General features: G+C 45.8%; 2 protein-coding genes and 2 long non-coding RNA genes across 9 annotated transcripts; 1 reads left to right on the plus strand and 3 right to left on the minus strand.

Moving 5' to 3' along the window:
• Positions 1-25,763: 25,763 nt before the first annotated feature.
• On the minus strand, positions 25,764-62,089 carry LOC138182489 (uncharacterized). Its single transcript, XR_011173805.1, has 3 exons — positions 61,955-62,089; positions 32,692-32,808; positions 25,764-26,026 (listed from the first exon to the last, which is right to left on the minus strand). It is a non-coding gene; the product is annotated as an uncharacterized LOC138182489 (long non-coding RNA).
• A 129-nt stretch (positions 62,090-62,218) lies between these two features.
• Positions 62,219-424,734, plus strand: LOC138182479 (latrophilin Cirl). Of its 6 annotated transcripts, none has more exons than XM_069118383.1 (18): positions 62,219-64,444; positions 134,330-134,378; positions 196,023-196,145; positions 384,517-384,703; positions 400,417-400,523; positions 403,804-403,987; positions 404,378-404,556; positions 405,368-406,009; positions 407,317-407,728; positions 407,874-408,099; positions 408,200-408,365; positions 408,488-408,702; positions 408,898-409,001; positions 410,065-410,109; positions 411,414-411,582; positions 412,666-412,887; positions 418,774-418,971; positions 420,334-424,734. In XM_069118383.1, exons 3-18 carry the CDS (start codon positions 196,049-196,051, stop codon positions 421,129-421,131), a joined length of 3,951 nt encoding a protein of 1,316 aa, XP_068974484.1. In that variant the 5' UTR covers positions 62,219-64,444; positions 134,330-134,378; positions 196,023-196,048; the 3' UTR covers positions 421,132-424,734. The 6 variants fall into 6 exon arrangements, with proteins under 6 accessions (XP_068974484.1, XP_068974481.1, XP_068974486.1 ...); XM_069118380.1 differs by lacking the exon at positions 400,417-400,523 and adding an exon at positions 400,860-400,966; XM_069118382.1 differs by lacking the exons at positions 62,219-64,444; positions 400,417-400,523 and adding exons at positions 123,351-123,447; positions 400,860-400,966.
• LOC138182488 (uncharacterized) lies at positions 409,456-412,591 on the minus strand. The gene is made up of 3 exons (XR_011173804.1): positions 412,245-412,591; positions 411,462-411,746; positions 409,456-410,800 (listed from the first exon to the last, which is right to left on the minus strand). It is a non-coding gene; the product is annotated as an uncharacterized LOC138182488 (long non-coding RNA).
• Positions 424,735-426,786: 2,052 nt separating the features above from the next.
• On the minus strand, positions 426,787-428,065 carry LOC138182487 (ankyrin repeat domain-containing protein 16). Its single transcript, XM_069118395.1, has 3 exons — positions 427,505-428,065; positions 427,162-427,425; positions 426,787-427,049 (listed from the first exon to the last, which is right to left on the minus strand). Exons 1-3 carry the CDS (start codon positions 427,809-427,811, stop codon positions 426,802-426,804), a joined length of 819 nt encoding a protein of 272 aa, XP_068974496.1. The 5' UTR covers positions 427,812-428,065; the 3' UTR covers positions 426,787-426,801.
• Between the last annotated feature and the right edge of the window lie 7,038 nt (positions 428,066-435,103).

Raw genomic sequence — 435,103 nt, forward strand, 5'->3', positions numbered from 1 at the left:
CCAGAGATTAGAATAGCGCAAAAGGTAGGCAGGCACGTGCATCATTTGAATAGCCAGATTGATAAGCATAATCCCGGCGATGTGGCGCTTAAACGGTGACAAACGAGAATTCGCGTTATAGTGTTTAACTCGGGAAAGAGCCACATATCAAGCTACTTACCGAAATTTCCTCGCAATGAGACGTTTTAGTGGTTCGTATCACTGTGCGCGAGTTGCGACGCGTAGTTTCGTTGAAACAAAACAAACTGACGAGGGAGAGAGAGAGAGAGAAAGAGAGAGATTGCAGGCACACGCGCGAGTGGTGGAAAGCACGCGGTGTCGCGTCGTCGTTGAGAGAAAGAGGCGTCGGGACGTTTAAGTGGCGAAGCAGCGTAACACACGCGCATGGGACACAACGGCCGTCGACAAAAACAGAAGCGGTTTTAACGGTGCTCATTTGTGAAACAAGTGGCATGGAGGCCATGGAACCGCCGCCGTATGAAAAAGCATAGGGGTGGAAAGGAAAGGATTCGAGCCGTAAACTCGAAACGCACACGCGCACGCACGCGTGTCATTTGCCCGTTCAGAGAGGAAGTGACTCGTCACGCGTGTTCCAGCGCGCGTGCCACGAAAAAGCGAGAGAGCACGGGACAATATAAATATTTCTCCGATCGCTTCCGTTCTCGTTATTTTCATTACACCATTCCATAAATAATCTGGGGACGTAAATCGCGGCCGTAGTTCATCCATTTTGTTCGTCGTCTGGTCTGTCGTCCGCGTCGCGATTTGCCACGTTCGTTTTCACATCGACGCAGATTTCCTCCTTCCTCCTCTTCCTTCCTTTTCTCTGCTTCTTTTTCTTTCTATATTCGCTCGCATCGACCATATTCGTTCTCCGTCGACGACAACGGCCAGTTTAGCTTCGAATTCGACCAGGGGAATGTAAATCGTAGGCTTTGCTTCATTGTCGGAGCAACGAATGCAAACGATCCCACGGAAATCTCGGTCCATGCGAGGCAAGAAGAAGAGGAACGAGGAACAAGGGGTAGAAAAAAGGGCGAAGTGGAAGCAAACTGTCGTAAATCCAGCGCGGACTAGTCGAGCACGCGTGCCAGTCTCGCTCGTCCATATCGGAAGCAATTTACAAACACGTCTCTGCCACGTGGCGGGAAAAAGGTCTGCGCGCGTACCTAGCTTTCTCTCTCTCTCTCTCTCTGTCTTTGCGGATCGTGTCTCTCCGTTGTCGCTATTTTTCGCTGTACCTTCGCGTCGCCATAAATAATGTCTGTAATTCGCCACCCTAGTCGAGCACCGTCGTCCGTATCCTCTGTATTCTACTTTGTCTTTTAATGCCTTCCGTTCTAACCATAGATTATTATTTTGATATATAACGAGAGGAAAAGCAAAGGGAACAGCAGCTTGAGAGGCAAACAGGGTGAAGCGCTGTCCCATCGCATACGAGCATAAGCTTTCGTTTCGCTCGAAAATCGTAGAAGGACTGGTTTCGTGCACGGCATACGTATACGAATAATTACGCGGATATTTGCCCGATAAATACGGCTGGCGTAACGTAACAGTCACGGCGAGCGTTTTATAGCGACCACTTTAAAGAAATTGATCGCACGAAATTACGCGATTCGCTTCGCGAGTCGATCGATTAATTAAATCGCGCTGGAATCTGGGAGTATTGTAGCGATCGCGAGATAAAGTCGTAAGATTAATTTGCCTTCTCGCACGAGATATTTGTTATTAAGCCACTGTACCGTACCTGTCCCTGAAAAACCGATTATTTATCTCGACTACGCGACTCTCTTTATTTCTTTCGTCTTTTTTTTTGTCATAATATCCCTACTATATGAAGTTTCAATGAATTCGGTGTCGAATATAAATGAACTCACATTCACGCGCAATTGTTCGTAACTTTCTCTTTCCCTTCTTCTTTTACTTCCTTCCTCTCTTGTACACATATAAATGCATAGCATAAGTTACGGCTAAAACGTTTGTCATTTATTATTAGGACTTTCACGAAGAATGACTAAACAGCTTTAAACCGCATTAGGGTTCGTTAGATCGTTCAATATGCTGACGTAACGCGATTCGACAATTTGCAACGCGTGTAATGCGTTTAAACGAGCCCGTGTTTATGGTTCGTTCGAGCAATCAAAAGTTCGTTTTAAACAGGTGTTCGGTAAAATCGACAGTTCCGTTGCAGCGGAATTTATATATTTCCGCGAATTGTTCGAAGAACAATTACCGTTTCGTGATAGAGCATTCCCGTTTCCTGGAACTGCTACCATTTCCCGATATTTTAAAACCCTAACAATCGTTATGTACCGGTCAGCGGTTGCTTTGTAGTTTTTTCTGACCATCGCTAAACTGATCACCATTGACAAAAAAAAAAAAAGATCGATCGAAAAATAGGATCAAATTTTTAGCAATAATATTTTCGTTTCTTTGTCTTCGATCTATATTCACGTGCAATATTCGATCCTAACAGATTATTTTACATCTTGTTCGATATCTTTTCCCCTATTTCTCTATTTCTAACGAGAAAGGAAACGCATCAATGATACGCCACTGAAAAGATTACCTCGTTTAGGTACTAATGACTCTTTGAAAACCTAATCGGAGTCAGACAGCAGAAAATGTCAGAACGAGTTAGGGCGTTTAAGACTTAGAAAATTAAAAAGCCAGCCGCGGTGCTACCTTTAAACAACCGGGGAAACGTAAAGAGCGTGCACGAAACGAGTTGCCCTCAGCAACGAGTTATAATTAAAACGCGGAGACATACAATCTCAGGGAGATGTTTAGCGCTTAAAGCGGAGACGTACCCGTACGTACGTACACGGCTAACAAAAAAGAAAAAATTAGTCGCGTAATATATACGACGGACTAAATCTCTGTGAAACCAAACAGCAAAAGTGTCGAGCAAACATGGATTTGAAAAGGCAATATTTTCGATGCTAGAGCCGCACCCCGGCTCTGTGCGTTCCCCTTTGAAAATTGTCCTTTATTCGTTGATCAGCGAGGCGCAGGCAAATCGTTTGCAAGCTCCTCGAATCGTTTTCACGATGGCCGCTCGTGCAAGCACGCGTGTCACACGTGCGCGACGCGGTGTGCGTAAACTGCGCTTCGAGGAGACAACACACTCGCGTTCGCTTCGATGCCTTTCTATCGGAACCGAAGAATAACGCGACGAGTATTCGCGCTATTTAAACTCTCGCGAAATTAGACGAATCTCTGATCGATTATCGAGGAAACAGGCGACGAATTCGATGAGTTTTGTTCGCGTTATCGAACACCGATAGCACGATGAAAGATTCCGATTTATAGATAACGTCCTAAATCTTAACTTTCTAAATATCAATTTTGGAAATTTTGAATCTTAGATATCCAAATTAAATTTCTTTCCTACATGTCAGAGATTCGTGTCTATTATGGTACGATTATTATTACGTATCGTAACCCCAATCTCTACATGGTACGAGATCTTTATTCTATATCTATGAATTAATTCGTATGCTGCTAATTTTAACTTTCCGTGATTGCCATAAGTAATTTCTAATTTCTTACCACTGCTTGGTTAGCTATCTATTAATTCCTCCAACTGCTGTAAACTGGGAACATGCATATTTCCTAATATGTGGCTTAAATTGGCTTTAAATTCGATTGATATTCCTCGTAGTCTTATCCTAAAGTCGATCAACGATCAGACCTCTAACGAGAAACATTAGACGCGGTACCATTTATAGGACCGTTAATAATTTCAGGGAAAAGAGTTTTCGCTAGTGCTGATTTCTAGATTAACGAAGAAACGGAGTAAACGGTATCCGCCCGAAATACAGAAACGGCGGCGGAATCGTTAAAACACCGAACGCTGGTCGAACGTAAAGATCGAACAGGAATGGCCGCGTGAAATTTGAAGCCGGCACACGGTCGAAAGGTATTTAAACCGGAATAAATCGTAAAAGCGAGAACGGGGGAGCACAAGTCGAAGCGGGACTCGTAAACGTCGCCTGAAAATGAGTCGGTTTTATTCCTCGGTAGGTATAACCTTCTTTCGTGAGAACAATACGCATTATCTGATGCTTTGCAGAGAGAAACGTTTCCACGAGGCGATAATGATCTCGCATAAATACAGATCATAATTCCGGCGTGACGTGGGCCCCGCTGAAACAATGTACGTGCGCGGTTCGCGGGGTTGATGATTGGCACGGCCCGTGATTATCTCGATCCTGTCGATTGTCTTTGTGAAATTGTGCCGAACGCCGCGCGCCATGGTCGATCGCGACATACGATTTTGTAACCGATACGCATTTTTCCCTATTTCTTTTGCTTTTGGTCGGACATTATCGGATTCTTTGATAAATTGAAAATGAACTGGCGAACGGAAACCCTGACCATGCAACCGACGTAGGAAGGACGTTGAAACGGTATCGACCGATCAATCTCAGATAACCGCCGCATTTAACGCATCCTGCCACGTTTCCTTCCACTCTTTTTTCCCTTTTCTTTCTTCTTCTCCGCCTCTCGTTTACTCTGTGCTATCTTCCTTGCTCGTCGTTTTCCTTTCTTCGCATTTGGTATGCCATGATCTTAAACATTCGCCGGAGTATGCGCGAAATTGTCGCGGAGCTACGGATCACATGGAACCGCGCGTCGAACGTTCGTTTCGGAATCCAACGATAAAATCAAAGAACGCAGTTGCCGTTACGGGTAGAACATTAGCCGGCGGTGGTGAACGGTCGGTCGCCGAAAAATCCAACGTCTTAGAAATGCGCAACGGTGCTCAACGTGACCGGATAATGCTTCGGAAACGATTGCGTCAGCGGACGAAAGCTTCGATGAAACGCCGCGAATATTTGCCATTCCGTTGCTTTAAAGGAACGACCACCTTGTACGATATTTCAAGCTGTAAACCAACGTATGACGCGAATTATATTCTTGCCAGGCTACTACCAGCCCCTCCTTTTTATCGTTATTATCGGTAATTAAATGGCTATGTAAGATTTTTGCGCAATACCGTCGCCTTCTACCTATTTATAGCGTTTACGGTGAAGACTGTTAACGATCGGGATGACACGATGCCGATATTACCGATACCAATCAAATTCGATAGCATGCGAATTTGACTTGTAAATGAACGTTGTACGAAGAAACGTTGCTTGCACCTATCGATACTTCTATCGAGAAATTTAATTCACTGGTAATCCGGTTGTACCTAGCGCATATCTCGTTTTCTACTTCGTTAGCGTGCTGTTAATAAACTACTGGAAGATACCGCCTCTGTAAACATCTCGCGATATTAGGAAATAAAAGTTTAAGCATATGCTATTAAGAAGGGCCATTCGATCGGTACTTGGGTGTCGTTTCAAACAGTCTTGATATGTAAATATCGAAAACAGGTAGTTTCGTGCGATCTTTTTGTACAGTATTATGCATATTCGTATTAATATCCTCGTTGTTGGAGGTCAGTAAGTTTTAGTGTCTTTCCTATCGACTTTTTTGTATCGTTGATTTATCTCGAAACCAGCAGTCGCTGCTGCTATTGGAATTCTTAATGCTGTCTATAACTTACGCGTCGCTCGATTTCCTTTTATTCTTGCGTTTTATGCATCCGACCGGCATCGCTATATTAAGCTTGTAAATAACGAAAGCGACCCTATAGAGACGTTGCCGGTAACCCTATCGCGAGACTCTTGCCAAAATCCCTTCGCACGATCGTGCCTCACCACGACGACATAAATCGAACTATTTTATCGCGTATCGAAAATTATCACGATCTTTCGCAGGCTTTACCTTGCCACGGAGCCGAAGATCACGTCGAAGATCCTTGCGTGAGAAACGCAAACTGCAATTACGAGCGGGCGTGCGCACACGACATTTTACGTCTCCCATCTCTGTCTCGCATTCCCTTTTCTCTCTTGCTCAGCTGTCCAACCCTTTCTCCCTCCCACCTGTACTTGTTCACGTGTTTCTCTTGTTTTCCTCTCCCTGCATCAGCTCGAAAAAGTTACGACGGCACGTGTATACGCGCGTTCGCGCGTTCATAAAGCCCTTGCTTTTCAACGACGCGGGCGCAGATTTTTTAAGCGATATCACCGACAATTTTGGCCAACCCTGAAATTTGTCCGCATTCTAGCTTTCCAGCTGTTGCGAAATTTGCAGCGATATTTCTGCGCTTAAAACTGCGAGAAAAAATTGCTGTCGCGCTACAAAATTATACGATATTTGGGAAATAATTCTACGATCTTTTCTTCCTTCTTGCGAACGATATTTTCCTAAAACAAGCTAAATCAGACAGTTTACGAGGAACGTTGATATTCAGTTCGTTTGTTAAAAAATCATACGTCGATATGTCACTGAAGCAATTACAAATCTTCTGACTCTGAAATTATACGTCTGGCGTAAAGTTTACTATCTGGTGTATGAAATAATAAACGGTTTGGCATGTGGTTTGTCTTTGATCGGGACAACGTAAATACGTTCTTTGCACAGATAATCGTACGGAGTAAAAGGAAAAGAAAGAAACGCAAAGTGGGTTTGGCGGGTGGTAAGGAATCGACGTTCGACAATTGGGTCGCGTTTCCAACAGACGGCGGATGACTTCTCGACCTCAGGAATTTATTAGAAGGCCGGGAGTTTCTCGCGACGCAATTTTTCCATCGTACCCGGGTAATAAACTTCGCGCAACCTACTAATCGTGTAACCGGTCATATTAATCGAAGTCGACGGATCGATTGCGAAACCGCAATGCGGAAAGTAGTGAAATTGCAGGTGTTTTCAATTGACCCGCCGCGTAATAAATCAGCCATTCTTTTTTGCTCGGAATTCGAGAATGCGACACGCGCGGTTCGAGATGGGCGTGGAACCAATCCGTTTATGTTTCGTTTCGTTTTTGCGACCAAGTATGCGCGAGAGACACGCGGCAATCTCGGAAATATTACGAAACACGTCCGTGAAGCTCGTACGGTCGAAGTGGGAAACGGGGACGTTTCTTTTTTCTCGTATCATCGGATCCACCACTCGAGGCTGCTTTCCGCTCACTCGCGGCGCAATTCGATGCCCGAACAGTCACCGAGTGAGCTTATATTCCCATCGAACGGCCCGTAACCTCGATTTTCGCAAGCTACGCGGAGCCTTTTGAATCGCTTCCAATGGCTGAATGAAAGCCAGCTCTCTTGCAACTTTTCCTAAACGAATAAAGTGTTTAACGAATGTATTTATCATGGCTTTAAAAAGTTGGCCTATTTGGAGCACGTATAAAAGAGTCACGGAAATTAATCGTTTCATTCATCCTTTGGCAATTCCTATCAAATTAGGCCGAATTCCGATGATTGTACGTGTCCCTGATTCTTCTCCGCTCATTTTCACGATTCTAAAAGCGGCCTGTTTGCGTCTTTGGTGGCCGTTCTGTCGCCTTTGAACGGAGAATCGAATAATGGATATTCGGAACGAAACAAATAGGATTAAAGGTTCTTCCGACGAAGACGGACGTATCGGATTCTCCTCTTAAAGATATTCGATAAAACATCGAGGCAAAGACGAAGTTGGTCGTTGGAATAACGATTCGCGTACCCACGTTCCTTCAAATTGCCGAACGAAACGAAGGTCGCCTGTAAACTTTATCGAACACGCGTTGCTCGACGAAACGCGGCAAAGATCGGTACGAATAAACCCTCCGCTCGTAAATTTATGCATAATAAAGCTGCGTGCTTTAAACTGAGAACGCGGGTCCTGAGCGACCCGCGTTAGGCCTCTCCATTCAGACCCAGGCCTCGATTGTTTTGCACGATTTTCCATAAAACCATCGCGCAAAAGCATGCTCGAGATTAAGCGATAAACTATTTTATCCGATATCGCCGAGCCGGTCGAGCGAATACCGCGCGAACAATCGCGACGAAGCAGCGCGTCGGCATCAGCTGACGGACAGTCCTTGTCTCGCAGGGGAACGAGTTCTGCGCCTAGAACCTCTCCTCCCCTTCCCTCCGCCTCGCATCTGCCCTTCACCGCTTCGTTGTTCCTCTTCTTACTCCTACGGTTTCTCGGCATCGGAGCTCGCACGCAATGCGAGCGACCCTTCCTTCTACGTTCCAAGCCCAAGTTCGATCGCTTAGTGTAATCCAGTCGGTAAAGTGTAAGTGGTTCACCTTGATAGGGCCCTCTTTACCTCGGGGCGCTTTCCCCTCCCTGTGCACCGATCCACAGGCCACCCCTACCATTTTTCCATCCGTTTCTCCCTTCCTCCTCGACCCAGACAATCACCTTCCTCTTCTCTCTGTCCCTCTTCGGGGCCCTATCATCCCCTCCCCTCTTCGTCGGGCCCCATCTTCCCCTACGTTCCCTTCCTGGCCCCCTTCCAACTCTTCCCGGTCGTCTCTTCTGGCCGTTTCGCCTTCTCTCACCTGTCTTCCCGAGCCGCCGTGTACATCCTCCTCGCACCCGGAGCCCAATGTGGCCGGCAGGGCCGTGCGTTTCCTCCTCGTGACCCGAGGGCACCACGGGCTGGCCCGCCCATTTGTAGCGCCCATGTCTGCGACCAGCCGCCCGTGGAGCGATACACGAGGAGCGTGCGTTGTTGCGGTGTCCCGATTCGGTGCCACCGCCCTGCATCGGGCCCACGTCCTTTCGCCTATCTCGTCCTTGCTTTAAGATTCCCTGGATGTTCTTTCGGTGGGCGATAGAAACTCTTTTAGCTCATAGTTAGACACAACGTCGAGACGGTACGGATGTTGTCGAGAATTCTCTTTTGGTTCGAGCGTCGTTGGACGGTTCGATCGAAACACCATCGAGCATTGTACTCGTTTACGTTTCGTGGATATTTAAAGAACGATCGTTGGGTGGTGGATACTGTAAGGAGTATGGAACGGTAAAGTTGTTGCAACGATGGTTTTTATGGTCTCAATTTTAAGGGCCTTGTCGTTTCTACGTTGCAACGTGGTACAGTGCACGTCACGGCTCGGATAATCGTAAAGTATCCCGAGATTCCCCGTGATCCAGCGACGTCGCTATATAACAAATAAAGACAAGATAGTACAGCCGGGTGATTCGGTCCTAAGCCACCGATTTGACCCTGTGATCTGTCGGCTGACATTTATTTCCGTCGGTTCAGCCGCCGCGGCCTTCGTTCAATCCGAAAATTCATTCTCGTTCGATCTTCGATCCTCTCCAACTGCTTCTCATTCTTTTTGCCATAAAAATGACTAATTTTATTTCGCTAGCTCTCGGGTACCTTTCTGTTACAGTATATACGCAGGTCGAAAGAAAATCACCGTGTGTTAATGGGATTCCAATCGGAAGCGGATCCGGTTCGCTCATCTAATTAACTGTTATCAATCGCGATTGTCGGGCAAATTATCGCTATCATGTTAATACCATCTACCGTGGCATCCACGGAAACTCAGCGACGAATCGATACCGCGAAACCACCTTTCTACAGTCAATTAGTTTCTGCGATGCGGAGTCAAACCACACGCCGGGATATCCGTTGCAACAGTCGCGCTAATTATACGCCGCGTTTCCAACTTACGATTGAGTTTCGGCCGGTAATCTCAGTTTTGATCTACGTAACGTCCGTACCCGTCTCTCGTACTGACTTAACCAAAGTGACTTAGTCGCTCGTACGACTGTTCGATATTGGTGTCAACAACCACACGACTCGAAGACTTTGGACGATTCTGCTCGTCATCTCTGTTAGTTAGTTCGAAAGAAATTCTTTCCTTTCTTTTTTTCGTATATGTGATTTTGATAGATCGACGATATAACGTGGCAAACGAAGATGTTACGTCATGTCGTCGTAAAAGACACAGAACGCTTATTTTTCTGAGGTATTCTGTTTCCTCGGGCGTCTTCGATTCTTATCGATAGGTAGAAAATATATTTTCGTTCTTAATTCGCGTCTTTCTCTTACATACAGAAATATGAGCGTTCTGGTTTGAATTTATTCTTGTCGAATTAAAAGAAAAAGCTTCAAGTAACGGCGAGCGAATCGAATTCTAACGGCGACAAACTCGTTTCTAGATGAATTTAGATCTTGTAATCGAATCTATTTAAACATCATACTGAAGTATTCACCGCGACTGCTTCTCGATCTAATAAATCGCGAATATGATTTAGCAGCAGCGTATTATACATTTAATAAGCTTCATCTTTGAACGCTCGAGGTTTTCCATAAAGCTCCGGCGAACAAAGACGTAGGGATTAACCGATTTGTATTCCAAATACAATGCTCGAGGCTCGAACGATATCCAATAGGGAGAATGAAAAAAAAAAAAAAAAAACGAATAGCTGAAGCGTAGTGGGGGTATCGATGACACGCATCAGATTCTCCAACGCAGATACGACTGATACACGACGTAATCTCGATCTGAAGATTCGCGTATCCCTTGAATTCATGGCCAGGCATGTTATCGGTTGGAAAGAAACGCGTAGCTCGTACGCACGACCATCTAGCGAACATGTTTATCCGACGAGATAAAGCCGAAATTTCGTCCGAATCAAGCGACTGAATGTCGCCGTTTAATGTCTCCATTGCCATTAGCCAATTGGATTGCTTTCTAATCCGATCGAACTCGAAGCCATCCGAACTATACGTATAGAAATCGTTTTTACGAGAGAAACGAGTATCCCGATTTATTCATCTATGATCTTGGTGCGATCTAAGAAGAGAGAAACGGTGTATCGATCGAGCGTATCAATAACGATCCCATCACTGCCTCGTAGACAGCGGCAGTATCGTCGACTTTGCGGCGAGTTTCGTTCGGTCGAACAGGATGCACAATAATTTCCTCGCGTTACGTGACGCGATCCCGATTCATTGATTCGCGGCGATCATCTGCTCGGAGCGGTGAGCGTGTGCGGTGCACGTACTCTGGTGCACGCAGAAATATGTAATACGAGGGGAGCGATCGCGAGCAGAGACGAGAAGAGACGCAAGAACGCGCGCACGCGTAACTTAGTGTCGAGCGGATCGATCGGATACACGATCGTCGGAGGCGATAACTTATGATTGATAAATCGATTCAATCGCTAACGCGCACCGCGCCAACCAGCGCAGCGGTTGCTAGCTCTCTTCGACATGTTATTAGGAACGTCTTGGTGCGCGTCATACGAGAACGTCAATTATCCGACTACCGAGAGAAGCCAGGCCTGCCGAGATCGATCCCTTTCCTACCGGTACCTGTTAATTTCTTGCAATAACGAAAATTCGTGCGACCGCCCTGGGTAAATACCGGCCTAAGGATATCCGGTTGTCGAGCCGTCGGCCAATGGTTGTTGCGATTGCTGCTTTTGATATTGAGATCGGACCGCGAGAAACTACTACTAACTCGCCCAAGGGAAAGCAACTATTGGGCAATATCTGAAAATGTGTCCATTTCGAATAAAATTGCACAAAGGGAAGAAGCCGATGTTTCATTCTCAAATATTATAGTACCGTTTATCTACAGGCGCCTATGATAATTTCTGTTACCAAATTAAATTAAATTAAAAGTTCGAGGTAATCTAACGTTAAATTGTTATGTTCCTCAATGGCCCAATGATACCAGTGAGAGTTAATTTTTCCGCGGTCCTCGAATTTTTACGTTTCAATCTCATTCTCGTTTACGCGCAAACCGATTTTGAACGTCTTAAGAAAAATTCTGGCATATGTACTGGCTGTAAAGAGCATTCGCACATCCTTTTTCGATGAATCGTCTTTTACTAGATTTCAAGTTTCACTTGACTTTACCCAAACTTGAGAAATTTGTTGAAAATAAAAAGACACGATGAAAGAACGCGGCAGAGTTGAAATTAAATGTGGAAAATTGTGTTCTTAGGGTCTCTATGCTGGTTGGTCGTCGACGGTCGAAGCATCGAACCGCAGAATAGAATTTTAACCGACTTTCGGACGGCTGAAATTGTGTATGCAGGATCAACGAGAGCGATGAAAGGTGGGCAGACAGGATGCTAAACTATGCTCGAACTAATTATCGAAGTTCTGGAAGAGTCGGTAAAACCATTATACAGACGATATTTAATACAGTCTAACTACACGCCACTTTCGTTCGCGCTTCTTTTTTTCTTCCCTGTGTTCCGACACGAGTTAGCGATCGAGTGAAAGTTCTCCTTAATCTAATATAACCTGTCCAAGACGTCAGAAACTTTTCACCCCACGACTCTCTTTTTATAATCCAACTTTCGCGTTCTCTAATCATTTCGACGGACGACAATTAGACGTTTGACAATATCCATCGAATTATAATCTTAAATCTTATGAACGGTCGAGCCCGCTGCTAAAAATCAACGAAGCAGATAACGTTCGTTTACCTTTAATTTTGATAAACCGCAGTCTAAAAAATCGTCATTAATTTATCGTACACGGCGCTGTGTCAGGCTTCTCGTAGTTAACCTTGTTAGCAACAACAAATACGAGGCAGTGTGTTCCGCGTTTGCGTTAGTTGCGGCGTAACTTTCTGTAACTTCGACCTCGGTATCGAGTAGCTCGGAGAGCAAAGCGAACACCAGCTGCACGGCGCATCGAATGATGCGTTTTAGTTCGGGGAGCGATTAAAGCTTCGCCACGGCGATTGATCTCGATCGAACGAGCTTACGCGCAATTTTCCCTGCCCCATCCCTTCGTCTCCCTTCTTCACCCACGCGTCATTGCTCCTCTCGTTGTCGACACGTTCGAACTAAAGCGGCCAACGTGTATAGGACAAACTCATTAATCGAACATTCCTTGGTTCTCGGGGAGCGATTAAAAGGCAAGCCAGTTACTCGCGAGCTTCTTGCGTAGCTCGTCCTATCGCGGAATTTCGTTGATCCTCCTCCAGGTACGGTTCGATCCGACGAACGTGCCGCGTGGAACAGTCCGATAAATGATTCGATGCGTCCGGCCGATTCGCGGAACCTGCAGATTCCGGTCGGTCCATCGTCGTCCCCTTTTCTGTCCGCGACGACGTAGCACGCGTGTTCTTCTCAATCCTGAAGAATTGTGCCGCGGTATTGGGTGGCCGGTATGTGGCTGGAATTCTTCGCCGGATTTTTAGCATCTATATACTCGTGCGTTAATCACGTTTCCATGAAGACGTATAGGGATTAAACGAGCGACGTTTCGAAGGTATTCGGGGACGCGAACTAAGTTCGACGAAATGAGCCGACGAATCGCGCGCGAATCAAGACATCGCGCGAGATCTCGCCGACTTTCCTGGTTTCCTTCAGGAACGTGTTGGAAGAAAACGATTTCGATTTAGCTCGAGAAGAAGCGGAGCGAGGGAACGAGAAGAGTTAGCTTCGAAAGTGGAGGAAAAACAGCCGTTGCGCCTGTACAAGAAACGGTAATCTAATATACAAGTAGATGGAAAAGTTTCGATTAATCGGGAAGTAGAAACGTTGTTCTGGAAGAAACTCGGTATTAACCTCGTTGGCACGAAAAGCAGGGAGAAAATACGAGGAACGATCCACGTCGTAGATTCCGTGTTTCCGAAGACTGGCGAATCCAGGATGGGTTTCGGCATACGGGCAGCCACGGATTCGCGCAACAGCGTTTTGGGCGATCTTATGAAAAGAAGACGAGTCGGAAAGCAACGAGTCAGACTGTCCGCGGGATCGGTGAAATCAAAGGACTATAAGGTATAAGGCAGGTTGCCGACCAACCTGTGCCAGCAGAGAATAACGATTCGTTCGGCCTTGCCAAACAGGAATACGCGCTACCTCCTTTTCCCTGCCCGGTTCCATCCTTCTTCGATCCTCTCTATCGGGCAACTCTGGTCGATCCTTGTGCAACGTAGGTCGCCGATACGTGGACGGGCTTCGGATAGGTTGTCACCGCAGTAGCCCCAAAGTAAATGCGCTCCTCTTATTATTCGGACAGAAGATTTAAGCGCAGCTCGCTCGCACATGAGTTATGCTCAAAAATTGAGGTTACCCCAGGCCCAGGACTGCGAAGCCAACGAGAGCTACCTCCGAATCTCTATTTCTCTTTTATTCCATCGCATTGCCTTTCTCTCCTTTTCGCACGATCACCGATTCTCATTCCCTCCCGTCTTGATCCTTCGTCCTTCCCCGCGAACGCGATGATCCCCACCCTCTCGATCGCTCCAACGCGACCGTGGTATCTCGCCGAGTCCTCTCTCCTTGCTTTTGTTTCGACGATATATTTTCTCTTCGCATCGGGAGAGATCGGTCGGTCCGTCGGTCGCTCGGCTTCTCCGTGGTCTTCCTCATCGTTCTTTCATCTATCTCTCTTCCGTCTTGCTCCGAAACGGTGCCCATCCACCGCCTCGTGGCTCCCCACCTCCCGCCACAATCGTTCTCCTCGGGAATTCGTAGATTATAATAAATGCGTATGCAGTAGCCGGAGGTATAGGACGTCGAGTGGTTCTCCCGTTTTCTTCTTCTTCTTATTCTTCCCTCCGTCCTTGTCCGTTGTCTTCTCCGCGTCCCTTCTCCCTGGCCCGTGCGTTTCCCTTTCGTCCCTCGTCTCGCTTTTCTCTTCTCGTCTTGGAGCGCGCTCCTTCTCCTTCTTGTTCCTATTGCCGTGCGCACACCGCGTGCAACAGGGGCTTCCGATATACGCCGCTCGGAAGGACGACGGCACCGATGGCATGAAATAATTCAATCGAATCGCTCGTAGCCAGCCTCGTTCTCGAGATGAAGTACCGCGAGCGAACGCGGGATCTCCCCGTGATAGCCCATCGCCGCGCATTGTTTAGCTCTTTCGAATTGGCTGTCGGTGACACTGTGCAACGTGATTTCGGCCGCGCGTCTCCTCCCCTACACGCGAATGCAAATCTGCTCTCTGGTTTTCTTACTCTTCTCGACCTGCCTCGATCCGATCGGCTTTCGAAAATAATCGATCTACCAGGCTGTGCATAAGTACTTAACGTACGACTCGTGGAACAGTCGAAGAACGTTGTATATTTATTACGAAACGTAGCTTCAAAATTTCATGGATAATACAGCCTACGAGTTCTCGGATTTCTCGATCTCTCGATTTCTCGAATTACATCGGTAAATCGATACGCGTCGCTCTATTAAATATTCAATGGTCGCTGGGTATCGACATACCGTGCGAGTACGTTTCAACAAGTTTGAACGAGGGGCCATATTTCAGCCGCGCGAGGTAACAAGCTAATCGATGCCTCTGAGTTATACGGCGTCTATCCTATTTACGAACTATTTATCTCGTTAACCGGTGGTGTCCGCTCGAACCGTGCACGCACCGATGTTTAAAACGCCATTTCCACGGAGTATTCCACGCGATGCGATGTCCGAACCGTGGACGTTTCACTGGTTTCATTAATAGCCGGCGATTTTGAAATTAATATCGTCTCGGACGATAGATATTTCTACGCATACCATGCTGGCAGCCGTTCGAGCAAAGCAACTCCGCGTATCGGTGCCGCGTTAAGTAACGAGATAATCAACGGTTCCCTCGGCTTCTACGCGGGCACGTTCGTAGCTCGGGCATTTATCTCGTTACTCGTACGTGGGGGTATTAAAGACGACACACGAACCGTTTCTATAACGAATCTAATTAAGGTCGGTTGGGCCGCCGCGCTATGCAGATGCATAGAAAGCGTCAGTGCGAGCGCACATGGGTTTCGAGTGCGTATATACGTAAACGGTACCGTGTTCGTTGGTACACGCGATACAGGTAATTATTCACTGGCCATGTTAAATGTCCGTGTACGTAGTCGCAAAACTGTTGCGTAATGTATCATGAGAGCATTGCAAATACCAGCGACTCTAACGCGTACCGATCGAATCGAAATTAATCGGTGCTCGGAACCGGTTACGAAACGTTTTGCCTATTACCGCTGAGATACGTGCGAAACATCAACAAAACGAGATTTACCGCCGGGCCGATATGCCCTGCTAATACGCGTTTGCCCCGACACTTTTCTACGCCAAGAACGTGATAGTTTATCGATGACCGTAACGAACTTTACCGCTCTCGCATGATCACGAGGTACTTGGATACCTGCGAATAATTTAGCGTCCAAGTGCGCGCAGGTAACCACGAATTTGCTCGTTTCTCCCTCCCGAAATTCGATTCTTAACGAGGCGTTCGGTTAAATTCGGCATATGGCGTTGACAATGGCCCTGAACGAAGCGAGAAGGGATCGCGTCGGTCGCGAACCAGCGGCAAAAAGAAATACGAACGAAAAAAGAAAGAGAAGGAAAAAAGATTGAAAGTTTACTTCCGACGGTGCGCGATGTAAACGGGAACGGTGTCCAGGTCTCGCGCGCCAGAGAGTTTTTAATTTCCCGCAAAATAGAATCCTTCTCGCGCTCTAGCTACGGTCCACGCCCATCCCTTGTCCCACGCAGTGATAAAGCAAATAAAGCCGCTCGCGCCGCGCCACAATAAACCCCGGTCGAAATCGCGTAATTTAAATAAATTTACATCCGTTTGTACGCGAATAAATTTCACTTCGTTCTTGGTCCTCTTTCCCTGTACCGCCCTCCTCGTCGTTCCTCCATGACCCGGTGTTCTCTTTCCTTCATCCCGATATTTCTTCTCTCTCTCTCTCCCTCTCTCTCTCTCTTTTCCTCTCTCTGACCCTCCCTCCATGTCGTTTCTCTTATCGTGTCCGCGGTTGTCTACCTACCGTCATTCCCTTCCCATTGCACGACGAAATCATTTTGGCAAGCCGGCCTCTGCGGTTTCTCCTTTTCCACCGTCGATGAATAATCAAAAAGGGGTGTCTTCCAGCGAAATTCCATGCCGTTGATAACGGCGACGTTGTTGAATGGTCGCGCACCGTCCCGAGACCTCGACAATAAGTGTATTCAAAACGAAATTTCGTCGATGGTCGAGTCCGTGGAGGGCGTGCGACAATGCGAATGTCGAGCCAGTCCCTCGTCTTGTTTTAAATGCTGCTTATTAACGGCTAGTATTCGGCCGCTCGACGATATCCATCTGTTCCTGTAAAAATTCTCTTCCTCGAGACGATCTACCATCGACATACGATCTCGCGTTGTCTTCGTGTTTCTTCCAACGCAAATGAACTTTTGAAATCCTACGCTCCATAGAAGGATAGTCAACTTACGTGCGTTACTAAGAACGATAATGGACGTTCAAAGTGTCTCAAAGCGAGTACGTCTCGCGTGCCAAGTTTTCCTCGATCGTCGTGCAAGTCATTAGGTTAAAACGACCAGCGGGAGACTTTCCTGTCGTACCGTTTAATCGAAGATGAACCGCGTTGTAATTAAAACCTGACTCATCGATCGGGTCGCATACGACGCTTTGAAAAACAAATATCAAAGCGACGACGAATCGATTAAATGGGCGCAATTAACCTCCCCTTTGTCCCGCGTCTTTTCAGTGGGCTGTTTGCGAAACAGTGCCGCTCGTTCGTCAAATAAAGCGCCTCTTAACGAACGGACTTCTTTAAAAAAATCGAGGAACACATTCGCTCGCGAGGTTCCGTTACGCCAGGCCTCGTCTTCGCCGTGCCAATCATTAGCGTATTTTCCTTTACCTTTCTTTCTTTCTTTCTTTCGTTTATCCTCCCTTCGCAATCCTTGACCGTTTGCCAGATACCTGTTTAGCGCTCTTTTGTCGGTATCTTCCTGTCTCTCCTCGTCGTTTCTTTAAATCCTCGCCGCGTATACCGCATTACCGCTCGTCGCTTCGTCGAGAATCGCGCGGAACTCTTATTACGACGCTTCGACGATACCCGCGAACGTCGAATCGTCCTTTTTAACGATTCGAGCTTACGCGTGCTTTTCCACCAAGGAACGTAAAATCGTTTGCGTGCACAAGCGCTAAGTACGTTAACGCGCTTAAGAACGTGAACAGTTTGTTGCCGTGACTCAAGATCGCTCCATGAGGTGTCTCGGTTCCTTAGACGCAAACCTACGTGTATAATACATATATTTCTCCATACGTAAGTCATTTGTAATACAACAGAGAACATACCCGCGTATCTGTCGGCTACGCGTCTAATAAAATCGATGTCGCGACATTAACGGTCACCAAATACAAATTATGCAAATTCCCGAGGCCTCGCCGGTACGACACGAACACGCTACTGTTTAAAGTGTCAATTAATCGGCACGCTCATGAATATTAAAGTACGAATATTAAAATCTGGCCGATGTAGTTTCGTAAAAAAATTACCAAGACGATAAATCTCGCGACACGTGATTCCTCGATTTGGCCTCGAGTCTAGACGGGGCGTTCGCTGGTTCCTCGAAGCGTAGAACGGTGGCCGACGAGGAAAGGGGTCGTCGTGCGGATACGAGAAGAAAGGGAACGCAGGAATCAGCGTTAGAAGCAACTCCCCCATCGGCGACGACATAAACTCGAAACGCTTCTGATCGTATCGCGGCAACATCGGGTCCCGTAGTCCATACTTCGCGACAGTTCAGATAAGAAGCATTATTTACAGCGAAAACCGTTTCTGTCGGAGGGTGGCACTAAAAGAGACAAGGCAACGCCCCGAGTTTGAGCGTCTGCTCTATAGCATACCGCATTGTGCGCCTTGTGGCCGAATGTTAGACAGCAGACGTAGACGCGGGGGCCATCTTTCCCCTGACTGCGGGAGCGTAGTCGCGAAATGGAACAAGTCTAGTCAACGCGAGGAATCAATGAAGCCCGGGAATGATATACGACGCGTAGACGCGGAATGGCATTTCGCTCTTTCTGTTAACCCTATCGTGCCGCGTGGAACCCGTTCGACGGCCGACGGGGGATGTAATAAAGTCGATAATAACACCGAGCCACGGATATTTAGTGCTAGTTGTAAATCTTCGAGCAAATCGGCGCCGTCGTTCGATCCACCCGTTACTGGCATACATTACTACCAGCGGTAGCGCCAGTCTTACGAGTGCATCAACTCTCTCTCTCTCTCTCTCTCTCTCTCTCTGTATGTGTGTGTGTACCGGTTACTTTCCTCCTTCGGCTTGTCGTCGTCTTCCGCCTCTTCTCTTCTGTGTAAAACAGACATAAAACACCACACGCCTTTCAAAGAGCAAGAATCGCTAAAATTTCGAGGACTCTGTAGACTAAATAATACTTGGTGGTCTTCCTTCTAAACGAAACCCACTGGTTTCTGAATCTTATATAGCAGTATTAATGTCGTATAAGAATGATATTTGGAAAATTCATAGCAGATGCTTTTGACTCTACGTGAAAGCTTTTAGGAGGCACGAGGGACACTGAGCGGTCGCGTCCGAAATAGGGAATATTCGATGGTTTCGAAAGCGTGCTGATCACAGCGGGGTTAGATTCTTCAAATTTTCGTGAAAGGCCGATGTCGACCGCTGAAACGCCGGGATATTACCGGTCCCATTAGCGATGACATTCAGATATCCATTAAACGCGGCAGATAAGCATACATTATGCAAATAGGATCCGCCGTACACTTGATTCGTTAATACAATTTATAGCCGCCGCGTCGTTTCACCAAATGGAGTCGTTTTTATTTTACCCGTGGCCCACGATTAAACGAATGTATGCTCGCTTGGTGATCCTTCTTGCCGGCTCGCAAGGATAACAGAGACTGACGGCGCAAAAACAGGATCGATACCGTGCGTCGGACGAGGATAAACACTAATTGTTCGTTGCGCGGATCGTCAGCCGGGTCGCAAAATAAACGAAACCGTTCCGACAGAGTTTTTTCTTCGTCGGGAACGCGCATATTCGCTCGCTGATATCACACGAGCCTGTAAAAGGTTTCGTTCGAGCAGCTGGTTACTTCGTTTGCTCGGGACACGCGGTGACCACGCGTACGTTCCGCGAAAGAAACATGACACTGTCTTTCGACCGATTCGCCTTAACAATGTAATTACAAACAACGAGCACGCGATACGAACGACGGAATTTAACGATCACCGGCTGGACGTTTAAGTGGCTCGGATGACTTCTAGTCCGACTCGTTGTGAACGATGACTAGCTACTTTATCGAAGATTCCGCCGTAGGGAAAACATCACGCTCGACAGTCGTAATTGAAAATTTAAATGTTCGAAAATTTAAATATTGGACAATCTTACTACGTACGATGTGGCAGATTGATCAACTGACGAGATATAATAAATTGTTCGCTCGAATCTCTGATTCTTTCATTTTTGATTTTCAAGTTTAAGTCTACTTGCTGCGAACGCAGACGAATCTCGTCGGAAACGAATAAACGGAAGAGAAGGATGAAAAGGATTTTAGATAATTACCGGAAAATACTTTTCTTCCTCGATCGTTTTTACACGCTTCTTCAAATGCTCTGTCAACCATGTCGATCATAGAGAGACGTATTCTTTCGCATCGTCTGGCTGTTTGTTCCAGACAGCAAGCTTGCTGCGAAGACGCCGATGATGGATGGCAGTCGGGCCGAGGACGATTTGTCTCTCGCGGTCTAGGAAATGTGGGAATGCAAACAACCGAAGGGGTCGTGAAAGTTTCCGTAAAGGCCAAACGTTGCTTTCAGGCGTTTGGACTTGCTCCCACTTGGCGTGTCCAAACAGCGACACGATTCAGAATGTTGATTCCGACTTGTATATTTCAATCGCGCGTATATGTAACTCACACGAATGACGAAGTCTTCTTGAAAGCAGAACGAAATAATTTCCATAATCTTCGATTTATTCCGCTGCTCGGTCCAAGTTATTAATTACCCGATAGGTGGATGAAAAATGAGACGATCCAAAGGTTAGAACGGAAGAAGAAACCACGTTGTTTGTCACGCTGGTTAAGCATTCATTAAATGGAAGTCTAGATGCTCACGCCTCGATCAAAGCCAAATGTTTCGTGTTCGTACAAGTTGCGGTTGTATCGTGTATATGTTTGCGTCAGTATCCCGTGTTTCACGACAGAAATTTCCGTGGTCGGTACTCACGAGAAGGGTAACGGTAACGGAAATGCTAATGCGGTACCCGGTTCCAGGAAATACCTAAGCAAAGCAACACTCCAACAACGACAAAGACGCAGAAGCCCGTGGATATCTCGGGGGCGTTAGCTACGTCTTCATCCCCTGCCACTTCTTGCGCTCGCCACGCCGTGCAAAGTGGATGCGGTGAATCACGATGAAAGACCGTCCGGTCATCGAGTTTGGACGACGATGCTGGTAATATGTATATTACCAAGCGCGGAAGAACACTAAACTTGCAGGCGCTTTGATGAACGTGTATGAATTATTACATTCCTACGTTTTAATCTACCTAAGTGGAAGATGCCTCTGCTTGCATAGAACTGCACGATTTATGGTATAACGAAACGAGATAACGTTTAAACAACAGAAATATAAGGTACTTCTCTATTCCGCTTATAAAGCTGTTCGAAATTTGTCTGGACTTCGATGGTGGAGGGTATCGAACGAAACCCAGATACGATACAACCGATAGATCGGGTAATCGGTTCTGTTAATGTTCCGTCGCTGTCGTTCGAATATCAAATTCGACCGGGCGTTGCTCGATCGCTGGAAAAAAACCGATGTATCCGGAAGATTTCAGCCCAACCCGATGGAAATCGAACGCGCGCGGTGTTCCATCCCTGTCACTCTAACATCGAATTTCAATTTTGCCGCAATCCCTGTGAAACAGGCAAAACCCGTCTGTAACCAGAAAATTTCCACGCGCGTTGAAACTCGTTGCTCGCGGAAGCTCCAGTGATATTTCGTTACTGTCAACCAGTGTTCACCGCTGGCGACCCTGCGCTCAAGCCCGTGCAGCAAGTAGGATTGGCGAATTATTATTAAACGCCGTCAAAACAGCGAATTTATTTCGGCGCGGTACCTTATTGATGTAGCGGTGGACCACGCGGTCCGTGGGCCGCGCCGCGGGAGGCAAACGGGCCCCACCGGTACTACAAGGACCATAAATTTCTTTGGATCCAATATCATGCCTGTAACTCGTTAAGCTTTTAACCTCGTCCCGGCGTACCTATCGCCGCGATATTATTTTGATGCCGGCCGCCAGATATCAATCAGGCCATTGTTGTTACGGCTCGATCTCTGACCAAGTCCTCTCTCGCTGGCTGACCGTAGTCCGTACACGTTCGTGATCACGTTCGGTGAATGTGTGCGACCGTTCCGACAGGGATCGGCTTCGACAGGATCGTGGAACGTGTCCTCTCTCGTTCCTGAATAATCGAAAACACTGAGTGCACGTCCGTGTTACGTTCAGACATGTCGGGTACCTCGACCCGTGCTAGGCTAACGCCTGGTCCCGCGGATAGAAACTACACGCCAGAACCGCTGCCTTTTCAAGGTCGTTCGCTTTGCCAAACCTTAGATTTCCTATTCGTCGGAACAGTACTGCGGAGAGCGACCAGACAATTCGAAGATTTATAATGTATTATAACGTTACTGAACGGTACTATAACGTTTGAATTTAGTGATCCACTGACGATAGAAATCGCGCATCGAAGCAACTCCGTTCCCACGTTTTCAAAAAGGAAACATCATCGCGATATTAGGTGCAACGAGGATGCGGTTAAACACGACGAAAGGAAGGCGTCCGACTAAGAAAAGAATTCTTTTCGGTCCGATCGAATGGTACGCTGCACCGACGACACTGTCCGGTCATTACCAGCGAATTATTATTATTCCGTTGTCGGACGCGCTCGTCCCTTGGCATGCCCCAGGTACGCGGTACGAGCGAAAGAGGGATGAAGAAGCGAAAGAAAAAAGAAAATCGAGGCGATGACCCGACAGGGTCAGTGACAGAGGAGGCGAAGTGAAGAGAAACGAAGAGAAGAAACGTCGAGGAACGAAGTTGGAGAAAGAACGGCGTCTGTTCGTTCCAGTCGAAGAAACGCGCGAGGGACAAGAAGAAGGTGGTGCTCCCTTTCGTACGTTAACGACTTAATAAGCGTGAGCGCGGCAGAATTTTGGTGGAAACGATCGTTTTCACGAAATTCCAGGTCGCTGCGTGAGAAATTTTTAATCGATAACCAACGGAGCTAGGTCGATGAATGGGCAAGTAGAATTCGACTCGTTTGAGTTACGCTCGCATTTCGACCGACCTGTAGAAAGTTGTTCATGAATTAAACATGCAGAGGGTGCATCGAGGAACGTTTAACTTGAAATACTGCATATTTATGCACATTCGGATTACCATAGACGAGTAAAATTCTTCGATCTTGGGATCCGTGCAAAGCTTATATATACGAGCGCGTTGACGCGAACTCAGAAAGATCGACTTTCAAAGGCTGGTATCTCGTTGAGGATCGTTGGTCGCGATAATTATCGATCGGAGAACACGGAAGACGGTTCCTACTGTTAATTCGCCGTTCCTACTGATAATCCGACCTCTTTTGCATTTCGTCGCGAAGCTTCGTGACAGGATCGAGAGAAGACGGTGTCTAGCAACGGTATCAACGGTGATTACGGTATCCACGGTATCTTGATTAGTTCCTCGGCGTCGTCGCCAAACTTTCGTCGTTAGCTAATTGGCGCCCGCGTGAAACCGCGTTGTTTGCACGAGCGCATGGTGTACATATGCCGCGCGGCTGACATCCAGCAGCGTGACTTTGTTTTAACACGGGGCCAGTCGTGTACCTGCAATCTCGCGAACGCGCTCTCTCTGATAAACGTGCCGAAGTAAAACTGCAATTTGCCCCCTTGACAAGGCACCTCTAAGCGTTTCCACTTTGCGAGTCGAGCCTGCTAATTGCAACCGACTGCGCACCGTTCCTTCGCCTTCTCTCTCGTCGCCAGAAGAAATTCGACGCTTTTCGCGCACTCGTGGTTTCTAAACTTGTCGAAACGCTCGTTAAATGATCTTATCGCCTTAACGGATAATAGAACGCTCATGTCAGATCTTAGATTTCGAAGAATTTAAAGAAAGATTTATTCCTTGTGAAAATTATATCGTTTTGAAATAGAATTTCAACAAACTATAAAACGGATACGTTTTGCTAAACACGAACTCGATATATCGCATTCTGATACTTCCTCCGCGTTAATTAACGAGGTCGCGTTTGCGTAGAATGCGTACGATTATTCTTCAAATTAACGTCACGTACAACCTCGCGTTTCCCAGACGTTATTACATTTCGCGGTAACGACGCCGAGATAAACGTCATGGGCGGCGTGACTGCGACATTTAGCAACAAAGACAACTGTCATCCGCGTCGAGGCCGCGTTCCTTAAAGAAAAGGGGGTGGTCCACGGTTGTGAATGCTAGGCATTATTTCAAAGATCCGTTTCCCTGAGCGAAACAGGCGGATTCATCCAGTTGCAGCCTTGTTAAACATTCATTGAACCTAAAGTCGATGCACGGTGCACGCGTGCATGCACGCCTCTTACAACCGAAGCTTATAATCGCGTATCGATTCCACGTTGCCGTTTCGTTATCGCCACGATACCGTTTTCCCTCGTCGATCAGCCGCGATAAAACGTTTCTCGCAACTCGTCAGTGACCAGGGTGGTTTGTTGCAGAACTTTCAGCAGACCAAAGCGTTTGTCCAAAGCGTTCTACGCACAAGAACAGAGCCAGGAGAAAGAAGGAAGGATGTTAATAATGCAGAAGCGCGGTCGAAGAAGGGAAAAAAAGTAGATGAAGCGAGGTACACGCGAGACGAGCTATAGCCGCGCGGGAAAATGCTTTATACATGCTTGATATCAATTAAAGAACGTCGTGTATTCTTGGAACGTCGACGCCTTATTCTTTGATAAAACGTAGGTATTGTTTTTAGTATATCGTCACGGTAACGCATCGTAAGATGGAAACAGGTATTCATAGTGCGATCGTTGAATAATTAAAAATGCCGGCAGATAGTTCGAAGATGTCGCTCTCGAACATAGACTAAGGATCTCTCCGATTCTACTTTAGAGTCTCCGCCACTTTAATCCGGCTTTGTGTCAAGCGTTATGCTGCCACTCGAGGAAATATTTGTACGATGGGCCGATGGTTGACCGCTTCGTCGATAATATTCATGACCTGTCACAGTTGTCTATCGACTGTTTCGAAACGCAATTTGGATACTTTAGATCGTCATCGATGGAAAAAATAAGGATGATGTATAAGTAGCAGAGGGCATTAACGTTAAGATAAACGCGATAGCTTCGTGCGTTCGTTAATACAGCCATTCACAGAATAGCTCAATGTTTGCTCGGTTGTGCAGAGATCGTCTCGTAAATGACATTCTGTACTAAAGCACGCTTTGGAAACAAAGAATTCCCGTGTTTTTTTTTTTTTTTTTTTCTCTAGTATTTCCTCTTTTAAAGCTTTCGGTGGAATCGATCGTTGAAAACTGACCGCAATGCACTTTCTCAAATTAGAACGATAACTTCCGAGCACTCGATCGGGTACGTGGCAGACTATCGTAAAAATGCACGCGAACAAACGTTTCTATTAGTCCTATTGTACACGCCGAGAACCGGTAGCCAATCGAAAAATTGTATCGACTTTTAATACGGGAGCGTAATAGACGAGTGTATCACGGACATCCACAGGGTAATGCGTCCCGGTAGTGAGATTTTTTATCGTGCCTGTGCCGGATGGCAGATAAATTGATTTGTGATTGGATCACGGTATCGTTGGTCTGGTTTAAAGTCGGGTTTTATTGACGATTGCCGAGCGACCGCGTTGCCTCGACGTGCTTCTCGTGGCAAGCCAAGCTTTTTTCATTCGGCCGACGCGACGCGAGCGAGACCGCCTTGGCGTCAAGACGTCATTCGTCATGCAGAACACGCGAAAACGTTCAGTGCCGCTTGGTATTCTTTGAACACGTTTGCGCTACTAATAACGTACGTATGCCCTGTGGCTTGTAATTAAATGTGCATTATTGAACACGATTCTATAGACATTACCTCTGTGCAATATTTTCATACGCGTACGATACATTTTCATGTATTAATATCAAGTAAATATCGAAGGTAACGTTACTTACAGAGGATAGTAATTATTCAACCGCTAAAAAAATTAAGGACGTTCAAAAATTATTTAGTCCATGTCCCATAGTTCATGACACGTTGCCCGATTTATTATTATCAAGGATTGTCCACAAGCTCCTGTCGGTTCCTTGGTTTCTCGAATCCAGTCCACGCCGTCCATTGGATCCAGGGACGTCTTAATCATGGCGCATCGAAGAAAGCCTCAGGCCATGCTCCAGTCGATACTCTGTAAATCCAGCAGCGAGTCAACTTCTTTTACACGATCGGAAAAAGGAGTTCGCCGTACGTGTCGTGTATATCCGGCGACACGTTCCCTACCTTCCTCTCTCTCTCTCTCTCTCTCTTGCTCTCCGATTCCACCACCTGTGCCCCCCTCACTGTCTCTCTCTCTCTCTCTCTCTCTCTCTCTCTCTGTGCCATGTTTCTCTTCGTCCCTTTCTCGGTTTCGCGTGCACACAGGGGCAGATTAACGTCGATGGGGCGCCACGCGTGCCGTTTTTCTGTCGGACGTTCTCGTATCGTTCTCGCGACCGGCTCTATTTGTCCTTATTTATCGGTCTGTCCGCGTGACTTTTTCTCCGATTCCCAATGCATTATCTTGATCGATTACTCGTTACGACGCTGATTTATATTCCTGTGCGTTTTCTACCGGCGGATCTGCGAGAGTACGGCCGCGCGCCGTCGCCACGTCGCATCGCGACCCAACGTTCCGCCGCTTCCGAGCCGATTTCTGGATCGTTCTCCAATAGGAAACTCGATCGTGAACGTCCGATACGATTCCTAGCCCCGACATAGAATGGCAGAAATGTACGATGCAGTCGAGTACGTGCTATTAATACGACGGAATAACAGGCGCCTTGCATACCCTCGTGTTTTACATAGTTAGGATTTCACCTAGATATTTCGATGTTGCTCCTGGCCTCGTTTTCGTTTTCGGATAAACGTCGGTTACGCGATTCGCGCGGAAAGAACAAACCATCGGACGCGTTACAGATACGTCGATTAAATGGATCTGTTCATAGGCTGCGATAAAATATATCGGAGAAAAAGTCTTGGGTATTTTTCTAGCGTTTTAATTGCAGCTAATTTGCATGGTTAAACGAAAGGCTTCGATGCTTTTAATAACGATTTTTCAGTGCTTCCCTTTGGAATAGCGTAAACGTGGGTTTAATATTTCGAGACGGAAATGCAAATCACCGACGCGGGATATTGTGCTTTAAATAAAAGGGACTGCATTAATGTTGCACACATGCCGCGTAATTTCTATTATTTTTTTTTATCAAATATGCGGCATCCTGTTTTATTTTTGGTATGTTATAAATATGGCTGGGAGGGAAATATCGACAATCGGAGATTTCATAAAAATGAATTTTCGACCAATCCCCGATTACATCGAGCGACGAGCAGTCGCGCGCTCGAAAACGCAACAAGCGTTTGGCTACGCATTTTGTTTCCGTAAAAACAAAAAAGTAAAGAGAGAGAGAGAGAGAGAAGAAAAAGAGAGAACGAAGAAGAAAGAGAAAACGCCAACGCGATACACCATTACACAGACCGGTGTTTTTCCGTCCCGCTAAAACCGAAATTGCGCTTTTTTTTCCCCCGTTTTCCATTCCGCTCGGGCGGAGCATCGATCGCGGAATTCAATTCACGAACGCGCGAGATCATATTGCATTCATAGAATTAGAGAAATTTCCTGTATCGTGACGGGATGTTCGTTCCGCTGGCTCGTTCAAAATATTTCGATCCTCCGTAAACGGAGGATTGTCTGGCGAATGGAATTGGCGAGGTACAGGGAGCTGCCGGTTGAATTGTTATTAACAACGTATTGCGACTCGAGGCGCTGGTTAATGGAGGTACGGAAACTAGTTGCCAAGATAGATAGGAACCGTTGTATTGAGTTCACTTCCGACTCGGTTGTGTATTTGTCGTTTGTTAAGTAATACGCTGTTCTGATTGATAGCAAGCTACGAGGCTGTTACACGGGAGTCGTTCGAACGAAATTTAACCGAATTATTTCGAGGAGATACAACGCTACGTAGCACGTTCAAATTGGTATCCGACGATACGTAATTTGATTTCGTAGCTGCACCAAAGATGAAGTTTTTACGAAATTTTCGCCGTTCCTTTCTTCGAAATCGCGTTTCTCGACGAGGTTCGTAATTTTCGCGATCAAAATGAAGTTTCGAATATTTCAAAGATGCTCGGAAAAAAGTGAATCGGAAGCCTCGGCCGAGTACACGTAAATGTGCTCGAAAACGAAACAAGATATTCCAGTAATTTCCGGTTAGCTTTATAAGTCTCGTTATTTCCATTCTCTTCGTCCGAGCCACCTTTCCTAATGCATGACGTACCTCAACGGCCACGGTTTTCTGATTAGAGCATTATGAATTCAAAGGAAACGAGCGACGGGGCTCGTGAACTACCGTGGCGAGCTTCATCTTCCGTTAGTTTCTTAACGTTAGTTCTTTCTACCTGGAATTCTCGACTTTATCGAAGGTTGCTCGAGTGATAGATAAACTGCTGTAAAAGGCTCGAATGGGCCTTAATTAGACGGCGCGCCGTTAATTAGGCGTCGGTCGAGAGCATTTTTGTATCGCGTAAAAATCGGTAGCGGAAAACGGAGTGCGTGGAAGGTAGCCGGGGAATTATAAGATAACTGTCTCTCACGAGAACTTTATGACACTCAGCTTTCTTTGCGCGTATCGCGTCCGGCGATAACGCGTTCATAAATTTTCCCGACTCCGTTCTAATTAGTAGTCGTGGACGTTCTGTAATCGGTGGACGTTCTGTAATCGGTAGTCGTACCGAAATTGAATCGATTAACTGCAATTCGTGAAAAGAAGGTACACGTGTTGAGCACACGCTCGTCTACGACGACGTATCCTCGACGTAGACCGACAGCACGGACCGATCGTGTAGACTGAATTTCAAGCAGACACTAAATCCATCGCGGCGAACAATACGGGCGTCAACGACGACAACGACGGTGACACGGGGAAAAAATAATTAATTAAACCGATCGACGTAGAAACGGACCATAGAGCTTCCAATCAATACTATCGCTTTCGAGAAATCGAGAACATCGATTCCCATGAAACACCGAGTCGAAGCTCCGGCGAAGAAGCAGGTAGATCCGATCTAGCCAGATCACATCCGCCTGCTCGATCCCATCTCACTGTTCCGGACGTTTCGAGCCTCGGTGCAACGAACTCGATTCACGGCAATCACCAGGCATCCACGGCGTCGTTCCTGTAACCGGCATTCGAGTACGGCTACGCGACCAAGGCACGCGTGTGTATGCGTGTGTCTCCGCCTGTCTCGATCCTCTCTTTCCACGAGAAAAAGTGTCGGTACGGCCCGTAAATCAATCGTCGACGCGCCGCGAGAAACGAGGAGAGATTCGAAGCGGACCGCGTGGAAATCGTACGGTGGGCCGGGCTTAATGGCGGTTTGGCTCGCGTGTTAAACACCAGTTATCTTGCCGATCGGTAAGTTTTACGTTTGCCCTTAGCCTAACTGGTCGCGTGCGCGCCGTAGCTTCAGATCTTCATTGGTGGACCTCTGGTTTCTTTGGAACGGGCGGAGCCTTGGCCACGTTATCTTGTCTCGTGAACCGAAGAAGACGAGACACGCGGTTTATGTTGTATTTTGATTTCGTTCAACGTGCCCTGAAACGCGAAGGGTATCTTCAATTATGCTTGCCTCGCGCGCTTCCTACGATTCCGTTGCGAAACACGATCGGAAGCCTTTCAACCGCCCCTACGTTTCGTACTCGCCAGTTTGCCGCTATATCGCTCTCCACGAGCTCGAACGTTCATTATTGATACGTTCGTGAGGGATGCAAATGGAGCCCAAGACTGGTAACCGGTTGTTTGATGCACTTTAGGTGTAGCCTGACTTTTGGGCTAGCCTCGAATACGTTCAACCGAGAACCGTTTCTTGCAGAAGATCGGGAATGCTATCACGATGCATCGCGTTTCTAGACTATCATTTCGTACTGTCTATCTGACACTGGATTTAACATCGAATATTTTTGTCTTACCGAAGAACGCGGGCTGTTTTTAAGAGAAGAATTTGCGCGAACAAATCCAACAAACATTTGTCCGCAAACATTTGCTTAAATCATATTTGCCATACCTGTTCCATAGAATTATCTCTATCATAGTTTCGACCAAGCGTTTCACCGTCTATACCAAGTCGATATCAATACCAATCGCGACGCGATTGTGGCGACTCGTCGTTGGTTCACCGAGTCTTTCTTCGTTCCCGTGGCGAAGTGTACGTTGCCTAAGGCTTTTCCATGAAGCCTTTGTTCGCTCCATAATGAATTCAGTAAGTTTTGTCGAGGGTGGTAGTTTCCTGCTGGCACCCTCAAAATTGAGATCGTTGCACCGTCGGCGGAAAGGGTCAGAGGAGAAGGGACACGGGGAACAGGGGGGCTGGGTAGGGGGCAATTTATGAACTGACGCTTCCTTTATGAGGGGGCGGTTTCAGGCCGCGACTGAATTTTAACACGTGACTCACGGCGCAATTGCGGCGCGCAGAAAGAACTGCTCGGCCGGTATATTACTGGAACGCGTATCTCTTATCTGTTTTATCTAATCTCATTTTGAGAATCGGTCGGGTTCACCGATTAAAATCGTCTGCAACCGGTCGATCTGCCCGTCCCTCTGCTCGTACGCGAAACAAGGAGGCTGTTACCTCTGTACACAGGACGTTGTTATTACCAAAAACGACTTGAAATTGTTTAAAACGGCGTATTTCGTCGATACGGATCTAGAAGAAGTTTCCGATACGAGAAACGCCTTTCTCGGTAATCATTTACAACATATGTACACACATGTCTGTTCTCCTCTGCTACATCGCAAATGTACAACGAATTTTATTAAACGGCGTAAATACGTGCGATACGGCGTATCACATGCGCGATTATTCCTGTAGAAGACAGTAAAAACAACCGATAGAAGTCAGACGCGACGAATCGTTCGGTAACGCGGATCGCGATACTGCGTGCAAAATCTCACGAGCCGAAAGAGTTCTATCACCCGACGATCGTTCGCATCGAGTCGCACGACTCGCGAGATTGTCGGCAGATTCTTTCGCGAAAATCAGCGTGAGACGATCCGCCATTTTCACCGTCGTAATTCACCTTAACGTTGAGAACAGATGAATCGTCTTTTTTCGTTAATAGCTCGGCAATTGCCTGGCGTAATTTCGCTCGCAGATGCCGCGCGTTGTTTCGCGCGAAAAATTCTCCTATCGGCTACCTACGTTGCCGCAAAGCCTTCGGCGGACTGAAACTAGCAACCGAAATAAAAAGTAGAAAAGTTCAGAAGCGGTTGTAACACGTCCTCGAAATGAACGAATCGGCTGAAACAGCATTCGCCTTAACGATCTACACGCACCGCGTGTACGCAGCGTATTCCCGATACACGTACAGCCCTATCCGCTTCGCGTCGGTTCCCGGAGTATGGAAAATCATATCCATTACGAAGATTCGCGTTAGTCGATGAGAAGGAGGACGGTGTAACCACATTTTCTCACGTTAATAACGCTCGAATGTGGTACGCCGGTGGATCGCGTCGAGGTCGTTGCTTGTAGCAATCATAACTGTATCCTTTCAGCGGAATATGCGTACTGCTTCGGTAGGTACTTCATCAATAATCGGCGAGCTTAGTGAAACTTGGCACGCATTCGTTGTAACGTCGACCTAAGTACCTCGATCCGTGTACCCGGAATCCGTGTACCGTGTCGGAACACGAGGCCGGGACTACACGAGAGTGTGTCGTGGAGATGTCGTGGAAATTGAAAACGAATCCGCATAGCTCCAGCTTGCTGGCTTTCCCGCAGTTTCATTACTGGTCGTTGTTACCGTGACCTTTATCGCGCGCAAACACGGGCTAAAACGAAAAAACTGGTCGAGAGTTGCGACATTCTCTTCTCTCGCGTGTAGGGATACATATACTTTCTCTCTCGGCTCGAGGAGGGACATTTCTCACTGCACGGTGTTAATTTCGCGACGAAGAAAAAGAACGAGTCGGTTGGCGCGCGTAAGAGGAACGACGCGATCTGAGATAATGAAACGATAAATTTCGCGGACGCCCGAGATGTCAGAAGAACACGAATGTTGGCACGATCGGTAGCCTCGATCGAAAATGTATGTCGGTTGCGTAAGAAATGCAGGATCGAGCGCGTTCGATAAGCCTCGATGGCGGTGTAAAATATTTTGAGCCAACAACGCGCTAGATAACGCCCGAGGGATTTATTCGAATGCCAATGTTGCGGAGTTGAAGCGGGCGAAGAGATCTTTCTACGGGCATTAGTCCCGATTTAAGCTGTGGCATCGTGACGTACACGAAACGAAAGGATATCCCTTTAGGAGACAAGTATTCAATTACAATAATAATGTCAATTCACAAAAGAATCGACTTCAAAGGCTTCAGCAGGTGAACGCGCGGGGATAGTCCACTGCGCGAGGTAAAGAGGAACGAGGAATACCTATGTTGAACGGGTGAGAAAAGAATCGACGAAAAGGAAAAGAAAGGAGAGAAAATGAGGAACTTGCACAAAGATCGGGAGGTATCGAGAGAGACGGAAGGCGAGGGTATATACGCGGGTCGAAAGAGCGAAGGGGAGTAAAGATCATGGTACGAGGAGAGCACGAAAGCAACTCTCTCTTTCTCTCTGTCTTTCTCTCGCGACCGATAAGCAAGCAGAGAAACAAGGAGAGTTACGTGGGAGAAGACGAAAGAGAAGCAACGAGGAGCGGTGGAGTAGAGAGTGTATCCGTTTTGTTGGTTGCGTCGATGCCTCTGGGATTATATACGACGTCCAACGACAATACGTTTCTGAGATCACTATCGGGCCACTATTGTCGGCCATTAAAAATACCTTCTCAACATTTATTCGGCAAATAAATCTCGATCCGATGGAATGCGACCCTCCTGTCCTCTCCTGCTTCATCGGTGGATCCTCGTTGTCATCGTTGATATCCCGGCTTGTTCTTTTCTGGGAACAAATGAATGGGCCGTGTTAACGCACGGAGATCATCTTCATTAAGAATCCATGGCACACGGTCTCTTATACGCGTGTACATCGCCGTGTCGGACAACATCGTAGCAACATCTGTCCGTTCATATTAATCGTTTAATTAGCGTTTTAATTTGCTTGTTTCGAGCCGACGGATAATAATCGGCACGAGGTTTCACCGGCAGGAGGAACTTTCCGTATTTTTCACTTGCTCTTTCGCTGGTCGACGACTGGCGTTCGTCCCGTTCGTTTCACGAGGAAAGAAAGAAGAGGAACACGGGCACAGGTTGATGAGCTAGGTTTCTTTATTCGATCGTTAGTTCATCGTGGTAGACGTCCTTTGCCGTCGGGAAATTTGTTCCAAAATGTTTCGTCGAAGAAGCTTAAAAACAAGTTGAAGCGAGGTTTATGAATGTTTTGTCCGGGCAACTTCATTATACCACGACGAGGAACGGTGTATGGTCGCTGTAAAGAGCAAGTCATGGCATTTCATCCGGGAAGATTTTCTTTCCGCGAACGTTTCTCGTTTGAAATGTCGTCGTTTAAAGGAAAGCCAGGTTGAAATAAGAGAAAACGAAAAGATAGAAAAATTACCGATTCAGAAAAGGACACGTCCGATCGAACCAACACGCCGAACCGAAGGAATATTTACTGCGTGTTTATCGCGTTCTAAAGCAGATTCGCGTTGTTAAGGTTAATCCACTTCTTGGCCCTTAACTTTATTCCCAGCGTATTTGCCTCGTTCCAGCCCGGTTCTGCGCTTATTTCGTACGAGAAAATACATTCCTAGAGCATCGATATAATCTGCGTTACGCTCTCCGTGAAGCTGTCTCGATCCAACGTTGAGCCTTAACGACGTTCTCGGACAGCGAAGAAAGACTTTAAGCGCGGAATTTACTTGTCCAATCTCGTTCCTCTCGGATCGGTATCGCGCGGATCTACGCGTCTCGTCGCTTCGCAGACACCACGGCGCAATAACGGTAACGACGGCTCGATAACAAGAGGCACAACGATAAAGCGGAGGCTTGGCTATAAATACGCCTCACACCGAGCCACCTAGGTTGTCATCGAGCTTCTCAGTTGTACCCGTCCTCTCCTATTCACCCTCCTCCTTCTCGTTCGCGTTCTCGTTCGCGTTCCACCGTGCACAGTCTTCGTTGTTGTTGCCGTTCTCGTTGCTATCGCCGTCTTCGTCTACGAAGGGTGGAAACGCAACTGCAGCCGGAGAAGCATCGCCGTCAGTTATATGCATCGAGGTGTGAAGGAAGGCGGCGAAACAACAACGAACCACTTCGGCGTAAACTGTAATACGCGCGAAATGACTTGCTCCCCGGGCACACCAGGAGCCTGCGTATCCGTCCAACCGTAAACAATAATTAGCTTAATTAATCCGTCGGTCTGGCGAGGCGACTGATAATTTGATACAATGTTAAAGTGACATTAGCCGATAAGCCGCCCTTTATCCACCCTACGCACCTTTCAGTCCCTCTTTCTTCCCGCCTGTCCTTATCCATCGACTCTTCCAACGGAACGCGTTGCTCAGCTCGTGCTCTCTCCTAATTCCAGCTCCTGGAAGTCGTCCAATTAAACGTAGCTTCCACGCTCTACAACCTGCCTTCTCTATCCTCCCACCCTTATTTTACAAACCCCTCTCGTATCCTCTTCACCTACCGGAAAAGCCCTTGCAACCGTCTCTCTCTCTCTCTCTCTCTCTCTCTCTCTCTCTCTCTCTCTCTCGTCCCCTTAACCTCCTCTCTTTCTATCTCTGCAACTTCTCCCGCCACAGCCCCATCCACGAGCAGCGCCAAAACGGATATTTCGAACTTTCTAGCAAGACACGAACGGTGTACGTTAATGCGTTCGCCAAAGCTCGCCTAGTTTCTGGAACCTAAACCGAACGTCGCGGATTATACGCGCGTTAAGAAGACTAAGACCGGAGAAAAGGCGAATCTTGTTCGATCGCAAAGATCGAGTTTTTCCACTGATGATACTTTGATATAAAATTATCTTTGTAAAGTATTCTCGAAGTAAAGTATAATTTAAGAATGGAAGTAAAAAACTAGAGAGAAGATGAAATAAAAAATGAAACGTTTCAAGTGTCAAGGAAAGAAGTCCACGGTGTGAACACACTTTTCTTTTCTACGACAAGTTCCGCTTGTTCAGAATTTTCTCATTTTGTATTCCATAATGCCGAGAAAACATCCCCCCACGTTCAGGCGTGACTGGCGCTTATGCCGGTGTAAACTCAACTTGTTTTCCGCTAAGGTAGCACAGGAGAGAGCGGCAAGAGAAAGAGGATCTATGGATCCTCCGTGAAACCCAAAGCAGCATCGCGGATTACGTGCAGACTGGAAAACGAAGAGCGGAGGATAACCGCGAGATTAATCGATCCCATCGTTTAATCGTCGGACAAGGTGTATGGATTATATCAGCGTTAGTAGCTGTGATGAAAGACTTCGTGCGTTTCGAACAGCGGGGGAATTATTAAACGAACGATGTTAATTAATTATTTTTCTGCCTGATTCCCAACAACACGGAAGCGATTATAACGCAAAGTCTGAAAGATAATAACTATCTTTTTCCTTTCATAAATCATAGTAATTGATAGTAATTCAGTTTACAGCTATACGATTTTTAACGATTTCATCCGAATTTCGTTAAACGTGTTCCCAACAAATGCAACGATATCGATTCTGTAACGCGGATTCGTAGTGGCGAACTCAAATAAATGAGGTGCCGGAGTACAAAGTATCGTCGATCTACTTAACGCGTTAAATAGTGAAGTGCACACAAGCCGATTATCCAGTTATCTGCGCGATATGTTGGAATTACGAAAGCTACGTAATCTGTTCCCAGCGATCGTGAGCGATCGTAATAACCTATGCCTTTGAAGAACAACCGCGAACGCTCAAAGCTGGAACACGTACACGCTCGCCAATCCGCTTTTGTGAATCGCTGCTTTTCCGCGCATCGACGCCGTAGATAAGATGAATTATTCGTTGTTAAAACTCGCTACGATAAATTAAACGATAATTTCGTATCGCGAATGAAGCGCGGAAAAATCAACTCGACGCTATTTTCTAACAACCGTGCGTCGATGTCTGCCTATAGAATATCCATACATCAACGAGTTTCCATTCTAGAATATTAGAAGGTAAATCTTAGACTACGAATTTCATTAAGAGCACCCTCGTTCTTTCATAAACGCGGCGCCGTCGTTCAAAGTTTAGCGATATATTTGCGAGCGGAGCAGTGGCTGCGATCAACTATCAATTACAGCCACGAATCTTAATCCCTGCCATTATACGCTCGTTCTCGTTTCACCCCTGGCCGTCTTGATGTTCCTATATAGGAAATAAACGAAAGGGGGGATAGGTCAGATCTGCGCCGGTGTGATTATCCAAGGGTAAAACTGATCACGTACGGCCGGGTGGCGCGCACAATGGCCAACTTTATCCAACTTAAGGGCTATTAGAAGCAACCCCTTTCGCTCCGTCTGCGTCCCTTCAAGCTTTCGGCCTCGTCGTCCGTTTGTCCCTGTCGGCTGCCGGAGATAACCACCGTCGAGGTCCCTGCTCTCGTCTTCCAATAAAGTTACGCGATTCAGTGGTACGTGAGCTACCGTCAGTTCTACGCGTCGACGCAGATTATATTACGATGCCGATTACTATACCGGGCACGATGTTGCCGCGGCGCTCCTGTTATGTACGAACTACGCAGAGGCGTACCAGAAATTACAATTACCGCAGGGAACACGGGGTCTCCCGTGATAATGTCTACGCGACGTTGTTATTTACGATTCCGTAATTACTCCGGTAAACGGCGTTCGCGCCTGATTATCGTTATTGTTGTTGCCCCGCGTACACTAAATAAAATTGCACGCCGCTTAGCCGCGCAATTATGAGCGGACCCCTGCAATTAATATTTATACCGTTAACCGACCCGTCCTGTTAATCCTCGCCCTCCAGTCTCAGATTACGATGTTTATTCACCCTAGTTACCGATAGCAGCGTTTATCACGCGAGGAAAAAATATAACGAACTTCGCCCTGCGATTTCACGTTCCAAATCATCGAACGAATCTCCAACACGAATTTCTTGCGCTTTCGAACAAACTTCGACCTCGGTTTGCTCCAGTTATCAAATAGAGCTTTCATTCGGCTAAAGAGGAGAAAGGCAAGGCAAACGATTTCGATAGGAAGCATCGCGCGCTGGAACACGCTGTGGAAACTGGGTGGGCACCAACGAGAAGGTTCCCGCGTCGAGTTAAATCGGGCAGCACACGTTAATGATTTCGGCGAGTTTGTACACATCGACCGCGTACATTGTTAAGCTTGCCTCACAAAAGAGCGTTAAACCTTACCGACGACGATGACCCCGCTGCCAGTCATCGTCGATAATGACCGTTTCTCCTGCCGTGTTCGCCGGACTCCCTTCCTCCGCAACGCTCCCGCCGGTTTTTTCTTTCGCGTACACGCACACCAGACCAGAGATTCGGTCCGCTTCCTAATAACTATCGTCATTAGCGCTCGAACCAACGGCGACGAAGGAGATAGACATTTTTTCGTGTACGCGCACGAGCGAGGCCAGAAAAGATTTCACAATACCGCTCGTAATTTTCGTGAGAGGGGGCGGACGCGTGTGGGCACAGGATTAACGAAGAGTTTTAACGGCGGTCCACGTACGTTCCGTTTGCTCGAATGTATTCGTCATAACGGGAGGTAGGTGGTCGAGCAGATATGACAATTTGCACGCACGGTTACGACCAACTTCCATTTTTCCCCTCCTCCGTTCATTTTTCCATTCATCCACGTAATTTCATATTATAGTCGGAGAAATTTGCCCGAGCGAACATCTTTTATCTCTTGTCCATCGTTGATACCGTATGTATATATTTAATAAACGTTCGTATCTCGCGATAGAAGCAATAACGCGAAAACATCGAATTCGGAGAAAAAATATTAGGGGTAGATGAGAAATGGGATTGCATGACAAATTCTCTTTGTTTTCTGCCGTACCAGCTCGTTCGATAAATTACCTTTTCCCGACTATTTTATCCTCGATATTATTAGATTTTTATTCGCGCAGCGAAACAGCCTTAATATACGATACGAGTCGCTTAACTCGACAACCTTAAATTATTGGCAATGCAACACGTAGTCTGCCGATTTTTCATGCGACGAACAGATTGCTGGTAATTTAACGTCGTCGAGCGATGCGAATCACTCCTCGTCTATTGATCATACCGTGCGTTTTGTTTGGAATCGAATGGCGTGTGTTCGCGTAGGGAAACATTTGCCATTCGTTCGAATCGAAAAGGTCAACCGTCGATATCGCAGTCCAATTCCCGGCGACAAAGCGGTTTCAGTAATTACCGCGATGATAACGGCCTGATCTAAGCGTCCTCGTCGTCGACAGCGTACAATTCCGTGTGAATATACAAAGGAAAATGGGAATCGATCCCGTGAGCGTGTTGTCCTGCAAAGGGAACCGTCGAAATCGGCCAGTCTTTATCGCATATCGACTCGCGTTTGCGTGGAAACGATCTCGACGCGAAATTGCGACCGGGTGTAATTCTTCCTCGAAAAATCGTGCGACAGCCGATCGACCGATGATAGGACGCCAGCCTGTCCGCTCGGTTCCAGTCTCCTCGTCCGATTGTCGTCGATTTCATCGATAAAAGGAGCCTGCTTGAAGCTCGCGAACGTCCGTGAACCTTCTCGCGAATATTTCTTCCCGAAGCGGTGCATCAAAAGAGTTTTTGCGCCGTGCGCCCTTTGCAGCGGACGCTTCCAGCCGTTCATCACCGGCCGAGTGATTTAGATTATAAATTTCGTACGCAGCCGAGGGAAAAGGAAAGGAGAGAAAGAGCGGCAACGCTCGAACAGGGTTTACCTACTCTTCCGACAAATCGATAATCCAATACTCTTGTGATACATTCAATGGCACACACCGATAATTAATTTGCCAAACTAAACACAGTTTTGACGGCACGTGACTGTAATAAACTCGACAGACCGAGCGACCAGATCGTGAATGCAACGCGACACCGTGTACCGTAGCCGTGGCTAGCCGGTCATGTAAGATGTAAATGAAATAACGTAACCGATCGGTCGTTAACGACGAGGAATGTCTGATTCGCGTCTCGTACATTCCCGCAGCCGTGTGTGTACGTGCGTTCACACGGCCAAGTCTCTGCACAACGCGACGTTTGTCGAAGCCGGCTTTCGCTGTACGCTCGCCGATCTTCCGCGTTATATTAAGGCCGTGTATGATTCACACGGAACGAGACTGGTAAGGAACGAGTGGACCAGCGGTCAGCGGGGAATTACGCTACATAACGCACTCGTCAGCGATCCCATTGCCTCCCTGTTCTCATTTCTCTGGTGTTGCCTGGGCCGCTAACCTATGAGTCACACACGACGACCGACCGAACCATCGCGTCGTTTGAACGAAGCACGTACGAAAGATTAGATAATTCTCGTTACACTAATGCCGTGCGTGACACCGCTCCAGATCGTGGCTCAATGAAAAGTGCCTGGCACGATCGTCTGCAGGTATCAGGGATTCGCGTACGTACACGCGTTAAACGTTCGTTTTGCTTCACCGGTTATTACGCTCGCGCACACTCATTCGGATTAATAACGCTGGGATGACATAAAGCTCAGCGGGTAGCTTGACAATCCGAAGTAGCTCATCCAGTATTCGTTGCGCAAAAATCGGCTCGCCATTATTCCGAAGATCAGAGTCGTATTCGTGGAAATTTCAAGCTAAGTTTGTCATTTGCATATTAAACGTTAGACGATTTGGCGGCCCTCGGAAGATCCGAGTATGCAATTTACCGGGTATAGCGGCTATCTTGAAATCGGTATTCGCGGAATACGCCGTAAGCTCGTGATCCATGGAAGTTTCACGGGATTCTGCGAATTCGTAGATCAAAGGAAGAAGTTTCGACCAGTTTCGGATTTTGCAGTCGTCACGACGATCGCGCCAACGGTCGAGTAATAAATCGTCGATATCACGATGAGCGCGTATTCAGCCGACGGATGTGCTATGTAATGGCACAATGAATCATGCAAAAACTTATCGTGCTCCGTCTAGGAGATGAGTGAATGCATGTTTTCATTAGTCGTTGTTATTTGCTGCGCTCTTGCAGATGCGTCGCGATGCGGTCTCGACGTCGACGCGCCTTTCCGCGCTGTCTTGGCCAGGTATTACCGAGCGTTTCGCTTTTATCTGCTTATCGGCGATCCATCGGTTACTGATATCTCCGAGCTATCAACGTGCACACCTTCGCGCAAAGGAAAGTTCCAAGAACGTTCCACGCGTTCGCCCGAACGAAACGTATCGAATAAAATCGGAGAGAAGAAGTTCGCAAAATTGATTATGAATTAATTTACGGATAGCGAATTTGGTATTTCGAAGATTCTATTTGCAGGTTAAAGGACCTTTGCCGTTATTCGCAGAAATAAATTCATGGTTTTAAGGGACCATCGAGTATTCTTCGGACGACGTTGATCTAACTTTGATTCGAGCGACCTTAATATCCGAATTCCTGTCATCTCGATAGTCGTATATTTTCCCTGATTCGCGGGTAATTTTCTTAAATAGAAATACTTTTCATTTTTCTAATAGCTTTGCCAAGCTTCTTGGCAAATCTATATCGACGATATTAAATATAAAGACGATAGTCGTTGAAAAAAAAAAAAATTAGCAAAGTCTTGAATGGTTACGTTGTTTCAAAGTGAATTGTTCGAGACTGCAGGAATGTGCTGCGTGAACCAATAGAATCACGGGAAATTGCACGGTATCTGTTTAAGTGCGGCAAGTTATTTTATTTTACTACCTCTGTGATTTGCACGGATTACAATTGATTATTGTGGTTGACGTCCACGCGTGCGCAAAACTGCACGAGACCATAGAATGCGCGTTTTCATTAGTCACCGTTATTTGTGACGCGCGGCGCGATGCAACGCCGATGCACCGTGTAAATGCACGTTGCCCCGGGGCCCTTCGTGTCTCTTCTTTGACGCATCTCTCCCCGTAAGCCTACTAATAATAGCAACATAGCTAACACCGTTCCATAATAGCGTGTTAAATTATTCTAATTTTGTACCTGTGACATTAAGCGCGTAACGCGATTCCAACGAGACCGATAACGATTAAGAAGTGGTATCAACATGCTATACAGATACTTGAACGCATTTACATTTTTTAATTGCCTGCTGTTTTGTGCTATTAGACGGCCCGAAAATCTACATCGTAAGTGAGTCAGGAATGATCAAAGTTAATAGGTTCGATGATTAAATTATATTAAATATTTGGAATCGTTACGTGCCTGATAGAATCGAGAAATTTCGTCAATTTAGAATTCTGTCATCCTAAAAACTTTTGTGCTACAAAATTTTATCGCGCTAAAGGATATCGCGTTGATGATACTTGCAACGTCAATTTCGAATTAATAATAATATCGAAGAAGTGATCCGAAGTCATTGACTGATGTAGTATGTATTTCAATTTTCTCTTGATCCAACCAAGGTCTAGCATATTGTTACCACGTGTTGCTTATTCTACAAACAAACTTACGACAACGATTCTACGTTCGATACACGGCTACTCGATCCTAATGCACATTGTTATTCCAACCGGTTCGAATAAATGGGAGAATTTTTTTAACAAAGTTGCAAAAGCCAAAACGATCGTAGGTTACACGGGGTCGCGTATACATTTTCATTAACCTTAGTTATTTGCGACGCCTTCGGCTGGCGCAGCGTCGATGCAAAGTCGGTGTCGCGGCATCTGTGTGCGTTGCCTCCGAGGTATTCTTTCGAATACGCATTCCTCGCCTTGGCTCGGTCGCTAGTGTGTTTTGATATCTCGCGGGTACACGAGAGCCTCGTCATTCCTCTCGTGTAACATGTGTGCATAAACAAGTAGAATGATCAACAGGGTGGTAAGGATAGAGCAGAAGAAAGCAGTGGAACGAGAAGAAGGAGAATGGGTTGCTGGAGAGCAAAGGCAGATCGAAGCTATGCAAGAACCTGGGATAATGGCGAACATGTCCGTGATATTACCGAGAAGAGAATTTCTTTCGTCGAATTAAAGACTGACCAGACCAACCATCTTGTCATGCTTCGAGCAGTAATTAAAGTTACGATATTTAGAGAATCGCGAGAACCTGAATATAATTGATAACCAAAGCCACTGTGTTCGTACATCTGCGGATCTTCCACGAGGAACCGTATAGCGAAAGTTTATTAAGTAATATAATATGCCAAAGAAATACACCGGACGACGTAAGCCTCATACGAATCTTGTACAACTCGACGATCTCTCAAAACAGTGACGGTCTATGTAAATGTTAAAAATCGACGTACAGCGCAACAACTTGTCGATGTTAATTATCAGGATAGAAATCGGTGTATATACTTGGAAAGTAATGGGCTGTTCGTTTCTAACCACGCGTCGACTTAACGGTGTCTGGTTTCGGGGCAACCTTGGAAGAGCAAAGGATCCACGTGTAACGGTTTCGCTTCGTTAACCTAATAGGAAGCGTATCGCTTAGAAGGCGTGTATTACAATTTATAAGGATGAATCCGGGCCCGCGTGATCAGCGCCGATTAATTGCCGGCTCGATGTGATCTCGATAAAGCGACAGGCTCGTATAGAGCCGTGTGGCTCGCCTTCTTCTACCGATCCAATCCGTCCGCTCGAGGGTAAGCGATCGGTTTGTAATTTTCGTGAAGACCGTTACCCACGCACTCGCTGCGGCTATTTCCACACGTTTTGCCAGTGTTCGCGACTACACGCACGCGCAAACCTTAATGCGTGCGCGTATCGTTTTATGCGGAGAGCTTTGCAACGCTTGCGAACGCGGAATACTAATCCAACGGGTGCGCGATAAGAATCGACACGGATCGACTTTGACGAGGTTTCCCGCGGCAGGACGGCGCCATTGCTCGGCGAATTATTCGTAGACGACCGAGTTGAAGTATCGTCGGCGGATTTACTGCGTGCAGGAAAAATAACTGGAAAATTGGATTCTTCGATCGGAGAGAAAATTGGTCTCGGTATGACGATTAGTAGCACTCAGCGGAATGAAAACGAGGCGTTATCGTTTTTGCACGGCTGGCATAAACCTACGTTTTTCTGTCCCAACATCGACGTAATTCTGCAACTGCCTTCCAACGTCGGAAAAAACGGAACAACGTTTCGAACGTTGGCGGGTAAACGTACGTAGGGATCGAAACTCACATAGGGACGAAATGTAAGGAATTGCTAATTCCATCAGAAGCGATCCTTTTGTTTGCGTAACGCTAGCGAAATAACTAACGAAGCCGATTGATCGAACTACGGCAGCTGAAAATCGGGCCGGACCTCTCGCGGGACACTCACTTTGCAAGGGAAAGAGGAGAATCAACCTCGGATGGGGCACCAATACTATCACGGCTCTATACGTCTACATCGATTATCGTTTGACCGACTGAAGTACTAGAACGTCAGTTTAATGAATAACGACGTACCTAATGACACACGACGTCATATCTCAACTCCAGCCGCACATACGACAGCTAGAATCGATTCCGTCGGAAAATCTATGTCGATGTTTGACGAGGTCGGACGTTCCAACGACTCGAATTCAACCATCAAAGTGCTCCTCCTTTTTGCTCTGTCTCAACGAACGATCGTCAAAGAGAAATGCGGTTAATTGATATCCCTTTCCGCGCGCTTCAAAATATATTCCATGTTAGAATCGCGTTGGCTAGAGTCGACCTCGTTGGACCATTATGAATCTCTCCTATGTTACCAGTTCGTGAAAAAATCCTTTTCATCCCGCGTATATCGCGATGTATCGAAAAATCTGTTGATAAGCGCACGATAGAAACGAAAGGTATTTTCAATGGACAGATTTAGACACGTTGGAAATTTACAATTATCGAAAAGTATCGAACGATATAATTCCGCATTCGTTGAAACGTCTTACGGTATAATGAAAAATTTCGATCGAATTACGATTCGCGACTCTGCCAAACTATCACCCAATAAGTTAACAAATTCTCGCCACGAGAATCGAGAAATTTCTAACGTAATTGTCGGTTATAACGAGTGGAAACTTGGGATACATGTTCGCGAACGATGCATTATCTCACACACGAACGACTCGCTTCGTTTCGATCGCCATCCCCGCGACTCTGCCAGCGATTCTATCGTAACGCTATTACCGCGTCACCCTGTATCGACTAGAGAGCTTTAGCGAACGGCCCTGGCCTTTCGGTCGTAAGTGCCGTGTCCCGTGCTGTCCACTGCAGCAACACCTACACCGTTCTGCATTACTTATCGAGCCGCGGTCCGTGTCTATCGAGAATAGAAGCGGGAACATGCAGGAAGCTGAAATGCCCGATGCACCTGACAGGTGCTCACGTATTCACGGACGGACAGCCCTTCACTCTCAGCGCATCAATCTCTCCGCTAACCACACCGCTCAAAGATAGAAGGCCGTTGCATTGCGTGGAGTCGCGTCGCTCGGAACGAACCATCGCGTTTCGGCCGCGCGATTGGTGGCCGCGTCCAGGTCGCCAACGGTAGACAAAGACCTGCCTCGGTTGAGATTTCGCAGCGTAACGTGGAACTTTACTCTTCTGCCGACTGACTCGAGAGAGACCACACGCGGGCCAAAAACGGGCGACGAGTCCGCATGATCACCGTTCCGCGATCGAGATCGCGATCTCGATAGGCCAAGGCACCGAATTGCGGCCGTTGATGTGTCATTACACGCGGCTTCTCCAACAGAGAGGGTTCTTGTCGCTGAAAGAACACTTTGTGCTCCTCTTCCGTGAATGCTATTCTCGCCAATCCCGATGCGCGCGGTGTTTTTTGAGTCAGTCCGGCTTTCGCGGTTTCCGACTTGTCTTTGTGCTCTCTCTCTCTCTCTCTCTCTCTCTCTCTCTGTCTGTCTCGGATGATTTACGCCCCACTGTCTGCGGTCATTTTAATAATAATTCCTTGCCTATTTGTTTATCGCGCGCGCGAGTTGTACACCGTCCGCGGTTATTTATGCCTAGAACAATCGCGCGAGTGTGGCAACCGCGTCGCGTGGTTGGGTCTTTGCCCGGTTTTCTTGCGAAACACGCGAACTCAATGGGCGTACAGAACGGATCGTAACGTTGCGTTTCATAACGGGCCGATGATGAATTGTTTATTATTGCGCAATGGGTTAATTTATCTGACCGCGCGAGAAACGCGCTATCGATAACCGGTATAGTAATTTCAAGCCCGTTCGAATGGTATCGTTACGAGCGCGTGTACGCCTTTCAGAACGGGGGAAACGCGCTCACGTACCAAGCAGCCGTAGGAGAAAAAAGTTTCGGTTACGACTAAAGGTTGCGACACACAGATACGAATCGAGTAATTTCACGCGTCGCAAACACGTACGAAATTTCTTATGAGTGGTTGATGTGAAATCGATGGTTCCCAGGAAAGAAATAAACGCGACGAAACGAGAGCAATAAGAAACGGACAGGTTACATAAAATTGTTGGTGCGTGAATTAATTTGTTTCCGAACAGGCGACCCCGTCTATTATATCATCGTGGCAATTTGTTTTCCCGTAATGACGAGCTTATTAATCTTCATGATGAATCATATTAAATATTTCAATAATCAACGAAATGACCGTGCAACAATTTCCTGTCATCAATTATTTAATAATTAGAGTCACATTACAATTATTTGTAATCACCGGCCAATGATAAATTGTACTTCACCAGTTGGCTGAGCATACTAATGACATGCAAAAACGTAATTTAAATGTGTAATATTCTTATCATTTTCGCGATGCAACGGACAATATGTGTTGTTAGTATTTGTTTTTGCATTTAAATGCTCTACCTTCAATTTCGACTGATCATTCTACGCAAAGTTAATTCGGCCACTACCTAAGAGGATTAAAATCCAGTGATTATTACGCGAGATTTCGTAATACGCGCGTGCTCGTTCTTACATTTTGGAGAAATCGCTTATGAAACCCGCTACAAGTTATAGTTGGAAAGAGGATTGTAGGAAAATATACTATGCTAAGAGGTACCCGATAGAATGGCAAGGCGCTGATTCCAAAACTTACGAACGTTGGTGTATCCTCTCGTTTAATTTACGTCGCAAGACGTAATCGCTTGTTTGATAAGGATCTTCGAGGATCATTACGGTCCCTTTCTCTTACGAAAGAAAGTTCCGAGTTTGGAATAAAATAATTCAAACAATTTAGCATCTGATTAAAGATCGCAAGTTCAAAGCGTCGAATTACAAATTTAAAGTTTTACATTCGACGTTTCAAATTCAAGACTTTTAATTTAAATTCGTATACTTCGTTCGCGTGTTCCACAGTCTGTTAGGTCGGCGTCACGTACAGAAACCAATCTTTCGGGCAAACGATAGCCTTTGGCAGGCAAACGCAAACGGAGTGAGTAGCCTCCCGCGGCGCGTAGGTCGAAGCTGCGATTACGCAGTCCAGGATTTCGCGGGGAATTCCGTGAAACGGCGGGCCAACAGCCACCTGCCGCCGACATTTACTTTGTGGAAATCTATCGGCGCAGCACGGCCGATTCCACGGCATCGGCACGAACATCAAAGTGGACAACGTCCATAATCGAGCGTGGTTCGATTCAAAGGAGCCTGTGCGTGAGTGTCTGTGTCTGTGAACCACGCAGCTTCGTGGCCGTGAATGGGCAAGCGCGCTCGCGAGTGATCGGGTTCGTATTGTACTGGGTGTCCAGGAAGAAAGTGACTCGTGTCTACTTTTAGCGATAATTTTCATAGAGATACGTTTGGCTCGTGATTTAAATATGCTTCAAAGCGATTTCTAATTACTTTCTACGTCAGATACATCGAGGGATTAATTTACCGTATCGATAAGATGTTACGATAGAGGAACAGACGTTCAAACGATATCAGAAAAGTTTACTTAATCGTTTGAACGACCAATGTAATTATGAAATGGATAAGTTTTTAAATTACATGTGGAATGTACGTGATATCCGTACCAAATACTATGTACGAGATAGTCGTTATCTGAAACAGTAAATTACCAGAATAAATATGTATTTCAGATTAAACTGTCTGAAAATCTTGCTCGCTATCGGCTATCTTTTCCAGAACACCGTGTACAGCCTCATCGAGTGGCGCGAGTTTATTTCAGTCGGGTCTGAAGCAAGAATATTTAGCGGCGAAATTTTTACTGCTGGGTTGCCATATCTTTACCGATTCGGAACACGATCGTGTGAAATATAAATTTCCTTTTTATTTCGCCGAGATATCGCGAGGTCGAAGCTTCACGATAGGACACGCTATGCGACATAAAACGCGTCATACACGCGTTCGCGTGAGCCGTTATATCGCTATGTGTAGGTGTCGTTAAACGGTGAATTCCAGGATTTCGGTTATCTCCGTCTCGAATAGACAGTGTGTTGATTAAACGCGAGCACGCTAATGAAATCCAAATACGATTTCGGTTATACTCGAATCGGTTAGATTCGAGCAAGAAACGCGCGCAAAGACGTTGTCGATTTGCCAGAATCCGATCAACTACGATTGCCATAACGTTACCCTTGGGGAAACGTCAGTGTCTATCTCGAATTGGCATCGAAAGACGTTCAACGCGACGAGAGCATTTACGAAAAGAGACGAACGAGAGGAACACGCGTGCTGCTCCTTACTGGTACACCGTGTACGCGTTGAAAAACCGGGGGAGAAAGAAGAGAAAACGGACAAAGAGGCCAAACGAAAGAGGCGGCTACCATTGCCAGAAAATAAAGTAGTCCTACGACACGTGGAAAATCCTGGCAGATGGCGAAATACGGGTTGCCTACGGCATATGAGACAGTTTCCAGTATGAAAGTAGAAAGGGACTCGCATCAACGAGTGTAAATCAGTTTACTCTGGAGGAAAGGACGGAATTGCAATTCGCATGTCCCGTATTCATACTCGTCTCGCGAATTCGGGCCGTGCACTTTGTGTGTCGCATAAGGGACTGTTTACTTGATTACTCGGAATGAAACTTTTGGAGAGAAACGGACGATACGACGATAACGTAATAAATGGCCTTTTGTGGACAACGAGCAGGAGCCAAGCTTGGACTAAAAAACAGAAAGGGACAAGAGGTCGAACAAAACGCAAAGTGTGGAAAATGCGTCGATGACTCGTACTCGTCGCGATACTACGATTTTAACCCTTGTTTCTTTCTCTACGAAATGTCGTCGAATCGCTAGAAGCTTTACGACTGATGAAATTGAACATTTATTCGTTCGATCGGGACATGGACGTTCTGTTCTTTTCATTTTTCTCCTTGGAACACGACCGTAATATGTACATTTATTCAGTGAGAAATCGGAAAATAATTAATTAGCTCTACCAAAGAAGCTAATCGGAAATTTAACCAAGATAAACTAAGATAAATTGAAGTAAGATAAACGTTGGAATAGAAAACCGAGGTCTCTGATAATTTACACAGATTTACACGATCGCAAATTATTATCGTTTGGTTCGTATCATTCGTTTAGAAGAGCCGGTAACAAGTTAATATGCACGGCAAACAATACCACGCGAAAATAGATTTACGACGATTACGAGGCCGAACGTGGTCCGCTTGAAACGCATATAATTGTTTCACGGCTGAATACCGTTGCATAATGTCGCGCATTGTAACAGATAGCAGATCGGGTGGCCGCGCCATGCCCACTGAATGCGTGCCGCGATTCCGTGGTAAAGCCTCGATGGAAAAACTGGCGAACAGGCCGTCTCGCCGCCTGTTTACGTGTCCCGAATGTCAGCTGATAAATACCAATCGCAATTGGAATTCGGGCATTTCATAGGTTCGCCCTGTCACCTGTTACGGAACAAACAAAACATCGTGTTACCGCGTACCTTTTTTTCGCAGGTTTGTTTTCAAGACCTCGGGAGTTCGAGGCACGCGTGAAAACACGGCCTGTAATTTGTACAGGAAAACATTGATCGGCCGTTATTACGCTAGATGTACTAATTTATTTCGACTAATCATTTCGTCCGGGATGAATTCACACGAACCGGCACGCCCCTTTTCGCGAACATGAAACGAGACTCCGCGTTTAATTAAGCCTCCGCCGGTTAAATTAATAAACGGTGCTGGTTGGCGAGCGGCCTCGAATTTAAAACGATCTCGTTCGGCTGGTTGACAGCGAGATCTCTCTTTCTCCCTCTCGCGGCGGTCTTTCGAGAGATCCGCGAGCCGATTGATCCGGGCATCGCTAACGAAAGACAGTAGGAAGCGATTCCGAACGGTGTGGCGCGCGCAGGGGGCAGTTGTTTGCACCCATTAAAAGTTGAAGTATCAGCCAAGTTGCCGAGAGGGTATTGTAAAGAAGAACGTGAGAAATGAAACACGATTTCCGTCACGTATATAACCATCCCGTTTCAATGAGGCCCGATGAGAATGGCCGGTTCCGATTCTTAAGGATTTACGTGACGGAGTAGCTTGTTAGCCTTAAAAGCGAGCGTTCATTGGAAATCGATGCCTATGCACCCGGTCGCCATTACTTTGCAGAAAACGTTCTATACGCGCGATGCATTCTATCATCGTTCTTATTGCTTTTGATCGATATCCATAAAGTGTATTGGTTGTATCGCGTGGATTCCATAAAGACTTCTCGAGACTGAAAGGCATCCGACTACGATGCGTTTCAATCGGTGCTTCCATATTTTCATGAATATTTAGATGTCACACGAACAACTTTTCTCGAATACCGACTGTCTGGCATCCGTGAAAACGTTCCGATTCGCTATTGTTGTATCCTTAATTTAAATTTTAAACCGTTCGAACTGTTATAAAACGATAAAGGGAGAGAGATAAAAATTACTACTTTAAACGTTATTATAAACTCGACGGAGATTATATTTTGAATTTCTTTGGAATCACGTAGGCGAAACGAAATTCGTGGAGTCCCGTAGCTCGATCGTTTGGAAACGTTTTTCAGCGGGCTGATACGGCACGTAAAACGGACGGAACCATTATTCGCTTTATCGCCGGAACTTCGCGACGTTAGAACAAGTTTCTTAATCGCCGGTGGCGCATCTCCGTATCGACTTGCTGCAGCTTTAGTCGTGAACTGCAGCAACCTGCACCGGTTACAGCGGGTACACAGGCTTATGCAGAGATTCAGGATCGATTGGCAGACCCGGCAGCGCCAACTTCGAGTCAACTGAATCATGTTCCGTCTACGTCGATTTGCACGCCATCGCCGCATTAGCTATTGGCAACGGATCATAACTGCCTCCGGATAGCTCCCCGCATACTGCAAATCGCTTCCGTAACACTTTCCTTGAAATTTATATAGCGGCCCGCCACCCCAGCAACACGACGACGACGGCGACGATCACGACGACGTCTACGTCCAACCCCCGACACCTCACCTTCGGCCCCCGGTTCTCGCGTTCGACGTCGACCGAGATAATGGCGTTAAATTGGCAGCCAGTCCAATCTCTCACCGCGGCTGCATCGTTGGAAAAATCGTTTTTACCGTGGCGTCAACAAATTTACAGCCGTTTTGGAGCTCGAGCAGATATTAATAAACATGGGTCTGTAAATTTCTCTTCCTCAAAGTAAAGCTCATTTAAATTTTAGATGAGAGACCTGTGCAAAGAGTACGCATGGGTAAATTACCACAGCTGCTGTTTTTCTCTGTATCACTGATTTTTTTATAGAAATCTGCGTTATTAGCTCAAATATCTTCATGCAGTTTCTGGATTTTTCCAACGACTCGTTATGCCAATTTAAAGGAAAGATCGCTTTCGCGAAGTGAATCAAAATGGAAGTACGCGTGAATTAGTACAACTAGCCGATCGATAAATTAAACGAGGAAAAATTCCGCGATTACGCGTCACCCAGTCAGACCATACGTTCCCACCTATGGTCGTTTGCTCAATAAAATAATAACGTTGACAGAACAAGCAGTTAAAATCTGCATATTATTTAAGGACGTCTACACGCGAGGCGTTTCTGTATGCTATGGCTTCGAGGCTCTATTTCTTTCTTCATCTTTTCCATTTCGGTCCCCCTGTCTCTTGTCCAGTTGCACCGCGGCTGCAACAACTACTCTTAACAGGGTTTGGTACGACCGTTCGTAATAACGCCGGCAATAAATCGTGCACCCTGGGAACGAGCAATGACGCTGTTCTAAATTATCTCCATTGACCACGAAATCTCATAAAGATTGACAGTGGCCGCCGACCACAACCATTTATTGGAAGTGAAATTTGTCGGCTGACTTCGTCTCTGGGCATTCGCTTTGACACGAACTGTTTCGTCGGACGTCGTTTCTACGGCTTTATGTTTCGTAAAACGCAACGTCCTCGTCCAGTCGAAGAGACGAAAGAAGAAAAGAAACACATACAGAAAAAGAGAACTACTTAGAAGCACGTGCGCGAAAAAATTGAACGCAGCCGCGAGAGGCAACGAAACGATGCGACACCGGAATGGTCGGTTCTTGGAGATTTCACGTCATAAGAGGCTACGTGAAAATATCGCCATGGTTTCGTAGAAACATGCTCGCAACAGATCGACTAAGTTGAAAGCTTTTCAAACGCGACCTCGGAGTATTTGCGCCTTCTTCGCTCAGCTGTCGTCTTCTCTCGCGTCCGTAGTCTGAAAAAAATGTTATACGAATCGCGAGTAATCGAAGATTCATGCCGCGTGGAATATTATGACAGGCAAGACTGAAAATTGTTCTAGAAGAGCCTCGACTGCAATAGATTGGAATAATGTCTAAGTCAATTTGGCCGGGGAAGACGCCGCAAATTTGATTTTTATAGTCGCGTTTATAACTCAGTTAGGACATCCATCTACCCTTCCTGACTTTCTGTACTCTTCATCCTCGGGGACATGGACGCAGCGAAGGAAGAGCTCCGCGCGACGTCGCAGGTCTTTGACCCCGGACGCGCAGAAAGAGGAAAAAAATATATAGAAAACCAGGAAGAAGCCCGGCCCTAAATTCGCTGAATCAGGCCGTCTTCATCTTCCATGGGAACCAAGCGTCTCTTATTAATTTAATTTTTATACTCTCCTTCCTGTTCGTAAAATCTTGAACCGCTTACGTCGTGGACAGTGAGCTTACGCCGCAATGGCGCAACTTTTAATCCCGGTCTTAATAATTATCGTATAAATAATAAAGGAAGTTCGTAAAAGCGGCATTCTTGAATTTACGTTTGAACGGGTCACGACGACGCGGACGACTTTGAAAACTTGATTAATTTTTACATCGCGATAACGAGCGGATTAGCGCGAAAGGTGTTTTTTAATAAGTAGAAGCAAGGAACAAGGGACAAAATTGTAATCCCGCCCCATAACCACCCCCACCTGTTCTTATAACAACCTCGCTCCACACTCCCTGTTAAGTTTTGCCGGATAGTGGAAAAATTTCATTCCCGACTGCAAGATCCTTTTAGCCTTGTACTCTTCGGCCAAACGAAGTTCACAAACGAACGAAAATTCGATTTAGTCTTCCATATATCATACGCCTCTCTTTTCCAGTTCGCTCGTCTTCTCCGTTTCACGTTTCTTCGACCGATCCTACGCAGCCGTCGCATCGCCTTTTTTCGCGAGAGGAAATTCGCGTGTCGGGACCACGAATCTCTCTCGGACAGACAACGGATATCTAATTTTTCTATTTCAAAAAGTTTCGGCTGTACCCCGGACGCGGTCCGCTTTCACCCTCGGAGAAGCGATCTGCGACGACATTCCGCGAATTCTTCGTGGCGGTCTCGAAGAGCGGAGGCATGGAAAGCCCGTAGTACGAAGAAGACCGAGGGTGGCTCGATCGTTCTCGCGTTTCCGCTCAAGACGACCGCCACGAATCGTTCAACCGGATTCCGGCCGCGGGCGCTGTTCCCTTTCAAAACGATAATAACCTGCGAAAAGTTTGCCTGCTATGGTTGTCTGGCTGAACGAAATCGAAACTGTCGACGTTCTTGGCTAAAGGTTATTTGTACCAACTTTCCGGGATGATCCTTTCTGTAATGCGACGATCGATAGCTTCCAAACGGTTTTACCTTACTTTTTGTATTACGCATCTCGATCTTTTCTCGAAGAATATTTTAAATATCGACGTTTGTACTTTTGAAATTATCAAACAGGAGAGAAATTCTGTACCATTTGTGTGAATTAGTTCAAAGCAGTAGTAAATAATTAAATGTTAATATTTGAACGGTCCTAACAGGTTTCTATAAAGAAGAAAAGGAACATAATCGAAAGAATAATTAAACCGCAGGAACGGTAGGATGTTACGTGGGCTGCTCAAAAATGACCGTTCCCTTTCTCGTGTTCGTACAATTTCGACGTAACATAGAACAAAAACGTACGTAATAATTTCCTCCGGGCGTCGTACCGTTCCGGTTTCGAGGAATCCCACTCCTCCCGATAATCACCGGGTGGCAAAACCGAGCACGATAATTCTACGGTTAATTGCTTGTACGTTAATTAAGCTTCGGTTCATATTTGGTGGTGTGGCATTACCGCGAATAACCAGCGGTGCCAGCTCGGGCCCGGCATGCCGTGCTGTTTCCAGTAGCCGGTACGATGTTGGTACTTTTGTTAATGCCGCGAAAAGCGAGAATCGAGTGATACAAGGCATTCCCAAGATAGCATAATTGCTGGCGCGTACAGAATCTTGTAAGGTATGCGCCGTCGACTCGAATGACAGTGCTCGATCACTGTCAGATCGACGTTGCGAGCCGGTGGAATACCGGCGGGGCAAGAAGAGCCTCTTTAGCGGCCGAGAAAAAGAACGCGCTCTCCACCGGGAGACTAAGAGAGCGAAACTCGAGAGTCGACGTTCGAATCGATCATTGCTTACACGTTTTCCCATAGCTAATTATGCGAGTAGTACTACTAATAATAAGCAACGCCGATGCTACGCCCCATTAATCCTTGTCACGAGCTATCTCTCATCGACTCGCGAATACTTCGTTATTTCTATGTTATGCAACTGCTCCCTCTCTATTTCTCGTTCTCCCTATCTCGTTTTGTTCTTTTGTCTCTGTAGAATCGTTGCGAAACGAGACGTCAGAAGTGCAGAGTATGTCACTGCCTCTGAGAGAAGGTACGCGATAGAACGTATTTATCGCATAATCGTACTCTAACGAGATAATCGCGCTCGTCGAATATTTCTGATAAGCTGAAACGTTTCGCGGATGGACGTAATATTCCTCTCGGAGGATAGCGGAGAATCGATGGGAAGTACAAGTTGCGAGAAACATCGTGACGGCTCTACTCTCCTATATATCCCGATACTTTAGGAAACGATTGCAACGTGCGAGAGCGCAACGCTCGTTCTTGCGCTTTCAGCCCGCGGTAACGCTGCCAGTGCGCTGAATGCGGGGGTGCGCGATAACGCGCGTCGAAAATTGATAATATTTCACGACGAGAGATGCCAGGGACTCCCTTTTATAATTGGTTGGCATTTGCATGCGGTCTTTACACTTATTGAGGTTTAGCCGCGAACCGGTCGCTTCTCCTGTCCGTTTTTATCATTTATGCCGGCTACACAACCGGCTCGTAGCACGCGATCCTAAACCCCCTTCTCCACGCTTCTTTGGTCGCTTCCCTTTCTATCCTCACACCCTTTCTCGCTCCCCTAATCCCACCCTTCCCTTCCTCTCCCTCGCCAACCGCCCCCAGAATTGCCATTTCGCAGCCGCGTGGGACGTTTCAGTCCACTTACATCCCTCCATTTCGACGACCGCGACTTCAAACAATTTGCAACCTGTTACCAACGCTGATCCGCCGCCTTTTTCTATTAGCATCCGTACCAATTTAAGGTAATTAATCGCCGACCTCTTTTGAGTTTAAAAACTCTCCTTTTCAGCTGACCACTTTTGTGGATATGTATTAGCAATGCTTAAATAGAACTTATGTTTACAAACCATGATGCAAATATCGATATTAATGTCGTTAAATATATTACAATCATTTTTATAGATTTCCTCTGTAACGACAACGGTATATGTAAATTAAGATGAAATTTACGAATTTGAAAGAAAAGTCAGCATCTCTGCCACACTGCTGCACCACATCCGTCATCCTGGATGTATTAATGTGATGTATTAATTATCGCGTAACGTGTCGTAAGTACGTAGTAATGACTATACGGTACAGCCAAAAGGATTGCTTTTAATGACGAGGAAGGATGCAAAGGACCGAGCGGCGCAACGGCAAGATGATAAGAGCCCACCGTATACGTCAAACTGCGATCACTAATAGTACACCTCCGGTTCGAGATAATTATCGGACCGGTTGCAAGGCTACTTCAGTCTTGATGCATACTCAGCTTCGTCGGGGAATCGTGCAGCGAAGAGCGATGTATCGTGTGAGATGGAGAGCACCGGGAAGGTGATGGGAAACGAATTAAAGTTATTTGAAGAATGGAAAGCGAACCTTTTCATAAGACGCATTCACGACCAGATCTCTTGGAAGAAACGATATCAAACGGTTTTTAAAGGCGATACTCCTTGTTAAACTTAAGTCGAATCATTATAGGTACGACTTACGTTACGATATAGAGGAAGAGAATAGAAAGTAAGAGAGCAAAGATGCTTGATATAAGCTCATAAAGTAGCATCGCTGGTTTTGTTATGATAGAGCGAGCGACAATTGTCGTTTTCGTCTCGTGAAACGTCCAAGCAAAATGCAATCGGCCGTGTAGACTGCGAAAAACGAGCAAGAAGAGGAGGGGAAGCTGGAGAGTTATGTGTTTGAAACCTGCTCTTCGAGACTTCATACACGCTCCTGGCAACGTGGGATGTAGGTATTCGAAGGAGATTTACATGTTTTCCTAAACACCACGGCGAATGAAGCTATAGGAAAATGAGAATACACTACGAATCTCTAAAGTATCTCTGAGGATGTTAAAGAATTATAAGTTTGAATCAATTTTAGAACCAGTAGAGGTAGAATTATTAATAGAATACTAAGTTTTCGATGCAGTCAGAACAAGGACGTAACGATATTCGTCGTTATTGAAATCGTGTGTCTCATAGGTGGTCAAGATCGCTTAGAGTCATCATCAGATCAGAGTTGATCATCTAAGTCGTGTCGAAAGTAACGCTGTTTCAAACCGAGATTCTTCGTAAGTCTGTAAATTCGGTTTCGCCGGTTTTCTAGCGATCATTATACTAACGATCGTTATACTGACAACTCAAAGTCACCCCTGAATTCTGCTCAATGCCAGCAGAATAGAATCTGTCATGGTGACGTTGAGTCGAATCACGGGTTGGGGCGTACGCCTGAATCATCGCCAAATAATTATTGTCTTCTGAGATTTAACTGTCGCCTCGTCGCAGCCGTTGTCGTTGTTTGCGTACGGTAGTTAAAACTCATTTTAAGAACGCTCTCACGAGCGCGTACTCGAGCTGCCGCTCTTAATTTAGTTAGCCAGCAAGTTGGAGCGGGACGTCCGACCTTAAGACACTTTATCATTAAAGACCTTTCCGGCTCGTTCCGTCCGGAGGAAATTTTCAGGCCGTCGGCAATGCTGCATTTCAACAGAGAATTTTTCATTCTGGATCGACCCAAGAACGAGGCGTTAAGCGCCAAGCCGTTTTTCAACCTCGCAGATACCTCTTCTGCCTCTGTCTTTTCGTTACTTCTTAATTTCATTTATGCTGCTTTAATTTTTCGCACGTAAGAGAATCCTAAACGGTGTTGGTTATATCATTTGCTTCATCGGGTGCTCGAGCGAAATAAACGTAACAATTCTATATAATCGATCGTATTCTCGGATTATGAAACTCTATAAACGTAATCTACTACGATACGATAAGCGGAAGCTAGCCATAGAATCTGTTCATACTCGATAAAGTTTTCGTTTTGTCGTAGAATTTATTCCGAAGCAATTAACGTCATCATCGTCGTGTTGGAATAGTACATAGTTTAGTAAGGCGCGACACGTGTTTGTCGTTGTTCGTAAATACATACTACGCTGAGCTGATTCGGTGAGAACACGTACACGTGACACGTGTACCTACCATTTCGGCTACCGACAGTGCACCACTTCGCGAAGTAGCTTTCCTTGTTAATTTCAATGACGATTCCTTTGCCACACTTATTTCACCTCCCCTTTCGCTTTCTAGCGTTGAAACGATGTTCTTTGCTATATTATCGAGTAATTTGATAGCGTATAAGCGTTTTCACGCGTGATAATACATAAATATCATTTGCCATTGTTCTGTCGATGCCTCGCCGAGTCTTTATCGATCCAGACGGTGGCGAACGTACTCCAACGTGCGACGACGAAGAATGGTTCCATCGCCTGCCGTTATTCGACGACTAAATACACCGTTAAATCATTTCCATGCGATTAGGGAACGCGGGAAATTCATTTCGCAACAAGAATGTGCAATTTATGCGATAACGAACGAGGAACGACTCACGCAATTCATTCAGATTCCTTTTCCACGTTGTCCCCATTTTCCATTTGATTATCGACGTAACAAGTAGAATTGTATTTCAGATTGATCGCACAATACCAATAGATATAACGATACTTTTATAAAGATTCGGCCGATTAAAAGCGAGGATCATTCTGTTAATCGCGCATCGTTCGGAAAACCAAAGCAACATCGCGCGGATAACTTGTTTACAGGGACGTGGAATAGGTATATTGTTTGTCAGCATCGTATAACGCGAACGGAATATTCCAAGAATCTTGAGGGATCCTGAACGTTCGTAGCGCAAAGTCTCGGTCACTCTGCCGGTTGATGCACGACCTTGCCTCGTACCTCGCCATCAGGCACAAATTCAGCCTCAGAGAGGATCTGCATAACGTCCGATCGGTGCAAAGAATGCACGAGTGGCACGCGCAGGAGGGCATGCAGTTCGTGCCGACACTGGCCGCGCGGTTTTGCACAGACACAGAGAAGCAGCGATCGTGTCGGGCGCAAAACACACGTAAGTGCTATGGTGGAACCGTGCGAAGAGGAGAGAACGAGAGGAGAAGGGTGTACCGATCGGACGAATGAAGGAACAAGGATATAAGTGGAAAGAGAGAGAACGAGTAACGAACATTGGAGGATGCTCGACAAAAGCGCGCTACCCTCGTCAGCTAGTTTAAGTCGTACATGAATAAATTCAATCCTATCACGGCCATGCTAATTTCATACAACAAGATCCTAGTAGCTGTGGAAAGCTATATAACTATCCGTCCAGCGGGGGCATCTACATAACATATAGCCGCTTACGCTTTAACCCCGAACGCGCGCAACGCGACCGGCACGGCGCCTGTTAACTTTGCTTCGTCGCTTTCTGGCTGTCAAATGTTGTTGGCTTCGGGATTTAGGGTTCGAAACTCGCGCCGTAAAACTCTCTCTCTCTCTCTCTCTCTCTCTCTCTCTCTCTCTCTCTCTCTCCCCCCTTTCTATCTATCTCACCCTCTCTCGCTCTTTCGCGTAGCGTCAATCCGACCGTACTTGTTCCCGCGACCCTCTCACAGCCAGCGCTCTCGAACGTGTCAACCGTGAAAAGTTTTGGAATATCAGTTTTGCTGAAGCACGCGCTCGAAAGCTGAAACTTCGAATCGGGACGAGATTGACTGTGCTCTGTGACACGGTAAACCAAACTGATCGCTCGCTCGTTCGCGAAACGTATGGTAATGTCTTTGCTGACTACCAGCGAGAATTTTATAACGTCTCATCGCGTGGCTGAATTTATCGGACTTGGTAATCTTGTAACGTCGTTAACGTATAACTCGTAAAAGGCAATTAAAATCGCAATTAGCCATGATCACGTTGACAATGGCAGATAATTATTATTATATATCGAAGCGTTTATTAATTGGCCCAATCTCGCGGTACGATTCTACAAGGTACGCCGTAAAAGATAGTAAATCATCGCTTAATGAATGTAAAATGAACGTGCGTTAATGTTAAACAAATAACCGGTATTGTTACGAACGATGCCGACTGCGTAGAGAAGTTCGTAATCAACATATGAATTAATACGTAATTATCTGAATATACGGTGCAGCGAGATAATGTAGAGAAAACGTGAAACGATGCGGTCACGATATTTCAAAGAAAAATCAAGCTTGTCGCTATAGGCGTGTTTTGAAACATGTAACTCTTTTATCACGTACGAACAATGGAGCCAGTATATTTTAAAGAATCACTCGAGCTCGTACACGTCGATGATTTTTAAAGGCGGTTCATTAAAAATAGAATAAATGGTAATTACGCCGCATCGAATCTATTCAGTCAGATTACATCAGTGCGCTCGCAGTTTTGACAAAAAGCTGCCCGGACCATTCAGTATGTGTAAATAATTTTAAATGAAGTTAAATATGAGTGATTTTTGAATATATCGAAGTTGAAATCAATATTCCTTATTTAAATATTCAATACATCACTATGTACCTATGGGCGTTGAATTGGTAAACGCAATTACGAAAAATGAAAAACATTCATGTGATACATTCGAATCATTAATATCAAACAGCGAACGTTATCCTATAAAAGTATTAACGTGGTATTAAATTATAATGAGAAAGAAGGTAGCTGAATAAATGTTTTTTCAACTAGTATAAAATTCCTTGAATGACAAAAATTTATTACGGTAATTTTTCGTCCGTCCACTTTTTATGATCGACCGATCAGTTAACCAACCAATTTAGCTAAAAGCAATTTTTTATTTAATTATCTTGTTTTATCGACGCTTTAACGAAACAGCAGATGCAACTTGATACTCAACATTAATTGCATGCAAATGCAAAATTAATGTAGCGACATCGTCTTAATTACCTGTCAAATATTTCGCAATTGCTCTAAGTGATTCCACTTGTATTTACTTTTGCATTTCTTTCAAACTGTTTCCACGAACAATTTATCACGCACGATTTAATTATGACTTTCGCTCAAAAATTTGCGATTTAATTTAAGCGGTAGCGACTTTACAATTTCGATAAATTAATTAATGAATCTTGTTAAATAGTATTCCTCGTCTCATAAACGTTGATAATGAACAGCACGAGCACTTAAGGCGGAATTAAACATATTGGAGAAAGTAGAACTGTAATGTGGCAAAAATATTCGTCATAACCTTTACAGAAACCTGAAGGGCCAACCTCTCTTACAATCACGATATCGTGCTAATGAGATTAATCTCAATGACAAACGCTTATTATTTTTCACGTTAGAGATAGAAAAATAAAACGAAAAAAATAAAAAGTTTTGAACGCGTACAGCATAGCTATACTTACTGTTAGTCATCGAGCGTGGATATAAATAGCGTACATGTACAGAGATGGAAGTGAAACAGTCGATCAGGCTGGTAACGTACATATTTGTTGAAAACGTAGACAGTCGGGCTCGCAGACAGGCCAAATGGAAAGTGTAAGTAGAGGGGAAAGCGCACACTATTGTTCCACCCTCTTTCCCAGGTTTCAGAAGCGTTCGCAGCAAGTGCATTTTGTTGTGTACTCAGAAATCTGTTATTCAATTTGAAATGGCTTTATCGCGCGTCTGAAACCAACCCCAGATTTCGCATTGATGCCAAACTACATGGACTATGAAATCTCTTCCCAACAGGCGCACATGCGTGGCTCTGCATGCGGCATGTAGCCTGGCTTTTCTCTACACTTATGTGAACTACCAACACCACTGGTAAAATCGAGTGCTCGGAAGTTCCCGGCCGATACTTTCCATGTATTCGTCCGAACATATGCATGTGGAAGCGGAAACGATTGCAAACTAAAACAGATATGCAATGACGTGGTATACGTTGGTATACGTAACGATAAAATGATTAAACAAGAAATTTTCGACTAGCACATAGTGCGCGCAACCACACAAACATCCAATAATACGGTTTCACGTAATATCGGTTGTTTATCCAATGGAAAATTCGTGTAATATATGTTTTGAGATAGAAGAACGGGAAAATCATACAGAATAATTATTATCGACATTCTTTTCCTGGATGCAACATATTCAATGGAAAAACGGTAATGGCATTTCAATTTCATGTGTACTAACGTTATTTCTTTTCAATTGGATCATCCTACACAGCCAGGAAATTAATAAGCAGGACAAAGGCTGTTGTTAAATATAAATCCACCTGGTTCTATCGATCGGTTGGAGGACGGGATTGTAACAAGATGCCACGGACGAAGCGAGATCGTGAAGAATAATAGAAGTTTTGTCATTAAACGAACGTTTAAATTCGAGACCTTAGATCAGCGTCTGCCAATTAGAGCGAAAGCAAGGTCGAGACGCGGCGCTGCGAATTCCGCGTTTGCTGTCCGCGCGTGCTACTCAAGTATGGTAATACGATGAGAAGGAAAACGAGTCTGGCCTTCCACCAGTATACCTGTTGTACTTCAATTAAATTGAGCCACCTGAGAGGCAAGCCCTTTTACTAATGTACTTGTCGTGAGCTTTGATCTACCTACAGTTTGTATCATACTCCTTTGTATTATTTTATCGCGTCACAAATGCTTTCTATAGTAAATAATTATAGAAAAATCTCGTGGATAAAAAATATCTTGAACGTTACGCTTGAGACATAAGCGGAAAAGATTTATATCGTTTTGAAACATTACGTTTACCGAAAATAATGCATTTTATAATACAAACAGAATTAACAAAATACTGAGTAATTTCGTTGCACAAGCATATGGGCTGACACTGTACAAAACACATTATTTAAAAATAAAAATTCAGCAAGTAACGGAAAAATTTGAAGATTTAAAGTGTATTACATATACATATACATAACAAACCGAACGCGTCGAATTACTTTCGGTTGCCCGCCAAAAACTAGTCGAAGCGACACGACGATAGCGCCACGCTCTGTCAATGATAAAACTCGTTCAAAGATATTTGCAAAGCTAGGTTAAAAAGATTAAATGAGAAAATTGCTTGGTTTTAAACGAAATACCGTATGAAAATCAAAATTCTCTGTGACTTGTCCCCAGTTACGGTTATTCCCCGAATGACAATTCAATATCGAAGATACCCGGCGATATTCGTAGCGAGTTAGAAAAAAAGAGGGAAAAAATGGCGGAACTGAAACAAAATCGTCGAATAGGACGCGAATGCAAATACAGAAAAGGTACTCACACAGGATCACATAGAGGTGCGTGCAGGCGAGATTCAGGCAGGAAGGCAGAGGTGGGTTCTCCTCTCAGGTTCGCAGGTACGTGCACGTAGGTATACGCGCACTCGATTGGCGTCGACCGGCGTCCCGGGAGGGGCGCGACGCCAGCCAAGAACGAACGTTGATACTAAACCGCGGGCCGAGCTGCTCCGAACGACAGTTCAACGAGCGTGTGTTCCGAGGCCGGATCACGGTGGTCCATACGAACGATTCGCGTTTAAATTTCACTAACGGCCGCGTGTTCGCGAAACTGTCAATCAGTGACGTTCGTCGGTCGGTCCACTGCGATGCGTTCCACGCGCGAAATCAATCTCGACTGAGAAGTATCGAATCGCAATTTCGAGGTTATCCACCTTAATCGAGAATCGATATTTACAGTAATCCCATCCCGATGGTTTCGAATTGCCTATTGGTAAGTGTGATACAATATGGTGGACTAGAATCGCGCGCGATGATAACGCGGAAATTTAACCTAGAATATCGATCGAGTAGATCCGTGTACGACTAGGACCAGTTAGACGTACACGTGAATCCTTCGTTGGAACGGTGTGTTATCGTGTAGAATACTTTGCAAGGAGTGTCGTCGTCCAGCGGGATTGTCTTCTGGAATTGATCGAAGCATGATTAGTAACTAATTTTGACGACAACGACGTTCGGATTTGTGACACGACTATAGTGTGCGCATATAGTCTATGCATACGTGTGTGTAACCGTGTACGTGTGTGTGTTTACATTGAATCAGTGCTCGTTGGCAACATCATGATCCGTCGACGTGAGTGCGATCGAGTACTCTGGAGTGCTACCGAGGGTGTTTCTAGTGCAAGCTTCGGGGTTGTCGTCTGCGTGTGGGTTTCGAGATGCGTCCTGTGGTGCATCAGCCACGAGTAACTGCAATTGGAGGCCGGTGTAGCCGTATATATACCGGTAACTTGGCCACGAGTGAGCGTAGTGTGCCGACTAACCGCTGGAGTAATTAATCCGACGTATGTGCGGACAGACATCCTCGTTTCTCTACGCAGAGTCAATCACTGACGTCGATTCAGAATCTAGGGCTCGTCGTTTGATTACAGCCTCGAAAGATTAGAGTCTTGATTGGAATTTGCTTGATACATAGAGGATAATGACAATCGATGGAAAGAGAACCGAAGGGCACAAGCGTAAACGACAAAATCAAAATCACCGACAAGTTAATCGCGTGAGAACGATTAACCATTAAACAGAGAAAAAAAAATATATATATATAGAGAGAGAGAGGGAGAAGGAGAGAGAGAAAGAGAGTGATATTCAAGAACAATGTTCCAATTCCTTCACGCATAGCTGATCAGATTCGATCTACCGCTTATGCAGCTGTAAAACGTCTATATTACCGGATCAGCAGACGACTTCACTCTACGTCGCATTTCGAACGAGGAGATTAATTAAAATAGAAAAACACAAGTTTCGGTATTGACAAACTCGTCGATATTGACACGGTACTGTTACACAGAATTGATGTTTCGTGTTGATAAACATTGTGTGTTACTACGACGCGCACCGGTGTTTATGTCTTTTTCAGTAAGTAACCGACTGATCATCGACCGCGTGCCTATCGTACCATCCGACGTCAGTCGCTTATCGCAATCGAAACAATGTATCGTATCGAAGATTAAAGCCAGTACGTTGTGCGCATCGTTTGAGTGACAAGTTCGAAATAAGTGCACGATGCAGAAATAATTCGATCGATTTACGAAAATATTTTCGACAATATTATATCCGGCAAAATCGTGCAGTGTTTTTATCTTGACGTTCTGCGCATCACGTGGTTTCTCGCCAGGAAAAAAAGACATTCTTCTTGACTTTTCGTTAAGTTAATTAACCGACGAGCAACGTTCATCGACGTCCATATTTGAAAGTTGCTGAACACGTATCTTGGCGGACAAAGTAAATGAACGACGCCGATTACCCGAATAGATAATTAATCAGGACCAAGCGAAAGGAGGCATTCGTTCTGCACGACCAATCATCGGCCCGATGTCCTGATCACCTTACAGTGTATACATCATTCAGCTCGATTGGAATGGAACGTCTTAATTAATAATCACGCGAACCTATTGAAATTCGTGTGTCGTTTCGCATATTAAGAGGGGTAATTAAAGAAAAAAGGAGTAATTAAAGAAGCAAGGCGAACGAAGAAAGGGCGAGAAACGGAGCGTGGAATCTGCAAGTGGACTTGGCCGACCTCATCGTCTACTTTTTACCTCGTTTCGCGAACACCGAAAAAGAGTTCTCACACCGCATGCGAGAGGGACCTTAGACACGCACGCACGCATTCACACACCCCTTTCGAGGGAAGAACTCGAGGAGCAGAGAAACCCCGTGCCCTCGGTCATCTCGATTTTTTCGTGGTTTTTTCGATCCTGCCCAGTGGCCAGTTTTGCTGTTCGTATCGTGGAATTGCTGCACGCCGACCGAAGGTGAGTCAAACTCTAACCAATCTATTCTTTTACCTTTTTTTTTTTTCTTCTCTATCGCATATTGCACGTTGCTGTAAATTGAACAATTACATTGCGGATCAATATTTACAGCATAACAACGATGATATTCGATTCGCGTATTTATTTTATACTTTCGCATAATATAAGCAGCATTATTGCATGAGAGCGTCGTTTCTCGAAACTCGACCACCGCGTACCATACTTGACCTTGTTCACGAATTACAATCATTTCTCTGTTCCGGTAATTCTTTTGACAAATTGGGTTGGCGTAACTAATTTCTGTAGCTGTCAGCCGGCCTGGTATATTAAACCAAGGGAGTATTGTTTCGATTGGCAGTAGAATCCCCATGCGACCCAAACATGTGCAACATGAAAATAATCGTAGCTCAAAATTGAGGTCGCATAGTACATATTTTTGCATGTCCTCGAGCAATATCGCAGTACTGCGACGCCAATTGTATAAATTCGCGATGGTTATATGTATTGCTGTTTTTTATTTCCATAGTTATCGTAAACGGGAAATATTATTAAATAATACTTCCTAAATGATACTTGCAAATAATTCGCGTTCTAAATAACTCTCGAATCGTATCGGTAGAAAGAATGGAAATAAACTTTGTTTTAATATCGATGCATAAAAGTAATGGAGTACGCATACGTGTCTAGACGACGAAACGCTCGAGCTTTCGGATATGTATTACGTATAGACGTATCGTCATTGACGAAGAGCAGCAATAGCTTTTGTACCTGTAGAAGAGCTTCGTCTCTCCACTCATGCTGCACTATGCCGCGAAAGTCGTGTGTTCGTGTCTGTCGCTAGCAAATCCTTGAAATCGAATTTTCCGAGACGAGGGTCCTCTTGGGAATGGAAAAGGAGGGAGAAAGAGTGCCGGACTGGCGAGTGGGAGAAAATTCGTACGTCAGTATGGCCGGGACGAAGAAGAAAGTACTTGTGTCGAGCGAACGTGCCGATTTTGCGTGTCGGCGTTTCCGTGCAATTTAGTCGCATACGATTTATAAAATTGTAAGTGTAGCCACCGCGGGGTTATTGTAGCTATAAAAGAGCACAAGCTTTATTGGTCAAATTTCTTCGCGTTCGAGAATGCAGAAAGGCTACATCGATGGTCTACTAGTCGAATTGCGCTTAGACGGTAGAACAAAACGAATTATACATTTGCGCGTAAATTTAGAGAAAATTAGTATCGTTGATCTTTGTACTACACAGATTGTCGAACAATTGGTACTCTTTTACGCGGATTATATTTAACATTTGACGAGAGTTCTTGAAATTATATTTGTACGATATCATTACACGATGTTCGGGAAACGTGCAATCTTCAGGTAAAGTGGAATAATGGAAGTATTTCGCGTTTAATTCATACAATCACGTATTCGAAGCATCGAAGGTTGGTACAGGAGTGGAAAATTCTGATCGTACGAGAATGTATCGACTATTGTCGGTTAAATCGAGCATTGTCTCTGGCCGAAGCTGCAAAATATAATACATTTCTACAAAGCCGCACGCGAGTCGACACGTCCATTAGAGGCGAGGACGTTTAACAGAAATTGTGTGACGTTTCGCATGGGCATTGTATACGGCGGACAAGCGTAGGTATGCCCAAATAAATAGACCGTGTTACATAAAGAGCCCTTGTTTAAATTATATCCACGAAGGTATTGCGCTTGTTCTCCCGCGCGGGGGAGACAAAATTGCGCCATTTTCCGGAACAAATGGTTCCTACGTCCGGAAGCAATACGCCAACTGTACGAAATTATAACGGATATATCACAACTTTCACCCGCGCTAGAACGCATACATGTAATGTGTGCATGTACATCTTGGTCTTTCGGCGTGAACATATGATTCATGGTTACGGCACGAACGTAGGAAGAAAATTATCAAACAGCAAGAGGGATCGTTTCCAACTCGGAAAATAGCGTGCATGTCAATTACCGATCTGAGTCGGTTAATCATGCTACTACAAATCGGCTTTATGATATTCAGAAGTGGACTTGTCTGGCTACAATTTTAATCTAGATCTATCTCACGCGATGAATCCGTTTATTCTCGATATAAACGAAGCTATTGTTTGAAAGTATTGCCTTCTGAATAAAAATTTGAATATAGATAGGAAATATCGCGAGATCTTAGATCGATCGAGAACGTCGAACAACAAGTACATTATACTCAACCTGCTTCGTTTTTTATTCCACTGGACGGATCATCGTTTAACGAACCTCCGTGCGGAACGAAACGAGGCTGATGGAAAAATTTGCGGATAGATTCGACGCGTAAGCGATCGCTGGAACTAATAACCAGTTATAGCTAACAACACTCGTGAAAAAAAGAGAGGCGTCAATTAAGTACATAACAAACGCGATACACCGTTCCTAAAAGTCAAGCGAGGCAACAATGCAACACTATGCCTCCTGGTGTTAAACGTGGATCCACAAGCGCCCCAAGTGGCCGTACATTTAAGAACGATGCGTCTCTCCGAAACGTACAAACTGGTTTCGGGATACTCCTCCCTCGTGCTCGGCTTATTCTCTTTCTCGTACTCCATCTCCCTCGAAGGAGAGTCGATCAAGCTTCTCTCGAGTGCGTTTCGGGGCCTCTCGTCTTATTTCCGAGGTTCTATCTCGGCGAAAAATCTATGTCAACCGACATGTTGACACGTGTTTATACGTAGACCGGTCGTGTGAGCGCGAGCACACGTAAAATCAGACACGTTAGAGTAGAAAGTGAGAGAGGTGGAGTAGATGACAGAGTAGGAGAAAGAGTCGGAGGAACGGAAAAGATGGAGGCGGGAGGAAAGGTAGACGGACGTGGCGGAAGAAGAAAGAGAGGGTGGGCGCCGGGTTGGAAGTCGAGTTACTGGTATGCAGTGTCGGATTTCGCCTCGTCCGTCGGAAGAACGCGTTAGACGAAGAAGAGGACGGAACGTGGTGTACAGAGAGGAGTGGAAAAACACAACACTCAAGGTGTGCACGCACACACGCGTAGCACGCATGCTCAGGTTACACCCTTCTCATGAATCAAAACTATTTGAGACGGAGAAAGAGATATGGAACTACGCGCGAGAACGAGGCCAAAAGGGAGACAGGCTGACGTTGAAAGGGATAGGCAGAGAAAGGAAGAAGTACAGAAAGGGTAGACGAAGGAGACAAAGAAAGACGAACTAGGACATACGTGTTTGCTTACAATAAACGGGAGGTCATGCCGCGGTAGCTCTCTCGCGTTCCCTTGATCCCAGATATGAATTTAATTTTATTATGACGTGAACCGTCCGGCACTGCTGCTATCTTCGAATCGTTCTTATGCTCCCCGCAGAGGCGATCGTGTGCGAGTGAGACGACTTCCCTCCGCGGTTAGCTCAGAATGTTCTATTTCACTTTGGTGCTCGGTGACCTTTCGAAATACGGCAAAAGCGGATCGAAGGAAAAGGTGTAATTGAGATGGAGGCGATCGATCGATGCTGAAAATAATATAAATAGATAATAGGTTCTCTTACTCGATGCCATGCGAGTCGCGCAAGCCGTTTTGCGATTTTCAAGGGAGTATAATCAGAGATAGGACCAGGGATTATTGTTCTTCTCGATCAGGCGGGCATATTCTATGAAATCGACGAAACCGATCGTGATCGAGAATCGTGACAGATAGATATGCATGCCAAGGTTTTCTTAGAGAAACGAACGTTTCCAGTGGTAGAAACGAAAGGATGAGCAGAACTTAGCGGGAGTTTAGTTTCGCTTCTCCGATATGTCAAATAGATTCTCAAACGATTAAGAAGGTTTAAAGATTCTCCTTTGCCATCTGAATCATTTTTTTCCGTTGACGTACAGTGAATATCGTTTCTCGAGACTAAACTGAAAATGTTTTCAACTTTCTCGCAAATACATATTGCTAGTATACATATATCTTGATGAGCTTATATATTAATATGTAGTACCGAGTAGGTGGTAATCGCATTGTGATTTAGAAATAATCTTCCACCTAGCCTTTCACTGGAATCGTTGATCGAACGATCGGTGACGCGGCGTGTATAATTTGCAAGTGAAACTCTCGCGTAGAATCGAAGGCGAACAAGTTGCATACAAGTAACTCTCAATGGTAGCTTGCTATTATTATTTTAATTAAATCTCGCATTATGGTTTAGAAATAGGAAAGCAATTTTATTGCTTTCATCAACCTATTGCTTATCTACGCATCTTAACGTCCGTGAAGAGACTCGGAAGAAATCTGACAGTTATATGGTTGCATTTTAATTGTTACTCTATCGCTACACGATTGTTACTTATTATCGATTCGTTGCAGCGCGGTACGTACAGTGTGTTCCACGAATTTTATTACCGTAACGCCTGTAGGAAAGCGTATTACCGGAAAAGCTTAACCACGCGCGAGATCATTGAAACGGAGATCGTCTCGGTGCGTTTCTATTTAGAGGAACGTAGGGATAGGAGGAGGTCACTATACAGCCCGGTAACTAGATACTTCAGAAGTCCTCATTATAATAATTCCGCGAGTGTAACAGTCGCGCCTCGTGAACCGATATTAAAAAGGCATTGTCGTTGGGCGTATCGGTGAATCACTCTTACGGTTCCGTCGAACAATGCGACGTCGACATTATTAGCATTTTGCTCGATCTCAATGCAATTCAGCTGGATTCTATTGATCCGTGGAAAATACTTTCGCTCGACAACGTTGACCCCGCCGACGCCGCAATACCGATGTAATTAATTCTTTCTCAGGAATTTCATTGGGCTTCCCTCGCGACACGCTAAGAACCGCCGGCAGATTTTATACGCGGCCACTCGCCATTTTTTACTCATTAACGTAATGAAAACTGGCTGCTCCTTAACGCTGGGTGTCTAATTAAAGAATTCGAAAGCGTTTAATCGACGAATGACGCTCGTTGTACGGAATGCGCATTTATACACGATCAATGTCTGTGCATCTATGTTATGAGCAAATGCATCCTTGGATCGTAAACGAATCTTCTTCTGCTAGCGCGGTATCAAATAACGAAAAGGATCGAAGGCACATCGCATGTGTTCTGCGCGTATTCTTTTCGTTACGCAATATTCGAAGCTGGTAAGTTTAGCAACAAGAACGATCGGAAGAAACGGCGATGGAAAAAAAAAGTAAATGGGACGGCTGGCGAAAGGATTGAACGCGAACAAAAACCGAGTTATCCGATACTTTGAAATGCCAACGCATTATCGTAATGAAAACAGCAATGAAAATTGGATTAACGCCATGCTTTATTTCGTTACATGTTCTCCGGGTTGGGTGGCAAAAACGAGATATTGGAAGATTCATCTTGCCATTAAAAACGATCGTAAACTTGCACGTTTCGGTAAAAAATGTACTCGTTAATGGCCTTGATGATTACGCGCTGTTCCTCCGATCCGTCAGTTAAAAAGTAGAAGGTATTTTACATTAACCAACGTCGTTGTTGGGCGCCGCAAAAATGAACATTCCTAACGGGCTGATACGAAGCGTCTAGTAACAGTCGACTTTTTGTCGATAACCCGTGTACATTTAAAATTAATGGTCATGTGAAGAGTAAACAAAAGATAAAGATAAAGTATAGAGAGAAAAGAAAGGATCGGCGAATATTCCGTTTGTAGCAGAGACAAATATTCGAAAGATGTTAGGCCGATAAAGGACGATAAAGTTGGTTCGTCCGTATAACGTGATCCAATTTTCTCAGCGATTCGATGATTCGCCGTGCGCCGTGATGGCGTAATTCGCTTCCACTTACGTCAGTGGATCAAAATTAACGTGGCCCTTGATCCTACCAAATTTCCATCCCTTTTCGCGTACCAAAAAGGTCCGTGGTTGAGTGCTATCTCTGAAAATCCATAGTGGTTGAGCCCTCGCGGAAGGCGAAATAGCGTGGAATTTGCATTACTAATGTGCAAACTACGTCAAACGAAATACACCAAAGTATTTTACGTTGTATGAATGAATGTGTAGCCTCGGCGTATATGCAGTTACGTAAGCGTGAATAAACAGTCGGAGAAGTATTGTGACCCTGCGCACATACACGCGTGCACGATGATGTTCGAATAGACGCGGGGGCAATACACGCGGTAGGAAAATGCGATACGACCTGACCCGGGTATACCACGACCAATCATTCAATTAACCCCGTTGTATACGATCCTCTTGATGCGATTTTATTTAATAAAGCTAATGTCAAACGTTCGGTCTTATAATAGCAGACAGACGAACGCTTCTGCTTCTAGTTCATTAATAGTCGTACAAGCGCGTTCGAAGGTTCGATATAGATTCGTGGCAAGTAACATGTTCTCTTTGACGCAATCAAATATATTAAAATGCTATACTGTTTGCTATGGTCTAAAGTTGAAATTTTCGATGAAAATACACGATCAACGCGAAGGAATAAAAAGCAATTGATCATTGCGAAGGCGTTAAAAGAAAACTAAGATATAACCTGACTCGGAGAGAGATCGGAGTGAAACGTCTACTTAGAATCATTATAGGTTACGAGTTTCTTGGCCATGATTCGATTCACTTTGTCTTATTCAGCGGGCTGATGAATACGCGCGAACGAAATGAACACAAGTCGATCGTTGTACGTGTAGCTGCGGCATGCTAGGGAACGTTCGTTATAGGCGTTTTCAATGACTACATGCAGCGTCAGTATTAGTTCCGTTTAATTAGGTAGGACGGGTAGGAACGGGGATTGGATCCGTGTAAAGCGTAATCCAAGAGAGATCCCGATTGACCAACTCCGCTGGACCAGAGGCAGCAGCACCGAAGCGGCGGATACTCTGGCCATGCTACGAGTTCCTGTTCTCGTGATAATAGAATCTGCACGTTCCATCGTACCTCGCGAATATTGGCGACCTAGCTGGAAAAAAACGTCGGCTTTGTTTTCGGTTGCGTGTTTAATTAAACACGCATGGCAAATTTCATGTTATCGGGTAAACATCGTTGAAGAACAATGAAAGAAATTCCGTTCCAGGCGAACGGTCCTGAATTTTGCAAAATGAGCCAGATAAGATTAGAAGCTCGGAAAGAAATACTTTATGCGTACGACGAAATTCCATGCTCAGGAATCGGTAATTATACTATCGAGATTACTTGTTTTATGCGCACTCGGTTAATTATTTAATTTAGCGGCTCGTGTTGCTGGTATAAAAGCGAATGTACGAGTGTGGTGATTGACTTTGCTCGCGATAAATAAGTAATAATTTTGCCACGCGAACAAGCAGCCGGGTTATTTTCTGTCACGCAGGCGCTCATTCGCGACAAACAAGAAGCTAAGACGTAAAAATATTTTCCTCGTGAAACAAATTTTCCTAAAGTTATGTCACCGAACGACATTCCGCTTTTAGCTGTACCCTTGCCTATCGGATGAGCCAAAGTGGCATAGGCTCTCTGGAAGCGGTGTTTTATATCGTCTCATGTACGCGGTTCTATCTCGTAAAATTGTTGTCTCCGCAAAAGCCGCTCTCTCCTCTTCTTTCCTTTCCTCCCAGCGACTGTAATCCACCGGTTCTTTGTCATATTTCCGTCTGTCGCTCATATTTTCCATAAGACGAATTTTCTTCGTTTTTCTCTCGTTATCGTCATTTCTTTCGCCACGGATAAATAAAATCCAATATTACGCGTTTCGAGCAGGCTCGATCGTACGCGAATCTTAACTTATTCGATTCTTAACGACGATCTCGGGATTATTGTTCGGTCCGTAACGCAGAATTAATATCGGAACGAAGTTATTCGTTCTAATACAGAGTGAATTAATTTTATTAGTAGCTCGCATTGTACGAGTGATTTTACAGGAGTTGCGTCGTCTGCTCGAATGGACGATCGAATTAAATCCCGATGGAGGTACCCGGCACACGATAGAAGGTAGTAGTTTTCGCATAGGCTGCCGACTTGCGCGCTCTTCTTTTTCTCCCTTCCTCTCTCCGGGCTTCTTCGTTCCTTCGCGGCAGGACGCAGCTACCAGTCAGATGAATAGATAGCGGCTAATTTTCAGCGTTCATTAGAGCTTGCTTGGTCTCTCTCTTCACCCCTCCCCCTCTCTCTCTCTTTCTTTTTCTGTACGCGTGTACTTCTCGTTGCGCTCGCGAGACACGTACCACTGCGAGTATACCAATGGCTGTGAATCAGTACAGAGAAAGAGAAAGAGAGCCCGCACCGACTAAACGGGCACACGTACTCAGCCTCGTAGCAACCGCGGAGATCGCAGCGGGGAACATAGAGGCATGCCAAGAGAACAAATAAAGAGATCCGGCATCCAGGAGAAATCTAATTCCTAATTGGTGCTTCGCTCTCTGTACTCTGCTCGTGTCGGTTATCTACCGCTATCGAAGCGCACGACCGGACTCGGCTATTACCGCCAGCCTCTGCAGAAAAGGATACAACGAACACCGCGACCGTGGAAAGGGTGGCGCGCGGACTTGCCAAGAGAAAGAGGGCGAATAATGGTTGCGGTTTATCTGTCAGACACAAAAGGGGGTCGAAACTGCCGAATCCACGCGAGTATACAGAGAGAAAGAGAAAAAGAAGGAGAGAGTAAGAGAGAGAGAGAGAATCGGTACGATGCCTGAGGGTAGGAGGCTAAAGCTCTCCCGGGCTCGATTACAAAAATTGAATGTAGCCTCACCTGTCAGTCGGCGCAACAGACTGCACGTTACCGCGTTAGATACAGCCGCGGATCATTTTATATCAGCGCACCGCCGGGACCGGGACTCGGTCGTTCGCATATTAAATTGGTCCGCGAAGGGGCTGTCCGGGTGTCGTCTGCAATCATCGGGAATCGCGCACGTCGTTTACGACCATGGTAATTTCCATCAGCTTCCGCGACAACTTTACCTCCGCGGTTATATTTTTCATCGCGGTAGTCCGTGATCGCTTCGCTACTAGGAAAACGCGTAACGTTATCGATCTTTTAAATATTTACAGAGACGTTCGGTCGAGCGACACGCAAAAAGCTATCAATGTAAGAAACAAGTTGTTACATTCGCGTGTCTTCGATCTTCCGTATATGATCCTGTTACCAATATACGTCCATTAAGGGCGATATTACGCGTAGGTAGGTAGATATAAATAGACAGGTTCGAGCTTCGTAACGTAACTTCGACTTACGTACACAGGTACAGGAATTCGACGCGTTAGCCGGTGGTTTTAATGGAATACCTTTTGTCTGGCAGGCACTTTCCGCGAATGAAGACGCAAAAGTAGCCCGTTAACCGGCCGGCAAGTCCCTCTGACAGCGAGACGTTAGCCACAGTTATTATTCAGTCTCTCACCTCCCACGTCCGTGTTTATTCGCATACAAATGTGCCGTCGGGAGTGTCATAACTGCACTCGATCACGACGTAGTTCACGGCACCGGTGACGCCGTCTATTTTTCTTCTCTGGCCGTTCCTCGTGTTAGCATCCGGGCCGGACAATGAACGTACAAATACAAGCCGGACCAGCGCGCCGCGGCGAGATCTCGGTATTCTTATGCTAAAATCGTTGACGTCCGAGCTGACACGGTTTTTCGAGCGGCGATCATTCAACGCCTCGGCCACGGACCCGACGCGTTGTTCCCCTGTGTGTTACTCTTCGCATGCTAATCAACGAGTCGATGTTAAATTGCGCGTATCGCGACCGACTGTCCGCTTTTCATAAACACGACTAGGCTCCTGTAAATACCTGGCTATTCCGCCGTACGACGTCCGCGCACCGGCGAAAATATATAACCCTCTGACTTTTGTGGTCGGATTAACTCGTGGAAATATTACTGTACCAGCGAGGAATTTATTGACCGGAAAAGTGGCATCGTTGTTCCTTGCGGAAAATGAGGCGAGCATTTTTTAGAGGACATAGAGTGACTCGATTGTTACGAATATCGAGAATTCCGGAACTGTTCCGTAACACGCGAAACATTTTACATAGAGTTTGAAAATAGAATTGTAGATATATGTATTCCTGCGTGTAGATTCATTCTAAGTGTAGGTACTCGAAAACTACTTCCGATTGCAAGTCGGTAGTTTGAACGAGGCAGGCAATCTGAAGTACGTGTTGCAGAGTGCTGCTTCGATTTCAGTTGCATCGGTAATGAATCTTCAGTCACGCAACTAATAGAAAGATGCAATTTGATCAATTATCGGACAACTCGAAGGACGTTCCTCCGGCAGGAATATAGCCATTATCTGTCATATTCAGAATCGAATCGTTGGTCTGGCAAGGTTTTTTTCTCGCTGTGAGACGCATGTGTTTATCAAACTAAGGCGCAGTAGTGTCATCTGATAGGGGTATGACTCACATCGGTGCACGTTGGTGTGTTCGTGTCGTTGATAGTTTCGAGTGTGCAGCGTATCGCGAGCGGGCGAGAACTCGAAAAGCGGTGTTCCTAGTAATTTGCATTCGAAAAGGTGAAACGTAAAAAGATTGAGAAAAGATTGTAAAGTGGGATGAGGGATGAAAGAAAGAGGAGTCGCTTGGAGGAGAGGTATGCAAAACACGGGGAAGTATCTTTCTGAGAATAAACGACGGGCTACCTGTGGTGCTCTTAGCCATTCTGTAATTGGCCGCGCAAAGTGAAACGCATTCTTATTTTCCCCGTTGCGCTTGCTCCCATTTGAGCGGGACGTACACTCTTAACTGCAGCGGCTTCTAAGCACCGGATATACGATAATTGCTTGCAACTGTCGCGAGGGCAGTGCAATTCTAAAAACAGGTCTCTCTTTCCGCCTTCGTGCTGGAACGAAAATCTCACTTGCTCGGCCTACCGCCTGTGATTTCCAGAATTGCAACGGTTGGTCCGTAATTGCGGTCGAAATAATCGGCATTAGTCTCGGTGACCTCTCGACAGTGGACCAATTTCGTTTCATAAGGCGAGCAACGTTCGCTCCAAAGAATATTAATTGTTCGTAAAAATTTCGCGAATCGATCAAACGATAAGGAAGAAATTTATGGCAAATACTGTTTATGTGAAATTCGATAGCGAGCTAAGGAATCGTCGAAATTCGATACCCATTTATCGAATGCGTGTAACGTCTACCGCGTAGCCTGCACGAAATACTTTCCCTTAGTTTCTGTTTCGGAACGATCGTGCGAAGCCTACGAAATCGATATGCATTATGGATTTGTCGAGCGATAGTCGCGTTTCAAAATAAATCGGCGTACAAAGTGCGGCGGGAGCAAAAGTTGATCTATTCTATAGTCATACGTATAGGACGGCGGATCGCTGCCGACGCTCGTAATGCGAGCAATTTATTCGTTACAGTCGGCCTGATTCAAGTTCGACACGACGACCCCGTCCCCACGGCCCTCTTATTCAAATCGTATCTTCCAGGAGCCATTTTCGATCACAACAACGGTATTGACAAAACCGTTTCCTCATGTAAAATGCATGAGGACAGATTTTTTTTTCTCCCTTTGCAGTGGCGGCAGCTACGTAAAAGTCACACTTGGAATTTCGCGCTCCTCTTCTGGAAACGCGTCACCTCGCCGCGCGTCTGGAAAACGCTCGGTTCTCATTGTCATTTTCTCCGAGATTCCACCAAGCCCCGACTCAACTACGTGCAACTTCCGTTTCGTTTTTGTTCCATTTCGTTTTCCTCGGATTCTCTTTCGTTTATCGGCCCCATCTCCGTCGAAAGGCAAACAGGAGGTAGCAACGCGGGCACCGCTGTAAACGCAATTTTAATAAAACGCCGACGCATCTCGCAATAACGCGGTAAACTCTGGCGGAGGTACGATCCACCGGTTGTACGTATCGGCGAACGATGAAACTCGATTTCGAAAACGTCGGGGAAGCGTAATGGGGAAAAATGAGTTTTAAAAGTAAATGCGGGAAAACGCAAGGGGGGAGAGACGCATTCCCTGGCTACGACGGCTGGTGCGGCCTGAACGCCGCGCCGAATGGCGCCCACTAAAAAGGTCTCTCGACTCACCCTGCCGCGTCCCTTCCTCTTCCCGCCTCTCTTGGGCCACAGAAAATTGCAGTATCTCGGATTAAGAAGTAAAATAGCTTTTATTGGCGCAACGTAGTACGGCGCACCGTGGCTCGATAGAAAAAGGCTGGTCGAGAGCGGATGGATAATAATGCCCGTAACTTTTGCAATTCCTGCTAAATGTAGTGAGCCGGCCACGTTCGGTTAACTACAGGTATTACGGTCTATCGCGCTTTTAATAGCCGGCTTAACGTTCCTCCCCGATGTACCTTGGCCAGGATGTCTGCTAAATGCGTACGCTAAACGCGTGTAACGCACACTCGGAAATGCAGCCGGTATTCTGTACCGAGAAGAGAATATCCTTTGCGCGAGAGAAAAACGTGCGAACAACCGGAACCGCGAGACAAGTCGAGCATGGGTTGTTCCAACGTTTACTCGCTCGCTTTACACGCGTCTCATTACCGAGAATCACGAACAGGCGCGCAAAGTGAAAAGCTCCGCGGCGATTAAACGTTCGACGACACTCGCGACGAGGAGTATGTTTGAAATTTTCTTTACCAGAACAGGGAATAGTTAGAGATAGAAACGCTCGGTCGAACGTCGAACATCGGATGTCGATAATAAAATTCCGCGGTGGCTGGCTGCATCGTTCCGTTGGCTGCGAGACGAACAGATGCAACCTTCAAAGAGACCTCACCGCCTTGACGCTGGAATCCACCGCATCGCTGTATCTTCTCGTCCAGCCACTCTTAACTCACTTTCTCTGTTTCTCGGGGCCGCCACGCCGCGCCGGTAAGAGAGGTAGCCGATCGTTCTAGCGATACACACGGTGCCGGGGCCCACGGAGTGCGTGTATTGCGCGCGATCGCGCTGCGTTCGGTTTCGTTTGTCCGGCTATTTCGTTAATGGAGCCGTTTCTCGGAATAAACAGAAGTGCGCTGGTTGCTGCTTCTCCTGTTTCTTCCTTTTTGCGAGGCTCGTCACTGGGCCCAATCGCCGGCACCCGCACTTCCATTCCGTTCTTCCACGTTTGCTTCTCCTTTGCTTCCCTCTGGACGAACCTGAAACACGCTGCTCCTTCTCGAGCCAGCTGCCTTTGTTACGCCGACCATTTTTTTTTTTTTTTTTTTTTTTTTGCAACGTCTGCAACCTTACATATATTTCGCGGCGTTCGATGATAACGACGATCGATAAAAATTTTCATTTCTTGGAACTAATAACGCGAGACTGCGTCGCTTCGTTACCACTTTGAATCTCTTATCGAAGAAACCTTCAACCGGTATACGTATACTTCAGAGTACGAAATCGAAGTAGCGTCGACTAAAAAGGCGAGGAACGAAGTATGAATGTGTTTCGAAATAAGAGGTACCAAGTACATTTCCAAGCAAAACGAGCCTCTGGCGGAGCTTTATCTCGACGAAGTTCATCGAGAGGAACGTTTTTATGGACAAAGTATGCGACGCCGAAGAATATCGCGGTCCGGTGAAATTAACCTTTTTAGATAGAACAATTTTCTGCGCGTAAAAAATTCGTTTTCCGATTCCACAGGGCTGCGGTTAGTTTATCGTTACACGAAGTGCATGCATACACGCACATACACGTGGATGTACATACACGTTCGTGTAAAGACTCGCCAGATCTTGCTCGAATATCCACAGATTTGCTTCTTATCTGGCCGGTGGTATAAATTCCGTTGCATGCGAGTCTCCATTCACGGGCCGCTTTACATACCCGTAACGTTCGAGTTATCTACTTGTTCCGAATCGTCTGTGTGCAACGCGAACGCTCGTTTTCGAGGGTCCACTCGTTCCGTCGTAAGTGGCTCGCTAGTACAAGGGGAGGAAACTCGATTTCTCCTTATCTCGATACGAGGAAAACGTTTGTAAAGAGGCTCGCGAACGCGTCCGGTCGTCATGTACGCATCGACCCCATTGGCCCCTTCTTCTAATCGGATACTAATAGGTCCTCGGGGATAGTACGCCTGGCCACGCAAACTCGACCCGCTGAATTTCACCGCACGATCTCGTTCACGTCCAATTACGGCCTACAAATATATATCGCGGCACAATCTCGTTTGTCGGTTTTCCCTTTTACGCCGCGATTCTTCGTACGTCGGAGAAAGGGCGGGCCGTTTCTTCTTTCCACCACGAAGGCAAACTGCCCACGGCCGTTGATTCGTGCCCCACGTAGAAAGAAAATTAGGATATAGAGGTCGAGCGTAGATTTCATCCTGGAGCCATTCCGTGACGAATGTTTGAGTTAGACTGGATGTAATGGAACTACGTGCATATTCGGGGCACTCCGTATACGATATTCCGCGATATTATCGGATAGTAGGCTATTTTAGTTGGGAGTTAGTTGAATTTAGTTGAAGTTAATTAGCAGATCAAAAAGAGGGATCGATACAAATATTATTTTGTACTAGCAGTGTGTCGAACGTTTATTCGCTAAATGGAGATATTTGGATACAAGCGTGGGAAGCGTACGATGCATGGAGTATAGATACATTGAGCGTTGCTGATAGGGGAATTAGTCGGTCATAATCGGACACGGCGTCCTGCTCCACTAAAATTACTGGCGCCAGCGAATTAATCTAGTTCGTCGTTCCACTCTCGATACGTTTCTCCTGTTTACACTGCTACGGTCAAAGATTCTGGCAGCGTATCCGGATTCGCCGATGTTGCTGAAACGCATCGTTTCAGACATAATTTCGACGAGAAGGCAAGCGATCCACCGTACACGGTTGGAAGTAAAGAAAGGAACAGAGTGCCGTGGAATAGGGGAAAAAAATAGCGGAAAAAAATAGCGGATCGGTAGATGAAGGCACGTGAATGGAAGATGAAGAGAACAGGTACGGAAGAACAGCTTAAGAGGGAGGCAGAAAGGTAAAGAGGAGGAAGAAAGAAACTTGCCGCGGACCGAATCGATTGGAAATAAGCCGATTGCTACCTGCACGGAGGTCCGCGTGCAAATCCCGCTTGTTCGTTCTGACACTCGAGACCCGTAAAAAAGAACGAAGAACAAGAAGAACCACCACTTTCTTTCGTCCCGTAGAAACGCCGCCGCCGTCGCTGGTACAACAGCCCGAACGCCACGTTACCATTATCCTTCGGTGAATCGACTTCGAGGAAATTTCATCCGGCGCAAGAAAGCGCGACGATATCATCGTCGTCGAGCGAAGAAACCTGTATCTCTCGTGAATTCACACTCTGCATATTGTACAGGCGGTTGGCTAATAGACCGAGGAAACTGAATCGGATAGAATCGTTTGGCGATCTTTGCCTCGTGTTCTTCGATGGTTAAACTACGATGCTATTTCCTATATCTCGATTGTCGGTGTTAATAATACTACCATTCTAGCAGCACCGTGGTACGTATGATAATATTCTATTCGCGTGGGTTGTCATTTTTACCGATACCCACGAACGGCCACTTAAGCAAACAGCTTAAAGAGAATAACAACGCCTTCACATTCAGACAGTCGCGTTCGGTATCCATAGAAAATATTCTCGCTCTATTGTTTCGACGTGTACGGTCACTTAGGGAAGCTGGCGTCGCGTCGCTGCTGACTACATTCGCTGTGCTCGTTATATCGGTCAGCTTATATTTACAAGCGGTAAGTGGCGCGAGTCAGGGCAACCTGTATCCGTGTAGCCGGTGGAATTCAGTGGTAGTCGCGACTTGGACGACGGAGAGAAGGCAAAAAAGAAAGAATAGGAACGGTGTAACGAGATGGAACTTCGGACGTGTCCATTTAATACTAAATTTGTATCACCGTCGAGGGAGCCAGCATTATACACCTTCGTTCGGCTTGTTTCACGTTTCGAGGCGAGCCGGCTTCGAAACGAATGCGTCGAAACGCGCTGGCTTGTATTTCCATTATCCGCGAACAAGTTGCCTTCGGAAAGTTCGCGGGGCGACAGCGGGACGTATATACCCGCGTAGGTACGTGACAGAAAAAAGGAAGGTGCGGAGCGGTATAGAGGAAGAGAAGGAGAAGAGTCAGAAGAGGAAAGAGGCACGTTCCCTGAATTACAACGCCGACGAGAATTGACGTTAACGAGGATTTCCGTGCGACAAGTACGCACTTATTTCAATGCGCGCGTAAAGTCGATGCAAAGGGACATTTTCGGTACCGGAGAAGACTTTATACGAGACGCAGCTTCGGAACTCCCTTAACTCGTGAATTCGCCGGTTACATTGTTCCAACCGTAATATTCATCCGACGAACTCCAGCTAAGGAATTAAAGTTTCTTCGGAAAGAGACGTTGGTAATTTTATCCTCGTCCATTTCTTAAAATCGAAAGCGAAAATAACGATACGAATAAACATGGAATAAAGCGAACGAACGTTTCTACGTCAGCACGCAATTTAATATCGAAATCACGCTACGCGCGTAAATTCGCTTCGCATTCGTAAATAGATCAGAGTACACGACGAGAACAGATTTCCCGAGAAAAATCCGCAATAGCCGGATTCGTAGAAACGCTGGCGAGCGTAGAGCGCATACCGGACGCTCCTCTGTTTGCGTCGAAGATAAAACCGATTAACAAGGGCCGAACAATGTTGGCTGAGCGATACGTTGCGAGTACGTTGCTAATACGATAGCTGGAAAATGCAGGTGGCGTAAAAAGGCCATGTAAATATCGTGGAATGTTTTGTCCGAGTTCGGTTGATCGCGAATTCGTTATTCGTTGCGTGGCTGAGACGCGCTCGCGCCGATGCAACGCAAAATGATAAGGGCAGAGAATGCGTACGAATGCGAATCGGGGACACGAAGATAGGGGGACACACGAGAAGAAGGAGATGGAGTGCGGTTTGAATTACGACAGCGACGAGAAGTGACGTTAACGAGTATTTCCGTGCGCTTACGCGGCGTTCGCCGATGCTTACGATACATACGTAAGAGGCTGGCGAACCTCCGAGGTTCACCACCATCGGAATAAAAGTAATACTGGCTCGTCGAAAAGGCTCTCGTTACGTTTCGTGTCGTACCTTGTTGCACCTGCGGAAATGCACCAATCAGACCAACGACGCCGGACAATGCGCGGTCGTTATCCCGTCGCGGCGCCGCTACCGCCGCTGCCGCACCGCTTCCTTCAACGGAATAGAAACGACAGATTTTATCGTTTCTCTGTCACTTGCGATTGTCCTGAAAGACACTTTCTCTTCTTTTCTCCTCTTCTTCTTTCTCTCTCGGTTACTTTGTAGCCGGTTCGTAGCTGGTTCGTAGCGTGCTGGCCTAGTGTACCGTAGCCGTTACGATCGTTCTCGGGATCCTATGGGAATTTTCTTTCGGTGCCCGTGAACGGTGAACCGGGTTCTAATATCGAGGATTTAATTCCACGAACGGGTCCCTTTTGCGTGGCGTCGATAATTGAATTAGTTTTAATCTTCTCGGTCGCGTTCCCCGCGTTTCTTTTTTTCTTTTTCCGTTCTTTTTCGTTTTTCAATTAAAACGAACTATCGATTCGTCTCGGTGACGCGGAAACACTCTGACCGCGCGGGAAATGGTAGAATTATGGTAGTTCGGATCTTATCTATGGCACTTTCGAAAGCGCGTCTTTTAAGAGTCGTGAGAATCGTATTAAGCGTGAGAAGCTATTCTCGCGGATCGATGCTCGAAGGTATTTCGTGATTAGCAAATTGTGTTTCGCGACGGGACGAAAGACGCTGGCTCGTAACGATTTCTAATAAGAATTAATAGTCCGCTGTATGTCAGACATTCCGTGATTACGTGCTGTATGCTGAATCGGTGTTTATTACCGGCGTTGAATTCGAAATCAATCTTCATTAATGAGACTTATAATTAGGGACAAGATATACCTAACGATCTATGGAGCTGATACGGTATAGAGGCTAGAGGCTGGATGCTCGGATCATTATTCTCTGCTAAATTATTAATACCGTCACAAAAGAACTTTTCTTTTTCGTCGTATAACGAACGAGATGCGTACATGAGCGAACAAGCATCGATTTCGGAATTTCGGATTTACGTCGACCGCGATTATCGCGCACAATGTTGGCGATTGTTATTATCAACTGTCCGTTAAATATGCGACAAACACGTTACAGCATAATGATCACGCCGCGCGTATCATCGGCTATGTCTATATACGTTTATTTATTTAATGCGCGGTATTATCGGCGAATAAAATTACAATTAAGACGATAGAACGTAATTACGGTTATGATTATGATCGGTGGCAATGCAATTACGTGGGTTTGACTGCGATTCATTCGGCCGGAGCAGGCTCTGATTTAGAACTTAAGTTAATCACAAGGGGCTATTGGCAAGAAGCGTCGGAAGGTCGGAGCAACGAGTGCTTCGACGAATTATCAGAGGGTGACTCGAGAAAAACGCGTCTCTCCGTTCAGGCGTAGCAATTTTTTTACCCACTTAACTCGCACTCGATACTCTCCCGAGAGACCGTTAAGCTGTTTTACGAGAGTCCACGTAATTCCTTCATCGCCTTCCTCTTCTTCTTCCATCCAACGTCGACTGGCTTCGGAACCAGCGAGAGGCGAGCGGCCCGCTCTAATTGACCGCGACAAATAAATCATAATGAGGCGGCTTCTTTCTCATTACTAGCGAGCGTCACGCTTTTACGCAATCTTCATCACCATTCACCGGCTACACCATCGTCCCACTGCTTCGAAAATAAATTCTCTCGGCCTCGATATAATCTGTTTATGGGCCACTGGTAATTACGCTCTCTTTGTGTTAAATAATAACGATTATTCCGTTGTAATTCGTAACGCCACTAATTAAATGCGATTTCCCTTCCGATCTAACCGATGCTAAGTCGTCGATTGTTCGCCAACTCGCTGTATATCTGTTCTCGGTCACTTCCGATTTAATGTCTTTTCATCTATCCTCTAATTCCACCGCGTCTTAGTTTGACGCTACAACGTTGGCCGTTGTTCGAGATCTCATACACCAGTTGTTCTATTTCGTAAGTTTCTCGATGTTTAAAGGGTTGTCGATGTCCTTCGCGTAGGAGCAGGACGCCCACGATCACCGGTGAACCGTGCTCGAGGCGAGCGAACTGTAAAGAGAAGTATTTAAGTCTTTGGCACGGTCGATTTCCTCTCTTGCCGCAACGTACTCGATATCATTTTGTTTCTGCCAAAGCCCGTCCCTCTCCTCCCCCTTTCTTTATCTTAATCCCTGCGTCTGTCTCTGTTTCACTCCGGAGACCTCCCTTTCCCCTTAAATTTCTCAGCACCCTTCAGCTCGCCACTTCTGCGCGCGGCTCCCTAATAAAGATCCATTTCTCAACGTTACGACAGGCCGATAAGCAAGGCCACAATTTCAATTACGGCGTTAAGCCCCGGCGAGATCGCCGGACCGTAAAAACTGCGAGACTATAACCGAGATACTAAGCAAGTAAAAATCGACGATACGTCCCGCGGGCTTCCCTCCCTCCCCTCGCCAGTCCCCACTGCTTTCTCTCTCTCTCTCTCTCTCTCTCTCTCTCTCTCTCTCTCTCTCTCTCTCTATCTCTACTCACCTCCTCCCATCTTTGTTCCTTTCGTTCTTCGTCAGTTGTTTCGTCCCTTTTTCACCTGGCTACGCAGCGTTTAGCCGTGTCCTCGTCTTTCGACGATATGTTCCTTCTCGTCGCGGCAGAGAGAGCGCAGAGAACCGAGGTTTGACTCGTTAATATATCAGATTATGCTGGAACAGCGAGTCTAATTTATACCACAGTAAACTGCAGGCTGCACCTCGGGCCTCTCCGCCGCCTGCCATTTTTAATACGTCCTTAAAGCGTCGCATCTCTTAAAAGATTTCTTAACCCCCTTCTTTCTTTCGTTCTTTCTGCCTCTTTCTCCCCCACGCTCTCATCCCTCTATTTCACAATCCCACCTGTCTTTTTCCCTCGTTCTTCCGCCGTTTCTTCGCGTATCGTTCTTTTTCTTATTTCCCTTCGTCATATCCACGCTTCGCGATGCCTCCCTCCGTTCCGTGCAGTTGAAATCTACGTTTCTTCTGCCACCACCCTCTTTGCTTTAGCTCCCGCAGCCCGTGCTGCACACCCCTGTCGACAAACGCGAGACAGACTGCGCTCGCTTTTTCCTCCTCCATCCAGGGGCGACATACGATTTGCGAGCGGTGCTGAAGAAGAGCGGGGAGAAACGGTGCACGAAAAGGATGACCAGGACCGAGACGGCAGAGAGAACGAAGAACGAAGAAACTTTTCCTTTATTGTTAGGCGTCGCCGTAGAATACACAAACGATAAGGGATTACGCTTTTTCCCCGATGCTTATTTATGGCTCGCGTCCTTCCTTCGTCGCCTTTTTTACCTCGTTTCTCTCCCTTCTGTTCCACGAACCTTTTTCTCGGCCCGGTCTGAAGCGGCTGGCTGCAAAGAAACGGCATCGTTGATAAGAAGTTTCGACGATAATGGCTGTACAAGTTGATCGCGAACAGATCTGCGGGAATGTTTGGCAATAAATCGCCAGCTAAGAAGATCGGGAGCGGAGAAATAGTTCCGCGGCCTCGTATCGCCAACGTTTAATTCGTAGTTTCTGTCTCGTTTTAACCAATTCCTTGGTGTTCTATATTTCGCTTCTGTGTTAATACTTGGCGATCTGTAGCTCTCGTCGCGCACGTAGAATTTTTATTATGGCCGGACGTTGCCGCCGACCGTAAAGTTATTCCAGCTAAAATCGTGGAAATGAAAATGTAGAAACGAAGGCACGGAAGTTGGTCCTGCGTTTTATCCTTTTTCTACGATTTCTCGGCGAACGTTCTGTCCCGAGCAAGAATTAAACGTTTCACGGGCAAATGCTTGCTTCTGATTTATAAACGCCTCCGTACTATACTCGACGTCAGATAGTCATTAGTCAGATGATCAAGCTGAAAGAACAAAAACCTATTTAATTTTCGTGCTTTAGACGAGATGAGCTATTAGCTGCTCCGGAATGGGATATCGTACGAAATTGAACCATGATCTCGCGCGGGAAATCGTATTGGTTAAATTACGAGTACGATAGTCACGCGTCGCGGTATGTGTACCGTTTACCGTCTCCAATTAACGCGATAATTGGATCGGATAATTACGAAGATTGAGAAACGAGATGTTAATCTTGAGAGATTGGATTTAATGAATTACGAGCAAGCGAAAACTAGATAAATTATCGTTTCGGGATAAAACACGCAGCAAATAGATGTATCTCGGAAATGCGCTAGTGCCTCGAATTCGTTAAATATTTGCGCGGCTATTCGAAACGTTGCTTTATCCAATTTCGCGTATGTAGCGGGAAAAACGAGTTGCCGCGAACGCGTTCTTTACGACACTGTTTTCCTCGTTGCGCTTCACCGTGATGTACGATTATTACCAGCTGAAATAGAAGACGAATTTACAACGACGCTGTGTTAATAGACATTTGAGAATAACCGCGGATGAAATATTAGCCAAATGTCGAAGAAACAAGCTGGGGAGAGAAAAATGAGAAGGAAGCGTATCCAAGTTGAATCGGCCGCAGGAGGGCTGTAATTCATTTTTGATCTATCCAAGAGGTAGCGTTGCGTTTTAAAATCAGCTGCAACTAGAATACCAAAGTTACGACCGACGATTCTAATAATACCGAATTCGCCGACCAAGAAATCTGGATTTTACGTTGAATCGTTTCGTGAATCGGCTCGCGTGTTACCTTCGCGTTCGCGTTGCTACAAAGCAGGAATCTTCTCGAGCGTTGTGTAATAAAATATGCAAGCGAAATGCAGCGAGGATTTAAGAAAGACATCGATCGAAATATACGCGTTCCGAAACGAGAAAACGACGGAATTCGAGGCTGGGTAAAACAGACGTCGTAATCGTAGCCCGTTCTCAGCGGATTGATTTATGAACTGTGAAGAGGGAAACGATCGGGAATATTTTTTGAAACAATAACGCAGGTATAAATCTTTCAAGTCGAAATCCAACGTCGATGGCTTTATGAACTGTAAAAAAAGCACGCGTAGGTTATACGATCGTATGAAAAAATAGTTGATTCATCTTGGAATCATTTTGTTTCGGTTTATCTGTGATTCGAGAAAATCAGAAGGCAAATAGCCGCGGGCAATTGGTACTGATTGGCCATCGCATCGATATTATTCTTTAGAAAAAAATCACCTCGCCGGATAATTCCGCGAAGAGCGATACGATTGGTCAACCTATGGGAGATATTATACCTCGGTCGGAAAAAGATTGCCATGGAGTTCTAATACGTGTACGGGAATGGAAGGAAACAAGGAAAGAGGATCCGGAAAAATCTCGATTTTCAGTAAAACGAGCTTACTCGTTGATAGGATTGCGAATCGTTCTCCATCGATCAGAGTAGGATATCGAGAATCTTTTAGTCTCTTGTTACTAGCTACGCCAATTGGATCGCTATCCCCGCCGTTGTTTCTTATTTTCATTCTGGTCTGTACGGCGATGATTTTACGTTCATTTTCGCCGAAACACGCCTCCGATGCGTTCGATACGCGAGCGTAGAAAGTAACGATTCCATTGTAGGAAACGTAATTACGACGGTAATGCGAGAGACGAGGCACGGATGGCGAGAGAAGGCAGCTGGAGCGACGCGAGGCTACGCGCATAAACGCAAAATAAGAACAGGTTTCTCGGCTGTGCGCGGAGGTCGAAAAATTCCTAAACTCCCTTTACCTTTCCCTCGCTACCGGCGGCAGCGCACTGCACGGACCGAACATACTGATGAACCAGTTCAAGAAAAGAAGGCAACCGTGTGCGCGAAGAAACTTGTAGTAATTTCTTAACGGTTCGAGAAATTATGCGCCTTAATTATGCAAACGCGCGAAACGTGGCAACGGGAGAAGAAAGGATCGGCAGCGCGAGGAAAAGCGCCACGGAGAAAGAGAGAACCGGGTATCGCGTTTTAGAAACATCGAGGAATGGTTAATTGCCTGGCTCTCTCCGCTGGTGTTTGATTATAATTCTTTCGTAGGCGTCGAGAAAGGGTTAGCAGAGGGAAGAGAGGAAAAACGCGCGAAAGATTAAGAAAGGTGGCAAGACGAGTTAGCGAGAAGGACGACGTAGAAAGTTCTCGCCGGAGCTTGCCCGAGCAAAGGCGTTTCTAACGTTTACGAATAATTATTAGCAATAATTTTTCATTACCAAGACATCGCGAGATAATTATAGGGCGAGGTGGTTTTTGTGCGCGCGATGTACGTGCGTACGTACTTGTAATGAATAGTCGCTCGTTACTCGCTGCGCTCGCGGAGTTGCCCTGAAATTATAATCTCGGCAAACGTTTCACAATGTTTCCCATGGAGCATCTTCACCGAGAGATTCTTCCCGTTGTTCGCTGATCTCCATTTTTCTGTCTATGCTCGAGAAATTCCGGAAGTTCGGCTTTTTCGGTGCATATGAAAGTTCGGCAGTTAAGGTTCATCGTTAATGCTGTCCCCCACGTCTCTCGCCTTTATTATACGCCGTAAAACGGACGGAGGAGCGAGCGAGGCCAGATCGAGGGTCGCTTCGCACAAAAGCTCGCTCGAACTCGACTTTTTTGGAAGACCGATTCGTTCATATCATAATAACACGGCTGCTGGTCCCGTGATTCGATCGGCTGAGAAAAGAGAATACATACTTTTTCCCTGGTACTCTTTGTGCGTCGGTTCGTTTCAAGCGAAGAATTAACGTAACTCAAACGGTTGAACGCTGATTGGCGTGCAATACACCAACGGAGAAATTAAATATCAATTTTCTAGTTACGATTCACGCTTCGGAGGAAGTAGGATTCAATTTAAAAATATTGCGTAAATTAAAAATTTGCGTAGCCAGCTGTACGACAGCGTGACACGCCAGTGTAACACTTTCCTACGTTCGTATTTCATTCGGACAAATACTCGCCGACGAGATCTCGAAAGAGTTGGCCATTCTCCCGATCGTTTCCTTCGCAAAGACGGAAATCGTGAAGAGAAACGAGCAAAAAACCGAATCGATTTTCGTTAAAACAGTATCGTCGTGCGGTTGGGCATCGCGACGAATTTGTCTGCGTCGTGACAAATATAATACAACGCTCGCGAAGCTCGCGACATATTCACCGCGCCGGTTCATTACGGTGTCGGCGTTGGCGACTGAAATTTTTGCTGGTCCGCGATCCGCGTGCAACCACGTGCATCGTGTCGCGGTCCGGAAGCGGCGTGGTCGTAAATAACACTTTCACGAGCGTGTCACATAACGTCTTCTTGCTACACGGACTTCGTTTCAGCGACGTTTTTGCGAGCGTGCTCGAGAGCGCCACGAAAGCCGCCCCCGCGGCCAGGCGCCTGGCGCCGGTTTCTCCTTACCAGTTAATAAACTAACGCGCCAAGAGAGAAAGAGAAAAGCGGTCCCCTTGGTCTGAATGGAAAACTTGTATTAAAGTGCGCGTCTCAGGGTCGGACCTCGACGAACTTTCAAGCCCGGCCTGAACTTGGCTTCTCACTTTATGAAATACAACCCAATGTCCGCAGTGCCTCTTTGCTCGTGGAACTCGACTGCCTTGAGAGGGCAGGGGGGCCGAGAGAAGGCCTCGGAGATGGAACGTTGCCGATGGAATAGGAGAGAAAGAGACAGGGCGGAGAGAGAGAGGAAAACACGGGTCGAAATAGATAGAGGAGGCAAGTGCTTGCCGCACCCGTAGCTCTGAAATCATTTCGTGCTCAGACTTCGAGTAAACTATCTATCTTCGAGTAGTAAATCGACAAACCCTCCAGAATTCACCTCTCCTTCGACGTACGTCTTCCAATGCGCTCTCTTTTTACTTCTCTCGCTCTGTTCCCTTTTCAACATTTTCCTCCTTTCTCCTTCACCCCTTCGTCCGACTCTCTGTTCGCCCCGCTTCGTCGAAACGTTCGGTTTCTACACGGTCCGACTGTCGCGAGAAGGAAACTGTACGGACACACGCTCCAGCTACGTCGGAATTTTTCAAGAGAGAGCTCACCGATACGCGCAAGTGGAAAACTCGAGAAATAGACGAGCCGTCATGCCCAAATAAAACTCGAGGGATTTTTCGGCGATCGCATAATAATTTCCGTGGATTTTTCTCACGAGCATCTCCATTGTTTCTCCTTCTTTTTCTCCAGGCTCGATCGATTCCCTTTTCCTAAACAATCGCACGATATTACGCGCTCGATCCCCCTCGATGAAATTTACCGCTAAACTTCTTATTCCTGTGGACGAGGCGCACGACGCGCAACCCGAGATAGGGACGAGCTCTTTTCTTCGACGAGTGAACCGTAGCCAACTTTCATCGAGCGAGTTCGTTCGAACGACTCGTCGATCTCCGAAATCTCGGCTAGCTTTTTGCCGTGGACCCCGTCCCGTCGCGAAAGTTATTACCTTTTCGGATGTTAGATGGACGACGATAAGTTATCGTCGCGGTATAGCCACCTATCGGGCACTGTCACTGGCCCGTAGCAGTAGGATATTGTTTTTAGGCTGCGGTTTTGCCCGGTATAACCTCCTGGGAAATTGGACCTGGAGCGGGCACGCTGGCAGCGTGCTCGCCGCTCATTTATTACCGTTGCTTTACCTCTGGGTGGCCAAATTTACCAAACGCTGCGGTCCGAGCTCCGAATGCCTGCCGTACAACGCGCCGGTTCAACGACGTCATTCGACGTTACACGGTTCAAAACCGAGCGACGAATTGGCACGTCGCCCGCGGACCCCGTCTATTAGTCAAAAAACATTTCAAAAATTCTACGCTGTTCGCGCCATGGACTCCCTTTGACCCACCTACGTACGCTTTTCAACTCCGGGCAACTACTGCAAGTTTGATCGAGTTCGATCAAATTTGATCAAATATCGGTGTATTATTGATATCTAGGCGACCGATATCGTTATAATTGAATAAAATAGGCGAATCGAAACGCGAACTACGTACGTGCGTTCGATGGAACGGGATAGTTGGAAAAAAGAATAAAAATTTCTATAGATGGGCGTAGTGGGAACCGGTTGAACACTTCGTTTCAATTTATCAGCGTTATACGTATACTCGTATATCCGATTCGATGGAACTTGATCGCGCGATCTATTAGTCAGTTTTGAGAGATAAAAAACCTTCGAAAAACACCGTTACTCCTCCACGGAATTTAGATAATTGAGTAACATGGAGCAATATCGAGCACACAGCGTGGCATCGCTAGTGATCGTATCAAATTGGATACTCTCGTGTTCTTGCGGCGAACATAACCGAAAACTAAATTTCTCAAAAGATTACCGCTAACCCGTCCGTGAATAGAGTCAATCTAGTGGGGCTCGAACGAGGTTTCGTTTCCGGCGAGACCAGTCGCCTCGTACATCCTTTCGACGATTCGCAGAACCTTCCTAATCATCGAAACGCGAACATCATCCGGAAATTAGCGGTGGTAACATTGACGAGGATCGCAGACGTTCGAAATACTTGGAGCATGAATCAAAGACTAATTTAAAAGCGAGATTCGCAGATCTGAAATGTTCTACAAGCGGAACTGGTAACTATAGTACAGGACCTATAGTATAGGTCATGCAACCTGATTCTATGTGACGGCAGAAATATCAATCCGTTTGGATATACTTTTTTACGTATTGCGCATTTTTATACGGCTATTGTATGGTTTCGCTTCGCACTGTCTCTTGCTTGTCGTCCGAAAATGAAATAAAAAAAAAAAAAAAAGAAAAAAGAGAGGTAGAGAAAGGTGGGAGATGAAAAAAGCAGAGAAAAAACGATGAAAGGTGGCGGTAGTTCTCGTGTACTAGCGGCACTTTCGCTCTCGAATTCCCATCCATTTCGTCAGCGAATCGACTGCAGATCCGGTCAAACTCTCTGGTCCAAGCGTTTTCGAGTGTCGGGCCCTGATCGTACGCGCGTGTATAGGTGCGGTCGCACACCAAACAATCCTGCACGCGGCGCACCGTGTGCAGGACTGTGTGCCACGCCGTGTTTTCGATGCTTGTTTTTGCAAATTCCGCATTCCACCGATACCGAATCCGATCAAACGCGCGTGACAAAACGCCGGGGATATGGAGGAAAAAGCGTTCGGCTGGATCTTGTCGACGATCAGACGCGGTGACAAATAATCGGTCGACAGCGACGATAATCGTCGGGCCCGGTGTATAAGCCGTAATAGCAGGCGCACTCGACCGAGAAGAGAGGGCCTCTGTAATTTGCGCTGTAATTAGCTACACGATTCTGGGAATTAATTGAACCGAGTGTTGTCACGGGAAGTATTTATATTAATAGCATGTTCCGCTGTAATAACGACGCCCGGCGACGAAAACTATCTCTATCGATCTGACGATTACACCTACCTGTTTATTTATCGAACAAATAATTAAAACGCTTCAGCGCGCCAAAGCTCTGCACATACAGGTAGGAAAAATGAAAAGTTGCCGAACGAGAGTACGGTTGTTCCCTGGAGCATGCTCGGTTCTCGTCGATAATTCAATTCGGTAATAAATAACCGGTCCACGAGCGATGATAATCAATGACCGATATAGAGCAACGTCGGCGCACCGGAACGAGGAGAACCTCTGTAATTTGTGTAGTAATTAGTCCATTCTAGATATTAATTGTATCGAGTATTGTCACGCGAAGAATTTATAGTGACCACCGATTATGTCCTATTCGCGTGATAATAACGATAACCGTTGGTGCAGAGCGAGCCGAGACATTCTAGTCAAAAATATTTCAAAATCGAACGCCAACCTAGTAGTCTGGTTAAATTATTCGATTCAGGTAGACAAGTATCAATTGGAGAGATAAGAACTCATGATCATAAGAGGGAGAAGAAAGGAATATGAATTCGATGGATTCATATTGAATCTCGATACGCGATTGATCTATCTTGTTTGGGAATGTCTGGCGAAGCGCATTCTATCACGATCTAAAGCTGTTTTAGAGGAGCCGCGGTACGCGTCGGAAGGTAAACGTGCTTCTCGTCGCGAAGAATTCGCTTTTACGAGATTCCGTTGGAAAGTCCTGAAATCGCACGAAATGAACGGCGAGCGGCAGTTGGCTGCTGCCGGAATCTTGTAGATGCATATCAATGCAGGTTGGAATTTTCATTACGGATCGAGTGATCGGCCGCGATCATTGCCGGATCCTCGTTCCACGAGGAACAGGAAACGAGCTGGATTTCCCTGGCCAATCCCTTTTCCATGTCCAAACCCGCGCCCCTCTCCACCCGCTGTGTTGGGATTACGCGCGAATAAAAATAGATCGATAATCACGTAATGACTGAGACCAATAGTAATCGGACTGCGGCACTGTAACTGGTACGAAATTATTATAATTTCGACGAAATTAGCAGCAAGTGCCGTATTAAGCTTTGCTACATATTTATCTCCCAAGATAGGAAAATTTCGGCTGGTAATACCTGAAATTATTCGGACGATCGCGCTTGTAAATTTCGGGACAGACCGTGCTGTTTGTTGGGATTACAAATGTACCGCGTTACGATCATCCTCCGGCTCGCCTACTCGCGAAAAACGCGAAATTCGAAAACTGTTCCACATTTCTTTCTTTCTTTCTTTTCTCTCTCTCTCTCTCTCTCTCTCTCTCTCTCTCTCATATTTTTCGTTTCTACTCGCGTCGAGTGCAAAAGCACGCGGAAAAATTTTGAACGTGGAAAATCTTTTTTTAAATGTTCTCTTTTCCTGGGAACGAATTAGCTTGATTGGAGAGATTAATTCTACTTGCAGCCGCGTCTGCCCGGGTAAAGGTTTCGTCGGTTTCCTTTCCTTTTCAGTTTTCTCTTTGCCGGACAGAATTTTAAAACGATGCACGCGAGCTTATATCACGCGGGCAGATTCGAGTGACAGTTTCCGCTGCTACAATTTTTAAGCCAGAAAACTGTTCGCTGCAGTCATTCGGTAGAATAAAATAAACGTTTCTATAAATCGACCATAAGTCTGAATCCAAATGTAAATGTGACTATAGATCGGACTATAGTTTATAATCGCGCTTGACAATCGACTATGTCGTAGCGTTGTTTAAATCGACACCGTAGATTACGCTCTATTAGAATAATTTAAATGTCGAAAAAACTGAAAGTCATCGACGATAACGAAGGCCGACTTTGAAATCGATGTTCGTTTCGTCGCGTATCTCTGACATACGTGTATAGTTGTCCCTGCAAACACGTTGCAATGCTTTTAATGTAAAACCGTGACAAAATATTGAAAGAAAATATTTGCCTTGCGACCTATCGCGTCCAGTCCAACGGGTCAAGAGATTCCTTTCGCAAGCGATAGAGCCATTGTCCGACGAACGATAGCAAGCTACTCGTTTCTATCGTATTTGCGTCTAACCAGTGGCGTCAGCAAATCGTCAGGTCCCTCTATCCCCTGATCCGCTATTATCGCGTCGCTGATAGTCGAATAAGCAATCCTCGGACGGAATTTCTAACAGGCGGACGAATATCTGGCCAAGATCGGGAGTGGTTTGAAACCGTGTCCGAAAGTTTGACCAAGTTCTTGGCGAACGATCGGTTGCTTTAACCTCTCTCCATTGCCTCGTATTCCTTAGAACGTTTCGCAAGTTTTCGATCGAACGCAATTTACGAGAGGACGCTTTACCACTTGGTCGCGATCGAACGCGGCGATATTACGAGAGTTTACGGACAGCGAACCGTTTCATCGAATATTAAATCTAGACAGAAAAAGCTGCCGACAGCGTGAATAGCTCAATTGGTTAGAGCGGTCGTTCGGTAAACGAAGAATCCGGTTTCCACTTGCGGTCTACCGATCAGGACTATCCTGTTGCTCCCTTCAATTTTTCAGAAGTGAGATTGCCTGTTATATCGTTTCGTTCCGCTCTCCTGTTACATCGGACTCGGGGCCCAACGTATAGACAAGATTGATTACATTTGTCAGATTGTCTGAGTTACTAGACAAGACAAGATTTGACGAGTCAATTGGTTAACGTGCCAATGGATTCGTACCGAGTTCCACGAGAAATTTCGTACAAAATTTTCAGGATACGCTTCGTTCGTACGTTACCTATTCGGTTGTTAGAAAAGAGACAAGAAAGAAACGAGAGACAGAAGACCAAAAAAGATTGTAGTAATTGGAAGCACGATCGAAGCGGCAATTTTCACGATGACGAAATCCGAACGTAGATGCCAGAATAGATCCAGAAGCGGTTAGAGAGGCAAACGTACCTGTCCCTTTTGACAGGTTACGATATCGCTGACGACAGAGTAATGGGTAACGTATTGGATATGGGATCGCGTCGAGGTCGTAGAAACAACTCGGTATGTCCGTTCAGAAAGGGCGATATCTCGTTTCCTATGGTACGGCCAGCGTACACCAGGTTTAACGAACGAAAGCGACGCATCTATACGCGGGATCGAGCGATCCTGCTGGTCTCACTGGCACGGTGGTACCAGATCTTGCATGGTACTTTTGCAGATGACGCGATAATACTCTCGAAGTCATCAATACTTTTCAGTGCGACGATTTGTATGAAATATCGACGATTCGTACTCGTGTCGCGATGCATCACGGTCATACCGTATGTAGAGTAGGTACGTATTCGTCCGAGTACGTAAAGGAACTGTGCGGATGGGTAAAGGATGTACGGACGACGACTAATGGAATGCAGCTGAAGAAAAAGGAATAAAGGGCCGCGAGTTAACGACATCGTAATGAAAAAGATCGATTAGAGAGGAGACAGAGTCTGGTGCACCGGGCTATGCAGCGGTATTCCGCTGCAGGGGCATTTCGAATTCATTTCTGGCTCGGCCTGTGGTCCACCGGCCGAGCCAAGCTGTTGACGATTCGCTTGGTCATAGAGAAATAACTAAATACACGATGATTGGTTTATATGGAGCTATGAGCTGTCGATTAGCAGGATTATTTAATCTCTGTGGATACATCGATGCGTTATGATTATTCGGTGTATTAATGCATCGATGTGGCAATATAGAAAGAGACGCAGATATGCACGAGGGAGCATAGAGAAGGACAAAGTTAGACGGCGATTTCAAACCACCGAGTGCTATTTTGCATCTTTGAAAATCGATTATCTGGTCTAGCACGAGTGATTAACTTCAGGTTTAACGAATGGTCGAATTATTTTCCGAATTCGATAGTCGCGACCGCGGTAATGAACCGATCGTACCTAATGTACCGGTGATTAAATTTAAACGCTTAGTACCGATTGTTTACCGGCCTTCTGCAAATCCCGCAACTCCATCAAAGATATCGAATTAACGGTTTACAAATTGTCCTTTATATCGCGATTACGATGTAATCTCTACAATTACCGATCGGCGGTATTAATTTTATCTTACAACGATCCACAAATAATGCTCCCGAAGGCGCTTACGTTTTGCGGCTCGCAAAAATTATCCCGCACAATCTCGAAGAAGTAATTACAATTCCATTATGTACCAACAGGTAGCAACTAGCGAGTCGATTTCAGAAACGGGTGTATCGTAAAATCGATGCGTGTTGCACAACAATTTCGCGTACGCGTGCAATCTCTCTCTCTCCTCTCTTTCCCTCCGCTCTCCTCAAGTGCATTAAATCGCCGAGTTACGAAACATTGGTATCGCCTCGCGGAGCCGCGTTTAATGAAGAAATTACCTCCGTATATAAATTAACCGCTCGCCGATTCCTCGGGAACGGTGATCGGCACACACGAAACGATCGCTCGACGATTCCGTAAAAATGGAAACTATCGGCGCCGTATCGTTTCGCGGTTACGCACGATAACTTCATATCGACGCAATATTGCCGCAGTTACAACGATACGATAGGGGCCCCTGATCGTACTCGGAACTCGAGGTGGCTATGCAAATTAACATAAGTTCTATCGAACGAGATTGCCTCGAGTTAAAGAGGGGCGTGCAAAGAGAGAGAGTGAGAGTGAGAGAGAGAGAGAGAGAGAGAAAGACTGATGGTGGGAGCTAAAAGGAGAGGGAGAGAAAGGGAACGCGCTGGAGGAGAGGGCAAGAAAAGGAACCAGTCGGAACGACAGAGTCGAGTAGAGTAAAAGAAGAACCACGTAAAATCCGTTCTCGGTCGATTAACAAATGCGTTTCCCTTTTTTTTCCATTGAGCACGCGATATTTATGCTCGTGCAAAATAAGATATTAATAACGGGCGGTAGATTGAGCGTGGCGATACACGAGACCGGTACACGCATCGGTTAACGCAGAATATTTGGTCTCGCTCGCGTTCCATCTTCCATTTTCTTTCCGCGATTTTTCATTTCGCGATCTTACATGGCTTCTTCTATTTCCTCCTCTTCGAGAGTCGGAGACAGAGAAACTCGAATTACGCCCCGACTCTCGCGCACAGGCCGGTATTCTCACTTTTTCTCCGATCGAAAGTGGATCTAACGCGAGATACTTAATGGCAAAGAGATACCCGACCCTCTCCCCTTGTTTGCGTTTCTCCTGTTTCGTTTGCGCGGTTTTTATCGTTGCCAATATCTACCGCGTCGCCTCCTTCCTCTTTTTTCCCTCCTCTTCTTTCGTTATGAATTTCTATACGATCCCGAGAGTCTGAATTATAATTGGCCTCCCGGTTCATTCACGATACAGACGCGAGAATATCTCCGCGATGCGGAGGAACGGCAGCGACAGGCCAAAAAGTGGAATTTTATGGTCACCCTCGAGGGATTCGGTCGCAAATTACTTTTTCGCGTATCCACCGGTCGATCTTCCTCCGAAGGAAGAGCCCCGTCCCCGTTTCTGTGCCTTCCGACGCGTTATTTCAACGAGAGAACTTCGCCAATAACTCATGCTCCTTCTATACATACGTCGCGTCCACGCATTAGACCGCTATCTGACAACCAGCCAATCGTCCGTGAGAGGAAATGTCGTGTACGCGGTTTTGCGAGTGAAATAGGGTTCGTCATTTTTCAGCCTTCTTATATTCACGAACGTGGAAAACGAAGCTTGTCCCATCCATAGCTCTGTGCGACAAAAAAAAAAAAAAAATAAAAATCGACCGAGTGTAAATTGCATCGAACGATCCGCACGAACGATGGACCGTCGTTTGTTAGGAGATATCCATCGACGATATCACAGAGGAAAGCGTATCGTAAACGATCGTGGGGAATAATTGCGACGCGGTCAATAAAACGAGTTTTATCGTTAAAAAAAAAAAAGAAAAAAGAAAAAAGGAACGAATTAAATCGACGATTGCTAAGCGCGAAAAGCTGTCTCGAAAGTTTATGGAAAGCTTTATCTTGCGCGATAAGTCGGCACAATTGGATTGCTTGATTATGACCGGAAAGAAAATGTACGTTTCATTGTTCGTGGGCAGACCGGCGTCTCCGGGAAACACGATCCGATCGTTAGACCGTCGGTTTTATTATTGCATCGTTATAAGCTGACAATGGCTACAGTTTCGAGACGAGGGAGACTGTCGCCATACCGTCGAAAAACTTCTTTAACTAGCTGCCGCTGTGACAGCCGCGCAACAGAGCCGCCTGCTTGTCCATTCCTCCGTTCCTCCGAGTCTCGCGTTTTCAGCCTCCCTTCTTACCTTCTTGTTCAATTCTGACTTGTCTACTAACAATCCCCAATGCCACGAAAAGTTTTCACGGAAGAACGACGACGAAACTATTGTTTCTCTCTGTAGCTTATCGATCAATCGTTAACCTTTTGCCATACCTCGTAAGGGTCGATCTTTTCATCCAAACACAATCATGTATTTTGACCGTATTTTTAACGAACGTGTCTCTTTAGTCAAATCGATTATATCGACGTTTCGTTTCGTTCTAGCGTTCCGCGATACGGATTTTTCTCGTAATAACAACGCGATAAGCGGGCAATTGGATGATTCCGCGAGAGAAACGGCAAACGATATTCGTCGAACGATGCATCCGAAACGACGAAATAAATCGCGCGTCAAATTTTATGTCACTCGTCGATCGTTGTAAATCGTGTTCGATTCTTTGTCCTATCGAAATCAGGAACATAGCTAGCGATTTTTCGACGAGAGACTCTGGTATCTTGAAATTCTTAACAAAATCTTCAGACGAGCGACGAGAGGATTTGCCACCTCGTTCGCGAGCAGGGACGATTAAAGTCGACGCGGAAAACCCTTTTATACTCGTTCGTTTGTTCCGTTCCTCCATTCGAACGGATTAAAGACAAGACAAACAAGCGTTTCTTCGGTGTTTCTACGAATCAGCTTTCGTAGACGAGGAACCCCGGCAGGGGAAAGGTGATTTCAGCGTAGCGACGATCGAAACAGACAGCAGGAACGTTGAAAGACGAGAACGAAGACGACGACGACGACGACGACGACGACGACGACGAAGAACGAGAACCATCCGAGTTAACTCGTATATGTAGCGTATAAAATACGACAAACGTTTCCTTGCTTTCGCGTTTCTTCAAATTAGCGATGATTCGGTAAAACGAGTATAGAGGCGTAGATAAATTGGAAGTTTCACAGGGTAATTCAGTATCGTGACGCTGAAAAGCTCGCGTTCGGCGAAATGTTTATTTTTGGTGCATGAGCAACTTGCCACGATTAGATGCTTACCCAAGCGTCGGTAGTTTCACGATTGAAATACCGTTTTGCAAAATTTACCTGTCCTTTCAGTTAGTAGCCCGGACCTTATCGAGTTTCGTTCGTTACGTTTGATTCTTTCGGTCGTCCGAAGTAAAACGACGCAGAAAGAATTTGCAAGAATTGGAGAAGAAAGAGACCGATATCGAGTATGTAGAATCGATATTTCCGTCGAACAGACAAGAAAGTTGCACGTTCGTCTTTCGACCAGGATGATTGAAGTTGGGAATAAACGACGAAGGAGAAAGTTTCTCTTTACGACCCCTATTCCGCCTCTATCCCATATCTTTTTGTAGGCGCGATGGAACAAAGCTGGCGAGTCCCGAGCGTACTTTTGCACCGGAGAAAAATACCGTCCAGCAATTTTCATACTTTTCACCGACGTTTTAGAGATATTCGGCGGCTTTTTTCCTATGCGCGGAGAACATTCTGACTGCGACGCAATGGTTAACACATCACCGGGAGCTCCAATCTCGCGCATCTTTCCTACATCTCTCGCCTAATGTCGGTGAAAATCGCGGAGAAAAAATTTTTAATGGCGCGGAAGCGCGTCGCTGCGCAAACTATCGTTTCTCACTGTCCGGCGTTCTCGTTCTCTTCTCTCGTTTTCCCAGTCCTGTTGGGTGAAGAGACACACGTACGCCGTATACTGTATACAATAATACGCAAATCCATCGACAACGATGAAACTGACGGAAAATAAAATATCCGTTGGGTGTAGAATTTTGTGGCGCGAGATATACTTTTCGAAGGAGAGGGATGAAATGCACTTTTGCTCTTACGCTCGGAGTCCTCTTTTCTATCCTTTCTTTCCCCGATACACGTTCTCTGTGTCTCTCCGGTTGAAAAGTACATCGACGCGACGGAGACAGGGGAAGGTGAGCTTTGAGGAGCGGAACGGGCGAAATGATTTTCCCGAAAATAAACGGGAAAGAAGAGGATCGTGTATCTGAAAAATGTTACATATTACCGTGGAAACCTGTCGAAAGTTGAAATATTCAAAACGCACCGTGGCTCGTAAAGGATTCGGTTATCGATCTAGAAATTACAAGTAAAAACCGTCTTCTTTCCACTCGACTGTTTTCATTCCGATGAAAAATATGTACTGCGAGCGCGCGGCTGCGGCTGTCTATAAAATTAACGATCGACCCGATATCATCGAGACAGATCGTTTCGTAATAACCGCAAAAGAAGAAGCGCGAGACGCGGTCGAAGGGAAGTCGGTAGCCGCGTTACGATTGCCAACGATTTGCAGCCGGCTAACGGTTCAAGAGGATTCGCGTCGGCCGCGGCCGAAGAAATAAATACACCGACAGTTCACGAAACGCGCAGGTGAAACACGGCTCACGGGCTCTCGATTCTGCTTCGTTCTCTTTCTCTCGTGTGTATGCGTGCTGTTCGTGTCTGGCTCGGGCCAAGCTCTTCGGGGCGCAATATGAAAGCGGCCCGCGGAGCCAGACTACACCGTGAGAGAAGGATATATAAAGAGGGACGCGGTCGAAGAAAAGGAGAGCGAGAGAGATACAGAGCACGAGAGATATACGGCCTCATAATTCGCTTCTAAACATCGCTAATTGCAGCGCTGACCCTCTAAATCTTTCGGGATGCTATCTGCCCGCTTGAAAATACTCTCCACTCTCGGCTATCCTCGACTACCTTCTGCGTTACCTTCTAACCACCTTTGTTCCAGAGAGACGAGGTGGCGCGAGGTACCTCGCTTACACGCTCTCTATTAACCCCGCCACGACGTATGATCCGCATTTCCTTAGTTGCCAACCCAATAAAATTCGTATTTTCACGAACTATGCCAAATGGATGATAAATTGGTTCCTAAACAGATATTCATCTCGTCTAGCGAATACTCGACGAGTATACGCAACGTATTACGAATCTTTACGCATCTCCATCTACGTCTTTATGTATTTTATATACGTTTTATTCGTTTGGCAACTAAATAATGCGGGTTAGTCGGAAAATTCGCACTCACTTAGTTGCCAGCCTGAACGGCCGCACTCGCTTATTTGCCAGTCTGAGCAGCCGCACTGACTTAGTTGCCAGCGCATATGACCCGCACTTTCTTAGATGCCAGCTCATACGACCCGCATTTTGTTGCCGCTTTTCGACTTTTCGGGCACAACCTCGAACCGAGGAACGAGATGAGAAAATAAAGAAGGGATATAGAAGAGAACCACCATTGAGAAAAGCGGTTACACCTTAACCTGGTTGATCCGCGATGGACGCGACTGCATCACGTGCAATTCCTACCGACCGAATATAGCGCGCTCTCGCACGATAAACTTGCTCGCCGAACGGGGCAAATTGGACGAAGATTGAAAATTGAGTCAGGGAACAGTAGCTATAAAAAGGAAGAAGCGAGAGAGCCAGCGGAACCGGTGTAATTATTTTGAATCGTGCTATTAATCCTTGGCAGTACACGTGGAAAATGCGTATTTAAGGGGTGGGTAATTCGAGAAAAAGAACAAGCTTCCTTTCGTTAAAGGCCTCACTGGGCCCATTTAAGTAATGAAAAAACGCTTGAGCGCTACATGCAAGTTATCGAGATGCTATTGAAATTATCTCTGATCTTTGCCAAGGGAAACTAATTCCAATAACTATGTAAGAGTCGATTCGTTTTAAGAAAAGAATAAATGCATAAACTCGACGAAGCCGTCAGAGCCACGCGATGAAACTCGAAAGAAGAAAGCAAGTGATCTCCGTCACTCCGTCGATTCTAGTACACTTCCCTGAAACTTTTCTTGGGAATCAGGAAGGGGACAAGGTTGATTGAAACAGGGTAAGAGGCATCTCGTTTAGTAATCTTGTCTGTCTTTTGTCGCTGGTGGTCGGTGAACGGTCTTTCTTCTCTCGTTGCTCTCGGTAACTTAACCTCCAAAGGCAAACACGCGGTCGCGAGCCAAGCAGTTGCATCGTCAATGAATCTCCGCAGTTACTTTCCTGTCGGTTTCTCCGATTTCACGTCGAGAAAACTGTTCCTTTTTTTCTTTTTCTTTTTCTTTGGTGAGTTTAAGATCAAACGTTCAACGACATTTTTCTATTCTAATTATGAAACGTCGTAGAATGAAAATTGATCGTTTCCTTGGTTTTTAAATCAGTGTCTCGTGAATTTCTTTATCGCGCAGTTTCGTCAATCTGAATTAGACGGAATCGGTTTAATACCGACGGTTTATCAGCGGCTTCGATGAACGAAACGAAACGCTCAATGAAGAGAAACGATCGCGCAAATGTTACTTTGGCACGGTTCCGGCACGAATTTTTGACGGAGTTACGTGGCGAAACTGGGCTAGATTCGCTATACGTTGCCGCAACAAAATCCGGCCGGTTATAAATCTTTATTAATATCGCGGAGGCAACGGACGGCCTCTCCTCCGATTACACAACCTGCCTCTAAATTCCTCGCTTTCCCACCGCCCTGAAGAAGCCGCTGAAAAGCTCGTGGAAAGCCGAAGCGGGGCACAAGGCGGAGGGTTGCTACGTCAGGCTAGCGCTTTTCAATTTACTTTACGAGACGAAGGGTCCCTGTTTCGCGGAACGAAAGGGATTTCTTTGTTTTATCGAGTCGTAGTGAAATGCGAGCCGGCGAATTTCTCTAATACAATGCTTCCACGAGCCACCAGTTACTTGCTGCTCTATCTTTCTCACGGTTACGCTTGCTTCTTTTCCCGCCAAGGGGGAAAGTACTAAAAAGCATGCGTTCTCGGATCGACGTATCCTCTTCTCATCGTTCCACTTCACGTCGGTGTAAATAATCGTTTCCTGCTTCCAGACTCCTTTGCAAACAGAAGCTAAACACTCCTGGCTCTCCCCGTCAAATATTTTAATTAAGTCACGTCCCGCGAAACAAATGTTTTGCCATGCTCAGCTGTCTGGAGCTCTCGTTCCAAGTATCGACAAGGAGCTTCTACAGGAATTATGGTATTCCAAGATACAGTTTATTGCCAAATCAATATTATTTCTCTGATACGTTTTCACTTTCGACGCGCTATCTCCAAAATGTTTCGCATTGAAATTTTCTTCATCGACGAAGAACGCTGCACTTTTTCTTTTGTAAAATGACCAAATTTTGTCGGTTTTCGTGGCAAATCGACAAGTTTTAGCCGCTTACTGGGGAAAAAAGTAACCGAACGTTTGACGAAAGTTATTTCGGTTTCGATCCACTCGTAGTCAGAGCTCCGACTCCGAAAACGAACGTCTTTGTCCTATAAAAATACGTTCGCGAACACATCCAGCTCGTTGCTCGTTTGCATTCCATCCTCGTCGATTCGTCCGCACGTCGATCGGTTATTTTCTCATACGATCGATTCCCGTACGATAAACTGTAAACACTAGACCGTCGAACCTCTCGTTTATCTTGTTCCCAGTATTTACTCGCGGCTCATTTCTCGAAGGCTACCCATAAGGAGGCGAGCCTTTAAGATGAAAGAAGGAACGGGTCCTGCAGAAGCCGTGCCCGAGGACGAGCCGGAGGACGAGCCGGCCGGATCGTGTTTGCCCAACTTATTTTGGTTAAGTCACGTCTTCAAAACAAACTCTGTGACACAGTGTGTAGTGTATATAGGACTGAAGCGGACGATAAGTCCAGTTTCGTGACGAATACCATTCCCCTGGTGGAAAACCCGAAGCAAGAGAAAAAGCACCCACTTGTGCACTCTCGCTTTCGCCCCGTATGTTTCCTTTTACCGCTCTTCGTCAATGTTCTGGAATGCGAGCACAGACCTCCCGGAAGGCAGCCCACCGCGAACTGCGATCGTTTCCGTGGAAATACCGCGAGTTTAGTCCGACAACGGCAAAATCGGGACCGCGCAAAATCGTTCGTGGTCGGTTCAAGGCTTCCGCGATGCGTACGGATACGGACAAAAAGGTATTGTGAAATAAAGCTAGGATTTTCTACAATTACGATCAAAATGTGCTTCTTCAAGATTAATAAGACGTTTCTGTGTGTGACCTCTGTGTCCAATTAAAATGCAACTTATACATATCACGTATGTAACAGTCAACAACGTAACGGTCGAACAGGGATTTCAGGGGCTAAGAACGAAGAATTACAAAAACGATATCCGATGGTTGTGCGATTAACTAATCGCCGATAGCCGAAACGTTTAGCTACTCATAATCTTGGTTTATCCTTAAATTATTACGAAAGTTCGACTTTTCGCGCTACGATAACGATAAGGAATCGCGATAAAAATGGCGAACATCATCCTGTTTATCGTTGGTAGCGCTTAGAGTTCCATTAGAATGACAGCCAGTCTGTTGATTTGCATCTAACGAGGCTGCAAGTCGCGAAGTATAATCTCTTGCAAGTTAAACAATAGGTTCGAGCGATTTGCGTGGGGCAAAAGGCGGGAAAAATGATTCACACTCGGCGTTACTGGAAGCCGGAGGTTCAACATTTATCACTTGGTCGCACAGAGGAAGCAGGTTGCTCTTTTAAAAGAATCGCTGCGGGTCAACGAGCTGTCGCTAAGGAGACGCGCCACCTCGACTTAATTTAAATAACCTTCATTAATCAAATTATTCCACCGCCACGGAGTGGTATAATATTTTCCATGACAGGCTTCCCTTCCCACGCTGAACGACCATAGCTTCACCCTGTTCGCAGAACCATCCCCTTCGACGCGAACTTCCGGCGATTTCGAGTATCACGAGCTTCGCGGATTGGCCTCCGACTGAAATAACACTCGTTAACACGAGGGGAATGCGAACGCGCAATTACGATCGTCGCGTATAGCCTCTTTGAATCGGTTCCGCGAGGGAATAGCAAAGTAAACACGCTAATTGCTCGATGAATGAACGCCGGAAGAAGCGTGTAGGAATACGCGCGTATTACTCGAACGCTGCGGCTTCGATCGTGCCACGTTCTGCAACTAATCGGACAACGATGTTCTCGATGAAGTAAAATTCATTATCCTTAAGAACTCGATTCACTTTGAAAAGAGACGAGATCAACGAGATTTCCGCTTGACTGTGGGGGAAACTGTATACGGTCGAGGTTATCGCGAATCGTCGTAAATTAATCGCCAGACTGCAGATGCTTTCAAAAGTAATAGTCGGTGTGCCGCGACGAAACAAGATATCGCTGCGACAGTGTATAACGAATACGAGAGCTGCGGAGCCGAAGGCTTCTTAGGCGCGTGCACGCACGCTACATACGTGGAGCTGGTCGGTAAAGGGGGTGAGTCGCACAGCTTAGCCAGCTGGAAATATCACTGCACGATTAGGGGTGCGTCGCGTTCCATAGCGAGTTGGACGACGTCGCTTTTAACTCGTCGTCACGGCACGATATGGCAATGGGAAACGTTATTTCTCATGTTTTCGCGATACGTTAACAGAAAACACGAGAGTTTCTAGTATGTACATATTATCGCGGGGTGGTTTGCCCCGGCGGCCGCGCAGGGAATGGGGGTTGAGTCTGGAATCTAATTGTTCGGATACACGCATTTCACCGAGCGCCACCGACACACTCGCAACGCCGCCAACACCTCGCTGTTTCGCTTTTCACCTCGCGGCACACATGCACGGATCGCTTGTACGCGCCGAATTTTAAGCCCTCTACATACCGGAGCTTTCCGGCTCTAGTTTAATGAATTATTAATCGATCGTTAAGCGATTAAATTTCAGGTCGTGGCGTGGAAGTTGGAGCCGCTCGAAGGCACGCGATACGCAAACTTGAAAAAGGAAAGGAAAGAAACGCGAAGACGTAATCTCGCTTCCGCAAGCGTATCGGTATCGTTGTTTAATTGTTGAAAAATCCGTAGAGTAAAAGGAAAGACTAGCGCGGTAAGACGATTAGATCTACCGGAGCGATCGAACGATACGATACTCGTAAATGGAACGCGTGTACGAGATTCGTGTTTCGCATAATACTTTATTAATAAACCATTTCGTTGAGCGACGCCGCGACGATTACGTCACGAAAGCAGAACGATACCCTTCTGCGATTCAGCTAATTAGCTACTCATGCAAAACGGCGAATTACGATAACGGCCGGGGGTATAAAGTTTCGATTGTGTTCAAGGCGAAAGTTAATCCTCGGCTCGGCGTGTTCGGTGTGTAAGAACCTTTACAATACACGAGCTGGTGGGAGCGGCGCATAGGTAGCTGTACGTATGTAGGTGTACGGGCACATACACCGGGGACACACGCTCATTATTCTGTACACGGGGTTTCGATCAAGCGCCACGAGCCACCGGGATTGTTTTAATGAAACCATTTCCTCCTCCCTTGTTCCTGTTCCCTCGCTTCTAGCCGCCATCTTCCACGCTTTTCTACGTTGCACCCGTTTCTCTCCTTTTCCTTCCACTCTGTCCCGCTTTCTTCCGCCTGCCTCCGCGAGCTGGTACATCGATGACGCAAAGGGAAAAAGAACAGCCGATTGATGGAGCAGATAATGGAGCTGCCAAGACGCGGAGACCGTCACGTCCGCAGGAAACGGCGCTTGACGTCGATCCACGGCATCCTCGATTGAAACTCGCTCGATAAAAAGCACCAACACTTTATTACGCTTCTAACTAATTCCGGTACGGGGTTGAATATCGTGACGCGACGACGCCACCGTTCAACCGTATTCCTCGATTAATGGCCAGAAAATTGCTATCGTTGCCAAAGTCGAGCGCGCAATCTCGTCGAGAAAGGATTACACCGTATTTAATACGAAGCGTCATCGAGTCGCTGGACGATAAAATAACGCGAGTGTTACGTACGCAGACGCATACGCATACGTGTACGTCAATGCGCAGCAAACAGTCACAGAGAGATATAGAAAGCTGTAAAGCAAGCTTACGCGACATATAGACGTTCTCGTAAAGTTTTTGTTGTTTCCAGCTCGCGGCACTATTTCCCATAAATTAAGAAGCATCGTGCGCGTAGTTTGGTCGATTTCCGCGCGTTCGTCATCGCGATGTTGCCGCGAGTCAGCAGCGACGAAAAACCGCGCACATTTCCGCACGGTGCTTGTCGCGTTCGCCGAGCACAAGGGACGGCCGACACCGGTGAAGATTCTTTTTTGTTCGAAGCTGTCACTTAATTTCCTGAATAATAAAAGTAACGGACACTGGCGAGGTGGTACGCCCGCTTGAAAAACAACGCATATATTAAAAAGATATATCGCCGCAGTGTCATATGAAAAGAATCGTCGGTAATCTTGACCGTTTTATTCCGGCCGAAACTCGCGGGTGGCGAATACGCCGCGCGCGCACCGTTGTGCTGTTCAAGGTGATATTCCGTGAAAAATATTCCGTGGCTTCAAACGGTGGCAGGGAACGGCGTAAAAGCTGACAGAGTCCGCGGCTCGTCGCGGGAGATGCGTTCTTATTTCATAACGCCAGAGAACACATCGCCGGAGCGTAACCTGGGAAAAGGGAACGACACTTTCATATCTTTCTGCGCATTAATATCGCGTTACGACAAGGAGAACCGAAATCTAGGACACGACGTCGGCCAGCCACGAAGGGTAATGCGCTCGAACGCGAAATATTAATGGGAACTCGACTTTTTCACGTCGCGGTCTCGATTATCTTCTCGGGATTGTACCTTTTGTCGTGCCGATACGATTACGCGCTCGATTCTCCGAATCGACGATCGTATCTTATATCTTACAATATATCTTATAATAATTTAGCCACGATGCGATCAAAGAGCTAACGAGGACGTTATACGAGAGTCGAAGACTCTCGTGACAATCTCCATCGGATTCTGATTGTCTCGTTATAATTACAGGTCTGAAAGCGGAATATCGTCGCGATTATCCTCGAGACGGGCCGTGACCTCGTTCGTTTGTACTGTTCCGCAGACGTCGCGTTTCTGTCTACCGACTAAAATGACCGAGAATCGGAGAGACAGGCCTCCGCAGAGAAAGGGAGAGAGAGAGAGAGAGAGAGAGAGAAAGCAGAAAGAGAGACCAGCTAGTCGAGTCTTATTTGCACAGCATGTATATTTAATTTAGCTTGCATATACATGTCCCCGACTGGCGACGGTTTTTTCCTCGCTAGGTTGGAGCGCACAGCGACGTGCACCGCGCGGAGCACCAACCATCCACGACGCGCTAAACTTTTAGGGATTGCGCGGTCGCGCGTTCGTCGGAATATATTTGCATGCTCCAGTTTTTCCACGTTTTTATTTACCCTGCAGTCGGAAATTTGTGGTTTCCCGAGTGGCGCGACCCTCTTCTTCCGTCGTTTTCGTCGCGTAATTCGCAGGATATTCGCGAGCGCCTGTGCCTCTCTCCTTCTCTCTCTTTCTCTCTCTCTCAAAGACTCGCGGAACATGGTCGTGGTGGAGTTCTTTCGTTGCCAACAAAGGCGACCAAAAATTCTCGCGTCACGACCGGTATCGCGTTTATCTCCTAATTAATCGGTCGGAACAAGCGACGATCAAAGAAAACTCGTCTAGTAATGGAAGCTCGAACGTGTTACCCTCTCGTATAGCAACCGCTTGGACAAAAACGATGCCGACTGACGAACAAGGGTATGAAGTTGGGCCGATGTGCGCGCTCATAATCTCTGATAAAGTCGATAGAACGGCTGCATTTACATGGAGAAGCAAGAAAAGTGACGGAGGGTGGGGGCGCGACGTCGCGCGATATTTATGGTCAGCGAGAGCGGTGCTGCTGAATTAACGACCGGTCGATACTTCATCAACGTTAATGTATTAATTGCGCGTTTAATTGCCACACGCTTTGATCGAGCGCTCGTTTCTGTCCATACGAAGCAAATCGAGCAGAAATCGCTCGTTTACGGGTAGAAAGGAACAACGTGGAGGTATTTATGCCGGGACTTTTTTGGTCGTATCGTGTGGTGCAGCGTGATGCAACCGGCGCGTTCCGCGTTCGTTGCTGCTTTTGTCGAGCTCTCCGGTCGTGAGACTTGCCCTCGAGTGCCGCCACGTATTCAGCGATTTTAGGAATTGGAACGGACCGGGATGGAAGTTGGCGAGTGGAAACGTCCAACGACTACGGCAAACGATCTTTTTATCACAGTTTTTTCCTCGAACGCGCGATGCATGGCTCTGTTTCGTACATGGATATCTTATCTTTTCTATCGAATAACTACTTCGTTGGAAGGAATTCTAGGAAACGTCGAGTATCCCCGCGTCGCCTAACATTCTGCGTACACACCGTGTTAACCAATAGTGAAAATTCAACATCTGCGGTATAAAAGATATGCCGTCGCCTATGTTGCGTATATATCACTCTTCTAAATAGACAGATACGCGCTCGTACAGATCCATTTTATTAGTTAATCGCGCAACAAATTCCATGGTATTGGCAGCATTCCGTTTGTATCACCTTCGACTACGGATTTCGCAACTACTGGCGATTTCGCTTCCTGGAATTACCCCGTACACCGCGTTTATGTAAACGTATGCCACGAACTCCGCGGCAGTAAAGCGATAATCACCCAACAACAGTCTTAAACGCCGCGTATGCTTCGCCAAGGTGCCAGAGGTCTTCCATTCGCGCTACTACGTATTTCGATTGGACGAGCCGTTTACTCGATTCCCGGTGTTGATCACACGTCACGCTCTGCCGACACGAAAATTTTTCCCGCTGAAAATTTTCACCGCGGAAATTCCCGGCGAAAAAGCTTCCGCGTTCCTTGGATCGACTGGCGTGCACGATTCGATCGTGCTATAGTCGGCGTGTATTCGGTTAATGAAAACATTGTCCACGCCGGAATAAAGCTGGACGGTGGACGAGGATGAACGGCCAGCTTGTAACACACGATCTCGAGCGCGTGACACACGGACGCGCGTCCACTCCGCTCGAACACGCGGCCACTTGCTCCGCGACGACGCCTATTCTCCCTATCGTCGTCGATCGCGCTGCCAGTCTGCTGGACGCGCATGGTAACACGCCAGCCAAAATTCGAACACGGCCGGATGTGCGAGAGCTCGTCAAGCCCCGGTGCTCGAACGCGTTGTTCGCCGCGCGAAGCGTCGCGCTGCCGACCGTGTTAACGCGCCGGCTGATTTCCAGCGAAAATAGAGTGGCAGTATCGCGCGGAGTAACGCGACGGGCGCGGCCGCCACTAAATCATCAATACAATAGGGCGAAAAGATTAAAGCCGTAACGAGCAGGGTGAAATCAGGCATCGCGATAATCCGGACGAATTCGACGAGGCACGATCCGTTAATAAATAAATGGACGTTGACGGGACGCACAGACGGGGCGAGGGCGAGGGCGAGGGCGAGGGTGAGGGTCGCGTCGATTCGTTTTCGCGATCGTTTACACCTGTCCTTCGTAGCAACGCCTCTGACGTCTCGTGATGCTGTGTTCCCGATCGCTAGCTGCCGGCTAAATTTTCAATAGAGAGGGATCGCAGGGGAGAAACCAACGTGGAATTCGATCCACAACATTTGAGAGGAAAATCGAACGGATTCGTTGAAGCGGCGGACTGATTGCGAGTGGATGTTGGCGGTATCTCGCGTTTATTATATCCAGTCTGGGATCTGGGAAAATACAATGCACGGACTTCGAACTGATCTATAATTAGAAGATCAATGGATTTTCCATTTTTGCGGTTCACGTTCCGCGCAAATAATGCAGTTGGGATACGCGCAGAAACTGTTGATATTTTATACGCGTAGGGAAAGCGTAGAGCGAAGAGACTTGTTCGTAACATTTTTCTCGGCGAGAGCTACTTTTCGTATCCTTGTTAAATTAATAAAGTAAAAAACGGGACGGTTCTTTGAAACACGTATAATCAAGTAAGAGTGGAGAAAAAATATTCTCAACAAATCGCTTTTGTATTAAAATCGAAGAAGAAGCCAATTTGACTGATGTTGCAGAATTTACCTCGTGTTACCTTCTCCGTGAGTATCGATCGATAGTCCGCAAATCAGAGTTGTAAGAGTTGCACTGTGGTGACGTACGATAGCGATTTGTCACGAGGACAAATTACTTAATAAAAATACTGCAATTTAGAAATTACGCAAAGTCGCACAACAATTTCATTGGAAAGGCGTCTATTATACCTATGTACCAGCGACGTTCCGAAAGGTCGGCACGACTCGGCCTATACCACTCTCGCTTATACCACTAACTTTTCACATTGTGAAATATCCGTATTTATGGAATATGCATTTCATACGTGATTTCACTTCCGCGCCAACTTTTTCCTATTATAATTCGAACGAGAAAGGTTGGCTCTAACTAAAAGAGCATGTATAATACATCCGTAGAGTTATAGCGTCCTATACTCTTGTTACGCACCTGTTTTGGTAGGTTGAAGTTTGCAACGGCTGCGCCAGCCTTTTTCGAAGAAAAAGTATGGAATATTCCTTCCCGTACTGAATCAATAAACACCCATTTCCGTATTAGGAAGAATTTATTTTACTACGTGAAATCAGTCAACGGAAAAGGCCACAGATATCGCTAAGAATACAGCGCAACGTCATCGAGAAGATAGTCGGTTGTCAGAGAACGTGGATATCACCAACAATACACAGACTTATCGCTAAACAAACGATAAAAACATGTTAAAAATATTCTTTCTATTCGCATTTCCAGTATACAGTGACGCAACTTGGCAACGAGTCGTCGTTACGTATCGAACGTTATGACAGTGACTTTTACGGGACTAATTTATCCGAAGAACGTCCCGAGAGAGGATCGAACAATCGTGATTTCAAGTGCCGACAAATATTCCGTACTTACCGCAGGCTTCTATCGTCGATCAACTTGCACCGTGAACTTTGTTTCGCGTTATCTATCGTATCGATAATTCGAATCGAGTTATCGCACGTTATTAACCCTCGACCAGGTCAACCGTAGTTTCTCTGATTGTCGTCGTATGCGATGATACTAATTCCCGTTAATTACTCGAATGGAAGAGCGTAAAAAGTGAGAGAGAGAGAGAGAGAGAGAGAGAGAGAGAGAAGAGAAGAGAAGCGTATCGTGTGTTTGATGTGGCATGGCGTTTAGGTACACGAGATCGACAAGGCGGGATTAACGGCACGCTCGTTGACCAATCGGCCACGTCGCGATATATTCTCCAGTACGAATTATTGCCCGGGCCGAGTTAAAGCTGAAACCAGTCGTATCGTACCAGGTAACATCGTTGACCCGCGATTAGTAACGCCGGGCAAGAACGTACGGCCGATTCTAATCAGTCGTCACGCCTGTGCGTACGTAACGACGTCGTTATCGGCGTCTCCGTACGATTTCACGTCGTATCGCGTCTCTGTTGACCCTCTATCTCTTTGCGTTTCGCTCTCTATACCCTGCTTTCTCTGATCAACGAAACGATCTCTCGTAGCCTCTCTGTTATGCTTTTGACAATGATTACGGTCGTTTGTCGAGGCAAAGATCGCTTCGTCACGGTGGAGCTTCCCTCGCAAACGACCGTATGTACGACGATGCACACCTCGTGTTTCGCTTGGTCCACGCTCGATCAGGTCGTCGATGAAACGATGCTGGTTTTTTAACAAGTTCGCCAACGTCGTGAATAACGATCGAACCAAGGTTTTGTTCCAAGGTTCAACTAGGTTTTTGCCATTAGATCGTGGTGATAGCCGCTCGAATTGGAACTCTATATGTATTTAATTCCATCCCTACTCTCCTTCACGCGATTTCCGGATTACCAAAGTAGAACAAAATCTTCGTTCTCCACATGTAGATTTAAATTACCTCGTGCTACTTGGTTGCTACTTACGTAGCGTGACCGTTGAACATGCTCGGGACACGACCGACTAATTCCTTTCGACATTTGTTTCTCTTATCGATCGACCAGTCGCCCCGTGAGCGTGCACGGGCAGATTATTGCGCGAGGCTCGACCGCAGCTGTCGGCTTTTCGAAAATTTTCGAAAGATCACAGTCGACTGAATAGGGTGAAACCCCGGGTTCGTCCATCGAAAGTGCGCGCATGCTACGTAACCGCGACAGCGCGTGATCCGGCGACGTAAAATTTCTCCTAGGATTCGACGTAAATTTCCGGGGTGTTTCGCGTGTTTTCACGGGTATAGAGGCCGCAGGCAACACCTCGCCGATCGTCCTCGCCGGGACGCGTAGGTACGCGGGGAAAGCCCGGTGCAGCAGCGACGCGATGGAAAGAGCAAAGAGACATGAATATGTATGTCGCGCCCGCCAGGCTAGGCCGCTAAGATACGACCGCTATCGCGTTTATTCATGCGACTTTTAATATTTAACCCGTAAGGTTATCTATCCCCGACGACGCGCAACCACCTATTTTTTTTTCTGATACGCGCTCGGTATTGTCTCGATGGCGCTTCGGAAGTTGCAAGATGGTTGGACGTTGAAAACTAGGGGAGAAACTGTGCGAACCGGAAATCGGTGACTCGACGATAGCCACTGGGTCAACGATAATTTTACCATTATAAAAACGAGGTCGGCTATGATCTTCTCGTGCATGTGTGTGCGTTTATACAGTAGGGAAGAGAAACGGAAAATCGTTTGAAGTTGTCTCGACAACTTCTATCTCTCGAACCTCTAACAACCTCTATCAAGCGTGATATGTAGTTGCATCGGTGACGTAAGTGTAAAAGGAGGAGGAAGATTGGCGAGAGTCGAGGCGATCAGGAAATGCAGCCGGTTGTCTGTTTGCCGGTGTGGAAACTAGATGAGCACCGATAGGATCGAATGTATAGGCGAAGCTTTAATAACGGGTTCCCGCGAGGCGAACACCAAAAAGAATCGACCGGCGAACCGTCGAGAACCGGGGACACGTTCCGATTATACACGGAGATACCCTTTGTGCACGGCTTGCTAACTGTCGCATGCAGGATTAAATCGATAAGATCCCCGAGACGATTAGTTAATTAGACGTGCATCGAGAAAGATAGGTCCGGTCTAACTGTTCCTGATCCTGTTCCAAGCTTCTTCGTATTAATTACATCGAGTCCACCCTGTTTCTTTCGACCATTTTTCCAAGTTCTCGTGAACAGGTCGATTACGAGAAACAGGACGGTTCGTACGAGTTAGTTCGTCGTAGTCGTGTTTCCACGCGAAGTTACATGGTTCGATCCGGCCGCGGCCCATTGATCCGTACCGCGTACTACGCTTCGTCCAACTGCCAGCCCCGAATCCGATTCGAACCGGATCGCGGTTAACTGTTCACGGAGTCTCTCGATCGCCTACGTTCTCGCTATTCCATAATTTTAATCCTGGCTTTGTACCACCCTGGTTCGTCCTTTTTCCGGCCGCGTATTTTCCAACACACCGGTACCATTTAGCACGTATGTACACGTGCATTCATATGGACGGGTGTGGCACGCCTTCGTTCAAACAAGTCTACCGGATTTTTCATTCATCGAACGTCAAATAAACCCCGGTAATATAACCCGGAAGTGCGCACAGTTATTTGTGAACGTTTGTTATCTTTCGTCGAAATCGGATATTTTTCGCTCGTTCGCGAGGTTCCGTTGCCACTGTGCTCTCCCGTTCATTTTTACGCATAAATTCCGGTTCAGGTAAACACGCAACGAGCGATATATCGGTGAGCTGCCCTAAAATATAATAAAATTCTCCCGTTGCCGCGCTATTGAAACGCTAGTTTCGCGGAGAGGTAAGCTCAATCAATCGTATTAATTACTCGCCGCTCATATCCTCCCCTTTTTTTTCCGTCAATCTAGATCAGCGTAGCTCGCAAACACCGGGTTACGTAAACAAGCCTCGCCTGGTTACAGGAGAGAGACGGGAAAAGCGGAACGCGAGAGACAGGCTGAAAAGGGGGCGAGGAGGCGCGTTATCAGTTAACGAGCCGTTCCGGCGTTACGTTCGTGGATGCGCCGGTGCATTTTTAAAAGAGGGCGATATTTTATTTTTGTTGCGAACCCTGGGACTTTTCTAAAGGATCCTCGGGCAAAGTCCTCGTGCTGCACCCTCGTAATAACTTGCGTGGTCTCTACGGCGAGAAAAACACCGCTCTCGTACATGTTCTGTGTGTCCAACGTTATCGCCGGCCTCGATTCGAGCCGAGGACTCCGGAAAAAGCAGCAGGAATTCAACGATGTAAAACATCCACGCTACGTATCATTTCCCTTTCAAACTGTTAATGAGCACAGGATGCTTGCCATCGTTGGACGGCACCCGTGCTGTCAGGTATTTCTCAGTTTTACCGACCGAAAGAGTCTCCAATTAGAAAACGACGCGCACTCGTCGAATAAGTTGCGCCAGTCACTTTTAATTGAGTGTTGAATTCAACGGTGTATCGACGCGGTTCATTCGTGGCAGAGAGATTACACGCACTCGGTAAATACCTGCTTCTTTACCTTGGAACGTTTCGAGGCCTCATTATCTTCTCTTTCTTTTCTTTTTTTCTTTTTTTTTTTTTTCTTTTCCCAATCAAGAAACATTCGGGCAAATATTCGAGATAAACTCGCGAGTTTACAACGACAAGATCGAAAGGTCCGGCGGATTTTAACCCGGTTTTCACTCGTTTCCCGGCTGCAACCTGGCAAAGTGACAAGATAACGCGTTGTCAAGGCGAAACGAAATAATAACGCGTACCGAGCACGAAAAAGGGCTGCCGGTTGCTACCGCGTAATCTAAGGGAAAAAGGTTATGAGCGTTTCCCTGCATCGCAACCGTTATCGCTGGCAAGCTTTTCACCGAGCTTTACGCTCGTTCCGTGACACTTTCCAAGGAACACGAACCCGTGTCTCTGGCTGGTGTACACGGAACACGACCCGGCGTGTCCCGGTTCGCGTTTTAAACCCGTCACACCGATATTAATTACAGCATGTCGAAAAGCGTGTACCAGATAACCCGATTCGGAGGATCTTTCTTTTTTCTACGCTGTAACGCTGCCGGTTACATAATCGAATCGCGCGGTTAGGGGCGGTTTTCTTCGGCTCTTCGTTCCACCGACTTTTATAAATTTCATTCAACCGTCAACCTATCCGGCATCGTTGTTTCAAAATCTATTTTCCCGCTCGCACGTCGACGATTCTCGCCTTCGTGCAATATCGTTCCGCGGAAGAATCGTCTTTTCATCTTTCCAACGCCGCTGCGGCTGCTTTCTTTTCCGACAGGGCAATTGATACTTCCGGTAGCAAGAAGCTCGCCCCCTGAAAATACTTGCCGCGCGTGATTTTATCAACATAGAACGAAATTGACCGAATTTCGCGTGCGCCACGTCCATTCTTCCAAAGAACTGTTTTACGTTACAACGAACGTAAAATTTATAAATCGGCACAGCTTTCACTTAGACAAGCCTTTTACATTTACATATAATACCGTTTCATTTGTACACGTAAGAAATGATTAATAATTGCTGGAGGCAATAGCAGGTCGACGACGTGTAATTTATGATTGTAGCTGGAAAGCAAGAGGAAGGAATTCTTCGAAAAGTTCATTTTATAATTGAATCGAGATCGTTGCGTGAGCTAAGGTTATAAAGATACCGTCCACCGATTATTTGATCATTTGAACGGCAACGAGCGAAATATCGTCGTTCCTGACAAACCAACTCGTCGCTTTGCGTTCTCAAGATCGTCGATGGAACTTTATCCACGTTTGTCCGCTATCGTTTCTAAAAGTGCCTTTTCTTGTCCTGCGCTTCGAGATTTAACACCGTCGTTTAACGTTAGCCATTTCCTCCTATAATTGCGCACTTAAGTTAACTATCGTTTTTTAACACAGGCCAACAGGGTGCTCTTTTTCTTAAGCTATAAACGAGCGAATATACCTTTACAATTATCCATCGAAAGGACCAGAAATACTTGCAATCGAACTAAATTAAACGACATTAAAAATTCGTAAATTACAAGAGAGTGGGCAAATTACAAAAAACGTTGCCAAACCAACGGACGGAGAATCGATCGTGCGACAATTTTATTCAATTAGATTCTTCCGATTAATAGCAGGAACAAATTGGCAAACAGCATCTCCATGTATCAGCTCCTTTAGTTTTTCCTTTTGTCCTAAATCGTCGACGGGTCGTTCCAGCGTGGTAACCGCATCGTTTACCCCGGCCATTGGCTGCTGGTGCAGGCGTCGCGTCGCGTTCGTTGTCTCCTCTACCCCCGAAAGTTCAAAGAAAACGCCGTAAATAGTGGATTGCGGGAACCATAACAAACTCGAATGGTACATTTCGCATTTATCAAAGAGCCCTTGTTCCCCGCCTCGCATTACCGTGCTTAGAGGCACCCGAGACGCTTCTTGTAATCCGTCCTATCCACCCCCGATGCCGAGCTCCCGTTTCCCACCCCCTGTTCGTTCTCTTATCTATCTGTGCTACAGCCCCGCTAACCGCTCTTCGAGGATAATGCCAGGAGAGGACTTCAAACGGAATACCGTATCTTCTTGCTGGTATAAATAACAATCCGTGGGGCTATATTGATTTTGGAAAGACGACGTGGAATAGGAAGCACGGCGCGTGTATCGTTTCTCTAAAAAGAAAAAAAAAAAAAAAGAAAAAGGAAAAATCTTCCTTCGACGAGCCATCTATACAAACCGGAAAGGCACAGCTTCTTTTATACGTCGCGGATCGGCATCGCGCATTCGGCTATGATCGACGACAGAATTTCGTCGGTGGCGCGGAATTGTGATTGAAATCGTTGGACCGTTTCGACGGAGCGTTCGTGAATTACAAGTCCCGCTCTCTTTTCCTTGAGGTTTCTTGCCGAAGATGAAGAGGATGATATTGTACGTTGGGAAAATGAGAATATATAACGGCGTCGGTGAACTGGATTAATATTCCAATTAACTTTTCGATATTAGTTCTTCCCGAAGAAAATGATAATTCCGCGAGTAGTAATAATTTGATCACGTCTTACCTCTTGTCATAACTCGGACAAAATACTCGGCTGAATTTTCAAATATTTTCTATAATATATTTAGAAGAGGTTTGTGCGAGTGTTCGAATGTTTGCGTGAATTTGCTGTACGTATTTGTAGCCTAAATCTGTTCTCGTACAAACATTGACACCGTACACGATATTTGGGTTTGCCATCAATCTGAATCATCCCCTAAGAACGAAGAATCGACTAGATGAACGTTAGTTGGAGTCGTTCGTGGGAGGCAGTCCATAGAATCGAGCTCCTATTCGCAGCGGTAGATCGACGAAGAGAGGTCTCGGGAAGGTCGGGCAGGCGTCGCGCAAGGGGTCTCTTGTCGGAGGCCTGGATGTGAACTCCGCCACCTGTTTCGCTGAATATTTCCACCGAAGCGTGCGTCCGTCGACACGATATCGCCTAGTCCGCGCAAAACTCTGAATCATCGCGGGCCGGCCATTTTTCAAAGTTGCCCGAGCAGACCGAACGCGCTGCATTAATAACCAGCGGGTGAGACGGCCGCTGGCCGGCTTCGTGGCGTGCTACGAGCGACGATAACAATGAGAACAAAGAGGCCGAAGGGTGGATTTCAATCTGTAAGTTGCCGACCGGGCTACCGGGGCTCTCTTGTTCCTCCTTCGTAATATTTTCTGGTCATTAGGGATCACGATACGCTCGGAAACTTTGAAATCCGCGTGTCTGCCTCGATTTCGATTATCCCTTCAGACTCGTGTCTCGAGTCTTTGGTAACTGTCACGTGATAACGTCGCGTTGATAATCGCCGGATTTCGTGCCCGACGTAGTTTGCGTAATAAGCATATTTTTCAGTTTAGAATATTCAGTCTGACGATGATCTTTTTGTTTGCTGCTCGTTATTAAGAGTTCTCGAGAATCGCTCGACCTTATACACCATATATTTTAATAGATATTCTAATGTGAGCTGTGGGCAATAAAAACGAGTTTAGTATTCCAGTGTAACAGGAAAAAAATTAATTCTAAGATCAAAGATTAGCCGATGGTAATTCATAAAACCTGAAACACGCAAAACCGCTTATGCATTGCGAACGATTATTTCTTCGTCGTGTAATTAAAGGCGATGGACCTTCGATGGAACAAACAACAATTATGAAAAAAACGTCCGAGAAAAGAACGGCAGGCTTGTCCGCTACACGATTCTCAGTCTCCTTTCATCGGAAACTGGTCGAGCTAATCACAGACCTTTCCACCCGACCACGACAGGAGAGCGCAACATTCTGCATCGATACAACCGGGACAAGGACGATAAAAGGTTCGTCCTTCGACGTGTGTTTCGAACTTGCAGACACCTGTGAATCGTTGCTAAGCCGCGGTGTTTGAGGATCAAGTGCGCGCGACTCGCTCGTGACTCGCTCGTGAGAAGCGATTAGACCGTGGAGAAAAAGATGATCAGGTACGAGGATAATGAGTGGTCGGCGAGGAGAATAGCAAAGGCAGCGCGGCGTAGTGGAGCATATGACCGTGCCATAATTTTCGGGATGAATTAAAATTCTTCGGCGGCACCTGGTAATGGAAGCTCCTATACTATCGTTCCACGCCTCGAAAGGAGGGCAGAAACTTTAGATAAAAGATATTGCATCGAGAAACGCGATATATCTCGCTCGTACACCCGTCGATACACAGTCCGATATTTGCGTAATTTTCGCAAAAATTCCCTCTTCTATTTCCGTTTTTTCGCGAGCAAACGAACGAGTAAATTCTTAACTTAGAGCGGACAAAATGTTATTTATCGCGAAGACGAGAGAGTAACGAAATAGAGCACGACTAAAGAAAAGCGCGCTTCATTACGCTAAAGTATTTCCGGAACGTGTGTTTACCGGACTCGTTTTGTGCATTTCTTGTTTCGGGTTGCCGCCGCGATGCTCGCAAACCGACGAAAAGAGTCCCCGCGATACTCGCCGACGCTCGTTACGCTCAGAAGGAATTAAAATTTTAGCATTGGCGATGATGCGACCAACTCGTCCAGTCTGTTTCTAAACACGAGCCAAATAACGAGTACTGGGAAATAGTAGATACGAAAGAATATAGTATGTGCATTTTAATAACCATTCGTCTATTCTTTCTGCGAAGTCTTTTTGCGACTAAAGCTTTACGCTAAGTTGAGCGATGTTGAGTAAGTCGATGATTAATGAAATACCGTTGATGTTTATTCATGGCGTAAAAATTCTAAGGGCTCCGTAAAAACTGCAGAAGCGTACGATAACACGAGGACAATTTATTTTACTGTACACAAAGGGCGGTGTTCGCGAGACAACCGCTCGAAATCTCGAAATAAACGGAGAAACGTGCCACGGAATTCTATCGATGCACTCGACTGTCTCGATAATTTACATGCCGACGATGGCGTTCGATAATAAGCGTCGAGCATATTTATAGAAGGGACTCTCGAATCTAATTCCCACGATTTCCACCGGCACGTCCGTACCTTTTTCGTCGACGTTCCGTGTCGTTAAATGGTCAATAGTCTTGATTCGCGATCGATCAACCGAGCCAAAAAATAATCAAACTCGCGCAACTTTACAATCGAAAGAGCATTCGTCTGGTGGAGTTTCGCGTACCGTCTAATCGGTGGTTCGATTACGGGAAACATTAACCGAGACATGTAAACGTGAACGGGTTCCTGAAAAATGCCAACTCGACGACTTCACGTAAGTCGATCCGTGATTCACGTGGAAATACGACGAATCGGTAGTTAAAGCGAACCGGTGGCCTCTTATTATTCGTTACACGCTCCGTATGTGCTGTATGATTTAAACATATTCTCGGTTCTTGATTGCGATTCAGACACTTCTCGCGATTACAGCTCGCGTCTACGCACAGGGCGCCGCTCATTAATTTGAGAACGTTTCGGAAGAGAACGGCATAAACGCTAATTGAGAGTAATTTACGTTGTAAGTTTGTAAATTAGATTACCGGATAATTATGTTACGGATAATTCGGCTAATATCCACGCCTCGCGGTATCTCGTCGATAATACTGTCGGTTGATATATTAGCTCGTGCTCCTTTACGGATGGAAAGAAAAATTATACCTTTGCCTTCTTTGTAATACGTAAAACTGTTTAGTGGTGCTTCGAGCGATTCTCTTTCGTCAAGTTTTATTTCTTTCGTAAAAATGTTATTCGTAATCGTTGGTTAAATTACGAGCTTCATCGGTACCAAAAATACGTACAATATTGTATCAAGCTATACGCATAAATATTTCACGATTTTCTTCGATACCTCGATATTTTAAATTTACATTTCAAACTTTCTCTTCTTTTCGCGATGGATATTTCGCATCTATGTGTACCTCATCCATGATCTTTTACTAATCTTGTATCTGCTTCAGCAAGTATCCGTTGGTTTGACTTTGCGCATCCGCTTCCTTTTTCATCTTCCTTGGCTCATCGAGCGACCGTACGAGATCGTTCGAAGGGTGACGGAAAAGTAAAGGATCGCGAGCGTAAACAGCAGCCGTTTTGACGGATCGGCTTTATGAATATTAATAGCGGGTGCCTTGCATGCGCATATTGCGATAATTATGCATCCTGTAGGCAACACAGGGTAAACATGTTGTATAGAGTAGAAGGCTCCTTTCCGGCGGACGATAACGAAAGTATGTTGTAAGGAGATAAGGATGAAAGGAATCGATAATAAATCCAGCGGCACGACGCGTTTATGGCCGTTCGATAACTTCCTCCGCTTCCTTTTTACTAGGCAAAATTCTTTGTTCTCTCCCGCAGCCCCGTTTTGCTCGGTGAATCCGAGTGGAACGAAGAAAGGGAAGGGCATCCAAATCGACCGGGTGAGCGCTTTGAGAATTTCATAGCATTTTATCTCGATACCTGTTCCGTTTTCCGCGAGAGAGTGCCGACCTCGTTCCGATGAACTTCTGCTCGTCTTGCTCCGCTCGAGTTTTACCTTTGCAATAGAAGGCAGGGCTTTTGCGTAAACTCGATGAAAAGAAACGAGTAACGGAGTAGGGAGCTGGCATGTATCTAGAAATAGATAAAAATATATATAATAAAGATACAAGGAAGGTACGAGGAATTATTCATTTCCTTGAGAAGAATTTCTTCAAATTACCATAGTTGCGTTGCTTGAACTGGATGCAACGGACTGTTCGCAAATTTTATAATTTATACTCGGCTATATTCTCCTGAAATGGGAACGAATGCTTCGACCACGATTTCAACGCTCGTAATTGCAACAGCGAATTGCCATCTTTTTTTTCTTTTCTTTTTTCTTTTTTCAAATAGCTATATTTTCCACGGTGCTCCAGTGACAGCTCTTGCTCCACTTTCTACGTGCAGCGTCCCCGCATTCCTCGTTATTATCCAAGCATCGAACGACGTAATTACGGGCCAGATTGTATATCGTATTACGGGGTAAAATATTTGTTAACAAATGTGGCGGATGTACCCCCTGGCGGGAGCCGTGTACGCAGGGCCGGGCGTGTCGCGTAACCGGATAAAGGCGAACATTGTGTGGATTGTATAGATATAGATGGTCGCGCGTAGAAAATGTGTAACCGCACCGCGCGTACTCGGCAATGGAAAGACGCGGCGTACAGCCCTTTATGCTTACGGTCGCTGTGGATCGTTTCTTTCTCAGTTTTCTTGCTCTCCTTCCTTTTCTCCCCTTCGGCAGTCGTTCTAATAATTTCGCACTGGAATTATTATAATTTAATACGATACTACCCCTCCCGTTCTTCGATCGTCTCGCGCCCTATTGCAAAGCCACGGCCATTATTCGGCGTGTTTGTAGCCTCCGGCATCGCGTAATAAGCCGGCTTATATACCAACGTATCCTCTCTTTGTCGCGCGCACGCACAGTGTAACGCACCTCTAACGCCGCCACGACACGCCTACCTTATTCTTCCCTTGTGCCTCGGCTCGGTATGTCCAGCAGTACGTACGGCCAGCCGGTATCTGCATCTGCCGATGCAACGCGACGTGATCGCGAAAAGCGTGAAACTTGTCTTTGTCCGCCACCTCGGAGATGCCCCCGATTAGATTTTTATCCGAGAAACGTTCTCCAGCGAAATTCTGTCGCTTGCGGGCGTTTCCTACCGGCGACTGAATTAAAGAAGCAAGAGAAACCAATAATTTGTAGGATTCGTGGATCTCAGACAGAGTTTTGTTCGATACGTACGAAATGAAATAGTAAAATGACAACGATAACAACCGTTAAAACTCTCTTCCTCGATCGCGAGATTGGAATTTTACGGAACTTATATGTATATACGCAACACGCATCGTATCCACGTGATATCATATCTGAGCGAATACTGTGAATCACTCGTCGCTGACTAGCGATACTCTGGCAGCGACATTCGCCCGGTTCTCAATCATTTGTCATCCACGTGAAATCTCACTTTCACATACGAACGAGGAAGACGTAATTAATACGATTCTTGGAACGTGATATGAGCGAACATTGGCAAACGATAGTGATTCTAAATTTTAATTATTCGTCACGTTGAAACGATCTCGTATCGGTGAAGACACGTACGTTACACATGTGTGCCTGTACGATACTTTCAACCGAATCCACCGGCACGCCTACCTCGTTTTTCTCTCACGTCTTTCCAGTTGGTTTCGCGTGTGTCCAGATCGTGGAGACCGGAAACCTGTCGTTTACGCGTCCGTCATACCTGCGTTGAATGCCTGATCCCATAAAACCGGACACGCCGATATAACAGCAACCCTCTTCTGACTACTTCGGCGACGACTGTGACGTTCCGCTTGCGACAAAGAGGTTCTTCCTTCATCGTGAGTAATCCGAGCCCCCTCTTTTTCAACAATAACGCTGGAGTCGTAATTGGTTTCTCGGTATCGTACATAGGGTTGCTTTCGTAGTTACGAAACCGAATAGGAAAGAGTTGCACGTAGGTCACCAGCGCTAGGTATTCTTTTCGTAGCGTACAAAAGTTGATTATGTAGCTTGTTTTTTGAAAGGACACGAAGGTTTAGAATCAGCGAGTATTGTGAAACACGAGAAATAGCATGAGACGTGAATCGATGTTGATTTCGTGGAATTCATCTGTCGCGAATTAAATATAATAAAATGTTTCTGTATTCGTCCAGTGGCAAGACAGTTTACATAACTAAAATACGCCAAGTTTCCTCGTAGCTTGTTATTTTTCGTTCACACAATAACAGTTTAAAGAACAGGTGCGTTAAATTCTCGTCCCAATAAACGGACCTCCACCGTGGATAATTCCACCAACGCGCACTTTTTAAATAAAACCAGGTTACGAACGACGATAATTACAAGCGAACAGCTGACAGGATCAAAAAAACAGGGTAATATTACGTTTCCAAGATGAGGATTTCGGTCCACGTATTCCGTTTAATAATTCCTATGATATTTTGTTGCGGGCTCGCCTTCGTTTACCACGTGCGCATTGTTAATCGTAGAACAGTGCAGGACGGAAGGGAGGAGCCGCATATATATATTTACAGGCGGGTTGAATCAAATTAGAGCTCTCTCGTATATCATTCTGCTTGGGAATACGTCGACAACATTAGCAATTCAATTTTTTACGTTTCTGAACTTAATATTAATGCAAGCGACGAGCATCCCTTAAAATTTCAACTGTAAAATTCTCGTGAAATTAACGGTACTATGAAACGCCGGTCTATACACGTGTATTCACCTTTCTGCCGCGTCTACCCAGTGAACGTGCACAGTTTGGTTGCTTACGTGCCGATAGTCGAATATTGCTTTAATAAATAGAACGTGTAGCTTCTTATATACGAATGGCGAGTAGAAGCGTGGTCGCGTAATGTTTTCCCTTTGAAGGAAGAAAACGGAGGGAAAAGAAGAGGAGAAGCTAAACGAGCTACGTTCGTATAACGCTCGAAGAATGCATGGATGTAGAGTGTGAGAAGAAACGTCTAGACAGATAATGCAGCAAACCGACGACGCGTTAGTGGCAGACTTGCAGTCGCGCGAGTTTGTGTGCGAGCGCGAGGAATAGCAGCCTACATTTTGGAACTGACAACAAGACTGATAAAACTTTATCGTCCATTTGTGAGGGACAGCGCTGTCACGAGTGTGAGCCGATCGTGGAGCAGTGGGAACGTCGCGTCGCACCGGTCGAAGAAACGGATAAGAATACCTCCGAGAGATAGGAAAATATCTTTGTACTCTTAAAAGATATCGAAAACGAGCGTCACTTAGCCATCCACCAAACTTCCCCCCGCTAAATTTCATTTATTTCGTCCGACGCGAGGCCTACGTGCTTAAGTGACGTACGATCGTATCGCGCTCGATAATATTTTTCGTGTATTTGTGTGCCAGATGACATTGAAATTTCGTAAATTCCACGGTATATCTCTCCGTTTCTCGCGTTTCGATTTTTAATCCAGCGATTCTGAAATCGCGAATACCACGATCACCTTCCGTCCCTGTTTCGATAGATCACTCGTGCAAAAATAGGAAACACGCCTGAGAATTGTAGTGCGAGAATAATACTCGAATAATGCCGATAACGTCGTTTTACAGCTGTACCAGATTATCTGTCGTAATCTCGGTTCGTAACGGATCAGGTAATACCCTTGTTGTTTCCGAACGTTGGAAAAATCCCTCGGTTACGGAGACATCGGCGTTGGCCGGTTACAGCGGGAAAAGGGACGATAGGGTGCCGTCCCGTGGCCGTGGCGCATCACTATTTTCCCAAGTGTGTCGTCTCTATCGACAGCTGTCGTCGTGTAGCCGCGCAACCTCGTATCTGAACAAATATTACCAGTGAAGAGATAAGCGACGTTAAGGGGACGCGTAACCGAATTTGATGTAATAACCTAATCGTAGAATGTTTGACTTGCCTTAATCGTCCTTCGGAACGCTTTCTTCGAATTTAGGTTTGCTTCCTCGAAATTATCTTAAGCCTGCAACGTACGCGTCTACTATATCAACTAAACTTATACGAGAATTCTCCACTCATACATCGATTTCTATATACGTTTCCTTCTTCTAATTCTACAGAAGCCCACATCTGTCGAGTAGTCGTATATAGTTGCTTACAAAATATTTTTCGTGCTAAGTATGCGAATGCTGTCGTAAGCCGCTATATGTTTTAGAGATAAGCGTGTTAGCATATGACAAGAGAAAGAATATTCATATATTGATTCTCCGATTGAAAAGGGAAAAACAAATACGTATATCTATAGCCTTATTGACAAATTCATTAGCAAGCGCTAGACGAAACGTACTCCTTCCAACTTTGCGCGTGCTTTTCTTCCCCTCCCATCCTTTTTTTCTATTCCCTATGCGATCTTCCTCAAACTTTATGCGTCTATTAAAAATAACACGAGAAACTTGTTTCAGCAGCGAGCTCTTTTAACCGCGCGACTAAAAATTATTCCTCGGAGACCGATGAAAATCCTCGCGCGGAACACGATCGAATTATAATTCAGCATCAAGGGGGCGCGCCCTCTCACCCGGACCAACTTATTATTCCCGGCAAATGGGCGTTTTCGATAGAGCGAAACGATCTCGATTATCGGTGGATACGTGCGACGCACTGGCGTTAGGGTGTGTTTCGCTATGGAAAAAATTTTTAGCCGTGTAGGGTGGCCCAATATCAAATCAAGATAACGCCGGAAGCGATGCAGGCGGCAGTTCGCGATGAAAATAAATCAGTTCGGGTTTATCCGCCGGAGGTGTTTCCGTCCGAGAACCCGTCGCATTAATAAAACTCCGATCAACCCTTAGACGACTGTCTATCGTTCAGAACGTCTGACGTTAATTAGAAAGGCGTTAATTAATCGAACAATTTCTCGACTGTTTTTCTTCCGATACGTCGAGAGAGAGCTTCGTAATCTCCTTCTATAACAGTGTCGGTATTTCGTTAATCCTTCTTCGATGGTTGCGCGTGTACAAGATAATCCTGATAAAGCGTCTGGAGTAAGTATTCGTACGCGGTAGTTAGGCAAAGGAACGTTTAAAAAAATTGTCGTTGATTTATGAGACATCGGTAACCGCAGGTGAGAATCCCTCGTAATTGTCGCCGGCATTTAGCGTTAAATATTTCCTCTTTCTATCTCTCGTACACCTGCTTTTGCAATCTTGCTTAACCTTTGAACCAAATCGTTGCATTTGAATCGTCCGGTATAGGAGGAAATTACGGGCCAACGTCGAGGATCGCGCGATCATATCCTTTGGACCTTTGTCATTCTAACTAGGATTCGTCGGGAACACTTTGATCGGTTCTTGATGAAAGTGCGACGGACGTGGCTCGACGTTCGAGAGCTGGTCGATCGAAGATACGGGCGCGGCTACGCTGATCTAGCGCAGCTTTCGAAAGTTTGGCGGCGCGAGCGTTACCGCGTCGCGATCCGAAAAACGGCGTCGGGGCTTTCGAAAGTTTGGACGGCTCGCGGTCGATAACGGCGTCGGTTTCTCATGAATATATTCACAAGCGGCGGTTGCCGACAGTGCGAGTACGAGACAAAGATGTTAACTGGTGATTGGGGAAACGCTTTCCTCCTTTAAAGATCGTCTTGTTAGCGCAGGACCGCAGGACCCCACGGCATCCGCCCGTCCAAATCTCCTGTGCTCTCCCTCTCGTGGACTTTAATGTCTTCAGTAACTGGCTGTAAAAGAAATTCGTGTGCAACGCAGCGGATTCGTGTGCGTTTCGCGATGCGTACGTATACGTGTACGCAGGCGTGCGTGCAGGCCAAACCGGGAGCCGGGCCCGCGATGTCGCCTCGATTTTATGCAAAACGAGAATCAGCTGTACGTACTTACAATGTATACGCGATAAGGAGCGAACGCGCGGTTGTCGGGCTTTTAAACAGCCCCGTCCACCGGTTCGCCCGGTCCTCGTCGGTCTCTCGGCCGGCATTCTTTCTTCCCGTGGCCGACTTCGCGTTCCTACCGAGTTATAAATTCGCTGGGTAACCGGCGACGCGTTTCGACAGATGAATAGAACTAACGTTGCATCGAACCGATTAAGAGTGATTTACAAAAAAGGAGAGGAGAAATCTTTCGAGACTCGATAAAGGATTAATTATCGCCGGTATAATAGATTTCTTGGGATCGATCGCGAACCAACAGCGACAACGTGATCGAGTTTCGTAAATGACGACTAGGTAGTCGGCGTGGAACGTTGACACAGGGACGACTACGTAGCTTCGTGTCGACGGAACGACGACACTGGCTGCAACATCGGCGGGGAGGATTTTAATTATTATATACTTAATTAAGTTTCCGCGTCGGCGGCATTGTAGTTTGGCTACGGGGGGTCGTTATCTATGCCACACAGTACGCGGATGATTTACTAATAGAAACTACGCGGAATAGTTCGTCTGGTTAAGCCCTTTCGAATACACATTGGTTTATTGTGCGCTGTACCGATGCACTGTACGCCAGTCTAACGAAAGCATCGTACAGCGTACGCCTGTACGCTGGCTGGCTCTATTAAAGCCTCCCCCTTGTACTCGATGTGCACATCGCTGAGCATCTCGAAGCGTGTCTACGCGAACCACCCTGATTCCCCAGATGTATCGATATTATCGTACACATCCGACGGCTCCCGACGAGACCGATTCACCGCCGATTATTCTCTAAGAGCTCGCGGAACCAAGGAAAAGAGTGCACGTACTCGTCGCGCCACGAACGTTTTCGACGCGACTTCGTAACTGCTCGTGGCGCACGACGAGACTGATCACCGATGATTACTCTTCGAATATAATCCACCTCGATATTCGTTCTCTTTTCGTACGCTTCAGAGCCACGATATTGGACTAGAATATTCGATACGAACAAGTCGCGAATACTATCTCGGCGATACTCGAACAACGACGTTGCGTTGGTTTCGTATTAATAGGACGTTGCTTTTGAATTTATGATATTCATTTAATAATATAGATAATTATTTGCTCGCGAACTATAACAAGTATCGTCATATGGGGCTTGTTCGCTATCAATATCGCATCAAGCCGTACACTCGCCCCGTGGTAATTGTTTACTTGTAACAATAACATTGGTCAACATTGCCAGACGATACTAATTAGCGGACAAACTGAACGCTAATGCAATTTATCCCGCGAATAACGCGTTCACGTTCCGTCTATAGAAAAAGAGACTATCGTTGAACTATTTGTGACGGAACAGTCTTGTGGTAACAAAGCTGATTCGTTCGCGGCCGCTACCGAACCTTCGTTTAGAACGTACAGTTCTTCGACAAAGAGCGACGTCGAAGGGTGGAAAAGAGCAAAGAATTCGGACGAGGCTCGAATTAAAATTCGGTCGAGCGTTCGGCCTGTAGAGCGCCGATTCTTTTTAGACTAATTGAAAATTATTGAAACTCGGCATATGGCTTGGAACAGGTCACCGGATGTCAAAGGCCTGGCTTGGAAAGAGAGAAAGGAGGAGCGGGAGGGTGCGCGTGCGAGAATGAACGGACGACAGACGCGTGCACGACAGCAGCGACGAAATGCCTTTGGCGATCTCGAATTTCGCGTCGATTATTCCGGGGCCGAGGCTTAATAAAAATGCACGATACGCCGGCCGATACAAAGAGGGTTGATTCGAGTGGTGAACAAGCTCCAGCGTGAAACAGCGCTCTGCACACGTGGATTCTGACATCCTAGGAAACAGAAGCAACCCTCGTTAACATTTCCTTCGTCAAACCGCCTTTTGTCAACGTCACCCCTTTCCTATTCCCTCGATAATCAATGGCCGACCGACTAGTTACTATTCGCGATTCGTTCGTACGCGGAACGTGTTTTCCACGAGACGGTAAAGGTCGACTTCCCCGACTTTCGCTTCGTCCACGTCAACGAAGCTATCGAGCGCCTCGCTGATTTTCGGAATCGACAGCGTATAACGCGAATATTTTGGTTATTTATTTGGAATGGTTTGGTTGTAACAACCAACTGGTGTCCGGACTCCACCTTGGGACGCTGCAGGAATTGATCAGTCGACGAGAGAAGAGCCGCGAGGAGAGACAGGGGTAAGCCGAGAAAGGGGGCACTAGAGGCCAGGTACGGTGGCATGATGTTTCCAAGTAAGTGACATTTCGTGTTCCGTCTCGCGGAGGATTTCACCGATGCATAGAACACGGTAAATAAAAATATGTTCGTTTGAAGGAACGAGCTCGATAAGTTTCGGCGAGCAAAATGGCCAACGACGCGAGTCTTTCTTCCCAAGAAACGTATTGATCATGAGCGAGAGTGGGAGCCGAGGATCGATAAATCGAAGCAATCTCGCGGTGAAATACCGGGGTCAGTAATCGAGAGCTCGTTCCCGCGGAGAGTACCGTGCTGGCTAGATGCAATTACCACCTTTTATAGAGAAATTTTCCAGCGATTAATCGATCCGATCGATCAAGACGGCTGCGAGAGACTTTTCACGCTTCGTACACACGTACGACGATTATCTTTCATAGATTAAAGAAGATAAAATTTCTCGCTGACGATGAAAAAAATCCTACTAAAAATATACTGCCAACGATGCATCGGTACGTAGATAAATCCAAGAATTAGATGTATCTCAAAACCGGTAACTGAGATCCAGTGGAACGAACTTCTTCGAGATGCCTGTAATGGCGGCAGTAAAACAGTTTGTCATCTTCACCGAATTGTTTGCCTAGAGAGAACGGGTAGCTTTATGACGGAAGTGCGTGATTTGTCGTATAAAAACGTTATCAAGTTGACGAACGATAATTTTCTCAGCATCCTGGGATTAATACGAACTCGCGTATCGTCTCGTCCCGACGGAGTTTGTTTGCGCGGAGAAAATGATACGTCGACTCATTAGCAGGCGAGTTTATACAGCCGTGGCGATTAACACGAGCCCGCTAATAGGAACAAATCGTCCTTGGGCCGGCCGTTGGATGAAAGTGCCACGACCGGATCGACGTCTTCGCCTCTGACTCGCGTTTATTTCCCTCTACCACGTTTCTCCACGTTTCTTCGCCATCCGGCAGATCTCGCATCGATCTTTCGTAGATCTCTCGATGAAGAATCAAAGATTCGCGGAATCAAAAATATCGATTAATCAATTACCGTGATAGGTGTCGGAGGCAAACGCGTTCGAACGTCGACACGTTTCGCGCGGAAACATTTTTCACACGCGTGTCACGCGCAAAAATCCAGAATGATACTTGTGATCGTGTAGGATAGCCTACAGACACACGGTAACAGCGAGCAACATGACCGGCGGAGCTTCTGTCGAGCTTTCTCGCGGAACCTGTCAGTAGCAAATAAAATAAAATCGTGACCGGTGTATTTTTTCCCTGGATGACCGATATCGCGCTCGGCGATTCATTTTTCGCAAGTTTTTTTTTTTGTACTTCTTCTTAGTTTCACCAGTCTTTTTAAATAGGACATGGATACTCGCTTCTGTAAAGCTTCGATATTTTAAAATTAATTCAGCCTTGAACTTTTCACGGAATAATCAGATTTATATATAACGAGATCCTATTAGTCTTTAATACATGTAATGACGAAAGAAAGAAGATCTTTTTACCTTGTTCGAATCGTGTACTTTAAATTTCAATATTGTGTATAGAATTTCCGCCAATTGTGGAATAACGAAGCGAGATGCGATAAAGGGATTCCAACGTACAAATGTACAACTACGTGGGAGCAGTTTAGCAATACCGTGTCGCGCGTCGATCATGGAGAAGTACGAGCAACACACGCATCAACCACGTATGTGGAAGATATTTCGTTTCATCGTATGTTCCATCGTTTTTTAAAATGAAACGTAACGGTATAATCGATATACATATATGTATGTCGTATGGCGGAATGTATTAATGCGCGGTTCGCATGAATGCACTCCTGGAGGAAGCTACGCATACACTGCATAACCACTTACGCTAATAAATACCGTGCTCGGAAGACGTCGTGTAATAATTGCGCGTAATTGTACGTTATATCGAAATCTAAGTGGTTGGTTTTCAGGATTTGTTATCTTCGGTATGATTGCGCAGGACGCGAGCATCGTACGTATGCAGATTCGTAATTAACAGAGAGAGGGGGCAGAGGATAATGGAGAATGATGTAAAACACTTGGCTCGATAAATGTAACGCGGTTAGAGATAAAACACGATTGAATGTTAAAGCGCATAGGATTCTTTCTTAATCTGTCATTAACGCGTAAGTTTAAATCTCGCAGGAGTCTCTCTTAATCCGTTATCATAAGTCATTCGAATATAAAGATGAAGCGTACAAGAGAAGTGTACCGCAAATATGTAAAGCGTATACTTACAGTAAAATGGACTCTATATGTAAGTAGACTATCCAATAAAAGAGAAAGAAGTAGCGGCGCGAGATATCGATTAATAAACAGGATGGAAGAGGAGATTGCAAGGAAGGATAGATCCTATAAAAACGCGTGGTAAATTTGACGAAGCGCAAGGGATTCCTGCCTAATTTCCTCTCGGGATGGTCCGGATGAAAGAACGGTGGAAGCGAGGTCCCCGGGTGGTGCAGAAGCTTGTCTGAAAAAAACACGACATTAGGAGCTGGTAATTCCGTGGCTGCTCGTGTCCCGGGCTACCATCGAAGCCCGTTATAAATGCGTTACATCGCGTTAGCCGAGGATCCATTTATGAAAAAAGTCGGACGTCGCGCGACCCATGATAATTACAGCGTGTCTTCGGGATTAAATATCTTGGGCGCGCGTGTAATTTGCGCGTCGTTAATGCACGGCGAGGATTAATTTATAGCCGCGAATTACGGAAAATCGGAGAGATCCGTCGAATTAATACGTGTCTTTGTATCGTGCCTGGATACCATCGAGATCTTGTTGATCTTTCGAACGAAAATTTCATCTTTTCTTTCTACGCTGTCCTTAAATAACTCCGTAACAATGTTACCACGAATCGTCCAGAAACGATAACCTTTATGTCCATCCGGATTCATCTCGAGGAAGAAAAAAGGAGAAAAAATAAGGTAGAACTACGAGAATGAAAGGGGCGGATCTTTATCGAACTATCGGCGTTTCTCGCGCCGATTCCGCCGCGTGTAATTTCACGCCCAAATCGCGGAAGTTATGGGAATAGGGCTCGCGATACAAGGCCGTGAACGGGATCGGCAGTTCGGTGGATCGCGCCAGCGTATTTCCTTCGGGGCCCGATCTCGTCGAAAAACAAACAGTTAGAGCTAGGTGGTCCCTCATTAAGTTGGCACCACTCCCGACTCGCTTCGGGCTGGTTCCCTTTCGATTCGAGTCGATCTTGGTTACCCCGTAGGGAGGATCTCCAAAAGGGCCGTCGGTCCCTCGGCTCCAATATGCATCCGTGTGTATAGGTGTATACGAATCGAGCAGTACGTTGCTGTGTCTCCACACGTACAAAAGCGTGTATAAATGCGAGTATAAATAGCGAGTGTGAGTGAATAAAGCGTGAGTGTGGTAATAGCGAAGTGTGGCAACAGAGTCTCCCCTCCGGCGTTTGCGCTCGCAAACGTCGCGACGTCGAGTGAGACGTTACCTACGCGAAATGAATGCATTCGATACGTGTCACAATTATTATGCCGGCGAACGCCTGTTGGCCGAGAAAAGGAGAAAGATAAACAGGGAGTGATGGAGGAAGGAAAAGAGAGAGAGAGAGAGAGAGACGGTGAAAAAGAAAAAGAAAGCTAACTGTGTCGCCACGTGGACGATAGTCTCGTACGCACGTGTTCATAGCATATGTACTTGATCCCTGTACGTGTATTTGCACAGTCAATGGAGCGATTCGCAGTACCGATTCCACGGAATTAATCACTGATTTATGTAAAATGCTATTCCGCCAGACGAGACGGATAAATAAACGGGCGTCCTCGAAACGCGTAAATAGACGACGTAGCCGACCCGATTTATTACACGCGATCGTAGCCTGGAACTTCATTCAGCAATGGAACGATCCTATAAACTACGCTCGCTTTGTATAGTTTGGTCGCGTTACGATAGTTTTGGCGTAAACGAGAAGAAACATAACAGTCTCGGACGAGTGGTGGCGACTATATGTCAGTTGGATCGTCCCTATTTCCAACGAGGCCAATTCCGTGCGAGAGATCATCCCTCGAATCATAGTGACGCGAAAGCAGTCGCGTTATATGTGTGTGTAAGGAAAACGGCCGATAATGGGATTACAGAAAGAGAATGGATTACTGAAATCCCTCGAATGCAAAACCTTACGATAATCTAATACAATGTTCTTTTATCTTGGATACGCCAATGACCACGCTTATAGTCGCAAGGATATGTCTCGTTATCGGCCACCGGCGCCGTTTCCCTCATTTCGGTCGTTTTTAAAAGCCAAACTACACGACGGTTCCTTTACCTTCTTCCGTTTGTTGTACGACAGAGAAACGTACGCTTCGCGAGCTGCGTACAACTGATACACCTTCTATGCGAAGGAATAATTTTTGCACGATATACGCGGGTAATGCGAGCATTTAACGCAAATGGGATGGTTCAGCACGCTGTCTTGTCCATAGTGTGATTATAATGGAAGAAATAGTGGGATTAAGGGGGAACGCGTTTAAATGAACCATAGCCATTGGTCGCATAGCGAACGAGTTTCGAGATTCGATCTTGCACGGCCGCGGCCGTGTGTACACGCGGATACGCGAGCCGCGTAGTCGTATAAATAGCTGCTCGGTGAAGCCGATACAGCGTTAATGACCGGCTCGTTTTCTGTTGCAGACACCCGTCAACGACTCGGGACTAGCCGGACGCAGCAACGAAAAATTGCGTGAGTACACTGTACAGAGAACGGCCTGGTGCGGCCAGTCAATCGCTCGATATTTAATCGATATCACCGCCGTTAGATCGTATCGCCGGAACTCTTCCGTCGCTTTTCACTGTGTCACCGCGTAGCCCGGTTCTGCGTTAGGTCGTGGAAGCTCGTCCTGCCATTACAGAAACACGCGACCAACGCCGATTCGATCGTAGCCGGACAAAGAGAATTCTTTCCCACGAGCAGGTGCTGCTACTGTTGCACGGAGGTTGTTACGGAAACATGCCGTAAATGAAGTTATTACGCGTCGTGGCTCGGTAATGCTTACAACACTCGAAGCACGTATACATTTACGTGTGCGGAATTAAGGCGATTCTAGATTTCCGTGTAATCTGTTTACCGGCGAATCTACGAATGGCTGATTCGTGATAAGCTTCGACAGTTTCGTCGTACAGGAAAATGTATTTTCTCTTTTTCACGTTTACGCTTCTCTCGTTTTCGCGGAATAAGCGAATCGTTTAGGGTCAGAAGTGGCGATGTAAAAGGCGAACTCGACTTTGTATATTACGATTAGTTAAGTGACCGTAACACATAGAACGACTGTGCTCGTTAAAGTACATACATAGTATTTATCGGGCACAGGAAACAACTATAGGCGGCAAAGTATAGTCCGAGCTAGTAGAATCGGCCTTATGCGTGACGTTTAATTCCCCAGCCAGATGTTCCATTCTATCGGACAACGCTGACGCAACACGCGTAAAATACACCGGTCGGAAAAGTCGTTAAAGACCCTTCGTTCTCTGTTCCACGTGTCTCTGCGCGCTCGCTCGCGGAACGTGGAAACTTTGCGTTCTTACGTGTCGTTTCTTCTTCGCGTTTTAGATAGTCGCGCAACATCGTATCGAGCAGGGTAGATTTTAACCCGAGGCTCCCGGCTTATTCGCGCTCGTAACTCGCGAAATCGGTCACGTGTCGTGAAATTCTCGCATCTCGCTTGATACGAGTTTCCATAAAATCAACGAGACTGTAAAACGATGTCAGACACGCGGAACGAATTCGAATAATGTTCGCTCGTACGACACGGCCGTGTTGCTGTATCGTAAGCGAACTGGACTAATTACTCGAGCGAGAAATATCGATCCGACGTGAGAAGAAGAGGGCGAGACTCGCGAATCACCGTTTTATTGAAATTTAATTCGCATACTGATAGATTTCTTCATTCTGTTATTCGACAGGTGTCCGATATTTCTCGAAATATGTATGCATGATTAAAACGTCATCGCTACAATCGCGAGGTAATAAAGGATCGTTTTGCCGCTTCATTTTGGAAGGGACTGGTTCGAATTTTTCGCTTTTTACGCGCTGGGACGAACCGTGAAATAGTCAATACCCGATGATGGTACACGAAGGTTAACAGAGAGAACTCGCCCTGACAATGGGCCACCTACTCGCCCCCTCTCCGCCGAACATCCCCGAAATCTCGTTTCAGGCAGCTGCTCGAACGCCATGGAAGCTAGACAGTGACGATTGTCGTAGGTTCGTGAAGTGTGAAAGCGTGCTGCGTCGCTTGGAAACTCATCGTGAACCTTGAGTTTGCGTGAGACACGGCGACGCTTCTAGGGTAAGCAGCGGTATTCGAAACCGTTGAAACGAATCGCGTTTCACCTACGAACACGTGCAAGCTTTCGTCGCGCTGGAAGTTCTCGGCGAGTCGATGATATAGCGTTGATCAGCACTTTCAGCGGATAGAGCTCGTGTATGAAGGGAGCTGTTTCGATTTCGCAAACAGAGGAGAACGGAAAATTCTAATGCGTTGCGATTTTATAGTAACGAGCACCGATTTGTCCTTAGATCAAGCGTGAAACGTGCCAAGAAGTCATGCACTATTGGTATTCTTGGCGTTCTATTGAGTGACTCGTTGGTAATCGTTCGCGTGGATCGTTTACGTAAGCTGGAACATGACGGCATTTGCATTACACAATTGTCTGTACGGCATCTTGGAAAGAATTAGCTTTCTAACGCCCCTGCTCGATGCAAGGGATCGCTGCGTGTTTTAACATCCAATGACAAGTTCTGCGTGGATACGTTGGAAAACAATCGTCGGATTCCTAAGCTCGTACTATGATTATTATTATTTTCCTCGTCGAGTCTGTTCATATTATCCTACCCTCTTTCGATCATCGATACGATATGGATGCCTTCACAAAGGTGTAATCGTTGCCATCTAATCTTCCATTCCGGTAGTGTAATACCAGTGTCGACGATTTGAATCGGACAGTTGCATGCGAAAACAGCGGTCGCAAATTCTACGATACTCTGATTGGCGCGTAGCGTCGTCGGATTAAAGCGTCACCGGCCCGTGTCACGGTATCATCGTGATCCTGTAAACGACCCATCGGAGAATATACTCCCTTTTACTATTTATGGACTTTTGGGATTAACGGGAGAAAGCTCGAGAGGGAGCGTGTCTCTTTTGTGAATTCGCTCACACTCTCGAATAGCTGCAACCCACCGGTGACACGTAAAGGGATATAGGGAGAAAAGCTCGGAGTGGGAGAAGGGGATCGTACATTCTCAAGGAAGATCGCGATCTCGGTTGTTTATGCGATACCTCGGAGATAGGGTTGCTCTTTTGTCCAGGGGCGGTTTTCACCGTTCGCAAGAAATACGGATGAATAAATTTCGGGGACATGACGTATTTCACGGACCGGCCGTGTATACACGCTCGGTTACGTAGCCGAAGCGATTCCGCGAACGCTTTACAAGCGTCGCTTTCCTCCCGGACGCTTTAGGAGACTTAACCCGGATCAGCGGGCTGTGATAAGTGACGAAGAAAGCGGCGGAGGATTTGTGGTAATCGCGAGACGTTATTGTTTAGCGCGTCGTCGCGTCCTTCCACGTGAAAAAGTCGATGGCGTAAAATCGCGTCGCATCGTTAGAACGATGTAGCCGACTCCTTTAATCGTTCCCGTGCTTAAGCGTTTCGACTCTTGCTCGAGATGGAGCGGAAATATTATTTTTCGATTAGATTAAACGACTCGTAGCTTAACGCTACCTCGATATCGAGACGTTAAGAAGAACACGACAGCGGGGGTGGAGGAAATCCTTGAATTATTTTCTCGTTTCATCCGTCACTCGTATCGTATCGCGATAAACGATCTATTGTAAATTAAAATGGCAACTAAAACGGCGCAAGCTACGAAGCATCGACGAGCTAACAAACAGCGGACCGATCCTCAATGCCGTACTCCTCGATGATCCTCCATAACGAATTGTATTTATCTGCTTCCGATCATTTACAGAATGATCTGGATCAACGAACGAAACGGTTCAATTTGTCGCGTCTCTACGCAGGTCGATCACATCCTCTGTAACATCAAAATCTCAAAAATCCGACCACCCCTAACAACCGATCCCTCTCTCTCTCTCTCTCTCTCTCTCTCTCGGAGAATAGTTGTAAACAGGCGACACATCGAACGTCGGGTGTTCGTTTACGGAGCGATTAGAACACCCTTTGGATCTCACCACCTAACGGTTCACCTCTCTCGGCTACGCACACTACGCTAGGACCGGCCGCCACGCACGCACGGTCGTGCACACACGGGAAAGTAGCGGCGAGCGAGAGGCAGAACGAGAAGATACCAAGAGAGCGCATCTCCTTCGGTCGCCGAGTGCCTCCACCTTGAGAGTTCAGCGACGAGGGCAAGCGGAGAGAGCGCGAACGAGAGAAAGAGCGAGAGCTTCGGAAACCGACAGAGCATCGGTAAGGGAAAGCGGCTGAGAGGTAGGGAGGGAAGGATAGATGGGTGCGAGGAGGAGGTATGGAAAGAGAGTAAAAGAGAAAGAGCGAGAACGGGTGAACCTGGTGGTAAGGGAGGGAAATAGGTTGCCGTCGGGTTCGCGAGAGAGAAGGAAGGAAGGCTTACGGAGGGGCGAGCGGTGGCTAGAAGCGAGCTGGTTGCCGTGGATGGCGAACCGAGGCGATGGGGTGGGTGACTAGGCGCGAGAGGGGAATCACTCGGCTGTCGGAGCGGTGGGGATGCGCGGCGAGCGTCGGTGGTGGGGGCCGACGCTCTCTCGTACCCCGAGCTCGGTTAGTTTCTCCGTCGACGCCGCTGAAAGCGGATCGAGCGTGTCGTTGTTCTTCCTCGTGGATGATCACCTCGCGGCGAACCGTTCGGAGTCACTGCTGCTTCGTCCTGCCTTACGGGACCCGGTGACTGTTCCGTCGAGTACGATCGTGCGCGATTCGAACGCGTGTCGAACGATCATCGGAATCATGGAGACTCGTGGAAAGCGTGATACACGGTTTGGATAGTGCGCTACGATCGGGGCAGCAGCTGCAATCAACAACGGTGGTGGAGAGATTGAAATTTTTCATAGTGGACCGAACCGACCTACCCTTATGACCGGATGAAACGATTCGTCGAGTAGTGCGCGGAAAACATGGTTGTTTCGTGAGAAATTGTTGCGTTTGTTTTTCTTGTGTACTGGGTGGAAGAAAGTTGGCGAGCAGCCCTGTTGCTCGTTTCGTACGGTGCGTATCATCGTGAGTTGTTTATTCCTCGAGCGTTCTTGCGTTCGAGCGTAGTGAGAACTAGCAACCGGTTCACCACAGTGAGGAGTATAATTTATCAGGCCGTTTGAAGAGACGCGAGAGTTCTCGGTATTTAGCGGTGTGCGATCAACGAACAGAGGAAGGGAGGAAATTTCCAAGGACCGCTTCCTCGTGCCTCGAGGCTACCGAGAGAAGCGAACGCCGAGCCGTCGGACGCTTGGTCGTGCACCGATCGGTCCATCGATCTTGCGGAAGTACGGCTCGATTTGCCGCGACCAAGGATCCTTTCCTCGTGTCCCGTCGACGTTGATTTTTCTCGCTCTAGCTCGACTCCACTGGATAGCTACGGGACCGGAGTGCTTCTCATGTGTCAGTGACAGTTCTGTGCGTTCCGATTTAAATTCCTCGTGCGATGTACCCAGACCACGCCGTCTTCGTCTTCCATCTTGTAAGTACCCGAGTCGTATTCCATCGGCGTGATCTGTGCGCGCTCGAAATTCAATAAAAACTCGAGAGGTTCCCGCGCTTTTCCAACGCGTGAACGACGAATAAAACACACGACTCGATTCGCGCGGTGTTCGTTCTGGATAAAAGCGTTTGAAAATCAAGAGAAGCAGCTCGTGGCAGCGTGCACACGGTATCCTCTGTCGTGAAAGCAAAGGTCGCGAGAAGCGACGGCACCGGTGACTTTGACACGTCCCGCGGGAAGACCTCGCATTAGGTCTCGTTTTACGAGCCAATGCTCAAAGCTTTGCAACGGCTGTGCTTAGTCCGTGGTAACCACAAACGCGTTGTGTGTACACGTGATCCGAGAATTCTATGCGCGTATACATAGTTGACCCTCGTGCACGTATTTCGGAGTACGGTGAACGAGGCTTGACCTCGAAAAGAATACTCGTCGAGTATCCTTCAAAGATTCGGCGTTTCAAAGATACGCGCGTTGTTACCTCCTAGCGTTGTTACCTTCGTTTGTAATCGCGTTCGTAGCCAACCATCCGGATATGGGAATTAAAGCCCGTTCGTTAGATCGACGTGTTACCCGTTGAATCGAGCGTTCGTGATTAGTTGGCGAACAAACCATCCACTGCTGTTTCGTATTATACGTTCGTAGACCTTTGATTTTCGCGGCAGAAATTCGTGAAATTTCATGGCGTGTGTGCTGAAGGCTACGTGCCTCTGGCTGCTCCTCTGGGAGAATAAGTTACGACCGGCCGTAAGAAACTTCGGATAGAAGTTGCTGGAAATTTAGGTGACGCCGGTGATCGAAGGCCTCTGGAGAGGAGAGCCGCGTGTGATTCATTTATATCAATATTAGAGCACGTAGGGCGATTACGGCTAACATTCTCGCGATACTTTGTTTTGCTTTCTTGGTTTATCGTCTCGGAGCTTGATTACCGCGATCATCGATCGGATCGTTTAACGAAGAAAACGCTCGAAACAACGATTCGAAGTATCGATAGATAACGCGAGCTCACGGGTTCGCGATAACGGTTCGATTCGTGACATCTGCGGTGCATGCTCGGCCCCCGATGACATTTGCCGTCGGTATTCCACTGTTCTTGCGTTCTAGTCTGATCGCTTTCACAAATGGTGAATCGCCGGTCTTTCGTTCGTTCGCGGAAAAACCGTGCTCCGTTAATCCGTTCTCCCACGAGAGAACGAGTCGCGCGCACCACTCGTCGAGGCAGGCTTTTTTTCCTCTCGAAGGTCACGACACTCGTCGTTTTTTCGGCTGTCTGCCATCGAAGCCCCCTGTGCACAGGCCCGTGTATCGGAATATTGGAAAACCGTGTCGCCTCAAAACTCCGACAAATACATCAATAGAAGCGCATTCGTCGAACGAAACGCTCCGAGCGCACCGACGAGATACCAGTGTTTTCCCAAGATTTTTGTATTTGCCCGGTCAATTAAGTCCGACCGTGTTTGCGCTCGTTTACACGAACGCTCGTCGTCACGACGAGCTAATTAAGCTTACAAGCACTTGTTTTTGTCGAATGATTCACAACGTCTTGCACGCTGCATCGTTCTCCCCTGCGACCTTCCTTCTATCTATCTATCTTTCTTTCTTTCTTTCTTTCTTTCCTCGTTCGCTTTCATCTTTTACGATTCGCGGTGAGAATCGCGTTTTCACGCGTGTTTCGGTCACGAACGCGCAAACGTGATCGTGTATCTCGAACGACGACGTGTCCGACCGTGACCGGCCGTTTCTTCTCGAATTACTCGATGAAAAGCGAAAATTATTTGCCAAATCGTTTCTGTCGGTAACGACACAGTTGCCTTTGATTTTCCGCTCTCATCCGTGTTCTCGTGTCACGCTGTTTCGAAACGACAGTCACCGACAGTGGCTTACCGCTTAATTTATACTCCGATTCATTCTCGATTCCGCTTTTTACACCTCCGCGCAGAATCCTTATGAAACATGCAGAGGACATGCCGATGAAAAAGTTGAGAAACGGGTGCAGGTGGCGAAGATACACGAGGAAACAGGAAATACCTGAATCCATTTCGGACGATCGTATCTCTCGGGAAACGAGTGACCACCTTCGCTGCTGCCTCCATCGGTTACCTCGCCTCGCCGTATTTACTTTGCCGTGAGTGGAAACGGTGCTGGTTTTAATATCGTTCGTTCATTGACTCGTAGCGTTTCGCAATCCGCGAGTATCTCGCCTTACTTTCGTACTGGTTTCGAAAGGGGAAATTTCGTTTGTCCATAAACCATAAATCCACAGAACCGACTGATCGGGTAATTTTATGGGCTTATACTCGCAGTAATCGCGATAGGGAGGTACCGAAAAGTTTCTGTGCAGCGTAACTAAGAATTATGAGAATTTGTTACGCGCGTTTTCCATACCAGGAAAGACGTAAATTCAGGTATATAGGCAAAGTGTCTATCAAACACTCGTTTCTGCGAAGTTTTCGTCCCAAACGTGTATATTATATAATTTATCCTTGTTTCGGGTATTCCCTTCTCGAGAAGGATTTTCGGCTATTTATTTTTATATGTTTACGTAAGTAGCGACAGGTATGCGAATCTGTTGGCGTTACGATTGCGAGGTCGTTGCGACACCATTGCGAATAGAGGGCATAATTACGACCGAAACACCTCGTTACGAATAGTTTCGTCCTTGTGCCGTTAGAATCTCGCAAGCAAAACGATTTTCAAGCGGACACGAGCGCCGGTGGCATCGCTCGATTATCCCCGTTGCTCAATCCGAAACCGTAGATCAAGCCGGCCGTTACAATATTCACGGTGGGACTTTGGCGTCCGACGAAATAACACGTTTCGCGCGTTTCCTTCGAAACTCGCTGGAACGTAACGCGTCGACGAGCATTTTTCGCGCGTTCAACCGGCTCGCTCGCGAGTTTTCTCTCTCTGTCTTCCTCTTTCTCTGTTCAACGTATACGTGTGTGTACGGAGACGTGGCATCGACGTGGCGCGCGATCATAATGTTAAATCGCGGCCGTCCGGCTCGGTCCGGTGTGTGTATCGTGCCGAACGCGGCGCGTACGGTGCCGATAAACTTAGTAATGGCAGAAAAATTGCCGCGATTAAGGTTGAAAACACATCCAGCAACCGCCATTTTCTCACAACACCTGCGAATTACGCGTAATTGCCGTTCCTTCGTCCCGTTCCATCTCTACCGGCGATCCGTTCCTGGGAACCCGAGGGCAGTTCATTGTCTAACGCCGCGTACGCCGTGTCCGTGTCACGAAAGAGAGAGGAAGAAAGATAAAGATAGAGGAAGACGGTATAGGGATAATCGTCATGTCGAATCGAAAATTAACGTTAAATCGTGGCCCTACGGTTCGTTCATCCTTAGACGGAGTAGGATCGTGCGGAGCCGCGAAGAAAAACACGCTCGCTCCGGAACATCCGTTCATCTGACGTTCGGATCATCCGTGTCGAATCACGGAACTGTTAAATTTCCGCGGGATTATAGACGACCATTGTCGATGCTGGATCGAGGACCCGTTGGATATATCACGATTTTATTTCTCGCGATCCGACACGGAATATCGTCAAAGCGTCGCACTAGTATATACGTTGTATCGAAATTACAATCGAATTCGCTATCGAAACATCGAAGGCTGAGATATTCGAAATCGTTTGGAATAACGTCTCGAATAATTTCCAACGATTCTAGAAAAAAGGAATAGTTTCGATTTGTAACGCGAAGAACGCGGCGGTGAGGCGAGCGAGATCGATATTTGGTTTTTGAGCTTAAAGCAACGAGCGCATTTCGGCATTGTTTTCTCTCCGCTTTATAGAAATTTCCTTGGAACATGGTTCGAATACGGGGCGCCGAGGATTATTAACGACGCCGCGTTATCGGCGTTTCTGACGCGAGAACGCGCTGATACTCGCGGGCGGCGGCACGGTGTTTCGATAGGCGATGAGCGGGGTCCGGAATATACGTAACGGTGTTGGTGCCGTTGGCGGTTTCGCGATATCGATTGTTTTCACGGCCCCGTGCCGTGCTTCGGAATAGTTGGCGAGCACGAGTGCGGAAAATGCGTAACATTATCCTACTCGGGCATGCATGCTTCTAAGTGGTAGGTTCGAGTTGCAATTCTCTCCTCCTCCACCCTCTCTTTGTCTCTCTTTCACCCTATTGGAGATTCGGGGCGCATGTTCGAGTCGTGGACTGGCATTTCACGATCGAATCGCTCTCTTTCCCGGAAAATGTTATTCGATGATTAACTATTCATACGAAGTCGCGATAGACATTTATATCTGGATAATTGTAATCTATTTGGCATCAGACGTTCGACGATTTAACGTTTGGTTTGTTCTTAAAGATTTCCATTATCAGACAATTCTCGGTCTGGAGAAGTAAATTCTAGTACGAGGCATATGAGGTATGAGTTGTTGGTTTTGTAATCGAGTAAGAAACGAATACGATAGAACTGGGATACATTTATTTAAATTTATCGGAGGTCAAACAGTTCGTGCAAGTGGAGTTTATATAATGACAGCTCGTTCATTTTCGTGCTCCTAGTGATTTTTAAGTGACATCTAATGGATCCAACGAGCGGAAGATCGTTTAATCGAACTAACTAACTAAAATTTCATTCGTATAAACGAATATTAGATAAATGGATTTTCGTTGTATTGCGCAACAAGACAGGCAGTTTTGAAATACGAATTTTAGCTATCACTTATTGGAGACAGTTTTGCGAAAATATGACCCGCAATATGCAAATTTCTACGTTCCGAAAATACTTTCGTGTCAGATTTAATCAGACCGTTTAAAGAATCATCGATGCAATGATAGTGGCAAGAATACGAACGAGGGTGGAAGAAAGTGGTTTTACCGAGGCGAGTTCGATTCAACTGTTCGCGGCGATTTGAAACGTAGCTTGCACAATGGTTTTACGCACGTGCACGCACACGGTCAGGCGGACGCGTCACACGCAGCGCGTACACGAGTGGCCTCTTATCGGGTGGAAGAACGCGCGTAGCCGCGTATGTAGGAGGCGTGTTTGCGAAGTTATGGTGTCCACGAGCTTTTATGGGCTGGCCCTGCAAGTATACCTGTATGTTCACGTTTGCGAGTTTGTGGCGCGTGTAAACGCATACACGCGTACGCGTGCTACTTTGAGAGCGCGGAACAGGCTCGATCAGGACTTGGCCGTAGCAAATAACTACACGTGTCCAATTAGACACGCGAAACTGTTACTCGATAGTGGATACTCTGTAACCGCGGGAACGTCGGGACGACCTCGGGATTTCGTCCCGTAATTAGACGGCGCGAACCATCGACTGCGCAATTTTCTCATTTCGCAATCGCCGCATGAGAAACCCGTCTCCTTTTCTGGTGCGCGGGAATATCTGACGGCGTGCTCGAAAACGAATGATTCGTACGTTTTCGGTTTCTTCGAGACTTTTGCTTCTGTTGCGATGACAGACGTGGTTTCTATTGCCAGCTATCGACGCTCGATCTGAACGAGCGCGCTTGGATGCTTCTACCCTTGACTGGTAGGGTGTAATACTTGCTATGCGACTGGAAGGGTAAACCAGATCCGGTTATGACCAAAAAGACCAGTACGTTATAATAATAACTACAAGCTTCCATTGATCGAATATAAAATACGTTTATGAAATACACGTAATTATATACCCATTGAAAATCTGACGAAAAAGGAAGGTAAAGAATAGTACCACTTAAATTTAAGTATGTAGTTCGCTTACTTACTCGTCGCCAGATGTTCGCCATATCAGAGTCTATCTCTTCGTCCTATGTATTTCCGAGATTTCACTGCTACAAGCAGTCTGCTGTCCCGTGGTTGCGCGCCAGACTTCATTCTCTTAAAAGCATGTCCCTTCTGTTTGGCGGGGAGGACGGAGAGCAATGGGATCGCAGGGTCGGCTTTTCGTAAGCGTAATTTGCGCGTAATTATCGCGGATAGCGATACAGCTAGCTGCGATGAACCATTTATGTGATTAATAGAGGCCGGTAGTTCGCGAGCCTACGGCTCTGTTCTTCTCCTTCGGCCGACGCCGCATCGCCGCCGCCGGTCGGCGTGTCTACCTGCGCGCGTGCACGTACACGTACACCTACGTATGCATGTACGAGAGATTCTCGCTCGAGGTATGCTATTATCATAATTGCCGCCAATAACGGCCCGTGATTGGCGCACTTCACGCTTACCTAGTGCTCTTTTTCGGAAGTTTTGCATCCTTTGGCCGCGCTGCCCTTCTCTCTGGCCCCGTCTTCCTCGCTCCCACTTTCCCCCTTGCTGTTCACCCCTTTTTTTCTCGTCTACCTGTGCCAGCTCTCTCGCCGATCGTTTCCTCCCTCTTTGGCTCCACGTCTCGCTTCTCGCGCGAGGATCCAGAGTATCTCGAACGATGTTTGAATCGTTGTTCGCATCTGCACATGTTACAATCTGTGATTTGAAATTCCCGAGAGGTGAGAATCGCAGCCGGCAAACATACGATACACGGAGAAAATTAATCCAGAGGAATTCGACGCGATTCCAACTCCTTTTCGGCCTCTTCTAACAGTCGTACCTTCTTCGTCCCTTTCCGCCCTTACTTATGGCAGTCGCTTATTCTTCCGCAGTATACGTCTGTGTTACTTCTTTACCGTACTTTTCTTCTATCTCGCTCCTCTTTCTACTTGGAACAACTAGGCAGACCAGGTTACACGGCGAAAAATATTACTTTCGATGGAAGCACGTCTTGCAGCGTAAATCCCCTTTTCATCCGTTACTCGCTGCGAAACGACCCGTCGATTTGACTACCTCGTACTTCGCACGACTGTCGTCTCTTTCCTTGTAACCTGTCTACCGCTTCTTGCCTCTCGTTTCTTCGACTTCCCACGGGAGGAGCGGGATAAGGTGAAAGGACAGGCGAGACTCTGGTTGCAGCGAGAGATCTCGTTGTTGAAAATGGTACGCCGTTGTTGTAGAACGACGATGCCGACAACACGGGAGGGCCACGTCGAGTTCCGCGTTTTTCTCGCCGTACCGGCCGGTGTAGTTTATTTAAATTTCAACAGCGCGTCGCAAACGTAATCGCCGCGAATCTCGACCAGTTGCGACATTATTACCGCGTGACTCAAGAAACGGGTCAATTCCAAGTACGGAACAGTGGCAACCGTTCCTTATAAACTCGCTGTTCGTCATTTCCTTTTCGCGAAACGGACGCTTGTTACGTTTAGGTCGTTCTCCTTTAAATTGCATCGTGCAGCGATTGATGCGCCGCGTAAAAATGCAAATATCTAGCGATTCCAATGGATACGCAGATTATCGTACTCTTCAACGTGGCATATTTTAAGTGACACATTATCCTTGCAGATATGAGCATCGCAGAAGGTCAAATTAATTGCAGAATATGCAGAAAATATCAATTTTTTATTCATTTATTTACATAATACGTATATGCGTTATATTTTAATTACATTCTCGACATACTCCTTTGAATTTTTTCCTTCTCTATTCATATTCTGAATTTACATATATTTATTCTCTATTTGCATATGTATATCATTGTCATAGCAGGATCATAGTTCTTTCAGCGATCTAATATCTAAAAATAGATCTGATATATACTAGACTGTACAACTGTAGGAACAAGTTTAATGGTTAATGTCTCGTAAACCTTGGCTCTCCAATCCCCGATAACGATCTGTTGCGAGCTCTAAGGCCTAACAAATTAGTCTCATGTTCGCTAAAAGATACGGCCAACGCTAAAAATCGTCCACGTAAGCCGTTAAAATAGCCAAGGCCGTTTCGAGTCGCGTGCTTGACTGTCCAGCACATTTTCTCTGACCGCTATAATCGCGGGTGACGCACTACCGCAGAAAACACGACGGGAACGGTGGTGTCCGATGTGTCAGCGAGACGCGCGTCAAAGGTTTTAATCTGGTTGTATCAGATCGTTGGCTTTTTGCGCTCACGCGCCGCGACGCGTCAGGCCAGACCGGCTGGGCGCGTGCAACTGACATTTTGCAAAATCAACCTCTCTCGTTTACGAAATCGCGTCACCACGAGAAAGGGGGAGCAAAAAAATGAGATTCACGCGCGCTCTCTCCCTCTCTCTTCATGGAAATGCCGGCTCGTAGGCGCTGCATCTGCCGCGACGCGTTTCGTCGAACGTATCCACGTGCTCGTTTCGCTCGAGACATAATTTATCCGCGGTTACGATCTGAGCAAGGTGTTTCTCTTCTTTTTCCTTCGTTATTGAAAAGCATTACGAGTCGTCATTTATAAGCTGTTTATTGCCTACATTTACATATCATAGCATAGCGTAGAACTTTTCCGATCGTCGAATAGTCCCGTGATTGCATTTGGAAAAACGCTTCATAGCCTTGGGTGTACTTCTATCGTGGTAACAGTAAGCCTAGCTCGTGATTATTTCTTTGGATGGCGTATGACATAGAGCACAAGACAAAGGTAATAATTGAAGAATTCGCAACCGCGAGAAGGCTTCTCCAATATTTAACTCGCATTTATTGGAAGTGGAAATATAGGCGATCAATTTGGTTTCAGGTTGGTGAAAGTACTTTATTTTTAGGTGAACTTTGTTGGTTTACTGAAATTATTGCTGCGACTATTGCGAGCGTTTCTGCGATCGAAGGATTAGGATTTTACCAAAATCCCTTACCTTGTACGACTTTCTATTCGTCTTGGAACGTACGCAAAGTACTTCTTTCTCACAATACGCGCGTCCAACACGTACGAGTCACTCTCCGAAGCAATATTTTCTCGGAAGGTGAATTTAGACGGTCCCCGGGCTAGGGAAGAAATTCGCCCGAGTCTACGTGTCGACAGGCCCGTGGAACACCTTACAAGTGAGAGTCACGCATTGACAGTTTGGTAATGGAGCCCGGCTCGCTACCAGATTCAACGGAGACGCCTGGTATAGACGTATCTCGTTGGTCGATATTACCTTTTGGCGACCTGAAAACGTAGCGTTGGTGCTACGGTGCTCTTTCGTTGCGTCAAAAGAGCGTGCGAACACGTAGCCATCCTGCCACACGTGCACGCGTGCATCGTACGATCGTTTGTCTGTGTACATCAAGGGAGAGACTCTACTCGGGTGTACGCGTGAGCCTGGTGCACGCCATAGATGCGCTCGAAAACGCGGAGAGCCGGTGCAACCACCTACATTCACATCGAAACCCACTTTGCCACGCGGCGACAGACACACGATAAAGGGGAAACAGCTAAATGCCTTGTCAGCAGTGGTGTGTGGCCGCGCCAATGGCGTCCGACAGGGTCGCTACAATCAATATATGGTGTAACTATCGCGACCGTACCGACTTTTCGTTCCCATTTCCTCAGAATTTTCCACGATTCACAATTCAACGCTCTTGCTGAAAAATCACGTATACGTACGTACTGGTGCGAGCACAGATTGGCGAGACCGTGGACGCAGCAGTCAAGCATCCAATTTATATTCCAGCGAGTGTCAGGGAAGTTAGTTTAGCAGAGCGCGTTCTTTCTACCTTCGGTGATCGACGTGCGAGAGCGGAAATGGTATTCAAAACGGTCTCGTCTAATTTTTCGCTTAAACAAACACGTTCGGTTTTCATCTCGCTCTATCCTTTCGTGCCTCGTTCTCTTCGCTGGTCGATTAATTTATGCGATATTTCCGATATCAATGAAACGACGAACGGCTTCGATCGCTTCTCCTCGAGCCGCGTCCGTCACAACGAAGCTCCCTTCTTGTCTCTATCTTTCGGAATCTCGACGGATTGTGACACCATGTCGACTTATCTTCGCGCACAGCGAATGATAGAAGACTGTTTTTTCTTTCGAGCTTCCTTCTTGCTCGAGTCGAAGCGTTCTCGAGTGCCGGAAGAGCGATGAAAATAACCCTGAGAAAGGGGGTCTTCCTTGGTACGTTGGACGCAACAGAAAGTGTCCCTCCTCGTGGTAGCTTCGATGCAACGTGCTCGCTGAATGGCATTTAAATCAGCCAGCCCTAGCTACCGTTGATTTATCGCGTCGCTGTCCTCTTTTTTTCTCGTCGAATTTCTGGCGTATCGCGACTAGCTCTGGATTTACTACATTTGGAGCGACTGTGAACGGAACGTGGAAAAGCGGCGTGCACAACGGACGCTCGAGACGGGAAAGGAAATTGTTAGCATTATACGGGCTAGCAACGAACCGTGGCTGTGTTGCAAAATCGAATTCGCTCGTGTCCCATTGCGATGACCCAATTGCGGTGCACCCGCCGGCGAATTAATCGAACTGCATCTGCGTTACGTTTTTACCAGTCGTTGATCGCTGTTTCTATGGCCATCGATGTTTTTCCTCTGGATTGCAAACACGTATTTAAAAAAGAGGGTGTAAGAAAAAAGAAGGATAAAAAGTTGGCGTGTCATGGGGTGATAGGGTAGGCGTGGGAGACGTTGAATTCGCGCGTGGTTGAATGTATCGCGAGGGTGCTAAGAGGGATAATCGGCGGTCGTGTCATCGTGCTTTCCAATAACTCGCCTTTCGCACCCGTGAATTCATTGAAAAGAAACCGAGGAATCAATGAGCGAAAGGAGGAAGGGCAGAATGGACAGGGTTGAACGAGAGGTAGGCACCCCCGTGTTATTTATGGGGGTTGCGCGCGTTTAATGTAAAGCCGGTCTTATCTTTTACGCGATTTAAGGGGGTTGTAACTACACGTAATCACGCAGCACGCGTACCGCCTGAACCTGTCCCTTTCACTTTGGAATCCGTTGAAATGCCCACGTTTTTCTCCACTGGATTCAACTCTTTCTCGTCGCCGGCTGTACTCGTGCGCTCTTTCTCTTTACTGTTTTTTTCTCATACGCTTTTTACCATCGTATGAATTGTAGAGCGAAGTGGATCTTTCGCGTTCGCGTTACACTGCCTGGTAATTTACTCGATTGTGGGGAACCCGTCTAGTTACGAATACGTAGCAGTTTGTTCAGCTATCAGCAAGGCTATTCGTTGCTGTTCCGAGTCTCAGAATACTGAGAATACTATTACTGGATGTAATAGGTGGATAGGTATATATATATTCATTAATGTTCGAACTCGGAACGTTACAACGTTTTACGTAACTATTTAGAAACTATTTAAATATCGTAGATTCGTGCCGTTTTTCGCGTTGCGGAAAGTATTGTATTTCATTTAGAATGTATCACGTATAATTCGGAAAAATCGTCGGAAACGGTTAACTGATTTCGAACGGTCCATTGCAAAATTACACGCAAGTATATTGGAAGCGTATTACCTGGCATTTGCAGCGGTTGCAGCACATTTACGAACCACGAGGAGTTAAACTGGAAAATTACAAATATCGTCGAAGGATTTTCTTAACTGCGGCCGTAACGAGCAAGTGAAAACAATCGGATAAAGTAGGTAGGAGTTGGTACAATTGCCTGGCGTAGCAGCCTCGAAACACTGAAAATGGTCCCGAAGTCTGTTCACCACGTGCTGCTGGCCAGCAATAGCGCGCGCGGTAAAACGCGGTCGACGACACTCGGGGACCGATGTTGTCGTTGTCTTTCTCCGTTTCTTTGTCCTTGCTTTCGTGGTAGTTGCCGTGGATGGAAAAGGATGGCGACTGTTCCGAGGTAATTTTATTTAGAAACGCCGCGTGCGCGCCACTGTACTCGTTACAGAAGGTAATAAAACGGGTCGCCGGGAGCCCGTAGGCATACAGGCTGCGCTGTGTTTTCGACTAATTAACGTTGCCCGTCGCCACGACGCTTCGTGCCCGGTTTTAATATCGGCCTCGTACGCGACCGATTCGAATATTCCTCGGCTCTTTGGTATTCCGTGAACAACGTGACCCGCGTTACGCCACCAACGTTAACGGCGTTGTTACGTGGATAATTTCTTTTTCCACCGATAGTACTCCCTCCTTCCTGTGTTACAGTTCCTGTGTCAGAGCACGACACGCGCGGCAAGCGCAGTCAGGCACACCCTTTTTTCTTCGCGTTGAAATAATCGTCTACCCACTCGCGATCATCCGATCTTTAAACGCACTTTTTGTACGTTTACTAGCAATTTGTCGGCTATAGAATTCAAAGAGGCCGCGATTACATTCCTTACAATTACGATTAATTTATTTTCAACGCTCTTACGATGCTAGGCGTTCATTCGCGATTAGTGAATACCGATTGTCACCAGATTAGCTGGAACGTTTATTATTGTTAATCCCCCTGGCGATGGTACGCACGGTTCCAAGAATAGCAATTAACGATTATTTTTTTCGTCGCGTTTCCTTTAGCTCCCCTGCCATTCGTCTATCCTTTGGTCGCTGTTTTTCCATGGCGTTGACGGAGTTGACGGGACGAGTCCATTATACGGCTTGCCGCGACCGGCCGACAGTAAACCAGGATTTATCGCCATAAACAGATGCACTGGTACGTGCTGCTTCTTCTCTCATTAAGCATCTGCGCGCGAGGCAATTTCGAATTGGAATAAATCTTGTTTTATCGTCGGCCGCGGACACGATTATCTCGTCAGCGGTTGCGTAGCCGTGTTACGACGTTCAGGTGATTTCGAAACTCGAATATCAGAGATCAATCGCGTTCTTTTTTCACGATTCTCGATGTTCTCTCGTGCTATCGACCAAATGCTTGTTTTTCTCGCGAAAGCCCATGTCGCGAGTATCGCGTACGTCTTATCGCCGCTCGTTTTCATCGTCGCCCCTTGTCTGCGAAATGACAGTGTTCTCGCACGATGCGACAACAGAACATTTTATAGTAGAAACGATCAGGCGAGAGTATAATCGCTGGCACGAGTGATATTTTCCAACGATCGGTATTATTTCGATGTTGTGCACGTTACGCTTTTCCAAGCGATGTCACGCGAACCATTTCTAAGTGCTTTGTATTTTTTCCTCTTTCCTTTTTTACGGTTTGTTTTTTCTTTCCCATTCGATCGACAAGCTGCTCGGTAAATCCGAGTTACTCCAGTAGCGGAAAACACCGGGAATTTTGTTCGCTCCTCCTGAGAAATATCGCGGAAGGAACATCTGTGTACTCATTTCTCTGGCTCCCTAAGGATACTCTAGGAAGCTGCGTAGACAGGCAATAAACCATAAGTCGTTGACGGCTCGGAGGAGACTCGAAAGGTTCTTTCCTGCCGCTAAGGACTTCCTTCTTCACGAAACCTTTAGCATCTAAATTCTCCCTTACTTTTCTTCATTTTCCCTCTTCGCTTTCTCTCTCTCTCTCTCTCTCTCTCTCTCTCTCTCTTTCATTCTCTGTTTCATCTTTTCCTCTGATTTTTCTTTCTCCTTCTGTATCCTTTCGCAGCTTGAAAACTTGGTGGTAAAAACGTGGGCGAGTCGGACGGTGTATTCGCTCCCCTTGCGAACTCCAGCAACTCGCTTTTAATCGTTATTGTCCCGATGTAAGTGTTATAAGGCCACCCCCGTTGTTGCGCTCTGGAGAGCGTTGTTACGGTTCGTAGTACGCAACAGCGGCATCTTCGGGGTCGGCAGCCCTTCCCATCGGCCGTAGGATAAGCCCGAATTTCGCATTATACCCGTAATTCGCACGTTCCGCTTTCACGAACCCTCCTTTTATTCCTTTGTTCTCGTTTTCGTCTCTCTTTCTAGCTCGTTCGTTTAACCTTGTCGCTCGTCTCTCCGCGTCCCTTTAATACTTTTATAACGTCCTACATATAGACGACCTGTACAGAAAGCTCGGAACCCTCGGCTCGGTGATCCTCAGTGGCAGCTTCCGATTTCGTGAAAAGCCTTTGGTTCCCCGACGTTACATCCATACCGTTCATCTCTCCCTTGGTCTCGTGTGTAACGGAGGGTTAAAGGTTACAGGACAACGATCAGGGGCCACGGTTAATCGTTGTCCGCGGCTAATCGTCCCGGGTTAGTGTTTTACCACAGGGAGTAGCTTCATTCCCTCGGTGGATAGCAAGGCAGGAACAAGTCTCAGATTAGGAAACCCGTTCTCGCCGGTTTTTCTCCGGTATTTATGCAAATGAAGCACGCATTCTGAAAGCAATTCTGTGTTTAGCGTCCACCAAATGGATCCGGCGTCGAGAATGGTCGGAGCGTTTTTCAGACACGTCCCGGCGCGTCCAGCCGCGCGCACCGGATTAGATAAACCCGAGAACGGTCGATCATCGTTTCGCCGCACGAATTCAAATTCCTCTCTCGATCGACGAGAAAAGCAAACGCGAAAGAGAGATCCCGAAGGTCGAAGACACCCGCGACCGCGGCTTCCAATCGCACTCGCACCGTCGATCGATTTATAATTGGATTACCGTGGTCGTAATTCGCGGTGAATGCTAGTCACAGCTATTACCGAACCGCCATGAATAATGCATTAACGCTTATGGAATGCCCGTCCGAACAATGATTGTCATTGACTCGATGATGAACCGAAGTATCAGATTCGTATCGGTAATGAATGCCAGCGCGCGCGTTTGCCTCGTTCGCTCGCTTACTCGCACACACTCGCTCGATCGCCCGCCCGTCCACTCGACTCTCTCTTTCACTCTCTCTCTCTCTCTCTCTCTCTCTCTCTCTCCCTTCGTTGCAATTACAATCGAATCTCGTGACGTTCGTGCGGTTTGACGATTGTAATACGGTATTCTAACATTGTATGCGCCTCTCGGCAGATGTCACGTGGCCCTGAAAGAACCCTCGTCCAGCATCTCGGGATATAACCTTATCTTCGATCAGAGACGATCACACACGATACGAGATCTCGTACACAGAGGAAGAGAGAGAAAGAGAGAGAGAAACGGCGCGCGTTCTCCTTCGTGACGCCGACGACCAACCAGGTACACCTATACCAGACCGGTCAGAGTGGCAATGGTTGCGCGCGATTCACATCGACGCTTCATTTTTACGTTTTATAATTTACCGCGTGATATATAGTGCAGTAAAAGCTTGGCGGGGGGTACTGGCGTAACCGAGCCACGCTTGCTATGAATATGGAATCCGTGAATAGAGGAACGATTTTATGAATGCTCGAACGAATATGGTTAAGCGCGAGCCACGTCCTCGTGATACGGCCGCGATTTGCAATGCTAATAATTTCGCGTGATTTTATAATGCTCGTTTGACCGGAAAACATCGAGCCGCGCGACTCTTTGCCTGGTTGTATCATGCGTGTATCGAATACGTTACTCGTCGAGACAGTGGTACCTACATGTACGTTCTGATTATCGAGGAATCGGTGTATCTTCGTATTTTGACATCGAGTCGGACATCGATCGTCGAGAAGGATCACGATCGACTACCGATTCGCAATTTTCGCCCGCATCACGGTCGTTCTCCGTTGCAGTCGCGAGAATCCGCGAGAGACGTTTGATTAATGCGTCCATGGACCCGCGGACATCATTTTTCAATATCTCAGCGAGAGAATTTAAATGCACCACGAAGAGCAAATCGTGTCGGAGAAAAGGGAAGGTCGTGTGTATGGTCGTGCAATCTTCTATTTGTATCTGTCGTCATGATGAGATACAAAAAGACGCAGGGAAAGAGAGAGAAAAGGAGCACGCGTGCTCAAACGGGCTCCCGTTGTGTTGTGCCCTCGGTGTCTCCTCGATCGCTCCTCGGCCATCGAGAAAGAGAAAACGACCTCGCCGACTAGCAGATACTTATAATCCCGATTCGTTACAATAACTCTTGTTTCTTGTGCAACGCGCCTCTCTCGTATATGCTTCGCAAGCGTTCGAATTCGATCGACGGGAATCTAACCAGTCTGGTCTTATTAGGCACGCGTGCACACACTCGTGAACGCGAGTACACGTGCAGGAGATGGGTTCGTCGGTGATGGTAGCGAAACCAATAAAGCATGACTCGCCGTATCTTCTTTTTCGGTGATCGAAGTTTAATTGTGAGTTGAATTTGAATTCGATCGTCGACGTGCTCGCGATGTATCTCGTTGATCGTTCTCTACTTCTCGTCCGTGCTAGGAGTGTTTTCGATCTCTTTTTTATCCAGACCTCGACCGTTCGAACGAACCATGTACGGTTCATGATCGCATGCGTCTTCCTTTAGTTTTGATGTACGAACATCGTACCTTTTGTCTACGGATAACGAGACGCGGCTATTACAGACTCATTGTTGTAAATGTAATGAATTTCATGAGTGACGAATCGCATAAGAACGCCGTATCTTTTATTTGTATTCTTATTCTTTTCGGATCCGCTCCGACGATTCACTCGTATGTATTATACCTGTATACGTTATATACCTGTTCGTGAAAGTAACGCTTCGATTCGAAGTTTCTGGCGTCACGTATTAATCTTCGATGACGCGTCATAGAAAAGCGTGTCTCAATAGGAATATGTAATATCTCTGTTCGGTCGCGATTTGAGCTGTCTGCCCCAGCACAGCGATCGCGAACAATGTAATTTATAACGGCGTACCCATCAAACGCTTGGAGCGAGCGGAGGAAATCACGCGTCGGGCGAGACTAATTACGATAGGGGAACCGCAGGCAGATCTCTTTTATCCTCGTAGAGAGAATCGGAGTTGATAAGCCTCACCTCCGTTACGATATCATTACGACACTATCGTTAATTCTAACTGAAACGTAACGTCCAATTAACAGCGGCTAGTTCGGAACGTGTATAATCTGGCCGGCATCGAACTGCAAGGCCGCATCCCCGCCAGCCCCGAGCCAGTTATTACGAAAAATTTTTTAAGGCCGTCTAACCTACGCCGAGATATACGTTTGCTCGTATATACAATCCTGGAAGCTATACGGTAACCCTACGGGGGTGAACATAAAACCTGTTTCAAGTAGAAGGCCAAAATTACACGTCCCGTAGCTCGAGTTTAGTTCGTGATCGCGCAGCCTCTTGGGCATAAAACAGTATACTACCTACCGTCTTCCCTCCGAGGAGCTACTAAGATGAGTAGTAGCGAGCCGAGGATGGTGGAACCGTTCTCACCCAGCCGGCCTATTCAGACTGTTCGCCAAGGTGTTACGTGCTTTACGCGTTCGAATACGAACGAGCCAGGTACAAATTAGAACCATGAACAGCTCGTTTCTACGAGGAGCCTGGCGCCTGAGCTGCGAGCACGAGAATCCTTCGTTCGATCGGTTCGATAAGACGTGACACAAGGAGAAAGCGTGCGCGTGATTTTATCGAGGGAACAGGCAAAAGTAAGCAGATATAGAAACAAGATAGGGGAGTGAAAGAAAGGGCGACAGGCGCGATTAACAAGTCTGTGAAATTCCGAGTATCAGCTTACTAATAACGATGGTAATAACAACAACAGTAACAATAGTAATAGCCGGGCTTTTTATTACCCCGAGCGAACAAAGCAGGAGGTTTCAGGCCAAGCCTGGCCACTTTACAACCTAACCTAAAGAGGTACGAAGTTGGGAATGGAGGGATGAGGGTAACGCAGGAAAGGGAGGGAAACAGTTGCGCGGTGGGACGAGCATAATAATAACGGCTGCACAGATCCCAGAAGTGAGATACATGGGGCGCGTAATTCAAAAAATACGACACACCGCGGAACCAACCACGGACAATACCTGTGGCGATGCTAATAAAAATCGCGAGATCGCGTCATTCAAGAGCTTTTGCTTTTTCTTCTTCGACTCTGTCGCTCCCTTTTCGCTTCTGTAGCGAGATTATTTTCCTTGAGCAAAGGAACTCTACGAGCGGTGCCTCCATAAATTCTCCCCGAAGTCTCTAAGACGGCGATAAATTACTAATTTACCCGCCATCCTCTTAACGTCGATAAACTTCCAAACTATATTCGCGCTTCAAACGGTCATTAACGATTCCCAAGCAGCAGAATGCCTCGGTCGTAACAACGCAGACGTTTTTTTCGACGAATTTCCATTTCCCCGCGAGCACTGGACAACTCGGTTACGTTTTTCCTCCTGTTCGTAGGAAAACTGTATTTCTTCGATGAGAACAGTTACTCGGTCGTCTTCTTGCACGTGGAACGCCCTAAAAAAGGTAGTTATTGCCCTCTTAATTTCCAATCTCTCGAACAAACGACAGATATAGCGCGAGTTTCCATAAAGCTTTGTTACAAGCACAGGTAGCAGTTACAAACGTTCCGATCGTGCGAAGAAAAGCCACGTACAGTTTTCATCGGCTGAGAATATCGCTAATAAGGTAGATAACGTTCCATCCACGCGTGACGTACGATGAATTGAAAACACGTCGTGCACGTTGATCGAGAGCCCGTCTCGAAGGCCCCGAATTTGGTCCCCGAAGCGATGGATTTCTTTTTTCGACATCTCCCGCCGCCCCTTCGCCTGCTGGCCGTTCCTCTCGTTCAAACCCGTCTCTCTTTCTTTCCGCGCTATTATCTCGTTAGTACGGCGCTGTGTCACGGCTCAACAAAGTTTGAAGCTTTCATAGAGTGCCTCAGGACCGAAGATCGACCCCAACCCACGACGTTTATAAGCGTCCTTCTCTCTCTCTCTCTCTCTCTCTCTCTCTCTCTCGCTTGTTCCGTTCTGATTTTCTTTCAACTATCTCGTTCTCTCGATCGTTCATCGTCTCTCGCTTCTTTACTCGGTTTTCCTCGCCAGCTGTCCTCGTTCCGTGCAACGAGCCAACGAAAGCGTCGGGTGTGCATCGTGCAGCCACGAGGACGGAATTTTCAGCGTGTTTCCCTCGGTTATTCAGGTCCGCGCTCTCGCCCCAGATTTTCCCTGCAAAGGTACACAAGTGTGTACCGTTCGTCTATGCACGTGCTGTTCCAGATGCTTCGTCGTGATATACGGAGAAAGAGAGAAAGAGCGAGGCCGCGAAGCTGTGGTTCTAATTGCCAGCCCGGTTACGCCGGCTACGTATACTCGTCAAATTTTTTATTCGTCGCGTTTCGCGCGCGTACTTGTTAGCCCGCCGTCTAATAAGCGGGAGAGAGCGTTGAACGTGGGCCGTGAGCGTGCACGCGCGACAGAATAAAAATGTTATTCTTACACAGGCAGCCAAAGGCCCGTAATTATGTTGTAACGCGTTGCGCGAACGCTCGGATACCGGCTAACACCGCGAGCGCGCGCGAGCTTCAACGCGATCGTTCGCTCGTTTCTTTCATTCGGCATTGTTAATAAGGACGAACGCGCGCGTATTTGCATGTGTTCGTGTCCGTGGCGAACAAAGAATCGACGCCGCGCACGACCTACGAGCACCATCCATCGGTCGATCGAAGAAAAATCAAAGGAAAAATAGTAACAAAGCGCGCGTCATATATTGGAAATAGAAATTTCACGCTCGATCAAACGCACAATCGGCCCGAGCGAATGTGTACACGGGTTGTCGCGAGATATGAAAAATCCACGCCGGAATGTAACGTATTTCTCGATACGACGACGAGTCTTTCATTCGATAGCGGCGCGAAAGATCGTACGAATCGATAGGTATAACGGACAATTAGCCGTTTCTCGATATCGGGCGGGGGCGTAAGAGCAAATCTATGGAGCGTGGCCGATCGGTGCGTTCGATCTCTGGCGTGCGATCGTCGGCGCGAGAGGGGCGCGGGTGAAAGGCCGCGAGAGAGCCGCAGAGCCGCGAGAGCCAGAAAGAGACGGGGACCGGAGAGAAAGCGAAGAATGACGTGTTCGGTAATTAGCGTATTATGCATTCGGCCGCGTTTGATTTATCGGGAGCCTCGAAGGGGAACAGGATGTGCCCCCGGGGCGCACCCAGCTCCATCTCACGCAACTCTCTCTCCCTCTTTACTCTCCTCTTGAACTGTGGCCGCCGTTGCCGCCGCCGCCACCACCGCCGTGCGGCTCTCTTTTTCTTTCCACAGTTCCTCTGCTCTCGCTCTCTCGTTCTCTCTGTCTTGTCTCTCTCGTTTCCCTTGGACTCGACGGACTCTGACGCTGAATCTGGCCTCTCTTCTTCCGAACGGAGCAACATCGGCCCGGCTTGGTCGCTCTGTTCGACTCGCTCTCTTCTTCTTCTGCTTCGCCTCGTCTGCTCATCCTTCTCACCAACTCGCTCTCGGTATTCTTCCATCCCCTTCGCTCTGCTCGTCTCTTCTTTTCTCCATCGGCCCTCACGGCACTCCTCCAGACTTCTCCGTTCCTCCTCTATTCAGCCAGCCCTTCCACGACCAACTTGCCCCTCGTCCCTCCCAACTCCTTTTTTCTTTCTCTCGTTCTTACACGTACCTACTCGCCATTATCTCCTTTCATTGGCCTTCGTTGCCTCGCCGCGGCAATAGTCGTACCAAGTTAGAGGAACAGAGGTCGCGAAAGAAAGAACCTACTCCCTTTTCTCCACGATACTACGAGACAACTGCGGGATAACTATACGGAGCTCTCTCTATAGTTGAGAGATTTCCTCGGATATTCAGCGCGTGGAATTTCCAAAATCGATCAGGATCGCTTTTATTTCACAAGCCTTATCGATTCATCTTGCCAAGAAGAACGAGAAACTATCTGGCAACGACGACTGAGGTTGGCTCATAGCACCGCTAGGTTTTCTGCTGCCAGATAGTACAAAGATTTCAAACGACAAACTACGGTTTCACGGAGGTAACAGCTCGTGAATACGAGTCAATTTGACCCGGGTCGAGTCCTTTCACAGACAGGAGACAGGCGGCCGAGCCGTCTACCTGAAATCGAACCCCAAATCCCGTCACTTCGGTTCGATAACTGTTAACCATCGTCACCCTCGATTCTAAGAAGTGTACTTGACAGATGGGTCGAACTGTTTCGCTGATATTTTTCTTGGCAACAGCTTTCAAACAGCGAACAATATTTTGATCAGCAAAGCGCCAATGATTACGACGTTTCTTGCGTAAATTTAACAGCTGATCGCGTTATTTTATATACATGAAAATGAAACGTATCTCTGTTTGTTCGGGATAAGCGGATCGCAGATTTTTATGCGTTTACGAAACGCGTACAAAATTTTCGGAGCAAACTTTCTGTTATAATATTTAGACAGCGAAACAAATCTCTGCCCAGGATCCGTTGCTTTCGTTGCGTTCATAAAAATATAAAATCGCATAAAAATCCGCAGATTACCGATAAAGTATAAGCTAGAGAGATACGTGAAAAGCGTGGAATAGATAGGAAAGAAAAGAGTGGCAATGCAGATTGGTTTCTCTGGAATTGTTGCAGCGGTGCTTGTTTCTTTCGTTGTAACGCAACCCTTTCTCCTGCTTTCCTCCCTAGGCAAAGGAAATCGCGAAAAACGTAGCAGAGCGTTCTTGCGCGGAGAGGAAGTTGCCTTAACAATGGTTATCTCGTAAACAAAGTCTCAAGGGTCTCGTCTGGAGGCGAGAGGTGTCCGTTCCAAGCATCGAATTCGTAAATTCTATGAAACCGCAGCGATACTCTTTTCAAATATTCATGTCCTCCTCCGGAGTTGCTCCTCCACTCTCGAAATGGATTTATCCTTTCTTCCTGGAATTCCTTTATCGAATTCGATCGCAAACTTCCATCGAAGCCGGCGCAACTCGCTGGAACGAACTGCCGAGTCTGAGTTACCTCACCGCGAGTCATCCTGCATTCCTTTTGCTTGTACTAGAGAAGAATCTCCGTGTCGTTCGAGAAACAGTCCTCCCCTTCTTTTTCCGTTTCCTCCGCTTCGTTTACGGTAGGTTCATTCTTGAAAATTTCAAAGTCAGCCAGACTGGCCGACACGATCGACCAGCCTGGTAATCCCTCGTCCCTTTCACGTGCCACAAAGATCCGAAGCTCGACAACGACGAGATCCTCGTTGGACCAGGGTGTAGGTGTATCGCGATGAACAAAGCGATAAAAATAGCGTGCATAGAAATCACGGGGGATGCCACCCTTTGCGGGAGGCGGCCGTAGGGTTTGACTTTTATGTAAACGATCAACGGGGAACCGCGTCAGCGTTTCCGAGCGCTGCTATGTATACGCTTTGCACTTTTTCCTCGACAAGGTAGATCTCACGTGCACGAGAAACGCTGAAGGCGAAGGTGAAGGAGGTACGGAAGAGGCAGCGCGTGCCAACCTTCAAACCGTGACACGCTCCAAGAGAGAGAAAGAGAAAGAAAGCATAATGCTACGCGGTACTTGGCGAGAGGAGACCTTATCGATACGCGAACGAGACTACCGTGATAGCGAATATCGACACGCACGGCTCGAGAACGATCGCGTCGATAACGAAAACCGAGGAAATCGATTTTCCTTCGTCCTCTCTGTCCTTGTGGTCCCCGCCGTGCGATAAACGCGCTTTACGAGCCGATCATACGAATTCTCGAGATGAGATCCATAAAGTCTGCCTCGCCCCTGGCCCAGGAATGGAATCTTTTGTTTCAATTTTCCAAGGGGAACTGGAGTCGCGCGTGCGATAGCGTAACGACCGACGTATGACGAAAGAGCGGTTCCCTCGCTCCAGGGGCCACGCTCAGATGATTCCTGCACAGAGCGCTCGACGCAGGACGATAATAGGGGAGGACTAAGGTGGATGGCTGTCGCGGTAGCTAGGGTGACACGCACGGTCAGAGTGATTATATCGATAATAGCTCCCCAGAGGATCGATCTATACGACGTATGCAGCGACCGACGTGTTGCCCTTCTCTCTCCCTCGGTCGTTTGCGTTAAGATACCGTGGCCTGATTTCGTCAGTCCTATACGTAGTTTACACCCTTGTCTGTACCGTTTCCTGTATCTGATTGCCGGATGAGTTAATACCTTCCCTTTTTATCGGTCAGTATATCGGTCATACATTTATCGCTATCCATCCCTGCGATCTCTTTTTCATACATCTTTTTTCTTTCCTATTTAGATTAGCTGGTTTCTTTAGAATAATTAATCAGAAGAATCGCGCGAGTTTGTTCGACGCGCGATCGTCATTCGTCCCGTAACGTATCTTTCATTTCGCAGAGTACATTCCCTTGCCAGATGTGTCGTTATCGCGACCATCTTGCTTACTGGTCTAATGCCACCGTATCGGTATCGTAGAAGCGTTTACGACGTCTCGAGAACCAGACGAAACAGCGATGCACCCTAAATCAAACGACTGGTTAATAAAGCCTTCTCGCGAATCCAGCCGCGCCACGAATAGCATTCTTCCGCCCTGGCATTCACCGGCAATAAAACGCATTTACGACGACCTCCCGGCAGCTGCGGTCGCGCTTTCCTATTCTCGGCTCACGATTTTCCGCGACCTTTAACTTTCATCGTTTCTCGTGTCACTCGCTATTTCTAATCCGCCAGATACGAAGCATCTCGAAGAATATCGATAAGAACACCGATGAGTTATTTCCGAGAACAGGTCATCGAAAGGTCTTGCGTCCGTTTCACTTTACGCTCCGCTTGATTGCATTAATATTCGAGGATCTCACGTTGCGCGAGATTTACGAGTCGATCGATACCTTGCAGACGCACCGATGACGCTCGTTTCGAGCGAAACGTGTGCCAACGATTCCCCAAGGATAACGAGCAATACGTTTCAGAAAGAATTATAGCGTAGATTTAATCTGCTCGTTAGTGGATTAACCCTGACCAATGGAATCATCGAATGAGGGGATCGGTATTTATAGAGCAAGTCTAGAATTATGTCCGATTTGTTCGTGGATTACAAGGAGTTCAGGATTAGCAAGGATAACACGCGTCTTATAGAATGTTAGATGCAAGCGTTCGGTTTAATCATTTGCTCGCGCTGCAGCCCTCGTATTTCTTACTTTTTAATCTTGTTCCGCTGTTTCAACAGTTGTTTTCTATACCACGTCTGCTATATTCGGAATACGTGATCGAACAGTCTCGCGAGCTGTATAATTTAAACGGGAAATCACGCGTATCGCTAAGTTTTCTTTCATAGTCTCATCACGTTCGACAAATTTCTAATTCCATCGAAAATGATGCAAACCATATAGCAGAGTTAATATAATAGTACAAAAATAAATAGACAGACAGAGAGAGAGAGAGAAAAGTCACTTATTCTAAGTACGGTCTTAAATTTCCCAAGGTTTCTTCAAGGACCGTTCAAGTTCTCCTCGAACGTAGAATTCATCTCGACGAACGAGCAATTTATACCAACACGTTGCCACCTAACAAACACTTCCGACGGTTTTTTCGCCAAGTCGTAAACGAGAAGCCTATGTGTGTGGGTCCACGCCAGTTGGTTTCTTCGTCGGAGACCGAACGTGTTTCCCGCGCGGCAATTACACGCGAGTAACGAGCCGTGGTGCGGCGACGCGCGAGATTTAGAAGGCACTTCCGATACGACATTGACGAGCGTGGCGAGAGCGGTCAGCACGAGCTGTGCTCGAGCACGGATCGCGTAAAATAGTGGCGTTGTTAGTCGCGCGGGGCGACGAGGTTTCCAAGAACGAACGTTGTACAGTGTGCGTTCTCGAGTCGACGAGTTCGCTCTTTCGAAATCGAACGGTAAATATTTGCGTCTGCAGCGTGAAAGAATTTTCCTCGCGAGGCCAGACGAAGAAAAGCGCGCAACATCCTTGTGGACGAGGACGAAGTCGAGTTTACGTTTGCCCCGTCGTAAAGAGCGAACGCTGCTCCCCGTTAAAGGGGCGTTCGTCGTTTTGTCGAACTACGTTTTTACGCTAGACGTCGTTGAACCTGGAAACGGTTCCGTGACGCCTTGTAAACTTATTCAACCGGGATACTCATCGCGGATTTCGCGAGAACTCTCGTAAAAGGCACGTTGGGGTAAATGGTCGCTGCTCGGCCAGTACTGTTTCAGGTGTTCCGTGACGAATACATTGCTACATCCGTTACCATATACCGCTACATCGTTCGCGGTCATCGAGATCGTTGGTGATCGATCTCGATCGAACAGTGTCGTGCAAAAATTTGTACATACGGAGTCTTTCGAAAAGGATTCTAAAGTTTGTAGAATGAATAGATAGAGCACTTCGCGGAGATGGCAGAAGATCGGTAATTTGTGTTTGGAATAGTTTAAAAGGAGAGAAAAGTTTTTCGTACGTCGATAGCTCTTTAGAAGTTTAGGAGAATTTCGTTTGCAAAATTCTGTATCTCCGTTGTGCGAATACTCGAAAATCTTTCGGCCGTCGAAATAGACCGCTATCGATCCGGCTCGAACAATACAAATTATAAAACGATTTCGATGGAGTTCTCCAACAAACTCGATATTCGATCAGGAAAATCGTTCTCTTCGGTCTCCGTGGATTGCAGGGTAAACCAAACGAGCCAAACAACGCCGAGCTTTAACGGAAGCGTAAAACGCAGCGTACTCCCAGGGAGACGACGCAAACAACGCGCAACGAAAATTTCGAGCACCCTCTTTTAAGAGTGCTGCCATAAAAAAAAGAATTGCTTTGGGATTATCCACATCGTGCTGTTGGCAATCTTCTGTTCTATCGAATTCTTTTCTCGTCGCGTTTTTCGTATTATGGACGAAGCTTGTCGTACAGGTCGAAATAAACAAACGAACAAAAAATGATACTTCATCGAATCGTTGTTTCTCCTCTTCTCGGTATCATGTTAAATTAACGATGTTTAGTAATATACAACAAAAGTATGCAGAGTTCACGATTGGATCTTAAGTTGCTGAAGCTTAGGCGACGCGAGAAACTCTGTATCTTGCATTATAATGGATCATGCGTGTGTTCCTTGCCGTTTGCTAACGTCCACGGTCTTAACGTTAATTTATTCGGCCACCCTCGTCGTTTTACAGAAAGACACGGCATTCTCGCGTTGGCCGTCGTCCGCGAGAAAGGAAAGAATAGGAGGAAGATGGCAAAGAAAAGCAGCGAAGGAGGATAGAGATCGTAGGGTGGGGCCGCAGCGTGCGTCGTGTGTTCCGGTTAGTACCATCTTCTCTGCATCGCATGGTGGCCTCGGCGTGCCCCTTCGTAATTTATGTTTGCTTTATGGCCAGAAGAATAAGGAAGCGTCTTATTAAAGACAGCCGCGTTGTTGCTCACGAGGAGAAGAGACATCTTGCGAGCGAGCGGAATGAAGCAGCGGTCGGAGAAATAGGCACGCGTTCGCGTTACGTCCTCGCGAAATTCTGTCTTCTCGTGTTTCGCCTGTGTTCGTAACCGCGGTCACGGTTTTACGCGTACGATCAGCCTGGCGCTTTTTATTTGCGGCACGGTCGACGTCTTGTTAGCGGTACATTTACGTAAACGCGACGTTAAAGCGTCGTAAATCGCATTTCTTCGATTCGTTGCGCACCTTACAAACTTTTTCTCGAGTAACAATGGTTACGTACGGAGCGGCACGGAGAATCGATTTTCTGTCGTCGCTAGATGTCTTCTGGTTCGATCGAGCGAAATTAAACGTGTCAACATGGGCGCATCAAGTTTATTTTGTTAATTCGTCGAACGGTGAAAATGACAACGTAATCACGATGACGTTGGAACGAACGTCCGGTTTTCCAACTAGCATAGAATTTTCGATGGCAGAGGCAACAGGATAGAGAAGCGGTGCCAGGGATTGAGATAATAGGATCGAGCAGTATGCCGGTGGGTGTGTTTTATCTACGCAACAACGCATTAATAGAGGACAGGCGATGCGACACGACGATGTCCGTTTAATCGGCTATACGGACGATCCGCTTTTAAGAGAAACGAAAATATCGGACGGGCCACATCGTCGAATGACCGAGCCTCGTAAAATTGATGGCTGCTGGTGAAATCAGCGTGGACGCGAACGAAGACAACGTAAACGTCGTTATTGGCCGACGATTAACCCGGACGTGTACGCGAAGCTTTCTCCGTGTTGCATTTTAGGAAACGCGTCCGTGATCGCCGTGCATCAGCCAGAACCTCGACGTAATACGCCGGGAATATTTCATGAGCCCTGGAAATCCTGGAGAACGTACTCGCGAATTCCTATTTCACCCCGTCGAGATTGCTTTTCTTTCGTAGCTCTGACGTGTTTCGCGAGGAATAAAACCGCATCCGGCGAGAAATTTTGACGGTGGAAGCTTTTGGAAAGTTCCGTGATTCGAAATAGAGGGAAAGTTTCCACGAAATTAGATATCTTGCTCGCTAGAGTGAAATCAACGTCAGCGATGATATATTCGGCTCGTAAATCGGTGAATCATAACGTAATAAGTTTTTAAGGGATCGTAGGTGGTGAATCGTTCTCTGTGGCAAGAGTAACCATTAATTTCATGGAAATTGACGCGGTGGAGGGATTTAAAGGAAGGAAACGTTTGTTGTGGCGCAGTTTACGTCAGCCGGTTCCGGATTTTCGGCATACTTGAACGTTGTCCCGTTGTTCCCTCAGGGAAGGACGCGTTCTCTGTCTTGGAAAAAGGCTGGTAACGTTGCCTGCCGAGGAACCGGGATTACCTGAAAACTACCTGAGAATTCCCCCGTCGGCACGTCACTATGTAGAGTCCCATGGGAAATCCATAGTTTTGTTTGCCGGACGCCGGCGCGGCGCGGGGATAAGCGGATTTATGTTCGCTCGTCTCTGACCGTGCTACCTACTGCCTACTTCTGTGCCGAGCTATCATCTGCGCTTAATAAGCTGGAAACGCTTTCCATCGTAATCGGGTTGTAACCACGGTTTCCTTTTGCACCGTCAATTTCAAACATCGACGAAGAAACTTCGATAGAAACCTGATTTTTAATGAAACCAAACGGTACACGAGTTTATCCCTTTGTACGTTTCTCTATGAAAAATTGCGCTCTCGTCGATTATTGGCGCGAATCGTCGAGCGATATTTATACAGCGGAGAAAAAAAAATCGACGGCATAGCGAATAAAAAGCCAATAAAGCGACTGCCGATAGCTGTGCGAGAGATTGAAAAGTGGCGACGATCGAGGCACACGTCGAACCTATAAAACGCTTCAGCTTTTGCCCGTACCTGTTCGCCTAGCTTTATTGCCATCTTTCTCTGCCTCTGCCTCTGGCTACAAATTAGTTTTCTATAATAGATTCGAAATCGAACGGCGAATCATTTTTTCTATTAATCAGTTTCCGTGTGGTATCGGTGCGTGCTATAGGATCGGCCGTGTAATAGAGAATCAGGCGATTTAATTGCACGGGACATCGATTCTCTACGCAATATTATTTATCGTTAACCCGTAGAGTACAGCCGAGTATTCACTGTCGAAATACCTGTTTCATTTAGACGAACGTGTATTTAGTTTCCCCGTAGCTTGATCCAGTACCTGTTAGCTACCGTTCAATCGAGACCGAAATTCGTATACGCTAATAATGGATTCTGGCGATTTCCGCAACAAACGGACAGTCACGCGGCGATCAGAGAACACGGCATTCCTCGTGCCGCGGCGAATCGTATATTTCGCTAGTGTCTACATTTTCGAGGTTCGCTTATCCGCGCACCGGTAATGGAAAGCATTAAAAAAGTCGCTGAACGATCGAAAAGCAAGTATAAGGACGAGTGGTTCGATGAGAGCGGACCGCGTCCAAGCGGATTCTCCCGCATTCGAGGTGAGTGTTCGCGGTATATACGAGCCGTTTAGCCGAGAAATCGTCATTTAGATAGTTGCTAAAAGCGATTCGCCATAAAACTGAAACCACGCGGTCGAGAAGGGCCTCTCTCGGCCCGGCCGATAGGAAGTCTAATGGGATCCGTTACCACGCTGTTGCAGTCACAGCTCAGAAAATAACTTTCGCCGCGTTTCTGCAAAACGCTCGTATGCGTCGCTCATAATCCTCGGAACTTCGTTCAGGCTGCGTCGTGGTACGCGCTTAAATCAACGGCCTAGCGAGAAAACGACGAGACGGGAGAAGGATTTTCGATGTTCGAATGCCATCTCGTCGCATAGTTCAGACGCGCGATTCTCTAAATCCGGCCGATGACGATTCGCCTTGCAAATTCGTAGTCGATTCTTCGAATTGCCGTTGCGCGAATCCACCTCTCCCCCTAGATAATCCTGTCGTCACAGATAACCACGAGCGGAGGTCGTGTCATCGCGATGATTTTCGCAGAAAGAAAAGAAGAAAGAGATTTATCGTCTATCCCCTATTCGTGATCGTAATTATGATCTCACGAGTCTCGACGAGATAGAACATTCCACCTGAGCGAGGCCATTACGTACGCCGGTCCTCGAAATGCTTCTCGCGGCGCCCGCCACGAATTACAGTCGACTCTGCGAACAAGAGGGGAAGGGGAGAAATCGCGTTCCTGATCGGTCTCTCCGCCGGTCTATCGTCGGCGAAGCTATTAAAGGGACGTTAATCGTCGCATCCGACGAACAATGGCGACATCGAAATTACAGGTATACGCCCGTCGCGGGGTCCTCTCGATATTCTCCCTCTCTCTCTCCTTATCTTTCTCTCTTTCGCTCTCTTGGGTGTACGGGTACGCGCGTCGTATACGTTGTCCTCGTGTGTACACTCGTAAAGCACGATGGTACAGACCGACGAGAGGATTTTACGCGTTGCTACGGTAGTACGTGCGTGCACGCGGTCAACTCGCTCGATGCTTTCTAGCGCTCGCGCTCCCGGAATGTCGAAGCTTTTGGTCCCCCGATGCGATACGTGTTTCGCTCGCAACTATTCCCGTGCGAGAAGCACGAGCAGAACGCGCCCTCGTTACCGGCCATATTGGAATTTCGGGCTCGAGGCGTTCCAATGTTTCGGAATAGCGTGGAATTTTATGTATCGCGCGGTAATCGTCCGCGGTTTTATTAGGTCGGCGAGTCACGTCGTTCCTCTTTATTTGAGATTGGAACGATCGCGAGCCCTTTGGTACGGTTACCGCTAAATATTCTGGTTTGTGGGGAATCGAGTCCATCGGTTAATTAGCTTTCTTCGTGATATAAAGATAGTCATCTCTAATAGAAGTAAATAATATTAAAGCTGTAGCTATGAATTTCTCATCATCTTTAACTAAGATAGTTTGTTAGGAAAGGAGGCACGTGCTTATGAAAAGAACGATCGATGAAACGTTATAGAAAAAGATACATCGTTTAGCGTCGATACCAAGTTCGTACAATCAATCGACATCTCTCGATTCTTGATAGGTATATTAAGGACGAGTATAATAGGTTCCGAAATAAAATCGACAGGACGAATCCCGAGCCAAGCAACGTGTAAGAAATTGAATGAAACATATTGAAACGTAGAGCGGTCGTTTATTCTTTTCGCGTACGCCGTTCGGATTCGAGGCGAAACAAGATTAACATGTCCTCCAATTTGCCAATGATTTACGATCGTTCCGTTTGTTCGAAAGTCGGCGAGGGGTGCCCCCTGGTTATTACGCAGCTTTTAATAATAGAGACGCCGGTGTACGTACGCCTTCCGCGCATAAATCTTGGTCCGCGCGATTTTGCGCCAGCGATTAACGTCCAAGCGTACCTCTCGATGAAAATTACGTTTCCCTTTCTTTTTATTTCGCTCGCTCTCCTTCTTCGGGTCCGCATCTTTCTGCTTCCTTTTACCACCTTTCGATTTCTTTGCAACTCTGTATGGAAAACGATCGTGTGCGGATAAATTGAAAAAACAAAGCGATTCGACGTATGCCAGTTTCCTGGCAGTGTTTCGTCTATGAACACGACGTTGGCGTCGGTCGTATATTTACCGCGCTCCCGACGAGTAGCTGCTTGCACACGCGGATACACGCGAAGTCTCAAGTAGCGTGCATGTTTATACCGTCAACATTTGCTCTGACCCCCCGTTGTATTAATGACATTCGGATCGCTGCTCGAGTCGAGTCGAAACGATCGGCTCTCTCTCCCCGGCCTGTTTCTTCCTGGCACGACGCGCCTAACCCTTTCACGGTGACACACGGTCACCCTCGAGAGCCTGGCATCATAAAATTTCGAACGTTCCCCATGGCGCGGCTTGTTTACCGAAATGCTTCGATCCTCGGACTCTCCTCGTAATGAGTCGAATATGGAATCGCTCCGGCATTTCATCGTTTCGTAACTAGAGTAGAGAGAAGGGAGAAGCGCGCGTTTTGTCGGTAGCAGGAGGAATTAATTGAAGACTTCGTGGCGTACAAAGCGTTGGCGACCGCGGAAGGGCTTGACTCGACGACACAAAGGGAGGAAATTGAATCAAGAAATTAAAATTAAATTAGGATTAATTAAGCGCCGCGGCTAGCAGTGTGTCGTCGAACGCGGAATTAATTCGTCGGTTCGGCCACGTGAATCATCGGGGTTGGTGGAGAGTGGCGTGGTTGCTGGCTTCGTGCTTTCTGCTTGCTACCTCGAACCACATCGCCTCGAGAAAACAGAGAAACCGACGACCAGAGAGTTCACGGGTAACGCGAACGAAGGGAAAACAAAGAGAGAAGGAGGAGAAGCGAGAAGGGAGAACAACGATCCTCCCACCGGCGGGTGTAATTCGAATGGCCGGCCGCGCGCATACATATATATGTCCGATCTGATTGCATGCCGCAACGATATTAATCATAGTAGGCTGACGTACCCTCGCCCCTTCGCTTCGCGTTATTTACCTCCTTTCAGCCCCCTGCCAACCCCTCCGGGGCCGTCCAGGGAGACCGTACCTACCGAGCAGTCCCCGCAACCCCCACGTCGAAGGGTCCTTCCTTTGCACGGATACGCTCTAATACATCTATCAACAAGGTACGCGTGCGCGTGTATCCGTGTCTCTTCGTGTACACGTGACAGCATATTCCTATATATGAATTTTTCTACTTAACCCCTCTATGGGTAGACGTGTACGGGCGAGGCGCGCGCCGGAGCCCTCGCTATATGCTCCGGACGAGATCCCTGACACGATCGCGGCGCGGAATTCTCATAAAAAATACTTGGGGATTAATTAAAAAATGCCACGTCCCGGTAGCCCGGGTAAAAAGGACCTCGAGGACGAAAGGTGTCGAGGGTGGGTGCGTGCGTGGGTGAGCGACAAGGATCGTTCTCGTAGTCGATGAAAGAACGAAGAAACGGTGGAAGGAGTCGGATTACGTGGAGGTCGGAAGATTATATTTAAGTTCTCCCTTTCGCAGCCGCTAATCGAACCCCCTTTCCCTGTCTTTGTCTCCTTCGCTTGTCCGGCTGGAGCGCTCTTGCTCCTCGTCAATTTCCCCAGATCCAACTACTTACTACCTCTAGCTTCCCTTTCGTTTCGCCGTCATCACCCTGCAGCCCTCGTCTTCCACCACCCCTTCGCCCGACGATCGCTCGTGGTCGCCACGAGTTCTGCTCGGTTCATTTGCGGCTTAGACTCTCTCGATTAAATCGCCCTCTCTCTTTATCATCGCGGATTGGGATGCTCGGATCGAACACAGCTTCATTACGACTCGCTGTTTTCGAGCAGGAAGGTAGAGGATAGATCGTGGAAAGCTTCGTGACCGCGCCACGTCTCTCCGTAGACGAAGGGGAAAGGCGAAGGTGTTGGACAATAAGAGGAATTGATTCGTTACGGGCCTTTTCGAACCTGGCCGACAGTTCCTGGCACACGAACGACGAACACCACGAGAAGGTAATTCGTGCGGCCAGGAACGGTAAATCACGTATCGAGCTGCTTCACGGAGAATGGCCCTTAACAAAGTAGAAACGATATCTTGAATTAGTCTCGGTCCAGTAAGTTCTCCTGACAGAGGGAAATGTGTTCCGGACGGTGCAGGAAGATACCGGAATCGGGCGGCGCCGCTTGAGAAACGTTCCTTCAATGGCTGCATTCTACGCGTTTCAACGGATAAATAAAGAGAACGATCCTGGGACTGGGAATGTTGGATGCTCGTAGGCGAGTGGCTCGTGCCGTTGCTAAAACGCAATGGGAAACACGACTTTGTTCTCGACGCACTTGCGTATAAGTATCGTAATATTCCTTTTGACTCTTCGTCGAGTAGAAGAACATCTCGAACGTGAAATATTTTCTCTTCCTTCGAGACGAAACGAAACGTTCGTACGTACTTTCTTTTTACGATAAAAAGGCACGTAAGAAAAATTTGTTTCGTCTGAAAGCAACGAGCGCTCCTGGAGCACGTACAGATTGTCTTCCCTCCTCCTTCCTCTCCCTAATTAATGGCGGGATCGCGACATGGAATAAGCGATCCGCGCGAGCTGGTACGCGTACGTTATCGAGGTCGCTGTGCGTGCAATCGATTCGAATAAATAACTCGTAGAGAATCGGCCGGGAGAGAAACTGCGGGAGCGAATCGAATAAAGTGGATCGAGTCGATAAATCACGAATCGCTTCTCGGTCCGTTGGAAATGACCCTTAATGAAGTACGAACGATATCGTGGATTAGCCTCGGTTCGGTTGCCTTCGAACGGAGAGGAAATGTCTTTCGTCGGTTAGGAAGGGTCGGCGAGAGGCTCGTCGACGTCGCGTCGTTCCTTCAGAATCGTCCATTAAACATCGTGACTACGATCATCAGTGTGTACGTGGATGAACGACTTTTGGAATGAAGTTTTTACACGTCCGGTGAACCATTGATAGAGGATCGATGTAGAGATAAAAAGATACAGAGGGGGAAGGAAAAATTGGAAACAGTAGCTAAGGGAGGGTAAGAACAATGGGGCGACTGAGAATGAATAGAAACGTTTTCGAGGCTTTGAACGTACAAGCTCGTATATTAAAAACTTTATTCGAAAGCCCCCGGAGATCGCGCAGCCAGAATTATTTCGACGTTTATTTTTGTTCCTTTGAGCTTCACACGTTCGAAACTTCACCGCCCTCTGTTGACTTTCTCTCCTTCTCTATCTCTGCCTTTCTAGACACGCGAGAAAGAGAAAACAGGACACAGAGGGGGAGAGAGAGAGAGAGAGAGAGAGCGGTGCTTTCAAACAAGTTCGAAGATTTACGGACGAAAGCAGAATATGGAATGGAGCGAGCGCAGTCCCGGGGCTAAGTCGACCGTATCGAATCGAGTGATTACGATCAAATGGAGTAACGACAGCGCCGAAAAGGGGATCGAAACTTCGTTCCGATCGAAAGAAGTTAGCGAACTTGCCCGATGGGGGTGCAGAGTTTTACGGCAACGGATGGAAAAAATTGTTTCTCCCGTTCGTTCGCGATACGAGATCGATCACGATCGATCCGTACCACGCGAAGATCTGGAAAACCGACATAGGTCGAATGGGTCGAGGAGCGTCGCTCGACGAAGTACAAACCACTTTTCGCTTAGTATTCGGCGGAGACAATCTAAATTCGAATGTCACGAATTAACCTACAGGTGAACTCTCCGAAGTTTAATGACTTCGGGCAACCATCCGTTATCGAAATTCCTGCGGAACTTAATTACCCCTGACGTTGAAGAATTCTCGTTTCTAAGCGCGACGGTTTTTCGGCTCGTAAATCTTACCGGCTGAAAGAGAACGCTACGAAGCATCGAGAAACGGAGGACAGAGAGCAAACAAATTTTCGGTCAGTGGGGAGGAAAAAAACACGGTTCGCCACTCTTTTCGTTTCTATTCCGGCGTCGCTCGGTCTTCCAAGATTTCCTACGAATGCGTTTTTCGAGTCTAACAAGTCAAAGAGTCTTGTCGTCAATAGAGACGCCTTAATGGCCTTTAAATAACGGGACTTGTTTGCGCCAGAGACGACTGCCTTTCCCCTATTTCGACCACATTGGTTAGTTTATATTGGTTTAGTAAAAGTTTAGTTTTAATGGTCGCAAAATCGTCGCAAACATCTTACGACTTTTCTACGATTTTTTCCCGAACGCTTGTTTGTAACCACAAATAATTCTCGAAGCGTACAGAAATATTTTACGTATCTGTTACACCGTATTTGCGAGATTTTTTAATGTACGTATATGCTTCAGAGAATCATATTTCACGAACATGCACGCGAATAGTTTGTGAACACCAGTGAAAACGCACTTTAACGAACTACCACGGTTTTTTTCCTCCACGAACTGTCCATCGAGTGGATCCTGTGTTACTGAACGACGAAGAGGGGAGAAAACTAGTCGTTATTTACGCCACTTCGATGCTTAACGCACTATACGCGCAGGCTGCGCTCTTTTGCTATGAGGTGGGTGGCACTGACACACATTTGTAGATTCCTCCGTTCTTCTGTCGGTTTCATTTTCCGTGCAATTATTCGAAACCCGCAGCCTGCATCGACGCGAAACCATTGCCGGAGAAACAATAACGGACCGACTGTATCGTTGCGGTGCCAGGTGTAATTGATAAACACAATGCGTGGCTCGGCCCCGCTGGTGAACGACGAATATTATTTCTAGTCCAATTAGCGTTGTTCTGTCGTTGTAAAATTAATTGGAAATGGTATGGAGATAGGTACGAAACATCCCGTACAACTATAGCGCGGTCTTAGCCACCGGTTAACTATGCTCGCAAATTCGATGGGTGTTCCGAACACCAGGTAAATCGTACCTCTTCGTGCGCAACTTTTTATCTCTTTATCGGAATTGAAACGATCTACATGAGTGGGACAATTGCCGTATGGATTAGCGTTTAATTGTTCGTTCTTTAATGCATGGCGGAAAAAATATTTCGTCTGACACGATATACAGCGAGGAAATCTCAACGCGGACGATCCTCCGTGCGTATTCGATCGCGGGAAAGGTGTCGCACAACTGAACGATTGTCATGAAACATTGCCTCTGTATCTGTACGACGAGAAGAAAACGTTCGTGCTGACGGTTCTTTAAACGAGACCGAAACTAATTTGCGACAAAGGCTGTTCGACCCTGTTCTCGTGTCTCGATTGTTCGTCTGTTTCTTTTTGACTTCTGTCGGCAGTTATCGTCTACTAGCGATATCACACGATTTCACAGCATCATCCAAACAAACAAACACTCTCAGAGAGTTCTCCCTCGTTTTTCAACCGCCACTGTATTCGTATTCATCTCGCATGAAAAGTAACTAGTTCTTTTCTACGAACAATTCTTCGTACGTTCAATTTTCTATTCAATCGTGAGTTAAATCGTGAATTAGGTCCTGAATCAACAGCGAAACGGTAAACATACGTTTGAGGGCCGCTGCCGAGTTGCTGCCGCGATAACTTAATTATAAAGGACGGGATCGCCGATCAATTCGCGGCGACACGATACATTACCCGCGATCGGTTTCCCTAACGAAGCAATAAGCAGCAGAGCGGGCGTAACTCGAGGCGATTCGTCACATCGATTAGCGTTGCTCGCTTAAGTGGCAATAATCCGTGAACTCCCGGTTACCTCACTCCAATTTTTACTCCCCTCATACACTCGCTACTTCACAAAGAGGTTGCAACAAAATGAAACACAAAAGAACAAAGAGAAACACACATTACGTACATGGACACAATAAAAAGCGCAACTACCGCTTATGGTTATACCACGGAAAGAGGAGGAGGTACAGTGGCTCGCGAAAGTATTCGAACACTTGCACATATATTGTAAATATATATTTCTACTAAATATTTGACTTTTACGTAACAATGATAGTCGAATGCCATCGCAGTGGTAAAATTGAAAGTAACGAAATTTCAAAATGTTTTATACGATCTTCTCAAAAGCCAAATCGATCCATTCCGCTTCCGAAAAGATCGTCGGTTTCGCATTAAATAGCATAAATAATTTTAAATTAAAAAAAAAAATGTTTTTATGCAACTTATTTCGTGGAATTGACGAGCAACTTGTGAACGACTCGTGCAATACGCAATATACAGAAATTTTTCGACGCTAGATGTTGAAATACATTCGTGAGACGCTATAGCGATCACGAGTCGGGGTCGACAACAGTAGTCATCGTAGTTGAACTATAGATGAAACGATTAAGAGTGATTCACAGGCTGCTAGGGACGGATGGCAGTTGCTCTCCTAATGAGTTGTAATTAATGGTTCGGGTATACGTGTGTATATATAGGCGAGTTGCGTTCACTCGGAAGCATTACGAGGCACTGGAAATTTCGCACCACCGACCACGGTATAAGGCGAACGAGTACCGATATACGGCCAACTATTAATAATTGGTAGGATCGCACGTCTTGGACGTGCGCGTATCGCGACGCGCGCTAACTACCGTGAAACGGAGCTCGCTACCTTAGCGGATTAGTAGGCACGTGAGATGCTGGTGTTCGAGATCGCGGAAGTCGCAAAGTCCACTTTATATACGTACATGGTCTTTTTATGGCTGTTCGTCGGACGTCGTTAAGGACGCCCGCCTTTTTTTCCCCTGCCTATCTTTCCTTGCATGGACTGTAACATTTCTGCATGGCACGCCGTTGCTAACGCGTGGGAAGTGTTGCAAGGATATGAGGATCGATGCTTGGAACCGATAGGGAAGCCTTGTTTCCTCGTATAGGTTACTGCTTGGATTTATTGATAGATCTTATCGCGTTATCTAGCTTTATTCATGTACTTGCATCGGTGATTTAAGCAACGCGGAGAAAATAGTTATTATTCTATGATCATTTTTATTAAGGCTATATTTGTTATCGATAATAGAGACACATTGTCCGTTATCTGTTTGTAAGGAAGACAGAACGCGATAGGATTTGGAACAGCTTTATTTTATCGTTTAATTACTTAGTTCGATCTTAAACAACAGAGCGCTAAAGATAACTTGGGATTGTAAATAATTCCTGAATCGAAGTTTCATTATCTCTATTGAAGAAATGTATTGATCTCGTATAAATATATTACTTTTTATCTCTTTGCGGAAGATACGCGGCACTAAATTGCAGAATAAGTTGGTTCGTTTAATTAGTAACAATTCAAAGTACAGCGTTGCCGATCCGCAACAACGTGCATGAAAGGGTCAAAAATAACTCGAAATTGTAATTCGAATGCACGAAAATTTGATTTCTCTATTGAAATCATAGTACATATAGGCGAAACTGGTGTAACGCGGAGCAGCTAAATGGGTTGGCTGGTTTGGGAGGACTTAATGATTGCACGGTTGCTGGTTTCGCGAACAAGAGAACCAGGAAGCGAATCGATCTCGCCGATCTTGTCGATCGCTGCCATATAGAACGCGGCTGACCTCCGGTCAATTTCAGGAAAATACGCGCAAAAGCGCAGCGCCGAAGGTGTATTATCTCTCGCGATGCGGGGCCGCCGGGCGAAAACCGAATGTATAATTAATTCGAAACGCGAGGCGCGGCCGTGCTTAATGAAGTCAGAGGTCAATGCGGCGCAATCGGTCGAAAATCAATTTTGACGCGTCGTTGCTCGATTCGACGAGGCTGCCGTCTGTGTCGAAGGTTCGCGTGGTTTTACGTTTTTCGAAACGTTTTCGCTCCGTGCCACGAAAACACGATAGACTTTGACCTGTTCCATTGCAAATTACTCACCGAGATCTTGAGTGCCGGAAATTGTCACCCCTTCGAGTTAGAGGACCACCCCCTTTATTCGCAGCTACCGTGCGAAGGGTGTTATTAATCAACGCTGCCTTCAACGAAATTGATGGTTCAATTTCGCAAAAGTAGACAGGGTCGGAAAGTTGTAAAGGGTGTAATTAAATTCTAGATAATATTGTCTTTCCTTAAGTGTTATGTCGCCGATATACGCGTGAAAGATGACATTGTTACAACGATAAAGGAACTCTTGAAGCGTCTTAGGTAGTCTTGGATAAAATTTAGTATTGACGGAGCAAGCGAAATTAAGGTACGTGTATCCTTAGCCGCAGAAGCTGCTGTTTACTCATACTACACGTTCTGTTTCTCGAACGTTCATCGAGTTCGAAACAGGCTGTTCAAACAGCCATCCTCGCCGGAGCTGACGGAACCCAAGGCTGCCACGTTCCGCTCGTTCAACCTGCGATCTACAAACGCTTCACAGTGTCATCAATTTCGCCTCTCACATCGTTATTTCTCTCTGCGAATCATATAGTTGGCAAAATTCTCGATCCTCCTAAATTTGATACACGGTCGACGTCTAAAGGGTAGATCTTGGAATATTCGAAGATGGTCGAAAACGCGAGTCTGAGGTGCGATCGAAAGCGTAGAGAAGATGAACGAAGTGGAGCGGCAGCCTCGACGAAAGAACGAGAAGAGGAGGAGTAGCAGACCAACCTCTAACCATAATCTAGCATTATGTCGAGTGGTGTGTAGGGTCGGAAGAAGCGGTTGGAAACGAGTTTGTTCGTTTCGGCGGATTATCCTGCCTCCGCGTCTCGGCCTCTGTACTTACAAAGAGCGCGGGCATATTTTCACGGTTGAAATTCACGTTCGAATCCACGAACGACGCTACGCCGGCTTACCGACGTGTATTCGTTTAATCTATTCAACGAGCGAGACCGTGAACGTGCACGATGCAGAGCCAGTAGGGCAGGGAGAAAGCGTCGGTGAGAACGATATACATAAAGACACGGTGAACAAGAAGAACAGAAAAGGGAATGGAGGAAGCAGAAAATCGACGAGTCGGATACACCGATCAAAGACGGTTATCCTTCTATCTTCTTTTCGCTTCTTTTTCTTTTTCTTTTCCCCTTTGTCAAGCATTTTTCTATGTTGACGAATTTCCAAATAGATATCGGTTCGTAATGTTTGCTGCGGGAAAACGAGCGTATCGAAGATCATAGGACGTGAATAACTGCCGCTGCATTCGGTGCGGCTTCGACGAACACGCATACGGTTCGTCACAGTCGCCTAGGCGACATTTCACGAATATCGAATTCCTTCGGACAATTTTTGGACGATACTTGATAGCGGAGAATTCGTACTAGTGCACACAGGATAATACAGAGTGTACTCGTTCGGTCTTCCTGTTCTTCTCCATCTGCCTGTACACGTTGCCTTCTCGCGCCGGATAGTTGATCGTTTCCATGGAATATTACGCACCCGTGCGCGTAATAAACGATCAGACGAAGATGCTAAAAAATGTGATTGAGTTTCATGTATAGCTGACATCGGAGCTTGAGTTACGTGGAACGATCTCGTTCCTTCTGCAGCCTGCTATTGCTTAGTTTTGCCGATACGTTTGGAATATAGGCGAGCCACCGGGATACGATGTTCGTGTACGCGCGCGCTTTTATTCGTTCCACTCTCGGCGATCGATCGCAGCCCGCCCCGGTGAACCATGAAAAACGCGGCGCCGGCTGAACCAACGATTGTAAATGTGAATTGTTCGGAATACGTCGTTTTCTTCACTTCTATGTCTGAGAAATACGAGAAAAGCTGGACGACCGAAAGTATAAAAGTCGCATAAGTTTCGAAAACTCGCGGCGTTATCTTCGTTCGAGTTATTTTTGGTTTATCTCCGAGTTAACCAGTCCCAGATACCCGAACCATCGGTGGAGAAAAATTCCAGAAAACCGACCGTCTATTGTACCGAAATTCTCCGGACTGAATGGGTCACGTGTCCCTATTAGTCGGGGTAATGGAGAGTCTAACCGTACATTCATTTGGCTCGGACTCTTTTAACCGGACTGCTTAACGCACTCCTAAAAGCGCGCCCTAAAGAAAGAGAAGTGCCCTTAAGGATACGTGTCTCGCTCGAAAATAGCCGATTCGTCATGCCGTCTATCGTAAACATGTGCACCGGATAAAGCTGTCTTCGAAGATGCACTTCTGACGATTTTTACCACCCACGAGACCACTATTCGAGACCCCTTTCAAACTCTCTTAAACATCTCAAACATCGTGGATATTCGGCGTCGATTAAAAAAGGAGCGTCACGCTTCTCTATCGAAGTAATCCAATCCGTTTTTTCTCCCCTTTCCTTTCCCTTTTTTTTTTTAAACGAATTGATATATTACGCTACCATCGGTGGCGAAAAAAATGGCTAGCATCGCCCTCTCTGTTTGTCGCGATACGCGCACACGTACCATTCGTAACGCGTACGATCTATCTGGAAATCACAGCGAGAGAAAGGAAGACGCGACGATGAACGAGAATGAGAAAGAACGAGAGAGAAAGCGAAAGAGGAGCGGGACCGACCGAGTGGGTCCTCCACCTCTTTTTCTCGCACCTGAATTTTAAACTAAGGCCGAGCGCGTAAACGCGGAAGCCGCCTTTGAACGAGGATGGCGGCGAGCGTTTTTCGCCGAGAAAAACGAGCGCGGAAAACATTTCCCTGGCGAGATCCGTGTCCGGTCGTGCAACCGTTGCATAAATATGAGGGAACCGCGCGCAAGCAACGGTGCACGCGGCGACATGAAAATGCGATGAAGGCTTCGCCGATGACAGTGGAAGCGCCGCCAGGAGGTGGAGGAGGTTTCTCTGGTGAGAAAAAGAGAGCGCAGGAACGTGAGCTCGAATTTCTCATCCCTTTCGTGACGGGTTACGACTTCGCGAATTTTCAACGGTCCTGGAAATTTCGACCGCCTCTTGAAAAATTAAATACCATCCATCCATCCATCTTTCTTCCCTTTGGTCGCGACTTGCGACTTCTGGAAATTCCTCCCTTTAATAGCAAAAGCATCGTGGGCAAATTGAATCTTTGGAACGGTTCTTCCCTTGGAAAAATAGGAGGAGACGTTTGCTTGTTTTCTTTGGCTCGAGTCGAACGGTGAATCATCGACTCGTGGTTCCCGTGATCCCGAACAATTACGCTGTATAAAATCTAGGATTGTGGTTCAACAACGGGGTTCGTTGCATAAATATGAGGGTGACGCGCGAGAAATGGAACACCCGAAGACATGAAAATGCAATGAAGACTGTACGGAATCGGAGGAGAAACGAGTAAGGATGAACGGAGGAGAAAGAAAGGAGAAATCGAGCGAGCCGAGAGAACCTCGATCTCGAATTCGTTGTTCGTAGGCAGAGGAAAATATAGAGGACATTTTTACCGAGGTAAATCTTTAAGCGGCAGTTGGATTTGGACACGAGGACGAGGCGTGATTAACAAAGATAGAACGTAAAACCGAAAGAATACAAGGGAATGAAAAGAACGAACAAAGGTGGCGACTCTGAAGAACGTCTCCGCGGTGAAATAATTGTAATTTTCTTGGCTGACCGTTGGCTATGTTCAATGACTATTTCTTAGCGAGCCATTCTTCTCGTAATTACGGTTTTAATCTAGCCAGCAGAGCGGGAAACCCGGTTTCCCCCTATCACCATGCGAGACGCTCTTTCCATTCGTGGTGCCTTTCCTTTTTCCTAGAATTTTTCTTCGCGAAGGAACGTCACGAACTCTGGACGAACGTTTTTCGACCGTCCTTGTAATCGCCGATCATCCCCGGTCCAATAGGGAAATTGCTTCCGTCCCTGGAACCAATTACGAACGTTGTTACCAGCTCCTCGGTCTCGAAAGTGCTCCGAACCTCGAAATTTCTTTTCGTGTTCCCTTTCGACCGCCTCTCGCAAATTACCGAACCCATTCTCTCGGCGACTTTTACAGTGGCAGGAAGCGAGAAAAAGAATCGTAGGTGGATCGCGAGTCCCTTCGTTCGTATCTCTTTACACAACGAAGGGAACAAGCAGCGTGAAAGGGATCGTGAAAAGGGGAAGAGAATTTTTGATGGAGTCGAATCTCGAGTAAAGAAAAGAATGCTTCCGGTTCCGCCAAAATTCCTATGTTCCCATCCTCCGGAATCGTCGTCCCGGGCCACACGAATTGCCAAATGGGGAAATATCATTTTACCGCTCAAATATTTGGGCATCCCCGAACGAACGAGGATCCGTCCTTACGCTACACCGCGTTTCGACCTTCCCGCTTTTTTTCGGGGTGTGCGTACTACATCAACGAAAAGTCGCATGGGTGAGAGAGAAAAGGCAGAGATTCGCGATGGAAGATGGACGAGAAGAGACGTATCGCAAAGGCAGAAAGTGAAAAAGAGAAGTGGAAAGAGAGAGAAAGAGAGAGAGAGGAAAAGGGAGTGTGGGCCTGCACTTTAGCCCGATTAAATACTACGGTCCTGGTCGGGTAGCTGGTAATTACGCAAAGTGGTCGGTGGTCCCTGGTTACTTCGCGTTTACCGGCCTCTGCTTTCCCAGCCTCCACCCTGGCGTTCCAACTCTCTTCTGATACCCACTTTTGCTTCTTCACCCCCGTGATTTCTCCACGAGAGAAATTTTGAAAGATTTATCGTCTTCCGATAGTTAATCTTGTCCTCTATCGTTTTTGTATAACTGGCAGATACTAATGGAATTTTTAAACGAAAGTATTAAACAGGATTACCGTGTAATAAAAATCTAAACAACGCGCGTGTAATCGTAAGAGAATCTACTCTCGCCTACCTTTCCTTGCCGAGATGGGTTTATGTCTCTCTAGGTGGCATAAATTACCACATTTTACGATTTTCGAGTATATCACCGGTTTACTTAATTATGACTGGCCTATCGTCGTATCAATGATTATTTATACCGTGTACAAAGGACGTTTATTGGTCGGTCTGTAACTACGAAGCAACGTTGGTTGGTTGGCCGAAGGGCGAAGAGACTTAATGGTGTCCCATGGTGGGAAGTATAAAAAGATATTTTATGATTTACATGTCAATCACGACACCATTACCGAACAAGAAGCCGAAGAATAATCTAGCCGAGTCCACTGAATATTTATCACCTCACGAAACTTGTTCTCCTCGATAGCAGTTTATGAAAAATACCCTTCTCACGCTGTGATCGTTTCTCGTCTTTCTAGCATCACGAAGGACAAGGAAAGACGACGTCGAGCGACCATGTCGTAATAGACACTTTGGATCGTGTAACCAAATAACGCGTAATTGCAAGAAGCGAAAGCATATTTTTCTTTTGTACGTTCGGCCTCGATAGCAACCCCTGTCTTGTTACGGTGTTAATAAAATTTCGAAATGTCGTATATAACACATACGATATAGATAGGAAAGTTTTCCATAATGTCTAGATACATGTCTTCGTGAGTCAACGTATAAATTCGTTTTTTCCATTTCAACGTCTTATTTTTAGTCAAAGAGAAGCGGCAGTGTAAAAAATAAAACAGTAGAAGGGCATGGATCGATTCGAGGCTGCAAAAAGAGGCTGTGTAGCACACGGGGCGCGAAATTGATTTGATTACACGGCTTCCTGTTTCTTTTAGACGATTCGCGGGGACAGGATGCAACGCGAGTCGATTCTCGACGCCGTGGAACAGAAGGATCATCGCGTTTCCCCGATGCTCGCCTCGATTACGGGCTGAGACGCCATCGAAGATGCGTGATTCCATTTACCGGTTGCAAATCAAAACCGCAACCCGTCCGTGGACCGCAGAAATGGGCATGAATTACTATCGACGATCGAATCGCTGGAATACGAATCGCATCTGCCGTGCCGCCGCGTTATAATCGCCTCGATAGGTTCTCGATCGCCAACGTTGGATTTCTTTCAGCGATCTGGCTCCTAGCAGTCCGTGAAATCAGAACGCATAACGAGGCGCCCAGAGTACCTCGAAATAGAAACGAAATCGGAATCTCGCGCCTGATACACCGTAATCTCGCGAGATTACACGGATAAACGCATTTTTTCGATCGAATATTGATACCAATTTTCTTCTTCGACAATAACTGTTCGAGTTTGCTGCCATTGATCGTTCAGAGAGATATTAGATATCGGATTAGGTATATAATTGCGTTTATGAAATTTTGTCCACGTTCATGAGAGTTAATCTACGCGGTACTGGTGCGCTGTAGTTTCTTTCTTTTCCACTCACGAGCTTGTAATCGGCTCGAGCAGAAACCCATTACGCCAGATGGCTTTGTTACGCCACTGCCATCGTCCCAAAATTAATAACCCTACTACGTTCCCGACGTGTACCATACTCGCTCTACTCTTCCACGTCGTCTCTTCTCGTTTTCTCCCTTTGACCTTCGCTCGTTCACCCTCCTTCTTTCCGACTCGCGTTCTCTTTGTAGTTGACCGAAACAACTTTGCCGAATTATTTGTTCGACACGATTCGATACGCGCGTTTCTGTCGTATCTTATCTCCGATCTAACGTCGCTCCCTCCGACGGGGAACGAGGGTGTACGGAACCTCAGGGACGAATATATACAACGAGGGATAAGATCGTTTCATTAAAGGCACCCGAGATGCTGCACTTTGCGCGTCGCTGCATCTAGATGAAAATTCTTCTTTCTATATCTTCCTTCCCCTACGTTCTTCCGCGTCGTATACGAGTCTCTGATATTTTGGCTTTTAATTACGTGCCATGGTTAGGAGAATGGTACGATTTCATCTAATCTGCCCCTGTGGCCAAATACGAGCGTTGGAAGCGATTCGAGGAATCCCTTATACCATGGGGTTAATTGAAATTTGATACGATCTTGAAGAATCTTAAACAACCTCGGTGATCAAGCTCGACTGATCGAAACGAAGGAGGGAACAAGTAAAAGTACGAACTATCGGTCGCGACCAATAACAAATTCTCGCCGAGCAAGAGGATATCGAAAAGAAAAAAGACGCGAAGGAAGAGGCATCGGGGACGAGCGAGTCGGCGGAATGATTAGTCGATTTATCGACGCGAAACGAGACAGTCGAAACGGATTAGAGGATCGCGGTCGAAAGAAACGCTGTACAAGATCTGTCGGCGTGTGTTTGCGCTCGCGCTTGAACGTGTGAGCGGAGTTAATGCATCTGCGCTGACACCGCCGCCGTTGCAGACCCGTAATGCAGTTCTGCTTTTCGGAGCTTTCATACGCCCCCGCAACTCTGTGTGTTCACGGAACCGTGCCGTGTACACATTACTGGTTTTCCCCGGTTACCGTGTATCGAGTGTATCGCGCTCTCTTGCACGTAACCGCAATACTGCGGATCATTGTTTTCGGAAGTACGGGCCAGGTTAGGTTCTCCGTGCATCTGAGAGATCCGCCAGGAATTCGATCCGAGATATTCAGACATCGCGGTGTTGTCTGGTATTTACAAGATCTCTGAAGAACGTTCCAATTTCCTGTGTCGCAAAAATATCGTTACACCAGTCGTAGCGTGAAAAGCCGAGGAATGCGAAGCGCGGCAGAAAATTAAAAATAACGATTCGTCTTCACAGTGTCCGGAATATTCGCTAAAATTTAATTATTCCTTGACGGAAGAAACAAGAATACCTGTTTCGACCATTCGCGGAGAGACGCGATCGCGAGAAAGCGCGTCAACGGGAGTCGTAAATTCCCCTTACGATTAGATAATCGACGCCACGAAATGATCGATCCCCTGATTTCTGTTACGATAATAGGGGTGGTTCAATCGAGGTTACACTGAATTAACAGGTATAAATTAATGTTTACCCCAACAACTTTGTAAAGAAGATAATTACATCGATGCGTATGTACAAGTTAAGTAGGTGATTGATTTAAGGATAGAAGCCCGATAATGACGTGTTGACTGTTCTAACGATAAAGATAAAGTAACTTAAAGTGACGATGCTGTGTCGGAGGAAAACTAACGATAAGTGTGTCTAACGCAAGGGACCATCGAATTTGTTGATGACAATTTTGATTAGGAAAGTGAGGGCAGTAGACATTGCTTCTGATTGGATAAAAGAAGGTTGGTAGACTAGGTAGGGTCTTAGCCGCCCTCGATAGAAAGTTGCTAGTGGGAAGTGTCATACGTGAGAAAAACTAACTTTCCCGTGTCTTCCCGTAGTAAACAATAAGCTTTAAAAACGATTCAGTAAAGAGACGTTTGTTCGGTCTGAAGGACCTTAGCTAGCAAATTCCTGAGATTTATGACGGGTCCTTAAGACTATCGAGGGTACGCAGTAAGGATGAGCGGACATCTGGTGCCCATCTTGCCCGCGGTGTGTGGCCTGGTCTAGGTAGAGTGTCGCCCGACGTAACAATACCTTATATCGTACGGTGAACCAGTTCCATATCATAAGACTTTAGACGAAGGATTAGAAGTTGCTATTCACGTTGGATAATTTAATTTTAAAGACACTCGTTCGATGCTCGTTGAACACGAGCCGAGAGCGAAACCCTTTGCGACGTAATCCTCCGTTCTGAATCTTTCGCGCGCAAGGTAAGCGAATAGGAAATGTTCCGTGTCCCTCCAGTCGAAAATCCGTCCTTAATAAGGAGAAAAAGCGGGGGAAAAATATTTGAGAGCAGTTCGTTTTGCGAGCGGAGATACAGGGCCGCCTGCACGGTTTCGAGGAGGCGGAGCCTATAATAAATTCCCTGTTCTCCGTGCCTGGGATTAATCGTATCGAAGAGTCGGCAAGGTGGATTAAAAGCTCCTCGTATTCCCGGCAATACCTACCGGCCCTTTTCTTCCACTCCGCGAAGAACGGGAACCGTTTCGTTCTGCCGAATTTAAGCCTCTCGACGACCGATCCGGCGCCAATGCACATTTAAATTGATGGCTTCACGGTCCCTTGCATTTCGCGCTGCGTGTACTCGATATCTCGCCCTATCGTCTCCCCGTGGCTGCGAGACCTCCGACGTCCTCTTCCCCTCGGCTCGCTTCCTCGGCCAGGTTCCCTTCTCGGGCCCACGACTCTCGAGAGCTTTATCCTATTAATCAATGCGCATAAATTGTTTTAAGGGAATCGTTACTGCCATTCAGACACGCCATATAATGTCGACGGGGTTAATGTCGCGCGCGGAACAAGAGGGAGCCAGCGAACCGGAATCATTAGATGTAACGCGGAATAGACGTTACTCCGGAGGATTTATCGCGCGGAAGCCCGGAATTCGCAGAGGCCCGTTTCGACGTCGTTCCTATTCATACGGGCCAACCCACGAATAGCTTAGCGGCAGAACGCGATCGAGAATGCTGGCAATTGGAAATAGACCCCCTAAATAGGGTTCGCGTCACCCTCTTTCCATTTAGAAGAGATTTGTGGTAATCTATCGTGGATCTAATCGAGATTACCGTTCGGTATGTCATCGGTGTCTCTTAAGATCGAAGAGTTTGTTGTTACTTTGGAAATGGTAAAATCCAGCAAAGGGGATAAACAAGAGGAAAAGCGCATAAAGCGGAGTATAGAGCGTGGAACAGGCGGCTGAACGCGGTAGGTGGTGGAAGCGAGTACATTTTTCAAAGAGCCTGAGACGTGGCGGATCGACGAGAGTCGGGAGTTGGACGACGAGAAATAGGAGGTCGAAGGTGGCTTAACGCGCGTTATACTCGTCGCCGCCGGAGCAAACCCGCGGCAAAGTCACTGAAGTCGCTTCTTTTCTACCTCGGAAGTACTTCGAGCTTCTTCCTCCGCGTCTAACTCCGCGTAGGCCTCCGTGCTCTTCCGCTGGCTGCTGTCCCGACGGAAATCTTATAGCCGGGGGTGAACTGGACCAGAGAAACGGCAGAAGACGAAGAACCCTCCAGTCACGAGAACCACGAGAAAAGAGAGACGGAGTGAGATTGTTGCTCTCGTACGCTCGTATATCCAGCCAGACTTTATCTGGCTGGTCTCTCCGGTTTGTTCCCTGAGATTTATCGGCGATACCGTTTTGCCCTGCTTCGCATCACGCACGCGGTAATAACGAATAATGCCATGCAGTTAGAGAGAGAGAGAGAGAGAGAGAGAACGAGAGAGAGAAGGGAAGAAAGGGGAGGCCAACCCTTAGCGTTCTTAAGTGAAAAGTGAGCCCTCGTTCCATAAAGGTAGAGCCCAAAGCCGGGATCGCGTACTCGGAACACGAAGATCGGGCAGAATTTTCTAAAAGGGGCCGAATAATACAATCGTTACTCCCACCCTTTTTCGTCCCATTTCTCTGCCTCTCCGGTAATATTTTCCGTAATACCGAGGCTATATAGCGATTCATCCTCGTCGTTTGTGTCAATTCGAAAGCGTTTTCCCTCGGCGCTGAACATTCTCGAACGGTCCTTATACCGTGCAATTTTTATTAATAATTTTATCACTTTATTTCTTTCTCTTATCGGCCATACTTGTACAGCGGCACAGAGAGAAAAGACGTCGTGTTTAATGAGCCAAAAAAGAGTGTGCCGCGGGACGACAGACTCGTCAGCGGTGGCAGTGAATTTAATTATTTTGTCTCGCAAGTTAGAAACGCCCCCGTGTGTTCTTTTAATTGTTTCTTTGTTCCGTTCTCTTTCCGCGCGGACTACTCGATTCTATTTATTTTTCTCGACGATGCGCCACGCTCGACCACTCTGGAACTTCAGGCATTCCGCCATTGACAGTGAGAACGGTCTTTCGCTACGTTGCACGTCCTCCTCGTCTTTTCCCCTTTTCCGTCTTCCCCGTTCTTTTTACCCTTTTCACTCGTTCGTTTCTTCTGTGCCGTTGGTCCTCTTTGAAATTATCAGCGTTTCACGGTATTCGCTGGTAAGTATTTTACAGCCGTCCTCTCGCGACCCTCTCGGCCGCCTATTTGCGCCGCATGACGCGGATTGCGAAACAAATCGACGCTTTCTCTCGGTTTTTTAGCGAGCTTCCGCCTCGTCTGCTCGCATTTTCGGTACACCGTGTTGGAACGCTCGTCTCTCGAAACGTAGCCGCGAGCACCATGAAAAGGATATTCTCCTGAAGGTTCTCGTGGAAAAATTCCGCAAGATTTGCCGAAACTACCTCGACCCGTCGAGTCCATTCGTTTCGCGGGAAAAATGTCGCGCCGATTTGTGAAATCGAACAGTTCCATGTAATAACACGAGTTTGGGATTGTACAATGGTAGAAAAATAATAAAAAAAAAAGGTCACGTTCTGTCCAAGTCAGAAACACTCCGCTTCGATAATCGAGTGCAGCACTTCGCAGTTTTCATCTCTGCTACCTGCAGTAACATCCGATTTTTGATACGTACGAGTCGGAAGATGTTTGGAACGAGAACCGGTCGCTAGCTTGTCGACCACTAAATTTTTTCCTTTCTCTTGGATCCTAGCGATCGTATTTTCAGACTGTCGATTTCCTCCCCGAACTTCCCGATGAAAGGATCGCGCGCTCCAACGGAGCCAAGTAATCGGGTAAAAGGGAACAGAGCAGCATGGAAGGGTGGATCGACCCGCGTGCTCGAAAAGAATCGGCTCATATGAAAAATATTCGCCGATTCTACTATTCGCGTATTCTAAAATTTGTTACCTTGTTTGCTATCCTAATTCAGTACATTCCCATACACGATACACCATATCTATCGACGGCTAATTTTTCCAATATTCTCGGTATCTGTTAGTATCTGGGCCGATAAATTCCAGGGTGTTTCGATCGTTTCGCAAGGAACGATCGACTAGGAGGAAGGCAGGCATTGTCGACGCCTCCACGGGTGAAAATAGAAAGAACGAAGGTGCAGATACTGGGAGGGACAGCAAGGGGTTGGTGTGCCGCGGAGGAACGGGTATATAGCGATGCACGTGAAAATGTCAAGCGCAATTTCTGAAATTCCATCGTGTCGCTTCCCCGTGCCACTCAAATGCCGCGCTACGCCCTCTACCCTGCTCGTTTTCCGTCCCTTGTCCGCCAATCTGTAAGAGAATTTCTCTTTCCCTCTGCCTCTTCGTTCAACTCTCTTTCTCTCTCTCTCTCTCTCTCTTCGTCTCTGGCTGCTCTGATCTTCGTGACAGCACACTGGAAATAGACGTTGATCAAAATTTCACGAACTCAATCCAGAAACGCGTTATCCTCGCGAGGATCGGTGTACGAACGATTACCATGATTCTATCGAAAGAAATGGACAAGATCGATCGTACCGTCGTTGCCTGGAACGGTAAACGTTCGTTCTTCCCGCAGCCAGATACAGTAGCAGCGATCTCGGCAGGTTTTCTATGCGAAAATAAAATTTAACCGCAACACATCCCGTCGGGGAACTCCTTTTTATTCCGCTCCATCTTGTCCTCTGACGTGACCCCGTTTCCAATTGTCCTCTCGCGGCTTTCCGCCGCGGTGCACGTGCGCGGCTGGCAGCTCGCGTTCCGTGACGTGCATGCATGCCATGATGCAGCAAAAGGAAGACGTTACGCCGAGCACGGCAACGGGGAACGTCGGCGTCGTCGACGGAAAGACACGCGTTCCATTTACACGATAGAAAAGCCTTCTTCTGGTTGTACCGCGATTTACGCTGCCGCAAAGCTGACGATGTGTCGCGAATGTGGTGAAAGGCTGGTGTTTTGCCAGTTGATTCGGAATCAGATTCTTTTTGTAAGCGACGGTTAATACGATCCTCGCTTTTACTTCATGCAAATTATTTATGCAGCGCACCACCAGCCTCTGTAAGGCTGAACCACTGGTCGAATAAATGAATAGTCGGTTAATCCGAAAGTATAAATCAATTATCATTCGTTGCTTGTTATATCATACGAGCCGCTCAAAACCCATACTGATCAACTCGATAAATTACAAAGTACAAACACTGAAGACATTATGAACGTTATTTTTGAAATTTCGCATCGAAATTTATGATTATTTATACAACCGTCTTTCCATAAATAAATTAATGGGAGTGGGCCGTACATTCTTTTAGAAATCGAACAGTAATTGCATTTCTAGGCAGTGAACTCGAAGAATTCGCAAAAGTGGAGTTAATCGAGTTGGCCTTCGAACTTTCATGATCGGATAAAAGGGAACCGGTGGTCTACCGTAATTGATTTTTCGTAAATCACGATCTAGTATCGTTGGAGGTAAATTACGAATCGGAGAACTGCTTCACTCCGTTTTCATTAGTATAGTATAAACGCTGTAGCTGGTAGCGCATTGTATACGAAACACGTGTATTGGTTAATGAATATGATTGTTCGTCGCGAGCATATGTTGATTTTTCTGTATTCGGCTGTCGTCGTGTAAAAGGGGACAAAGTCGCGCAAAGGTCTCGACAGCGTCTGTTTCAAAGTGGCAGAGTGGAAAATCGGGACGGCGAACAATCGGGACCAGCCGGGGAGGCGACTGATTCAAAGGAGTAATTGTTGTAATACGCGGAGTTGCATGCGGCGAACAAAGCTGCGGAGCTTTTGTGTCGGTGCACGCACCACGCATGCACGCGTACTGGTTTCTTTGCGGCTGTACGCCGGGAAAAAGAAAAAGAGGGATGGCGAGAACGATTCGTTTGCAACCCCGAGTCGAAACAAAATCAAGCAACGCGAACCGCGCAATTTTTACGTCTGCGGCGCATGCCACGATCCGTAATTCTTACGTTTGCGGGGACATTATGGCTTCCATGACCGCATGACCGTTCCGTTCGACGCGAATGAATAAACAAAAAGATAGAGGGAAAAGAGAATTGAACGCTACGTTGACCACGGCGGCGATTCGTACGGTTTCTGCTTTTAAGCGACTGTCGTTAAACGCGGAACTGCCTGAAAATCCGTTTAATTGCCTCTATTGCGGCGCGGAAACACGAGGCGGTGTCCTTCGCTCGTTAGGCAAATATTTCGAACAACGTGGGTCGTTCGAACCAACAATGAACAGTATCCCGAAGTAACAAGCAATACAGATCTCGTCGATTTATTATACGGCTTCTATTTAACAATACACTCAAAATCCATCAAACAATTTCAAGAGCACGCGCAGCCTGCAACAAACCGTCGATTATTTCGATCCTTTCAAGCTACGCACGAATCCCATAGGCAGGAAATAACTGGCTAATCAAGCTCACAGCGCATCGTCCATCGACGAAACAAAACTCATCAGGCAAGCGCGAGCCGGTGCCACGCTAACGCCTAGCCTGGAAGCAGAGCTGTGGTTCCGCGAGCCAGCGGCAATTCGCGTAGCACGCGAATACGCAATTATTTTTAATTGCACCGGGGAATGGCGATTGCGTTCGGGGTTTCCGCGGCCGCATTAAAATGCGTCTGGGTGTAAAATTGAAACCTGCAAATCCGACGGGTACGCGGACGACCGGAGGCCCCACGTGTTCATTGGATAATGTGATTTTCAACAAATAATTTCGCGTCGATCGCGCCCCCCAGTTGCAGCGGCAGTTTCGCGTCTGGAACACGGAGCTTCCGTACGCCTGATTCGTCTCGCGGAGGGTCCGGCCGACGATTAACGCGTTTCGTGCTCGAAAACGTCGCGAAATCGCGCCGGAACGACCGACAGGGGACAAACCGGCCTAGTTATCGTGGTTCGTTCGCCATTCACCCCTTGGGGCAAACCGGCCTCGAAACGATTTTAAGTGGCCTCCCGAATTATCCCGAATCGCGCCCGATCAGCCGTGTTATCGCGATTGCCTCCCATCCTCCCGCGTTTTAGCGGTCCGCCGACGAACTCGTTCCGATTTTCTACCTTCCACGATCTCGCGAAATAATCGTCAGTTTTGTCGTAGACCAGTGGCTCGTTTTATTCGATGATCTGTTTATCGTTTTATATTTTTCCTTCGAATATTTTGTTCCTTTGGCCCGATAGTGTAATAACAATAATAATTATGCGACTCGCACAGTGATTAGGTTTGATTTATTCCTTAGGAAAGGGGATGGATGCCTGTCTAGTCATAGCAAAATTGCTAGTGGTTAATTAGCAGCGGATAACGAAGGGTTAGAAATATGTACATTGTATGTACGGTTTCACGGGTTAGGGTTGCACGGCCGACTGATAAATATTTTTACTCGTCTCTTCTACCTTCTTAAGTGGTCTTAAGTAATCTTAATTCGCTATTTCATTGCCGTTCTTGCATCATCGAGGAAACAGTTCTAAAAATGAGCTTCCTCTCTAGTTTCTTTCGCGGAGATCGAGCCGAGAATCGAAGCGGAGCGAACCGATTCGACGATCCGATAAGCGCCGGCGGATTCTTAGAATTTCTGCGCGCTGTAAGCCGCGGGAATGCGTTCCGCGAGCGAGGCCTGACTACGGAGGACTCGATTACCGATCTTCAAAAATACAGAGAGCCAGCGACTGGTTCCGGCGGTGGTTTCCAAGGAATCGTATTCAGTCGAGGGAAAAATCGGCCGCCCCAGAGATTACGCTGTGCGTCCAGCAGCGCGTAGCCAATTGTACATATATCGGATAGGCCGGAGTACGCGCGCGCGGCGAACTTTCGAGAGATGGAAATCACGTTGTCATCGAGTTTATCGCAATTATCGTTACGCTCGTACAAATACACGCGTCCGTGGGAATGTAATTAGCTTGGGACCGCCTGAGTAAACAATAACGTTTCGCGGAGTAAAGCGCGGATGCTCGCGAATTCGGAATTTTTCTGCTTCGAGTCAATAACCAGCCGCTCTAAACGCGCGTTCCCTACGTTTTACTACGCCAGCGTAAGGGTTTCACGGCAGCTCTCCTCTTGCGAATTATCGCCGGTGGATGTGGGAAACGTTTTATTGTATTTTGCGGCCTGCTTATTAAGAGCGGTCTTTAAAATTACAAACTATCTCGTTTAATCTTGCTGTACCTCTGATCTTTCAACGATACCGTTCATTAGCAAACAAAAAACCTAGGCAGAATTATTACCAACTACTTTATGAATAATCTATACCAGAGTTATTATTCCAAATTCTACATGCCATATTCATACGGGCTGAAACGACACGCTCTTGACACGACTAATCAACGCGAATCGAGGCTGGTTCGCGAACCAGCGAGAAAATCTGGATTCATCGGTGCATAAACAGACAGGCAACGAAGACGAGAAAGAATACGAGGATCGATGACGCGGCGTGGAGAGCGCGCGTGCGGCGGGGCAACCTCGTATACCGGCGATGAAAGGAGAATCGCGCGCGGTCGGTTCTATTCACGCGGCGAACGCGAACACACGCGGATACCCAGGTTAGAAGAGATAAGCATCGTTGGATTAATTATGCGTAATGCGTCGGACATGTGCATCGCGTGCGTGCGCACGCTTAGACGCGCAACCCGAAGACCGCCACTCTCTTCTACTTATCATTGTTACTCCGGCAGTTTACAGACGTTTCCGCGATAATTACGGTGCTCCGTGATTATACGTTTATCCTGCCAACTCGTATTAACCGCCATTGAACAGCAACGGTAACGGGAAAGAGACAGAGAGGAGGGAGACTGTGGTGCACGTTGTCCAGCGAGCCGGTGCGCAGACACGGCAAAGTTCGAAATGAAAACAAAAGGGTGGCGAGGGTACTGCGAGACTGCCACGCGACTTAATTAGGCTCGTTGGAAAAATTCACGCGGTCCTGGTTGCGCTCGTAGCTGCGGCGTGTTACTCGACTGCTGGCACTGCTCCAGGTATCCCGGTCGTTAGTACCTTTGAACACTTCCACGGGATCGTGCTCCGCTTGCGAACTGCATCGTAACGCGGTCTCATGTAAATCAAGGTAATACTGTACGGTGGGTGTCCAGTGACGGATGTGGGAACGATGATTGGCTCGAAGATCGAGTTAGAGGCGTTTGGGAATGTTGTTAGCTTAACAGTAGAGCCACCGGGCTTTGATTGTACCTAAATGTTTCGTACGTAGTTAACGAAAATTAGAGCGAGTGGGCATAGTAGAACTTCGTTTATTTGATTGAAATTTTAGTCGGTGATTAAATGAACTTTCGCTGATTGAATTCGCATAGCTGGAGATAGACTTCTATTATGTTGACGAAAAATCATGGGTAGTGGAGGAAATTCTATTATACAAACTATCTGTCCACGACATATTCGTACTATACCCACCACTGTTATACATGTAATTATGTTTCCGTTTCGATGAACGTAAACGTTAACGTTATCAAAAGTATTTGCATCGATATAACCGGTCACTTCAACCGATTCGACAGTTCGTTAAACGTAGGTAAAAAATTAATCGAACGAATAAATAATCCGTAGGATATATAAATTATCAACGATTGACAAAAGTACATGAAGAAGGTAATCGTCGCGTGGTCGGATTTCGCACGGTCAGAAAAAACGACAACGAAAACATAAGCGGCGCGACGTCGAACGGAAATAAATAGTTCGGGAGTTTCTGCTAGGATTCCGGTTGTGCAGTCTGTGAAAACGTGCGGGGAGGGAAACACGGTATTGGCGTTGCCGCGTTCTATTTCCGTCCCTCTGTTTTTCGGAGCCCTTTTTCTCTTTGACCGCTGCTCCGTTTCGTTTCGTTTTCTATATTCTTTCTCTTCGTTTCTCTCGCCGTTGGCCTCGAATGTTTTCATCCGCCGACGTCCCATTGTGTGGTGCCTGCTAAATGCCGAAACGCTGATGCGAAAATCGTTTTCCTTTTTTGCCTTCGTTAACCCATATTCACGGTGGCGCAGAGCAACGTTCGGCTCGAGGTTCACGCGCCTAACGCTCGAGAGTAGTTGGTCCCGTGAACAGGAGCAAGCACGCAACCCTTTCCTCTTCGACCGCATTTATTCCGTTCGTTTTCTCTGAATTAAGCTGATCTATACCGTTTCACGGACAACAGCGTTGCAACTTTCTTTCCATCGTATATAGGCTACGCTTCGCAGCGGTTGTTGTCGATTTTGGAAAATGGAGTCGATAATAGGAGAACGAGAGAGAACGCTGTACGTCCGTGAAATTTGTCGCTCGAACGCTTTAGCCAAAGTTTCGTGTAAGCGTAGTAGTGGGAAACCCATTTTCACGTAAAAAAAATCCACGCGACGAGACGCCGTCATCGTTACGAATTTCAGCGGCGATAGGAGAGCAGGTGCGTTAGCTGGATTAGGCGCGAAATCGCACGGATAACATGTTTTCCTTCGGTAATGCCGCGCGACAAAGGGATTTCGCGAGAATGCGACTGACATCGAGCTTAAAGCTCGGTGGAAAAAAAAGCGGGCGCGATGTGTGTGTGGGACGCGCGTAAACACGCAGCGCGTTATCCGAGCAGATGGGCGCGATCATCCTCGATGGATCGAGGGAATTTAGGGAAGCCTCCGCGCGTTTATCCAGCTTATCGATTCTGATCTCACGCATGAAATACTAAATGAATATTTCAGGAAATACGAAACATAAAATTAAGAAGATTATAATTTCCAACTAAACGATTCGAAGCTTAAAACTTGAAATTCTAAGAGCTAAAAGTTTGGAATTCGAACACGCCTTTGACACGCTCTTTATTCGTTAAACCTACGAGACACGAATTTGACCCCTGAATCGTACCACCGACCAGTCCAGATGTTTCTACGCGAAAAATGTTCGGGCGTAATGAAAAATCGCGTTGCCGTGCGGTCGGTGTAACGCTCGCGGTAGCAATTACTCTCACCCTCTAACGATGCCGGTTGTTTTGTTTGCAGGCGTAGTCGGAGCTCGGAACTTCACGATGGAGTGCCGCAAGGGTCGACGGAAAGGTCTACTCAGTGGCCTGGTGTTTGCGTGGCTCCTAACCAGCGGTTGTACCGTCGCGGCGCGAAATATAGGTGAGTGCCAAGGTATTTACGATTTCAGCGCGCGCCGATTCCAAACCGGCGACCTGTCCACAGGCTCTCGGTCTCTGTCCTTGTGCCAATTAAGGCTCCTCACGGAGGAACGCGCGCGAATATTTACGCGTTGCACGTGAGCGAGACCGTGTTCACCGAGTCCCTGAAAAATTACAGCTTTCGAGTCGAACGTGAGTTTCGACTGGCTAACGACGAAAAGCCTGTGGCCAGAGTCGAGGGAAAAGGCAATCGACGCTTTTGCTTTGTTGCGTACGGATAATTGGTGAGAAGAAAATACTTTCTGCTAGTCCAGATACCATATCGTATAGCTTTTTGATTCTTGTCAATGTTGAGTATTGGACGATTCGAACAATCGCCGTTGTTTTTGGTTTTTAAACGTATTTACAAAGTTCGCAACTATTCTCGGATTAACTTTGCGTTTTATTAGTGTATATAAAATATTTATTGTTTGCTAGAAACTATGTTTGAGTAACGAATTATCGTACTTTGGACATGCAGAAGAAAATTTCGTCTAAATTCAAAGTGGAAAGAACAGATATAAAATATCAAAGGAAATATAGCGTAATTTCGCTTCTCTTTGACTTGTCAAAAGATTAGCTTCTCCGATTCTCAGCAATTAGGTATCGTCACGTTTAAAAAATATTCCATCCGCAATCGCTTATTTAACTTTCAATAAAACGAGTTTCGGATCGTATCGAAATCAATCCGTCCGATTCTCGACGAGTGGATGCCACGCAAAAATAGTTATCGTCGAATGTGGATACACGAGTGGAAGGTCGCGCAACAACGCGGACGCGGGCGGGGGTGGGTTTTGAAGCGGTGGTTTTGCTGGTAGCAAAGGGGGGACGACGCAGATCGACGCACTGCATATCCGGTCGAGCGAAACCGCAGCACAGCGGCCGCGCTTACGGGTTGACCGTTGAAACATTTATCGGAAAGCAAACACGGTGTGTTTAATAACAAGGATGGAGGTAGTCGGTTGAGATGTGTACACTGGCCGGCCTGTTACATTTTACTATCGCCGGTGAGGATCGTCCCTTCAACCCCCTCGAAAGACCCTTAGGAAACGGACCAGCGGGTTGACATCGGTCGTAGCTACTTAGAAGACCAGTTCTGTGTACGAAACACGCCATGCCACATTGAGAATTAACTCGTCTGTTAATCGATTTAGGAGAAACCGCGTGTGAAGTGATATCGTTGCGGGAAGAATCGGCGAGGGTGTGTTTGTCGGAGCCGTGGTGCAATTAGAGAACAAACACGCGTTACGGGGTTAACTGTGGTTAAATATTTGGAAGAATATCGCGACAGACGATTGGCTGGATAGTAGAGACAAGCAGGAAGAATTGTAATTTCAATTGTAATTTGTGGGAAATATCGGGGCGCGTTTTATCGTTTTCTGGTTTATCCTAATATTGTTTTAATAGAGCAGATGTTTTCTGTTATCAAACCGATATAAAACGTTTCATATTCTTTCGTGAATTATTAGTTGCGACACGCAACGCACGCGGTTCGTATTCCATGCACGAGTCCACAGGTAAAAAGGGTGGAGATTTGGTTGGTTGCGCAACCAAGCCGAAGTTTCGGAACGCGTGCTGCACACACGTCGAAACCGAGCATTAACGAGCGGCAGTCTCGAGAGCGATTTCGAGTTGCGAGGGGTCGAATAAGGAGCAAACCAGGGTTAGGGACGAGAGAACAGTTTCTCTCTATTCCTTCGAGTTATCACACACTTCGGTGCACCTAATCCGCGCGTAACCATAGTCACTGTATTTCCACTGTTTTGCCCTTCGTTCTCCTTCGACGTCGTATCGCGGATCTCACCCTTCGAACGCTCGAACGAGAACTCGTTCTCGTCCATTCCGTTCGCTCACCGACGCACACGGAAACTCGCGCGATAGATAAATCAAAATCTGCGGCATTGTGCGGCGTGCGGTCGACGGCTCAGACGGCTTTGGCAACGTCTTTGATTTCGCCATGAAACGGAAATAACGCTCGGGGAAAAATGGCAAGGGGTAGATAAAGAGCTAAAAATGGGCATGACGTGATCGTTTCGAACAACGCACGTTTCTATCTTCCATTTATTCACGACACTACACGATTCAATTGGTTGTGCGATTCTGAAAACTGTTCACATATTATTTCAACGAGGATGCCTGAAATACCGATATTGCTTCATCGAAATATTATGTTTCGTCTCTATATTTTTTATACAATAAATCCATAAACATTCGTGATCAACATACCTATAATATGACGACGAAGAAACGTTGAAAGGAAATGTACGAATATAAAGGGCGAGTATAAAAATCATGATATACAAAAAGTATTCCTTTCGAGTAGACTATATATGTGCAGAAACTGAATCGATGTATTATTTACTCGTATTTAAACATTTCCGTAAAACGTAGAAGACGTTGAGGAAAGATGTTTCGGAGATCTACGAACTCGTACGACCGCCTTTACCGACCGAAACGGTACCTTCCAGTTGTTCCTCGATCAATATCGCAAAGTGTTCTTCGAAAGTTCCAGGGAAGCCAAACAACAAACACGCGGTCCAGATAAGCCACCTTTAAATTCGTGCCAAACTCCGCATCAACCCATCGTGTTCGATTCAAAGCGTCGCGGCGATAAGGAATACATACAACTGTGGCGTTCGTCGACGTCGTAGTTGAGAGATGTTCCGTGCAGCTGGTAGCGGAAGTGCGCCAGCTCAACGTCGCGTCGTTCACCAGCAACCGGCCAAACAACCTCGTTCCGTCTCAACCGACAACCACCCGCGCTTCTGTTTTCCCACCTCTTTCTCTCTGGCTTTTCCAGCTAACCCGGGAAACCGTAACTTGCCGCGAACCCTCGCGTCTAAGATTTGTGGTACATCGGCAACACACGGTGGCCCCAATTTACTGCGCATTACGCCGCTTTTCCAGGTTGTTTCTCCTCCACAAGAGTTTCCGTTCTTCCAGCTTTTCACCCTCTTCCCGTTCTCTCTGATCCGTTATCCTGCACTCGATCGGTTTTTCGCTATTGGTCCGCGAACGCTGTTTCTACGGCGAACCAAAGTTCCTTGTTAAACTTCTTCCACTTTCGAGTTTCTGCCGCGGAACATAGTTCCACGGTATTGGAAAATTGTATTAAAAAATTAGATGGCTTTTTCGTTTTCGAATCGATCACATTTCTAGATAATTATCGCGCGGTGTCCAAGTTAATTTCGAAGTCGTTTGGGAACGCGTTCGCAGTTTTATAAAAGAGCTCGTATAGCGATCAAACGGCTCATATTATGGGAATTCACCGATAATTTTAATTACCTACAATTTTCCATCGATGTAATAGTAGTTGAGATAATTTGATTCAATTGATAGGCATTCGTTTAATTGGACTCTAACTAAAATTTCATTCCAATAAATGGAATTTTACTGTATTGCGAATCGAAAAGTATAGTAGCGTTACGGTGATGGAACGTTTTTCGAATTCGTTAATCTACCTTGGTAATTTTTCTACTTTCACCGGAAGGCTGCAATATAGATAGCGTATTTCTTTTCCTGCTCACAGTGCGATGCATATGGTAGCTGGAAGTTCAACCACGTAACAATGGGCAGCCGACGACGAGGCTCGTTGAAAGCCGCTTCAACGTGACTAATCTAATTTCCAATCATGCGCGAGCTGTTGCTGCGAGCACAGTTCGCTAGCTGTCTCTTCTTTCTTCTTCTCTGTGTGCCCTTCGGCGTGTTTTCGTCGAGTTCATTGAGTTCTATGCGATTAGTCGTTCAGACGGTAACGACCTGTCTGAGGAGCAAATTTAACTGGTCACTGACATTCGCCTAGCGGTTTGACTTGTAATTATAAAAAGAAACTGCATTAATATCGCGCGGTATTGCAATTACACGATTTAATCCGTTTTTTGATTGTTTTATTTTCGAATTTAATCGAAATCTCTCTATTTCGTAACGACGCTTTTATAGTTTCGTAAACGATATATCACATTATTTGCACGTTGTTAATCTCTTTTTACGAGGACAAAGAAGGATAATTAAAGAGAACTGTCTCTTCCATGTTAGCAATTGGGACCGTAAATTCCTTCTGCGGTTGTATCTATAAAATCTTTATTACGGTATACATAATTACAAGGTATAAAGGAACGATAGTTTCCTATGAGTTTACTAGGATGAGCAGGTTTCGATGCCGCAAAAATCTCTTAGTCCGATAGAAAGCGACCGAATAAAAATTCCGTATACCAAACTACCCCTTTCTCACTTTAAACTTCTTTCTCACTACGGTGCTGTTCTCTCTATCGCTTCTTCCGGTTCCCACCGGCGTGCAACTTCGTTCTCTTGCTGCTCGCGTTTTCCAATTCGCGCCGAATGGATCGGTCGCGCGGAAAATAAGAGATTGCCGTGATCTTCGCGTCTCTCGTTGTCGTGCTACCTATGGTTGAAAGAAGCGAGCAAGAAGATCGGCCAGCAGGAAGGAGGAAACCGGAGGAGGGGTGAGAGAGGACCGGAGAGAAAAGTAGAAGCGAGTCTTTCAGCCGGAATTCCGGGACGTGGCGGTGGTTCCATGACGAGTAGAAGGAGGACTTTTAATTCCCGTGACGTTTACTTCCGGCGTACGTGACCCAGTTCGCTCGCTAGGCGCCTCAAAAATTGCATCCAACCTTGGCTCTATCTCTACGTCAACCTGTTCTCTATTCGCGCTGGATCACCTCCTCTCCGGCTGGTTTTTGACCGTAATTGAAAATCTTCGCCCTTCTTTGGTTGCCCATCGTCGCTCTTTCTTCTTTCAACCCGCGTTTTTTCAGCTCTGCCGTGGCCGCCCCCGGTGCCGACATTTGCATAGAGCAGTCGTTGAGCGGCGCGCTCAACGCTGGATTATCGTTTCCTTTTTATCGGGGTCGTGGCATAGTTCGCGCCACGTTAGCCTGCTCAGTTAGAGAAATTGTTTCCTCCCTGAAGGCTGAAGCGTCGACTCGACCCAGCCCGTTACGCGAAACCGAGGCTATCTCGTTCGCCAACGACTTATATTCTCGTTGAAACGGGAAGCGACTAAGTAATTAACGATATCGTGTTCGGTAATGTTACGTTTAAAACTTTTCTGTATTCTACACAAGTCGGTTCGTCCGTTTTTACGGATGGCGATAGATCGGTCGACGGAGGATTTTCGCTCAGTGATTTCGTTTTCATGGATGATTTGCAGAAGTACCACCTTTAATTTTATGGAATGTAAGGGAGCAACCTGTCGACGATCGTACGAATGCACGTGCGAGCGGAAGATGGATCTGGCGTTCCTCGAGAACGGAGCTACCAGTGTCTCTCGAACGGGGCACCCATCAGTTTCACTGCTTACGACGGCGTCGCGCCCCGTCCCGGATTCCGCGACGTAATCGATTTCCGATTTCTTAGTGGCAGCAATTTTTCAACGTTCCGTGAAAAATAACTCCGGAATAAGCCGTGCTTTCCAGCGTTGCGAGACAGAGGCCTTCTCTCGTCGTTCATTCCCATCGTCGTTGCTCTTACCCTCGTCGTTCTCTGACTTATGAGAAGTTAGCACGAGGCTAGACGCCAGTCCTTGATCCTCGTTCGATCCATAATTTTATCACCGATCGCGGTTCGCTCTATGTTGCAACGATTGATTGCGGTAAACAGACGAAGAGGAACGATCATACAGGGGTGAACTAAGGAGGGTTGGCGTTATCTACTTAATACATACATTACATTCGGCTTTACTTCTTGGCTCGTGTTAACCGCTTCCGAGTGCAAGTTGGCGAGCCCACGATAAAAAGAGGATAATAGGTGGCTTAGGGTGCAGGAGGGGCGACGCGAGAGAGGCACACTCGATGGGAGACAGCCAAGCTGCTTTTCGGCAAAAAGCCGCGGCTAAAGGGTACAGAGACAGAGAACGAACTGGGTGGATGAAGAAACGGTGCTTTATTAAGACGTACGAAATGCGGGGGTGGAACCGTCCACGATAATAAAACGATCTCTCTCTCCGGTGGAACTCGCGCGATCGCTCTATTGTTCCTCGCTAATGCACAGCCCCGTACTAATTCGCTTCGCTTTCTCCCTTTATCTTCTCCTTCTCCCCTCTTCTTCGTCGACGTTTCCCCTGTCACCGCTGCTCTGACTTCTCCGCTTGCACCCGCACTTGACCCGCTTCCGAGCTTCTCTCTGCAACCGATAGAAAACAGTCGACACACTCGAAATCGTTTCCTATTCCGTTCTCTGGCCGGAGGCAACGTAACTCACCCTCCTCGCTTCCACTCCTTATTCGATCTCTGTTCCGCGCTCTCCTCCGGCTTCTTCCGCTTTTTCTTCCTCCTCGTGCTCCTTTTTCCCGATCACGCTCTCGTTAACATTCATACGAACGAGACCTTTTCGCTAAGTCGACTCGCCCCCTCAAAGAGAGAAAAGAGCCTCTCACGGTCTCTGGGGTAACCACCACTCCCTCGGGCCTTTACCCTGCAGGGTTGGCCGACGTGTACAAGCACAATCGCGCCTTCGTGCACAGGCGGCGGATTTTTTCGGGGGTTAAAATCGCGTGAAAGCGGCTCCAGGGTCTCGAATCTGCTTTTAGCAGGCAGTTACTAATAAGCGTACCAATGAAATCGCCTTCGTATCCGAAAGGTATTCCCTCGTGTTACGACGATTCCTTTTATTCGAGTCTCTCGATAGTTGGATGTTTCGTTTTCAAAGAACGCGCTACGCGAAGAGAAAGGATTTTAAAGTGGAAGATTTCGCGGTTGTTTCGGTTGTTCGAAAGGAATAAATATCGGGGAGGTATAAAGTTGCTCCGATAAACCAGTTAAATAGTGCGAAACCTGTCCGCTTAATCGCGCCGTTCAAGTAAACTTCGTGCCTAAAAGGATGAAGCGTGTTGCGTTACAGAAGATTTTTACTATGGCGGAGGCGAGGTGCAGGCGAGAATACCGATATCGATTTTCGTGAAATTCGAGAGAATATCGCGGCGTTAAGGGAAGATTGCCGACGTGACCGACTCGTTTCTCGGCTCGAGTCTATTGATTTTTTAATAAGCGCGTCTTTTTCCCAACCGATCGACGAGATAAAAGAAAAAAATAAAAGAAGGGAAGGAAGAGAAGAAAGGAAAAAAAGAAGGGGGAAGGGGAGAAATAAGAAAGAAAAATGAAAGAAGGCAAGAGAGTGGCTCGGTAGCGGACTAAAACTTCCTGTCGAAGTTTCCCAGGCGCATTAATGCGCGCCAAATTAAACCGAAGTTTCTTCTTCGGCCGGCGAACTCTGTTAAACCGCTTTATAAATTCCTGTCTAGCCCGTAGCTCCTCGCCCTCGCGAACCGTGTAAAACGATCCGACGAAATATTGCGGCTCTGTATCGACGTATCGAGGTCAGACTGACCACCGACGCTGATATACCTTGATTCTTATTTTTTGGTCAACTCCGACCACTCTACTAAGAACGCGGTTTCAACGAGAACGAACATTTCAGAGTCTCTAAAAGGTCGAATTGCTTAAAAAAGACTTCGCTTCGTTAGACTCGATTAAGCGTAGCTTTTTATTTTTTCACGCAGAATTAACGTCAGTTTCGTGAAATCTTTATTTGAAGCTTCGTATGCGTTTTAAGAAGACTCTATTGTGTTTCTGTTTCTGTTGTTCGAGATGACTGCCATTTCAAGTAGAATAACGTCGTTCAAACTTACGATTCCATGTATCTCCTCGGTTCTTGTATTTAGAGAGGATTATCCTGTTTAAAAAGATACTCGATCAAGCCGAAGAAGTGTCTCGTACCTAAAACAGTAAACGCTAACGAACACGTTGTAGCCGCTTCTTCGATGGCTGTCACGGCTCGAGCTGCGGTAATTAAGCGAAATCGAGGCGCCTTCCGTGGAAAATACGAGGATCTTACGTGAGACGAAGGTTCGTGGTTGTACCGTGCGATTCAACAAATAATCCTTATCGGCCGAGTTCAGGGGTATGCGTAAAAAAGCGACACGGCTACCGGTACAGCGGGGGATCAGATTATAAGCCCGTCGCGGTCGCGCGTTACATTAATTTAGCGCGCAAGCTATGTCTCTCTCTCTCTCTCTTTTTCTGGCAGGTTGTTTCTACGTTCGTTCTCTCTCCGGTTCTGGTTGGTATGCGCGGATTACAAGAAGCTCGTGTACGCTTCCTGGCTGCACGCGCCTGCTTTTATAAGTGGACATCCATTCTTTCTTTTTTTTCTTTTTTTCCTTCACTCCCGGCGTCCGGAAATGTTTACAAAGACGAAACGAATGCAGTTACGTCTCTTCTTGAAACGGTAGCTCCGGTCCTCTGGTTATTTTGTTACGAACAGGGGAACGAGTGATATATTCTCTCCGAATGGCATGAAAAGAAAGAATTATGTTTATCGAATGTTTTAGGAATGTTTTACGCTCTGAGCAACCCGCGTAAGATGAGTCGATAAGCATTAGCATTTTAAGTAAGTTTTTATCGGTGTCCCTTATCGTACGAGCTTGGAACTAATGCGAAGGGAAATTTCATAACCCCATGGTATTTCGATGCTTTAACGAGTGTCCCATATAGAAGCAAGGTACGGGCTTGAATCGCGGAAACTGTAAATCACTGGTGCGCAGACTTTTAAAGAACCCTCCTGTGCTTCCGTAATCGACCAACGAATTCGGTATACGGTGGCAATAAAAGGCTACCGTTTCATATCGTGCGCACGCGATAAAGCGCACAAAAGGATCGTTCGAACGCTGTGCTCACCACCGATTTCATATTTCTCGCTGTAAATCCCCGGGCGGAATGCTTGATTCCCTCGTTTCGCGCGGTACCACGTCAAAGCAGAGCAAAGAGCGGAGCGGCAAAATGAAGGTTACGATACTATGGGCGATTCTAGTTTACGAGGGAATCGCTTCGCGTCTCATTTACACCGTACGTGGATCCGGTTAAATTTCGTTCGACGCACGATCGCAATTTTATCGTCTGTTCGCGTTGCAACTAGTCGCCGCCGCCGGCTTGTTTACACGCGCCAATTTCTCCGGCCGATATCTGCAGACGAGCTATTCCACTTCTCCCGCCTGAGAAATTGATTCGCGAACGAACGAGCGCCCACTCCATCAACAATAACAGAACGACGCGAGCACGCGTGCTGGCGACACGCATTTCCGCTAGTAAAGCATCTGGATACATGTTGGCACTCCGTTCGCGGAATTCTCTTAAAGGACGGGAAGGATCGTTATCGAGTGCGACAAATTGCTCTTCGCTTCTCCGCGAAACGAACTTCCAAATGGGTTGTAGCTTCTTGGTGAAACGACCATGGAAAAACGAATGCCTCTGGCTTGGTTTCTACGACCATTACTTCGATTAGAAAGAAAAGCCAACTTGGTTACTTAGGTTTCGTGAAGAGTTACGTTCCGCGTTCTTTCTCAAAATTCTTTACGCGTCTGGAGGTTGTAAGGAAAGAACGCGATAAGACATATTTTCTATTTTTTAGGGCAACAATTTTAAAGTTCACTACTACGATCAACCTCGTATTACGAAGACGACATTTTTGTCTTTATATTTAACTTCTAAGCTGAACGTATATTTTTTCATCACGTTGAAAATTTCGAAATCTCGATAATCGCATCTTTGGCTTTCATAAAACTTTGTCAACTTTCAACGATTATTTCTAAAAGACTCTCGTTTTTAGAGCTAACTCTATCTACTCATCGTGTTTTTCTTCTGCTATATTCGTCTTAAACTGGCGGTTCGCGTAAAAGTTTCCACCGTGTCTGTTTAAATTCATGCAAAGCCAGTCCCATGGTTTTTTACGCTGGTACTACCGCCGAACTCGAAAATACAACAGTTTCCTTTATCGCGCGAAAGTCACCCCCCTAAAAATGTAATGGCAGGCGGTCGCGCGGCTAACTGGCCGATAAAATCGAAATCGTAAAACTACGAAACTTCTTCCTCTCGTGAAATGAACGTTCGTAACGCGACAACGCGCCAGGGAAATTATCTTTTAAACTACCCTCCACGCGAAACTCCACTTTGACCGTGCGCTCGCGTACCACCCGTAACTCTTGCTTAAATTGCGCGTTCCGATTGCACTTTTGCCCTCGACTCGCCTTTTCTCACGCGGACGCGATCGCGACGTGTCGTTAAGCCAACCTCGGCGCGCCCCTGCTTCCGACGCCATCCTCCCTTTTTCGTCGAGGGTAATTTTTATTTGAGCCAGTCAGTTATCGGAATCGTTATCGGGATGCATTAAAAAGTTTGTTACCGCTGTGCCATTGTCGGGCTACGTGGCGCGCATTCCGCGAAAGTTACGTAGCCTTCGGCGCAACTTTAATTAATTTCGTCGCGACGATGGCCGATTGACGCCAGCGTTCCACCAGCTCTCGCCGAACACGGTTAGACTGGATTAAGATTCGATCGTTGCATTCGACGCGTGCCGCGTTTGCCAAGGAACAAGCGTCTCGTATGCGTGAAAATTGTCTTCGACGCTTGAATAAATTGCATTGGGTTCGTTTATGATTTTACGAGATATAAATCGAAGGATGGCGAAGCAGGCTGGTTATAGATTGCGTGCAGCGTTTTATTTGAAACCTATTACGGGCATTATTTTTCAAGCAAATAAAAGAGATTTTCGTTTCCGGAGCATCCATATGGCCATATATTAATTTTCTATCCTCTTCTAAAATACATATTACACGCGGTATAGAGAAGATAATTTTATTAAAATAAACATGCATTGACATTTGCGATTTTTATGAAACGATTCTAACATTGGATATTAGTTTGCTATTTGCTTGTAATCATCGTTGATGAGCGAATGGTGCTATTTCTGGTCAAGTGAGGATTAAAAAACGTTAGAGGCAGTTTTCCGTAATTTGCGTCCGGTTTCTCTAAATATTATCGAAACGATGTTATCGTTTATTTCCTGGGAAACTATCCTATAGAATGTTGTCGTGTATTACGGTTTACGAGCGAAAGCTAAAGAGAATTTATTCGCGCGAAATAACAGAGTTGAAAAATAATAATTGCAGTCGATCGAAACACTGATTTACAACGTAACATGTATCTCGATGAAAGCTTCGTTTCTGTAATAAGAAAAGGAGAGCAGAAAATTTATCATGGATTAACGTGTTAAAGTAAAAACTGCCTTTTTTTAACTTCTTACAGTAGTTAGACAGTAATTACATATCGCCAACTACCAATATACATGTAATTACACTCGTTAGTACCGTTGTTCTTATTTAGACCTTCTTCTTGACGAGATAATTACCAACATCCGATGCAACAAATTATAATCTTACGCGAAATTCATCTGCCGTTCCATAAATCAATACCCGGCACAAGAGGCATTAAAATCGAACTGGTGACTAACCTCTCGGAATACTTGCCACGTACAACACGTAAACCACTGCACATAACGATAGGAGTAGACTAAAAACAATGGAACATACGCGGATAAGGTCGATGGAATCGGGATCGATGGTCGGCTGCAATTAACGCGATAATTGAATTACAGTTAGCCGGTTATCGTTCCACGGTAATTCCACCGTGAGGCGGGGGCTTGGGATATCCGCGTCTCACGCAGCGAGTTCACGGATCGCCGTGATCGCCCAGGCGAATGAGAGAGGATCGCGCGGATTCCAGGCAGTCGGCAGCGAGCAAACGGCGGCCATAACTGACGCAATTAAAGCCGGTTACATTGTTCGAAGGGAGAGAAGAATAAGGGCCGCGTGGCGAACAGAGGCGCAGTGTACACGGTTCCTCTCTTTCGCGTTTCTTCGTACTCGGGTGGAAGGAACGCGCGACACCGAAGAACCGAGCGGAATTGTCGGCTCCTGTTTTCGATCGGCGAAATCGAGAGGGCTGTGCTCGTTCCGTTCCGTTCTCGTCCCACGGAGGCGCGTAATAAATTGCAATTAAACGGACCGGGATCGTTTAAGCGGCGCGACTTTGGAAGATTTCGCGAACACGCGTCTCGACCGCCCCCTTGCCACCACGAGGACCACACAGCGTGTCCGATTAAATTGCGCTGCTGGTCGCGCGTTCGATCGCGAAAGACCTCTTCATTAGAACGATTCAAATTAGCTGCGCGCGTCGACCGACGGTAGCAATAACGGCGCGCGCGACGGTTCGCGATTTTAATTGGCCGGCATTCTTTTTTCGTGCGAGCGCGAACCGCAAAGCTTCTCGCTCTCGACGCGGTTCCTCTTCATCGGCGTTGTTCCTTATCCACCACCGGTGTCTGTTATGTTAATTAAAACCGGTTACGAGCTCTTTCGAGCGGGCGACACGCAACAATGCTCGCTTAAAGCGAACAAATTTAATGCGCCGTGTACACCGTGCGTCGTTCGGCCCCTTCCGTTATTCCCAACTACCGGTAACTAACCGGTAGCCTTCTACGAGTATCCTCCGTATCTGGATTTTAAATATCTACGAGAATTATAAAACTGTCATAGATTATAGGTACCGTATAAACCATATAAACCTTCGAAATCTAAATACTAATTGTCCATATAAACGTAGGTTTCTTTCCGTGTCGTTAGAAACGGCAGCATCGCGAATGCATCGAATACCAGCGGCGAGTGTACGGAGCAGTACTTAAAGAACCATAAAAGTTGTAGTTTGAATTTATGACCGGTCCATCGATCAGCAACCGGTAGCCTCGGGCTTAAGACAATTTCCTGAGAACAGATGTCTCTGTTCCCCGCCCGGTTTCTCCGGCTCTCTTGAAAATCGAACAACGAGAGTACGTCGAACCGGCAAAGTCGAGAAGGCAGAATGTCGAACTGCAACGGGTACGGTACGCATAATTTGCGCGACGTCTCGACTTTCGACGCTTTTAATCCGCCTCGTGTACGGCCTCGCGACGCGTCCGAAAGAAGAAAGAAAGAGAAAGAAGGAGAGAGCGGACGAAATTCGCGCGCACCTTCTCGATACCTTTTCAGGAGACCTCTTCATTATGCGATCCCGATGTTTCCGTGCAATTAAGTCGGCTTGCAGGCAGGTAGGCCCGTTAGTCGGCGCATGTTACGACCGCGTAATAAACGTCCCGCGGAAAAGTTATCGCGTCGCTTCGTTTGAATTTGTGATCTTTTTCAGAATGAGTGCTCCGCCATCCCACCCTTTCTCGTCGCGTTTCTCTGTTAGTTCGACGTTCGCATCGAGGCTCGATCTCTCCTTCTCTCTCCTTTTATCCAGTCGTGATGTCCGATAATAAAAAGGGGGCCGAAATCACGCGCTGTTTAACGACTCGGACCCGCAAGAAGCTCTCGCCGTAAAAGCCTCTAAAATCTTGGCCCATTCCGCGTAAAGAATGTACAAGCGCGTTCTCAATGTAACGAAACCTGTGGCGGACGTTGTTCGCGGAATTTTACTGTACTCGCGTCGTGAGCCTCGATAACGTCGCCTGGATCGTAATTTCCTTGTAGCCGGGATCATTTCAAAGAAGACGAGATAGGGAACTCGAATGATTTTTCATGTTCTTCAACTACTTAAAAAGTAGTGGCCTCTTTCGGATGGAAATTAACCGGCACGAGATATCTAACGTGATTTGATCTTCGATAATTAACATGGAATAGCAAAAGGAAAGGAGATAAGAAGACTTTATTTGTAAAAATACCTAATCTCTTCATATCAAAACGTTGTCAAAACGTTCGACGATGTAATTTTCACGTGATAATCAATGAAAAATATTCTACGGCAAAATATTTCTTCGATAAATACAAAGGAATCTAATTCATTTCAATGAATGGCTCTTCCACGACAAAAACGATTTACCACGTTCAATGATGCAACTCGACGACGTCCTGCGGCTTGCGCGTATCTAAGTCCATTGGCTAGCAGCGAATAATACCATCATCGAGTGACTTCTGGTCGGACGTGCAAATATTTCTTCCCATCGGATCGTGGAGGACTAAAAGCGATGTGGTGGCGGCGGCGACGACGGCGACGACGTGCACGCGGTCGTTCGTTCGTGTGCGTGCGCACGGAACCGAGACAATCGCTGGAATGAGGGGAAGAGAAAAGACGAGCGACGAGTGCATTCCGAGACCCGCGAGAATGAGGCGCGAGCATCGAGCAGGTGGTAAAGGGGAGGTAAAGGACGAGCGTAAGACGGAGGACAGAAGCTGGACCGGGGAGGGAAGGTCGGCAACCCGGCGTTACCGCTTCACAAAGACAAGAGAGACGAGCGAAGACGGTGAAAAGAGGGAGCCAAGAGCGGTGGCAGGAATGCCGAGGGAGGCGCTGGGCCCTCCGTGTGTAGTGTTTTGCGCTTTTCAAGCCATCCTCGCGTCAACCTGTTTCTCGTCCGCTCTCTTCGTTCGTCGCCCTCTTTCCTCCATTCCGTCGAGTTTCTTTCGTCGCTTACCCCGGCCTCTTAGTCTCTAAAAAACTACCACTGCCGAAGAAAAACATTATTTTGACGGAGACAGCCGGCTTAGACGCGGAGATAGCGACGACGGCTCTGTATACGAAACGAATATTTTCCATCGTACAACGAGAAGAAGGAGGAGGAAGCGACGAAAGGTTTTAACGATTTTGCATGAAAGCCCTGCAGAAGCTTAAAAAATCGGACTCAAAAGTTGTATCGCCGTGTTCGCTGAATATCCGACGTTCGTTTAATAAAAGTCGGACTTTTGACGAATTTTTTAGGTCACCGATGATTTACGCGCGGTACACGGAACGAGTTGAAATCTCGGTCTTGGAGAGGCTTCTATTTTCCCTTCTATTTCACTGGGAAGAGAAACGAAGGCAATTCGTCGGTGTCGTGAAGTCGGGGTCTGGTAAAAGAAGGAGTGTTTGCTCTTCTTCGCGGTTAGCTTCTCCCCTCTTCGGCGGTGAGAATGGCGAGGAAGCTCGCGTTTTTCGTTTTATTTTTTCTCCCTCCTATTATTCGATCGTTCGTTGGCAACACGCGAAATCTCGTTTTAATCGAGTTCAAACAGGGCTGGGTTACCGCGGCTGCACACTCGGTACAACAGAATTTTAACGAGCGAATGCTTCCGATAGGCTCTCGCGGTAATTTGAAAGCGTCAGAAAAAGGCAGGGAGCCTCGATCGATTTTCGCGGAAGGGGTTGAGGAAACTGGGTCAGCCGGCGGACCGTACCGGCGCGTCTATGATCCAGTGGAATGGGAAAATCGTGTTCCGGCGACGAGACGGTTTCCCATATCGCGTGCTCCGTCGCTCATAAACGGCGAAGGCGGCAATTAATTATCACTTATTAATCTGCTTATTATACGAGCAAACGTTCGACCATTACGCTTCGAACCATCTGTATTATCAACGGTACGATATAATTCGGCTGAGACCTAAATATTCATCGTGCGATGAATTCGGACGCGTGTGTGATGTCGTTTCGTCGTTAAAGGGGAATCGTCGGATAGAACGGACCGTCTCTGTGAAGAATCGGTCTTGCAAACACCTCGGTGATTCAGCGTAATTGATGACGATTTTACCCGGCCTCGGGTCCGGTTACTTTGGTCCCGCGCGAAGTAGATCGAACCTGACTAGGTACGGACGCGTGCTAAAGTGATCGTTGCATGGGGCACGGGCCGCTAAATGACGAGTGACGGACTGATTGCGCCGTGAAAGGTGAGAGAGTAAATTGTCGGGGCTCGAGGTGAGAGCGAATGGCACGTAGGTGAATCGAGGATGAGAATCGAACCGGTCGAGAAAGTGAACCGAGAGCACGAAGCTGTAATAACAAAGACATCAAAACCCGCGGTGTAAAATACCGACACAATGTACACCGACGGATAATAATTCTTCGCGAGACAATGAGTTCGAATGTGAAATCGGATTTATTACGCGAGACGTTCTATGAGAACGTCGAGTCGGCAGATTACGGTCGTTTGATTTAGATCCTAACCGAGCGCATTTCCACTCCGGACTGTACTTGAATTTGTCATTATTTTATCTCGCCGAACGTGACAATGGTCGGTGGAAATCGCAATCCCCTGGTAAAATCAATGAAAATTGATGTTCTCCGGGTATCCATGCATCGCTGTCTCATTTTTCTCTCGTTTTGTCCGCATTACAACGGTAATAGTTCGGCTGCGAAAAGGTGTACGAAAACAGAGGGATGGAAAACAGCGGTGCGTGAAAATACAAAGTATTATACAATATTTTCAGCGCGGATGGCAAGCGACGAAAACCGGAAATCCGCAAAACCAACGGATCGACGGTTGGTACGATAACGCGCCGCGAATTCTCGCCAATCAGCTTTGTGCGCTTTCGCACGGCGAGCAGAGCACGGCAAACGAGGCGCGAACGGAACCCGAGCCGCCACCACCACCGGTACACCCCCTTCGTTTTTTTTTCTCCTCTTACTCTTGCTCCTCCTCACCACCCCCCTCCCACCCTTCTCCTCTGGCCGGGCTTTTATTTGTCCTCCTTCTTTTTGTACTTCAAACGCAATTAGTGCAGTCAACGCTGGTTGTGCGCGCCGACGGGGGATTATAATGGCAGCGCGTGCACTCGCGCGGCTAATGAGATCCGGAAAAATCAGGCCTTCGGTTTGCGCGCGCCCGAGCGACGCTTGTTAAATGACGCTCGTTTGAAGCAGGCTTCCGTGTTTTCGGCCGCGACCGCTTCCCTCTTTTCCGATTACAAGCGTACCGGCCAGCGTCAACCCTCTCTGTGTCTATCCATCCCTCGTTCGTTTCGATCTGCTTTCTTCCTCTGTTTCGCGTTCACGCTCTACAGCCTCTCGACACTCTTTCGTTCTCTTTCTCTCGCACCAAAAAGCTTCAGCTGTGATTTCTTGTCGCATATTTTTCGGTTCGCGCACGCGCCACTCCGCGTCCAAGGGGTTAGAGGTGCGCTCCATGAAGCGAGACGAACCACGATGATAATTCACTCGCTGACGAAGCAATTACGCGCGGTATTCGCGCCACTGACTGACGGTTTTTTTTCCCTGTTGCCTGTTTCAATCTCATTGAATCACAGGAGTGAAGAGGAGAGGGTGGTTTTATGATTTTTCGAAGAGGTAGATTGAAATTTGTCACCAGGGACGTGAAAGGCAGTTTTGATAGATTGCACCTGACGTCGGCTGCACGAACGTCGAATCGATGATTGTTCGATACAGTCGCGGATTTCACGCGCAAACGAGAATTTTTCTCGCGATAAATGGAATCGTTGCGGTTAGACGAGTGCCAATAGTTCAACTCTGCGAAGTTTATCGCGCTCGACTGCATAACTGTGTGTATGTTTATCGACGATCAAATTGAAGCATCCCCGAGGCATCGTAACTCACAATGTCTACGGTATCTAAAATAGCTAAAATAATAACAGCGGTCTGGTTATTTCAACGAAGAATTTGTCTCTAAATTCGATTAACAAACCTCTGCGAAAATGGATAGAAAAATATACGCTTCCCCAGAGCGTAGCAGATTATAATTATAAAATCATTCTTGAATCTTCTAGTCACCGTATAATTACATTTGTTCGGGAACACTCGCATAGCGTGCGTAATTAAATGGTGCGAACTTCGTATAATTAGAAACGTTCCTATTCAAACGTAACAAAATGACAAACCTGCAGTTGCAAATAATTTATTTTTTATATCCTTCTCAACGCTCTTAACGAACTGCAAATCAAATCTGGTACATCCCGCGTATTTACATAAACATACCGGTCCAAAATTCTAATATACGGAATTAATTATACGAAATACCCTCCGAAACACTTTGAAGAGTTTCATCTTCCTTTAGCACCTCCAACGAAATTTCTCAATATACAAAGTTCTTAAATTTAACCTTAACTCTGAAACCTTAATTTTCACATTTTAATCCCGCTACAGCCGCATATTTAGCGACGAAATTTCAACCAAGTACACAAACTATAAAGGTTGGCGCGTCGCCTGTTTTCTTCGACGACTCACACGTTTGCGCGCCCCTCCGGAACGCATCATTTACTCGCAGCGTGAGTTAGCATCTGCATGCGGCTCGGGGATGTTCGTGCAGGCAAATGAGCAGATCTCGCTGCAGGGTGCGGCCTTTGCGTCACGAGGGGGCAGCGTTTAGCGCGAACAGATCCGCAACTGCGAAAAGTAGCGGCGGAAAGTTTGTTTGCCATGGCCGAAACCTGCGCGTAACCCATTTTACGGGCCGGGATTAGAGCGACCCGGTCAAAGGACCCGCACACCTTTGTGTCGTCGCGCGTTTTCTTTCCTCTATGTCGCGCGTTCCACTGACTCGTGAATTTGTGAAACCAGCGCTCGGCTCGTCCTCACCGCGTATTAATTGCACTTTCCTGTTACGGGTTGCGCACGGAGCTAATTCGTTTAAAACTCCGCGCCGAGGTTCGTCGTGTAAGTCTTTTGTCGCCTGGAAAGCACCGAGCTTGTTGATATTCCTCTGCAATCGGAAGAATCGTTGGTTTTATCTTGTGGAAGTTTTCATTCGTGAGGGGATTTGAAAATCGAGAGGAGAGGTTTCCACTGAACTTTGTAAAGAGAATTACGTTGGTATTTTTTTTATGTCTGTCATGGATGGAATGGTTAGTGGGAGAGAGCAGCCTTCGTTTGGTGGAAATCAAATTTCAGGCAGAATCTCGAGAACATGAGTGAAAAGGGGAAAGGATATGCGGGGCCGAAGAGACTGAGCGGCGAACGTCCATAGATAATTGAACGAAGTGGGTACGACGAGAGGGCAAGAGAGAGAGAGAGAGAGAGAGAGAGAGAGAGAGAGAGAAGAGGAGGTTCAGGAACGAGGTGGCTTTTACTAACGAACGCCATTTGGTCCTCGGTGTGGCTCTCGAGTGTGCACTCGTCGCGCATTCGGTTATTTGTTCGGTCAGGTTCCGAGGGAGAGACGAAGCGAAAAACAATCGGCGCGGCTCGGCTGAATCGAACGGATCCGCGGAGGGAGATAAATAGTTCATTTGGTTGAACGGACAATGAAACATAAATTCGTAATGCCGATGGTAAGGTATAGGGGGATGGTCAGAGACTGGACGACGATTCATTATGGTTTATCATTTAAAAGAGATGAATGAAGATGTAACCGGAGAGACGGCGGGCCGGAATAGAGAGGAAGAGTGACGCAGGAAGAAATGAAGAGGAAGAAGAACGGAACGGAGGTATTTTAAGCAAGTAGAACACAAAGGTGTTTCGTGTTCGAGGGGGATAAATAAAAGGGAAGAAGAAGGCGCAGCTCTCTCTCTCTCTCTCTCTCTCTCTCCATTTTTCTCGCGCGCACAGTGTGGAGGACACGCGAGCCGCGACATCGCGACGGTCTGTGGTGTTAATGGAATAAAAAGGTAAACTGGCGAATAAAAATAAATTCGCGAATTCAGAGGTGGGACTGAAACGAGGGATAGCTTCGTTTGAATGGGGACGTGCGTATGAAAGGCTAAAGGAAGGAAAAAAGCGGCGGACCGTCTATTCACTTGGTTGCGCATAGGACGACAGGAAGATTCGTTGAGCAGAATCCTCTCTCTCTCTCTCTCTCTCCTGTTCCTCATTCCCTTTTCTATTTTTCTCACTCTCTTACAGTCTTGGCTTTCGTGCTTTTTAGCGCTGAAGAAAAGAAAAGAGAAGAAACGAAAAATAGGACAGCCCCTCGGTATGGTAACGGGACTAATAATAACGACGAATTCAATCTCTTTTAATTAGGACGCGCCAGTAGTGATTGCACTCATGGTCGCGCGACCGCTTGTTTGGTAGACATCTTCCGTTCTACGCCGCACGAGAGCTTTTTAATTAAAAGGCACTCCGCTACGGCAGCAAATTAATTGTGCGCGGGTATTGTTTACTATTTGTTCGTGTTCCAGGGGCAAAGGATTAATAATTTGCCATAGACTCGCTCGCGCGCGAGTGAAATCACTCGCGTACTCGCATATATGGATCGGCATATTACGCGGTCGTTTGCCGGGGTTACCGTGTCGCTGCAAAACGTAACGAGGAAAAAAGCAGAACGATGACCGGAACGGTTTAATTCGTGACGGTCGGATTGTTTCGAAACTCTGTTGATTCGACGTGCACGTACAGAGTTTCGAAAGCGGAAAATATTTATCCTGTTCTCTCGTCCACGAAGCGTCAATAATTCGTAATTAGAGAGGAGAGAACAGAGGCAACGCTCAAAGGTGATGCACGCGGATTAGAAAAAAAGAGAAAAAAAAGGAAAAGAGGGAAAAAAGAAAAGAAAGAATCCAGGTCCGAACTACTTTTCGAACAATTGACCTCGTTTAAGGGCGCTCGTCGCGCGACAAAGGGCGCTCGATGCTTAAGAAAGGGCGCGCAAAGATCTCGCGGAGAGCTGTACAGGTCAAATTGAAGTGGTGGCTGTACCGTCGCAAAAAAAGGCGTCGCATAGAGCGACGTTTTATTTTGCACCGTCGCGTCGTTTCTCACCGAATCTCCTCCATCTCCTCGACGAGACGAAAAGACGACGAGGACGAGGACGAGGACAACGACGATGGCGAATTCGCTTCTCTTCGCCTTCAACTTTACCAACGTTCTCGCGTCTCTCTTCGAGCACTTCGTATTCTCTCCTCTACCTCGGTTAAGGTCTCTCGACTACATAGGGTCGCTTTGTGTCTAAAAATGGCGGTTAACTGGACCCAGGGTATAAGCCTCTACCATCGAACGCTGCTTTTTTCGATGCAACGAAATCGAGGAAAAGAGCTTACAGAAGAGCTTGATTCAAGAAATTCCTCGGGGATCGCGTGTCGTCGATCGTTCGATGATAATCGTTCAATGCTTGAATAATACCTATGGTAGTACGAGCGAAAAAACGCTGGTTCTATGAAATTTTTTAAGGAGCAAGTTTCCGCCGAGAGACTCGAATTGGAGCACGACCCTTCCACTCGACGGGCAATGATTTATGAAAGATCCGGCTCGATTATCCCGTTGATTAATTTACCACCAGGGGCTGATCGATTTCCAATTCATCATAAATGTCCTCTCACGGTGGCAGAGCTCTTTCAGAGAAGATCCCCCGTGGGACGCCTGGAGAATGCTCCCGAAAGATGCCGCCAGTCAACCGCAAATTAACTTTAATGGTTAATCAGGCCGAGGTGTCAGCCTGGCAAATTTTTTGACGATAACGAAGAAGCAGGCAGTGGCTGGCAGCCGCTTCTGCCCGCACCGATACCTCCATCGACCTACGACCCGCGATGTATATATCAGCTGGTGGAGCATTCATCACTCTGAGACCGGGTGCACGGACCGGAGGGTTGAAATATAACCGGGCGACCGGGACGCGTATTTTTTATTCCTATCGACGTTTAATTAAAAGTTGGCCACAACGTGCGTGAGAGAGAAATCATGGAGCTGTGGCCGAGGGAAAAGGCTGCGTGGGAAGGGGAAAAGAGATTCGTGGGTGAGCAACGGTCGCACCTTGCTACGATTTGCATCTCCACTCTGCCGTTTTTCATGTTTTATTGCTTCGTTTTTGCCTTTTTGTTCCTTTTCTCTCTTTTTTCCTTTTTTTTTTCTATTTCCTTTCTTTCTTTGTTATCCAACGAAAGCAGGAAAGATCTTGAAGTATTTTTCTAACGGACAGTCAGCGATCTCGCTGGTGCGTGCGTCCGATAATGAGACAGACAGACCCTCCCTTATCGGTCCCTTCCGCCCAATTAAAAGCGAGTTCTTCCGGGAGCCGCGCAAACGACGGGGCAATGGGCCGGAAAGCGATTTCGAACGATCCTGACGAGGATGTTTCGAACGTCGTTTAATTCGAGAGTCTCGTCGTCGTCGTTGTCGTCTCTCCCTACCGTCCTTTCGTTCTCCACTCCGTGACACTCGACGGCTAGAGGAAATCGTTATCTGCAATCTTTTCAGAACGTGCAGCGAGAATAGAAACGTTGTACGTAGCCCGTACGAACTCGCCGGGGCCAGAAAGAAAATTTAGACACGAAGCAAAGAAAGTCTCGTGAACGGAACAGACGAGACGCGAGGAACGGTTGCACAGCCGACAGACTGTAACTTGTTCTTTCTCGCACACTTCGTGCTCACGTGAGCCGCAACCAGCGAGGTGTGTTATTTCATACCCCTGAAGCAGACCTTTAGGCAATTTTCGTTATAGCGTAGGTTTCGTCGACAATCTTCGACGGCTTCTCCCCGCGTTCTTTTACTTCGATTATATCCAGCAGGTAGGTAGAACGCACGATGAAACAGGCACCCTTCTAACCAAACAATGAAATATATTCGTTCTTTTCTTCGTTCTCCCTTCTCTTTGCTTTTACACGAACATCTCGGGTCGAATCAAAAATATCCCTCTACGTTTATCCATTGTTTCGTTCCACGGTGGGTGGAATCAGGGTAGCAAAACACGCACCCACGCCAACGAAGAAAGTTTAGCGAGAAAGAACAAAAAACCAGTAACTCGATCCTTCTGTCGATGGGATCGACGCAACATCGAGGGCAAGAAAATCTTCTGTGTCTCCCCTTGTCCGTAGCGAACCTATCTTGCCGGAGTTTCATCAGGCTCTGCCGATTCCGCTGTTCGGAATGATTAACTCCCGCCGCGGGTAAACTGTGATAAAGCGCCGCTACCGCTGATTATAATTCCGGGCAGACGTCAAGGAAATTCATGAAAACAGAGAGAAAGATCGGGGAGGTTCTGCGGCGGGACGAGCAATTTCGGCTCTCCAGGTTGAAAACGGTCTCGCGAGGCCTCTCCAACCTCCCTCCATCGCGCTCTCCTTCTCTTATTTGTCTCCTCTCTTATTCTCCCCGCGTTTGACAGAGGGTGACAAAGGAATCGGCCTCCTCCGACAGCCTTTTATGGCGCCGGTGTCATCGTCGTCGGCCCACGGAACGAGGAAGCAAAGCACCGATGGGGACGTTGGTCCCAAGCCCCTAGCCGATGGCAGTTTATTGCGAAGATACAAGGGGGTTGCGTCGGATCTGCTGACTCGTGGCTGGAAGAAGATGAATAAGGGAACGAACGGGAACGGGGGGAGGATGGGCTGACGTTGAATTCGAGGCGGGTGCCTCGAACAGAAGAGAAAAGGGTGGCACGAAACGTCCGGTGTTTTCGATAGACTTTGAACACGAGGCCATTTAACAGGCGAGCTTCGTACCACGACATCGAATCTTCTTCTTTTTCTGCTCAGTCTTCCGCCTACCGAAAGTTGTCTCTGGTCTTATCTCTTCCTTCTTCTCTTATTCTTACTTCGCTGTATTATTTTTCTTCGTCTTTTCTCACCCCTTCCTCCTTTTGGTTATGCCTTACCTGTACTCTCGAGTAAAGCCACCCTTTATCTGTCCCTATATATATGTATAGAGGAACATACATATACATACGCATCAGCTCTCACTGGCTGTGCCTTATAGAAAAGGGTAATCCTGCCATCCACTTTTCGTCCCTCCGGGGATTTTGAGAACGCTTTTCCGCCCGGTCGGCCAGCATCGCCGATGCCACCAGCGCCCCGCATCACCGCGGATATGAATAAATATTAGAATTTTGCGGATAAGCTCCGTTTTACGAGGCGATACTTGTTTCCTCAGCGACGACGTCGGTGGATCGATCGAACGATCGCTCGCACTCCACCTCCTATCGAGAGCCACTCGTATTCCGACACTCGTATACCACGTTCTCCCTATCCACGCGTTATTATATTTCACTTCACTGACTGGTCGATGGTTTTTCAAATCTTATCTCCTCCTTAAACGAATGGAAAAGAATCAGTCATACGACGTTCTCTTTCGTTCGACGACCACGTGCTTCTTTCTCATCTTGGAAAGCAAGATTCTCGTGTTTTATTGATACGGAAGATTTCGTACCGCGTTATTAAGTAACTCTAGAAAATTTTATTTATTCGTCCATTTTTTAATATTTTCCCATGAACGACGATTTAATAAAAAATGGGCAACTGTGGACAAATGTTTCATGTTCCAATGAAGACATCACGAGGATATTTGGATATTTCTCTGACGAAGTTTATGCAGAAGTTTTAAACATCGAAGCTTCGAATTTACACGCTCGTTGGATAAAAGTTTGGTTCGTTCGTAAGAGTTAAATGGTTCTGCCGTTAACCGAATGCGACGTACGGAAGAACCGCGTTAAAGAGGACCGAATTCCAAACGCGGATGGAAAAGAAATAAAGAAAATAGAGGAGGGGGAGGAGTAGGAGAAAAGTCGGTGGATAACCAACGGTTGGACAGGTACACGAGGTCAGCGGGCAAAAAGCGGATAGGAAAAATGGAGAAAAAGCCGGCACCGACAGTACTGCACTTGACGTATGGTGCACGAGATAAGCGTGCAGATTGCGCAAGACTGGGTTCCAGTTATAACCGCGGATCGAAAACGGAATGAGAAAGACCGAGCGGGGAGGTGGGTCAAGACACCCCTTGTTCCATGCCGCTTTCAGACGTGCTCAGTAATAATATTACTCGTACATACGTGTGTACCGGTCCACTACCGTAACCTGTATCTGCGACCGGTGAACCGTGGATAATCGATTCTTCGTAGCAAGAATTAAATCGCTGCCGGTATCGCGTGAACTTTAAATAGTCGACGTCCAGACACGTGGGCAAACGAGAGAGATTATTTAAATACTCGAGCGTGACGGCATGACGGCCAGTTGTGATTTACAGGAAGGACACGAGGAACCGGATTAAATTATACGAGGTAGAAAAACAGGGGAGTCCGTGTCACTTAATCAGCCGAATCTTCTAGTCATCGGGGGTTCCGTACGGGGGTGAGTTCTGAAGGATGAGATCGGAGAGAGAGAGGTCCTCGGAGACACGAAGAAGGGAGGGAACGAGAAGCGTATAAACTGAAAAGAGACGAGGTTAACGGCGAGAGAGGTGTTACAGAGGGCGAGAAAAAGGATCGAGGGGCGGAGAGCCTGGCCGGGGATGGTGGTGCTTGGCATCGTAGAAGGGAATGTCGGAAAGACTAACAGGCGGCTTTGCACACATAACCGACGCAGAAGTAGCCTCGTGTACACGGGACCAGGCACGTAACTTGCCAGCCAAGGGTCCCAGATGCGAGCAACGAGAATACATAATTACAATGTCCTCGCGCCTGCTTGGGGAGCCTCTCTCGGAGGTTAGCTAACTCCACTCGGTAATCTAGACAATGTTACCCTTGGGAACGGTACCGCGAGCAAACGTATCCGTGGAAAAGCTGAAACGAGATTGCGAGGTGTAATAGGGGAGAACCGACGATGGTTGGCTGTTGGCGTTTCCAGCAGAGTGGCTGGGCTGAATTTTACGCGAGTAACTTCAATTAAGGCGTATACCGCGATCGAACAGTTCGGTCTGTCGGCTCGTAAAATTTATACGCACCGTTAAAAACTCGAACGGGTCGGATAATCGTTCCAAGAGTTCATTTTTCCACGATTTACGCGTACGCGGCTCGTTTCGAAGGAGACAGATGAGATCCAGCTATCGAACCTATTCGAACTGACCGGCTGAAGAAAGAAGCGCTTATAACACGGAACTATGACACTCTCGCGATGAAAGTTACGAGAACTATTCATGCGATTGGCTGCGATACGTAGCTGTCCTCGTCCAAAAACGAGGATCTGAATGTCGAATCGATCGCATTGATCTTCGTCGAAGTGCATGGAGCGCGATAAAATATGGGTAGGAACGATGGTCGAAGCTGAATCGGGCAAAGCTGCGTGGTTTCGATATCCGAGATATCTGTTATCGCCGACCTTTTGTCGTCAAGCTGTCACTCGTCAAGCTTATCGTATCCTAGCTAATTTACTTTAAATTCTTTCAATGGAACTAGAATTAGAAAACTATCGAAGCTAACACATAATTATTCTAACTTGTTATATTACCGCAATCCTTTTAAAAATTTTTGCCATATATATTGAATCACAAACATATAATATAAAATTGTAGTCGATCAGTCGTTTGCTCGATGTCTTAAATTAACTGTCACATTTCGTATGAAACCAGTGGAAGTCCATTCTTCTTCCGTTCCTCGGGAAGACATTGTTCGAACCCAAGAGACACAGAATTCGCTATACGACTATTAACTTCAAATTGCGCGGCTGAACGGCGAGGGAGAACCAGTCTGGCCACAAATGCTCCGCAGAAAGCTAAAAAGTCAGGACGAAAGGGTGTGGTTTTACCCGGCGAGAACGCTCGCTCGCTTCTTTCTTTCCTTTGTACACGTGCAGTGACGAAATCGTTCCTATTCTTCGCGAGGACGCCAATGGCCATCGTAACATCGAAAAGAGAGCACAGGGTGGTTTCTCCCCCTCTGGTCGAGTATAAACGACTTAGCGAACTCTAACGTACGACTCGTGGCCGCCCTTGTGAATAGGGTGCCCCCCGCGGATCGAACCATCGAAAGCACCCCCTTACCCCTGAAAAATTGCCAGTTCCTGCGATCTCACTAGACTTGCAGTAGTCCTACAACTTGGCATCAACAACCCTCGCGATTTATTTTATCAGCCGAGTTGCAGTGTATCGTTTCCTGGTAACGACTTGGAAGCTCATCGTTCTAGAGTCAAGAATTTCTTTGCAACGAGTGCAAAAGAGATTTTCAACTCCCGTGTTGAAGGTTAATATAAGGGTAGATTTCTAAAAACAGGTAGAGTTCTTGGATTCATAATTTCATAATGTTAGGATCTTTCTTGGCAATCTTCGATATACCAAACATTGCTCGAACACGCAAACGCATAAGTAAGAAGCAAGTTTCCGCGGCGGTAACCGCTCAAGTACTCTGACCGAGGAAATTCGAATTCCCACCGGGACAATTAACAAGCTCAGCAGTGGTGGCGGTAACCGTATATTTGCCGTAAGCCTCTGCGTAACTGTGTTAACGTCGCTATCCGTTGCAATTGCGTTACCTATTTGCACCAAGATTTCAAGTAGTCACCTTCCTCTCTCTCCCTCGTTCCCTCTCTATTTATCTATCTATTTATCTATCTATCGCTTCGCAAACATCTCTCTTTCTCTTGCTCCTTCTAGCAGATGTTCCTACGGTCGTCTCTAAGTATACACGTGCATTTGTTTTCATTGATTCTTCCGAGCTCACGCGCGTCTTTTCCTTCATGAGCAACACGCGTTACTTGGTCAGAGAACTGACGCCGCAACCAGGTGACACGACTCTCTTTTACGTGCACGTTCTCGTTCCCTCGCAAAGCTACCCTCTAAGCTAGTGCACCGCACGCGCGTGTGTCCTTGTGTCTACATCCTTAAGTCGTGTATCGCGTCACTCAAGACCACGCTCCACCCTCCTACTGACCACCGACCCTCTTACACTTCCTGTTCTCGCGCACACGCGGTTCCTCGTGTAGACATTCGTACATGTCTATGTGTTCGTACGTGAACACAACAGAAAAGAAAAAGTAAAGCAAACGGAGAGAAGGAGACACAGAAACGGGACGTGCGGGCACTAAAGCTCACCATCTGGCTTTCCCATGACCTGGTTCTCGACTTACCGAGTTTTCGTTGTTAAGCCCGGACTAAGCACGCGACAATCGATACCGCAACTGTAGAGTTTAGACGAAAAAATGAAACTTCGCGTGGACGGAGCGTACGACGAGATGTTTCGTGAAACAAGCCTTTTACTCGCCGATGAACTAAATTCCTCGGATCAACTGCTAATTAACTTTCCGACTCATACGAGAAGCTTGTTGGCGAATAAATTAGTTTCACTAGGCATCGTGTGCTCGTAAAGCTTGCGGAAGTTTGTTTACCTATCGATATAAGCAAACGCGAGTTTTACGTTCATTCATTTTAATATTGCATCCTTTGAGTCATTTTCAACCAAAACGTACCTCCCTAAATTTGAGGAAATTATGATTATTATTTTTCATTTCGATCGTGCTCCAATAATTTCCTTAAAACGTTAGAAGTTCTCCGGGTTGAAATTAAAACGAGATTGGGACGTACACAATTCGAGAGTTAATCTCCCCTAACGTTTCATACCTTCCACTTTATTTTATTCTTCGTTCGACTGATCTATATAGAACGTGTACTTCTGAAAAGATCCCAGTCGACTGTTGTATCTCACGCGAAACACCACCTTTCACGGTGATGACGCTAGCTTGCTTTTCGTAGGAGAAACACAATCACCGAGTGCTCTATCCGTGATTCGTATACACGAGGGAAACCGTTTCGTCCACTTATCGCGGCCACCAATGAAAGTCTTTTCGGTAAAATATTCATGCGACCTTGCAAGGGGAAAAATTACGCGATCCTATCGCGGCCACAGCGTGACATGTAAAAAAGATGAAGTCGGACGTGTCGCATTTGGAGTTGTAAAAGGCACACGTATATCAAAGACGATGTCGGTTGATACGCTAGCCACACTATGTACACGCTTTACCCAAATGAATTACACAGTCGTCTCCTTGTGGAAGGGATGATATGCGGTTTTCTCTAGCGTTTATCAAGAGACTCGCAAAGATTGCGACAGGAAAACGATCGATTGAATTACGTGACTGTGTGAAGCGGTGACTGTGTGAATTCCTCATGATCGCGATGCATTGAACGGCGAATGCATTCGTCGGAAGGAACCTGGCTGCAGAACGATAACTCTTCACGCGATAACCTCTCCGAGATTATATTGTGTCTGGTGGTTAATTGCAACACACGTTGCATTGTAATGGATACGTTACTCTCTGTAATAGAGGGTTGAAGTTTACTAATTTCTCAGGGGTATCTCGACGTTTCTCGTAGCAGCAATAAGTCACGATTGTAAACCAATTGCGCGTTACATCGTTAAAAGATCGCGAAGCAGCAAAGTTGGACGGTACGAGTTCTTCAAAGCCGAAGGATCCGTAAAAGGAACGTCAATCGGGCGCGCAAAAGACACCATGAGAATCGCGGTCGCGCGTGCTCGGTCTGCAGGTACAGTCGACGCTGGTTCGCCACGGCGTGTATGCAAGCAAAGTGAGTTATGGAGTAACGAGCGAGGCTGACGAGCCGGCAATGGGCTCGTACACTCGCGCGGCACATGCACACGCGCGCCAGCGAGGAATCGTGCTTTCTCCGCTCGCACACGCTTCACGGTTTCACCTATTTGCACACACGTAGACGCGAGATTCGCTTGGAGAGTATGCTCCCTCTCTGTCGTCCAGCGGTGCGCAAGAACTTATCTGTGGAAGCGGGAAACGCAATAGAAGTAATAACATCCCTTATTACGACGTTACACGCGATACGGGATCGCGAGTTCGTGTTTCACGAGCGTACCGCGTCGACCATGCACCCGTTCTCTGTACTTAGCTCGCCTACCTTAGCTTTCCCTTAGCGCGTACCGTGATACAGACCAGCGCTAACATTTACATGTCCGAATAACGTACGCAGCCAAGCCGGCTGACTATCTATCCATAAATAAGCACGTGTGACAACGGCGAGGCGGTCGTGTGCGTTACGTATTTAATTTGCGTTGCCTCCTTGGAGACTAGGATATCTTCCTAATGTGCTTTCATACGCGAAACCAGCGCCGGCGCGGGTACGTACCACCAGGTAATTTGACCTACGAGTGTGTGAGCGCGCGTGATATCGCCCCGGGATGCGGTTAATGCCTCACTCGTCGCGTACCATTTACGTCGGCGATGTGTGCGTGACTTTTGTATGTGAAACGACGCGTTCCGTCTTTAGCGCGCACTATCGGTCGCGTAACGCGGCGTCTCCTAGCGTTTTCGCTTAGCTCGTTCGCCTGTGACAGGTAAAGACGGGGTCGCAACGCGCAGGTTCAGTTGTAACTACCGGGAAGAAGTTGCCTCTTATCCACAGAAGAATAGATGGAATTAATTGGCACTTTGCTCGAAAGTCACTTGGTCATTCTTCCCTGTAATTAGGCGCGCGCGAGGAACGTTCCTCGCGGGGCAATGACTGATAGGAAATGCGAAAACCGCGCGCGTTGTTTCGTTGTAATTTGCGCGAGAATAACTGTTGCGCAAGGCCGTTTAACGGAAAATACACGCGTGTCCCGTAGCTATCTTGCTGTCATTTGAAAATAAACACGGGCACGCGTGATCAGGTGCCTTTGGAGTCACGCTGATGAACCGTGGTATTGTTCCAGTACATTTTCATCGCACTCGTAAATACCAAAATCACAGAGGGTTGCGTTTGACGCGAAGTGAAACATTCGGGGGTGTACGCTCCCTGCACAGAGAGTTACGGTTCTACGGAACTACTGTCCCGCGGCTGCGAATATTTCTACGCGATTTATACGCGTATGCGTCACGCATCTTTCCCCCGCGTATATCTAGAACGGATGGAACAAATAGATAAATTTGGAACGCATAGCAGGACGATACACACGGTCAGGGAAATAATACGCTATAAAGCAAGCCGCAAATATGTATAAGTACACAAGAGAAACGGGTTTACGTGAAATATTTGCTTGGCGCCGGTGCGCACATACCGACCGCGACGTTGGCAATCGCCGCTGAAGAGGGTTGATGGATTTGTCGGGAATGGAGGAACAAAGAGCGATAGAGCTAGCGATAGAGAAAGAGAGAGAAAGAGAGAGAGAGAAAGGTCGTTCGATGGTGCGTTCTTCCACACCGGGAAGCCGAGATTTCGCTAACGGGAACACGAAGGACCCGCTGGCGTGTATATACACGGGCGTGCAGCGCGAGGAAAGGGTGGCTTCGGACCCCTTCAAAAGGCTCTCCGACGTTTCTGATAAAATCCACCCCAGTCGACCCGAGAGGGTGGCTGCTACCGTGGCTTACGCCGTGGAAAATTCTTGCTTGCGCGGCGCTGAACAACTGTATCGACGCGTGTAATATCACCGGAGGGTACTAATTAGTTGTACAGGCGCCCCTGTGCCCGCTACCGGTACGCCAGCAACAAGAACACACCGCGTCAGCGTTCGGGAGATGATTTTTTCGCTTGTTTCTCCTACCACACGATGTGTAATGGTCTCTTTCTTTTTTTTTTTTATCGCTTCGTTGAGTGGTCTAGACATCTCGTTACTTCTTGTCGAACTCGTGATAATTTGCATCCTGCTTCGCTTTTGATAAATCGATCGAAAGTACGCTTTTACTTTGTTGTATATCTGTATATAGAATATAATATTTGAGGAAATTTTATACCGAGTTTGAGTAATATAGAGAGATTTCCCAATCGGTTTGATCGCACACAGACACGCAGAAATTCGTCGAAACGACTCCTTTTATTCCAGTCTCGTAAAAACACTATTTTCCTTTATATATCGTACCCGTGCGTTTCACGATTGTTACAAGAATTGCAGTCGTTCAGACTGGCTTGCGGCTTGCTTGGCCTTCGAACCACGACAATTACATAAAGGCCTAGCCGGCGCTAGATAATAAATCAGTCGCCGGACGGTTATCCCCTTGGCCGTAATATCGCGATATTTAGGAAGGTCTGAGCGTGACAGTTTTATCGTTCGACGCGAAAGATCGTGGAAGAATATTCATTTAGCTCGTAAATCACCGGATAAACCGTTCCCCTTAACCAACTGCGACGGATATCATTCCTTTAACGTCTTCGCGACACGTGAAATCGGCCAGAACTGTACGTCGGAAACGTACGAGAAATAGGAGAAACAATCTTCCGCTCTTCTATCGTGACGAGCTTCGATTCTTCTTGCTGGGCTTAAGAGAAAAGAATACGCCATCGAACGACGCAACCCTCGAAATAAGAGGAGAATAAGCAGCAATCGAACGGGGAGGGGCGGGAAGAGAGTGAACGGGAGCCAGTGGATAAATCAGTCGGAAAGCGCTTCGTTTAGCCGTGATATCGTGGTATCCTCGAGGATCCTGTTGGCGGAAGGGATTCTATTGCGCTCGAACGGCATCGAGCCGAGTAGCGTCAGCAAAGGCGCGCCTCGAATCTCGATCTACTTATTCCTCCGAGGGGTGGAGGACACCCCCATCCCCGTTTTTCTTCGACGTACTTCCCCGCGTCGCGCTGGAATTTAAAGGTAAATTTCTTTTTCGTTCTCCTACTCTCTTCTCCTCCTATATTCAGTTCTCGTCCTTCCTGTTCGAACGTTTGCACCGATCCCGTTCTATCTCAGCCGCGTTCCCCGTCCCTTTTTATTGCATCACCGCCTCCCTCGCGATCATCGATATCCGAGGCAAACAGCTGTAAACCTCCATCAAGCTCGCTCGTCCCATCGATGCATCCCCGGTCGTGTGCGCGCCCTCTCTTTTCAACCCTTGAATCCGCGTCGCGTTTCCTCTTCCTCTTCTTGCGCACGAGACTGATCCTTCTTCGATCGCGACAGCATTACACGGAATTATTTTGAGTACGCCTAGATTAGAAATTTATTCGTCGAACAGGAAGCAGCGAATTGGGTGTCGATCCGTGGAAATGGAATGCCTGGTCGCTTCCCAATATTCTCCGTCGTGACTTCCCAATGGTGGATAGGAAATTAGAATATATAATTACATTTGGTTCTGTAATTTGGTACGAAAATGTAGAACAACCTTCTTCGATTTTATATATATAATCTATAAATTGCTTCGTTGGATTCGAGATATTGGAAAATAATCTTTTTATTTCTAATTTTCTGTCGGTGCAAGCTGAAAGTAATATCGCTTAAAAGTGATTGTAAATATATCAACGGTCTCTTCTGTATAGAATTCCAACGCTCGCCGTTCACAGTAAGAAACGACGATGATCGTTAAACGCAGCAGGCAATCTCGGTAATGAAAGAACGGCGCGAAACGTGTCTACCAGCTGGCCGCGGAAAAGTATCAATTATGTTAAACATCGATGGGAAAGGAGCTCCGATATCTCGGTAGATTAGAACCAAAGCGTGTTATTATTTGAATAATTTAAAGCTATCACGACGGTGTTTCTCAGCTGTACTTCGATTTCCCGGAAAGGAGATGGAAGAGACGAGTTATTTACCCGGGGCAACGGCAACTTCTTCTCTGTGAATTCAGACGAATGCTGGAAGAATAACCGCGCTGTGCTTAAAAACGTTCGCGTTTTTAGTCCGATCACAATACGCCAGACGCAATTGTCGTTTTCTCAGAGTCCTTCCCGACTCATCTGAACCAACGACGATGTATATTAATAAGGTCGGTACCTCGATTCGTCAGCGCGTCAGCCTCGGCTAAGGCTTGTTCCATGGATTGTTTCATACCAAACAACGGCTAAGAAACATTCGTCTAATTAATTGGACCAGTCTCGAGAAGGAGCAAAGGGAGATAGGCGTCATCGCGGTCGACGACACCCGCGTTCCACTATTGATGTCGATGAACTTTCCAGACGCGTAACTCTTGGACTGTGACCGCTGAAGTGAAAGGTAGAAGGAGACCATAGTCAACGCTTTTTCAAACAGCTGTTTTGGATCTTCGCTTCGATGCAAGCGTCTCTTAACACTTTGCCACTCATTGCTATCACGAGTCACGAAGACCGTGACGAAGAAGCGAGGTATATTTTTAACGAGGTATATAGTCGCGTGTACCAGATGCTGCTACGCAATATTCCTTTTCTTCAACGCCACTTTTCTGCTCCTTAAAGCAAAAAAAAACTATTTGCAGACATTTTTCTTTCGTAGTTTTACTTAGCGAGCTTTTAAACGTCAGGTTATAAGTATTCCCTTTTGGGTATTTTTAACGTGTCTCGATAGATTATTCGGAGGTCATTGAGTTTAAACCTTTGTGTTACGATATAATAGCACGTCGAAAAGAGCTGCTATTCAGGGAATATTTATATCGAGACCCTTCGGTATAATTGCCACTCGTAGACTTCTAGCTCGTTACCTCGTGACACTGTGATCGTAATAAGAAAAAGTTATATAAAGAAAGCCGTAATGGAGGTTGCCGATGTTCGGTGAGGGATGATGGTTAGTTGTGGGTAGCTGGAACGAAAGCAATAAAGATGGAGGGTGCATAAATTGTAAATTCTTTTACCGGATTGGTAGAATTAAACTCGCGATGCTTTAATTTGCTAGTTATGCACTATGATCTTCGCGTGGATTCAAAGGAAGCGATAGTTAAGAGGCAACGGAAGCTGAACGGGAGTATAAAAGGAATGGTTAACCACGACGGATAACCGACCAGTTTCCAAGCTGGAAATTCACAATGCTTCGTTCGAGGTCGTATAAGCCGGGGCTATATATTAGAATTTCCCGTCGATAGAACAGTCCGCAAGCTGGCAGACCCTCAGGAGAACGTGGCCGCGGGAACGAAAAGTGAGAGATCCCTTAACGACCTTTCTGCGGCCGAAAGGCGATCGTTCGCTGGATCGAGAAATCTTTAAATAAAACACTTTTAGCGGACCGCGGGGTTTGGCATCGATGGCCCTTCGGTGTACTTTAAGGACTGTTTCACGGCCTTCGAGAGAAATGAGGTCCATAAAGAAGCCGCTCGCCTACTTTCACCGAGAGGATCGTTTCTCTCTTCTCGCTCGCTCCTCTCCATCGTACAGGAATCTTAAATCCTCGCTTTCGAAACAGCTTTCGTCCAAGAAATTCGATTCGAATCCTCTTCAACTCGGTTTCGGGGTTGTTTCTTCTTAATTAATTCGGGCCCGGGCGAATTAGTCGTGCCTTGCAGCGTTTTGCACCCTCTTCTAGAACTTTTCCACCCCCGACTTCGAGATTTACGCTGGGATTAATGGAAAAGTATTCCGTGGAGGTCAGAGCGCTTGACGAGAAATTGAATGTTAATTCGCGAGTTCCAGTCGCACCTTTAAAGTACGCTTATCGATGCTTCTGGTTCTACGATCTACGATCCTCGTCCCTATATAAGAAGAAATTATCAATAAGACAACGAAAATACGTTAGAAATAGGTTAGCGTTTAATATTTAATAATATTCAAGTATATTAATCGTCGTATCATCGTTGGTATCGTTTGGTAATATACTATGGTATGACTGCAAAAAAACTTGCGTACTATGGAACGTAGAGCCTGATAACAAAAAATTAATTAGAAAATGTCTGGAGATACTCTTTGTAACCGCTATAGTTAAAAATATAATTCTAGCTTAATATTTAATTAGCGCGCCAGAAGTCTTCAATTAAAAGTAACTATAGCGACGTCTGAGAAAATACCTCGTGGCTTCTTTGAAACATTGGAGATCTAGAAATTAAACGATAAATCTCTCTCCTAATTGCTAAAAACCAAAGTGAAATAAAACTATCGGTATCTCTTATCCTTAATCTTTCATATCGTAATTTGCGAATCAATCTCGTCGAGACGATCCCAGGCATTCCGATGTTCGCAATCTCCTCGAAGTAGCAATTCCGCTCGAGGGAGAGAGGTTATCTTTCGCTCTCTGCGATTCGACGTTCATCGAGCCGACATCTAATCCATAAGCAGCGATGCGTAACGAAGTTGGGGCGCGATAATAACCGGCGACGTGGCAATTAAATTCCGTGGAATCGTTTAGTGGCCCATAAATCTTCCTTCCGGGATAAAGGCGAAAGAAGCGGCTTGAGGTAGAGAAGGGTTGAGACGAGCCTGGTCTCTGAGGCACCGCCTTAAATCCGTTAATGGGTTTACAAACGTGTGAAGTCCGCGTAACGCCACCAGAACGACCACCAGAACGTCGAAACATATTTTCTTGGGCGCCGAATGATTTGTGGCGGCGAAAATAGGCGGGCATGGAAAAGCTGCGACCCGGCTGATTCAGCTCGACACGCTGCTTCTTCTTCTACTTCTTTCCCTTCTTCCTTCCCTTTCGTTTCATCTCGGTGATTTGTCAAACGAACAAATCCCCAGGGATTTACGGACGATTCGGAGGAACCAGTGGTATTTGAAATTAATAATTTAAGTGTTTTCGAAAGATACGACTGTTTTTCGATTCTACCTTGGGATCTTTACCTTTTCGATAGAAAATACGGTTCTCGGGCGTTGAATAACAACGACACAACTCACGTCTCTTTCGAAAATGTAAGTCTTGAATTATACGCGGCAACCAATTACCAACGAGGTATCGATCGACCGGAGAAAGGAGGAGCTCGTTCCTCCGACTGTCTCAAAATACAGGAGAATTACAGTCATCGCGTTGAACGAGACTTTATCCGTGTTTCGTGAACCCTATAAGTCTATAGTACTGCACGCCGCTAGACAATCGACCATAGGTTTGTAAATTGCAAATAAAAGGGAGAGAAAGGGAGAACCGGCAATTTCGTGCATCCCTTTCCAGTCGGTTCGCGGAAAACCCATTATCTGCGGCGACGTACGACAGTTTTACCCTGACGACTATATTTTTCCGCACTTCGTTTCGTCACGTTTGTGACGTTCATACATCATTGCTAATAACACTGAGAACGCTCGATTTTTCCATTCACCCTGACCCCACCCATCGCGTGGCTGGTGTCGCGTGTCGATGATCTCTCTCCCCCTCCTGCGAGAACGACCTAAACGAAATCGCTCGTTCGCGATACCGATGCAAAAAGCAGTGCAAGGAGAAAAGTGCTGACTAAACGGCGTGTGTACGCGACACGGGGAATGCAAAACGCGGGCCGTGGGTGCGGCGAAAATAGTAAGCGAACTCGCTTATCGGGCGTACGGCGACAAAACGAGCGAAAAATAAAAAAAGAGTCGTATGAACGAAAATAGAAGAAAAAGAAGATAGGTGGTGAAAAAGAAGGGAAAAAAATGGTTAGAAGAAAAGGAGGGGACATGACATCGTGATTTCTTGCGAAGACTGCCAACCATTGCATTGGTGGACGGTGCATCTCTCGGTTTCACGCGACACTCTCTTTCTCTCGTTCTCAGTTGCCCAGCGCACCACTGTTCCGCGCATTGTTGATGTTTCAAGATAAATACCAGATACAGACTACAATGCGACCCCCTCTGTACTTTGTAGGTAATTAATTACCAGCCATTGTCCGTCACCGGCAGTAACGTATACGTTATATCAGCGAGCCGTCAACGGTCGTCGCTGGCGCTATCGCGCTACGAGATTCCATTGTCCTTAACTATTATTCCCGCCGGTGGCAATACCGTACATGGACCCGATGATAATGCGCGGCCGGATCGAAATCACCAGGAGCAACATTCCTGGCTACGTTCTCTCCTCTACTTTCGTCCCGTTAGATCGGCCAAGCCGCGAAACCACCGCACCCTCCCTCACACGCACACGCACGCACACACACACACACACACACATACACACACACATTCTCTCTCTTTCTCTCTCTCTCTCTCTCTCTCTCTCCCTGTTTAGGTTTCGATAAAATAACTAGCGCGATTCGCGATTCGCCAGGAACGCCGATGGATTTCCCATTGTTTCCACAATGGGGAAAAGAATGGGGTACCGTTGGCGTTCCAGTCAAGGAGCGAATTCTTCGGAAAATTTACTACGACTCCGACGAGCAGTCGCGAAAGGCCTTGCGAAACGTACTCGGTTCTATGCTTATCTGTAATTGTACATACACGTCGCGTTCGGTTTCGACCGATTGTTTCTTCACGGGTTTAGTGGTTGCTGAAGAAAATCGTAGGGTGTGGAGAAAATACCGTTCGATCCTTTTCTCTACGAGTCTTCTGTGAAAAACGTACGACACGCGATATTTCGCGTTTCCTATTTTTTAGTTAGATAGTTGTCGTTCCCTGCAAAATTTTGGAAAATGGTACTTTTCTTAATAAGCGTGCTATAACCGTTCGGAGAACCTGGCCAATTTATCGACTGTTTTTAAAAGATTTATATCTCTGTACCAAATAAATTATCTTCGTTTTCAACTAGAATCATAAACTGGCACTAGAATGAAAAAATCAACAAAAACGAACTCGTCAAATTTTTCGCCTGTCGAATCGAGAGAAAATGTTAGGTCCGTTCAAAATTAGGCTAGAAAATTCTAATTTCTAAAATGTCCTCTATTCGACGCGACACTTTGCTTCCCATAATCTCGTCCTCATTTTTCCTGACGTCAGGCCGATTTTGAATAGTTCACGTTCCTTTGGTCCGTTGCTCCAATCTGTTCAACGTAAATCGCAAGGGTGCAATTGTCGGGAACGCGCGACAGGCAATCGTCGATAAGAAAAGGCCGGAAGCATTAGAGGGAACGTGTTCTGGCGCAGGCTGGAGTGTCCCGGAAGTGTACGGCAAGAGGAACATCTGTAACCGTGGCTGAAGGTCGGAAATTCCTGGCGCATTACCGGCCAATCGTGTGTGCTACGTGGAAACTCGTCGCCTGCTCGCCTAATGTACGCCAGCCAGCGGCGTAATGCAGTCGTGTTTCGTGCGAGGCGAGTGCACCGCCTTTTCCGCCTCCTTCGTTCTCCTGCTGCCACTAACACCCCCTTGGTTCACGGGTCGTTTCGGTGCCGTGTTACCGCAACCTCGAAACACGAATGGTCAGATTGAAATCAGAGTGTGTAGAGGCGATGGGGAAGGTGGATGTCGAGAACGCGCAGTTTCCCTGGGTGCACGACGTTCTCGGCGACATATTTATTCACCCCGTTTGGTGGAGGCGTTAAGGGTGAGCAATGCGGACATTCGGAGCCATGTTTGGAATAGTCGAGTGGAATTAACGTGATATAGTATTTCTTGAAATCGTTTTTATTTTCTCCACGTGTATATCGTTAATTTGGCGAAAGTATTCTCTGCGAAGATTTGTTCTTCTCGGATCTATGTATATGACTCGAAACGGACAGACAATTTTGGCAACACAGGGTTAATTAACAATGTGTCTGTCTTCTATATAATATATACCTATTATTAATTCAATGAATGAAATCTTAAAAGTGGTTAATTAACGGTGTTCACCGAAGGAAAAGAAAATGGAAGAAATCGAGTCGAACAGGAAGGCGAAAGGTGAACGGGTTGCTTATCGCGAATTCTTAATACTAACTCCAGGAATTAACACGCGGCAGTTGTAAAATTAATTCCGAAAGAAGCGCGAAAGCGCGAGACCAAGTTAAACTCTTTCTCTCTCCGATTTTCCCCGTCCCTTTCACGCGTTCGTGACCGCGCGAGCTGACTCGGGAACGCCACGAACGCCAGCAAAGGAGAGGAGAGACGTACGTTACCGGCAGGCCTGTTTTACATGGCCGATTGCATCTCCTTTCCATGCGGCACGGCGACACGCGTTCCCTTCTTCTCTTTCTTTCTTCCTTCGTGTCTATCTCCTCTTTCTCTCTCTTTCAACGCCAAGCTTCTACCGTGCACGCTCGCCAACACGAGGATTTTCTAGCGGCCTCGCTAGCGGTCTTGAAGGGTCGCCGATCGCAGCCCCGATCTCACGCGGCACAATTAGGATGCCCTTAAACGGCGATCCGCGGAAGAGCTGCGCGGCGTTATACCGGTTTCCGGCAGCGTACACGGATTACGAGCGGAATGCGCAACGGACGCGATTTCGCCACTCGACCGACCATTCCGCAAGCATTCCGGTATCGATTTTCCGTGTATAATTGGGTCTTTGACGACCAATTTCTGAATAGTTGTAACGGTCATGCGAAAGTACCGTGCAAACCTGCCAGCAAATATTCTGAGATAGCGCGAATGTTTAGTGGCTATAAAAAGTACCGTTGTATTTATCATAGCGTTTGCCGCAATTAATTAGGACCAAGTACACTGGTTCACGAAATTTATCTACGAATACTTTTCGTAGCCAGTTAGCATGTTATACGATTTATTCGTAAACGTGAAACTTTCGAACCGTAAGAGTGTCCAATTTTATGATCGCGTGGAATCTATCGAAAATAACCGACCAATTTTAGCATCTCGCAAGAAGCAGACATAGAATCGCGAGTGAGGGATATTAATTACAAAACGGCAGAGATAGACAGGAAATTTTGATTAGACGAAGAAGCCAGGTATAACGAGCGAACCTAACGCATAGGGTTGCTTTTAACGAGTTTAATCGAGTGTCGAAAGTTCGCTGCAGTATAATTGAATCCATAGAAGGCCACCGGTTTAATTACACCGAGATTTATTAATAAATCACCAACTCTTTCCGGAAGATACGAAACTTTTACATTTTAACCGGCACTTCGTCGCTGCCTCTCGAAACTTTCCGCATCGTGTTCTTCGCGACGAATCCCCTCGTGAGACTCGTCCGTCAAGGTTCGCCATAAACCGAATACAATTCCGTCACCGTGTACGCGACCGGTTTCCAGGCAAACGAGACGAGACGCGCGACAATTTCCAAATTGATTCGTCCCTTTCGAGTAGTTGGACCATCGTTCCACGTCGAAGCGCGTTAAAGGGTATCGACCTTGTGGCGCGAACGAGTCCCGACGGAGATTCATTAACGCTTCGTCCGTGTCCCGTTTAAGTACTCCAATCGCGAAGCCACTCAGGAACGATTCCACGTACGGCACGGGACAAGCTATGGGGAGACAGCAGAGAGGAAGGAGCGGTATGGGACGAACTACTTGGAGGACGGGAACGGATCGAGTAGTCGAAGTCTGGCTGGAAACTCTACCTCTTGGGACGACGCTATCCCAAACTCCTACCACCATCTCGACGAAGGACGAGAGCGGACAAACTGCCGGAGAGTCGAAGAAGCAGCGAGTAGACGACGGTCGAGAGGCCCGGTAATTGTGACACTTGCGTCTCGTTGCGTCTGCGTCTTATTAAGTAATCCAAGCAGTGTCGGTTGGTCGTGCATCGATTTTCAGGCACGAGCTTTGGATATAGACTCCTCCCTCGCGAGAACGAAGATCCTCTGGGAATGGAAACGAGCTGCCTGTTACCTCTAACCACAAATCATTTTCTCGCGACGCTTCCTTCTTACCCCAACCTCTGCCGTTCGACGTCGACATCGACGAGGATTGTGTACAAAGGAGCCCGTGCCTTATTCCACATTCTTCTCCGGTACGCCTATAGCGCGCGCCGCGACACCATCAACCACGGGAAGCGTTGACAGGACTAAAGAAAAAGTAGCTTTCAGTGGAATGTTTTGCTCGTGAATCATAATTCCGCGGCACGTCGGGGTGGCCCCGTCGCATCCCCCGGGGGACGACACGGTTATACAGGGGTGGCGAGTTTCTGTGTGACAGCTGGGACGGTGGGATCGGTTCCCGAGCTGCTCGCGCGGAAGCTTCGGAGTGCCACGTTCCCAGCGACTGTCACTCCGTTGAATAACGTTTAACTCGGTTAAAGAGAGTTGGCTCGACGTGACGGGCAGAAGATGGGAAAGGTACAGAAATACGGAGGTGGTTTCCGTCGATTCGTCGACTGTCGAAGAAGTTTTCCTGAGATCGTCGAGCAAATCGGACGGTAACGTTCGAACGTTTAAATCGTCCCGTTTCTTTTGTGAATTAAAGGACGCTTCGTTCTTCGAAATCAACCGTCGAATGCTGGTCCCATTCTTCGCGTTATTTCGAAGAATTTTCGAGAATTCTCGCGAGTATCGAGATTTCTGTATACCATGTGCGATGTATCCACCATGCATACGCGTCGTACCACGTTCGTCCGAAAGCATCGTCGTTCCTCACCTCCTTTCGAGGTAATACGCGTCCCAAGGAAGATCACCTTGTTCTGAAAATAAGGCAGCGAATCCCTCGTCCTCCCAGCCGCCCCCATCAGCCCGTTCTCTCGATCTATTCGCGGAAAAGGGACCCGTTGACGTGCACGAACAACTTTCATCCCTCGCCACGAGCCATAAATATATATGTATATGTACGTGTGTTGCCGGTGTCATGAGAACGACGTAGTATCTCGTAAATTGACCGTGCGCTGTAGAGAGGTGCAGGAACTATTATAGATCACGGACAGCGAAGGACAAAGAGAAGTAGAACGAGAAAGAGAAAGGCAAAAGGTAGAACAGAGCCATGTTACGTTTCTATATTACATTTGCTTGGTTCCTCACCCTTTCCTGGATCCTCGAACCGCCGCTCCGCTTCTCTTCGTTCCTTCCTACTTTCGGTTCAGCCGGTTCTCCGACTCTCATTTTACAATCGGTACCCGCTGCAGACCGATACTGCATTTTATTCCACGAGGGTGGGTCAGGGCTTGGGGAGTGAGCAGGCAATTTTATTGGATGTGACACTAACGCTCTTTCCCTCCTGTGCAAGCCCTCGATCCTTCGTTTGGTCACCTCCCCTTCTACCAACCTTTTCTCTCGTTCGTTCTTTCCCTTGATTCTCGCTCGATGCCTCTCCCTCGTTTGCTCTCATTCGGACAGAAAGGGGCTTCAAATGGCTGCAATATCCGCGTGTATTGACTCCTGGAATTGGGAAGACCTTCTCGTGTCCGGACCTGTCCCGTTCTCGTCTCCTGTCCCGTCTATCGGTAACCAAACGCTACCCTCTTTATTTCGCAGCACCTCACGACCTCGCCTGCCTTTTTCCCTTTCTTCCTCGCCCCGTTTTCACCCCCTCGTGTCACAAACGGCTTCTCGCCGCTCTTCCCGGGCCTCTTTCGCTCCACTGCTCGCAGATAGCTCGCGCGTCATTAGGCCCGCGTTTCCACAGGGGAGGATTACACTTGCGCTCGTGCCGGTTTCGCGTTGAAGATTTCGAGCGGGCCGCTTGTCAAGACATCGACGAGAAAAACGATATTCCCGCTCGTTCCCGGGAATGGATTCTCCAGAGGACGGCGCTGGAACGCGAAAAGAAATTACGAATCTCCCCCTTGTTTGCCTTCCTCGTAGTGCTTCTTCGTCGAAATAACGTCGCCGTTTCCTTCGTCGATAGCGAACACCGTCGATGCTTGTCGAAATCGTTTCCAGTGTTGCGAAACGATCGTTGTATTTGAGCGAGAATTACACGAGTTTAGTGGAAGATTGAGGAAGACTGTGAAATTTCACGATTGGAGCAGGCTTCTTTATTAGGATCGAGTTTTGATTGTTCGACTTTCTCGGCAAGTTTAAACGGCAGACGCTAGTTAACGGATTTAAGTAGATCGATTTGGTAATTTACGAGACGTAGCTTTATTCTTGGAGAGAACGATAGAACAGATTTACGATGAACGAAACACGTGCAAGCTTATGATGTAACTATGGCTGTTAACGATGATGTGTTAATGGTCTAAAAGTGGTTCCATTCTCATGAATACCCTTCTATTCTGTTCCCGCGTGTTTTATGACACTCCGACCGACGAGTTTACGATCAACATCTTAGAAAAAACGATATCCGCGAGAATCCGTCGTATTTGGGTGGTTGCCAGGCATCTAGTATCGCGACGTCGACGTACCGCGATAAATCAAATTGAAAATGCGTCGACGTCGGTACAGAAATAATTGAATGGATCTTCGCTCGACACGTTTACCGTCATAAATCACGAATTTTTGGCCCGTTCGACGATTTCAGCGCCGGTTAAAAAAATTGTCGGACAAGAGAACGCTCTGGTGTCGTGGGCCATGACGTGTAAAGCTACTATGTTACATCGTTCATCGCCGTTTTTTCGCGTTTAACGTTAGCACGCACTCAAGCGCTACCTACTCTAATCTTATATTCAGCCGCACTGAAGAACATAAAACTAATAACAAGCCCCTGAAACTTCTTACTTGACGTTCTTCGATAATTTGACCGTGCACGATTTGATAGAGCGGATCGCGAAAAGGAACTCTATTGCCCGGTCTGCTGGGATCAATAACAGACACCAGCCAATTGGAACCTCAAGCTTAACAACAGTTCAATCGGCTAGCAGTGATCCAATAAACGAGAGACCCGGCTTCGCAAACTCCTCGCCTAAAGCCGCCCTCTCTCCAAATAAAAGCAGAGAAAAAAAGAAACGATAACCCCGTTCTTCCCACGAATTCGTCCAGTTAGTTTCGCGACGAGAGATCGGATCGCAATCGCGGTCTTCTCGTCATGGCGTGTTTCAAAACGGGTCTCAGAAAAACGTCTGACAAAACGGAGTTCGTCCCCGTTGAACGCATAATGCGTGGCCGGATTGTATCGATACGACGTGCCGGGCGACATTAAGCCGAAGAGGATTGTAGAAGGCAAGCGCGGCTGTCACGCAGCGTACGGAAGCGTAGGTTCGTGTCTCTTCGATCGGTTATCTGCGTGGCGTGATTTACAGGCTCCCTTTGCGCGGTCTGGTCTCGAGGAGGGCGCGAGACCAACGAAAGTCAAGAAAGTCAAAGGAGCACTTAGCCGTCATTGCCGTACGATAAATCAAAGAAGAGCGACGTTCGTTGCCTCCGACGAAGGCACACGCGTGGTCCTGCTCGCGAGACGGAATGGAATTACCGTTCCCGTGTTGCTGAGCTCAGGACACACACCGGGTGGAGCGCACACGAGGACACGAGGTGGGATGGGGACAGCCAGAGGGAATGTCTTCTTGACTGACTGCGCGGTGCTGTTGGCAAAAATACGAACAAGAACGAGGCCTCGGCAGTCATCGTTTAAAGTATTGCCAGCGATTTATCATTGACCGCATTAATGGCCCCGGAATTCCGTGTATTCCATTTGTATCTGTCCTTCCCCAACCAATCCACCCCTCTTTTCCGTTGGTGCGGGGAGGTGGAACATTCTCTAACCTCGTGCCAAAAGAAACGGACCTCTTCGATCACCGTGCTCGTAGTAAAAGCTCGACAAAAGTCGCGCGAGAGCAGAAGAGAGATCCACTCGGGCCACACCGAGGGGGGTAGTTATTAATTCGAGGAAGCGGCGAGGGCGCTCGACGTCGCGTCGCCTTTCGTGTCTTCCCTTATTCCTTGCGCTTCGCGAGATAAAGGGAGAAAGAGAAAGAGCGAAAGACCTCCTCCGCGTCGAAATTTGATTTATATTCATTGCTCCGCTCGAGGAGAAGAATCGCGTCGACGATGAAGCGCCGTTACATCGATTTGGTTTTTAAAACGATAACGAATGGAGCGAGAAATTGGGAGAACTTTAAATTCGTTGACCCGAACACGAAGAGGGATGACGCAAAAGACACGACGCTGTTCAATGGTAACAAATGAAAGCGTGAAATTTCACACGAACAACAACGCGATTAATCCTGTAGTCGGTGATCGAGTGAAATTTATCGATATGGACCGCGGCGATGCAACTTTTCTCTGTCTAAATTGCATTTGTCAGACGGGAGGGAACCAACGTCGGATCGAAGCTACCGTAAACCAGCCTCTCGGCTGGATTTTCCATCCGCCGATTCGTGGCGAACTCGGACACGACTGGAAAACGAACGTGCGGGAATATACACAACGGGATTCCGATTCTGCTCGAGGTGGAATCGAGCAGCTTCCAGACCATCTGTCCATTTCCTCGGAGAGTGCTCCCGTTCGCCTCGGGGAGCCGGTCCAGCGTACGCTGGCTGCCGCACCAAATCGAAGCCAGGTCAAAGCCTGGCTTTTCTCTCTCTCTCTCTCTCTCTCTCTCTCTTTGTCTGTCTGTCTGTCTGTCTGTCTTCGTTCTTCTCTTTTTTCTCTTTTCTCCTCCCTCTCTTTTTTTCCAGCTCTACCCATTGTATCACGGGAAAGAAACATACAGCTAACAGCGAGAAAGATCGAGAGAAAAATTTGCCGATCATTTCGCTACTGTCCACTTTTCTATCCTCGTTCTGCTCTACTTTTCCCCCTATCGCACTATCTTTACTCTGGCCTCGCGTCTTCTTTCTTTCTTTCGCCGTTGCATCGTTGAAAACGTTCGCTCGAAACGGTGACTTTGTCGAAGAGAATTCCAGGCTATACGGTTAGCAATCTTATTAAACGCGCGTTGTTTCATATCGTCCCGATAGAAAGACTTGTTTCCACGGTCGGAAACACAATGGAACGGTGGAAAACGATCAGGCGTAGCGTCGTAGAGCGGCAACATAGCGTTGTAATCGGCGTGTGCGAGGCGAGATTATCGTAAGCTTTCACCCGATTTCGATCGTCCTGCCTCTCGTCTACGCTGGTCTGCTCATTTCACGCGATGAAAGCGCCATTCACCTGAAGGGAATCCGGGCTTGATCGGGCTTCAAAGAGAGAGTCCGGCTACTGCTCGGAATCGAACGAATTTAAGCGGCGGTCAACCCGGTGATTCGGATGGGAATCGAAATTGAGTCCTTCAAAAGAAAATTAACGATTCAGAGTTTCGTCCGTTAAACGCGGTCTCGTCTCTGTGTGTCTGTTTAAAAGTCCTTGCTTGGACACGTGGCCGATCGTTAAGTAATTAATCGTAGTTAACAGAAAGAAACCGGCGAGTGAAGCGCTCTTGGTTAAATCACAAACATTTTCAACGAATGCATTCGTTTCATTTATCGGAACGATCGATAGAATCGTTGCGTTTACTTTTCACGTTTTACCCTTTCGGTTTCAAAGAGCCATCTGTCAATTAGAAATCTGCTATTCGGAATCATTCTGGAATATTTCGAAGCAAAAAACGATCAGAGTGATCCTTTGTGAACGATAAATTCCCGAATAACGTCAAAGGCTCCAGAGTTAGGGAAACGAGATGGAACGAGGAAGTTGTAAACGAATGACATTGCGATGGTGGACGAATAATAGGAAAATGCCGTGGCAAATTTACGCAACGACTCGTTTCGATCTTTTAGCAGTTAATTCGAATAGCGAAAGCGTTAAACGACCTCTCCACCAATCGCGCGTAGACTTCGCCTCGGTCATCCTCGTTTCTGACCATTCCTTGCCCCCTTCTAGCGTGCGCTTAATCCCACAACGTACCAGCCGCTGCTGCTTTACGGCCAAATAAAGTAGAAAGCCGCAAAAGAATGGCGTTGGTCGGCTCTTTTACGGTATACGCGCGTTCCTGGTTCAATCCTCAAAGCCGATGCCTCGCGTTTCGTGGCCCTCTTCTCCCTTTCTCTCTTTCGCCTGTTCCCGGTGACATCTCATCTACGTCCAAAGACATCAGGTGGCTGACGAGTACACGAGAGCGCGCACACAGTGTATAAACTTGGATCTGTGTATAGGATGTTCCAAAAGTAACAGGTAGAATGTGAAAGAACGCAGAAATTTATAACCAATCTTATGGAAAATGATTTATTAAAAAATGTTTGAAGGATACAGTTTGTCTTTACAAGCAGCAACAGCGATTCGATTATTGAATTATTTTTTCTTCTTTTTTTATATATAATCATCGCGAAATGTACATACGAAGTATGTGTAAATAGTTGATCATGCTTGTGTCTATGTATTCTTTTAATAATTGCCTTAAAATTAATTTTTATTCTTTTTTACTCGTCGTTATCTTATTCATATATCACTCGTGCGAATAAAATATCGCTCTATCAAGATTGTTTTTTTGTTAGATTTACTCAATTTCTTGTCAACCTTTATATCGAAAATAAAACATATTTTACTTTCGGTAACCAACTTCTGAAACACCCTATGGAAACGGACGGAGAAACGTGAACGACAATCGGCTTTAGCCTGCGGTTTTTCGAGGCAGGCGCGAGACCAGATCGGAGCACCGACGTGGCAAGCTTAATTTATGTCGCTTAAAAATGCAAATACCATCGATTTGTCTTCGAAAGTCGCAGCGAGCACGACGTTGCCTGCCGATCATCGTCAGGTCGAAGAAGATCGACCGGGAAAAGAGGTCGACGCGGGGAAAGCACGCGCGTCGACAAACCGAGGGAATTTCTTTAATTAATCCCAGCCGCCTGTCAACTTCTTGCAGGCGAACAGGTCGGGATCCCTTGGTGCGGGCCACGGTTACACAGCTTCCCAATCGAACCTTTCGTCCTTGTGCGTTCCTCGTGCCACTTAGGTGGTCCACGGCTGGAGGATTATTTTTTAAAAGACTTTTCAGTTCGCCCTTTTCTTTCGTCCTTACGTCCTCCTCTTCTCCGCTCTTCTTCCTCTCCTTTCGGTACAGCGCTTATTTTTGCTTCCTGAAATTTCGTTACGTCGTGAGGACGTGCATTTATATATCTGACATCTTTTTCTTCGTACTTCCAAGGAATTCCATATTATGTCGCGAATACGAATAATAAAACATCGCTACGTTCGAGGGAAATGAATGGATCGTGATAAGAGAAAACGTGTTTCAATTTGCCGACAGAGATGGAAAGTGATCACGACCGACTGGCTACTTCTTAATCTGTGTCCCCGCGGTAAGAACGTGTGTTCGATAATTAATAGCGTATCGTGCGCTGCTCTCGAGTCGCCAGTTGCTTTCAGCAATTTCAGCGGATAAAGTCGGATTTGAAGAGGAAAGACGTTCAAGGAACGTAAAATTCAATGACGTTTGCCATTTGCCAACGCATACAGAAGAAACTAACGTGCAGATTTTTCCTTATTATATCTTTCCTTTCCTTCGTTACCGTTTTCCTCTTTAGCACATTAAAAGCAGTAATTATAAAAATCAGTTATAGCAGATTACAATATTTGTTTAGCGAGAGATATAGTGGACGCGAACCGTTGGCGGAAATTGTACCAAAATATCGAAGTCTGACGCGTAGTTGGATGAAAATTTCGTGTTGGTATTTGTTCGACGCGCGGTTAGTTGCTGGAAAGCGAACGGGGAAGAAGCGCGCGACGCGGCCAATTATGTAAATTCGCGATTACATAATTAAACAGTTACCGTCGCGACGGAGGGCTCAGAATTCTGTTTCTACCAATATCTTCCCTCGAACCGGTCCCTCTCCCTTGTTCTTCCGCGGCCGATGTTCCTTCCCGATGTGCTCATCCCGACTCTCTTCCGGCACGTTACATAAATTTTCTGAATAAAAAATAACGGGAGCTCGCAGACGCGTCGAATCCACCAATTACTAAAGCACCGAGCCCTAGACTTTAAGATAGTTTTCGATTATTTTCATTTTTTTTAGTTCTATACCGTTCTTGATGAATTTTGAAATGCGTCTAATCTGTAGGTAATCTACTTAATTGTGAAAGGGAAATTATAAACATAGAAAAGAAATTTTGTTGAATTGTTTGAGGGAGGTTAATTTATTTTTTCTTGTAAACGAAACACCCAAAAATTGGAAGCAATCGTGTTTCCTATATATCAAAATTCGTCGAATATATTCGTCACTCGTCGGAGTAAATTAGCGCAGGCGAGACAATCCGCGCGTCATTCGCCATTTATCCCTCGTCAGGACAAAGATGCCGCAAAGTAAACGAAATTACGGACAATTTGTAATTGCCGTTGCAGGTGGAACAGAGGAAAGCGTGCAGAGAAAGCATAGTTGAGGGAGAAAAAAGGAAAACGAATCCCGGCCGCCAGTTGTTTCCCAACGAGAACGAAATTACAAGTGTTACACCCTCCTCGCGGTGTGAACTCAACGGCCATCGAAATTATTCCTCGCTCGCGTCCCTCGTCTTGCCCTTTTCATTAATTCACATTGTTCTCTAATCCCCTCTATTTCCGCGTGCGCCATCCCTACGCGATGCCATTAATTATTAAAAAAGCAGAGGAAATAAAAAAGGGGAGTTGTTCGACGCGAAGTTTGTTGCAACTGTTGCAAATTTAGGACACCTATTAAGCTTTGAATAACTCGGACTTTTGTTAATTCCTACGCGGTCCCGATGTTCTTTTTGAATAAACAGAGAGTTTTACGGTACGCGGTACGGTACGGAATATTCATTTCCTCGAAAGTGTTTAAAGAAGTCTTAAAAATGTTTGATCTGTGTTGTTGGAACGAACGAAAGAGTTGCCCACTAGCGATGTCAGCGAATTTCTCGTTCCAAGAATTCTATCCTCGTGGAAGTAACTTTGTTTTCTCGTATAGTCGATTGCCGCTCTAGAATTAAAGATTAGAACTCGGAACAAAGCTCTGCGAAGCCTTGTTTCCTCGCATCAACAACCTACTAGCCCTCCGGTCACTTACGCTGTGACCCAACTTAAAAGTGTCACGCCAGACTCTTCGCTATTCTACGTAAACTTTCATCATCGCGAAATCGTTACTTTATAAATCGTACGTTCGCCAATCTTTTGACACGATATCCTCGAGCGATATTCAGGATTCGGCGATCGCGGGGAAGATCTCCAAAATTGCCCTCGTATTGGCTCGACACGGAGAATGTTTAAAGAAAGTTCCGATCCCTTCAGATATTCGACCAATAACGGCTACCGTATTCCAGGGAGCAAAGAAATCAGGCTGGAATCTTTATCGATAGCCGAGAGTTGTGGTGTTCGGCTCGTGTGTACCTCGAGTCCGGTCCTCTCTCGTCCGTTTGAAAAGCAATACAAACGCCTCGGGCTCAGCCACGTTGCTCCTTCTTGGCTCGGTTCGAGCGGGCAAGCACGCGAAAAGGGAAATCGAAGGAAACAGATAGAAGACGGGCAGAAGTGAATCGTGCAGCGACTACCTCATAAAGTGCCGCAATTTCCAGCGGCTATTGCCATCGAGGGGGACAGGGACAAGCTTTTCGAGTCAACTTAATCGGCACGTACTTTAAAATGGCGCCATCGCGTTGCTCGACGCTTCTCAAGCTTCCAGTTCTTTCTCGGCTACTGTTCCGAATCGTCGAGTCGTCCGTTGTTCCTTGCGATACAACAGACGCTTCCATTGTACTCGTTGACGGGCGACGAGCTGTTTCTTCCTGTAACACGAACTTCGTCGGAACTTGGCCGTCCAGAAGATGGACTGGAAACATTCGGAGTCTGAAGCGACGACGGTGAGAAGCGGCGTGATGAATGAACAGGCCTCCCTTTGGTCACGTACCTTCGAGAGGCTACTCATCTTTGGCAGGAGGTTTTCTCGCTTCGCGGAATACAAAGCGAAGCTTTCAAACAGTTGCTCGTTATTGGAAGTAGTTGTCTCGAATTTCGATACTGGCGAGTCAGCGTGTTCTCCGCGGGAGGACGCCTGCTTCTGCTACCATTAACCTGATTACATTTACATTTTTCGACGGCGCACCAAGCCAGTGTAATTGAAACTTGCATCGAGCAAGACGACGACAGTTTCTTCCTTCTTCTACCTCCTTATGGACCGTTCCTCGGGTCAGAAACCTGGAGTAGCATAATTTCGTGCGTTCGTGCATCGACCAAGTCAGCAGTTTTCAGGGGTTCGAATTAATCGACGCGCCAGCGGACCAGTTTCGATATCTCTCATCAAATCTTGGCCCCCGCCGATTCATCGAGCAGCCAGCGGCACCTCCAGCGACAGCAGCAGCGGTTACCCATCCGTTTCGCCATTTTCCTGCCGCCAATATTCCGACGAGACTCGGCCTCCCTTTCGCGGCGCGACGCTGCCGTTCTCGGACTCTCGAAACGAGCCCGGGACTTAATGTCGTAATTAAAATGCACATGGTAAGCTGCCGCCATGCCGTTGTCCCGCGGCAACGACTAAACGAGACGAGTGCTTCGCAGCGAGCGAAGAGAGAGAACGTGCGAGAAAGTGAGAAAGAGAGGAAGAGTTGGAACATTGTGGATTCGACAGAGACCCGGAGGCGGCCACCAGACCTTCCGCGTCCATCTAATGCTCCCTACGTTCTGGCCACCCCTCGAGAAATGTTATAATGCTGGAGATATTTGTCGTCCCCGTGAACGTAGAATGAAGAAGGGGATCAAACGTTTGCACGACGCGCTGTATTCCTGTCGCGCGTCAATGAGAGCTTTGAAAGGTGGCGCGGTCGATGTCGCGGATAGAAAACGCACCAGGGGAACTTTCTTTTTAAATACGAAATTGTACTCGTTACATACGGCCGAATGGCCTCTGTAACGATTAAAGTAAAACATTTGCCGGTCAATGAGTGGAAAGAAAAAAAGGTGTAGAAATAATTTTTGCGCGAATAAATGGAAATACTTTCGCGTGGCCCATCCTGTAAGCGAATATTTCTCGAGAAGAATAAACCGAAAGAATAACAGCGAGTTCCGTTCGACCGTATCGTCGTTGAAAATTGTTCGTTCGTGCACCGGGAAGGTTAAGAGACCGTACTCGAGGCGACGCTCGCGAGAAACTATTAGCGTCGCGAGACGAGTGCATTTTTAATTTCGCGAAAAGTCGTTGGTCGGCCGGCCCCGATTCCTCGAAGTGCTTCCGCCCTTAGCACGGGGCAAACTTCTTGAAAAGGTGCCGCCGACGGTGTTGTGCTCGGCCGAAAGTAAAACAGCCGCTGAATTTCCGTGATGCGGGCAACTTCTCGCCCGGGGTTCGCTCGCGTGACACACTTTTCCACGCTTCTTTGACACGGCCTGCGCTTCTGTAGATCGCCACGCAGATACCGACACTCTCTCCTCTAAAGTTTCCTCTCTCTCTCTCTCTCTCTTTCTCTCTTTCTCTCTCCTACCTTCTTCCTTCTTTCGTACCGTCTGCGTTGCGCCCCCGCGGAACTCATTACGCGCACGTAACGCTCGTTCCGTTGCGGGAAAACTCGCGAAGCCAAGCAGAGAACGGCTACAAAGAGCGAACAAAAGGCAATTGCGTTTCGATCGCAACTCTTGTTCTTGCTCAACAATCTGAACATTGTCGTAATAAACGCGTTTTATTTTGCGCTTCGCTCGCCAGTTCGACGGTCAAATTTTTGTACGAATGAAGAGAAATCGAATCTTCACTGGGCCTTTGACTTTTTTCGCCTCGTCGAAGGGAATTCCATTTGTTACGCGTATTCACGTCGGCTCTTTGTATTCCTTTTTTTCTTTTCTATAGTTAATATAAGTAAAGTCTCTGTGACGATTTGGGCTATGATTACACTTATTCGACGATTCAAGTACGAACATTATTCGTTTCACTCGGATTTAGTAGACTACTCGATAACTAGAGAAGCGCGCTAGAAAACAAATATTCCGCGATAATTCAAATGAAACGGTGAAGTAAAACAGAGATGTTTCTAGGTCTATTTAATTATCATCGCGATATCTGGGACGAAAGAAGGCTGGTTAAAACGGTCCAACTCCATCTTTTCTCGCTCATATTTCCCGTGCGTTGGAACGGGCACGCGGACGCGCTCCCACCGGCTGGCTAGCTGGTGAAAATTGATACTCAATTTAAACTCCTTATATAACAGGATGCACGTACTCGTAGCCCGACTACCCGGTAGGTAGGAGTCACGTACGAATATGAAGGTGAAAGGAGACCATGATAGACGAACAGGAAGAGACGAGCAAAGACTAGAAAGAAAGAAAAAGAGAACGAGAGAGATCGAACTCTGTGTGTGGATGTTGACTCGGGCAGAGGATGAAAACGCAATCGATCTCTCATCTATTGTATTACCCGATCACGTTTTACGCGCGCTCATCTCCATCGATCTTCTATCTCTTTTCCCCGTCCTGTATTTTCCATTCTATTTCTCCTCGTTGCGCGACTACTACTACGTGCATAACCATAAGAGGAAACGACTAAAGAGAAACAGAGATGTATGGTAAAGGTGGTAGGGAGGGTTCGAGGGGTGATAAGAGGGGCCGCGGTTCGTGAGACAGCGTGGCGGTTCGAATGGTCTTTCGCTACGTGACTGGAAATCTTGTCCAATTTACGATTACATATTACGTGACAACAACGGCTACAAATCCAACCAGCCTGTTCTAGCGATGGAGAATGCATGGATGATTATAACATCGTCGTTCATGAACGCTGCACGTTCGTCTATGCGGTGGAATTACGAACGACAAAGAATCCCGACGATCAAAACCACCTTCTTCCTCTGTTCTTCCTCTTCCTCTTCCTCTTCCGCTTTCAAACTATGCCGCGAGCGATTCCTCCGAAGCCAAGAATTCTTGCTCCATCCTTTTACTCTCGTTGGTCTCCGTGAAAGCGACGAGTAAGCGTGTTTTCCTGTGATCCTCGAGTAACCACCTTCCAGCGTTCGTCGCTCCTTCCAAGCTTCCGATGGCCCTCGTTGAAAATTGTACACGCCAGCCAAACCGAGCATAGATTCTCGACGAAGCAGCTCCGCTGCTTAGAACGGACTTCCCGTACGTGACTGGAAACCTTGGCCAGTTTACGATTACCTATTACCAGGGACCAGAAGCACGACGTACGAGCGCCAAATGCACGTCCGCGGCTGCTAGATTTCTGACCAATGAAGACGATCGAGGGAACGGGGACAACGACGACGACGACAGGAAGCCTCTTGTGTCGCGAGACGAGGAAACCCTGCACTTCTGGACGAAGACGAAGACTCCGCTAGAAACTCTGGACGACGATTTCGATGCCGGAAGTTCCTTCGTAGCCTTCCGGCTGTGCACCAGCGCCATTCTCCGCGCTCACTTTGAATACCTGAATTTCGACTGAATTGTGGGAGAGCCGTGAGGCGCATTAAGCGACGACCAGCGTATTTATCGTACCCACGACGACAGTTCCACGGAATTTGATAGTTGGACGGTTTTTACTTGGTTCCACCAGGAATTCGCTTTCTGTTTGGGCACCCGCCACCCTTTAGTCCTTCTAGCGTGCTGTTCCGCGCTTCTATCTTCCGCGTAGTCGTCTCACAGTGCACGAGAATCGCCGTAGAAAACTACTTGGAAGCGATGCTTTCCCGGATTCGGTTGTTCCGTTTTTTACTTTCAGACCTGGCTGCTTTTTTCGGAGCCTGATTTCTTGCACGGTCGTCGAACGCGGATATCTGTGGTCGTTCCAGTAATTGGAAATAGATTGGCTAATAACGAATGATATATTTCTTCTGTTTCTTGCTGTAACGATCGCAATTCGTTTTATAGGTTTCTGCACGAAGAAACAAGGCTCTGTAACGTTTCACGATATATCTATTACATTTTTTCGAGAGAGTCGATCTTGGTATTTAGGGCGCTTGATTAGATTCATCGCATTCACGTATGATAGAATTCCTGTACTTCGCCGTAAAGTAATTTATATTTTTTAATTTAATCTACGTTTTTATTCTGTCCGGAAACATCCTCGCTATTGCTTATCTTTCACCAGTCGTAAGCAACTTTCTCTCCAAGCTGTTCTATTATTCTCTCTGCTTTTTAAGTTTCGTCGTTCGCTGCCACGCCGGTTGATCGATGGCGTTGGTACGTGAATTTTTTTTCCAAATTCAAGGCAATGCGCCATTACATCGTCGATACAATGTAGGAACACGATACACCATTTGAGAAAGGAATTACGCAGAAGAAAAAGAAAATTATATGGAGAAAGAAGGGCAGACGCAAGCTTTAAGGATGACGTCGAACGGGAATAAACTTTCGGATATTTCACAATTCCACGCTCGGTTTCTGTATCCTGGCCTATGAATTCCCCGTTGCTACCCAATTTTTCCCTTCTCCGTTTCTCTTCTCACTTTCTCTTTTCGTCCACCTCGTTTTACGAAATTTTACAATCCGCCGGCCATTGATACCGTCCGAGTAATAACTTTTGAGCGAATAAGTCGAAAGGATGGACACACGCGAAACGCGTCTTCCGCAACGTGCAAACCGAAGGTCGATTTCTCCGCAGCGTTCCTCTTTCACCTTCGCGTCCTAATTTTCTATTTCTTTTTTGATATAACCAAAAATAAAATATCGAAAGAAATGTGTGTAATTAAGCGAACATTCTTCGCGTGTCGACATAATGCAGCAGCACTTATTAAATTTACCCCCACGTGCGATCCAATCTCTCTCCTCCGCTTTTTTCTCCTTGGCGTTTTTAGATCGTTCGCTTCTAGATAAATCAAATTTAATTTAAACTGTGCCGTGAAAGCGAGTTTTCCCTTATAGAAAAATATACCAAGGTCCAAGTCTACAAGGTTAGGTTAGAAGTTAGAAAAGCATTATTTTTGCTCACATTCGAGTATCCATATCGACTTATTTACGGTGGAGAGGGAGAGTCCCAAGAGAGTATACCTCATTCGTCAATATCAACATCGCTCTTTTGCCACCAATCGGTCATCCCATTTGTTCTTTTTTCCCTGGTGTTCCTCGCCACATTCGTTACACCCATAATTAACGGAACCTCGGTTCTCCATTCATCATCTGGATATCTTCATCGGACCAATCCGCCCCTCGAAAGTCTATTCCGAACCGAAACGTGTCACGTCGAGCCTCGCCTATACAACGTAACCGTTCACAAAGGGAGGAAAAATATTTAGCCGCTCGATCGAACGACTCGTGCCTTTCATAGGGGTTGGTGCGAATTACCCCAGGTGTCTCATCTTCGACCCGTATCCCGTTGTAATCGCGCGTTCCTATTAGAATCGTACCAGTTTGTCGTCACGAGAAAACAGCGCCGGAAGGGGCTGACGCCTGGAAACGCTTCTACGAATCGCGCAGCGGGGTGTTAATCTTCTAAGAAGCGCGCAGCTCGCGCAAGCCTACTCGAGAAAGGTTAGAGGCTCAACAGTGCTCTGTAAAGACTCGTAATGCCCAGGTTAAAATAGGATCAAAGGGAGGTTTCGGATCGGCGAAGAAATCTATCTGTGCATAGTCGGCCCGGTGCACGCTTGGAAAAATGCATTTTCCAATGGTTAGGAAATTTATGGGTGTCGCGTCGGACAATGCGACGACCGATCCACTCGTTCCACGACAAAGCTGCGCGTCGTTCCGTTCTTTTACGCTTTCAATCCGCTCCCCTTCTCGCCCCTCCAGGTTTCTTTCATCTGGCTACCCCGTCGTTTCAATAATTGTTGACTCTGTGTCGGCGTAAGCGTATCGTGCGTGCAATCATCGTACGTCTCAATGTTCGATCGTCTGTTTCCAACGGATCAACGGGACGGTCTCGATCCACTGGTACGCTGTCGTGGAAATTTTCATACAATCACTGCTACCAATCTCAACTCATCTTTATGAGTTGCATATTCTATTCATTAGAAATGAATTGGAAAGTGATAACGTTTATTTGAACACGTTGCTTACTAAGTTTCTGGTTTATATAACGTAAAGAAATATCAGCGCGTATCCTTATTTTCCAATGAAGCGTTTTTTTATCAGATTCTACATTTTATTTTCATAGTAACAAATTATTGCAGCCATATGAAAATAAATTTTGAATAATACGAGATGTAATACATTTGAACTTAGTTTTAAATTAGCATTTAAATTCTGTAATAAATACAATGTCGCGGAAATACTTTTTACAGCCAGATATGTAAATACACAGTATTTATGAAATAATTGTTTGTCAAAAAAATCACACGATTATAGTAGGTATTATAGGATCTGTCGTTTGATTTTTGTCATTTTTCTTTTTGCAATTCATTTCTGAACAAACTTCGAGTTAGAACGCGATGGCTGTGGAGTCGTAAAGGATCATCAACGACGGATTAAGCGGCTTGTAATCGCGATACCATTGCCATTATCGACTGAGAATTCGAAATTGGCCGAACGATTTTTAAGGATTCTGTCGAATCGAACGTTAGCGAGAGAGTCGAACGCGTACGCTACATCGAAACCAGTTCGATTTGGTAGCAGCGAACGAGCGGATTACCGATGTCCGGTTTCTTAAGGCTACGCTGCGATTTAAAAGCCTCGCCGATACGCGTTCTTCCCCGAAAATAAAACCGAGCTTCTCGGCTCTCTTTTCTCTTTGAATCGATGCAGAATTGTCCGACCGCACGTTCGACTGGGTTTTATTCCGGATCTCGAACGATCGTAAAACCGACCGGTGTAATAGCAAACTAAATTTTACTGCAGTTTAAAGGATCGGGTCCCATCGAACGATGCGCTCAAATCGCGCATTTCTCCATCTTTCTTTTTATCCACTGTTTCGTCTTCTCTTGGGTCTCGAATGTACCGACAAAAATGAACACATTGTGCACGACCTTCTATTATTTAATTCCCAGCCTACTCTCCGAATACAATACCGTTTAATTGAATGTCATTAAAAGACTAGATTACATTGAAATAAACCGAAAAATCTGTAGTCGTGTAATCTTAACAATCCGCTGAACACAAAGTATCTCCTACTGGATTAACAACTGGAAATCAGATTCTGCTAACCAGGTTTACCATTTCAATTAGCATTTGCGCGTCGAAATTATTCGTGATCTGGCAGTATTCTCCGTCGAATAGGTTCTTGTCGAGAAAACTAATCGCCGGGCTGAGCGGAGCGCGATTTTAATTACACGGAACCACGTGGGAGCGTAATTAGAAAGCCACGCGGATCGCTAATTGAGATTTCGCGCTGGCTGCTGTTTGTAGTTGGTCTATCGGCTACCAATCAGCCGTTGTTCTCCATGAGCCGTTAATTCTCTTTTTTCTTTATTTTTTTTTTTTTTTTTGTTTGCCTCATCCAACGAATCGCTGCCCTTACCGGCGCACTTCCTCTTGCGCATTTTTGCCGGTTAATCGTCGATCGTCGGTCGAGTCTAATCTCTTTTTAATTGCACCGCGCACGGCCTACGCGTTCCTGTTGCTGATAAGCGGTGCTCGACTTCTCCTCGAATATCGCCGCGACTTTGTGCACCGCTCTAATTTATTCCCGACGATTACTGTCACCGGGATTACTGGAATTTCTTGCGATAAACTACCGCCCCCCGAGCCCAGTTCCTTCCCCTTTCTCGTGCCTTTTTCGCATACGAACCGTGCGAATGTCGGTCAACGTTTAATCCAGCCACGGGATCGAAAATAGCCGGCAGTATACGTATTACGAAGCTTTGCAGGAGCTTTTCCAGAAGAGGATTTTAAAAGGCGAAACATGAAACGATTATAAGGCAAATGGTAAACGCTTGGTTCAATTGTTTGTTTGTTTTACTGCTGATTTTAAAAACGATTCGTGTTTTCTTATTCTACCGAATATTTTCGCTAGTTAATACTCGTTTTCATTTTACATTTATATACCCGTTTCTAATATTTGCAATAATATTAGCCGCCTCTGAAGTCGATCTTGGTACATAATCGACATCTGTTTTTGCCCAATAATCACTATTTATGCATTTACGAGAAGTCTATACGTAAATGAAAAGCTGGCTTACGCCGATTGACTTCTGAGTCTTCCATTTGAAAATTACATTCGGAGCTACTTAATGTCGAAGAGAAGAAAGGACCAGGCAACGGAACAGCAAGCAAAAATTAGAAGAAATTTAGTTCGGTTCTCGACTTACTCTGACGAATCCTTCGCGTCTTGCCAACTAACGTCCCTGCAGACTTTACCCCATCAGTATTCGCCCCTTTTCTCTCGAGTGTCCACGTCTACGAATGGCCGCCGCGGTCCATCCGATTTGGTTGCCAAGTAACAATTAGAGTTCCGCAGTCGGCGGGCATAGTTATTGCACTTAACGAGGCGGCGGGACAACGAGGGCCATGGAGCGATATCCTCTGACCCTTTCCTCGCGGAAACACACGGAACGCTGAGAACGAAAGCTGAAACAGAGGATGAGTAAATGAGAGAAAGAGAGATAGGAGAGGGGCGGTCGTAAAGTTCCTTGTCGAAGAGGGCACCCTCCAGTAAATGGAACAAACACACCGCGTACTCGTTCGCGGTTGGTTTGGGATTATGATTCGGATCCAGCTGAGTAAATAGCGGTCATTATATTATCCAAGAGCAAGCTTGTGCGCGATGTTCGCGCGTATGTACGCGTTGCATAGGCATCACGGAAGTATGATCCAAAAAAGACACTTAAGTTACAGCAATGCGCATACCAAGGACACGCGGTATTTTTGCATCGATACGTATCGTTGATTTGGTGGTGGTTGGTCAAAGACGAACACGTATTTTAGGAAATCAGTTTAAGGTAGAAAATTCGAAGTTCGAAATTATTAATTAGTTAGGACACGTGATGTTCGAATTTTGAATTACTTAAAGTATCGAAGAAATTACGACAGTGATTTGCATTCTACAACATATGAATTTTTTCTTTTTCATTTATGGGAGGATATGAAATAATAATCTCTCATTTGTCAAATAGTTCACGTAGTTGATTGCAATCGTGTTCATCAACTTTTGGAATTATGATAAATCACAATATTCTACGGAAAATGATCACGTACCGTGGAACCGCAATACCAAATAACCACGTTAAACCGACTGATAAGATACCGCGGGCAAAACACGTGTCTCGAATGAATATGCCTAAAGAAAAATCAGAGTTGATAAGCTCGACGACACGAATTCCAGACATTGACGATGTTTCTTCGTTGCTTACGCATCGTTCTTGTATTTTTCCCGCGGCGTTTCGCTTTCCTATCCGTTCTTCGCCGTCGCTAAGCCAGTGGTAGTTCTGGATTATTGTAGACCCGATCTCGGAAGTAGTTAAAACTTGGATCTCGATGCCGTCACCGTTGTAACGTCTGCCAACGGCGCTACCTTAATATTCTATATCCGACGGTATCCGTGAGGTAATTGACTTATGAGAGAGAGAGAGAGAGAGAGAGAGAGAGAGAGAGAGAGAGAGAGAAGAGAAGAGAGGAAATGAAACGAGCAACGAAAGGGAATTCATCGAAAGGTACTCGTACAAATGAACCACACGAGTTGGCTGAATTTTATTAATTTTAATAATTAACAAGGAACAAAGGGTTCGGCCGGATAGAATCAAAAAGTGTCATGGGGAAAAACCGATATATATTCGTGGATAACAAATTCACGAGGATCGTAACAGGATTAAAAAGCAGAGCGGCTCGAAAGAACTGATTGAATTGCAGCCAACAGAGAAAGGCCTTGATAACGCTTAATGAATAAGTTATTCATATCCCTGGCGCGCTTAGGAGTGTAGGGGGAAGGGAGGGATGGAGGTTGCATAAAATTATAATAAATTTTCCACTTTATGTAAAATTTAATCTGGTCTGATCACTGGTTGTATTATCGTTTTATGAATAGAGGCCGGCTTGTTGTATTTAGAAGGGCGCGGCGAATAACGTTCGCGAATAACGCGCGCGCAGGGTGCACGCGTAACTATGAATAATCAGCGGTTTTAATCAACAGGATTACCGGCTATATTTTTGCCAGTGTAATAAAAAAAACTCTCAATTTTACGTTATTACAGGATTTCTAATGAAACGACAAGTCAGGCATTAAATACGAATGAGAGAAAGAGCAGCAACTCGGATATTTTTCTCCGCTGTTCGAAATTCCCCTATAAATTCGATAACGTCGCGATCGTAAAACGACCGTAAACGAAGGACCACGAGATTCGAAAGTTTCGTCGGTCGTGAAAGTCGTTAATCCTAGAGACAAACAAACTAAAATCAAGCGAACGAACAGCTGGAATAAATCGATAAATTTGTCGCAACAATTAACCGGGGCAGGGGGAGGGTGGGACGTTAACGACGATCGTTTCGTCGCTAACGTCGTTAGGCGTTCTGGTCCACGTAAAACGCGGTTAGAACTGGACGCAGCTATTAATTCTGACGAGTTCTCGCAATCAGTAACGCGTTTTCGTCAACGTCACTTCTGTCGTTTCTTGCGGCGGCGATTGGACGACGAACAAATTATCGTCCTCGACGTCTAGGACAGGTCGTAATGGGTTACAACGGCTGGCCGAACCCTTGAAATCGCGTTCGCTCATCGACAAGTCGATGACAAATGAAATTAATCAGCGACCAACGCGGTTATTGCGGCTCGCTCTACTCCTGGCCCGATAAGAGCGCTTTTTGTTCCCCGACGCGAAGGACTCATTTTCGTCGATTATTTCTGACTTGAAATCTCTTCGATTTTTCGTATCTACCGGCGATGCAATTAGCGATTGCTATATCATTATGATTCTCCAAGTTTTAACAGTAAAAGAAGCGACAGATGTGTTAATTACTAAGATTGTTAACTGGCAGCTCCACTTTTTGTAAATTAAAAAATGTTTAGAAATTATACCATTAAAGGCGTTTTTTTTTTTTTTTTTTTTGCCTTTCAATTTATCCAGCTAATCAATATTCCGAATACCTCGTATTTGCCTGTTGTATTTAGATTGACTTTCAAAAATTATAATTTAGATACATAAATATTTAGTACATGGAATAATAACGCAGTCGAGCAACAAATTTCAAAGGAATTCCATAATGCATCGGAGGAACGCAGCGTTGAGGCACGTCGAGCCGTTTCTTGACCTTCCTCACGGGTCGTTGCAACGGCGCGACAGCCGGCCTCGGCTGCGGAAATGAACTTTTTATCGTGGCGCATCTTCACGGATGCAGCGTGTATTGCGTGTACTGTCCCAAGGCGGCAGGAGATCTCGTCACCTTCCGCGTCGCGATCGTTCCGCCCTTGTCCACGCGGCTAACAAAGCGAACACGCGTATCCATATGCAACGACGTGCAACAGCGGTACCCGTTGCACGGCCGCGAGACGAAAGGGATTAAAGGACACCGATGAATGTTGCATTTATAGCAGGAGGTGGAATATACCTCGGAGTCGTTTGACAGCAGGCCGGTCAGAGGATAATATAGCATGAAAACTCGAACCGAGACTGTACCGAGCGAAGAATACGCGTTTCGAAAGAATCGAGGAACTCGCGAGAGAGGCGTGATCGTTCACGATCTGTTGCGAATCGTGCGTGTCTTTTGGCGTCTGGCGAAACAAAAAATGAATTATATAGAATAAATACGCAGATTGGTGGGAGGCGGAAATACGAGAGACGAACGCGATAAACTTTGTTGCATCGATACATCGTGAAGAAAGAACTTATTCCGCTGTTCAAAAGTTTTGCGATAGGTGTTATACCTGCACCAACGTTGGATTTAAAGAAGTTTAGATAGCTGTAACAAGACGTAATAAGTACAGACTATTATTTAACTTGATATTTTATACGACAAAGAAAATAATTAATCTGTCCTTTGCTGTTGAATTAAAAGTTTTATCAAAAAATGCATATAATGTAGAGTTCGTAGTTCGCATGAAAATCGAGCTCCTAAGACTTTTGAGCGTGAGTGTGGAGTAAAATCGTGCCGACTGTTTCATACCACGACTCTGCCAACTCTCGGCAGTTTATAGAACGATCCATATCACGACCAACAATAAGAAACCCACGAAATCACTCGTGTATATGATCCGTTCATGGATCCGTGGAATGTTCCATGTGGTCAGGGTAATAAAAGGACAGAAATTAATACGAAAAGCACACCACGATAGGAAGGTTGATTCGGCAAGAGAACGTCGACGAGATTAGGGGTAAACACGAGGCATATAGCAGCCGCAGGGTGCGCAAGACATATTAGCAGATTCTCCGTGGGCTGGCGGATCTTTGTGTACAATGGTCCGTGACCGCGTGGTCGTCGGTTCGTGGCTGAGAACACTGAACCCTCCATCCTCGTCCATCCCCCTCGTCCCTTTGCCCCTTTCTTCGAGCAGCGGCCCTTTACCTTCGTCGTCGTGAAACAAGAGCAAGCCAGTCCCCCTGTCTTCCTCTTTCGAGTGGCATCGAGAGAAGAAAAGGGGTGAAAGATAAAAGAGAGGAGGATCCTTTCGTAGAGACGCGCGCGTTCCACAAAACGCGCCAACGCGAACTAACCCTTTCCTCTTCTTCCCTCTTGCTACCGCGTTGTGTGTGTCTCGGGCTCTCTTTCTTCTTTTCCGAAGGGGTTGACGAGGCTTTGACGATCGGCCAGCGACGCTAGCCCCCTTTGACAATGCAGACCGGCCCCGATCGTGTTGCGTTTAGCTGGCACCGCCGCCTTTTGTCGGTTTTTAGACGCGATGTTTACATAATTTTCTGCCACACGGCGCGGCCAGAAGAGGGATCGGAGCTCCGTGTGTGCGCCGCCGCTGATCAGGGGATAAATGAAGCGTCACGGCCGCGACACACACCAGAGAGGGTTATAAAAGAGTTATAAATGGATAGGGCAGGTCGACGAACCTCCCGCGTCGCGTATATTTATATTTTCTATCGCACTTCGGGAATCGCGTTTTGCTGTCCCGTCCGAAGCCTGCTGAATTAACCATTGTACCATAGGCAGTGCGCGAGAACTGAAGAATCGAGATCGTATATCCTGATTTTAGTATGGAACATTTTTCGCGAGCAGTTTTGACACTATCTAATACCAAGGTACGAGGAAATGTACAGGGTATACGTAGGCGGTATCGATACAACGTTAAACTTAAGAGTGGACCGAGGTAGAGTACGAGTTGCTTAAAGAAGAGTTCTCCGTCGATGAGGACGCAAACATTGTAAATGACAGAGAGGAGATCGTGAAAGGTTCCAGGACGGAAGATAGGTCGACGAACCTTGTGGATTCCTGGCACTTTGCACGGGCTCCGTTAATCTCAACGAAGCAAATTCACCGTGCGTGATGGAATTACAGGCTTGACTGACACTTCGTACCACCGAGATCGCTCGTCACTCACCGTACACATTGAAATCGTTCTGTTCTTCCGTCATTCTGAAAAACCATGTATACCAATTTTCGTATTCCAACCCACCACGTCATGCGGACGAATCATCCTGCATGCATCCTCGCGTCTGAAACATCGTTTAATTAGGGACACCGGCGATCATCTTGCCGCAACAGCTTTAGGTTTCGCGGAAAAGGATACACACAGAGAAGTAGAGAGAATTTCCACGGAAAACGGAAGGAAATCCAATGGTCGACGTTGGCAGCGGTAGCGGCGCGAAATGTATGGGCGTATCCCTTCGTAATATCGTGCGCGAACCGCACCGAGCGGACTCTCTCTCCCTGGCTATTTGTCATCGGCGTGTATATCATGGACGGCCCTTTCTATCTGCGCCAGCTAACTCCCTCAAACCCCCCATCTCCACCCCCGTTCGACCTCCGCGAAGATTTGCATTACAAATATGCGCCGACCGGAATGCATGTACGTCAATATGACGGCTCTCTCTCTTTCTCTCTCCCGCCCTTCCTCGTCGGTCCCTCCTATTCTCCTGTTGTCTCTTCGTCTCTCGATCGCGTCCTTCGTTACCACGAACGATACCGATATACCGGAAATCCTGCAGACAATCGTCTGTGCGCGCAACCACGGACGCTGGCTCGGTGGCTTAGCAAATGATTACGAGGGTGGTTAATAATTACTTCGTTTCGCGTTTCTTTTCTTCCTTTGTCTCGTTTCTCTCTCCCTCTCTCCGCATTTGTCTGTTTGCCCCCTCTTTTTTTTTGGGAAGGGGCACGCAGTGGTTCGTTGTTTTCCCGTTGAGGAGCTCACTCTTTTGTTCGCTGTATATGGGACTCACGAAACTCGATGTAACTGGGTCGAGCGATACAAAGCTTTGCGTGGTCTTCCGCGAGACTTCGCTGTGTGTTATTTACTCGTTTATAGGCGAACAACAGGAGGTTTTGTACGCGCGGTAATTGTAACATGTTTAATTCATAGGAAGATTCGTCGAGTATTCGTTTGGGGGGCTGCGTCGATGCCTCGCTGCTTTGTATTCGTGCTTGAAATCCGGTGGAAACAATAAATACGGAAATTGAATTTGTCGATATAATTAGCTATATAGTTGAAAGATTCAACGAGAGGTTAATCTTTTAGAATCTTCCAGAACGATAATTACATCATCGTTTCAATTCTTCCGTATACGTATGTAACGAAACACATTTTCCTTTATCGCGTTTTTAAGCGAATTTTAAAGCAAATCATGCACGATTCCAATTACAGAATCAATTCCCGATATCGCTTAAATAATTGAATTATTTGCGACATTTATTACCATGTTCGTCAAAGGGACACTCCTATCTACGGATAACTAAATTTTACGGACAGATAATTCATTGGAATAGCTCGTTTGTGAAAATATCGTTTCCAGTCCCCTCCTCATCCGAATCCTGTCACAATTCTAACGATCGCTCGTTTCTCATCGCAAGGTACTTGTGTTCGTTTCAACGTTATCGATGCAGGACCATTTCGCGCCAACACTTTTAATCTCTAACATATTCTCCGTCTTCCCGTGGCCGTTTTTACTTGTTAATCGCACCGAATCCGTTATCGGTTACGGGGTAAGGGGTACTCGAGAATCTAGGAGGGCAATAAATCCCTCTATCTGGCCGTTCATCTTGCTTTTCTTTTCGTCGTGCCAGATCTCGAGTGTCGAGCGGTAGCGTTCTTTCTCCTACGTCCGCTGGATCCTTATCGAATTTGGAAGCGTGCCACACAATCGCTACACAGCCGCATCGTGAGCCGCGAGAAGAGTACACACCTTTGCAAATCGAACCGGCGAAAAGTTCGTCGACGTCTAAATATCTGCACCGGTGAAATACGCTGACTGCGTCCTACATCGCCGATCCTTCGGGATTCCACGCGAGACGTTTCCAAGATTTCTGCTCGATTCGTACGCGGGGGCGTACGCTTCTCGAGGGTTTGCCTCGTTCGAACTCGTTTCGTCGCACGTGGAAAGACAAAATCAGTGGAACGTGGAATTGTAACGTTCGGTCTTGGAGTTAAATTTCTCTATTGCGAATAACGTTGCGCTACGTACGATATCGAAACTCTATGAGATTGTATTCGAAAACAAAGAGGAGTAAAAAATATCGAATCGATATAGATACTTTTCATCCTATGAGAAACATAGAAATTTCTGTTCACAATTTTAGATGCACGATGTTTAGAAGAAAAAACTTCAGCATATTAAAACTAAGCGATTAAGAATGGAAAATTTTTAATCTCAACATTGTTTAATGCTATAGCAAAATAAGATTTAACGTAACATAGTAAAGATCGATTTTAGCATCTATGTTTACTAGAAATTTTTACTCTTCTCGACGAATACTAAAACCACTCAAAGTCTACCATACTTTTATAACGCTTTGTACAGTATACAAAAAGTTTCTTTGAATCTGCATATGGCGAGGTATTCGTCGATAACCCGAGTACTGAACGATACCACGCCTTTCACGAGCATCCTTCCAGGTGGCGAACGTAACGTAGTAAACGCCCACGCTATTTTTCCAGTCCGTAAATCAAACGGATTCCCGAGGAAGCGCGTCGATCGGTGTAATTAAAAATCAATTAACCGTTAAACGTCGAATCGATTATGAGAGTACCGCGCAACATTTCCCTCGAATAAAATGATCGCTTATTTATTTGGTCCATCGTGATGCGGATTTTATCGATCGAACAGAAACACGTCGTAGTTCTCTAACGGATTTACTGGAGCTTGGGACGCGATCGCGAAAGGCCAGGAAAATATGGAGGAAGCCGATGCTACACGATCTCTTCGGTCTTTAGATCGGTATCCGCAAGGGACGTACAAACGTTACCGGTAACTTGCAGCTAGCTTGCTCTCGGTTAACCAACGACAAAGTCCGTTCGACGGTGGCGGTAGTCGTGGAAAGAACACAGAAAACGTATTCCATTACCGTTATCGAAGGAGACTGGGTTCGTGGCGACGTCGTGAACCGCGATCTTTCGAGCTCTCGGCGCATCCTAGCCGTACGAAAATATATTGCCCGGCTTGTACGACATACAACGCGATAAGTTACTTTATTCGTGACTCCGCGAATGAGTCGTACAAACTGGTTTCTATTGGCAGCGCCGGCGACGGCGGATCAAAACGGTCGCTCGCGATCCCAGTGTCGCGATACGGCCGGCTGGGCTTAAAAGGTAGCGCACAGCTAGACTGTCCGATTGTAATTGTAATTCTTTCACGAGCTTTCCGCGCTGTGGTACGAGGAAGCTGAAACGTCGAGATCGATGTGGGTGGAATGGCTATTTCTATGGCTGTGTGTGCGCTGATCAATGGGCGCAACGAATGGGAAGATATATAGCAAGGAGAAGGGACGGAGGGTGAAGATGGTAGTTCATTTTTCATATTCCATTTTCCCATTCAACTTCGTTCGACTGGCTACCGGCGGAATTTGCAGCGAAAACGGCTAACGAAAACATACATCGAATCGCGATAGGATGCATAGAAATCGCAAAGGGGCGCCAACGAGTCTACCAAGCCGCGTATCTAGGACTCGTAACCGGCCTAGATAACTATCTGAATGACAATTGCCGGCGGCGCGGCATTAATTGCCGTCCACGTAACAAGCTCGCGTACCTGTGGCCGCATCAATTCTTGTCACGCGACCGCCGATCACCGTTCCGCGAGTCACTCTCGCGGCTATACGCCGGTCGCAGCTTTGCTTTCGCTCGATACGGAACGCATCAGCTCGTGAAACAGTTGCCTCGGCCACCAAAGTATCCCTTGGCAAGCTTAAGTCAACGATTACGAACGATTTTCTCCGGCTGCCTCTTAGCCTATCGATCCGGTCTGGCGCGGCGCTAGCAAGGAAATTAGCGAGCAACGTTAATACCGAATCGAAACGAAAGCATCGTCGGTTCTCTCCCCTTTGATCAGAGACGCGCGGCAGTAGGAAGTGGCTGCAGAGCGGTGTTTCCTTTATCAGACCGTAGCCAGACGTCGATCAAAGACAGAAACGGAACGTTTCAGCGAACAGATTCGTACGTATACGGTGGTATACAGATAGAGGGACAGGGAGAGAAGGAGAGACAACGAGGAGACGTTCCGCGTCGCCAATGCATACCGTGTCGGTCTCGCAACAACAAGGCGGAGTCGCAATATCCGGGGAACGTAGCAAGGATCCCGCGCTTTCTCTTACCACTGGGGGTTATTATCGTGCACGCCGTGGATACGTGCCAGCAACAACGCTATCCATGACAAGCCCCGAGACAAAAGGAACCTTTCATCGTCGAAAGAGAGGAGCTTATATCTTCCTGGACCTACCCGCTTCACGGTCCCCGCTTCCTGTGTAATCTGCCAGCAAGGATGATCTCGCGACGTCCCAACCCTCCTCCGTTCTCGAGCCTGCAACGATCAAACGATTAACGTGTCTCGTCTTATCGGTCTGCGTCTTTCTTATTCGAAACTTCCATTTTCGTACGTCTGCAACTCGAACAAGCAGTAACGAAACGTTGAAACGTCGAAAGAAGATACATACATACATATACATAAACGTGAGTTGTTCTAGCTTGCACCTGAGAATTCATATTCTCCGTACGGTCAATTAGAACGCTCGAAACGCGTTCCGCTCTTTACGTTTTCGCCCAACTTGCGTTAAAGCGTTAATGGGGATTTAGACGCGTAGAAAGAGAGAGAAACGGTGGCTCGTAACTCATCGAGACCCGAGCAACACGAGATCCGCCACAATAGCGCGTCGACGTTGAAGAACGATTTCTCTTGGGCACCACAGCGAAGCGACTGACGCAAATTCGAGAAAAGAGGCTGATGGCGATGCCTGGAATTCCTCGGTTCCATGCGCAAGCCATTGCACTCGGTGGCTATGGCGTGTCCTTTAAATAGCGTCTATTCATAGGTGGGTCCGACTGGCGGAATGAATGAACGCGCCTAGATGCCAGAAACACGCTGTTTGGCACTCGCCGCGAATTCCCTAGACGCTCGACGATGGAACACGCGAACGCAGAAACACGCGGCGCACGTTCACACCACCGTGTATAAATACACGCAGTCTGGCCACCTGTCTCTTTGCTCTCGTCCGCCCGACTCTCTCTTCCTCAATCGAGCGTTTTCGAGAGATCGAGAGTGCACAGGCCGCGCCGGAACGCGCGTCCAGACGGGCCGAGACTAATGGCTGAAAAGTCCAACGGGACCACGATGAGTTTCGTCGTGGAATAAGAAGATGCGGAAGGCTCTGGAGCGGGACGCTTCGTAATTACCGTGTGTGCCGCGCGATTCGAGACGGTCCCTGAGATAATTTTGTCCCGGCTGCAGCGTTCAATGAAGCTGCCTGAAGATTCTTCGGATACAATATTGCGGAAGGTATTCGCGTCAGACTGGTTTAACTTTTTGTTCAATGAAATAAGAGATCGTTGTGTATAAATGGATCTGAATGGATGATACATACAGACGATGATATTACAGCGTTAGCAAAAAATAAAATTTACATAAGGAAGCTTGAATCTGTGACATGGAAGGTCATTAATAAGCAATCAAGATGATAAAGAAGTAATTAAGAAGTGTTCGACTCGATATATTCGCGGGCAAGCATTTTAAATATCTCAGTACACGGAGACAAACTTTGGAAAACGGAAACGTCTACGCCACGCAAATTGCTAATATAAACCGTTCCGAGCTACTTTATGATGCCGGCTGTCACGAGTAATGGCTTTCGTCCTTAGAGCATGAGTTACATCGTACAACGTCTTGCTCATAGTAACAAGACAAGGAGTAGCTTGTGTCGCTAGTGACATCTCTTTGAGCGGCCATTCTGGACTAGTACATCAATCGCTACCCAAAATATCTTTTTATCTCGACCGGTCTGCTTCCCATCTCTTTGCTTTCCTCTCTTCCTTTGCCATTCTATTCTCGAATTGCCGCGTGTTTGCACGAGTTTCGGTCGTATTTCGCGAATATTGGAACGTGTCGCGATGGAACGTCTAGCTATCAAGCCGAGAAGTAAACTAACTGATTTATATCTTACACAAATATATATATTTTATATAAATATATATTTACTTACTTACTATATATATGTACTTTTACACAATACCTTGGCAAATCACTATGGACCAAGGTGAGATAATAAGTCACGCCACCAAAAGTTTTTTCGTTTCTCTTAAGGAAGTTCTTGTCCCTTTCAGGGATTATAGCTTTCGCACGACATGACTACGCCCCCGAGGATGTTACGAGAGTCTCGGATCGATTCTTGGACTCGCGTCTGTAAAAATTAGGGGACGCCCTTTGATGACGACAGGCCACGGGTACGAAAGAATGTTTAGCGCCGTCACTGGACGCTATCCGTTCTATTCGCTCATGAAGGCGAAGTTAATTAAAGCGCGGCCACGTTGGCTATTATCGGCAACGTGCAATTACTCTGATCACTTCTCGAACATCCTCGACAGAAACCGAACGTACGAATAGACTTCGGAATCAACTTAATTATGGTACTCCCATGATCACGAAATCGCGAGGATGAGGAACACAGCAAACCGAACTAATGTTGCTCGATAGAAAAAGACACCGGATGCAAGTATATCGTTAACAGTACATCTTGAATCGAGTAGAAACCATAGAGACACGAAATTCGCGTAGGAATGAAGTGCAGGTAAGAGAACATTCGATGAAGATCTCAAACCATGCAGTTCTGTGTACATACATACTCAGAAAGAAGTCCTCTTGATTGGCTATTCCTAATAGATTCAACACGATCATAAAATTACGCATCCTTATTAGTTGACAGTCACATCCACCAGTAAAGTTAAATACACTGACTCGCAAAGATATTTGAGCATTCACTATAGAAAATTTTTATGAATGTTACCTGCTTTATACGAATTTCTCCGAAGGACTTTCAGTAGCATTCTAATGACGCATAGTTATCACGATTATATTCCATTCGTAATTATTTAATGTACTTAATGGCAAACCATATAATAGCGATGTATACTCTTCTTATTCCTGTATCGACTCAAATACTCTCGAACATTCTCAGAGGCAAACAGTACTCCTCTTACGCTGTCCCGAACTTCTTTCTAGCTGTGCATAGTCTCCGAGCGGGTCATCGGTGGTCCAAACCTTTGAGTCGCGAAGGTCGATCAAAGGTAGCGGTTATCCGAAAGGGTCATTGGGTGGCCGTAGGGTGTGTAGTCGCGTCGAGAGTGGCGCGGAACGTCACGCCGCACTCCGGTGCCACATCATCGTGCGCTGTACACGGCGTATAAAATATGGCGGCAGCCTGACCACGTTTCATTGAGCGGCACGAGAAACGGTTCCGTTTCTGTGCGACCGTTTGTACGAGCGCACGCGCGCGCACGCTTGCGATGACTTTTCGTACTACGATTCTGTACACGCCGGCTGGATCCTCGTCTCGCTACATTAACTCTCGTTATCAATGCGTTACGTGTGACCGGGCCGAATCTGCGCGCTGGTGATCCCTTCCTGTTTGCGTCTATGTAAGTGTATCTGTGTGCGTGTGTGTATATTTGTGGATGCGACGTAGTCAACCGCCGTGGGATCGTCGTCGTCGTCGTCCTCGTCCTCCTCCTCGTCCTCCCCCTCCTCCTCCTTCTCTTCCCCCTCATTCTCGTCAGCGTGCATCGATAAATCGAACGCCCGTAAATCTTTCGGTTTCCGTCGTCGTGGTCCCGGCTACGTACAATCGATCGCGACGAGTCACTCGGCTGTACTCTCTATCGACAGACCTATCGAGGATTAAAGGCTTGACGACAGCTACAACCGACGCTAGTTACCTTCTATTTAACGTGATTTAAGGCGCTTCCAGTCTACGTGTCTCGTAGATGCACGCCGTGCACGTGGAAACCGGTAACGCAAATGTTTGCTCCCGGACATCGCGCACCCTTGGACCAACATGAAATTGTATCGTTTTTCCGAAGACGAGAGGGACTATCTGGATCTTGTATCGACGTTTCTATATTGCTAACCCAGTTGTCGATCTGCTTGATTTCCGTCTCTGATTTTCGTCACGTTTCACGAAGACTAGATAGCATACTTGCTTGATTTATACGATAATTGGCTCTGGGAGTAGAATATAAACGTTAGATCAGATGGCAGTCCTCTATGTTTCCCTTCGCTAGCAGCAATAATCTCTCTGAGAATCGTTTACGTCGTACATCTGAAATTCCAAACGATGAAGACTTAATCGTACGATCGAAGGAATTACACCGCGTTTACAGCGAAACGTCCCTGGGCGTACCGTTAAGCATCAGACTTAACGCAGCTTCCCTTTCCTCTTTAATTACGCGTTAATTAACGACTGACCATTTACGGGCGGTTTCTACATGCGGGAAAGAAAATCGGAAATGCCGCAGCAAAAAGGAAGAGACACGCGGGAGAAGAAGGCAAAACGAGAAGACGGTTGATAAACACGCAGTGTGGCTGCGAATGCATATACGCGTAGAAAAGGAAAGAGGGCGTGGGGCAGAGAGTGGAGGTCCGCAATCATCGTTTTAAAAGACAAGCCATTGACTCGAACCGGCATTGTTCGCCGAATGCGTACAACACGCTTACGCAGTCGCGTATCATCCGAATGACGCATGCACGCGGTTACCTATGCACGCACACGCATCCACGCGTCACCCACACGTCTTACCGACACGTCGAAGATTGCTAATTAACGATGACTCTACCCTGTTGCAAGCATTGTCTTGCTACGACCCACCTGCCTGCGTCTGCACAGTGCACACGCACACTGCAGCTGCGTGCCACAGCCCCTCCGATCCTCGTGCACACAGTCTGTTTGCAAATTTTGTACGCGAATTTTTGTAAATCTGTGTTTAAAATAAGTTGAATAGTTTGGTTATTTTCGTTAGCTAATTTAATTGTTGATCCTTTCGCAGATTCGAGTATAACGCTATAAGCTTCCTGTCTTACATGTTGCAAGATAAATACGTCGTTTCATTGTCATCATACGTATGAGAATACGTATGCTTATTGCGTGAAATATTAAACAAAGCAAAATATGTTAAAGCTTCTCCAATAAATCTCAGGAATACATGTTCCAATGGCTGATAACGTGCGTAATACAATTACTAAAATTACAATTACTTTACTTTCAAAAGCTAATAGTATTATATGTATTTCTTGTATCTGATAACGAAAATCGTGAAACTTTTGAGCACAAAGATATAATTAATTTTTAGACCATCTATTCTAAATTCTTTGCCATTTTATTGTATTGTCAAAGGATTAAGCTATGTAAACATTCATTGAATTATTTAAATTTTACGTTCTAAAATATTTACAATAAGGATAAAATAGGATAACGATATAAACTAAGTAGATTCAATTAAACGGTGATATTTTGGTAAAACTATTTGCCTATTCTCACCATTGAAATAATCATTTTTTCTTAATTATTGTCTTGTACTTAATTGATGTACTAAATCTTCCTTCATTCGTGACTTCTACGTTAGATGGATTAAACATTCATGTTCGCCATACTAAATACGTATTCTCTTTTTCTGTTTCAGGTACGTAATTCGATCGATGTCTATTAAGATTAGAAACCAGAAACTTGGGAATGTACAGAATTCGGTAGGTCGATCTTAATTTAAGCAATCCGATTCGATTGCAGTTTGCATCGAAAATGGAATTCATTTGTAACTCTGTGAATTTTGCGATTCTTGACAAATGCGCTTTCCATTCGAGAGTGGATTGATTTTATGCTTGACATATCAATCGAACTAAACGACGATAAACTGTGTGATATTAACTTAACGCGAAATTATAGAATTTTTATCTTTATATCTTCATTTCGCGTAATCTCACGATTCGTCGGTCGTAAATCGTTTTAGTTTTCGTGACAACAGCAAATCTAGACGTTGCCGGGGCACATAATCGCGAAACGCAGGCAAATGTTCCTTTCGATCGTTTCACGAAAAGGAAATTCGTTGGTCATTGGATGCGCAGTTTCATTGCGGTTCGTGAAACGAATTGGCTCGATTTTAATGAGCCAGAGGAAGGGAGCGGAGATCGGAAATAACAGTGGAATGCCACACGTACGCTCGTTCGAGCGCCGCGATTCCCAGAATAATAAAGCATCTATCCAGCACGAAGGATCTTCCGCCATTCTCACTGTGAGTCAGAGAGAAAGAGCACGGTGCAGGTCTCATCTGCAGATTCAGGTACGCTCGTCGGACGAACCTTTCACCTGGCCCGAGAGATAGAGACGTGTCGGCGTGATCTTCGGAATTAAAGGTCTCCGCACCGCCGAGCATCGTTAAATCCTAGCGCGATTAAGCTCTAGACTACGCGGTTCTCGTGATAGTAAACTCTGCTCGTATACGCACAGGATGGCTGTGTGATTTGAAATCTTCGCGAGACTGGTACTTCTCGTTCTTCCGTTGTATCGCTCACAGAAACATAGCGCGAGTCTTTCAGCAGCCAAACCGATCGACTCCTGTTTCTATAATATTCTCGATTTTATTATTCAACTACACAATCATTACTCGATATTTAAAGAAACAAAAGATTTATCACAAATTTCGAGGTAAGTTTGAATGAATAGTATTCGGAACCATCATTTTCTTGTACGCTTCAATTTATGCAGTTGATCAGTTTGGTTTCCGGGAGACTCCTCGTACGTAGAAAGGAGCGACTGTCACAAGTCCAGGGATAAGGAGGGATAGAATCGCGTTGGAAACGTTTCACGGTTGGCGTGGAGCGCAGGTGTCAACTGAAATTGGAGCGTCTTGTACGTGTCTTATTTGGAAGGTATACCGGGGTACACAGCGACGACGTTAAGGTTTGCGCCGGTATACAAACGGTACGTAGTACATCGCTGTCGAGAGAAGAGGCAGCCTGGCGTGGGAGGGCCAAGGGAGAAAGCGAGGATAGGTAAGAAGCGGTTGCAGCAACAACGATGGACGTGGTTGAGCCGTGCTGCTTCATCCTTCCGCAGTGTAGCCAATCAACGAATCCGCCGGTGCTCGCCTCTCGATGGCTGTCCGCTTGTCCACCTGAAACGGAAGCCATCCGTTTCTAGGCGCTTCATTCTGTGCGCCCGTGTGTTCCTCCTTATCCGAGCCACGGATGGTTAATGCCGTGATTTTGTCTTCGTAGCGGACGTTCAGTCTAAAGATTCATGGTTATTCCAGCCCGTGTTTGCCGGACGTACAGCTGTGCTTTGGTCCGCGAACACTTTCTCGTCTCCTAGGGGAAAATAGAAGGATCACCGTGTACTCGGTGGTTTGGTTTGTTTCTTTTCGCGTTAATATACGCGCGGTATACACATTGCAATCCCGTAAAATGAATATTCGATGCGCGAACACCGTTACGTTGGATACAATACGTGGACGATGATTCCAATGGTCGGCTAAGGTGTATGAGCGTTTATATATTTAAGATATCTAGATTCATTAATTCGAAATAGCTACGTTTACTAGTAATGATTAGTGACGGAAGTGTTTTAAACAGAATTTATTTTGTGCACGCCTGACGTGGAGTGTTACCACGGATGGCTTGACCAGCGACAGCTGAATCTACTGCAATCTACCGCGCTTCCACTGGTGGCTGTCGCATCGATTTTCGAAGCGAGCGAACGAAACACACGCCCGTGCATGCTCTTCCCGCGTTCCGAGCATCGCTAATTATACTCCTGCACGGATACAGGGAATGTAGCTGCTCGTGGAACGAACCGTGGTCCGAGAGGCATTCGATCCTGGAAAAATCGTGATTCATTCGTTCGAAAACGCAGTCCCCGTTAGATAGGCAAGCGTTAAGCCATTCGTTTTCACGCTGCCCTCTCTCTTTCTTTCTCTTTCTCTTTCTCTTTCCTGAACGAAGCAAACTCGAATTCTTCGAGGGAGCTACAGCGAGTTCACCAGAAGGAAAGACCCTTGCCACGACAGCAGAAATGCCAAGAAGAAGGCGGCAAAAAGACGGGCTGGAATGCTTCCGCGTTCGAGCGATCCCGGTCGGAATATAACCTGGTAAGGTCTTGCCGATAGCATGGAAACGGCCGATTACACCTGCTAGTTCTCGACTTAATCCCGAAGGATCGCGGTTCGTATTCGAGGAAATTGTCGAAGCGCCTTTCTGGAAAATGTACGGGAACTGGTGACACCGTGGCGATGCCGGATGCAGGTCACGCGCGACGCGCTCGAATTAGCACGCTCCGAATCGTACGACGCCTCCGTACGAGTTTTGCTGAATCCGCATCTTTGCCACATCGGTTTCTGATTTTTGACGTGTTCTGTTTTGAAGTTCTTTGGTTGCTTTCGTCGCGCGTCTCGATGCTGCTGATCAGGCATTTGGCGATACTTTCATTCCACGCTATAAGGAAGGAAAATACGTTTTCCTGTCCGTACATCGTGTTACGTTTTAAATATGGCCGCGTTTAGTTCAATTTTACATCGCTTAAATCTGCTTAGGATTTTTCGAAACTTTCATCTCGAGCTGTAGAATAACCGTAACATTCGTATCCTGATCGGCAGGACCAATATTGAGAATAGACGTGTAGATCGTAACCGAGTAAAAACGAGGTTTCGCCAGCCTGTGGCGAAACGGAATTCAAGCCGGCTCGTGGAAACGATCTCGTGCGGCTGCCAGCGGAAAAACGATGGACGAAAAAGCCAGGCTCTTAACGGAATTCCCAGCGCTGTAGGACGAGGGAATCGCGTTAGGTGGAAATACGATCGTGAATCGAGCGGTACGCTGGCGGAAGCCGGTAGGGTACGAGAGTGCGGAGGTCGCAGACGTTGCAGGGGTTTCTCCTGGTGTCGCCGGGAAATGTCGTCTTTAATCGAATCCCATTAAGATTTAAGGGCAAGCCGTGCAATAAATTACGTTACCTCCCGGCGTGGAAGGCTATCGCCTCGATAGGCAAAGGACCATTCGAATGGCTTACGAGTCGTACAGGGAGGCCAGAATTATTCGACCAGCTCGCTCGATTACGTAGGATTGTCGTAGGTCGTTGTTACATCTCGCACGAGACCGCCACCGGAAAATGGAAATGCCCGGTAATCCTGAGGAAAATCGACGAGCGTGCGAATCGGCCACCGGAATCGCCATACTTTCGACGTCGGATTTGCGCGACGATATTCGATGGCTTCCACGGACCTCGGGGATTCCGTCGGTAATAATTTCGATTTAACGCCCGACATCGAAACAACGATTTACTTTAGTAACGCGATCGAGTTACACAGCAATATGCTCGATTCTCTTATTCGAAAAAATAACGAAGCCGCAGGCGCGTGTTGCTTCCTACGTAATCTTACGCGATCAATTCGAATGTTCTTTTCTCATCTTCCTTCTGCGATCCTGTAGAAATATATCACGGTCGGTTTAAGAAACTGCAGATCATGGTAAATGGTACCGAATGCTAAGAGGCACGAAAATTTTTCGCGAGAATCTTGTCACGATAAATCGTCGAATGCCTTATCCATCGCGAACGCTTCGAGTAAGAGCAGTCAAGGTCTGTGGAATTATCGATGCAAGACGCGCAGTCCTCAGCGCCAAAGCGAAAAACCCGATTGATCGTGGCCGACGATGTGTCGCGCGTGCACCGGAAATCCCGCACGATCCAGGTGACACGTTGTGCCGTCATTCGCCAGACGATCAGCCTGCATATAAAAGACTTCGACTGAGATTGGGACACGCGTTGCATTATGACTTTCCATGTGTTCTTTTACATATATGTAACGTTTAAAAGATCCAATTACATCGCCGCTTAAAAATTTTTTCCCTAAATTGACTCGGCGATTCTTATTTGCTCTTCACGGCAACTCGAGGCAAATTCGACAATTAAATTCAGTACGCGTATTTTCTTGAAGGTGCCGTTAAACTTCGAGGTTTTGCGAATCGCCGAGTATCTTGGCACGATGCTCACATTCCTGGCGCGACACAGGTTGGTAGCACGATGTTGCCACGGACGAAGGAAATAGGCCGCAGGAAAAGAAGAACGGCAAATCGAATTACGATCGCCATTATCGCGAGGCGCGCGCGGCGTCCAACTATCGGAAACTGAAATTTCGCAGTCGCCTCGCACCTGCCGTGTGCCCGCCGCGCGAAATTATGCGCGTTGCAAATCGCAGCCTCGCGTGTGCAGAGAGCCAAGCCACCGCCTGGCCTCGTCACTCTCTTGTTCTCTCTCTCGTTCTCTCTCTCCTACTCCTTGCTTTGCCTCGATCGATAGTCGATCTCTCGCGGTGTCCCGCGTTGCATACCAACGAGCCAGAAGAAAATGAGCTCCCTTCGGCCCTCTTCACCTCCACGCTCTTTCTCTCTCTCTCTTCACCTTCCTTTCCCTCTCTCTCTCTCTTTGTCGACCTCGTGTTCGTTGATCGTTCGCCACACGGAGACAAAGTTCTAACGACGCGCCGTTACACAGGCCGGAAATCACCTTCCACTTAAACTCGCGTTCCCGGTTGACCGGCTAGCGCGGATCCAAGTAATTGATAGTTGATCGCCCGGACGCATCGGTGAACACGGGAAATGGAAGGGAACGAAGAGGCAGACAAGACAGGGTTATTGGAAAAACTCGCGCTCGTAAAGCTGAATGGCCGAGGTGGGTCTACGCGAGACCAAAACGGTCTCGAGGAAATTTGCATGGAAAAGTTTAACGCCCCTCTATGTCACCTTCGTTCCACGAGAAAACAAGAGATGCTTAGTACGAAAGAGATTGTAGCTGTGTATAGCTTTGGTCGCTACGAAACCGAGATTGCAGAGATGCAACGTTTCACGAGAGAAATATCTTCGTACATTTTAAGATCGTCTTTTGATTCTTTTTTTCTTCATCCAGGAAATTTTAAAGTATATGGGAATGGAAGGAATCGTTAACGACTATTAAAAATCCTTGAACGGCACACTTTTCGTGCGGACAACGATATCGTTTTATGTACTAGCGATATTGAAAAGAAAGTACCGCGATAACATCGATTAGAGACGCTCCTTCGTCCATCGCATCGATCAAACGACGTTATGGAAGGAACGCTAAGGGGAGGACGATCGACCATAACTTTTAACAAATTCAATAATGTCCCCGTGGAAACTTCGGCGTCGATAAAATAACGTACCAGGTATCGTCGTAAAATACTCATCGAGGCACAAATCCTCGCCGTTCTCTTTATCACCGAACCCCTTTCGATGATGTTGAAAATTAAAATTCGGACATCGACTAGCCAACTTTCGCCAAAATGAAATTTCTTCGCGAACAGAGAGAAGCAGTCTGTAAAACCGCATCGTAAAGGCATCAACCGAATAGTTTTCTTCTTCCTGAACGAAACTTCTACATAGACACACCGAGCATCGGTGTTCGATCAGCAACGAGCCCCTCGTGGTTCCGGAACCCTCTCGGTATCGTGTACGAGGCTACTCGAACTCGAGCTTGATAAGCCGGGACAAATGTCGAGCGGTCGGAAGACGAGATTCCTCGGGCTCGATTTGCGGTCGACAGGAATCGTCCCGGCGCTGGTTGAAGGTGCATTCCGAGCAGGTCGTGCTTGCAGCAGGCTGCCGGTGCACCGACCCAGGTAATTGATAGTTGATCGGTGCAACGTGTCGGCGAACGGTGGAAAAGAGTAAACCGTAAGAACAACCACAAAAAAGGAGCAACCGTGGAGTGAACGTAGAATAAAAGAACGGAGGGAAGTTAGAGAGGAAAGCAATGGAAAAAAAGTGAAAGGATAGAAAAAAGGGAGAAGAAGAGAGAGGCAATTGCATGATCGTAGTTAGCAATAAGGCAGATCGTGGTAGCGATATAAGCTTACGTGTTATCCTGGCATGCTTGTATATATCCGACCAAAGTGTACGTGTTTTTCTTTTCGTCTCGTATTCGAGCTTCTATCGTCCTTTCTCTCTCGTTTTCTCCCTCGTTTCCTCTACGCTGCCCCCGATGGTGGTGATGACGGTGGTGGCGGACGAAGCACGGGAACGCGAGATTGCCGCACGTGAATGATAGCGAACGAAGAGTGGCGCTTCGCGTTAAATATGCATCGTTCGGGAGATAAATTGCGCCTTAACCAAGAGCCAGTCGGCCGGGTATTATAATAACCTAATAAAAGTGATTAATACCGGACTGCCGCGATATATTACCCTGCGGCTATGGGGTGAGCAGGGGAAACGAAGGGATTGGCGAGAGGGGAGGAAGAAAGGGAACGAGGAAAGCTCAGACGGTGGCGTCTTTGCGAGTCAGGTTCGCCAGGACGACGCTCTTACGCCGTAGACTAGGGGAGAGAGAACGAACCGGCCTCCAGTGTCGGTGAAATTTAGTAGACCGACTTTGAATGGGTCCTTTTGCGACCCCTTGCATCTCGATTCTCCGGTTCGTCTGCCGGAGATTCGCTCGTTTATCGCTGCTGTTTCCACAGCGACGCTGCTGTCTTTTAAGCGGTCTTAAATGGTACTCGGCGTTCATTCAAGTCCTCGGTTTTTTTTTCCCATCTTCGAACAAGAGGTTCGATTTGCTCCAGCAAAAGAATTTCAGTCGAGTCTACGTTCTCCGATGGTAATATTCTTCGATGTCTACTGTGTACAGACGCACACTTTTTCGTATACTCGTTTCATTTCGATCTTTTTAACGTCCGATCTTATAAGACCCAACTAAGTTGTACGGTAATGCAGAGTATCGTTTAGAGTTTAAAGTTGGCCAAAATGAAACGGCGTGGCCATCGCGTCCAAATGGAATGAAGAAACAACTCGAATAGGAGTTTAAATATTCAACGATAGATTCGCGGCGTTCGCTGCAGGGCTGCGCAATAATCTCCCGCGCGATTCCTCTCGCTGAAATATGTATGCCTTCCGGCGGCCGCATTAAAATTCCCTTTAAACTTTGACATTGTTCCGCGACGCTCCCTCGCGGCCGAGCTCGTTCACGACTTAATGTTATTCATAGCCCTTCGAAGCGTCCGGCAAACGCGTGTGAGCGTTTGCACGCTCGCGCGCGTCTGCCTCGTTCCCGGAAGATGATGCAGGCCGCGCGACCGGCCAGACCGGTGACCCTGTTTCCGGATTGCAACGGGCCACGCGGATCGACCCACGGCTCAAACGTTCGCCAGTGGACGAGCGTAATTGAGCCGTTGATTGCAAAAGTGGCTTAGAGTGCAAGGGGGCGCCATTTTACGAGCGCCGTTTCGGCGCCTTTCGCGACCGAGTAAACGCCCCGGTCGCGTTCCCCTCATCTTCTCTTTACTCTTTCCTTTTTTCTCGCTGGTTCCTCGTATTTTCTTCTCTTCTGCCATCCGTAGGATTTCTTCTCTCGCACCGTACCCTTTGTTCGCCTCTGCTCTACTCTCTCTCTCTCTCTCTCTCTCTGTCTCCCTCCGTTGCAATCTTTATTCTTCGACGAGAGGTGCACGACCGTTCGCGAAACGAACGATCCACGGGGAAAAGTAATTCGCTGAAAAGACGGATTCTTATTGCGGCGAGGCGGCGGATCGCTGTAATTTCGGTTAAACGGCCGACTTTATGACCTCTCCTTCCTTCCCGCTGTAAATCCGGTAATTCTTATAGTCGCGTGTTGGGAAAGCAATGCAAACCGAAGTATCGAACGAAACGAATCGGCGGAGGTTGTTCCACGAAGAGAGTCGTGGGTGCAGACACCGTGGTAGATACACGCGCATCAATTTCTCTCGTTATTTCTGTTTATTGCAAATATCTCGAGAGGAACGCGAGCGTGGAAAGCGTGCACGGAAGAAGAGTGTGCTCACAGGGTTACAGAGGGAACGTGGCGGCGGGTTAAAGGAGGAGGCGAACAGAGAGCAATATCGTCTGGTGCAGCCCTTCTGGTTCTTCGAGAAAAGTTTGGCGGAACACTTGTACACGTTGTAACGAAGCGGACCGCCTCGTCTGCGAAAGCAATAACAATACCAGCTACTTGGCCCGTACGATGTGCTCTGGCGGCTGCGTATGTAAACTACGGCGGAACGTGAAGCAAAAGAACGATAAGAGAGAAACTCGTGCAGCCCTCCCCTTTGGCTTGCGCATACAGAGAAAGAGAAGGAAAGAGGACAACGACGCGACGCGGAGAAAAAAAGAGAGCGAAGGGAAAAAGACAGAGAGGGGTGAAAGTTTCAGAGGCAGCACTCGAGAATATTTCTAGGTCGACGTCGTCTACCTATGCAGATATTCGTATTCCACTTGTCTCCTACCCTCGTTCTCTCCTCTTTTTATTCGCGCCGCACTCTTGCCGACGCTTTTTTTTACTCTCTCCAGCCTCCATCCTCGTTTATCCATCTCTGCTCTCTACCTTCGACCTTTCTCCATCCCCGTGGTCGCGTTCAACGTCGCGTAACCTCCGTGCCTGATTTATAGTTTTTAATTTGAGTCTCATTTCGCCACTGCCCACCCACCCTGCGAAGCGACTATGTACGGAGGTCCGCGAAAAAATTCTGGCCAATCTTTTCGACCTTAAGTGACGTCGCGTTTCTCCGTCTCTCGTCCTCCTAGTCGAGAGAGACACGAGGGGAGAAGTGATCGTGGAAATTCACTTTGGAAAGATCGAGCCATTTCCACGGTCGATTAAGCGCCCACCCCCTTAGGCCACCCTTCGCCTGCGTTTTAATTCCTTCCGCCTGCGGATGGACCTTCTTAAGAACAAACTGTCTCCCCGAGGGGACTGGATGTAGACAGATCCGGTGAATGGAGCGCAGCCTGTTCGGGGAATTGATGAGAGTGGCGACACTGGTGATTGATAACGAAGATCGTAGCTTTTGATATGGGCTACATAACGTATCGTATACGAAGTTGAAGACATTAAGAATATTCACTTAGAATCGAAATAATAATTTTCAACAGGATACAGAATTATTTCATTAATTATTCATTAATTATATTCGTTTATTTTATTCAATTAAACTCCAACTTTACCATGTTACACTACCAACACGTTCGGTTAAACCGGATGTTGTTCCTCGCCATTGCCACCCGTCGATAAAAAAAGGACGACTCAGGAGAAAAATGAGAAGAACGATCAGGGTGGTAATCCTCGAACGGACAGATTCAGACGGATTTCCACATTTCCGGCGGGACTTTCGCGAGTCGTGACTCGAGCATATACTAGACGTTAAGTTTACGTGACGTCGATTTCCGAGAAAACCGGGCGAGAGGGATCGAGCTTGTCCGCAATCGTCGTTCCTCGATGATTGCCGCGATCATCCGCTCGAGGTTGGCGCAGGTGTCGCGGGATTCGCACGTTCCAACCGGATATGGGTTGGCATTATCCCCGTAGGAAAGGGACGGCCCCTGGCAGCGGTCTATCGCTCGTTTTTCCAGCCATTCCAGGCAACGGTGACCGCGCGAACGCTAGCGCGCCAAGACGCTGGAAAATGGCCGCGATAACTCGCACCCCGTTCTTCGCTGAATCGTTGCAAAAACGCTTTATTAGCGTCAGTACCGTTTCGCGGAACGACCGCACCTTTCTCCCGTTCTGTGAGATTTTCAGTCGAACAACGGAAAAACCTTTTAATTAACCCAGCAGAGGTGTGACTTACGCGGAGGCAACCGCATTTTTGCGTTCGTTAGAGAGTTTCATTGGCATTCTTGAGAAGAGAATAAAAGGGAATTGTTATTCGGAAAGCGTTAATGATATCCTTCGTTCCCTTTTAAGGTAGCTCTGCAGTGTCTGAAAGTGTAAAGGCGATTCTTTAACAACTCTCTATAACCTCGTGTAACACGGAAATTCTCTACACATTACAATACTAAGAAAGTTTGAAAATGTTTCGCATAACACGTATAATAATATATTGATGAAAATGTTCAAATACTTTCGTGAACAATGGTACGTATTCACCTTTTATAAATCCTATTTTGCCCGCACTTTAGTTTTGCTACAGCATTTTAACGGTATAACATGATGCCGGTACGAAATAACCTATACATATCCAGATTGCGAGTTTATATGTATCTATGAGAAATTTAAAAGAACTGGGAAGAAACCACGCGTAATATGCAAAATATAGGAATCGTTTAATGTACCGTTACAATGAAATATTCAGTAGGTGAAATAAATCTTTCCATAGATTAAACGCTTTTCCTTGTGCTAGTGAAAATATGAACACAAGTATCCAGATTATTCGTGACAAGTATAGGAGAAATGTAAAAACCTGTCACGAATATAATCTTTCCTTCTCGTAGGCAACCGTTCTAGTTACAAAGAGCGAACTTCGTTTTCGACGACGCAAACAAATTTTCAATAATATAAAAATCGACGGTCGTTTCCAAGACCGCTCTCATTCATCGAAACCATAATAATCCTCCCCGATAAAACTCAGGATGGCGACAACATTTCAACGTCGCCGAATCTATCGAGCAAAACGAATTCCATCCGCGAGAGAACGAACGTTCGTTCTTTCCCTCCGCCTCCTGGACACGACGCCGGAGAACGCTTTAAAGCGTTATTCTCGGATAAATTGGCCGATATCAGGGGGCGCGGTCGCCTCCTCGATATTCCCGCTGTTCCCGCACAACGTCGTCGAGCCCGGGCATCGGGAAACCGTCTCGGGGATAATACTTTAAACGCTTCTCCCCGACCCCGAACGTTCGAGACGTCAGAAACTTCCGACAGAGAATTAATCCTCCGTTTCCGCGGGATATTCCGGGAATGAAGCCGGTCAAAGTTTCTGCAGACTGACGCTCTCGCCATACATATCTCTCTTGCCATCTTCACCTCCACGACCAAAGGTACGCTATTCTCCCTCCATACTTTCCGTTTCTCTAGTCTATCATTTTTGTCGATGAAAAATTCCACGATCTCTTCTTTTCTCTTTCGGGCTCGAATTTGAATTCTGGCGCTCTCAAATCGATCCGGTAACGTTACTCGCTCGAGAACGAAGAAGATTGACGAGGAAAACGTTGCCACTTAAGTGGAAAAAATATCGTTTCCTCCCTGGTTGCGCGATTTTCCGTGTTTACACTGCTCGAGCTTTTTCTTCGACTCGTTCAAATGGAGTTTCGTTCTTCGAGACGCCGGGCTAATTTCGTATACCATCCCTCGGAGAAAGCGGCACTGAAATTGCTTTGTCGATGAAAAGTTTCTTTCGCCGGTGTTTCGCGTCGAAGAAGTTCGAGTTGAACGACTGGCGTACAGTTTGTTACTTCTTTGGATTACCGCCTGACAGTTGCACCGACGTGTGAGCGAGAGTTCAGGTATTTTCAGTCGCATCAAAATTTCACCGTAGTTCGCACTTTTCTACGTTTAAAGCTCAAGTGACTCGCGAGGTGAGCAGCTGTTTGGTTGAAAGCGTCGAAAGAACGCCATGCATTCCACCTTTCGAACACTGCTGCATGTGGAACTCCTTAGCGAATCACCGTTCCGCTTAATCGAACCCGAAATCGTTGGAGCCTCGCGTTGAATAAAGCAAACCTGCTTTCTCCCCGTTAGAATGCACAGCTCGCGTGACGCCGGTTCCTTCAACGAGTCGTAGCGAATCTCGGAAATTTCCTATTTGCGATTCTATTCTCGCGCCCTTGCGGAAAAAACGAACAGCCGAAGACAGCCTCTATGAAGACGGAAAGAAAGGAAGAGGAAGGATAGGAGAAGGACGAGTAATCGACGAAGAAAGTGGAAGAAAACGAAGGAGGCAGCTCTTACAGATTCCATCGGCGAGTGTCTCTTTCATGGCTACTTAAGACGCCGGAAGGATGCCGCTGGTCCGATCGAAAAGGAAGAACCATCGAAGGGGAGGCGACGGCACAGGCCATCGGGGAAAAGAGGAGAAAAAAGACAAGATCGAGACGAGGATCGAGGCAATCATGGGTCAAGGCACGCGCGTAAAATATCGGCGTACGGGGAAATTACTCCCTGACGTGAGATTTCACCCTCTATCTCAGCCCGTGAAAATACGTTGCCACGTGATTAGTATATTAAGCACAGCGGCTGCGCGTTCGAGCGTAAAGATTCATCGCTTTGACCGTTATATTTCGTGATGCTTACATGAGCAATTAGACATTAATTAGCCGATCGATTAGAGAGATGCGCTAGCCATAGATTCGACAAGTTCACCATAACGAGATCGAAACGACGATCGTAGTGGTTGGAGCAAAGTTTCTGCTCGTCCGACCGAGTAAATATCGCAAACATATTTTTCCTGACGTGTGGTGGAGCGTGTACCGACTCGCATACTCGAAACTGCTTCGAAGCACGAAGACAATTTCACGAGATATCACGAGGCTTCGAGCGAGGCCGCACGCCGAGACTGTTCATCATCTCGAAACCATCCCCGGCGCACGGGAAACCGTCTTTTTCTCGGTGAAACACGTGCGCGAGAGAGCAGGCTGGTTGCGGGCGTGTGCGCCACGAGATAGCCGAGGGAAAGGAAGCCGGCTCCAACCGACGCACGTCCCACGCGATAATACCGAGAAAAATTTCGTCCGCGGATCGCAAGCACCGGGAAAAAATGAATACAAGAACGGGCAATTTGTCGCGGGGCACGATCGCAATCGCGAACCCGTCTCGTGGCCGCGTTTCGTGAAACCATCCCCCGACTTTCCTTCGACGAACTCGATTTTCGGAGGTTTATCTTTGCATTTTCTTCGCGTGATCTCGAGTTTCGTGAAGATACTATGGAGTATATAAAAAATCTAGTTACAGATTCTAACCTATTTAACTAAGAAAATACATATATATATGTTTGTTAAAGGGTTAAATTTCTCTCGATATCAGCATCATTTTTGTAACTTCTTACAATTTTTGAGAACACGCGGTTGCTGTGTAATAATTAGACTCACCGCCACATCGTCAAACACAAGTTTCATTGGCGAACTTGCCATTAAACTAGCCTTAAAATCAACCTCGTACACATATTTTATCGAAATCCCTCTCCTGAATCGTAAAGTTTGGCCGTTTCACAAAGTCGATCGCTGACGGGGCAGCTACAAAGTATCATTACGTTACTAAGTAGAGGGATTTTAATTATTGCCGTGGGGGAAAGGTGGACGAGTTTTTACCGGACCTTTTCGTCGTGAGATCGTCGGTCCCGAAATCGTGGACGAGAGCGAATCCAGGTCCCGCGGTCTGTGAGCAGGTTGGACACACGAGTATAAAGGCATAGAACGTAAATATCAGCTCGTTTGATCTTGGGGGCCCCATGAAAATGACTTGTAATGGCGGGGTCCCGCGTACTTTACAAGCCGCATTCGAAATAAATATTTCGACTTTACGGTCCCGCGAGTGGACGCCGCGCGTTGCCGGTGTTTCACGAGCGGACCACTCGCCGAGGAAGGGGAAGAGATCGACGTTGGACATTAAAACAGAGAAGAACGTGAATGCCGGCGGCGTAACAAACGTCCACCGCGTACTACAGTTCCGTGGCTATGACCATGTGACATTAGACTAATTTTTTTACCGCGACGTTTATTCCCGCAAGCTTCTTTTCATATTCGCGTGGCTTATGATCCTTAAAATCGCTCCCCTGCGAACGTGTGGGCAAAACTTAGACATCGTCGATGGCTCGTGACCATGTTGTTTTTATTGTAACGATGCACAGCTTGTCACGAGAATGAATTCGCTTTATCGGTTTGCTGCTACTTGCCCAAAATTCTCCGACACCCATACTCCTTTACTCCTTGTTGAATCTTCTTACTCGAATATTCAGCCGTGACGTAAACGTCGATCTTTTATACGCTAACTACGCCGATTCTGTACGATATACAAAAAATATTCGCACACGGCGCATTTTTTTTCAGACCACCCCACTAATTCATTCACCCTCAATGCGGGAACCCAAGTACATCAAGCAAACCTCGTCCCTTCTATTTACACTTCTTCCTGCTTTACGGTGGCCACATGACTCCTTGGCGCCATCGTAAGTATCTCCGTTTCCCAATTTCACGGCATCCCTCCCTCTATCATCTGCGATACGCCGAAAAATCGCGACCGGGTATAGTTCTGGAAGCCAGTTTATACTCCCTGCTTGATCCCCGTGGACGGTCATCATAGCTGTCAGCGACATGGCGCGAGGCTTATCGAGAAGTCGATTATATACGCGCCTCTCTGTCTCCTGTCGCCCTTTTCACGGGGTCCCAACCCCTGTATCGTGGAAGAGAAGGGTAGCTTCTCGTAAGACCCTTATCGGCTCGGTCCATGCCGTCGACTGCCGAGCGTTAATAATAATCTTTTTCGACAGTCGCGTATCCCCGCGCGTGCCGCGTGGCTTAAGATGCATATAAATATTTCTGAGAGCGGGCAGCTAGCGTGAAACGCCTGGGGTTTAGCAGCAGCGACGCGAAAGGGAATAAAAGAGTGCGCGCATCGGTCTTACCCGCTTATAAGGCGTTTTTGTCGCGTCGCTTATTCTGCAACTCGGGTCGTGGCAAATAGGTACCGTACTGTGGCTTACAATGTATAAGTAATAAGGTGAGAACGGTTTGCCCGTGGCTCGCGAGATTTTATCTCTTCGATGCTTCTTTTGCAGCGATTCTTGTAATTTCCACGCGATATGGTAATTACTTCCTTCAAATTGTATATTATCCTTGATTTGTTTGATTCATTATTCTACGTGTTCGGTATTTCAATTTGATTCGAAATTCCATCGATAATAATACGATGACTGGCACTATCGGCACGTGGGTGGTGACCACTGGTTCACAATATACACACCTATTTACCTATTTATACGATTCTCTAATTAGATGTTACTTCTATCCTCATTTTCAAGCAGTCGAAGTTATTGAATTTTCCTACAGATATAACAGAAAGCATATTTTTGTTAATTCTCGACGCGAGACTTCGTTAAAAGATGCAATGACTTACAAGCCCTAGATTTTGTATTTTTTATTAGAAACGAATGGGAAAGCAAGAGCTGAAAATTTCTCGAGTTAAAAACTACCTGCCTAACTATTGAGCAACGTCATGATTAACATTGTACTTTCGGTGTACAAAGTGCGAAAATCCAAAAGCTAAATATCTCCAAAGTGGCAACCTGGCTCGCAGCCACGTTCCTTAGCCGCGTATTAGTAATAGGTAATTGGATTCTGGCGGGACCATGTAGCAATTAGCATTGAAAGGTGCTACCTTCCGAGAGAAACGGAAAGTGGCACGTAGAAAAAGCACGAATAACGATGTCGACGATTCGACCGGGAACGGTAGGACGCTGAAGATAGAAAACGCCGCCGTGTCCCGAACGATACTGCTGTTGCACGGTTGTTGGCCCTTTGTCAACTCGTTTATTCCGCGACGCGCCGTTGCATCGAGTTGCTTATGCGCATGCACCTTATTGTGTGTAAGTAACAAGGTGAGAACGAGCATAGCGGAGGCTGTTGGTGTCGCTAGAGAAGCATCGCGCGAACATTTATTATAGACTAAGTATCGTAATCGCGTGGATGCGCGTGTTGGATAAATCTGAACTTTATTCCATTTGTAGAGAACTTGCGTTTGCAAATCCTCCGCTTCGTTCTTGCGATATCGTGCAGTTCGTTTTTTATATTTACAACGTGCATTTGATCGAATGGAAGAGACTGAAGCAACGTGGTGTAATTGGAAGTTTCCCTCTCGTATTTTTACGGATTTTATAATATTCATGCGAAATAATATATCAATCGCGCATTTTTCTCCTCGGTTATTTCTATTTTCGTCTCTTTCGTTTTACGCTGCCCGCGTCCCGCATTAATTATCCTCTACCATAAGTCCCGAGACTCGCCTCGCCAGTTGCGTTGTTTTCGGTACATATAAATGTACATTTTTACGAGCACATTAAATATGATTATGTCGGTTTTTCTTCATGCTTGCAAACGCGTCCTCCGTGGTACCGCTTGTCTTTTTCTTTTTTCGTTATACACTGTCTACCTTTCTTTCAGTTGTTTCTGTTGCAAGGTATTTTCGCCTCTTCCTTCAGACCACCTGAGGGCGAGTTACAAAAGTGAAAGCGAGAATTAAATTAAGCCATTCAACGTCATTTCACTGTAATAAATGTTAAACTCTCAAATCTTCGAGATTAAATAACAAATTCCAGACTTTGAATTCCAAGCTTCAATTTTATCTTTAAAATCGTTAACTGTTACGAGTTGGCTCTAACCAGCTGCCCATAAATTAATATAATCCCTGGTTTTACAAACCGAATCGCCACATTTTCGTGCAACGATCCAGCATTCCGTTTGTCTCTGTTACCCTCCGGTTCGTCCGGATTCCACCGGATGTTCAACTGGTAGAAGGCTTCGACCAGGCGAAGATGCACGGTTTACTTAAGGTCCTCCCTATCGAGACGAGTGTTTCTCGGATTAACGTGGACTTTTGTCGTCTTAATTAGCTTACGGGACACGCGGTGGATACTGGTGGCGCTCATACTGTGGCCGCTAGTCTAAAAGAGCACCACGACTCCGCCGTCTCGAGGTCATCTTCTCGGTAATCTGCGTGCACTCCTAATGAGCCCGGCTATAGGAAAACAGCGCTTATGTTAAACTCGGCTCTGGAACGCCGCATACTCTCCCTTTTCTTCTTGTTGTTGTTCTTCTTCTTCTTCGTTCCTCGTTCTTCTTTTTCTGCTGGACCTGCTGCTGTTGCTGTTGCTACTTCTGCTGCTTCTCTTATTCTTCGACTCCGGGTCCCCCTTTTCATCCTTTCGTTCTCTCTACCCTTTCTCTATCTTTTTCCTGGTTGTTGGTGCTCCGATCTCCCGGAGCTCGTTTCTTTTCCTACGTCGCCGTATCCGCGCGGCTCGGGTAATCGATTTAAATCGAAGAAACGCGGTTATATATAAAGATCGGCGCCGTTAATTCATGCCGTGGCGTTTTACGGTACACGATAAATCGGGCTGGACGCGCACACCGCACCGTGGGACATTCGGATAACCTTGGATCCATCCGGAGGCAACCGGAGAAAGCATTACCCATCGACGCCGAAGCTAAATGGAAAGATAATCGTCGCTCGTTTAATTAATATAGGCGAGTTCTGGAATCCGACCTGGCTGGAAAACGTGGCGTCCCTTTGATGTCATGCCATATCGGTCGCAAGTTTCGCGAGCTGAGTTCCCCGCGAGATAACGCTTTAATCACCCGCCACGCTCTGTTACGCTTTTTATCTATGCAGCCCTTTTAATACGTAAGCCGATTACTCGCACGTAACCGTACGACGTATTTATAAGGTTATCAGACAGGACGGTGAAAATGATTTACTTGTATTTCGAGAATAGCTGCTCTATAGAAGTTCCATGTACTTACATAACTGGAGATAGAGGAAAATCTTTGGAGAACGAGCAAAGTTTGATAAACTTTTAAAAATATATTTTTTCCTCCTTTGGTCCGCCGCGTTTCATAAACAAGATCATTCGAAGGAAAAGATAATTGAGAAAGAAACTCTGCTCGCTGGTGGAAACGAGTATCCAACGACCGTAACCGATTCCGTGATTTATCGGCCGCAATACTGAGAGGAACGGCACCGCTGAATGTATATCCTTCGGTAAAGCGTCGGCAACCTTTCATTCCGAGTTGTCGTCGCAAGCAATAGTAGTATAACATCGGCGCGACCGGATCTCATTTCGCGCGTTGCCTTTGCAACCCTTGTTCCGGGGAAACCGAAGTTAGACCTCGAAGAGGCGAAAGTATTAAGAGGGTTGAAGGAAACCAGAGGAGGCCGGCTGGTGGGGAAAACGCGCCTTTAGGGTCGGCGTGTGCAACCGACAGAGGCGACGAGAAGAAAGGCTATATCGTCGACCATAAATAACGAAAGTAGCAACGGCAGCCCTCTCCCTCTGTTCGTTGCTCTCCACACCAACTGCTTTCAACCCCACGAGTCCACTGGCAGAGCACCACCATCTTCACCAACGGTGGCACCGTGGAAATGGGTGAAAAACGGCCGGTGGTCCGCGAGGGTGGACGCCGTTTGCCGGAAATACCAGTGGCCGAAACATCGTAAGCGCGCCAAGGACCTGTACTAGTGCCACCAGCGGCGTTACTTCCGGTAGCGGTGGCTCGCGTGAGACCGATTTCCTACGTTTTACTTTCGTAACCCCTGTCGCGAATGAAATCACCGTGACCCGGAAAGTTTAGGACTCTATACGGTATAGAGTTGAAGGGCTGATTACGCGATACGCGAAAGAACCTGGTTGAAATAATTGATCGCCTGGCTCGGCCCTCGAATCGGACGCTATTCGATGGTATCACGTACCAGCTACAAGAATGTTCGCGTTGAGCGAACACAGTCGGGTGTCTCGGGTTCTCTTGAATATCCTTTTCCCGCCTCAACCCCTAGGTACTACTCGAAACGGTCGTTTTGGCCTTCTTTCCACCGGGGCTTCTCGGCGAACTTGAGCGTAATTAATTATAAGCACCCGAACCAGGGGCTGGAAATATAAATTACGCAATTTAAAGCAGCAGAGCCAGTAGATTTACCGAGCTCTGGCTCCTTCCGCCCTCGCTCTGCTGGATCCTTTGGAATTTTAGGCAAAGATCTACAACCCCTTGTCTGCGCGTTCTCGCTCTCAGACCACCCCGATCTTCGAGCGAAGACCAGTTTCTTCAGATAAAATCCTACGTTTAAAGCGAGGGGAGGTTCGTATGAAATGACACGGTACGGTTTTTGCACCGTCACGGAACACTGGAACACCGTGGACCCTCGTTTTCATTGGGAATATTTCTTCGATCCGCTAAATTGCGGCATTAATTTCCTCGTTACGGACAATCGAACGAAATCGAATTTCACAATTAGCCCCGGCTTTGCGAATCGAACTGTCCAATCTGGCCGTGAACGAGAAATCGTGCCGGATATTCTGGAGCGCGACTAACGCCTGGATGAAAGTTAATTATCCGCGAATGGAGGGACAGCTATCGTTGAACTGCAAGGGACGCATACCGATCGCGCCTTCTTACCGGCGAATGTATCCACCGGTTTGTTTCCGCATCCAATCGACCGTCCTTTCTTTCTTTCATATCTTTTTGCTTCCTCCCTCTCTTCTTCCCCCCTCTTCTTCATTGCCTTCTACTTCGGCGAAGGTTCTATGGTAAAAAGCCTCGGCCGATCGTATAGCAGGTTAATTTCACGTGGACCCTTCCCGCATGACGTTTCGCGCTAATGGATTTTCACCTCTTCACCCCTGGCACTCGCGCGGACCGACTCATCCGGTGTTAATTACACGGAGAATGGCTACGAAACGCTCGGAATGCCCGGATACGCGATAGAATTTATGATACCCATAGTGTCCCGATACAGCTCGAGGTCTTCCAGTCTATATACACACCTGAGCTTTCCTGCCATACGGTTGACATCGCGGTGATACTTGAAAAGTCGTCGCAATTAAACGCCAGCCGCTCTGGCAACTGTTTCTTCGACGATTGCCAGCCGAGAATACATTTGCTCGTTCGCGCTTGTCACGACATCAACCTGATCAGTCATTTTCCTTCTTTAGTAACGTTGTTGCTCGCGCTTAACGCGACCGGAACGCGGGCAATCTCTCAGAACGAGATGATCGCTCGTTTCTCAGCTTTTTTCCTTGCTCACACGTAAGAAACTTGAGACGAGGAGACACGGTATCCCGAGCGGCGTATTCCGATTATACGTACGACAATTAGCGAGGATAATTAAATTCAAGCGGCGCTACATAAACGCCAGGAACTTCACAGAGATTCTGGACGCTTTGCTAGAGAGAGAGAGAGAGAGAAGCACCCTACGAAATTTAGGATTCGCTTTGAGATTCTTCGGTTTCACGGAGTTTGGGATCCGAGTTCTGTATGTACTTTCGATAGTCTGCCACGAAGAAAGTACCGTGGCATAGCCTTGATAGCATCAAAAGCCATTAATCAAACTGTCCAATAATCAGTAGAGCAACAATACGTAGGAGAGCTATAAATTCTTCGCGCAATCCATTGGCAAGAAGAAAGAAGGAAGAGACCATTATCACGCATTCTTCCAGTTCGTTCAACTCTCCAAATTTTATTTCCATCGTTATCGTTAGTCCGAGAAAGATAAAAGTCGCCCACAAAGTTAATCATACTGCTATTCTATGTATCCAATTTGATTACAAGATAAAAGGTAGGATCATCTGGATCAAAAGGACACTTGAGTCAAGCTAAGTATGTAATTTACCTTGTAATTCTTTGTTCAATTAATGTTAATATTCCCCTTGGCAAATTATGTTAATTCAGCGGCGTATTCTGACTCAAATAAATATCTTCACCATAGTGATATTTGAACTATTTCATCGTTCTCCATCTTCTTTCTCGCTAAACCTAAATCACACGATATTTTCTCATTCTTTCGTTACTATATGAAAGAATAATAACGAATTTTAAATTCTCGAAGCTTAAACATCTCAAATAACCCTCCCTTAGTATACTACCGCCATTATGAAAATGGTGAAACGGCGATGGGAAGTGGGCGCGTTAGAGGCGATCAAGATGCCAGTCCATTTTAGCCTAGACATAGGACGACTGCATACGTAGTATCGTCGCATCGTCGACGGGATCGCGGGTCCCCGTACCGCAGAAAGCACACGATGTCGGTTATATTACATGTCGGTATAACGTGCGCGTGATTTATGCCGCATGGCGGCGCGCGGCATTAAATGGATCATCCGACGTCCGACTACGGTATACGTGCGGCCAGCAGTCACCTACGTAGAAATCCGCGATTTATAACGCAACGGAGCGAAGGGCAACTCGTATATTCGCGTCTGACCGTTTCTATCCCACTTTCCCTTTCCCTTTCGCTTTCTCACTCGCTGTGGTTCCGCGCGTCTGCACACGGCGGTACGCGTTTCACCTCCCTATTTCTTCCTTCAACCTAACGCTAGCTATTCTACCCCTAGTAAAATTTAGTTGGAGAACGATAGTATCGGAGTTGGTTGAAAGTTACCTAGAGAATATTTTATTGAAACCGATTGTTTTCATATAGAAATTAAATAATGTAATACAACCCTAAACGTAATATTACGGAATTGGAATATTACATAAACTTTGTATTATTTACAACGATTTAACACCGTGAAAATGATATGTGAGACCTAATCAAAATACGCCTCGTTGGAAAACAGAAGACAGCGCAAAGAAACGATAGATTTAACCGTTCATAGTCGGACTATACTTTTTGCACTTCTTATGAAAACGTGATAGTTTATATTCAAGTCTAATTTTCTCCTTTCCTGATTTTCAAAATATCGAAGCCTCTTTCTATGAAATAAAGATTCAGAAGGAAGAAATACAAAGATGAAGTTTCTCGTGGATTGTCATTGACCCAGATCGCCTACGGCTAAAACTCGTAAAACTGACTACACTATAGAAGCAACGATTATCTAGTTCAACACTGAAACGAAAGCTATCTCCAGTGTCACGAAACCAGTGTACCGATTAGATCGACAGTCGAACTGGAACAACGTGCCCGTTGCAAGCCACTGATCCACCGCGGGCACGGTTTAACACCATCGATAGTAAACACGATCGACCGTGATTTAACGACAGGAAGAGATCGTAGGTTCGCGTTAAAGCTACCAACGTGTCGCGAATAGCGGACCGGTTGCACGGGGACGACCTTAACCCTCAAACGGGCGTACTGTTACCGCTTGGGGAAAACTTGAAACGCACGAAACAGGTTTCCTGTAACAGAGTGAGAAAGTGGAGGAGAGCGAGGGAGAAAGGGTTGACCGGTGCCAGTGTCATGGTATCGAGCAAAGGCGCGGCTAGAAGTTTCATAGACGATTATATTTAGTCGCTAGAGCGGGAGATAGGATTTCACGTTGCGACCAACCTAACGGCTTGTCGATATTAGGTTTCTGGAAAACGCCCCTGGTGAATCCTGTGAAATCGAGCCGATACACTGGTTCCATGGTACTAGTTATTACATAGAAACTTATTTTATTATTCTCCTCCTGCGCTTGAATAATCAACGATACTTATACGATACTTACGATACGATCGAACGAAGATATCACTAGAAACACGGGAAACACGGAATTGTGGAAAGTCGTATATACGAACGTAATGAAAATTTACCATATAGTGGTCGATAAATTATACGGCTAATTTCTAAAAAAAAAAAGAAGATCTACAGCTAATTATGCGGACGCGAAGAATCTCTCTCGAACGTTCGTTTCAATTAAACTGCGGTCAATCCGAGGCGTACACATTCCTAGGATGCGCGACCGGGTCTCTTTCTCTCGTACTATGCACAGACACACGGCGAAGGTTTCCTGAGCAGGAAAGGCAACCAGTTCGCCGGAGCAATGAGGGACGCGTGCACGCCGGAGAGCACGAGCGGGTATCACAGAGAGCCAGTTGACGCGGAGCGATTTAAAGGCAAGTGCAAGGTCCGATCGCTAAAAGTCCCGCGGATCTCGGGGAGCAGAGTCCCCGGATGACTCTAAGTGCCATGTCTCGGAGGTAGAGCAGGAGAAGAAGAGGGATCCTGGCCGGCACGGCAGTCGTACCAGGCTACAGAGAGAGGAGAGAACCGGTTCCTTGGGTAAGAAGGCTCAGTTTCTCTCCCTACTGCTCTCTCCTTCTGTTTATCCCTTTTTCTCCGCCTGTTTCCTCGCTGCTCCGTCCTTCCAGCATCTTCTTTTCTCCTGTCTCGAACCGCAGTCGATCCGACTCCGCTCGACCGGTGAGGTTACTACAGGCCATCGCCTAAACCAAAGCGTACGCCTCTCTGTCGCACATTCGATCGCTCGTTTCGTCCTCGTCCTTCCTTGGTCGCGATTTCTTCCCACTTTCGAACGCACACTGTGCTACGTAGCTGCTGTTGCTGTGTCTTCCTCGCTTCTGTATATCGTACGTATGCGTGCACCACGTTTCTCGATTACGCGAAGTCGTTATTAATCTCACGCGAGTTTCCCATCCTTTGTATATCACTATGTGCCAATTGAGAATTATACGTTCTTCTTTCGGTCTTCTTTTTCTCGTGCACGCGAGAGATACGTAGATCGATGGACCGATCGAACGCACGCCAAGCTTAAACTTATCTCGCATCGACTGGCCGAAGAATCAGTACCAGCGATGCGGACATCAGATAGATGGTTGGATACGTTTCATCGTCGACACCGAGAATTTTGATCGCTCGACCAGCTACCGAATTCGCATACGTATTCTTCATCCCTTTACGGCGATGAAAATGCGAACGATAAAAGACCCAGATTCTTTTAACTATTTAATAGCGTATCGAGATAAACAGCAGCGAAACGAAAGGAACAAGCAACAAGACGATCGTACTAGAGAAGTGGCGGAAAATTTCTCTTCGGCCCCTCTGTCGTTGGTCATTTTGCCGACCACAAATTTCCACCGAAATTCGACGAGAACGTCATACTTCTCTCCGAAGTAGCCTCCTATCCGCTCGTTGTCGAGGGTACTATAGCGAACGAGGCTGCGTTCCAATACGTCTAAGGAAGCGGTAAATCGTCGTCGGCGGTCCTTGTTCAGGTCGTCGTCGACCCTTTACTCCGTCACCCTTCTCCTCCAGTTTTTCTTCTTCGCCGCTCACGGCCTTTCTTCTCCTCCTAAAAAGGCCGAAGCTACGAAACGAGCCAGCCTTTTCCCTCTCCCGTTGTCCCTCCTTTCGTCCCATCTCTTTCCTCGTCTTTCTCTGTGTGGTACCTCATCGCATCGTTTCCTCCCTCTGTGTTTCTCACCCCCATAGCCCGGCGGAACAAGCCAGCCAGCCAGCCAGCCCGGGGAAAGCCCGAAGAAAAACGGATCGGGGCGAAAGTACTCGAGAATCTCGGCGGAATCTTAAGCGGCCCGTAAAATTCATCTCGAATCGCTTAATTCTCTTTCGACGGTCTCGCCGTCGAACTTTTCTCTCGAACCTCCCACGCGGTCTTTCGCCGGGTCACAATTAACGCCGTAGCGTACCGTTCTCAGGCTCCGTCCCAGAGGCCACCACCGTCCTTCCAATTTTTCATCCCCTTTTTTCACTCTCCACGAAATCGCCGGAACCTCTGTTAAAAGGTGGCGCGTTACAAAGGCTCTCGACCGATAGTCGTATTGTCTCGGTACGTCGCGCGAGCTTCTCTCTCTCTCTCTCTCTCTCTCTGCCGTTGTTTCGGTCTCGTTCACCGTGCTCGCTGTTTCACGTGGCCATCCAGTGAGACGCCAAGAGCACACAGCGAACACTCTCCTAAGCGCCCCTTTACGCGAGGATATAAATCGTCGAATCCTTAACCGGTTCGAGAGAAGGGATCCGGTCGTAAGAAACGTCGAAATCCTTCGCCTTCTTCTAGTCGTTCTTTCGCCCTGAGGGATACGCGGCGGTGTCTATAGGGGCACCGGAAGAAGGACGGCCGTTCGGCCAGCGGTGATTCGACGTGTCGCGTGACTTTGCCACGGCCGGCCTCTGTAAATCGTTCGAACGTGTTCTCTACATTGAAAGCACCGAGCGCTTCAATTATGAGCTACTGCTTCTGTCAGTTCCATTCGTGTGTATGATTGTTACACCACCTCAGGCTCCTTCCGTCCTTGTACACGACGTCGAATAAGTACGTTCCGTTCGAGAAAAATCTGTGTTTCTTTCTAGCTAAAAACGCTCATTAACAACGGCCATCAGCGCGTAGACAAGATCGCTACCAGAATATAGGTGATTTAGGGATCGGAGCACGAAACACTTAGAACGATTTATCCCACGTTTACACAGCCGACCGTGCACACACGTACTTCGCCCCTAACGATTCCGGTCTGAAAAATAATTAACAGGATCATTCGGTGCTTCAGAAAGTAATTAATTACCGAACGGAGGGTGGGGCGAGTGGTAGCCGCGTCACGTCACGTCAAGCCTGTAGTCCACTAACAGCGTGTTCCCCGGAACGAACGATAAATCACCGAAGATTCAGCTACTTCGACGCAACCTGGGTGTCGCTAAACCGCACATTTACCCACACCTAACGGTCCCGGTTGCCTTCCATGCGTCGAAAATTTCCATGCTAGGATACACGGCGCGGCCATAAATCTATCAAAGATAGCGTCACCTCGAATTTCGTCGCGATCGATTTTTCGAAAGAATTTCAAGGAGAGAGCAGGCGTCGGGCGAGCAAATTACCAGGCGAATTTCTTTACGGGGACACGAAGCGATAGAGCACACCACGAGACGGTTGTGCAGCTATGCGTCGCGATGTAATATCGATCATCGACGATAATTCTCCACTTCCCTTATAGTCGACTATCTTCAACATCCACGAGGCGCACGTGCGCCTGCAACATCGACCCTTGCCTCATCCTCAGTCTTGCCTCATTTCTTCTTTCCTTTTCGAAATCTCGAGCTGTGGTATCCCTAAACAGCTTTCTCAGCTTCTCTGTCTGTCGTACTTCGTGTGACGAAAACGCGAAGGAGGGCGATGACACCGTCAACCACAAGAATACTCTGGCAACACATCCACCGAATGGAACGGTCGACCATTCAATATTTTCAAAAACCAATTTCGCGTTAGGCTGTTTGCCCTGGCGTGCCGTTGGTGGAATGAGCCGAGGGTCGCTCGGAATATCGCGAGCACGTGTGCTTAACCACGTAGAACATATATGAGCGTGTAAGGGGCGAGTCTGAGTAAACGCAACGACGCGACATCGATGTCAGACGCGATGATTTTTAAATATATTGGTAACGTGTTGCCTCTTGCGAGAGAACGGTTACGCATCTTGCAAAATCTATTTATTTATTATCGTTTCGTTTTTAACGATAGTACGAACCTCTCGAAACCCCAACCGATCAATTCTTTTTTCCACTTTTCATTAATTTTTCCATTTCGTTACACAAGTGCATAATTAACGTTCGATCCACGTTGATTAACGGGTAAGAAGTTACAATATTTTAAAGATACTAATCAACCAGAATACTTGATCGTACAGAAGAATTCATTATCCAGTGTTTCACACTTAGTTTTCACAAACCATTGGCGAATCTGTGCTTTCTCACGAGCCAATCCCAGAACGTTAAAACGAAAACCATCGGGTAACAGGCGTAAAGCACGATCTCAAACAGAGGGAAAACAGATATGTATCGGCGCGGGTTGAGGCCGGCAATAAAAGATAATCCGTGATGGCTCGTTATTTTTCCCTGGTCCTGGATCGCTTTGCAGCAGCAGCAGCAGCAATAGCATCCATCCCTGGTCATTTAATGCGGAGGAGCCGGTGCAAATACGCGCGCGTACACGGGCTGGTCGCTCGTCGTAAGGGCCGTCGTTGGCATTGGCGTGCCTGGGGACCGTTGCGGGTGCCCCGCTTCCCTGCTCCACCCCCGTCGAATATTCAATCGGATGCATTACCGAGGCCACGGGGGTGGGTCTCGATGTAATCCTCCGGCGCCAGCGGGTTTCGCCTCTGTGCGTGCCGGAGATGCGGCACCGGCAGCATCGTGGGTGAGCCCCGGCTTCGCGTGTGTGTATGCGTGCTTGTGAACGCGCGACCGCGTCCCTGTGCTCTGCCATGCAAGCTGAATAGACAGCGGTGTCGGTGCATTCATCGAACGGCTGCTTTTAGCGCGACACCGACCTGTATCGCGAACCCACCACCGCTTACGTAATTGTCGTCGACGGTTATATTGCGCAAAGGAGCTCGCGAAGACGCCGGCGGATGTAATTTACTGGAAGCTGGCCGATCGTGGGATCGATCCCAATGCCACGCGTGATTTTAATGGTCTATCGGTAAGCGAAAAAGGATATATTCTTCAAGACTTCGACGATAGCGGTAGGTTGTCCTGACATTTTGATTGGTAGATGCTTGGGCTAATTTAATCCTTCGTTGCAATGACAATTGGAATAATAATATAATAATTTGCTAATGTTCTCAGATGAGTAAATGAATGGAAAAATTTAAATATCTTATCGAAGATAAATGAGACTTCGTATTAGAAGTCAAGCCGTCATCATACAATGCTAAATTATCAACATTTGTTTCCTGTAAGATATCGAAGATATATATTCTGGTATCCAATATCCGAAATATAGAAATTTCAAGGACGAAGAAATATTATTACACTGTCAAGGGTTTAATATTTTGACATCTTTTACTATAAGTTTCCTAGGAATCGTTTTAGGAATTTATTTAAAAATTTTAGAACGAAGGAAATGTCGAGAATGGTTAGCAAACACTGATAGCATTTAAAGGAGCATTAATTTGTTTCCGGATCATTCAACAGCGGTGCTTGATAGAAACATGGTACGCATTCGTGTTTTGTTACTTCCGTTATGTCCCTCGTGTTTAATTAACGGTAATTATCGTACAATCGGACAAATCTGTACGGTAACGAGTTTTACAGTTCGGACACTCTTTTCGCCGTAATAGATATGTATCGCTTTATAACTTCGGAACGTGCACTAAGCAGTTGCTCAGCCACTTTATCGAACAATTAGAATAGCTATAATATAGCGTCGCTGACATAATTCCGCGCTGCAGGTTTCTCCATGGTACTTAGAGGTGCTTCCGAGGTGCATTTTGTAGACTATATACGAGAACGAGAGTGCATCCTGCATCCATCGAACGGCTGCTTTTAGCATGGCGTACAACTAAACCACCCGTCCATGAGTAGTTACGAAATTATTGTTGGTAATTGCGATAAGAAGCGCGTCCGTCTTTCCATGGTAATTTTCGAAACATTGACAAGGATACGACTAAACATCACGCGTTGCCGTACGTCTGTTCTTTTAATTAACGAAAACTTGCCGAGAACCGATGCCTCCGTTAACGTATCTGACATGTACGAGTATTTCTACCTCTATGCCTTCGTACAACAATGATAACAGTTAGGATAACAATTAGTAAAATACAAGACACGAGTACGTACGCAGCTAGGCATTCTCGAACGTCTGTTAGTAATAACGTTAAAAAATGAAACGGTCGTTTCGTTACAACTTAATTCTGTATTGTAACAGTCACTTTGTGTTTGACGAGTATACTCGTCGTTTCAAACAGGTCGCAACAGCCTACTGGTTAAGAATAAAATCAGAAAAACCTCTGTACCCATTGAAATAACATCGCTGTAAGGGGAAATCTATAAAATTGTTATTATTGTTAGTATTGTTGTTGTTGTTGTTGTTGTTGTTGTTGTTGTTGTTGTTATTGTTGTTGTTGTTATTGTTGTTGTTGTTATTGTTGTTGTTGTTATTGTTGTTGTTGTTGCTATTAGTATTATTATTATTAATTTCCTCGAACTTCCTCCCCTCCCTGGAGGATACGAGAATTTAAGGATGTCAGGCCGTTCCGCCAGTAAACTCGGTTGAAATAAGTATAACCAACGTGCTCGCGGTACGCTGCTCGAACCGAGAGGAAAAGGAAGAGAGATCTCACAGCCGTCATAATTCTCGCGAGTCGAGGGAGAAACTCAGCCACCAGGGGTAAAACGTGGAAGGAGAAAAAATCCTAAACCGTATCACTTACTGCCTCGACGAAGGACGCAGTTGCGGGGATTAGGAAACGTTTTTCTTTCGACGGCCGGCAAGCACTCACAGAGCTTTCGGTCCGTTTTCCACGCCAGTGTTTTACGGCTGGAGAGCACTAGTGTGTGGCCAAGTAACGGGCGTGGAGAGTAAAACATCCTGCGCTTCCTCGTACATGTATCTTAGCGCGAAACACGCTGGCCAGATGGAAGAAAAGAAGGAAGAAAAGATCCAACAGAGAGGATGGGTGAACGGAGCTAAGCCGTCGAGATACATGTACTCCGGCTACCCCCGCTTCCGAACGGGAATCCGAAAGCATTAGCCGGTTCGTAAGTAGCTGTTCGCACACGCGGCTACTGTGTGCTCGCTTAGAAATTCTTGCAGATATATACCACCAGCCACCAGGATACACCTTCAAAGGTACTTCCACTTATTTATTTTCCAATATCGACCAATGGTTCTATTAGTCACGATATATCGCGTTCGAAGCGAATAAAATTTAATACCAATATCAACAACCTATCGATTCGAATTTCGCTCGGAAACACCATGATGTACGTTCTCACGCGTTTACGGATTCCTATAAAATTAGAATTTCAAACGACGACCTGGAAACACACTCGACCACGGCAATTCCCTTTCGTCTTTCGCGTGCCAGCGTCAACTCGATAAACTCTGTATGTACTTTCCTGTATTCCCTGCTTTCCATCGAGCTCGCTACTTTCCGATGCTCGCGTATACAGAATCAACGGAAGATTCGATATGCATTTTGCTAAAGAAGCCACCCGATATAAATCTGCTAATATCCTCTCTATTCTTCGGTGTAAACTGATGAACTACGTAGGAAAGAAAGGGAGGACTGGTAGCTCTATATTGCTCCGTGGCTGTCGAAGATTTATGTTTTAATAATTATTGTGACATTGGCGCTCGCGTGCGTAAAGCCAATCAACGCAGGTGTGTGTACGGGTTCTGCAGGCGGGCGGATGAGCGGTCGAGGCCGACAGATCGACAGACAGGGAGCTACAGAGTGCGAGCGAGAGATCGGGCCCCGACCATGGTGCAACAAGGAGATCCCATGGATGTGAGAAGCCTCCGAGGGAGATGCCCCCTTCACCAAGATGGCCTCCTCGCATTCCTCCACCACCGAGCCGCGACTGCCCCCGCCTCTTTGCCTCCTCGTCGTTCTCCAGTTCATGCTGCTTCGAGTAGGCGAGCAATTCACTAATACCGATCGACCGTTCTTACTCGCCACGTAGCGCTCTTCGAATAAAAGTTCCCCACTAGATCGTACGTTTTGAGCTTTTTTTACGAATTCTTGAAAATCTTCAAATACGATACGTGTTTGGATATAACGTGTGCAATGGAATTTCAACGAGTATCCATCGATGTGAAACGTACTTTTCTCAACGTGGACAGTTGTCGAAATATTTGCAAAAGATAACAAATTTCTTCGTATCGACATCGTTTAATAACGATTGATAAACTGCGAATGCTCACGCGAATTTACATTTGTACGATTACCATGTTAGGCAGATTTGTTTCATCTATCGAGTGACGTAACAATTAGGTACTCTACTTTGGATGCAATAGAATTCTATCTATATACATTTTCAAACATTCCACAACTGGACGAAAATCTGCAGTCTAGCGATTAAATAATGTACCGATTCTATTAAGTCACGATTCTCAACGGTTCGGCCTAATGGAAGGCGAAATTCGACGTAACTCCAAACGAACGCGAAATCTCCCTTGTAACCTTTCACGCGGCGCCCATCCGATAACGACGGGTGCAATAATTGAATCTGGCTAGAGCGTGGCGCGCGAGGATCCAGTTTCAAAAAATTCCATCGCTTGTATCTACGCGGGACGCGCGCGAACCCGGTGCTCGCCTCGCCACGGACGGCTTCCAGCAGACCTGAAATTATCGGTTATCCGTGCACAGCATCGCCGATTACATCTCGTGTCGATCATCGAACTTTCCACGCGGAAGTGAAACAGACACCGGCGTACAGCGCGGCATCTTGGCGAAGCTAGGCGGCCTCTGATAAAAATTCGCATTAGCGTCGAGACGCGGTACTCTTTGGTTACATGCGGCTAGCCGCAGGCGACCTAACGTAGGAGACTCGAGCGCAAGAACAACGACTGTGAAACGATCTCTGTTTCTATTGTAGCTCACGGTACACGGGAGAAACGCGGCGCGGGCACGCCTCTTAATTAGCGAGCAACGCTCGCGCCAGGGGGCGATTCTCTCCCTCTTTCTCGATGACTTATGGTGAAACGTTGGAAAAACACTAACCGGCGTGAGAAGAAGGTTTATCGTTCGGTCAGAAGTCGCTACGGTGCCTGGTGGCATCATCGTCGCTCTCTCAGCGTGTAACTCGTCCATTATCTGACGTTACATCGCAGATGTCCAGGGAAATTGAGACGCCTGCCGCGACCAACGATTCGTCCGTGAGCCACGCGCTTTTGTGCTGCTCAGTCGTAACGATTTCATTCGTTCTCGCCTAGATCTCCTACAGTAACTTGAAAGACGATGGTGTATAGTTCCTCATGAATTTTCGAGAAACAATCGCAGCTAGATCGTCCCTCCGATGAATTTATTAACGACAGCGCTCCGGAATGCCGTCACGTGGCTTCTGTAAACATCGCCTACAAACTGATCGCTCGGAGCAACGTCAGCTTTTGAATCTATTTAACAGATAGCGTGGCTATTCGGATGAATCCGAACGATAAGATCAGAGAACCTGGAAGAGATGAAGAAGTTGCTGGTTCAACCGAAGGCGATGGTTGGTGGGGGCATTTGTTTGAGAAACATGGAATTCGGGTGTAGGAATGCTTGTCTGTATGCCTATCTGTTAATTGAAATATAGGTACGACGAAACAGCTTCATTTAAAGCCATATTGGGCTCGAAGGTAAACGCAATTAACGTAGCTACCTTCTTCACGCTGTTACACGCGAGATCGGGGATACAACACAAAATTAAAGACACGAAACTTATCTTTTCCCCTGTTTCGCTGCTACAATGCTCTGTTACAATGGTCAGGCCTGTGGAATTTGGGTCACCGTTAGATTTTTCCAGAAGATGAGAAAGAACACATCGCGGAGAAACTTTTATCCCTTGTGATTGGGCTTAACCGATAGGCGACTAGCATCCAGGCTTTCGTGTCAGCTGCATCGAATCCGTGGCTTCTGAAAACTTCACCGCTTCCACTCCTCTGGCTCCTGTTTCCCGATAAAAAGTTCGCCCCATAAAGTGGCGTCGATGGAACGCAGTAAAATTTTCTATAAAATTTGATTCCTCCGGTCTGCCTCGGCTATTACCGCAAATTTCGCCGAACGAAAGGTGCGCAAGGCTATCTCTCTCCCGTGTACCCATTACCTTTAACGACTCCTTTGCCTCCTCGCAACACCGTCTCGTGCGCCGTACACATTCACGGTCATAAATGGCTAATATTACAGCCTTTATTACTGTCAAAGTAAAAAAAAAATCAGTCCGCGATCGCTGAGAATTCCTCTGCTTCGTTGCGCCAACTTTTTCAACCGACCCATTGTTTTATGTATCTCCTTTAATTTTTTCTTTGTATTATAACTCATGGTAATTGGTCGTTATAGAGCAATGTGGCTACTGTTTAATTATATTTAGAATCCTTCTCGGTTAACCGATCCAATTTTATCATTTTATCGTACACACGCTACTGAATTCGCCGCGTATACGCCTCGTATTCAATAAAGAAAAAGGAAAATTACATCAGTAATATTACTGGTCAGACAGCCACTTCCAGGTGCTGTCTAGAATCTAGATAAATGACACTCACCGCGGTCTCTCTTACTCTCTTTCTCCCTTAGGTCATTTAGGGACGTCAAGTCGCGCAAAAGCATCTGCCAGGGTTCATCGCGACGCGATCCAGTGCGTTTCACGCATTCTCGCGTGCGGCCTTCCTCGTGATGGCTGCCGTTTCACGTTCGCGCGTTTCTCCTCCTTTGTACACCGTGGACGGAGGCGCTAATGGCGATCGTCTCGCGTTCTTGCCGGTTGGCCGGTTTCTACCGACCGAATCTCGTTCTCTTTCTCTTGTTGCCCCTGCGTACCTCTCCCTTTCTCATTTTCGCACGTACGTCCTCGTCCTTTCCCTCTTTCCCTTTTCCACCAAGAGAGTATTCTTTCTCGGCGGCATGCTCCCCTCTCGCCGGCAGACCGAAAGCAAGAAGGGTGTTCCTCCCGAAGTACTCTCCGGTCGTTATCTCGAGGAAAACTCCCTTTTTCTCGCCCAAGACCAGAGAAATTCTAGCGTATACCTCGATTGCCGGTGCAAGAGGAAGCCGAGAGCGGTTCGAGGATAAGAGGGAACGAGCGTCGACGAGCGGCAACGGGGCGAAAGGAAGCGGAAGAGGGCAGAAACGCAGGCAAGAGAGTTCCAGCAACGTGGCTCGAAGAGAAATTGCTTCGTTTCCGAATCCGCTGTGTGTGTTCTGGCTTGATTGGCCTCCGTCGCTACCCGTTCCTTTAGCTACATCAGCCACCCCTCTGTGGAACGCCATCCAGCTTTGGCGCCAGCACCCTCTGCTCACCGACCGTGCGCTCACCTCTTGCCACTTAGATCCAATCGTTTTTCGGAAAGGACTGGACAAAAAGTAATACGAGCCCATTTTCAGGATCGCGTCGCCGTCTCCTTTCCGATTAGTCGTGCGTGGGTCTCTGGGTTAACGCCGGAAAACTGTGATCGAGGGGAGAGAAAAACCGGGAGGGTAAGAAAGAAGGCAACGATAGTTCCGGGTAATTTCGACGAGCTTCGTGAGTGTTCCTCTATTCTCGTAGTTAGTAGTTTCTTGTCGGTGAATCTGCTAAGAAGAAATCTCCGAAATGATAATTTCGCAATGCGTTAATGGAGAGCTGTTAGTATCGAGCACGATTATGGTATCTGGTCTGTGGCTTTCTTTCTCGTTTCTTCCACTTATGGTTTACGAGGCCGTAAATTTTTATCCCCTAAAATTCAAAGAGTTTCGAAGGCTTCCGGCTGGCAAGCAATCGTTCCAGCTCGCTGTTCGTAGAAATCGTACGCGCGCTTTCCTTCGGCTTATGAATTCGCGGTTTTTTCCTTTCTCCCTTCCTTCCTCTCATTGTTATCACAGCCAAGTGTAATTACACGAGCAATCTCGGACGACGATAAACGTTGCAACATCAATTACGACACTTTATCTACGCAATTACCAGCCGGACGATGAAACGTTTCGCGTACGCTAGGCGGCCCGCTCTTTCGCGTTAATTGCATCGGTTAAACACGCACCAGGACGATTCTTCGGGGTTTGCGCGCTGTTTCGTCCCGCGGAAGAATTCTTTTCATCGAGCCAGACAAACGAACCGACACTAGTTCCCAGTTATTTCGATCTAGACAAGGCTAATTAAATCGATCGGTCGATATTTCGCGCTGACTCTAGAAACGTTCAGATACGCTATCTAGTAATGCTCCGACGAGTGCTTTCCGCCAGTCACGCTTCATCCCTAATGCAGACGAATCCTTTGACCGCCGATACACTCGCGGAATAATTAGAGATAAACCGAATTTATTCCCCGCGACCTAATTACCCGCGGCTTGTTTAATTAATGGCCGACCACGAGTCATGACCGCCATTGTTACGCGCCACCTAACAAACTGCGCCAGTAAATGTCCGTTACGCTGTTATTGATACGCGTCTGAATCGCTCAACTGGACTCTTAACCGTGACGGGGGTGATGCCTGTTGTTCCCTATGAAATCTCGTTTGCCAATCGTGATTATCTCCGCTGTATAATTCCACGCATTCGTGTGGTTAAAAAATGTAACAATGAGGGCTGGATGCGTAAATTTTAATCGGCTTTTAAACAACGCGGGTTTATAAATATTGTAATATCGAGCTAAAAAAGTGTACAAATTTTAATGAATAAGAAACAGTGATTAACGCGAATGATTAATCCCCAAACCCTGTTTTACACACTTTTTTTATCGAATAATTAAAATTATTTTTCGCTCGAGTTGCTTCGAATATTGGGGATTTATCAGAATACATGGAAAGCACCACAACGTGCCTTTACTGGTCGGATGAAAATAATGCATGCACATATATAGTTTCCTTTCAGCTGTCCATCTCTTGACGTAACAATAATTTTTCTCATCGAACATTTCCGCGCTTGATTTATACAGACTATAACGCTAGATATTAGAAATCGTCGGATTTGCGAGCGAACGGAGAAACAGCGTATTCTTCGCCGGTATCATTATCGTGCGAGCAAAGCAAATAAATCAGACGGGGTAATTCCACGAATTGCAACCGCATTGTTACGTGCCATCTAACAAATCATATCTGTGTGCGACTGACACTAGCCGCTGCAATTACTGATATCGCGTCACGACTAGATGGAGCCGCTTTGAACTGTCACGCCGCTCGTTCCGGAAGCAATCAATTTGTCACTATGAGCCTCGATCGTTGATCCGCCATCGACGAATGAATAATGCATGATCCCGCTGAAAAACGTCCCGTCGTATTTTCATAAGGTACACCCGAGTTTACACGCGTCCGCCGTTGTTCGACCACTTTGTTTCTTGTTGCAGGATGAGAACAAAAAAGAAAAAAAGATAAAAACGCCACTCTGTTTTAAACGATTTTTATACGATGCTATTTAAACCGATGAAATCACGGTTGCCTCGAACGAATTAATTACTTCCTTCTATTACGATACGTTTTGACTCGGACCCGCACTCGATCGCCAGGATATTGTACTCTTGACAGAGACACCGAAATTCATCGTGACTATTTGCACCGTCTTCAGCCCTCGATATTAAATTCTCCAGTTTTCATAAAACCACGTTCAAAATCGCTGTCTCGCTACGGGTCTCATCGGAACGGACCAGAGTGGACGATAAGATCCTCCGGTTTGATTAACTCGTCGCAAAGGAAATGGTAAAGGCGGACACGAAACCGTAAAGCAAACAGAAGAGAAGCCCAGCCAGACGCGAAAAGCGTCGATGGTGATAAAAGACAGCAGACAGGGCGAACCTACCGGAGGAAACAGAAGCACGATAGCGTGAAAAAAGTGGCGTGATAAAAGGAGCCGTGGTAACGACGAAGAAGTGACGGCGAGCAGAAGGGAAAAGACCATCGGATGAACGCGAGAGGGTCTCGTGCCGTCGTTGGAGAAACCTCGAGAACCCCAGCAGACGGTCGGTATCTCGTGAATGTTTTAGTCGGTGGAAAAAACAAATTCTCTTTGCACCTTGTCCTTCTTCTTTATTCCCCTATCTTTGGTTTGCTTCGCCTCTGACACCGCGGGGACCATTATGGTTCGCGCGAGAGTCGAACCTTTTCTTCGTTTCGATGATTAGTCCGACCGCGTGCCAGTTTTCTGGCTACTCAAGGGCGGAAGGGAGACCTTTGATCGGCTAAAGCTTCTGAGGGACATCGAAGGGAGCTGTTAATAGCGGCGCTTTTCATCTAACCCTCGATATCATCCGGATTCCGTGATTTGCCGGGACATACGCGCTTCCGGGCACGAATTATGGACCTCGGAGAATCGTGCTTTATGGACAGAGTGTTTGATGTGAGATGATATCGATTCGAATCGTTGAGATATGAACAACAGATACATAAGGAGGGAAATCTATATCATCGATAATAATGAAATTCGTTTTGAAATGTAAAATTTATATGTATACTTCTTTTAGAATTGTTTTCTGAAATTCTTCGATATATATACTAAGAGACGAAAGTGTGGCCATAGAATTAGATTATTGTAGAAAGTATATTACGCGGTAGTAACACGAGCGATATAAGGGATAGAGGATGGAGAATGAATGTACAGCAGGAAACAGAGAGAAGACAGACACTCGATGCTCTTCGACTACACACGAACCCCTGGTCCAACAACCGGGGGCCTGTTGTAATGCTTCATGGGGGCGAGGCCCCATGTCCGTGCGGGAACATCGATATATCAATCCGATGGTTCGTGGATTGTGAATCTCCGGTCTCTCGCCGCTCCTCCCTTTCGTTTGGGAAATCAAGCACCGTCATAAACTACCTTCGGACCGGTTCGAGGTCAACGCAGTCTCTGTTTCGTACGAGAATCGCCACCCTGGCAAGAAAAATATCTCCTCTTAACTTTTCGCACAAACTATGTACGTTAACTGTATCTTCGACGTAGTGTATCACTTATCTATTATCCATTACCTATTATATTATCTATTATTATTTTCTTCGAATTAAATCATTTTCTAGAACGATCGAACTCTTGAGGCCGCAAAAGTTTGATTTCAATTTTTTTTCTATATCGAACAATTGCAACGTGAGTAGCAATTTTTCTCAAAATGCTTCAAATTGAAGAATTTTATAGACCTATCGAGCTTCCAAGGAATCTTTAAAAATTCAATTTTCCATCTCTCTTATATTCAGAAATTAATATTGAAAAATGTCCATAGGAATACTTTTTAAACGAAACGCGACAGATTCGTTCGAACCACTTATCGCCTGATATTTTACGCTTTTTCGCATGTGTTCAACTTATCTTTACCCAGGCTGTGACCCCGGTTGATCGCCATCGTGTTTCATCCACGGTCTCGCGCGCTAAAGCCCTGTTTCCGTTTTATTATGCGACGCCGCGACGCTCACGTAATTTATCGCGACGCGGCCCAATGTATTTTAGGCGTTTTACATGAGAGCTTTCGGCCGACGCCGACTCTTCACGTTGGTCGATCGCTCGATCAGGCCTCCGTTGTTTATTTACCGTCGACACCGACCAGCGAGAGGTTATTAATTATCGTTTGACACGCGTCAGCGGGAGGGAAGAGACTGCTCGCGCGCTCGCAATTAGTTCGTCCTGCGATGCGTGTTCGCAAAAGAATCGGCGGAAGGCATCTTACAGTGCACGCAGTTTCTGTCCATCGACAATTCTTTGTCAAATTACTTCGTGACACGCATAATACGTTTATTCGATTCGATACTATTTTCTATAGGAATTACGTACTAAATTTTGTAATTTTAATCTTAGAAGACAAGACGACAATTTGGTGATAAAATTGATGAGGGGTATAAATTATATTTATAGTTTATAGTGCATTATTCGAGAGTTAAATTGATGAATTCCGAGGTCTTATAAATCTTATAATATCTAATCATGCTCGTAACAAGTGTTATAGTTCCTATTTAATGAAAGATTATATCTATAACAAAATTTAATTTGAAGTCTAAGCTTAGCTGGAATTCAGAGCGAGAATTATTCAATTCAATAATTAAATATTTGATATATCATTTCGATATTTTATCCGATATGGTGTTGAAATAGTAGATGACTCGTATATTAAAACATTTATATAGATACTAAATATATCATAAGAGTTTGATTGCTGGTGCATATTTCTATCGAAAATCTTCCAACGTAGAATGCGCTATATTCGTTCGTACGATGAAATACATTATATTACATCGAGTGCAAAAATACAGGATCCTAATATCAATAAAATCAAAAGATTATTCTTCCAATCAGTCATAATGAATCGAGCATTACACCAAAATTTGTTCAAAAATGAATTCACGAGTGGCACTTTTCTGTTTTATCGGAGACCCACGTTTCTGTCTCCATTTTTTTAATTAGCTATCGACACTTTAACGACTCGTTCGTTACGAACTTTGTACAAAATAGTCGTCGTTTCACGTTGGAGCCTGGCGCCCGATTACATTCGATTCGTTAACATCCGATACGAATCTGCTCTTTGCCACGATTTCGTCCATGTACTTTGATTTGGAATTAGCGAACGGTCCAGTCTCGTAATTCCGTGTTAAACCAGAGAACACCGCCATCCTCTTCTCCTGGTGATCGCTCAGCTGAACAAAAACTCTGCCAATCGAATTGAATCGGTCTGGCCGAACAAAAGAGGCTACTTGGTGCAGCACCAGCTAATCATTCAAACGAAAGTACGTGATCAATCGATCTATAATACGTATATTCATAACGAAATATTTAATTCTCGTAGATTAACTTTTTTATTACATCTCACATCGTTTGCAATCAATATACAAGAGAGCGTGTAAAAATTTTCATTTAAATAAATGTTTCGTGTTATACTCCCAAAGCGATATGTAAAAGAATTGTAATTTACATTGGATATTAGGACATGGCAAATGGAAGAAAAAAACATGTAAACACCGCTATACAATTATATAATAATAATTACTAGTTTACCGTACTAAATATGCTAGTGTACTGAAGATACTCGACTATACAAAAAATCATTAAAAGTTCAGCAAAGTAAGGCTGCTTTTCGTCAACGTTCGGCCAGCCCTCCAAGTGTTCCCTTCGCTCAAGTACCGAAGTCCTTCTACTCGAGAAGAGCCCTTCGTGTAGTCCTTCGTTCGAGAAGGACGGATCGCGTCCAGAAGACCAGGCGTGATTTTAACCAGAGATTCCGCGATGCAATTCACTCGATCGTGTTACGCTCGACGGACACAAAAGCGCACAAAAGGGAGCTCTATTTTCCAGCGAGTGTCGTGGCGGGCTGTACATCGATTCCGCGAACGGGTCGTACATCACGGGAGGAGGAATAAGGCGGGAAAAGAAACGGGGCTCGAGGAGAGCAAGAAAAAAGGTGAAAGGGAATGGCAAACGAGAAACGCGGAGAAGGGGGAGAAAGGCGGAAGGGCTTAAATCAATAAATTTCAAAAGCCAAAGCCGCCGCCTTACCGTTATAACTCTCGTAGCGGGTACCTTTGCCTCGCGTATATGCCATCAGAGGAGACAAAGAGACTTGCACTCGAGCAGTCAATGCTGCTGGGTCCACGGCGAGCGCAAAAGCCAAGGGAGAACCCAGTAGAAAACGAAAGGGTCCCAAGGTGCGAGGGACGCCGCAAAAGAGATTGATGTTATTCGATTTTCGAATTCGAGATAAGTTAAGGAACAGCCGAGGTGCGCGCCGGTATCGCGCGGATCGTGAAATTGTTTCGCCTTTCCGTGCTTCCTTTCGTATCGCGGAACGCGCGACTTTCGACCTCTCGATGGCCAGAGTCTCGCGATCTATGACACACGAAACTTTATCGTAACCTCACGTTTAGTCAACGGGGGGAATTGTTCGGCGGAGAAAAGCAGTTACGTAAAAAAAGCATTCTTTCGGAATGCTTCACCTCCGGTTGAAAATGTCACGAGATTCCAGCGACCCGTTTTTTTTTTTTTTTTTTTTATTGTACCGGGTATTTTGCGGTTTTAGATCCGGATACTTCTCGTAGCGGTTTATAACGATGCATTTAATACGACCTCGATGTTGTACATTAAGATCTTTTTTTTATGGAAAAAAAAAAGGAACAAAGCGACCGTACTTCTTACGACACGAACTTATTGATTCGCGTGTTCCATCAGGTGCGATATTTAACGAAAGATCATTGTGAATCACTTTGGCAATATGAATCATATGTAAAGAAATTGCGAGTCATTAAACAGTCTACTAAAACGCTTTTCAAGCATCGGGTAAAAAATGCAACGTAATTTCTGTTTCTTTGAGGACAACGATCGATATAATCGTTCTTCTTTGAAACGTCCTGTTCCGTGCACGGTTAACGCACGCATCATGCGAACTACAGTGATTCAGGCTACAACATCGTGGGCTCGCGATATAAATCCTAAATTTTTTTTATTAGTTTGCCGCTAAGGGAAGGCGGTCGAATCTCCGTGTTCCTCTTTTTTCGTCTTGTCGTCCCGCTAGAGCAGAGAGAAACGCGGGTATACGATGCGCGTATTTCACTCGTACCGAGCTATTCGTAATTAGAAAGCCATTCAAAAGTACGCCTCTCTCACCCACTCTACGCTGATGGATACCGACCATATCTCACGCGGCTCGGATGCTGCTGCTGGTGTTGGTGCTGCCTTTCATCTCGGCAAGTACGTTCGGAGAGCGTTAAAAGTAAAGCCACCAATCTCGTTGATTTTTCATTGTAACCACGAAGCCTAGCAGAACGTCCGGTTTTTTTTATTAACCTCTATCCGACGATAGAACTAGCTAGCTGTGGTTACAGAGAACAATTTTCATTGCCAGGTAGTAAAAGAATTCGTGAATCGAATTTCGACGAGAACAGCACTCGATTGTTTCGCTGATTGGCGGAAAATTTTTCTCGCACAAGGGACAAAAGAAGCGGATGGTGTGGCGATGGAGTAAGAAAGAGGAGTAGGAGAGGAAATAGGGAGAGAGCCGATCGGATCGATCGGATGGCGTAACAACGGGAACGGATTCGATCGTGTACGCCGCTCACGGAAATTCATAATTACGGTTAGACAATAAAAGAAAGTAGAGGAGGGACGGTGGAACGAGTGAGAGAAAGAGAGAGAGAGAGAGAGAGAGGGAGGGAGGGAGGGAGGGAAGGAGGGAGGGAATCGTGGAATGCGTTTAATAAACGTTGATCGCAGAAAATTGGCGAGGGGCCCAAAGTCGAAACAGCTCACGAGCCGCACTCAGCACGTTACGTGAGTCACTTTCACGCCTCGGGGAATTGCCGCTCCCAATTAATTCGCTATTCGAAGGAATGTTTCATTAAAGCGTTTATTAATGCCGTCTTATTTCTATTAACACCGTTGACCTTCGCCACCGAGAACTGTCTTGATCCCCCTGAGAAAGCGGCGCGAACCGACGCGAACGCACGAACGCGCACTGCCGCTGAAAAATTACGAAACTCGACGGGGCCGGTTTAATCGTCGTAAATTACTATAATACCGTACCAGCGAAATTACAGGCCTATTGCTACGAATAATCGAGTATATTGAAAACGCGTTTTCTTCCGTTGTCGTTCGAATATTTTATCTTTCTTTTTTCGTTCATCTCTTTATTTCTTTTTTCTTTTTTGTCTCCTATTTCTTTTTTCCTTCCCTTCGTAAATTTCCCGTTCATTCGGCTGTTTTTTACGTTTTAAACCCTGTTCCCTGTTCGTTTCGTCGACATTTTTGAGATAATGTCACTAGAATGCCATTAATTCTAGACGGTTCCCTTTTAAAGTTTCAAAGTTCGAACGACGAAGAAAAATCGTGGCATATTTCACGTGGCTTTTTTTTCCATTGCCAAACGAAAGACGTCCTTTCCCACTCTCTACCCTATACCTTGGAAGAGGCGTGAAAGAAATAGAAATGCGAAAGCAAGAAACTCTGAACGGTGACGTCGTGACTTTCTCGCGTACACCCCAACTTCGTTATTCATGCCCGTACCCACCCCCCATTCTTGCATTCGCGGATCATATATTTTTCATTCGGCGTTTCCTTCGCTTTCGCAACGCCTTCAGATATCGTTGTTAAATAATCAAGCGAACGATCTACGCGTTCTTTTCGTTTGCCTTCGTCTTCATACCTTTTCCTTTATATTTCTTTCCCCCTTTTTTTTATCTTCGCCAACCTGCCTTCTTCTTTCTCTTCTTCACCTCCCATTCGCTGCTTTATTGCATCTGCATTACGATTCCTATCGCCTTCTTCTTCTTTCCAGGTTATTTGTCTACTTTAATCCACGCGTTTGTCCACTGTATCATCCAACTTCTTTTTCTTCGCAAAGTTCTCACTTCACCCAACCAACGATCTTCCTCTTTCTATTCGTCACGGCTCCTCTTCAATTCGCACGACTTCTCTTCCTTTCTTCACCTCCGTCTTCTTTTTATTATTTACACGTTGATCGTCTTGGTTCTTCTTCTTCTTACTCCTTTTGTTATCCTTTCACAGCTCGAATCGAACACGATGTCCGCGAAGTTTAACGACCAGACTAAACTGTCCACATGATAATTCTTGTCGTACAGCGGGTACTGCACCGACCGCGACGCGCGTACAGTGTACATGCTTGTCAACATGCCGCGCTCGTCGCGCATATCGGCAGGTGAGTGGATAAGTAGGTGCGTTACGCGGCTCACGAAGTAACGCGTCTCCCACGAGCCTACACGTCTACGAGGTGGTCCATGTAGAATTTCGATCGATTCAACCAGATGTGCTTTCTCTTGGATTTGTTTATTTGTTGGACCACAGATTCTAATATATTCACAGGAAATTTAAAAATATGAAAATGTACAGAGTATATGTGAGATAAAAATGCAGAAAATATGTAAAGCAGAGTACACGTCGTAATTTTTAATAGATAAACTGAACGTCTATTTAAGTTTTCTCTCTTTAGTTACTTGCACCTATGAAACCATAAATTTGCATAAAAATGCGCAGTCTGTTTATTACAATTCTGTCTAACAGCTGTAAACGTGAGTTGGCAGACACAGGATCGAGAATGTCTTCTTCCACGACAATGTATCGACGTATCCGAACGCTATCGAATCAATGAAAATACCGCTACGACTGAAACGCAAAAGTTGAACTCTCGACGAGATCATTCGTTCGATAGAATATTTGCCACAAAAACCTCGCTGCGAAATTCAGCCCTTTAATCTTCGCCGGTGCTGGAATGTCGATTTCCATCGAATTTGGTTATTCGTGCTCGCCGCCGGTGCTCGATACGCTCCCGAGGTATGTAACGCAGCGTTGATCGACAACGTATAACAGAGCAGCTAAATTTCGTTAATGATGAACGGCTCTTCACGCGATGGTTCATGGAAAATTTTGGCCAGCGTTTGAACGTGGCAAATATCGAGGAATGCCGCGAACGGCCAAAAGGCAACGCGTCTTGTGTAATTAATATCGGCACAAATGAATACCGTTCTTCGTTAATTGATTTCGTTGTACACTTTAAATAAAAGTGAATAATATTTATCGTGTCATTGATTAACCTGGTATTTACGAGGGCTCGTATCACGAACGAAAGTTATGTGCCAGTTTTCGCTTGTATATCCACGAAGGTCTCCAAATTCAACCCTTGATATTTTTTAACAGTATCGTGGTGGGATATACGTGATCCACGACTACCTTCACTTTCGTTCCACGTTATTGTCATTATCAATGTATTTCTATCAGATGCATTATCGTCATCGAAGCAATAAACAGAAATGAGCGTATCAAAGAAACGAGCAAAGAGATAGATAGATAGATAAATAGATAGATAGATAGATAGGTAGATAGAGATAGAGAGAGAGAGAGAGAGAGAGAGAGAGAGAGAGAGAAGGAATAGCTATCAACTGCGTTTCTCTTCGATAGCGCGAGGAATATTTGGAGCGTGCAAATGTTAGTTATGCACGCAACATTGCTCACAATTTGATCGTGCCGTTCGATCAACCGACACGACATCTTCCATCCAACCTGCGCGTATATGTGTTTGTGATGTAGGAGATTAAGATTGCGAATCGATCAAGACGTTTCCTAGACAGGGTTGATTCCTCGAAATGGAAAGATCGCGATACACGCGAATGAAGAAGTTCCTGGCAACAGCTTGAAGAAATACACGTTAAGTAGAAATACCGCTGGATGGAAAGTAGAAACGGTTGCAAGCGTCAGTAAATTGACATTCGCCATCCCGTTAGAGAAAATCAATAGCGCCGAGACACTCCCCTATGAATACCACGCTTTCGATTCCTAGACATTTCCAATTTTCCCTTTCGTTTTCTCTTTAAGCTATTTACAACCCCAAAGAGTTATTCGATCGCACGACGCGAGAGAGATTCTCAGCTTTGGAATTCTCGCTTTTATCCATCGAAAACATACAAAGGAAACGCACATTCATCTCCACTATGACAATTCCACCGTTGTTTGCCAGCGATCTATCGTTCTAAGCGTAATACCGCGATCGCATTAGTACGCGTGCGTCGCGATAATCTCGCGGTCGATCGGTTTCGCTATTTCGCGAGTTTCACGCGTATCGAACCCCTCCTCCTCTCTCACGCTCTCTCGTCCCCCGAATGGAAATGCTTATCTCCATCGAAAGCATATCGCAGCGAAAGCAATCGAGATTACGTTCAAAGCGCAAGCGTATTATCCGCTAAGCGATTCTCCGATTCCGTCGATTCCATGGTCGGAGAAGTTCGACCGGTGTTTACCGGTCACCCTGTATACAAACCGGGCGGCCGATAGTTGCACTGGTATGCACTTAGGCTACAATGCGCCTGGGTACATTGTGTCTCTCACGTAAGCGTTAATACCGGCACAAGAGCGGCGGAGGCGGTGACTGGGGGGGCAGGGTACGTTGAACAGCGCTACAAAGAGGAAGATCTGTAGAGGGACGGGGACGAATAGAGAAGGAGAGAGAAGGACAGCAGAGACAGAAGGACCAAGGAGCATGTCAGAACCAAAGAGAAGGCAATAGGGAGACGAGGAGAGGCGTAAGCCGAGCTCGATGCATCTCCGTTTTGCTTGCAGAGGATCGCAATGCCGCGACATTGATCCCATTTGGTGGTCTCCGTCGAACGTGTCGCGAGTACCACGATACACTCGCGTTACCTTTCTCGTGTATCTGTGAACTAACATCGTAAGTAGCGATTACTCGTAAAGTCTAAACAAGAAAGAAATTCGCCTGCATGACGAGAAAGGTTTGCGAAGGTAAAGGAGGGAAAGAACAACAGATAGAGGACTGTCTGTGTAAGGGTAGCCGCCCTTGAAACACCGGTACGATCAAGATAATATCGGAGATCGGCAATCTCGGCGAAGTTCGTCTGAGTTTTCGTCGAGCAAGTAACAAGATGGGCGTAACAAGTATACGCGGTCGTGTTCGCGCTCGACGAGGGGTGGATCCGTTTGATTTCGAACTGCTCGCCAGTCGGCCCAGCTTACAAGTTTCATGGTTGTTTCCACCATCGCTCCGCCACCGCTATACTGTCTCGAGTATCGTGCGAGCTTGCCTCTGCACGTAGCAATAAGCAAGCGAGCAGAGGCAGCATTAGCCACGGCGCGGCGTTTTCGAAGCGGCGGCGGCGGCGGTTAACGGGCCGACGCTTTTGCGTCAGCTTTCGTCAGCTCCTCTTCTGAAGTATCCGAAGCTTGGCACGAGATACAGAAAGTCGAGAATAAAAATCGGCGTGTGTGCACGCGAACGCGGGGACGCCGCTCCGGTGTGGATACACGGTGAAGAGGGTTGAAGGGGCCGCCGGGGAAACGGGTGGAGCTCCGGGTGCTTCGGATTTGCGGCAGAGAGCTTCGACGAGGCTCTTTCTATCCATTACGATCAGGCGAGGGGAAAGGCCGCCGCGCCGGTGAAAAGTGTTTTAAAGGGAAACGTCGAAGCGCGGCACGGATCGCACGACCGCGCGCTTCACGTATGCATTTATATCCATGAGATTTTTATGATTTTAATGACGCTCTCTCGCGCTCGGCAGGATTTAAACTGCTTTTAAATTCCGTGCGCCCCGGCTTAAGCGGGAAATCTTTTCCCTTCTTCTTCCTTTTTTTCAACACTTTTTTATCCTGTCACATGCTTCTTTCTCTTCTCTTTTCTTTTGGTTTTATTCGTCGTTGGCGAAGGTAATGTAACCGCTCGACCACCAAAAAACAGATGGAATTGTTTATGGCTTTTAACGAAAATACAGAGGACGGTAGAAAGCGAAGGAGCGCGGAAGAGGTAAAAAGGTTCCCCTGTTTACGGTATGGCGTTCTTTATAAACCAATCGGAGGAATTAACGCGCGGCACCGCGGATTTAAGTTTCATGCTGCTCGTCGAGATTACTCGTTTCCCTGTATTAATTCGCCGAAAAAGGATTCCCCGTGGAGTCTACTCTCTTCGTGCAAGCCGCCACGATCGCCAACGGTGGATCCAATTTTAAATGAACACTCAAACGAACATGCTCGTCTTTTTCTTCTCTTCCTGCTTTCGAGCGTCAAACAATTTCGTTCGCGTGATTCAAAAATTACTTACTATAGATATACTCCATAGAACATTTTGATTTTGATGGATGATCTCGTACAAGGGATCTCCTGACAAGGATGTTCGTCGTTAAGAAAACGACGCACGATTAAGGAGAAGGATCGATCGACTACAATGTACTCGCTATCAGCTCGAAGGATGTGGCATTCAATTATGCAACGATCATCATCCTCATTCTGTGGTTCGCCGCGCTCCATTTCACTTTCGAGGGGCTGAGACAACCCTAAACACAGGGGTGGAATCACGCACGGATGCCGTGCGTTTCTCTTGTCGTGGATACGTTTGATCAAGTTACGCACAGACGTGTACCTCGTCTCGTAATATTATAGTTACCATTCTACGTATCTTAATGTTAAACGACGAAGAAAGAAAAGGAATCGTATCACGAATGAACGATAAATTGAAAAAACAAAGCTTCCTCTTGAAAATAAATATCAAAGTTTAACTAGAATTAGCACGACTGAAAGCACCTTTTTGACAGCATAAAAGTAAACATACACATCGCTTTCTTCCATTACACTTTCAGAATTCCTTTTTTCTTCTCGATACCTTTCCCTTAAAACGCTGGAAACGACGCGTTACGGGCCTATTTCCTTTAAATGTTTACAGACGCGCCTCTGTCCCTATACATAATACATTCGGCATATAAGAACGTTTCACGTGTTCCTCGCGACTAACAGGATCTAGAGCGGTAAAGAGATCAGGACACGAGAACAGCGGAAAAGAGGACGAGAACCATCCGATATCGGTCCGGCAAATTATTCATGCCGGTACACGAATTACCGTGGGCCTATTTCTTTCGGGGCAAAAACGGGATCAAAGATACCCCGGCGCTGCACGCGAATTCGATTAACCCTATTTCGCTAGGCGACTCGTCGAAACCATCGCACAGCACCCTGATGCTATCTGTCCAACTCTGTCTGTCTAGCGTATCCATCGATGTCCCCGTGGTTTTCCTACTCGTTTGTTTGCGCTTTGAAGCAGTTCGACATTTGCGATCGAAGTCATCGTCCAACCTGAATACTTCCCAGCCTTGAGTCTGCTGCTCCTGCTGCTATTGAAAAATGTCGCGTTTCTCTGAAGAATTTACAATGCGCTTGACGTCACATCGATATCACAGAGGACGAACACTTATTGATATACCTTGTCGAACTTATTTCGTTTCACTTTACTCTTTATCTCGCGTATCCACGTTGAATGGTTAGTTTCAGTCGGTTTTTGACTTATTCGATCAATAACTGAAGGTCATACTTGCCTCGCCGGATGTCTCGCTATAAATACATCCACGGAAACTGCATCTCTCGGTACGCGTTAGAAACTCCAGTCAATTCCGCTCGAAACTTTGTCACGCTCCCATACTGCTCCAAGAAATCTCGTTGCCTGAATACGCTTATTGTTACAACAAAACTTTCCTCGCGCTCCTGTATTCTGACGCTATCCTTGCCTATTTATCATCGATATAGTAGTCACCCGTCTCGATTCTCCAACCGACTAAATTCACTATTCCAAAAGTCTCCTAGTTAATTGCAGAAATCGGCTTGAAACGAGATCGATATTTTTGATGCCGGCAGCGTCGTCGACTCTTTTGAGGAGGATCGGCTTTCAAGCTTGATTAAACTGCCCTATAGAAATTCGAAATTCCTCTCGAAGGGATCGTGTCAGGATTTAAGGGTTTCGGCGACGAGAAGCATTGGAGAGAAGACGCTCCGTTGCCACTGGTCTTTAACCCAAAAACGTCCAACGCATTAGAGGGCGATAATCGAAAATCAATAAGGACGATAAAAAATGTAAGGAAACCGGTGCCTCTGCGCCAGACTTCTTGCATAATAAATCTCTCTCTCTCTCTCTCTCTTTCTCTGCCATATCTTTCGACCTCTTGCAGGATCGCGTAAGTAGACATCGTCGTCGATACTTAAAGGAAGTCTGGCGCGAAACAAATTCGTTCGATCGCAGAGTTATCGGTAGTAGATCTAATGCATGGACGAAGCTTGGCCGCTATAAGGAGACAAATAAAAGTTTACAAAGCCTGTGAATTATTAAGTCAAATTAATGGTAAAAATAAATAACATTGTTATTCATAATGGACGGCTGCTACCTTGAAATCGACATTCAATTTATTAATACAACATATATTATAAATAAGTCGTGTGACATTGACTTCTCGAACGAATCGATAATCTGTAATCGATACTTTACGGAAATCGAGTTAGAACGATCGTTATTTAGAATTATTAGAATAATTCTTAGAATACCGATCAAAAGGAAAACGTGGAGTAGCAGGCTTGCAACGTAAACGAGACGACCTAAGTATATCTGTAGGATCAACAAACAGCGAAATCCCAACATCTGGCAATCTGTTTGTCCTGGTGGTGGTACGCGAGTAGAAGATAGAATTGTCGTATCCTAGCCGGCTGCCCGAGGCATCCTCAGACCTCGGTTATTCCGCGCGAAATGTAGCGTAATAATCTTGGTCGAAACGAGAGACGTCATAATACTTTACCGTATCGCAAAACGTGCCTTAATAGCAAACGAAATCGAATCAAACCGCCGAACGTGCAACAACGATACGTATCTCGTTCGAACGGAGCCAAAGTTAATTAACGCCCAACCAGGAATAGACAAGATCCGACGTGGAGCCAACTAATTGTTAATCCTCTGCTCGATACTCTGCCAGTTAATCGAACGTCTTACGGTCGATCGAGGATTATCCAAATCGATTCGACAACAACGGGTCTGCCAGTGCTCACGGATCACGGCGTTATGCCTTTGAGGATCAGACGAGGGCCAAGTCCCCTCGAGGCGACCATCGAAACGCACGTGCGCTAAATATACGTATATATATACAGACGCGTCGTCAGATACATATGCATATATCGCGACGTGTCGGAGCCCTTTGGCATGAATATGTCGCTATCTCGGCGCCGGTGGACAGGTATACCTAGCTACGGTACACAAACGTGGCCGAGCAATAATCCGTTTCATCTTGCGGTCAAACGTTCGACCGTCGCGATGGTATAATACGAAAGCTGCACGATCTTCCTGCCGGTGTCCGCGTATACACAATATACAGCCATATGATCCTTCTTCCTCTCTTCCTTTCTCACTATATGCACGTAGATTTTGCTCGCATACCAGCCGTGCGAACACGCTGCTCCATCGATATATGTGCAGCAGTCGGATCGATCTTACCTCGGTTTTTCCATCTGGCACGAACGTAGAGCGCCACGGAACAGGTAATCGTAATTCGATGGATTTCACGTTTTGTACTCACCGCGGAACGTCTACCTTTCTTTCTCTATGGTTCCCGATCTCGAACGGAGAAGAGAAACGCGATAATTTCGAGAAATCGATTGAAGAAAGTATCGATGGGGAAGTAGAGAAACTGGTGCCGTTCTCACGTTCAAGGTAAGATTATTATCGTCTATTGAAAACGATCGTACGAGATCAATTACTAGAAGATACTACATTATCGATAATAAAGTTTAAGTCGGATCCATTCATTTGCGCTTTTCTATTCGTTAAATCGTAGTGATTACTCGCAAATGCCTATTCATTTGTTCGATGAATGCAGGTATTGATTCGAGATTGGTTACTGGTTACAACCGACTCGTTAGATATTTTTTCGTTATCTCAAGTCGCCGTGCTATTTATAACGAACTATAAAGACCACGTCCTTACCAGGGACAGCTCTCGCGCGCTATTTATAATACGCAATACTCGAAGCCAGTGTTCCACGATATATTCTGAAGTAATCAATTTTTCTCCTCCCGGCATCGATACGCGAAAGGGGAACGCTCGAGATGGTGGAAACTCCAGAGCGAGGGGAGAGAAAGGAGAGTCACGTAGTCGTCGTTGTTGGTATCTGGCCGCGAGATAATGAAAAGAATACAGAGTTCGGCGTCCGTGACTTAATGTACCCGAAGAAATAAACGGGACGATGGTATATATCAAAGCGTAGACAGCCAGGACGGCTGTAAATGATATAAATAAAATCAACTTAGGAATACCGTGGTTATTTATCATCCAACTAAAATGCCTTAACCTCCTTGCCCCTACTTGGCCCCATTAATAACGCGAGGAAAACTCATTTTCGTTCGGTTGAACGCTGCGTGCTCGGCTTACACCTTCTATCCGATGAACGACGCGCTCCTATCGTTTCGTGGGAACAGCCGGTTAGAACGGAATCTTAAGATTTCGAATGATTTCGCGCCGACTGCCTCGATATTGATTTATAGCGGATAGTATAAGCGAACCGTAATAATCCCGTCTCGATCGAGTGGAAAGCAGGTAATTGATGAGATTGATCAAATGATAAGACACAGGCTCTGGAGAGAATCGAAGTTGTTTCTCGCGGTACCGTTTCCTAGTTTTATTATTCGATAACCGCGCTCGTCTCGTTCGTTACTCGACTCCGACAGTTACTGACGTATCACGAAAATTGACTTTCACGTGTCAACGATATTCTGATCTAGTTACAACGTCGTTGATACTTCCATTATATTACGCGCTCATTGATAGTTTAATAATACATAGTAGGATATATGGTTGACGCCACTCATCTTGGTTGGGTGTCGAAGGGATACGCGTTCGACTTCTCGCATGGTGCTTAATATTCCAGTTAAGGGGCACAAATCTAGTTTTGAAGCGTCTGCTGAATAAACCATGGCCCGATCAATCCCTTCTTCTGCTTGCGGGGTGCACCACAAACCGCATCAATAATGGACAATGTATAAACAGACGCACAGCGGGTGGATAAAGCGAGGAAAAAAGATGGAAGCCCATCCTTTTGCGCGGTGCGTAAACATACACACGGTGAACAAAAATTTAGAACACCGTCACGACCGCCTCTGCAAGCCCGGGGGACGCAAGCGTTTAAACAAATATTTTCCCTGGGAAACGTTTCTGTCTGCTCTCGAACCGGCCGACCTGGCGATCTTCTTTAAATATTTCTACCGGATAAATATATCCGTCCGTGGAACACGCAGACGACTGTAAATCAGCCGTTCGCCTATCGATCTTCGTCGATCTCCGTCAATCTCGGCGATCGCGGCTGAGAACCGCTGCCGTATCGTCGTACGCCTCGCGCTTACGAGATAAGAGATCCGAACGTGATTGAAGACCGATGGCCCGGTCATAGGTGCTGCTTCCAACGGAAAAAAGATGCAGCCGAGGAGAATGCATAGTTGTTCGAGCATTTGACCGGCTTCGTTGCTTCTCTGGGAATCCATTCGTTGCTGGTTTAACATATTTGAATATTGTATCAGGCATCTGGTGGTTCACTACCAACTTGGAGAATTCGAAGACACGGTTAATAGTAACCTGAATATAAATGAAGCAAACCTGTGCGATCTCCCGAGAAATGTAGGTTAAGCACCCACTTCTAAAGATGTGTCGTTAGAGCACGTTCGAAACGCGATAATTTACAATAGCAGTGATATGTTGATCTCGATAGCTTATCGATTTTCAATTACTCGCGCAAACGATCTTGATGTATCGAAGAAATCTTAACTGGAACGAAGAAAAGCACACGCTGCAAAAATACTTCTACGAGAAACTATCTTGTTAATCATAATTTACCGTTGCAGCTACCATTATAACCGAACAATAGTTCGATCGAATTTTTGTCTTACAAAATTCGATTCGGTTGGCTCGTCGGTTCGATGTGTTCCCATGGAATTTGCAGAGTCGCGCGATCTTTATTAAAATTCATAGCAGTTGCGCTGGCGCGCATCATTAATTACTTGGCCGTGTTAAATTAGACTCTCCATTGCCCCCGTTAATAAATAACCAGGCAACACAACGGGCAACACCGAGCCGCAAGAAATAGTTCTCGCGTCTCTATTTATCACGACGCAATGTATCCAAAATGGCGGAAAGCGGGTCAGTGCTGCGGCCAGTTTTACCATGTTTCTCCACCTATCGTCCGTACAATTATTCAGATAACGGCGCACACTGTATTCCTCGTGGATTCCTAGATAACGTTCTCCGCGGTGATTGACCGCTTGGATCGCGTTGGTTGCGCGAAAAAACACAGGGTTTATTATTAACCGACTGGTCAGCATCGTGATTGCACGATGTTCGCGCGCGGGAAAGACGAAGAAAAAGGTAAGGAGTTACATGTGGGTCTCGCGTACGTTTATGCTCACGCTATCGAGACGAAAGATCCGAGCGTGATTGAAGACCGATGGCCCGGCCATAGGTACGTTGCGTTGTTCAAGAGGGGAAAGTGGATGCGAGAAGAAGAAAAAGAAAAAAACGAACGGAAGGGTAGAACGGACGAGAATGCGACCGGTAAATCGTATCGTGATACAGCGAATCCACGCCACGGAACGTGGGCGACCGTGCTTCATTTGCGTGCACGCGTGTGCGTGTATCCTTAGGGACGCGCGTGACACCGTGCCACCTTCGAATCGCGTGAAAGAAAATCTCGTGTTTCTTTCGTTTTCGTTTCGAGGTGGCACAGTATGTGCGTTTCGAAGGACTACCAAGGTCTGATTTGAACGAATGCACGAGTATTATATAGTATGAATATGTATAACGTAGAAAATGAAAGGTTTCGTATTTGAAAAGGTGGCAGGAGTATCTGGATAATGATAAAGAGCATGCACTGAATACGAGGATTAGAGAGAGAGTCGCGCGGAGTCCCTGGAAGGCCTAAGACCTCTTATTACTCTTATCGCGAACGATGATAATGCGGACGACGAGAGGACTTACGCCACTTGCTACGAGTAATACTACCTCCTCAATTATTGATAGTTTCGGCAAGCTAATTTCTGCGAAGTTTCAGCTGCCTACCTCTAAAGACCATTTAAGATATTACTTGAGTATAGTTATCGAGACGAGCATACTCAAACCAGAACCAACGACTATTGTTCTAGATCGTAGACTATTTCATAAGATAATAGACAAATAGAAAGAAGAAGGTAAAGAAAAGGATAACAAATAAGCTGTGTCGGTTTATTGTCACTAGAGCTCGATCGTATTTCTTCGTGAACTGTAGTGTAAAATAATAAAAGATAACGAAGACAGGCAAGCAAATCTCATAAGCTTATTCTCTTTTCGTTTGTGATTTTTATTCTTTGTCTATCGGATTCGTTAGCCAGAGTAGACGCGATACGACCTGGAACGCGACACGACATGTGCGTGCTGCGGGTGAAATTTGTTTTCTTCGATATGGACATTCGATACCGACGGATTGTTTATTTGAACGTCGTGCACGGGTTGTCAGCTCGGTTGTATGTTTGAAGAGGACTCGGAATTCGAGAGTGATGAAAAGTGGTGCTAGTTTTCCCCGCTATTTATATTCCCTCGCTTTTGTAGTTTATTTCTGGCTGACGGTTGGCTACCAAGTGTACCTTCAGTTATTTAACTTCTCGCTGGTTTCGTAATGTAATCAACGGAGTTACGCCGCCGGAATTTGTTACCACTTTCACCCTTATTCGGAAAATTTTCAAACACTGTTATTATTCCGTATTTTTCTTTTTTAGTTAAATAAATCTACTCGGCAATAAGTTTTTTAATATCATACATTCATTTATAAATTCCAATATTTAATAATGGACGTAATTCTCTTTTTCTTTCCAGGTAAATCCCTTAAGGTTTTCTACGTTAGTTAGCAAGAGACACGCAGATTACAACACACATGGCATGGTAATGTAAGCATTGTAGCACGAACACCGGAAACAATGTAGATACGTATCGTCAAATCACGTATATGCACTACTATTATAACCCCGTATAGTTCGCATAGGCACATATATCGTGTCTCGGTTGACATCAGCAACTATGTAGTTCAACCCTATGCCGTCTAAATTTGCTATCGTGGAATTTTTTCTAATTTTGTAAATGGGAATATGATTCTCGTCAATTCTAGATTTTTTTTTTTTTTAAATAAATACTGGTTGCAGAAACTAAATCGCATGATCTGCGTTATATTAACAAGCGAATATCTATAAACATAGAGGAAAATAAAATGCAACCCTGCATCACCATATCGATCACTGTCACTACTAATGGCAGAATAACTATTCGCGTAAAGGAACAATTAAATTGTAGACGATCAAGATAGAACGGAGGCATGCTTAATGTAATTTTCATTTAACAAAATTTGCCTCTGTGTCGACAGTCTCGCAACATCAAAGAACGTGTTTGAAATTGAATTTTTACGGACGGCGTCGCGCAGATTTTTAACCACAAAGTTTGTCAATCGTACGTTTCAGAAGCAACGTAAAGGTTATAGTTGTGCGGACGGTGATTACGCAACTCGATTTTTATCAGTAACGGAGGGAAAAGGAAGAGAAAAAGAGAGAAACCAAAGTCTAGTCTTACTTTTTGTCGCGCGACGTAAAACACGGAACTACGGTGACCGCAGCGCGCCGTAGAAATTTCGTTCGTTCGTTGTTTCATATCGGCCAGTTCGCGTGATTTATACTTTTAGTTTCTGTTTTACGGTCGTCCAAGTTTGTTGCTCGTGAAAAATAAAATCTGTGATATATTGCTTAATATGGCCGCCTGGAGTTGAAGCATCGCCATTCGCCACCGGCGCCCGACTTCCGGAGTGTAATCCGTTTCACGTTTTCTTGTAAATGATTCGAAAGTATCCCAAGAATCGATCCGATCCGTGCGATATTTGCTCCCGATTATTCCTTCCAACTTTAATTCATAACGTGAATAATTTCTTCGTAAGATCTATCGGAAATAATTGCATGATCATAGTAATTTCGTACGATTCTTGCAAACCGAAATAGACGTCGTTGATAGAAAATTACAAGTGTAATTTTGAAAAATGATTGATTAAACTTATTATCGTTTCGTCGAAGTAATTCGAGTATATGACTTTGCGTCGTAAAAAAAAAGAAATCTCCTCATCTGGATTCGTAAGCTTCTTTTCTCGTAGTTTCGCACGTACGCGAGAAGTACGAAACTACGTGTTATCGAGCAGCTATAACGTCTAATGCACGTATCAAGTTCTTCATTCGCCGTGCATCAACCTCGAAGAGAACGGAACGGTCACGTAGATCGTTTCGCGTTTCTCGTCGCGGTTTACCTTGTTATACCTGGTACCGGCTGCGTTCCCGGAGAGCTTATCATCGTCGCGAAATTGTTGCCCGAGATGACAAACATTAATACACCGCGTTGATAAGCCGTACAAACGACACCATTAATCAGAAGTTTTTCCCGCCCGATTCATGGATCATTCATCGCGATACGTTTGTTTTTGCGGCAATGCTATAAATCAGATCCACTGTAAGCGATGTGGTAGAACCGACCACGCTTTCTAAACCGTCCGATTCGATTTTACTGTAGAATCTTCTCTGGTACAACTTTTTGCTCTTTGCTATAACTTTACACTGCATCGATTAATTTTAGTAAAATCATCGGTAGCAAACTTATCGATCTTTCGATATTCTTACGTAGGTGCTGAATCAAATTTCAATTCTCAAAAAAAAAAAAAAAAAAAAAAAAATAAAAGAAAATAGAAATGACATACAGAATAGTAAGATAAATTAAAAAAAAATAGTGTTTGTAACGTTACCTTTCTTTTCTTTTCGATTAACAGAGTTGATTAACGCAGTGTCTGTACGATTCAAATGTTAATTCATAAACTTAAGATGTTCTATCAGCAACAACGTTATAACCCATTGAAGAAGCATACGTTTCAACGATTTTCAACGACCACATCGATATCAAACGTACGCGTCTGACGCTTGAAAGAAATTTTACCTATGCAGACATCGTAGACGAAATTTCTGCGATCTGCTTTCAAACTTTGCAACCAAGGGGAACGATCTTAATCATGACTGTCCCCGAGGATGCTACTACAGGAATGGTAGACCGGATTAACGAGAAGAAATTGAAAATTAGCCGCAAACGGGCTCATTAGCCTGGCAGCGAAATAAATCGTACTGTCGCTTTGATCGAGCACGATTAGCTCGTAACATCGGCAATTACGGATCGACCGTGAACCGTACCCCCGCTTATTGTTCGGCATTATCGCACGTTACGGTTTATTACAGCTACGTTTCTCCGTGTTACAGTCTCGACAAATTTGACCTGGGCGTTGCGTTTTGTATAAACGCGCGTTGCGGTCGCCGCCTGGAGGTGGGAGCATAGTTGCCACTATAATGCTCGACGATAGCCCGGGAAATAGTAGCGGCATAATAGTGGACGCGGTGCCAGATTGCCGGGAAAATTAATTACGTAGCGCGCGTTTAGCCCGCGCAATGAGAGCAGCATCGCAGCCGTAATTGCATATTGCAGTGGGGTGTATACGTGCCTAAGGAGTTATTTAATTCATTAGTTCGATGAAATACAGACCGGCGTATTAGAACATCGCGGATTCCTTGTGTCAAACGACTTTAGCGCCTGTTTCATGTCAACCTATAGAGTTTCTTTGACAGTGTCTGACATTTCGAATAATATGCTTCGATCGCGGTTTGGATGAATTAGCTAAGTAGTTGATAGTATTCTACTGGTAATTGTTTAACGGAAAATGAAAAATCTTATTAACGAAGCGTTTCTTGTCACCTTGTATCGTAATATTGAGTCGCTGACAGCTTCTGACAACGATTATGATTTTCATGTGATACTATTTAGTTCATCGAAGGTTACGACGTTATTAAGGGTTGAAGACTCTCTATGGCGAGATATAGAAATTTTATATCTTATCTTTCACAGCTACAGACACGAAAATTATTTTCTATGTATTTACACGTTTCAATAATCTTTATCGAAAAATTGCTACTCGTTTAAAACAGCTGATGAGAATAATACAGAAGTATACGTTACAACTAATCCCACGGCAAACATAATTAATAACCAGACGAAGTAAAATCGAAGCAGCTCGATTAATGCAGGGCTAAATCAACAATGCGGCGCGTGCATCCAAACGATCCGATTGAATATTTCCTGGCTGATTTATCCGCTTGCAATTATTTCGTAGCACGTACGGGTTAATTCCTTTGGCGTCGTGACGGCCGAGGCAATATCCTTCGTGCTTTTTCCCTCGCTAAGAACTAATATCCTCCTCGCGATGTCGCGACAATCGTAGCTCTTTCCGGCGCGTTCCTCGCGCTCGGCACAATGTTAGCCGCGCACGTTAAGTGGCCGATAAAGCACGAAACCCGACAGCCTCGAGTGGCCTCAGTATGTACACAGCCCCGGAACAAACATAGCCTCGCGTGAGAGAAGCCGCGTACTCTCCTCTCTCTGCTTGAAAACCCGCCCTTTCTCAAGGGATTTCCAGCAGCCGGTAGCTTCTTCTGCGTTAACGCGATTCCCGAGCCCCTTTTTATTTCGTCTTGAATCGCCGCTCGTACGCTATATCGTCCGACAATTTTCGAACAAATAACAGAGAGTCACGTAAATAAGAGAAAACGGGCCAAGGGAACGGTAATAAAAAAAATCCTTGGTGGGAAGATGCGAGAATGAATGGACAGCTTCTAGAGGGAAAACGTAATTATTCGCAAACTCGATGGAAAGGGATGGAAGAAAGGGGAGAAAAGAAAGAACGTAGAGAAAACGGAGGTAACGTTAGGGAATACAGCGGAATGGCGTTACTTGCGGGTTTTGCGGAATAAACGTATGAAGCCGATGCGAGCAGTTAGCGAACGCGTGAGGATAAAGCGAGAGACGAACATTGGACTGGAAAAGATCAGTAAAAGAGAAAATGATGGTCGAAAAGGTAAAATAACTCTCTCCTCGCGGGAACCGTATCCGCGGAGAATGTACAGCTACTTGGAGAGCAGTGTTTCGGTATTTTCTTGAAAAATTTACTACCTTAAACAGCCGTCCAAGCGCCGTGGTAACGGAAACGTCGCGACGCTCGGTATTTTGGTCCATAATTTTTGAACAGTTTCTCTTGTTTTCGAGAGCTTAAAAGATCATGACGGTTTTTTCGAATAACACCGATGACGCCTTGTATCACGATCGTTCGACGTTATACAAAAGCAGTTTTATAAAATGGCTATGGACAAACTGATAATACTCTGGTCGTTGTTAATGACTTTATTAAATGCACACTGACATTATGTCGTTAACGGTGTACACTGGGCTCCGTTTATTCGACGTTAATTAGCGACGTCATTATCCTTCGGGCTACATATTCGTCTGACATGCGGCTGGATTTTTATTGGCGCGTTTCTCACATACATAGGGTGTAAACTGCGAAGAACGAAGCTGATTGCGCCAAGTTGCGCGCGCGATTCGTCGAGCGAGAGAACTTAACGGCCGAGCTCTTAAACTTCCCCATTTACGGTGACGCCAGCACTGTAAATTGCCGATCGATAGGATTATACGAACGTGTAATTAAGGCTGCCGCTTACGGGCGTGCGTGCGGAGATTTTGCGGCGCGAATTAGTTTGGCAAGTACAAAAGTGAAACGCATCAAGACCTCGGCTACGCTCTAGGCTCCGAAAAGCAAATAGAATCGCGATTAAGTGGACGAGATATGAAACTAGTTTTTCAAAGGTGCGCGAACGATTTGCCGCGCGTTCCCCTTTCCTTTTCATCGCGTTTTAACAGCTGCGTAATTTGTTCGCGCCAAGGTGTTACCAAAAAGAAGTTAAACTCGTTAACCGGTCGAAGCATGCAGCCACGGTAATAAAAGAACGCGTCGCAGCTTTGTTAATCCGCGTATGTGCTTGCAATAAAGTCGCCCTATTATCCTTCTGTCGCTTGAAATTAAGGCGCATCGAAAACGAAGGTTTCAAGCGTCTATAGCGTTTGGATTTTTACGTAGAATATTACAGAAATATTACGCTGCTCGTTAAAGTTTGCACGTTTTATTAGTAATTCGCTACTCTCGCGCTTAAATACGATATTTTCTACCGCAACTTTTCAACCTTTATATCGGAGTCGACGCAACGTTCTACGTATATAGAAACTTCTCGTCCTGTAATTCTACCAATTTTACGTCGTCCACCGAAATAAAGAGAAAAGGAGCATTAAAATAACTGGCGCTGACCACAGGAGGAAACAAACAATGCGAACAATCCCACGAGAACAACGGAGGCTAAGATCAAATCCAGCGGGGGGTGGCGTAACGCGTGCAACCCGTAAATTAGCGGCGAACACGAAAATTGCATTATTTCTGCAAACTGCGCAACGTGAAAAGATCGTGACGTTGGTTGGCGGTTAGCGAGTCTCGTAGGGACGGAAAACGGTCGAGGGCTCGATCGAGGGCGATAGGAAATAAATCGCGCGGTATTTCGACGCGTGGCGTGTCGTTTAGCGCGCGTGCGAGCAAATATTTGAAATTCGTCGTGCGTAGAGACGCGTGCTTCGCTCGTCGTCCGGTTCCCCGTTGCGTACTGTATTTATATCTTCAATTTCGTCGTTCGGCAATTTCTAATGACTCAAAATCGTCACCGAATCTCTCGTCAGTCGATGAAGCTACGAAAATTTTCAGTAGCTTGAAGACGATTACGATGTACAGAACGTTATATACGACGTGCATGTAAATTTTGATGTAGCATTTTTCGGCACTTATCTGGTTTAATCAGACAGCATGATTCACTGATTATTTAAGACACTTAGTGTCTTGAACAGGCATAAAGTACCATCACACGTAAAAACGACGAATTATTTAAGCAACGGCAGAGGCTATGAAATATTCGCCACGTAAATGTAATGTGCAGCCATGCTAGGAAATAAATAAAAACTCTGAAACATTAACGTCTGTTGAATTTGTAAACTCGCAGACCAACCACGGCGGATATTAATCGAATCGATAGGTATCGAAACCTTTCCAACTAGTAGCACGTCACTGTGTTAACAAACCAAAGAAATCAGGAGTGGTCTCGTAGAAGCGTAGAATGAAGAAAAATTATGGCGGAACGAAGACGAGGAAGGCTACAATTTGCACGCATAGCGACGTTTCGACCGAAAGTCCGCCACAGAGGCGCTTCTCGTTCCATGTTTCTCGCTCCGCTTTCCTTCTTTTGCGTCGCAACGAACCCGGATGCAGCTTCTATGTCTGACCGCTGGAACGCGCCGGAATTCCGCGAAGGCTGCGTCCGACGAGATAAATTTTATTTAACTCTGCTGCTTGATGAGCGCACCGCTAAAAGAGAACGAACCGAATGGCGAGAAAACCGGCGGAAAATGAAACGGGATAGAAAGAAGTAGGAGAAAAATTGCAGCGAAAAGAAGAAAGCGTAAGACGAGGCAGAGAAAGAGGAAATCGTCGCGTTTTCTACTTACCTCCGCTCTCGTCACTAGAGCTGTCGATACACTATTGAACGAGAGAGAAATAAAGAAAACAGACACGAAGCACGACTCGAAGTTCAAAAATCGTGGAACCAATCTCTTTCTCGCTTCGTTTTCTGCTATTTACGAATTAAAGTGGCGTCATGCCACCTCGAGGCTCGTTCAGAGAAATTCCTATATCGAGTGGCGAACGTCGAATGGAGGTGTTCGAATTGCTTTCGGTTCGATTGGCCAAGCGTCGTGAGTCAATAGCAATTCGCAACGATTTCTTCATACACCTCGGAAAGAACTCGGAAATCGTGACGATACTTCCAGTTTCTTTCTCCATAGGGCACACGTACGATTTAAAAGGTACTTCGCTGGAATATCTTAAAGATTGGACTACGTGGAAATAGTTGGTTCGCTCCGACCCTTTGGTAATTTTCCGACGACACCGAACAGCGTCTTCGTTCCCGGTCATAAGCGGCAGATGTTATTAACGAAGCCTAGCCGATCTCATTGTACCTCCGGAGACCGCCGAGAATTTATGATTTTCATATCACACCTGCGGCAACCGGAGCTTTCTCGTTCGCAAACTCTATTGGAATATTAATTGGTCGAAAGGGAACGAGAATGAGTTTCTTCGAGGAGATGCCGATCGTTCTGATCCTCTCCGATTTATACGATTATTAGATTATTTAATAGGTATTAAAATAGCGCATAAAACCTTCAAGAAATTAATATATATGATAAATTTGTCAAACATGTAACAGACGTCCTTAGATGTAATATATTCTGCACTTCGTATACTTAGAAACGCGTTGCAAAAGGCAAACAGAGGTGAGGTGACATTTGTAATCGGTCGCCAAGCGGTGACCAAGCTGCGATTCGGAATATAATTCGTCCGTAAATAGTCGCAGTTGCAACTCTCCGCCATTCCTTGGTAGTCGACTCCATAAACAAAGCGTTGTTTCGTTTCTTTTCTTTGGAAGTCGCGCGTGCACCAAGAGCTGATACTCGCGAGTGCAACCAAAAGCAAAATGCTTACACCAAAACGGGCTTGGAAAGACCGAATAATGGTCCGATGTCTAGTAATATCTACGAGCTCCTCTATCTCTTGGTGTACGCCTGGTCGACTGAGCGGAAGGTGCAACGATGCCTCTAAAGCGCGATCCCAACGACGATAATCGACTCTGCAGACTGCAGATATGCATAAACGTTTTCCGCTCCGTTTCTCTCACGCTTCTTTGGCCATCTTCTGTTCCTCTTGCTCTCGCGTTTGTTCTCAGCTCGAACAGAATCGTATTCGTCTTCGCCTATCTCTTAATAATCTTTCTGTCGAATCGGTGGCGGAAGAGGGGGACCTTATTTGCCTGGATGTCATGTATGATTTCGTTCTTCGGTTTTAAAGTGGTAGGTGGGATGTTACGCGATGTATAAGTACTTTATACGCAAGACTATAACATATCGGATTAACTTTATTCTTCGTAGATTCGTCCTATTTTCAGAGCGATCAAGTCAATCACGTTTTTTTTTTTTTTTTATTTCACCCGACAGTTCAAGTTAAAAATAGCAAAGCTGAAAGCGGGAATATTAAATATTATGGAGAATATCAATCGTCGAGAGAAATTTCATCGCATGAATCCACAGCGTGGATGGCCTTTTCCGTGTCGTATCTATTTTTTTTCTTTTTTTTTATTTTAATTTCTTCCACTCCTGGCATCAATTGATTCTCGATCAGGTTTTTATTTGTCCAACTCCAAACTTATTCCTGAAATAATTCCATATATCACAATCAAGTCGACGACGCCGGGACCACCGGTGACGCGAGTTCCCTTTACCGTCCGCCCACGTTCCCTGTCGAATGTTTGGAAATTAAATTAATCGTGGTTATTAAATTATTAGAGACATATCGATCCGGGCCGGCGCTGCTCGTTAATCATCCATCCGTCCAATTAGCAGCGCCGTTCGTCATGCAATCTTCGCCGAAGAGATTAGAGAAAATGTCGATTCACCAACGACGAAATAAAGTGATCTCTCTCCGTCGTAGGTATACGAGGAGGCTGGTTTATAGCTAGCAAGAACGGTACACGATCGAAACAACAAAACTCTTCGTAGCCCTTTGGCTTCGTGTATACAAACTGTTGCCAACAAACTGTACCAAAATTTAATCCTTCCTCGCGTCGATGCTCCCACGAAAACACGGGGATTCGCCGGGGCGAGTCTGTCGACCGCGAAAATAGATAGCAGAAATTGAGGCTCGTGAGTTAAGTCGAGGTAAGCGCGAGGCGACTAAGGAAAGCTCGGTTCGTGTAATACTCGAAGGAACAAGCTTGAAGTCCGGGAGGACTTACAGGGTCGAAAGGAGAGCGAAGAGAGGGGAAAGGATGGGACCGTGTTTCCTCTCGAGGATGAGATTATTCGCTGTGTTAAATGCTCGGCTAAAATTGAGTGGCTCTTCCACGTGTACCAACGAAGAAAGAGAAGCACAAGGAAGGACGTAACCCGAATAAAAGTGGCACGAGAGGCTAAGGAGAGAGACGAAGTTTCATCTTTGTTAGAGACTCGAGGAAAACCGTGGTGAATCATAAGGGCGAGCTTCAAAGAGTGGTCATTTCTTGAACTGTGTTTATAGCCGAGGAAACTTTCGCGAGGGCCATTCTCTTCCGTTCTCCAGTTTTCTCTCGTCTTACGTTCCGTCTCCCTTCTTCTTTGCGCCTCTTTGGCGTCTTGCGTCTGATTATAGATAGACGAGATAGAGAAGAAGAACGGAACGAGAACACGGTGTGTACCTGGGAGGCGAAGAGTTAACTCGGGACCATAAAACTTGGTAGACGTTGTTAATGTTTCATTTACATAAATGACAGCCCTGAATCGCGACTTAACGTGATTTTCGCGCGTTCGCGCAAACACATCGCTCGGGGAAAGAAAGTTGCGCCGAGAGTTCTCCGCAACAGAGGCAGAGGCGAGGGTGAAGAAGAGGAAAAGAGCGTCCTCGTTTCATCTCGTTCTAATCGCGTCTTCGTTCTAATCTCGTCTGCATCGATTCAATGAGCCCCGCGAATGTCCCGCGTGCGGTTCGTACGATTAATTATCATGACTCGTAGCCTCGAATACCGCCTAACGATTGCGATCGCGCGTAAATTATAATCGAATTCCGCGCAGATCTGGCTGGCTGGCTCTCTCTCTCTCTCTCCTCCTTGAAATCGAGCGAAAGAAAAGAAGAAGAAAGTAGACGATTGGAGAAAGGCCGAGGCCTAACGTTTTCGTTCGTTTTTGCGTGCTTCTTCGAATCGTCCGATTTAAATTTAATCCGCCAGGCTTAATCGTTCGATCTTAATTTATGAATATCCCCGATAAGAACTGGCGGACGAAAGAGGGATTCGCGCGTGATTTACGATCGAATTCGTACCATGATTTGCAAGAAATCGATAATATATGGAAGACACAGAAGGAGAAGTTGTCGATTCTTTTCGATGGGAGCGAAGAAGCGGCGAGGGCCGGGGCACACACTCCGCCCGATTCGCCATGCCGCGCCGCGCCACGCCGCGACTGTGCGCGCGCGTCCTTATACCAGAAGGATCAGAGACCCGAACCTGTCTGGAACACCGGCGGCCACCTGCCACCTGCACGTCCTTGCCTGGCCGGGCCCTCGCCGCTTGGGAAAATACTTCAAAACTTCCAGGGACACGGTCCTCTCCCTCTCTCTCTCTCTCTCTCTCTCTCTCTCTCTCTCTCTCTCCGGATAATTCCAGCCGGTGTGCCCCGGCTTTCTCGACTTCGTTAATTCGTCTTCGTATTTTGCGTGTTGCTACCATTTTCTCCCGGACGTGTTTCGACCTCGTCGTGGTTTATGGAAATAAAATTTCATTCCGGAGAGTTACAGTCGTAAACTTTGTTCTTTGAACGTTTCTACGCGAATATGACATTCATTATACTGAATTCAAACTCCTAGGATTATTCGAAATCCTAAATAATCGTCCGCTACTTTATATTATTTCTTGAATCATTTCCTCATATTCGGCACGTGGTATCGTTGAAATTCAACGTATCCTTTTATCTGTGGTCCAAACATTTCACGAATAGGGGATATTCCATCGGAATAATTATTCATCGTCAACGCGACTTCCTGTTGACGGGCGACCGTGTGCAGGTATTACGCGTTAGCTCGTGGAGACCGCGACGAGACGCAAGTTGAGCGTCGTCAAAGGTCCGGAAAGGCTGACTCGCTGGCGTTTCGGCTCGAGATAATAACTCGTCCGGCGGGATGACTAGGCGCCACCCGGTATCCAAGAATGTCGCTACTCGTCTGGTCAGGTTGGTCCTTCCCTTTAATGCGGGTAAACGAGAGATAAGCGTGATTATTGCCACGAAAAAGAGGTAGGCGATGCCGAATCAGATGGTCGGCGACCCGTTACGATAACGCCATGGACGATTGCCAGGGACATCGAAATAATCGTGCGATAGCATTCTCGAAGAAGTGCTCCAGACGATGATGAGATTTGTTGGGAAATTTGGTCGAGACAGTTGAATGAATCATCGGTTGAATTAGAAATCTCGAAAGATTTTGTTTAACGAGAGATATAAAAAAAGAAAAAGATATTTTAAACTAATATTCGACAGATACGACGTCCATCTAAAGTTAAATTTCAGGAAGATCCGTTAGAATTTAGGATCGTCGACAATTAAAATTTTCATCAACTTCGTATAGTTCTATCGCACGAAAGGTTGTTAAGCAACTTCTCGACACTCTGTAAAAGGCAATGAAAATAAAACAATCAAGAGCTCACGAAACGATCGCAGTTTGCCCGACAATTATAAGACGATCGTCCTCAGCTACGACTCTGGAGCTATTGGGAATCCTTCTCTCTCTCTCTCTCTCTCTCTCTCTCTCTCTCCCTCCCTCTTCGATTCCCTCTCTCTTTGTCCTCTCGAGGCCATGGAGGCAGAGCCGCGAGGTCTATATTGCAGTTAATCTATGTTCCGATTGTATCTGTTCATTGGGTTACGAAGTACCCAGGCACGGGCCCTCGGACATTAACTGCCGTTGTTACTGCCTGCAACGATCGCAGATACCAGCAGTTTCACCGCATTCGCCCCCGTGTCGTGTGTGTTTGCATGGGAGCAGGCTGCAGAGTAGCCTGATCGATAGAATGGAATAGAATACCAGGGAAGATCACGACGCCAGTGTAAGAAAACGAAAGAATAAGGGTTGCTTCGATAACGATGAATTTAACGCGACGCGCTCATGCGCGCTCTTTTAGCAGCCAACTTGTACGGCTAACGTTTGCTTTTTTCTCCCTTTCCTTCTTCTTCATTTTTCCTCTAATCCCGCTAGCGTTGATTAGTGGTATTCCCTCGTTAACGTCGATATGTAAACCGGCAATCGGTATACCATTCGCTGTCTTTCTAGAAAAAACTCCGGAAATTATTCCCCTTTCTGCATTTTTAATAAAAAATAATTGCAACGTGCAAATGAGAAATTCTGATAGAACCTCTTCTCATATTTACGACAAATCTCTGCCTCATATACGCAAGGTTTTATAAAAGCGCAATCAGCATAATGAAACCGATGTTCTGTTTCATCTTCATTCTTTAAACAGAGTTCCAAATAGGTCCATTCAGTTCAAACAGTTTTACGCTAATTTATAATTAACCATGCTGTTCTCCTCAGCTATGTACGAATCGTAATGGATGTTATATTTCAATGCATATCATTGAAATATCGATTAACTTTAGCTATTTGGTAGTAGCCTTTTCGCGTATTCCACGCTCTTTATAAATAAATTATTCCAAAAAGAAGATACTCGAAGAGATACAAAGATAAAGCAAAAGCAGAGGAAAATGGCAGATAATTCTTCAGATTTTCACGAATATTAGTACGGTCTATGACGAACGCAGCTATTATGTAACCGAGTTGGAATCGAAGTTACAGATGCCGTGGGATGAGCGCGATTTTCGAAATCCGTGGTCATTTGCCGAGTCGTAATTCCTCGGACGTCTGGGATTTCCCTTGAACTCGAGAGTACGTCAGCTCGTTGCAAGACGTACGATTAATTACTGCGCGACCCGTCCGAGTGCGGTGGCGGTAATAGAGGCGTGCCAGCGACGGGGATCGGGTCACAGGTACGACTTGTACACTAGTTTCCCAACTTCCAGTTACCATCTCTCCCGCGAAACGTTGTTCCACGTAGCCCGGGCACAAACTATCAGCATCATAGAACGTACGTGCACCAACTCCTGGGATCAGATACGCGTTATCAGTTTTACGGAATTAAGCATTCCCAACCGGTCGAAAACGTACTCACAGGCAATGCTGCTTCTGCGAAATTTCTTCGATATTTCACAGTCGTGGCCAAGTTGTTGAAGCGCTCGAGTATCGGGCTGGAAATGAAAGTTCTCCTTGTTCCTGCCTTCTGATGATAATTCACCACGCTCGTGAACGGAATATGGAAAATCCGCTGCAGTGAGTGTTCGGAATCATTAGGTTGGAAATTTTAAGGAGCTCGTCAGAACCAAGCGATCTTATCACGTCTCTGACTCGTTCCAAACTTGTAATTTTCTAAGTAGATACACTCGGACATTGCGCACTCTTTGTATCTCGTCAAAATCCGTGATAAATCCGAGTAATCTCGTGTAATAATACACTATTACCGTGCAACCTCGGGATCGTCCACTCGGACGAGTGACTCCTAGAGAATTCTCGAACTCAAACGATCCCACTGAAACTTCGACGATACAACTCCAGAGAGTGGAGAATGAGACGGAAACAGGCAGAAGGACGGGAAAAAGGGATGGTGGCTGGAGAATAGTTGAAAATTAGCGGTGAACGCGAAGTGGTGCTTTCCGAGCATCTCGTATGGGAAGCCTCGTACGGCCATGGTAAGGAGCCCAACGGTTAATTAGAAATTCTCGGTGGTAATCGGTGGCTCTCGGGGTGGACCACCGATCGATGGTGGTCAACTGGCTTTATTGTAGAACCTACCAGACGTTCCCCTATTCTCCATGCCATTGCACCGGGGTGAGTTTGGCGCGCACACAATCGCGTTCTCCTTGTGACTTTATCGAAGAGAGTCACCGTGTGTCCGCTTTATCGAAAAACGAGCCGATACCTGGCCTCTATTATTCCACCATTCCTACTACCTTTTCGCTGCTGGGTTTCTTCGTCTGTCCGATTAATGAGAACGCCCGATAAAGCGATAGACAGGCCAGCTATTACGGTCGTTTCCGGCGAGATTAGAGAACACGCGAGAGGCTCGCGAGACGAACGGGTAAGCGTGGAAACGGTGTCAGCGAAGCCAAGCGGGTAAAAGACGGAGCAAAGGGAAGGGGAAAAAGGAACAACCGAGGTCCTTTTGTGTCCAGAGAACGATATCGAGTATCAGAGAATGGCTGCCTCTGAATCGTGGCGCTCCCTCTTACCGCCACTGCTGACACATTTTTCCCTGAATAAAGGGAAATAGGGATAATAATTCTGTAGATCTCGTGCAACACTGCTCTTTGAAATCGCAGCAGATCAGGTATATTTTATTAAAAAGAAAAAAAAAGAAACCACGTGTAATGGGATAGAACGGAAGGAAGAAGATAGAACGATTGAACAGAAAAGAGACACACGAATTTACAAAAATGATAGGTGTTTCCTTTTGTCCGAGGAAGAATGTACGATGACCATCGAAACATGGGACAAAGGGACAATGCGTTTAATTGCGATATCATTAATTAAGCATAGAGAGGCGAGTTTTTATCAGTTTCTCTTACGGATGACCATTCCGGGACGAGCCCTCTACTCGGAGGACCCTTTCCTTCGGTTTCCTTTATCCTCTTCTCTTTTTCTACTCCTCTTTTCCCTCTCTGCAGGAACGGCCGACTGTGCACCTTATCTCTCCCAAAGATTTCTCGACTTTAATTGCGCTAGTCAGAGAGTCCCTTTAGTTGCATCGACGGTGGCGGTGGAGAAGTCCGCCGGCGTCGTTGCTGGCCTTTCACCTATCTCCTATCGTCCTGCTTGTCTCCTTTTTCATCCAACCAGACTCCCGGGCTTCGTTTTAATGGTGTATTTAGATGTTTCGTGGACCGAATCCACGTTGTCGTCGGTGTGCCTTAAAAGAGAATTTCTGGAATCGGTCGAGGTAACGAAAAAAGGTTGGATACTACGAAGATCCGTTCTATCCAACCGATCCAACGAATGCTCTTTATTGAGAAATTAAAAGCGAATGGCCGCGATAGGCGGAAGATAAACGAAGCTTTTACCGTGACTCGATCAATTACCAGGAAGGGTACTCGAACGTGGAAAAACTCGGTAATCCCAAGTGATTTCAGGTGGCCAAACGCGATCGTAACAACGACGCGTCGAACGCTCGCTGAGAGTCGAGTCTCGTGTTTATGTTAATTGGGGAACAAAAGGGACGTGTATTTTATGCCGGTCGCGTGTTATGACTCGCGCGGCCAGCTTTCCCTTGATATCCTTCTTTTTTCCTCTCACTCTGCACCTAGTTCTCCTTTTCATTTTTGTTTTTCATAGCCGCGCTTTTGTGTTAGCCTGTTTATACACCGGACACGCTTTTCCACGAAATGGAAGTGCTTATGAATTACGCGCACGCTGGGAATACGGATGGAACGAAATTTCTGATGGAAGTTGGAAAACAGAAGAGCCAGCGCGTACCGGGAATCGCGCGTATATTCTGAATTTATATGAATTTTATAAAACTTGCCTGCCACCCGTCAGTCGATATAGACAGGGTGTAACGATGCTCTTTTTTTCTTCTTTCAGTCAATAAATAATCCGTGTCCCATGGAAAGCATCGTGAGAAACGCGATACCCTTTCTATAAGTTTCAGGATCACAGCGTTTACACTAGAAGTTTTCTATTAGCGTGAAATGCTTGTTATCACAGTACAGTGTTCGCTTTTGTTAAAGCGTCTTGACCACAATTTCGATATTGAAGGAAACAGAATGATAATACAACCCGGCACAAATATTTAGTCATTATTTTATATAAAAGCCATTACCTATGATATAACTTCCCTTAAAATTTATGGGAAATCTTTAATGCTAGATTAATTATATCTTAATCAACGAGGGCAGCATATATCGATAAAAAGCGCCTCTAAATAGCTTCAACCGACGCGTTTGCATCAGACGTTTACGTCTGACTCTTACGGGATATTCTACTTTTAGAAATCACGATGCTGGTCCCAATTGCGGTCGCTGGTCTTTCTCGCGGACACGGAAAACGTTGCAGAGCGACGATGTAAAATGAAAAGGGATCCTGGCGAATTCGTATTCTCCATAATTCATAGTCGGTCCGCGGGTAAATTGACTGTGTTCCGGGGGCGAGCAACGAAACCAACGAACGCGAATTTATCGACGTGCAGTTCATTAGGTTCTGAATCATTGAATTTCAGAACGGCCGTAATAGATATTGTCCACACGAGAGAGGGCCCGCGACAAATGAACGAAAAAGTATCGCGCATAATTCAGCGAGTTCTCGTCCTTCTTCGTAGCGCGCTCTGCCTGAATCGTCCCTCTCTCCAATGGATCCACAGACACACTGTGCTTTTTCTCCTTCCTCTTCCCTGTAGCTCCGTGCGCGCGCTTCGGACCAAGATGGGAAGAGAGAAAGAACAGGGAACGAGGCGGTACAAGGGTGTAAAGAGGAGGAAAGGGGGGAAGAAGACGAAACGTAGATCGAGGACGTCCGAGCTTAATCCACGCTAATTAAATCGCGGACGTAAAAGAGAGGCGCTTTGCCTTGGCGCGTTCGTGACTCGCGAAAATAAAAACAGCAATGTCGAGAGAGGCAGAAAAGGGAGAGTCAAACGCGCAGCGAGGCCGTTCGAAAGAGAACGGTGCGCATGCATAAATTATTCCCGAAACTGCACGACGATCGAGCGAGAACGAGCTTCGATATGAATCGCGTTAATCGTGCTAATGGAAATTGATTTGTCGTCCAGGATGCACGAAAGTTCCGAGTAGGTGGCTCACTCGCTTCTTGCGTTCGACATCCGTTCGCATCCAGTTTATACTCGCGACATTTTGATGAAACGAACGATTATTTTCTATATGAAGAACTAAACGAATGAAAAGAACGACGTTAAAATGGCAAACACAGACAGACGGGTAAAATTATCGATGATGAAACGATCTGGGTTTGAAGTGTCCTCGCGTACCCGTTTCGGATGGGAGACGTTTCTATACGTTGCGCACTCGAATTTCTGATTCGCGTGTCGGTGTTTTCGTAGCCCCGATTACCGATTACACGGAATTGTCGTTGCTCCATCGACCGTAATTGGCCGACTTTGTTTCCATATGACGTTACGATAATTAATCGCGGTCCTATGCACATCGTTCGTGTTCCCGTTTCAAAGTTGTTCCGTTCCGAACGCGTTAATCAGTCTGTGGAATAAGTCCGTTCGCGAACAGAGTCGGAAGATTAACCGCGCGTTTAACCGGCTGCGCTGGAAATTTCATGTTTAATCTCGTTCTCCGCGGGCGGACGAATGTTTTCAAACCACCCCGGTCCGTGAAACGGGATTAAAACGGCTGTTGATGAAAAATTCCATTTGAAAAACGCGATTCAATTGCCAACCGCGGTAATTGTTTCTGTATACGTGTGTTTATTCGTAACAAGAAAACACCGAGAAAGACGAGACGCGAATTCCTTGAATTTTTCGTGGCTTTAAAAGCGCAGCAACGATCCTCGTACACCGTCGAGCAAATCTAATCGATCGACAGGTTGGTTGCAGGCCGCTTTTTCGCTAGAATCGATTTGCAGTGCCGGCACGACACGCAGCGTCGTAGACGCGTCACGATCGTTCGTGCACGAAGACAGACGGTCCACGTCGACCCTCCCGTGATTTTCCGAATCATCAGAAGGGTGTGAAGCATACATAATGCATCAGAGGCATTATGCGAAGGCGTGTACGACTCTCGCAGGCGGGTCTGCCATTACAGATGTACCTACGTATGCAAATGAAAAGGACCGTCCCCCTCGTGCCTCACTCGGCTGACCCAAATATGGAATTTTAGTCACCTCGACCGGTAACGAGGCGCACCAGTCCCCTGATTTTATGCCGTTTCCTTATCGATCTTAATACGGGATCGCTTTCACCTACCTTCCTGTGGCGTGTCTGGCTTGTAAACGCGACAGATTTCGCTTGTTCATCGGTCGAACAAGCTGACGTCAAAAGTCAAGTAGCTTTCGGTATTAATGAACAGCTGCTGCGAAAACAGCTTGCTGCGCGCACTCATATACATACGAGCTCTGTATTTATTTCCTCTTTTCTTACGATCGTTTTAAGCGTATTACCATTCGTTATTGTGAATATAACGATACGAATATTTGTAACAAGTTCAAGGTTCTCCGCTTATTAGTCTCGTGTTACGTTCCTCGTATCCACATTACTAATTAACTCGAGCAAAAATTATACTGTAACGAACAAATTTCCTGTGCGAGTCATTCGCGATTAACGACAGAAAAAGAAACAGTTGCAGAAAAGAGAGGTTTCTGGTTTCGTCCATCTTTTGGCGGTGCTTCTAGTTCAGCGTTACCAGCCGACGACTAGTCCCGAGAATATTTATTTTCATTATTTAGCCATCTTGTCGGCAAATAACTAGCCAGGGATTCCCGCAATATTGGCGATAACTGCTCTTACCGGCTCCAAATACCCAAATAACTGTCGAATACATTGCCATGCGCCGCGTCTGGCGCGGGTTATCGTTGAATTTTTAACGGGACAACAGTCATTTCCATCGATCCGTTCTCTCTTTCGTCGGTTGCACGGCAGCCGGGCGTTTTCGAGGGTGTCGAACGCGTTCGATTCGATCGGTCGATCAGCGAACGGAAATGCGATTGCCCCCGAATTCCGAAATAATCTATGACGATGATGGAATTGCAGCCGTCTCGGGGTCGTATGGAAAATCGGCCCTGCCAGAAATTCTGCCGCAAACACGAAAAACTGACCGCTTTTCCGCTGCAGTGATCGCCATTGGCGCGGCTCGATACCATATAAAATGAATTGCGCGTATTATTTCGTGACGAGGCCGCCAGTATGACGTTCCGCGATCAAATTTCACGTCGATTGCGGAAAGCTAACAAAAATTGTTCTCGATTAAGAGCGATAGATGAAAATCTGCCAAGTGATATAATATATTTCGTTTGATAAGTTTCGATGATGTTAATTAAAACGTGGAAAAAAGTTCTACTTAAATATATTATGCAGCAAGACTGTTATTATACTTTATATAGAAAGCTATTTCATTGTTACGCCAGTTTTAACATTCTTCCGTTCGTCTCTAACGAAAACTTTGAATAAATTCAATTCCCGACCTCGATTTCTTTACATAAAGTCAATTAAACAACCCTTCGAAACTATGACTCAACTTGTTGCTTCTTTTCTGTCGTCAATGGGCCACTACCTCGGAAATCTACCCAACTTTTCTTCGCTGAAAACAACGGTTTCTCCTACGCAACGACGTTCTCTCTCTCACTTCAAGATCAAAATGATTCCGCTATGATTCGGGAGGAAATCGCGGAGGTGTTTCGATTTCGCAAGGATAATGTCACCTTACGTAAATCACAGACGGAATGCGCGTGTAGATGTCTCACGCGCGATACACACACGCTGGAAGAAAGGCAAAGGAATCGTGCATACAGCGAACGAAGAGACGATCCGATTCGGAAGGCGCTGCATTCGTTGCAACACACGGTCGCGCGATCGGCAGATGACGACGACGAAATGCAACGAAGGCGGGGCCGGCTGTGCTTGCGGTTTATATACGCGGAATACAAGCGACGAGGCAACCGACACGGAAGGCCTTGTCCGTCGGGACTACCTAACTGCGTCGTGCCCACGCGTTCGCCACAACCGAGAAAAAACGACCAAGGAAAAAGTCGTGCCAAGATTCCCGCTGCACGGGGACACGGCCAAGTGAATTTCACATTGTCCAATCAAGTCGTCCCTCTTGTTTTGCGATACGATTGAAAATGTTTCAGGTGAGATTGCGGAATATTATTTAGAGCCGTGCTGTTAAAATCTCGTCCGATAGAAACGGAGATTTTGAGAGAAATAAATTATTTTAAAAGACATTGTACTCGTCCCTTGTTAGACAAAACGTACGTAAGTATTTCATCTCTCTAGAAACGTCGCTTCAATCCGCTATTTAATTAAATTGAGTGTCGGCAAGTCTGAAACAAGTGAATTAAACGTTGCGTTCGTTACAACGTGAAATTCTTACAAATCGATAGAACGAACTATCGATAAAAGACGTTAATATCGTTATCAGATAAGAAAAAGCTTTTCTTCGAATAACTCGAAATCTGTGTACGGTCTATCGAGATGCACACGGCGCGCGCGGCTCTGCTAAGCGTATCCTGTCAACGCAACCTGAAAACGAAGTAGTCGTGTCGAGAACTTGGCGACGAGAGTCGCAAAGTGCATGGCAAACAAACAGCCCGCGTCCTCCTTTTCTATTCTATCGGCCTTCTTTCCGCGGGGCGAAGAATTTTTCTCAGAACGACGATCTCGACTGTCTCCGGTTGCCTTGGTGAACGTTTGTTTGGAAGAGAAACGAACAGCGAACGAATTAAATCGTCACTGCGAGACGGTAGCTATCTTTTCAGATCTCTGGCGTAGATTTCTTTTTCCATTTCCTATCTCTTCTCGGCCGACGACTTACTTAGACGTTATTGCGTTCGGTTCCAATATATTTCCGCTTGTTCGTGTTAAAACGGAAACTGAAAGTAACCACTGACGAAGTTAAGCGCTTTTCATAAGGATGACTTTGCAGCCAATGCTTTTTGATTTATGTCGTGTAAAAGTGGTGTTTCGTAGTGTGCATGCGCAATTTGCACACGCGTCCTCCGAATGCATCATCGCGAAACAAAGCCACGCATATCTCTGTCGACGCTTTAAATACAAACCCCGGAAGTCGCATTTATTCATCGTGGGCCAAGTTTCTAAGACAAGCGTGATTTCTTTGCTATTGTATACATGTACGTGTATTGTAATAAATTATAAGTTTAGTTGAATACCGTGTCGCATCCTCGTGTATCTCACCTAGCAAAGTTGCATTGCACAAAAAGAGAATTCAGGTGAAAACGACGATAAGTGGAGCAGAAACGGCGAGCCCAACGCCTATCCTTGTTGCAATTATCCGACGCCTTTCCTTCTCGTCCGACTTCAATTCTCTTCTCGGCATAAATACTCGGATTTTTTCAATAGATTCGTTACCCATCCGACAATCAGCATCCGAACGAAATTACAGCTCGTCCCGGTATCAACCCCTCTGCTGTTCCGATCTTGCGCCGCCACGCAATTATATTAAACTACCATGACAGCTTTTTGTAGCGTGTAAGACACGTACGTGTGTTGTACACGTAAGGATACGCGTTTAAACGTCGTGCGAGGGAGCAAGAGAGGAGAAGATAGGGCAGACAGGGAGAAGTAAACGCACGCACACCGTTGAAAGGAGAGAAGCGGAGTAAAGGTCGTAAAAGAGGCCCGCTATAGAATGGCATAATTGCGGCTTTAGCGTGCCTTAAAGCGCACGCTCACGGGCGTTTCGAAGGCTAGACTAAGTTCTTTCAACCTGCGCCTTCTTCCCGCCTTTATTTCCTTCCTTTTTTCCTCCCCCTCTCCGATCCGAATATTTGCACGCCTTTGGAAAACCCATGCGTTCTTCAGACGATATACAAGCGTACCCCAACGGCATACGCAATGTGAAGAATAGTGGTCACCGACGTCTTCGCGCATATTTAAGTGATTAATCGCAACCTCTGTGAGGTTAATTAATGTTTACAGCAGTCGTTCTCGTAGTCGTTATTACAATAATTGGTCTAATTAGTTGACGTTTTATACAAGGTGTTTTGCTGATAGAAATCTTGATTGAGTTGTGGCGAAACAAATTTAGAATTGAATAATGGGGTGGTAGGGTATAAAATATCTTTATCAGGCAAGAGAAGGAACAGGAATAAAAGTGTACTACTCTTAATGGTTTCCTTTCCCTATCTTCCTTTTTTTCCTTTTCTCGCTTCTTTCCCCTTTCTCCTTCCTTCATCCACTCTGTCCTCATTTCCTTACTAATACGGTTAAATTCATCAAACTTTGTCTCCAGAGTATTAAAACTTGATTTTTTTCAAGCTGTTCCGTGGCATCCTTTGTTTTCCCCCTTATTCCTCATACCACGTGGACGTAATAATAAATCGCAATGGCGGCGAGCTACGCGCGATCGTCGATAAGTTACCGCGTCAATGCCTATCAGACCTATCGTTCATGCATGCTTCTTGGCGATTTACTTTCAACGCTGCGCGTCTTCTATTGCGACTGCTCGTACGATATTCATCGTGGCAACGCCGGTAAAACTATTCGTCGTCTTCGATGATGCACGTTTACGATAATGTTACAACGCTTACCATCAAGCGTAATTAACCTTTTCGACTGGCGAAGATCAGGCTGTGACCCGGCTCGTGTTTGAAGATCGATAAACTCGGCGAATATCTATAGTCGCGTCACTCGCGATTATCCTCAGATGCGAATTTAATGGAGGGATACGAATACCTCGTTGGACAAGGAAGCATTGGGAGACCTGGCGGTCGAGACGCGATTCAGTTCTTGATCGGATGAGAAAAGAGCCATTCAGGGACCCAGCAGTAATGGGCTTTTCCAGAGGTTCACGGTGTTTGCGAATGGTAAATACAATTTAAGAAAGGTTATTCTTGGACCGCGATTCACCAACCCCTCTGGTTATTTTAATATGTATATACAGATGGTATATTAGTGATCTTTCTGAAAGGAGATGATTTCGGAAAGCTTCGAAACGAAACTTCGGAGTAAATCCTCCGAGAGAGAAGTTTTTAAATAATAGCGGTGTACGTTCGAGGGTATGATCAGTTTTAAAATTGGAAAAAAAAAGAAGAAACGTGCTTGAAAAGTATGAAGCGACTTAAAGATTGCGTGTAGCCTTGAAAAGAATCGTAAAACTTCCAGACGGAAACTATCAAATGCCCTCAACGTGTTTGACGACAATCTCGAATTTCCGATAGAGACCGACGTACACGGCTACGGCTTCGTCAGATACTTCTCAAGTAAACGACACGCGAGAAACGCTCGTAAAAATCTAGCCATTAAAACGTTTACCTTTCGAGGGACATAGAAGAAAAAAGAGCAGTAAAAACGAAATTAAATATTTTTTACCTGTGACACGGGCGTAACAGAAGAGCGGGGGAGGAGAAATCCTCCTAGCATTATTTTTTTTCAGGGCTTGTTCGTTGCAGCGGGAGAAATTTAGAGGACGGCTCACTATGATTAAAGTAGAAAAATGGAAATTCACGGTGTGTATATGAGGTGTGTGTGTATAGGGTATGTGTTGGTGATAGTAGAGAAAGCACATCGAAAATATTATGGCTGTTGTACATGCACGCTGATTCGATCTGGCGCCGCGCCCTCGCACGAACTAATAATTAGACACCTTTATGCAATTCCACCCTCAGCGCTAATCGCGCGACAACTCCCTGCCGCACTTGCCTTCTTCAATAACAGAAAGAATTTAATTCTAAGAATAGCTTCCTCGTTCTTTTCGACTTAAAGTACCGAACTAAAAATATAGTCTAAACATAGAATATAGATATTTATAGAAAAATATATATGCCAACTACGTGTCTCTCTATCCGTACATTAATTATATTTTAGTATAAACAAATATCGAGTGATCTCTATTACGTAATACCGAACCAGCAACTCTGATGTTGATTTTCCATTACATTATACATACTTAAATGTATTCCTCGATGTGTAGCACTAATATGTCAAAGAACATCCCCCTGCCTTGTTTCAGCCCTCCCACGTCGACAACCAATAAACCACTCAACGAGCGCGATCCGCAAAAGTGTTCCATTAACCGATGCGATACACGGAGTTGATTTATCGTAGGGCCACGCAATTTTATTGCAACCATGCAACGATTAGACACCTTTATGCACTTTCGCCCTTTTTTCTCGTGTAAATCAAGCACGGATTCGGAGCAAAGATTAATGTCGATCCAGAGTTCTTTTTTAACCAGGCTCGTTCCATTATCTAACAGCTGCCACAAAGTCGAAGCCTCGCAATTTTGTATCAGCAGCTCAACGCTTTTTTACGTAACCAACAAACCTGTCCTTAGCTCGTATCTCTTCTCGGTTGCGTCGACACTCCCCTCTATGTTCTATGACCGATTAAGCGGTCCCATGTATCGAGCTGATGAAATTATACAGGCATAACGTACGCCCTAATGGTGTTTCATCACTTATTACAAGTACTAATTTGACTTGGGCCGTACAATTTTGTTGAACGAACTCGCTTCACTTAAGACACATTGCTGCACGGATACGTAATGCTTTCAACCTGCTGCCTGAGCCGGCTGCAACATCCAATCTTATATATGGCCTGCCGATTTGCTTTTATTTGTTGTTGTAGAGGAAGGCTATATATTAATGCCAGAGCGTTAAAAAAGGAAAGCAAATGGATTGCACTGTAAATTTATCAAAGGTAATCTAAATAGAGAATGATCGTCTAACTAGCGTATAAGAGGGATGTTATTCGAATCTATGCAAACCTAACTGATTCTATAATAGTGTCGATCTTTGTTCGATCATTTCTATTCACCACCACGACCTTCTCACGACTATCTTGCTAATTTGAAATCAATATCGAACAACACCTACTTTATATACGTATTTACAATCGTTCCACTAATAAAAGCCTCGTTGATAGAATTCGCCAGGTGAATTGCTTGAACTATCGAATGCTCGAATGGAGAATGTGAGATTATCGAAGCATAAGAAAAATGTCAAAAATAGAAATAATTTTTATCTGTGATTACTTCTGCCAATCCGTGCATATAATTTTTGCTTTAATCTTTTCGTCGCCATTTCGCTAGAAATGCCTTCGTACATTGATGTATTGCCTCTTCCTACATATCACATCGATATTTGAATTTTTCATCTTACGAACCATCCAAAACCATTTCAAAACCATCGTGTTAATTTCTATATACAACTCCTCTGCGGAAAATCATTACCTCGTGGAGGACGTGTACAAACGTCGTACAAGAGACTCGATCCTCGATCCTCATCTATATGCAGTTCTCATTGAAGCCACGTTTGCAGGATGAAACGACATTAAACGATCCATCGCCGGGCAATGGACGGATATCTGATGGCAGTGACGGTTAATAAGTTGCTTGATTATCGTGACCCGTTCGTTAATCAGCAGACGCAGTTGTTTAAACTCGACCGCAAAGCTTCCTCCGTACAAGCGAGGAACTGCATCGTCAGTGCAACGTTCGAACCCGCGTTACAAGTTCGCACGTGAACGAAAAACACGTTACATAGGCTATACGCGTTATTTGTTTCTTTGATTACTTATTACCATCCATTTTTGAAATATTCAAAGTTATTAAATAACAGAATTCATATTTTGTTAATTCTTAACGCGAAAGGTATCTCCGAAAATGGCCGGTCATCGTAATGTCAAGTCTCGCCAATTAAACGATTTCGTGGCATTAAATAACGCCACAGCATTCCAGTACTAGGAATGTTTTTCACGATGCAGTCTCATAACGACGATCCTCTAAGTTTCGTTAAAACGTAAACCTTTGTATACATATCCCGGCGGACTAGCGGATTCGATTAACGTGCGTGAAATACAGGCAGGCTCTCACAGATATTAGAAGAGGTTCTCGCGATTCGCAAAGTTTCGAGCGCGTGTTCGTGTGCGACACGGGAAACGAGCGGCCATGCTTCACGGCGCATTGTTCCAAGCGGTGAAGGATCACGCAGGGGCCCCCTTTGTATTCCGACGAGGCACCCCGAGCATAACTTTTCTCGGGAAGACTTCGCGCTTGTAATGTCGGCTTCGCGACGAAACACCGTGTCCCGAGGAACTTTCCGCCGGTTGCAAGTCTCCCAAAGCGGTACGCGACCGAAACAATGGCACTCGAAAGGGTTTGTGTCCCAGACGTAACATCTGTTAGACGGGATTCCGGGCCGCGGACACACTTCCGTGATTAATCGGCGTAGGAAGGATCGATTCGGTGTAACAGATCGACCACGAATGCCGCGGCTGATACCGGGCGGAACATCCACACCGACGGTGTTACGCTAATTAGGATGCATTTATTAAATCAATCGGATGCTCGTTATTTACTGACGATACTCTCGCGGAACGGAATTTCTCGCGAAGGATTTATCGATAAGCCGTAACGAGGACGTGGCCAGGAAGCGTGTCGGTTTCTGGGAACGGTGAGAGAAAAAGAAAAAAGAAGCAGCAACCATTTCGGTATACAAATTACGGGAATATCGATAGCATCGTTAGTAGAGGCCAATTGCAGTGTTAACTAACTGCTCGTGCGAGATTCCTTATGCGTTTATCAAATTACTCGATGTACAACAGTCTTGTAACGGTGCTTTCACATTTGGAATAGTTACGAAGATTCTTGGAAGATTTTTACTTCGAGTAGTAACTTCGAACGATTAATCAGCCAAAGTGACCCACCGTTTCCTTCGAAAGCAATTTCGAATTACGTACACATAATGGAGTTACGACAGAGTGTAAGAAATATTTACTCGAGGAGGTGCTTTCAGAGATCTTTCAATGACGTTCTAGCCAATGAATGGTTCCTAAAAGTCGCGCGACGGAAAACACGCGTCGTCAAAGAGTTAAGGACATAGCAAGGTATACAGAGGGATGAGGAGGACAACGAGAAAGGAGACGGAGAAAGCTGTGGAGGCGTGTCCGTGTGTAAAGTCCACCGGGAGAAGACTTCTGGCGTGGGCTAGGCGAACGAGCAGCCTTTGCCGCATAATGGATGACTTCCTAACGACACTTTAAGATAGTTCTCTCTCCTCGTCGGTTGGTGTTTTTCTACCATAGTGAAATACTCAACTCCTCGGTATGTTGCTCGTTGGAGATTTATCCAGAGACGAAGACGAAGAAAGCAAGGAATAATAGATTTTTTGCTGATTCCACCGTCTGTTTCATCAACTACAATAACGATTTAAACGAGAGACGACGTTAAAGACTCTGACTCTGCGCGACGATCGCCGATTTCCTATTTTCTGATATTCTCTTCCAGCACTCGTCGCGATATAATTGTGACGAATTAAATTGAATTCGTAATTCTCTTAGAAATTTTGCAAGTACCAGAGCGAAAGTTTCGCCCGTTTGCCACGCACGAAGAACCCAACGAGTAATGATTTATCGTTTCGCTGCTCGCGGATTAACGAGAACGAAGAGCACACCGGAGAATAGGAAAATTTATGGAAGCGATCGTACTAGAACGCAAAAGACAACGATTTTCTTCGAACTTTCTCACGCAGGTATTTCCTACTTGTGTTCCCTCATGGCAGAATAATGGGTACAGCAAAGTGAAAGAATTGCGCAAAAGGCCAACAAGCTCACTTAATACGAGCACGGAACTCCTCCGGGACATTAAGAACTTTCTTTCCAATTTCACGATTCCTTTTTTATAACCAACGGGGACAAACAACGTTGTTCGTTAAAACACCGTACGAGGAGGTTCACCTTGTCGTTGACACGGAATTTGCACCTTCATTTGCAAATTTCGATATATTTCGTTTATATTTCCCGATGCCATCAAAGGACAAAAACATTTATCTTTCAATTAGTCGACAAATTAGTCGCAAAATGGTACGTAAAGTTCGACCTTAAGCTTTCGAGATTAAATATTTCTTTCGACTCTGAAGATAAAACATTTGGTCGTTTGGTAACCTTGAGCTTTCAAGCTCAAACGTTTGTTCGACTTTCTTTGAAACCTGAGCCTTATAGGAGTTTTCAAAATTATCTGTTTCATCGTGTTTGTTTCAACGTCTGACAAAACAGTTTTAGCCAAACTCTTGTTTCGCGGTTTAACTTTAACGCAGATTTTATAATGTTCAAACGCGATTCAAAGTTCAAAAAATATTTTCATTCGTTTGTAAAATACGCAGTCAGGACATTGACGCTCTTTTGCATGTTTTTAAGCAGTCTGACACATTATCACCGTGAGGGATGCTCAAACAGAATTTTAGGAATCCTGCCTACCCTTTTCTCGTATTTTCGCGACCCCCATGGATTTGCAATTTTGCATTCATTTGCTTGGATTTTCCTCAGAGTTCCCGAGGTATTTAGTTCCCTTCATTAGTCTGCGAAATATTTGATGCATCTTGATGAGACCTAGAGATTAATTTGAATCACAGTAAGAGTATTATGGTAATAATGTTTTCTTTCTTACTGTTACAAAATCTCTGTTACAAACTATGAAACGTTCAACGAAGTTTATAGTTTACTAAATATTTAAATAACTTTCTCATCGAGTGTTCAATCTGAAACTGTTAAAAAAAGCTTACGACATTGAAAACAGCAGTAGAGAAGCTTTCTAAAGAGAGATGTTGCTTGAGGCTTATTTTTCAACTTACAAACATTTTCGTTTTACGATAATTTAAATATGTTGGCATGAATGAACGAATCTTTCTCTCTAACAACTCACTTACACTTTATATTTCCGATATTTACTATTATATTTACTATAACTCATAGCTCCTTTTTCCACAAAACATCACAATTATACGCCCGTAATATCGCGTAATCAGGAGACTTCACAATACAGTACAATTCATAATCTACAGGTACATACGATCAATCTACGATTCAAAATCTCAATCCGGTCTTCGTTCGATCTGAAAACGTTCCATTGCTTTTTACCAAGTGCGCAAAAAATCACCGCAGCGCATATTCCGCGAAGGTACGCACCGTCGAAGTTTTAAATTCTCGTAATCCATCCAGGACACGAGACGCCAGGACATTGATACCGATAGCGCAAGCGCGGCGCACTACGTCAACGAGATACGCCCTGCGCGACGACACACGTACACGCGTGCACGTTTTCTCTGCACGTACGTGCAGAAAGTGGCTTTGGTCGCGCGTGCACGTTCGCGATTCGTGAATTCTCCGGTGCGAACGTCCTGCGAGAGGCATTGTCCTGCGACAGAAATAACGTGCGCGCGGCTATCGCGATTTGATTCCGATTCAGGGGAACATGGCCGGTGATATCGGGGATATCGATGAAAAATAATCGCGGTGATTTGTGACGCGGCGTAGGAAGCGCGCGATAAAGATACGCGCGACGATGAGGACGCGATAAAAAAAAAAGGAGGGGGGAAATTTATCACGTTCTCGTCGAGTAGGTACGTTCGGGCCGTTCGTTTTTCTTCGAGATCGTTTGAAAACGAACTAACGTCCATTGATCGCTCGTTTTTCGTAATTCTTGGCACGGCTCGCCAACCGAGAGCTAAAGGAGAAAATATTTCTCTTGGCGAATAAATTTCAAAGAAACGACGCGTTGCATAACTCGGTATATATAGCCTTGAAAAGTTTCAGCGGTATCGTCCTCCTCTTTTCTAGCTTCCACCACGCGCATTCCTTCGCCACGGTAGCAATACTTTCACGTGTTTTCCAAGGACCGAAACTCACGTTTGAATCATTCGATAAACGATTACGCGAGACACGTTCCTGTCAAAGGTTCTCGCGCAGGATTCTCACGGCAACCGCATCGCGGAGATTCCCTGCGGACGTAGTCATGAGAGAAAATAGACGGCCGATCGACCGATGATGATTCAGATTTAATACGCGACACGGAGTCGAATGAACAGGAACTTCGTGATCCTTCGTGCCACTTCCTAGCGTTAATCGTTGAACAGAAAGCGCGTCTCTGGTAAATGAACGTACGCGACAGTTCTGAGGTGAACTAACGGAATCTGGAGATTTTTAAGTATACAATACGTATCGAGTTGGGAACTTTATTTCAAACGTTACTAACATATCATTTCCTTATTTCCATTACTATTTAATACTCAGCCTTCGAGAAATGTAAAAAGAAGAACCTACAATTAGGAAGATATCTTGGAAAGTCAATTGATCGTGGTTCGTCGGGCAGTGAAACTCCAACTGTTGGTATTCGGCCGATCGATAGCGGCACGTCCGAGTATTACTTTTATCTCGTTGCGTTCGAAGCCTCGATGATTATTACGCAGCACATGGTATTCACGTTTATACGAAATTCTAGGTCCCTTTGAGATCGTGGGTAACGGGTTCCACTCTCACGAAGTTCGATTCAGCCGAACGAAATGATTAGGAAGCAATCTAGAAAATTACTACGTAATTTTCCGCAGAATCCATTTCATCGCTAGCATCCTTTAATTAATTAAAATTATCGGCAACTAAATGGGCACCACCGTATCGATGAACAACGAACGAAGAGGAATAGAAGGAGGAGAAGGAAGATAAGAACAACGATGGAACGTCGATTATACGAGGGTTCAAGGTGCTTTCCACCTATTTCTGCTTATCCACCATCGTCCCTCTTCCCCCTTTTGTTCGTCCTCTCCTTCTCCGTCCTGCTGCATGCTCGTGGATTATGGTCGGGACTATTGGCAAGCTTAGCTTGTGGTCGATTGCTTTTACGAGTTACCGAGCATTTGCGTATTTCACGGCGAACCGTTATGACTGCGACCACAGGAAGAGTATAGACGCTTATCCGGCAAAGGATCGGCCGATTCGGGATTCGCGACTTCTCTTTATCCAACCTGACAGGATTAACACGATACGCGTATTTCCGCGCGGATACCTACACCTACCCGTTATGAATTCTACGCTGATAACAATAATCCAGAGGATCTCAACAGACAATAGAATCAACTTCGAAGATTTTCTTCGCAAAAGTAACAAATTCTGCTAATTTATTATTAATATCCAGTGCTCACGAAAATATTAGAACACTTACAGAAAATTCCTATGTAACCACGGTGCTAATGAAATTTTAAACTTTTTCATAACATACGTAGTACAATAGTTTGCTAAGGCGAGTGCTGCAAGAGCAGCGCGTACTGAGAATAAAATGATATTGGATACTAATAGCGAATTAAATTTTTCTGTTTCAGGTATGTACTCAAATACTCCTACGACAAAACAGTTCCAAAGACGTAAAGAGAATTCAAGAAATCCAGGTACACGTAAGTCGTCTCGATCAATACATTCGCGTTCCCGGGGGCCTTCGCAAAAATACACCTTTTCTGACGTTATCGCTGACAACTATATCCACGGAAACACCCGTAGCCGAACGATTCGAGAAAACACGAGGACCGAGGAATCCCGGGTTTTTTCGAATACCTCGCGCAGTTTCGTCCGGCCTGCGTCGTCCCTTTTCCCTTCGGGACAACGACCGGCTCCAGAAGGACGAGTGGCACCCGGTGCATGACCAGAATCGATTATGTTTTTCACAGTGGTCCCGAATTAATGAGAGGCAATGGCTCACGTGAATTCCGACAGCGATGTCTGCGTGGCCGGTGAACGATCGAACGGTAAAGAGACGTAGACGAACATCGAATCGCGTTTTATCAGAGCGACGCGTCTAAAATGCTTCAAGTATACGCCTAATGCCAAGCCACGGGGCCTAATCGTCGTATGCAAATCACAGGGCGGCTCCGACCACATTCGTATAATCAATGGTCTAACAGCCGATCGATGCCGATACAGCCGCCACTCACGTATTTTCCAAACGTACTCTAATTCGGCGTTCCCTAATTTCCTCGGCAATTTCCGTACGTGCTTTTTCGTACCAGACGACGCCGGTACGAAGGGAGAGGGTGCCATCGGGATTCGACGTTCAGACCTCTTTTTCGAGGGTGGCTGCTCCAAACCGTCACGAATATTCCACCTCCTCGGTTCTTTCTTCTTATTACATGGACAAATTTTCATCGAATTTTCATGGATGTTTGACGAGGGAAAAAGTTAGAAATCGATTAAATTATTCATCCACCGTCGAAGTTTGCTTTTTTAAGGTTTCAGATTCGTTAATTTTGAAATATGTGTAGATTTAAAAAATCGAACTGCCGTGAAATCACGCTGCCGTGACATTGTTCGTGGTTGTTAAACTGGCATTTGTATTTTGATTTCCTGAGAGAGGAATCATTAATTTACATACATCCGTTTCGGTCGACCGATTCACAGCTTCTTGATATTCACGTCATTTTTCGTTTCAAGGCCTCGTTTATAGCCGGATCGCGATCTAAACACCTCCACAGATGTCCGGACGATATTCGTTTTGCGTTTACACAATGAAAAAGTGACAAAATGACTGGTAGAACAGAACGAGATACCATCGACGAACAAGAATTTCTACGTCGTCAACACGCCGCTCGACAACTTTTTAACTATGCCACTTCGCATTTCGCAGACGTCGCATCGATCTTCTGTTTTTTCTTTCCCTCTAGCCCCGGTTTTCGTATCTGCCGGCCGGACAGTACAGCTGTCTGTTATTTCACCCAACGACCGATTAGCATAATCACACGGTTCTCTTTTGCGAAACTTTTCTTCGTCATAATCTAGCACTATAAACCTTTGCAACGATGCAAACGCGAGACGCGTGTTATTTATATCTCGAGTCTTGTGTCAGTCAAGCGAAAATTTAAATTACGATCAATAACGATCATCGGATGTTGCGTCTCCGTTTGTAGAATCATACAACTGTGCAAAAAATTCTTTCAATCGGAATAAGTTAATCGAGATCGTTCTTGCAGATATTACACTAAATTGGATATTACACGAGCGCAAAATTTATCACCGGTTAAGCGAAAGTTATCGAAGAAACTAGAAACCAACTTAAATCGACCAAACGTAATATCAGATTGGTACATACTCTAAATTTAGCGCGTCAATGCTATCTATCACATTTTACTCTATCTTCGATTATCAATTACGTTAAATTGTATTTGAGAAAAAGACATTTCGTGAGTAATGACTTCACAGGGGTGATTTGTCAAAAAAGAACATTCGTAGTTAGATGGAAAGAATTTAAGGGCGGCGTGTGTCAAAAAACAGAGCCAAGACGACGAAGAAATTTCCAAGAGAATTTCTGACGAAGCCGAAGGACCCAGATAAATCGGCGAACATATCGATCAGCCGAAGAAAACGAAGGGCCAACGAGCACTCGGGCTACGAGAGGCATCCAGATTCGGGAGACTTTACGGTCCATCGCTCGTCTTACAAAGCGTAGATTCCAGCTTCTTTCAGCGAGCTAACGAGCCGAAAGTCGGAGAGGGGAAAAAAGGAGCAATTACGGTCGCGCCTCGCAGGGAAATGGCACGCTTAAGCGCCGCGGGACAATGGCACCGTAGCGCGAAGATTTTATTTTCGCGTATAAGATAATTGCACCACCGGCGGTCGACCGGCTTCGGTAATTTTGCATTTTCCGCTACGTTTGTTTACTTTTTTTCTTTTTTGACATTTTTTGCAGTGGCAAAAATATTCTGCTACGAGACGTATCGTCCAACAGACTTAAATTTCTTTTAGGAAACTTTATAAGCACAATTTAATTTGTAAATAATTTAAAAAAGATTCAGAGAGACGAGAATGATTTATTAATACGAATATACATAATATTTATGAGATTTCGGGTACAATAGTATGTAGGCGCAATTTATACAGAGATAAGAGGTTCCTTAATTATTACGTTTCGATTAGGCGTGGAATCTTCGAGCTTCGTGACGCGTGTGCGTGAACGCGCGGAGAACTCGGTGAGAACAAAGGACAAAAGAAATATCGTGGAGTCGAAAGGCCGAGGGCAGCCCAGCTCGCCGCCTTGGAATTTCGACTTCGCGATTGCATTGCGCGCGTAGATCGTTCGATTCGATTAACGCGGGGATCGTGCGTGAGTAACACGCGGAAGACATTTCTACAAATTTTTTCAGCAGCTCGTAATTCTTGCTCCGTTAGGAGTAAAGATAAATCGATGATCGTAAAAGAATCGTTCTTCTATCTCTTGATTGAACGTTCCGAGACATGGCGATGTAAAATTTTATAAAACCTTAATACCAAATATTAAAAAAGAACGAAGAAAAGCGTTAAGTCAAATAATTAAAGAGAGAATACATTTCAAAAGAATGATTAACAATCCGTCGGAATAGAAGCCATTTTCCAGGAAAAGAAAAAAGAGTGAGAGCGGGGGGATAATCTTGAACGAGGAATTTTAATTAAAATCCATGGCTATCAGGCTCGCGTTGCCGCACAGACCGAGGAACCCCGAAAGAACATCGAAAAATACCACGAATGACGAACGAACGAACTAACCCTACCTTTCCACCCCACCCCCTTTTTGTAGATCGTCACGCGTATTATTTATTCACGTCACGGTTCACGAAGATCGAAGAATACCCGAAACGGTTCTCGCTTAGGTTGGTAGCTGAAAGGTGTACGAAAGGGAGCGGCAGTTCTCGATGGGGTGGCACACGGGGAGAGGACAACGAGAATGCGAGGAGTAATAAGTCGAGATAACGAGCTTTTCGATGCCCTTCCCTTCCCCTTCGGCATCGAAACGGAAAATTAATTAAGTGACTCCCAAGATTCGCCGGGTATTCTTAACCTTCGAAGACACAATGAACGAGAAATTATGCGAGGGAGAGGCCGAGAGACGAAAGCAGCCCGATTCGAAGGGGGTAAGAGCGAGACGGACAGCGGAGGAAGATAGCCGGCTATCAGGGTCATTAGTTACGGATGTCCCGTCCGAACCGGGACCACTCTCGTCTCGATAAACAGGAGGCCCTACGGTCTCGAGACAGTCAGAGAGAAAAGAAGGCGGCCCAGCAGGGGGAAGTTTCGAAGATAGGGGGGAAAAAGGGAAGGAAGAAGGCACAGCGAGGAGAGAAGGAAAGAGTAGAAAAGAGGGCTGGAATAATAATTATAGGGTCGGTAATATAACGGTCAGCATGCCCGTTATCTGGCACTCTTAAAGTGCACTACGTTGTTTGGAAGATAGGAACGGGGTCTCGCGTTCTTTTCCATTTCTCGTCACCGTCGCTCATCTTCTCGCCTTTATCTGCCACGTCTTCTCCGTAGCTCGTCCCCTTCGAACGCATCGTCGAAATTCTTCGGACAGGATCGCGTCGAGGAATTACGCGCGGCAAGATCGACGGTGTATCAACGGATCCATCGTGGACGAGAAATCTCGTTTCCGAAAATTGCTACGTCGTACAACGGCAGACCACGTCCCTGAGACGATACGCGCCTTCCCTCGTATTATTCTACGTTCGTGTGTACTTATCAATTAGCGACTGTTAACAATCGGTTCGGACGAGATAGTCGAGCGCATAGAAACGCAACGCAGGAATTTTGAACAACGTCGCGATTTTTCGTGACTGACTTGGCAACGACGCTTCAAAACGGGCTAGAGAGACGTTGAAATTTCCACGTCACGTAACTCTTGGTACGCGCGCGCACACACAGGTACGTAGCTACATGTAGGTGAGGCATTCAGCGTGACGAATCACGACCGGTGGACACGGTCACGCGGGACACGCGTGAAAAGATCCGCGACTCAGTGTGTCCGACCGCCTTTCAGAAAAGATACGAAGAGATTTTCAACGACTTATGGGAGTTGACCGTGAAGGCGGGGGGGAGGGGGGCAGTGGCAAGGGAAAAAGTAAGACGGTCTGGATGGACCTTCCAGAGGTCGGTAAGACCCGCTGAAGTAGATTGCACGGGTGTCACGGTTAATCGGATAACTTAGAATCGAAAGCCGGACTTTGACTCTTTCGTGCGCCGGATCGCAGTGCTTCTCAGCCTTTCTCTATCTCTTCCTCTTTCAACGGGTATATTATACATCGGGCGGATTTTAAGAAATATCGGTACGCCCCGGTGGAAATTAATTGCGGCGATAATCTGAAGAGCGATCGTTCGAAGGAATCTTTTCCTTCTTACACTGATAAATGGCTATCCGATAAAACCCTGACGTCGATAGATCGTTGTACGAGGACGAACTTGTAACTGTACTTTGACAACGCGTGTAAACGTAATCGAAATAACGGTACCAAATGGTAAAACTAGTTTAAAAAACCAGCGGTCCCGGGCGATTGGAAATTACGATTGCCCTATCGCTTTTTACCCCTTTTAACAACGCTCTCCAGACAGAAAAAAGCCACCTGCAATCTTACGTTCGGAACTTTTTCTTCGCCTTTGCTTGTCAGCATTCTCTGTTGTAGAGCTGTTCGTATACGTGCTGGTAAACGAGTGTATGTGCAAGCACGCACGATCCACTCGAACGGATGGCCACTTTGTGCGTGCGAGAGCGTGAAAATCGCTGCGGCGAGAAAGGGTCAGCCTGTAATCCGACGCAATGACGGACTTCATAGTCGAGTATCCGCGATGAAAATGATCGAGATCAGACCGAAAATGTGGTTAACAAAATGCCCGGTCCGGACCGCTTATTTCCACGCGAACGTGTTTCCTGCCAGATCGAATCTAGGGCGTATGAATAAAATTATGTCCTCTCTACCGATGTTTTTACGTGCCTGTAAATATTTTCGTCATTTTGTTTTCATTTATATTACAGTTATTCGTAAAACAAAGAAAAATCGTACGTGTTAATTAGGAAATTTTTGTTAACCAAAGAGATTTTCTTTGATTCAATGTTCGAATAAAAATAGACAAAATTCTTTCAGCATCTTGAACCGCAGACTACTCAAGCAATTCCGTCCTGATATCGTTAACGAACCCTCAGAAGGAGGAAAAAAGGGGGAATTTGCGTCGTTTCCTCTCTCGATGAGCCCTACAGGAAAAACCTCAGCTTATTTTCTCTTAAGTACGTTTCCACAAGCTCACCCTAGGCTCTCGTGCTGGCTCGCGACTCGCTCGAATCTCGCCCTCGTTTACTCTTGCGGCAGCATGGAAGAAGAACTTCCGTGTCGCGACCATTCACAAGATCGCCACGATTCCACTCTTTTTCCAAGATCGAATGGACATGCAAGCGAGCAGAATAAAAGCCCGGTGGCCAGTGGCTCAGCAACAAGTGCGCAACTTTCTCGAACGTAGCCACGTCGAAGGGTGGAATGGCCCTCGATCGCGCAGAAGGCAATCGCGACAGCTTTCCTCTCCATCTTCCCTGCCGTTTCTGTTTCTTAATCGAACGAAGAAAACGGCATTGTACGTTCGGCATTGTTACTCGATAAAAAACCGCGACACAAATTGCATTCGCTGGAAGTCGAAGCAGAAGAGAAGAATCCTGCCAAAATGGGATCAGGAAACTGCCAGTCAGCTCGTTTCGGCGAGTCATCCGAGAGAGGTATCCTCTGGCCAAGGCGATCGTTCGTTGCCACTTTCTGCGAATTGGCGTTTCCATCACCACTCACACCGAAAGGAAAACGAGGAACGTAAAGAGATAACGAATTTGATTCGCATTTCCTTGCGGATCGTATTCCATTGTTCGACGAAAGTTTGGTCGGTGAAGGTCGATTTTCAACGCCGCTGCGTTAGAAACAATTAACCGCCCGCTCCGCTACAGCTGGATGGAAATATCGAGTTTTACGCCAACTTATTTGACACGTCACGTCCACCAAACAATATTCTGTGTGGATAATATCGGTTTCTATAACGTTTTAGCGGACGAAACAGTTTCCATGTTTGCTTTCACGATAGATATCATTGGATCCTTTTTATAGCCGATCAACGAACCGTCGAACTTTCAGAAAATCTTCCGAAATAAATAGTTTCTATCAATTGATACGGCGTTAACAATAGAAGTATACAAAAATAGCTTAAAGCTGTATTTCCCTTTTGTCTGTGTTCAAAGTTTTCCATGGTCTTTATTCGTGAAACTTCTGTAAACACGTCGTCGTATTTGTACGTTCGAATGGAAAGTGGCCACCAGCGATTTGCACGAGGTAGAGACTAGTTGGACGAGGCAGATCGACCACTCGAGACATCGTGAAAATATCGGGATCGCGTGGATGTCGGGACTCGACTCGGGAGAAAATCCGTGGGCCAGACAAGAAAAGTGGCGCGATACTAGAAACACCGGTCAGAATTAATCCGGCGCAGGGTCTCGCCAGTGGATTTTCAAGGGTCGTACACGGCTTGTATCGGTACACTTCTCTTCGTCTTTGTCGTTTGTCGTCTCCACCCTTGGCCACTTCTCCGCAGAGCGTTCGGTATGGGTGTAACACAGGCTGCCACGATGCTGGCTGAGGGGTGGCGAGCAATATTTTAAAACGGTCGCGAGTCTGTTACGAGCAGAGGATATCGGCGAGTGCGCACGATGCTGAAGGGCTAGCTGACTCGTAGAAAGAGGTGGAACGCGCGAACAGAGAAATGGAGAAACGAGGAGAGAAAAGGGAGGGCGTGCCTGCTGTTATCTTGCTTGTTCTCTGGATGAAATATCGACTAGCAGTTTCAGGCCTTCTTCCACGACTCTTACTCTCCGCGTTCTTCTTCTTCTGCTTCTTCATTCTCTTCCTCGTGCGCTTTAACTACAGTCCCTCGTGTTCGTTCTTCTCGAACGCTCTCTGGACTTCTCTGAAAACCGAAACGTTCCACGATGTCCATTCGCGTATCGGCTTCGTCCGAATCCAATATTTTTCCTATTTTTCGGGACAGGTAATGGTACATCTCGTCGCGGAGACGTATCATTACCATACATTGCTGACGGGCCCATCGATCACCTTCAACCGTCGTAGATGCAGCGGCTCCTCGAAGTGATCGACTCGGCGTAGAAAAAAAAACGGCCACCAGCAGGGAACAGTGGAGAGATGCATAGGAAGAAAGAAGAATAAAAAGGGGATCGAATCGAAAGACGTGAAAGAGGTGGAGAAGATAACGCGCGCAATCTCCTTCCGCCGCTGCTTTTCGCTCCTGTTCGATCGGATGAATGGATATTAGCCGGAGCCAAAGGTAGCTACTTTTTTGCGCTTCCGAGCCAAGCTTCTCTATAACAACGGATCGATTTTCTACGATGAAGAGCATCCTCTTTTCTCGTCACGAGACGACTAGGAAAAAAATTCATTCATCCGTCGTATAAAAAGGACGAAACAATCGCTAATACAATATCGAATTAATTCAGCCTATGGGCTGCTCGGTTCCTATGCCGACAGTTAATAGCTTCGGCTATTTTTGCAAGAGGGATTCGTTATTATGCATACACGGTTCTACACGGTGATTCTATTTCCACGGCGCGTTTCACGCAAACATGAAAACGAGGCTGTCCAAAAAGAGATTCGAAAAAGCGTATTATCTGGCGACGGCGCGGAATTAAAACGGGGGCGGGATTAGCGCGGCGTGGTAATTTTTAATTAGAAAGACCGGGCTTTTCTTCAGCCAGCGTTTACGTGCAATGAATTAATCGCCGCCGCAATTTTAATTAGGCCACGTAGCCGGCCGCGCGCGAGCGAGAACGCGAGAAACTCATTCGCGATGAACCGAGCCGCGAAACTCGCGCGCTATTTATTTTATAGACTGACAACGATTAATCAGCTCGATGTCGCCGCGTGTGATCTCGCGCGTACGCTATTTATTTACATGTCGCACAATATTGGTCCGCGATAACATAAATGTTACAATGAGATCGGCGATAACGATGCATCGGCGATAATAACCCTGCCGAGCGATGTAAATTTAAGCGATCGCGTTAAATTCCGATTCAGCCGGAAACCGCGGATTTGTCGGACAAATTGAAATGTACAGGCGTGACACGAAATATCAGCATCGCGCAGACGGAAGCTCTAACCGGGGTATAATACGACAAGTCGAAACGTCTGCCGGATTAAATCGTAATCGCCGGCTGAACTGTCTCGCGAGAATACAATCTCTCAGCGCGATCGATCAGATCCGACCTTGCTGGGATGCAGCGCGGTAATTACGAAGATCATACGCGGAAACGTAATTTCGCCAAACCTTCCAATTCAATGGTAATAGACTAACATTATAAATGTACATTACTAAGACAAGAACACGATATATCACATTTCGTAGCTTTTACAGGGAAGCAGTTCGGTACGATGTAAATCAATCCTATATCGTTAAGATTGCCCGTGTATGTGGTTTTGGAGATAAATGTGTGTCTTTTCATCGTCCTTTTAGAATATCACTCATCCCAATCACTATATCTTTGAGATGAGTTAGCTTTCGCGAAGCTTCGTCAAATCGTCGAATATTTTTAGTAAAAACATAGAACCTGACAGATTTTCACTTTCAATCGTGTGATATTACAGTTGTTCTGTTCACACTAGCAGATCTTGGACGAAACACTCACTCTTTCTGTCTTCTCTCGTTGTGTCTAAGGTATAGGTCTGTTAGGTGAGAGCCTTACTGAAGAGTCCACACAATTGTTCTGTTCAGCCACAAAGTGACATTAAAATAAAGAAATCAAGAAATACGTATTTATCGCGTTCATCTTCTGTGATCTTCGAATTTCAATTGGAATAATATTACGCTGAAACCGAATTCCTATATCGAAAAATGAATAGGTCACTGAATTTTTCCCTATACGTGTTATTACAATACGTAGAAGCTCGAAGTGCGAAAATTCGAAAAAATATATCAGGTAGATTCGAACAACCGAATGGATTACAATAGTTATTCACGGAACAACAGATCCTCGTCTATACTACTTGCCGGTAGATTCAATTGCCAGCCGCGTTTCATTCATCGCCGACTCTTTTCTTTTCCTGCGAAAAACCAACATCAACAACAGGATGCTCGTTCCTAATAAAACAAATCCGCTTGCCTCGTCAACTGTACGATAGAATGCTGAACTCGTCGGTGAGAGATTTCGAGCGTACAGAAGCGCGGTGCCGTTTATCCGCGCCAGGAGACCACGCAGAAATAAAAGGCATCGATCCGCGAAATATCCTATATACCGTAACGCGTACCATTGTGCTAGGTTAGATTTAATGTCGGCGCCGTGCGCGAGTGTCACAGAGGTTCGAGGAAATACGAGGGTTGCAACGAACAGGCGGAAACAGAAGAAAGGTAAGAGGGGAAGGGTGAGAGGCGGGCAGAACGGACGAGAAGCTGGCAAAGGAAGAGGAGGTAAAGAAAGGAAGGTGGTGACAATGCGATCTCGAGTCCGATACGGAATTGTCGGCGACTCCGGGTACCGGGTTCCCTTTCTCTCTGACTCGTGAAATGAGCATAAGATTCTTCGGTTATTTCGCCAGCAAGCAAGCTGCGAACGAACGGGCACAGTTCTCCAACGCGTGATATCTCTTCGGGCTTCCTATCCCTCGAATTGTGCACCAACAACGTTCCAAATATCTCTGTCGGTCCTCTTTTCCCCTTTAGCCTCTCCGCGCCCTGCTTCTCGCACCCTTGATCGTCTTCACCGGCACGGTCAGCGATGCACCTTTTGACCCTCGAACCTCTCCTCGTATTTCTCACATTACTTTTCGGATCCTGTCTTCCTTTACCGCCTCCCTTTTTCCTCGTGCCTGTCCCGCGCGCTCTCCGCCACCTCGCTGTCGCGTAAGTTATTCGACTTTCCGTTGTGTTCCGCGCGAGATCGCGCGTGCACGCGAGCTCGGCCGAGAATTTATCGAACGAAACGTTGGCCGGAACGAGCCCGAACACCGTCCCCCGTGCCGGGGATGTTTCTTCATTTGGGAATGAACCGACCGATCCAGGCTGCGTTCTCCACCACTCCTTCCCCTCCTCATTCAATCGGTAAAGGGATATTACGGAAATCGCGCGGTAGAATTGTATAATTGTTTCGGTTTGCTGATCGACTAGAGAATCGAGCTATGGTGCATTCGCGGGAACAGCATCGATCTCGCGTTTGAAAGAGCTATGATTGATCGGACCCATCCATCGTCAAGCATGGAGGCTGAATTGCTTCTCCCCCTCCCGCTCCAATTGCCACCGCGCGGAAACGTAGACTAATGCCGGCTATATACATAAATCAGCCAATGCTTAACCGATACCATCCCTTGGGTCTTCTTTTATCATCGTATATAATTTCGAAGAAATTCAGGTTCATAGCGTAGTGGTAAAAGAGGCGAATAAAAATAGCATGAAATTAGCTGCCAGCTAATTCGATTGGAAACTAGCGTGCATACTCTAATCAAAGATTAAATTATTTCCCACGTTGTGCACGAGCGCGATTGAAAATTCCGTCGATTAAAATATCGTTTATTAACGGGGAATCGGGCAGCGCGATAACGCGAAAGCTTCACGTCGCACGACGCAGCGGGAGAATAACTTCAGCGTGCGGGTGGCGAACGAAAATGTGCGAATCAAAATCAATAGCAATTACGTGGAACAGTAACGACAAGGGGAGGGACGGGCTACAGCACGGGAAACTATGGTAGTGGGAGTATCAAGTTCGCGCGGTATTAACGGAAATACGAGATGTTTTCTGGAGCGGAAATAAAAAATACCGGGCTACTCTGGTAGGCTTACGCGCAGTTCATCTCGGTTGGATTTTTTTATTTTCGTCGTGGCCAACGAGGACCGCTTTATCCGCTTGAAAACAGTCGCGCTGCATTGTTGTCGGGGTATCAGCCGAGAGAACGCGATAATCGAACCGAGAATGGCAATCGGGCTGCGTGTAAAGCGAACGAAATTAAACGATAATGCAACTCGGTTTGGCCGAGGCCGAGGCCGAGGCCAAAGAGAACTTTTCGAGAACGTGGGAAATGCAACCCCAATCCCGCGTCGCCATTGTTTCAAACTTCGTGGCGTTGTAAGCCACGCTGTTTCTCTCCTCGGCTGCATACTATTTGTCTCGCCAACTATCGGAAAATTTATATTTACTTGGGGGTTGATGTTGATGACGATGTGGTGACAATTGATGGCGAAAGGTACGAAAGATTTTTTCTTAGTTGGAATTCCCTTGTGTACGCGATATCGATAATTAATTTAAACATTAGTTGGCCTGAATGGTTTAAGATTTCACTCAGAATACGTACTACATTAATGTACCAACATAATATCTCTTTTTTTTTTGGTGCTCTCCGCCATTCACATTATATTCGTTCAATGTAAACGCTTGCAACTTAAACTTGCAGATCGACTTTCGAAACCATAACTGAAATCGCCCAATAACGGAAACCCTTCTGCAGACCGTTCTTATTCGAGTGCGCCAAATGAAAATGTACTTCTAAATGGCTCCATTCGATAATTACCAATACCCTCGTACCATCGTTTATTCATTCTCCGCTGCTTCTTCGTTAATCTTCCCTTTAACCCCATTATACAGGTCGCTCCATTTATCTCGAATCGTCTTCGAAAGCGTATCCCGAATCCCGAGATCGTTAAATTACGAAAGGTGAGCCGATTCACGGAAACACTCGTAAAAAGTTCGCTGGATGATCAATCCTCGCGTATCGTAGTAGCGTATACCGTAGCGAAAGTCCCTTTGGGGGTTATATCGAGCTCGACTAACCATTCCGAAACTATTTTCAACGGTAGGCGCATAGAAACGGTCGAATCGGCAAGCAGGGAAATTCCTAATTCAAGTGGAACGCTCGATTCCGGTGAATACAACCGCGTACCCTAATTCCTGTCTGTGAAGGACTGTTCTTGTTGCGTTGCCGAGCTGGCAAGCCACCGACTAGCTATAGGTAATTCCAATTCTATCGGTTAGCGCCTTCCATGGTCTGGTCGGATGGTTGTTGCACGCCTTGGCGAGGGTGGAGCATTGAATGTTTAAGGAAGCTCGTCCCGGTGTATCTCGTTGCCTTGTTCGCAACGTTCTCCCTAGGCGGCTCTAACTGACCTCGACGAAAAGAACTTGATCTTATATACCGCGCACTAAGTGCAACACTCTTTCCTCTTTGCACCGAACTACCACCGTGAAATTTACTTTCCGCTCTTTTCTTTCTCTCGCGAGATACCTGTGGGAAGGATATCGTAGAAATCGCACGATGTATTCGTGCATCGAAAGGGTGGCTGTTTTGTTTTTCATGAAAGCATCGAGAATAATTTCGAATACGCTGCACATGAATTCATATACATAGATAACGTTGATTTCGACGAGAGGAGTTCGTTACAAAATACGTTAGTCGATATGTTAAAAAATTTTGAAACGGGTGTATGCGCGTATTGTGTATTAAACAATTTTACACGAGAGCGAGAGTGTTGTTCGTGCAGAGAATGCTGATAGATACGATGTGGAGTTTCGATGAACATAGCGTTATCGCGTTGTATTTCTATCGTTTCCTCGGCATCAAAATGTTTAAACGCGTACCTTTTAACTGAAAACAACGTAACTCGAATAAAAAGTTGAAACTAAAGTGGAAAAGGACGCGGAGGCGTGCAGCCTGCGCAACGTTGACAGTGAAAAACGTCGACGGGCTAATCCGATTATAAATAAAATTGAATTTTTAATCGCGTCGTCGTCGCGTCGGCTCCTCGACCGGGGAAAGAGCAAGCGGAGGAATCACCACGGGCCGAGAATTAAAGTCGAGCGAACACACTGACTAGAAAAGAAGAAGCAGAACTGTTCGCCTTATTAAATTAGCCAGTGCCAACAAGAAAAACATTGACGGTAATCCTGTTAGTAGGAATCGTTCGATAATGAATCAAAGAAGTCGAGTCGGCGGGGTTTGGTATCCGTGGAAAACGGGTTTCCACGGTTCTCGGTCATTTACAATGTCGCGATCAGCTAAGAAGAAAAACCTTTAAACCGATCGTGTAATTAAATCTCGTGCGACTCCCTCTAAACCCCCCTGGTCGACATTAACGTTGTCGTCGTCGACATCCCCTTTCTTTTCTTTCTTGCGTTTCTCCCAGCTGGCTCTCGTTTTATTTCATGGCCGCTCGCCATTCATTCGCCGCCTTCGCACTTCGCCCTCCACAACGTGGAACCGGCTTCTTGAAATAATGTAAAGCACCTCTTTCAAGCCAGCCACTCTCGTCTATACCGCCCGGCCCTTGTCCCTTTTCTCCAGCTTCCCCCTCGGCCGCGTTCGCGCACCTCTGAAGATCTGAATCTCTTTCCCTTGCTGTCCCCTTACGCGATGGTTGCGGCTACTGGTGCGAGCAGCAAATTTCTTCCGGCCTGTATGTTGCCCCCTTTAACGATTACAAGACAGACACTTTGGTGGTCGCTAGAACGATATCTCTCGCGAGATTAGGCCGATGTTTTTCGAGGGTCGCACGAGACTCGGCTTACACAATCTTTTTCTCTCTGTAGATAAGACTACGTGGAAATTAAATTGTAAGGTCTGCGATAAAACATGGGCTACGCGGTGAAAAATTTCCAAATATCGAATATATTGATTCGAATTAGTTAACTACCTAGAAAGTATAATATATCGACAATTTGAATACGAATAGAAAATATCTTTTTGAACAATTTTGAACAAAATACAAATAGGATAGATATGTGAGACTCAAGTTTCCTGAGCGTGAATCCTTAAGCGGCAAGAGCATATTTGACACGTTTCCCTTAAGGTGAATAGCTACCGTCCCGCTGGCTGTGCAGACGGATTCGGCGTTCCTAGCCTAATTACAGGGCCGAGTAGCCGTGAGCACCTGCGTCTTCTCCCGTTTCGTTTTCGTGCCTGTACAGCCCACACCCGTGAACCTCCGGCGCGAGAAACGAAACCACGTAACGCGATCTTACCACTTTCACGTCGCACGAACGAGTCGAATTTCTTTCGACCATGCATTCTGAATCGGTTCGAATCCTTCGCCTAGAAGCTTTCGATCGAACAAATGCTCGAACGAACAGATGATTTACTTTCGATTGAAACTTATCATTTCTGAACGTGTAGATTGAGAAATAAAACGAATCAGAAGAGAAATCAGATAAAAGTGGGAATTTAGTTGAAGTTCCATAACGGATTTGCGTCGAAGAACCGTAACTTAATTCGATACAGCCATTAGAGAAATGCATCGTCTAAATCGTTTCGAAAGAGGCGTCGAGATATCCATCCACGTTCCATCCTGTCCGAAATACCACAGGAATGCAGCCGTGCCGTGACTGCAGCCTCCATTTCTGCGTTGCGTGCCGCATCGAACGTTTCTATCCCGATAACGCCCGTTTCTTCCGTGGAATCCTCAAGAAAGAACAAGAGAAACTCTCGATCCACCAGACTCTAACACGATCTTCTCTCCCCCCCCCCACCTATTTCACCGATTCCACCACAATTTCGATATCGAATTTAACCTGGCTTTCTCGTGGAGAATTCGAGATCGATATTTCTGCTTGATATAGTTAAAATTAAATGCGATGCATGAGATGGTAACGGTGTCACAGTAGAGAGATATGTGACAGAAATTTAAAGGATTAAATTACACGGATCAACGATCTCGAACGACTACGTCGGATTCGCGTGATCGATGGATCAATCAGCGTCGAACGAACTGGTCAGAGAAAGCTAGAACGAAGACGCGGATTCCCAGCGCGGATAAAATTTTATCATGGATTCGTAATCGAACCAGTTACGAGAAGTTTGTGCACGTGCATTCGCTCTCAGGAAAATGCAGACGAATTATCTGTCGCCATCATTATATTGATTTTCTTTCTCCTGAATACGTTTCAAAATCTTCCTCCCTGTCATTCCTCGCTATACATATATAGATTAGAATAGCTCTTTCGAAAATAGGAAATATTTTCTCGCTACAGTTGGTAATTATAGATGACAGGTGCAGTCAAAAGTGGCTGTATTCGACTCTTGAAAGTTTCAGGAACGCGCGTCCGAACTGGATTCACCGTCTAGACGCGAGTTCTTATTTTATTTCCACTTCCCTCGACGTTATCGCAGCGACAGCAAAGGCTGTTAAGATTCCCGCACCAAAAGATATTACGATGGACGTCGGTAATGGAATTATAGGAAAGGCGAAGATACTCATCGAACCATTAGGTTGGTTATCGCCAGGTGTACGCTCGCTTTATTGTAAGAGTTATTAAATATACAGAATATTATGCGCCATTATGGATTGAAATTTGCTGAGTAGATAAAGTATTCGCTATTTGTTTATACGTATTTTGATATATTGACTAATAAAGTATTCGCTACTTATTTATATTTTAATATGAACGTCCTCGCAAAGTATAAATAATTGATCTGTATATTGTGTACCCTTTGGATTGATACTATAACTTTACGCAATTTCTGTGTCTGTCAAAAAGACACCTTTTGGTGCAAGATCAGAATTTAATGAATTCTCCTCCTAGTCAATAGTATGATCTTCGTTTCCATTAAACGTAAATCGATGTGAAATATTCAATAGTAATGGTAATCAACAAGAAATATTTTTCAATCGCATTTTGGAGCAATTAAAAGGAGATATGTTTCACCGTTTAAAAGTGGATGATTACTGCAACGAACACTTGTCTCGAGTAGACTGTTATGCGAAACTTTGTACATATACTCTAGAAACTTCACTAACGCGGGAATTTCTGTGTTCCCATGGAGACGAAACTGCACACGACGGTGTAGTTTGCAAATCATCGAGAGTTTCAACCACACAAATGTCAATCGCATTTAAATTCGTAAATATAGTATTATGAAGTTCGTGTAAAACGAGAAACTTGGCGAAATGTATTATCTGGTCAAATGGAATACCGTTGTAAGTCGAATGTATTTTTGTTAGATTATAATTGCAAATTTTAACCGACTAGGTTAATTATATCTAATAGTTACGATATGTCTGTTTAAAAATATTTTCGAAAGACAGTTCACGCGTCTGATAAATTCATAGATTCGAAAACTCTGTTTGTAAATGTGTAAACGAGTGTACAGAACATTATACTTAAAGTTACTTAGATACTTTACATCATTAAATCATCTTTGTTTACAAAGTTACGCAAATCCTTATTATTCTAACAAAATGAGAAAAGAAGCAATAACATGGTATGTACATACGTACGATACAATTTCAAAAACGATGAACTTTCATTAGTCTGGTTCCCGCGTGCAAGCAACAACACTGTTCGCGCTGTTGTGATCTATACGTAGCATATCCGCATTCTTCAGTGGTGTCGCAACATTGTTGAAACGCGTTCTCCATTCATTGTTATCGTTTGTTAAATGTTGCAAATAACCTCACAGCGTTCTGTCCTCGCTTTCGTTACAGCTTAGAGATTTATATCGATATTACTAATGTTTATAGCAAACGTAACTAACGCTGCATTGCTGTTCAATTTTCACCGATACTTATTTCCTCGTCTTCGATAACGTTTTCGTCCGTGGTAGAGAGTCAATATTCCTGGCGGCAGTTTAATATTCTACTCCAATCAGCTTGACGTCGCCTCTGGTTAATAAAACCAAACAACTTGCTCCTCCTTCTTTTTCTCTAGGTTAAACTTTCAACCACTTTCTGAAATTCTCACTGGAAGGGTACTAGTTAAAAATCATTGCACTCGTCGCCCTCGAACTATACTCTAATTTAGAAAGTTTTTGGACTCAACCGAAACGCCTTCGCTTCCGTCCAAACTTTTCACTCCACCTCGACGGTTCGACGCGTTGTTGATCTTCCTCAAGCATTTCGCTGCCCGCTTTCCTCGCCCTGTGTACCTCGCTAACCGGAACACACGCTCCCGTTTACATTACACCCCCGAGAACCGTTTATTATTTATGCCGGTATATTAAACGCGGTCACTGGTTGTAATCGATCGCACTGGTTAACCCGTTTTCGGTCAACGCGCCGCAACTGACTGTGCAGTTTCGCTAGATGCAGATCTACGATAATAGTTCGCTAATAAGGATTATCGATGAACGAAGTCGGAAATCGAAATTAGTTTTCCGAGATTGTTGTGGAAAATTAAAAGTTGATAATTTTTCAGCCGGATTTTATCAGCGATTTAACTTCGCGGAGATTCAACGCGTTTCACCAAGCCTCTCATCAACAGCCACGATGGACGCATTTTTTGGAAATTTCAGGCAGTTGCTCGTTTCCGAGAACCAAATGACCGTTTTATTCAAGCCGCGGTTAAGAATCACGAAATGACCCCCTTTTCGGCCATGAGCCAACAAGTTCATTAGTCTTCTTTCAGCGATTCCCGACGTTGCCTTCTCGCTCGATGAGCAAGAGTCGTACGACTTATTAAGTCACTCTTGAAATCTTATAAAACGCGGCTGTGGTTTCTTTATTCTAACCCTGCTTTCTTCTGCTTCGTTCTACCATGTCGGATTAAAGAGAAGCTCGCCTTAAAATTCGAGCGAGGATCCGTGCAATTTTAAGCGAGCGCGCTAGGAAAATTTCCAGAATACGATATCACGCGACTGAATTTTTTATATTAATCTTGAGTTAATACCGCGTTTAATCCACATCACGAATTCATCAATTCCATTTAACATTTCAACTTCGTTATACTCTGTACTGTAACAGAAAGCCATTACTGAAATATCGGATCCGCTATTCTTTCGATTCTTTTGCGTTTTCTTTTTTTCCGCTGATGATGTAGAGGAAGAATTGCTAGAGTAAAAAAGTTATGGAATATTACATTACACAAGAGCAATGGCGGCGAACAATCTTCCATCGAGAGGACGGGTTCGTTATAAAATCCTATCGTTCGATCCATTGAGAGCGGTGGTGGTAGAAAAGTAGAGAAGCGGATACATTGTTTCTTTCATTAACTCGCGTCGCGGGTATCGTAGCCGGGCTGCATTTACGAGCTCCCTCGATGAGGACACGTGCTACGTTTATTAGCCCCCGTCAATGGTCTTTGACCCGTGGAGGCGGTGTCGTGGTGCAGCATACCGCACACGAGACGCCGCATCCACGCTAAGAACGCCGTTCTATCGTCGTTTCTTGTCGTACGCCGACGTAGAGAACGATATACGTCGATCCTCCAGGAAACTCGATACGAGTAGTATCTCAGGAAGACGTACGACCGATCGGAACTGGCCTCGGAGACCGGTCCCTCGAGGTTTGCATCTTGCGCAGTCTTCTGCGTACAATTATCCGCCTTGTCTTCATCTCGCCCTTCATCCAGATTTCGTTTGCCTAAGCTCTTTCAACGTAAAGATAGTCGAATCAATCGATTACATATAGAGAGATAGACAGGAGATTGTAAGAGATCATTTTTCACGATACTAGTTGAAATAATAAACATAATTTGCAGACGAAACGTCACCTACCTCGTCGTAAATTCGCAACGCCGAATACCGATACAATTTTCTCGGTGTAGTATCCGAAAAGGAAAGAAAGAAATATCGATATCAAGAGACTGTGGTAGCAGACATCGAGAAAGCAACGAGCCGAAAGACTACAGACTAATTAAACAAAATTCTTTCTCCACGGCGTGGAAAAGAATAATTCGTCGCTAATGAAAGCAACGAAGAATTTTATAATTAACAACTAAACGGGAGTAACCCTTGAACAAAGGGCTCCACCATTCAGCGATGGTCCCTGTTATAATGAAAATTAAAAGTCTTAATACTGACGGGAATACCGCGCGTTAATACGCCTTTTCCTTTCTTCGTCTCGAGTCACCCGAACCCCCGACCACGTCGAAACTCGCGTGTCTCATCCACGGGACAAATTTTCATAACGCGCCGATGCTTAGATCCGGGCAAGTTCTCTTCAACCCGGTAATAATTCCGACTTACACCTCTCTCATATCGCGGTAGATATTCTCCGTCTGGCTCGCTGCATCGCGCGCTCTGGGTGGAAAAGAATATCCGATAAATCCGTCCTTCGATGTACTTGCCGACGTCTCCGATGTCAAAGCTTTCGAGTGGAGTACGCTCGTCGTCGCAGAGAGGGTTAAGCTCGGCGTGTGTGCACGCGCGTGTACGTGTACCGGCGGTGCGCGAATAAAAAGAGGATGGGTAGATAAAGCGGGTAGAAAAAGGTAGAAAGAAACAGGTACAAGGGGGGTGACGTCAAGCGTGGGAGAAACGACAGAGACAGAGAGAAACGGCGGGGGTTGAAAATGGTTGAGAGCCGCTCTTTCCAGGTGTGCACGAGTGTGCATGTACCAACACGGTGGCACCGCGAGACGAGAATCAACGTAACGAGACGCGCCACATACGCCTACCGACTCAGGCGATCTCATTTAATGAAGTATACCTCGCAATTATGTCGTTCATGATAGCCGTAGATGTGCATTAGACGTCTCTTTCTTCCTATCTCCGCGTCGTTCGTTGTCGGACCACTGGTAGGAGCCTCATTTTCGCCTCCCTCTTCGACTGTCTGCTACGCAACTTCCTACGATCCTCTCACGAGAGCAACCAGCACCAACGTATAGTATCTGAATTAATCAAGATATAGGTATATACGTACGTTGGGACGATTTTTTCCTGGCGTGTTCGGCGTACAATCGTTCTTTTGTTCCAACCCGGTCTGGGAAATTTATGAGAGCCGTTCGCCTTTCCCACCCATCCCCTTGCCTGCCTTCCTTCCGTTCTCTGACGCACCCTTTTTGTCCCTGGAAATTAATCCGTAATGCCGTTAGCCAACGCGAAAACGCTCTGCCTCCTCTGATACACGCCTTCGAAGAATTTTAATAACCTTTAACTGGATGGATGCTGCTTCAATTACTGCTTTAGAGAGGCCTTGAACGAGGATCTCGTGAAACGCGGCAATTGTTTGCATTCAGATTTTTCTACGTAAATTAAAATTTTATTATTTTGTTAGCTTTATTTGAAAACAAGAAAGATCGTGTCGTGATTGAAAAACGTCGAGATTGGACAACGAATAAAATATCGGAGAAGGCGAATGATATCTTGCCCGTCTCTTTTTAATTCTGTATATTTCTGATATCGTGTTTTTTCGTCGTTGCGATTAAAAAATGTCAAAGCTGGAAAACATATCGTTTTCCAGGCGACACGATCCCCGATTTTCGGTGAAAATGGGATCACAAATCGGAGAAACGTGGGCTCGTAGGCTGAGGATCGACGGTTTGCATGCAAAGCATATTTCGCTTTAAACCGCGTCGATTGCCGTCCGTTGCATGATTCCTGTCAAAGGCGGCCAATTACAGCGTTGAAACAATGGCGGGAGGTGTCAGCGTTTCACGATTTCTGAAAATTACCTGCCGCTCGTTTCGATGAAAATAAAAATCTAGCCATTAAACGGCGATGCATTTAGTTTCAGCGATTGTTGGTCAGCCCCAGGCACAGTTCTCATTTAACAACTATTTTCCAGCTGTATCGTATAATATTTTCTACAAATTACGTATTACCTTACCCTCGATTTGTATCTACGTTTCGCAAATCCCACGTATTTCCACGATGCGTCCATTCCTTTTTTCAATATATTTTTATGATAAACCCAATGTTCGCGTGAAAACAAGTCGAGCCGCGTCAAAAACGAATTGTGTTAATTTCCAACAAAAGGGTAGGAACAATATGAGAAAAAAAGAGGAGAGAAGCGGACAAAGGAGAGCGGCACGAGGAAAGGGTAGAAAAAAATCAGAGATACAAAGAGAGAAAGGGGTAAACGAACGAAAGGATGGCAGAGAGGGAGACGGAAGAGGTGAGTGTGGGAGAAAAAAAAGTGGTCAGCGACGACAACGGCATTCCACGAAATGTCATTTCCATCGCGTCGGTCATCGATCAAGCGACGCGCAGCGAGTACGGTAACTGATATCGACAGGGTTGGACGACGGTGCCGACGTCCGCGATGAGTGACGTCTCGCGACCGGTGTCCATCCTCTATCCAAAAATTTTTTCTCTCCCTCCCTCCTCGGGAACGCGACAGTAACGATTTTTCGTTTCTCTCCGTCATGCCACCTCGTTCCTCGTCCACGTTCCTCCCCGTCCCTGTCATCGCACACCTCTTACTCCCATCACCGCTCCGTTGGGGCCATTTACACGCGACCGCTCGTGTTACCTGTCATGTAACGCGAATCGAATTCGATGTCGTGAAATGTGGGCCACGCTGATTATTAGCGAAGTGGGAGCCGTGTAAAGGATGTATCCTCCGCCGCATCGTTGCCTCTTTTCCCTTTGAGCCGCGGCGATGATGTACGTTTACGTTCAATTCGCGTTTAATCTTCGAGATTCGAGGGTATCGCCGGAGAATAAACGCGTGCGGAAATTACTCGGGAACACGTATTTGTATAGGTGGAACAACGGAATATGTAAGAAACAAATGGTAGGGGGGCAGTTCATCTTTATAATAAAGGTACTTGAGGAAAAGGAAGTTCTTTGAGTGGCCGACAGAGCATCGATAAAGCCTTTGAGCATCCAACTGTCTGCGTAAATTATGATCTCGACCCACGAGCGAACGAGAATGTTAGAAAAGCCTGTGCAATGAGATTCGTAGGTTCATCGTTCATAATTTGTCGCTGCGGCGCGGCGGATCGTTCGCTGGTATCGATCGACGATACCAGACCGGTGTAATTGGATCGGCGATTCATATAAGGCCTGCACAATGAAAATATTATGAATGGGAGATGTATGAAACGTGATCGCTAAATAAGCCAGATAAGAGGTGTCTCGTGTTACCCCACCCGCTATCTTAGATGACGTCATCGTAAAACGTGGAAACTACGCGATAGGATGCATAATACGGTTTCTTATTTCCGACCGCTGCATCTGCCTTAGCCCCGTTAAACGATCCGATCGACGTGCCAGGAACAATACCAGCCAGAAGACGCGAACGATACGTTCGAACGATCATCTCGCACTTATTCCTCCCATCGAACTGATCCAAGCGATTCTTCTCGTTTAGCCAGCTGTCTCGCCAGTTGTAAATTATGCCCACGTGCTTTCCTAAGCGCGAAATTATGTCCGGATTGCGTTATCCATTACGGTCGAAAGGGAAGGCCTGTGTGCAGGATTCACCAAGACTTCATAAATACCGTTCCATTACTCACGGAATGTAATTACGAATCTTGTTTAATCGTGCATCTTCGCTATATCCGGCACACGCACAAGCACGTGGCCGATCAACCGTTTTTAAATATTTCCGCATGCGAGAACTAATTAAGGCTGACAAGCGATATATCTATACTACTGGCAAAGTAGATTCCATCCGACGATGACATTCCGATCGAATTTTAAATGATAATTAAATCAAGATGTATCATCGTAGCAGCCACGTAAAAGACACGGGTTCTCTTTAATTCTTACAAGAATCCTATCTCACGATTCAAGAGAATTATGGCTGGAATATTCGACATCGCTGAAATATATACTCGCATACATGTATGTATTTAAATATACATAAGCCTCGGAATTTTGCATTCGTCCTTTGATATATCAATTCAAGAATTCCACCATTAAAAATGTAATTTTTATTGAAGTGGATCAAATGCGAAGAAAATGAAAATAATGCCGTATGATTAGCGTAAACTGCACGTATCGCCAAAAAGCGTAATCCTCTCTCATAAACTGCATGCTTTAATTGCATTACCCCACTCAATAATTTCGGGGACAGCCGACAAAAAGGAGCAAGCGATTCCATTTCCAGGTATCGGAGGAACAACTGCGCCATAATCGATCGCATGGGGCACGAAGGGATCAAGGGAGGCAGATAATTGCTGACACTGTCCTCCGAAGCCGGTTGACGCTGTTTTCTATCTGCTCCTTATAATTTATTCGGCCGCCATAAATCAGTCGAGCGCGACGAGACCGCGACGTGCAACAGGCCGACCATGTAAATGCCGATGCACAGAGCGTATCCGCGCGGCGGCGCGTATATGCACGCGCGCTCACGCTGGTTCTTGCCTGGCCAGCAGGTCCCATCTACCGTGAATTGATAATGTAATTAGAGCGTCGAAAAAGGATTAGCTCGAATTAGAAATTCCGCCAACACGGCTCGGCTCCGGTTCGAAGGAGGGACGAGAACGGACCCGGCAACGAAGGCGGACCACGCTCCGGTTCGTAGGAGAAGCACGGATGAGACGAGCAAAGGGACACGGAAGAGCAAGCGAGAGGAAGCGAACGAAGAACGTAACCAAGGCAAGTCTCTACGGAGGACTTTGATTTATGCGTCCCGGGAGCGCTTCACGGAGAGTGCAGCAACCGTGTGCAGCTCGCCGAGTCCAAAGATGCATGGCCAACCGGACGAGGAGTGCACCGACGCCAAACTCGCGTCTCTATAATGTTGCCCTCGATCGATAGTCGCGAAAACGAAACGCGCGCTCTTTTTCTTCTTCTCTTGCACGCCTCACGGCATTCTATGGCCGGTGATACGCGGAAGAGTAATAGTTTTCTCTCCTCTGTGTTCTATGGTTTTAATCCCCGGGGAAATAATTAGCAGCGTGTCACGGTGTACCTGTGCCACGGATACGTAAGCTTCTTCGCACCAGAGGTGTACGATGGATTTCAATTTGTCATGGTGTAATGAGTAGATTTCTTTTATTGGAGGATCGGAAGCGACCGCAGGAAGATAAGTAGATTTTGAATCGCACGGCGAGCAGCACATTTTTCGTTGCTTACGTTGTCCTAGTTTCTTCCATCTTTGAATATTTCAAGTAAGAAATAGGAAATACTCGACGCTTGATAGATACAGTAACGTTTAGGATCGTACACGACATTTTTACGATAGGAATTCAAGCCGAAGCTAAAATACGAGATCCTTAGTATCTTTTGAGATTCTTATGCTCTTAGATCGCTCTTTGACAATTCGTTTGTCAAGATTAGAAGAACTGTACACCAGAAATCCAAGAACAGCAGCTTCAGATCCAGAGTAGAGCTACATAATTTCAGGTGAGAAAATACAACGTTATGCGAGCTATACCAACGCGCGAAGAATCAGTACAGGATTATATTCCTCTTCTACGGAAAACAGTCTCTTGCCGTTCCGTATACTACTCGAAAATCTACCAAGTCGCAAACAAGGGCACCTCGTCTTCCATCCGTCGACTGTCCGTAATGAAACTCTTCAAATCCTCCACCCGTTTCTTCTTCTGTTGTGTCATCAAAATTCCTCGCGACACCCGACTCTCAGCGATACTGGACACAGCTCCAAAAACGATGCTCACTTCATTCGTCTCTCGGATTCGCTAAAATCGTTGTTGGAGAGCGAGTGTTTCTGGGGTCAAAAGGATGGCGCGACGAGCGTTTGCCGACTGGGGAATTGTGTCCGTGGGTAACAATGGCCGCACAGTGTTTCAACAAGGCATCACCCACGGCGAGTGTATATACCATAGTAAAGGTTTCGAGGCCTAAGACCGCATCGAGCTGACGACATCCCGCTGTTAGGTCGGCCCTTTCAAGTTGGCCGCCGCGGCAGCGGGAGGCACGGCTTGCCGGACCTCCGATATATTATTACCCGAAGTCATTAATGGTAAACTGCAATTCTCCTCTTTTCCCTCCACGTGCCGTCCACGGAATGCCCGGCGAGGCAGAAGGTACGGTTCCCTCTCTTGGCCATGGCGCGGCGTCTCCTGCCTCCCAGCCGGTCCAACGGATCTGGAATTAATCGAGAAATATCGAATGTTTTATTGACGATACGTTCAGCCTACTCGTGTGATGGAATACTGTGGATAATTAATTATCTCTTCCCTCGCCACCCCTAGGAAACGCTAATACCCGGCCACTTGGAATTTCTTGTTCCTCCTCCCTGTCTTGCTTCCTGCCATTCTTTCCTCCTTGAATTTTTTACTCGTCCATCCGAGTTCAAGAGTTCATTTTACCTCGGAAGAACGATGATATCTTCAATCGTCCATTGTTTATATTCATCAATTATCATTAACGTTTATTTTAACCGACTAGATTAATCACTTTTGACTTGAAACTAATGGACTTCGAACGTGCAGATCGAACCAAGAACCGCAGAGGTTCGTTTCGCCTGACGGAACTCGAAATTCAAGCGTGATTTCTACTCAAAGATCAATGCACGGACATCGATATATGTTTCTGCTCTTTGGCCAATCGGAATTGAGGACTTTCATCTTGGACGTCGACGGTCACGATCGCTTCCGACTCGCGTAGATTTGCGCGAACACCGCTGCGGATAGTTACGCAGCTCCTCGCCGTTCGAAGTCGCCGCAGCGCGTAAATCCCGAGGACGATCGAACTCGAAACACGGATACTCGAACCCGGCTCCCTTGAAACTTTGTCCCGGGGGAAAGGTCCTGTCGGTATTCAAGCGCTTCCACCCCTTCGTTCACGGGTACACGCGCACTTATGCGCGGTCAAACCGATACACGCAGCCGCGACTTACAGGCATGTGCACATAGACGAGAGACAGAGAAAGAAAGAGAGAGAGAGAGAGAGAGAGAGAGAGGGAAAGAGAGAGAGCTTTCTAGAGAGCCACGGCAAGTTTGAAGCCCGTTGTGCCTCAGAATCCGTACTTAGAATCCCTGGGCAGAGTTCAGGCTGCGCATTGACCGCACGAAATCCTGCGGCGTTCTCACCTTCCCTGGCGACCGGTGCGGCGTCTGTCGCGAGACAGCGAGCTACGCGACTTCAAAGAGCTTCAATGGGACCGCGATGGAAATCCGCGTCTCCGCCGCAATGTCGGGAAACTTGCCTGATTAGATCCTCCTCTTGAATGTTATGCAATTGAGACCCGATTAATTGGCATCAGAAGCGATAATGCCGACATTTCCTTCGATTGTCGCGAATTACGGATTTTGGTTGCTCCTGCTTTACGTTCGTTTCATTTAATCTTCCATCGGTCGATGTTGCGTGTACAACAAGGATCGAAGAGATCGCAGCGAAACGAAGACAGCAACAACGTTTAAATTGTATCTGTCATCAATTATCCGTACGAACAAGTTTTTCTCAAAGTCTGAAACATTTTAGGTCCTAGGAAAAATTGTATTTGAAACGAGATGAAGCTTGCAACGAGATGGAAAGAAATCAGAAGAAACGGGAGATAGGTCGTTCTTTTTGTTTTCTGTTTTAACAGAAAGAACGATGTTCCAGTGTTCAAGGAAATGTATTCTTGTAATTGCTCGACCTAGTCTTATAATTTAAACAGATCAACAAGAACATTAGCGAGTCCTTGTAAAAAGAAGTTTACTCGATGGATCTTCACGTCGTCCCTTCTTGACGATTATCGCGTCTCGAGTGGAATCGGAAGTAAAGCGATAACAGCATTCGGCAATTTCTCCGGGATATTATCCTCGGAACCATAGTATGTATCGTTATACCATCTCGGATCCCGACAGCGTCGTCGTCATTTCCACTAGACACGACAGGGCGTTACAGCGTCGGCAAGAGAGTGCACTCGTTAAAAACTTTTCACGGCATTCATTCGAATGCACTCCGTCAAAGTGCTATGCAAGGGTCAGACGCGAGAACTCCGGCAAAAAGATGGTAGATTTTCCTGTCGTTCGGTGAAACGACGAGTCAGGTTATCATGCGCGCACCCCCTACGTATCGTCATTATGATCCTTGGTGTTCGCGTGGTGCGCGTTTCCGCGAGAAAACCTTTTTTCAAAACAGCCAGCGTAACGAAATCGCAAAACGGGAAGTAACGCTTCCCGACACAGGATGCTCGGGCGACACTTCAATCTCGCTTTTCGCGCGAATCGTAATAGTCCTCTACTGTTTGCTTGTCTCGCTGTATAGTTAGAGATGGCGAGACAGAGACAGAGAAAGAGGGAGAAAGAGAAAGAGAGACAGAGAAGCGAAACGCGACGAGTAAACGACTCAAAGTCGCGGTTACAATGGCCATACAACTGGTGTTTGACTCGTGAAACGAAACGAAGAGTCATCGTTTTCTCTTGATGTCGAGAGATTGCAATTAATTACCGCGATACCTTAATGCGAGTAACAAAAGGACAAGTATTATTATACCTCTTACACATATCTCGATTATATTCAAAAAGGTAACGACACCTAAATGCCTCTAACTACCGTTAAAAGACGGCAAACATTTCTCACTTGCATTAATTTCGCAAGCCAAAAACTCGAGCCCTCTCGTGCGCAACGCAAACAAAGTAAAAAAGGTAAACGCGTACAAACAGGAGAAAAAGGTCGAGAGTGTTCGGTCTGCCGTGATAAAAGGGGGAGGAATGCCAGAGGGCCGACGTTCGAACGAGAGAAGGAAGCCGATGCGAAGCGTGTTCCTTTACGTCAGCTTGAACGCGGCCTTTTTTTCATCGCGTTCACGTTAGAGGTGCACCGAGAGAATGCACCGGTTACAGGGCGCAGCTGCGAGTGACGCGCGAGCGAGTGAACGGGCGACATGCGGCCGCGGTTATGGCACGCTCGTTTCACGAAAGGTAGGTAAGCTTATTCGAGAGTCGCTCCGTTTCTACGTAATAGCAACGCTCGGCAACAGCAGCAAAGTTTTTATCGTGGGATTGTTTCGTAGTACGACGCGTACCGCGCCATTCCTGTTTCTGTTTCAGTCGTGTGGATGTTGTTCGAACTACGATGACGCCATATATCGATTACCTTCCGCTTACGGTGTTATCGAGACACGGTTAATTAACGACGAACAAACCACAGCGAAGAATAAACGTGGCCCGTGTCTTGGTGCCGCTTAATCGCGACGCGAACACCTAGGAAGGGAAGCGGTGAGAAATTACCTGGATCCTATAAAATCTTCTATTTCCTCGCTCCCTTCCGAAGCTCCAGGAATCCATCCTAGCGTGACCGGCGATTTTGTTCTCGTTTAAATCGAATACCTTGAGATCTTTTACGGTAATGGAAAGCCTTCGAGATACCGTAAAATCGGCATTTCTTCGTGCCGGTCGGATCGCCCTGCCGTTTTTACGGCGAACATTCTTTTAATGTGTATACACTCCGGCCGAATCGGTGGCGATAGGCTGGAAGTTTACCTTATTATGGCGATCTCTCGTTTGTCCTTTGTTCGTCGATTTAACCGTGACTAGGGAAAATTGTCTTCGCGTCTTTGTAAAAACATTATTAAATGTAACGAGCCGATATCGATCGTGTAGTTATGCTGCCTTTTCTTGTAAAAGTATACGCCCTCTGCAGGCTATTTGTTTAGAAATCTTGGACGTGTTCGTTGTATTTTGAGGAAGCAAGAAACGTGGTACCAACTGCATCGTTTGCGGAAAGTCCTAACAGCGGTCTAAAATGGCATTGTGGCGCGTCAGTATGGAACTAATGAACTCACGACGGGGCTTTCACGGACAGAGTTATTACAGCCCTTCTCCCCGACTATAGTACTCCTCTCGTCCTTGCCCCCGTGCTAGTTCTCTTGGTCCGTTCCCCGGGGTACTACTCGCCGCCTTCTTCCTTCTTCAGGACACACCGCTTGCGCCCTCCGTCACGAACTGAACACTATGGCACACCAATATTATGGCAGATCTATCATTCCTCCGTCTAAATAAGCCTGGACCTAGTTTTACGACCCTTTCTTCTAGCTGTTAGTCTTCTTAGCAACTCCTTTTATCTCGTTCAAACGTCTGCTTCTCCATGTGTACGTGTATAACAATCGCAATTGTCGATACTAGGTGCTGAAATGGAAAGAATGAAATATCGATGTACACGAACAAACTATCGTTTATGCGTATTATTCACGACAGACTTACTTCGTTAGTCGATTCTTTTTTAAACCGAGGTAATCATCGTACTAACGTCCCCTGTTTTCAACCTTTATTTCACACTTTTTAAACCGTGTAAACGAGACAGACAGAATATACACTTCAGCCATTTTCGCGGCCATTAAACCGAGCCACGGTCTGCATTCGCGGGAAGAAAAGCAACCGTGGCCCCGGAAGAACGCTGCCAGACGCGTATCACGAGACGACGAGAAGTAACAAGCAGCAAAAGCGAGAGGACTTTTCTTCGAAGAAAGTCGCGCCTGTAAATTCGCTAATTTTCTTTCAAAGGAAACCTTCCGGTAAATTTTCCGCGGAATAAATCCCCGTGGCAGCGAATAAATGGGGTAGGATCGACAAAGAGTCGAGGTCTGAGCTCGAGCCGGCTATCTCGACCTCCTGTCAGTCGATCCCACGAACCGTACCGTAACAGCCATGATCTCTGCCTCCCTCTCTCTCTCTCTCTCTTTCTCACACTCTCTCTCTGTCTCTCTCTCAACGACGTCGCATTGTTTGTGTTTCCTGTATACGCGCGTCTATACACCGGTGTCCTTTATCTTAATTCCATTACACTTCGCAACGCGACACGACCCAGCCAACTGCGTGCCGGTAATGCACCCTCTGACTCAGCCTGCCCGGTAACAACCACCGAGCCACCCTTCTACAACCGACTCGTCACTGTAATTTCGTGCAAGCTACTTTGACGTATCCTTGACTCTCGCCGCTTGGAAATCTCGACCCTCATCCTCTTACTCTGGACTCCTTATTCATTCGCGGTAATTCAACCCCCTCTCTACAGTCTATCGCTAAAGGGGAGGTGCAGGGGGTTAGTTGGGGTTGTTGGTGTTATTTCTTTAGAACCAAGTCGTGACTTTGGTATTTTATTCGTTTTCTCATTGTTGGGCGATCGCGCTGACTAATTAGACCCTCGTTGCGTACGACTTTCGAGGGCGAAACGAAGCATGGCTATAGTGTGAAGGGTGGTTTTCGCTTGTCTTGACCAGCTGGAATATTTCTGTCGGTTTTTGTCGACAGGGAAACTGGTTCTATACGAGAAAATAAATGGTTGTTATATTTGGAAGAGACAGGCATTGCTATTAACGACGTTTTCTTACCCAGAATCGTCTATAGAAGAATTAAGATTGGTAAAATTATTTTGATAGAAGAGATAACGATATTTCATTTAGATTTTACGTTAGATTTTATGTTAAAGAAGAATCACGAATGAATTTAATATTTGATCCAGCTGACGGACTCGTTTCATTTCTATTACAGATAGGTACGACACCGCGTACGCCTGCGAGGGCAAGACCCTGTGGATTGAGTGCGGCGAGGGAAAGCTGATCCACCTCATACGCGCCAACTATGGAAGGTTCTCGATAACGATATGCAACGAGCACGGAAACACCGATTGGAGCGTGAACTGCATGTCACCGAAATCCTTTCGGGTGCTGAACAGCGAGTAAGTATTCCGATGATCGACTTACTTGCATCCTACATACGCAACTGGTTCTGATCAATCAGCCTCTTCCCCCCATCCTTTATCCCTATTTTACGAATCGCGTCAAGGAATCACGATGGCGACGTCAAATCGAATCCGTTCTAGAACTCTGCCGATATTATCGAAAGCGAAAAAGAGGAGAAATAAGGGAAGAAAAAATAGACGAAAAAAAAAGAGAGAAAAGTGGGAACGGTCAGGCTGACAAGCATTTTCTATCCTTAATGAGTCGAGTAGCACCAATTAAAGGAGACGTCCGATCCGATCGAGCATAGATCGCGCTTGTCACCTGGTCCCCGGGTTATCGAACGATCCGACTTTCCACATGGATCGGTATCTACACGGCGAAGCTTTTACGACCGTTCCATTCGAGAGATATCCAGCATGACACCTGAGAGTCTAGCTCGTTCCCTTCGCGGTAACGAGAAACGCTTCCTGAACGGTGCCGTGCGCGCGTGTCCGTGTATATATCGATCATAGTCTTTCGATGACCTTGGACGAGAGGCCGATCTATACGATCTATCCGAGCGAATCTCGATCCGATCGCGCGGATCTATCCCTTGGCAGCCAGAGTTACGCGCGCGCTATTGGACGGTTCGGTCAGTACCCGGGAGTGAAAAATTATTAACCGTCGAGTATGCGGAAATTCGACTCGTCGATTTCGCACGAAGGGAAGATGCTGTCCGGAGATGTGTGGCCGTTCTTCGAACCGCGAAAGCGTCTCTCTCGGATCAATCGTTCGAAATATCGATCTACTCAGCTTCGAATATTTTTCCATGCTTTTGAAACTGTTCTTAACGCATCTTCATTTATGTGGTAATAAAATATGTTAGTAACAGCGTGAAGAGAAAGCTTGCAAGTTGGATAAAGGTTTAACGAGATAGAACGTGTACTCTCGCATCCATAAGTCACCGGATACTTGCCTACTATGGGCAAAATGTTTTTTAGAATGTACAATGTTTTCCACATTACGTGCATTATTTTCGACATTTGACGCAAATACTAACTTCGTTTCATAGTGCAAATTAGTTCGTAGTATAAAATCGCACATGTTTGAATTCGATCGAGTGTCTTACGGATAAATGATAAAATAAATTCAAGAAATCGTACGCCTACATTCTAACAATCGTTTCACCTAAGATAAACAAGTGTTTGGTGGCTTATGGACGGCAGTATATCTGACTGTAGAAAATATTAAACGTAGTTCGAGATTACAGTCACATTATTAAATCAAGGCAGCTTTCACGCGACTGCAATTATTCTACTAAAGTTATCGGATTTCTTAAAATCAGAGTAATAATTTTGAACGGATACGAAAGGACACGAGCCATCAGCTTCCTCGACGTTGTTCCATCTCTATCCCTGTCCGCCCACGGAAATGGAGCAAAGAGCATGGAGTCGAAATCGCGAGGAAATAAACGAAGGGGTAAAGGATGGGGGAAAAGAGGATATATCCAGAGAAGAAGGAAAACGAGGAAGGAGTGGACGGCTTCATATGGTCCAGCGAACTGGCCAATTGCTTGACCATTGAAGAGCGTATTTCGCGGCGGATCAGAGCGGTAGGAAGAATCGCAAACTCAGCGGTCGCTTCTCTATCTCGGTCCTCGTGAACATCCCCTCTATTTCCTTCGGTCTTCGTGTCTTTGCGTCCTCCTAAGTTTCAAACACATGCACACTCGCATAAACGTATACATGTGAAATATATACACTCATGGACACACGCGTTTCACGCGCATTTCCACGTGTCACAAGATCCACGTTCCACCGATCCGTATTCTAGGATACCCAACCTGATGAAATATCCTGCGGATTCCTTTTTCTATATTCTGGTTTTTTATTTCTTTTTTTTTTTTTCTCTTTCTTTTCGTTTGAACGGCACACGGCGAAATCGGGAATCTGTCGCAGCCGTTGGTCTAGATGTTCGATTCGAAAGAGCAGAAGGTAAAGGGAAACGATGAGAGAGAAAGACATAGAGAGAAGAGAGACAAAGGGAAAACGGTGACGTAGAATTTCGTTGATCTGACGCGAAGCGCGTTTCGTCGTTGTGATTAATAGCTCGCTAGCGGAAATTAGTTTCGCGGGAAACTAAAAAAGGGAAAACGTGACTTTTGCTACGTCTCACGACGATAAGACCGTCGACGTGCCGGTAGTGTGAATAATTGGGAAAGATAATCGCGATGACGAATCAAAATCGTATCCATTAACGTTATCGTCGCGTAGCTCTGAAAGCGGTAGCTGCGAGCAAACTCGATCCCCGTTGTCGATTACGTTGGTGAAACCAAGGAAGAAGAAAACGAAACGACGATGAGGAATAAGAAGAGGAAGAGAAAGAAGAGGAAGAAGAAGAAGAGAAGGAAAAGAGACATAAGAAGACTGCGAGAATACAAAAGCGCCACGTAATCGCGTAAGAACCGCTAGAAGCACGCGTTAATATCGAAATGTGCCACCGTCTAGGGCTTGAAGTAGATTTTCAGAAAAATGCATTTAAAGTTCGTGGCGCCGCGCCGTCTCTCGCCGGCTTCGAGTCGGTCTAAGGACCTCCTTTGGCTGACGAGTAATAACTTCCGGATTAACTTTAAGTGGAGAAGTTCCACGGTGTTGCTTCTACCGTGGAGTCATACACGTATACGTCGTCGCGGTTCTACACGCGTGCATACGGCGACTCTCTATCTATGCGTTTCGCAAGACGAGGCAAGAGAGTTTGACGTCAATTTAACTCGTTTCGCGGAATCGATCGAGAAGATCACCAGTTTGCCTGATCGTAATCACCGTTCCTTCCCTTGGTATACGTTCGCCTTTCTCTCTTTTCTCTCGTTCTCTCTCATTCTCTCTCGTTCTCTCTTGACAATCATCTGTAACCTTTTTGCTTCTTTCCTCTTCGTGGATCCATCTAGACTTCGTGGCGACTTTTTCTCCTTTTCTTCTTGCCGTGTCTCAAAAGTATATTCCGCGAAACTGGAAAAACGTTGTGCGATAGTACATATATTAGTACATATATTAGCCGCTGAATATCGAACGAATATCGCGAGCAGTGTACCAGCGAAGACGGTTTCTCTCGTAGAAAAATATCTGTACCTCGGATACGTATTAGTAGATCGTTTAATTTCCAGATCGGATTGCATATTTGCTCTTGATCATCCGCATCCCATTTTTCCAAATCAGAACGAGAACTGGACTGCTTTAACGTGATACGCGGATCGTCCCTTATCGGCACCGTTATCGTCGACGTCGTCTATGAGAAGCGTCGGATCTCTGGTACATTTCTCGCGAGGACATCTCATTTAGCCAAAAATCGAGAATCAACGGCGCGAATTTTTATCAACTCGCTCGATTCGAGAATCTCGTTCACGAGTAGTCGTAACTTTCGCATAATTGAAACCGCTTTTATTTTCGTTCGTTTGATCTTTGTTACATCCTTTGCAATAACCGATCCCGTTTGTTACGTTTAACCTCCTCTTTCTTTTAACACCAGGGTGTAGTTGGGGCAAGGTGCATCGACTTTCATAAAAATTCACACGCATGTATATACTCTCGCTTGAAACATTTACCGCTAGGTGTTCTGGGTCTACCTTCCACAGTGTTTCGCTCCGAAAGATCCTTTGTTAATGCGATCCCTGTGAATAATGAGACTTTGTTTCACTCATTAACGCGTTACCTGGCATTGTGAATAGCAGCTATGCAATCTTTGGTGTACGTTTCAGAAATCTCGTACATCTAGTCGATCGCCAACGATTTCGATTCTAATTTAAATTCTAGCTGAAAGATCGTAGATTTCTCGAACATATCCATTCACAAACTCTTATATGCCAGTTAATGCGTTTTTTTTAACATCCTCTCTTAACATTATTCCTTAGGAAGGCTTTTTTTCTAGAGGTAAGCAAAATGGAGCAAGCGTATCCTAAATCAAGGGACAAGTAGTTCACGGTAATTCTGAGGATGATACATGTCATCCTTCTCTCTGTTCTCTCGCAAGCTACACTCGCCACTTCCTCCTAATGCATCTCTATAGTTATACCGGTGTGGAATTATGAGTGTGTTCTCTCTTTCTCTTTATCTATGCTCGTTAGCTTCTTCCCTATATCAAATTTACCTTCAACGATTATACGATTTAGTTTACCTTCACGATTTATTAGTATCTATCGTTTCAACGCTATGATCCATCGCTGTTCGCGATAGACATTGTTAGCCACAAGTATTAGGACACTCACTCGAACAAATCGTAACTATTTATGTAATTATTTGGTATTTTAAACGAAGTAACAGATCTATAATAAAATATCTAAAAAGTAAAAGCAGCGGGACATCGCGGGTATATATCGCGCATGTGTTTCAAGCGTCAGAAATCAAAATAATTCAGTTCTGTGATCGAAAACTATCATTAGATATTACAATATGATATAGTTAAATAATATTCGATCATCCTAGTTTCCTTGAGACTGTTCTTTTTGTCAATATTAAAGTAATACTTTCTTACTTTTCCTGAAAAACTTTTTCTAGTTTTGAAATACGTGTGAGGTAATCCCCCGCAAAAATCGACCAATCGAAGTCTCACGCGTCGGCCAAAGAAACTTTTCGCAATCTTGCTTCAGCAAAATATCCAAGTTGAAAAACTCTTCTCATCGAGAAATCGTCTAATTCACGCGCCATGTTGAGGAACATCGATCGCGGATTAACAGCGATGGGCTACGGACAAAGCCGGAAATCAGCGTCGAAACGACGGATTGACGGTTGTACAGGCCGGTTAGAGACAGATTTATCAAGGGTGCGCTGGGCACGTACGAGATTACGATTTAAGTGAAACTGGGCAGGGGGCGGCTTTGCCGGAACGATTAATGAAATTGAACGGCCGGGTTTCGCTGCGAAACTCAGTCTACGGAATTAATGACGCGCGCCGCGCGTAACCGTGGAAATGTTCATTACACCAGTTGAGAAATGACGCGGCTGGTTTGCTGGATTTTCCACTCTTAATCTGCCACGCTAGAAGCCGGTGAGCAATTAGATCGGAAAAGAATGACCAATTTACTGGTCGCGGGCTCCAGCGTGAAAATTAGTTCCGTTTTATGTGTCGTATTAACAGCTCGCCACCAAGAGGCACAGTTTAAAATCAGTGTAATCACCTCTTTCGAAGCATCACGATCGATCGATCATTACGATCTTTCTTTTACGTTTTGCATTTTATACTATTACTGGCTTGGTTTTTGTTGCGGTGATTTGTAGAGTAGACTTTCGTAACCGATTTGCTAATTGTCTTAGCGCTTCGTCTAATTGGATACTTTGAAGCATTGGTACGTGGTAATGCTTGATGATTAAGACACGATAAATTTATCGCAGATAGTATACATAATAAAAGCGCATTAAAATTGGAAACGTTTAAGTGACAAAAACATCTTCATTATTCAAAGTTTTCGTTGATCAGATTTTAATCAATTATATATTTCTTTTTATAACTATCTATACTTGAATCTAGGATTAACTTTTGATAAATATGTCCAATATTTTCGAGATACATAACTTGGTAACGTTGTCATTCTAATTCTGGCTTTATTCATCAAATACTTATAATTGTATTACAATATTTATAAAATATCGAGAATAAGAATTTTCGAAATTTTCTCCATCAATAACGTACTGTAATCGAAAGTAAAAGTTCCAAAGTTTTTCGTGCGAACCAGCCATACGTTCGAGACAGCTTGACGAGCAGGTATACACGCTATAATACAAAGTGATCATCGAGAAAAGTAGCTGAAAGAACTCGTAGCGAGGCTGTTGCCATCCCAAACCTTCTGGGAACGAATTCTTTCCACCAGGTTGCGCAATCGCGGCGTAATTACATTGCGCTAATAGCCACTCGATGATTCGATTCTCGTCGTTAACTCGGACCGGCCAGGGAACCAGTTCGAAAACTTCAAGATCCTCGAACCTTCTTTTCTATCAACTTGTTTTTTCTTTCTTCTCGTTCATCACGGTATCTCCACAAACGAAAACCAGTCACCGTTACGATTCACAATGTTCCCAACGTTTGATCATTCAACGCAATACAATTCATTGAAAAATAAAAAATACAAGAGAAACTCGACTCGATAGTTGTTTAAAATATTTTTAACGTAAATAGTTACGATCACCGCGGAATTACAGGCGTTAATATTTAACTAATAAACACGACACGGTGGTCCAGGTCTGACTGAGTAATAAAAGGAATAAAAAAAATAAAAAAATATTTTATATGAAGCGATACTCGGTGTTTGTGTTCTTAATATTTATATTTTCGCGATATTCTGTATCCAGTCGCGGCTATACACCGACGATAATCGATGACACAACGCGATACGTGTGGAGCGCGTGTCGATTCTCGTTACGTTCGGAAATTAAATTCAACGTTTCCTGATTCCCGGGTGCTTGTTAGTTTACCAGTTAATAACGAGCGATCAACGAGAAGGGAGAAAAAAAAATAGACAGAAAAGAAGGGACATACATAAATGAGCATAACGAGAAAGAGAAAAATAGTACAAAGGCGAGGGTAGGTGGAGAAAGGATATTGTTTCACGCTACACGGGGATATGTTACGGCGTAATCGATCCGACGTAGATACATTAAACAATTTCACGATTCGTCATCGTCCTGGAAGAGGATAATTAACCATGACAGAAAACGTGAGAAGAACGTAATTTCGTACCGCAATCAGCCGAACATAATCTTGACCGGGATAACAAACAATTATGAGAACGTCTACCACGAAATTCTATCTTGTCCTGTCGGATATTTGTCAAAATACACCCATTTCACGATCAAAGAAAGACACGGGAAAATAAATAGAAAGGAAAGCTTGGTTTCTCTGGTTCCCGGTGCCTCGTTGATAAACAAGTTTCTCTGTTATGGGAGAATAGCCGCTAATGAAATGATCACGATACACGTCGTTTTCGCGATGTGAAAAAAGCTGTTCGTGTTTATCCTTCATTCCTCTGCGGGAATTTTTCTTCGTGACAGGTCCCTTGCGTGTTTTGCTCCTGGCTAATACAACGATCGTACGGAAATCGTAAACATATCCGTAATTTTTCGACGAAACACTTTGAACAAAGTCTATTCGCGAACGCGTTTTCTGATACTATTTCTGTACTTTATCGCGTTGTTACAGATCTCGATAAAATGTTTAGTACTCTTAGTCAAAATTTTATGAAACATTCACTTGGATATTTTCTTAAAATATCTAAGATATCAGGGATGAAATAAATGAAAATAAAGTGAAGCAATCAACGTAAGCACTTACATACGTGCATCGTTCAACAAAAGACAACAGTCAAAGAGTAAAATGACGTTTGGTCTAAACTGAGCATCGTTCGATCGATACGTACTCGAAAAGCCAGCCATTTCTCGAGGTGATTTTTCGCGAACGGTGCTCTCTCCGATAATTGCATTTGCATAAAATAAGCCGTGTCAATCTCCATCGACCGATCGAAAATTAGAACTTTTCTGATTTTCTTTAATTCGATAAACTTGTATTATTTTGCAAGCCCTTTCCAATCTCGATTCGTTCCGGCTTGGCATTTAACCTAAACTAATTGCAGTCTCGAGAATTTCGTCGATAATCGTATTATACGAAATTAGTTCTTTCATTCAATCAAAAGACATTAACGCGATCGTAGCCGTTGTCGCGGTTACTCTTCGCCTCTCGATTGTAGCCTCGATCGTTCTTCCTGTTCTTTTGCCTTTTCTTTCTCCTCCCTCTCTCTCTCTCTCTCTCTCTCTCTGTTTTTTTGATTCTTTTCTTTTTAATTCCTCTCTTCGCCTGGTTCCAATCTCACCGGCTGTTCGTTAAAAGGCAGCAGCACAATTCTCCGCTCGTCCTACCTTTTCGTCGGATTTTTCAATCGACCGTTCGTCCTTTTTCATTCAAAAAATACACTCGAACATGTTTGTCTGGTCGCCTCTCGAATTTTTTCTCGAGGACGATCGAGAGGCTTACTCTGGTCGGGATTTTCATTAGTCCCTTAAATGGTCGGTCGAAACGTTAATAGACGTTGACTGTAATTGGCGAGCAAAGCGTTCGACCGTCGATAAACTATTAACGCAATGCGGTTCCCAACCATGGCACCGTCGTGAGAACGCTTTTACGACACTGTCGTTGATCCCAGTTAATAGAATGTGATTTTCTACGCTGCTCGATATAATCGCAGGATTATCCACTTAAATCATTGTGTAAAAGATTGCTTCATTGATGTTTCTTTTCATCCCTGATAATTAATCGATGCTTCGGAACTACATTTAAAAAAGGAGGTTTAGCTCGCCAGGCACTTTATCTACGGCATATAGCTTTATAACCGACTTTATTAAAGAACCAACCGAATCTCTATAACCGTATTCGTTTAATACGAGATCCTCGACAACCATATTGCGTTTATACCAGTTTCGAATGTAACTCGTTCTAAGAATAAGACACCACCGTATCCGCACACGTTCTACGTATCTTCAAGTTCTCTCGACAAAACTCGTTTAATCCTCTGGCAGATTAAGAGGAGGAGACTTGAACAGGGAGGAGGAGAGAAGAGAGAGAAAGAGCAAGAGAGTTAGAGAGCTCCCAGTTAGGTACTTAAAAGTATTCCAATCACGAGAACGCGGCGAAAGTCCGACGAATATTTCTCGTTACCCTCGTGGAACAGGGTTGTAGGGTGGTGCACAGGCGGATACAGGGTGGAAGCGCGGAACGAATAAAGGTAGAACCAAAAGGAGGGTGAAAACGAACGGGAAAGCTACGAGGGTAATATTTAAAACATTATACTACGGAAAAAGGAAATGAATTTTTGTAGATACGCAATGTATATATTGCACTTTCCGTGATATCCTTGCTCCATCTTGATACACAAGCGACCAATTGCATGCCACAAAGTTTACTATATAATGTACTCTTACAGACGTAGAGAGTTGCTGGATGTTTGTACAGCTCGTTACAGCCACGATCGTGCGCACGTTCTGTTCGATCATTGTAACGCTTTGCGCTGGCCAGTTAGCGGATTCGTTGCAATGATCCATTACGAGTTTCCCTTTCGATCAACGATTTCTTAATTGCGAGTTAAATAATCTATTTACGTGAATTTTTATTTGGAGAGAACTGTTATTGAAATCAACGATCGTGGCGGTAACTAGAGGATTCGCAGAAGGAGATCTTAAATCGTGATATTTTTATCGATAGATCGATACCGACAGTAAGATAGAGCAGTCATTAAGAAAAAAATTGATGTAAAAATTTGTTTATTGGCCTTTTTGGGAAGAATAATTTGTTCTGTAATATCGCGTAATCTTATGAATCATGTTACACGTTAAGAACTCTTTTTGCGACGCTACTATTCCAGGTTTAATTCGTAATGGAAAGGAAAAATGAACATATACATACTTATACATAAAAGAACGCCACGTGTGCTACCATGGATCTTTTTCCCTTTACTCTTGTCACCGTCCGGAATGCTACGAAGAGATGCTCCTGTGTTGTGTTCTCTTGTTTCTCCACTCTGACACGATCGCCGCACACACGTCCTTGTGGTGTCTGCGAGGGAAATTATCCTGGGGAAAAATTCTTTCTGGATCAGAGGCTTTTTCGTCGACATTCGTCACATCCTTTCGTCTCACGGCAATCACAGTCTGAATCAATTTCCTCTAGAGAATCTGCACCAAATCTTTTCGCTGTCCATTCATTATACCGTTCCGTGCAAATTGTTCGCGAACTACGCGCAATATATTTCCAAAAGATCGATGAAAAAGTGAAGTCAGAAAAATTTGATAAAAAATTCGGTTTTGAAATGTGTCATTTGTTTAAGAGCACGGGATATCGTTTAGCACGGTGAACGTACAGAATGCACGTGGGTGAACGTATCCGTGGCATCCTGCTCGCAAAACGAGCGGATCGAAACAGCTTCGTGACGAAGTGCAATATTCCGTAGACAACGTAAGATCGATTAATTACTTGTTCTGACTAAAACAAATTGCAGATCGTTTTTTTTCTTTTTCCAATCTTCGTGCATCTAGTAGTATACGGTATTTTAATTACATTCCGATACTCGCTTACTTGTTATCCTATCAAAAAACAAACATAGCATAACCAATTACTACGCCAATCGAAACAATATCTGGCATTAATCAATGCATAATTAACAATATTGCAATTACATCGAATTAAAAAAAAACGTTTAACATCACTCCCTCCGCTGAAAAAGTAATTCATACGAGATGAATCGTCTGATCCTACTAATATCATCGATGGGTAATCAATAAAAATTTTTCAAGACGCTACATCAATTACCATTTAAAAGCGTTTTATTAACCTCCCAAGAGGATCTCTCTTTCGCTCGTCATCGCGCGTGACGCGGTAATGATCGTTTACAAACGGATGATCGAGTTTCTCAAAGCGACCAATTTTCGACGTGCTCTCCCTCGTTCCTCGGTCCGGTTCTTTTTTGCCACGATTGTTCCTTTTGCTCGCGTCCAGCATCGCGCAGACCATGCGCGCAACGACCGTATCTCTGTGTCTCTCGCAAAACGTCAAAGGAAAACGATCTCGTTTCTCGACGCGTGATTTTCGGTAGCTCGTGCGTCTCCACCCCCTTCGAAGATTCGCGAACAATCGACGGTACTCGGCTTCTCTTGCACAAAGAAATTCCTTCGTCGATTAAAAAGTCACACGAGCTTCGGATACGAGTCGAAACGGGAACCGCCTCGTGTTCTCTCGTCTCTGTTCCACGAACATTCGCTGCCGCCGCCGCCGCCGCATGTGTATACTGTTCGTTCGATTTGTGTGTTGTTCGCGCATTTCTCTCCCCTGCCGGTACGTTTCCGAACGACGAAACCGTAGGCGTGACTCGACTCGCGTTACGACCTCGCGATTCCACGCAGATACGGCCACACGAATCAGCCCCGAAACGATTTTTCATAATCTTCGTCGGGGTTTGGTTAATTGATTTTTCGTCGATACACGCCACACTCGAAGCAACGGGATGAGAGAAGGCCAATCGTTCTTCGACGTTCGATTAATTTCGCGCGGGAGCGCCATCACCGTCATTCGATCAATCGCGTAGCACGTTTCTGCTTCCCTCGTACCGATCCGCCGACGTTTCCGCCCATTTCGACCGCGTTTCCGGTTAAAACAGAATCTGTGTAGCCACGCCATCGTCACGAATCTCATTTCGCCTGGTCATTTTCCACGCGAATGGCACTTTCGTGTCATCTAATCGACCAAAAAACTTGACCATCGATCGTTTATGTAGATCGTTTAGATATTTTCGGTAAATGCATTGCATTTTTCACGCGTGTCGGTTGTAATTATTCATTTTCCTCTTCAACTTTAATTACTCGAAACGTTTTAGAAACTTCGTTTCATGATCGATACAATTCGATTACCGCTTGAAAGATCGCATGAAAATATAACAAGATTTTAATTCGAGTAAAAGTACAAAGGATAGAAAATAAGAAAACAGGAATTACAGACGTCCTGTAAAATTAATTGAATAATCGATAAATAGTTAGTTTTTTTAATAAAAAATCGGGTTTGTACAAAAGTTCCGCTCGCGAAACGTAGGTTAAAGCGACGAGGTGTCGCGTGACAATCGAGCGTCGTGGCCGTTCCCTTTGGCGTTATTAAACGCCAGGTGCATAAATAAGGATATCGTAAATCATCGGGCAGAATTTTAGATAGGAGAAAAACGCCGGGTTCGAGCTATCATTTGAATAAACTTTTGCGGAAGACTTTAGGTCCGAGTTTTATTTAGCAGTTAGATCGAATCGGCGTTTTTTAATGGCCGCCTCTCCCAGCAGGAGGGAAAGGCAATTTTTTAATCGTTTCCTTTCTTTAATATATTAAAACAAGAATTTTACTGGAATCGGATTTTCCTTTGTTTTTGACATCTGTTGTATAATTCACGCGTTGTTACATTTACAGGCGACGTTTCGGTAGTCGTTTGAAATAGCCGTAAATTATTCGAGCTAACCTGAGGCACGCGGATATGTATAACGATAACGATAAATTTTGCATATCGCGGAATGTAAATACGTCTGTGTTTGAAGGTGTTAAATCGCGAAGATGAACGACGGAGCTATATGATTCGTGTCTAAGCATGCACGGTAAAACCACTCGACGTAACGATAGACAAGTTTCATTAAGGATTCCTAGCGTTTTTCCCGTTGGCTAAATTACACATTTCAAAATGTCTGACGCTCGATCGTACTAAATTACTTTAAGTGGATCGTTCAATCCACTTTCAGAATCGTTTCATTTTCTTCTACTCTGTTGTAAAATACCATTCGAATACTATTTACCACAATCCAATAAGCGCACATAGATTACTTTTTTGGGTCATACTTTCCTGTAAATACCTATGGGCAACTATCTATTATACTTCTCTTCGCTGATCTATCGGAATATCATTTATAATATCGACATGCAAACGCGTTGTGAAACCGGAGAAAAAAAAGTGTTCATCGAAATTGAAATTTTAATGCAGTACCAGAAACGAGGTGAGAGCTCTCTTTGTAACGCGTAAAACGGTCATTAAACCGATGCGGAGTCGATCAAAAGTTCCATGCATAGATTATACGCGTATCTTCGTAATATGGGGAGGGGGAAGCAATTGGACAGGAAGCGGTCGCAAAATAAAAGAGGTTGGGCGGCGGGCTTTTCGCGGTTGAAACTCCTTTTTCGTGCGCCGAAACGTCGCGTCGGCTCGGTGAAAAAATAACAGTGGTTGGCCCAGATAAATAACGGGGCGAACCGTGAACGGGTCGAAACGTATCAAATCCGGGGTCAGCCCAGGCGTGTCGGAAGGCTCGTCTGAATCGTCGTGAAATCGATGATTAAAGCACGACCACCAGGCAGAAAGGAGTCGCGCGATACGACGGGCAAACGCGACCGGCATGTCGACTCAGATGGAAACGAACGATGAAAGGGAGAAGGGGCTGTAAGAGGGGTCGAAGGAAACCGAAGGCCTTAATAACGAGCGGCGCAACATCCGCGAAATGGCGATTTTTCGTGTTCACTCGTAGTTTATCCGTCTGAAATTACGTTTACCCTCGCCAGTGGTTCTATTTGGCGGCGCGCGTGCAAGGAGGACGATCCCTGACGAAAAGGGGAGCGACGTCATCGCGACACGAACCAACATTGTCGAGAAAAAACACGCGTTTATTTACTGCGTTTAAAGTATAATTTTAGATCTTCGTATAATTTTTTTTTCTTCGCTCTTGCTTTCCATCAGCTACGTTTAATGAATTCAAAGAAGCGTGAACTTTTACGGAGCATAAGTTAAATGGAAGAGGCACGTGCGAGAAGCGAGAATCAAGAATCGAACCGGATTTGTCGATAACAGGAACGTTTCGGTCCCGTTTTCTTCTCCCATAACATAGTAATCTACTAGCGGGGCCAATTACACGAAGTAACCAGAAGTTCCCGGTAGCCTGTCGATACACGCCACTCGAATCACGACAAATTGACGTGGCCGGAACCCGTAGCAAAGTCAACAGGAATCCCGCCCTTTCGGTTGGCGATCGATTGTCGTCGTGTCAGCGGCGCGAATTAATCCTTCCCGCCCGAAGGAACGTTTCTCTTTTACCTTCCTTCCTTCCTGTTGTTCGTTCGTCGTGTTCACGCCCCCGGAAAATCCGTGTTTCAACCTCGATGAAGGGAGAGAAAAAATTGTTTCGAGACGATGGAGAACAGGGGTTTTCGGATGAAATTTCGGGTGAAAAGCAGAGGCCGGTTAATCCTCTGAAATAGTAGCTGCCACGAGGACCGATAACAGGTCGTGTGTGGGCTTTTCACCTGCACACCGCTCCGCCTGGCCAACAATGGGCCGTGCACTCGCTTTAATGGCTCGACCCCGATCGAGATTAAACCGTGCACACTTTACCGATTCTAAGGCGGGAGCCCCGCGTGCGTGTATTATGCAGAAAGTAAACGGCGTGGCTGGATCGAAGCGACGAGTTCGCCGGGATCGACGAAGCAACGCGAGGTGTTTTGTTTGATCGTGGTGAATGTGGGAAATTGGCTACGTTCGCGTTCATTGTAAAATATAGTATATCGTGGAATCTCGCTAGGAAGATGGGAAAGAGTTATTTATATAGCGTACAGTGGTACCTAATATCCAGTGCTCCAGATGGAGTAGATACGTTATAAAAATGGCATATTTATCTTTCAAAAGAATTAAAAAATTACCTCGGAATAAATATTCTATCGACGCAGCGATCGAGGAATTCGAGGATATCTTTGAACAACTTTGTCACGAATATTTAACATAATATACTGTAAAAGAAGGAACAAGACGAACGTGTAAAACTGTATGAAACGTTAATTAATAGGCGCATCGATGCTGATCGTTAAGTCGGGCGCACTTCCACGTCATCGATCGGGTTCGTTACGGGCGTTTTCTCTCTTTCCGTTCCTTCGCGTCAACGGGATTTTTCTAATAACATCAGAAAGCGACACCGGGTACTTTTTTACTTCGTCCGAAGTGGCGAAAGGTATAAGAAAGAAGAAAGGTCGCGTTTAATTCATCGATTTATTTTTAATGGAACGATTTTGTTTTAAGAGGCGAAAGCTGCTTTCGTTGGTAAGACGATTATAGTTCGCTTTAAATCAAACGACCAGCGATCCGTGCGAACAATGACGAAACGTCGCGTCGTCGGGATTAGAATCGGGCGAAAACATCTTTGAAGTGACTGAAGATTTGGAAATAAGTAGAAAACTCCGATGTCGTCGGAGACACGCGGCTTCCCACGCGTCATCGTCGAACACGATTTTTCCTTCCATTGTGCTTTGTAAGAGGGCAAAGCTTTAAAAGTTCCTCGCGAATACGGCAATAAGGTACTCTTTAACGAAGGAGGCTCTTGCAAAGTATTGCTCGGAAGAAGGGGCAATTGTAATGTAGGATTCCTCTCGAAAGTTTACTATTTCGTAGCACCGATACTTTCGCGTTCGTTCGACGAGTGTACTCAAGAATGAAGTGCAACGTTTAAAAGAAGAACCAAATTTTTCGTTTGGTGTTTTCGGTTTAATCGGTGATCGTATACGATTTTAAGTAAAAATATGGAAATCGCGAACGAAAACTATGGATCAAAAGAGAGAAGAATATTTTATTTAGGGAGATCTTTAAACGCGCTTGAGTTTAGAATTCAAGTTTTCTGCATGATACTCGTATCACTGTACATACACACCGTTGTACTATTAACACGAAACGATCGGCGCACGATGTTGCGAATACGAGTTCATCTGTCCTACCACGAACGTATACTGCGCTTTTACAACTACTGCAAATCTCTATTTCTACTAACTCATTGTTCTGTTGTTATTTGCTAACACGTGTACCTCGTGAATATCGAACATCTGTTCTTACTAACATTCCTCCCGGAACGCTGTCGCGACCCGTTTGAAAATAACATATTACAAAATCTAATATCACGTTCGAATGGAACATCGAAACGCTTAAAAATGTTCTCTATTTTCGATTGTAAATACCTTGCAAAGTTTCATAGTTGGGGCTGCGAGTCAAAGAATCGTTGAAACTCCAAGTTAGAGGATACTTCCAAGATCGCCACGGTTCACATTTCATCGACGCCATTGATTCTCGTTAATCAAATCCATTTCATCGAATCTTCGTGACTTATCATTGTCCCCTGGGGTGACTTTTCTGCTCACGTGACGATTACAGGTGCAATTATCGTAATTCCTGTTCGGTGGACGTACGCAGCGAGATTTTCGAGGAGGACCCGTGTCCCGGAACCGGGAAGTACATCGAGGCGCAGTACTATTGCCTAGGTTGGTGCACACTTTTCTTTTCGACCGACGAATCTTCCTTCGTCGAGTTACACACAAGCTGCTCAGGATCACGATTTTTCCAAGATAAACGCGATTAAATGGACAAATATGATTAAAAAATTTGAAAACTCGTGCGAAATACCTTGGAGAAAAGCGTGAATCTTCGAGATGCGAAAAATCAACGAAAGACACAAACTTTGTCGAAAAAGTCTCTCCATTCGTGAATATCCCTCTTCGAGCATCCATAACGGTAAGAGAGAAGGGACAGGATCCATGGTTCAGTACACTTTGGTAAGGGTGTACGTTTGTCATGTTAACCGACCAATCGCAACCCAGGTGCAACGACCAGCAGAACTGCAGCATTGTTGCATCGACGCTGCAATTCGGCGATCCCTGTCCCAACACGCACAAGTACCTCGAGGCGCATTATCGTTGCCTGTCCGGTAAGTAAGACTCCACCATTTTTGTACGCGCCCTTCCCTTCGTAATATCTCTGTACCCTGTATCGTTTATTCTACGAACGGTCTTCCGTAGATACCGGCAAACGATCGCATAGGCGCCGACTTTGCGATCATTTTCAGTATATTCCTTTCCAAGATCATATAGAAGAAACCTTTGCGATTATTAGAATATTACTTAAATTACATCAATCGAATTGTACTCTTCTTGTACTCGGTCGTTAAAGAGATCCTATTTAAATTTTTACTTAAGGATTAATATGATACGTTATCGATAAAAATTCATAGTGTTTTTTTTTTTTTTTAATTATAATCAACCAATTACACGTTCAACATGTATTACAAAATAATTTAGAAAACTATTTATAACTGAAGGAGTTTCTGATTTTTAAATTCGTTTTCTGAAACCAGCTGATCTTTCGATAACAAGTATAATCGTTAAGTTTTTTTCCCGACGTCGATATCGATGATTATCAGGCAAAAAATTCAGGAGCCGATTTTTTATCTATGCGATTCTCGAGAACGATGGTACGCATCTCGAGATTCTCATGTTCTAGAGCTCGATATTCGCTTTTTTTATCAGGCCGTTTATATACATAGCGTACGGGTAAAAAGCTGTTCAACTGACCGCGAGAATCGATTAGAATTTCCCGAAGCCGGCGCTTATGATTCACGTTGCCCACGTAACTGCGAGCCCGTGTCCCGATAAAGATCTTCCAGCGGCTTGCATCGGCTATGCACTCTCCAGACAGACGAAGTATAAAGTGAAGAAAAGAAAAGATCGCATGGAGAGGAAAGAGAGAGAAGAAGAGAGGTGGAAGGGTTGGCGAAGACGTGATCTTTGCGATCGAGAAATCGATCGTAGGGATCGGTAACGCAGAGGAACACACGGCTGCACGTCCAACTTTTCTGACGTGTTTCGTATCGTAATGAAACTCTTCTACGACCCAATAAGAGCAAACAGCAGAGAGATCAAGAGAAGCAGGGAAGATTACTGCAAGCGTCGATCGTTACGCTCGATGATACTGCGATTCGACTGTGACGAAACGACGTTGAAACGTGTTACAGTAAATCCGCATCAGTACTTTCTATTAATTTGCCTCTGATCAATTATTAATACTCGTATCAATTTTACTGCTAGCTATTTACATATTATATCATATAGACATTGACATAAGCAGCGTACGTTATTGTAATCATAACCATAGGAGTAGCTTAACATTTTCGATTCATAAACGCGTGAAAATACATATAGAGAACCAGACATCGAGATTTTTTAAAATGTTCAAAAGGAAATCACCTTTATTGTTATCATCTATATATAGAATGATAACCTGAGTGTATCGTTGCTAGTATTTGAAGACTTTACGACGTTCAAACAGACTCTAACTAGCAGCGAACGAATGAAGCTGACTTTCCTGACCTTTCAGCGTTAACACCCACCGGTTACGACCTACCAAAACCACCAAGCAACGCAATCACTTATTGGACCATAAAGTGTCAACCCTCTGCTCTCTCTATGGCTCTCTCTGTTCGCCTTTTACAGCTTCCAAACGCATCCTCTTCGTCTGATCGATATCCAGGAGGCTCGATAGATCGGTCCAACCGACGTGTATATTCAAGAGGGAGTAAGGGATCTGTTGGTAGCCCCGATACCACGAGAAAGCCTCTCTATTTCTCTCTCGTCCGTCCCTCTGTATGCATACGGGTGTCCTTCTCTTGCATAGCCGACTATCGTAACGGACATCGGCGACGTCCGGTATTTTACCTTATCGCCAACCCCTTCGGCCAATAAAGATGACCCCTATAGAGATAGTACCGCGAAATACGCGGACCATCCCGTTCAGGGATTAACTGCCGTCGCCATCTTGGGTTAAAGATCGTTTTCTCCTCTTAGGCCAGATATAGTCGCGATATCGGCCTCGAAGGTAGGCTAATCCTGCCGCTCGCTTCGACTCGCTTCACCGAATGGCCAAGACCTTTCGTTTTCGGGAATATTTCTGTCGCGATCGATACAACATCACGATTGTTCGACCGATGCATTGAACCATCCAGACCAAAGGATGTCTCTTTGTAATGGAACGCGTACGTATATATATTCGAGATACGGGAATCCTGGAATGAGCTTGAACGGTCATAGAGGATACTATTGTCGGTTTCTGAGAGCATCGATCGTTTGTCCTTTCTAAGCGTCGTTATCGAATCAATGTTTTGCCATATCGATTACGAATTACAGTAACACGGTGAGTTACTTTCCATCGAAAGTCGTTTGTTCCGAATAGCTTCGGTAATAAGTTTCAAGAAAATGTTAAAACTTCATTGTAATCATCCATCGCGATAGCTATCGCGACGATTAATTTCTCGTCGGACCCCGAACACTCGAAAATAAAAAGGCGAGCTTGAATCGAAGAGATTAAAGAGGTTTTCACCGTGACGTGGCAATTCCACGAGAAACAAAGTGCGATCGTTAGTTTCTGGCCGTAAGAGAGAGGAAACGTTCCGATGAGAATCGGCCAGAGATTGATCCCTACCCCCTAGCCTACAACGAGGTTTAAAATATCCCCGTCGTTTGAGCTCAGTCGAAAAGCTCGTTTACCCGGCTCTGCCTTCGAGCTCCTCGAATCACTTTCCTTCTTAATTATACTCGGCGTTCGAATCCGATAAGCTCGTAGACGAGCTCTTAGCATCCTCGAGAGTAACCCTCCCTGAAAGTTGGCGTCTCTTCTTCCCGCGTGTTCGTCATCAGCCCGTGTTTCGTTTTGCCACCCGTGTGCTTCTCCCGTTTTCGACGAATTAAAACGAGACCGACGAAACACTTGCAGCGGCAACAACCACCACAACGTCCCGTCCGAGTCCTCCGTGGATCATGGCTTCTCAGCCAAGCGTTTGGAGCACGGCTAAGCCGACTGTCAGGCCTCCCTCGAGGATTACGACACCCCAGGCTCAACAACCGCCGCAGCCGCCAGCACCGTCCACCCCGACGCTCCCAATAACCACCACGCCAAGGTCAGTATATTTTTGTTTAGTTTAAAATTCGTTTAGTTTGAATTATCGAGCTTTGATTCAACGACTCGTTATCGAACCATAATTTGTCGTTATAGATTTTGTTTAATAGTAATTTTTAATAGCAGAGATAACGATATATTTCGAAATGGATCGTGAAATAATAAAGATTTTCTTTAACGTTCAATGGTCACGTAACTTTGTTACGATTCGAAGGATATTCTTTCGGTGTCAGCTAGAAAAATAAAGTTATCGAAACGTTCCATTAAAAGCAGAATTTTATTACGTTTTCTCGACGGGGAAATATTTTCGTTACGTCGTTAGTTGGACGAGAGCCGATAAGTTGGACTGCACGAGCGTCGTTGAAAGTGACAAACCCTTTTCATTTTGTAGTCCCACGTCGACGAGGTCACCGGTCGATACGGAGGTCCTCGAAGTGGACCAAGACTTAATATCTCCTGCAAACGTTCCGTCTGCGAATGTACCAGCGGTGCCTCCGATTGTTCCTGAAACCACTCAGGCCACAACCACGTCGACCTTTGCTCCTTGGAGAACGAGTCGAAGGACCACTGGTAAGTTCTCGAGTGTTTAAGCGGTCTTCATAAACGAGAGGAGAGCGTTGATGGCGTTTTGATAAAGAGAGCACGGAATGTATCGTTTATTTTATCATCGAGATCGAGAGACGGTACTTGAGAACATCAGCTTCGAGCAGAAAGCCACTTAAAGAGCTTTCTCGTTCGATCGTTCGATCACTACGCGCTGAAACCTAGAAAGGGTGAAATCGATGAATTATTAATGTAATTAAATATCGCACTCTAATTACACTCTAAAACAAGACTTATCGAGTGGATGATTTGAAGCATCATCGGCCGATTATAGTCGACACGTTGGCTCGAGGGCTTGTCAGCTGTCAATTACAGCCAACGATCGTGCCGAAAGGGTTAACGCACAAAAGGCAGCTGTCAGAAACTTGGGAGTTCCAAGAATGGATAGACCGTCGAAGTAACTTTATAAAGATATCCGAAACTAAAGCGATCTCTAATTACCAAAATTCTATCGCCTGTTTTGTTTTCTTCTTTTCTTTTGCGGCAAATGTACAACTGTGTATTAAAATAGCAGGGAAATACGACTGTCAGTGTATAAATCGTATCAGCTAACCAACGTTCGATTTCGATGTAACTCGGCAACTCGTAACAATCACTGCAAAAGATTAAGGCACCCTTGGGTATCCAAAATTCCATTTCACAAACCCGATACGATGTTGCGCGCGAGCTAAGCTCCGGTCCGCCGGGGACCTGACACTAGAATCACATTAAAGCCACGCCATTAACTAAAGCCAAGTAACAGGCCAACTAACGCTCGTAACTAACTCAAATATTCCAGTGCCGAGCACGCTGTACCCAGAGTCCAGCTCGAATGGCCAATGGTACGACTACGGTAGACAAGTGTGTCCCCCGGTGATAGCCAGGAACCTGTCGTGGAACACGACCAGAGCTGGCGACGTAGCTGTTCAGAGTTGTCCAGGCGGTGCTAACGGTTTGGCGCGTTGGAGATGCCTGGCCAGAGCAGACACGGCCTTCTGGCATCGAGACAGTCCGGATCTGAGCGAGTGTCGCTCCGTTTGGCTCACCACGCTAGAGAACAGGGTAACAGAAGGCGACGTGATCCTCGGAATCAGTCGAGAGTTATCGCAAGTGACGAACAACAGCAGAGGTCTCTATGGTGGTGACATGATGATCACGACTAAGATCATCAAGAATATGGCGGAGAAGATGGCACAAGATATAAGGACGTACCAAGACGCGAATCAGAGGGAGGTCAGCGTGACCGAGCTGCTGCAAGGTGTCGTGAGGACGGGCAGCAATCTGCTTGACAAGGCGCAAATGGCGTCTTGGAAGGATCTCAGCCATCAGGAGCAGATGAGAGTCGCGACCTCTTTATTGATCGGACTCGAGGAGAACGCGTTTTTGTTGGCCGACACGCTGATGCACGAGAAAACGATCACTCATGAGGGGAGGAACATACGTGAGTATTGTTACATATATCTTTACTTGTTGAATTAGAGCGGCACATTGAACTTTCCGTAATTCGTTTGAAAGCAGTGTAATTGGAAATTTAAATTAGCGACGCGTAATCTCGAATTAGTTGGAGTTACATCATAGACAAGGGTACGTCTATAGGAAAAATTAGCCACGAACTAATTTAGATGGTGTGATAAGACCTGAGAGAAAGGACGACGGGCCGTGATGAGTAAAAAGGAGTGGCAGACGGTATAACGAATTAACGTTGAGTCGTCTAGCACAATGGACATGCAAGTATCGTAGGTCCGACTTTAGCATCGGGTCGCATAAATCTAGATCCCTTATCTGTGGAATGCGACGGTGGTAATATCCGGCGTAGATAAAACAAAGATTCAAACCCATCGTAATTCTCTGGTACCTAGCTGGATAATGTTGTAACCCGAGCTTTACCTCTCTTCCTACCCGGCATTAACACAACAAAACTACCGAGAAAATTACGAGCAATTTGATTTACTTCCTGAAAGTAACGTAGCACGCGGTCGTGATTGAGGCTGCTGGAAGCAACTTTCTGCGTCGCGGTCGAACGAAGTAGCACCAACATTAGATCCGCACGTGATAAATAGCATAACAGTAAAGAGTAAAAAGAAGACAAGTTTGATGAGCGACAGCCGGCCGGATGCCATGTAACATAATATTCGCCCGTCTGACCGTGTTCTTTCTTTCGTGCTAACGGAAAACTAGCTACCACCATCGCCGGGCTTAGTCCTCTCGAATTTTTCTTGTCAGCCGAAGACGTCACTTTTACGACTGATCGAATGGAATATACGATGAGCGAAACACCGCGACAACAAGGAAAAAATGTTGGACAGAAAGATATGCGCGCTTAGTTTTATTGTTCGTTCGAGAAGATGAATCGAGTAGCGGAACTTTATGGTCGCGAGATTGGCGAACGTTGCGGAGTTCGGTTAACGCCGCGCCGTCCTGTTCAGGACGAAATACCTTCCCGAGGATATAAATTTTATTTCGATGCGCCACGTGGGCATGTTTTTACGGAATATGTATTGCGTTCGAAAGTTCGAGAGTAAAGGCCAAGGTTATAACAAAATGATTGGTACCGAGAATAACCCGAGTTCCCGGTTATAAAACGCCAATTGAAATAAAAGAATTCAACACATTGTGTATTGGATTTCAAATATATCTTCGATTCTTTCCAATTGCATAAAACATCTTATCCAACCCAAACTAGTTTACACCATATAAAAGTATCATGATATCCTTCGATGTTTACGATTCATATATCTCTTTAAATAGTAATGGAAGTTCGCGTTCTGGATGCCCGAAATATCGGCGATGATCTAGAAGTGTTCCCGACGGAGGCAGCTCAACAGAGATGGGCAGCTTCGAACGATCGTGTCGAGTTAACCAGAGGAGCTTTGCTGGAGAACAGCGAGGGTGGCATTGTCCGTTTGGTCTTCATGGCCTTTGACAGGCTCGAGGAGATCTTACAGCCGCAAGCTGAGGTATCATCGTTAGTCATGAACGACGACCCTCAGCCATTGCCGAAAAGGAACACGACCAGGCTTCTAAATAGTAAAGTGATCTCCGCGTCTTTGGGCAAAGGAAGGCACATACAGCTCAGCGAGCCTGTCAGAGTCTATTTCAAGCATCTGTCCATTGAGAACGTCACCAATCCGACTTGTGTGTTCTGGGATTACATCTTAAGGTGAGTTCCTCTCCTAATTACATCTGTCTCGCTAGTTCGTAGTGTCGTTTATTTGGAAAATATTTAGATACGTAATAAAATTTTGTTCTTTGAAGTTGACACAGGGATAATTGTTATTCTTATATACTTTTAATTCCCATTTCAGTGCTTGGTCAGAGGAGGGTTGTGAAATACGAAAAACCAACGAAACTCACACAGTATGCGAGTGCAACCATCTTACAAATTTCGCCGTTCTAATGGACGTGCACGCCGTCAGATTGGATATTGCTCATCAAGTCGCGTTGCAGATCATCACCTATATCGGCTGTATCATTTCCGTGGTTTGCCTGGTTCTGGCAATTTTGACCTTCCAATTATTTCGCGGACTAAAGGTAATTATTCCGTGTCGAATCTTACATTGATCGCAAAGCACGAAAGCTTCGACTGCATCGATCGAACATCTACCAAACGTGTCTTGCCATTCTGTTACAGTCGGATAGAACAACCATCCACAAGAATCTGTGTGTGTGCTTGCTGATCGCGGAAATTTTATTCGTTTGCGGAATCGGACAAACGAATCAGAGAATTATCTGCGGTATCGTCGCTGGATTGTTGCACTTCTTTTTTCTTTGTGCATTCGCCTGGATGTTCCTCGAAGGTATCTCTCGAATAGAATATCCGCAACACTACCGTTCGTCGAATCATGCATTAACTAACAACAAACAACGGTTCAGCGAAACGGGAGTACCAGTTTGATTTCCTTTCGATTTTCTTTTGCAGGGTTTCAATTATACGTCATGCTGATCGAGGTGTTCGAAGCAGAAAAATCAAGGCTACGCTGGTATTATCTAGTCGCCTACGGTGCTCCGTTGCTGGTCGTAGCCATTTCTTGTATAATCGATCCTCTGAGTTACGGTACCGATCGATATTGCTGGCTACGAGCGGACAACTACTTCATATTCAGCTTCGTTGGACCAGTGATACTCGTTATACTGGTAAGATGACTGTTGCCAAGAAAAATACAAAATAAATCGTAATCGATCCACGTTATATTAATATATAATAATGTTTTTAAAGCATCGAGTGTTTCGATGAAACGTAAAGCCGTATGAATATTTGATATACCTATCTATGTATTCTATTCTTAGAATAAGTTTAATACAGAAGCTGTTATCCGGTTTTCTTGTTAGGCAAACTTGGTATTCCTATCGATGGCGATTTATATGATGTGCCGACACGCAAACACGACCGTAGCGATGAAGAGTAAGGAGCACTCTCGATTGGCCAGCGCAAGGTAAGCCTAGAAATTCCAGGGTTTGTTCGTAAATACGAGAAACGTAACAAATAAATTTGTACATATATATTATGTATCTCTATATTAAAGTAATCGATCGAGTCCGTCCGTTAACACATTCGAGATATATCAATCCTATCGTCGAGTAGAATCCAAATGTTTGTTTGGTGCTTTCGGTTCACGTTCGCAAGCTTTACTTGCTTAAAGATATCTCCCGAAAGAGAATCTTTTATTGTCACGCATCTTTTTGGCGGCCATGCTGAGTTCTTTTCGTTTCTATATATTTCCGTTTTATTAATTTACTGTGTTGGAATGATCGCAAAATTTCCGTTCGTTCGACACACCACTTGTATTGCTATAAATCTTAGGTACTATATGGGTATCGTTCTATATATATATATATAATATACATGTATATCTATTACATACATGTATTGCTAACGTTCGTTAATAAGTATGTATTACATGTGATTAAAAATGCCGTCACAGTCGAGTCATGCTTCAACGAGAAATTAGACACACGAACAATCGAACGAGTACGATGATAATTAGCCTGCGTTCTGTGTTTTCTGTGATTTCAATGAAACGGGCAAAACTATGTCGAATGAAGAGAGAGATAGTAATAAGTAATTAACTTGATAAATTTCTGTACGAAAATGTTGGTGACGGTAGTTAAATTCTCGTGCAAACTCGACTCGTTTTATTATCGAAATTGCTTTATCGTAAAAAATCGTTCTCTCTCTTTATGTTTCGTTTTACTCTCCGTTTTTAATCATTCAACGTCCTTTTTGTACTTCATTTTCATTATTTTCCTTTCGAATAATTCGAACGTATTTAAATGTTCTATTGTACTAACGCAGGTATATAACGTATAGTAATACGAATCGAGTACTGCACTAGCGAAACAATAAGTTGTTTTTTTTTTTCTTAATAATCAATTAATTAAAATGGTGCCGGAACAATCACCTAACTTTGCTGTCTTGTTTCATTTTTGTATTAAATCTTCTACCCACTTCTGTCTACACTGTTCTACATTCTTCTGCATGGCGTGGTTGGTTGGTAGTGGAAAGGAAGAGAATGCTCTTCCCAACAAATTGCAAGCGCACTTGTAAGATATTTACCAATTTTTATTATTACCCACATCTCGTTCATTCACCGTTACATCATTCTATTACTAATCGTCGTTTCACATGCCTTTAATTTCACCATTCTTTAATTTAACAAGTTCACTGTTTTCTCTTGTTTCTTTTTCGTTATAATTCAAAGCTACTGATACGATAATTGTTTCATTTTATCATTTTTTCTTTTTTTTTTTTTTTTTGCGACTGTAGAACGTAGAACGTAGTACATAGTCTGTTCACGGGAAAAACAAAGTCACGCTGATCGTTTAATCGAACGATCATTGATCGTGTGACTCACTGGAATCGCAAATGTTATTATCCTCATTGTTATATTATTTCGTATCGGTTTAGAAAAGCCTGGGCAATTTGCAATTATCAACGGCTTAAGTAGCGTGGTATCCTCGTGATAATGCTTGACAGAGAACACACGTGGCGACGATCGATATTCTCCGAATTTCTTAGTTACTTCACGCTGTTTGCCTTTCCTCTGAGTACATATACGACGACTTAAACCGCATGCCGTATTTATCCTTTAGTTTCGGGTAAAAGGCCTGATTTGAGAGTAGCTTAGTGTATACGCGCGAGATTAGAAGTAATAAACACCTGCCTACCTGTGTAGTTCGTGTACCCGATCCTCCCGTAGATCCGCAGTCTTGATCGTTTCTAGTAGATCAGGAACTAGGAAAGAAAAGAAAAGAAAAGAAAAGAAAAAGCAAAAAAATAGTAAGAACGTCGATACGGAGAAGGAGGGAAGAAGTAAGAAATAGTAACACTGTGTGCGATGCTTATAGGACGCCAGCCGCTTTCGAGACTCGCGAGAACATTAACGATGCTAATGCTTTTGTTGAAGAGTGTGTACACGACACGCGCACGCGTGTAGAAACGAGCAACATTAGTAGTACACGTTAGCATCGCGCAGCTCGAAATGTTGCGTGCACTTCGGTGCATAACGCCGTCTCCTGATAATCTTCCGTGTTCTCGCCGCTCCATTTTGATAAGAACGTGACAAATGTAGCATTGGAATTATTAGAATTAAAGTCACACCATCATCGATCATTTAGCACGTTACTCTTAATTCTTTCAATGGCACGAGACTAAAGAGATTGTTTCCTTTCACCCCCCCCCCACTCTCTTCGTTACCTTTTTTTTTCTTGTATTTTTTTCTCTAAATCCCTCATACCGATAACTTCACATAGCTCTCGTTCACGTTCCTTTAAGCATCGCTCGCGATTATCTTGTTCCTGAGATTTTTAGCTTCAATGTGACTCATCGATCGATATTTTCTGACTAGGGCATGGCTGAGAGGAGCGATCGTCTTAGTATTTCTACTGGGACTCACCTGGACCTTCGGGCTTCTCTACTTGAACCAAGAATCCGTCGTGATGGCGTACATCTTCACCATATTGAATAGTCTGCAGGGGCTGTTTATCTTTGTGTTCCATTGCGTTCAGAACGAGAAGGTAAGGGAATACGTCGGGGTCCAAACGTCCACCTTACTTTAAACTCTCTGGTGTTGTTAACGCGCGTTCCAACGTTTAGAACGCCTCGTTGAATCATCCTTCATTCTTTCATCTTTCGTCGTGCATTCTTATCGTTAATGAAACCAACGAAATTCGAGTGGCATCTTAAACAGCGGGAAAAATTATTGCGAGAGAATGTTACAAATTATTTACGATAATTATTATTATTAAAAACAAAACAGGATGTTAATTTATTCGGTTGATTATATTGCGTATATTTTTCAATTTTGTATCGAGCAATCGCGAAACGTTTCGAGAGCAAGAAGCAATGTCAACGCGAAATTTAAAGGAAAGTAAGAAAGCAATTGTCGAATCGGAACTTTATATAATGAGAATTGTAAAACTGTTTCTATCGTAAGGTTTATAGTTAACACAATTATTCACGAGTCAAGGATCTTGTAACATAAGAATTCGATGCACTATGTACGAAAGCGGATTCTTCGTATTATATAAGTAGCAAGTAACTCCATAAGCAAGAGGATCATTTGACAGGAATCATGTTAAACGCAGTCTAAACATCGTAATGGTATCTCGCAAAACAGAACACGATGACAACAAATGATGTCTCAAATAAAGTGCTGTGGCAATCGAAAATCACCCACGTTTATTTGTCGAATTAACCGGGATCCTGTAGCCTGATTTGCAGCTCGTTATATTCAGTTATCTTCTTCCTTTTCATTTGAACAACGTTTATATTTTGGTTGCCACTGCAGGATGCACCGCTCTTTTCCTAATTTATCTGTAAATTCAGCACCAATGCTTCATAAACTCGATCACATATTCATGTTTCTCAATATATCAAAGTATATGTTCATCGTTAAAGTATATCATCATCGTCATCCTGGAAGATTATATCATATATACTTTTCAATTCGTTTTCCCTTTTTTTTTTCTTTTAATTGTTATTATTATTCATACGTGAACGAACGAGAAACGAACGCGCGCTCGCACTTGCCTTGGTTCTTTGTGCACCGTTAAAAAAAAACCTTTCGTTCGGGGGGTGGGTTTGCTTCGCCATTGCAGGTGAGGAAGGAATACAGGAAGTTCGTGCGCCGCCACTCCTGGCTGCCCAAGTGCCTCAGGTGCTCGAAGACGGTGGCCGGAAGCTCCGGCGGCTCTTCCGGTACCAGCGGCGGCGCCGGTGGTGCTAATGGAGGCAAGGACTTCGCCTCTCACAACACCTCGTCGAATCCGTCGGCGCCGACGACCGATAGCTCCGGATTGTCGCCGCACGCCGCCTCCAATGTGGGTACAACAACGACCACGTCACCGCCGAACAATCACAACAACCTGACCGCCGCCTGTAACAATACGAATCTTTCGATAAACGTGAACCTGAACAATTTGTCGCTGAGGTCGCCGGTCGGGGCACACCAGATGCACATGATGGCACCTAGCAACCACAATAGGCATCCCGCTCAGCAAGGTATCCGATAGCCGCTTCTACACCAAACCGAGAAAAAAAAAACCAATTTCTTTCTTCGTAACGGTTGTTCGAACAGTTTTTGACAACTGTATGTCTGTCGCGCGGGAGAAAATGTGAAAACATACGATCAAAAGAGGGAATATTTTTTGAAGGAGGAGAACGAACGAAAATAGGTCACTCTCTCTCTCTCTTTCTCTTTTTCTTTCTAACTAGCTCTATTTGTCTTTGACTCGATAACTGATTCTCATCTGTTCTTCTTTATTCACCATCTATTACTCCGTCATTATTTTTTTCTTCTTGTTATTCTTTACTTTCGACTATCGCTTTCTGCCAGTAACGCAAGTATAATTAATAGTACTGGAATTAATAACACACTCCCTCTACGCCATTCTGTCGCTCGTTACATGAACGCCAGCCAGCTTTTCGAGTTGATAACTACACGAAGGTTCTTGCACCTTTATCGGGCGAATTCTTTCGTCCGTCGTCGACGACCGACCGCGACATCAACCAAGCACTCGTGTTTTCTTGTTCGTTGCACGATCATCCACGCGATTAAGAAGAATGGTTTCCGTTGCGGTTCTAACGACCGCTACTACGTGACCCTTTGAAGGCCGGACCTTCCTCTTCAATTTAACGATGCACCCACTGTCACCGTTCCACCAAACGATCACGAGACTTTCGCAATCGTTGGCTGTGTGCCGTACACCCTCTTCTTCTCTCGATATAAATCTCTTATTCATCCAAAACGGTAGTCTCTTTTTTAACAATTATCACTTCCTAATGACTTCGTAAATATTTACGAAGGTACGCTTTACAAAGGCAACAGATTTTCTCTGTGATTAGTATTTAAAGACAGTATCATAGGAAATGGAGGGCTTTCGAAACTAGTGAAACGTTTAACCAGCAACATGTCTACCACCCTCGACTCTGTTCGCTCGTGTATGCTAACGCAACCGCGTCGTCGTATCATCTTCGAAATAGCGCCCTCCAGCTACCTTCCTTTTGCCGTCTCTCTTCTTCTCCTTCTTCGTGTTCTTTTTTTTTTTTTTTTTAATGTGTTACCCCAAGTCTGTTGCAGGATAAATTGTGAAGTGGGTGTCCTCGACCCTCCTAGTCGAGGGAGATTCGTTTCGAATGGCCGCGCGTTCCGCTCAAAAGCGACGCGTGCCAGAAACACTTTTTTAACGTCACCGAGAGTCTCTTCGTCCGCCTCGAAAAGCTGGTTCTGGAACGGGATGAGCTAAAACGGCATTTAACCGTGAACCGTTCGACTCTTTCGGCTCTATCGCGCTTGCTGTGAAGAAAATTTAGAGAGAAAAAAGAGAATGAGAGAGACAGGCAGATGTATATATTCAGGGAGTCAGAGTAGGGAATAGGGAGAGAAGAGGGCATGCGAAGAATGATATTCAGGGGTTGGTTTGGAGGAACAGTAAAAGAGGAAAAGAGAGAGAGAGAGAGAGAGAGAGAGAGAGATAGGTGACATGATTGAACGTGGTCATGCCGTAGATTTGTATGATAAAACAACGATACTCGGTTGTAGATGAAACGATAACCACACAGCGAGCTATAATATGCGCGATCGCACCGTTGTTATGTTCTCCGTAAAAATTTATTGCCAATCGTCGGCTGAATTTATCGGATTTAGTAGACATTACTAGACACAAATCGACTAAAAATGATAAACGACATTTGCTATGACGATTATATAATTGCATACCGTTGTCACATCTCTCTTCTTTTTTTTTTTTTTTTTGCCTTTTCACGTTGCTTGTTTCTTTTTTTATCCGCTGCGTTTGTTCATGAATTTGTCATTGACGCGCCGGTGTAAATTCACCGAATTTTAGAACGGCTCGTAACGCACGTGCCTCGTGGTTTTCGCAAAAACAAACGATACTCGTACGGTTGCACGATGTGCCTTTTTTTGGAGTTGTATAATTGTCAACGTTGAGCTCGAACGCGCGTGGGAGATATTAAAAAATTCGTGCTTTCGATTCAAACGTACTGCGAAACCCGGGAAACCAAAGAAATAAAAACCGTGTTTCGTAATATCACGATTCTCGATAAATTTGTATTCGTATTGTCCCCCCCCCTCTCTCTCTATCTCTCTCTCTCTCTCTCTCTCTCTCTCTCTCTCTCTCTGTATCGATATTCACGATATCGGTTCTTGTTTCAACCCTGAGTGGAAAGGGAAAAAAAGGAAAGAAAACGGTGTCGATTCCGACAAGCGACAAAAACGAGAAAGAACGAAACGAGAGAAAATTCTCGTCGCGGTAAGCATAGCTGTGGTGGTCTTCGAGCACCAGGCGAAAAGTACATGGCACGCTCTCTCGCTCGACTTTTGCACACCTGTAAACACGCGAACGTACTATTTGCAAGACCTCCTACTAACAATGGTGATTTTCGTGCTTCTTATCTGGCTCTGGGTTTGGTGTAACGCGGTTGCTGGCTACTTTGTACCCTATTCCCTTCCTTTTGTTCCCACGTCTCGCCAGATCGAGACCTACTTTTATTGCAACGCACGTGGAAACAAGCCGACGTTGCACGGCTCGCCATTTATTTCAGATGATGTTTCCGGAACGTTAATGAAACTCTTCGCTACGGACCGGTACACGCACGAGAAACATAACGAATCTGTAACATCGATGATTTATACAATCGGTTTCGCAGCTGCGCCTTTGACGACTGACTGCTATTTGCAACACTTTCAGCCTGAGTCCATTCTCTGTCTGCTCAATGTTTTATCACCCTAAAACGAGGCGCGTCGGTATCCATGCTGAATTAACGCCAACAATGTGCATGGTTGTAGATAGAGACTTTAATATTGCTGTGTTAGCTAAAACGTTCGATATTATTTATATTATCAAAGATTTAATCATTTGCCTTGTATGTATACATATAGAGTTAACAAAATTTTCATTTTTTATATGCAGTTGAAATTTTAACAAGATACCGTTGGACACGCTTCTATATTTCCCATATGTAAAACGTAAAGTATAAGGAAAATGTTGGCAGTTTCCATTGCAAGGTTAAAAAGACAGGTCCCACATTCCATTGAATAGCATCTGCTCTAGCAAATCAGCCATGGCTTCCTCGCAAACCTGTTTGTCGCTTATCGACTCCTTTTTACTCTGGAGGCACTGATGCGTGAGCCCACCGGTAATACTATCATTAAAGAAGTTTAAACGAATTTCCGTAGAACATGAAGGAAGTATACGTTTAGAAAGATTCGTAATGTACGAGCGAATATTGTTTTTAGCCGCCCGCGTGGACAGAATACGATTAATATACGTACTTATTGAAATACGCATAAAAAACACTTTTGCAATCTATGCCATAGCTATAGATTTTATCTTATCCTATATATCCAACTCGTTCGTCGAATTCTGTCCACGCAGTCCAAAAATATCTTTAAGCCGCTTGCTGTCAAGCGATCGTTCGATCGAAAAGCGCTCAAATTGACTCTTCTCTTCGTTCCCTTTCGAAAATACATATTTCTGCGCCTTTCGATCAACGGCCTCGGTTCGGTTCACAGTCGGACAAACGTACATGTTCACACGCGTCGAGACGCTCTTTAGACTACTCACCTATCACACGATCGGTTACATGACCGCGAAGACTGAAGAAAACCGTAAAGGCGAGAAATGACCTCGTCGAACCGATCCGATTCACATCTCTCTCACACCTCCTTCGCAACGTACACACATACACACTCGTACACTATTCTCGACTACTTTTGCTCTCTGCATACACGCAGACACACTCACACACATACGCAGACATACACACATGGATAAACAGACACATCGTCTTTTTTTTCCTATTTTTTTTCTCTCCCCTTGCTCTGTGCGTTTTCGCTAATTAACACCAGGTGCACATTCGCGCGACGAGAGGCAAGGATAGGGTAATACGGATCATCGAAGCCTCTAACGATCCAGCTCGCGCTCCAACAACTCGGAGACGCTTCACGTTCTTTAACTGCAAAGCACGAGAACGCGAAAATCCATAATTAGCCGAGCGAACGTGGAAAAGTGGTGCGTTCCCATTAGAACGAGAACGGTTTGATCAAAGCCGGTTTTACAAGTTGCACGATGGTAATTTTATTCGATGGGTCGGTGAAACGCCATCACGATGATCGGTATTACGCTATTTCCTCTCTGATACAGACGGCCCAGTCTCGGCACGGTTGCACGTCAGCCGCGCAAACGAGGAGCCGGTTCCCGACGTTACCTCATTACAGACAGTAAGAAAACAAAGAAGACTCGTTCTCCCCGCGCCACGATCTCTGTCGCATCTCACCTTGCTCCATCGTGTTGCCTTCTCGCTTCAAGGGAATACCAACGAATCGATAATCTAGAACCTTTCCAACGTAAAAACGCTTAAAGATCAAATGATTTTTCGACAATTGTTCGTGCATTTACTAATCTCAATTATTATCGTAACTCGATATTGCCTAAAAATGGAAAAGTGTCTTGACGGATTCAAAAATCATCTGGAGCTATCCGAAACTATTCGTAAAACGTTATAAAAGCTAAAAATCTGTTGGGTAAGCTCAGACGACGATTACCTTAACTTGGTAAAAGAACAGACAATTCATTGCAAGCTCTTCAGGATATTCGAGAAACGCAATAAAAACAAAATTCTTCTCGGTTAAACATAAAGGACGAGAAAAGTGATAAATTTCCAAAATCCGTCACTCGTCCTTGTTTCGACGTTTCATCGAAGGAGGAAAAAATCTTGATCGAAAGTCGGTAGTTCATCGTCGTTCACGCACGGCCGGAAAACAGGTGTGGTCGCGTATCGTCCCAAGCTAAACACGCACGAGGTCGGGGTGTGCGTGCTGACGTCGCGTATCTCAGTCCGTTACGCCGTAGATTTGCCGGTGTACGAGTTAAATCCGCCACACTTACGACGAGTATCGCAGCTCCGTCAGATATCGTCGGATTTACCTCGTCCGTATCTTCCGTGTGCGCGTCGCTTCCGATGGGTCGGAGGCTCTTTTTAAACCGTGTCACACGAAATCCGACTAATCCGTCCGCCTGGCGACGAGAACGATCGCACCGGCCCGTATTTGTCACGAACAACCTCGCGTTGCTGGGTTAATTAGTTTCGAAGGGAACTCTTGAGAAAGAAGAAAGTTCCCGGTGACGGAGAACGTGTGGAATTTTGTCTAGATTATACGTAGAAGGATGCGAGGAATTACGGAGCAGGGTGTTTTGTCTAAGGTTTCGTGACATTCGAGCAACCCTTTGTTTACTGGTAAATTGCGATACTTTTATAATCGAATATTTAAAGTTAATTACGATCTTTTATTCGACGCTTTAATATTCTCTTAATATCGTATTTCACTGTTATTCACCGTGTCAGATATGTCCTCGATATTAATCACTTGATCTTTCCAGTATCGTGGACCGAGAGTACTATACCCTCGTGCATTGTACTACATGGACATAACAACCTCGACCCGACGTAATTTCCAATTACAATATGACTCCCGAATTGCGTAATTGACGATGGATAACAATCGTCCAAATACTACATCAAATCATCGTAAACACACGGCCCCATAAGAATATTTCAAATGACATCCCCTAAACGATTCACACATATACGCTGATTCATGAAAAAGGACACAACACTCGATCATCCCCTTGCGTATCAGTAAACGAAGGGTTAAGAGGGAACGGCGAATGGTTCGATTTTTCCAGTACTTGGCGTCCGGTCGAAGCTGGGCGATTGTCGATAGGCAGCCGGCAGTTACAGTGCCACGTGAATCCTCTCCAACAGAGGCTCACATCGTGGCCACCCTGCCATACGCCCGTCACGCCTTCTTACCCTCAGCTCCCAATATCCCCAAATCTGCCACCGCCACTTGGGGCCACCTTAACAAAAACCTCATGTGGAAGGTAACTAATTCACCGCAGCTAAGAAAAAGGCTCGCTCACTCGCTCGCTCGCTCGCTCGCTCGTGTCGTGTATTGTTTCCATCGAACTTTTTCCTTTCTCTCACTATGTTCTTCTGCCATTGTTTCTCTAATTGACTGCATGGTGTGCCGTGGTTTTTATTTTTCTTTTTACGTTCATTCTCTTTTTATGTTTTTAGTTTTTCAACACGTCTCTTCCATTCTTTTTCGTTACGTTTCTTCGATCCTTACTTGACAAGCACCTAGAAACACATTTTGCACACTTAGAGGACACCTCGTGGTTCGACCAGACCCGACGCTTCGAAATCGCATGGAGGTGTGGGGAAACCCGTTTCCGGTGGAACATATTCGTCGGACGAGAGCTTGCGTTCCCCCCTTTTTCCTCCCTTTTCGTTCTCTGTGTCATCGCGATCATTTCGTTTTCGAAACCTCCAAGTTGATCAACGAAAGAAAATTCGAGAAAAATACAAGAAAATCGAGAGACGATGGCGTCTTTCGTCGTTTAAAGTATATGATCCTGGAAAGAAAATATTTTCGTGGTTTCGAATTCGACGATGATCCTGGAGAATGTATATAGGTACACTGAAAGACACAAGACCATATTCAGTTTTGTCAAAGATGAACGTGTTTATTTTCGTACGGGGCGCGTAGCTCGTTGTGTGTGTTTTACGTTTTCGTTCAGTAGTGACAGAATGATACTATGAACGTGCCCTTATGATCATAGCCTTTGTACATATCATCATACAGCACGTAACGGATCTTCTCGCTCGTTCCTTCGACCATGCATGCGAGCTCGTGAATTTTGTAAAACGTTCCCGAGGTCATCGAGGTGGATCTTCGATGAGACTCATTGACCCTCCCCTATTTATAATTCGTAGGTGTCGTGCGAACGAGATCCTTGCATTTCTGCGAGTTAAATTAATAATTGAAGAGCTTTCTAAAAAGGGAACCTATAGGTTTACGATGAATATCAAATTATAATCAAGTAGTCGCAGATATGGAAAGAAGAAAAAGAAAAGAAATTTATAATTAATCTAATTACCAATTCAAACGTAGGTAATATTACAAAATTAAAATCGCTTCGATTCGATTTACTTGATTCGTCATTTTCTCTTGCGAGCTCTTTCTCTAAAGAATTCCTCGCTTGTCTAATTCTAAATTCAACTTAAAAAGCCACTCCAGAAATACCGAAGATCATCGTTCACGCACTCACAAACCCCTTCCTCGTACATACCAAGTTACACGCCAAGTCACTTTATGTTATTTATCAGACCATCAAATTTCATCAAATCCCTCGAACCATCATCAACCTGCGGTTACTTAAACGTATCTGTCTCTCCCGCAGAACATTTCTTTTAAATCGTATTCCCGTGACTCCGGCCATGGTGGCTCCGAGCAAGAAGACTCGCCTAGGACACACAATACCCTGACCCTGGGACACTCCGGACGAAACCGCGGAGCGAGAGGAATGAACGAGAACAACGAGATGAGCGGCAATAGGACTACCGGAGGCGGCGGTGGTGGCCGAAGGACTGCGATACCGTACAAACATAAATACACGGAGATCATGGACGGTCGTAGTAACGGGCCAGCTCATCATCAGCTGCACGCCCATCACGGTCAACACGTACATCTTCCGCGGGATTTGACGAACGAGGACGAACCAGTTTACGAAGAGATCGAGCGCGGCGGTGGCGGCGGGGGCGGTGAGATTCAAGTGTCGGACATGTCCGACGAGGACGGCAGAAGGCAAAGCGACATGAGCAGACAATCGTCGAGAAGTTACGGTGATCACAGACCGCTGATCCCATACTCGCCGGCCACCGATAGGAATCTGATGCATTACGGGCAAACGTTGACGGACCGTGGCGGCGGAGGAAATATCCATTGCGACGCGTCAGAGTACAGTCCTGCGTTCGAGAGGACCCTGAACACTTGCTGGGAGAAGCTACGAAAGCAGCAAGCATGGTACGAACGTGGCGAGCTGCCTCGACTTCCGGCCAGTTACGGTATACCGCCTCAGCCAGATCACACGAGAACAGTCGCGGTTCTAGATGGACACACGGTCGTCTGTCATCTGCAGCCGCAAACGGACATGTATACCGGGCGCGGAATGCCACCGCCTTCCTACAGCGAGTGTTAGAACGCTCTCCACTGGCAGGATCCTGTCGTCCTCTTCGTCTTCCTGCACGAGGACGATGGATGCGCTCCTTGCTGTCGAGACGCCGCGTCTCGTGGCCATCGACGAAGGAACGATCGAAGCAACGCGTAGTTCGTGAATGTTATAGGGTCGCGTCTTCAACACACGAAGTTAGAGATATCGTCGATGGCGATCTTCTGTTTAACGCGACGTGTATGGCGGTTCCTCACTGAAGAAAACCATCACTCCGGAACAACCGACGCGTCTCGAGCTACGTTCGACCGGATGAACGAGTTGCGAACGATAACAACGCGTCACTAGCTCAAACATGAACGCGACTGATCGACCTGGAGCCCGATGATTGCCGCGTTCTATAGCCATAAGCGGGCCGATCTACGAAGACGGCCCCGAACCTCCTTTGTTGTGTTTCCATATCCGTTTACTCGGGAATTGCGTGCAACCAATGGCGGAAGTCCACGCGAAACGGACGTGTCTGTCGTCTCCAGAACTAGAACCGTGCGAATGTGTGACGAAACGTCGAAGATCTGTGTACGATAGCGTGAATTATTCGATATGGACCTCTTGTTGAAGTTAATCGATCGTCGTTGTACCGTCGAAGCTGTGCTCGGCTTTTTGGGATTGGCTCACTGACAGAGTGGAAAATACGATGTCGTACGGAAAACGATAAAACGTGACGAGTCCTCTTAGATTGCTAAGATTTTGCTAGGAGAACGCTTACAGAGCTCGAGGTTTCGAGGTACACGTGCGGATTGTAAACGACCCGAACGAGAAGTTATCGTATATACGCTCGTAAGTAAGTGTAACGATATCAGAGCGAATTAATTTCCTTGCGTTCTTCAGCACGATGTTCTCGTTCGTTGTCGATTGTATCCTCGAAGCCTGTTCTCGTACGCGTTGACAAATCGAGAGAAGATATTCTCCTCGATCGTTTCGTCGATGCTGGCTTTGCTCGTTAACGAAAGTGATTCGTGGATAATATGAAAAATAACAGACATATCGAGATCAAATGGGGAAAGGTTTGGCCACGGGGGCGTGAAAATCGTTCGTTAACGAGTGTCGAACCGACGAGAATTCGATTTGAATCCCCGAAGGAAATCGGCGACGACTCGATAAAGGAATCTGAAGCCCGTGTTTCCTTGCAAACGTCTCCGCTTTCATCGAACCGGAGAGCAGCGACATATCGCAGGTGCGCTGATCGATAACCGACCTCGCCACGGAACGTAGAAGAAAACTAAAGTTACTTAATAATCGATCAACGCTTACTTCGATTAATCATTATCGCGTTACATTAGTCGCACCGTAGAGTTACTTCTAAAGTCTTAAGACTGCTTTTGTGAAAAATTCCGTGCGACACGATCTGTCAAAAGATGCGGACAGTATCTTCGCGAGATAGAAGGAAAAAGAATCTTCGAGTTCCGGAGAAGAAAGGGGCGCGCGTGTTCGTTTCGAGCGAGTTTCGATGATTGAAAACTTGAAATTTCCTCCCGGGAAAAGGTAAAGTCAGCGGTTAAAAGTACCTTTATCGGTCGTCCCAGCCAGCTCCTCAATGTATATTGCTTTGGAACGTTACGTTTTAGTCCCAGAATGTTATTTTTATAAATAAAAAAAAATTATATATATATATATAAATGTATATGTATGTATACAGTAACGATATTATATTTATATATATACATATATATAGAAAATACGAGGAGAGAGAGAGAGAGAGAAGGTGGGTGAGAGTTGTATGAAACAAGTATATATATATATATATATAAATATAAATATATATATATAGTGATACAAAGCGATTTTCCGAGCGACGTGGAAAAAGCGAAAAAAACTTAGTCACTGTTTTTTACTATTTTTTAAAGAACAAAAAGGTATATGTCGTAACCGCGTAATCTAATATGTAACTAAGGGAACCCGCGCGCTATTTATTTTTTATCATCCGTGAGTGTTATCTAATGTGTAATTAGCGGTCGTGTCGAGATCGACGATCGGTGACGCGCGATCGTTCGGACGTAATTACGGATCGAAGATGATCGTATCAAAACGAGATAGATCGAACGAATCGCCGTCGTTCGGTGGTCGAATCGATCAACGACATTTTCTGCTTGCAAAGAAGATCCATCGTCGACGAGCGTAAGCGTATATATTAGACGAACGAACGTCGAGCTCTGAAACACGTCACCAATGGCTCGATGTTCGTTTCCCGGAACATCCGACTTCCTCATCTAACTTCTCCATTTCTGACTGGAGAAAGATATGTTGGATTGACTAATTGACGAGACAAGGTTCTTCTTTTACCAAGCTTTTGTTCTTTAATTGTGTTATTACGGTTGTACGCGAACGAAAACCTGTTAAATTATGTTTAAATCGATGGAAGTTTAAATTTGCCTAAACGAGAAAGGGCGCACGCGAACACAGTGAATTCAATATAGTCTTTCTCTCGGTTGAACAGCGTTTCGTCGTTTCCTTTTTCTTTAATTTATTTCTCTGCTCAGCCGGGCCGGCCGTGATCCTTCTCTCCGGCAAATCGTACGTTAAGACGAATAAATCTATAGGCGAATTATTAAAATAGCGATAAACAGCGTTTTAAGGGTACCAGCGTAGCTATATTAAGCGTTACGAACGTTTCCTCCGATTTCTATGAAACGTAATTGCTCACTCTGGCATCGCGTGAAAACCCGTTCGCGGTTATCTTGGTTTTTCCTGTTTAGAAGACCCTTCGCACAAGCGTAGCTTGAGATGACAGTCAAGCATCTGAAAACCGTTTTTGTCCACGATGTTAAAGGTAGAACGAAAATGTGTAACCCTATCGAATATGTGTATATAATTTCCAATGCCATGAAAATTCTGCCGTCTCGTTTCTTGCCCGTAGCGAATAAATACGTGAACTCTATACGCGCGTTTCTCGGTCGTCGCGTATCGAATCGTTGCCGTTCAACAGCAGCCATCGGAACCGTGTATTCCAGCGTCGATAACTTCGCACGCTTTCTTCGACATCTTTTCGTTCCACTTTTACATTCCTTCGTCGTCACGATAAGCAACAATCAACCGCGAGATATCATTTTCCGTCAATTACAGAGCAACGCACCGAGTGTTGCAAAAATCAAACTGTATCGAATCGGAATCGAGATACGCGGACAAGCTTGAACGATATCAGAAACGAAGATTGGACTCGCGTTGTTTCACATCTAAAACTCTGGTGCGGTTGCTCTTAAACTTTAACAAATTTTACGGTACGTTACGGTGCGCGACGACCGCGTTGTACGTTTTGACTCGTTAAGATTTTATTTCTCGACGCGCGCTCCGGTGAACGCGAATCACGGAAGCGCATGTTACATTTTTCGAAACACGATTGTTAAATCCCGTGATTCCAAAGCGAATTAAAGGGACGAAAGGTTTTTGTATCCCTGGACGATTGTGTCGTCGCGTCTCGCGAACGTCCTCCAACGCTCTGTCCACGACGCGGCGGGGCTTAGTTCTATGAATTTTTGTACAAGCGAAAGGTCTTGCCCACGGAACGACTATTATCGGATATAATCGTAAACGCAGCTACATTCCATCCGTTCGACTTATCGTAATTGAAAGAGATAAGGGGATAAAAGGTGTACGAGCCAAGTAGACGGGAACAACTTCGAGCGCAAACGTGCCTGGTGAATAGGCAATCGATTTACGAATTTACGTAATTTTCCGTCTGTCTTCTTTTTCCTTCTTTTTTATTTGTCTTTCCTTTATTCCTTTTCTCTTTTTTTTCTTCTTTATTTTCTAAGCATCGACAACGGCGTAACCGGCGGCCACAGAAAGGAAAGAAGACGCACTGGTTTAAGAGATTGTTGCGTGCGAAAGAGGAGAGTGAGAGAGATAGAAGCATTATCATTGGGAAATTCTCGAAATGAGGTGTACATAATGTAAATAGGGCTTTGTACATGTTGAACACGTTGTAATGTAAATGGAAAAGAGAGAGAGCGAGAGAGAGAATTATGTGTGCATGAGGAAATGAGAGAAAGAGTTAAAGAACGAAAGGGGGAGAGAGAGAGAGAGAGAGAACAAGAAGGAGGCGACCGAGACGATCGATGTGAAAACAGAAAAGAATACATTTAGATAAGACAAGTTATTAGTAAGTAGTGGATATTACAGTGACTATTATCGTGATGGCGGACGCGTGACGCGATTTAACTTAAGTCCCAAGCGTAATTAGTTAATGTGTAAATAAATTAAGCGAGGAAGTAAAACAAACAAAAAAAACCAATATTAAATGAGAGCCCAAGTAATCTTTGGATATTTATAAACGAACTCCACTAAAGAGAAGTAAACGACAAATGAATAAAAGAACAAACAAAAAAAAAAAGAGAGAGAAGAAAGGACGATAAATATGTAGGTTCGATGAGAGAAGGAGGGAATGTAAAAAGAAAAAATAATATGAATTCAAGCACTCGTCCCGTGCGTTAGGTTACTGTTACTTGAACGAATAGAAAGTCAGGAGAAAGGAACAAACCAAGAACACGAACGTTAGACAAAAGCGGAAGAGAGGGGAAAAAAGATTGGAGAAAAGAAGGGGAATGATTAAGAATGAAAATGTGCAAGCAGTTAATCAGATGGACAGATATACAGTGCATGTTTTATCCTTAGCCGTTTTATAAATATAAATATCCTCTTCCCTCCCCCTCCTTTCTCAAACCCCTCGCCCTTGATCTCCATCCTTCTCCTCTTTTCACGCGACAAAATAGGCGCGAAGCTGATCTTTTCTCTGATCGAGTACACCTGTCCGTACTGTCCAATCTCGAGATGTTCCTTTCAAATCGTGTGTGCTGTCTCTCTTTACTTTTCGTCCTTGTTCTCTTGTATGCAACAGCATCGCGTAAACGAGTTTCCAAACGAACCACGATCGAGTCGTCCCTCGAGATATTTAGCGGCTAAGCTTTCGTTTTGCGTGCAAAGAAAAAAGAAAGAAAGGAAAGAGAAAATGAAAAAAATTGTATCGGGGCGGCCAGAGAAAGAAAATTTGAAGCAATCGCAGAAAGTCAATCCGCGGAGATAGAAACGCACTACGCCCACATATACATGCATCCACGTGTGCACACTCCACCGATCATCTCAAAAATATCCCTTGCCCACCCGCAGCCATCCTCTCAAAGCGTCGGAATATTTTTCGAATCGGCTTTTTTCTGAACCGTTTTACCCAAAGGCACGAAGCAGTATCGGTCGTATTACAGAATTTTTGGACAAACCGACGCACGATTCATGTTCACATAGGATTCGTGAAAATTCTGTGATCTTTACCATTTATGTTCTCTCTTTGTAAGTGATATTTAACGAACGTAATTAAAGAAAGAGAAAGAAGTATGCGGACACGGTTTTAGCACGTAATTAAGCGCGTAGATTTCCTGTGAATCATCGCCTGCCTGCGCACGCTGACAAATGAAAAGGAAGAGGAACACCGAACAACAAGCAGAAGAAGAGGAAGAAGAAGAAAAAGAAGAACACAAACGAACAAGAAGAATGTAAAATCTAGGTATCTCCGATCTACTAAGAGCCTCCGTTTCTTCATTTTTGTATGCTTCTTTAAGACTGTCTGATACAGGAAAAAAGGATAAATAAATGTGTACCAATCTCTGAATAAAATATGTCTTGTTTTTGTCTATTTTAAAAAATCTACTGAAATTAGTTTTTCAAAATGGCTTTAATAGCTTCTGTATTTCCAATTACAGCTGCTATATGTAAAATAGTCTGACTAGCGTTGTCTTTAGCTTCGACATCAGCTCCCAAATCAATTAATCGTTTTGCAACGGATAGGTGACCTCCTTTAACTGCTTCGTGAAGAGGAGTAGATCCCGAGGAATCACGCGCGTTCAAAAGTTTCGTATTAAGAGCCATAAGACGATTGACTAAACCCTCGTGACCGTGAAATGCTGTACATTTAACAGGTTCATATTCCATAGTTATAAATATTTATACTAATTATGCATTACGCCATTTGTATATCATTGATAATATAAAAATATTTTATAGAGGAATTCTTACCAGCAATGTGCATAACACTACGACCATTATTGCTTCGATCATCGATGCGTTCAACAAATTTATTTACTAACAAATCAAAAGCATTTTCATCGCCAGATCGACAAACTAGATGCAACGACGTCCATCCATCTTTATTTCGCAAAAGCGGATTTGCTTTTGCCTCTAAAAGCGCTACGATGCATTTATAGGCATCACTTCCGGTTTTTGTACACGCCAGCATGAGCGGTGTCCAATCAGCGCGTTTTAAGGCATCCACATCTGCACCTTCAAACGAGAATAACGTTACGAATGATATATTTATAATTATAAAATAAAATTAGCGCCACAAATGAAAGATAAATACCTTTTCCAATTAAATATTTGAGTATATCGCTACGAGCAAACTGCGCCGCTTCATGCAGCGGTCTTTTCATATCTCTACTTGCGACGTTCACTCTAAAATCTGGTTTCTTGAAATTCTCGCATAGGTATCGAACGATATTCAAATGACCCTCGCGGGTGGCAAGATGTAACGCGGTGTCACCGGAAGTCGTGTGTCTGAAGTGTGTCCAATCCTGAATGTCGTGCTTCGATGCGAGAGTTTCCACTCTTGATAAGTCTCCATTCTGACATGCGTGCAGGAAGTTTCGTGATAGGTTAGGATCCTTCATATATAAACTTTTATTGCCAAACAAACGGAGTGTACATCGAATAGAAATGGTAAAATGTACTTGTTCACAAAGATGAGAGTGTTTGATGAAAAATATTTAAGAAACTGAACGTTTGAACACGCGTTATAGAAATGTTTGAAATGTTTGAGACGATTGAGGTTAACAAATTAACAAAGAACCACAAAAATATATAAACCTTGACAAAATATAGAATAGATATGAAGCCAGCACAAACTCATAATAACGTCCGCCACCTTGTGGTCATATTCAGTATTAAACTAATGTATTCGCTCATTCGAAGATCAAGTTAAAAATTTCTCTTCTTGCGAAGATCTTATGAACTGAGAGAATAGAAGAGAATCTATAAAACTATAAACAAAGAAAAGAAATAAGAAAAATGTAAAAACAAGTGATTTCCTATCTTACTTCCTATAATCGCGAATTGTAGAAGTTTATTTGTACCGAAGTTTCAAACTTTTAATAAGAAGCGATTAAGACAATAAAAGTTAAAAATAAATGTCGTCAAAAAATATCGACAGTTAACAAAATGGCGAACGTAAAATCGCAGTCTTGCCAATGAAACAAGTCACCTTACCGATTCTACCTTACCCATAGAACGTGGAGTTATAGTCGGAAATCGCTTCGGTGATATCGACCGATATCTATAAAAAAAAATATATAAAAAGGTACCGTATACAAAAATATATAAACATTGACAAAATATAGAATAGATATATCAACTAATATATCTTTTTATCTTAAGCCTCGATGAAGTTCTCTGGATTTTTTTAACATTTTAATGTCATTTACAATATTACCTATTGCGTATAGATTACCAAACGAGGAAGTTAGAAATAGCGCTACCTATAATCGGTACAAATAAATTCAATGGCGCGAAAAGGTTTTACGTATTTGCAAATACTTTTAACTTCAAACAACCGTACCCATACCTGAAATTTCAGCTATTAAAAGCATATATTATATCTGCGTTACTTATATAGTAATTAAAAATGTATGTTTTTACTTTATACTTGCATATTTTTCTTTTCCCCTTTTTATAGATATTTTTAAGGAAAATCAAACTGACAGATAAAGCTGTTTGTTCCGATGCACTTACGTAACACGAAAATAGAAATTGTAAACACTGTAGCAATGCTAAACCAACCGAGTGTAGTGCCGCTTTGAAAGTAAAATTAATCGTGCGAAACCTATCATCGCCGTGAATCATAAGAATCTCGCAATTATAATGTCATAATGAAATTGGATGCGTAAGAGATGCTCGCTTCGATAAAAGATTAAATCTTTTTTACTTCATAAGGAAGTGAATAGAAAAATAAATACAAGCTTCAAATATATATATCTGTAGTCCATAGATTAACGAACAGTTAACTACTTAGTCAGCCACGCATTTCATTCGTTTTATTTTTTATAAAAATTTGATATTGGGAGGACGATTTGATTCCTAACAGGGAATTTTTTAAAATTTGAATACCTTTCCATAGAAGATATGGATGAATCTTTATCTTTCTCCTTGCCTTATATATTTTTTCATACGCCCTTCGCTTCGATTTCTTTCCTACGAATTTTATATTTAATTTTATATTCAAGTGTATATTTCATTATTATATCTCGTTAGCGTTAGAAACAGGATGAAACATAGTTTAAATCAAGAGGTCGTGATTTACTTAGAAAGGCAATTTCGTTTTTTTCCGCGGAATTTCCATAACCGTTATGTCGACGCCAGATAACAATGCAAACAATTAACCACCAATAAAGCGTTTCCGGGCTGGTTGTGCAACCGAGTATGTGGCTACACGATGAGCATCGCGCATCGCGAGAAAATCTCTTCGCACGAACGTTCAAGGTTTGATCAAAACCATCCACCTTTCGCTTCGATATAATTGCCAGACTGAAGACGCCTTCGTCGTCTTTTGTTATTTATCTTGCTGGTCGCATTGCCATTCGCGCGACGCGGCTATCCATGGCCTTGCTGCGACATGTATTACGAATTACGTTCATTGATCAGAATTTGTCATATGTCGTAATAACGCTACCGTCGATATAAACCTGAAAGGAATTTCCGTTTTCCAAACAAAATCGATTAGATGCATTTTGTACCGCGATCTAAAATTCTAATACGTAAATTGCCACGACGTGCATCAACGTAAGTTCTCGTGATTAGAATCAATCTTAGAACAATATAACGATAGAACGTCGTATACTCGCATACGAGCTGAATAGAAGAAAACCGATTCAATACTTTCGAACGTAGGCAGAGATGAATACTCACGAGCTGCAACTTTCTGGATCGTTTGATTATTACGTTGGCTCGTAAAGCATTCGGATGATGGCGGTGCCAGCCCTGCCTTTGTTAGCCATAATGTCGGCCAACATGGGTATAATTCACCCCACGGTCCCGACAATCGATCGTCAATTTGCATACGGTGAATCTCCTTTCAACCTGCATCGCATTCAATCCCCGTGCAAAGTTAATTTATGCACGTAAAGATTGATGTGGTTACTGTTGTTGCGCTCCATCGAAGCTCTGCCTTTCTAACAAAGTCATTCGAACTCGTTAATCTATCGTTAATCTATGTGGCGCCGATTCGTATCAATACGTTGTGACCGAAATCAATTGCTAATTGAACGTAAATTTGCATTTGAGCAAAAAAGCTTTATATGTATCGCCCTAACGAATCAAAAAATTCCTTATTACCTGTGCTTGTTAAAGATATCTCCAGAAATACTTCTCGTAGACGTGGTACGCGTTACGCATTACGGTTTCAATTGCGTTTCACTGAGACTTTGTTTTACAAAGACTTTTTGCCCGTGACAAATGTTCGCGGATCGAAAGAAGTCATCAGCGAACGAAGAACGGAACAGACCGAGCAGGCCTGTAATAACACATCATTTTCCCCAGACTGGATAACTATAATTTCATGCGAAATTGAATCTTTAATTGCGCGGATCCCATATGACGACGATCAGCTGGCGCCAGCCAGAAAACAAGAATAAAATAAATAACGCTCGCGCTTTTATAGCGACGCGCAAATTTTTTCTCTGTTCGTACGCAGACCCGTTCGGTTTTCTTGCGTCTCCTTTCTCGCGTGTACTCGCCATGCACACGGAAACGCTCGCTTCCTATACGAAAATAACAACTCGCGTTCGAGGTTGCCGCTTGATTATCGGTTCGCGCGGATATACGCGACGAGAAGAAACCCTGCGTGTTTTCGCACAGAAATGCCCGCGCCAACAATAAAACTAGATCCTTGAACACCGTCCGTTTGTGCGTAAGAATCTTTCACATTGCCTTACATACCTTTGATGTTCCATCATCGTGAAAATTGATCCGAACAGACGTCCAAGTGGAACCAATCGTTGTGATTTAAGGATTACGTGTTAGAATAAAAAAAAAAAGACCTAACATAAGTGGAACGAACAGAAAATATATCTGGAACCTGTCACACGCTCGAACTAATATTTTAGCGAAATTTCATAAATCACGAGTGAAACATTATGTATTAATAAATTCGTAACAAATTTGCTAACGAAACGAAGACTTACGAGTGAATTTTACAAATTACGCAGGTTTGAAGATTCCAAAGCTACAACGTTTATGTAACATTATGTTTGTGTAACAGAAATCTACAACCTACATTTCTCAATTCCTACAATTCTTAATTCATTAGTACTCTTAGCAAATAAATTATCGTGTAGCAATGAGGATTGATAGCGAAACGAAGATTTATAAATGAATTGTACAAAGCATTGTCGAATTACGTACAACGATCTGTTTGTGTAGTAGAAATCTACAACCTAAACTTATTCTTCATCGACTAACATTATTGCTTAATAACGTCGTTAACATTGTACGAGCACCCTAACGTTCATTACCACGCGATATCGAATATATCTACCATTTGTTGGGTTTATTTTATCCCATACCATATACACGTGGAAACGAAGATTCCGATCAGGATGTTGCACGAGCACATCGACTAGATTGCGGTGCGTGCGTAATAAGATGAGCTCGCAGCGATGGTAGTTTCCTCGTTACCGGGTTTCCTGTTTCTCGTAAATATCACTGCATGTTAATGCGAATCGGTGTTCGATCGATCAAATCAGCCAGGCCGAATATCGGATGTTGGATATGTTGGATCGATCCACCTCGACATTGACCTTAAACAGCTCGTCTCGGTCAAGCGCGTCCACGCGCAAGAAAAAAATTCCTCGGTCGACGAGAAGGCGGCACTAGGTTGCATAACGCGCGAGATTTCATAGGAATTAAGGAACGATAAGCGTGATCAGCGTGCTTGTCTTGGCAATTGTTGCCTTCGCTGAAACGCCATTACGGATAATCGCCTTCGAGCAGCAGCGATGCAACCGCCGGACAAGTAGAAGAATCCCGCCGCCCGTCAGACGATTTTGCGCTTAACCTTGCGAGAAGGTTGAACTCGCAGTGTAATTTCACGTTCGAGAGCCATGTTAATGGTTATCGGTAAAAAGAGCGTGATGTCGGTCGATTTTAAGACACGCGAGGGGGTTGTGCATCCGAAGGTTTCTTCTTTCTGCTATTTTCTCCACGAGCGAATAATTAACAATAATGTTAGAATTTTCTCCAGTCGATCACTTTTCCGTTCCAGTAAGATAAATTCAATGGATCATCCGTAGCAACATATATAAATCGTTCTTTTTATCGTCGATTAATGTCATTGCCTGCAGGAAAAAATTACGTAAGAAAGAAATACGAAAGAACGATACGTGTCACTCGGAAGACACGTTGATCGACTCGAAAATCGAATAACAGGGAGAAGTTATTTTTTTTTTAAATTTGTCTTGCAATTCTGTAAATAAATAAATTTATGAAAGCAAGTCAGTTATTTTTTCACAGTTATCCTATGTCTAGTGTCGTTTTAGCTCCTGAGAAACTCATACGATACTTTGATAGAATTACGTAATCTATAAAAGGATGATCGTTAAACATCGAAAATCTACTAACTAACCGCGTTTCGTTGAAAACGAAGACACGAGAAGCAAGTGGATCGACTCGATCTTCTTCCATGTTCGTACCAGATTCTTTAGCGTGCAAGTTCAAGGCTCCCTAGAGCGATACGGATACCTACAAGGTCACCGAGTGTGCAAATACCATGATTATAGCTGCGTACAGGTGCAGCTGCATTCTCATTGTCGAAGATGAGACAGGACTGACGTAAACCGCAAGTATCAAAACTCACTCATGACGAAGATACGTCGCCTGCCATAATCTTTCAAATAACATGTAGTTCTGTTTAAAGCGACAAGCGCCACTGGTCGTGTTTTCCTTGAGCGAAGAAACCACTGCCAGGTAATCTCTCTGGCTCGCGATCGATGTTGCTCAATGGGAATGACAAAATTAATCATCGGCTTATTACTCACTCGACCCCGAAATATCCTGCGCTGCAGAGAAAGAGGAAAACAGGCGGAACCTATAAGGTTCTTTCATTCATAAGCGGCGAATCTAGCAAGCTAGATCGAGAAACACGTCATACCGGTTTCCGATTGATCAGCTTCTCAATTTTATTCTACTTTTTTTCTCTTCCTGCTTCAAGTTTTACGCGAGTACCAATGATGTGGTCGAATTAGCAAGAATATTAGCAACTGATCGATCATTACGGATAAAATCTACCGCTATGTAATATAGGATAATTCCAACGAAATTAATTAATAATAAACTATATACCTATGTTTATCGATCTTCCATTAAAAATAAATCGAAAAATAATTGTATTATATCTGACGATTTCTTCAACGCTACTCGATGTTCTCCGGACTGCGTGGGCATTTTTGGAAAACTAGCTAATAGCGCAAAAATTGAATCCACGTACTCGATCGAAAGCAAATGGAAAGTGACGCTACAGTAAAACTCCATTGCTTGAACGAAATTTTAGTCACTGTCCAATCAAACGAAATTCTGCCGATTGAATCCACTCATCTAAAAGCGAAATTCTATTACATAAACTTTGTCTTGAATTCTATCGGAGCAACCTGAAACATATTACGGAAGATTTCAAACATACACGCGGTTAACTTAATTATAGTAGATAAGTAAGTAAAGTAGTCCGATTATGATTTATCCATTGGATTTATACTACTATAGTTCGACGACTAGGTCAATGTTAGGATCTCGGCTGGTCACCTTCTTTTCCATGTTTTGAAACGACACCAAATAACGACGCGACGCAACGATGGCGGTAGATCGTATCGAAAGAATGGAACAATTGTTTCGAGGTCATGGTCGAATTGCACACCGAGGTAAAATGTATGTCGTATCGATTGTCATCGACGCGTTACGACGTTACGCGTACACGTTCGCGAATCGCCGCGATAAATGCCTGTGTCCGACGACACCGATAACTTGGATGGAAATATCGACCTGGAGCAGAGGTAACCGCGTGTAATTATGCGGACTATTCATTTCGCGGGTTCCGGTACCAGCGCGTATCACTTTGCAACCATCCGAGCCTGTCGTTGCTGCGCTATCGTAGCCATTTACAAGTGTCATTCGTTGGTACCTGAACTCCTTACCGATTCGCCGATGTATTTAGGAAATACGACTGTTAATTGCCGTACGACCCACTGAAACAGTCCACGAACATAGTTTCGCCGACAGAAAATCGAACTTTTGGCCAACGATCGGTCACGATAGCGTGATTCAACCTCGCAGAAGCCAAACTGACGCAGCTGCAGTTTTTATTAATTTCTTTAATTCTTCGCATAAGTAGGCACATGGTGGATATTCGATTCTCTGGAAATAAATGACTTGCTTCCATAAGTTCAGTCATCCCAAGAAAATGATGTAAATAATGGTAAATCCTAAATGTTTATTTATAGAGTTGATCAATATGGCTTCCGAACAGCACAATCATCGTTCTTCGAACGCAAGGAAGAGCGCCGATCACTGTTCGCCTTACAAGCTACTAATATAATTACGTAGGTATACCGAGCTACGTTGGTATTACTTGGTTACAAAGGTTCTATACATAGATATCCGAAATTAATTGCCTATTCAAAGCCGCTTCCGTGACTCTAATTGACGTCAGACGTAACCCTTTGCTCTTCAACGTCCCTGGACAACCGATTGATTTTAAACAGACCTATACAGTTCGTCGCGAAGAATACTTCGAATCTTCGAACCAGATCAACGACGATCGACGAATACCTAAATGCATCTAAATTCCCTTTCTCGCAGACGCTTCTACCACGTACGAGTCTACCAGATCAACTGCACTTTCAACAAATTCATACGAACGGAG

This window comes from Bombus flavifrons, chromosome 8, assembly GCF_040668555.2.
Source record: "Bombus flavifrons isolate JBK064 chromosome 8, iyBomFlav1_principal, whole genome shotgun sequence".
NCBI lineage: Eukaryota > Metazoa > Arthropoda > Insecta > Hymenoptera > Apidae > Bombus > Bombus flavifrons.

Excerpts from the sequence above, each read along its gene's own strand:
- LOC138182487 (XM_069118395.1), bottom strand. The coding sequence starts at position 427,811 with ATGAAGGATCCTAACCTATCACGAAACTTCCTGCACGCATGTCAGAAT. Across the intron at positions 427,426-427,504 it reads CAAATATTTAATTGGAAAAG|GTGCAGATGTGGATGCCTTA; the intron begins GTATTTATCTTT and ends TCTCGTTTGAAG. Across the intron at positions 427,050-427,161 it reads TAGTGTTATGCACATTGCTG|CATTTCACGGTCACGAGGGT; the intron begins GTAAGAATTCCT and ends TTAAATGTACAG.
- LOC138182479 (XM_069118383.1), top strand. The coding sequence starts at position 196,049 with ATGGAGTGCCGCAAGGGTCGACGGAAAGGTCTACTCAGTGGCCTGGTG. Across the intron at positions 196,146-384,516 it reads CGTCGCGGCGCGAAATATAG|ATAGGTACGACACCGCGTAC; the intron begins GTGAGTGCCAAG and ends TTTCTATTACAG. Across the intron at positions 403,988-404,377 it reads CCAATAACCACCACGCCAAG|TCCCACGTCGACGAGGTCAC; the intron begins GTCAGTATATTT and ends TTCATTTTGTAG.